Consider the following 511,169-nt stretch of genomic DNA (forward strand, 5'->3'; position numbering starts at 1 on the left):
TGAAGAAGAAGTCACTTATTAAGCTCATATAACACACTGTGTGTGTGTGTGTGTGTGTGTGTGTGTGTGTGTGTGTGTGTGTGTGAGAGAGAGAGAGAGAGAGAGAGAGAGAGAGAGAGAGTATGTACGTTATGTGTATCAGCCTTCATTTGGTAACTGTTGTGAAGAAGAGTCATGTCAGATTCAAAACATTGCTGTTTCTTTCTCCACAGAGTTTCTCCAGCAATTTTTGTTTGTGTCTAACCTAGTAACAGTTTCTCTCATAGAAATATAGATGTAGGATTAGGCTATTCAGCTGTTTGAGCCTGCTCCACCATCTAATATGATCATTGCTGATCATCCAGCTCAGTGCGCTGTTCTGAATACCCACGCCCCCATACCCTTTGATCCTAATGCACTATAACCTAACTCCTCCTTGAGGGCTTTCCTTAGAACCCCTACAGTGTGAAACAGGCTGTTTGGCCGAACAAGTTCACAACTACCCTCCAAAGGGCATCCCACCCAGATTCACACCCCTATCCTATCCCCGTAACCCACTTAACCTACACATCCCTGGACACTGTAGCATGGCCAATCCATCCGGCCTGCATATCTTTGGACTGTGGGAGGAAACTAGAGCACCCAGAGGAATCCCATGCAGACACGGGGAGAATGTGCAAACTCCACACAGACTGTCATCCAGGGGTGGAATTGAACCCAGGTCCCTAGCACTGGGAGGCAGCACTGCTAGCCACTGAGCCACCATGGCAACCAACAAAACACTCAGTGTTTTGTCCTCAGTAGTTTCCTGTGCCAGAGAATTCCGGATGCTCCTCACACTCTGAGTAAAGACATTTCTCCACATTTCATTCCAAAATGGCCTACTCCATATCCTTAGACTGTGATCCCTGCTCCTGGATCCCCAGTCATCGGGAACATCCTTCCTGCATTTAAGCTGTCTAGCCCTTCAAGTATTTATAAGTTTTTATGAGATTTCCCCCCTTTCCAGTCAACCCTCATCCTCTTCAGAACCAGATATTCAATTTTTACTGAGGGAAATCTGTTAAAGGAGAAATATCTAGCAAGAATCCTATTTTTCCAAGGCAACACAAATGCAGGCAGTAAAATATCAGATGTTCTCATTATTTGTGTTTAATCAGTTTTAAAGTATGAATGAATTCCATTTAAATGGTACTGCACTTTCCTCGAGTGATTAAATTATGATAAGGATAATAAGCTTTTGATATCAGAAGTTTATCAAGTCTTTTTACACTGCTTAACTGTTTGGCAACGGTAAAAATGTTCCAACTTAAGAAATTTCTGGTGCTCAACGATATGTAGAACAGAGAGACATGGGGCTCAGGTGCATAATTCTTTGAAGTTTGCATCACATATGGATAGGATGGATAAAAAGGTATTTAGTTGGTTTGCCTTCAGGCATTTAAGTGTAGGAATTAGGACATTATTTTGCAATCACACAGGATGTTGGCGAGCCCTCTTTGGGAGCGCTGCGTACTATTCTGCTTTAAGAAGGATGTTATTAAATTGGAGGGGGTTTAGAAGCGATTTACCACGACGTCGCCAGGACTGGAGGGTTTGAGTTGTAAGCAGAGGCTGGATAGTCTGGAATATTTCTCACTGGAGCAGAGGAGGTCAAGGGGTGACATTATAGAGGTATATAAAATCATGAAGAGTATAAGCACGGTGAATGGTAGATGCCTTATCCCTAGAGAGGGCGATTTCAAGGCTAGGGGCATATATTTAGGGTGTGAGGAGAAAGATTTAAAAAACACATGAGAGGCAATGTTTTTCACACAGAGAGTGGTTGGTGTGTGGAGTGAACTGCCAGAGGAAGTGATGGATATGGGTTCAGTTACAACATTTAAAAGACATTTGGATAAATGCACGATTAGGAAATGTTAGCAAGGATATGGGCCAAGGCAGGTGGCACTGGTTACATTTGGAATTATGGTCAGCATGGACTAACTGGGCCGAAGGGCCTGTCTCCATGCTGCCTGGCTCTCAATGACTCTATTATCACAGCTGATTAAGGTGGTGGCAATCTGGCGTCTGTGCAGTGAAGTGGCATGCTCAGTCTTTTCAGGACTAGCCAAGGGACATTGCTGTGGGGTCAGGGTGAAGGCAGTGAGTGAGTCAGAGGGACCGACAACAGAACTTTGGTCATGATGACTGTATCGGCGCCGCCTCTTGCTCCCCAGAGGAGTTCAAACAGTTCATCTACTTCACCAACACCTTCCAACCCAACCTTCAGTTCACCTGGGCCATCTCCAGCACATCCCTCACCTTCCTGGACCCCTCAACCTCCATCTCAGGCAACCAGCTTGTAACTGATGTCCATTTCAAACCCACCGACTCCCACAGCTACCTAGAATACACCTCCTCCCACCCACCCTCCTGCAAAATTTCATCCCCTATTCCCAATTCCTCCGCCACCACCGCATCTGCTCCCAGGATGAGGCATTCCACTCCCGCACATCCCAGATGTCCACGTTCTTCAAGGGCCGCAGCTTTCCCCCCACAGTGGTCGATAACGTCCTTGACCGCGTCTCCCGCATTTCCCGCAACACATCCCTCACACCCCGCCCCCACCACAACCGCCCAAAGAGGATCCCCCTCGTTCTCACACACCACCCCACCAACCTCCGGATACAACGCACCATCCTCCGACACTTCCACCATCTACAATCCGACCCCACCACCCAAGACATTTTTCCATCCTCACCCCTGTCTGCTTTCCAGAGAGACCACTCTCTCCGTGACTCCCTTGTTCGCTCCACACTGCCCTCCAACCCCACCACACCCGGCACCTTTCCCTGCAACCGCAGGAAATGCTACACTTGCCCCACACCTCCTCCCTCACCCCCATCCCAGGCCCCAAGATGACTTTCCATATTAAGCAGATGTTCACCTGCACATCTGCCAATGTGGTATACTGCATCCATTGTAACTGGTGTGGCTTCCTCTACATTGGGGAAACCAAACGGAGCTTGGGGACCGCTTTGCAGAACACCTCCGCTCGGTTCGCAATAAACAACTACACCTCCCAGTCGCAAACCATTTCCACTCCCCCTCCCATTCCTCAGATGACATGTCCATCATGGGCCTCCTGCAGTGCCACAATGATGCCACCCGAAGGTTGCTGGAACAGCAACTCATATTCCGCTTGGGAACCCTGCAGCCCAACGGTATCCATGCGGACTTCACCAGCTTCAAAATCTCCCCTTCCCCCACCGCATCCCAAAACCAACCCAGTTCGTCCCCTCCCCCCACTGCATCACACAACCAGCCCAGCTCTTCCCCTCCACCCACTGCATCCCAAAACCAGTCCAGCCTGCCTCTGCCTCCCTAACCTGTTCTTCCTCTCATCCATCCCTTCCTCCCACCCCAAGCCGCACCTCCATCTCCTACCTACTAACCACATCCCACCTCCTTGACCTGTCCATCTTCCCTGGACTGACCTATCCCCTCCCTACCTCCCCACCTATACTCTCCTCTCCACCTATCTTCTTTTCTCTCCATCTTCAGTCCGCCTCCCCCTCTCTCCCTATTTATTCCAGAGCCCTCACCACATCCCCCTCTCTGATGAAGGGTCTAGGCCTGAAACGTCAGCTTTTGTGCTCCTGAGATGCTGCTGGGCCTGCTGTGTTCATCCAGCCTCACATTTTATTATCTAGAATTCCCAGTATCCTTAATAAGCACCTTTGGTGGGTAATAAAAGCAGGAGTGGGTCATTCAGCCCTTCAAAGATGTGAGGTTAGATGAATAGGCCATGCTAAATTGCCCAGACTGTCCCAGGATGTAGGCTAGGTGGATTCGCCATGGGAAATGCAGGGTTAGAGAGTTGGGAAGTGGGTCTGCGTGGAATGCTCCTCGCAGGGTCAGTGTGAACTCGATGGGCCGAATGCCCGGTTTCCAGACAGTGGGGATTCCATCATTCAAGTCAGTTCTGCCATTCAACATGATCACAGCTGAGCTTCCAAACTAATTGTCTGTTCCCATTTTCTTCCTTTGATCCCTTTGGCCCCTGAGGGGAGGCAATGGCCTGGTGGTATCGTCGCTGGACTGTTAATCCAGAGCCCCTGATAATGTTCTGGGGGCCTGGGTTCAAATCCTGCCATTAACAGATGGTAGAATTTGAATTCAATAAATATCTGGTATTAAGAATCTAATGATGACCGTGAATCCATTGTCAATTGTTGTAAAAGCCCATCTGGTTCATTAATGTCCTTTCGGGAAAGAAACTGCCATCCTTACCTGTTCTGGCCTACATGTGACTCCAGACCCACAACAATGTGGTTCACTCTTAACTGCTGTCTGGGCAATTAGGGATGGGCAATAAATGCGGCCTGGCCAGCAAATCCCCTCATCCCGTGAATGAATGAAGGAAAAAAATCTTGAAGAAATATTCAGTGTTTCGGCTTCAATCACTTTCTGTGGCTATGTTTTCCAGAGGCTCACGCTCTCTGGGTGAAGGAATCTTTCCTCATCTCAGTCCTAAAAGGCCCAGCCCACACCCTGAGCCCTGGTTCTGGATTACCCAGACATTGGGAATATGTTTTTCCCTCTCCTTCAGGGAGTTGACAAGTGCCCTGTTTCCCCTAACACAGCCAGTCAAGCAAATCTCCCCTAATGAATAATAATTACACTGCACAGTTTGCAGACACATTACCCAGATATCCGCTGCTGATTAAAATGCAGCTAATTTGCATATTAAATCTAAATTTATGAAGCACAATTACAGAGTAGGAGTGGGCGCATTGAGCCTTCTGCAGTAAGCAGTCATTTCTCATGGGCTTCAATTATTTTCCAGGCAAACGCAGCTTTCTAATTTAAATGATATTATTTTGAACTTCACAGATGACTGCTATCATGTGTTAACCGTTCAGTGAGGTGGGGATGGGTCGGTAATTGGAAAGTATTCACACTTGTTACTTCCCATCTGACCAATCTTGCTGGAAGCTGTAGCGTTAGAGAGTCGTAGAACTGTGCGACATGGAAACAGAACCATACATCCAACTCATCTATGCCAACCAGATATTCTGCATTAATCTAGTCTGATTTACCAGCATTCGGCCCATATCCCTCTAAACCCTTACTATTCATACACCCATCCTGATGTCTTTTAAATGTTGTAACTATACCAGCCTCCACCACTTCCTCTGGCAGCTCCCTCCATACACGCATCAGTTTCTGCCTGAAAAAGATGCCCCTTAGGTTCCCTTTAAATCTTTCCCCTCTCACCTTGAACCTATGCCCCCCCCCCCTAATTTTGGATTCCACTACCCTGGGGAAAAGACCTTGACTATTCACCCTGTCTGTGCCCCTCATGATTTTATAAACCTCTATAAGGTCACCCCTCAGCCTCCGATGCTCCAGGAAAAATAGCCCCATCCTATTCAGCCTCCTCACATTGCTCAAACCCTCCAACCCTGGCAACATCCTTGTAAATCTTTTCTGAATCATTTCAAGTTTCAAGAATGAGGTAAGGAATTAAGTAAAGAATTTATGTGCATGATTTACCCGTCCTACTGAGTTGGTGAGAGGGTGTATCAATAGGGAGAGTTAGTCCCGGACTCATCCATTCTCCCTAGCCACCTTCTGAATGAAGTTTCACGGAATCCCCTACAGTGTGGAAACAGGCCATTTGGCCCAAACTATCTATACTGACTCTCTGAAGAGCATCTCATCCAGACTCACCCACCTACGCTAACCGTGCATTTCCCCTGGCTAATCCTTCTAACCTAAATATCCCTGGGCACTACTGGCAATTTAGCATGGTCAATCCACCTAACCTGTGCTTCTTTGGACTGTGGGAGGAAACCCACGCAGACCTGGGGAGAATGTGCAAACTCCACACAGACAGTCGCCCGAGACTGGAACTGAGCCCTGGTCCCTGGTGCCGTGAGGCTGCAGTGCTAACCACTTAGCCACTGTGCCACCGCAGCTCTGGATGATCTGCTCCAAGGACAACTTTCCTCAACCCATCACCAATTAAAATGCCCTAAGAGGCCAATTAATGACCTGACCCTAATCTAACCTCCTACCTCCTTGACCAACTTGTCCTCCCAGTGGAGTTGGAAAGGTACCTCATCAGGAATATGCTCCATTTGCCCCAGTCTGGGAGTAATGGGAGGCATGGATGGATGGGCTCTAAGAGTCATCATCTGCAAACCAGAGGGTTTTTCCCAACGATCAGCAAAGGATTCACGGTCATCATTAGATTCTTAATTCCAGATATTTATTGAACGTAAATTCCACCATCTGCTGTAGCGGGATTCAAACCCAGGTCCCCAGGGCATAACCCAGGTCTCTGGTTTGAATAAGTCTAGCAGTAATACCACCAGGCCATTACCTCCCATTGGTACACACTGTTAGTATCCCAGGATGCCAGTGTTAGGGCACACGCCCCTCAGTGGCCTTTAGGAGCTACTGGAGACAGACACAGTGAGTTTCTAGGCAAATTGGGAGAAAGCAGGAGTTTCCATGGTATTCACCAACTGCTGCACCTGACCATTCACTTTGTAGAAAAATGGGAATATTCTGTAAAATGTCTCGATAGCTACTTAGGACGATCGGCAGCCAATTTGCGCACAGCAAGATCCCTCAAAGAGTGACGCGATGGTGACTGTGAGTTATCGATGGTTGAGGAATATTGGGCCAGGAACACTTGTGGGATCTCTCCTCCGACCCCGCTGGCCCAACTCCAGACAGTGTCGAAGATAACCAAGTGTGAAGCTGGATGAACACAGCAGGCCAACCAGCATCTCAGGAGCGCAAAAGCTGACGTTTCGGGCCTAGACCCTTCATCAGAAAAGGGGGATGGGGGGAGGGTTCTGAAATAAATAGGGAGAGAGGGGGAGGCGGACCACAGATGGAGAGAAAAGAAGATAGGTGGGGAGGAGAGTTTAGGTGGGGAGGTAGGGAGGGGAAAGGTCAGTCCAGGGAGGATGGACAGGTCAAGGAGGCGTGGTGATGTTAGTAGGTAGGAAATGGAGGTGCGGCTTGAGGTGGGAGGAAGGGATGGGTGAGAGGAAGAACAGGTTAGGGAGACGGCGACAAGCTGGGCTGGTTTTGGGATGCAGTGGGGGGAGGGGACAAGCTGGGCTGGTTTTGGGATGCAGTGGGGAGAGAGGAGATTTTGAAGCTGGTGAAGTCCACATTGATACCATTGGGCTGCAGGGTTCCCAAGCGGAATATGAGTTACTGTTCCTGCAACCTTCGGGTGGCGTCATTGTGGCACTGCAGGAGGCCCATGATGGACATGTCATCTGAGGAATGGGAGGGGGAGTGGAAATGGTTTGCGACTGGGAGGTGCAGTTGTTTACTGCGAACCGAGCGGAGGTGTTCTGCAAAGCGGTCCCCAAGCCTCCGCTTGGTTTCCCCAGTGTAGAGGAAGCCACACCGGGTACAATGGATGCAGTATACCACATTGGCAGATGTGCAGGTGAACATCTGCTCAGTATGGAAAGTCATCTTGGGCCTGGGATGGGGTGAGGGAGGAGGTGTGGGGGCAGGTGTAGCATTTCCTGCGGTTGCAGGGGAAGGTGCCGGGTGTGGTGGGGTTGGAGGGCAGTGTGGAGCGAACAAGGGAGTCACGGAGAGAGTGGTCTCTCCGGAAAGCAGACAGGGGTGGGGATGGAAAAATGTCTTGGGTGGTGGGGTCGGATTGTAGATGGTGGAAGTGTCGGAGGATGATGCGTTGTATGCGGAGGTTGGTGGAGTGGTATGTGAGGATGAGGGGGGTCCTCTTGGGGCGGTTGTGGCGGGGGCGGGGTGTGAGGGATGTGTCGCGGGAAATGTGGGAGACGCAGTCAAGGGCATTCTCGTCAACTGCGGGGGGAGAATTGCGGGTCTTGAAGAACGTGGACATCTGGGATGTGCAGGAGTGGAATGCCTCATCCTGGGAGCAGATACGGCAGAGGCAGAGGAATTGGGAATAGGGGATGGAATTTTTGCTGGAGGGTGGGTGGGAGGAGGTGTATTCTAGGTAGCTGTGGGAGTTGGTGGGCTTGAATTGGACATCAGTTACAAGCTGGTTGCCTGAGATGGAGATTGAGGGGTCCAGGAAGGTGAGGGATGTGCTGGAGATGGCCCAAGTGAACTGAAGGTTGGGGTGGAAGGTGTTGGTGAAGTGGATGAACTGTTCGAGCTCCTCTTGGGAGCAAGAGGCGGCGCCGATACAGTCATCAATGTAACGGAGGAAGAGGTGGGGTTTGGGGCCTGTGTAGGTGCAGAAGAGGGACTGTTCCATGTAACCTACAAAGAGGCAGGCATAGCTGGGGCCCATGCGGGTGCCCATGGCCACCCCTTTAGTCTGTAGGAAGTGGGAGGAATCGAAAGAGAAGTTGTTGAGGGTGAGGACGAGTTCGGCTAGGTGGATGAGGGTGTCGGTGGAGGGGGACTGATCGGGCCTGAGGGACAGGAAGAAGCGGAGGGCCTTGAGGCCATCTGCATGCGGAATACAGGTGTATAGGGACTGGATGTCCATGGTGAAAATAAGGTGTTGGGGCCAGGGAATTGTAAGTTCTGGAGGAGTTGGAGGGCGTGGGTGGCGTCACTGACATAGATGGGGAGTTCCTGGACCAAAGGGGAGATAATGGAGTCCAAACTCTCTCCCTATTTATTTCAGAACCCTCACCCTATCCCCCTCTCTGATGAAGGATCTAGGCCTGAAACGTCAGCTTTTGTGCTCCTGCGATGCAGCTTGGCCTGCTGTGTTCATCCAGCTTCACACTTTGTTATCTCGGATTCTCCAGCATCTGCAGTTCTCATTATCTCTGATCCAAACAGTGTCGTATGTCTGGCCCAGGTAGTGACTCTGTTTCACAGCTCAGCAAACAGGTGGCACCCTGTGATGATGCTGCTCTCCTGCCCCGGGCCTGTGTTTGTCTCCAGAGTGGGGCATAGACCCAACTAAGCTCCGCTCAACAAGCCTCCAACTGGGACAAGGGCTGAAGTGAGCTCCAATATCTGACGGAAGAAATCCCCCTTTCTGTGCCCGGAAGGGCCTGCGGTGGTGAGCTGGTGGGGGTGGGCGAGGGGAGGGCTGGCTAATAGAGACTTTGGGAAGAGAGAAGGAAATGACTGGGATGTCGGGGACCATTGGAAAGGGCAAGGAAGATTTAGGGGGAAGGTACTGATACCACTCAGTTTGAGCTACAGGGAGAAGCTGGATAGGCTAGGGAAATTTTCTCGGGAACGTCAGAGACTGTGGGGAGACCTGATAGAAGTTTATAAAATCAGGAGGGGCGTGGATAGGTTGAATCCTCAAGGTCGTTTCCCCAGGTGAGAGAGTCCAAAACTAGACGTCAGGGGTTGAAGGTGAGAGGGGAAAGATTTAAATGGGATTTGAGGGTTGGTGGGGCAGTGACGGTGAGAGTGGGGACAACGAGGCAGTGACGGTGACAGTGGGGACGGTGAGGCAGTGATGGTGAGAGCGGGGATGGTGAGGCAGTGATGTCCTCTCCATGGTGGAGGTGGGACTGGGAACTCTGAAATCTGGACATTTATTTATTTTCTTGCTTCCTTTCTGGTTCTGCTAAAACCTTTTAATTCTGGTTTTTGTGACCAAGTGGGTGCCAGTTAGTGATGACTTTGTGCACTTTTTGCTGCCATCGTGTATTCCTGCTCTTAGCAGACGTGACAAATAAATAAATAAATTGGGAAATGGGGCTGTAGTTCAGCTTATAGATTCCCGAGCATGAGCGATTTGGGGCAAAGTCCACTGTGTGACTGTGTCGTGGGAGGGGAGGATCCTGCAGTTCATTGCTGCCCAGAAGAGGGCAGCACGAGGACAGCTGTGACCCCTGAGCATTTTCTCCGACAAACGGAGACGTTGCTGTCTGACCTCAGGCATGGCCTTTTAGCTGGGTCAGGCCAGGCCGATGCACAAACGCTGTATCCATGGGCATTCAGAGCCCCGCACGCAGGCCTCACTGAGCTCTAAGGAGCCAAACACCGGGAGAGCACAAGGGAGTTGGGTGGTGGTGGGCTGCCCGGTTCATTTTAATGGAGAGCAAACAAGCTCCGAATGCGAGTGGGCATTACCTGCCAAGACTCTGGGGATGGCAGAGGCGCTGAGCCATGTGGAGACAGGCAGACCCTGGAGGTTAATGGGGCACATTCTCTCCCTCCCTCTTCCTCTGGGCATCGCTCCAAATATACCCCTCCATGGCCACTGTGACAGCCTTTTTATACTCATCTCTCACTGCCGGCCAATGGCCTGTTGCAGTGGTGACGGAGTCCTGCCTGTCACTCAGACCTGGTCTAGGACCCAGTGTCCAATGCCCAGGCAGGTCTAAAGGGTTACTAGTTGTCAACCAGGTCTGGCGTACTGGAGACTGTGGGGCTTCATCTGATCGACACATTTAAATTCGGAAAGGACAGAGATGTTGGTGGGACAGCCCAGAGCGAAGAGTGAGGGAGGCAAAAAACTTCAAATTAGGGCAAGGACATTCAGTTTCAAAGCTCTTAATGCATGGGTACGCAAGGGCCTCGTGGTATTATAGCTGAATGATTAATCCTGAGACCCAGTTAATGATAATAGAATCTTAGAATTCCTACAGTGTGGAAACAGGCCCTTCGGCCCAACATGTCCACACTGACCCACAGAGCATTCCACCCAGACCCATCCCCCATAACCCACCTAATCTACACACCCCTGAACACTACGGGCAATTTAGCATGGCCAACCCACCTAGCCTGCACATCTTTGGACTGTGGGAGGAAACCGGAGCACCTGGAGGAAACCCACGCAGACACGGGGAGAATGTGCAACCTCCACACAGTGTCCCGAAGGTGGAATTGAACCCAGGTACCTAGCGCTGTGAGGCAGCAGTGCTAGCCACTGAGCCACCCAAAAAAATGTGGAATTGAGCTCCTAATAAACACCATGAGCCTGACACGATTTGAGCACCCAACCTTTCGGTCTGGAGTCAGACACACTACCATGGCACCACAAGCCCAGGGGAGCAGGGTTTGAATCCTGCCAATAGGAGATAGTGGAATTTGGGTTCAATAATAGTCTGGAATGAAGATGACTGTGAATCCATTGCCAATTGTCAGGAAAAACCCACCTGGTTCCTAATGTCCTCTCGGGAAGGAAATTTGTCTTCCTTACCTGACATGTGACTCCAGACCCACAGCAATGTGGCTGATTCTCAACTGCCCCCTGGGGGGACAATTAGAGATGGGCAGTAAATGCTGGTCTGGTCAATGATGCCAATGTCCCATGAATGAAGTTTTTTTTAAAAACACAACAGCTGGAGGCAATCTGGGACTCGGAGGTAATGGGGCTGGGATCTATAAAACATCTTCAAACTGAAACAAAAGTTGCTGGAAAAGCTCAGCAGGTTTGGCAGCATCTGTGGAGGAAAAACAGAGTTAACATTTCAGGTCCAGTGACCCTTACTCTTCCTTCACAGATGCGGACAGATCTGCTGAGCTTTTCCAGCAACTTCTGCTTTTGTTCCTGATTTACAGGATCCGCAGTCCTTTCGGTTTTTATTTCCAAACTGAGATTGATAAATAATTAAGAAGTGTGGAAGGTGGGCTGTTCGATGGGTGGGGAAGTAAGTAGGCATGTGGTTGTTGGTTGAGAAACATATCAGTCATGATTGAATGGTGGAGCAGGCTCAATGGGCTGAATGACCTAATTTTGATCGTATGGAGAAATGTTCTTTCAAATCTCCAGTCAAACTGTGTCCCTGACGCGAGAGTCTAACACACCCAAGTACACAAATAGCACAAGCTGACTGACTGAGCTCAGAGTGAGATCTCCAGAGTCAAAAACAATCTTGCTGCAATCTGTTCTAAGGTTTAAAAAAAACAAATTTATTAAATAAGCAATTAACAAATGAAGATTTGTCAGTTACATATTTACATTAGCACATATTTTATCTCAACGAGGTATAACATCAGGAAATGCAACTCTAGTAGCTAATCACATCTTTATTAATTTATCTTGTAAATACACAGTGACTCTGACAACTTGGAAAAGTTGATTTTCTGTTCTTCAATCAAACTCGGGCTGTGCTTCTCTCAACCAACGTTATCACATCCGAATCCCTCACTTCCCCAGCTAGTTCCCAATCTTCCAAACAGGCTCCCCACCTCACAACGGAGTGCAGAATTTCTCCCCAGTCCCTCCTTCGGTACCGTCTTCCCCCAGCCCCTGTATCCCCACTCACCTCTCTGTACCCGCACCCCCTATGCACCCCTCCCTCCCTGTACCAATCCTCCTCCCCCTGTACCAACCCCCTCCTTGTACCAATCCCTCCGCTCTGTGTACCAACACCCTCCCCATATCAATCCTTCCGCCCCCGCCATACCATCATCTCTGTACCAACCCCTCCTCCCTCCCTGTACCAACCCCCTCCCTCACCCCTGAAACCTAATCCACCCCACGTACCAAACTCCCCTCTCCCTCGCCACCCAGTTCCACAGCTCCCCGCCCCCATGCCGCCCTCCTCTCCCTTCCCACAGCACACCATGTATCCCCTCTGCCCACGATTGTATTTTTTTCTGGGGTGACCGTGTCTTTTCCTCAACAAACACTGAAAGTTCCCATCCACTTGTCCTCTGACACCACCCCCATCACACCCCCCGCCCCCCAAATCACTCAACAAGACTTGCAACCTGCCAGACGCTGCCATATTCTCCCCAGAGTCACAGAGATGTCAAGATGGAGCCAGACTTGGGGGGAGAAGAAGTGGTGAGGCTTGGAAGCAGTAGGCTGCATTGTTTAATGGGAATTACATGAGGGAGCGAGAGGATTACGCTGAAATGAAGAGGAGAGGGCCAGGTACAAGCACCATTGTATGTAGCTGCAAATACAGAACTTTCAGCTAATCAACAAACACTTACAGCTTGAAGATAATAAAATGTGAGGCTGGATGAACACAGCAGGCCAAGCAGCATCTCAGGAGCACAAAAGCTGACGTTTCGGGCCTAGACCCTTCATCAGAGAGATGTTCCTGAGATGCTGCTTGGCCTGCTGTGTTCATCCAGCCTCACATTTTATTATCTTGGATTCTCCAGCATCTGCAGTTCCCATTATCTCTCACTTACAGCTTGAAGCCAGGTTTATCCAGCATGCAGCCTGGGGTTTGAATATTCACCCACTGACAGTGTCGACGGTGGACACAGTCTGTAACCAAATGTTATACTGTGTTAGTCTCTCATTAGGAAAAGCCCAGTGTGTGTGAGAGATTAGCCGGAAGGTTTTTAGAGTTTTATTCCTGGCTTTAGCTGGTTAATCCTGTTCAGGTGCTACTCAAATGCAGGAATGTGAGAAAAATTGAGGGCTACACTTCCACTGATTTATCAAATGGAGCTGACATCAGGTAGATATTCTTCACACAGAGGCTCTGTCAATATTCCCTCTCTCTGTCAATACTCTCTCTCTCTCAGTCAATACTCTCTCTCTCAGTAAATACTCTCTCTCTCAGTCAATACTCTCAGTCAATTCTCTCTCTCTGTCAATTCTCTATCTCTCTGTCAATTCTCTCTCTCCCTGTCTCTGTCAATACTCTCTCTCTCACTGTCTCTGTCAGTACTGTCTCTCTCTGTCAATACTGTCTCTCTCTCAGTCAAAACTCTCTCTCCCTCTCTCAGTCAATACTCTCTCTCTCAGTCAATTCTCTCTCTCAGTGAATACTCTCTCTCTCTGTCAATACTCTCTCTCTCTGTCAATACTCTCTCTCCCTCTGTCAGTACTCTCTCTCTCAGTCAATACTCTATCCCTCTCTCAGTCAATACTCTCTCTCTCAGTCAATACTCTCTCTCACTGTCAATACTCTCTCTCACTGTCTCTGTCAATACTCTCTCTCAGTCAATACTCTCTCTCTCTCAGTCAATTCTCTCAGTCAATTCTCTCTCTCTGTCAATACTCCCTCTCTCACTGTCTCTGTCATACTCTATCTCTCCGTCAGTACTCTCTCTCTCTGTCAATACTATCTCTCTCTCTCAGTCAATACTCTCTCTCCCTCTCTCAGTCAATACTCTCTCTCCGTCAATACTCTCTCTCTTTCAATACTCTCAGTCAATTCTCTCTCTCAGTCAATTCTCTATCTCTCTGTCAATACTCTCTCTCTCTCAGTCAATACTGTCTCTCAGTCAATACTCTCTCTCTCTGTCAATACTCTCAGTCAATTCTCTCTCTCAGTCAATTCTCTATCTCTCTGTCAGTACTCTCTCTCTCTGTCAATACTCTCTCTCTCTCAGTCAATACTCTAACTCTCTCTCTCAGTCAATACTCTCTCTGTCAATACTCTCTCAGTCAATACTCTCTCTCTCTGTCAATACTCTCTCTCTCTCTGACAATACTCTCACAGTCAATTCTTTCTCTCTCAGTCAACTCTCTCTCTCAGTCAATTCTCTCTCTGTCAATACTCTCTCTCTCAGTCAATACTCTCTCTCTCTCTGTCAGTACTCTCGCTCTGTCAATACTATCTCTCTCTCTCTCAGTCAATACTCTCTCTCCCTCTCTCAGACAATACTCTCTCTCAGTCAATACTCTCTCAGTCAATTCTCTCTCTCTCAGTCAATTCTCTATCTTTCTGTCAATACTTTCTCTCACTGTCTCTGTCAATACTCTCTCTCTCTGTCAATACTCTCTCTCCCTCTGTCAATACTCTCTCTCCCTCTGTCAATACTCTCTCTCCCTGTCAATACTTCCTCTCTCTCTCTCAGTCAACACTCTCTCTCTCAGTCAATTCCCTTTCTCAGTCAATTCTCTTTCTCAGTCAATTCTCTATCTCTCTGTCAATACTCTCTCTCTCACTGTCTCTGTCATACTCTATCTCTCTGTCAGTACTCTCTCTTTGTCAATACTATCTCTCTCTCTCTCAGTCAATACTCTCTCTCCCTCTCTCAGACAATACTCTCTCTCCGTCAATACTCTCTCTCAGTCAATACTCTCTCTCTCAGTTAATACTCTCTCTCTCAGTCAATTCTCTCTCTCAGTCAATTCTCTATCTCTCTGTCAATACTCTCTCTCTCACTGTCTGTCAATACTCTATCTCTCTGTCAGCACTCTCTCTCTCAGTCAAAACTCTCTCTTCCTCTCACAGTCAAAACTCTCCCTCTCTCAGTCAATACTCTCTCTCCCTCTCTCAGTCAATGCTCTCTCTCAGACAATACTCTCTCTCAGTCAATACTCTCTCTCAGTCAATACTCTCAGTCAATTCTCTCTCTCAGTCAATTCTCTATCTCTCTGTCAATACTCTCTCTCTCACTGTCTCTGTCAATACTCTATCTCTCTATCAATACTCTCTCTCTGTCAATGCTCTCTCTCTGTCAATGCTCTCTCTCTCTGTCAATGCTCTCTCTCTCTCAGTCAATACTCTCTCTCTCACTCTCTCTGTCAATACTCTCTCTCTCTGTCAATACTCTCTCTCTCAGTCAATACTCTCTCTCTCTCTCTGTCAATACTCTCTCTCTCAGTCAATTTTCTGTCTCTCTGTCAATACTCTCTCTGTCTCTCTGTCAATACTCTCTCTCAGTCAATACTCTCTCTCCCTCTATCAGTCAATATTCTCTCTCTGTCAATACTCTCAGTCAATTCTCTCTCTCAGTCAATTCTCTATCTCTGTCAATTCTCTCTCACTGTCTCTGTCAATACTCTATCTCTCTGTCAATGCTCTCTCTCTCTCAGTCAATACTCTCTGTCTCTCAGTCAATACTCTCTCTCTCCCAGTCAATTCTGTCTCCGTCAATTCTCTATCTCTCTGTCAATACTCTCTGTCTCACGGTCTCTGTCAATACTCTCTCTCAGTCAATAATCCCTCTCTCAGTCAATACTCTCTTTCTCAGTCAATACTCTCTCTCTCAGTCAATACTCTCTCTCTCAGTCAATACTCTCAGTCAATTCTCTCTCTCAGTCAATACTCTCTGTCTCTCAGTCAATACTCTCTCTCTCTCAGTCAATTCTGTCTCCGTCAATTCTCTATCTCTCTGTCAATACTCTCTCTCACTGTCTCTGTCAATACTCTCTCTCTCACTGTCTCTGTCAGTACTGTCTCTCTCTGTCAATACTATCCCTCTCTCTCAGTCAAAACTCTCTCTCCCTCTCTCTGTCAATACTCTCTCTCCCTCTCTCTGTCAATACTCTCTCTCCCTGTCAATAATGTCTCTCCCTCTCTCAGTCAATACTCTCTCTCTCAGTCAATACTCTCTCTTAGTCAATACTCTCTCTCTCTCTGTCAATGCTCTCTCTCAGTCAATACTATCTCTCTCTCTCTCTCAGTCAATACTCTCTCTGTCAATACTCTCTCTCTCAGTCAAATCTCTGTCTCTCTGTCAATACTCTCTCTCAGTCCATACTCTCTCTCTCTCTGTCTCCCCCACAGACAATGCTCTCTCTCAGTCAATTCTCTCTCTCAATACTCTCTATCTCTGTCATTATTCTCTGTCTCTCTCTCTCTCTCCCTGTCATTATTCTCTCTCTATCTCTCCCTGTCATTACTCTCTCTCTATCTCTCCCTGTCATTATTCTCTATCTCTCTCTCTCTCTCTCTCCCTGGTCATTATTCTCTATCTCTCTCTCTCTCTCCCTGGTCATTATTCCCTCTCTATCTCTCTCTCTCTCTCCCTGTCATTACTCTCTCTCTATCTCTCTCTCTCTCTCCCTGTCATTATTCTCTCTCTATCTCTCTCTCTCTCCCTGTCATTATTCTCTCTCTATCTCTCTCTCTCTCCCTGTCATTACTCTCTCTCTATCTCTCTCTCTCTCTCCCTGTCATTATTCTCTCTCTATCTCTCCCTGGTCATTATTCTCTCTCTCTCTCTCTCTCCCTGTCATTATTCTCTCTCTATCTCTCTCTCTCTCTCCCTGTCATTATTCTCTCTCTATCTCTCTCTCTCTCTCCCTGTCATTACTCTCTCTCTATCTCTCTCTCTCTCTCCCTGTCATTATTCTCTCTCTCTCTCTCTCTCTCCCTGTCATTACTCTCTCTCTATCTCTCTCTCTCTCTCCCTGTCATTATTCTCTCTCTATCTCTCTCTCTCTCTGTCCACGGAGGGCTCCTTCCGCACTGTGGGTGCACCCTACATCACCAAGACTGTAGCACCTCAAGAAGGAAGCACACCATTACCACTGCCAGGGCAGCCAGGGGTGGGCAATATGGACAAGACCCAGCCAGCCAAAGCCAGGTCCCTGCAACTGAAAACAACGTCAATGGAAAATTTCAACCTTTACACCGGTGGAATAAGGTAAGGGTGTAATGGGGAATAGATGAGAGTTAAGACACAGATTAGCCATAATCTGTTAGGAGGGAAGAACCGGCTCAAGGGGCTGAATGGTCTCCTCGTCTTCCCCTTTCATGTAGATACTAACTGTCCGCTTGCAGCCAGCAAGTGTCTCTGATGTCTCCAACTGCAAACCAGGCACAGTGTAGTGCAATCCAAGGCTGAATCCAGTAACTGGGGTAGGGATGCACAAGACAAACACTGGGGCTTAGTTCTCCTCAGATCAGCACTCAGGAGTTCATATATTTCCAAAAGTGGATGGGGGGCTGTGCGTGTGTGTGGGTGTCTCTGTGTGTGTGTGTGTGTGTGTGTGTGTGTGTGTGTGTGTGTGTGTGTGTGTGTGTGTGTGTGTGTGTGTGTGTGTGTGTGTGTCTGTGTGAGCATGTGTGTGCTTGTGTGAGTGTGTGTGTGCACGCATGTGTGTGTTTATGCACATGTGCACCTGTGTGAGTGTGTGTCTGTGTGAGTGTGTGTCTGTGTGAGTGCATGTGTGTGTTTGTGTATGTGTGCGCGCACTTGTGTCTGGGTGAGCATGTGTGTGTGCTTGTGTGAGTGTGTGTATGCACGCATGTGTGTGTTTGTGTTTGTGTTTGTGTGTGTGTTTGTGTTTGTACATGTGTATGCGTGTGTGTGCGTGTGTGTGTACGTGTGGGGTGGGTGGTCCTATCAGTCTAGATCACATCCGATTCTGCTCCTTGCTAAGGCAAGACATCATTACATTGTTTGCACATTAGCCCTGGGATTCAGGGCACTGACCCCCTTAATCCATGAAGGTTTCTAAATCCAACCAGCTGTCAGTGAGTCACGGGGTTAACTTCCAGACACAGCGAGGGGAAGCTACTTCAGTAAATGTTACAGTCCAACCGAGCACAGCCTGCAGAGAAATACACACAGCCTCCACCTCATCACTGTGACCATTCAATGTGCAAACTCAACTAGGGGACCGCATTCTGGTCAGCCCCACTAATGCCACTGTAAACAGGTGAGGTCTACAGGAACCTCCCAAAGATCACAGCTCCTGGTGCAGAAGCCTCAGCTCCAGGCAATTCCAGGAAACCCAGGCTGACATGAAGTTCCAACTGCTCCTTGTCACTCGCCTTCAGTTCACAGAATACACCCTGGGAACCTAAAGAAAATGGGGACAGAGATAGGGAAGGAGAGACAGAGACAGGGAGAGGGAGGAAGGGAGGGGGTGAGAGACAGAGAGAGGGAGGGAGGTGGGGGGACAGAGAGAGATGGGGTGCAGGGGAGACAGAGACAGACAGGCAGAGAAAGGGAGATGGTGGGCAGAGAAAGAGAGAGAGAGACAGACAGGCAGAAAGAGAGAAAAGAGAGAGATGGGGCAGGGGGGAGAGAGAGAGAGGCAGAGACAGACAGAGAGAGAGAAAGAGAGATAGGGTGGAGGGGAGAGAGAGAGAGAGAGAGAAAGAGAGAGAGAAAGAGAGAGAGTGAGAGACGGACGGAATGGGAGACCAACAGAGAGAAAAAGAGAGATGGGGTGGAAGGGGGAAGAGAGAGAGAGAAAGAGAGAGTGTTTGGTGGGGGGAGATGATGGAGACACAAAATAGATAAGACAGAACAAGAGAGTGAGAATTAGCAGAAGAGACAGAACAAAAATTTGAGAGATCAGAAGTCAATGAAGGGAAAGAGAGAAAGGGCCAGAAAGAGACAGTGAGAGAGAAAGAACGGTTAGTCACACACAGAAAATGAACTTTGTACCACCAACATTAATGCTTCAAGATCCTGGGGCTGCCTCCTGAGTAGCACTGCGAGTGTCCCTATACCCAAAAAGGTAATTCACATCACCTTTAGCAGCAATAATTAGACATAGGTAACAAAGGAGTGGCAGAGTAGCTAGCACTCCTGCCTCACAGCGCCAGGGTCCTGGGTTCAATTCCAGCCTCAGGTGACTGTGTGGAGTTTCCACATTTCCCCACCCCCTCCATGTTTGCATGAGTTTCCTCCAGGTGCTCTGGTTTCCTCCCAAGGTGAGCAGGCTGAGTGGATTGGCTGTGCAAAATTGACAGTAGTGTTCAGGGATGTGTAGATTGGCTGGGTTACAAAAGATGCTCTGAGGGCCAGCATGGACTTGTTGGGCCGAAGGGCCTGATACCCACTGTACGGATTAAAGTAAATTCTGACCTAACCAGCTATGCTGCCATCCTAAGAACAGTATTTTTTAAATACATTTGCACTTTTCCTGAGAGAGTGTGGTACTGTTAGATAAAACCTTTCTTTCTGTGCATTATAATTTAGAATTTAACAGCACAGGAGGCCATTTGGCCCACCAGGCTTGTGCTAACACCCTGAAAGGGCTGAGCAATTAGTCCCACTGCACCATCGCTCTTTCCCTCACTCTATAATCACCTTATCTCCTGCAGCTTTTCTTCACTGGATGAAAATCAAACTTCTGCTTAAATCCTTGTCACCCATTAGAGGTGTCGCAGTGAGTTTATTGCACCTGTACAGCACCTTACACTGTTAAAGCTTTCAAGACATTGTCCACACTTAATAACCTTCTGGAACATCACAGTCAGTGCTTCTGTTTCACCTGGGGACACCAGAGGAGTGCTGCACTGTCAACAGTGCGATCTTTTAATAAAACAGCACACTCTCAGGCAATTGGCACTTTGCTCATGGGGCCTACAGGTTTCATTCATATTGAAAGATTTTGACTCTCAGTCAGGAGATTAAACAGATGCGCAGTTATCAACAAACCAAGTCCATAAACAGAGCAGGAGTGGAGTGTAGAATTCGAACCCAGTACGGACGGCAAAGAGACAACCGGAAGTGTTTCCACAGCAACAGAATTTGGAACGTTCAGGGAGCAGGACGGGAACGAGACGGGGGGGGGAACAGCGCTGGGAATGGTACCGGGACCAGGACCAGAATGATGGAGGAACAGCATTTAGGGAGCAGGGTGAGGACTATCCATGGGGTACGATAAGAGTGTATCTGAAAGGAATCCAAGATGGATACAGGATGGAAATGTTACGTGGCGTAGGGTGCAGGGGACCCAGGTGAAGGATCAAAGCAATGCAGGGTGAAGGGTCAGCGGGATATGAGAAGTTGGATGGGATGCAGGAGGAAGAACTGTATGGTTGTAGGGAAACCATGGGCCAGGTTTGTGTGATTGGATCAGTTGGGTAGAGCGGAGTGGTTAGCCCCAACAGTCATTCTCAAATAGCTGCCGTACTTACTGACACTTATTGAGATCACCCACCATTAGCTTTCAGCGCAGACATGAGACAGATCACCAAATTCCGGGCTTCACTAGAATCCAGCATGTGAGGAGGAGCATTCAACTGGAGAAGTGATGGGAAGTGATAGAGTAAGGAATCTGGGAAACTGGGATTTTTGTTGTGGAAGAACATGATCATCTCCTGAAAACAAAAGAAGAAAGTGACATTTGGGAGCAGTTGTCTCTCAACATGTAAGCTGTAGTATTCATAGGAGTGAAGTACCTTCGAAGCTCCACAATCAGCACCTTTCTGTCTGGGTCACACTGTTGGTAGCTCAAATCCCTACCCTGAGGCCTGGGTGCATATCAGCCGGGCTGACAATCCACTGCAAGCTTGAGGGAAAACTGTACCATCAACCATCAACTTTGCAGCCTTTCTAAACTGTAATACCCACAATCAGCAACGTGACAATGACTAGGCAATTAGTTTAATTGATATTAAAAGACTGTAGATACTGGAAATCTGAAATGAGAAGGGGTTGGAGAAACTCAGCAGGACTGAAGAAGTCAGTTCTGAGGAAGGGTCACCAGATCCGAAATGTTAACTCTGATCTTCTTCCTTCATAGATGCAAGCGGCAGTGGGGATAAATGAGCAACTTTCTGGTCGACGATGAGCAAATGCTTGTGTGCCTTAGGCATCAGTGTTGGGGACGCAATTGTTTACAATTTACACAGATGATTTGGAGTTGGGGGCCATGTGTTGTGTGTCAAAGTTTGCGGAAGACACTAAGGTGAGTGGTAGAGCAAAGTGTGCAGAGGACACAGGAAGTCTGCTGAGGGATATAGATAGTTTGAGTGGGCAAAGGTCTGGCAGATGGAGTACAATGTTCATAAATATGAGGCCATCCATTTTGGTCCGAATAAAGTAAAAAGGACTATGATTTCAATGGTGAAATATTGCAGCATGCTGCTGTGCAGAGGGATCTGGGTGTCCTTGTGCATGAATCCCAGAAGGTTGGTTTGCAGGTGCAGCAGGTAATGAAGAAGGTAAATGGAATTTTGTACTTCATTGCCAGAGGGCTGGAGTTTAAAATCAGGAAAGTTACGTTACAGTGATAATGGGAACTGCAGATGCTGGAGAGTCCAAGATAACAAAGTGTGAAGCTGGATGATCACAGCAGGCCAAGCAGCATCTCAGGAGCACAAAAGCTGACATTTCGGGCCTAGACCCTTCATCAGAGAGGGGGATGGGGAGAGGGAACTGGAATAAATAGGGAGAGAGGGGGAGGCGGACCGAAGATGGAGAGAAAAGAAGATAGGTAGAGAGGAGAGTATAGGTGAGGAGGTAGGGAGGGGATAGGTCAGTCCAGGGAAGACGGACAGGTCAAGGAGGCAGGATGAGGTAGTAGGTAGGAAATGGAGGTGCGGCTTACTACAGACAAAGGGGGTGGCCATGGGTACCCGCATGGGCCCCAGCTATGCCTGCCTCTTTGTAGGTTACGTGGAACAGTCCCTCTTCCGCACCTACACAGGTCCCAAACCCCACCTCTTCCTCCGTTACATTGATGACTGTATCGGTGTCGCCTCTTGGTCCCCAGAGGAGCTCAAACAGTTCATCCATTACACCAACACCTTTCACCCCAACCTCAAGTTCACCTGGGCCATCTCTAACACATCCCTCACCTTCCTGGACCTCTCAGTCTCCATCTCAGGTAACCAGCTAGTTACTGATGTCCATTTCAAGCCCACCGACTCCCACAGCTACCTAGAATACACCTCCTCCCACCCACTCTCCTGCAAAAATTCCATCCCCTATTCCCAATTCCTCCGCCTCCGCCGCATCTGCTCCCAGGATGAGGCATTCCACTCCCACACATCCCAGATGTCCCAGTTCTTCAAGGACTGCAACTTTCCCCCCGCAGTGGTCGAGAACGCCCTTGACCGCGTCTCCTGCATTTCCCACAACACATCCCTCACACCCCGCCCCCACCACAACCGCCCCAAGAGGATCCACCTCGCCCTCACATACCACCCCACCAACCTCCGGATACAACCCATCATCCTCCGACACTTCCACCATCTACAATCCGACCCCACCACACAAGACATTTTTCCATCCCCACCCTTGTCTGCCTTCCGGAGAGATCACTCTCTCCGCGAATCCCTTGTCCGCTCCACACTGCCCTCCAACCCCACCACACCTGGCACCTTCTCCTGCAACCGCAGGAAGTGCTACACTTGCCCCCACACCTCCTCCCTCACCCCTATCCCAGGCCCCAAGATGACCTTCCAAATCAAGCAGATGTTCACCTGCACATCTGCCAATGTGGTATATTGTATCCATTGCACCCGGTGTGGCTTCTTCTACATTGGGGAAACCAAGCAGAGGCTTGGGGACCACTTTGCAGAACACTTCCGCTCGGTTCGCAACAAACAACTGCACCTCCCAGTCACAAACCATTTTAACTCCCCCTCCCGTTCCTCAGATGACCTGTCCATCATGGGTCTCCTGCAGTGCCACAATGATGCCACCTGAAGGTTGCAGGAACAGCAACTCATATTCCGCTTGGGAACCCTGCAGACCAATGGTATCAGTGTGGACTTCACCAGCATCAAAATCTCCCCTTCCCCCACTGCATGCCAAAATGCGCCCAGCCCTTCCCCTCCCCCCACTGCATCCTAAAACCAGCCCAGCCTGTCTCCGCTTCCCTAACCTGTTCTTCCTCTCACCCATCCCTTCCTCCCACCTCAAGCTGCACCTCCAATTCCTACCTACCACCTCATCCCTCCTCCTTAACCTGTCCATTCTCCCTGGACTGACCTATCCCCTCCCTACCTCCCCACCTATACTCTCCTCTCCACCTATCTTCTTTTCTCTCCATCTTCAGTCCACCTCCCCCTCTCTCTCTATTTATTTCAGTTCCCCATCCCCCTCTCCGATGAAGGGTCTAGGCCCGAAACGTCAGCTTTTGTGCTCCTGAGATGCTGCTTGGCCTGGTGTATTCATCCAGCTTCACACTTTGTTTTCAAGGTTATGTTACAGCTCTCTCGGGTGCTGATGAGAACACACCTTGAGTACCACATGCAATCTTGGTCTCCTTAGGTGAGAGCGAATATCCTGGCATGGGAAGGGGCGCAGAGGAGATTCACCTAGTTGATTCCAGAAATGAGAGGGTTGGCTTATGAGGAGAGACTAAGTAGGCTGGGGTTATACTCATTGGATTTTAGAAGAATGAGGGGGATCTTATAGAAACATATAAGATTATGAAGGGAATTGATGAAATAGAAGCAGGTAGGTTGTTTTCACTGGCTGGTGAAACTATAACAAGGGGGCATTGCCTCAAAACAGTGGGGAGCAGATTTAAGAGTGAGTTGGGGAGCAACTTCTTTTGAGGAATTCTCTGCCCAGTAAACTAGTCACTGAATGTTTTTAAAGCAAAGATAGATAATTTTTTGAACAGTAGAGGAAGTAAGGGTTACGGTGAGTGGGCGGGTGAGTGGAGCTGAATCCATGAAAAGATCAGTCATGATCTTATTTATGGCTGAGCAGGCTCAAGCGGACAGATGGCCTACCCCTGCTCCTGGTTCCTATGTTCTCTCTACAGACCTGCTGAGTTTCTCCAGCTTGTCCTGCATTCTTCATGTCAGTTGAGGGACATCTATAGGAGGCGATGGCCTAGTGGTATTATCACTGGACTGTTAATCCAGAGACCCAGATAATGTTCTGGGTACCTGCGTTCAAATCCTGCCATGGCAGATGGTGGAATTTGAATTCAATAAATATCTGGAATTAAGCATCTAGTGATGACCATTTGTCAAATGTCAGGAAAATCTCATCTGGTTCATTGATGCCCTTTAGGGAAGGAAACTGCCATCCGTACCTGGTCTGGTATCCATGTGACTCCAGACCCACAGCGATGTTGTTGACTGCCCAGAGGGGAGTTCAGAAATGCTGCCCAGCCGCTGACACTTCATAGAGATAGGAGGAACTGCTGATGCTGGAGCCTGAGATAACACAATGTGGAGCTGGAGGAACACAGCAGGCCAGGCAGCATCAGAGGAGCAGGAAGGCTGATCTTTCAGGTCGGGACCCTTCATTTCCAAAACATCAGCTTTCCTGCTTTTTGTTATCACAGATTCTCCAGCATCTGCAGTTCCTACTATCTCTGTAACAGATAAATATGTTATTTTTTTGGCCCACGTCTGTTATGCTGTGGCCTTAACTATTTCCAATTTATATTAATGGTTTAGATAAAGGGATTGAACATAAGGTGGTTGTAAATTGCCTATGACACTAAGATAGATACTCAAATCCTCTCACAATAAAGCTCATCGTGCTATTAACCTAAGTGCTGGCTCTCAGAGACTAGTTCATAAGAAAACCCAAGTTCCAGTGTACATCAACCTTTCCCAATCTACCACCATTTAAATATAAAACTGCTATTCTATTTCCTACCAATGTGGATCACTTCATATTTATCCATGTTATACTAAATGCGCCATGTCTTTGCCCACCTCATCCAACTTGTTTCAACCAGCTCTTAAAGACCTCCTCACCAGCCACATTGCCATTCCGTTTTATCCCATCAGCAAACTTGGAAATATTATGCTTCATTCCCTCATCCAAATCGTTGCTATACATTGTGCATAGCAGGGGTCCCACTAATGACTGCCTGCCAGTCACAAAAAGACCCATCTACTCCTCCTGTTTCCTTTTTGTTAACTGATTGTCAATTCATGCTAGCTTATTACCTCCAGTCCTACATGCTGCACTTTATTCATAGAAACATAGCAGGAGGAGAACATTCAGCCCTTTGAGCTTCATCCGTCATTCATCACAGGTATGGCTCATCATCCAACCCAATAGCCTCATCCTGCTTTCTCCCCATAACCTTTCATCGCATTCGCCCCAAGTGCTATATCTAGTCACCTCTTGAATGCATTCAATGTTTTGGCATCAACTACTTCCTGTGGTAATGGATCCCACAGGCTCACTCCTCTCTGGGTGAAGAAATGTCTCCTCATCTCTGTCCTAAATGGTCTACCCCGAATCTTCATATTGTGACCCATGGTTCTGGGCACACCCACTGTCGGGAACATCCTCCCGGCATCCTTTATTCATTCATGGGATGAGGGCATCGCTGGCCAGGCAGCATTTATGGCCCATCCCTAATTGCCCAGAGAACAGTTGAGAGTCAATCACATTGCTGTGGGTCCGGAGTCACATGCAGGCCTAGACCAGGTAAGGATGGCAGTTTCCTTCCCTAAAGGTCATTAGTGAACCCAATGGTTTTATTTTCTCCCCCCAACCCCAACAATCAACAATCAATTCACGGTGATCATTAGATTCTTAATTCCAGATACTTTATTGAATTCAAATTCCACCATCTGCCATGGCAGGATTTGAACCAAGGTCCCCAGGACATTATCTGGGTCGCTGGAGTAACAGTGCAGTGATAATACCACTAGGCCATTGTATCTACCCTGTCCAGTTCTGTTATAATTTTGCAAGTCTCCATGAGATTCCCTACCCCCTGACTCATTTGTCTGAACTCCAGCGAAAACAATCCCAACCTAGTCAATCTCTCTTCCAACGTCAGTCCCGCCATCCCCGGAATCAGCCCGGTAAACCTTTGTTGCCCTCCCTCGAGAGCAAGAGCATCCTTCCTCAGAAAAAGGAGGGCACACTGATCTCTGGTGCGGGACATAGCAAGAGGTCTCGCGCAGGATTTCATCTCCTGCGGGTTGTTGATTTGTAGAATTCCTTTCTCCAGTGAGAATTGGAGGCTGGGCCATTAAACATTTTTAAGGCTGAGCTCGATAGATCTTTCACTGAAAGAGAGGTTAAGGGTCGAGAGGAGGGGAGATGGGAAAGTGAGTTTGAGGCCAAGCAGGCCTGAGGGCCAAAGGGCCTACCCCAACTCCTAAGATTCCACCACCAAACATTTTCCACTTTGCTCCGTCTCTCAGAAACCTTCGAGCGCTCACCTGTGTTGGAGTGAGGTTATGGAGGGCCGTAGGTTTGGAGTATTTCTCCTGCATGGCAGGAAACCAAGCTGCCTCACACCCCTTCAGGAACGAGCGGACCTCCAGGGCTCCCGACACACAGCCACAGACCCCGTCCTCGTCCTCCAGCACAAAGCAATAGTCGGGAGACAAAGCCAGGAAATGGCCCAGGAACCTAAAGGTGAGCGACCAGATCCAAACAAATTAAAGCCTTTCAAAAACTGTCAATATGGTCTTCCAGGATCAGGAATGTTTCAAATAAAAAAAAGAGATGCGTCAAAACTTTATATTTTGCACTCATTGGCACATTTCAAAGGGAACAACAATTTATACTGCAAAAGTAACAGTGCACTGACCAGTTGGCAAGGCTGGTTGAAATTGTGTCCTGGAGACTACAGCAGGGTGCTCTTGTCCCTGACTCCTCTGTTAAACTCAAGAAGCCTGCACGTGGTGGCCCAGTGGTTAGCACCTGCTGCCCCACAGCACCGGGGATCTAGGTTCAATTCCTCCGGGTGTTCCCGTTTCCTCTCACAGTCCAAAGACAATGAGGCTAGGTAGATCAGCCATGGGAAAGCATCCATGAGTGTACAGGCTGGGTGGGTTAGCCACACAGGGTCACAGGGATAGGGTGGGGGGATAGCCTAGGTGGGGTGCTTCTCAGAGGGTCGGTGCAGATTTGTTGGACCAAACGGTCCGTGTTTCCACACTGTAATGGTGGACACACACTGCACTTTATCGGTGCAGGGAACACAGGAGATGAGAGTTACGTGGAGAGATTGGAAAGGCAGGAGTTTCAACATTACTTGTAACAGCATAGAGTGAATGGCATTTACCGGAGAGGAATCGTCTCGCTGTAGTATGAATGATTTTGGAGCCGAGTTTGAGAATTGGGAGCAATCTTGTCCGATACAGGGACTGACCAGCTGGTAGTGGTGGGTTGCTACTTATCAATTTAGAGCCCTTTGGCACAGATTGGTGATTCTGAGTAGGACCTGCTGCCTGTGAGCAGTACCCGCTCTAATGAGGCTGAAAGTGGACTAGTGTCTGGAGGAAGACTCCCAGTAGCTGACTCGGGGTCCAGGGAGGCCTCCTATATATCTTACACCCACCCTCAGAGAACTGTTTTCTTTATTTATTCACAGGATGAGGGCATCGCCGGCCAGGCAGCATTTACTGCCCATCCCCAATTGCCCGGACGGCAGTTTAGAATCAACCACATTTCTGTGGGTCTGGAGTCACTTGTAGGGCAGACCAGGTAAGGATGGCAGTTTTCTTCCCTAAAGGACATTAGTGAACAAGATGGGATTTTCCCAACAATCAACTGATAGCCATCATTAGACTCTTAATTCCAGATTTTTTTTTTCCTTGAATTCAAATTCCACCATCTGCTATGGCAGGATTCGAACCCAGGTCCCCGGAACATTACCTGGATCTCTGGATTAACAGTCAAGCAATAATACCATGAGGGTCTTGCCTCCTCCATCTGAGATCCCTCTGTCAGAGGACCACAGCTGGGGGCCAACACCATCCTTTCCATTCCCGGCCACAGAACTTTAAAAATGACACGGCATCGTCGGGGGAGAGGTTCCTTCTCGTGGTGCCCCTATGGCCTTCCACCTAGAGCAGCAGCACCACCTCTACCGCCCCCATCCCCACCTTCTCCCTTCTCCCATTAGGTTATGGCTTTCCATAACATCAGGGGTGTTGTGGGGGTGGGCGGGCAGTGGAACACACGCCTTTCTGCCAGCTGATCCTGCCCATTATCCTGACTGGCTGGAGCTCCCAGAGGCAGCCTGCTAATTGACCACTTAACATAGAACATAGAACATTACAGCACAGTACAGGCCCTTCGGCCCTCAATGTGCCAACCAGTCATACCGATCTCAAGCCCATCTAACCTACACTATTCCATGTACGTCCATATGCTTATCCAATGATGACTTAAATATACCTAAAGTTGGTGAATCTACTACCATTGCAGGCAAAGCGTTCCATTCCCTTATTACTCTCTGAGTAAAGAAACTACCTTTGACATCTGTCCTATATCTTTCACCCCTCAATTTAAAGCTATGCCCCCTCGTGCTCGCCGTCACCATCCGAGGAAAAAGGCTCTCCCTATCCACCCTATCTAACCCTGTGATTATTTTATATGTTTCAATTAAGTCACCTCTCAACCTTCTTCTCTCTAAAGAAAACAGCCACAAGTCCCTCAGCCTTTCCTTGTAAGACCTTCCCTCCATACCAGGCAACATCCTAGGAAATCTCCTCTGCACCCTTTCCCAAGCTTCCACATCCTTCTTATAATGCGGTGACCAGAACTGTAAGCAATACTCCAAGTGCGTCCGCACCAGAGTTTTGTACAGCTTCACCATAACCTCTTGGTTCCGGAACTCGATCCCTCTATTAATAAAAGCTAAAACACTGTATGCCTTCTTAACAGCCCTGTCAACCTGGGTGGCAACTTTCAAGGATCTGTGTACATGGACACCGAGATCTCTCTGCTCATCTACACTGCTAAGAATCTTACCATTAGCCCTGTACTTTGCCTTCCGGTTACTCCTACCAAAGTGCATCACCTCACACTTGTCTGCATTAAACTCCATTTGCCACCTCTCAGCCCAGCTCTGCAGCTTATCTATGTCTCTCTGCAACCTACAGCATCCTTCGTCACTATCCACAACTCCACCAACCTTAGCGTCGTCTGCAAATTTACTAACCCATCCTTCTACACCCTCATCCAGGTCATTTATAAAAATGACAAACAGCAGTGGACCCAACACCGACCCTTGCGGTACACCACTAGTAACTGGTCTCCAGGATGAACATTTCCCACCTATTACCACCCTCTGTCTTCTTTCAGCAAGCCAATTTCCGATCCAAACTGCAATATCTCCCACAATTCCATTCCTCCGCATTTTGTACAATAGCCTATTGTGGGGAACCTTATCGAACGCCTTGCTGAAATCCATATACACCACATCAACCGGTTTACTCTCATCTACCTGTTTGGTAAATATACCTAAAGTTGGTGAATCTACTACCATTGCAGGCAAAGCGTTCCATTCCCTTATTACTCTCTGAGTAAAGAAACTACCTTTGACATCTGTCCTATATCTTTCACCCCTCAATTTAAAGCTATGCCCCCTCGTGCTCGCCGTCACCATCCGAGGAAAAAGGCTCTCCCTATCCACCCTATCTAACCCTCTAAGAACTCAATAAGGTTTGTGAGGCACGACCTCCCCTTCACAAAACTTACTATGAAGAGGACACAGAAGGTGGACATCGTTGGGATTGATGACCCCTATACCCAAGATTCTTCAAACGGGACACAATTCCACTTCAAATCCCACATTATTTGGAATTTTGTCCTGACGACCAATGTTCATCACAGACTGCATTTGGATAATAAACTCCTGAGGATTAGAAACTTTTTATTTTAAGAAGGCAGTAGATTTTATGTAAATCAGGAATGACTGCAGGAAAGCCATAGCCTCACCTGTCTCCAATAAGATCAGGGTAAACATTAGCTTGATCCTTCTCCTGGAACTTGGCACTGTGGAGCTCTCTGCACATGGCGTACAAAGCTTTCTGTAATGGGAAGACAGAATCAAACTTTTACACTACCCATCCTCACTGACAACACACATTTCAACCGTGCTGCTGACAGAGTGAAACATCACAAACGCTCTTCACAGCAACCTCTTGGCCAGAGTTCACACTGGGCCACATGAAGACAGAGCACAGTTTAGAGCATCTTGACAGCGGAGAGAGAGAGAGAGAGAGAGAGCAATCATGAGGCACACAGATATAAAAAGGGAATTCAAGACCTTTGGATCCAGGTAGCAGAAAGCACACAGCCACGAGGGAACTCAAGACTGGTCAAGAGGGCAGGTTTAGGGAGCATGTCCCATCAAACACTCCCAGCGCAGGGACAGCACGGGGTTAGATACAGAGTAAAGCTCCCTCTACACTGTCCCTATGAAACACTCCCAGGACAGGGATAGCACAGGGTCAGATACAGAGTAAAGCTCCCTTTACACTGTCCCATGAAACACTTCCAGGACAGAGAGAGCACAGAGTCAGATACAGAGTAAAGCTCCCTCCACCCTGTGCCCATCAAACACTCCCGGGACAGGGATAGCACAGGGGTAAACACAGAGTAAAGCTCTCTCTACACTGTCCCCACCAAACACTCCCAGGACAGGGACAGCACAGGGTTAGATACAGAGTAAAGCTCTCTCTACACTGAACCCCCAACAAAAACTCCCAGGACAGCATGGAATTCGATACAGAGTAAAGCTCCCTCCACACTGTCCCCATCAAACAGTCAGCGAAGCACAAAATTTTCAGCTGATCCTTACTGAAGTTCTCTCTCAGGGAGTGAGGGCACAACTTCTTGACATTCAGTCCCACAATCCCAGATTCTGAGCTGATGTACCTACCTTATTCTCCTGGAGGAAAGGCTGTATGGTGTAAGTCTTCAGAGTGGGGAAGAGTGGAGGAGGCTGGTTAAAGAGGTCATTGCTGCTGGTCACTGGCAACATCATCTGCAAACGAGAGCAAAATGCACTCAGAACACAGGGGGAGAAGGGAGGCCATTCAGCCCTTCCAGCCATTCAATATGATTCTGGCTGACATAGCACCTTCACGACAAGCTTTACACCCAAAAGATTCAGCAATGGGGCTTGAACCCACAGCCCTCTGATTGCTAACTGCAAAAACTACCCTGCTGAGCCATTGGCAGCCCCAGCTGGAAATCAAGACCTGCACAACTCTTGAGTAAGAAATGGGAAACAGACAAGCACTTCCCACCTTCTTGCCATCTACTGACAGATGTGGACTTTTGGGTGAATTTTGTTTATGTTCATGGGGTATGAGCACCGCAAGCTAGACCAGCATTCATTGCCCCTCCTTAACTGACCACCAGAATGCATGAAATGCTTACTACCTTCCTGAGTGGATCACAGAATTATTATGGTGCAGAATTAGGCCATCCAGCCCATGATCCCTCACTGGGTACATTACCTGGTTTGGCTCTATCACCTAGTGACAATCCACAGTTCTTTCCCCAATATCCCAGCTCACCATTTCCATCCAAAACAAACCATCTAGTGCTTCCACGACATTTCCAAGCAGTGCATTCCTGACCCTAACTACTTGCCTCTTTTCCTCACACAACCCTCGCACTGATGCAGGATTTCAGGGAGTTTGCTGCTTCCTGGTCAAGGTGACATTACAGACCACGCAACAACTTGGAACAGTAGGGACGGCTAGGCACGGCCAGTATTCCATTCACGATCGCAGGGAATTACCTTAAAGTGTCCACGCAGCTGGAGATGAAGGTTCTAGGCCCGAAACGTCAGCTTTTGTGCTCCTGAGATGCTGCTTGGTCTGCTGTGTTCATCCAGCTCCACACTTTGTTATCTCGGATTCTCCAGCATCTGCAGTTCCCATTATCTCTGATGCACAGCAGGCCTGGCAGCATCAGAGGAACAGGAAAAGTTTTGGGTCGAGACCTGTCTTCAGAAATGGGAAGGGGAAAGGGAGCTCAGAAATACATGGAGAGATGAGGGGTGGGGCTGGGGAAGGCAAGTGGGATGGTGATAGGTGAGTGCGGGTAGGGAGTGGTGGCGATTGGTCACTGAGGTGGGAGGAGCGGATAGGTGGGAGAGAAGATGGACAGGTTGTGCTAGGTCAAGGAGCCGGGGATGAGGTGGGGGGGCGTCGTCATGGGATGAGGCTGGGGGTGGGGAGATTTTAAACTGGTTTCAAATCCACTCCAAGCTCTTACTACCTCTACCTTAAAGGTAACAAAGTGTGGAGCTGGATGAACAGCAGGCCAAGCAGCATCTTAGGAGCACAAAAACTGACATTTCGGGTCTAGACCCTTTTTCTAATGAAGGGTCTAGGCCCGAAACGTCAGCTTTTGTGCTCCTAAGTTGCTGCTTGGCCTGCTGTGTTCATCCAGCTCCACACTTTGTTATCTTGGATTCTCCAGCATCTGCAGTTCCCATTATCTCCACATTAAAGGGTCTGTTCAATGCAACAAACAAGTCACTTCCAGCAGAGATGGGCAGAAGGAACATTGCCCCCACAGTATCATATGGCTTGCTGTGTTTTTTTTATATAAAAATACACAGGATGTGGATTTCACTGGCTGGGCCGTTTATCTCTACGCCTTTATAATGTAGAGCAGTCACTGGGTTAAAATGAGCTGTTTAATTCCACATGGCACAGTTCCGCATCCTGAGCTCGAGCTCACTGGAGAACCAGGGCCCCCAGAGAGAAAGCTTTTTGCTGCAGCAACGGTTCAGCCTATGCTGCCAGAGTGTGTGCAGGATGATTTCAGAAGAGGTATTCGAGAATTCTCCAAAGAGAAAACATGCACAGCATTGTGGGCAAAAGCCTGGGGATTGGGTCTAATGTGAAATTAGAGCAGTGTTCCAACACTGAGCCCTGACTGACACAAGGCACAGTTTGGAGTTAAGGCGCGGTACAGCCTGGAGGCGAGGTGCAAACATGGTCTTGGTCAGAAGACCATTGCTCTGAACCTTTTCTTCTCCATTTTATAATTTATTTCTGAATCTGCAATGCCAGACTTTTTTACTTCTCTATTTTTCTGAGAATTGTAACAGAAGAAGCGGTACCCGGGGAGGTGGTGATATCACTAGACTGTTAATGCAGAGACCCAGATAATGTCCTGGGGACTCCCACCACGGCAAGTGGTGGAATTTGAATTCAATAAATGTCTGCGATTAAAAATCTAATGATGACCATTAATCCACCATCAACTGTCAGAGGGAGGTGGGGGTAAAAATTCATCTGGTTCACTCATGCTTTTTAGGGAATGTTTGGCCGACATGGGATTCCAGACTCACAGCAACGTGGTTAACTCTTAACTGCCCTCTGTGCAATAAACGCTGCTCTAGCCAGCAACACCATCATCCCATGAATGAATCAAGAAAAAAAAAATTCAGAGTATCATCTGTATCCAACATTCCAAATGAAAGGCCTACCCCAATCCTGATGTGATTTGTTTATATTTTGTTGGTTTTGCTCTCAGCAGAACTGACCCTTTTGTTCCCCTAGTCACTCTTATCATTTACACCCTTTTCACATCCCTGTCGCTCCTTTACCACCATTAGCACCCCCTTTCATTGTTTGCTCTGAGCATTCCCAGGGTCCAGCCCAAGCTTCCCACCTCCATCTCTATCCACAGCATGAAAAAACACACCATTTTCAGCCTAAGATAACAAAGTGTGGAGCTGGATGAACACAGCAGGCCAAGCAGCATCTCAGGAGCACAAAAGCTGATATTTCGGGCCTTGACCTCTCATCAGAATAAGGGGATGGGGAGAGGGTTCTGAAATAAATAGGGAGAGACGGGGAGGCGGATCGAAGGTGGATAGAGGAGAAGATAAGTGGAGAGGGCACAGACAAATTAAAGAGGCGAGGATGGAGCTAGTAGGTGTGTGTATAGGTGGGGAGGTAGGGAGGGGATAGGTCAGTCCAGGGAGTACAGACAGGTCAAGGGGGTGAGATGAGGTTAGCAAGTAGGAAATGGAGGTGCGGCTTGAGGTGGGAGGAGGGGATAGGTGAGAGGAAGAACAGGTTAGGGAGGCAGGGACAAGCTGGGCTGGCTTTGGGATGCAGTGGGGGAGGGGAGATTTTGAAACTGGTGAAGTCCACATTGATACCATTGGGCTGCAGAGTTCCCAAGCGGAATATGAGTTGCTGTTCCTGCAACCTTCGGGTGGCATCATTGTGGCACTGCAGGAGGCCCATGATGGACATGTCGTCTGAGGAATGGGAGGGGGAGTGGAAATGGTTTGCGACTGGGAGGTGCAGTTGTTTGTTGCGAACTGAGCGTAGGTGTTCTGCAAAGCGGTCCCCAAGCCTCCGCTTGGTTTCCCCAATGTAGAGGAAGCCGCACCAGGTACAGTGAATGCAGTATACCACATTGGCAGATGTGCAGGTGAACCTCTGCTTAATATGGAAAGTCACCTTGGGGCCTGGGATGGGGGTGCAGGAGGAGGTGTGGGGGCAAGTGTCGCACTTCCTGCGGTTGCAGGGGAAGGTGCCGGGTATGGTGGGGTTGGAGGGGAGTGTGGAAACAGAAAGGTCCAGGAAGGGGAGACATGTGTTGGAGATGGTCCAGGTGAACTTGAGGTTGGGGTGGAAAGTGTTGGTGAAGTGGATGAACTGTTTGAGCTCCACCTGGGAGCATGAGGCGGCGCCGATACAGTCATCAATGTAACGGAGGAAGACGTGGGGTTTGGGGCCTGTGTAGGTGCGGAAGAGGGACTGTTCCACGTAACCTACAAAGAGGCAGGCATAGCTTGGGCCCATGCGGGTGTCCATGGCCATCCCCTTTGTAGGAAGTGGGAGGAATCGAAAGAGAAGTTGTTGAGGGTAAGGATGAGTTTGGCTAGGCAGATGAGTGTGTCGGTGGAGGGGGACTGGTCGGGTTTGCCGGACAGGAAGAAGCTGAGGGTCTTTAGGCCATCTGCATGGGCAATGCAAGTGTATAGGGACTGGACGTCCATGGTGAAAATGAGGTGTTGGGGGCCAGGGAATTGGAAGTTCTGGAGGAGGGGGAGGCCGTGGCCTGAAGTTCACCTGGACCATCTCCAGCATATCCCTCACCTGCCTGGCCCTCTCTGTCTCCATCTCAGGCAACCACCCAGAAACCAATCAGAGATACTGAGAACTGCAGATGCTGGAGAATCCAAGATAACAAAGTGTGGGGCTGGGTGATGAAGGTCTAGGCCCAAAACCTCAGCTTTTATGCTCCTAAGATGCTGCTTGGCCTGCTGTGTTCACCCAGCCCCACACTTTGTCACCTACAAACCGATGTCCATTTCAAGCCCACCGACTCCCACAGCTACCTGGGATACATTTCCTCCCACCCACCTTCCTGCAAAAATTCTATCCCCTATTCCCAATTCCTTCACCTCCGCCACATCTGCTCCCAGGATGAGGCATTCCAATCCCGCTCATCCCAGATGTCCTCGTTCTTCAAGGGCCACAACGTCCCTTCACGGTGGTCGAGAACACCCTCGACCATGTCTCCCACATTTCCTGCAACTCATCCCTCACACCCCGTCTCTGCAATAACCGCCAAAAGAGAATCTCCCACGTCCTCATATACCACCCCACCAACCTCCGGATACAACACATCATCCTCTGACACTTCCGCTATCTACAATCCGACCCCACCACCAAAGACATTTTTCCATCCCCACCCTTGTCTGTCTTCTGGAAAGACCACTCTCTCCATTACTACCTTGTCCACTCCACACTCCCCTTCTACCCCACCACACCCGGCACTTTTCCCTGCAACTGCAGGAAGTGTTACACCTGCCCCCACACCTCCTCCCTCACCCCCATCCCAGGACTTTCCACATCAAGCAGATGTTCACCTGCACATCTGCCAGTGTGGTATACTGCATCCACTGTACCCATTGTGGCTTCATCTACATTGGGGAAACCAAGCGGAGGCTTGGGGACCGCTTTGCAGAACACCTATGCTCGGTTCACAATAAACAGTTGCACCACCCAGTCGCAAACCATTTCAACTCCCCCTCCCATTCCTTAGATGATATGTCCATCCTGGGCCTCCTGCAGTGCCACAATGATGCCACCCGTAGATTGCAGGAACAGCAACTCATATTCCGCTTGGGAACGCTGCAGCCCAATGTTATCAATGTGAATTTCAAAAGCTTCAAAATCTCCCCTCCCCCTCCTGCATCCCAAAACCAGTCCGGCTTGTCCCCGCCTCCCTAACCTGTTCTTCCTCTCACCTATCCCCTCCTCCCACCTCAGCCGCACCTCCATTTCCTCCCTACCAACCTCATCCCGCACCCTTGACCTGTCCGTCCTCCCCAGACTGACCTATCACCTCCCTACCTCCCCACCTATACATGCCTCTACAGACTCCATCCCCGCCTCTTTAATTTGTCTGTCTCCTCTCCACCTATCTTCTCCTCTATCCATCTTCGATCCGCCTCCCCCACTCTCCCTATTTATTTCAGAACCCTCTCCCCATCCGCCTTTTTCTGATGAAGGGTCTAGGTCCAAAACGTCAGCTTTTGTGCTCCTGAGCTGCTGCTTGGCCTGCTGTGTACATCCAGCTCCACACTTTGTTATCTCGGATTCTCCAGCATCTGCAGTTCCCATTATCTCTGATACCATTTTCGGTCTGTCTTTTTTCTGAGGATGAATCACATCAGACTCAAAACATTAACTCTGTTTCTCTCTCTGCTGATGCTGGCAGACTGGTTGAGTTTCTCCGTTGCTCTATTGTTTTTTTAATTTAAAATGGGAGAGCCTTGGTTTTAAACTTATTTTGAGACTGAGTGCCAGCATGTAATGGCCTTCAGCTCCAAACAGGCCATTCCTTTCGGGACAGAGGAGATGTGCAAAGCTCAAGCCTCTGAGTCGGAACATCGGGAGGTTCAAGTCCCATTCCAGAAACTTGAGATCTAATCTTGGCTGAAACTCTGAATGGGATGCTTTTCAGATAAAACAGTAAAATTAGGTCCCGTCCGCTCCCTCAGACAAACAGCCAATGGCAATTCATTTGGGGAAAAAAAAACACACCGTCACCTTCAGTGCCTGGGACAATGTTTAACTTCGCAAAGACAATCCAAGAATATACCCTCTTCCAGGGAAGCTAAAGGAACTCTGCAGGCTTCTCCTGTCAAATGCTACACCCCGCGACCCCGCTATCAGTACTATTCAAGCAGCTCAATCAACAACAACTCGAATTGATGTGACACCAGCCATACAACATCCCTGGCCCCTAAGCAGGGTGGCCATTAAGTCGAGGATAATCATCAGTTCAAAGGCAATGAGCAGTAGGAAATGAATACCAACTCTTGCTAGTGATGCCCAAAACATGCTAAAGAATAAAATTTTTAAAAAGAATCGTGAAGTTTAGACAGACAATTCCACATTTTGGACTTAGAACATGGCAACTAATCCTGTAAATATGAGAATGGAGTGTGTATAAAAGATCAGCGAGGGAGGGTTGTAGAGACTTTAGAGGGCTGAGGGCTGACACAAGTTGTGTACAATTCTGGTTGCCTCCCTACCAGAAGGACGTGGTGGCTTTGGAGAGGGTACAGAAACTGTTTGCCGGGATGTTGCCTGGTATGGAGGGCATTAGCTATGAGAAGAGGTTAGAGAAACTGGGTCGTTCTCACTGGAAAGACAGAGTTTGAGGGAGGACCTGAGTGAGGTCTACAAGATTATAAAGGACATGGACAGACTGGAAAGTCAGAGGCTTTTTCCCAGGGTGGAAGGATCAGTTACCATGGACCATGGGTTTAAGACGCGAGGGGTGAGGTTTAAAGGTGACATACAAAGAAAATTACAGCACAGGAGCAGGCCCTTCGACCCTCCAAGCCAGCGCCGATCAAGACCCTCTGTCTAACCTGTCATCCATTTTCTAAAGGTCTGTGTCCATTTGCTCCCTGTCCATCCATGTACCTGTCCAAATATATCTTAAAAGACGCTAACGTGTCTGCGTCTACCACCTCCGCTGGCAACGTGTTCCAGGCACCCACCACCCTCTGTGTGAAGAACTTTCCACGCATATCTCCCTTAAACTTTCCTCCTCTCACTTTGAACTCATGACCCCTAGTAATTGAGTCCCCCACTCTGGGAAAAAGCTTCTTGCTATCCACCCTGTCTATACCCCTCATGATTTTGTAGACCTCAATCAGGTCCCCCCTCAATCTCCTTCTTTCTAATGAAAATAATCCTAATCTACTCAACCTCTCTTCATAGCTAGCACCCTCCATACCAGGCAACATCCTGGTGAACCTCCTCTGCACCCTCTCCAAAGCATCCACATCCTTTTGGTAATGTGGCAACCAGAACTGTACACAGTACTCCAAATGTGGGCGAAGCAAAGTCCTACACAACTGCAACATGACCTGCCAACTCTTGTACTCAAAAGCCCGCCCAATGAAGGAAAGCATGCCGTATGCTTGTATTGTTCTTTGTTCTTTGTATAGTTCACCTTTGAATTTGATCTTCCAAAATGCATCACCTCACATTTGCCCGGATTGAACTCCATCTGCCATTTATCTGCCCGACTCTCCAGTCTATCCATATTCTGCTGTAATCTCTGACAGTCCCCCTCACTATCTGCTACTCCACCAATCTTGTACGAGGCAAGTTTTTTACACAGAGGGTGGTACGTGCCTGGAACTCGCTGCCGGGGGGGGAGGTCGTGGAAGCAGATTGTGCGGTGACTTTTAACGGGCATCTTGACAAGTAAATGAATAAGACTGGAATAGAGGGATATGGTCCCCAGAAGGGGATGGGGTTTTAGTTGCGACAAGCAGCATGTTAGTGCAGACTTGGAGGGCCGAAGGGCCTGTTCCTGTGCTGTAATTTTCTTTGTTCTAAGTACAGACGTAGGCAGGGGTAAGACGATGGCAGTATGCGAATTCAAGAATTTTAGAGCTACATTTCCAGAGTAACCAACCCTGGTGAAACAGGAGGTTGGGGAACAAAAAGACGGGGAGAAAAAGACAAGGACCAGAGTTAGAGGAGGCAGTGGCCTAGTGGTATTATCGATAAACTTATTAATCCAGAGATCCATTTAACATTCCGGGGACCTGGTTTCAAATCCTATCATGGCAAGTGGCAGAATTTTGACGCAATAAAGTTTAAGGGTCTAATGATGAAACTGTTGTCAATTGTTGAGTAAGAACGTACCCTGGGTTACATGTGACTCCAGACCCACAGCAATGTGGTTGATTCTCAACTTGCCCTCAAGGCAATTAGGGATGGGCAATAAATTCCAAGCCTGGCCAGTGATGCCCGCATTTTATGGATGAATTCTTGTTAAAAAAATTACCTGGAACTCTCCCGCAATGCCTCCTCTGTAGATCCAAGTCTCACCTTCTGCACCCAGGACAACAGGAGCGCTGCCAGTGCGGCACCCTGGGAAGGCGAAAATAGGGAGTTTCGTTAATCATCACAGCAAAACATTCGAAAAAATTTACAACTTGACAAACTATATTGGAAGACTAAAATACTACCGGTGCAGAAAACATAAGACAGCAAACTCTCAGTAGGTCCGGCCACATCTGCGGAGGGAGAAATGTTGGAAGGTCACCTCAAGCAGTAAATTGAGGGACGTGACAAGGTTTGAGCAAATACACGGGGAGAGAAAGGTGGAGGGGCAGAGATTAATCAGGAGGTAAGAAATAGGAACTGGAGCAGGCCATTCAGCCCCATCTTCCTATAAAATCACAGCTCATCTGTCCTTCTGTGGTGCGATCTCCTCACAGCCTTCAACTCCCCAAAATTTCAGAAATCTATCCACCTCCTCTTTCAATGCTTTCAAGGATCTAGCCTCCATGATTCTTTAGGGTAGAGAATTCAGGCATCCACAAACCTCCAAAGAGAAAGAAAACCCTCTGGATCTCAGCTTTAAATGAGTGTCCCCTTATTTTGTACCAACGTTGCCTAATTCACAATTCCCTCACTAGTCAAAGAGTCATACAGTGCAGAAAAGGTCCTTCGGCCCATCAACTCGGCACTGACATATCTACTGCTAATGGTGCGCTCATCCCAATTTCTTGCACTTGTTCTATATCCTTGCATGTTGTGATATTTGAAGTGCTCATCCAAATATTTTTTAAAGGTTGTAAGATTTTTGGCTTCTTCGCTACCTTTGGGGCACAACATTCCAGATTTCCTGCACCCACCGAGTGAAACTGCTTTTTCTCAATTCCTCTCAATCTCCTCCCCTTCCCCTAAAACTATGCCCCCTTGTGATTAACCCCTCAATCAAGGGGAACAGCTGCTCTGTATTCACCCCGTCGATACCCCTCATAATCATATGCACCTTAATCATGTTCCCTCCTCAGTCTTCTCTGCTCCAAGGAAAACAATCCAAACCTATCTAATGTCTTATAGCTCAATTTCTCCATCCCAGGCAACATCCCGGTGAATCTCCTCTGACCCTCTCCCAGTTCTATCACATCCTTCCTCTAAGTGGGTGACCAGGGCTGCGCACAGTCTCCAGTAGTGGCCTGAGTAATGCTCTGCACAGCTCCAATGTTACCATCTTGCTCTTATATTCAATGCCACAACTGATGAAAAGCAAGTATCCCATCGACCTTCATAAGTATCCTATTCACAGGCTCTGCTTACTTCAGGGATCTGTGACTAATTACCCCAAGATCCCTTGATTCCTTTAAGTTACCTATAGTGTCTGCCATTTGTTAAGTTTTCTCTCATCTTGTTTCTTCTTCCAAAAGTGCATCACCTCACAATTATCAGCGTTAAATACCATCTACCACTGGTCTAGCCATCTGAGTAACCCATCTATATCCTTCTGTAACCTACAAATACTTTCTTCCCTATTAAACCACTCTACCAATCTGGGTGCCACCTGTAAATTTGCCTAACATTCCCCCTACATTTTCATCTATATCATTTATCTATACAACAAACAAAAAAAGGGTCCCAGTACTAATCCATGTGGTACACCACTGAACACAGGTGTCCAGTCACGCAAACAGCCTACTACCACCAGCCTTTGTGCCAACTAGTGGGAATATCTTCTCAATGCCTACCCTGTCAGAATCTTGCAGGTTTTAATAAGATCAATCCTCATTTTTCTAAACTTTAACAAATAAAGGAATAACCAGTTGAGCCATAAGTCAACGCCTTCCTCCCAGGAACCAGCCTAATGGGTCTCTTTTGAACAGCCTCCAATGCCAGTGTATCCTTTCATAAGAAGGGGGCTAAAACTGTACACAGTCCTTGAGCTGCAGCCTCACCAACACCCTGTACAGTTGTAACAAGACTTCCCTGTTTTAAACTCTAACCCCGCTCCCCCCAGCAATAAAGGACCAAAATTCCATTTGCCTTCCTGAATACTTGCTGCATGTGCATGCTAACATTTTGTGTTTCATGTCGAAGAACACCTAGGTCCCTCTGTGCTGCCCTTTATTAGAGTATCTCTCCGTTATAATAATCGTCTGCCTTTTGATTCTTCTTACCAAAAGTGAATGAGCTCACAGTTTCCCGTGTTAAACCCCACTCATTCAGCCCATCTATAACCCTTACAGACTCCTTATGTCCTCATCACAATGTGTTCTCCCACCTATTTTTGATATCTTTTGGTGGGAGGTCTTAGAGACCAGACTAACCTCTCACAAAATATATCATGGAGATGCCCCAGACCTTAACTTTTATTTTAGTCATGTGTAAAACTCTGTGTTCCAGATATAATTTGACTGGTCGACCACTAAGCTTTAAAAGACACTTTACTCTTACAACACAGTTCAAATGCAATTAAACTTTATTGTATCGAAAAAATATCATTTAACCACTAATCATCAACTGCTTCAATACAGGCAGCATTTCATAAACACATCCTTTGGCAATTCAGCAACACAATTCTTGTTCTCCTGTACTGTCTCTCTCCAGTTCTATAGAAAGAAACAATCTGCCCCTTCTGATTTCTAAGAGGAAATCTCTCTTAGTCTTCAATCTAGTAGCAGATAGAACTCTAGCCATCAGTTCTAGCAGCTAAATAACAAAAATAACTGCAGGAAAACAAAAGTCCTCAGGTTCTGATCCTGTCCCCCCATCATTTTCTTATCTTATTCTGAATAAACATCTCGGGAGAAACCCAAAGCTATTTACAAACTGCCTGGTGGGAGCAGACACATCAGCACCACTGTGACAAAATGCCCCTCCTCTGCAAGACAAATGGGGCAGAACACATCTCTTAAAGGCACAGCATGTCACAGAGGCACAAGATGTGTCATTAACAAATGTGGTCTGATAATCAATTGTATGTCAGGCATTGATTAACTCCATGGGTCAGCTTAGTTAATACAATAACGTCATAAAGCAGACATTACAGAAAACCAAATGATTGCACTGCATGTGCACTTTACAGACCCACAGCAGAATAAATGCCACGCAGAGTCACAGTAATGTATACACAGAGTGCACGGCATCCTGAAAGGTGAACTCGCTCTTAGGGGCAAGGCACACAGACAAAACAGGGCACAAGGGGCTTAGCAGTAATGACTAAAAACCAGCAATCTACAGGAGATGTAAGTGACAAAAACAGAAGTATTTTAGTGGAATCTTGCTCTACTGAATCTCATTGGCAGTCAGGATTCCATTATAATCAGGCCACCAGAAAATGCGCAATAAACTACAGTGGCTGCAATAATCAGCTAACATATTACCCCATCTTTTGTCACCAAACATTGATCCACAGATATAACCAACATGGTTTTGTTTTAATAATTCACCAGATGATGATGTCATTGCTAAACTAGCCAATTCCTAATTGCCCAGAGGCCAGTTTAGAATCAACCACATTGCTGTGGGTCTGGAGTCACATGTAGGCCAGACCAGGTAAGGATGGCAGAATTCCTTTCCTACAGGACATTAGTGAACCAGATGGGTTTTCCTGACAATTGGCAATGATTCATAGTCAACATTAGACTCTTAATTCCAGATTTTTTTAATTGGATTCAAATTCCATCATCTACTGTGGCAGGATTCAAATCTAAGTCCCCGGAACATTACTATAAGACCATAAGACATAAAAGCAAAAATTAGACCATTCAGCCCATCAAGTCTGCTTCGCCATTCAATCATGGCTGATAAGTTTTTCAACCTCATTCTCTGTGTAACCCTTGATCCCCTTGACAATCAAAATTCTATCTATCTCCGTTTCAAATGTACTCAATGACCTGACCTCCACAGCCTTCCGTGGCAGTGAATTCCATAGATTCACCACTCTCTGGCTGAAGAAGTTTCTCCTTATCTCCATTCTAAAAGGTCTTCCCTTTACTCTAAGGCTGTGTCCTCAGCTCCTAGTCTCTCCTACCAAAGCATCTTCCCAACATCCACTCTGTCCAGGCCATTCAGTATTCTCTAAGTTTCAATTAGATCCTCCCCACAAAATCCTTCAAAACTACAATGAGTCCTTAAACCTTCCTCATATGTTAGGCTTTTCATTCCTGGGACCATTCTTATGAACCTCCTCTGAACCCGCTCCAGGGCCAGGACATCTTTCCTGAGAAATGGGGTCCAAAACTGCGCATAATACTCCGAAGTAATGCCTGGCTGTCCGGATTAACAGTCCAGAGATAATACCACTAGCTCATCACCTCCCCAGTATGCAGTAGTCTTAATATTGTGATTACTGCTCTTGCTAAGTGATATTAATCTTTTAATAAGAGATATGCATCTCAAGTCATTTTACAGCCAAATAAACTATGCTTGGGGAACACGCTCTGCTGCCAAAAGGGGGAAGCACAGATATAGTGTGTGCATAGCAAGCTCCCACAGAATGTAACCAGTTAATTAGGGATGGGCAACAAATGCTGGTGTAGCTAGTGATGCTCAAATCCCATGATCAAGCAAAGAATTAAACAAAAACTCTCCTGTAGCATATCCTGAGATGTCTTACCGTGTTACTGTTTCATAAAGAGCAAATTATTGCTATTGATTCCACATCACAGCAAGAGTTATGATGCTATTAAAACTCCACTCACATTGGAAGCAGTTCATCCAAGAGTTGAATGAATAGGTGTCCCTCTCGATTCTGCCATCTACGGAAAAATAATTCATTATTAACAAGAGGGTGTTACAAGCATGCAGTGTTATCATCATATTAGTTCCCGTAACTGCCATTACCCTACCCTCCATTGTTAGGAAGTTGTTCCTTTTTTTAAGCTTTCACATTTAAAGGATTGTGGACAGTCGTTCATTTGAAAAGATTTATGAGCTGCCCAGTTTTGTTTTAGATGGGTTCACTGAAAAAGCATTGGGGTATTTAAAACAAAATCTTATTGGAAATCAAACAAAGTAGTAGTCAAGCAAAGAAAACAGCCAGGCTTGACAGCTGCTGGGTTTACTGGGAGTCACATGTCTGGGTTTATGGCTGTTGTGATATGGTTGGGAACTCATTTGGGGTAATAGCCTGCTGTGAAAGTCACTATCAAACTTATCCACTGCCTTTCTGCAAGATCCCTTTATGAGAGTCCACTGTGATCCAGCTGGTCTCCCGTAAAAGCCTGCGAAACAGATTTTCCTCACAATTCCTGAACAAGCTGCATCCGCAAACATCCCTGCAACAACTGCCTGTGTTTAGGGACACTCATTTACATGTGCCAGGATGCCAAGTGAACGCCATCTTGAACATTTCTTATATTCTCACTTTATCCTTCAAAAATTAAGGATTATTGGCCAAAGATTTCACCCAGAGTTAATCCCTGCAGAGAAAATATTTTCTTTTCCTGTTACTCTCTGTGTCTGAGCGTGCGTGCACGTGTGTGTGCATGCGTGTGTGTGTGTACGTGTGAGAGTGTGTGTGTGTGTGTGAGCGTGTGTGTTTATGTGTGTGTGTGTGCACGCGCATGTGTGTGTGTGTATACGTGAGTGTGTGCGTGCGTGTGAGTGTGTGCATGTGTGTGAGTGTGTGCATGTGTGTGTGAGCATGTGTGTTTATGTGTGTGTGTGTGCGTGCATGTACAGTTTATTTAGAATGGTAATTACTTATAGGCAAGAGTGAAATAAACTTTAAATAAATTTTTGATTGACTCCAATAGAGACCAGAACTGAGGCCACAAACGGAACAGCCACAATCTTATTGAATGACACCTGCTAAAGCGCAATGTTTGAATTGTTAATTATTCCTTTGGACAGTATACATTTAGAAAGGTGAACTGGTTGCCCAGTCTGCTACTGTCTCTGACAGATATGGAAAGTGACTCCCTAGGGCTCACAAGCAAAGCTGAGGTCAATGTGACTCCCACAGTCCCTCTGGCGCACAGCCCTGCTTCCTGATCTTTAACACAAACAGTGTAAGTGGAGTCTCTCACTCACCCAGCCACATCACAAAGGCCTTGGTAACCACGAGTGTGTTCCTGATGTCCCAGAGGTAAGGGTAAAGGTCGTAGACTATTGCCCTGTTGGAGCTGCTCATGAACTGTTGAAAGAGCTGGTCGATCCTGTCACACGCGAGCTGGAAAGCAGACGCCCGAACTCTCCACTCCTCCCCCTGTAGAAGATAGGGTGGAGAACTGTTCACAGCTTGCTCCAAACTCTGTCAACCAACACCATCTCAAACTCTCACACCCCAAATCTTCCCTCAATCCACCCCCTTCCTCTGCCAGTGCCTCCTTACTCAAAGGTCATTCAACTTCACTCCAGCCACACCCCGTCCCTTAATCAAAAGCCCAGCGATGTCACTCCCTTCCCTCTGCCTGATTCACATCCATCAATCTCACCCAAGTTTCCCCTTAATCAACAAGCTTTGATCTCATTCCCCCATGTGTTAGAGTTCGGCTGATAATGTGCATTTTTACAGCCATGTTGTAATTTGGAGCTGTGCAGAGTGCTGGCAGACGCTCCAGTAATCTTCTTCGTTTTATAATTAACTGGAAATCTTCCCACTCTTGCTGCCGCTGAGTTGATGCCCATTCTAATGTGGCCACATCACAGTTGTACCATCCCTGCCCATCACGTCCTGCAGCGGGATTCAAACCCAGAGCTCCTGGCCTGAGGGGCAGGCCTGATGCCTACTGTCTCACCAGACCGCCACGTGCCCCTGACGCCCTTTTAATGAACAAGCCACTGACTCCAATCCTCCAACCCTTTCCTTAGTCATCCATCAATCCAGTTAATCTTTTGAATCAGTCCCTGTCTCACTTAGAGCTAAGTGACATTGTAATGGCTCCTTTCCCATGGGGGTGGTGTGAGGGTTGCCATGAATTCTGTGTCTAAGATATGGAAGCTTTCCCAAGTAAAGCTCTCAGGACAACAGGTACAATGGGGAGGGTTGGTGAGGTAATGCAACTGATGTGGTGTAGATGGGCTTCCAGAGGGCGGCACGGTGGCTCAGTGGTTAACACTGCTGCCTCACGGCGCCAGGGACCCGGGCTCGATTCCAGCCTCGGGCGACTGTCTGTGTGGAGTTTGCACATTCTCCCTGTGTCTGCGTGGGTTTCCTCCGGGTGTTCCTGTTTCCTCCCACAATACAAAGATGTGCAGGCTAGATGGACTGGCCATGCTAAATTGCCCGTAGTGCCCAGGAATGTTTAGGTTAGGTGGGTTAGACATGGGAAATGTAGGGGAATGGGTCTGGGTTGGATGCTCTTCAGAGGGGTGGCGTGGGCTTGTTGGGCCGAATGGCCTGTTTGCATACTGTAGGGATTCTATGAAGGCATTTGAAAATGAGCTGCATTACAGATTTGTGAGCATAGTTAGAGCTCATGGAATAAAAGGGACAGTAGCAACTGATGTGACAACAGAGTCACAGTTAATGGAAGAGATAGTAGGAACTGCCGATGCTAGAGAATCTGAGATAACAAGCTGTAGAGCTGGATGAACACAGCAGGCCAAGCAGTATCGGAGGAGCAGGAAGGCTGACGTTTCAGGCCTAGACCATTTTTCAGAAATGTACTTTTTGTTATCTCAGTTAATGGAAGCCTTTCAAGCTGGATGATGGTTTGTGGAGGAGTTCTTTGGGATCAGTGTATCCATGATCTAGACCTTGAGGTACATATCAAACTTGCAAAATTTACCAACACTTCCAAAACCTGGAAGCACTATAAATTGTGAGGAAGACAGTGCCAAACTTCAAAAGAATATAGGGAAGTTGATGGAGTGAGTTGACAGGTAGCACGTGGGGATTAAGGTGGAGATCTGGTAAGAAAAAGGGAACAAAGGTGTAGACCATTTATTAAACAGGGAAAGGCTTTGGAAATCTGAAGCACAATGGCACTTGGGAGTCCTTGCTCAGGATTCTCTTAAGGTTAACATGCAGGTTTATTTGGCAGCTCTGAAGGCAAATGCAATGTTCACATTCATTTTAAGGCAGCTGGAATACAAGAGCAGAAATGTACTGCTGAGGTTGTGTAAGGGCCTGGTCAGACCGCATTTGGAGTATTATGAGCAGTTTCGGGCTTTGTATGTAAAGAAGGATGTGCTGGCATCGGAGAGGTTTACAAGAATGATATTGGGGATGAAGGATTTGTCTTATGAGGAGCAGTTGACACCTCTAGGTCTGTAATCCATGCAGTTCAGAAGGATGTGAGGGGATCTGACTGAAACATACAGAACACAGAGCGAACAAAAACAGAAGTTGCAGGAAAAGCTCAGCAGGTCTGGCAGCACCTGTGAAGGAAAAAAATCAGAGTTAATGTTTCAGGTCCAGTGAGGATACAGAGAGGCCTGGATAGAGAAGATGTTTCCACTGGTAGGAGAGACCAGGAGGGCATAACCACACTTTATAAACAGGAGGAGGAGGGATTTCTTCAGTCAGAGGGTGGTGAATCTGTACATTTAAGAGAAGGATACATACATTCTTGATTAGTAAAGGGATCAAGGGTTACAGGAGAAGACAGAAGAATGGGGTTGAGAAATATAGCAGCAATGATTGAATAATGGAGCAGACTCAATTGGTTTAATTCTGCTTCTATATCTTATGGTCTATATTGTAGCTGAGACATGATACACTGAGAGACAAAACAAAATAAAGGGCACGTCATGAAGGGAAACTTTTTTCACACAGTGAGGGGTTCATGGGGAATGAACTGCCTGAGGAAGAAGTGGATGCAGGTATAGTTACAATATTTAGAAGACATTTGGACAGGTACATGAATAGAAAAGGTTAGGAGGGATAGGGGCCAAACACAGGCAAAGGACTAGAGATAATGGGAACTGCAGATGCTGGAGAATTCCAAGATAATAAAATGTGAGGCTGGATGAACACAGCAGGCCAAGCAGCATCTCAGGAGCACAAAAGCTGACGTTTCGGGCCTAGACCCTTCATCAGAGAGGCCCTCTCTGATGAAGGGTCTAGGCCCGAAACGTCAGCTTTTGTGCTCCTGAGATGCTGCTTGGCCTGCTGTGTTCATCCAGCCTCACATTTTATTATACAGGCAAAGGACTAGTTTGGCTTGGGAACATGGTAGGCGTAGGCTAGTTGGAATGAAGGGACGAGAGCTGTAATACCTCTATGACTCTATAATATCTCTAAAGGGGGATGGTGCAGGAGTGCATAAGTCATTCTAGGTGGTACATATACAAGAGCAAGGAAGTTATGTTAAGCCAACCCAGGACACTAGCTCAGTCTCAGCTGGAGAATTGTGTCCCATTCTGGGCACCAGGTTTTATGAAGAGTGGGAAGGCACAGGAGAGAGTGCAGAAGCAGTTTATGAGAATGGCCCCAGGGATAGGGAACTTCAGTCATAGAAATACGCTGGGCACATTGGGATTGTTTTCCTTGGAGAGGCTGAGTGGACATGTGAAGTTTTCAAAATCATGAGGGGCCTGGACACAGTAACCAGGGGGGAAATGATCCCACCCATGAAAGGATTGAGAATGAGAGGGCACAGATTTAAAATTATGCAGAAAAAGATCTAAAGTGATATGAGGAAATCTTTTTCATGCTTTGGATGCCTAGGATTAGAAATGTGCTGCTTCAGTTGAGACACTCAGAAAGGAATTGGACTGGAATCTGAAAAAGAACAGTGTGCAGTGTTCAAAGGGAGAAAGCAAGAGAATAGGACTAAATATACTGCTCATTTGGAGTGCTGGTGTGGATATGATGGGCTGAATGGCCAAGTTCCCAGTAACTATGCTGTGTGTCAGTATCACTTGCAGGCTCAGGAGGTGTGTTTGAGTTAAACTCAGAGTGAAACTCACTCTGCACACACTGACCCATCAACTCATTCAGATCCTTGTGCTTCCCCAAACCTTTCCCGACACTCTCTCCAACAACATCATTGTTTTAAAAATAAACACAAGGATATTCAGTCTGAGGCCTAGCTGGGTCAAAGTTTAAATGGCACAGACGGGCAGCAAAATGAGAATGACGAACCCAAACGCACCCACCTATCACCCTCCGCCATGTAACCTGCAAATCACCGCCTCTTCTCCTTACCACCAACCCCATAAGACTGGCACCCCCAAAGGTTTCAGTCCCAAATGCTCCTTCCACCCATACCTCATTAAATCAGGAATGCTCATGGGATTGGTTTCCTTAAAGCAAAGGAAATTGAGAGGGGGACTTGATGGTGATGTATAAAATAAAGGTGGGGTGATGTATAGACAGGGTGGGCAGAAGAAACTTTCCCCTCACAATGATGAAGAAGCATTTAGATGTTCACTTGCAATGCCAAGCCATATGAGGCTATGGGCCAAGTGCTGGAGAATGGGGTTAGACTGGTTAGTGGCTGTTTTTGACCAGCAGGGGTGCGATGGACTGAAGAGCCTTTATCCCTGCTACAGACCTCTGTGACTCGATGACTACTTTGGGGTAGATGCTAACAGTTTCTTTCCCCTTGTGAGACAGAGTGGTTATGATGGGTGAAAGGGCCATTTTTCCTGTGCTATGACCTTCAGCCTCTTGCTTGTCTCTATGTTCTGATAACCCTGACCTCCGAGTCCTGACCCCAAATATTTCCTCCGTCCCCGGCCTATCATCTCCCCACCCTTATCTGCAACCATTTCTCTCTCTGACCCCTGAATTACACCTAATTTCTGCATTGCCCTGTCCCACCCCGATCCTGCTCTCTGGGAATATACCTGCTCCCAAAGGACCCCTACCCATGTTGTTCTGTTCTCTGAACTCCCTCCCCCCACAACCTCACATACCAATTTCTCCATCTCCCTGCACACCGCCCCCACCCCCCCCCCCCCCCAACCCCACTGCCCTGCTAACACACGACCTCTCCATCTCTGCGCTTCACTCTAAATCATGCCTAGGGTTTTCTGGATTTACTGCTGTTCACCCTTCCAATGAGGCACCCCAAAGACCACTAATCACAGGGCAAAGGTTATCAATGGAGCCTAAAGGCCAGTTCGCTGCAGAAATAAAAAAAAATCCTTCCCAGCTTTCCAAACAGTCCCTATCTTCACCCATCCCTTAAACAAGGAGGGCCTCATTGCATTTCATCAGTGAGCTATTCATCCATAAACTTGGGTAATTTTCTGAGTTTGGATCCTATCGTGGCAGATGGTGGAATTTGAATTTAATAAAACATCTAGAATTACTATTCTAATGATGATCGTAAAACCGTTATCAGGAAAAAACCCATCTGGTTCATTAATGTCCTTGGAGGAAGGAAACTGTCATCCTTACCTGGTCTGGCCTACATGTGACTCCAGACCCACAGCAATGTGGTCTGATTCTTCACTGCACCCAAAGGCTGATGGGATTAATTGACCCTAATTAGGGATAGACAATAAATGATGGCCTAGCCAGTGATACCCACATCATGTAAGTGAATTTTTGTTTTAAAATTCTGGGCACCATGATTTGGGATGGACAGCAAAGCCTTGGAGAAGGTGCAGAGAAGAATTAAGTTGTAAAGCGTGAGGGATTTTAGCTCTGTGGGGGGACATCAGAAGCTGGGCAAGGCACAGAGATGGCAGCTTAATTAAGGGTGGTCAAAATCACAAAGGGCTGTGATACGGGAAAGACAGCAGAACTGCTTCCTGCAGCAGAAGGGTCAGAGGAAGTGGGGTTAACTGAAGCGTTCAAAGGGCCAGTACAGATATCCGGGCTGAATGTCCACCTTCTGTGCTCTAAGATTCGCTCTATACACCCTAATGGTGGCTCACCACTCCAGCCCTGGTCTTCACGTTCACTCACTTACCTTCTTCAGCTCCATCTTGGCATTTGCACTCACAAAGTCACTGTTGGTCTTGAGCCAATGGAACTCACGGAGGAGGCCAGCTGTCTCCTCACCATGTTCATAGGGCAGATAAAAGAGGTCCACCATCAGCCGCAGATTGGCCAGGGTCAAATTGTCCGTCTGGAGTGGTGGCTTTTCCAGGGGAAAGCGGCAACCCTCACTCTTGGCCCTGTCCTGTTCGGTCACCTCATGACCCTCGCCGTGAGATTTCTGGCGGTCAATGTCACCAGTTCCCGTCGACTCATCATTTAGTTTCTCAGAACTTGGCGAAGTGCTATCATTCCCAGAATCCCTTGGTCCAAGAGGGCTGGTCTTCTCGTTTTTCACTGCTAGTTGGCCAACGTCCATCTTCGGAGCCTTGAGAGTCTCCTCACTCAACGAATCTTTTGCCCCATCCAGCTCTGGCTCATTCAATGGGCTGCCCTGGGGCAGTAAGTTACTCGTGCTTGTACTTGGTTTCTCAGTCCTCGGTCCGACATCCCCATTCTGACTAACCACGTCTGAAGGTCTGCTCCTGCGCTGTCCTTCCTTTTCATCCTTAAGCAGCTGCCTACCTGTGGGGAAGACCGATACAAGGAAGTTAGTCCCACCTTCCTTCCCATTGGAATCTCGGTTTCTGATCCAAAATTGAACATCAACCACTTGGTATCTTTTCATACTAACTGCCAGGCTTTCATCTTACTTTCTCTTTGCCTCATCTTCCACACCCCCCCTGGATTTCTGATGGGCAGCTTGATTTTCCCTTACATTATAAATCTTTCACCTGTACATGTTTTCTGCTTCATCGTACTCTCTAGCTCATCATCTAGGGACATCTAGTGTTGCTTACGCTACCCGAGGCTGGGGTAAACCATCTCCCTCTTTAAAAGACCAACTATCGATTGATTACAGTAATTCTTGATGATTTTTAGCACTAATAGACCTGGGTCCAATCTGTCCTCACCCACTGAAGTTGGCCCTTTTCCAATTCATTCTTTTTGCTCTTTGTCCTTTTGACTAAGTTGAACCTTTTTGGACCTTCATATGAACCTGTGAGCGTGCATGCAAGAGCTACCAAACTTCACTCATGAAAAACGCTGTCCTCATGTTTGAACCATATTCCTAGTTTAACACAGATACAGTTCCTACCTACTGACCCGCCCGATCTGTTTTCCCACAAGACCTTGAAAGCTCGGAGCAAATCATCCTGAAGCTTCAATACACATACATACACACACACACAAACACACACACACACGCACGCACACACACACGCACGCACACACGCACGCACGCACGCACACACACATACACACACACACATGCACACTCTCATCTTCTCTCTCCCTCACTCTCTGACACACAATGACACGCGTGTGCACATGCACACATACACACACACACACACACACGCACGCACGCACACACGCACACACACACGCACGCACACACATGCACACTCTCATCTTCTCTCTCCCTCACTCTCTGACACACACAATGACACGCGTGTGCACATGCACACATACACACACACACACACACACACTCTCACCTTCTCTCTCCCTCACTCTCACACACACACACACACACACCCACACACCCACCCACACACACACTCACTTGGGCGCAGAGGTCTGTTCACTTCCTTTACCCAGTCAGCCAGTGCCAAGTTCAGGGCTTCATTGGGGCAGTAAGATTGGTGTGACTCAGTGCCCTTCTCACCACCTGGAACGGGATTCATTGCAGTCAATCAATCTGTTGGAATATCCCACCTTTCCCAGCTGGGAACCTCCTCGATCCCCCGAACCTCCCCGTCCCCCAACCTGCCCATCCCTCAGGGAATGGTGTTGTTGGAAATCCAGAATTGATCCCAATAACGTAATGCCTCGTGGGAGTCTGTCATAGTTGATGATTGGAGAATTCCTTAATTTGTCACTTGTGCAGTGGGTGATTGGACCAACAAGCCGCAGAATGTAAGATTGAATCTCAATTAAATAATTTTGTTTCGGTTCAAGGCAACAGGGAAATGAACACTAGGTGTTACTGGAAGTGACAGTGAAGGCATTGGCTTGTTGTAAATCCCCACTTGGTTCACCTGACCCTTTGTAGAAGGGGATCTGCTATCATTACCTGGTCCAGATCTCTGTGTGGTCCCACTCCCTCACCAGTAGGAGCATGCGTGCCCTCCACTGTGGTTTAACAAGTTACTCAGCTGTTACCAAACTAGTCAATTGTGAAGAGGGGGTAATAGTTACTGAAATGCCACTGGAGATTGGAGCAAGACCAATTCAGGTTGGTGATAGGGTGTTAGGAACTGTGAGAACGGTGTGAAATGGGAGTTGGAGAGAGGAGGCAGGAGTGAAGATATTTTGGACAGAGCTTGAGACCAGCTGGAGGTGACAGTGACAGTGAGAGAATTCCTCTCTTTCTGTTTTTAGCTGACATGTCCCAAACCTTCCCCATCTCTCCCAACCAGTCCTAACACACTCTCAAACCCATCCCCTGAACATCCCATTCCACCCAGGCTCCCACAACTCACCCCTGCACTCTCCCCAAAAACCCTATTCCTATCCCATCCGCCTTCAATCCAAATCAGACGGCTACCCCATTGCCTCATACCCAGCTCACCCCGAGGCCCCCATCCCCAGAGACCCCCATTGCCCCCACAAAACCCAGACATCCCCATTGCCCCCCCAAACCAAGGCACCTCCATCGCCCGCAAACCCAGCTCACCCCCACGCCCCCGAACCCAATCACCTCCATTCCCTCCCAAACCCAGACATCTCCATTCCCCCAAATCCAGACACACCCATCCTCTCCCCAAAACCAGGCACCTCCATCCTCCCCCAAACTCAGACACACCCATTCCCACTAAACCCAGACACCCCCAACTCCCCCCAAACCCAGACATACCCATTCCCCCTAAACCCAGACACCCCCAACTCCCCCCAAATCCAGACACCCCCATCCTCTCCCCAAACCCAGACACACCCATTCCCCCTAAACCCAGACACCCCCAACTCCCTCCAAACCCACACACCTGCATCACCCTCCAAACCCAGCACACACCTCCTACCCTAAGTGCAGTCCACACTAATTCCCAAAACCCAGACACTCCTATACCCCAAAACACGTCACCATTCCAAACCCAGGCACCCCCAAACCCATTCCTATCCTTCAAACACACTCCTACAAAGCCACACCACTCCCAAAAATTCAACTAGCTCAAATCATCAAACGCACTAAAACCCTGCCCCCTCCCAAAACTATCCCAACTCCCCTGTCCCTGATCCCACCACATTTTCTGACCTGTGGAGTGAACCCGCCTCTTCACATACCCTCTAAGTCCCATCTCCTCCTTCAGCCCCCCCACAAGTCGAACACATTGCAACATACCATCGGACTGTGTGGTTCGGAGGCCACACCTGTACCAGGTGGCCAGGGTGTGGATGGGGAGGTAATTAGCCTCCAGCTCACAGTTGGGATTGAGCAGCAAACCATGCAGCTTGGAGACCAGGCTGGAGGCACGGCCTTTGTAGGGGCCGAGAAAGACCCGTCTCTGGGCGTAGTCGTTGGCGTGGAGATTGTCCCATATCAGCGGTCTTCGCTTGATGACCACTTGAACCTCCTCCACCGACTCTGGAGTGATCTCCTTGGAGATAACAGTGGACCCTAAAACGTGCAGATAGATAAAAACAATGCCCAGTTAGTTTGTTTCGGGCTAATTCTGTTCTTTCCCCCTTGGCAAAGTCCATCCCTTGGGCTTCAAAAGAGCTTCCACCACCCAAAAGGATTGGGCTCCACAATCAACAAGCAGCCCTTCCTGAGGATGGGATATTCAAGTCCAAAACCTTGGAGAATACTGAGGCCAGACAAGATGTGTGATCCAGGCCGGGACAGGCGCTAAATATCCAAGGGTACACGTCCTATTGAAAGGGCAGGCAGATGGGCACAGGGGCCACCTCATTAGGAAGAAATGAAACTAAATCGAGAGCAAGAAGTGATACAGAGTTGGAAGGCACAGAATATGGGTGGGTAGAGTCGAGAGACAACAAAGGGAAAAAAGGCCCTGAACTACCTGTTGCCTGCCACTTTAACACATTCCCTGACCAACATGTCTGTCTCAGGTTTGCTGCAGTGTTCCAGCAAAGCTCAGCACAACCTGAGGAACAACACCTCATTTTCCGCTTGGGGACCCTACAGTTCTCCGGACTCAATATTGAGTTCAATAATTTTGGGGCCTAAACTACCCCATGTCCCAGCCCCTCACCCCACACACCAGGCCTTGTTACCACATGGCCTGCCACTGCACACCCCCTGTTGTTAGTCACTAACAGTCCCCATTAACAACTATTCACCGTCCCAACCTGATCATTAGCAACTCCTTTGGAGATAGCCGAGGAGATTGTAGAGGCATTGATGGAGATCTTTCAGCCAGGAGGAGCCAGGGAGGGTCCCAGAGGACTGGAGACTGCAGAGGTGGCACCCCTGTTTAAGAAGGGAGGGAGGCAGTAGCTGGGGAATTATAGGTCACTTAGCCTGACCTCGGTTGTTGGTAAGATTTGAGAATTCCCTATTAATGGTGGGCTTGAGAAGGAATTGGAAGTGAATGGTAAAACAGGATTGAGTCAGTGCAGCTTTATCAAGGGAGTTCATGCCTGATAAATCTATTAGAATTCTTTCAGGAAGTAACAAACAAACGAGACAAAGTATAGGCGGTTTTTCATCAGATTTTCTGACGAAGGTTCTAGCTTTTGTGCTCCTCAGATGCTGCTTGGCCTGCTGTGTTCATCCAGCTCTACACTTTGTTATCTCGGATTCTCCAGCATCTGCATTTCCCATTATCTCTGACTAAAATCCTGGTTGCTTTAGTTCAGGGAGGAATGCCAATACTTATGGCTTAGTCACATGAAGTCATTACAACAGTCACTTGAGCAAAACTTGTGAAGTGCAAAGTTGGACACTGATCACCCTTTCTGTCTTGCATTCACACTCTTGACAATCCCCCAGCTAACCAATGTTAACATGCCTAACATGCAGCACCCTGTTCTCTGCAGTGTAAACTGGCGTGATTGTTTGAAATCTGGCATTCTTGCATCCTGTCCTGACGAGTGCAAGATGAAGAAGGGGGAGGTATGGTAGCTCAGTAGCCAGCACTGCAGCCACACTGCACCAGGGATTCAGGTTCAATTCCAGCCTCGGGCGACTGTCTGTGTGGAGTTTGCACATTCTCCCTATGTCTGCGTGGGTTTCCCTCGGGTGCTCCGGTTTCTTCCCACAGTCCAAAGATGTGCAGGCTTGGTAGACTGGCCACACTAAATTGCCCGTAGTGTTCAGGGATGTGTGGATTAGGTGAGTTATAGGGGGCTGGGTCTGGGTGGGATGCTCAGACGGTTGGTGTGGACTTGTTGGGCCGAAGGGTCTGTTTCCACACTGAAGGGGTTTTATGGTTCTGGGGCAGAAAAAAATTCTTCAACCCATCTCATGTTTCAGTCAGATTCAAGAGCTCTCCCACCAAGCAGCTTCTGAAGCAGTTTGTTCACTTGTAATGAATTTGGAAATCCTGAGGTTGTGCACCAGGGAGGGAACTTTCCGTCCTTACCTAGTCCGCTCAGCACACAGTTAAACCCTGAGATCAACCAATAGCAGTTAATAAATGTGGTCTTGCTAATGCTGCTTGTGTTCCAATGGAATTAGGATAAAACCCATGACAAGGCAATGAGCTACCGGAATGTCTCAGCGCAAAGTTGGAGCAGTGTCTGCCTCATACCTGTCCAGATGATGCCGATGCCAGGCTGGAGCTCATTCCCTATCACTTTCAGGTAGTAGGACTTACTCAGGCTGGGGTAGCACAAGGAACTGCAGTATTCTGAAACATAATGAGAGACACAGGGCATGCAGGAGAGAATCACTTATTCTTTCTGGCAAGTGTATTTTAGGAACAATGACCAAACGAACAATTTATTACCAGACGAACAATTTATTACCAAACGAATATCAGATGCTGCAGGAAGAGCTGTTTCCAACAGAACCTAAGTAATCATCATAGAAACATAATATCTAAAAGTTCTGCGATAATAAAATGTGAGGCTGGATGAACACAGCAGGCCAAGCAGCATCTCAGGTGCACAAAAGCTGACGTTTCGGGCCTAGACCCTTCATCAGAGAGGGGGATGGGGAGAGGGAACTGGAATAAATAGGGAGAGAGGGGGAGGCGGACCGAAGATGGAGAGTAAAGAAGATAGGTGGAGAGAGTATAGGTGGGGAGGTAGGGAGGGGATAGGTCAGTCCAGGGAAGACGGACAGGTCAAGGAGGTGGGATGAGGTTAGTAGGTAGCTGCGGGTGCGGCTTGGGGTGGGAGGAAGGGATGGGTGAGAGGAAGAACCGGTTAGGGAGGCAGAGACAGGTTGGACTGGTTTTGGGATGCAGTGGGTGGAGGGGAAGAGCTGGGCTGGTTGTGTGGTGCAGTGGGGGGAGGGGACGAACTGGGCTGGTTTAGGGATGCAGTAGGGGAAGGGGAGATTTTGAAACTGGTGAAGTCCACATTGATACCATTGGGCTGCAGGGTTCCCAGGCGGAATATGAGTTGCTGTTCCTGCAAACTTCGGGTGGCATCATTGTGGCTCTGCAGGAGGCCCATGATGGACATGTCATCAAGAGAATGGGAGGGGGAGTGGAAATGGTTTGCGACTGGGAGGTGCAGTTGTTTGTTGCGAACTGAGCGGAGGTGTTCTGCAAAGCGGTCCCCAAGCCTCCGCTTGGTTTCCCCAATGTAGAGGAAGCCGCACCGGGTACAGTGGATGCAGTATACCACATTGGCAGATGTGCAGGTGAACCTCTGCTTAATGTGGAAAGTCATCTTGGGGCCTGGGATAGGGGTGAGGGAGGAGGTGTGGGGACAAGTGTAGTATTTCCTGCGGTTGCAGGGGAAGGTGCCGGGTGTGGTGGGGTTGGAGGGCAGTGTGGAGCGAACAAGGGAGTCACGGAGAGAGTGGTCTCTCCGGAAAGCAGACATGGGTGGGGATGGAAAAATGTCTTGAGTGGTGGGGTCGGATTGTAAATGGCGGAAGTGTCGGAGGATGATGCGTTGTATCCGGAGGTTGGTAGGGTGGTGTGTGAGAACGAGAGGGATCCTCTTAGGGCGGTTGTGGCGGGGGCGGGGTGTGAGGGATGTGTTGCGGGAAATATGGGAGACACGGTCAAGGGCATTCTCGATCACTGTGGGGGGAAAGTTGCGGTCCTTAAAGAACTTGGACATCTGGGATGTGCGGGAGTGGAATCTCTTATCGTGGGAGCAGATGCGGCAGAGGCGGAGGAATTGGGAATAGGGGATGGAATTTTTGCAGGAGGGTGGGTGGGAGGAGGTGTATTCTAGGTAGCTGTGGGAGTCGGTGGGCTTGAAATGGACATCAGTTACAAGCTGGTTGCCTGAGATGGAGACTGAGAGGTCCAGGAAGGTGAGGGATGTGCTGGAGATGGCCCAGGTGAACTGAAGGTTGGGGTGGAAGGTGTTGGTGAAGTGGATGAACTGTTCGAGCTCCTCTGGGGAGCAAGAGGCGGCGCCGATACAGTCATCAATGTACCGGAGGAAGAGGTGGGGTTTGGGGCCTGTGTAGGTGCGGAAGAGGGACTGTTCCACGTAACTTACAAAGAGGCAGGCATAGCTGAGGCCCATGCGGGTGCCCATGGCCACCCCCTTAGTCTGTAGGAAGTGGGAGGAGTCAAAAGAGAAGTTGTTGAGTGTGAGGACAAGTTCAGCTAGGCGGATGAGAGTGTCAGTGGAGGGGGACTGGTCGGGCCTGCGGGACAGGAAGAAGCGGAGGGCCTTGAGGCCATCTGCATGCGGAATGCAGGTGTACAGGGACTGGACGTCCATGGTGAATATGAGGTGTTGGGGGCCAGGGAATTGGAAGTCCTGGAGGAGGTGGAGAGCGTGGGTTGTGTCACGGACGTAGGTGGGGTGTTCCTGGACCAAAGGGGAGAAAATGGAGTCCAGATAGTTGGAGATGAGTTCGGTGGGGCAAGAGCAGGCTGAGACGATGGGTCGACCAGGGCAGGCAGGTTTGTGGATTTTGGGAAGGAGATAGAAACGGGCCGTGTGGGGTTGGGGAACAATGAGGTTGGAGGCTGTGGGTGGGAGGTCCCCTGAAGTGATGAGATCGTGAATGGTGTTGGAGATGATGGTTTGGTGCTCGGGTGTGGGGTCATGATCGAGGAGGCGGTAGGAGGTGGTGTCGGAGAGTTGGCGTCTGGCCTTGGCGATGTAGAGGTCAGTGCGCCATACTACCACTGCGCCACCCTTGTCAGCGGGTTTGATGGTGAGGTTGGGGTTGGAGCGGAGGGAGCGGAGGGCTGCCCGTTCTGCGGGGGAGAGTTTGGAGTGGGTGAGAGGGGTGGAGAGGTTGAGGCGGTTAATGTCTCGACGGCAGTTGGAGATGAAGAGGTCGAGGGAGGGTAGGAGGCCTGGGGGTGGTGTCCAGGAGGAGGACTTGTGTTGGAAGCGGGTGAAGGGGTAAGTGGAAGGAGGGTTAGGTTCCCGGTTGAAGAAGTAGGTATGGAGGCGAAGACGGCGGAAAAACTGCTCTATGTCCAACCGTGACTGGTATTCGTTGATGTGTGGTTGTAGGGGGACAAAGGTGAGCCCCTTGCTAAGGACTGACCATTCGTCCTCAGTCAGTGGGAGGTCTGGGGGGATGGTGAAGATGCGGCAGGGCTCAGTGTGGCTGTCTCCTCTGGGGTTGCTGGCTGTGGAGGTTGTGGGCGGAACAAACTACTGCACCTCCCAGTCGCAAACCATTTCCACTCCCCCTCCCATTCTCTAGATGACATGTCCATCATGGGCCTCCTGCAATGCCACAATGATGCCACCTGAAGGTTGCAGGAACAGCAACTCATATTCCGCCTGGGAACCCTGCAGCCATACGGTATCAATGTGGATTTCACCAGTTTCAAAATCTCCCCTTCCCCTACTGCATCCCTAAACCAGCCCAGTTCGTCCCCTCCCCCCACTGCACCACACAACCAGCCCAGCTCTTCCCCCCCACCCACTGCATCCCAAAACCAGTCCAACCTGTCTCTGCCTCCCTAACCGGTTCTTCCTCTCACCCATCCCTTCCTCCCACCCCAAGCCGCACCCCCAGCTACCTACTAACCTCATCCCACCTCCTTGACCTGTCCGTCTTCCCTGGACTGACCTATCCCCTCCCTACCTCACCACCTATACTCTCTCCACCTATCTTCTTTACTCTCCATCTTCGGTCCGCCTCCCCCTCTCTCCCTATTTTTTCCAGTTCCCTCTCCCCATCCCCCTCTCTGATGAAGGGTCTAGGCCCGAAACGTCAGCTTTTGTGCTCCTGAGATGCTGCTTGGCCTGCTGTGTTCATCCAGCCTCACATTTTATTATCTTGGAATTCTCCAGCATCTGCAGTTCCCATTATATCTAAAAGTTCTGCCTCTGGGTGTGGGGATGGCACAGGTTTGGGTGGGGTCTGGTGAAACTCTTGACTAAAATCTGAAAGCAGGAAATGGGTTTCACCAATTTGTACATTGTTTTGCTTAGATTAGCTACTCAGAGAGAGGGGTTTAATTGTGAGTGTGCCTGTGTGCATGAGTGACTCTGTGTGTGTGTGTGTGTGTGTGTGTGTGTGTGTGTGTGTGTGTGTGTGTGTGTGTGTATGTGTGTGTGTGTGTGTGTGTGTGTATGTGTGTGTATGAGTATGTGTGAGAGTAAGTGAGTGTGTGTGTATGTGAGTGAGTGACTGTACATGTGTGTGTGTGTGTGTGTGTGTGTGTGAGTGTGTGTGTGAGTGTGTGTGTGAGAGTGAGAGAGAGTGCTGCAAGTGAGCATTGTGTGTCTATTGCATGTGTATTCTTTATATTTGAGTATTGCTGAAAACAGACACATTTTGTTGAAACTTCCTGTCTTGCACTCATCAGGACACTCCACAAGAATACCATTTCAAGGGGGTTGGGGGAAGAGAGAAAATATTTCTACTTCATGCAAGGACAGTGTCGATGGGTTGATAAATGGACTCTGATTGTGGAAGCTTTGCCATGGCATTTGCAATAATAAACAATGAATGATTGTTAACTGCCACCCTAGTTTAAATTTTAAACCAAGCATAAGAACATAAGAACTAGGAGCAGGAGTCGGCTATTCAGCCCTTCGAGCCTGCTCCACCATTCAATAAGATCATGGCTGATCTTTTCGTGGACTCAGATCCACTTATCGGCGTTTTCACAGTATCCCTTAATTATTTTATCATTAAAAAAAATCTCAGCTTTAAAAACGTTTACTGAAGTAGCGTCAACTACGTCACTGGGCAAGGAATTCCATAGATTAACAACCCTCTGAGTGAAGAAGCTCCTTCTCAATTCAGTCCTAAATCTGCTCCCTCTAATCTTGAGGCTATGTCCTCTTGTCCTAGCTTCACCTGCCAGTGGGAACATCCTCTCTACTTCTATCTTATCTATTTCCTTTTGATTTTATATGTTTCCATAAGATCCTCCATCACTCTTCTGAATAATGCCAATCTACTCAGTCTCTCCTCATAAGCCCACTGCCTCAACTCCGAAATCAACCTAGTGACCTCCTCTGCACCCCCTCCAGTGCCAGTGCATCCTTTCTCAAGTAAAAGTACTGTAGCATGTTGACTCTGATCAGCCCTGGGGAATGTACCAACAAACTGCTGTCACTTATTTTGTTGAGTTGAAACCAGTACAATATGTATGTATTTTAGTTCTGTTTGCCAAAAAAAGGCCTTATGTACTATATATATATATAGCTGCCAGGTACTCAGGTGCAACACACAGTGAGCCAAATCTTAATATACCCACCAGTTTCCCTGAATCCCCAGCATATGCAGTAAAGAGTGAACTACGGTATTTTTAAGAGTCTGGAAACACTGTCCGTTAGCAGCATTGCAGTGAAACAGTTTCAGTCTGGGAGCGGTGTCCTGCGGTCAGTATCACAATGAAGCATTCTGGGAGCAGTGTCCTGGGGTCAGTATCACAGTGAAGCATTCTGGGAGCAGTGTCCTGGGGTCAGTATCACAGTGAAGCATTCTGGGAGCAGTGTCCTGGGGTCAGTATCACAGTGAAGCATTCTAGGAGCAGTGTCCTGGGGTCAGTATCACAGTGAAGCATTCTGGGAGCAGTGTCCTGGGGTCAGTATCACAGTGAAGCAGTGTGGGAGCGGTGTCCTGCGGTCAGTATCACAATGAAGCATTCTGGGAGCAGTGTCCTGGGGTCAGTATCACAGTGAAGCAGTGTGGGAGCAGTGTCCTGGGGTCAGTATCACAGTGAAACAGTGTGGGAGCGGTGTCCTGCGGTCAGTATCACAGTGAAGCATTCTGGGAGCAGTGTCCTGGGGTCAGTATCACAGTGAAGCATTCTGGGAGCAGTGTCCTGGGGTCAGTATCACAGTGAAGCATTCTGGGAGCAGTGTCCTGGGGTCAGTATCACAGTGAAGCATTCTGGGAGCAGTGTCCTGGGGTCAGTATCACAGTGAAACAGTGTGGGAGCGGTGTCCTGCGGTCAGTATCACAGTGAAGCAGTGTGGGAGCAGTGTCCTGGGGTCAGTATCACAGTGAAGCAGTGTGGGAGCAGTGTCCTGGGGTCAGTATCACAGTGAAGCAGTGTGGGAGCAGTGTCCTGGGGTCAGTATCACAGTGAAGCATTCTGGGAGCGGTGTCCTGCGGTCAGTATCACAGTGAAGCAGTGTGGGAGCGGTGTCCTGCGGTCAGTATCACAGTGAAGCAGTCTGGGAGCAGTGTCCTGCGGTCACTAATCACAGTGAAGCATTCTGGGAGCAGTGTACAAATGATGGGGTGGAAGATGTTGGTGAAGTGGATTCCACCCCAACCTCAAGTTCACCTGGACCATCTCCAACACATCACTCACCTTCCTGGACCTCTCTGTCTCCATCTTCAGCAACCACCTACAAACTGATGTCTATTTCAAGCCCACCAACTCCCACAGCTACCTAGGATACACCTACTCCCATCCACCTTCCTGTAAAAATTACATCCCCTGTTCCCAATTCCTTCGCCTCCGCCGCATCTGCTCCCAGGATGAGGCATTCCACTCCTGTACATCCCAGATGTCTTCATGCTTCAAGGACTGCAACTTGCCCCACCGAAGTGGTCGAGAACTCCCTTGACCGTGTCTCCCGCATTTTCCGCACCTCATCCCTCACACCCCGCCCCCGCGATAACTGCCAAAAGAGGATCCCCCTCATCCTCACATATCACCCCCCCAACCTCCAAATCCAACGCATCATCCTCGACACTTCCGCCATCTACAATCCGACCCCACCACCCAAGACATTTTTCCATCCCCACCCTTGTCTGCCTTCTGGAGAGACCACTCTCTCCGGAACTCCCCTGCCCACTCCACACTCCCCTCCAACCCCACCACACCCGGCACCTTCCCCTGCAACCGCAGGAAGTGCTACACTTGCCCCCACACCTCCTCCCTCACCCCCATCCCAGGCCCCAAGATGACTTTCCACATCTAGCAGATGTCCACCTGCACATTTGCCAATGTGGTGTATTGTATCCATTGTACCCGGTGTGGCTTCCTCTACATTGGGGAAGCCAAGCGGAGGCTTGGGGACCACTTTGCAGAACATCTATGCTCGGTTCGCAATAAACAACTGCACCTGCCAGTCGTGAACCATTTCCACTCCCCCTCCCATTCCTCAGATGACATGTCCATCATGGGCCTCCTGCAGTGCCACGATGATGTCACCCGAAGGTTGCAGGAACAGCAACTGATATTCCGCTCGGGAACCCTGCAGCCCAATGGTATCAATGTGGATTTCACAAGCTTCAAAATCTCCCCTCCTCCCACTGCATCCCAAAACCGGCCCAGGTCGTCCCTGCCTCCCTAACCTGTTATTCCTGTCACCTATCCCCTCCTCCCACCTCAAGCTGCACCTCCATTTCTTACCTCCTAACCTCATCCCGCCCCCTTGATCTGTCCATCCTCCCCGCACTGACCTATCCCTTCCCTACCTCCCCACCCATACTCTCCTCTTTACCTATCATCTCCTCTGTCCATCTTCAATCCTCCTGCCCCTCTCTCCCTATTTATTTCAGAACCCTCTCCCCAGCCCCCTTTTCTGATGAACGGTCTAGGCCCGAAACGTCAGCTTTTATGCTCCTCTGATGCTGCTGGGCCTGCTGTGTTCATCCAGCCTCACTCTTTGTTATCTCGGATTCTCCAGCATCTGCAGCTCCCATTATCTCTGAAAGTAAGCATGCAGCTACACCAGGCAGTGAAGAAAGCAAATGGTATGTTGGCTTTCATAGCAAAAGGATTTGAGTACAGGAGCAGGGATGACTTGCTGCAGTTGTACAGGGCCTTGACGAGATCATTTTCAGAGCAGTGCGTGCAGTTTTGGTCTCCTTATCCAAGGAAGGATGTTCTGGCTTCAGAGGGAGTGCAACGAAGGTTTACCAGGTTCATTTCAATGCTGGCAGGGCTGATACATGAAGAGGTACTGGATCAGTCAGGGTTTCATTCACTAGAGTTTCAAAGATTAAAGAGGGATCTCACAAAAACTCATAAAATTCGAAGAGGTCTGGACAAAGTAAATATAGGAAGGATGTTCTTGATGACTGGGGTGTCTAGAACCAAGGGTCACAGTTTAATGATATGGTGTAGGCCATTAGGAGAAATGTCTTCACCCAGACAGTGGTGAACTTGTGGAATTGTCACCACAGAAAGCCGTTGAGGTCAAAATATTGTGATCAGAGATAATGGGAACTGCAGATGCTGGAGAATACAAGATAACAAAGTGTGGAGCTGGATGAACACAGCAGGCCAAGCAGCATCTCAGGAGCGCAAAAGCGAACGTTTCGGGCCTAGACCCTTCAACAGGAGAAAGACTTTGTCTATTCACCCTATCGAAGCCCCTTCATGATTTTATAAGCTTCTGTAAGGTCACACCTCAGCCTCCGACTGTCCAGAAGAAATAGCTCCAGCCTAGTCAGCATCTCCCTATAACTCATACCCTCCACACCCAGCAACATCCGACTCTATAACCTAAGTGCATGTGTTTTGGAAGCAGCCATGCTTCCTGCAAGTTGCATCTACAACATCAACCAGATGGGAGTCTGGGAGACCTTTGACATAATGACACCCCCTCCCCCACCACTGCCTGGATCAGAGGAATGGGTAGCCTGATAACATACCAGTTGGACAGAACAAGAAGATAGGAGGCTCCCCCAAGTACCGGTAGATCTCATTGGCCACTGACGTCTGAGCATGAGCGAACGAGCTGAAGGTTTCTTTGTCCGAGGGGCACATGGTGTGGTCGATGTCATCAAACAAGATGGCGAAGGCCATGCACCCAAACCCTTTGACCTGCAGAAGGGCAAAGGGCACCAGAAAGGTCAGCAGGGCAAGCGCTGAGAAACTCACAATAATAGCAACAGTGGAAAACAGCAAACGTGCCTATATTGAACCATTAACACTAAGGACTGACCCGTGGCTCTGAATAAATTAAGCGACACTTCCTCCCCCGTTGTATTCCTGACTGAGAGGGTAAGTTTCAGCTCGTAAAAGTCTGCTTGGGTGTTCTAACATGCAGTAAGCTCCATCACCACCAACTGGCTCTCGTTTCCTACAATAAAAGCTCTCTTGTGTTTAAATCTCTTTATGGCCTGACCCCATGCCTCTCACCCCTCGTCTCAGTAAGCTTATCCTCCTCTCCACTACCTTTCTTACTTCCAGAATAATCTTCAAAATTACATCTTTAACTAAGCTTTAGGTCATCCCTCCTGATGCATCCAAATTTGGTTCAGCATCATTCGTGACATTTCTGCATTAAAAGGTGCTGCAAAAATGCAAGTTGTTGTTGTATAACTACACGGTTGCTACAACCACTGCAGTTGGACTATGGTTCAATAAAAAAAACTTACCTTTTGCATCATGAACAACCTTGCAAAGTGCTTCACAGCACTTTCCACGGTCACTGCTGGAAACAGAAATCAATTTTTCCCCAAGCAAGCTCCCGCACACACATTGATCTTCTGATCAGGTTGGTGTTGACTGAGAGATAAACCTTGGCCAGGAGTACACCCCTGCTCGTCTCTGAATAGCTCTGTGCGCTCTCTCGTGCCCACCTGAGAGGGTCCCAGTTGGTTTACTGTCCCATCTGAAAGATGGTGAATTCAGCACAGCAGCACTGGATCATCAACCCAGGTCATGAGCTCTAGAAAGGGATCTGAACCCATGATCTTCAGGCACAAAGACCAGCAAGACATGGCCAGCAGCATTGTGTTTTATTCTAAAGGGGGGCAACCTGCATCTCATGAGCTGGGGTGGAATGAGGGACTGGTTCCTAGAAGAGACCAGGACCAGGACCTAGACTCTGCCCTAATCATTAACCCAACTCTCACTGATCTCTCTGAACACATCAAGATTCACACTACCTGCCTCAGTTTCTGCTTCAGTAAGGTCAGGTCACATGAACTCGAGAAGGTGATGTCCTGTCCTGGGGAGATTGCATACACAAACTCAACTCCACACTCCTGGGCACCCGATACCAAAGCCTTGAGCTGCACTGTTGATAGAAAATAAGTAAAAGAAGACAGAAAGTGAGACAGAGGTAAAAGACCCCCTGATAGAACTCACATCAATGTGGGCAAACCTGTGGCAAACAGTTACTAGCAGGACAGGAGCAACCATGAATGCTCTGCCCCAGAAGGCAGTGGAGGCCAACTCTCTGGATACTTTCAAGAAAGAGATGGATAGAGCTCTTAAAGATAGTGGAATCAAGGGTTATGGGGATAAGGCAGGAACAGGATACTGATTGTGGATGATCAGTCATAATCATAATGAATGGTGGTGCTGGCTCGAAGGGCCAAATGGCCTACTCCAGCACCTATTGTCTATTGTCTATTGACCAACTCTTAAAACGTATCTGTAAATGTCAACTTGGTTGGGGAAGCACACAGAAATCTGTCATCAGGCGAAAGCAACCTCCACTCTCCTCATTCTATCGCAGGTTCTAACCTCTGGATTCCTTTCATAAACCTTTCTCCACCTCACTCCGACTCAGACCAAATACCCCTTGTGATGTAGTGACACGACATTAAAGGGGAGGTTTCAGAATATATGCATTGCAGCTACCGAGACAAATTCTTAACACCTGCGGTTAATTAAAGAAGTGGCACACTACGGTGGCTCGGTGGTTAGCACTGCAGCCTCACAGCACCAGGGACCTGGGTTCAATTCCACCCTCGGGCAACTGTCGGTGTTGAGTTTGCACATTCTGTCCTGTGTCTGCACCGGTTTCCTCCCACAGTCCAAAGATGTGCAGGCTTGGGTGGATTGACCGAGGGAAATTGTTTCTTTAATCATTCACAGGATGAGGGCATGGCTGGCTTGGGCAGCATCTATTGCCCTGAGGGAAGTTAAGAGTCAACCACATTGCTGCGGGTCTGGAGTCACATGTCGGCCAGATGAGGTAAGGATGACAGTTTCCTTCCCCAAACAACGTTACTGAACCAGATGGATTTTCCAACAATTGGCAATGGGATTCATGGACATCATTAGACTCTCAATTCCAGATATTTATTGAGTTCAAATTCTACCATCTGCTGTGGCAGGATTTGAACCCAGGTCCCAAAAATCATTATCTGGGTCCCTTGATTAACAGCCCAGCGATAATACCACTAGGCCATTGCGTCCCCTGTAGGGTTAGGGTAGTGGGTGAGTCTGGGTGGGAAGGTTCATGTGGACTCAATGGGCTGAATGGCCTGCTTTCATTCTGTAGAGGGTCTATGGAAGTTAAATGAGAAGGTTCAGAAAAAATTTGCAAGGATTTTGCCAGGATCGGAGATTTGAGCAACGGGGAGAGGCTGAAACAAAGAAACAAAGAAACCTACAGCACAGGAACAGGCCCTTCGGCCCTCCAAGCCTGCGCCGATCAAGATCCTCTGTATAACCTGTCATCTATTTTCCAACGATCTGTATCCCTTTGCTCCCCGCCCATCCATGTACCTGTCCAAATATATCTTAAAAGATGCTAACGTGCCTGTGTCTACCACCTCCGCTGGCAACGCTTTCCAAGAGCCCACCACCCTCTGTGTAAAGAACTTTCCACGCATATCTCCCTTAAACTTTCCTCCTCTCACTTTGAACTCATGACCCCTAGTAATTGAGTCCCCCACTCTGGGAAAAAGCTTATTGCTATCCACCCTGTCTACACCCCTCATGATTTTGTAGACCTGAAAAGGCTGAAAATTTTGAAAAGGCTGGGGCTTTTTACCCTGCAGTGTCGGAGGCTGAGGGGTGACCTTATAGAGGTTTATAAAATCATAAGGGTATTGGATAGGGTAAATAGACAAGGTCTTTTCCCCAGGGTAGGGGAGTCCAGAGCTAGAGGGCATACGTTTAAGGTGAGGGGGAAAGATTTAAAAGGGACCTAAAGGGGAACTTTTTCATGCAGAGGGTGGTGCGTGGATGGAATGAGCTGCCAGAGGAAGTGGTGGAGGCTGGTACAATTACAACATTTAAAAGGCATCTCTTCATACATGAATATGAAAGGTTTAGGGGGAGATGAGCCAAATGTTGGCAATTGGGTCTAGATTTGTTTAGGATATCTGACTGGTATGGACGAGTTGGACTGAAGGGTCTGTTTCCATGCTATAGAACTCTCTATGACTCTAAATTAGGGAAAAGGTAAAACTTAAGGATATTTGTGTCACATGTGCACGGGGTGGTTAAGAACAGGTTTAGCGTGCTTGTCTTCATTGCTCACACTTACAAGTACAGGATTTGGGGGACGACACATTGAGGTTGTACAGTGCATTGGTGAGGTCTCTTCTGGAGTACTGTGTGTAGTTCTGGTCACCCTGCTATAGGAAGGATATTGTTAAACTGGAGAGAGTTCAGAAAAGATTTACCAGGATGTTGTTGGCAATGGAGAGTTTGAGTTATGAAAATAGGCTGGGACTTTTTGTCCCACTGGAGCATGGGAGGTTGAGGAGTGACATGATAAAAGTTTATAAAATCATGAGGAGTACAGATGAGGTAAATGACAAGGGTTTTTTCCATAGACTGGGGCAGTTCAAAAGCAGGGGCAATATTTTTAAGGGAAGAGGAGAAGGATTTGTAAAGGATGTGTGTGGAATGAACTACCGGAGGAAATGGTCGATGCAGTTGCAGCTACAACATTTGAATTGGTTCAGGAATATCTGCAAGTTTTGGAAGGATATGGGCCAAGCACAGGCAGGTGGGACTAGTTTAGTTTGGGAATATGGTCAACACGGACCGAAGGATCTGTTTCTGTGCTGTACAACTCCATGAGTGTGCAAAGATGAGTGACCAATCAGAATATAAAGAATGTTGCAGAATAACTGAAAGGTTATTCAGGAGAATGAAACTGGAGAATGAGAGGAAGCTAGCTGGAACTGTGAAAGCAGATAACAAAAAATGTCTACAGATATCGAAAAAGGAAGACGGCCACTAAAATGAGTGTCGAGCTGAATGAACACAGCAGGCCAAACGGCATCAGAGGAGCAGGAAAGCTGATGTTTCGGGTCTGAAGAAGGGTCTAGACCCAAAGCATCAGCCTTCTTGCTCCTCTGATGCTGTTTGGCCTACTGTGTTCATCCATCTCTACACCTTGTTGTCTCAGATTCTCCAGCATCTGCAGTCCCTACTATGTCTGTAACAGTAAAATGAGTGTTGTCCCTTGAATGAGTGAGAATGGGGGAGTTAAAACTGGATAATAAGGAAATGACCTAAGATATTTTGCCCCTTTTCTTAACAATGGAAGTACAAAACAAAATTAGGGATGGGGGGTTAGATAGACTTAGGTATAGAGTAAAGGTTTGGCACAACATCGTAGTTCGAAGGGCCTGTACTATGCTGTACTGTTCTATGTTCTATGTTCTAAAATCCAATAAAATCTGTAAATCAGCAGGCGGGAGGGCGAGTGAAACTTGGCAAAATTACAATCACAAGAGAAACAAGCTGATGGAGCTGTGAGCTACCAAATCTCTCGTTCCAGGTAGACTTCATGCTCCAGTCTTGGTTGGTGAGGGAGTCGATGCTGCGGTGTTAATTTTCCATGATGTGAAGGTGCCGGTGTTGGGCAAGGGTGGGCAAAGTTGGAAATCACACGACACCAGGTGTGAGTCCGACAGGTTTATTTTAAATCACAAGCTTTCAGAGCGCTGCTCCTTCATCAGGTGAAGTCACTGTACCCTCAGCTTCACCTGATGAAGGTGCTGCGCTCCGAAAGCTTGCGATTTCAAATAAACCTGTTGGACTTTCACCTGATGTCGTATGACTTCCGAATTTTTTAATTTTCCAGACTTCCTTGAATTCAGGAAGGGTTCCATCGGACTGAAAACAGAAAATATTTATGTATTCAAGAAGAGAAGGGCACAGTAAATAAGAACAACAGGTCAGTTAGCTAAATAAAAACCAAAAGAACTGTGGTTGCTGTAAATCAGGAACAAAAAACAGAAGTTGCTGGGAACGCTCAGCAGGTCTGCCCGCATCTGTGAAGAAAATGTCAAGAGTTAATGTTTTGTTTTAGGTCCCGGTTCTGAGGAAGGGTCATCAGACACGACACATTAAGTCTGATTTTAACTTTTCTTCACAGATGCTGCCAGAGCTGCTGAGCTTTCCCAGCAACTTCTGTTGTTGTTGAGGCCAGTGGGTTTGATGGTTGTCATGGGGAAGGTGTTAGGATCAATCATTGAAGAGATTATAGCTGTGCATTTAGAATAGGTCAAGATAGTTGCAAAGACTCAGCATAGATTAGTAAACCATTTTTTTGGAGTTCTTTGAAGGAGTAACTTGTGCTACAGATAATGAGGAATCAGTCAATATGTTGTACTTAGATTTCCACAAGGCATTTGATAAGGTGCCACATCAAAGGTTATTGTAGAAAATAACAATTCATGGAGCACAGGTAACATATTGGCATGGACAGAAGATTGGCTGGCTGATAGGAAGAAATGAGTTGACAAAACAAAATCAAAGCTTTTTTTTCTGGTTGACTTGATGTAATAGGTAACATGCTGCAGGGTTGAGTGCAGCTATTTCACCGTCAATATAAATTGCTTGGCTGCAGGGATTTCAATTTATGGCTGTTAAATTGGGTAGGGCAAGAAAGTAAGTTGTAAGCCCAGTTTAAGAAGATGAGAAAATCACAGAATCACTACAGCACAGATGTAGCCATTTGGACCATCAAGTGCACACTGGCCCTCCGAAGAGCATCCCACTCAGACCCCACCTGCAGTTCCCATGGCTAACCTACTTAGCCTACACAGCCCTGAGCAATATGGGTGATTTAGCACGGCCAATCCACCTAGCCTGCACATCTTTGGACGTGGGAGGAAACCAGAGCACCCAGAGGAAACCCACACAGACATGGGGAGAATGTGCAAACCCCACACAGCTGTGTGGGACAAAACGTCATGAAAGAACAAAGATCTGGAAAATGGGAGTATGATATGGGAAAATGTGAAAATGTTTTGAGTTCCAGAGCCTCCCCTCTCCCTAACTAGTCAATTCTGTGTGCCTGCACCTCCCTTATTTCAGGTGGGTTGGACCTCTGATATCCCCTCACTAAACCCCTCCACCTCTTTCTCTCTTGAAGCTGCTGCTGAAGGCCTGCACCAAGTGGTTTGTCACCTTCACTCTTTCATTAGTCCAGAGTCAAATTCTCTCTGATGACTCACTTATGAAGTGCCACACTTTGTTTAACTATTTTAAAGGGGTTATAAATGAGAACATACCTTTGCATCTTTTTGTTTTTAATATCATTTACGCTGGCACGGTTTAAACTAATCCCTGATAGAATCTTCGAACGATTAAAAACTGAACACAGAAAAGAAATAGCACTCTCAGATTTGAAAACAGAGGGGTCTCGTCCATGAATCTCAAAAACTAGCAGAAGGCCTGAAACGTCAACCTTCCTGCTCCTACGATGCTGCTTGGCCTGCTGTGTTCATCCAGCTCTACACCTTGTTATATCTCATCCGGTGTAAGTAGGTAATTGAGGAGGGAAATGTCCTGTTGACCTTTATTTCAAATGCAATGGAATATAAAAGTGTGCAGATTCCTGATTCACAAGTGTCCAACTTACAAACATTTGTAGGCAATAACATGAAAGAGAGTAATAATATTATTAAGGATCTGATATATCAGCCTTTCATAAGTGCAAAGAAATGATATTTTATATTCACAAACAAAAACAAAGTTGCTGGAAAAGCCCAGCAGGTCTGGCAGCATCTGTGAAGAAAAAAATTGAGTTAACATTTCGGGTCCGGTGACCCTCCCTCAGAACATTTCTGAGGAAGGATCACTGGGCCCAAAACATTAACTCTGTTTTTTACCTCACAGATTCTGCCAGTCCTGCTGAGTTTTTCCAGCAACTTCTGTTTTTGTTCCTGATTTACAGCATCCGCAGTTCTTTCAGTTTTTATTTGATATTTCATATTGTCCGGCATTGTGTTCCAACTTTCCTGCAAATCAATTTGCAGGCAGGATCAAGGACAGAAACTTTTTCAAGAAAGAGATGGATAGAGCTCTTAAAGATAGAGGAATCAAGGGTCATGGGGAATAGGCAGGAACAGGATACTGATTGTGGATGATCAGCCATGATCATAATGAATGGTGGTGCTGGCTCGAAGGGCCGAATGGCCTACTCCTGCACCTATTGTCTATTGTCTAACCCGTTCACAACCCAGGCACTGCCTGGGGAGCTTTTGCTAAAAGTGTACAAGGCGCCAGTCAGACCACAGCTGGAATACTGTGAACTGTCTTGGACCCTTCACCTAATGAAAGAAACACTGGTGTTGGAGGCAGTCCAGAGAAAGTTCATTGGCTGCGGGTCTGTCTTATGGGAAGGCACTGATTAGGGCCTGTACTCATTGGAATACAGAAGAACGAAAGGTGACATTACTGAAAAATGCACAATACCTAGCGGACTTGACAGGGCAGATATGGAAAGATTGTTTCCCCTTGTGGGAGAGCCCAGACCAAAGCGCATCATCTCACAATAAGGTGTAGCCCAATTTCTGACTGAGATTAGGAGGCACATCCTCTCCCACATGGTTGTGAATCCATGGACTTCTTCAGCGCAGAAGACTCCTGAAGCTTGTTGTTAATTATATTCAAGGCTAAGACAGACTGATTTGTAAACAGTGAGGGAATCAAGGATTCTGGGGAAAAGGCAGAAAAAGTGGAGTTGATGATCATCAGATCATTGAATAGTACAGCTTAATCAGTGGGCTGAATCGCCTACTTTTGCTGAAATAAAGCTGAAAGAACTGCAAATGCTGTAAATTAGGAACAAAAACAGGAATTGCTGGAAAAGCTCAGCAGATCTTGCAGCATCTGTGAAGAAAATTCAAAGTTAACGCGATGAATCCTGTGGTGAGGAAGGGTCACTGGAACCAAAACATTAACTCTGACTTTTTGTTTATGGATCCTGGCAGAGCTTTTCCAAAAATTTCTGTTTCTTGGGCCTACTTTTGCTCCGGTATCTTATGGATTTTACCTTACACTAGATAACAAGGAAACAACAGCCCAATTCTCAGGCACAAACAGAAAACACAGACTGGCAACAACAGACCTTCACCAAGAACTGGGCTCACAGCCCAATAGCCTGGTCACCAATCTCCTCACCTCCACCCTCACCTACCTGATTCTTCTGCGGAGTACATCTCTCTCCATAACAGTCTATGCTTCAGGTCATCCTTCGGGCCGTACATATAGACATTTAGCCCCCATCTCTGCATCCTGGGACAAGGCAAAGACAAAAGTTTATAAGTGACACATCTGCTATAACTGCAAGGGAGGGTCAAGATTGGTGGTCAGGGCCCTGGGTGTTTCAGTCAAATTCTTGGAGTCCCATCCCAGAGATTTGAGATCAAATCTCGGCCAGTCACAAGTGTGGTGTGTTTCTGCCTATGGAAATAAGCGAAGAGAGAGAAACTTTCTTTATTCATTCTGGGGGTGTGGATATCACTAGCTAGGCTAACAGACATTGCCCATTCCCAGATGCCCTTTAACTGAGTGGCTTGCCAAGTCAATTCAGAGAGCACTTAGGAGTCAACCACATTGCTGTGGATCTGGAGTGACATGTAGGCCACAGCTGATATGGATGGCAGATTTCCTTCCCTAAAGGACATAAGTGAACTCATTAGATATCTAAGATTTTTTAGCCATCAATTAATTTAATTTGCACAAATTGCTCTGATGAAATTTGAACCCATGACCCTGAAAACGTGGGTAGGCCATGGCTTAGTGGTATTATCACTGGACTGTTATCCAGAGACGCAGATAACGTTTCGGGGACCCAGGTTCAAATCCCATGACGGCAGGTGGTAGAATTTGAATTCAGTTAAAATATCTGGAATTAAGAATCTAGTGATGACCATGAACCCATTACTGATTGCCAGGGGGGAAAGTCCCACCTGGTTCACTCGTGCCCTTTAGGGAAGGAAATTGCCATCCTTACCTGGTCTGGCCTGCATGTGACTCCAGACCCACAGCAATGTGGTTGACTCTGAACTGCCCTCTGGGGAATAAATCTGCACAGCCAGCAGTGCCCTCATCCCTTAATGAATATAGAATAAAATAAAAGAAAGCATTAGCCTGGGTCTCTCGATTACCAGGCCAGTGACGTTACTATCACCTGGCAACAACTGAAGGAGAAATTGAAGGTAAAAATAGAAAAGGATAAAGAAAACTCAGCTTGGACATGGGCTAAGGGAGGACTGAAGAGAGGCAGAGATAATGGGCGGCACGGTGGCTCAGTGGTTAGCACTGCAGCTGCACAGCGCCAGGGACCTGGGTTTGATTCCAGCCTCAGGCAACTGTCTGTGGGAATTTGCACATTCTCCCCGTGTCTGCGTGCGTCTCCTCCCGCAGGCTGGGTGGATTGACCATGCTAAATTTCCCGTGGTGTTCAGGGGTGTGTGGGTTATAGGGGGATGGGATGGGATGCTCCAAGAGGCTGTGTGGACTTGTTGGGCCGAAGAGCCTGTTTCCACACTGCAGGGAATCAAATCCAATCCAATAATACCAATGGCACTTTCCGTGGCAGTGCTGAGAGTGCACGGCACTGTCAGAGGTGCTGTCCTTCTGAAGAAGTGCAAAGCTGAGGTCCCATCTGTTCTGCCTGGTAGCGGGTGAGTCTGGGTGGGTTGCTCCTTGGAGGGGTGGCATGGACTCAATGGGCCAAATGGCCTCTTTCTACACTGCAGGGATTCAATTGCACTATTCCAAAGAAATCCTGACAAATTGCAGAATCTTGTGAGTAAATTTCCTGTTCTGTTTCCAACATTACAAATGTGACTATAATTTATCAAAACAAGTTTATGCTAAATATTTCAATCTACCTTGGGTTGTATACTACCCTCTAGTGTAGCTCCTTATGGAATACTTTTAGGCAATCAAAGTATTCAACATCTACTGGCTCCCCATTATCTACTTACTGTTTGCATCCTCAAAAAACCCTAATAAATTTGTCAAATTCCTTTAGCTTGTTGTAATCATATGGTGCCTTTCTAACCGCACTTTTAAGAATTCACGTTCCAGCACTTTTTGATGATTGGTATCAGGATAACTGGGACTGTCTCCCTCTCCATCCTTTCTCTTAGAGCACATGTTGCATTTTCTATCTTCCAATCTGCTGGGATCATTCCAGAATTTTGGAAAATCAGAGCCAGTGCTCCACTATTGCACGCTTATTAATGCATACTTAAGACAACTATACTCTCCCCTCAAGAATAAGTCAATTAACAACCCATTTCCTACATACTCCCAGTGCACAGGACTCCAATTCACTATCTGAAATGATCTATCACCAACATAAAAAAACCAATATTTGCTCTCTGACTCTGAAGGACCCAAATTTATCTCATTCACATTTGATCGTTTAAAATAACTTATGTCATATAGAATTCCAGTGAACCTAATCGTTCATGTTCACTCCCATTAATAAAGAGCTTCCAGAATGTTCTGGAATTATTCGCCTTCAAATTTCAGTTAACGGGCAGGATCAGATTTCGCTTCGAAGCAGCAGTGCATTGGCCTATCAGAAAAGGTCTCTGTGCTAGAAAAGGTTTACCTATCACCCTTCGCGGCTTAAATCAATGAACAATCAATTCTCCAAACATCTCAATACGACTGCAAGAGTCTGGTTTAAGAAGGCAACTCACCACTGCTCTCTCAAGTGAAGCTAGGAACGGGCAATAAATGCAGGCCTAGCTAGCGATAGCCATGTGCCATGGCTGAATTTAAAATAAAACAGTGGCTGCAAGCGCTTTGAGCAGAGTAGTCGCCTATAAATACAAGTCTCTCTTTCACATTCTGCCTCGTGGATCTTGCTGTGTATGTGACAGGACCCACAGTTATCAACGCAACGATGGGTCCCACATTTCACCGCAATTCACTGCATAGCAACAAGGTGCAACTGAACACGTCCCCTCAGCGCGGTTTCCTTTAACTCACTCGAGGTATCAAATGAGGGGATGTGTTCCAGTTCAGAGCCTGCAGCAAAAGTCCACTGGTAATCATGCAGTGGGGCCCACTCCACTTCCCAGCAGCAACTGACTGCCCCATCACTCACATCATTTAAAGGCTCCTGCACACCCCCCCTTGGGTCTTTCGGGGCTACACTAACACAGTCTTGTAATCGGAGAATAACTTTGATCCAACGCTAGGGTAAAAGCGAGGTTATGGTTAGGGATTAACAAATCCTAAGGAGTGCAATGTCAGCAGGCATACAGTATCACAGCAGTCTATATTCCATCGACATTACCACTTGAACAGCACCATTCTCTGCTCCATGGACCACGGCCTGCCATAGAAACCTACAGAGAGACAGAGACAGAGACAAGAAGCCATCAGGAACCATCCGAGGGTCACACCTCCCAGTGATAACAAAGATTTAGAGGCACAGTTAGTCTAATACTTAAGGTAGTGGGCAGGCCCAAATAGTGAGCTGAAATCCCAAACCAGAAACTTGTGAAAATGTGTTCATTTAACCTGCATTTAACGGAAAGCAAGATAAATACAGCATAATATGCCAATTGGAATATTTGGAGCAGCAGGAAGGAAAATGAGCTGATCCAGTGAAAGAGGCTGGTGTTGTATGTTTGAGATAACAAGGTGTAGAGCTGGATGAACACAGCAGGCCAAGCAGCATCAGAGGAGCGGGAAGGCTAACGTTTCGGGCCTAGACCCTTCTTCAGAAATTAGTTTTCATGGAAGGCTATCGGATAAATAGCAGACAAACAGGCTGTGTGGTCTCACTCCTCTGGTTGAGCCTCCTCCCATTCTTTTCCTCAACTAAATTGATCATCATAACTGATTTTATTGCCTTCTCCCACTAATGCCTGTCTAATTCCCTTCAAATACATGAATACTATCAAAATCCTGGGTTTTATCATCAACCAGAAACTGAACTGGACTGACAGGGAGGCAATGGCCTAGTGGTATTGTCGCTGGACTGTTAATCCAGAGACCCAGAAAATGTTCTGGGGACTCGGGTTCGAGTCAATCTTGTAGATTGTCAATTGTTGGGGAAAAGCTCACCTGGTTCACTAATGTCCTTGAGGGAAGGAAACTGCCATCCTTACTTGGTTTGGCCTACATGAAACTCCAGACCCACAGCAACGTGGTTGACTCTCAATTGCCCTCAGGGTAATTAGAGATAGGTAATAAATGTTGCCTAGCCAGCAAAGCTTTCATCCCATGAATGAATAAAGTAAAAAAAATGTAAATACAATGGTTACAAGAGCAGGTCAGAAGCTAGGAATACTGCAGTGAGTAACTCCCCTCCTGACTCCTCAAAGCCTGATCACCATCCACAAGGCACAAGCATGATGGACTTGCCTGGATGAAGGCAGCTCCATCAACATTCAAGAAGCTTGATACCATGTTTGACTTACAGGCTGTCTACCATTTTCAATATTTGCTCCCTCCACCTGCAAAGTGGCAGCAGTATGTACCATTTGTAAGATTCATTCGAGTAACTCACTATTTCTTTAGACAGCACCCTCCAAAAACACAACCACTTCCATCTAGAAGGACAAGGGCAATTTCCTCATCAACCAATATATTGATGCTCCTTTAGTATCACTGGGTTCTGAAACTCTCTCCCTAATGACATTGCGTCTACTTACTGGACTGCAGAGGTTCAAGGTTCAAGCTCATTGCCACATTCTCAAGAGATGGGCAACAATTGCTGGGCCCTGCCAATGATTCCAGTGGAAAAATGACGAGACAACTCTCTTGAGGTCACAAGCTGTGGAGCTGGATGAACACAGCAGGCCAGGTAGCATCAGAGGAGCAGGAAAGCTGACGTTTCGGGTCTGGATCCTTTGTCAGAAATGGGGGGGGGGGCGGGCTCTGAAACAAATAGAGAGAGAGGGGGAGGCGATGATAGAGGATGGATAGAGGAGCAGATAATTGGAGAGAAGATGGACAGGTCAAGATGAAGCTAATAAAGGTGAGTGTAGGTTGGGGGTTGGTCAGTGAGGAGGGAGGGATGGGTAGGTGGGAGGGAAGATGGACAGGTCAAGGAGGCAGGGATGAGGCTCATAGGTAGGAAGTGGGGGTGGGGGTGGGTCAGTGAGGTGGGATGAGCGGATAGGTGGGAGAGACGGACAGGTCAAGGAGGCGGGGACATGGGGGGGAATGGTTTTGGGATGAGGTCAGGGGTGGGGAGACTTTGAAGTTTGTAAAGTCCACATTGAGACCAGGGTTCCGAGGTGGAATATGAGTTGCTGTTCCTCCAGCCTTTGGGTGGCATCGTTGTGGCACTGGAGGAGGCCCAGGATGGGCATGTCGTGCAGGGAGTGAGAGGGGAGTTGAAATGGTTCGCGACTCGGAGGTCTTGTCGTTTGTCATGAACCGAGCGTAGGTGTTCCACAAAGCAGTCTCCGAGCCTCTGCTTGGTTTCCCCGATGTAGAGGAGGCCACATCGGGAACAGCGGATACAATATACACATTAGCGGATGTGCAGGTGAAGTTCTATTTGATGTCGGCGGTTTTCTTGGGACCTGGGATAGAGGTGACGGGGAGCTGTAGGGGCAGGTGTAGCACCTTCTGCGGTTGCAGGGAAAAGTGTCTTTTTGCCACCAATCTGCTTCTCTATCCACCTTCTATCATCGCCTCCCTCTCTCTCTATTTATTTCAGAGCCCCCTTCTCCTCCTCCATTTCTGAAGAAAGGTCCAGACCTGAAACATCAGCTTTCCTGTTCAACTGATGCTGCTTGGCCTGCTGTGTTCATCCAACTCTACACCTTGTTATCTCAGATTCTCCAGCATCTGCAGTTCCTACTCTCTCTTCTTGAGGTCACCTGTTCTGACAGGTTAGGGATGTACCTGAGCCTCAGAAGACTCAGGGAGTCCCAGAATCCATTGCAATTCCACACACATTTAGTTGGAGTGAAGTTTAGAATCTTAGAATAAAGTCCATTCAGTCCCCAGCGAGCCTGTACTCGCTTTTCAACACGACTATCCAATTCTGGAGAGAAGGAGGAAGAGAGGTGACCTAATCGAGGTGTACAAGGTAATGAGAGGCATGGATAGAGTCGATGGCCAGAGACTTTTCCCCAGGGCAGGATTGACTGCCACGAGGGGTCATGGTTTTAAGGTGATAGGAGGAAGGTACAGGGGAGATGTCAGAGGGAGGTTCTTCACCCAGAGGGTTGTGAGCGCATGGAATACTTTGCCAGTGGTAGTCGTGGAAGCGGAGTCATTAGTGACATTTAAGCGACTGCTGGACATGCACATGGACAGCAGTGAATTGAGGGGAATGTAGGTTAGGGTATTTTATTTTTGGATTAGGATTATTCCACGGCACAACATCGTGGGCCGAAGGGCCTGTACTGTGCTGTACTTTTCTATGTTCTATGTTCTAATTCGTCCACTCCACGCCAGCTCTTCACCAATTAACCTGCAAAATTTCACATTTCCAAGGATTTGTACAAATCCCTTTTGAATATGCTTCCACCACGTTTTTGGGCAACAATGTCCAGATCACAAACACACCTAAACACACTGTCTGCACCTTAACCCTCGTTCTTATGTCAATAGCTTTAGATACATCTCGCCAGGTTACCAACATTCCGAACAATGAAATTACACACCTCCACAGTAGTTGGGGCTCGAACACAGGCTTCCTAGTGCAGAGGTAAGCATACTACCATTGTACCATAAAAGGTTAACCTAGGCTAAGTATTTTTAAATCAGAGATAATGGGAACTGCAGATGCTGGAGAATCCAAGATAATAAAATGTGAGGCTGGATGAACACAGCAGGTCAAGCGGCATCTCAGGAGCACAAAAGCTGACGTTTCGGGCCTAGACCCTTCATCAGAGAGGGGGATGGGGTGAGGGTTCTGGAATAAATAGGGAGAGAGGGGGAGGCGGACCGAAGATGGAGAGAAAAGAAGATAGGTCGAGAGGAGAGTATAGGTGGGGAGGTAGGGAGGGGATAGGTCAGACCAGGGAAGATGGACAGGTCAAGGAGGTGGGATGAGGTTAGTAGGTAGGAGATGGAGGTGCGGCTTGGGGTGGGAGGAAGGGATGGGTGAGAGGAAGAACAGGTTAGGGAGGCAGAGACAGGTTGGACAGGTTTTGGGATGCAGTGGGTGGAGGGGAAGAGCTGGGCTGGTTTTGGGATGCAGTGGGGGGAGGGGAGATTTTGAAGCTGGTGAAGTCCACATTGATACCATTGGGCTGCAGGGTTCCCAAGCGGAATATGAGTTGCTGTTCCTGCAACCTTCGGGTGGCATCATTGTAGCACTGCAGGAGGCCCATGATGGACATGTCATCTAAGGAATGGGAGGGGGAGTGGAAATGGTTCGCGACTGGGAGGTGCAGTTGTTTATTGCGAACCGAGCGGAGGTGTTCTGCAAAGCGGTCCCCAAGCCTCCGCTTGGGTTCCCCAATGTAGAGGAAGCCACACCGGGTGCAATGGATAAAGTACACCACATTGGCAGATGCGCAAGTGAACCTCTACTTAATATGGAAAGTCATCTTGGGGCCTGGGATAGGGGTGAGGGAGAAGGTGTGGGGGCAAGTGTAGCACTTCCTGCGGTTGCAGGGGAAGGTGCCGGGTGTGGTGGGGTTGGAGAGCAGTGTGGAGCGAACAAGGGAGTCATGGAGAGAGTGATCTCTCCGGAAAGCAGACAAGGGTGGGGATGGAAAATTGTCTTGGGTGGTGGGGTCGGATTGTAGATGGCGGAAGTGTCGGAGGATGATGCATTGTATCCGGAGGTTGATGGGGTGGTGTGTGAGAACGAGGGGGATCCTCTTTGGGCGGTTGTGGCGGGGGCGGTGTGTGAGGGATGTGTTGCGGGAAATGCGGGAGATGCGGTCAAGGGCGTTCTCGACCACTGTGGGGGGAAAGTTGCGGTCCTTGAAGAATTTGGACATCTGGGATGTGCGGGAGTGGAATGCCTCATCGTGGGAGCAGATGCGGCGGAGGCGGAGGAATTGGGAATAGGGGATGGAATTTTTGCAGAAGGGTGGGTGGGAGGAGGTGTATTCCAGGTAGCTGTGGGAGTCGGTGGGCTTGAAATGGACATCAGTTACAAGCTGGTTGCCTGAGATGGAGACTGAGAGGTCCAGGAAGGTGAGGGATGTGCTGGAGATGGCCCAGGTGAACTGAAGGTTGGGGTGGAAGGTGTTGGTGAAGTGGATGAACTGTTTGAGCTCCTCTGGGGAGCAAGAGGTGGCGCCGATACAGTCATCAATGTAACGGAGGAAGAGGTGGGGTTTGGGGCCTGTGTAGGTGCGGAAGAGGGACTGTGACAAAGTGTGAAGCTGGATGAACACAGCAGGCCAAGCAGCATCTTAGGAGCACAAAAGCTGACGTTTCGGGCCTAGGCCCTTCATCAAAGATTAAGTATTTTTAATTAACCTGTTCAGTGACGTTATGACCTGTGGCACAATTGGAACTTGAACTTGTGTCTCCTCACTTAGAGGTATGGACACAAAGACCTGCAGAATTTCACCACGGCTCCTTGGGCAGCATCTCCCATGCCCCTGAACACTTCCATCCAGAAGGACAAGGGCAGCAGATACATGGGAACACCACCATCTCCAAGTTCCCCCTCCAAGCCACTCACCATCCTGAGTTGGAAATATATCGCCGTTCCTTCATTGTCACTGGGTCAAAATCCTGGAATTCCCTAATGGCATTGTGAGCCAACCCACAGCAGGTGGATTGCAGTGGTTCAAGAAGGCAACTCACCCCCACCTTCTCAAAGGCAACTAGGTATGGGCAATAAATGCTGAGCTAGTTTGTGATCCCCAAGTTCTGTGAATAAAACCAAACAAAAATCTTTGGAAGGCCATTACTGGCAGGCAATAATGACTAGCCTTCCCAGAGACCCTCAGGCGAATGGATAGCATTTTATTTATTTTGAAACAGACGCCCGCCTCAATGTGACTATCTGGTTGCATTACCAAGCACTCTATCTCTGCCTTGGCTTCTCACCAAAGCCCATCTGCTAAATCTTAAGCTAAAAATGGCTGGGTGGGAGGGGAGGTGCTGGGTGGGAGGGGGTAAGGGCTTTGCCTCCCTCTGTCCACAAGCATGACGGCAGATTTTTACATCCCTGGAGGGACAGGCACTCAGCCCATCCTGTCCTGCGACAGCTCCTTGGAAGAGTCGGGCAGAATCATCTCAGTCCCACCCTGCTCATCGACACGACTGGGAAATTGATCAGCTGAATTCTTTCAAAGGGTTGCTGTCCCCATGTGTAAATCAAGGGCCTGTCAGACCGGCTCAGTCATTTATCCAATTTGCCCTCCCACCAACTGCATGCCAAGTAAAGCAGCAACACCAAGGGGCGCCCATCATCCTGCAGCACATTATGGTGTCTGACTCTCCCTCTCATTAAACTGAGGTTGCCAACTTTCACTGGATGCATTCCTGAAGGTTTTATCACATGATCACCGTCAAATTGCTGTATCAGGTCAAACACCCTTCTTCTGCCTTCAGCATGCTTGCAAATATTAAGCCATGAAAACACTAGAACAATTTTCTTAACCTTGTTAAAGCATTCCCCTCCAGGCCCCTTTTGCCAGCAGTTGCCAGTTTAAATTTTCATTCTGACAAATTCCTGGACAGTACTGAGAGCTGACTGAGAGAAAAGGCCTCTCTCTCTCTGTCCCAAACTTCAAAACAGCAGACACAGCAGCATAAAGGTAAGGCAGAGATAGTGCCAGGGCTGGCCTATTCACATGATCTGTCCAGTAAGCGCTGAATGCAGCTGTCAGGTGTATACAGCACGGGGTGCACGGGAGAGGGGCACTCCCTGTACAGGGAACTGTCACTGACCTTCCACAATTCCGCAGATGAAAGGCAATGTCTTCTCCATACGGTTCCAGCCACTCTCAGCTTCCCAACTGGCTCCCACAGGAAAGGGAAATGGAATGAGAGAGAGAGGGAGAGAGGTAGGGGGCAAGGAAGGAGAGAAAGGGAATGAGATAGGGAAAGAAGAAGAGACAGGAAGAGAGAGGTGGGGGAAAAGAGAAAGGGGAGGAGAGGGAAACAGATGGATGGGACAGAGAGGGGAGGAGCTGATGGCACTTTATCTGCTCAAGATTCGCATGAGGCTTTGATTCCCTCTCTCAACGATCAGACTCTCTCCCTCCCTCCCTCTCTCTCACTCACTGTATTTCACTGTCATTGTCTCTCTCTCTCTCTCTCTCCTTATGTCTATTCCCGTCTCCCACCCTCTCTCTATCTATCTCTCCCTCCGCCTGTCTATTTCTATCTCATTCCCACTGATCTCCTACATCTAGATTCCCTGTATCTCTCTCTATATTTCTATTTCTGTATGCTTCACTCCCTCTGTCTACTTCTCCCTCTTTATTTCTGTCTCTCGTCCTCTATATCTATCTTTCTCTCTCTCCTTCCCTCTTCCTGTCGTTCTGTGTGTCTGTCCCTCTCTCTATGACCGTCTATGTCTATCTTCTGTCTCCCTTCCTCCCTGTCTGTGTATCTCTGTCTCTGTCTCCCTCCCTCCCTGACTGTGTATCTATCTATCTCTCTCTCTCCCTCCCTGCCTGTTATCTATGTCTCTCTCCCTCCCTCCCTGCCTGTGTATCTATCTATCTATCTATCTCTCCCTCCCTCCCTGCCTGCCTGTCTGCCTATCTCTCTGTGTCTATTTCTCTCTCTGTCTCCCTGCCTGTGTCGATCTCTCCCTGTTTGTCTATATCTATCTCTTTCTGTGGGATCAGAGGCGGGTGGAGCTGGAGCTGAAGCGAGTCTGTTGAGAGGCGGAAACCAGCAGGATAACTCTTTACTTTCCTGATCGCAGAGAGTGGCCCCAGGCTCTGGCAGTTTACAATGTGCCTTTGAACACCACACCAGCCTGACCTCACTTTATTGTCTCACAGCAAGACTGCCTGCAAAAAACAAAACAAAAGCACAACTCACGAATTTACAAACAGATCTTGACCTCTGTTTTACCGCAGTGTTCTGCAATATCAAACTCATTTGGAAACGCCTCTCACCCCCAGGAGTGGACATAAGGGGCTGGAAATCCACTTGATTCAGGGACTCCTTTTAAAATGCTCCAAAACCAATTTGAGGTCTTCGTACTCGGGTGTCAGACTGAAGAAGTGCCACAGTATCTCTCTCTCTCTCTCTCTCTGCCCCTCAGTGGGGTGTAGAAGGCTCCAACTGATATTTATTGTGAGAAGGGCAGGGCACAGTTCTTCCCAGCCGGGGCTAAAAATGAAACCTCAACATACAGGGCCAACCCAAACAAAATGGTCGGCTTGAACCGAAATAATCCTGCAGATACCAATCACCTGAAAAGTGCAAAAAAAAACAGATTGCCAGAAAGCTGCAGGGGAAGTGGAGGGAGAAACAAAAGAGTTCATCTTCAGGTCATTGAATTATGTGTCAGAGCTTGCCTTCAGCAAAATGACTGCCATACATCATTCTTGACTGCACCCCAAAACTCCTTCCCCGGTTACTTGGGTACTTATTTTTCATCAGAGGGTTGTGAGTCTTTGGACTTCCTTTTCCCAAGGGTGGAGGTAGCTGTTACGAGGGGGCATAGTTTTAAAGTGAGTGGAGGTAGATATAGGGGAGACATCAGAAGTAGGTTCTTTACTCAGAGACTGGTAGGGGCGTGGAATGCATTGCCGGAGAGGGTAGCGGAGTCAGCCTCATTAGGGGCATTTAAGCGGCTATTAGATAGGCATATGGATGATAGTGTAAGGTAGGGGTGGAAGTTAGATAGACATTAGGTTTAGAGTAAGAGTTCAGCACAATATCGTGGGCCGAAAGGCCTGTACTGTGCTGTACTGTTCTATGTTCTAAAAGACAACGGATGCAGAATCTTTACTTTTGAGCCAGATGCCATAGAGTCACATGGTCCAGAAACAGGCCCTTCAGTCCAACCAATCCATGCTGAATACAATCCCACATTAAACTCGTCCCACCTGCCTGCAATTGGCCCATATCCCCCGAAATCTGCCCCACTCATGAACCCCACATCCACCACTTACTCTGTAAGAGAGGTAGATACATTCCAGGTGACCAATGGGATGCAAGATTATGAGGGATATTCAGGAATGTGGATTTGAGGTTAACATCAGACATGCCATGATTTTATTAAATGGCCTATTCTTTACCCTTGATTGTATGTAGATGGGTAAGAGGGGTTCAGGTGGGGTGAAGGTGACTCAGGCTCAGCTAGCACTGATGTGAGGGCTGAACAAGGCTTGTTTTAGCTCCATGAGATTCCATGATAGAGCACCTGTGACTGAGGGAGACCGGACACTGAATCAAGCAAGATGATGATAGGTTGGGGGTGGATTTACACAGGAGATTGAATTGGAGAGATTTCAAGGTTTGGGGCAGGGCCTTGCGACTTTGACTGCTATTTGAGACAGGGACAATGACGCAGTGAGACACAAGAGAGTTCACCGAGCTACACAACCTCCATGGAAGCCCAAGATTTCAACATGTTCCTTTGAAACAGAGATAGCAGGAACTGCAGATGCTGGGGGATCTGAGATAACAAGGTGTGGAGCTGGACGAACATGGCAGGCCAAGCAGCATCAGAAGAGAAAGAAGGCTAACATTTTTTGGTGGGGGAGGGGGGGGGGGTCTAGGCCTGAAACATCAGCCTTCCCGTTCCTCTGATGCTGCTTAGCCTGCTGTGTTCACACAGTTCCACACCTTGTTCCTTCGAACACCTAATTTTTTGGTCAGGATCGAGTGCACTGGAGCATAGAAGAATAAATTATTCAAGCACCGCATACAGATTAATTCGCAGATCAAAGTCACACAACTTTGTGGATTGCAAAGCCCCTTTGTAGAGTCACAGTCACTTACAATGTTATAGGATGCTATTTGTGTTGTGAGGTTTGTGAATATTTGGAACTCCTTACCACAGACAGTTGTGGAGGCAGAGTTCTTCTTTATACCTAAACTTGGGATAGATAGATTCTTAATAAAAACTGAATGCAGATGCTGTAAATCAGGAACAAAATCAAAGTTGCTGGAAAAGCTCAGCAGGTCTGGCAGCATCTGTGAAGGAGAAAACAGAGAGTTAACGTTTCGGGTTCAGTGACCCTTTCTCAGAACTTAGATAGGTTGTTGATCATTAGGGGAATCAAGGTTTACAAGGAAAGGGCAGAAAAGTGGACATGAGGAATATCAGATCAACCACAATTCTATTGAATGGTGGAGCAAGGTCGAGGGGCTGAAAGAGTTGCTTTAGTTCCTTTTCCTTTGGTCTATAGTCATTTAGCCACTTGTAGTTGAACTGATTCTTTGAAAGAGCGGTTGTGCTCAGGTCCACATCTCCACCAGCCCCAATAGCAGTAAGATGGTGTTGGAATAGGGCATCACAGCCCAAGGCATGTCCACTTTTCATTTATTTTCTTTTTTCTCTCTCTTTTTCTCTTTCAATTTTTTCTCTTCTATTTTATTTATATCTTGGTGAAGAGCTCAGTTGCAGTAACAGCATCGGTGACAGTGAGTGGGCCCAGCAGCACGGACTCGAGCATGTCCTGCACTGCGGCCTCACGTAAGCCCTGCAGCGTGGACTGGAGTAGGCCCAGCAGCACAGACTGGAGCAAGTCCTGTAGCATTAACTCAAGCATGCCCTGCAGCACGGACTCAAGCACGCCCTACAGCGTGGACTGGAGCAGGCCCTGCAGCACGGACTCAAGCACGCCCTACAGCGTGGACTGGAGCAGGCCCTGCAGCACAGGCTGGAGTAGGCCCAGCAGCACGGACTCCAGCAGACCCTGCAGCACAGGCTGGAGTAGGCCCAGCAGCAGGACTCAAGCAGGCCCTGCAGCACAGGCTGGAGTAGGCCCAACTGCACGGACTTGAGCAGGCCCAGCAGCAGGACTTGAGCAGGCCCTGCAGCACAGGCTGGAGTAGGCCCAGCAACACGGGCTTATGATTGCGGCGTTGGAGGCAAGTTTGGGTTCCCTGCAGCATCCACATTCAGCACAGATTAATGGAGGTGATGGTAGAGGCGTGTTTGAGCCCAGTATGAGACCTAGAAGTGGCTAAGTGCCCGAAAGGTGGGCCCAAAGCAGACTCATGGCAGCAGAGGTGAGTCTGGGCCGGTGAGGATCTGAGCAGCATCAGTGTTGTCTGCATTTGAAAGATCCAGCGAGGACATACAGCAGTGATGACATCCGTGGAGGTGTGAAGGTGCCAAAGAGAGCAACTTTTATTCCTGCTGCAGTGGTGTTGCGAAGGTGGCTTGTGCCTGGCCACCAGACCCATGGCCCCTGACAGAGCACTTAACAAGAAGTCCTGTAAAGTTGGACACTTTCTTCATTTTGTAATTTTTCTGTCTTTATATTCCATGTTTCTCTTTATTGTTCTGTTGATTTAAGGTGGTGTTGGAGAGTGGCAACGCTTTTCACTGTATTTTGTTACAAGATACATGTGACAATAAATAAATCAAATCAAATCATTGCCTGGCTTTCTGTCCATAACCATATCAGCCCCTCAAGTGTACGTCCAACTTTTCAATTGCATCTTTTAGATGTGTCAAAGTATTTTACAGCCAATAATTACTTTTTCTTAAATGTAATCACTGCTGTGTAGGTGTATACAGCAGCAAACTGACACGCAACAAGTACCCACAAAAAGAGATAAATGTCATCTGGTAACATTGATTAAGGGATGCACTGCTTCTGATGTTTCTCAGACAACACCCATATGACAGACTGCAAGTTAACTCATTGAGATTAGAATCATAGAATATGACCAGGACGCCCGGGTTAAAGTTCCACCTGCTTCAGAGATGGCTAATTCGAAAAATGGATTAATTAAAACAACTTTTTTCAAGCTGGAATAATGGAGTTCTGGCTTTTGTGGTACAGTGATAGTGACAGCTCAGAAGGGTAGGTTCAAGTCTCACCCATTCCAGACGTGTATAATAGCATTTTTCTGAACACGTTGATTAGAATTATCAAGCAGAGTCGAGTGTCAGTGGTGGGGGTTGGCAAGCCCCAACCTATCCGGTTAACTCTGCTGTTTCCAAACACGTGCTTTTATTTTCTTATTTGTTCACGGGTGTTGCTGGCTAGGCCAGCATTAATTGCGCATCCCCAATTGCCCAGAGGGCAGTTGAGAGTCAAACACATTGCTGTGGTTCTGAAGGTGCATGTCGGACAGGGCAGGCGAGGATGGGGTATCTCCTTCCCTAAGAGACCAGATGGAGTTTGACGTCAATTGACAGCGGTAACACAGTAAGCATTAGGTAATCTGCATTGGTGGGATTCAAATCCATGTCCTCAGAGTATTACTCCATGGTTTCTGGTTTAACATCTCATTGGAAAGGTGGCATCGCTGACAGTGCTGCACTCCCCCAGGACCGCACTGTAGCATCAAGTTTCAAATCAAGGGATTTAACATAAACCTTGGGATGGGATATTCCATTAAAGAATGGCAACTCATGGCAAGGCAATTCAATTCTTATGCTATTTGTTGTCCATTTTAAACCATAATGTTCCTCAGCAGTCAATCAAGGGTGGGTATAAAGCCACGGCGCATGCGCCATCATGCCAGGCCGTCAGTCGTGCACATGCGCGGGGTCGGCAGCCGCCGCGACATCCGACTTCCCGGCGTGCCGAGCGCGCTGCCAGATGGCGCCGGCTCATTTCTTGTGGTTGTTGCTGCGGCGACTAAATATTTTACAATAAAACTAAGTCCGAGCCCTCATTCGGAAAGGACAACGTCAGCTTTCAGTAGTTTTACTTACGTTTCTCTACGCTGGCAAATATCGCTTTGATGACGGCGTGGGGGTGGGGAGCGGGCGGGAGGCGGGGCTGGGGCGGTTGTCATGGTGACGGCTGTTGGTCAGCCTGAGGCCTACAGCAGGTAACGGGAATAATTCGCAATTACTTACTGGCCTGGAATTGAAACTCATCGGTTACAGTCTGTTAGCGTTCCTCACGGGCGTCTAGGCGGGGTGGGGGAGGTGGTTGAAGACAAAATATGGGTTAAAACACAACCTGAGAATATTTGGAGCAAGGCCTGGTGGTGATTCCCTTTCCCTGTGCTGCCTTGTCCTTGTTTTTGACACCACGTTTGGTTTTGTATTGTACTGACGAATTCCAGAGGATTTGGTGCCTGTAGTCGGTGGTGGCGCCGTTGCTGGTGGTCACTGTCACTGCAGTGTTACATGTTTACATAGGAATTTCCCCACTTCGGATAGGCAAGAGCACATATCAGGAAACCGGTGGATTTAGTCCTTGTTATTGCAGGTTGTGGGCTGGCTCTCAGCCAGTGCCAGAGTTCCTGAGAAATGCTGTAGCTGTAGATGATCGCATGATATATGAGATCATGCGAAAAGGGAGCACAAATAGCTTGTTTGGCCCAGCATTCATTAAAATCATGGCTGATCTAATTTTGGGGGAGGGGAGCAGGCGTGAGAATCACCCATAACGATTGACTCCTTTGTCAATCAAAAATCTTATCTCCCTGAACCTTGAATTTTTTTTATTCAATCACGGGATGAGGGTGTCACGAACTAGGTTTATTCGCCATTCTAGGGGCAGTTAAGAGTCAACCACATTGCTGTGGATCTGGAGTCACGTGTAGGCCACACCAGGTAAGGACAGCAATTTCCTTCCCTGAAGGATGTTAGTGAACCAGATTGTTTTTTTTTTCCCGTCAATCGCAATTGGATTCATGGTCAACATTAGACTCTTAATTCCAGATTTTCTGTGGTTGATTCTAATTGAATTCAGATTCCACCATCTGCCAGGCAGAATTTGAACCAGAACATTAGCTGGGTCTCTGGATTAACAGTCCAGCAATAATACAGCTGGTATTGTGGGTATCAGCAATGGACTTGCTGCAGAGAAACATAGTGTCACTTTACAGAATGGATTCCAGAGATTTCGGTGCCTGTGATCTGCGGTGGCCTCCCTGAGGCGATTCAATGACCCAACCTCCATTCCTTTCTGAGCAGATTTCCAGAAACTTTGGAGAGAAAAAAATTCTAACTCCCTTAAATGAAGATCCTTTCTCTTTAAACAGTGTCCTCTAGTTGCAGATGATTGTAGCCTTATCCTGTCCACATTCTTGTCCAGCTCTGATAAACCCCTCCCCACGTAGCAAGAATCTCCCTTGCTCTGCCTTAAAAATATAAAAGGAGTGCTTCTTTATATGAAAGAGTCTCAAAGACTTCTGACCTTATGAGAGTCAAAATTCACCTCATCTCTTTTTTTAAATGGGCAACCCCTGTTTTTCAAACTGTGACCCCCATTACCACCACACTTCACCCCCCCCCCCCCAACACAGTTAGGTATAAATTCTCCCATTGGAGAAAAAGTCCTCATCTACCGTCACAAGACTTCTCAGGATCTCATACGTTTCAGTCAAATCACCTCTTAATCTTCTAAACTTCAGCGGCTGGAAGCCTAGACTGTTGAACATTTTCTTATAATATACCCATCTCATTCCCAGCATTAGTCTGATCACATTTCTCTAAACTGACTAAAATGCATCAGCTCTGTTTAAAATCTCATACGTTTGAATAAAATCACAATTTATTCTTCAAAACTGAGGGACATAGGCTCATCCTTCCTTATACAACACCCTTTTCATTCCAGGAATTAGCCTAACAAACCTCTGCACTTGTATGCTTTCTTATGAAAGATGATCGCTGCACTTTAGATGTGGTCCACAAATGACCTGTACAGTTGTAATAAACCTTCCCTTCTTAATACATCATCATTACTTTTGCAATAAAGACAAACATTCCTTACGACTTCCTAATTACTTCCTGTACCTGCAAACTATCTTTTGTGCTTCATTTCCAAGGATACATGCACAGAATCAGACAGAATGGAAACAGTCCCTTTGGCCCAGCTGTTCTTTTTGTATTGCACAAAAATACAACACAAGAGTCAGGTAGTTTGGCCTAATATGCCTTTGTCTAGTTCTGAGCTAATTGGAAACTAAGCCATTCTCAAACAGCCCTGTCCCTGGAAACCATTATCAGAACATGGGAAATACCATGTCTTTGTGAAATTCCCTTGTTTCCCCAATGATGAAGGGCACTAAGGCAGGGCTGTAATTTCCTTTCTTTTCCATCTTACCATCTTCACATAAACAGAAAGGGAACAGACCAGCTGGGAATTTGTAAAGGAATACAGTGTTAGGGTGTAGGTGGGGGGACAGATCGGGACGACACACAGTGAAGGTCCAGATCACGGGGGTGGAGGACGGAGTGAGGAAATTGGGTGAGAAAGTGTTTTGCATTTCATAAGTGGTGTCATTGAAGTAATTTATCATTAGCATTCCAATACAGGTAAGAGGAGAAGGGAACAACTGCAATCATGTCAAAGAAGAAGAAAGGACGTGGAGAAGGCAAGAGCAAGGCAGTAGGAATGGAGTTGGAAGTTCTGACAGCAGCTGCTGAACGGATTGTCACACTGCAAAATGAGTGAGGATGGCGGTATTTAATAACCAGTGTTATTGAGGAGGTGGGGAGGGGGACGTTACATGTCAGCTGTCCAAGATGTGCAGCACTAGTTACTAGAAGGATTTTGTCATCTCTTAGTTTACCGATTTGTACATGCAATCAATTATACTGAAGGTCCCATTTGCATAGATCAAGATCCCATGGCCATTAATGTGATAGAGAAGCATTAACTGTGTTATGGAGATGTTGGCCAGGCCATTGGGTGAATGCCCCTGCTCCTCTAATATTAGTGGCTGTGGGAACTTGTACGTCTCCTAAAGAGAGAGCTCAGATGAGCCAGGAGGAGACATGAGAAGTTGTTGGCGGATAGGTTCAGGGTAAACCCTAAGGCTTTCTATAGGTATTTAAGGAATAAAGGAATGACAAAAGTAAGATTAGGCCCAATCAAGGATAGTAGTGGGAAGTTGTGTGTGGAGTCAGATGAGATAGGGAGGCGCTAAATGAATATTTTTCAACAGTATTCACTCTAGAAAATAACAATGTTGTCGAGGAGAATACTGAGATACAGGCTACGAGACTAGGCGGGATTGAGGTTCACAAGGAAGAGGTATCAGAAATCCTTCAGAGGGTGAAGATAGATAAGTCCCCTGGGCTGGATGGGATTTATCCTCGGATCCTCTAGGAAGCCAGGGAGGAGATTGCCGAGCCTTTGGCATTGATCTTTAACTCGTCATTGTCTACAGGAATAGTGCCAGATGACTGGAGGATAGCAAATATGGTTCCCCTGTTCAAGAAGGGGAGTAGAGACAACCCTGGTAATTAGAGACCAGTGATCCTTACCTCAGTTGTTGGTAAAGTGTTGGAAAAGGTTATAAGGGATAGGATTTATAATCATCTAGAAAAGAATAAATTGATTAGGGATAGTCAGCCCAGTTTTGTGAAGGGAAGGTCGTGCCTCACAAACCTTATTGAGTTCTTTGAGAAGGTGACCAAACAGGTAGACGAGAGTAAACCAGTTGATGTGGTGTATATGGATTTCAGCAAGGCGTTCAATAAGGTTCCCCACAATAGGCTATTGTACAAAATGTGGAGGAATGGAATTGTGGGAGATATAGCAGTTTGGATCGGAAATTGGCTTGCTGAAAGAAGACAGAGGGTGGTAGTTGATGGGAAATGTTCATCCTGGAGACCAGTTACTAGTGGTGTACCGCAAGGGTCGGTGTTGGGTCCACTGCTGTTTGTCATTTTTATAAATGACTTGGATGAGGGCGTAGAAGGATGGGTTAGTAAATTTCCAGACGACACTAAGTTTGGTGGAGTTGTGGATAGTGACGATGGATGCTGTAGGTTGCAGAGAGACATAGATAAGCTGCAGAGCTGGGCTGAGAGGTGGCAAGTGGAGTTTAATGCAGACAAGTGTGAGGTGATGCACTTTGGTAGGAGTAACCAGAAGGCAAAGTACAGGGCTAATGGTAAGATTCTTACAAGTGTAGATGAGCAGAGAGATCTCGGTGTCCATGTACGCAGATCCTTGAAAGTTGCCACCCAGGTTGACGGCTGTTAAGAAGGCATACAGTGTTTTAGCTTTTATTAATAGAGGAATCGAGTTCCGGAACCAAGAGGTTATGGTGAAGCTGTACAAAACTCTGGTGTGGCCGCACTTGGAGTATTGTGTACAGTTCTGGTCACCGCATTATAAGAAGGATGTGGAAGCTTTGGAAAGGGTGCAGAGGAGATTTACTAGGATGTTGCCTGGTATGGAGGGAGGGTCTTACGAGGAAAGGCTGAGGAACTTGAGGCTGTTTTCATTAGAGAGAAGAAGGTTGAGAGGTGACTTAATTGAGACATATAAAATAATCAGAGGGTTAGATAGGGTGGATAGGGAGAGCCCTTTTCCTAGGATGGTGACGGTGAGCACGAGGGGGCATAGCTTTAAATTGAGGGGTGAAAGATATAGGACAGATGTCAGAGGTAGTTTCTTTACTCAGAGAGTAATAAGGGAATGGAACGCTTTGCCCGCAATGGTAGTAGATTCGCCAACTTTAGGTACATTTAAGTCGTCATTGGATAAGCATATGGACGTACATGGAATAGTGTAGGTTAGATGGGCTTGAGATCGGCATGACAGGTCGGCACAACATCGAGGGCCGAAGGGCCTGTACTGTGCTGTAATGCTCTATGTTCTATGTCTCCTCAGTCAGATGACTCATTGGTATATTCTTCCCATCTACCAGCCCCACCTGGACAATGGGGTGTCCCTCAGCACTGCTCCTGGTAGAGTAAGAGGAATGAACTGAGGGCTAGTCCACTTGTACCAGATGCTTATAATAAGCATAAGTCAAAATCGTCTGCTACAAAAAAAAACTACCTGAGAGGAAAGAATTTGCAGGATTATAGGACAGCACGGGGTTAGATACAGAGTAGAGCTCTCTCTACACTCTCCCCATCAGACCCTCACAGGACAGGTACAATGCAGGGTTAGGTACTGCATAAAACTTTCTCTACACCTTCCTCAGTTAATGATGACAGCAGCTTCAGGACAGGGTTAGATACAGACTAAAGCTGCTTCCACTCTTCAAACTAAGAGTAAACGGAAAGTCAAGCGACATATCTTCCCAGAAACCTTGGACAGTCAAGCTCTGTCTACACTGTCCCCAGAGGTATAACAGGATTAGATACAGAGTAAATCTCCCTTTACTCTTTTAAACTGAAAGTAAAGCATTCTCCGCAGAGTCTCCATCCCAGGATAGGGAAAGCATGAGTTTAGATACAGAATAAAGCTTCCTGTATTCTGTAAAACTGCAAGTAAAGTTTTACTATTTTCATACTAAAAGTAATTGTAAGTAAAGCTCCCCAGACACTGTTCTGATCAAACATTCCCAGGACAGGTACAGCACAGGCTTAGAACTGAGTAAAGCTGCTTCTAGAAATAATAGGAACTGCAGATGTTGGAGAATCCGAGATAACAAGGTCTGGAGCTGGGTGAACACAGCAGGCCAAGCAGCATCAGAGGATCAGGAAAGCTGACGTTTCGGGCCTAGACCCTTCATCAGAAATGATGCTGTTTGACCTGCTATGTTCATCCAGCTTGACACCTTGTTATCTTAAAGTTGCTCCTACTAGCGAGTTTTGCTCCTACTGTTTCCAAAACTACACTGTGCCCATCACAATACTCCCAAGGCAGGGACAGCATGGGGTTAGATACAGAGTAAAACTTCTCTGTACTGTCCCTTTACTTGCGTGAGATTGGTGCTGCTGAATCGATCAGAGAACCAGTAGAACATGTTGAATGGCTTCAGTCCATGCTGTGCTGAACTCTGCAGTATATTTCAGCCTGTTCATACCAAAAGTTTGAGTCAGACTGGGTAATAATTGTTTCAGAGATCATCTTCAGAAAATCTGAAGAAGGGTCTAGGCCCGAAATGTCAGCTTTCCTGCTCCTCTGATGCTGCTTGGCCTGCTGTGTTAGTCCAGACTGGGTAATAGAATACTTTCCAGAATAGACGGATGATATATAGGGCAGTGTAGAGGGGCTTCATTCAGTATCTAACCCCCTGCTGTACCTGTCCTGGGAGTGTTTGATGGGAGCTTTACTCTGTATCTCACCCTGTGCTATACCTGTCCTGGGAATGTTAGATTGGGACTTTCAGTTTAAAAGAGTAGACTATATAGATTATAGAGTATATTTCTGTGTGTATAATTCTGTGCTGTACCTATCTTGGGAGTGTTTATTGGCAGCAGTGTACAGGAAGCTTCACTTTCTGTCTGACACATGCTGCACCTGCCCTGGAAATGTTTAGTTGTTAAGGACCAGTTAAAGTGCCAGGATGTTGTAAATTTTTGATGATTATTCTGAAATCTTTAATTTTATTTTGAAAGGTACGATGAAATGGTTAAAGAGTTGAAACAACTGAAATTGAAGATTTATGACCTGTATCCTTTGCTGTGATTTAGTAAATATGCACAGCATGTGGTAACATGATCAATATTGGGAATATGGTATTGTTGCAATCACTGAGACATGGTTGAAGGACAGACAGGACTGGCAGCTGTACATTCCAGGGTGTAGCAGTTTAATATATTATGGAGGGGGAGAGTAAGAGAGGTAGGGACATTGCATTATTGATGAAGGAAACCAACACTGCAGTAATGATGGAGGACATCCAAGAAGAGTCTTCAAATAAATAATAGGCAATTATCTGGCTGGGATTATACTACAAGCCTCCCCACAGTCAGAGGGTAATAGAGGAGCGAATATGTAGACAAAACACAGAAAGGAGTGAGAGAAGCAGGGTTATAGTTTAAGTGGACTTCAACTTTGCTAACATTCCTAGGATCACTTTAATGTGAAAGGATTAGTTGAGGTGAAATTTTTAAAGTGAATTCAGAAGAGCTTTTTGTGCGAGTAAATGGAATCTCCCTAGAGATGGGGCAATGCTCCACATAATCCCAGGGAATGAAGCGGTTAAGTGTTTGAAGTTTCAGTGGGCAAGCATTTTGGGGACAATGATCATAACACTAAGTTTCTAAGGCATTATGGAAAGGGATAATGGTTTGGAAGTTAAATGTCTTAATTGGGGTAATGTACTGTCAATTTCAATATCATTAGACAGGTTCTGGCAAAAGTAGCCTTAGAAAAGGAGACAAAGGGTGATGGTGGAATGATTTTTCATGATTGGAAGCCTGTAACCACACAGTTCAGTGCTGGAATACTTGCTGTTTGTTATGTACATTAATGACCAGGACAGGAATGCAGAAGGTATAATTAGTAAGTTTGCAGATGACATGAAAATTGATGGTGTTACTGATCATGTGGTGGATGGGTTCAGGCTACTTTGTTTTTATTCATTCACAGCATGAGGTCATCGCTGGCTAGGCCAGCATTTATTGCCTATCCCTAGTTGCCCAGAGGGAAGTTACAAATCGACCACGTTGCTGATATTAATCAGCTTGCAAATTAGGCAGAGCAATGGCAAATGGTATTTAATCCTGGTATGTGTGAAAGTATGCATTTTGGGAAGTCTAAAAAGGGAATGATATGCACAATGGCTGGCAAATCCCTAGGGAGTGCTGAGGAACAAAGGGACCTTAGTATAAAAGTCCATCGATCCCTGAAAGTGGCAGCACAGGTAGACAGGGTGGTGTTGAAGGCATATGGGATGTTTGTCTTCATCAGCCGGGACATAAAATGTAGAAGCAAGAAAGTCTTGTTGTAACTTTATTTTAAAATAACATTGTTTAGGCCACCAATGGAATTCCTTGTGCAGTTCTGGTCACCACACTGTCAGAAGTAATAAGTTTAAGGTGAGGACCAAGTCATTTAGAAGAGATCTGAGGGAAATTTTTTTCACCTCATGGGTGGTAGAAATGTGGAATGCGCTGCTTGAGAGGGTGGTGGAGACAGGTACTCTCGCAACATTTAAGAAGCATCTGGATGTGTTCTTAAAATGCCAGGGCATAGCAGGCTATGGACCCAGGTGCAGATAAATGGGATTAGTGTAGTTTGGTGTTTGTTAATTGGTATATACATGGTCAGCTGTTTGTTTGCTGAATGAATATGACTCTATGCAGTTTAGTCACAGTGTTTCTCCAGGATATGGTCTCCTAAGTATTTACTACCCCTGAGATATTTGAGTGTTATAGGCCTCTCTAGCCAATGGATAAACCCAGAGCTGGAATTCATTGCTATTCCCCTTGCCCTTGCTCTTCTGGAGTGGAGGCAGGACTCTTCAGTACAAAAACAAAGTTGCTGGAAAAGCTCAGCAGGTCTGACAGCATCTGTGGAGGAGAAAACAGAGTTAACATTTCGGGTCCGTTGACCCTTCCTCAGAACTGGACTCTTCAATACCTACTGTAACAAAGGAATGTTTCTGGGAGGGGTCACTCCAAGGTGAACTCGCTGGGCTGAATGGGCTCTGTCACCGTTGCTGAGATCTGTGACTTTCGCATGCACTGAAACTCCAGTTTGAGTACTTTCTTTAACCACCAACTCATAGGCGAAAGGAGAATGAGTTCCTCGAAAAGGAGGCACAGCAGACACGCCTGGAGACTGTAAGTATCCAACTTGCATTCAGTGGCAGAGCTATAGAGGAATCTGTACCATGGCCAAACAGTTGGGACGTGGGACAGGGATGTTAGACATGAGGAATATGTTCGAGACCTGAAGAAGTAATGTGTGGGATATGAGGACTTGTGCCTAGGAAGAGGGACTCAGCGTCTGACAAAGGGGGTCAGGGCCTGAGGAATCAAAGAAAATGGGAATAGGCCATTTGATCCTCTGAGCCTGCTCCATTATTCAAAATTTTTGTTGCTGATCACCCTGTTCTCCCATCTCTTTAGCCCTAAGAACAAGATCTAACTCCTTCTTGAAAATATTCAATATTTTAGCCACAACTATAGAAATTCCACAGGCTTACCACCCTCTGGCTGAAGAAATATTTCCTCATCTCAGTCCTACATGGTCTACCCCGTATCCTAACAATCATGTACTGTGACTGCTTCTTACATCCCACCCATTGAACTGAACTGGAGACAAAAACAACATTCTAATATCAGCAGGAAAAACGCCCCGTTGTGGCTGGTTATTGATCTCTGGTCATTGGATATACCTTGCCTGTGTTTACCACGTCTGGTCCAATTAGAGTTTTAGAAGTTTCCGTGAGATCTCCCCTCATTCTTCTAAACTCTACTGAATATAGTCCTCATTTATCTAGTCTGTCTTCATCTGACTCTGGTCTCTTACTCATTGCCTCTTCTCCCCTCTTCACCACTCGGGCCTTTGTCTGAAGCTGTCTAGGAGCAAAGCTGTGAAATACTCTCCCTAATACCTTTGCATCCCTCTCCTTTTTTAAGACCACCTTTAAAACACACCTGTTTGACATTGATTGTCCTTGCATCTCTTTCTTAAGCTTGCTACACTGTTTGTTTTATTATTCTCCTGTGAAGCCACAACGGGGCGTTTTTCCTGCTGATATTAGAATGTTGTTTTTTGTGTATCCGGTTCAGTTCAATGGGTGGGATGTAAGAAGCAGTCACAGTACATGATTGTAACCATTAGAGGGAGGCAGAGTGCTTTTAACATTTAAGAAAGATGTTCAAAATCACTAGGGATTTGGTTAGAGCAGTTAGGAAGCAGCAGATTGGACAAGCAAAAGATACGGATTTAATTAAGAAAAATACAGGTGAGGATTGGAGAATTCTTTTTAACCTAGTGCACTGTTATGGTTTTTATTCTGTATTCTTTTTTGAGATGTAGCCGTTGATAGCAAAGGTCATGACTGTCTTTATACTTCAGAATTATTTAATTTAAACTTCATCTGGCACATACTGCCTGATAGGGTGGTGGAAATAAATTGAGTTGGAATTTTCAAAAGAGAATTGGATTGAAATTTGGACTGATCTTTCAAAGAGCCATCAAAGGCAAAGGAGGCCGAATGACCTCTTTCCCTGCTGGATGGTTCACTGTTTCTGTGATCAGCTGACTGAAGCTCTTGTGAAAATTCAGATCAGTCGCCTGGGCTGAAACTGGATCCTGTCACCGTTGCCCTGACAGTCTCAACATTGACTGTGGACCCCATGAAATCTCGTGGCTTCAGGTTAAATATGGACAAGGAAGCTTTCTGTTGAAAACTGTGTACTGTCCTCCATCAGCTGATGAATTGTTACTCCTCCAGTTTGAATAACACTTGGAGGAAGCACTGAGGGTGTCAAGGGTATAAACTGTAATATAGATGGGGAGTTTCAATGTCCACTATCAAGCATGGCTTGGCAACGGTACTACTGATTGGGTTGGTCAGGTCCCAAAGGCCATAGCTGCTGAACTAGGTCTGTGGCAGCTGGTGAAAGAACCAAGAAGAGGGCCAAGCATATTTGACCTTGTCCTTACCAACCTGGCTGCTGCAGATGCATCAGTCCGTGACAGTATTGGAAAGAGTGACCACCACACAGTCCTTGTGGAGATGAAGTCCCACCTTAGAATCTAATGATGACCATGATTGTCAGGAAAAAAAATGTAGCTGGTTCACTCATGTCCTTTAGGGAAAGAAACTGCCATTCTTACCCAGAGATAACGGGAACTGCAGATGCTGGAGAATCCACGATAACAAAGTGTGGGGCTGGATGAACACAGCAGGCCAAGGAGCATCTCAGGAGCACAAAAGCTGACATTTCGGGCCTAGACCTTTCAATAATGAAGGCCAGTGTGCCAAAAGCCTTCTTCACTGCCCTGTCTACCTGTGATTCCACTTTCAGGGAACTTTGCAGCTGAACTCTAAGGTCCCTTTGTTCTGCTATACTCCTTAAGGCCCTATCATTCACCATGAAACTCCTACCTTGATTTGACTTCACAGAATGCAACACCTCACACATGTTTCCCAACTCCATTTGCCATTTCTCAGCCCATTTCCCCAGCTGATCAAGATCCTGCTGGTCAAAGCCTCAACATCTCTTGTCACCCAGGGTGCCTTGCTCCTGCCAACCTTACCCTTCACCCTCACAGGACCATATAAACCTTGAACTCTAGCTATCACACTTAAAAAGTATCCCACTTGCTGGAGGTCCCTTTGCCTGCAAACTAACTATCCGATCAACCCCTGCAAACTCCTGTCAAATTCCATCAAAATCCCCCTTGCCTCAATTTTGATCTTGAACCTGTGGGCTTGTTTTGTCTCTCTCCATAACTATTTTAAAATTAATAAAACGACAGTCACTGGTCCCAAAGTGCTCCCCCTCTGTCCTCTCAGTCACCTGCCCTGCCCTATTTCCCAAGAGTAGTTTGAGTGTTGCCCCTTCCCGAGTAGGACCGTCAATATATTACTTGAAGAAACTTTCTTGAACTCACTTAACAAATTCCACACCATCTAAGCCCTTAACACTATGGCAGTCCCAGTCTATGTTAGGAAAACTAAAATTCCCTACTATGACAACCCTATTACTCCTGCGAGTCTCCTCAGTCTGCCTGCTTAATTCCCATTGACTATTAGGGGTCCTATTGTACAACCCTAGTAACGTCATCATCCACTTCTTATTTCTTAGCTCTACACACAAAGCCTCACTGGATGATCCCTCAGTTATTTCATCTATGACCACTGCTGTGATACTCCTCTTAATCAAAAATACAACTCCCCCTCCCTTCTTTCCTCCCCCTCTATCCCATCTAAAGAACCTGTACCCTGGCACATTAAGCTGTCAGTCTTGTCTCTCCCTTAGCCATGTTCCTGTAAGGGCTATAAATCCTAGTCCCACGTACCTATCCACAACCTGAGTTCATCGGATCTAGAGATTATCAATAGATGTAATTTAATCCACCAGGCATTCCTCGCTCCCTGTCCTGTTCCAGCCTGACCTGACTCTTCAACTTGGTATTTTTGATTACTGTGTCTCCTTCCAGCCTCACACTTGCCTTCCTGCTGTTGAGGATCCACCAGCTCCGTAAATGAATTAAAAAATGGAGGGATTGTCTTATGAGCAAGGCTAAACAGGTTGGGACTCTACTTCCTGAAGTTTATAAGAATGAGAGGTGATCTCATTGAAATATATAGAATTTTTAAAGAACTTGACCGGGTAAATGAGAGGATGGTTTCCATCATGGGAGAATCTAGGACCAAAGGTCTGAGTCTCAGAATAAAGAGGCATCAATTTAAGACTGAAGTGAGGAGGAATTCCTTCTCTCCAAGAGTTGAGAGTCTTTGGAACTCCTTGCCACAGAGAGCTGTAGGGGGAAGAGTCCTTTTGCATATTTAAGGCTGAGAAAGATTCTTGGATCAGTCGGGAAATCAAAGGTTTATGGGGAAAGGGCAGGAAAGTGGATATGAAGAATATTGGAGCAGTCATGATCCTTTTGAATGGCGAAATAGGCTTGAGGGGCTGAACGGCCTACTCTTCTTTCTATTTCTTATACACTGAAGAAGGGTCACTGGACTCTAAATGTTAGCATTATTTTCTGTCCACAAGTGCTGCCAAACTTGCTGAATTTCTCCAGAAGTTTCTGTTTTTGTTTCAGCACTTGAGAAATCACAGTTCTTTGTTTTACATTACTGCCGTTTGTTCCTGTCGTTCCTGTGCATTATCCCATTACCTCAGCATATTATTGTGCTGTAACACGTGATAAACTATGCATTAGCGCATATTTAAATCATTTAACTCCTTCAATAATCTTTAGATAATCAGCAGTTTTGGCTGTGCAGCTAAACATGGCTCTATAAATCTTTAACATACTTTAATTTTAACCTGGTTTAGCATGAATACATCGTCCAGATGTCAAAAAGGACTGAGAAAAGGCAAAATCAGATCATTACACTGAATGATCAGAATCACCAGAACTTGGAAGAAATCAGAAATGCAAAGGAGAGAATACTGGCTGAATTTGAGGTACAAAAACAAGGTTTGTTCAAATGCAAATCATGCCCTTTGATATGAGAGACAAATGCACTTGCCTCATTCACCGTTCTGTATTGCAACAGCCACTAACCATAATTTCACACAAATAATATTCATTTTGGAAACTATTCATTATAATGTCACTGTCTAATTCCTGCGAGGAGGTGGTTCCCTTACAAAGGAGGGCTAAACAGGTTGGGGAAGTGATGGCCCAGTGGTATTGTTTGACTGTTATTCCAGAGACCCAGATAACATTCTGGGGACGCAGGTTCGAATCCTGCCATGGCACATAATGGAATTTGAATTCAATAAATATCCAGAATTAGGAGTCTAATGATGACTGCAATCCAAAAATCTGATCACTCATGTCCTTTAGGGAAGGAAACTGTCATCTTCACCTGGTCTGGCCTATATGTGACTCCAGACCCACAGCAATGTGGTAGACTCTTAACTGCCCTCTGGGCAATTAGGGATGGACAATAAATACTGCTTTAGCCAGTGATGTCCTCATCCTGTGAATGAATGAAAAAGTTGAGCCCCTATTACTTGGAGTTTAGAAGAATGAGAGGCTTATTGATTCTGAGCAGGGTTGACAAGGTGGCAGCTGGGAGGAGTTTTGTCCTCATAGGGGTGTGGGGGAGATGGAGTTAAGAACGATGGGACTCAGTTTCAAAATAAGAGTGTCCTATTTAATATGTAGGTGATGAATTCCTTGTCTCGGAGGTTGTTAGTACTTGGGATCTCCTACACAGAGCCAATAAAGCAAGGCCAACAGCAGAAACTGAGATGAAATCAAATATTAAGAGGCTGAAGGTGCTGAATTGCCTATTCCTGCTCCTAGTTCTTATCCAGACTGAGTTAAACAAAGTTTCAATCTATCAGGCATGAGTGTTCCAGGAGCAGGCAGGAAAGTGGGGTCAAGGCCATAAACAGATCCTGTTGAGTGGCAGAGCAGGCTTGAGGGGTAAAATGCCTTCTCCTGCTCCTATTTCTTCTGCCTTTATTTCATCCATCATAATTGTCTCGATAAATGTTCTATGCAATTGGCAACTTTCCTTACATGTTGTCAATAGCCCTGCATACCTGTTATTTATAAGTATTTCTTTAATTCACGCTTTTTAAAGTTTTGATTGAGTCTGCTTTCGTCTTTTCAGGCAGTGTGTTTCACATTGCAGCTCACTGTGTAGGGACAAATGTTCATCTCCCCCTGATTACTTGCCAATTATATCCTGTGATTACTGATCCTTCTGGAAGTGGAAGCAGTGCCTCTCTACTTGCTTGATCAAAACCTCTCGTCATTTTCAATCATGCTATTAAATCACTCTTTAATTCTCCAAGGAGAAATTTTCCGGTTTCTCTAATCTCTATCCATTAAGTGCTGTCCAACTGCCAATTATTCCTGTCAATCTCTTCTAAGCATCTTCGAGAAGGTCTTGACATTCTTTCTAAAGCGTGGTACTTGTAATGAGTACGGTAAAGTTTGTACTAAGGAGTTGATAGGTTACTGAGAAAGAGAATACTTCCAATAGACAATAGGTGCTGGAGTAGGCTATTCGGCTCTTCGAGCCAGCACCACCATTCATTATGATCATGGCTGATCATCCACAATCAGTATCCTGTTCCTGCCTTATCCCCATAACCCTTGATTCCACTATCTTTAAGAGCTCTATCCATCTCTTTCTTGAAAGTATCCAGAGAGTTGGCCTCCACTGCCTTTTGGGGCAGAGCATCCCATATATCCACCACTCTCTGGGTGAAGAAGTTTCTCCTCAACTCTGTTCTAAATGGCCTACCCCTTATTTTTAAACTGTGTCCTCAGGTACTGGACTCACCCATCAGCGGAAACATGCTTCCTGCCTCCAGAGTGTCCAATCCCTTAATACTCTTATACGTCTCAATCAGATCCCCTCCCATCCTGCTAGGGGAATCCAGGACAAGGGAGATAAGCTCAAATTTTAAAAGTTATTTGAGAATCAATGGCAAGGCCAAAGCTGCTGAGGTTGGCAGTCCTTTGCAAGTTTTGATTTTTAAATTTCTGAAGTACTTGCAAGCTTGAAAAGAATGAAGACTGCATTTATTTAGTACTTTTAACTAGCACCAGGTATTTCAAAGCATTTTTCAAAGCTAATGAAGTACCTTTAAGGTCTGGTCATTGTTGTAATGTAAGAAACTCAGAAGCCGATTTGCATGAAGCAAGCTAATACGACCAACTATATAATAATGACCAGATAATCTGTTTTGGTGTATAATCAATAAATATTGACAAGAACAGAGATGAATTCCACACTTCCTACAGACTAAGGGGGTGGCCATGGGCACCCACATGGGCCCCAGCTATGCCTGCCTCTTTGTAGGTTACGTGGAACAGTCCCTCTTCCGCACCTACACAGGCCCCAAACCCCACCTCTTCCTCCGGTACATTGATGACTGTATCGGCGCTGCCTCTTGCTCCCCAGAGGAGCTCGAACAGTTCATCCACTTCACCAACACCTTCCACCCCAACCTTCAGTTCACCTGGGCCATCTCCAGCACATCCCTCACCTTCCTGGACCTCTCAGTCTCCATCTCAGGCAACCAGCTTGTAACTGATGTCCATTTCAAGCCCACCGACTCCCACAGCTACCTGGAATACACCTCCTCCCACCCACCCTCCTGCAAAAATTCCATCCCCTATTCCCAATTCCTCCGCCTCCGCCGCATCTGCTCCCACGATAAGACATTCCACTCCCGCACATCCCAGATGTCCAAGTTCTTTAAGGACCGCAACTTTCCCCCCACAGTGATCGAGAACGCCCTTGACCGCGTCTCCCGCATTTCCCGCGACACATCCCTCACACCCCGCCCCCGCCACAACCGCCCCAAGAGGATCCCCCTCGTTCTCACACACCACCCTACCAACCTCCGGATACAACGCATTATCCTCCGACACTTCCGCCATTTACAATCCGACCCCACCACCCAAGACATTTTTCCATCCCCTCCCCTGTCAGCTTTCCGGAGAGACCACTCTCTCCGTGACTCCCTTGTTCGCTCCACACTGCCCTCCAACCCCACCACACCCGGCACCTTCCCCTGCAACCGCAGGAAATGCTACACTTGTCCCCACACCTCCTCCCTCACCCCCATCCCAGGCCCCAAGATGACATTCCACATTAAGCAGAGGTTCACCTGCACATCTGCCAATGTGGTATACTGCATCCACTGTACCCGGTGCGGCTTCCTCTACATTGGGGAAACCAAGCGGAGGCTTGGGGACCGCTTTGCAGAACACCTCCGCTCAGTTCGCAACAAACAACTGCACCTCCCAGTCGCAAACCATTTCCACTCCCCCTCCCATTCTCTAGATGACATGTCCATCATGGGCCTCCTGCAGTGCCACAGTGATGCCACCCGAAGGTTGCAGGAACAGCAACTCATATTCCGCCTGGGAACCCTGCAGCCATATGGTATCAATGTGGACTTCACCAGTTTCAAAATCTCCCCTTCCCCTACTGCATCCCTAAACCAGCCCAGTTCGTCCCCTCCCCCCACTGCATCACACAACCAGCCCAGCTCTTCCCCCCCACCCACTGCATCCCAAAACCAGTCCAACCTGTCTCTGCCTCCCTAACCGGTTCTTCCTGTCACCCATCCCTTCCTCCCACACCAAGCCGCACCCCCAGCTACCTACTAACCTCATCCCACCTCCTTGACCTGTCCGTCTTCCCTGGACTGACCTATCCCCTCCCTACCTCCCCACCTACACTCTCTCCACCTATCTCCTTTACTCTCCATCTTCGGTCCGCCTCCCCCTCTCTCCCTATTTATTCCAGTTCCCTCTCCCCATTCCCCTCTCTGATGAAGGGTCTAGGCCCGAAACGTCAGCTTTTGTGCTCCTGAGATGCTGCTTGGCCTGCTGTGTTCATCCAGCCTCACATTGTATTATCTTTGAATTCCGCAATCTTCTTTGAATCTTGTACATACACCTGAGAGCGTACACAGTGCCTCAATTTAACATTGCAACCAAAATATGGCACCTTCAACAACGCAGCCCTGGGGGGACAGACTTGACTTCTTTTGACTTTTGAAATCTTTTGACTTAGAGGCAACACTGTTACTGAGCTATGCTGACATTTTCAAAACAAAACTGTTCATGGGATGAGGGCGTCACTGACTGGGCCCAGCATTTATTGTGTCCCTAGTTGGCCTTGAGAAGGTGGTGGTGAGCTGCCTTCTTGAACTGCTGCAGTCCATGTGTTGTGGATTGATCCACAATGCCCTTAGGGAGGGAATTCCAGGATTTTGACCCAGCAACCGTGAGGGAATGGCGATAGATTTCTAAGTCAGGATGGTGAGTGGCTCGATGGGGAACTTGCAGGGGGTGGTGTTCCCATGTACCTGCTGCCCTTGCCCTTGTAGATGGAAGTGATTGTGGGTTTGGAAGGCGCTAAGGACCTCGGGCTAAATGTCTGAATTGGAGTGGTGGGAAACAGTTGTTGTAACTGCTTCTGGGTGCTGAACCCATGGAAAAGATAGTCACTGGTCTGGGACTTGTGCAAAATTGCTCCCATAATTGACACAGAGACAAGATTCCTGTCTAATTAATGGGAAAGCCTGAGATCCAATCTGAGACACTCCGGCTTCAGAGGTACACAGTGGTTGCAATAACAGGCAAGAGGATGCTTTAACAAGCATGTATCTCACAAATTTTGTTAAATGTTAAATAAAAACAGAGTCAGCCCATCACTGGAGGTGTTGAACGATAGACAGCTTACGTGGAAGTGGGATGACATTTTAGAGGTGGATGTGTACAGAGCACCTTTTGAGTGAGGTGCCCACTATTTATTGAAGGCTCTGATGAAGGGTCTAGGCCCGAAACGTCAGCATTTGTGCTCCTGAGATGCTGCTTGGCCTGCTGTGTTCATCCAGCCTCACATTTTGTTGTCTTGGATTCTCCAGCATCTGCAGTTCCCATTATCTCTGACACTATTTATTCCTACCATTTTTCATCTAGACCACAAAATACACTGCCCATTACAACTTGCCTGACCCCACAAGCATATTATGGTAGAAACAACACACTATCCTGCTCAATGGACATGCTATCCAACTTAACAGACTTTTAATTAATTATTAATGTCTAGCAATATCATGAGCTGTTGTTTCTATCTAACAATGACCATACTACAAATTGTCCTTAGCGACTCTGTATGTGAAAGACACTCTATAAATGTAAGACTTCCTTTGGCATGACTTACAGGAAATAGTTTAGCTGAACTGTAATTTATGAACATTTATAGAATTGTTGGAACTGAATGCAGATAGTCGCAAAGCTGGAAAATGCCGAGTACATCTATTTTTTGTTTCTCTCTACTTTCTTCAGAACTGGAAATGGAACAAGTAGAGAAAGAAAATGAGCTGCTTCAGCTGAAGAAGGAGATTGAGGATCTGGGAGAATATAAAGTAAGTGAACCTCTCGCCTAAGTCAAGCATTTCAGCTGGGCAGGATTTTATTTTGGAAACCTAACCAAAGCTTTGTCTGATACCCTGGATGTTCACTAAGGTAACCATTAGAGATGAGAGTTCAGAACTCCTCACTGCTGAAGCTGGTTGTGAGAAAAGTGACCTGTCTGCGACTTTGTATTTTAAAGTTAAGGTATGCCAAGAGTGGCAAGGTGATCACATGCTTGTCAGATCAGTAACCTGTGTAAGTTATTCAGCGAGTCACTTGTAGTAAGCAAGCTGAAAATTCTTGCCACTGGTGGGACTTCCTGGTGCTGAAAGTTCTGATGCAGTATTTAAAAGTCAGCTGGACACCCCTGTTTCAGTTTCTGCGAGCTAGGAACTTCCCAGGAACCTGGGATGGTTATCAACTAAAGCCCAGAACTGACTATACAGAAAACTAAGATGGCTGTCAGGCATAGTGATGCTGTTGGATGGAGTCACCGAGGGAAGGTCTCATCTAGTTCCCAGGGGATGACACCAGGAGACTGTCCCACCAGACCTTCCAGCCTAGCAGCAAATTGAAGCATGGGTCAGTGCCACGGGCCCATGTGAAAGTGATGGCATGCTGTGCTGCAAGAAAATTAATGATCGCCCTACAAGAGTGAATGGTACCCTACACTCTGCTACCCTACACTCACAGAGGCATCACTTAGCTTAACTCTTCCATTGCACAGTCAGTCATCGGCAGCAAGGTTCTTCATCATGTGTATGATGACCACTGCAAGGGTCACGTTTTCCTCTCAAAATGTATTCCACGTGAGATCATCTTATCCTCAGGGAACTACGTCTAAAAGTTGGGGATTGCAGTGAAGGTGCTGCAGATTAACTAAGCCTTGGATGTCTAACTGGTCGATCCTATATATTCTCTTTATGAGAGTGGCAATACAATATGTCATATCTACAGGGTTCAGGAGAGAAAGGTCTGACTGTCTAGGGTTCTCAAAACCAATCTACAACATGGATATCTAACAGTCCCCGTTAACAACTATTCACCTTCCTACCCAGACTGTTATCAATTCTTTTGTCTATCCAATTATTCTTCTCTCTTTTCGGGCTCTATCCTATTGTTTGTTCCCTACCCATCCCCCTCCCTATTTTCTGCATATAAACTGACGTTTTCCCAGCTACCATCGGTTCTGAGGAAGAGTCACTGGAACCAAAATGTTAACTCTGATTTTTTTTGCTTCACAGATGCTGCCAGACCTGCTGAGCTTTTCCAGCAACTTCTGTTTTTGTTGTTGGGTATGGATATCTGTGAAGTGGGCAATGGCCAAATGACCTGGCAATTTTACCACAATGTGAAGCAGAATGGAAGGAACAGATCTACACTTCATAGCCTCTGGTTCTGGGAGTGTTGTCAGTGAAGGTGCTCAGGTATTGCAAGGGTACTGGGGAGGCTCATTCCATTCTGCAGTACAGCATTGAGGATTTAAAGTGTAGGTAGTTTTCACCAGGGCTGGAAACCCTCTGATGAGACTCAGTTTTGGATGTAAGGACCATTTTATTGCAGATATCCAGATGGTGGTGCTCACTGTCTTAGTACTAATGTTGGTCAAGGACAAGATTTGCACATGCACTTCACCTTTCACAGAGATGAGAACATAACCACAAGGAAAAATCATTATTTTATTAGATTATTAGTCAAATAGAAATACAACTTCATCCTTGAGGAATGTGGCAGGCAGCAAATCAGGGGCTGACAATCAACTGTGCATATGAGATAGTAATAAGAACAGAAGTCTCATCCCAAATCAGTCATCCTGGATGTGGCTGACTAAGATTATCTCTGGACTCTTGGGATCAGTGGACTAATGCCCTGCCTTCCTTTCTTTGACAGTTGTCCTGGCATATCTCCAGAATCTCACCCTTGTCCTCATCCTCACAAGTTTCCAGGGAAGTACATCCCAGCCTTTCCTTATAACCCAAACCTTCCAGTCTCAGTAACATCCTTGTGAACCTTTCTTGCAACTTTTCCAGTTTAATAACATCCGCCCTATAGCAGAATGACCTCAAGTTGTGTTCAGTACTCCAAATGTGGCGTTACCAATGGCTTGTACACCTGGAACATGGCATTCCAACTCCTGGACTCAGTGATTTGGCTGATAAAGGCAAGTATGTTTAACTGTGATGCCACTATCCAGGAACTACATAGCTGAACCACGAGTCCCTTTGTTCAAATACACTCACCAGGGCCCGACTATTAACTGTGTGAGTCCTACCTTGGTTTGTCTTACCAAAATGCCACATTTGGATAAATTAAGCTATGAGGAGAGGGTGGAGAAACTTGGATTGTTCTCACTGGAATGACGGAGTTTGAGAGGGGACCTGATAGAGGTCTACAAGATTATAAAGGCCATGGACAGACTGGACAGTCAGAGGCTTTCTCCCAGATGGAAGAGTCAGTTACCAGGGGCCATGGGTGCGAGGGGCGAGGTTTAAGGGTGATGTACGAAGCAAGTTTTTTACACAGAGTGGTGGGTGCCTGGAACTCGCTGCCAGGGAAGGTAGTGGAAGCAGATCCTCTCATTTGCGAACCATTTCAACTCCCCCTCCCATTCCTTAGATGACATGTCCATACTGGGCCTGCTGCTGTGCCATAATGATGCCACCCATAGCTTTCAGGAACACCAACTCAATTCTGCTTGGGAACCCTGCAGCCCAATGGTATCAATGTGGATTTCACAAGCTTCAAAATCTCCCCTCCCCCCACTGCATCCCAAAACCAGCCCAGCTCGTCCCCGCCTGCCTAACCTGTTCTTTCTCTCGCCTATCCCCTCCTCCCACCTCAAGCCTCACCTCCATTTCCTACCTACTAACCTCATCCCACCCCCTTGACCTGTCCGTCCTCCCTGGACTGACCTATCCGCTCCCTACCACCCCAGCCATACTCTCCTCTCCACCTATCTTCTCCTCTATCCATCTTCAGTCTGCCTCCCCCGCTCTCCCTATTTATTTCAGAATCCTGTCCCCTTGCCCCCTTTTCTGATGAAGGGTCCAGGCCCAAAACGTCAGGTTTTGTGCTCCTAAGATGCCGCTTGGCCTGTTGTGTTCATCCAGCCCCACACTTTTTTATCTTGGATTCTCCAGCATCTGCAGTTCTCATTATCTATGTTTCCAGAAGGATGGCTGTCCCTGGATCCCACATGCTGTCATCTTACTAACCAATCTACCATGCGGCACCTTGTTGAAGGCCTTTATAAAGTTCATGTAGACAACATCATCTGCTCTGCCTTCATCTATGTTCTTGATCAGATCTTCAAAAACTCAAATCAGGCTTGTCAGACGTGATTTCCTATGCACAAAACCATGATGACAGTTGCTAGTTAGTCCTTGCCTTTCCAAATGTATGTAGATCCTGTCTCAGAATCTGCTCCACAACTTACTGAACACAGACAACAGGTTCACTGGTCTATAGTTCCCAGGCTTCTCGTTGTATCTTATGTAAATCATGGCACAACATTAGCCGCCCTTCAGTCTTCTATGGCTGTTGATGACACAAATATCTCTGATAGTGTCGCTGCAATTTCTTCCCTTGCTTCCTACAATGTCCAGTAATACACTTGATCAGGTCCTGGGACTTATCTGCCCTTATGTATTTTAAGACCTCCAGCACCTCCTCTTCCTTAATGTGGGTTCTTTTCAAGGCATCACTACTTATTTCCACAAGTTCTTTCGCTTCAGTGCCTTTCTTCACAGTAAATACTGACATGAAATATTCATTTAGGATCTCACCCATGCCCTGTGGTTCTGCACATAGATGGCCTCAGTGATCTTTTAAGGGGCCCTATTCTCTCCCGACTCTTCTGCCCTTAGTATACTTAAAGATCTCTGGATTCTCCTTAACCCTATCTGCCAAAGTCCCCTTTCTGCTCTCCTGATTTCTCTTTCAAATGTACTCCTACACCCCCTATATTCCTTAAGGTATTCACTTGATCCCAGTTATCTATATGCCTCCTTTTTCTTGACGAGAGCCTCAATTTCTAGTCATCTAGTGTTCCCTACTCCTGCTAGCGTAACCCTTCACACTAGCAGAAGCATGCTGTCCCTGAACTCCCATTGTCTCGCTTTTAAAGGCCTGACACTTGCCCAGATGTCCCTTTACCTGCAAACAGCCTCCTCCAATCAACTTCTGAAAGTCCCCGTCTTCTACGATCAAAATTGGCCTTGCCCCGGTTTATAACTTTAACTTATGGACCGGACCTATCCTTTTCCATAACTATTTTAAAACTAATGCAATTACAGTCACTGGTCACAGAGTGCTCCCCCAGTCACACCTCATTCACTTGCTCTGCTTATTTCCCAAGAGGAGGTCGAGTTTTGCTCCTTCTCTAGTAGGGCCATCTACATGTTTTGAGAAGGTTTTCTTGAACACACTTAACAACTTCCTCCCTATCCAAGCCCTATGACAGTCCAAGTCTAAATATGGAAAGTTAAAATCCCTGATTGTTACAGTCCTATCATTCTCACAGCTATCTGCAATCTCCCTACATATTTGTTCCTCAATGTCCCACTGACTATCGAGTGGGACTTAAGATACAATCCCAAAAGTGATCTCAGTTCTACCCATTTCGACAAACTTCCAGGAATATCTTAAGTATGTGCTGTGATGTTTACCCTAATCAGAAAAGAAGGAAGGTTACTTAATGTTGAGGAAGAAAGGATCAGACAGGGCTCTAGAGGGTTACAAGGGAGCCAGGAAGTAACTGAAGAATGGACTTAGGAGAGCAAGAAGGGCGCATGAAAAAGTCTTGGTGGGTAGGATTAAGGAAAACCCCAAGGCGTTCTATACTTACGTGAAGAACAAGTGGATGGCCAGAGTGAGGGTAGGGCCAATCAGGGATAGTGGAAGGAACTTGTGCGTGGAGTCAGAGGGCAAAATAGAAAAGTACTCGTGGTAGGGGACTCGATAGTTAGGGGAATCGACAGGAGATTTTGTGATCAGGATCGGGATTCCCGGAAGGTATGTTGCCTCCCTGGTGCCAGGGTCCGGGACGTCTCCGATTGGGTGTATAAGGTTCTAAAAGGGGAGGGCGAACAGCCAGAAATCGTGTTACATATTGGCACTAATGATATAGCCAGAAAAAGGATTGAGGATATAAAAAGTGATTTCAGGGAGTTAGGATGGAAGCTGCAAAGCAGGACGAACAGAGTAGCGTTCTCTAGTTTACTACCGGTGCCACGAGATAGCGAGGCAAGGAACAGGGAGCGGGCGCAGCTTAACATGTGGCTACGCAGCTGGTGTAGGAGGGAGGTCTTCTGATATGTTGATAATTGGGATGCCTTCTGGGGAAGGTGGGACCTGTACAAGAAGGACGGGTTGCATCTGAACTGGAAGGGGACCAATGTCCTGGGTGGAAGGTTAGCTCGAGTAGTTCGAGAGGGTTTAAACTAGTATGGCAGGGGGGTGGGAACCTGAGCTGTACACCGGAGGTGAGAGGTGATGCAGGTGAGGCAGTAGCAAGAGGTAGACCAGCTAGTGGGAAGGATTTTCCTGGGAAGGAACCAAGGGATCGGTTAAAGTGTGTTTGCTTTAACGCAAGGAGTATCAGGAATAAAAGTGATGAACTTAGAGCATGGATCAGTACCTGGTGCTATGATGTTGTGGCCATAACAGAGACATGGGTTTCTCAGGGGCAGGAATGGTTGCTGGATCTTCCAGGGCTTAGAGCATTTCAAAAGAATAGGGAGGGGGGAAAAAGAGGAGGGGGTGTAGCACTACTAATCAGAGAGGGTATCACAGCTACAGAAGCTTCCTTTGTCGAGGAAGATCTGCCTACCGAGTCAGTATGGGTGGAAATTAGGAACAGCAAGGGAGTAGTCACCTCGTTAGGGGTTTACTACAGGCCCCCCAATAGCAGCAGGGAGATTGAAGAAAGCATAGGTCGGCAGATTTTGGAAAAGTGTGGACGTAGTAGGATTGTTGTAATGGGTGACTTTAACTTTCCTAATATTGATTGGAACCTCCTTCGAGCAGAAGATTTGAATGGAGCTGTTTTTGTAAGGTGTGTTCAGGAGGGTTTCCTAACGCAGTACGTTGACAGGCCGACGAGGGGAGAGGCCATTCTAGACTTGGTGCTCGGAAACGAGCCGGGGCAGGTATCAGATCTTGTGGTGGGAGAGCATTTTGGCGATAGCGACCATAACATTTTATTATCTTGGATACTCCAGCATCTGCAGTTCCCATTATCACTGCTCTACCTTCACCACTGTGTTTTGTCACATTCTCAAATAATTCAATAAGGCTTGAGAGGCATGACCTACCCCTCACAAAGTTATACTGACTATTTCTAATAAAACTTTGCTTTTCTAAATAACCAGAAATATTATCTCTCAGAATCCTCTCCAGTAATTTGCCGTTCATAGAAGTAAAGCTGACTGATCTGTAATTTCCAGGATTATCCTATTCCCTTTCTTGAACAAGGGAATGACATTTGCCGTACTCCAATCTTCTGGCACTACTCCAGTGGACAGTGAGGGCACAAAGATCATCACCAAGGATGCAGCAGTCTCTTCCCTCGCTTCCTGTCGTAACATTGGGTATATCCCCTGTCTGGCTTGGGGGACATATCTATACTCATGTTTTCCAAAATTTCTAGCACAACCTCCCCCCAACAACAACCTGTTCGAGCATATCTGCCTGTTTCATGCTGTCCTCACAAACATCCCCTCTCGCTGGTGAATACTGAAGCAAAGTATTCATTAAGGAACCCCCACCTCCTCTGATTCCACACACAAGTTCCCTCCACAGTCCCTGATTGGCCCTATCCTCACTCTGGCCAGGGAAGTGGAGTTGAAATGCCCATCAGCCATGATTAAATGGCGGAGTCGACTCGATGGGCCAAATGGCCTTACTTCCACTACTATGTTTTATCTTCTCGTTCCCCACATAAGTATAGAAAGATTTGGGGTTTTCCTTGAGCTACCCACCTAGGGTTTCTCATACCCCCTTCTAGCTCTCCTAAGTCCATTCTTCAGTTCCTTCCTGGCCACCTTGTCGACCTCTAGAGCCCTGTCCAATTCTTTCTTCCTCAACCTTAAGCAAGCTTCCTTCTTCCTCTTGACTAGGGGGTGTTCAATATGTCTTGTCATCCAAGATTCCTTCACCTTACCATCCCTTCCTTGCCCTAATGGGACAGTGGGACTATCCAGTACTTGGAGCAACTGCTCCCTAAACAACCTCCACATTTCTATCATGCATTTCCCTGAGAATATCTGATCCCAATTGGTGCTCCATAGTTCTTGCCTAATCGCATTGTAGTTCCCCCTCCCCCAATTAAATACTTTCCCATACCGCCTGCTCCTGTCCCTCTCCATAACTATAGTAAAAGCCAGGGAGTTGTAATCACTATGGTATATGAGTAAGAAGAGTTTAGAGGGATATGGACAAAATGCTGGCAAATGGGACTAGATTAATTTAGCATATCTGGGGTTGGCATGGACGAGTTGGACACAAAGGGTCTGTTCCTGTGCTGTCCAACTCTCTTACTCTGTTACTGTATAACAATGACAATTGGTCCCCATCCTTCCTAACCTGTCTGTAGCAATTGGTGTGGTTGACCAAACTGACCTTCCCCAACTTTGCCTTTCCATTTAGTGGCACTGCACATGCCTTGTCTGTTTTTAACTATCTTTCCAGAACTGCAGAATCACGTGCACTGGCTTCCCTTCCTGCTCCTGCACATCTATCTCTGCCTTTCCACGGACCTATCTTTAGTGATGCCCTATTTTTAACTTACTTGCTGTTCCTTGGAAAAAATATTCAAAAACAATATCAAGTTCCACACGTGCGCTGATAGCACCCAGCTCCACCTAACTACCACCTCTCTAGGTGTCTCCACTGTCTCTGGCTTGTTAGTCATTCAGTACTACATGACCAGACAATTCCTTCAATCAAATATTGGGAAAACTGAAGCATTTGTTCCAGTTTACATCATAGACCTTGTTCCCTAGCCACTGATTTCATCCGTCTCCCAGATTGTTTGCTGCCATAGTGTTCTATTTGACATCAAAATGAGTTTGTAGTTGCTTTTCTGTGCTGTCATTAAGATTTCACATTTCCAACTCCATATTAGTCCCAGACCCTATCCTAGGATCAGCTCATCTGCCGCTGAAACCTGCATTCATGTCTTTGTTACTTCTATGGTTGCATATTCCAATAACACCAGACCAGCTTCATCCATTAATATAAGCCTATCCAAAATTCTCCTGCCTGTATCCAAACTCACGCCGTTTCATTCACCCGTCAACTCATTAGCCATGGCTAATTGATGTTTGATTTTAAAATTTTTATCCCTGCTTCCAAATTCATCCATGGTCTTGCCATCCCTATTTTGTAACCTTTCCCACAATCTTCTGAGATGTGACACAAAGGGTAGAAGTGCGTGGAACGCATTGCCAGAGGAAGTGGTGGAAGCAGACACATTAGCAGCATTCAAGATGCACCTGGATGAATACACGAATAGGAAGGGAATAGAGGGATATGGATCCTGTAAGTGAAGACAGTTTTAGTATGGAAGAGCATAATGTGTTGGCGCAGGCTTGAAGGGTCGAAGGGCCTGTTTCTATGCTGTATTATTCTTTGCTCTTTTTAATAACTGCCTCACATTCTACATAGCTATGGAGAAGGAGAAGATTAGGCAAAATGGGAGGATATTTAATCGGGGAAGAGGAAACTATGACGCGATTAGACATGAGTTAGGAAGCATGGACTGGGAGCAATTGTTCCATGGTAAGGGAACATGAAGGGTCTAGGCCCGAAACGTCAGCTTTTGTGCTCCTGAGATGCTGCTTGGCCTGCTGTGTTCATCCAGCCTCACATTTCATCTATAGACATGTGGAGACTGTTTAAGGAACAGTTGTTGCAAGTGATGAGTAAATATGTCCCTCTGAGACAGGCAAGAAGGGGTAAGATAAAGGAACCTTGGATGACGAGAGCGGTGGAGCTTCTTGTGAAAAGGAAGAAGGTAGCTTACATAAGGTGGAGGAAGCTAGGGTCAAGTTCAGCTAGAGAGGATTACATGCAGGCAAGGAAGGAGCTCAAAAATGGTCTGAGGAGAGCCAGGAGGGGGCACGAGAAAGGCTTGGCAGAAGGAATCCGGGAAAACACAAAGGCATTTTACACTTATGTGAGGAATAAGAGAATGGTCAAAGAAAGAGTAGGGCCGATCAGGGATAGCATAGGGAACTTGTGTGTGGAGTCTGAGGAGGTAGGGGAAGCCCTAAATGAGTTTTTTGCTTCTGTCTTTACGAAAGAAACCAACTTTGTAGTGAATGAAACCTTTGAAGAGCAGGTGTGCATGCTGGAATGGATAGAGATAGACGAAGCCGATGTGCTGAAAATTTTGTCAAACATTAAGATTGACAAGTCGCCAGGCCCGGACCAGATTTGTCCTCGGCTGTTTTGGGAAGCGAGAAATGCAATTGCTTCGCCACTTGCGAGGATCTTTGCATCCTCGCTCTCCACTGGAGTCGTACCTGAGGACTGGAGAGAGGCAAATGTAATTCCTCTCTTCAAGAAAGGAAATAGGGAAATCCCCGGCAATTACAGACTAGTAAGTCTCACGTCTGTTGTCTGCAAGGTGTTAGAAAGGATTCTGGGGGATAGGATTTATGACCATCTGGAAGAGCATGGCTTGATCAAATGCAGTCAACACGGCTTTGTGAGGGGCAGGTCATGCCTCACAAACCTTATCGAGTTCTTTGAGGATGTGACTAGAAAGGTTGATGAGGGTCGAGCTGTGGATGTGGTGTATATGGACTTCAGTAAGGCATTTGATAAGGTTCCCCATGGTAGGCTCATTCAGAAGGTCAGGAGGAATGGGATACAGGGGAACTTAGCTGTCTGGATACAGAATTGGCTGGCCAACAGAAGACAGCGAGTGGTAGTAGAAGGAAAATATTCTGCCTGGAAGTCAGTGGTGAGTGGGGTTCCACAGGGCTCTGTCCTTGGGCCTCTACTGTTTGTAATTTTTATTAATGACTTGGATGAGGGGATTGAAGGATGGGTCAGCAAGTTTGCAGACGACACAAAGGTCGGAGGTGTCGTTGACAGTGTAGAGGGCTGTTGTAGGCTGCAGCGGGACATTGACAGGATGCAGAGATGGGCTGAGAGGTGGCAGATGGAGTTCAACCTGGATAAATGCGAGGTGATGCATTTTGGAAGGTCGAATTTGAAAGCTGAGTACAGGATTAAGGATAGGATTCTTGGCAGTGTGGAGGAACAGAGGGATCTTGGTGTGCAGATACATAGATCCCTTAAAATGGCCACCCAAGTGGACAGGGTTGTTAAGAAAGCATATGGTGTTTTGGCTTTCATTAACAAGGGGATTGAGTTTAAGAGTCGTGAGATCTTGTTGCAGCTCTATTAAACTTTGGTTAGCCTGCACTTGGAATACTGCGTCCAGTTCTGGTCGCCCTATTATAGGAAAGATGTGGATGCTTTGGAGAGGGTTCAGAGGAGGTTTACCAGGATGCTGCCTGGACTGGAGGGCTTATCTTATGAAGAGAGGTTGACTGAGCTCAGACTTTTTTCATTGGAGAAAAGGAGGAGGAGAGGGGACTTAATTGAGGTATACAAGATAATGAGAGGCATAGATAGAGTTGATAGCCAGAGAATATTTCCCAGGGCAGAAATGGCTAACATGAGGGGTCATAGTTTTAAGCTGGTTGGAGGAAAGTATAGAGGGGATGTCAGAGGTGGGTTCTTTACACAGAGAGTTGTGAGAGCATGGAATGCGTTGCCAGCAGCAGTTGTGGAAGCAAGGTCATTGGGGTCATTTAAGAGACTGCTGGACATGTATATGGTCACAGAAATTTGAGGGTGCATACATGAGGATCAATGGTCGGCACAACATCGTGGGCTGAAGGGCCTGTTCTGTGCTGTACTGTTCTATGTTCTATGTAGGGGAGGTCTTTAATGAATATTTTGCTTTGGTATTCACCAGTGAGAAGGGCTTTGTAGTTTATGAGGACAGCGCACAACAAGCTGATAAGCTGAGATAATAAAATGTGAGGCTGGATGAACACAGCAGGCCAAGCAGCATCTCAGTGTGCTCCTGAGATGCTGCTTGGCCTGCTGTGTTCATCCAGCCTCACTTTTTATTATCTTGGATTCTCCAGCATCTGCAGTTCCCATTATCTCTCATAAGCTGATAAGCTGATCAGGTTGGTGTTAGGAAGGAGGATGTGCTAGAAATTTTGAAAAACATGAGGATAGATAAATCCTCTGGGTCAGATGGGATATACCCTAAGTTTCTATGGGAAGCGAAGGAAGAGATTGCACCCCCTTTGGCGAAGAACTTTGCATCCTCACTATCCACTGGAGTAGATGATTTGAGGGTGGCAAATGTCATTCCCTTGTTTAAGAAAGGAAATAGGGATAATCCTGGGAATTACAGACCAATTAGTCTTACTATTGTGGTGGGAAAATTATTGGAGAGGATTCTGAGATATAGTATTTATGATTATTTGGAAAAGCACAGTTTGATTAGAAATAGTCAGTATGGCTCAGAAGCCTTATTGAATTCTTCGAAGACATGACAACACATCGATAAAGGTAGAGCAGTGGATGCAGTGTATATGGGTTTTAGCAAGGCGGTTGATAAGGTTCCCCATGGTAGGCTCATTCAAAAAGTAAGGAGGCATGAGATTCAGGGATTTTTGGCTGTCTGGATATAGCATTGGCTGTCCAATAGAAGACGGAGGGTGGTAGTAGATGCAAAGTATTCAGCCTGGAGCTCCGTGACCAGTGGTGTTCCGCAGGGATCTGTTCTAGGATCTCTGTTTGTGATTTTTATAAATGTCTAGGATAATGATGTCAGCTTATACGAGGGGACATAGCTGCAAATTGAGGGGTGATATTTTTAAGACAGATGTCAGAGGCAGGTTGTTTACTCAGAGAGTGGTAAGGGTGTGGAACGCCCTTCCTGCCAATGTAGTTAACTCAGCCACATTAGGGGCATTTAAACAGTCCTTGGATAAGCATATGGATGATGATGGGATAGTGCAGGGGGAGGGGCTTAGATTAGTTCACAGGTCGGCGCAACATCAAGGACCAAAGGGCCTGTTCTGTGCTGTATTGTTTTATGTTTATGTTCTATGAGGGAGTGGAAGGGTGGGTTAGTTAATTTCCAATGACACGAAGGTTGGTGGAGTTGTGGACAGTGTGGAGGGCTGTTGTAGGCTGCAGTGGGACATTGACATGATGCAGAGCAGGGCAAAGAAGTGGCAGATGGAATTCAATCTAGAAAAGTGTGAAGTGATTCATTTTAGAAGGTCGAATTTGAATGCAGAATACAGGGTTAACAGCAGGATTCTTGCCAGCATCCATAGATCCCTCAAAGTTGTCACCCAAGTTGATAGGGTTGTAAAGAAGGCATATGGTATGTTGGCTTTCATTGGCAGGGAAATTGAGTTTAAGAGCTGTAAGGTTGTGCTGCAGCTTTATAAGAGTCTGGTTAGACCACACTTGGAATATTGTGTTCAGTTCTGGTCACCTCATTACAGGAAGGATGTGGACGCTTTAGAGAGGTTGCAGAGGAGATTTACCAGGATGCTGCCTGGACTGGAGGGCATGTCTTATGAGGAAAGGTTGCGGGAGCTAGGGCGTTTCATATTGAAACAAAGAATGATGAGAGGTGACTTGATAGAGGTGTACAAGATGGTGAGAGGCATAGATACAGTGGATAGTCAGAGACTTTTTCCCGGGGCGGAAATGACGAGGTGCATAATTTTAAGTTGATTGGAGGAAGGTATAGGGGAGATGTCAGAGGTAGGTTCTTCACACAGAGAGTGGTGGGTGTGCGGAATGTGCCGCCGGCAGTGGTAGTGGAGTCAGATACATTTGGCACATTTAAGCGACTCTTGGATAGGCACATGGAGGATAGTAAAATGTAGGGTATGCAGGGTAGATCTTATTAGGTTAATAGGTTGGCACAACATTGTGGGCCAAAGGGCTGTACTGTGCTGTACAGTACAGTTCTATGTTCTTAAAAGTGCCACTCCACCTTCTCTCTTGCCTCCCCTTCTATCCTTCCTATACCTGTTCCTATACCCCGAAATGTTGAGCTGCCAGTCTTGTCCCTCCCTCAGCCATGTTTCTATAATAGCTTTAATATCTCAATTCCTTGTTCCCGTCCATGCCCTCAGTTCATCTGCCTTACCTGACAGGCCACTAGGCTAATTAATGCACTTTTATTGCTACAAATTCCCTTTAATAGCCATGAGAAAATGCAGGGGTTTGAATTGCTTTCCTAGTGTTTGTTTCATCATCAACTGAGCAGGCATTTGCTTCAGTAAAGCCACAGGAGTGAGGATTATAGTAGGCAGGATTTGAAACTACGTGAGGCGGGGTTAATTCCAATAGTTTTCTGATCCATTGACTTAACCACTCAGCCATGGCTACACCAACTGTTTGTTGAAATGCCCTGCTTTCTTTATTCATTTACAGGATGAGGTTGTCGCTTTTAGGCAGCATTTATTGCCCATCCCTAATTGCCCAGAGGGCAGTTGAGAGCCACTTTGCTGTGGGTCTGGAGTCGCATGTAGAACAGACCAGATACAGATGGCACTTTCCTTCCCTGAAGGGCATTAGTGAACCAGATGGGTTTTTCCAACAATCAATAATGGATTCATGATTGACACTAGATTCTTAATTCCAGATATTTAATTGAATTCAAATTCCACCATCTGCTGTGGCAAGATTCAAACCCAGAATGTCATCTTGGTCTCTGGATTAACAGTCTAGTGATAGTAAGACTAGATTGTTGCCTTCACTGCACTGTAGGAAGGTAATTGACATTCCACTCCCCACCATTTTCTCTCTGATACCTCCATCTCTATCACCCAAATCCTAACAAAGCTCAAGACTCAAAATGTTAACTTTGTTTCCACAAATGCTGTCAGACCTATTCAGTTTCTTCAGCAGTTTCTGAATTGGTTTCATATTTTCAGCATCTGCAGTGTTTTGCTTTTATCCATTTACTGTCTTGACATATTAGAGCCACTGGGAGCTGCCTGTGGAACTGGACTGCATTGGGAACAAGATTGGCTAGGGGAAAGAGGAAAACAAAGACCTCTGAGTGAAATAAAAAGAAGTAATTGTGAAACAAATAGTTTTTTCCTCCGTCACTAGGAACTGCGGGAGCAACAGCTGGCAAGAATCAGTGAACTTGACAATCTGGTGATGGATGCTCGGGCTAAACATTCTCAGTGTGTGCATGATCTCAAACTCAACTTCAACAAGGAGAAGGCTGAGTATAAACAGAATGCCAGGAGGATGGTGAAACAGCTGGAGAAGGATGCAAACAAGGTGAGCAACAAGAGTCTCAGTCTTTCAAACTCCAGAACCACCCTGAGATGAAGCAGGCAGCCAGGTGATTTTGGGTAGGTAAGTTTATCGGTATCGTTACTTAAAAAAGTGTGTTCCTGTCGTTCTCTTGTCACTTTTTTTTCCTCTCAGATATGAGTCAACAGAGGCAGTCCCTTTTCCCTAATTCTTCCCCCATCTTTCAGCTGTGGGTCCATTGAGTTTTGTCAGACTGTCAGAGGGCATCACAATCGAGTGACCTCTCAGTGGGTACAACCCTCTAGCAGTATCTGATTGTTCAATCTGTTGCCTGTACCTCACCCACTCAGAGTTGCAGTGGGAGGTTCTCATTCTTGACTGCAATGAGCTGATTAAACTGCAGTCCAGGGATGGAGCTTGGACTCTGTGTGTCCTGTCAGTAACACACCAAATAAGTGACCAGTTAACTCTGTCTCAGTTATACTAATTCTGGTGAGTCTCTGCTTCAGAGTTAATTTCTCCAGTATTTCTGGCACATTCGCTGTATTGTTAATACTCGATGTATAAGCTCTGGGTTTCCTGGGTCTTATTGACCACTTACTCAACGTGCCCTGCCACCTTCAATGAAGCATTGTGAGTATTTGCCAATTTTCATACAGTAAGGGAAGTAGGATTCCATCGCTTAAGAGCTAGTACCAGTTTGGGTTCAATGTGCCAGTTTGACTTCTGCTCAACTGAAAATTTGATGAATCCAAGGGAAATGCAAAACGTGTGCGAAATCCACTGTGGGTCAGACAGGAGTGGTCTTGGCAGAACTTTACAGCAGTCGTCAGGATTCCGATGTTGGCGTTGAAATAAAGTCCTGAGCTTGTGGGAGAGGCAGTGGTAATGTTAATGCACTGAATTATTAATCCTGAACCCCAAGTTAACATTCTGGAATACAGTTTTGAATCCCAACATTGCAGATGTTGATACTCAAATTAGTAAAAAAGTTTGGAATAAAAAGTTAGCCAATAATGACCACTGCTGAGTGTTGTAAAAACCCATTGGGTCCCTAATATCCTTCAGGAAAGGTAATTTGCTGTTCTGACGTGGTCCTACATGTGACTTCAGATGTACAGCAACATGATTGGACTTGATGGGCCAAATGGCCTTACTTCCACTCCTATGTCTTATGATTGACTCGTAACTGCCCTCTGGGCAATTAAAAGATAGGCAATAAATTTATTGCACAAATGAAACAAAAACAAGACTTGCCAGCACTAGAATCTGCTCAGCAGGTTTTAAACTTCAGATCAGCTCCTGATTGGTTATATATTGGACTCATGTTCAATTAAGTGAGGCAAGAGGGTGAGAAGCTATAGTAGTGCCAGTTGGAAAGGGATACTGCTGAGAATGTTCTCAGAGGTGAAGCCCCTCCATGATCATCCCTGTACACGGCCCCTGCAATTTTGCAATATCAACCCCAGGATGCCGTGGCAGACCACCGGAGTTTCTCTGGTGGCATCCCTTTGTGGCAGAGGTTGTCTAGCCTTTGGCCAAATACCAGTAGCACTGCAAATACCCCCTGATTGGACTTCAGTTATCCTAATTGGCTGTCCACTCCAAGGATTCAACGAGACTGCTCCTGGGAGTCAGTAAAATCCTCGCTGTTCACACTACTTCTACATACCACAGTGAAGTTTGACAAACTCTCAGATGTACCGTCAAAGTCCACAGTACAGGACATGGGTAAGCTTAACAAGAATGGGGCTATGCATGCTCTAAATGACAAGATCCAAGTAGGTGGCACAAAGGATAACAATTAAGAGGAGAATGGAGCAACTTGATTTATATCTCAAAGTTAATATGAATTTCAAATTATGCCGTGTCTTTCACAGGAGGCCGTCTGCTGTCTGATTGAGCATATGGAATCTATCAAGGTGGAGAACCAACAGCTGAGGGAAGTGCTGGTGTGTTTGATCAGACGCTCCCGAGTTCTCCATGAGCAGCAGGAGGAACTGGAGGCCCAGCACAAACAGCTGCTCCAGGAGAGAGACTACTGCACCAAGCTGAGGACACTGCGGTATAGGAAGCAACTCAGTGAGTATGTGGAGCCAAAGGTCAAGGAGGAGTCAGAGACCAAAGAGCAGCCAAAGGTAGAGGTGGAACCAGAAACCAAGGAGCAGCCAAAGGTCAAGGGGGAACCAGAAACTAAGGAGCTGCCATTGGTCAAGATGGTGTCTGAAACTGAGGAGTCATCAGAGACCAAGGATTCATCAGAAACTAAGGAAGAGCTGACACTTGAGGATCAAGATGATGAGGATTTAGACAGTGATGAGCTAGAAGATGGGTAGTTAGACAAGCTGGAAGAGGCTGAGTTGGAGAACATAGGAAGTGCCAGAACAAAGAAGCTTGAAATAGGAAAATTGTACTCCTTTAACCAGCTGCCTTTCCAGTGTAAATATGAGAAACCCTCCTTGATCCAAGGAAGTTGTTAGTCCTAATTAGACATTTTCCAATATTTTTTCCTTTTCAAAATTCTGCAACTTAATTTTTGTCTCCATCAATGAATATTAAACTGATGTATAGTACTGCATTGAGGAGGAGTATTTTCTTGAAATTTTTGAGGGCTAGCTGCGTTGCTATGGGTTTGAAGTTATAATAAAGCAAACTGCATCTTGAGTAAGAAGCTTGCTAGGCTACGTAATTGGTATGAAGAACTGGTCCAGGTCATAAATCACAAAATCATTCTGCGCAGTTACCCATGTTCTCCTGCTGGGGTATATACCACTGGTACATTACTCATCCAGTGTTGCCATCACCACCATTGCACTATTGCACTCAAAAATAAACTGTATACTGTTATAGTGACTTCAAGGGATGAAGTTAGACAAATCCAAGATCATCATCATCTGTAAAGATCTTAATTCATCTACCTAGAGAGATTGTAACATTCTTGCATTGTAATGTCTATTATAATCCAAATTATTTCAGGGTTCTCCATTACTGCATGCAGGAGACCATCATTTTCTCAAATAATGGATGTCTCACAGAAATGTTATTGTGCAGGAAAAGGCCATTCAGCCTGCGTCTGCATTAGTTCTCCAAACGGCCTAAGGTGTATGTAATTGACTCAACCAGGCTCTCGGTGGGTGGGCCACATCTCTCTTGCTGTCAATGTGGCATAGCTGGAGGAAGATAAATGGACTTGAAACCAGCAACTTCCTCTGAGCATATTTGCCAGGCAGCCTTCTAGCCACTCTGAAAGCAGTGGTAAAATTCAGCTCTGTGATCAATCAAGTCTGGACATAATGGTAAAAATCCCAGATTAAGAAATAAAACCACTTTTTTATTAAAAAAGTTTCAGCTGTGTTAAAACATTTCACATTTCTAAAGAGCTAAATAGCATCCAACATGTTTGAAATACCACAAAATAGTCATTTATTTAAAAAAAACCATCATTTTGGAAGTCTGAGAATTTCTCTACACAACTGGTTAACACATTTTACTGCCTGTTATCTAGATCACCTGCGACTGCACTAAACTGAAATGGTGAACGGTCACCTTTTGTATCACAGCATGTAATAATGTAATAATTTCTGAAACAAATGTACAACAAAGATGCAATGAATAGACTGATTATGTATAAAAAGGCAGTCAAAAGCTCAAAATTCATTAATTGTCCCAAGCATCAAGCCCCACACCCCCAAAAACCACCCCCCCCCCAAAATTACTCCCCCCGAAGGCACCAACTTCCACTGAGCCACAGACTGAAAAGGCAAACCCTTCAGATCATTTGTTCATGTGCACAGTTGTCACACTGGAGACTATACAGTGAGTGTGTTGGTTATTCATTCTCCACTGAGTGCATTATTGTTCACAAATCTTGACTCCATGTGTACAGCCAAATATCTGACACATCAGGGTGTGGACAGAACTGCTTCATATTTTTTGTTATAGTCCATTCTCCCATCTTGACTGACATGGAATTGACACATAACTGACCCTGTATCCTTCTCGTGGTTCAGATCCAACCATGAAAACAAATCTATCCTCTTAGCCATCAGAAATCCCTACCATCCTTCCCCCAACCCTCCCATCAATCTTCAAACTCCCTCAATCCACATTAAATAAAATGATAAATCAAAGTTCATAACAATACTGCAAAGGTTTAGGCTTGTTACTGAATACTGACAGAGATAAGGGATGGACTCCAGTAATGTCACCAGAACTGCACTTAAAGCATATAGAATTGTGACCCTGCTGCAAATTTATACCAATCCCCACACATCTGGAGTGTCTGTGGAGCCATGCAGTCTTCGTAACAAGCCCAGTTTAACTGTGAAAAGAACACATAGAAGTCAAATTTTATATCATGTCATTTCAAATGGTTTCAAAAGGCAAAGGGTTAATTTTAACTTTGGGAGGCATTGTAAAACTGGAGACATGGATTTGTCAGGCAATATATATACAGCCTGATTTTTCTATCATTTAAAGCCAATGTAAGGGTATATCAGGTTAGATGTACAATGAACAGTTATTTCAATATCGCTTATTGTACACTGTTAATATTATCTCAAGTAATAGTTGTTATAACAGTTGGTAGAAGTGATGTGAGATGGTGAGTTAGGAACATCGCACATAAAAGTTATTTATTGGCTTAAAGTGCGAGTCCTTCACTCCCACACAGAGTCTACATACTGAATAAGTTTAAAGATAGCAGTGATATTCCCAAAGTTACTGTTCGCCCAGGTTAAACCTGATGCAATGGACAAAAATTAGACACAACGCCACACATTAACTCACATTTCACCTCCCCCAGTTTCAACGGCAACCAAAAGTACACTGGAAGAGCATCAGTCAATTTCTGTCAAGATCCTGACAAAATGGATTTGGAGCGAAGCAACAGTAAAACTGATAATGATAGTAAACCAATCACTAAAAACAAAATGATAGCAGAGTAAGCAGGGCTGCAACAAAGAATGACTAATGTTTACAACAGTTGGGTAGTCAGTCTACAAGGCCCACCCAATTATCACAGCAAGAACAACATTGAAACAGTGTGGAAAGCCAAGTGAGGACATTGGTGGTCGTGCTCAGTTTGTTCCCTTCTGCTCGGGAACATTTTAAATTGTGTGAATCCTTTGATTCCAATGGCAATGAAAGGAATGCAGATGCCAGGTTTTACAATGTTGTTGAGTGCATTCTTCCTCTCAGTAGTCACACAGCAGAAATACTGACTGCATGCTGGCATTATTGGTGCACTACACACAGCAATATTCTTATTCCAAGTTAATCAAGTTCACTTCAGATTGAACTGTCCCAGTGGTAAGCATGCATCTCCACAGCCAATGTTTCATACATTTGAAATAAATTCTTGACAATCCCATGAGATCAGTGGTCTTAGGTGTGAGTATTAGTGGTCATTTTTGTCTTCTATTAATTTTTCTTTCTCAAAGATGCTGAGTCCCTTTTCAGTGTGAATCCTTAAATGCAGGGTGACAATAATATCTCAGGCCAATGGCCACTGTTTCACATATACTCCTAAAAAGTCATAGAAGGACACATTACAGGAGAAAGCCATTCAACCTATTGTGTGCGGGCTGATTCTTCAAAAGAGCTATCCAATTAAATGCACTGTCCCAATCTTTCTTCACAGCTCTGCAAGTAATTTGACCATGAACAGGGCTATCAGAACTAGTCGTGACCTCTTGCCATATGTGCATATGTCCTCTACAGCCACAAAGTGGTCATGGAATGGTGATCAAGAGCAGAAATGCTGGGTGGCTGTTTACAATCCTCGCAATACTCAGTGCCCCATTGATTGAGATCAATGAGCTTGCTACAGAATAACTGTCCATCCCAGAGATCTGCGCGCTCAACTAAATTCCATCTTTGACACTCTCTTAAAAAAAATACATTCACAGGTTTAAACAATGCCAATTCTTTAAGTGGTTTGGTTTAAACTAAAACTGGAAACTGGGATAATCTTCAGAGGGTAAAATGGTCACATAAAAAAAGAAAATGCACCTTCTCCAACACACCCAAGGCAGAAGCCCTGTACCAGGCATGTATGATGAAGGTGCTGTGAAAACTGTGATGTTGAGTGGGCATCACACTCCCAAATGTTTTGCTTTCTGACTTAGAAGAAATACGAGTGGACAGAATTAAAAGCAACACATTGTTTTTGTAAAGCAGCTACTTGACTGCTTTTGTGGGCCATATTCTTAAAGAGTGGCAGTTAATCTGTCAGATGGTAATTAAATTGAGGTTTCATCCTGGCATGATATGATAGAAATGGTGTGGTTTCTCAAAGGGCCCACATTCATTCCATTCACTTCCTTATCCATGTTTACACAATCCTCGTCTTTTTCACTGGTTCCATTTAGATCGGATTCCCTTTTCTGGCTGATGGTCAAGGGTCGGATTTCATCGGTGGAGTCCAAACTGTGAACCGTAGTTCCTCCTGCCGTATCTGTACAACCCTCCTTATGGCTGCTCCCAGGTGCCTTTTTCTTGCTGCAATACCAACTGACAAACTTGCAAGCAAAGGCACCAATAACAGAGCCAAAGATCAAGAAGAAAAACATCAGCAAATAATTATAAGAATGAGTTTCCTTCCTTGGGTCAATTGAAGATCCAAACTCCAGACTGTAGAAAGCTTGAAGAGCCTGAACTTTGTCCTCAATGCATATGCACCTGTAATTACCTATGCTGCTCAGTGCAGCTTTCACAGCAATTCCCTTGGCTTTATCATTGTTACTCAAATTTCCATTGGGCGTTGTCCAGTGACAAGTTGACCAAGCAGAACTGGGTTCACACTGAAGGAAAACAGTGGTCCCATTCACCACTGGTACCACCTTCATTGGCAGTGAAATGTCTGGAAAACAAGAAAAAAGAGCCATAAGTTTGTAGATAGGTCTGCAGCCTGCAGCCCAATGGTATCAATGTGGACTTCACCAGCTTCAAAATCTCCCATTCCCCCACCGCATCCCAAAACCAGCCCAGTTCGTCCCCTCCCCCCACTGCACCACACAACCAGCCCAGCTCTTCCCCTCCACCCACTGCATCCCAAAACCAGTCCAACCTGTCTCTGCCTCCCTAACCTGTTCTTCCTCTCACCCATCCCTTCCTCCCACCCCAAGCCACACCTCCATCTCCTACCTACTAACCTCATCCCACCTCCTTGACCTGTCCATCTTCCCTGGACTGACCTATCCCCTCCCTACCTCCCCACCTATACTTTCCTCTCCACCTATCTCTTTTCTCTCCATCTTCGGTCCGCCTCTCCCTCTCTCCTTATTTATTCCAGAACCCTCAACCCCATCCCCCTCTCTGATGAAGGGTCTCGGCCCGAAATGTCAGCTTTTGTGCTCCTAAGATGCTGCTTGGCCTGCTGTGTTCATCCAGCCTCACATTTTATTATCTTGGATTCTCCAGCATCTGCAGTTCCCATTATCACTGTTACAGGAGAACTCCCTGTTTACACCTTGTGGCAGGACAAACAAAAATTAATCAGCTAGGACTCCATCACTTCTGTTCAGTTCTCAGTGACTTGTGTAAGGGACCACATTTTTTTCATTTTTTGGGGCTATAACCTAAAACAGAAGCTTGACTGCTCTAACTGGAATTCCAGGAACATTTTACAAGTTGAACATCAAATGTTGCATATGGATGAGATGTTGAAGTATTTTTCAGTGTTGAAATTTTTTAAAGCAGAACAGGAAGAATTTGAGACTGACCAGCACCGAGAATACTTTGAGTTAATGATATTCTACCTGTCAACAACCCTCTGATTAGTTGAACTGCTGAGTGTTAAGAAGCTATGAGTGCCAAGAGCATGAGGGGGAGAAAAAAAATAAACAGAGCCTGCTGTCAGAAAGAATCCATCTCTCCCCGCTTCTCTAAGTGGGAAAAAAGGAAAGAAAAACCAAAAAAGCATGTAGGAAAGAAATCATTTAAAGACCTAACTTTACCTGACCAGCCACTGAAATAAAGAACTCATAGACAATAGCATGTCATCACTGCAAAAATCAGAAGGGCTGTGAGAAAAATATATTTCCACTTTGTGGTCTGGACTTTTGATTTTGGGATTTCTATATTCCTTTATGACTATATTCCTTTTCCATCCATTGTACATGCACTGAACTGCTTCCAAGGTCCCAAGTCTCCTGGTGAGTGAGCAGCAGGTCCCAGGCTCGCAGGCCGAGCTGAGGCTCCAGGACCACAGCTAGACCCGAGTGCCTGATGGCAGATGCGGGGGGGGGGGGGGGGCGGTTGTGTGGTGGTGGTGGGCTAGTCTGGTTCAAGCACAGAACCAGTGCCAGTTGCATTGGAGAAGTCAGCCCAGCGTGAACACGTAGAAGAGGTGGCGTTGGTGCCTGCGAGATGGTGCCAGCCAGTGACACCTCTTTGTCCTTGCGGTAGGAGCATGCCAAAGCACGATTACAGCAGTGTTGGCAGTTTGGACTCAAGGATTGGGGTGGAGGTGCTGAGCTAGAAGCAGAAGCTATTCCAAACATTACCTAACTTTACTGAGATAAGACTACAAGATTAATTTTATTGTATTATTTTTCTAGCCTGATATTCGGTGCTTCGGTTTATTTTCTGTGTTTTAAGATGGTACCAGAAAGTGGTCACACTAAACAACATTTTTCTCTGTATTTGTAATAAATATACATGGCAATAAATAAACAAATCTATTAATATTTGTCTCTCGTCAGACCTGAATGTATTGACTATGTGTGTAGATTTGGAAGTTTGAAAGGGTACAGTTTAAGTTGCATAAACTAGAAACCCTTTTGCTTCACCAAACTTGTTAAAGTTATGCATGTTTCAAAAAATAGAATTTTGTTTTGCCACCATGGAAGCAGCCCAGTATGAATTGCTTCTGTCCTGAGCAAGCAAATTAGACATCTTGGGATTTCATATATTTACACATTGTGAGAGAGCTTGTGGTACAGGGGAGCCAAGACTACTGATGTCACCTTCCTAGTTAACTTGTGACACTCATGCTGTGAGCTGTACATCAGTGTTGTGATCTAAAGGAAGTCGAGAAGCTGAAGCTTTTCATTTAAAAAAACACTTGGACAGGCACATGGATAGGAAAGGTTGAGAGGGATATGGGCCAAACGCAGGCAAATGGGACTAGTTTAGTTTAGTTTAGGAAATCTAGCTGGCATGTATGAGTTAGGCCGAAGGGTCTGTTTCCATGCTGTACACTCTATCTTGCACTCATCAGAATGAGGATGCAATGAATAGATTTGAAGAAAGCGACACCATTTTGTTTAAATCTGTTTATTGCGTTGTATTTCTGGTAAGTATTAGACAAGTTCTTATTTCCTTTCAGCAAATTTTAACTTCTGTACAACCAAACAATTATTGAAAAACAGAGTGGCAAAATATTTTCTAAACAGTGGTAGATTAAGAAATGTTGATGTACGAAGGGGACCTGGGTGTCCTCATACACCAGTCACCGAAAGCAAGCATGCAGGTGCAAAGAAAGAAAGAAAGAAAGACAGATTTCAAGAGGTGACTCATGTCAATGAAAATGGGAAGACAGCAGGAGTATGGTGTAGTGGTACAGGATCAGCCCTTATGTGTGAATGGCACAGTATACTCGATGGGCTGAATGGCTTACATCCGCTCCTATTTTCTCTCCTTTTATGTCAAGAGTCATGTTAATAGCATCAGGAGAGGGTGGGTAATGGAGAGGTGTTGAACATCAGACAGGCACAACAAACATACCTTTCCCAGTTTTACATAAAGTGTTAGTCTGTAGATGGTCGTATTCTACATCTTGTAGAAACCTAAATGGAGAAAACAAAAATTATTCTGGTTTCAGAAAGGTTAAGAAAATCCTTGAAGCAACAATTGTCGTCTGTTTGTAAAAATAATTACAATTACTGCCAAGGCAGCACCATAGTCATAATGTCATTGGGCGAGCAATCCACATCCCCAGGTTAAAGTTCTGGGGACAGGGGTTTGAATCTCACCGTGGCAGATGGTGAAATTTAAATTCAAAAATAAAATTCTGGAATTAAAAGTTCATCCAAAATGGCAGCCAATTTCAACTGTGGTTCACTAACGGCCTTTAGAGAATGAAATCCTCCACTCCTCCCCAGTCTAGCCTACATGTCGTTGATCCTTAACCGTTCACTGGATAATTAGAGATGGGTAACAAATGCTGGTCTGTCCAGGAACACCCACACCTTATAAAATGTTTGTTTTAAAATATTTTCTTGGTAAAGTAGTCCAGTTTTTTTTGTTTTGCTTGAAAGGAGATGCAGAAGAAGCTATTAATAAAGTTTAGCAAGGTGCAATTACACTTGTGGACAGAGGTACTTATGACCAAAAGTAGACATGTACTGTGTAATCTGTAATACATTTTTGATGGATAATTTGATTAAACAGCAGTAACTCTGATATAACATCTGAACCCAGCAGGAGCTCACAGTTACTGTTGCATAAGTATTCCACATTGAAACAGAAGTAGACCATTCAGCATCAATAGAAACTCTGAAAAGTCACAGAACAGAAAAAGACCATTCAGCCCATCGTACTTACACCAGCTTAATAGATTAATACAGTTTCTATGGTAACTAAAATGACCCAGAACATCACCAGAATAAGAATGCTTGCCTCTGTTCCAGTGGGAAAGCCTTCTGACCCCTTGATATGGTGTACCCTAGATATCTAACCTCTTGCTCTACTTTACCTGAAGTTGGGTTAACCCAAACAGCTACCCTTATGGTTCCTAGCAATTGTATCATCTCTAGTGTGTAATGGCATATACTAACAGATACAAAGAGGAGGTCATCCATGTACAATAACACTCCAAGTCATTACAAACCCTCTCCTGCTTCAGCCATATACCAATGAAAAATATAGGGCTATGGTGGACCCCTTCAGGGACCCTCATCCACCATGTACACTAATTCTCCCATACTGTAAAAGCCAATTTAGATTGGGATGCCCCATATGAAAACGCCGGAACAGGAGTTAGGCATTCAGTCATTCGAGTCTGTTCTGCCCATCAATGATATCATGGCTGATCTATGGCCTAACTCTAAATATTTGCTACCTTTGGCTCATATCCTTTAATACCTCTACTTAACAAATATTTTTCTATCTCAGATTTAAAATGAACAACTGATCCAGCATCCACTTGTCGAAGAGAGTTCCAAAGGTTTTGTCACCTTCTGTGTATGGATGTGCTTCCTAACATTTCTCTTGAACAGCGCGGAATATATAGAAAATACTGTGTGAATCTTCAGCTATAACAAGGGTTAAATTTATAAATGATATGCCGAAAGCTGACTTGCAGGTACGGTTGAAACTAAGGAATCATTCTGAAAGCAGATATGGTAACACGTGACAAAACAGACTGTCACCTAGATCTTGTGGTTAGGGTATGGGAAACAGCTGGTGAGTATGGCATGGCGAGGATCAAGTAGAAATGTATAAAAAGCATGATTAAAGCTACTGCTGCTGCAGAGGTCTCAACTTGCAACCAAGTCATCAACATGCAAAAAGAAATAAAGCCGGATTTTTGAAAAGATTGCCGGTTTGCTCCTTATTTCTTAGGAACCTAACAAACAGTCTGGCCCTAATTCTCTAAACCCCTAATTTTAGAATCCCCAACCAGGGTCAACTTTATCGACGCTGTCTTGCCCTGTTAATATCTTGAAGATTTTGATCAGATTGTCTCTTAACATTCTAGACTCTCAAAAAGTATGCCTGATTTGTATAAACTCTTCTCATAACCTAACCCTGGAAATCGAGGTAAGATTCTCGTAAACTTATGTTGTACTCCCTCCCAGGCCAATATATCCTTCTAACGGTGTGGTGGCCAGTTCCGCTCATAGGATTCCAAGTGGGTTGTATAACTGCAGCAAATTTCTGCATCCCTATACTCCAGTCCTCAAGATATACAGGCTAACATTTCAACAGCTTTCTTGATTAAAATATAATGAACAGGTGCAGAAAGTAAAGAATACATACATGAGTCACTAAGTCTCTTTGCGCATTCACTTATACTCATACCATCTTGAAAGTATCCTGATCTTTCCATTTTTGGTTCAAATCATATAACCTCACATTTGACTACATCCACTCTATCCAGGGTTTTCAGAATTCTGTAAGTTTCAATGAGATTCCCCTCTTCCTTCTAAACTCCATCAAGTTCAGACTCAGAGTCCTCAACTGCTCCTCTAACAACAAGCCTTTCATCCCTGGGATCATTATTGTAAACCTCCTCTGGACCCCCTCCAAAGCCAGCACATCCTTCCTTCGACACCAAGCTCAAAAAACTGCTCACAATATTCCAAAAGCAGTGTGGCCACAGCCTTATACATCCTCTGCAGTACATCTCTGTTCTAGTATTCCAGCCCTTTTGAAACGAATGCTAACATTGCATGTGCCTTTCTAACTCCACCTTAAGAGAATACTGAACTAGCACTCCCAAGTCCCAAGTCCCTTTGTGCTTCAGATTTCCTAAGCCTTTGTCCATCTAGAAAATAGTCTATGCCTCTATTCTTCCTGCCAAAGTGCATAACCTTTCACTTTCCCGCATTGTATTCCATCTGCCACTTCTTTTCCCGCTCTCCCAGCCTGTCCAAAGCCATCTGCAGCCTCTCTGCTTCCCCAACACTACCTGCTCCTCCACCTATCTTTGGGTCATGTGCAAACCTAGCAACAATGCCCTCAGTTCCATCATATCAATAATTAATGTATAATATCAATAGTTGTTGTCCCACCATTGACCCGAGGGGCTCCACGAGTCACTGGATGCCATCTTGCAAAAGGCCCTCTTACCTCTACTTTCTGCCAGTCAGCCAATCTCTATACATGCCAGAATCTCGCCCCTAACACCATGGGCTTTTCCTTTATTCATTCACGAGGTGAGTGTATCACTGGCCACACAGCATTTATTGCCCATCCCTAATTGCCCAGAAGGTAGTTAAGATTCAACCACATTACTGAGAGTCCGGAGCCACATGTAGGCCAGACCAGGTAAGGATAGCAGTTTCCTTCCCTAAAGGGCATTAGTGAACCAGATGGGTTTTTCCGACAATCGACAATAATTCATGGTCATCATTAGGTTCTTAATTCCAGATATTTATTGAATTCAAATTCCACCACCTGCCATGGCGGGATTCAAACGCAGATACCAGCTTGTTATCTGGGTCTCTGGATTAACAGTCCAGTGATAATACCACTAGGCTATTGTCTCCTCTTATCTTCTTTAGCAGCCTCCCATATTGCACTTTGTCAAAGGCCTTCTGGAAATCGAAATAGATCACATTCACTTGCTTGTTACCTCCTCGAAGAATTACACAGATTTGTCAGGCATAATCTCCTCTTGATAAAGCCACGCTGACTCAGTCCTATTTTACCATACACTTCCAAGTACTACATAATCTCATCCTTCATAATGAAATTTATAATCTCACCAATGACTAAGGTCAGGCTGACCAGTCTACAGTTTCCTGTCTTCTGCCATCCTCCCTTCTTAAACAGGGGTGTTACATTGGTGATAATGGCCATTTTCCAGTCCTCTGAGACCCTCTCTGACTCCAGTGATTCCTGACAGATCCCCACTGATGCCCGTACAATCATCTCAGCTTTCTCCTACATAAATCTGTGGTGTGCTCCAAAGGATCTCCATACGTCACATGTACCTCCACCCCAATACCATGGGCACTGGCATCTGACACGTGCCAGCATCTCATCGCTTACAGGGCACTTCAGTATTTCAATGCTGTGCGTCAGGCTGCAACTGTCATGGTAATGCTGCGGCAAGGAAACTGTGTGTTCAGGGATGGACGCCCAGCTCAAGGGTTGGACTAGTCTACCCCTCCAGACCATGCGCTGATCGTGTTTGCTCAAGCAGCCTACCTGGATGCTCAACATTCCTGCCATGCACTGCCTTTTCATACATTGCCCCTCAGGCTGTGTAATGATGCCATTTAGCACAGCCACAAAGCCAGGAAATTTGGCATGGCTGTCAGCAGTCCTCAGGTCAAGACATGAGAGAAATCTTTCAGTCGGGATGTTCGAGCACAGTAAGTCAAGGGCAGCCTCCAACACCAGTCCAGGACAAGTCAGTAAGCTGCTCAGGATGGTCATAGCCTAGATGCTCTCCACATAAGAGGTGAGAAACCAAAAGGTCAGGCAGCTCCCCATTCATCATGGCTCCTTCTATCATAAGGGGTACTGTTTAGCTCCTGGAGAGCGGTACTTATTAAGGGAGATGAAGTGGCTAGAACAGTTGTATTTTATGGCTCAGACTGGGGACAATAGTGAGATCGGTTAGTGGGAAGTTAGTACAGTAGCAGAGATAGAATGAGTGTGAAGCACTGGAGACAGGATGGTGGCATTGCAGGTATCATGGCAGATGGTGAAATGTGAATTCAATAAATATCTGGAATTAAGAGCCTAACAATGATCATAAACCCACTGTCGATTTTTGGAAAACCCATCTGGTTCACTAATGTCCTTTAGGGAAGGAAATTGCCATCCTTACCTGATCTGGCCTACATGTGACTCCAGACCCACAGTGATGCGGTTGACTCTTGACTGCCCTCTGGGCAATTAGGGATGGGCAATAAATGCTGCCTGGCCAGTGATGCCCTCATCCCATGAACGGGTAAAGAACAAACAAAATTCTACTGGCGAAGTGGGGGCGATCATTAACCTTCTTCCTACATTACTGTGCATTCATCCAGATGGCTGAGACTGTACTGACCCAGGTGTTAACCCCCAAACTGGTTGGTTTCAGCAGTTCCACCTACCCAATCTTTCCCTTAGCTGCTCACTCTTCAAAACAGCAGCTCTCATTGACATTTTCGTAGCTCTCCTTGCCCTGGTGTAACTCAATCACGCTTTGAGGGACGATCCAACTTCTCCATTAATAACTCACCGCTGAGCCGTTTTGCCCCTGAATGGAACACATTCCAATTTCTGCACGTCCCAGCTACAAGATGGATCCCTGGCCAGAAGGCAGCCCTCACAGTCGGTGTACCTGCTGCAGTTTACAGCTGGAAGCTGAACCACCAAGTTACTTGATCCAACGTAGACAAATTCCTGAAAGAAATTATGTCCATTAGCAACAAGTTCACTCACAGATCCTTTTTCAATAACCTATTTCCTCATGAAACTCTTCTACCAAGCTGTAAGAAATTTCAGAAGGTGAGTGAAAAAGGAAAAAAAAATGGCAAAAAGACAGTTATTTTGTCATACGCTCATGGGGTGTGGGTGTCAGTGGCTGGGTCAGCATTTATTGCCCATCCCTAGTTGCCCCTTGAGAAGGTGGTGTTGAGCTGCCTTCTTGAACCGCTGCAGTCCTCCTGCTGTAGGCTGACCCCCATTGCTGTTCAGGAGGAACGTATGAGCAGGGAAAATCAGAGAGAACTAGAATTAACATAAAGAGAATTCAAGAACTGTCAGTTTAAAGAAAAATCATAGAATTGCTACAGTGTGGAAACAAGCCATTCGGCCCAACAAATCCACATTGTCCCTTCCTAAGAGTACCTCACCCACAACCATTACCCCTCCGATTTCCCCATGTCTAACCCACCTAACCTAAACATCCCTGGGCACTACAGCATGGCCAATCCACCTAATCTGCACATATTTGGTCTGTGGGAGGAAACTGGAGTACCCAGAGGAAACCCATGCAGACACGGGGAGAACATGCAAACTCCACACTGACAGTCATCTGAGGGTGGAATCAAACCTGGGTCCCTGGCACTGTGAGGCAGCAGTGCTAACCACTGAGCCACTGTGCCACATGTGAGATGTGAATGTTACTATCAAAACCAACATTTACTGTTTATCACTAAGTACTCTCGAGATAGTGGTATTGAGCTGCCTTCTTGAAATGCTTTGGAACATGTGATGTGGCTACATCCACAGTATAATTAGGAAGGAAGTTACAAGATTTGACCCAGCAACAGGGCACCCCAGCAAACCGAGGTATATAAATAACAAGCAAGACAGAACAGTGACATTTCACCAGAGGTGCACTGACAATGTTTTTTTATTCTTTAATGGGATGAGGGCATCATTGGCCAGACAGCATTTAGTGCCCATCCCTAGTTGCCCAGCGGGCAGTTAAGAGTCAACCACATTGCCGCGGGTCTGGAGTCACATGTACGCCTGACCAGGTAAAGATGGCAGTTTTCTTCCCTCTGGGCAATAAATGCTGCCTGAAAACAATGTCCTCATCCCATAAAAGAATACAGGAGACTCCATAAAACAAAAAGGAAGAAGCTGGGATTATTCTCCTTTCAAAGAGGAGATTTATTGGAAGAGTTCAAATTTTGAAGTATCTACCCAAAACACATACAGAAAAAGTACTGCCATTTTTGGAAGGATCGAGAACCACAGAAAAGGTTCTTTCAAAGGAAACTGAAAAATAATCAGACAGAAAATTGAAGGGCTATGGGGATAAGTCAGTGGGGTGAGCTAAATTGTTCCAGAAGCACAGACTGAACAGACCAAATTGTCTACCTAAAGGAAGGATTTTTCTTGAGGCTGGCTAGACCAGCATTTATTGCTCACCCCAAAGGGCGGTTAAGTCACCATTTTGCTGTAGGTCAGGAATCACATGCAGTTTCCTTCCCTGAAGGATGTTAGTGAAACAGATGGGATTTTCTGACAATCAACAAAGGATTCTTGTGCATCATTAGATTTTTTTGAAATCAAATTCCACCATTTTACTCCAAGCTCAGACGTATGGACACTACCACTATGCAACTTAACATTCTATTTCTTTGAATACTCACACGGTTATATTTTTAAAGCCTGTTTGGACATGCTTTAACACACCTCTACAGCAGGTGGCATCTGAACTTGACCTCGTAGCTCAGACATATGGGCACAGCCACCAGACCACAAAAAGCCCAAGCTGTAACCACTCTATGCCTATAACTGTATTACCAGTTAAACAATGAAAGACGCTGAAGTGCAAGAGATGTCATGACTCTTCATTAAAGTCTTTAAATTCAAGGTTCAAAACAAAATTAATTAATATGACATTGTCAAATGGGTTGCAGCGTTTTGAGAAGTCAGCACACAAACAGCTCACCATGGGTAGTTAGAGTTGGGGTAATAATACTGGCCTAGACAGCCACTCCCAATCTCATGTATGAATGAATTATATTAAAAAAAACTTGATCCAGAAGTTAATGTTCAAATAAATGCAAGCTTTATGTGAAACTATGCCTCAAGAACAATGGCTTTGTGATTTAGTGTTTCTTACCTGATTTAGAGCAATGTTCAGAACTTTCTTAGCTGACTCAAACACTGCATAGTCCTCCACCACATGGGTTTTAGAGCCACGCCTGACTGCTTTGTGTAAATGTCCAGATTCTACAGCAAAATAACAAACGAGGATATGTCATTCTCAAGCAAATCACAACTTCAGATACAGCATATGACCATTTAATAAATGACATATGGTGAGCGTGACATTCTTGCAAGGACCAAGTGACTATTGCATCCCAAAGCATTGAGGTCTTTTCCCTCTCAAGAGGCACTGATACAACATCAACTAACATACTGTGGCCAATTTTGGGCACTTTAGGAATAACATGAAGGCAGAAAGAGTTTATAAGAATGATACCAGGGATGAGGGATATCAGTTACTTGTTTTATTTATTCATGGAACGTGGGCATTACTGGCTAGGCCAGCAATTATTGTTCATCCTTTATCGCCCTTTGTTAGGTGCAGTTCAGAGACAATCACGTTGCTGTCAGTCTGGAGTCACATATAGGCCAAAGAAGATGAGGGCAGCAGCTTTTTTTCCCCTAAAGGACATTCGTAAACCAGATGGGTGTTTTCAAAGGCAATGGTCACCATTTGGCAAGCATTTTTAATACCAGATTTGCACAAATTCAGATTTCACCATCAGCCATTGCCGGATTCACACTCATGTCGCCAAAGCATTAGCGTGACTCTCTGGATTACTAGTCCAGTGACAATATGATCACAGCAATGCATCCCCTGTATGAAACAAGTCGAGCAGTTAGGATTGTTCTAGTCAGAAAAAAAGGAGAGGAGATTTGATAGAAGTGTTTAAAATGATAAGATATACTAAACAGAGTATATGCGAGAGAAAATGTTCTTTTGGGGAGAAGAAAGGTCAAGAGCCACAGGGCACCCTGAAAGGTTAACTCTCTTTTCTCTCCACTCTATCAGACCTGCTGTGTACTTCTAGCCTTCCCTGTTTTTGTACACAGCATAGATTTAAACCTTCCACAGAATCCCTACAGTGTGGAAACAGGCCATTCAACACAACAAGTCCACACTGTCTCACTGAATAGCATCCCACCCAGACTCCACCCCATACCCTATCCGTGCACACTAGGGCCAACTTTGCATGGCCAACCCACCTAAACTGCGCACCTTTGGACTGTGGGAGGAAATTGGAGCACCCAGAGGGAACCCACACAGACCCAGGGAGAGTGTGCAAACTCCACACAGACAGCCACCTGAGGCTGGAGCTGAACGCATGTCCCTGCTGCTGTGTGGCAGCAGTGCTAAACACTAAGCCATTGGGCCATGCTATTTATCGGGCTCTTCCTGTTTCATGCATAGTTGATTTCAGTTAGGAGATGGTTATCTGTAAAGTACTCCTCGCATCATTTGTCTTTGGAACAGGTGATTCTAAGCTGGCGACACTGTAATATTTGACAGCATTGAAAATATGTTTCTAGATTCTGCTTATTGATAAGCCCTTTATCATTAAGTACAATTTTTTTTGAGAGATATAACCAATAAGTTGGATAATGACTAATCAGCGGGTATAGTACATTTTGACGTTGGAAGCACTTGATAAAGTGTCATACAGCAGGCTACTATAGAAATAAGGGCTCATGGTGTAACTTGTTAGCACAGGTTCAGGATTGGTCAACAGACAAAAAACCAGAACAGAAAGACACACATTAAAGTATTCCCGGTTCAGGTTTACCTTGTGTGCTGTTTATTGATTGTTTCTAGTGAACCACGAGCTATATGCGAACACCGTATTTTTTTGGTCAGGACAGGTAATTTCCAGATTTCTTCAGAGGAGCAGGAAAGTTGGCATTTCGGGTCGGGATCCTTCTTTAGTTTTCTGAAGAAGGGTCCCGACCTGAAAACGTCAACTTTCCTGCTGCCTAGCCTGCTTTATTCCTCCAGCCCCACAATGTGTTATCTGTTACTCCAGCATCTGCAGTTATTGCTATCTCAAATTTCCAGATTTGCAGCTGTAACTAACAGTGTATTGCAAGGTGCTTGGGTATCAACTGTTCCAATCTATGTTAAACAATTTAGATGAAGGAAGTGGATGTGATTATTTAAAGCAAATGACAAAGAACCAGAAGCGAATGGTGTTATGTATGCAGATGTGTATGTTGCCCCTTTAAGAGAGTGAGTCAGGTGACCCAGAGGCAGGGGTACAAGAAAGCCTAAGATTTAATGTGGAGCTGAGAAGACACACATTAAAGTATTCCTGGTTCAGGTTTACCTCGTGTTCTGTTTACTGATTGTTTCTAGTGAACCACGAACTAGCAAGTGAGGACAAGGATGTGACCTGGGCCACAAACTACACGCGAACACCGTATTTTTTTGGTCAGGACAAGAAACATCACCGAGACTTTGAACACAGTGCAGGATTGTGGAGATAACGTTGAGGGAAACGCTCGCAAGGGGACTTACGCTGCAGTTAGTCAGTGCCAGGAAGAGTGTGCACCAAGGAGTGGGCTGAGAGCAGCAGTCAGAAGGAGACTCGAACCGATGGCAGAAGAGGAGCATACTGAACCGGGAGCTTATCAGAGTCATCTCAGAATCATCGCCAGAGAAACTGGGTTGCGGGTGATGCCAGGGAAGAATGGTATCTTAATGCAGTTGGTGACAGAGTGGCCGACGTGGAAATCATTCACCAAGGGGCTGCAAATGGCTATTAGACTCAAGTCGTGGAAAAAATACTTGCCAGCCAGAAAAATCAAATTACCGGGCCAATTTGGACCACTGAGAATGTTCAATTCAACGAAGATGGTGAAACTTGGACACTGTACACCAACATTCTGTTGAGTATTTAAAGGCAAGCAAAAGTGACTGAAGATCGAATGGAAGCAGTTTCTTGAGTACTGTTGGCAGAAAAGCCAAAGAGAACACATACCAAGAACCATATCAAGTGTTGGGGAAATATGTTGTCTTTCGTGCAATGATGATCATGGAATGTTTCCGTTTTTATGCATGTGTAGAGCACAAAGGAGAGTCGATTGCCCAATTTGTGGCTGTCCGAGAGGTAAGTGGATCACTGTGAATTCAGAGGGTTCCTCCAAGATGGGACAGGCTGGTCCATGACTGCTAACACAAAGCCATCTAACAGAAGCTACTAACAAGGAGAGACCTCTATTTCAAGGCAGCTTTTGAAAGTGCTTTGTCAATAGAGCTGGCTGACAGTGAAGCAACACAGTCGAGCCACAACACCCCGGTGCATAAAACAGCAGGAACTCAGCGCAGTGCAGTACCAACTGCAGAATGCGAGGTGGCAAGATTGGTCTCAGGGAGTCAACGCATTGGATTTGAGATGTTCAGTGCTGCAGGTGTCAGTGATTGGGTACGCTACCAAAAACAACACAAGCAAGAGAATGGGTGTTTAAAGGATAGAACTCGGAGGTACACGCTGCCAACAGGGGAGTAGGCTGTGAGTTAGCTGGGTCTGCAGGAGAAGCAGAAAGCTCAGGGTCAGCAGGATTCCAGTTAAACAACCTGTAGGTACAGGGTGGGGCTGATCCCTTCTGCGTCCTTCTCAAATTAGAGAGGAATATTGTGAAGATGGAAGTGGGCCCGGGCCCAGTTGTGTCTCTCATTCCTGAATCAATAAATAAGGCAAAGTTTGCGGCAGTGCCTTTGAAGCCTGCCAAGATTATACCGTAGGCATATATCAGAACAAGTGGAGCCACTCAAAGGATATGTGCCAGTAGAACTACAGTCAGGGGACCAGTGGGCAGAACTGTCTCTGAAAGTAGTGACAGGAGACTCCCCTGCATTATTCAGATGCTCCCAGTTACAAAAATTAAAGTTAAACTGAGGTGTGGTTAACAGGCCGGTGGATTGAAAAACAAGTATGAAGAGATTTTGGACAGGGATACAGGTGCCTTCAAGGGAATGCTGGGGAAATGAAAGGGAGTAGAAATTAAGCTTTGATTGAAGTGGGAGACTCGTCCAATGAATCTGAAGGCACAGCCATACCATGTGCCATCAGGCCCAAAGTGGAGGTGGACCTGGAACAGGCTGGTAAGCCTGGGAGCATTGGAACTACCAGGAACCACCAGTGAATGGGCCACGCCAATTGTCCTTGTCTTAAAAACACACAGCACAGTGAGAATTTATGGTGACTTTTAAGGTCACAGTCAACCCCCAGCCCTTTGTGTGGATCAATATGCACTTCAATTGGGGATCTGTTCAGTGGACTGGCTGGGAAAAAGAAATTCTCCAAAATGGATCTGGTACAGGCCTACTTGCAGAGGCTAGTTATGAACGAGACCCAGCGAACACTGACAATAGTAACGCAAACTGGGCTACTTCACTATAAGCGGCTACCTTTTGGCAGCCCATCAACACCGGCTCCATTCCAGAGAGCCATGAACCAAATTTTGAGTGGATTGCCAGGTGCCCAGTGTTACCTGGATGATGTTTTAGTTACTGGATGCTCCAAACAGGAGCATTTGAAAAACCTAGAAGGATCTCAAAAACGGTTGCAGAAACTGGGGGCTCAGTGGTTAGCACTGCTACCTCACAGCGCCAGGGATCTAGGTGCGATTCCACCCTCGGGCGACTGTCTGTGTGAAGTTTGCATGTTCTTGCTGTGTCTGTGTGGGTTTCCTCTGGTTGCTCCGGTTTCCTCCCACAGTCCAAAGATGTGCAGGTTAGATGGGTTGGCTGTGCTAAATTGCCCATAGTGTTCAGGAGAGTAGGTTGGGTGTATTAGCCATGGAAAATGTGGGATTACAGGGGAAGGGTAGGGATTGAGGATGGATCTGGGTGGGATGCTCTTCAGAGGGTCAGCGTGGACATGTTGGGCTGAGTGGGCTGTTTCTACACTGTAGGGATTCTATGAGCACAGCCTTCAAGTTAAAAGGGAGGAAATATGAGTTCTTTTAAAAACTCCATAGAGTACCTGGGTCATCACTGGTCAGGAACTATGCAAGGTGCCAAGATGATGGAGGCTCCAGATAATTTGTCTCAACCAAGATCATTCTTGGGACTTGGCAAGTTTGTGCCTGGCAACAGTGCTAAAACCCCTGCATTGAAACGGATCCAGGAATGTGAGAGGCCTTACCAGGAGATGAAGCAAGTCTTAAACAGGTCAGAATTGTTGGCTCATTTCAACCACAAGTTGGGGTTGGTGCTGGCCAAAAGAGAAATAAGGCCCAATGCGTTCCCATGGAGGTTATTAACAAAGATGGAGAGGGATACCCCAGTGGAAAAGGAAGGATTGGGCGTTGTGTTTAGGGTTAGGGAGCTCATCCACTTCCTTTGCAGCATGCATTTAGTGTTACTAACAGACCACTGACGTTCATTTTTGGCTTTATCATCTATGGCAGCATTACAGAGACAGGCATTGGATCTCTCGGCCTACTCATATGAAATTAGATGCTGACAGTCAGAGAAGCACCGCAATGCAGATGATTTGTCAAGGTTACCACTACTGGGAAAAAATGATGTTCCTGACTGGAACTTGAAAATTATGCACTTTTCCCAGGAAGATAAGGTACCAATGTCAGTGAATCAGGTGTGAATACTACCTGGAATGACCCAACCTTAAGCCTAGTGGTGGACTTCGTCCTGAGAGGAGGAACTTGACTTTGAAATCATCCAGAATTATGCCCATACGTGTCCAAGAGGTGGGAGTCATCTGTGACAGACGAGTGTTTAATGTGGGGAATGTAAGTTCTTATTCACCCTCCCAACCCCATTCAGAGGGAAGGTGCTGGAACAAGGACACCCCAGCATGGTGCAAATGAAAGGGATAGCCAGGAGCTACTTCTGGTGGCTGAATATGGATTCCCTCTCTCCCTGTTGTAATCATATATTTCCTAAAACATGACAGCTAGAATTGTACACAATCCTCCAAATGTGATCTCTACATGTCAAAGTACCTACCACCTTGAGTAATTTTACCATTTTTGCATGCAATTTCACTGCTTATGTATGTCCTTAAGGTAGCACCCTTTGTTTTATATGGTATTTCCATCTTTTGCTGTAAAAGTGTACCATTCCTCACTTCTCTGCATTGAGCTTCATCTGCCACCTATCAGCCCGCTATGCTAACTTGTCAATGTTTGTTTGTAGCTCGACAGTTTTGTCCTCACAGTTTACAATGTTTCCAAATTTTCTATTATCTGTAAACTTGGAAATTGTTTCCTGCATGTCAGGGTCTAGATCATGAAAAGCAAAAGTCTAAACACTAACTCCTCAGGAACTCCACTATGAACCTTCCTCCAACCCAAAAAATATCCATTGTCCATTACTCTGTTTCTTTGAGCCTGCTCTGCAATTCTTCACAATCACGGCTGATCGTCCAACTCGATTGCCTAATCCTGCTTTCTCCCCATAACCTTTGATCCCATTCACCCCAAGTGCTATATCTAGTCGTCTCTCGAATATATTCGATGTCTTGGCATCAACTACTTCCTGTGGTAATGAATTCCACAGGCTCACCACTCTCTGGGTGAAGAAATGTCTCCTGATCTCTGTTCTAAATGGTAGACCCCCAAATCCTCAGACTGTGACCCCTGGTTCTGGACACACCCACCATCGGGAACATCCTCCCGCATCTACCCTGTCCACTCCTGTTAGAATTTTGTAAGTCTGTATGAGATCCCCCCTCATTCATCTAAATTCAAGCAAAAACAATCCTAACCTAATCAATCTCTCTTCATACATCAGCCCTACCATACCCGGAATCAGCCTGGTAAACCTTCGCTGCGGTCTCGAGAGCAAGAGCATCCTTCCTCAGAAAAAGGAGACCAAAACTGCCACACAATATTACAGGTGTTCAATGTTTCTGTGTATCCCATGTGCCTTCTTATCGATCTTATCTACCTGTCCTGTTACCGTCAAAGATTTAAGATGCCTCTGAGCCTAGGGTAATACTGCTCAATATTTACTACCTTGCCTTGTTAGTTGTCCCAAGATGCATTACCTCACTCTTTTCAGGATTAAATTCTAATATGCCACTGTTCAGCCCTCTGACCAGCCCAGCTACTACATCCTGTTGTCTAAGGCTTTCCTCATTGCTATTTATCACCCCACCAATTTTCATGGTCATCTGTCAAGTTACTGATCACACCTCTAACATTCATGTCTACATCATTGATGTACACAATAAACAGTGTAGGACCCAGCATTGAACCCTGCGATACACCACTGGACATAAGCTTCCAGTCACAAAAAACACCTTTCAGCCCTCACATTTTGCTTCCTGCCACTAAGCCAACTTTGAATCCAATTGGCCGATCATTCCTAGACTCCATGGGCTCGTAGCTTCTTAACCAGTCTCTTGTGACATCTTGTCAGAAGTGTTACTGAAGCCAATTCTCCACACTTCTGGCACTACATCTGAAGATTAAAAGATTATCGCTGGTGTCTCTGCAATTTACATTCTCACTTCTTTCAGTATCCTTGGGATGTATTTCATTGTTACGATCCTGTGACATTGCCACAATACCACCAAAACAGAGGCAATGGGAATATTCCAATTTGGTCAACAACAATTGCAGGTGTTTTATATACAGTCAATGTACTCAAATATCAATAATTCCTGTACACCACTGTCAGCCCTGATTCCTTGTCCCTGGATCATAACATGTCATGTATCAATCCGAGCAAATACATATCATTTGTTCTAAACTTCTCTGCCATTCCAAAGGAAACAGCTAAAATTGATTAAAAACAGGAAACATTGCCTAACAAAGAGAAGTGGCTAGCCTGGTATTACAGGTTGAGACTGGTTGTCAGAACTGGAATGCATGCTTCTACTTTCTGATCCCCAATTTCTCGCTGATTTATAGAGAAGGGTATCAACTGGGAATTTTAATTACGCTCAGAAGGAGCCTACAGATAGTCTATTCCAATTAGAATTAGAATCCCTACAGTGTGGAAACAGGCCCTTAGGCCCAACAAGTCCACATCGAACCTCAGTGCATCCCACCCAGACCCATTCACCCTATAGCCCACTGAAGCTACACATCCTGAACACTATGGGCAATTTAGCATAGCCAATCCACCTAACCTGCATGTCTTTGGACTGTGGGAAGAAACTTGAGCACCCGGAGGAAACCCACGCTTTTAAACTAATGCTTTTAAGAAACTCAATAAAGGCAAGTTCCTCCTTTTTACAAAGTTTTGTTCTAAACAGCGGACTGATGCATTAAAAGACTCGAACAGACATTGCTCTCCCAGTGCACCTCAACCTTTCTCCCAGGAAGCACTGAAGTCACAAACGTACAAGGAGGAGGAAAACATTTCCTCACCTGTCCCCAAGTACAAAACCTCGGTCCCAGCATTCATTTTCTTGACAAGGATCTTGGAGTATAGCGTGTCCCTCATGACGAGGAGGGGCCTCCTGCCTATTGGGTGGATGCAATCAGCCATCAGAAGGTGATCTCGGACAAACATCAGCACACTATCTGGCAGGTCCAAGGATGTGTTGTAGCCCTTCTCCTTCAACTGCCTAGTGATGCACTGAACAAAATTAAATGAAAAGGAAAAGTTAATTTCAGTAGCACCGAGATTCTGACCCTCAGCAACACCAGCACCTTTACAATTCTTTCCATGCGTTCCAGCTATATCAGGAAGGTGAGTGTTTCCTGCTCATCTGAAGGTGGTGGTGGGCTGTTCTCTTGAACCACTGCAGTTCGTGCAGTGAAAATACACCTATAATACCTTTTGTTCTGTAACAGTTTGACACAGCTGATCATGTCTGACTATTTCAAAGGACAGTTAACCATTTTGATATTGGTCTGTAATCACACAAAACAGTACAGCACAGTACAGGCCCTTCGGCCCACGATGCTGTGCCGGCCTATTATCCTACTAAGACCAAACTACCCTACATGTGCCTATCCAAGAGTCGCTTAAAGTATCTGAAACACAGACATATCAGACTGAGTTACATCAGCAGATTTTTGCCCCAAAGCAAGTTACTGAGTACGACAGGTTTTTATGACAGTGCAATAACCTTATTATTATTAATAATGAGATTTAAACTTTTGTTTCACTGGCACCTCAAGTCCCAGATCATTCATTCAGACAAAAACCAGAAAAATTGCAGACTCTGTAAAGCAGAAATTGCTGGAGAAGGACAGCAGGTCTAGCAGCATGTACAGTGACTCTTCCTCCAAACCCATCAGAACTTCCTCAGTTTTGAGGAACGGTCACTTGACCAGAAACGTTATCTGTGCTTTCTTTCCACAGATGCTGCCAGACCTGCTGAACTGTTCCAGAAATTTCTGTTTTTGCTTCATTCATTCCGATGTCTGGATTATTAGTCCAGTATCATAACCACTAAACCAATAACCCATCAGGCTAGTTACTGTCATGCTAGATCTCTACTGACGCTTGACCCATTCCCCTACCCCATCCCCGTAATCCTGCATTTCCCATGATCAACCCACCTAGCCTGCACACTAGGGACCATTTAGCATGGCCAACCCACCAAACCTGTACATCTTTGGACTGTGGGAGGAAACCGGAGCACCTGGAGGAAACCCACACAGACACAAGGAGAATGTGCAAACTCCGCACAGACAGTCGCCCGAGAATGGTATGGAACCCAGGTCCCTGACGCTGTGAGGCATCAGTGCTAACCACGGAGCCACCACGCTGCCGTCAGGCATATGGATATAAGTCCTGTGCAGCAGAACTGGTTTTGAATGATTAGCATCTCAAAAGCTGGACAGTTAGCCTGACATAGGACATTACTATTGGGCTGCCTTGCATGGATAGCACATAAAACAGTACAGGCCCCTCGGCCCATGATGTTGTGCCGAACTTTTACCCTAATCCTCAGGTCTATCTAACCTCCACCCCTACCTTATACTATCATGTATATGCCTATCTAAGAGCAGCTTAAATGCCCCTAATGAGGCTGACTCCACTATCCTCTCCAGCAATGCAGTCCACGCCCTGACTACTCTGAGTAAAGAACCTACCTCTGACGTCTTCCCTAAATCTATCTCCATTTATTTTAAAACTATGCCCCCTTGTAATAGCTACCTCCATCCTAGGAAAAAATCCCTGGCTGTCTACTCTATCTATACCTCTGATCATTTTGTACACTTCCATCAAGTCACCTCTCATCCTCCAATGTTCTAAAGAGAGAAGTCCTAGCTCTCTCAAGCTTCCTTCGGAAGACCTTCCCTCCATTCCAGGCAACATCCTGGTAAATCTCCTCTGGACCTTTTCCAATGCTTCCACATTTTTCCTGTAATTAAGGATGAGGACAACCTTGTGAAGGTATGATTACACTTATCCTGTCCTTTGAGGTACCTGCTGGAGATTGCTCCTTTCACCAAAACATTTAGGACAGCAGCATTACTGCTGCCAGGAAAAGCATGATTTCAGTTTTGCGTTTGAGATCCTGGCCCTTAAATACTCTTTTCCCTTGGTAACTGAAGGCTAAGCTAGTATATTGGAAGTGATTATGCATTGTGCGGTCTCCACGTGCTTAGTGTAGGCTCCAAGGTGTGGAGTCTCCAGGATCTTGCCACTGATCATAGATTATTCCATCCACCCTTGTCAGAGCGCTTCAGGACGCAGATAACACTTGTGTACATGCTCATTTAGAAACTGAGCTTCAGATCATTATCAACTCCTTCTCCAAACTATATATCAAAAAAAGGGCCCCTCGCTAAAAACTCAAAACTAAGGCACTCTTCCCGTTGACCCAATCTGCATCCAGAGGTGCACAGGGAGCTAGATGTTCTAGTGTATTTTTTTAAAAAATTGTTCAAGGGATGTGGTCATCATTGGTTAGGCCAACATTTATTACCTAGCCCTAATTATCAAGATGTAGATAAGAGTCAACTTTCTATGCTGTACGATTCTAGGACTCCACACTGCTGTGGGTCTGGAATCTCATACAGGCTAGGCTAGGTAAGGATGACAAACTTGCTTCCACAAAGGTCACTTATCAGATGGTCTTTATGACAATTAACAGAACTTTGGAGTTCTGAATTACTAACCCAGTGACATTATCACAGTTTCACTGCCTCTCCATGAGTCACAAAATGTTATTTTGCAGGTACAGCCTGTAAACAGGAAGACGAATGGGATAGCCTTTATCATGAGAGAAACTGAACATATGAGTTCTGCTTCAATTACTTAGGTAAAACCACATGTCTAATATTACATGCAGTCTTTTTCTCCTTACTGAAGGAAACATGAAAGTGATTCAGAGGAGGTTTACCGGATTGATACATGGAACGAGTGGGTTGTCCTAGGAGGAAAAGTTGGATAGAAGATTTGACAGAAGTTATGGTCCAGCTATACAAAAGCCTGGTTCGGCCACATCTGGAGTATTGTGTCCAGTTCTGGTCACCTCATTACAGGAAAGACGTGGAAACATTGGAAAAGTTGCAGAGGACATATACCAGGATGTTGCCCGGAATGGAGGGAAGATCTTACGAGGAAAGATTGAGAGAGCTAGGGCTTTTCTCTTTAGAATGACGAAGGATGAGAGGTGACTTGAAAGAGGTGTGCAAAATGCTCAGAGGTTATAGATAGAGTGGACAGCCAGAGACGTTTTCCGAGGGTTGCTATTACAAGGGGGCATAGTTTTAAAGTGAGTGGAGGTGGATAGATACTGGGGAGACGTCGGAGATAGGTTCTCTACTCAGAGGGTGGTCGGGGCGTGAAATGCATTGCCGGAGAGGGTAGTGCAGTCGGCCTCATTAGGGGCATTTAAGCAACTCTTAGATAGGCATATGGATGATAGTATAAGGTAGGGGTGGAGGTTAGATAGACCATAGGTTTGGGGTAAAAGTTCGGCACAATATTGTGGGCTGAAGGGCCTGTACTGTGCTGTACTGTTCTAAGTTCTAAGTTCATCAGGTTCTGAATGGTCTTAATAAGGTGGATACGGAAAAGATTATTACTCTTGTGCCTTAAGCCCAGGATTAGGGGCACTATTTTAACATTAGAGGTTCCCTTTTAGGATAGTTTTTTTTCTCTCAGTGAGTTTTGCAACCTCAGAAGGTGATGGAGATGGGTCAGTTGGCAATTTTACGTCAGTGGCAAGTAGATTCTTTTCAGGCAAGGAAATCAAAGGCTACTGGGGAGAGGTGCAAGTCTGAAATGCAAAACACAAACACATTAGCTGTGACCACATTGAAGATTAAATGGAACTGGCCTATGTTTGTATATTCGTATGATTGTATCTCTACTGATGAAAACCCAGCACTCGTTGCCTTCCCCACCACCTTAGGACTAATGGTACTGATTATACTTTTAATGATGTTAAGCCAATTTTCCCCACAAGATTTGCTTTCTGAGCTTTTATAAATCGATGTCTTAAATTAGTGACCCTATTCAATCCACCTCCAACCAACAATCTTGACTGCAAATCTTTGTAACAGTTTGTTTTTGTAAGGCTTTGTTCTTTAATATTCCATGACTCTGATGTAACTTCCAATACCATCCCCTGAGAAAAAGAACAGGAAATGACATCACCAACACAGGAAATGACATCACCAACCCAAGGAAACCTAACCAGATAAACAGAAAGCGGGACATAACACCAGTGCTTTGTTGGAGGCTCACTGATGATGTTACCTAGAATGGTGGCAAAACATCTGGGAACAAACTGGCAAGCTCAGTGAACCAGCTTACATCTGGAACAGAATAAAGACCCGCTCTCTTGTGGACTGAGAGGAGGAGAGTGCTGTCTTGGAGGTGAAAGGAAGACGTCGGGTTGGCTGTGCACCCTTGCGACCAGTGGATCTTAATGCTGGCTTCGGCCTAACGCTGGTTCAGGGGAGCAGCCAACCTGCAACGATGGCTGCGGCAAGTGCTCGTGCCCCAGGTCAGGGGGTCCGGAACACCATCCGTGTTTCTGTAAAGAAGGTGGATGAAGGTGCACCTGTGGACTGCACCTTCTTCGTGAAGAGGGTCCTGTTGGACTGTTGTGGGTTCGCTGCTGCGGACATTTACTGCCTGCAGGATTTCCCCGGAGGAGGTTTTTACGATGTGACCTTCCGGAGTGCCAAGCTTTGCGAGCGCTTCCTGGAGGTTTTCAAGGAGAAAGGAGATGAGGGCCCCCTCTCTGTATTGACCGCTGTCCTGCTGTTTGTGATGCCAGCACAGAGGAGCCGTATGGTGACTGTACATATGTACAACCCGCATGTGCCAGCAGTTGATGTCCTGACCTTCCTCGGAAGGTATGTGAAGGTGGAAGGGGACCTAACTGACATCGTGGACCCCTTTGGCATCTGTACGAGTAAGAGGCAGGTCAAGGTGACGCTGAGGATGGGCGCGGACGGGAATGTCGTACATCCACCGTCCAGCTTCGCGATCGGCGGGAGCAGGGGCTACCTGACCTGTGCAGGGCAACCTAAAGTCTGCCATGACTGTGGTAGGTCAGGTCACGTGGCGGCCGACTGCAAAGCCACCATCTGCAGGAACTGCAGGGAGGAGGGACACCTTGCAAAGGATTGCCCACAAGAGAAAAGCTGCAACCTTTGCGGGGAAGCGGGCCACCTCTATAGGGCGTGCCCGCGGCGGGGGACCACCTACGCCCAGGTCGCCGGCAGGGGCAATGCGGGGCCAGCCCCCCCGGAGGAGAGGAAGGCACCAGGGCCCAGCAAAGACCCCACTAATGTGCAGGAGGGCCAGGTCGTGCAGGAGGGCCCAGCCCCGCAGGATGGGCCCGAGGCCAGCAAAGCACCCCTGCAGGCTCCGATCCCCCCCCGCCGACAACCCAGAGTCGATGGAGGCGGTGACAGGCAGCCCAGGGGAGTGGACAACAGTCCGGAAAGCAAGGAGGAAGGTGCGTCGACGGGCCCAGGAACCGCAACCATCAGGCGGGAAGAGGCAGCTACAGGGGGGCTATAAGAGCTCCTCTGATGAGGGGGATTCGGAGAGGGCCCACCCGAAGCAGAAGTTAAAGATCTCGAGGGGGAAGGAAAGCAGCACCCCGCTTCCAGGTGACGGGAGGCGTCCTGAGGCTCCTCCGACACCCAGTCAAGTGCTGCTGGAGCACTGGAGGGCCCCCCGGAACTTCCAGGCGGGAAGGAGGAAATAGCGCATCCCCAGCCTGACCCGGAGCCGGATCCTCCTGCCTCCGCACCCCTGACGGGGGGATGCCACCCGGAAGGCAGCACAGACGGTTTTCTGAGCCCGGAGAGCGTCCAGCAGTTAGCCCGGGCAATGGGCATGAAGGGACAGATGGAGGGGCTGGACCTTGGACTTGGGGAGGGTACTGCGGTCACTGCCCGCAATGTGAGTACGAATTGCGAGCATTAATGTGCGCAGCGTCAAGTCAACCGCGAGATGTGTGTCCACGTTGGCCTACCTGACCACCATCAAGGCGGACCTCCTGTTTCTGCAGGAGTGCGGGATACCGCACCTCGGCAGGTACGGGAAATGGTCCGGCGCCTGGACCTGTGGGCCTTCGATCTGGTCGGGGGTAACGACTGTCGTTCCTCGGGCCTGTTTATTCTGCTGCGGGGGCACAACTTCACCATCTCTCAAGTTCAGGAGGTGGTGGGGGGGCGCCTCCTAGTGGCTGACATCACCTACAGGAATGCTCCCCTGAGGCTGATCAACGTGTACGCCCCAGCGGTACGGAGTGAGCGGTTGGCCGTCCTGCAGCGGCTTCCACCCCTGCTGGCTACGTCCAGGCCGGTCCTCCTAGGCGGAGACTTCAACTGCATCATTGATGCAGATGGAAGATCCGGCGTGGGGACAGCGGGTGGGGGGAGTCAACTGGACGTCACGTCCAGATTCCTGATGGGCACGGTGAAGGACGCCAAGCTGCTCGACGTCTTCAGCACCCCTGCAGACGGAGCGCAGCAGAGGTACACCTGGGCGCGGCCAGACGGGGGTCTATCCGTTCAAGGATAGACTTCCTGTTTGTGTCACGGGCGTTCTCGGTCAGGTCCACCGGCGTCGAGCCGGTGTTCTTCTCTGACCACTGCCTCCTGCTGGCCGACTGTCACTTACAGGACGACCAGCCGGCCGGCAAGGGGACATGGAAGCTCAACACGACTCTGTTGACCCCAGAGAACGTCGAGGAGCTTAAGAGGGAGTACGCCCGTTGGAGAACCGTGCAACCCCTCTTTGAGTCTCCAGGCAACTGGTGGGAGACAGTGAAGGAGAACATCAAGAGGTTCTTTGTCCTCAAGGGTGTTCGGAAGGCAAGAGAGAGGCGGGGAAAGCTGTCGTGACTCCAGAAAAGGGTGCAGAACCTGCTCCTTCTGCAGTTGATGGGGGTCGATGTCACGGAGGACCTCCGCGAGGCGAGGGGCCAGCAAGCCTCGCTCTTCACTGCGGAGGCCTCCCGGATGATCTTCCGGTCCAGGGTCCGCTCCGTGGAGCAGGACGAGACGTGCTCGCGTTTCGTCTTTCAGAAGGTGCACAAAGAGAGCTCTGTGCTTAGCCGGCTGAAGGAGGATGACGGCTCGGTGACGTCGTCTCGGCCCGACATTTTGAGGGTCAGCAGATCCTTCTATGCCGGACTGTACGACACGAAGCCCACGGACAGCACAGCCTCCGAGTCGTTCCTGTCGTCTATCACGGAGGTCTTAGCCGACGGCACGAGGGAGTGGCTGGACCGGCCAATATCCCTGGACGAGGTGACCAGAGCCCTCAAGTCCTTGGAGAGGAATAAGACTCGCGGGAGCGACGGCTTACCGGTCGAGCTGTATTCCGCTCTGTGGGACCTGGTCAGCCAGGACCTGCTGGTGATGTACGATAGTGCGCTTCGGGCAGGGGAAAGGTGCAAGTCCATGAGGAAGGGCATCATCACCCTCATTTACAAGAGGAAGGGGGAGAGAGAAGAAATTAAGAATTGGCGTCCCATTTCACTATTGAACGTGGACTACAAAATCCTGGCCAAGGTCATAGCCAACCGGGTCAGGTCTGTCCTGGAGTCAGTGATTCACCCTGATCAAACCTGTGCTGTGCCGGGCAGGAAGATCGCTGAGAGCCTCGCGCTCATCAGGGATATGATCGCCTACGTACAGGACAGGCGGGTGGACACCTGCCTCGTCAGCCTGGACCAGGAGAAGGCCTTCGACAGGGTCTCTCATGCTTACATGAGAGACGTCCTCTCCAAATTGGGGTTCGGGGAGGGCATCCGCAATTGGATCCGGCTGCTCTACACCAACATCTTTAGCGCAGTCTTGATCAACGGGTGGGAATCGGACAGTTTTCCCGTCAGATCTGGAGTCAGGCAGGGCTGCCCGCTTGCTCCTGCCTTGTTCGTGTGCTGTGTGGAGCCCTTCGCCGCATCCATCAGGAAGGACGTGAGCCCGAAGGGCGTGACTATCCCAGGCAGCGGAGGCCTTCAGGTCAAGACCTCCCTGTACATGGACGGCGTCGCCGTCTTCTGCACCGATCGTCGGTCGGTGAATAGGCTGTTGGACATCTGCGGCCAGTTTGAACTGGCCTCGGGTGCCAAAGTCGATAGGGGTAAGAGCGAGGTCATGTTCTTCGGGAACTGGGACGACCGCTCCTTCATCCCCTTCACCGTCAGGACAGACTACCTGAAGGTGCTGGGTGTTTGGTTCGGTGGAGCTGGGGCATGCACTAAGACTTGGGAAGAGCGTATCACCAAATTGAAGCAGAAGCTGGGCAGGTGGACACTCTGGTCCCTCTCCATCGCGGGTAAGAACCTCGTTGTCAGGTGCGAGGGGCTTTCGGTACTGTTGTATGTGGCGCAGGCCTGGCCTATTCCCTGGACCTGCGCTGCTGCGGTCACCCAGGCCATCTTGCACTTCATTTGGGGGTCGAGGATGGACTGGATCCGCAGGGACACCATGTACAAAGACCTGGGAAATGGGGGCAAGGGCGTACCAAACGCCACCCTCGCCCTGACGGTTACCTTTGTGTGCGGCTGCATCAAGCTGTGCGTAGATCCTCAGTACGCAAACACCAAGTGTCACTACTTTCTGAGGTTCTACCTGTCCCTGGTGTTGCGAAGGATGGGCCTGGCCTCGTTGCCGCGGAACGCTCCAAGTAGTTGGACCGTCCCGGAGCGCCTGTCCTTCGTGGAGAAATTTTTGAAAGGAAACACCTTTGACCACAAGGCCGTCAGGCAGTGGTCAGCATGTAGTATCCTCGAGAGCCTTCAGGAAAAGGAGAGGGTGGATCCCGTCATGTGGTTCCCCATGTAGACTGCCAAAGTCGTTTGGCAGAATGCCTCATCGCCAGAACTTTCAAACAAGCACAAGGACACTGCTTGGCTGGCGGTGAGAGGGGATCTGCCAGTGAGATCCTTTATGCATGCCCGGCATCACTGCGCCACTGCACGCTGCCCTCGAGGCGGCTGCGGGGGGGGGAACGAGACTGTCGATTACCTCCTTCTGGAATGTGCCTATGCGCAGGAGGTCTGGAGGGGGATGCAGTGGTATTTGTCGAGGTTCGTCCCGAACAGCTCCGTGATGCGGGATTCCGTGCTCTATGAGCTGTTTCCCGGGACGCACACCGAGACCAACATCGACTGCGCCTGGAGGACCATCAATGCGGTGAAAGACGCTCTTTGGTCTGCCCGCAACTTGCTGGTCTTCCAGCTGAAAGAACTGACCCCGACCGAGTGTTGCAGACTGGCACACTCCAAGGTCCAGGACTACGTGCTGAGGGACGCGCTAAAGCTTGGGCAGCCACCGCCAAGGCGCGGTGGGGAAAGACCACCGTATGAAACCCCTCATCCAGAATAGAAAAAAGGGCCCTATCTGGTAACTGGGCCCAGCTGGCGCCTTCCCCAACTGGTCAGGGAGCCAATGGGGACTGTGCGGGGTGACGACTGCCGGGGTATTTTCTTTGCTTTGTGTTTTTCTTCTTTGTTTTTTTTCTCCTTTAGTTGGTGTACGTACCCCCTGGGTAACCCAGAGCAGCTTGCATGACTGGGTAGGTGTATAAATATGTTTTATTTTTTGTACATCTTATGAATAAAGTATATATTTTCAAATAAAAAAAAGTGACGAAACGTCTGAAAACTAACCTTCCAGCTCAGCGAGCAAACTCACATCCAGTCATTTGATGCTTTTTACTGTGAACAGGAACGTTTGCATCTTGTCAAACCACATCCCAAGGAAAAGCTTTTTTTTCAGCCTACTCTCTCCTACGAATAGAGAACTTTACAGCTCTGAAAAAGGCCCTTTGCAAATTGTACTGGCACAAATCAACAGGCACCCATCTACTCTAGTCCCATCTGATAGTACTTGGTCCATTGTCTTGTAAACTATGGCACTTCAAGTGTTCATCTAAATATTTCTTAGATATTTGCACCTCTAACACCCTTTTAGGGGAGTGAGATCCAGATAACTACCACAATTAAGGTGAAGAATTCTTTTCTTAAATGTCCTCTAAACCTCCAGCCCCTTTCCTTAAACCAAAGCCCCTCATTAGTGACCCCTGTATTCAAGGAAATAGTTCTCTCTATCTACGCCCATCAGAACTTTGTACTCCTCAAACAGAACCTCCCTCAGCCTTCCCTGTTCGAAAGCAAACAAACAATCTCAGCCCTGTTTAGTTTCTCTCCACAGCTGAATTGCTACAGCCCTAGCAACATCCCAGTGAATCTCTTCTGCACCCTTTCTAATGTAGTTATATCCTTTCAATTGTGCGTAACTAGAAGTCCACACAGGACTGCAGCTGGGGCCTAACTGACAAAATACATAGCATCAATATATCTCCCTTGCTCTTGTATTCATTGCTTCTGTTAATGAAAGCAAGTATTCTATATGGCTCCTTAACCGCTCTCAGTACCAGTCAGAGAGTCACAGTGTTAAACGACAAGGAAACAGACCTGCTGGTCCAACCAGTCCATGCCAACCATGTTCCCACACTAAACTAGTCCCACCTGCCTGCTCCTGGCCCATATCCCTCCAAACTTTTCCTATTTATATATCTGTCCAAATGTCTTCGATATGTTGTTATTGTACTCCGATCCACCACTTCGTCAGGAAGTTCATTCCACATGTGAACCTGCTTACAAAATTTGCCCAGAGATAATGGGAACTGCAGATGCTGGAGAATTCAAGATAACAAAGTGTGAAGCTGGATGAACACAGCAGGCCCAGCAGCACCTCAGGAGCACAAAAGCTGACGTTTTGGGCCTAGACCCTTCATCAGAGAGGGGGATTGGGAGAGGGAACTAGAATAAATGGGGAGTGAGGGGGAGGCGGACCGAAGATGGAGAGAAAAGAAGATAGGTGGAGAGGCGAGTATAGGTGGGGAGGTAGGGAGGGGAGAGGTCAGTCCAGGGAGGACAGACAGGTCAAGGAGTCGGGATGAGGTTAGTAGGTAGGAAATGGAGGTGCAGCTTGAGGTGGGAGGAGGGGATAGGTGAGAGGAAGAAGGAGGCGGGGACAAGCTGGGTTGGTTTTGGGATGCAGTGGGGGAAGGGGAGATTTTAAGCTTGTGAAGTCCACATTGATACCATTGGGCTGCAGGGTTCCTAAGTGGAATATGAGGTGCTGTTCCTGCAACCTTTGGGTGGCATCATTGTGGCACTGCAGGAGGGCCATGATGGACATGTCGTCTAAGGAATGGGAGGGAGAGTTAAAATGATTCGCGGCTGGGAGGTGCCACAAATCCTGCAGTGCGACAATGATGCCACCTGAAGGTTGCAGGAACAGCAACTTATATTCCACTTGGGAACCCTGCAGCCCAATGGTATCAATGTGGACTTCACAAGCTTCAAAATCTCCCCTTCCCCCACTGCATCCCAAAACCAGCCCAGCTCGTCCTCTCCCCCCACTGCCTCCCAAACCAGCCCAGCTTGTCCCCGCCTCCCTAACCTGTTCTTCCTCTCACCTATTCCCTCCTCCCACCTCTAGGTGCACCTCCATTTTCTACCTACTAACCTCATCCCGCCTCCTTGACCTGTCCGTCTTCCCTGGACTGACCTATCCCCTCCCTACCTCCACACCTATACTCACCTCTACATCTTCGGTCCACCTCCCCCTCTCTCCCCATCTCCATCTCTGATGAAGGATCTGGACCCGAAACGTCAGCTTTTGTGCTCCTGAGATGATGCTTGGCCTGCTGTGTTCATCCAGCTCCACACTTTGTTACAAAATTTGCTTGTCTCTTTTAAATTTTTCTCCTCTCACCTTAAAATATGCCTCCAAGTCTTAAAATCCCCCATCATAGGGAAAAGACATCTACCATCAACTCTATCTCATACACCTCATTGTTTTATAAACCTCTATAAGGTTACCTCTCAAGCTCGTACACTCCAGTGAAAGAAGTCGCAGCCCATCCAGCCTTTCTTTATAACTCAAACCTTCTATACCTAGCAACATCCTGGTAAATCTCTTCTGAACCCTCTTTAGCTTAATAATAGCCATCCTACAATAGGGCAAGCAGACTCAGACACAGTATTCCAGAAGAGGCCTCGCCAATGTCCTGTATAACCTTAACATGCTATCCCAACTCCGATACTCAAAAGACTGAGTAATGAAGACAAGTGTGCCAAATGCCTTTTGATCCACCCTGTCTATATGTGACAAACTTCAAAGAATTCTGTACCTGAACTCTTAAGTCCTTCTGTTTGCAGTACCTCACATTTACTCAGATTGAACTCCACCTGCCATTTTTCAGCCCACTGACCCATTTGACCAAGATCCCTTTGTAACCTTAGAAAACCTTCTTCACTGTCTACTATGCTATCAATGTTAGTGTTGTCTGCAAACTTACTAACCATGCCTTCAATATTCTCATCCAAACCATTCATATAAGTGACAAACAAAAGAGGACCCAGCACCAATCCCTGTGGAGCACCACTTGTAACAGGCCTCCAGTCTGAAATGCAACCCTCTACCACAGCTCTATCCTCTGCTGTTGATTATGCATCCAATTGGCAAGCTCACCCTGAATCTCATGTGACCTAACTTTACTAATTAGTCTACCATGCAGAACCTTGTCAAAGACCTTACTAACAATGTTTACTGCGTTGCCATCACAAATGTTTTTGGTAACTTCCTCAAAAAATTCAATCAAGTTTGAGAGACACAATTTTCCTCGCACAAGACCATACTGACTATCCCTAATCAAATTTTTGCCTCTCTAAATGTCCATAAATCCTATCTTTCTGAATCATTTTCAACAATTTACCCACAACCAAAGTCACTTTCACAGTCTATAGTTCCTCAGTTTCGCCTTATAGCCGATCTTAAACAAAGGCACTACAAGAACTGGCAGCCGAGATAATGGGAACTGCAGATGCTGGAGAATCCAAGATAACAAAGTGTAGAGCTGGATGAACACAGCAGGCCAAGCAGCATCTTAGGAGCACAAAAGCTGACATTTCGGGCCTAAACCCTTCGTCATGAACACTCTAGGCCCGAAACGTCAGCTTTTGTGCTCCTAAGATGCTGCTTGGCCTGCTGTGTTCATCCAGCTCTACACTTTGTTATCAAGGACTGGCAGCCGAATGTCCTAGGATTTAAATGTTTCAGGGGTAATAGGAGGGGATGTAAAAGAGGTGGGGGAATTGCCTTACTGGTAAAGGAGTATCTCACAGCTGTACTGATAGAAGATACCTCAGAGGACTCACGTAGCAAGGCAGTATGAGTACAACGCTGGGTATATACTATAGGCCTCCCAACAGCCAGCAGGAGATAGAGGAGAAAATATGTAGACAAATTTTGGAAAGATGTAAAACAAGCAGGGTTGTTGTTGTGGGTCATTTTAACTTCACGTATTGAAGGAAACTCACTACGTGCGAGGGGCTTGGACAGGGCAAAATTTGTAAGGACCATTCAGGGAGGGTTTCTTGACACAGTATGCAAACAGTCCATCCAGGGATCTGGTTTTGGGAAATGAGCCCGGCCAGGAGAGTAACCTTTCACTGGGGGAGCATTTTGGGAGTAGCGATCGTAATACCACAAGTTTTAAGGTACTCTTGGATAGGGACAACATCATTCCTCAGGTGAAGGTGTTAAACATTAGGCAGGAACTGGAGAATTTTGTTTGGAGGTGGTTTGAGGGTAAATCTACATTGGACATGTGGGAGTATTTCAAATGACAGCCGATAAGAATTCAGGAGCGGCACATTCCTGCAAGAATGGCAAGTTTGTGAACTTGGATGACCGGGGATATTGTGACCTTGGTCAGAAAGAGAAAGGAAGCATATGTAGGGTCTAGGAGGATGGGAATTGATTAAGCCCTTAAAATATATAAGGAAAGTAGGAAAGAACTTAAACAAGGAATTAGAAGGGCTAAAAGGGGCCATGAAAAATTATCAGCAAACAGGATTAAGGAGAATCCCAAGGCTTTTTATACATATATAAAAAGCGAGCAGGTAGCCAGGGAAAGGGTGGTCCACTCAAGGACAAAGTGGGGAATCTATGTGTGAAGCCAGAAGAAGTAGGTGAGGTCCTAAATGAATACTTGGTGTTGGTATTCACCAAAGAGAAGGAATTAGTAGAACATGATCTCAGGGAAGGGAATGTCAAGTTTCTAAGCCAAGTTGCTATTAAAAAGGAAGAGGTGTTGTGCATTTTAAAAAGTATTATGGGGAGAAGTTCTCGGGTCCTGATGGGATCTATTCCAAAATACTGAGGGAGGCAAAAGAATAATTTTCTGGAGCATTAACAGACATCCTTGTATCCTCACTGGCCACAGGTGAGGTCCCAGAGGGACTGGAGAATAGCCAATGTTGTCTCATTGCTGTCGGGTGACCTGACCGAAGTTTATAAGATTGCAAATTGCTTGGATAGAATGGAAAGTATGAGGCTTTTTTTTTCCAGGGTGAAGAGGTCAATTACTGGGGAGAACAGGTTCAAGGTGTGGGAGGTGGTGAAGGGAGGAGTTTAAGGGAGATGTGCAAGCCAAATTTTTCACACAAAGGATGGTGAGTGCCTGCAACACGTTTCCAGAGGAGGTGGAGGAAACAGGCACAATAGCTGCATTCAGGAAGGACCTGGATGACTACATGAATAGGAAGGGAATAGATGGATATGGATCCTGTAATTGAAAACAGTTTTGGTACAGGCTTGGAGGGCTGAAGGGTCTGTCCCTGTGCCATATTGTTCTTTTTATTAGCTACCAAGCAGTCATCACCCCTTACCCATTGTTGTGGATGATCCAACTATTTTCTGCAAGGGACCTTACAATTTCCTCCCTTACTTCCCACAGCGTTCTTGCTTTCAGGATGTAGGGACATGCACAACAAATTCCCTTCGATCCTCTGGATTATACACAAAGGTGGAAAGTCTGTTGACCTGTTCGTCTTCCCAAAAATGCATCACCTCACACTTCTCAGAGTTAAATATCATTTGCTATGATCTGACCATCCTGTAGTCTAAGGCTTTCCATTTCTCTATTCCAAATCTATAACTAGTGGAATGTCGCAGGAATTAGTGCAGGGGCCACAATTAATCGCAATATATACTAATGATTTGGACAAACAAAGTAATGCACCACTTCTAAGTTTGTGGGTGACACAGAAACAGGTGAAAAGGCAAGTAGTGAGGACGACTCAAAGGGTCTGAAAAGGAATACAAGTTGAGTGAGTGGCAAAAGCCTTGATAGATAGCATATAAATGGGAAGAGTGCAGAATGCTGCACAACAGAAGGGTTTGGAAGTCTAGTGCATGAATTACAAAACGCTAGCATCCATGTTCAACAGGTGATAGAGACAGTAGATGGACTGTTAGCTTTTATTTCAAAGAAAATGGGGTATAAACATAGGGAGGACTTGCCGTAACGATACAACTTAGACCACACCCAAAATATTGTTTTGGTCGCCTTATTTAAGGAGAGCTATACTGGCACTGGAAGCATTCCAAAGAAGGTTCACCATACTGATTTTGAGCATGGAGGGATTTTCTTATGCAGTCAGGTTGAGTGGATTGTGTTTGTACTCATTGGAGTTTTAAAGAATGACAGGAGACCTTACTGAAACATGTCAGATTCTTAGGGGGTTTAACAAGGTAACTGAGGGGAGATTGTTTCCCCTTGTAGGAGAGTCTAGAACCAGAGGGTAAAATAAGGGCTTTCCCATTTGTGACAGAAATGAGAACAAATTTCTATTTTCAGAAGGTACTGAATTTCTGGAATTGGAATCAGAATTATACAATACAAACCAATGCCATTCGGCCAGTGCGTCATTACATGTATTCAAGACTAAGACAGACAAATTTATAATTAGTAAGGGAATCATGAGTTATGGGGATAAGCAAGGAAAGTTAAATTGAGGATTTTCAAAATCAGCCATGATTACACTGAATGGTAGAATAGACTCGATGTGCCAAATCATCTGCTTTCGTTTCAAGGTCTTATGGCCTTAACTGAGGAACTTTCTAAGATATAACCTCTCCTTATTTCAGTACTTTCTGAACTGTCAGCCCTCCTTATTTCAGTTATCACTCTTTGATCAATATTACATCAGCTCCTACATACAGTCTTCCTATCTCACCCAAAGATTCTATATCCTGGAATATTGAGCTGTCAATCTTGCCCCTCCCTCAACTAAGTCTCCATGATAGCAATGATCTCACACCCATTGCATTAATCAGCACCCTCAACTCATCTGCTTTACTTGCAAAGCATTAAGATGAATCCTTTCCAGCCTTGCCACAGTTACTTTTGCCTAAATTTGATGATATAATGCTCTAGCTTCCAGAGTGACTTGTGGCTGCCTATCATTCGCTCTGTCCCTCTGCCAAATTAGTCTAAACTCCCACCAACAGCACTAGCAAACACCCAGGAAGGACGTTTGTCCTACTGTACTGAAGGTTTCTGTTGCTGGGATGGAGTTCCATGTGTGTTCTTTGGGATCTTGCAAGTCTGCACCCTTCACGGCTCTACACAAGAATCAGCAGGCTATTCAACTCAGAGGGAAATCCAATCATTTGCCCTTCCAGCAGCAGTCATAACACATTATCAATCCTTGGGTCCCTGTCCTGAGTGCCTTAGGAGCACAGAAAACAGGAGCTGGAGTAAGCCATGATCCTGCTCTGCAACCCAAATTATTATCCTGTCCCCACTTCAGCAGTCCCCCATACTTCTCCTATATCCTTTGATCCCTTTAGTGCTACATCTGACTGCTTCTTGAAAACATTCAATGTTTTAGCCTCAAAAACAGAGATTGCTAGAAAAGCTTGGCAGATCTGAGGAACAGTCACTGGACCTGAAACATTAACTCTGACTTTTCTTCACAGATGCTGCCAGACCTGTTGAGCTTTTCTTGCAACTTCTGTTTTTGTTCTTGATTTACAGCATCTGCGTTCTTTCGGTCAATGTTTTCACCTCGACTGCTTTCTGTGGTGAGATATCCACAGCCTCACAACTCTAAGTAAAGAAATTTCTCCTCATCTCAGTCCTAAAAGATCTGTCCTGTATCATTAATAATGTGATGTCTGACTCTAAACTCCACGGTCATTGGGAACATCCTTCCTGCTCCTTTCGTCTAGATGTTGCCTGGCTTGCTGTGTTCTTCCAGCCTCCTGTCGGTCAAGCTTGGATTAAACCATCAGCAGTTTTTCAGCCTCTAACCTATATAATTGCAGCAAGACATCCCAGCTCTTGTACTCCAATCCTCTCACTACACTTCCTGCTGCACCTGGGCATGTCCTTCAGTGACAGGTAAATGAGGACATCCAGGTCTCGCTGTACAATCACCTCTCTCAAATTTATAGCCATTCAAATCAGCATTTGCGTTCATGCCAGTGTATTGGATCACCTCAGAGTAATTCACACCATACTGCATCTGCCAGGCATTTACCCATTCACTCAGTTTGTTCAAATCACACCGAAGTAACTCTGCATCCTGTTCACCTCCCATCTAGCTTTGCATCAACTGCAAATCTGGAGATATTAAATTTAGTTCTCTCATCCAAACCAATAATAAATATTGTGAAGAACTAGGGCCCTAGAGCAGATCCTATGGTGCCCCTCTGGTCACTGCCTAATCTTTGTTTACTGTCTACCAAACAGTTTTCTATCCATCTCAACACACTACCCTTAATTCCAGGTGCTTTAGTTCCCACTTCAGACCTAACATTTGAGACACTGCATCTAGCTGTTTATTTTATGGTAAATCCTTTCATTGTAATGGGCAGAAATCACTTGCTACAATTGATACCCCACTTACTGTGCCAGGACGGGGATCTGGGACTTCACCACGGTAAATGCCCCATTTGTCGGACTCTCTTTTGTACTCCATATATTGCCCATCGAAAGCTTTCTGCACGTCTGTGATGTCATAAGCACACACTGCAGAAACATCTTGGTTGTCCCTAGAGACGGGGACAGACAGAAGAAACATCAATAAGTTTTGAAGTTGTTCTGCAACTTTTATTCTGTAAATAACTTGATTACAATGTGGGGAAAAAACCTCCTCTTGCAGGTTGCACTATTTGCCCAAATAAAAACAGAACCACCATCCATCCCAGGTCAAGGAGATCCATCAATAACCATGTCAAAGGGACGTAAAATTTTCCTTTCTTTCATTGTTTGGTGGGTGTTGCTGGCTGGGCCATCCTGAGCTGCCCTTGAGAAGCTGCCTTCCTGAGGGCTGCAATCCACCGGCAACATTCCACAATGCTATTAGGGAGGAAATTCCAGGATCTTATCCCAGCCACACTTAAAGAATAGCAATACATTTCCAAGTCAGGATGGTGAGCGGCTTGGAGGGAAGCATGCAGGGGTGGTGTTTCTGTGTATCTGCTGCCCTCGTCCTTAGAGATGAAAGTGGTCATGGGTTTGGAAGGTGCTGTCTGAGGATCTTTGGCGAATTTCTGCAGGGCATCTTGTAGATAGTACACACTGCTGCTACCGGGTGTCGGTGGCGGGACTGAACACTGAAGGTGGGCTTCTCCCCGTAGTTACTAACTTTCATAGAACATTACAGCACAGTACAGGCCCTTCGGCCCTCGATGTTGTGCCGACCTGTCATGCCGATCTCAAGCCCATCTAACCTACACTATTCCATGTACATCCATATGCTTATCCAATGACGACTTAAATGTAATTAAAGTTGGTGAATCTACTACTGTTGCAGGCAAAGTGTTCCATTCCCTTACTACTCTCTGAGTAAAGAAACTACCTCTGACATCTGTCCTATATCTTTCACCCCTCAATTTAAACCTATGCTCCCTTGTGCTCGCCATCACCATCCTAGGGAAAAGGCTCTCCCTATCCACCCGATCTAACCCTCTGATTATTTTATATGTTTCAATTAAGTCACCTCTCAACCACCTCTCTAATGAAAACAGCCTCAAGTCCCTCAGCCTTTCCTCATAAGACCTTCCCTCCATACAAGGCAACATCTTAGTAAATCTCCTCTGCACCCTTTTCAAACCTTCCACATCCTTCTTATAATGCGGTGACCAGAACTGTACGCAATACTCCAAGTACGGCCGCACCAGAGTTTTGTACAGCTGCAGCATTACCTCTTGGTTCCGGAACTCGATCCCTCAATTAATAAAAGCTAAAACACTGTATGCCTTCTTAACAGCCTGTCAACTTGGGTGGCAACTTTCAATGATCTGTGTACATGGACACCGAGATCTCTCTGCTCATCTACACTACTAAGAATCTTACCATTAGGCCTGTACTTTGCCTTCTGGTTACTCCTACCAAATTGCATCACCTCACACTTAGACATAGACATAGACATAGACATAGAACAGTACAGCACAGAACAGGCCCTTCAGCCCACAATGTTGTGCCGACCATTGATCCTCATGTATGCACCCTCAAATTTCTGTGACCATATACATGTCCAGCAGTCTCTTAAATGTCCCCAATGACCTTGCTTCCACAACTGCTGCTGGCAACGCATTCCATGCTCTCACAACTCTCTGCGTAAAGAACCTGCCTCTGACATCCCCTCGATACTTTCCACCAACCAGCTTAAAACTATGACCCCTCGAGTTAGCCATTTCTGCCCTGGGAAATAGTCTCTGGCTATCAACTCTATCTATGCCTCTCATTATCTTGTATACCTCAATTAGGTCCCCTCTCCTCCTCCTTTTCTCCAATGAAAAGAGACCGAGCTCAGTCAACCTCTCTTCATAAGATAAGCCCTCCAGTCCAGGCAGCATCCTGGTAAACCTCCTCTGAACCCTCTCCAAAGCATCCACATCTTTCCTATAATAGGGCGACCAGAACTGGACGCAGTATTCCAAGTGCGGTCTAACCAAAGTTTTATAGAGCTGCAACAAGATCTCACGACTCTTAAACTCAATCCCCCTGTTAATGAAAGCCAAAACACCATATGCTTTCTTAACAACCCTGTCCACTTGGGTGGCCATTTTAAGGGATCTATGTATCTGCACACCAAGATCCCTCTGTTCCTCCACGCTGCCAAGAATCCTATTCTTAATCCTGTACTCAGCTTTCAAATTCGACCTTCCAAAATGCATCACCTCGCATTTATCCAGGGTGAACTCCATCTGCCACCTCTCAGCCCATCTCTGCATCCTGTCAATGTCCCGCTGCAGCCTACAACAGCCCTCTATACTGTCAACGACACCTCCAACCTTCGTGTCGTCTGCAAACTTGCTGACCCATCCTTCAATCCTCTCATCCAAGTCATTAATAAAAATTACAAACAGTGTAGAGGCCCAAGGACAGAGCCCTGTGGAACCCCACTCACAAACTGACTTCCAGGCAGAATATTTTCCTTCTACTACCACTCGCTGTCTTCTGTTGGCCAGCCAATTCTGTATCCAGACAGCTAAGTTCCCCTGTATCCCATTCCTCCTGACCTTCTGAATGAGCCTACCATGGGGAACCTTATCAAATGCCTTACTGAAGTCCATATACACCACATCCACTGCTCGACCCTCATCAACTTTTCTAGTCACATCCTCAAAGAACTCGATAAGATTTGTGAGGCACGACCTGCCCCTCACAAAGCCGTGTTGACTGCATTTAATCAAGCCATGCTCTTCCAGATGGTCATAAATCCTATCCCTCAGAATCCTTTCTAACACCTTGCAGACGACAGACGTGAGACTTACTGGTCTGTAATTGCCGGGGATTTCCCTATTTCCTTTCTTGAAGAGAGGAATTACATTTGCCTCTCTCCAGTCCTCAGTTACGACTCCAGTGGAGAGCGAGGGTGCAAAGATCTTCGCAAGTGGCGAAGCAATTGCATTTCTCATTTCCCAAAGCAGCCGAGGACAGATCTGGTCCGGGCCTGGCGACTTGTCAATCTGAATGTTTGACAATATTTTCAGCACATCAGATTCCTCTATCTCTATCCATTCCAGCATGCATACCTGCTCTTCAAAGGTTTCACTCACTACAAAGTTCGTTTCTTTCGTAAAGACAGAAGCAAAAAACTCATTGAGGGCTTCCCCTACCTCCTCAGACTCCACACACAAGTTCCCTATGCTATCCCTGATCGGCCCTACTCTTTCTTTGACCATTCTCTTATTCCTCACTTAAGTGTAAAATGCCTCTGTGTTCTCCCTAATCCGTTCTGCCAAGCCTTTCTCGTGCCCCCTCCTGGCTCTCCTCAGACCATTTTTGAGCTCCTTCCTCGCCTGCCTGTAATCCTCTAGAGCTGAGCTTGACCCTAGCTTCCTCCACCTTATGTAAGCTACCTTCTTCCTTTTGACGAGAAGTTCCACCGCTCTCGTCATCCAAGGTTCCTTTATCTTACCCGTTCTTGCCTGTCTCAGAGGGACATATTTACTCATCACTCGCAACAACTGTTCCTTAAACAGTCTCCACATGTCTATAGCGCCTTTACCATGGAACAATTGCTCCCAGTCCATCCTTCCTAACTCATGTCTAATTTAATAAATATCTGGAATTAAGAATCTAATGACGACTGTGAATCCATTGTTGATCGTGGGAAAAATCCATCTGGATCACTAATGTCCTTTTGGGAAGGAAACTGCTATCCTTACCTTTTGTCACTTCTGATCCACCATTATGTGGTTGTCTCTTAACTGCCCTCTGGAAATTAGGGATGTGCAAGAAATGCTGCCTAGCTAGTGATGCCTTCATCCCGTGAATAAATAAAGGAAAAAAAAATAAAAATGGGGACACCGCCACTTACTTTCAAGTTCCCTTCAAAGTCAACCACCACTCAAACTTGGAAATGTATTGCTGTTCCTTCACTGTCACTGGATCAATATTATTAAACTCTCCTCTTGCAGCACTGTGGGGGTACCTACATCCACTGTCGCAGTTCAAAGGCTTACTTCCTCATCATCTCAAAGATAATAAGGGATGGGTAATAAATGCTGGTGTTGCCAAAGATGTCCACATGCCTTCAATGAGGATTTGAACTTTTGAACTTCCTGACTCAATGCTGGACAAGACAGCCTGAATAACGGTCAGTGGGTAAGAGTTCCTCAAACATGGTAACTCCTTTCACAATGGGTTCGTTAATGGGTTTCATAACTTGCAACTATATTTTGAAATACTGGATAAAATATAAAATACTGTTTATATACAATAGTCACCTCAGTTTTGCTAGACCTGGCTCTTAACTTCATAAAGGCAGGACAATACTGGAATAACATCCAAGACAGCTATTTTCATGAAGTCAATGATGTCAATGTTACTTTCTTCTATAAGGTCAGAAATCACACAACATTAGGTTATAGTCCAACAGGTTTATGTGAAATCATGAGCTTTCAGAGAAATACCCCTTCACCTGATAAAGGGGCTACACTCTGAGAGCTTCTGATTTTAAATAAACCTGTTGGACTATAACCTGGTGTCATGTGACTTCTGACTTTGCCCACCCCAGTCCAACATCAGCACCTCTGCCTCATTCATGACTTTTTTGTGATGTATGGATTTCTTACTTGATTTGTCTGCATTAAACTCCATTTGCCACCTCTCAGCCCAGCTCTGCAGCTTATCTATGTCTCTCTGCAACCTACAGCATCCTTCGTCACTATCCACAACTCCACTGACCTTAGTGTCGTCTGCAAATTTACTAACCCATCCTTCTACGCCCTCATCCAGGTCATATATAAAAATGACAAACAGCAGTGGACCCAACACCGACCCTTGCGGTACACCACTAGTAACTGGTCTCCAGGATGAACATTTCCCATCAACTACCACCCTCTGTCTTCTTTCAGCAAGCCAATTTCCGATCCAAACTGCTATATCTCCCACAATTCCATTCCTCCACATTTTGTACAATAGCCTATTGTGGGGAACCTTATCGAACGCCTTGCTGAAATCTATATACACCACATCAACCGGTTTACTGTCATCTACCTGTTTGGTCACCTTCTCAAAGAGCTCAATAAAGGTTTGTGAGGCACGACCCACCCTTCACAAAACCGTGCTGACTATCCCTAATCAATTTATTCTTTTCTAGATGATTATAAATCCTATCCCTTATAACCTTTTCCAACACTTTACCAACAACTGAGGTAAGGCTCACTGGTCTATAATTACCAGGCTTGTCTCTACTCCCCTTCTTGAACAGGGGAACCACACTTGCTGTCCTCTGGGCTTTCCCATTAATTAGAGAGGAATCTTGTCTCTACATCAATTAAGGAAGCAGCACATAGAAGCAGTTACAACCACTGTTTCCCATCACTCCAACTCAAACATTTACCCCCCAGCCTTTAGACAACACCGTTCATACCCACAACTATTTCTACCTGAAAGGATGAGGGCAGCAAAAACAGGGGAGGGCCACTACCTGCAAGGTCCCCCTCCAAGCCACTCACCAATGCCACCTGGAAATATATCGCCATCGTTCTACTGTCGCTGGGTCAAAATCCTGGAACTCCTCTACAGCACTGTGGCTTTACCTACACCGAATGGACTGCAGCGATGGTGGAACATGCTGCCAGAGGAGGTGGTGGAAACAAACACCTTAGCAGCAGTCAGGAGGAATACTTGGATTTTTGAATAGGAAGGGAATAGAGGGAAGAACCAAAAGAACTGTGGGACGCTGTAAATCTGGAACAAAAACAAAGTTTCTGGAAAAGCTCTGTTTTTCCAAAATGCTTCTGGCAGCATCTGTTTAGGAGAAAACAGAGTTTCGGATGCGGTGACCCTTCCTCAGGACTGATGGCGGCTGGGAAAACGTCAGTTTATATGTAGAAAATAGGGAGGTGGGTGGGATAGGGAATAAACGATAGGATAGAGCCCAAAGAGAGAGAAAGACAGTTGGACAGACAAAGGAGTTGCTAACAATCAGGCTGGGAGGGTGAATAGTTGTTAATGGGGACCGTTAGTGACTAACAACAGGGAGTGTGCAGTGGCAGGCCATGTGGTAACAAGGCCTGGTGTGTGGGGTGGGGAGCTGGGACATGGGACAGTTTAGGCCCTAAAATTATTGGACTCAGTATTGAGTACAGAGGGCTGTAGGGTCACCAAGCAGAAAATGAAGTGCTGTTCCTCCAGCTTGCGCTGGGCTTCACTGGAACACTGTAGCGTGCCAGAGGCAGAGATATTGGGCAGGGAGCAGGGTGGTGCATTGAAGAGGCAGGTGACGTGTTGCTTCACCTGGAAGGTATGTTTGGGCCCTGAGATACTGGGGAAGGAGGAGGTAAATGGACAGGTTTTGCACCTTCACCAGTTACAGGGGAAGGTGCCGTAGGGCTGTGGGGAGGTACTGGGGGTGTAGGACGTATGGACCAGGGTATCCCGGAGGAAAAACGGTCCCTGCGAAAGGCGGACAAGGGAAGGAAGGGGAACTGTCTGGTGGTGACATCTTGCTGGAGGCGGCGGAAATGGCGTCTGATGAGCTTCTGGATGTGGATGCTGGTGGGATGGTAGGTGAGGATAAGGGGAACCCTATCGCTGTTGTGGGAGGGAAGAGAAGGGGTGAGGGCAGAAGTGCGGGAGATGGGTCAGACCCGATTGAGGGCCCTGTCGACAACAAAGCTGTGGAATCCTCAGTTGAGGAAGAACGTGGACATTTCGAAGGCTCCCTTGTCGAAGTTGGCCTCATCTGAACATATGCGACGGAGACGGAGGAACTGAGAGAATGGAATGGAGTCTTTACAGGAAGTGGGATGTGAGGATGTATAGTCCGGGTAGCTGTGGGAGTCAGTGGGTTTGTAATGATATTAGTGGCCAGTCTATCAAATAGGGAATAGAGGGATATGGATCCTGTAAGTGAAGACAGTTTTAGTATGGTAGGGCTAAATGTGCCAGCGCAGGCTTGGAGGGCTGAAGGGCCTATTTAAGTACTGTACTGATCTTTGTTCTTTGCAGTGGGTCAGGAAGGCAGTTCAACACTACCTTCTCAAGGGTAAGTAGGAATGGCCAATAAATATTGGTCCAGTCAGCAATTTACCACATCCCATGAGTGCTTACTAATAAAGGCTAGGGCGGAGGATTTAGTTGTGAGTAGATTGGGTAGTTGTGAAGTAAACTGGGCCTGTACCCATTGGAATATAGAAGAACGAACCTTATTGAAACATACAAGACTCTTACGGGACTTGACAGATGCAGAGTTATTGTTTCCCCTTGAGGAAAAATATCGGACCAGTAACGTAAGCTCAAGAATGAGAGATCAAGAGTCAAAATCACATTTAAACATAGATGAGGAGGAATTTATTCTCTGAGAGTTGTAAATCTGTGGAGTTCTTTACTGCAGAGGGCTGTTTTGGTTTGGATCATTAAGTATATTCAAGGCTGAGATAGATTCTTAATGGTTATGGGAAAAGGTAGAGAAAGTGGAGTTAAGGATTATCAGATCAGTCATGATCTCATGGAATATTGGTGCAGACTTAGTGGGCTGAATGGCTGACTTCTGCTTCTACATTTTATGGTCTTACAGACAAGCAGGACAGCAGACCACTGTGCTAAAGGCTCATTGCCAATGAGCTGAGGCAGGAAACCATCCAGGAAAACAAGAGCGAGCCAGATCTCAATATATAATCACACAGACTGGTTTGCTGGGGATTTTCAATGTGAACTGGGCACACACAAAAAAAAAATTGCCAAGGGCTCAGCATTTTAAATGGCCATTTGGTAATTAAATCTAATGTAAATCTGATTTTAAGCTATTGCTTTCAAATGACTGCTGTAAGTCACAAGTTAGACACGAGTGAGGAAGATCACTGGAGCCAAGATAGCTCCTCCAAATGAAAAAAAAACCTCAAATTCTCCCCTCAATATATCCAGTCTCTTATATCATTGCAAGATCTTAGCAGCGATATAAAACAAAAATGATAGAAATTCTCAGCAAGACTGGCAGCATGCCAGATAAACACAATGTTTCAAGTCTCCAACTTTTAGGGAGGCAATGGCAAAGATAGGAAATAAGATGACACATTCACATGTCTTATGACACCATTGCATACTGTGCCTACTCATAACGCACAGGTACTTCACAAGATCACTGAATCTTTCTCAGAATTCAGTCACAGCATGTTACAGTGTGGAAGGAGGCCATTTAGCCCCTCATTTCTGCACCAGCTCTCCAAATTAGCATCATGGCTAATTTTTATTCTCCCACTCTTTCCCCAAAACAATTTAAATGGAAATAATGTGCAAGTTATCCAATGCCCTCTTGAATGCCTTGAAACTGTCTGCAAAATGCATGCCCAACTCAAACCATTGACTGTGTGAAAATGTATTTTCTTAGCTCCATTTTTGCAGCAGCAGCAGCAGCAGCGGAAGCAGTCAGAGCGAGGACCAGGGGGCTGCCGGGAGGTAAGTTCTTCATTTCGGCAGTGGAGCTGAGTAGGAGCAGTCGAATTGCATGCTCGGAATGTGAATGAACTGATATATTTGGGCAGTGGCTTCATTTCATTTATCTATTATTTGATATTATAGTAGGACTAAGTTAAGCTTAAGAGTAAAAATGGCAGGAGATCCCAGACCAGTGTCATGCTCCTCTTGCTCAATGTGGGAACTCAGGGACATGGCTGATGTGCCTGACTCCTACACGTGCAGGAAGAGTGTCCAGCTGCAGCTCTTGTTAGACCGCATGATGGCTCTGGAGCTGGGGATGGACTCACTTTGGAGCATCCGTGATGCTGAGCAAGTCATGGATAGCACATTTAGCAAATTGGTCACACCACAGATTAGGATTGCTGAGGGAGAAAGGGAATGGGTGACCAAAAGGCAGAAAAGAAGCAAGAAGGCAGTGCAAGGTGTCCTGTGTGGTCATCTCCCTCCAAAACTGGTATACCATTTTGGATGCTGTTGCGGGAAGATGGCTCACCAGGGGAAGGCAACAGTAGCCAGGTTCATGGCACTGTGGCTGGCTTTGTTGGACAGAAGGGCAGGAAGAAAAAAAGTGGAAGGGTTATAGTCATAGGGGATTCGATGGTAAGGGGATAGATGGTTCTGTGGTTGAAAATGAGACTCCCAAATGGTATGCTGCCTCCCAGGTGCACGGGTCAGGGATGTCCCAGATCAACTGCAGGACATTCTGAAGGGGGGCAGGGTGAACAGCCAGCTGTTGTGGTGCATATAAGCACCAATGATATAGGTAATAAATGGGATGAGGTCCGACAAGCGGAATTTAGGGAGTTAGGAGCCAAGTTAAAAAGTAGGACCTCAGAGATAGTAATCTCATGATTGCGACCAGTGCCATGTGCTAGTCAGAGTAGAAATGACAGAATAGGCAGGATAAATGACTGGCTTGAGAGACAGTGCAGGAAGGAGGGGTCAGATTTTTGGGACATTGGGACCGGTTCTGGGGGAGGTGGGATTATTATAAATCGGATAGCCGACACCTGATCAGGACTGGAACCAATGTCCTAGGGGCTACTTTTGCTAACGCTGTTGGGGAGGGTTTAAACTAATCTGGCAGGGGGTTGGGAACCGAATGAGGAGGTTAGTGGACAGTAAGGAGGAAATAACTAAAGTCTGTAAGGAACTAGATAATGAAGTCAGTGTGACTAAGGGGAAGAGGAAGCAGAGAGCAAATATCGAACGCAAATGGATACATGGTCTCACATTTGTTTTAATGTGAGAAGTGCAGTAGGAAAGGCAGATGAACGTACGGCTTGGATTAGGACCTGGGAGTATGATGTTATTGCTATTACTGAGACTTGGTTGAGGGAAGGGCAAGATTGGCAACTAAATATCCCAGGATATAGATGCTTCAGGTGGGACAGAGAGGGAGGTAAAAGGGGTGGAGGAGTTGCATTACTGGTCAAACAGGATATCACAGCTGTGCTGAAGGAGGGCACTATAGAGAACTTGAGCAGTGAGGCAATGTGGGCAGAGGTCAGAAATAGGACGGATGTGGGAACAATGTTGGGGCTGTACTACAGGCCTCCCAACAGCGAGCATAAGATTGTCTGCACATTTGTGCAGACAGCTTATGGAAAGATGTAGGAGCAACAGGATGGTGGTGGTGATTGGATATTTTAATTTTCCCAACATTGGCTGGGATTCATTTAGCGTAAGCGGTTTAGATGGAGCAGAATTTATAAGGAGCATCCCAGGGGATTTTCTAGAGCAGTATGTAAATAGTCCAACTCAGAAATGGGCCATACTGGTCCTGGTGTTGGGGAATGAGCCCGGCCAGGTGGTTGAAGTTTCAGTAGGAGATTACTTTAGGAATAGTGATCACAATTCTGTAAGTTTTAGAATACTGATGGGCAAAGACAAGAGTGGTTCTAAAGGAAGACTGCTGAATTAGGGGAAGGCCAATTGTAGCAAATTTTGGCAGGAACTGGGGAATGTGGATTGGGAGCAGCTGTTTGATGGTAAATCCACAATTGATATGTAGGAGGCTCTTAAAGAGAGGTTGATTAGAGTGCAGGACAGATAGGTCCCTGTGAAAATGAGGGATAGAAAGGGCGAGATTAGGGGATCATGGATGACAGGTGAAATTGTGAGACCAGCAACCATTAAAGCAGAAGTACAAAGGGACCTGGGAGTGTTCGTCCAGGATTCTTTAAAGGTTAACTTGCAGGTAGAGTCTGTGATTAAGAAAGCAAATGTAATGTTGTCGTTTATCTCAAGAGGGTCGGAATATAAGAGCAGTGATGTGCTTCCGAGACTTTATAAAGCTCTAGTTAGGCCCCATTTAGAATACGGTTTCCAATTTTGGGCCCCACACCTCAGGAAGGACATACTGGCCCTGGAGATTGTCCAGCAGAGATTCACACGGATGATCCCTGGAATGGTAGGTTTAACGTATGATGAACGGCTGAGAATCCTGGGATTGTATTCATTAGAGTTTAGAAGGTTGAGGGGAGATTTGAGGAGAGATCTAATAGAAACTTACAAGATAATGTATGGCTTAGAAAGGGTGGACGCTAGGAAGTTGTTTCCGTTAGGTGGGGAGACTAGGGACCGTGGGCACAGCCTTAGAATTAGAGGGGGTAAATTTAAAACGGAAATGAGGAGACATTTCTTCAGCCAGAGAGTGGTGGGCTTGGGGAATTCATTGCCACAGAGTGCAGTGGAAGCCAGGACATTTAAATGTCTTCAAGGCAGAGATGATTAATTCTTGATCTCACAAGGAATCAAGGGCTACGGGGAGAGTGCAGGGAAGTGGAGTTGAAATGCCCATCAGCCATGATTAAATGGTGGAGTGGACTCGATGGAGCAAATGGCCTTACTTCCACTCCTACGCCTTATGGTCTTATGGAAATAGGAAGCGTACATAAGGTCTAGGTGACTGAAAACAGACGAAGCTTTGGAAGAATATCAGGAAAGTAGGATCAATCTCATTGATGTAAATTTTAAACAATTGAGGTCCCAACACTGATCCCTGAGGCACACCACTAGCCACTGATTGCCAATCAGAAAAACACCCATTTACCCCTAATCTTTGCTTTCCACTGGTCAACCAATCCTCTATCCATTCCAATACATTACCTGTAATACTGTGCAACTTTATCTAATGTAGCAGCGTTTGGTGTGGCACCTTGTCAAATGCCTCTGGAAATCCAGATACACCACATCCACAGGCTCCCCATTGTCCACCATGCAAGTGATGTCCTCAAAAAATTCCACCAAATTAGTTAAACATGACCTACCCTTCATGAACCCATGCTGTGTGTTCCCAATGGGATAATTTATATCCAGATGTCTTGCTATTTCTTCCTTAATGATAGATTCAAACATTTTCCCCACGACCGAAGTTAAGCAACTGGCCTATAGTTACCTGCTTTTTGTCTACTTCCTTTTTTAAACATCGACATCACATTGGCTGTTTTCCAATCTGCAGGAAGTACCCCAGGGTCCAGTGAATTTTCGTAAATAATTACTAGTGCATTTGCTATTTCCCCCATCACCTCTTTTCATACCCTGGGATGCATTTCATCAGGGCCAGGAGACTTGTCTACCTTCAGCCCCATTAGCTTGCCCAGCACTGCCTCCTTAGTGATAATGATAATTTCTAGGTCCTCACCTGCTATAACCTTCTTACCATTAGTTTTCGGCAATGTTATCTATGTCGTCCACTTGAAGACCGACATGAAATAACTGTTTAATGTCTCAGCTATTTCCTCATTCCCAGTTATTAAATTGGCCTTCTCATCCTCTATAGGACCAATGTTTACCTTTATCACTCTTTTACGATTTACATATTTATACAAACTTTTGCTGCCTGTTTTTATATTCTGAGCTCGTTTACTCTCATAATCTATCTTACTTTTCTTGATAACTTTTTTTTGTGGCTTTCTGTTGGCCTTTAAAGATTCCCCAGTCTACTAGTTTCCCACTACTCGTTGCTTTTTTGTATGTTCTTTTTTCAATCTGATACTTTCCTTTATTTCATTAGACATCCATGGCTGAGTATTTCTTTTCCTGCAGTGATTCCGTATCACTGGAGTATACTTATGCCGAGCACAGTGAAAAATTGTGCTGAAAGTCCTCCACTGTTCTTCAATTGACCCACCATAAAGTTTTGCTCCCATTCTACCTTAGCTAATTCCTTCCTCATTCCATCATAGTCTCCTTTGTTTAAGCACAGGACATAGGTACTGGATTTAACCCTTTCATGCTCCATCTGTATTTTAAATTCGACCACATTGTGACCGCTCCTTCCGAGACGATCCCTAACTGTGTGATCATTAATTATTCCTGTCTCATTACACAGGACTAGATCTAGGATAGCTTGCTCCCTCGTAGGTTCCATTACATATTGTTCAAGGAAAATATCGCAGGTGTATTTTATGAACCCCTCCCCAAAAGGTGCCATGACCGATCTGGTTTGGCCAACCGATATGTAGGTTAAAATCCCCCTTGGTAACTGCTGTACCATTTTTACTTGCCTTAGCTACTTCTATGTTTATTGCCCGCCCCACCACAATGTCACTATTTGGTGGCCAACAGACCACACCTATCAGACTTCTTCTCCCTGCTATTCCTAATTTCCACCCAAATGAATTCAACGTTTTGTTCAGTAGAACCTATATCATCTGTCACTACCGCCCTGATATCACCCTTAAAAATCAGAGCGACACCACCTCCTTTACCTTCCTGTCTGTCCTTCTGAACAGTGATAATGGGAACTGCAGATGCTGGAGAATCCAAGATAATAAAATGTGAGGCTGGATGAACACAGCAGGCCCAGCAGCATGTGCTCCTGAGATGCTGCTGGGCCTGCTGTGTTCATCCAGACTCACATTTTACTATGTCCTTCTGAACATAGTGCGTGATGTCTCTGATCGTGTTTTAGGGATCCTTAAGGGGGAGGGGGAGCAGCCCCAAGTGGTGGTCCACATTGGCACCAACGACATAGGTAGGAAGAGAGACGGGGATTTAAGGCAGAAATTCAGGGAGCTAGGATGGAAGCTGAGAGCTAGGACGAACAGAGTTGTTGTCTCTGGTTTGTTGCCCGTGCCACGTGCTAGTGAGGGGAGGAATAGGGAGAGAGAGGAGTTGAACACGTGGCTACAGGGATGGTGCAGGAGGGAGGGTTTTGGATTCTTGGATAATTGGGGCTCTTTCTGGGGTAGATGGGACCTCTACAAGCAAGGTGGTCTTCACCTGAACCAGAGGGGTACCGATATCCTGGGGGGGAAATTTGCTAAGGCTGTTCGGGTGGGTTTAAACTAATTCAGCAGGGGGATGGGAACCAAAATTGTAGTTCGACTATAGAAAATGTTGGGAGTAGGGTGGTCTGAAATAAAGTTTCAGGGAAGCAAGATGGCACCGGCAAGCAAGAAGTTGGATTGAAGTGTGTCTACTTCAATGCCAGCAGGGTCTGGAATAAGGTGCGTGAACTTGCAGCATGGGTTAGTACCTGGGACTTCGATGTTGTGGCCATTTCGGAGACATGGATAGAGCAGGAACAGGAATGGTTGTTGCAGGTTCCGGGATTTAGATGTTTCAGTAAGAACAAAGAAGATGGTAAAAGGCGCGGAGCTGTGGCATTGTTGGTCAAGGACAGTATTACAGTTGCAGAAAGGATGTTTGGGGACTCGTCAACTGAGGTAGTACGGGCTGAGGTTAGAAACAGGAAAGGAGAGGTCACCCTGTTGGGAGTTTTCTATAGGCCTCCGAATAGTTCCAGAGATGTAGAGGAAAGGATAGCAAAGATGATTCTCGATAGGAGTGAGAGAGACAGGGTAGTTGTCATGTGGGACTTCAACTTTCCAAATATTGACTGGGAACACTATAGTTCGAGTACTATAGATGGGTCAGTTTTTGTCCAGTGTGTGCAGGAGGGCTTCCTGACACAGTATGTAGATAGGCCAACAAGGGGCAAAGCCACATTAGATTTGGTACTGGGTAATGAGCCCGGCCAGGTGTTAGATTTGGAAGTAGTTGAGCACTTTGGTGATAGCGATCACAATTCTGTTATGTTTACTTTAGTGATGGAAGGGGATAGGTGTATACCACTGGGCAAGAGTTATAGCTGGGGGAAAGGCAATTACAATGAGATTAGGCAAGATTTAGGGAGCATAGAATGGGGAAGGAAACTGCAGGGGATGGGCACATTAGAAATGTGGAGCTTATTCAAGGAAAAGCTCCTGTGTGTCCTAGATAAGTATGTACCTGTCAGGCAGGGAGGAAACTGTAGAGTGCGGGAGCCGTGGTTTATGAAGGAGGTGGAATCTCTGGTCAAGAGGAAGAAGGCGGCTTATGTTAGGATGAGATGTGAAGGCTCAGTTAGGGCACTTGAGGGCTACGAGGTAGCCAGGAAAGACCTAAAGAGAGAGCTCAGGAGAGCCAAGAGGAGACATGAGAAGTTGTTGGCAGATAGGATCAGGGTAAACCCTAAGGCTTTCTATAGGTATTTAAGGAATAAAGGAATGACGAAAGTAAGATTAGGCCCAATCAAGGATAGTAGTGGTTAAGTTGCGTGTGGAGTCAGCTGAGATAGGGGAAGCACTAAATGAATATTTTTCAACAGCATTCACTCTAGAAAACAACAATGTTGTTGAGGAGAATACTGAGATACAGGCTACGAGACTAGGTGGGATTGAGGTTCACACAGAAGAGGTATTAGGAATCCTTCAGAAGGTGAAGATAGATAAGTCCCCTGGGCCGGATTGGATTTATTCGGATCCTCTAGGAAGCCAGGGAGGAGATTGCCGAGCCTTTGGCATTGATCTTTAACTCGTCATTGTCTACAGGAATAGTGCCAGATGACTGGAGGATAGCAAATGTGGTTCCCCTGTTCAAGAAGGGGAGTAGAGACAACCCTGATAATTATAGACCAGTGAGCCTTACCTTAGTTGTTGGTAAAGTGTTGGAAAAGGTTATAAGGGATAGGATTTATAATCATCTAGAAAAGAATAAATTGATTAGGGATAGTCAGCACGGTTTTGTGAAGGGAAGGTCGTGCCTCACAAACCTTATTGAGTTTTTTGAGAAGGTGACCAAACAGGTAGATGAGAGTAAACCGGTTGATGTGGTGTATATGGATTTCAGCAAGGCGTTCGATAAGGTTCCCCACAGTAGGCTATTGTACAAAATGCGGAGGAATGGAATTGTGGGAGATATAGCAGTTTGGATCGGAAATTGGCTTGCTGAAAGAAGACAGAGGGTGGTAGTTGATGGGAAATGTTCATCCTGGAGACCAGTTACTAGTGGTGTACCGCAAGGGTCGGTGTTGGGTCCACTGCTGTTTGTCATTTTTATAAATGACCTGGATGAGGGCGTAGAAGGATGGGTTAGTAAATTTGCAGATGACACTAAGGTCGGTGGAGTTGTGGATAGTGACAAAGGATGCTGTAGGTTGCAGAGAGACATAGATAAGCTGCAGAGCTGGGCTGAGAGGTGGCAAATGGAGTTTAATGCAGACAAGTGTGAGGTGATGCACTTTGGTAGGAGTAACCGGAAGGCAAAGTGCTGGGCTAATGGTAAAATTCTTAGCAGTGTAGATGAGCAGAGAGATCTCTGTGTCCATGTACACAGATCCTTGAAAGTTGCCACCCAGGTTGACAGGGCTATTAAGAAGGCATACAGTGTTTTAGCTTTTATTAATAGAGGGATCGAGTTCCAGAACCAAGACGTTATGGTGAAGCTGTACAAAACTCTGGTGCGGCCGCACTTGGAGTATTGTGTACAGTTCTGGTCACCGCATTATAAGAAAGATGTGGAAGCTTTGGAAAGGGTGCAGAGGAGATTTACTCGGATGTTGCCTGGTATGGAGGAAAGGCTGAGGAACTTGAGGCTGTTTTCATTAGAGAGAAGAAGGTTGGGAAGTGACTTAATTGAGACATATAAAATAATGAGAAGGTTAGATCGGGTGGATAGGGAGAGCCTTTTCCCTAGGATGGTGATGGCGAGCACGAGGGGGCATAGCTTTAAATTGAGGGGTGAAAGATATAGGACAGATGTCAGAGGTAGTTTCTTTACTCAGAGAGTAGTAAGGGAATGGAACGCTTTGCCTGCAATGGTAGTAGATTCGGCAACTTTCATGACATTTAAGTCGTCATTGGATAAGCATATGGATGTACATGGAATAGTGTAGGTTAGATGGGCTTGAGATCGATATGACAGTTCGGCACATCGAGGGCCGAAGGGCCTGTACTGTGCTGTAATGTCCTATGTTAACAGTTTGATACCCATGGATATTTAATTCCCAGTCATGACTGTCCTGGAATCATGTCTCTGTAATGGCCACTAAATCATGCCCATTTGCCATGTTTTGCACCATCAACTCATCCACCTGGTTTCAAATACTCGGAGCATTCATATAAAGTGCCCTTATGCCAGTTTTTGCACCTTCTTTTTGGGTCCAATTACTTCCATGACTAGCAGCTCTTGAGTTCTCCTTCCCTTTAACTTTTTCTCCAAATATTCAATGGAGGTTGAAGCTTCTTTGTCACCTGCTAACCTGCTGCTTTGCCTAACATTAATTGTTATTCTCCCTGTACGCTCACTTCATGGGTCATGAAATATCTTTCGCAAACAGGGTTAAAGGAAATCCCAAAGCTTTTTATTCAGACATAAGGAGCAAGAGGGTAACTAGAGAAAGGATTGTCCCACTCAAGGACAAAAGGAGGGAAGTTAGGTGATGAGTCAGAGAAAATGAGTGAGATTCTTAATGAGTACTTTGCGTCAGTATTCACTGAGGAAAGGGACACGACAGATGTTGAGGTTAAGGACAGATGTTTGATTACTGTAGGTCAAGTCAGCATAGGGGAGGGGGCATGTGTTGGCTATTCTAAAAGGCATTAGGGTGTACAAGTCCCTAGGTCCGGATGGGATCTATCCTCGGTTCTGAGAAAAGCGAGAGAGGAAATAGCTGGGGCTTTAACAGATATCTCTGCAGCATCCTTGAGCATGGGTGAGATCCCAGAGTGCTGGAGAATTGCTAATGCTGTCCCCTTGTTTAAGAAAGGTAGCTAAGATAATCCAAGTAATTATAGACTGGTGAGCCTAACGTCAGTGGTGGGGAAGCTGCTGGAGAAGATACTAAGGGATTGGATCTGTTTACATTTGTAAGAAAATGGGCTTATTAGTGATAGGCAGCATGGTTTTGTGCAGGGAAGATCATGTCTTACCAACTTGATAGAATTCTTTGAAGAAGCGACAAAGTTGATAGATGAGGGAAGGCCTGTAGATGTCATATACATGAACATCAGTAAGGCATTTGATAAGGTTCCCCATAGTAGGCTGATGGAGAAAGAGAAGTAGAATGGGGTTCAGGGTGCACTAGCTAGATGGATAGAGAACTGGCTGAACAACAGGACACAGAGAGTGGTAGTAGAAGGGAGTTTCTCAAAATGGAGAACTGTGACCAGTGGTGTTCCACAGGGATCTGTGTTGGGACCACTGTTGTTTGTGATATATGTAAATGATCTGGAGGAAGGTACAGATGGTCTGATTAGCAAGGTTGCAGATGACATGAAGATTGGACGAGTATCAGATAGTGAAGGGGACTGTCGGAGAAGGTAGCAGAATATAGATAGACTGGAGAGTTGGGCAGAGAAATGGCAGATGAAGTTCAATCCAGGCAAATGCGAGGTGTGACATTTTGGAAGATCCAATTCACGAGTGAACTATACAGTAAATGGAAAAGCCCTGGCGAAAATTGATGCACAGAGAGATCTGGGTGCTCAGGTCCATTGTACCCTGAAGGTGGCAACGCAGATGGATAGAGTGGTCAAGAAGGCATATGGCATGCTTTCATTCATTGGACGGGGTACTGAGTACAAGAGTTGGCAGGTCATGTTGCAGTTGTATAGGACTTTGGTTCAACCACATTTGAAATACTGTGTATAGTTCTGGTCACCACATTACCAAAAGGATGTGGATACTTTGGACAGGATGCAGAAGAGGCTCACCAGGATGTTGCTTGGTTTGGAGGGCGCTAGCTATGAAGAGTGGTTGAGTAGATTAGGATTATTTACATTAGAAAGACGGAGGTTGAGGGGGGACCTGATTGAGGTCTACAAAATCATGGGAGGTACAGACAGGCTGGATAGCAAGAAGCTTTTTCCCCACAGAGTGGGGCAGTCAATTTCTAGGGGTCATGATTTCAAAGGTGAGAGGGGAAAAATTTAAGGGAGATGTGTGTGGAAAGTTCTTTATGCAGAGGGTGGTGGGTGGCTGGAATACGTTGCCAGTGGAGGTGGTAGAGGCGGGCAGGATAGCGTTATTTGAGATGTAACTAGACAGATACATGAATGAGCAGGGAGCAGAGGGATATAGATCCTTGGAATACAGGCAACAGGTTTAGATAGAGGATCTGGATCGGCACAGGCTTGGAGGGCCAAAGGGCCTGTTCCCATGGTGTAATTTTCTTTGTTCTATTGCATTTCTGCCCTTTGCAAACTGCTTTAAATCAGTAAACAGTGTGCAGGTATATAGCAGGTTCTTAAGCCAGGACTGTACAAAGAGGTTAAAATTGTATCAGTGACAATGGGAACTGCAGATGCTGGAGAATCCAAGATAATAAAATGTGAGGCTGGATGAACACAGCAGGCCCAGCAGCATCTCAGGAGCACTGTACAAAGAGGTCCAGGTTCATATTTCAGATTGTTGACCTCAAATGATTGCGACCTAAAACACTGACTATTTCTTTCTCCCGAATGCTGACTAATCTGCTCAGTATTTCCAGCAATTTCTGTCATTATTTCAGATTTCAATATCTGCTGTATGTTACTTTTGTATGAAAAGGAAGGAAGGAAAGAAAACCCAGGAAGGCATCTGATAAGGCAAGAGGTAAGAATGATTAAATGATGAGTAAAGATGATAGTGAAGGCAAAAGGGACCATAAAGGGTCAAGAAAAGGAACAAAGATTGTGTCGAAAGGAGTTGAAACTGGAAAATCAGAAACAACATATCAGAATTGGCCTGCTGCATTAATTCTTTGCTCCAATTACACTCTGTCCATTTTCTCCCCCTTGAGCTCCTATATAATCCTAAGGAGAAGATCTCAACCTTCAAATACACACTTAACTACTTTTCCAACTCAATATCAAGTTTAAGTAACTTTGGTGGAAGCTGCGAAGGATTCTGTTTTCACATTTGCAACTTGCCTAAAAGCATCTTTTGTTTTTTTTAAAAAACTTGGCCCTTTACCACATGGCTGGTTTAAAAACATCTGAGGACTCACATTTCTGAGAAAAAAATCACCAATAAAACTGAAACATTAGCTCTGTCTTTCTCTCTCCACAGATGCAATCAAACATGCAGCTTTCTCATTACTTATTTTTGATATTTTTGGTCAGGTCTTAGCATTACTTTGAAGCAAATAATTAGCATGCAGTTTGTGGTTGGATTGACAGTTTGCATTTTAAGTTGCCAGTCTGGACTCCATCAATAGGATCTTACAGCAAAAGAAGAAGCAATTCAGCTAGCAAATCTGTGCCAGGTCTCTGAAAGTGGGGAGGTGTGGGCCCATGATATTATCACTAGACTATTAATCCAGACACCCAGGCAATGAGTTGGGAACCCAGGTTTGAATCCTACTGAAATAACAGCAGAGGCCAGTGTCCTGTCACCAAGTCACCCTTTATTTATTACTGTACAGTGTACAGCTAGCTCGGAGTCAATCCTCAACTGAGGAGATTCTAAATCACCTGGTTATAGTTGTCAGCCAGGGCTTTCCCGATTGGGCTTGTTAACCTGGGCCAATCAAGAACCTCGCAGTTAATCAGATCAATCTGGCTCCAAAGACTACATCCCCGAACCACCTCCCCCTCAAACAATCACCCTGGCCCAATCTCCCCCCAAGTCCAGGGGGATGTAAGCCCAGTCTCTTGCTCATGGCTTATTGCTGCGAGGCTATCGCTCCAGGTCTGGTTCCTCTCTCTCACAGACCAGGGCAACGTTCAGCCTGTGGCCTGTCTCTTCGGTCCAGAGGGTCTCAGAAAAGTCTCCTCCTCATCTTCTGGTGGTAATGGTATCGAGGGTGTATCCATGTCTTACTCAGAGTCTTCCTTGACACCAGACAGAGGGGCAGTAGTTGCGGTTCCTGCCTGGCCTTCTGGCTGTTCTGAGGGGCTGGGTGTGTTTTGCTCCTGCACCATCTGCAAGCTCGCGGTTTTCAGGCAATCCATGTATTTGTTCTGAACTGTACTACCGATTCGAACTTTGTTAAGTCACAGGACCTGACCTCGTGTCCACCTCACCTGGTACCCATACAGGGCCATTTCCATGGTTCCAACACCGAACCCCATCCCCTGAATTAAAGTGTCTCTCTACTTAGAGGAGACATTTGGCCAGCATCGGCGTACCTGCTGTTGTTTCACTCTCCTGTGTTTCCCAACCCTGTCCCCAAGAACTGGGAATATCAGGTTTAACCGAATGCAGAGTCTTCCTGCCCCTACCAGCAACTCTGCTGGAGCTATCCTGTTGTTGTATGTGGGGTGGCCCTTTAAATTGAACAGGGGCCTGAACAGTTAAGTCTCAATTAATGCTGTAGGTTGCTTCTTTAAGTCCGCCTTCAACGTTTGGACTGCTCTTTCCGCTCGGCTGTTGGATGATGTATGGTATTAAGCTGTCGTTATATGCCAAATGCCACTGGACTTTCGGAAATGTTCAAATTCCCTGCTGTAAATGATGTCCCAAATGAATGGGCATCCACAATGTGCAGGAACATTGAGCCCATGAAAGGACTGGCACAGATGACATGCAACCAAGTCCATGATTTACCTAGCCATTCCCACAAATATGGGAGTGTTGCTGGTGGCAATTTCTGTCCTTGTTGGCGCTCTGGGCATTGCCCCACCAACAAAAGTCCATCTGCATCCAACCCTGGCTACCACACATAGCTTCTTGCCAACATATTCGTCTTGGAAACCTCTGCATAACCCTGGTGGAGTCTGGCCACAATCTGGCAGCGCACTTTACTCAGGACAACCACCCTTGCTCCCCACAGTAACATGCCATCCCCAACTGTGATCTGGTCTTGCCAGGTGCAAAAGGTTTCAATCCGGGTTGCGATAACCCTTCTGTTTCTCCCATTGACACCAGTTGTTTCAGTTTCTTTTTGTGTCCTAAAGAACTTTGTAGCCACTTGGCTAAGGCTCGGCTTTGTTGAGCCGTTCTGCTGTGGGTTGGCCTGGGGTCCCTGGGCTCAGGACATGCCTTGTGTAAGGCTCTGCAATTGCCTACACACATGTGGTGTTTCCCAAGCTCAGTTGGACAGGTGAGGGAGCCCACTTTCATTGGGATGCCCAAGCTCCAGGAGCTGCATTTTCCAATGATGAAGGCAGCTGCACAGTTTGAAGTCCAGTTGGGCTTCAGCTTGGTTCTTCTGCATAGTTACATCATTAAACCAACAGACCAAAGTCTCTTAGCATCTCATTCAAGGTTAATCCAAAATTACTTACATCTGCCAGTCATCGTAACTGCATTAAAAATCCTGATATGTATTCTCCTGGTTCTCTAACAGGTGAATAAAACCGACAGTGTCTTAGGATTAGAAGAGGTTTGGGGAACATAATATTCCTTAGCCAATAGTGTCAACTCCTAGATAATAAAATGTGAGGCTGGATGAACACAGCAGGCCAAGCAGCATCTCAGGAGCACAAAAGCTGACGTTTCGGGCCTAGACCCTTCATCAGATAGGGGGATGGGGAGAGGGAACTGGAATAAATAGGGAGAGAGGGGGAGGCGGACCGAAGATGGAGAGTAAAGAAGATAGGTGGAGACAAGAGAGTTGCAATGGGAGAGAGATTCCCTGAGGTTGGTCCGGAGGGAGGAGGGTAACTTCTTCAGGTTAGGCATCCCTGGAAGAGGCTTCGCAGTGAGGTTAAAATAGTATCAGAGATAATGGGAACTGCAGATGCGTTGTCAAACACTCGGGGAAGTGCCTTTTCCGAGTCTTTACATCGCTCGTCGATGTTTTTGTACTCTCTAGCACCACCACAGACCAAGGGCCCAGGTGATACTGATGTTATATGAGGCAGGTTGTTATTGTCATTAACGGAGACTGATGTTACGTGCCGCTTTGATGGTCTTATGTCTCGGTGGAGGATCTTATCTCACCGTTTGTGGTTTTTGCTCACTTGTCACTGAAGAGTTGCAAGAGTTCGAGTGTCAGTGACAAAGTGAGTCTCGAGGTCTTTTGGGCGAACGTGTCATATCTCTCAATGCCGAGGAATGTCATGAGGCGGTTATTCATTTCCGACCACTTGCCTTGTGCGCCCATCACGAAGCCAAAGTAGCTGGGCATCACGCCTCCTGTCAATTCCGTGATCTCGGCATTCAGGTGTTTATACTTTTCCACTTTCTCACGCCATGCTGTTTCCAGTGCTTTACTGTCACTTTCGTACCGCACTGTGACATCTACGACCGCGATCTTCTGGTCTTTCTTAAATATGAGATCGGGTTTCCATAGGGAGCCGTGTTTGTCGAATAGTCTGGGCTCCACGTACGATGTCCAGCCGTACTTACTGACGTGTCAACTCCTGGAAGGTTTTAGTATATGGTGCCTCTGGGAAAGTGAAGCCCCTTATAAACCGAAAATGCTGTGGGTCCACATGCAGTCAGGAAAACTACTTGTTACTTTTACCATCTGTTCCAACGTCATTTGCTCAGAAAAAAAAATCACATTCTTTCCACATACTGGGGCCAGTCTTTGGCAGCAGGGTCAAATGAGTCAAGCTTCCCAAATAAAGACATGACACCAGAAATGCTTACCCCAACTCCAAGATGACTGTTGTAAGCAAATGTTCTTCAAGCATATTCTGTTTTTTCCCGTCACCACTGAAATAACGGCACAGACACCAGTATCCCATCACCGAAGTCACCCTTTATTTACTTGTGCACAGTACACTGGCTGTGGTCAGCCAGCTCAGTGTCAGTCTTCAACTGAGGAGATACTCATCTCCTGGTTGTATTAGTCAACCAGGGCTTTCCTGATCGCTGTTGTTAATCTGGGCCAATCAAGAGTCTTATGGTTAACAAGGTCCACCTGGTCCCAATCATGACACCCACCATGGTAAAACTGGAAATTAAGAGTCTAATGATGACTATGAAAACATTGTTGGTTGCCAGGAAAAACCCATCTGGTTTACTACGTCCTTTAGGGAAGCAAACTGCCATTCTTACCTCGTCTGACCGACATGTAGCAAGTTAATAAAGCATTTGCTTCTATCCTTTCAGGCAGTGCATTTCACATTAACAACAATTCAACTACTGGGAGAGACAAAGTGGTTTATTTTGAGGGTCATTAAAAATGACCCAAATCCGGGATGAGTGAAGTGCACGGGTTGGCGTGAAGTGTACGGAGGTAGGTGAGACATGAATTGGCAGCAGGTAGATAGGCTGAGGCAGATGGGAGAAGTGAGGGCTGGAGAGTCTAATATTGAAACAAAAATGGGGACAAATGTGCTGAATGCAAATTACGGTTTCTGAAGCACGTCTTCCCAAGATAGGCGTGCCAAGTCAGGAAATATCCCACTTCTCTCCTTTAACATGAAAATCCAAGCCAATTTCTCTTTATTTGATCTCATACTTTTGAAGGAGAGAGAAGAGCTCACTTTGGGTTGGACTGAGCTGAAGAAATGCATGTGGTGAGGTGTTGTGAACTTAGTGTCAATGATTCGATGTCTACAGAGTCAGTTTGGGTTGAGCTCCGGAACAAGAAAGGAGCAGTCACTTTGTTGGGGCGTTTTTACAGACCCCCTAATAGTTGCAAAGTAGACGAGTGGATTGGGAGGCAGATACTGGAAAGGTGCAGAAGTCACAGGGTTTGTAATCATGGGTGACTTCAACTTTCCAAATATTGATTAGAACCTTTTTAGTTATAATAGATGAGATGGAGTGGATTTTGTCCTGTGCATTCAGGAAGGATTCCTGACACAGTATGTAGACAGACCAACACAAGGAGAGGCCGCTTTGGATTTGGTGTTTGGCAATGAACCAGGCCAAGTGTTAGACCTGTTGGTAGGAGAGCATTTTGGCAGCAGCGATCATAATTTTGTTACTTTCACAACAGTCATGGGAAAAGGATAGGTACATACAGCAGAGTAAGGTTTATAATTGGGGAAAGGGTAATTATAATTCTGTTAGGCAAGAACTGGGTAACATGAATTGGGAACAGATGCTGTCAGGGAAGAGCACTATAGAAATGCGGAGATTGTTTAAGGAATATATACTGCATGTGCTTGATGTGTCTGTCCCTAGAAGGCAGGGAAGATGTGGTCGAGTCAGGGAGCCTTGTTTCTGGAACGAGTGGTTAAGAGGAAGAAGGAGGTTTATGTAAGGTTCAGGAAACAAGGAACAGAAAAGGCTCTAGAGGGATACAAGTTATCCAGGAAGGAGCTGAAGAAAGGGCTTGAGAGAGCTATAAGGGGTCATGGGAAAACCTTGGCAGGTAGGATCAAGGAAAGCTCCAAGGCTTTTTACATGTACCTGACGAATAAGAGAATGACCAGAGAAAGAGCAGGGCCGATCAAGGATTGTAAAGGGAATTTGTGCATTGAGCCTAAAGAGGGAGGAGAGGTCCTTGATGAATGCTTTTCTTCGGTATTCACAACTGAGAGGGACCTAGTTGTAGGGGCGAACAGTGTGAAACAGGCTGGTAGGCTAGAGGAGGTTGATGTTAGTAAGGAAGATGTACTAGTAATTTTGAGGAAATTGAAGATAGATAAGACCCCGGGCCTGATGGGATTTATCCAAGGATTCTATGGGAAGCGAGGGAAGAGACTGCAGGGCCTGTGGCGATGATCTTTTTGTCCTCACTGTCCATGGGCATAGTGCCGGAAGATTGGGGAGAGGCAAACGTCATTCCCTTGTTCAAAAAGGGGAATAGGGATAACCCCAGAAATTACAGGCCAGTTAGTCTTACGTCAGTGGTGGGCAAATTATTGGAAAGGGCTCCGAGAGATAGGATTTACGATCACTTGGAAAGGCACAGTTTGATTTGTGATAGTCAGCATGGATTTGTGAGGGATAGATCATGCCTCACAAACCTTATTTAATTCTTTGAAGAGGTGACCAAACGCGTGAAGGTAGAGCAGTGGATGTGGTACACATGGATTTAAGTAAGGCATTTGATAATGTTCCCCATGGTAGGGTCATGCAGAAGGTAAGGAGGCATGGGATAGGGGGAAAATGTGGCAGATTGGCTGACCCTTAGAAGACAAAGGGTGGTAGTGGATGGAAAATATTCAACATGGTGCTCAGTTACGAGTGGTGTACCACCAGGATCTGTTCTGGGTTCTCTTCTGTTTGTGATTTTTGTAAATGATTTGGATGAAGGAGTGGAAGGGTGGATTAGCCAGTTTGCTGACGATACAAAGGTGGGTCGAGTTGTGGACAGTGCGGAGGGCTGTTCGCGGTTACAAAGGGAGATTGATAGGATGCAGAGCTGGGCTGAGAAGTGGCAGATGGGCTTTAACTCTGAAAAGTGTGAGATGATTCATTTTGGAAGGACAAACTTGAAAGCAGAATACAGGGTTAATGGAAAGATTCTTGGCAGTGTGGAGGAGCAGAGAAATCTTGGGGTTCATGTCCACAGTTCCCCGAAAGCTGCCAACCAAGTGGATAGAGTTGTCAAGAGGCGTATGGTGTGTTAGCTTTCATTATTAGAGGGATTGAGTTCAAGAGCCGTGAAGTTATGCTTCAGCTATACAAAAGCCTGGTTCGCCACATCTGGAGTATTGTGTCCAGTTTTGGTGGCCTCATTACAAGAAAGATGTGGAAGTGTTGGAAAAGGTGCAGAGGAGATTTAACAGGATACTGCCTGGAATGGAGGTAAAGTCTTACGAGGAAAGGTTGAGAGAGCTAGGGCTTTACTCTTTAGAACAATGAAGGATGACAGGTGACTTGATAGAGGTGTACAAAAAGATCAGAGGTATAGATAGAGTAGACAGCCAGGGACTTTTTCGTCGGGTGGAGGTAGCTATTATGAGAGGGCGTAGTTTTAAAGTGAGTGGAGGTAGATATAGGGGAGACGTCAGAGGTAGGTTCTTTACTCAGAGAGTGGTCGGGGCATGGAATACATTGCCGGAGAGGGTAGTGGAGTCGGCCTCATTAGGGGCATTTAAGCGACTATTAGAGAGGCATCTGGATGATATCATAAGGTAGGGGTGGAGGTTAGATAGATCTTAGGTTAGGGTAAAAGGGCCCACACTGTGCTGTACTGCTCTATGTTCTATGTTCATCCAAGGATGGGCTGTCCACTGAATTGACTATTTAGATTCACGGTGAACTACCCATCTATTCATATGGCAGCAAAGGCCAGTACCTTTGTGACAGCAGAAAATTGGTACAGCTAAAGGAGTAAACGATCTGTAAATTAAGTATGGAAAACAGAAGTGTACAGTTCTGTCCAAAATAGCTCACTTACCACCTTGTGGAAAAGACTCCATAGAAGACAGTGGATTTTGTGTCACTGTTGTCAGACTGAAGAGTAAAAACATCATGAATCTTATCAAAAAACATCTCATTGTTTTCATCAGAACACACCAAACGGGCTTTGAGGAAGGAGGTCCATCTTTTCTGGAGTGTTTTTTGACCACCGATGTCTCCCTGAGTAGAGGAATACCGATTAAGATGCTTTGCAATACAAGGATAGCACACCAGGCATGTAATTACATATTGAAGGAGAAACACAGAAACTAGAAACAGGAGTAGGCCATTCAGCCCTTCAAGCTTGATCCACTATTCATCACAGATATTCTAACTTAATACTATATTCCTGCTTTCTCTCCATATCACCAATGTATCCAATATTACCAGGGCTACTTCCTTTAGCACTCTGGGTTTTCAGGCTCTGTTGACTTGACAGCCTTTAACTTTGTTAAATTTCCTACTGTGATATTACTGCTCAACTGTTAATTCAGAGACCCAGATAACATTCTGGGGACCCGGGCTCAAATCTCGCCATGGCAGATGGTGGAATTTGAATTCAATAAAATATATGGAATTGAGAATCTAACGATGACCATGAATCTGTTGCCAATTGTTGGAAAACCCCATCTGGTTCATGAATGTCCTTTGGGGAAGGAAACAGCTATCCTTACCTGGTCTGGCCTAGATGTGACTCCAGACCCACGGCAAAGTGGTTGACTGTTAACTGGACAATTAGGGATGAATAATAAATGCTGCCTAGCCAGCGATGCCCTTGTCCCATGAATGAATAAAGGATGTTCACAATGACTCGCACCAATTTTTTTGGTGGGGAATAGAAAGCATCATACCAGCTTGGTACGGCAACTGCTCTGTCCAAGACTGCAAGAGAGTTATGAACTCCGCCCAGCCTATCCCATAAGAAAGCCTTTCATTCACAGACTCTATCTATACTTCCTGCTGTCTTGGGAAGGCAGCCAACGTAATGAAAGACCCATCCCACCTCCTTGACCTGTCCGTCTTCCCTGGACTGACCTATCCCCTCCCTACCTCACCACCTATACTCTCTCCACCTATCTTCTTTACTCTCCATCTTCGGTCCGCCTCCCCCTCTCTCCCTATTTATTCCAGTTCCCCCTCCCCATCCCCCTCTCTGATGAAGGGTCTAGGCCCGAAACGTCAGCTTTCGTGCTCCTGAGATGCTGCTTGGCCTGCTGTGTTCATCCAGTCTCACATTTTATTATCTTGTCATGAAAGGCCCCTCCCGCCCCATTATATGCTCCTCCACCCTCTTCCATTGAGCAGAGGTATGGAAGCTTGAAAACATGTACCAACAGATTTAAGAAGTCTCCTGAAGAAGTTTAGCTAAGGTGTAATAGCTGCTTCACTGTTTTGACACCAGAAAGATTTACATGCAGACAGTACAAATGCAAGTTACTGGCTACTTTCTCCAAGACAGTTTTTCTTTGTGGCCCACAGTTAGTTACTATTGTCAGCGGATGCCTTACAGAGCAGCACTCAATCTTTAGTTGACTACTATTTCAAAGCAGTACTTTTAAAAAGGCAATTGGATTCAGTACTGTGAGAATTATGTGACTAAACCGCCTGTAGGATTAGAAGTAGTTACCATCAACACAATGGTTTGCATTCAGATAGCCCAGCTCAGTTTTCGCCTGACTCTGAGCTGAAGGCCCTCAAGCCACAGACAATGAGAAATAAAAACTCACTAGGCAAGAAGAGGGGTGAGAGAAAACTCACCATGCACTGTTGTCACCTGTAACAAATGTGACAGAGACTGATGCACCAGAGTGGGGCTCCTGAGCCGCACCAGGCAACACCTAATAGTTAACTACGTAAGTGAAATTCATTGTTGCAGAAAAAGACTGTCAAATACATGCTATTAGAAACCTTTGCATTTGCTCCTTAAAACTGAATATAGGAGTAGGTGAATAGAAATGAAAATCACTTGTGAAAATCACTTGTGAAAATCACATTTTTGCAATGCCTCAGAAATGTAAAGTTACATGGAGAAGATTCTTTCTTTTGTCAGTGACTAAAATTACTGGTACATATTCTGGTGCTAAAATCCCCAAACAAATATTCGTGGCTTTCCCTTATCCTTTCTTTCACTTCAGGTTCCACTTTCACTGTCAGTCCAACCACATATTTCATGTTATTTCCAGTTCCATTTATCTTAGTTGTAGGGTACGTTCAGCGTGGTTTTGCTCCAAGCCTACAGCCTTGCATGAGTTATGCAACAGGTTCACTCAGAAGTCAGTATTACTAATTTCCAGATGAAAACCATGTACCTGTTGTAAGATTCTGCACCTCGCTTTACAAAAAACTATCCTCCTGTATGGGGCAACAGTGGTCTTTGTTTCATTTTTTTGGAGGGGGCAATTTGGGGCTGGTTGGCTGGCGATGGCATAGTGGTATTGTCATTGGACTAGTAAGCAGATGGTAGCTGATGGGTCGGGAGCGAATTGGGGCCAGCCAGAAACGGGTGAATTTATTATGGGGAACAAGGAAATGGCAGAAGAGTTGAATAGGTACTTTGGATCTGTCTTCACTAGGGAAGGCACAAGCAATCTCCCAGATGTTATAGTGGCTGAAGGACCAAGGGTAATGGATGAACTGAAGGGTATTTATATTAGGCAGGAAATGGTGTTGGACAGACTGTTAGGTCTGAAGGCAGATAAGTCCCCGGGACCTGATGGTCTGCATCCCAGGGTACTTAAGGAGGTGGCTCTAGAAATCGTGGGCGTGCTGGTAATCATTTTCCAATGTTCTATAGATTCTGGATCAGTTCCTGTGGATTGGAGGGTGGCTAATGTTATCCCACTTTTCAAGAAAGGAGGGAGAGAGAAAACAGGGAATTATAGACTGATTAGCCTGAGGTCAGTGGTGGGAAAGATGCTGGGGTCAATTATAAAAGATGAGATTACGACTCATTTGGATAGCAGTAACAGAATAGGTCAGAGTCAGCATGGATTTACGAAGGGGAAAGCGTGCTTGACTAATCTTGTGGAATTTTTTGAGGATGTAACTATGAAGATGGATAAGGGAGAGCCAGTGGATGTAGTGTATCTGGACTTTCAGAAAGCCTTTGATAAAGTCCCACATAAGAGATTGATAAGCAAAATTAGGGCACATGGTATTGGGGGCAAAATACTGGCTTGATTTGAAAATTGGCTGGCTGACAGGAAGCAAAGAGTAGTGATAAACGGGTCCCTTTCGGAATGGCAGGCAGTGACCAGTGGCGTTCCACAAGGTTTGGTGCTGGGACCACAGCTATTTACAATATATATTAATGATATAGACGAAGGCATTAAAAGTAATATTAGTAAATTTGCTGATGACACAAAACTGGGTGGCAGGGTGAAAGGTGAGGAGGATGTTATGAGAATACAGGGTGACTTGGACAGGCTCGGTGAGTGGACGGATGCAAGGCAGATGCAGTTTAATGTGGATAAATGTTTGGTTATCCACTTGGGTGGCAAGAACAGGAAGGCAGATTACTATCTCAATGGAGTCAAGTTAGGTAAAGGGGAAGCACAATGAGATCCAGGTGTTCTTGTATATCAGTCAATGAAAGCAAGCATGCAGGTACAGCAGGCAGTGAAGAAAGCTAATAGCATGCTGGCCTTCATAACAAGAGGAATTGAGTAAAGGAGCAAAGAGGTCCTTCTGCAGCTGTACAGGGCCCTGGTGAGACCACATCTGGAGTATTGTGTGCAGTTTTGGTCTCCAAATTTGAGGAAGGACATTCTTGCTATTGAGGGAGTGTAGCGTAGGTTCACGAGGTCAATTCCCAGAATGGCAGGACTATCATATGTTGAAAGATTGGAGCGACTGGGCTTGTATACACTTGAGTTTAGAAGGATGAGAGGGGATCTGATTGAGATGTATAAGATTATTAAGGGATTGGACACCTTGGAGGCAGGAAGAATGTTTCCGCTGATGGGCGAGTCCAGAACCAGAGGACACAGATTAAAAATAAGAGGTAGGCCATTTAGAACAGAGTTGAGAAAAAACATCTTCACCCAGAGAGTGGTGGATATATGGAATGCTCTGCCCCAGAAGGCAATGGAGGCCAACTCTCTGGATACTTTCAAGGAAGAGATAGATAGAGCTCCTAAAGATAGTAGAATCAAGGGTTATGGGGATAAGGCAGGAACAGGATCATATTGAATGGTGGTGCTGGCTCGAAGGGCCAAATGGCCTACTCTAGCACCTATTGTCTATTGTCCTACGCTCTCGTGAAAGAAGTCCAAGCCTATCTTTAAAACACAAATCCTCTATTTCTGGCAACATTCTGGTACCTCCTATCTGCACCCTCTCCATTTTAATAAGATCCTTCGTATAGCAGGGCAACCAGAACTATTCTAGTTGCCCTACACACAGTACTCCAGAAGAGGCTGCAACAACATCCGGTACAATCTCAACATGACGTCTCAACTACTATATTCAAAAGGTCTGAGCAATGAAGGCAAGCGTGCGAAATGCCTTCTTAATCATTCTGACTATATGTGAGGTGATTTTCAAAGAATTATGTACCTGAACCCCTAGGTCTCTCTGTTCTACAACAGCACCCCAGGACCCTAACCTTAATAGTATGTCTTGCCATTGTTTGTTTGGCCAAAATGCAATACCCTTGAATTTATCCAAATTAAATGCCACCCGCCACTCCTCAGTCCATTGACCCAAATGATCAAGATCCCTTTGTAATCTTAGGATAACCTTCTTCACTGTTGATGGTACCGCTAATTTTGGTGTCACTTACTAATCACGCCTCCATTAGATTCCGTAGCACAATTTCTCCAGTGATATTGGAGGAACGGTAAGACCTGATATTAGTCTAGAAGCGTTATCGATCTTGTCCTTTTCTCACATATCCCTTTTGGACGAGGAGGGGCACGGAGTGCATACCTTGCAAACACGGGCCACTCTAGGAACGCGTACCACCTTGTAGTATTCAAATTCCCGGGCAGTCTCACTGAAGAAGAAGTAGAGTTTGTCATCATCACCGGTCCCAATATCCGCTCTGATGAATGTTGATGCCACAAACTCTGGGTCTGAGGACAGAGATGGAGTTTGATCATGAACTGACAGTGTAAGGAACCATATACCTCTTCAACATTTACTAAGTGTACATAGATAGTGAAGCAGAATGTCTCATGAATTTCCACAAGTCCAGAAGGTGATGCTTCACAACGGAAAGCGGTATTTTAATAACAATGAAACCAGCTTCCACCCTTGCCTGAAGCAAGTTTGTCACTCCTCTCCTGAAGTTACTACATCCCTTTCCTCACTTCCAAAATGTGCAGACTACTGGATTTCTTTGTCTTAAACAATCAGACCATTTCTTCAGCTGCCTCTGCCACATCACTTAAATAGCATGCAGCAAATCAACGCCAAAATTCTCATCACAAAAATTAATGGTTTTAAACGTGTGCAAAATTTCCAAATTAACCCATCTTCTTCGTGCCAAGTTGATATGTACTTTTAACAAGAATTACTATTTATAGGGGGAGGCAATGGCCTGGTAGTATCACGATACTACTAACACAGAAACCCAGGGAATGAACTGGGGACCAGGTTCAAATCCCACTGTGGCAGATGGTGGAATCTGAATGCAATAAAATTCTGGAATTAAGAGTCTGTGACTATGACAATGAAACTGTTTACTATGATCAGTAAAACTCAGCTCGTTCATTAATGTCCTTTCAGGAAGGGAACTACCTGGTCTGGCAATATGGTTGTCTCTTAACTGCCCTCTGGGCAATTAGGGATGGAGCAATAAATGCAGCCTAACAGATACACCCACATTCCATTAATGAAAAAAAAATTATCTGTTGTTACAGTCTAAATAAATAAATAAAGGAACTACTAAAATAAACTCCTTCTCATACACATTCAGGGAAGAAAAAATGCTGTTATCTACGGAGGGAAATTTGGGAAAGCGGTTCTGTAGTCTCTGTTCATAGGATCTGCTGAGATGGTTCTTGTGCTGACCAATGCTTCTTGGACTTCATGTTCTGGATGCTTCCACTGGTTTGCAAGCGGCACATGTTAGTTTATAAAAAAGTCTCCAATTTAATAAAAGTCACAGCTTACAATAACTGCTGGAGGAAAGACATACAGCAATCACATAGTCATACAGCATGGAAACTGACCCTTTGGTCCAACCATGTTGAATATAATCCCAAACTAAACTAGTCCCACCTGCCTGCTCCTGGCCCATATCCCTCGAAACCTTTCCTATTCATGTACTTATCCAAATGACTTTTAAAAGTTGTAACTGTAGCTGCATCCATGACTTGCTCAGGAAGCTCATTCTACATGCGAACCAGCTCCTGCGTAAAAAGAATTTGCCTCTTACGTCTTCTTTAAATCTGTCTCATCTCGCCTTAAAAATGTGCCCCCACCAGTCTTGAAATCCCCCACCCTTGCGAACAGACAATTACCATTAACTCTATCTATATCTGTCCTCATTTTAGTAACCTCCTCTTGACCTCCAGTGAAAATAGTCCCAGTCTATCCAGCTTTTCTTTATAACTCAACCTTCCATACCGAGCAACATCTGGTAAAACTCTTCTGAACCCTCTCCAGCTTGATAATATCTTGCCTGTAACTGGGCAACCAGAACTCGACACTGTATAGCAGAGGAGGCCTCATCAGTGTCCTGTACAGCTTCAACATGCTTTTAAACAGAGACAACACATTGTGGAGCTGGAGGAACTCAGTAGGCCAGGCAACATCAGAGGAGCGGGAAAGCTGAAGTTTCTGGTCGGGACCCCTTCTTCAGAAATTCAAGACGTCAGCCTTCCTGCTCCTCTGATGCTGCCTGGCCTGCTGTGTTCCTCCAGCTCCACACGGTGTTATCTCAGACTCCAGCACTGGCAGTCCTTACTATCTCTGAATGGTTTTAAAACAGTTTTTTCCGCATTTCAGTCCTCAATTAAAAATATAGTTAAATGAAAAGACACAGTTTTTACAATTCTTTTGTTCCAAGCTCACCAAGCTAAAACACCAAATTCCAACCATCACAATATAAACCATATCCAATCGGGCTTGAGCATACTGGTTGCTGAAAATTTATATGATATTTTATTTCATCCAAAAATTCTACTACTGCATTCAGACACACACTATTCACTCATCACCTCATGCTTAATGCTCTTGACCTAGTAATGCTTCAATTTTAAAGCACTAACTCCTGCCAATGCACATAGGAAGGAAGTTGTTGCTACAGCCATCATCTCTGTGCATCTGCTGCCTCCAGTTCACTGTCCCGCTCGCTGCCTCCCACTGGCACTCCTAGACTCTGCTGCCTGCCACTCACCGTCCCATTCTCCACCCCACTCACTGCTTCCCTTGCTGTCCAGCTTGTGGTCTGACTCAGGAAGGGGTACAGCAAGTGAGGAGATAGGTGAGGCAGTGACAGCTCGAACCCTGGGAGGAAGACAGTGAGAAAGTTGACAAGAGGGACAGTGAGTGGAAGGTGACAAGGACGGTGATCGAGGAGAGAAGGTGATGAAGGTTACTGTCCTTGGCATGAAGGCTGCACTTGCCTAGGTGTGACACCAAGAAGCAAGAACAAAACTGGAACTCAGTGAGTATCAGAGGAAAAATTCCTTCCTGATTTCAGTCATACCTGGCCCATAGGAAGATGTTTGCGGTTGTTGGAGATCAGTCACGTCAGTTTCAGGACACTTCTGAAGGAGTTTCTCAAGGTACTATTTCACATGCTTCATCAATGGCCTGGTATTCGCCACCATTTGCAACTCCTCAGATACTGAAACAGTATACGTGCAAATGCTTGGGCTAACATTCGTGTCACAAACATGTGCCAGGAAATGGCCATCTCCAACAGAGTCAGAAGTTACACAACACCAGGTTGTAGTTCAACAGGTTTATTTGAAATCACAAGCTTTTGGAGCATAGCCCCTTTGTGAGGTGATATCAGACATAGACACAGACATAGAACAGTACAGCACAGAACAGGCCCTTCAGCCCACAATGTTGTGCCGACCATTGATCCTCATGTATGCACCCTCAAATTTCTGTGACCATATACATGTCCAGCAGTCTCTTAAATGTCCCCAATGACCTTGCTTCCACAACTGCTGCTGGCAACGCATTCCATGCTCTCACAACTCTCTGCGTAAAGAACCTGCCTCTGACATCCCCTCTATACTTTCCACCAACCAGCTTAAAACTATGACCCCTCGTGCTAGCCATTTCTGCCCTGGGAAATAGTCTCTGGCTATCAACTCTATCTATGCCTCTCATTATCTTGTATACCTCAATTAGGTCCCCTCTCCTCCTCCTTTTCTCCAATGAAAAGAGACCGAGCTCAGTCAACCTCTCTTCATAATATAAGCCCTCCAGTCCAGGCAGCATCCTGGTAAACCTCCTCTGAACCCTCTCCAAAGCATCCACATCTTTCCTATAATAGGGCGACCAGAACTGGACGCAGTATTCCAAGTGCGGTCTAACCAAAGTTTTATAGAGCTGCAACAAGATCTCACGACTCTTAAACTCAATCCCCCTGTTAATGAAAGCCAAAACACCATATGCTTTCTTAACAACCCTGTCCACTTGGGTGGCCATTTTAAGGGATCTATGTATCTGCACACCAAGGTCCCTCTGTTCCTCCACGCTGCCAAGAATCCTATTCTTAATCCTGTACTCAGCTTTCAAATTCGACCTTCCAAAATGCATCACCTCGCATTTATCCAGGGTGAACTCCATCTGCCACCTCTCAGCCCATCTCTGCATCCTGTCAATGTCCCGCTGCAGCCTACAACAGCCCTCTATACTGTCAACGACACCTCCAACCTTCGTGTCGTCTGCAAACTTGCTGACCCATCCTTCAATCCTCTCATCCAAGTCATTAATAAAAATTACAAACAGTGTAGAGGCCCAAGGACAGAGCCCTGTGGAACCCCACTCACAAACTGACTTCCAGGCAGAATATTTTCCTTCTACTACCACTCGCTGTCTTCTGTTGGCCAGCCAATTCTGTATCCAGACAGCTAAGTTCCCCTGTATCCCATTCCTCCTGACCTTCTGAATGAGCCTACCATGGGGAACCTTATCAAATGCCTTACTGAAGTCCATATACACCACATCCACTGCTCGACCCTCATCAACTTTTCTAGTCACATCCTCAAAGAACTCGATAAGATTTGTGAGGCACGACCTGCCCCTCACAAAGCCGTGTTGACTGCATTTAATCAAGCCATGCTCTTCCAGATGGTCATAAATCCTATCCCTCAGAATCCTTTCTAACACCTTGCAGACGACAGACGTGAGACTTACTGGTCTGTAATTGCCGGGGATTTCCCTATTTCCTTTCTTGAAGAGAGGAATTACATTTGCCTCTCTCCAGTCCTCAGTTACGACTCCAGTGGAGAGCGAGGGTGCAAAGATCTTCGCAAGTGGCGAAGCAATTGCATTTCTCATTTCCCAAAGCAGCCGAGGACAGATCTGGTCCGGGCCTGGCGACTTGTCAATCTGAATGTTTGACAATATTTTCAGCACATCAGATTCCTCTATCTCTATCCATTCCAGCATGCATACCTGCTCTTCAAAGGTTTCACTCACTACAAAGTTCGTTTCTTTCGTAAAGACAGAAGCAAAAAACTCATTGAGGGCTTCCCCTACCTCCTCAGACTCCACACACAAGTTCCCTATGCTATCCCTGATCGGCCCTACTCTTTCTTTGACCATTCTCTTATTCCTCACTTAAGTGTAAAATGCCTCTGTGTTCTCCCTAATCCGTTCTGCCAAGCCTTTCTCGTGCCCCCTCCTGGCTCTCCTCAGACCATTTTTGAGCTCCTTCCTCGCCTGCCTGTAATCCTCTAGAGCTGAGCTTGACCCTAGCTTCCTCCACCTTATGTAAGCTACCTTCTTCCTTTTGACGAGAAGTTCCACCGCTCTCGTCATCCAAGGTTCCTTTATCTTACCCGTTCTTGCCTGTCTCAGAGGGACATATTTACTCATCACTCGCAACAACTGTTCCTTAAACAGTCTCCACATGTCTATAGCGCCTTTACCATGGAACAATCGCTCCCAGTCCATGCTTCCTAACTCATGTCTAATTTAATAAATATCTGGAATTAAGAATCTAATGACGACTGTGAATCCATTGTTGATCGTGGGAAAAATCCATCTGGATCACTAATGTCCTTTTGGGAAGGAAACTGCTATCCTTACCTTTTGTCACTTCTGATCCACCATTATGTGGTTGTCTCTTAACTGCCCTCTGGAAATTAGGGATGTGCAAGAAATGCTGCCTAGCCAGTGATGCCTTCATCCCGTGAATAAATAAAGGGAAAAAAAATAAAAATGGGGACACCGCCACTTACTTTCAAGTTCCCTTCAACGTCAACCACCACTCAAACTTGGAAATGTATTGCTGTTCCTTCACTGTCACTGGATCAATATTATTAAACTCTCCTCTTGCAGCACTGTGGGGGTACCTACATCCACTGTCGCAGTTCAAAGGCTTACTTCCTCATCATCTCAAAGATAATAAGGGATGGGTAATAAATGCTGGTGTTGCCAAAGATGTCCACATGCCTTCAATGAGGATTTGAACTTTTGAACTTCCTGACTCAATGCTGGACAAGACAGCCTGAATAACGGTCAGTGGGTAAGAGTTCCTCAAACATGGTAACTCCTTTCACAATGGGTTCGTTAATGGGTTTCATAACTTGCAACTATATTTTGAAATACTGGATAAAATATAAAATACTGTTTATATACAATAGTCACCTCAGTTTTGCTAGACCTGGCTCTTAACTTCATAAAGGCAGGACAATACTGGAATAACATCCAAGACAGCTATTTTCATGAAGTCAATGATGTCAATGTTACTTTCTTCCATAAGGTCAGAAATCACACAACATTAGGTTATAGTCCAACAGGTTTATGTGAAATCATGAGCTTTCGGAGAAATACCCCTTCACCTGATAAAGGGGCTACACTCTGAGAGCTTCTGATTTTAAATAAACCTGTTGGACTATAACCTGGTGTCATGTGACTTCTGACTTTGCCCACCCCAGTCCAACATCAGCACCTCTGCCTCATTCATGACTTTTTTGTGATGTATGGATTTCTTACTTGATGCCTTTTCTCCAATCCTGAATGCACTGACTCATGACAGCAGACAAGTACGAAGCTGACAGAATTTTCTGGGAGTCATACTCAAGCATTCATTCCTAGATGAACCAAGGAAATTCAAATCTCAGGTATTTGACTGTAGGAGACATCACCACATATCCAAACCAAAATCCAGGTGTACATATTCCGCAGTAGAGTCATGAATTCTGTTGAATTCTGCCAGTCCTAATCAATAGGAAGCTCCACTGCTATCCATTAGAGATTGGCTATTGCACAACTGACCTGGTATCAGTCCTGGATCTTGTTCCATTTTTGATTTGATTTGATTTGAATTGATTTATTTATTTATTGCCTCTTGTATTTTGTTACAAAACACAGCGAAATGTTGTAAAGTGATGGCGCCTCGAAACATAGATAAATAAGCCAAATCATAGAATATAAAGGCAGAGAAATAAAATAAAAGTTAATTTGACCGTCCTTCTGGTCCCTGGTGGCCAGGCACAAGTCCTCTTGACCATTCCGCCCCGAAAGTCACACACTTTGGCACTATCTCGCCTCTACCAAAACCCTTGCCACAGAGTCCTCACTGGACCCCACCACTGCAAGCGCCACCGATGTTTCTGGGTACCACACTGGGCCCAAACTCGTTTCCACCATCGCCATGAGTCCACTTCAGGGCCATCTTGCTGATCCAGCCACTGCTACCAGGTCTCATACTGGGCCCAAACTCACCTCCACCATTGCCTCCAACTGCACGAATCTGCACCAGATGCGGACGCTGGCAGTAAACCAAACTCATCTCTGCCATGAGTCCACCCTGGGTCAGCCTGCCAATGGCCACAAGTGCACCCTGGGTCAGCCTGCCAATGGCCACAAGTGCACCCTGGGTCAGCCTGCCAATGGCCACAAGTCCACTTTGGGTCAGCCTGCCAATGGCCACAAGTGCACCCTGGGTCAGCCTGCCAATGGCCACAAGTCCACTTTGGGTCAGCCTGCCAATGGCCACAAGTGCACCCTGGGTCAGCCTGCCAATGGCCACAAGTGCACCCTGGGTCAGCCTGCCAATGGCCACAAGTCCACCCTGGGTCAACTTGCCCAATGGCCACCACTGCCGGAAATATGTGGAGACTCTCTGTGACATGCCCCAGAGGCTTGATGTAGTGCATGATGTAGACAAAGTATGAGGTTTTCCACATGAGCACATTTTTAAAGGCACAGAAAAACCTTCCTGCACCTTTAAACCTGGGTCAACCTGCCAACCACCATAAGTCCACCCTGGGTCAACCGCCAATGGCCACAAGTCCACTCTGGGTCAACCGCCAATGGCCACAAGTCCACCCTGGGTCAACTTTCTGCTGCCGATGGTGTCACTATGACCGAGCTCATCTCTCGGTTTCCATAACATTCGCATTGGTAACCTAAATAGGTAATCGCAGTACTTGCAGCTGTTGCTGTGATGTAGGCAGTCCAGCTGCCAAATTGTGCAAAAAACAAAATTAACAACAAAATAACGTATAGATAATCTACTTTTAGTGATGCTGGTTAGAGAATAAACGATGAGCAATTTGTATGGCTCAATATGTGAATCTAAGTGTGCTTGCTCTCTTTCAATGCATGACTAATTTGGTATGTGTTTTCAAGCCATGAAGTTTATTGGGCAGGGTTTTGACTGCATCCTAGGGATTGCAAAGCAAAAGGTATGATGGTTATTGTAAGTGACCATGTTTTACGTGTGACCCGATAGAGGCTATTTTGCTACAGGGCCATCATAGTAAATCCAATCTTGATCAGCCATAATGCCCCTGACAGCATACTGCATGATGAAGAAACCAAATATTTTGATATGGTTAGGCCGTCTCCTCCCCGTATCAGGGAAACTGAGCTAACTGTCTCTGAGCTTTCCCGAGAAATGAACCTTTCTGTCCTCCAACCTCCCACTCTTGTTTGATCCATAGGCTGCTCTCAAACTGTTCGATAGGCTCTTCCACTTCTGCCGGAAGTATGCGGAGCCTCTCTGTGACATGCCCCAGAGGCTTGATGTAGTGCGTGATGTGGACTCCGTAGTGAGGTTTTCTATATGAGCACATTTTTAAAGGCACAGAAAAAACTTTCTGCACCTTTAAACCTTAAATGGTTCCCCTCATGTCTGTGCTGACAGTGGATACCAGGCACATTTGCATATCTTAACAATATGCCCACCCATAAATGAAAGAATGTATTGTGGCTGATGGTGGGAAATCCTGAGTGTGACATTCTATCACACTATGTCCTCAGTCCCTCTATGCCAGAACACTTTTGTCAGTCCAGAATAACCAGGGATTAAATTGTTTTGAATTTCTGGGTCGACTGCGTAAGTTAGAACAAGACAGCACTAACAACAAGCTTTCCTACAAAAGCCTGAGGCTTTGCACAAATGCTGTTGAGCATGTCGCAGTGCAAGATGACATAGCTTGTTCAAGTCAATAACAGTCATGTGTGAATCATTCTACTGATATAAGTACTGTCATTGTTTAGTAACGTTCAAATCAGAACTGAGCAAAATAAACAACTGGTTAAATGGTCACCTGGTTCTAACAGAGATTGATATCGACGCAGATCTATCCGTGATTGCAGAACCAGGGTTTAACAAAATTTGCTTTGGACTCTATCTCTTAAGTTTGCATAAGGCCTCGGCTAGGCTAAGAGCCTATACTGGGAAAAAGTTACAGTTTAAGGATATGACTTCGGTTCCAGTGTCACATGAGAAACAGCTGGTTCAGTTATCATTGACCGTAATACAAGGCTCTGGCCCAAGCCTGGTGGGACAAAATTGGTCGAGAAACATTTGTCTTGATTAGCTTAATATTTTTTGATGAGAAAATGTGACACCCTAATTAAAACACTTGGAGGTTTTTCAGAAAGGTCCAGGGACTGTCAAAGGAGACCAGGCCACCTTGCGTGTTGGCCATGAAGCAATTTCGCGATTCTGCAAGGCCCAACCAGTGTCACGCCTTATGTGCAAAAGTACAGGCAGAAATCCGGAGGTTGGAAAGCGAAGGAATGATCGAACCCTTCCTATTCGTGTACCCATCCAGATGCCTTTTAAATGTAACTGTATCGCCAACAACTTCCTCCGGCAGCTCATTCCATTCTCTGTGTGAAAAAGTGGCCCCTGAGATCATTTCTGCATCTATCCCTTTGCACCTTAGTTTTGGGCTCTCCCATCCTAGGAAAAACACCTTGGCTATTCACCCTGTCCACGCTCGTTGTGATTTTATAAAACTCTGTTTTACACTGTTCAGACTGACATTCCAGGGTAAAAAAATCCCCAGCCGATTTAACAATATCCTTCGTATCGGAAGGCAATCCACTGGTGCTTTGACCCAAAAATTCTACTTCTTTCCATAGACTCTAATGTGAACATTCGCAGAACTGACTTAACATTTCTCATATTGTGAACTGACCTTAGTTCTGAGAAACTGTCTCACTTCTGTATGTGCGATTTTCTCAGAATTAAATATATGAACAGGATTAGCATCAGATAAACCACCATTTTAATCCTTTGCGCAGCTTCCTCAATGTCTACTTCTTTCCTAAAACTTACAGACTTCTAATCTCCAGCCAGTAATTACTTAGCCACCACTTTGTGAAGTACACAATGCCCTGAATTACTTCCGTCGTGCTACACTCCATCTGCAATCCCACCACACCCTTTGCATTGATCACATGTCAGAAGGTAGGTGAGGAATATCAAAATCAACAGAATGACTGCATCCTCCCTTTCCTGCCTTGATCAGAGTCACACGAACATTAATAGAAAGAAAGACTTGTCTTCTGGAATTGCTTTTTGTGACCATAAACTCAAAAAGAACTCAGTGAACTGTAATTGTTGTAACAAACAATGTTCCCACACGCAACAATGTAATATGACCAAATAACATTTTTAAAGAACAGCGGATGCAAGAAATCTAAAACAGATACAGAAATTGCTGCAGAAATTTAGCTGATTCTGGCAGTATTTGTGGAGAGAATGCAGGGTTAACGTTTTGGGTCTGATCACCCTTTTTCAGAACCGTTAATAACAAAGGACAAAGAACAAAGAAACCTTCAGCACAGGAACAGGCCCTTCGGCCCTCCAAGCCTGCGCCGATCAAGATCCTCTGTCTAACCTGTCATCCATTTTCTAACGGTCTGTGTCCATTTGCTCCCTGCCCATCCATGTACCTGTCCAAATATATCTTAAAAGACGCTAACGTGTCTGCGTCTACCACCTCCGCTGGCAACGCGTTCCAGGCACCCACCACCCTCTGTGTAAAGAACTTTCCACTCATATCTCCCTTAAACTTTCCTCCTCTCACTTTGAACTCATGACCCCTAGTAATTGAGTCCCCCACTCTGGGAAAAAGCTTCTTGCTATCCACCCTGTCTCTACCCCTCATGATTTTGTAGACCTCAATCAGGTTCCCCCCTCAATCTCCATCTTTCTAATGAAAATAATCCTCATCTATTCAACCTCTCTTCACAGCAGGCACCCTCCAGACCAGGCAACATCCTGGCGAACCTCCTCTGCACCCTCTCCAAAGCATCCACATCCTTTTGGTAATGTGGTGACCTGAACTGTACACAGTACTCCAAATGTGGCCGAACCAAAGTCCTATACGACTGCAACATGACCTGCCAACTCTTGTACTCAATACCCCGCCCAATGAAGGAAAGCATACTATATGCCTTCTTGACCACCCTATTGACCTGCGTTGTCACCTTCAGGGAACAATGGACCTGAACACCCAGATCTCTCTCTTCATCAATTTTCCCTAGGACTTTTCCATTTACTGTATAGTTCGCCCTTGAATTTGATCTTCCAAAATGCATCACCTCGCATTTGCCCGGATTGAACTCCATCTGCCATTTATCTGCCCAACTCTCCAGTCTATCTATATTCTGCTGTAATCTCTGACAGTCCCCTTCACTATCTGCTACTCCACCAATCTTAGTGTCATCAGCAAACTTGCTGATCAGACCATCTATACCTTCCTCCAGATCATTTACATATATCACAAACAACAGTGGTCCCAGCACAGATCCCTGTGGAACACCACTGGTCACAGGTCTCCAATTTGAGAAACTCCCTTCTGCTACTACCCTCTGTCTCCTGTTGCCTAGCCAGTTTTTTATCCATCTAGCTGGCACACCCTGGACCCCATGTGACTTCACTTTCTCCATCAGCCTGCATTGCGGAACCTTATCAACGCCTTACTGAAGTCCATGTATATGACATCTACAGCCTTTCCCTCATCAACTTTGTCACGTCCTCAAAGAATTCTGTTAAGTTGGTAAGACATGACCTTCCCTGCACAAAACCATGTTGCCTATCACTGATAAGCCCATTTTCTTCCAAATGGGAATAGATCCTATCCCTCAGTATCTTCTCCAGTAGCTTCCCTACCACTGACGTCAGGCTCACCGGTCGATAATTACCTGGATTATCCTTGCTGCCCTTCTTAAACAAGGGGACAACATTAGCAAGTCTCCAGTCCTCTGGGACCTCACCCATGTCTAAGGACGCTGCAAAGATATCTGTTAAGGCCCTGGTTATTTCGTCTATCGCTTCGCTCAGAAACCTGGGATAGATCCCATCCGGAGCTGGGGACTTGTCCACTTTAATGTCTTTTAGGATACCCAACACTTCCTCCTTCCTTATGTCAACTTGACCTAGACTAAGCAAACATCTATCCCTAACCTCAACATCTGTCATGTCCCTCTCCTTGGTGAATACTGATGCAAAGTACTCGTTAAGAATGTCACCCATTTTCTCTGAGTCAGCGCATAACTTTCCTTCTTTGTCCTTAAGTGGGCCAATCCTTTCTCTAGTTACCCTCTTGCTCTTTATATGTGAATAAAAGGCTTTGGGATTTTCCTTAACCATGTTTGCCAGCAATATCTCATGTCCCCTCTTAGCCCTCTTAATCCCTTGCTTCAGATTCGCACTACATTCCCGATATTCTTGCAAAGCTTCAGTCGCCTAGACCTCATGTATGCTTCCTTTTTTCTCTTGGCTAGTCTCACAATTTCACCTGTCATCCATGGTTCCCTAATCTTGCCTTTTCTATTCCTCATTTTCACAGGAACCTGTCTCTTCTGCACACTAATCAACCTCTCCTTAAAGCCTCCCACATATCAAATGTGGATTGACCTTCAAACAGTTTCTCCCAATCTACATTCCTGAGATTCTGCCAAATCTTGGTATAGTCGGCCTTCCCCCAGTTTAGTACTCTTCCTTTAGGACCACTCCTATCCTTGTCCATGAGTATTGTAAAACTTACGGAATTGTGGTCGTTATTTCCAAAGTAGTTCCCTACTGTAATATCAACCACCTGGCCAGGTTCATTCCCCAGCACCAGGTCCAGTATGGCCCCTTCCCAAGTTGGACTACATACATATTGCTCTAGAAAACCCTCCTGGACACACCTTACAAATTCTGCTCTGTCTTGACCCCTAACACTGAGTGAATCCCAGTCAATGTTGGGAAAATTAAAATCTCCCATCACCACCACCCTGTTTCTCCTACACTTTTCCATTATCTGTTTACATATTTGTACCTCTATCTCACGCTCGCTGTTGGGAGGCCTGTAGTACAGCCCCAACATTGTTACCACACCCTTCCTATTTCTGAGTTCTACCCATATTACCTCATTGCTTGAGTCCTCCATGGGGCCCTCCTTCAGTATGGCTGTGATATCGTCTTTGACCGTTACTGCAACTCCTCCAGCCCTTTTACCTCCCTCTCTATCCTGCCTGAAGCATCGATATCCTGCGACAACTAGTTGCCAATCATACCCTTCCCTCAACCAAGTCTCAGTAATAGCAATAACATCATACCTCCAGGTACCGATCCAAGCCCTAAGCCCATCTGCCTTATCAAGTACACTTCTCGCATTAAAACAAATGCACCTCAGACCACCTGTCCCTTTGTGTTCATCATCTGCTCCCCGACTACTATTCCCTTTAGTCACACTGACTCCATTATCTAGTTCCCTACCTCTTTTCTGTCCAATATTTGGTTGCCATACCCCTGCCATATTAGCTTAAACCCTCCCCCACAGCATTAGCAAAAGCACCCCCAAGGACATTGGTTCCAGTCCGGTTCAGGTGTAGACCATCCAATTTGTAATGGTCCCACCTTCCCCAGAACCAGTTCCAATGTCCCAAAAATCTGAACCCCTCCCTCCTATACCATCTCTCAAGCCACACATTCATCCTAGCTATCCTTTCATTTCTGCACTGACTAGCACGTGGCACTGGTAGCAATCCTGAGATTACTACCTTTGAGGTCCTACTTTTTAACTTGGCTCCTAACTCCCTAAATTCTGCTTGTAGGACCTCATTCCGTTTTCTGCCTATATCGTTGGTGCCTATATGCGCCACGAGAACTGGCTGTTCACCCTCTCCCTTCAGAATGTTCTGCAGCCGATCGGAGACATCCCTGACCCGTGCACCTGGGAGGCAACATACCATTCAGGAGTCCCGTTTTCGACCGCAGAACCACCTATCTACTCCCCTTACAATTGAATCCCCAATGACTATCGCCCTTCCACTCTTTTTCCCGCCCTTCTGGACAGCATGACACCAGGTTACAGTCCAACAGGTTATTTGGAAGCACACAAGCTTTCGGAGCGCAGCCCCTTCGTCAGATGCAGTGACAGAGCAGGTCACACAGATCAAGGGCAGAGAGAACAGGTGCCAACCTATTATCCCACTAAGATCAAACTACCCTGCATACCCTACATGTTACTGTGTAAGGGAATGGAACGCTTTGCCTGCAAAGGTAGTAGATTCGCCAACTTTAGGTACATTTAAGTCGTCATTGGACAAGCATATGGACGTACATGGAATAGTGTAGGTTAGATGGGCTTCAGATCGGTATGACAGGTCGGCACAACATCGAGGGCTGAAGGGCCTGTACTGTGCTGTAATGTTCTATGTTCTATGTTCCATGTGCCCATCCAAGAGTCGCTTACATGTCCCTAAAGTATCTGACTCCATTACCACTGCCGGCAGCGCATTCCACACACCCGCCACTCTCTGTGTGAAGAACCTACCTCTGACATCTCCCCTACAGCTTCCTCCAATCACCTAAAGTTATGACCCCTTATCACTTCCGGCCTGGGAAAAAGTCTCTGACTATCCACTCTATCTATGTCTGTCGTCATCCTGTCAACCTCTATCAAGTCACTTCCCATCCTTCTTCGCTCCAAAGGCTCTGTTTAAATTAAGGCTCTGTTTAAATTTAAAATTCTTGGTAAGGATTAAAAATGCTGCTTTTTTTTGCGATGAGTTCATTAATTAATCCTATTTCATTACATAACACTAGATCGAAAATTGCTTTTTCCCAAGTTGCTTTCATGTTCCAGGACTCAGTTACAAAAGTATTCTACAACATGGACTCTCAGAAAATGTGGGGCAAATTAATTTTCTGTACAGAGATCAAAACTCCTCCACAAATACTGCATTGCTGTTTGTGAACTACAATTGTTTCCTTTGTCCAATGGTGCAATTGTAAACTACAAACTACTCCCAAAAATGTTTTCTGTCCTTTGTTACACTTAGTCTCCACCCAATCTGATTATACTTCTGTTAGAGCACTCTCTGATTTTTCATTACATTATTTTATCAGTTTTGGTTTTGAGCCGTGAACTGGCAACTGTGAGATAAAGATAACTTTTAAACTGAAAGTTAAACACAGGTTGGTTCTTGATCCAAAGGTTTGGCAGGCACTTCGTCAGCATGGAACAGCAGTATGTTTAAGCAGATAGCAGGAATTTCTCCTCATCTTTAAACTATGATTCCTGTTTCTGGGTTCTCCCACCATCAGAAACATCCTTCCAGCATGAAACCTAATCCTTTTAATAGATAAATAAAAAACCGAAGAACTGCAGATGCTGGAAATCAGGAACAAGAACAGAAATTAATGGGAAAACTCAACAGGTCAGTCACAATCTGTGGAGGGAAAGCAAAATTAAATGTTTCTGGTTCAGTGATATTTTTAGGATAACAGTACACTTCTTTTCTGCTTGCTACACCTGGCATGTTTACTTTCAGTGACTGGTGCACAAAGATATCCAGGTCTCGATGAATATTCCCCTTCCTTAATTTATAGCTGCTCAGTAATAACCTGCCTTCCTATTTTTGCTACCAAATGGATAAACTTACAGTATGCCCCAATGCCGCTCCAGCTCTGAAACTCATGCTTCCACAAGCTATAGCTGGACAAACCTCCTGCACACATGATTTTCCCAGGTATCGGAACGTAAGAATTTGCAATTAGGAGTGGGAATGGACAACCCAGCCCTTCAAGCCCACTCTGCCAGAAATGTGCCCAGTTTTCCACATAGAGCAAGAGGAGTACACCACAGCTTTGAGCTCTCCTGCCACGAGCTCTCCTGCCATATACCCATTTAAATTAAACCTTTTGGAAGATGCTGTGTCAAAGAACATCAATTTCTCTACTGCCCTTGTTTCTTGATCCTTCTTACCACAGAATGCAGCCCGTAGAAACTATAAGCTACCAAAAGGCCTTACAAACTGTAAGCAATCTTCAACACCAGTAACTTGTAAGGCTGCGTACTCAGGCCCCTACCATGCTCCTTATACACTCAAGACTGCATGGCAAATTCTGCCCAAATCTATTTACAAAACACTCCACAATAATGATCTGCTTTTATGTGGATATTTAACATAACAAATAAAAAAACTTTCAAAGAGCTTCACAGAAATATTTCAGGCAGCAACTGACAAAATCCAAGCCAAGCAAAAGAGGTACGAGGGCTGATATGCAGAAGCTTGATCATTTTGATTCATTTTGCCTAACTGGAGTATTCTTTTTGAGTTTGTCATGATCATGTATAGTAGATGTAAAAGACAAGGAGAAAATCTCACCACTCAGCCATTTGACAGAGTCCTCTGTGCGGATCTTTTCTTGCCGACCTATATTCTTAACTACAGCTGGGTCCTTGCCCTGAAAATCAATTGCTGTTGCTGCATACAGCACTCCATCTGAAAGCAAACACATAAATGGGAGAGACCAATCAATCTACAGCATTACCCAGCCACCAAAATCCACATTCATGCTAGCTGTATTCATTAAAACTATTAAAGGGATCACCACAAGGACAAAGTGCAAAATGCTATGAAAATCCAGATTGTGCAACAGCTAGACAGGTTGAACAGAATAGGCAATGCCTGTGGCAACAGTTAAGAGATCTTTTATTAAATTGCAAGACAAAACAGTGTGGTGATCAGAGGCACAAGAGGCAATACCAGACCAACCACACGGATTCCCATCATTTTTGGCAAGGCTTACATGTAATTACGGCTATAAGCAAAAACATAAAGCTAAAACAGAATCATACATCCCTACCAACAATATTCAATGCATTCTACGCTCACGTAGAGCAGGTCAACGAATCGATATCACCTACCCCAACTGCCTCCGATGCACCTGCACCCACGGTCAGTGCCACAGACATCAGATTGGCCTTCTTGAGAGCGAACGCACAGAAAGTGAGTGGCCTGGATGGAGTCCTTGACCATACACTCAGATCCTGTGCAGACCAGCTGGTGACACTATTGCAGACATGGTTAACCCCTCCATACTATGATCTGAAGCCCACATCAAGAAAACCACCACCATCCCAGTGCCAGAGATAAAAACATCTTGCAGAGTGTCTCAATACTGCCCAGTGGCTCCGACCTCCAACCTTATGAAGTGCCCAGAGAGGTTAGTCATGGTTGACATCAACGCTAGCCTACTGAATTGCCTTGATCCTTTGCAATTTGCCTACCAGTACAACATGTTGACAGCAGATGCCATCTCACTGGTCCTATGCTCACCCCTGGAAAATCTGGATAACAAGGATACCTTCATCAGGCTCCTACTTATTGACTACAGTTCTGCCTTCAACACTGCAAATCCAAGCAAACTCATCTCCAAACTCCAAGAAGAATCGACGAGAATACCTCTTGCAACATAATCCTCAACACCACCAGTGACCAGCCAGGCTGTGTACTCAGTCCCCTCAGTACTCCTTGTACACTCACCACCGCGGCAAATTCCATCCCAACTCCATTTACAAAATGACACCACCGTCATAGGTCAATGTGTAGGTTAGGCATATTAACCATGGGAAATGCAGTGTTATTGGGGTGGGGGGGGGGTGAATCCGGGTGGGACGCTCTTTGGAGAGTCTGCATGGACTTGTTGGGCTGAATGGCCTATTTCCAGACTGTAGAGATTCTGTGATGTGCCTGATGGAGGGGGGAGTGCAGAACCACAGGCGATAATGTAAGGATAAGGAGTAAACCATTTCGCACTGTGATGAGGAGAAATTTCTTCACCCAGAGAGTGGTGACCCCCAAAAGCATTCAAGGCTAAAACAACAAAGTGTGAGGCTGGATGAACACAGCAGGCCCAGCAGCATCTCAGGAGCACAAAAGCTGACGTTTCGGGCCTAGACCCTTCATCAGAGAGGGGGATGGGGAGAGGGTTCTGGAATAAATAGGGAGAGAGGGGGAGGCGGACCAAAGATGGAGAGAAAAGAAGATAGGTGGAGAGAGTATAGGTGGGGAGGTAGGGAGGGGATAGGTCAGTCCAGGGAAGACAGACAGGTCAAAGAGGTAGGATGAGGTTAGTAGGTAGGAAATAGAGGTGCGGCTTGAGGTGGGAGGAAGGGATGGATGAGAGGAAGAACAGGTTAGGGAGGCAGAGACAGGGACAGGCTGATTTTGGGATGCAGTGGGGGGAGGGGATGAGCTGGGTTGGTTGTGTGACGCAGTGGGGGGAGGGGACGAACTGGGCTGGTTTTGGGATGCAGTGGGGGAAGGGGAGATTTTGAAGCTGGTGAAGTCCACATTGATACCATCGGGCTGCAGGGTTCCCAGGCGGAATATGAGTTGCTGTTCTTGCAACCTTCGGGTGGCATCATTGTGGCACTGCAGGAGGCCCGTGATGGACATGTCGTCTAAAGAATGGGATGGGGAGTTGAAATTGTTCGCGACTGGAAGGTGCAGTTGTTTATTGCAAACCGAGCGGAGGTGTTCTGCAAAGCGGTCTCCAAGCCTCCGCTTGGTTTCCCCAATGTAGAGGATGCCACACCGGGTACAGCGGATGCAGTATACCACACTGGCAGACGTGCAGGTGAACCTCTGCTTAATATGGAAAGTCATCTTGGCGCCCGGGATGGGGGTGAGTGAGGAGGCATGGGGGCAAGTGTAGCACTTCCTGCGGTTGCAGAGGAACGTGCCGGGTGTGGTGGGGCTGGAGGGGAGTGTGGAGCAAACAAGGGAGTCACGGAGAGAGTGGTCTCTCCAGAAGGCAGACAGGGGAGGGGATGGAAAAATGTCTTGGATGGTGGGGTCGGATTGTAGATGGCGGAAGTGTCGGAGGATGATGCGTTGTATCCGGAGGTTGGTGGGGTGGTGTGTGAGAACGAGGGGGATCCTCTTGGGGCAGTTGTGGCGGGGGCAGGGTGTGAGGGATGTGTTGCGGGAAATGTGGGAGACGTGGTCAAGGGCATTCTCGACCACTGCGGGTGAAAGTTGCGGTCCTTAAAGAACTTGGACATCTGGGATGTGCGGGAGTGGAATGCATCATCCTGGGAGCATATGCGGTAGAGGCAGAGGAATTGGGAATAGGGGATGCAATTTTTGCAGGAGGGTGGGTGGGAGGAGGTGTATTCTGGGTAGCTGTGGGAGTCGGTGGGCTTGAAATGGACATCAGTTTCTAGCTGGTTACCTGAGATGGAGACTGAGAGGTCCAGAAAGGTGAGGGATGTGTTGGAGATGGCCCAGGTGAACTTGAGGTTGGGGTGGAAGGTGTTGGTGAAGTCGATGAACTGTTCGAGCTCCTCTGGGGGGCAAGGGGCGGCGCCAATTCAGTCATCAATTTAACGGAGGAAGAGGTGGGGTTTGGGGCCTGTGTAGGTGCGGAAGAGGGATTGTTCCACGTAACCTACAAAGAGGCAGGCATTGCGAGTTTTGAGAAGATTTGTAGCTCAGGTTGAGGTTCTGGATGTGAGTTTGCTCGCTGAGCTGGAAGGTTAGTTTTCAGATGTTTCGTCACCATCCTAGGTAACATTATCAGTGAGCCTCCGACGAAGCGCTGGTGTTATGTCCCGCTTTCTATTTATATGTTTAGGTTTCCTTGGCATCACCAACCCAAGGAAACCTAAACACATAAATAGAATGCGGGACATAACACCGGTGCTTCGTCGGAGGCTCACTGATGATGACGAAATGGCTGAAAACTAACCTTCCAGCTCAGCGAGCAAACTCACATCCAGAGGCAGGCATAGCTTGGGCCTATGCGGGTACCTATGGCCACCCCCTTTGTCTGTAGGAAGTGCAATGAATATGGCCATATTACAAGGTGAGCTGTGACATGACTCGGAACCCAAATGCAACATCACTGGGGTGAGTCTGGGAGCACATGACTTAGGCCTACTCAATCACTGCCATTTCTCTTTCATCACTAAATGTCATACACTAATGAATAAACATTGAATATTATTGGTCAACAACTAAATTACTGTTGCGTCATTTGACTGGAATTCAATCTGAAGAAATGTGAGGTAATGAACTTGGGCAGGACAAACTAAGTAAGGGCATGCATGATGAATGGTAGCACCCCGGAAGCACCAAGAATCACAGAAACCTTAGTGTGCACGTCCACCGATCCCTTAAGATACAAGGGCAGGTGGCTGAGGTGGTTAAGTAGGCAAATAGGATACATGCCTTTATTGGCTGAGGCAGGAAGGTTGTGTTGGAGATTTATAAATGTTGAATAGGCCACAACTAGAGTATGTATGCATGGGGAAGTGATAGCCAAGTGATAGTCTCACTGGACTATTAATCTAGAGATCCTGGTAATGTCCTGGGGACCAGGTTTCAAATCCCATAGATGGTGGAATTTGAATTCAATAAAAATGTGGGATGAAGAATCTAATCATGACCATTGTTGATTATTGGAAAAACCCATCTGGTTCACCAATGGCTTTTAGCGAAGGAAATCTGTCACCTTACTTGGTCTGGCCTACGTGTGACTCCAGACCCACAGCAATGTAGTTGACTCTCAACTGCCTCTGGGTAACGAGTGATGGGCAATAAATGCGGGCTGGCCAGTGATGTCCACATCCCATCAATAAATATGAAACAAGCAGTCCTGGCATACGCATTACAGGAGGTATGTGATAGCACTGAACAGGATGCAGAGGAGATTTACCAGGATGTTGCCTAGGCTGCAGAGCTTCAGTTTGGAAGAGAGGCTGGTCATACTGCCGTTGTTTTCCTCAGAGCAGAGGAGATTGAGAGGGGATGCAAGACCCATATGGCTCAAGGATCAGTCATTCGATCATGGCTGATATGTTTCTCCAACTTATTCTCTTCCTTCTCCCCATAACCCTCGATCCCCTTACTAATCAAGAATCTATCTCTGTCTTAAAGACTCTCAAGAACTTGGCCTCCACAGTTCTCTGTGACAATGTGTTCCATCATTCACCACCCTCCTACTGAAGAATTCTAAAAGGTCGTCCCATCAATCAGACGCTTTGCCCTAAGCTCCTAGATTTCCTATTAATGCAAACATCTTCTACATATCCACTTTATCCCTGCCTCCCAGTATTCTGTACGTTTCAATGAAATATCATTGAGATGTACAAAATTGACAGTGCAGGCAAGAATTTAAAAAAACTTTGCCCCTTGATGGAGGGGTCAATGACAGATGGCACAGATTTAAGGAGAGGGACACGAGGTTTAGAAAAGATGTGAGGAAAAAAACTTTGTTACCCAGAGCGTGGTGGGAATCTGAATTTTGCTGTCTGTAAGGGTGGTAGAGGCAAAAAGCCTCAAAATATTAAGAAGTATTGAGATGTCCTCTTGCAAAACCAAGGCATATAAGGGTATGGGCTAAGTGCTAAAAAATATGGGTTAGAGTAGTGAGGTGTTTGCTTTCGACTGGTGTAGATGCATTGAGCCAAGGGGATTTTCCTTTGCTGTTGACCTCTATGATTCTACAGCTACAGAGGCTGCAGCAGATGTACTATTTCCTATACTTCTATTCGTCCTTGGGCTGAAACCCCAGCAAGAGTCAGCTGTTTAAGGAGAGATAAACAGGCCCAGACTAACATCTTCCCATTTAGAATCACTTACCTGCCAAGGTAGCGGCAAATGGTTGCTTTGGTCCAAATGGGCATTTCCCTCGTCCCTTTTCCACTCCTTGCACTCTATCCTCTGATATTTTGACAGAATCTAAGATGTTCTGAAATACAGTATTGCAGATCTTTGAAAATTACGTACAATGCTGAAAGCTGCATATATCAATACACAGGCCCCTGTGCTTTGCAGACAGAAAGTGTGGACATATTGAGTCTGTTTTAACTCAAAACAGAAGAAACAAGTTCACTGATTCATTTCGCAGAAGCACTGGCCTGACCAAAGTTGATCACCTTGCATGATTTGAAGTATATTTTTTTTTCCAATCATCCTGTTCAGAAATCTTATTTCCCACCCCTGGACGTGGGCAGGACAAACTAAGTAAGGGCATGCATGATGAATGGTAGCACCCCGGAAGCACCAAGAATCACAGAAACCTTAGTGTGCACGTCCACCGATCCCTTAAGATACAAGGGCAGGTGGCTAAAGTGGTTAAGTAGGCAAATGGGATACATGCCTTTATTGGCTAAGGCAGGGAGGCTGTGTTGGAGTTTTATAAATTTTGAATAGGCCACAACTAGAGTACTGTATTCATGGGGAGGTGAAACTTGAAGCCATGTCTCCCAGCTCAGAGGTTGAGTCACTACCACATGCAACACAACAATTCTACTGGTTTGAAATGTAAACAAAGCTTGCTAGATAATAAAAACAAAGTTGCTGAAAAAGCTCAGCAGGTCTGGCAGCATCTGTGAAGGGAAAATTAGAGTTATGCTTTGGGTGCGGTCACCCTTCCTCAGAACTGGCCAGATAATATTCAGTCAGCATTAACACTGCTTTTTCCATGGCAATGCTTCTACCGATCAAAATACACTTGCTAACCAATTGTTAGTTTTCCCCTTTATTGGTGTTCTTGCAAATTGTCCTGGTGAGTGCAAGATTAAAAGGTTTGACAAAATATTTCAGCAATCGACAAATATGGTTTTACTAGTTTATATGCAGATGGAAATCATCCATGATTATTGCTGGTCCTTTATCACAACCATCTGATATTTCTTACAGTGTGCTTCTGCCCGCATCATGATTATTATCGGAGGTCCGTAGATCACTCCCAGTAATGATTTATTTCTCCCACTATTCCTAATCTACACTCAAATCAATTCTACTTCTTATTCTCATGAACAAGGGTCATCTCTAACTATTGCACCAATACCATCCTTGATTAGGAATAATATTCCTCCAACTTTAACTTGCTTCCTATATTCTCGAAAGTCATAAACCCTCAATATCCAGAGCCCAATTCTTATCATCCTGCAGCCATGTCTCCATAATGGTTACCAGATCATATTCATCTACTTCCTTCTGCACAATCAATTTGTTTACTTTGTTATGAAAGCTAAGCATATTCAGATATAGAGCTTTTTGACATCTTTGGCATCTAATCATTTTAGAATTTTTTTTCACTCTGTTCCTAACTGTCATTCTTTGACTTTCCGTTTTTGTAGAAGTTCTTTTGGCTCAACTCCAATCCTTCATTGACGGCCTAGTGGTATTATCCCAGGACCGTTAATCCAGAGACCCAAGCAATGTTCTGGGGACCTGGGTTCAAATCCCGCCACAGCAGATAGTGGAATTTCAATTCAATAAATATCTGGAATTAACAATCTAATGATGACTGTGAATCCATTGTCAATTGTTGGAAAAACCCATCTGGTTCACTAATGTCTTTTAGGGAAGGAAACTACCATCCTTACCTGGTCGGGCCTACATGTGACTCCAGAGCCACGGCAATGTGGTTGACTCTTAAATGCTCTCTGGGCAACTAGGAATGGGTGTGATGCACTCATCCCTTGAATGAGTAAAGGGAAAAAAAAGGATACATTTACCCAAACTTGATCCGTCACAATCTTGTTTCGCTTAAAGCCCTCCCTGCTTCCCTAACTACATGAGTCATGAGAACAGCTGTCGAGCACAGTTCGTGCATACACCGACCAAACAGTACAGACCCCACAAACTCCAGTAGCTGCCAACTAGAATCCACTTCTCACATTCACTTCTCTAATCGTATTCATTTGATGTCAATCTGCACATTGCTCAGGTGGCAATCCTTTAAGGTTCTGCTTTCCAACTTAACCTCACACACCCTCAGCAGTACCTCTTTACTAGTTCTATCTACAGTGTTCATCCTGATGTGAGTCATAATCGCTGATTTTTTTTAAAAATTATCCACAGGATGTGAGTATCACTGGCTAGACTAGTATTTATTGCACACCATAGCTCTGCTTAAAAACGTGGTAGCGAGCTGCATTCCTGAACCACTGCTGTCGGTATACCCACAACGCTGTTAACAAAGGGATTCCAGGATTTTGACCAAGCAGTACTGACGGAATATAGTGATATTTCCAAGTCAGGAATATAGGAGGCTTGCAGGGGAACTTGCTGATTAAAGGTATTCCCATATATCTGTTTCCCTCATCCTTTGAGATGGAAGTGGTCATTGGTTTGGAAGGTGTTGTCTAAGGATCTTCAGTGAATTTCTGCGTAGACCATTAAAAATATAAAAATATAGAAACAGAAGTTCACTGTTCATTCCCTCGAACCTGTTCTGTCATTCAGCAGGATCTGACATTCCTCAAGTCCACTTTGCTGCCTTTTTCCATTACCCTGAATTCGCCAACTGATCAAAATTCTATCTCAGCCTTAAATGTACACAAGGGCTGTACTTCAGCAGCTGTCTCTGGCATGAGTTCCAAAGACTCTCAAACCTTCTGAAAGAAGAAAGTCCTCCGCATCTCACTCTTAAATTGGGGCCCCTTTATTCTGAGGTTATGCCCTTTGGTCCTAGACTCTCCCATGAAGGGTAACATCCTCTCAGCATTTACCCTGTCCAGCCCTTGAGAATCCCATCAGCCCCTTCACTCCAGTGAGTGGAGGCACAACCTGTTTGAGCCTCCGTACCTGAGATCATCCTAGAGAACCCTCTCTGAACTGCCTCCAAGAAACAACGTCTTTCCTTAAATAAGGGGGAAACAGAACTGCTCGCAGTACTCCAGATGTGGTCTCACCAGAACCTTGTACAGTTGCAGTAAGACTTCCCTACTCTTATACTCCAACCCCCTCGAAATAAAGGCCAGCATTCCCTTCCTGATTATGTGCTGCCCCTGTGTGCTAGCTTTCTGTGTTTCATGCACAAGTGACCCCAAGTCTCTTTGTGTTGCAACTTACTCAGTTTAAATAATTCTTTGATGCTTTGCAGTACCGTCGGTGGTAGGGGAAGTGGATGCTTGTGGATGTGGTACCAATCAAGCGGCTGCTCTGTCCTGGATGGTGTCAAGCTTCTAGAGTGTTGTTGGAGCTGTACCCATCCAGGCAAGTGGGGAGTATTCCATCACACTCCTGACTTGTGGCTTTTAGATGTTGGGCAGGCTTTGGGGAGTCAGGAGGTGAGCTATTCACTGCAGGATCACTGAAATTTGGCCTGCTCTTACAGTGACTGCATTTATACATTTTTATTCTACCTATCGCTGGCTGGGCCAGCACTTATTGCCCAGCATTCTTTGCCCTTGAAAAGGTGGTGGTGGGCCAAGTTTTTGAATGACTATGGACAGGCTGTATGTGATGTAGACAGACTGACAATGCATTAGAGAGGGTGTTCAACAAGTCTGACCTAGCGAGTGAAGAAAGGCGATATATTTTCAAGTCAAGGATGGTGAATGGCTTGGAGGGGAACTTGCAGGTAGTGTTGTTCCATTTAGCTGCTATTCTTGTCCTTCTAGATGGAAGTGGTTGTGGGTTTGGAAGGTGCTACCTGAGGATCTTTGGCAAATTTCCAGATTTATTTTGCAAATAGTACATAATGCTGCAACTAAGTATTAGTGATGGACTGACTGTACGCTCACAGATGTGGTACCAATCATCTGGAGTGCTTTGTCCTGGATGGTGTCCGGTTCCTTGAGTGTTGTTGGAGTTGTACTCATCCAGGCCAGTGGGGACTGTTCAGTTACACTCCTGGCCTGTGCCTTGTAGATGGTGGACAGGCTTTGGGGAGTCAGGAGGCGAGTTACTCAACGTAATATTCCTAACCCCTGACCTGCTCTTGCATATATATGGTGAGCCCAGTTGAATTTCTTGTCAGAGGTAACCCCTAGATGTTAATTATGGGGGATTTTGTGATGGTAACACCACTGATTATCAATGGACAGGGTTTAACTTCTTTCTCATTGGAGACGGTCATTGCCTGGCACGTGTATGGCACAAATGTTACTTGCCACTTTTCAGCCCAAGGACAGATATTGTCCAGGTTTTGCTACATTTGAATGTGGCCTGCTTCAGTATCTGTGGAGTCAAAACTGTTTTCTGAGGAGGGGCCACATTGAACTTGAAACGGTAATTCTTTCTTTGCAGGGTGAACAGTAATGTGTTTGTTGTTGACATTTCCAGGTATTATGTCCATACCAGGTCGTTTGCCTGGCTTAATTCCTTTTTTGAGACATCATTCTCGTTCTGGCCTTTATCCAGTGAAATGGGTCTTAAGGTGGAGGATTTCAATAACTGTTCATTTCCCACCTGTTGGAAGTGTTGCTCCTGACATCACTAGGGAGGACGCAGTCGCTTAATCAACTTGGTTAACTCCAGCGATAATGGGAACTGCAGATGCTGGAGAATTCCAAGACAACAAAATGTGAGGCTGGATGAACACAGCAGGCCAAGCAGCATCTCAGGAGCACAAAAGCTGACGTTTCGGGCCTAGACTCTTCATCAGAGAGGGGGATGGGGAGAGGGAACTGGAATAAATAGGGAGAGAGGGGGAGGCGGACCGAAGATGGAGAGTAAAGAAGATAGGTGGAGAGAGTGTAGGTGGGGAGGTAGGGAGGGGATAGGTCGGTCCAGGGAAGACGGATAGGTCAAGGAGGTGGGATGAGGTTAGTAGGTAGCTGGGGGTGCGGCTTGGGGTGGGAGGAAGGGATGGGTGAGAGGAAGAACCGGTTAGGGAGGCAGAGACAGGTTGGACTGGTTTTGGGATGCAGTGGGTGGGGAGGGAAGAGCTGGGCTGGTTGTGTGGTGCAGTGGGGGTAGGGGACGAACTGGGCTGGTTTAGGGATGCAGTAGGGGAAGGGGAGATTTTGAAACTGGTGAAGTCCACATTGATACCATATGGCTGCAGGGTTCCCAGGCGGAATATGAGTTGCTGTTCCTGCAACCTTCGGGTGGCATCATTGTGGCACTGCAGGAGGCCCATGATGGACATGTCATCTAGGGCACTGCAGGAGGCCCATGATCGACATGTCATCATCCACCACACCCGGCACCTTCCCCTGCAACCGCAGGAAATGCTACACCTGTCCCCACACCTCCTCCCTCACCCCTATCCCAGGCCCCAAGATGACTTTCCATATTAAGCAGAGGTTCACCTGCACATCTGCCAATGTGGTATACTGCATCCACTGTACCCGGTGCGGCTTTCTCTACATTGGGGAAACCAAGCGGAGGCTTGGGGACCGCTTTGCAGAACACCTCCGCTCAGTTCGCAACAAACAACTGCACCTCCCAGTCGCAAACCATTTCCACTCCCCCTCCCATTCTCTAGATGACATGTCCATCATGGGCCTCCTGCACTGCCACAATGATGCCACCCGAAGGTTGCAGGAACAGCAACTCATATTCCGCCTGGGAACCCTGCAGCCATATGGTATCAATGTGGACTTCACCAGTTTCAAAATCTCCCCTTCCCCTACTGCATCCCTAAACCAGCCCAGTTCGTCCCCTACCCCCACTGCACCACACAACCAGCCCAGCTCTTCCCCCCCACCCACTGCATCCCAAAACCAGTCCAACCTGTCTCTGCCTCCCTAACCGGTTCTTCCTCTCACCCATCCCTTCCTCCCACCCCAAGCCGCACCCCCAGCTACCTACTAACCTCATCCCACCTCCTTGACCTATCCGTCTTCCCTGGACCGACCTATCCCCTCCCTACCTCCCCACCTACACTCTCTCCACCTATCTTCTTTACTCTCCATCTTCGGTCCGCCTCCCCCTCTCTCCCTATTTATTCCAGTTCCCTCTCCCCATCCCCCTCTCTGATGAAGGGTCTAGGCCCGAAACATCAGCTTTTGTGCTCCTGAGATGCTGCTTGGCCTGCTGTGTTCATCCAGCCTCACATTTTGTTGTCTTGGTTAACTCCAGCTCCTAGTTTCAGCCTCCCTTTCTCATTGCATGGTATTGCATTTCCTACTGCCCACTTCCACACTACCAATGCAAATAGGAAATAGTGGTGGACAGAATGGGGAACTTACTTTAAAAAAAACTGTGGACGCTGGAAATCAGAAATTAAAACAGAAATTTCAGGGAAAACTCAGCAGGTCTGGCAGCATCTGAGAGAGAAAGCACAGTCAACACTCCAGGTCCAGTGACCCTTCTTTAGAACTGTTTTTGTTGGAGAACTTACTAACCTACTGCTAGCCTGAAGGCATTTAAACTCAGGAATCCTTTATAAATTTATTTGTACTGCCATTAAGGACGGGTGTTTATTAAGGTGGGTGAGATTTGTTTGCCCTCAAGTTTCAGCAGCAATATTGATTAAGAAAAGAATACTTACGATATATGCACAACGAGGATCAAAAGCATATGTTCCGCAGGCAAAGAGGTGTGTCTCATTCCAGGCTTTCAAAATTCGAATATAGTTATGGCATTTAGTCTATATTAACAAGAGAAAAAAAAGACAGGGCATTAGTCAATTAACTGGAAATCAAACCACAGAAAAGGAAATCATTTCACAAATTATTTGCTCTGTTGAACTGTCTGTCATACCCCAGGTTTGAAAAACACAGCGGTGAATACAAATTTAATTGGGCACTATTGGACTTCCTTTTCTTTTAAAATGGACAGATTACCAAGTTGAGCCTGTGACATCAAGAACTTTAGAATCAGCAGTGGCGCAGCGGAAGCACGCTGGGCCCATAACTGAGAAAGTCAATGGGTCGAAACCGTCCCCTGTTATTTCTACTGGGTTCTTTACTCAGAGAGCAGTCGGGACATGGAGAGGATAGTGGAGTCGGCCTCATTAGGGGCATTTAAGTGGCTATTAGATAGCCATATGGATGATAGTATAAGGTGGGGGTGGAGGTTAGATAGGCCTTAAGTTTAGAACATAGAACACAGAACATAGAACAATACAGCGCAGAACAGGCCCTTCAGCCCTTGATGTTGCACCAACCTATGGGCTAATCTAAGCCCCTCCCCCTACACTATCCCATCACTATCCATATGCTTATCCAAGGACTGTTTAAATGCCCCTAATGTGGCTGACTTAACCACATTGGCAGGCAGGGCATTCCACGCCCTTACCACTGAGTAAAGAACCTGCTTCTGACATCTGTCTTAAATCTATCATGCCTCAATTTGTAGCTACGCCCCCTTATACAAGCTGAAGTCATCATCTTCGGAAAAAGACTCTCACTGTCCACCCTATCTAATCCTCTGATCATCTTGTATGTCTCTATTAAATCCCCTCTTAGTCTCCTTCTCTCCAATGACAACAGACCCAAGTCCCTCAGCCTTTCTTCATAAGGCCTTCACTCCAGACCAGGCAACATCCTGGTAAATCTCCTCGGCACCTTTTCCAATGCTTCCACATCCTTCCTGTAATGGAGCGACCAGAACTGCACGCGATACTCCAATGAGGCCGCACTAGCGTTTTGTACAGTTGCAGCATGACATCACAGTAAAAGTTCATCACAACATCATGGGCCGAAGAGCCTGTACTGTTCTATGTTCTATGTTCTAATAGCAGTGGTGTACTGATACTCAATTCACGTTTATAAATCACAACAATACTGGTGAGTGTGGAAAATCTGGTGGATAGTCTTTTTCTCAGGGTGGAAATGTCAAATACTAGAAGACACAGGTTTAAGGAGAGGTGGGATGTTTAAAGGAGGTATACGAGTAAAGTTTGTTTTAATACAGAGTGTAGTAGGTGCCTGGAACGTGCTCCATGGAGGTCGTAGGAGCAGATACGATAGCAATGTTTAAGAGGCATTTAGACAGGCACATGAATAGGGAATAGAGGGATATGGGCCATGTACTGGCAGATGGGATTAGTTTTAGTTTCTTTGTTCATTCACAGGATGAGGGCACTGCTGACTAGGCAGCATCCCTAATTGCCCAGAGGGCAGTTCAGAGTCAGCACATTGCTGTGGGTCTGCAGTCACATGTAGGCCAAACCAGGTAAGGATGGCAGTTTCCCTCCCTAAAGGACATGAGTGAACCAGTTTAACAAAGTGTGGAGCTGGATGAACACAGCAGGCCAAGCAGCATCTTAGGAGCACAATATTGCCGATTGACCCAAAACATCAGCTTTTGTGCTCCTAAGATGCTGCTTGGCCAGCTGTGTTCATCCAGCTCCACACTTTATTATCTCAGATTCTCCAGCAACTGCAGTTCCCATTATCTCCAACATTAGTGAACCAGATGGGATTTTCCCCAACAATCAACAATGGATTCATGGTCATCAGTAGACCCTTAATTCCAGAAATTTATTGAATTCAAATTCCACCATCAGCCGTGACAGGATTCGAACCCAGGTCCCCAGGACATTAACTGGGCCTCTGTATTAATAGAACCGCGATAATACCACTAGGCCATCACCTCTCCGTGTTATTAATAGTAATATGGTTGGCACAGACATGGTGGGTTGAACGGCCTGTTCCTGTGTTGTACTGTTTTGTGTCCTGATAATCTCAGTTTGGTACTAATGGCTCCAAAATATCAATTTATGTTAGCCAAAGTACAAAATAAATGCCTAAAAAAAAACAGTAAAAGAACCAGATTCTGGTTGCTTGAATATGTGTAGCTAAATTCAACATCACTAAGGCTTTCAAACAAAAAGTCACCAAAGGCAAGACCCAGACAGGGGGTCAAGCATCCCTGTCAAACAGTTCCAGATGCGAAAGGAAGTCAAGTCATTGGGTTCCACCTTAAACTTTCATGCTCATCTATGACCACCAGCAAAAGCATCATTTGCAATCATTCAGCAAACCACGATGACTTGCAGTCTTTTAAAAAGGTCAGGCAAACCAGATTTGAATGCAACACACAGTTAAATCAACCAGATTATTGTCAGAAATGTAACGGACTGATACAGCCAGCCCACAGAGTTCAAAACAACAACAACAACTGGAGGGAAACAGCAGAGAACTGATAGACAGTTAGTTCGAATCTCAGTGTGGAATAGCGCTTATGCAGCAAGTTACCTGAGAAACAAGAGTATGTGGGGTTAGGTGAGGGTCGGAGGGAGGTGTAATGGTGGTGCAATTGTCATGGGCTGAACCTTATTTACATCTGCAAGCTTGAGTTGTGCTGAGCGTTGTTTTTTTGAGAATTTGTTGCCGTAAGACCTAGAAAGCTTTCTCGCCCTATCTTAGCACGTTCGTCTCCTTAATTACTTACCTCGAGCCTACAGTGTCACCTGTATCTATTTTTCTGACCCATTCTACCACTTGTCCTTTCTGGAACAATTCGCCAGTCAGCAGGTATCTCCCAAACACCAACATCTGTAGTGGTCATGCCATCTTTAAGACATCACAGTGCAAGGAAGTGAGCGCTGCCATTCTGAAAGCTGCCTTACTTATTGACAATCTGCATTGGAACATGATGGAGAAGGGGAAGATGACACTTTGACAGGTACGTTGAGGGTGAAGTGATTCAAAAAAGGAGTCCTAGTTCTGGAGCAACACCAGAGGAAGTTGGGTCTACCAAACCCTTCCAGCCTGGTGCCAGATCACCAATCCTGCAGGGATATCAAAACATCCATGTCCTGCCAAGATAGTAAGTTTAGAGGAAGGGTCAACCGACCTGAAACATTAACTCTGTTTTCTCCTTCAAAGATGCTGCCAGACCTGCTGGGTTTTTCCAGCAACTTCTGTTTTTGTTCCTGATTTACAGCATCTGCATCATTTTTTTTCTATTTAGTAAGTGCTGCAATGCTTGTCACTGCCACTACCATTCCCAGTCATTGCAAACATTGGTCATGACACCTTCTCCCTCATCTCTCGTCTCTCTTGCGGGTTCTGCAAGCCTCTCAGTGGCATCCACAGGGAAACATCTGGGTGCAGAGGGATACAAATCCCTCCATGGGAACCATGGGCGTAGCAAATGGAGGCTCACAATCTGGTGAGCACCTCACTGCAAGAACTCCACAGTGGGCTAAGTGGCCCAGGCTGCTGACACTACAATGACTGCCACAGACCAGACATTGGCAGAGTCCCAAGCAGGAGGTGACCCTATGATGTTGGAACTTTATCTAAATGCACGAGAGCAGCAGCAGCAGACAGGCAAATGGGATTCAACGGCTCTCAGTACACAGAAGCTTCAGTAATATAGTAAATCATCCAGGTGCTCCCCTTATTTTTAAACCATGATCCCAGATTCTAGCTGCTCCTCCAAGAGGAAGCATCCCTTCCACATCTACCTGGTCAAGTTCTCTCAGGATCTTTTACTTGTTTCATTAAGTCACCTCTGAATCTGCTAAACACCAGAAGATAGAACCCTCGCCTTTCTCGTCTTTCCACGTAAGGTAATCCCACTCATTAAGGTGTTAGTCAAGTAAACATTTCATGATCTGTTTCTAAAACAATAAAATCCTTCTATAAGTACAGTAATCATAAGATGTAGAAGCAAATTAGACCATTCAACCAGTACTGCAGACAGATCGGGATGAGGTCTCATCAATGCCCTATACAACTGAAGCAAAGCTTCCCTTCTCTTGCCTTCAATTCCCTCAGAATAAAACATAACATTCTATTAGCTTTCCTGATTGCTGCGGTGCCTGCTTACTAACCTTGCATAATACATGCACTAAAACACCCAAATCAACACATTGACTTTCAAAAGGATCATCTCAGCTAGCCCTGCAGACAAGTGTCCAAAAGATGTGCAGGCTAGGTGGAGTGGCCATGCTAAATGACCCATAGTGTTCAGGAATGTGCTGGTTAGGCGGATTAGCCTGGGAAATGCAGGGTTACAGGGACAGGGTAGGTGAGGGATAGGTCTGGATGGGATGCTCTTTGGAGGGTCGGTGCGGACTCGATGGCCCAAATGGCCTGCTTCCACACTATAGGGATTCTATCATTCTTGGCTCTATGTTCAGTCTACGAACAACATTCCAGTCTTTCAGTCTGCCCCAACACCCATTTGTTTTGTATGCATGTGCTTGGTGAGAATTTAAGGTATTTAGATATCTAACTGGTGGAATTATATGTCAACAGTGCATAATGGTTTACAAGTAAGTGGAGTCAATTTATTTCTTATAAATAACCATTCTTATTAAGTACAGAAACATTGTCAACGCCTTCCATCGACCTGGATCAAAAACAGAGGTAAATTGGGGAGTTCTACAAAGTTTTTGAATTCTAACGTTTATAACAACTCCCATATAATGGAGTTTGATTTTGAGCATACTAACCCAGTGAAATGTAACATTTTAAAGGAAGATCTCCTAGAATTCCATATTCTGATCAAAGAAATTTATCTCATTTATATGATACTCAAAAATCACCAAATGAATAACCCACCTTATGTTGCATATTGTTTATCAATATGATAAATTGTTGATCCAATATTTGTTCATTCTTCCTAGAATTGATAACACTGTCCACCTGAAATGCTTATGTGGCACAGCTAGTTCACATATTCCCCACTTCTAAAGAAGGGTCCTGACCTGAAATGTCAGCTTTCCTGCTCATCTGACGCTGTCTGGCCTGCTATGTTCATCCAGCTCCACACTGTTTTATCATAAAAAACTGTTCTTATTTCACGTTCCAATTTAATGACTCCATAGGCCATAAGAAATAGGAATAGAAAGAAGCTATTCAGCCCCTCAATCCTGCCCCAACATTCAACAGATCATGGCTGATCTTACATTCCTCGCATCAATTACTGATCAAGAATCTATCTCAGCCTTAAATATATGCAAGGACTCTGTCCCTCACTGCCCACTGGTGTTGTAATAGTTCTGAGTGGTTCTTAATAGTTGTCAATTCACCAGTTCTGAGGAAGAGTCAGACCCGAAATGTAAACTCTATTCTTTCCTTCACAGACGCTGCCAGGCCTGCTGAACTTTTCCAGCAACATTTTTTTTGTTGTTGATGCTGTAATAGTTCCTGATTATTATACTCCAATTCCCTTGAGAAAGAAAGGGCCGTCAAGTATATAGTTTCTTAAATATGGTCAGAAGTCCCATGACAAGAGGTTTTAGTCCAACAGTTTTATTTGAAATCACAAGCTTTCGAAGCGCTGCTCCTTTGTCAGGTGAAGTTTTCTTAAATATGGAGCGCAAAAGTGCATATAGTACTCTAGATATGGTCCCACCAAAATGCTGTACAGTTGTAACAAGATTTCTTTGTTCTTGCACTCTAATCCCTTTACAATAAAGGCCAGAAAGCCTTGCACCATCCTAATTGCTCGTGGCAACTACGTGCTAATTTTCTAAATAACTTGCATGAGTAGAACCAATTCCCTTTGAACATTAGCACTGGAAAGTTATACTCCGAAACGTGAATATTTATCTTGCTTTAATCTGTTAAAGGGATAACTCAGGAAGAAAGTAAAGCTCCACTTTAACTTTCCCTTTTTACTCTCGAACAGAAAACATTTCAAATATGCGATTTTTTTTCCTCTCACTTTGTAGTGCTTCCCTTATGTGGCAAACATGTGGCCTCTTCAGAGAATAATCAGACTATTAAAATGGACAGCGGAAAAAAATATCCCCACTGTTCTCCTCTTTCCTAACATCTACAAAGGAGTACTTGTTAAGGAGTGGCAGTATACCCCCTCACTGATTTTATCAAAAGAATTACCAGCAGAGCATTATGGGGTAAATAGAACACTTAACACTGTATCGAGACTGACTGTGAAATCAAACTGATACACTGAGACTTCTGTCACCAGATTGTCCAATAATCATTCCATCAGCACTTAGTTCCAATTAACGACTCTGTGCACCACCATATTCCAGTGTTGTCATGAGTTTTATTTCCTAAAACAGTAACTATGCAAATGTACAAAACTGGAAGAGTCAATCAAGTCTATTACGAGGCCTCAGAAGTCCAAAAATACACTATTAATCTATTATTATTTATTTCCTTACGAAAAAATGGAACACATATTCCCTCTTGAATTTGTTAGCCCTAGTGGGAATGATCTACAAGCCCCTGACAGGAGTCACAATGTAGGATGAAATATACAAGAAGAAAAAGGGCGTAAACTAGGGCTTAGCGATATACATATATGGGCCAGCAATCCAAAACACCAGGTCAATGTTCTGGGGATATAGGTTTGAAACCGACCACAGTAGATGGTAAAGAATTTGAACTTAGTATAGCCTGGAATAAAAAGCCGGCCTAAGTTATGTTGTTATTCACTTGTTGGATCTGGCTGTCGTTGCATAGATAAGCATTTACTGTTCATCCCTAACTGTCCTTAAGAAGGTGTTGAAAAGCTGCCTTCTTGAACTGCAGTGGTCCATGTGCTGTAGGTAGACCACAATGCCATTACAGAGGGAATCCTATGGTGTTATCATCACTGAATTCCCCCATTATCAACATCCTGGGGGTTACCAGTGACCAGAAACTCAACTGTACTAGTCACGTAAATACAGTGGCTACAATAGTAGGTCAGAGGCGAGGAATACTGCAATGAGTAACTGACCTCCTGACGCCCCAAAGACTGTCCACTATCTACAAGGCACCAGTCAGAATATTCCCCACTGGTCTGAATAAAGTTAGCTCAAAAATTAATCAAAGAAGGTTGATACCACTAAGGCCAAAGCAGGCCACTCCATTGTCACCACATCCACAGACATTTATTCCCTCCACAACTACTGCTCAGTAGCAGCATCTACACAATGCATTGCAGAAATTGCTGCAAATGGCTCCTTAAACAGCAGCTTCCAAATCCACGTCCATTATCATCTAGTAGGACAAAGGCAGCAGATGCAATAGCACACCACCACCAACACCTGCACGTTTCCCTCCAAGCCACTCACTGCCCTGAGTTGGAAGTGTATCACCATTGTTTTCGTGTCACCAGATCAAATTCCTGCAACTCATTCCCTAACAGCACTGTGGATCTACCTACAGCACGAGGAAGGCAACAGTTCAAGAAATTGTAGCTGGCTGGCCACCTCTTTCTTAAGGAAAACTAGGGCTGAGCAAAAATGCTGGTCCAGTCAGTGATACTTACACTCTGTGAACAACTAAAAAAGTCAGTCTGAATGACATGAAGTGTGTTGTCCCACAGAGATATGTACTGGGGTCCCAGCATTGTACAATTTACATGAGGGGAGCCAAGGCACAGTAGCTGAATTTACAGGTGACACAAAGATAGGAAATTCTGTTATGATGAAAGTATAAGGAGTTTCCAGATTGACACAGGTAGATGGAGTGAGTGGACATAACTCTAACTGATTGAGTATAATCTGAGAAAAGGTGAAGTTATTTAGTTTGATGGGATAAATGAAAAGCACAGTACCACTTCACCAGGGAATAGCTGAAGACACTGAAGTTCACAGAGATTTAGGTATCCTTGCACATGAGTCACACAAAGTTAATGAGCAGCTAATACATATAATCAAGGTGGCTAATGGGATGGTATCAGAGATAATGGGAACTGCAGATGCTGGAAATTCCAAGATAATAAAATGTGAGGCTGGATGAACACAACAGGCCAAGCAGCATCTCAGGAGCACAAAAGCTGACGTTTCAGGCCTAGACCCTTCATCAGAGAGGGGGATGGGGGGAGGGAACTGGAATAAATAGGGAGAGAGGGGGAGGCGGACCGAAGATGGAGAGTAAAGAAGATAGGTGGAGAGGGTGTAGGTGGGGAGGTAGGGAGGGGATAGGTCAGTCCAGGGAAGATGGACAGGTCAAGGAGGTGGGATGAGGTTAGTAGGTAGCTGGGGGTGCGGCTTGGGGTGGGAGGAAGGGATGGGTGAGAGGAAGAACCGGTTAGGGAGGCAGAGACAGGTTGGACTGGTTTTGGGATGCAGTGGGTGGGGGGGAAGAGCTGGGCTGGTTGTGTGGTGCAGTGGGGGGAGGGGATGAACTGGGCTGGTTTAGGGATGCAGTAGGGGAAGGGGAGATTTTGAAACTGGTGAAGTCCACATTGATTGCAGGGTTCCCAGGCGGAATATGAGTTGCTGTTCCTGCAACCTTCGGGTGGCATCATTGTGGCAGTGCAGGAGGCCCATGATGGACATGTCATCAAGAGAATGGGAGGGGGAGTGGAAATGGTTTGCGACTGGGAGGTGCAGTTGTTTGTTGCGAACTGAGCGGAGGTGTTCTGCAAAGCGGTCCCCAAGCCTCCGCTTGGTTTCCCCAATGTAGAGGAAGCCGCACCGGTGTTCAGTGGATGCAGTATACCACATTGGCAGATGTCAATGTGGTATACTGCATCCACTGTACCCGGTGCGGCTTCCTCTACATTGGGGAAACCAAGCGGAGGCTTGGGGACCGCTTTGCAGAACACCTCCGCTCAGTTCGCAACAAACAACTGCACCTCCCAGTCGCAAACCATTTCCACTCCCCCTCCCATTCTCTTGATGACATGTCCATCATGGGCCTCCTGCACTGCCACAATGATGCCACCCGAAGGTTGCAGGAACAGCAACTCATATTCCGCCTGGGAACCCTGCAGCCATATGGTATCAATGTGGACTTCACCAGTTTCAAAATCTCCCCTTCCCCTACTGCATCCCTAAACCAGCCCAGTTCATCCCCTCCCCCCACTGCACCACACAACCAGCCCAGCTCTTCCCCCCCACCCACTGCATCCCAAAACCAGTCCAACCTGTCTCTGCCTCCCTAACCGGTTCTTCCTCTCACCCATCCCTTCCTCCCACCCCAAGCCGCACCCCCAGCTACCTACTAACCTCATCCCACCTCCTTGACCTGTCCGTCTTCCCTGGACCGACCTATCCCCTCCCTACCTCCCCACCTACACCCTCTCCACCTATCTTCTTTACTCTCCATCTTCGGTCCGCCTCCCCCTCTCTCCCTATTTATTCCAGTTCCCTCCCCCCATCCCCCTCTCTGATGAAGGGTCTAGGCCCGAAACGTCAGCTTTTGTGCTCCTGAGATGCTGCTTGGCCTGCTGTGTTCATCCAGCCTCACATTTTATTATAATGGGATGGTATCATTTGTTGGTTACTAGATTGATAACTGAAATGAATGAGTTCCTTTATTAAATAGTTAGAGCAGGTAGCATGTTTTCGTTGGAGTTTAGAAGAGTGAGGGGTGACAAGATTGAAGTCGATAGATGTGGTAGACATTTGTGTGGGCAGACATTTGGGTGGGCAGATGTTTGGAACTCTTCCACCAACAGCAATGCATCTTCAAATTTTAAATCTGAGTTAGTTATTTTTATGTTAAGCATAGATTTGGAGGGATAAAAGCCAAAGGCAGGCATATGGAGGTAACAAAGTGTGGAGCTGGATGAACACAGCAGGCCAAGCAGCATCTCAGGAGCACAAAAGCTGACGTTTCGGGCCTAGACCCTTCACCAGAAAAGGGGGATGGGGAGAGGATTCTGAAATAAATAGGGAGAGAGGGGGAGGCGGACTGAAGATGGATAGAGGAGAAGATAGGTGCAGAGGGGAGTTTGAGTGGGGAGGTAGGGAGGGGATAGGTCAGTCCAGGGGGGACGGACAGGTCAAAGGGGCGGGATGAGGTTAGTAGGCAGGAAATGGAGGTGCAGCATGAGGTAGGCGGAGGGGATAGGTGAGAGGAAGAACAGATTAGCGAGGCGGGGAAAGCTGGGCTGGTTTTGGGAATGCAGTGGGGGGAGGGGAGATTTTGAAGCTGGTGAAATCCGCAAGCCACAGATTAGCCATGATCTCAATGAACAGCTGAATGGCCTACTCCTGTTCCTTTCTTCTTCATATGTTCCTGAATAATCTTGAGAATGTGGATGTGAAAAGGACGTTCCCAAACTAGGGGGTACTGCTTTAAAATTAGTGGCGACCCTTTTAATATGTAAATAAGTATTTTTTCCCCCTGAGGAAGTTGTACAACTTTGACACTCTGACTCAGTAGGCAGTAGAGCAGGGTCACTGAATATTCTAAAGGTAGATTTTTGATAGATAAGGAAATAGAGGATTCTCGAAGGTAGATGTGAATATAAAATTCAAAACACAGACAGATCTGGTAGAGCAGGCTAGAGGGACTGAATGGTCTACTGCTGTTCCCATGTAGCTTCACACACTAACCATCCAACTACTGAACTAAGATAACAAGGTGTGCAGCTGGATGAACACAGCAGGCCAAGCAGCATCCTAAAATGCACACCAGCTCCACACCTTGTTATCTTGGATTCTCCAGCATCTGCAGTTCCCATTATGTCATCTGCTGAACTAAATTGGCCTTACTTATAGAGATAGTAGGAACTGCCAATGCTGGAGAATCTGAGATAACACGGCATGAAGCTGAATGAACACAGCAGGCGAAGGAGCATCAGAGGAGCAGGAAAGTTTTGGCCTTATTTATAGCCAAGTTCAACTGGGCAGAATCTAGATAAAAACCAAAAGAATTGCGGATGCTGTAAATCAGAAGCAAAAACAGAAATTGTTGGAAAAGCTCAGCGGGTTTGGCAGCATCTGTGGAGAGAAAATCAGAGTTGACATTTCGGGTCCAATGACCCTTCCTCAGAACCAGTTCTGAGGAAGGGTTTACTGGGCCTGAAACATCAATCACTGGGCCTGAAACATCAACTCTGATTTCTCTGCACAGATGCTGCCATACCTGCTGAGCTTTTCCAACAATTTCTGTTTTTGTTGTTGTGTGCATGTGTGGGAAGAATCTAGGGTACTTCTTGATATTTGTTGACATTCTGGGTGGACATAAAATTTCATGTATCCAATGATAGAAGTTTCTAAAATATTAGTGCAGTGTGGATTTATAGCACAATAGGAGCAGAGGAAAATATGACCGAACAAAGTATCCCAGGAGTACATCCATTCATTTTACTGGATGGAAAATCACAAGCTGTGTTATCGTATGAACTCATGGTTTTCCACTGGAAACATCAGACCAGCATCACTGTTTTTTCTTGGTATCAGAGATAACAGGAACTGCAGATGCTGGAGAATCCAAGACAATAAAATGTGAGGCTGGATGAACACAGCAGGCCAAGCAGCATCTCAGGAGCACAAATGAAGGGTCTAGGCCCGAAGCGTCAGCTTTTGTGCTCCTGAGATGCTGCTTGGCCTGCTGTGTTCATCCAGCCTCACATTTTATTGTCACTGTTTTTTCTTGTTGTTTCTTTACAAGGGGGGGAAACAAAATGCAGCCCAATCCTGACGCCTTCCAATATTCACACACACAAACGCTTGCAGCAGAGTCACTAAGAAATGATCAACAGCAGGAAAGTACGAGTGAATTCCTTTCTCCCCCCACACAACACAGACCAAACTGTCATGCCTCCATTTCCGATCTGGTCCATGTCAGCTAATTTAGCACATATTGGTTCTGACCACAGGTCCATCTGATCCAAATGGTTATTCTTTGCTTCCTCACAAGCTAAACACTAACAGCATTCAGACCAGGTGAGGACAGCAGTTTCTTTCCCTAAAGGATATTAGTCCTTTAGAGATCCAGATGGGCTTTACCTGACAAATCAACAATGGGCTCATGGTCATCATTAGACTTCTTATTCCAGATTTTCAGTGAAGCCAAATTCCATCATCTGCCGTGGTGGGATTTGTACCCGAGTCCCCAGAACATTACCTGGGTAATGTGGATTAGAAGTCCAGTGATAAAACCACTGCACCATCATACACCCCCCACAAATCACATTCAAACTAATGCCAATCATGACCCACTACACAACCCAAATGACCCTTCTTACCTTTTGTGCTGCCACAAGCACGCCCATGCTTATTCAAGTAACCACAATAAAAAAGAAACACACACTCTATATAATTTCTCTGCATCAGGAGAGCAGTTAGCTCAGTTCACTGGGCAGCTGGTTTGCAATGCAGAGTAATACCAACAGCAAGGGTTCAAGTCTGCTATGGCTGGTGGACTCTCCTTTTCAAACAGTCCCTTCACATAAGGCATGGTGACCCTCAGCTTAATCCAACGCCAGTTGGTTCTGTCTACTGAGAGCGCCGTGGCGCACGATGGCTCAGTGGTTAGCACTGCTGCCCCACAACGCCAGAGACCCGGGTTTGATTTCACCCTCAGGCAACTGTCTGTGCAGAGTTTGCATGTTTTCCCTGTGTCTGTGTGGGTTTCCTCTGGGTGCTCTGGTTTCCTCCCACAGTCCAAAGATGTGCGGGTTAGGGTAGATTGGCGTTGGAATGCAAGGATTGTTTTGGGACCGATTGGGATTCTATGACAATCGTAACGTTTCAAAATATGGAGGAAGCAATGGGCTGGAGTCTTGACTCCTCGATCAGGAAAAATGCTCCTTCAGCAACAGATGAAGAGTTCCAAACAGTCCAATTGATTCCTGGTGGGGACTTGTATGCACATCTGCTCCCTACAACACCCTGCAACTGATGACAGTAGCAGGACATAATAAATGCTAATGCAGGTTAGTTAAAAGACCTGCCTCAGATATCTTAGGCCCTCTTGCCCTCAAACAGTATATACTGGCCGCTCTTTTCTTGGTGTCACTGGCCAGGCCAACATTTATTGCCCATCCCTAATTGGCCAGAGAGCAAGTAAAAGTCAAACACATTGCTGTGGGTCTGGGCACACATGTAAACCAGATCAGGTAAGGACAGCAATTTCTTTCCCTAAAGGATATTAGTCCTTTAGTGATCCAGATGGGTTTTACCTGACAATCAACAATGGGCTCCTGGTCATCATGAGACTTTTAATTTCAGATTTTCAGTGAAGTCAAATTCCATCATCTGCTGTGGTGGGATTTGTACCCGGTACCCTGGAACATTACCTGGGTAATGTGGATTAACAGTCCAGCAATAATACCACTGCACCATCAAACGTGCCCCCCAACAAACCACATTCAAACTTATGCCAATCATGACCCACTACACATCCCTTGCCTTTATGCTGCCACATACATGCCCATACCTATTCAAGTTGAAAAGACACTACAGGAAACCAGTGAACCTCACAGTATTAATAACATACACGGAGAAGTTGGATCAAACCTCTTTTCCCCAAATAAATGACTTTTATAGAATTGTTGCAGCAGCAATCAAGAAGGCCATCAAAGTATCAAAAACAGAAAATATAAACAGTGATGTCACTTTATCTTGTACAGAAGATTTCTAAGAAAAATAGCTTGAACTGTCAATCAAGCAACGTTTCCTTTCTCTGCACTAATTTCAACAAACTAATAGAAATCTGGGCTCTCAGCTAAGCCTGGCTTCCCACACGGCATGGCCTGACCTGAAGCTACCCAAATACCAACTGCTGCAAGATGAGATCCATAAATGCCATCCATAGAACCATAAGAAATAGGAACGGGGGTAGGCTGTCAGCCCTTTGTAACTGCCTGACATTCAATCGGATCATGTCTGATCTGACATTCCTCACGTCCACTTTTTTGCTTTTTCCTCCCATGACCCCCAATTCCCCTACTGATCAAGAATATATCTACCTCAGTCTTAAATACACACAAGGATTCTGCTTCTACAGCTCTCCGTGGCATAACTTCCAAAGATTCACAACCCTCAGAGAAGAAATTCCTCCTTGTTCAGTCTTAAATTGGCCCTTTTATTCCGAGACTATGCAATGAAAGCAAGCATGCTAAATGCCTTGTTATCCACCTTATCTATATGTGATGCAAACTTCAAAAAATTATGTACCTTAACTTCTAGGTCTATCTGTTCGAAAACACTTCCCTGGGCCCTACCATTAATTATATAAGTTCTGTCCTTGTTTGTACTACCAAGCTACAATACCTCACATTTATGCAGATTAAAATCCATCAGCCACTCTTCAATCCATTGGCCTAATTGATCAAGATTTCTTTGTAATCTTAGATAACCTTCTTCACTTTCCACTGTACCATCAATTTTAGTGTCATCTGCAAACTTACGAATAACGCCTTCTATAACCTCATCTAAATCATTTATATAAATGACAAACAAAAGTGGACCCAAAAACAAACCCTATGGAGCCCCAATGGTCATGGGTTGCCAACCTGAAAGAGAATATCCTATCCACTCTCACTGTTACCCGCTGAAATAACTGCACAGAGGCTGGTATCCTATCACCAAGTCACCCCTTATTTACATCAGCACAGTACACTGGCTGTGACCAGTCAGCTCAGGGTCAGTAACAAAAACAAAGTTGCTGGAAAAGCTCAGCAGGTCTGGCAGCATCTGAGAAGAAATAAATTGTTTCGGGTCCAGTGACCCTTCCTGTGAACTCAGCTTGGGGTCAGTCCCTGAAGTGAGGAGATTCTGAATCTACTGCTCTGCCTTCATTAATGTTTTTGGTAACTCTCTTAAAAAAGAGAGTTTATATCTATCACCCAGGGCTTGGTCCAGGCTAACAACTCCAATCAAGGATCTCATTGTCAATGAGTTCTAACACTACAACTGCCCATAAACCAATTCTCTACTCATTCTAATATAATACCTTCAAAACCATGGCCTCTTATGACTTAACCTTTTATGACCTTGTTGAAAGCTTTCTGAAGTCAAAATACAACACATCTATTGGCTCCCCTCTGGCCACTTTAGTGGAGGCTTCCTCGAAAAACTCAAATAAATCAGGCAGACATATCCCATCCCAAACTCAAGATTCCCACATCTGCCACCATCCCAGCTAGGTAAATGCTCTCTCTGCGTCTAAGCTTGTCTTGGGAAGGGCATTAGGCTCACCCGTTATCCATGTACATGTTTATCAGCTAGATCAGCTTACATCCCGAATCAATGAACTAGATGGGCTTTTATAACAGCCTGCCAGATCTCGTGGTCGTTCATTTTATTTCAAACATTTTTTACATTATTCTGCTCAATATCATAACTTTCCACAATGTGATTTGAAACGAACGCCTCTGACAGCTCACCACTGCACTAGACTTCGCAAACCAATTTCAAGTTATAACAGTTACATGGCATTTATTGGATACATGAGCATATACCAAGGAGTGACTGACATCATAGATTTTACTTAGGTTAAGAACAGAATAATAGAAAGCTCTAAAGACAGACCTTCATCTTGCCTTTATGGACACAAGCTTGATGTTCAGTCTCTGTAACGTTCCACTTAATCTGCAAAACAAATGCATTTGCAACGTTCAGTTACCATAAATAGTCAACCTAGCACACAAGGCAATGCCATTTTCCCAACTCTAAAGAACATGTTGCTGCATGTACAATTTTTAAAAGTTGACACATTTTCACACATACTTGGAATATAAGTCAATCCTTCTCTTCGCTCTTGACATATTATACTTTTATTAGGATTCCAATTTAATTCTAGCCTTTCTTTTTCATTCCAAATGCATGATTTATTAACCATCAACTTATAACTGGGTACAAGGGAACAAGCTCATGCTGCCAAAGATATGCAGCAGTTAAAGACATGCCTTTTTTCTTGCATTACATGCTGATCACATTTCAAAATGGTGGCCATTCACACCCTCTCTGACATTTTATTTTTATACTCAACGTCTATGTTGGCCCCAGATTTTCCAGGGGCTTTCAAGGCTTCAATGATGAACATATTCTCTGACATCGACACTATTACAAATACCCATTTATACAAAACGTGCAAGAACTAGAACCTTTATTTGCCTCCTTCCACGCTGTGTTATCCTCTCCCGATGGTCTAAATTTTTAGTACAGTTCAATTCCACTGGCACTAGAGCATAAGTCCTGGCACCTCCCCACACATTAAAAGTTAAAGTTTGGGTAAAGTAGATGACTGAACTACAAAAAGCATATTTAGGGCGGCACGGTGGCTCAGTGGTTAGCACTGCTGCCTTACAGCGCCAGGGGCCTGGGTTCGATTCCGGCCTCGGGCGACTGTCTGTGTGGAGTTTGCATATTCTCCCCGTGTCTGTGCAGGTTTCCGCCGGGCGCTCTGGTCTCCTCCCACAGTCCAAAGATGTGCAGGCTAGGTGGATTGGCCATGCTAAATTGCCCATAGGGATGTGTAGATTAGGTGGGTTATAGGGGGATGGGTCTGGGTGGGATGCTGTGTGAGTCAGAGTGGGCTTGTTGGGCCGAAGGGCCTGTTTCCACACTGTACGGAGTCAAGGAGTCAAAGTTAAATTGGCTGAGTTCATTCAAGTTACTTGTTACTGCAGGGTAGGAAGCACAAGCTTCATTTTTGCACTTTCCTTTGCTAAGCGGCAAAAATTGCTTAGGAATAGTCAGCGTGGTTTTGTGCAAAATCTGTCTCACATACTTGATTGAGCTTTTTTAAGAGAGTTACCAAAAACATTAATGAAGGCAGAGCAGTAGACACTTACAGAATCTGAAAGAGGTAAACAAATGGTATGTGTAATCGGTGAAGACGTGGTTTTGATCACAGAAGTTAAAGAAAACGTTTTGAGAGTGTAAGAGAAATCACACTTACGGAAGAATTTAGAAATGCTATTCCAATAAACCTTAAAATGTATTTCGATTAACGTCAAGCTGACAACAGTACTTTTGGCAGACTCTCACAGTTACATCTACAGAAATGGTCAGATGGAAATTGGAGGAATAGAAAATATGGGGATGGGAGAGTTATTAGGTTTAGGGAACAAACAGAGTGCCAAAATAATAAATAAGAAAGACTAGAATTGGGGTAACATGATGCCTCAGTGGTTAGCACTGCAGCCTCACAGCACCAGGGACCCAGGTTCAACTCCCTCCTGGGGTGACTATCTGTGTGGAGTTTGCACATTCTCCCCGTGTCTGCATGGGTTTCCTCCGGGAGCTCCAGTTTCCTCCCACAGTCCCAAGATGTGCAGGCTAGGTGGACTGGCCAGGCTAAATTGCGCATTGAGTCCAGGGATGTGTAGGTTAGGTGCATTAGGTATGGGAATTGCAGGGTTATAGGATGCGATGGGGTTGCATGGTGGTGAGTTGGGGTGGGGTGCTCTTCAGAGAGTTGGTGTGGATTTGTTGGGCTGAATGGCCTGTTTCCACACTGTAGGGATTCTATGGTATGGTATACAGAAAGTAACATGCTTCCATTGTAATAAATCTAGACATGCAGGAAAATTACTTGGGTGGAACTGAGATGTAAGAAAGGGATGGTCACCTTATTGGGATTATACAACAGAACACCCCCCGATAGTCAACGGAAAATTGAGAAGCAAATTTGTAATGAAATTGCAGTTAATTGTAAGAATAATAGGGTGGTTAGAGTAGATGATTTTAACTTCCCAAACATAAACTGGTTTTGCCATAGTATTAAGGGATCATACAGACAGGAATTTGGTAAAAAGAATTCTTGTTCAGTATGTGGATGTACCAAGTAGAGAAGGTGCAAAACTTGACTTACTCTTGAGAAATAAGGCAGGGCAAGTGACTGAGCTGTCAGTGGGGAATTCTATCAGTTTTAAAGTAAACCACTCTATCCACCTGCGTTGCCACCTTCAGGGTAAAATGGAGCTGAACACCCAGATCTCTCTGTGCATCAATTTTCCCCAGGGCTTTTCCATTTATCACATAGTTCCCTCCTGAATTGGATCTTCCAAATTGCATCACCTCGTATTTGCCTGGATTGAACTTCATCTGCCATTTCTCTGCCCAACTCTCCAGTCTATCTATATTCTGCTGTAATCTCTGACAGGCCCGTTCACTATCTGCTCCTCCACCAATCTTAGTGTCATCTGCAAAGTTGATAATCAGACCACCTACACCTTCCTCCAGATCATTTATATATATCACAAACAACAGTGGTCCCAGCACAGATCCCTGTGGAACACCACTGGTCACAGTTCTCCATTTTGAGAAACACTTCCACTACAACTCTCTGTCTCCCGTTGCCCAGCCAGTTCTCTACCCACTTAGATAGTACACACTGGACCCAATGCGACTTCATTTTCTCCATCAGCCTACCATGGGGAACCTTATCAAACACCTTAGTGAAGCCCGTGCATATGACATCCACGGCTCTTCTCTCATCTACTAACTTTGTCACTTCCTCAAAGAATTCTATCAAGTTGGTAAGACATGACCTTTCTTGCACAAATCCATGCTGCCTATCACTAATAAGCCTATTTTCTTACAAATGTAAATAGATCCTATCCCTCAGTATCTTCTCCAGCAGCTTCCCCACCATGTCAGGCTCACTGGTCTACAATCACCTGGATTATCCTTGCTACCCTTCTTAAACAAGGGAACAACATTAGCAAGTCTCCAGTCCTCCGGGACCTCACCTGTGCTCAAGGATGCTGTAAAGATATCTGTTAAGGCCGCAGCTATTTCCTCTCTCACTTCCCTCAGTAACCTGGGATAGATCCCATCTGGACCTGGGGACTTGTCCACCCTCATGCCTTTTAGAACACCCAACACTTCCCCCCCCTCCTTATGCTGACTTGACCTACAGTAATCAAACATCTATCCCTAACCTCAACATCCATCATGTCCCTCTCCTCAGTGAATACCAACGCAAAGTACTCATTCAGAATCTCACTCATTTTCTCTGACTCCTCACATAACTTCCCTCCTTTGTTCTTGAGTAGGCCAACCCTTTCTTTAGTTACCCTTTTGTTCCTTATGTCTGAATAAAAGGCTTTGGGATTTTCCTTAACCCTGTTTACTAAAGATATTTCGTGATCCATTTTAGCCCTCTTAATTCCTCGTTTCAGATTGGTCCTCCTTTCCCGATATTTCTTCCAAAGCTTCATCTGTTTTCAGTCACCTAGACCTTATGCATGTGTCCTTTTTCCTCTTTGATTGTCTCACAATTTCACCTGTCATCCATGGTTCCCTAATCTTGCCCTTTCTATCTCTCATTTTCACAGGGACATATCTGTCCTGCACTTTAATCAACCTCTCTCTAAAAGCCTCCTACATATCAAGTGTGAACTTGCCCTCAAATAGTTGCTCCCAATCCACATTCCCCAGCTCCTGTGAATTTTGCTCTAGTTAGCCTTCCCCCAATTCAGCACTCTTCCTTTAGGACCACTCTCGTCTTTGTCCATCAGTATTCTAAAATTTACGGAATTGTGATCACTATTCCCAAAGTAATCCCCTACTGAAACTTCAACCACCTGGCCGGGATCATTCCCCAGTACCAGGTCCAGTATGGCCCCTTCCCGAGTTGGACGATTTACGTACTGCTCTATAAAACCCTCCTGGATGCTCCTTACAAATTCGGCTCCATCTAAACCGCTTACACTAAGTGAATCCCAGCCAATGTTGGGAAAATTAAAATCTCCCATCACCACCACCCTGTTGCTCCTACATCTTTCCATAACCTGTCTATATATTTGTGCCTCTATCTCACACTCGCTGTTGGGAGGCCTGTAGTACAGCCTCAACATTGTTACCGGACCCTTCCTGTTTCTGAGCTCTGCCCACATTGCCTCACTGCTCGAGTCCTCCATAGTGCCCTCCTTCAGCACAGTTGTGATATCCTCTTTGACCAGTAATACAACTCCTCCACCCCTTTTACCTCCCTCTCTGTCCCACCTGAAGCATCTATTTCCTGGGATATTTAGTTGCCAATCTTGCCCTTCCCTCAACCAAATCTCAGTAATAGCAATAACATCATACCCCCAGGTCCTAATCCAAGCCCTAAGTTCATCTGCCTTTCCTACTGCACTTCTCACATTAAAACAAATGCACCTCAGACCACCTATCCCTTTGTGTTCATCATCTGCTCTCTGCTTCCTCTTCCCCTTAGTCACACTGACTTCATTATCTAGTTCCTTACAGGCTTTAGTTATTTCCTCCTTACTGTCCACTAACCTCCTCATTCGGTTCCCATCCCCCTGCCACATTAGTTTACACCCTCCCCAAAAGAGTTAGCAAAAGCTGTCCCTTTGGTTCCAGTCCTGCCCAGGTATAGACCGTCCAATTTGTAATAGTCCCACCTCCCCCAGAACCGGTCCCAATGTCCCAAAAATCTGAACCCCTCCCTCCTGCACCATCTCTCAAGCCACTTATTTATCCTGCCTATTCTTTCGTTCCTACTCTGACTAGCATGTGGGACTGGTGGTGGTGGACTGCTTTTGGACCGCAGGCCTGTGCCCAGCAGTGTGCTGCTGGAATCAGTGTTGGGTCCATTGCTTTTGGACTGCAGGCCTGTGACCAGCAGTGTGCTGCTGGAATCAGTGTTGGGTCCATTGCTTTTGGACTGCAGGCCTGTGACCAGCAGTGTGCTGCTGGAATCAGTGTTGGGTCCATTGCTTTTGGACTGCAGGCCTGTGACCAGCAGTGTGTTGCTGTAATCAGGGCTGGGCCCACTTCTTTTCGTCATTTATATAAATGATTTGGATGTGAGTACTGGAGGCATACTTACTAAATTTGCAGATGACACCAAAATTGGTGGTGTAGTGGACAGAGAAGAAGGTTACCTCAGAATGACCTCTCTTCCTTGATCAGATGAGCCAAGGAGTAGCAGATGGAATTTAATCTAGATAAATGTCAGGTGCTACATTTTGGTCGGGCAGATCAGGGCAGAACTTATTCACGTAATGATAAAGTCCTGGGGAGTGTTGCCAAACAGAGACTTTGGAGTGCAGGTTCACATTTCCTTGAAAGTGGAGTCGCAAGTAAACAGGGTAGTGATGAAGGCATTTGGCATACTTGCCTTTATTGGTCAGTACATTGAGTAAAGCAGGTGGGAGGTCATGTCCTGTACAGCCGCAACATTGGTTAGGCCACTTGTGGAATACTGCTTTCAATTGTGGTCTCCCTGCTATTGGAAAGATGTTGTTAAACTTGAAAGGGTTCAGAAAAGAGTTACAGGGATGTTGCGGGGGTTGGAGGGTTTGAGCTATAGGGAGAGACTGAACTGGCTGGAGTTATTTTCCCTGGAACATCGGAGGCTGAGGGGTGACTTTATAGCGGTTTATAAAATCATGAGGGGCTTGGATAGGGTGAAGAGTCAAGGTTTTTTCCACATGGTGTGGGAGTCCAAAACTAGAGGTCATAGGTTTAAGGTGAGAGGGAAAAGATTTAAAAGGGACCTAAGGGGCAACCTTTTCATGCAGAGGGTAGTGTGTGTATGGAATGAACTGCCAGAGGAGTTGGTAAAGATTGGTACAGTTACAGCATTAAGAGGACATCTGGATGGGTACATGAATAGGAAAGGTTTAGAGGGACATGGGCCAAATGCTGGCAAGTGGGACGAGATTTATTTAGGATATATGGTCAGCATGGACAAATTGGACCAAAGGGTCTGTTTCTGTACTGTGAATCTCTATGACAAAACAAAGATTGCTAGAATTTCAAAGCGAGACCAATTGAAAGTTGGAGAAAGGCTTAAGCAATTGAATTTGGGGAGGCTATGGCCTAGTGGCATTATTGTTGCACTGTTAATCCAGAGATACAGGTAATGTTCTGGGGAAGGGTCACCGGGCCCGAAACTTTAACTCTGTTTTTTTCCTTCACAGATGCTGCCAGACCTGCTGAGCTATTCCAGCAACTTTGTTTTTTGTTTTTCAGGAAGAAAATGAACAGAGAACATGGAACAGCACAGCACAATACAGGCCCTTTGGCCCACGATGTAGTGTGGAACTTTTACCCTAAACCTAATGTCTTTCTAACCTCCAACCCTACCTTATACGAACATCCATATGTCGATCTAGTAGCCGCTTAAATGCCCCTAATGAGGCCGACTCTCAGGCAATGCATTCCACGCCCCGGCCGCTCTCTGAGTAAAGAACCTACCTCTGACATCTCCCCTATATCTACCTCCGCTCACTTTAAAATTATGCCCCCTCGTAATAGCTACCTCCACCATAGGCTGTCTACTCTATCTATACCTTGATCATTTTGTACACCTTACCTAGTCAGTACATGTCAACCTTGTCGCAAAAAAGACTTGTTTCTTTGGCATTTATTAAGAAGACAGAGGTGATTCAGGACAGTCATTCAACCATCACTACCGCATATTGATAATCACATCCTCCAAGATACATTTCCTTCCACTGTGTCTCTGATGCAGAAGTCGATTACTCGGAATAATGAGTCACCAAACTGAAATCTACAAGTTGCTAGTAGAACAGACATTTCCTCCCCCACGGTATTTGCTCCACAGGGTAGGAAAATGACCCACAGGATGAGTGAGCTCTCCACAGGATGAGTGAGCACCCCACAGGATGAGTGAGCACCCCACAGGATGAGTGAGCACCCCACAGGATGAGTGAACAAGCAAGCAAACTGAAACATAATGGAACATATCTTCCACTTTCCTCACCAACAGGAACAAGTGACAAACAAGTCATTACTCTCCACGTTTTTTCCCCAAGCCACTCACAATAAATTAAATTGTAAGAGAATTTACTTCTTCATTGAAGTCATGTAAAATAAATGCCACAGCATACTTCCTATGTCGATTCAAAAGGAATTATTGAATGACTGGGTAATTTCACAGCCAATTCCTTTTCAACAGGCTGCTCGCCTTTGCTTCCACTTAGCTAGAAGGCCCAGTACACAGATTACTTCACAGTTTATGACAATCGGACTCATTAATAATGTTGGATTCTAGGCAGGGACAGCTGGACTATGAGAAGGATGATGAAAAGTTTTTTTTCAAAACCTTGCCTTTCCTTCTGTGTACCTACACTCATCGATTCTCACTCAGTCTGAATTAAAAGTTGGCATGTTGTACTCAATGTAGCTAAAACATAACTGAAAGCAATCCCTTTGATCATAAACTTTAGCGCCCCTGTTCTGAGAAATCTCACAGGCAAAAGCAGATCTGTGATGCACAGTGTTTTATATATAACTCTAATATAATTCATTATGGATTTTCAATTTTCATGTGAGTTTACCAGCCTGGAAATATCCCTTTTATCCCAACTCTGTCTTCTGATAGTGAGCTAATCCACATTAAAGTCAAAAAAAGAAGAAACAAAACATGATCTAACAAGCTAGATTTCAGACTGGAATCTGATTTGTCGAGTAATAGCATGAGTAAGTTTCATAACAGATCTAAAAACACATTCAACAAACGTCATGAACAAATCTTGTCTGGTTGCAGTCAACAACTCATAGCCATGACAATTCAGGCATTTTTGAATTACAGATTAATGATTTATGAAGAAATTACCACAAATGGATCCTGCGCCACTGAAGTCAAATTAAGAACAAAGATGGCGTTCGTTGCTCCCACATAGAGATGGTTTTGTAACTCGTTTACCAAAAAGGTGTTGAAGGTAGTACTAGGGCTCGAGAAGCTTTTCGTTGATGTCAGCTGCTGAAGTTCTGAAATTTGAAAAAAAGAGAATACATCAAGAAACTGGAAGAAAATGTATAACGAAAATCAATTTAAGTTTAGATAGAAGACAACAATTAAAGGCTTGAAAAATGAAATTCAGTCTGAATACCTGTAATGTTATCAACATAGGAGGAGGTCGTAACTGTGATCAGACCAGGTCTCACCTGACATCCATGCACTTTAATTTTCTAATAAGGATTGCTGAACAGTGATCATCAATAGAACACAACACTTCCCGTAATTACAGCAGTCGTGTTCAGATGAACAGCACTCTTGCTGTCTTTGCTAGTATCAGATAATTCATCACTGGCTAGTCATCTAACCTGGGATCTTGACGAACAGCTATTATGCCATGAAAGTTGGAAAAGTTTTATTGTTTTGCTGGCATGCACTGCACCACGTTAGTTATATCAACATAAGCAAATTTAAAATAATTTATAACGAGACTTATACTTCCCGCAGGTTAAATCAACACAAAATTATGGCTCCTTAATTCTTGGATACTTTGAAGAGGATGGTGATTTTTGGGGCAGGGGGGTGTAGGAGGATGAGTGTCAGTTAGCTCAGTTGGCCAAATGGCTTATGATGCAGAGTGATGCCAATAGTGCAGATTCAATTCCCACACTGACTGAAGATACAATGAAGGCTATCTTCTCAAACTTGCCACTTGCTTGAGGGGCGGTAAGCCTTGGGTTAAGGTCATCCCCACTTATCGCTCTCTAATGGGAGACAGCAGCCCTCTGGGATTTTATTTACTGTTGAGGTTTAGTGCAGCAAGCTAATTCCTGAGAATCTGCTTTATTTTAAAATCACTTTGCCAACTATTAAATTTGTATTGCTTCAAAGACTGGAAATACTCTGATATTCCTCCCATTTTATTGCCTATGCTACAAGAGACTGACTGAGGGACTCAGTCACATCGCATTGACCCAATGGAAAAGGAGGTACTTGGCTCAGATCAAGTCAGAACTGAAAAGAGGCCCTATTGAGGTTGATGACTTGCTTGCTGAGCTGGCTTGTTCTTGTTCAGGCATTTCGTCACCATGCCAGGTGACACCATCAGTGAGGCCTCTGATGAAGCGATGTCATTCTACTCCGCTTGGAATTTATACTGACCAGCCATTATGGTGAGTAGTGTCATTTCTGGATTTGATCTGTATGTGTTTGTATATGGAGTCTAATTCTCTCTTTTTGTTGATTGCATCATGGCTTGAGAACCATGCCTCTAGGAATTCCCGCATGTGTCTATGTTTGGCTTGGGCTACTATGGTTACCTTGTCCCAGTTGAACTGATGGCCTTCACTGTCCGAGTGTACTGATGTTAAGGAAAGCTCGTCGCATCATTTTGCTGCCAGCTGATGTTCAAGTATTCTGACGGCTACTTTCCTTCCTGTCTGTCCGATGTAATGTTTGTGGTGGTCGTTGCATGATGTTTTGTGAACCACATTGGTTCTGCATGTTGTGGAAATGGGGTCTTTAACCCTTGAGAGTGTTTGTGGTAGAATAGTTGGCTAGACTACCAGGAATCATGCCAGCACACAAGCCCATAGCCACTCAACTACAAACACTCTCAAGGATTAAAGACCCCATTCCCACAACTTACAGAATCAATGTGGTTTACAAAATACCACACAACGACTGCCACAAACATTACATCGGACAGACAGGAAGGAAACAAGCCATCAGAGTACATGAACGTCAGCTGGCAACAAAATGGCAAGATGAACTTTCATAGAACATAGAACAGTACAGTACAGCACAGGCCCTTCAGCCCACAAATTTGTGCCGAACTTTTACCCTCATCCTAAGGTCTATCTAACCTCCACCCCTACCTTATACTATCATCCATATGCCTACCTAATAGCCGCTCAAATGCCCCTAATGAGGCCAACTCCACTATCCTCTCCAGCAATGCATTCCACAGCCCTACCACTCTCTGAGTAAAGAACATACCTCTGATGTCTCCCCAATATCTACCTCCACTCACTTTAAACCTATGTCCCCTTGTAATAGCTACCTCCACCCTAGGAAAAAAATCTCTGGTTGTCCACTCAATCTCTCCCTCTGATCATTTTGTACACTTCTATCAAGTCACCTCTCATCCTTCATCATTCTAAAGAGAAAAGCCATAGCTCTCTCATCCTTTCCTCATAAGACCTTCCCTCCATTCCAGGCAACATCCTGGTAAATCTCCTCTGCACCTTTTCCAACACTTCCACATCTTTCCTGTAATGAGGCGACCAGAACTGGACACAGTACTCCAGATGTGGCTGAACCAGTTTTGTACAGCTGAAGCATAATTTCACGGCTCTTGAACTCAATCCCTCTATTAATGAAAGCTAACACACCATATGCCTTCTTGACAATTCTATCCACCTGGGTGGCTGCTTTCAGGGAACTGTAGACATGAACCCCAAGATTCCTCTGCCCTTCCACACTGCCAAGAATCTTTCTGTTAACCCTGTATTCTGCTTTCAAGTTTGTCCTTCCAAAATGAATCACCTCACACTTTTCAGGGTTAAACTTCATCTGCCACTTCTCAGCCCAGCTCTGCATCCTATCAATAGTCATGACCATACTAAATGCCTAGGAGGTTTGGAGGGGACAAACGACCTATTTCTCCCCCCATTTCATATGCTAGTATAGCTCCCCCTTGTTTTCTCCTAAACGGTTGACTTGCTAACCAGTCACCACCCATTTTACTTCTGTAGTATAAATGTTGTGTACAATTTGTAACCTCGAACAGCCCTCCGCACTGTCTACAACTCGACCCACCTTCATATCGTCAGCGAACTGGCTAATCCACCCTTCCACTCCTTTATCCAAATCATTTACAAAAGTCACAAATAGAAGAGGACCCAGAACAGATCCTTGAGGTGCACCACTCATAACTGAGCACTATGTTGAATATTTTCTGTCCACTACCACCCTTTGTCTTCTAAGGGTCAGCCAATTCTGAATTCAATCTGCCACATTTCCCCCTATCCCATGCCTCCTTACCTTCTGCAAGAGCCTACCATGGGGAACCTTATCAAATGCCTTACTTAAATCCATGTATACCACATCCACTGTTCTACCTTCATCCACATGTTTGGGTACCTCTTCAAAGAATTAAATAAGGTTTGTGAGGCATTATCTACCCCTCACAAATCGATGCTGACTATCATGAATCAAACTATGCCTTTCCAAGTGATCATAAATCCTATCTCTCAGAGCCCTTTCCAATAATTTGCCCATCACTGACCTAAGACTAACTCGCCTGTAATTTCTGGGGCTTTTCCTATTCCCTTTTTTGAACCAGGGAATGACGTTTGCCTCTCTCCAATCTTCCGGCACTACACGCGTGGACAGTGAGGACGAAAAGATCATCACTAACGTTTTGATAACATCAGTACACTCAGACAATGAGGCCATCAGTTTAACCGGGTCAAGGTAACCATAGTAGCCCAAGTCAAACATAGACACACACGAGAATTCCTACAGGCATGGTTCTCCACTCATAATGCAATCAACAAACACATAGAATTGGAGCCCATAATACAAACTCATTAAGATCAAATCCGGAAATGACAGTACTTACCATAACGGACCAAAGAGAATAAGTTCCAAGCAGAGTGGAAGAACATCGCTTCACTGGAGGCCGCACTGATGATGTTACCATGCATGGTGACAAAGGATCTGAACTATAACAAGTCAGCGCAGTGAACAAGTGAACAACCTCACCCATAACCTGAGCTACAGATCTTCGCTAAAACCTTCAGGAAGGGCTATTGCCAAAGCTTTAGGTCTTGCACTCATCAAAACTAATGTAAAAATGCCAAATTTTAAATTATCACAACATTTATACTACAGAAGTGAAATGGGTGGTGACTGGTTAGCAAGTCAATCGTTTAGGAGAAAACAAGGGGGAGCTAAACTAGCATATGAAATAGGTCGTTTGTCCCCTCCAAACCTCCTAGGCATTTAATATGGTCATTACTAATAAGGTAATCACACACTGACTGTAACCTGAACTTTACATTCCCATCCATGCCCTCTCACCTCCTTGCATACCAAGAATCTATCCATTCGTGCTTTAAAAATACTCAAAGACTCTGCTTCTACCACCTTGTCTGCAGAGGTCCAAACATTTATGACCATATGGCAGAAAAATAAAACTTCACCCTATCTCTGTCTTAAATGTGTATCCCCTTACTTTTAAGCAATGACCCCTGATTCTAGATTCTCCTGCAAGGAGGAAGATCCTCTTCACATCCACCCCGTCAAGCCCACTCAGATCTTATGTATATAAATCAAGTTTTCTCTTACTCTTCCAAACTCTAGCAGATACAAACCTGGCATACATAGACTTTTGTCATTAGACTATCCATCTTTTCCAGGTATTAGCATTTTGAATTTTGTCTGAATTGATTGCCTTTTATGCATTTACACCTTTCTTAAATGAGGTGAACAATGCTGTATAAGCAAGAGGTTGGTTAGCTCAGTTGGCTGCCTGGTTTGTGTAGAGTGATACCAATAGTGTGGGTTCAATTCTCACACTGGCGGAGGTTACCATGAAGTATTTTCCTCCTCAACTTCTCCTCTCGGAGGTTGGTGATCCTCGGGTTAAAAACTACTAGTAGTGTCTCTGTCTGTCACAGAGAAGTTCTATTGTCTGAAAAATCTATGGCAATTTTACCTTTACAGTACTGTGCACAGTGCAGTAGCCTAGATGCAGTTTCACCGGTGAAACATGACCTGCCTACTTTTGTGTTCAATTGGCCTTGCAATAAACAATAACACTCTGTTAGCTTTCCTAATTACTTACTGCACCTGTACGTGGTGCTATTATTTTGCAGTTCATGCTCTACTTTCCTACAGTATATACCATTTGCCAAATCCCTTACCAGTCACTTAATCTATCCTTTGTAGTCTCCTTATGTCCTCTCCAAGCTCTGAGATAATTCAAGTTACAAACCTTGAACATTTGTTCACAGAAATTGTTTCCCTTGAATATGAATATGTCGTGCCTAGCAAATGTTAATGAGACACATTAAGAGCTTTCTATGGATTATCTCAAATTGGTTGAAATCAGCACTAAAATTCATGTGCAATGTTGCTCAGTTGGGTAGTAAGCAGAATGACCTTTCAGACTAATGGCAGCATCCTGTTTGTGAACAATGCCACTCACTGGGTATGAATGTCACTGCCAACGAGATACCAGCTAACCAAGCCATGCAGCTCAGTGCTGGGCTGATGAAATCCTTTGATTGTTTATAACAGGCAGAGGGTATTATTGCTGAACCCAAAACAAACATTTTGTTACAAATGGCTCCATGTTTGAGCAACATTTGCTGAACAATCCTGAGGGTGTTAACAATTACCATAACAACCAATTTTAAATAACCAGCTGAGCTTACAAGATGCCTCATGATGCTTGCTAGAAGTGAGATTGTTGTGTAGTTGAGTGGAATAGTTGTGAGATGGGAGGCAAGAAGCTAAACTTCGTGGTTCCTATAAGAGATTTGTGCTTTGTACTTAGAAATTTTTTTTAAAAATGCATGTCTGTGAGCAGCAGCCAAAGTTGCCAATACAGAGAGCCTCAAAAAGTGAAACAGGTGTATCAATAAAAAAATTTTACAGGCGGCAGGCAGAACAGCAGTCTTGTTTCAATGTTGTGACGAGTTTAAATGTCGCCAATTAATTTAAACAAAGCACCTAGAAACAGAAAGTCAATTGAATTTAAATCTGATGGTGTTGATGACGTGAAACCAATCATATTATAAGCATTTTATTGTCATTATGGGTATTGGAATTTGGAAAATTGAGGAAAACAAACTTCCATCTGAAACATGCCAGCGTAAGCACTATTCAGCTCTCAGAGAAAGCCCATCTAATTAATCAAAGGTATCATGGTATTTTAGCTCAAAGTCCTCGTTGAAGAAATTATAGAGATATAACACTCCTGACAGCAGAATTAACGGAAGGAAGGTGTTTACAAAGAAAACGGAGACAACAAGAATAATCCAGAAGACAGTCTGTGCGAACTTTGAGAGCTTTAAGTTATAATTTATTGCTTTTTACTAATTGGGTTTATATATATTGTCTTTATTCAAACAACATTCAAGTAGAATTTAGACCAGTTAGGAAGTAGTTAGCAGTCTAAGAGGGAATTATGGGTTTGTTAGTAATTTTGTTAATTTTTTAATTTGTTGGGTTAAATAAATTAATTGTTTCTTGTTACTTGCATAGTGGAGATCAGAGATTTTCTTTCTTTTAACGACTTATCATAGATTACGAGGGGAAAGACTAGCTTCCCTGGGAGTTTTGGGGGGTAATTATTACAGGGGAATCCCTACTCCTGTCTTAACACATTAGGGTTTGTGTTTTCATTTAATTATCAGCAGAGTTTGGCCATTCCCTGCAGTAACAACATATTCATACAATGGAACTTTTTTCCCAACAAACAAATGGAATATGTGCAAATCTTACACTTGTTTTGAATGACCTGGAGGAGCCTATAGATCCCCCACTGCTTTCTCCATAGGAATGCCTTGGGCAATCAAAATTGACTAACCAACCTTTTCTCCTATAGTATAACTTGTGATCATTTGAAATTTTGTATTCTTGCATTTGTCCTACAGAGTGTAAGACAACAAATACTCATGTCATGGAGAGGGAAAGGAGCAGTTACCAGGGTAAGATATTTAACTGGGGTAAAGGAAACTATGACGCTATCAGACAGGATGTGGGAAGTACAGATTGGGAGCAATTGTTCCACAGAAAGGGCACAGCAGACATGTGGAGGCCGTTTAAGGAGCAGTTGTTGCGAGTGATGCATAAATTTGTTCCTCTGAGACAGGTAAGAAGGGGTAAGATTAAGGAGCCTTGGATGACGGGTACAGAGGTGCTTCTTGTCAAAAAGAAAAAGGCAGCATACGTAAGGTGGAGGAATCAAGGGTCTAGCACAGCTTTAGAGGATTACAGGCTTGCTCGGAAGGAGCTCAAAAGTGGACTGAGGAGGGCCAGGAGGGAGCACGAAAAAGGCTTGGCAGGAAGGATTAGGGAGAACCCGAAGGCATTTTACTCATACGTGAGGAATAAGAGAATGATCATGACAGCCATTTCTCCTTGAATGTAAGAAAGAAAAAATGAGCCAGGTTTGCAATGAGTTGTTCATTCAAGTATTACTTTACATGGTTTTAGATCCTGGAACAGTGTACTGAAGGGTGTATGTACTCACGTATACTGTGGTGCAGACAGTAACTAAATAAACCAAGTAAAGACATTAGAAATACAGCCAAATCCACAGCAAACAAAACCAAACTATCCAACTTCTAATTTATCCGCTAATCTTTTACAGCTGCCAAACTGATTGCTCTCTTTCAGAGCTCCCTCCCTTTGTTACTTCACTTTCTGCACATATTCCACACCATCTGTTAACTTTTTAACTTCTTTTATGACAATTCTCTCAGATTACTGATCTGACTACATTACCACAACTAATGTTAGAGAAACTGTTAGAAATCTTCATGAATCATACCAGAGCATTCTAATTCGAGACAAGTAGTAAATTACTGTGGATGGTCAAGAATGCTTAGCTGGTCAGGCAGCACCTGTGGACACAGAAATAAAGGAACAGTTCTGATGGTGGACATTGGTGTTCCTTGGAAACTGATTTTCAATTCCTTAAACAAGACCAAGTGAAAGATAATTACTATGAAGGCTACCAGTGCACTGAAGCAACGTTGTTCATTAAAACAGAAAGAAAAATGAAAATTGACTTTACAATGGAGGTGGGCATGGTTGGTGGGGGGAGGAGGTAGTGGGATGGGTTATCCAGTAATTGTCCAGCTTTCATTGGCTAGAAAAATTTCAACAAACAATTGATGGCCAACCCTATAAATAGGGGATATTACCAATGCTCAGAATCGGTGGGGGGTCGGGGTTGGGGTGAACTTGTCAGATGGAAGATGGGCCAGAATAGACTGAGTGAAGACCCGAGGAATAAACTGTTGCCTAAATAATATATCACATTTAAGTTGCCACTGTTTAACAAACTTAATAAATGACCTGAAAATTCCTTGAGAATGGTCAAGTGCCTCCATTGGGAACTGGTCCGAAACCTCCCAAATCACGCTATGAGGGGTCATCGACATGAAACAATTTCTCTCTCTCCACAGATGATTTATGACCTGTTGAGAATTTCCAGCATTTTCTGTTTTTATTTAGATTCCAGGTCTTACCAACATCATTTTAGTCTTCTGACCTTTAAGCTCCATTCACAATCAGCACCCAACCCCAAACCACAAGTTGAGCTTGGTTTCTGACTAAATAGCCCATCTTCACTGGGTTTCTGATCTAGTGTCTCAATTTTGAGGCTCTGTGCAAAGACTCTGGTACATAATTCCTTCTACAAGTTCAAGGTCATAGGAACAAAACTGAAAAAGGTTTGCTAAAAGGAGACAGAGAGGTCCAGGAAGATGAGGGATGTGTTGGAGATGACATCTCCAACAGGTGAACCTAAGGTTGGGGTGGAAGGTGTTGGTGAAGTGGATGAACTGTTCAAGCTCCTCTTAGGAGCACGAGGCGGCGCCGATACAGTCATCAATGTAACGGAGGAAGAGGTGGGGTTTAGAGCCAATGTAGGTGCAGAAGAGGGACTGTTCCACGTAACCTACAAAGAGGCAGGCATACCATGCGAGTGCCTATGGCCACCCCCTTTGTCTGTAGGGGGTGGGAGGAATCGAAAGAGAAGTTGTTGAGGGTGAGGACGAGTTCGGCTAGGTGGATGAGGGTGTCGGTGGAGGGGGATGGGTCTTTTGTTCAGTTTGTTTTGATTTTTCTTCAGTTTGAATTTTTTCTGCACCTACTGTGGGAGAATCTGCCAGGTGCAAATAGGTCTGACAAGCACTAGTGCGCCTGCAAACAACAAGTACAATATTCCTAGAGAACTTGTTACTGAAGAAATGCATAGACAGAGATGTTTTTCTACCTTCTCCTTTACTGCAGATTTCATTATATATTTTTTAAGGCCTGGGTTGCTTTAGCAGTTTGATATATTAATTACCCAAGGGTAAAAATGTAATCCGTATGGCCACTGCCGTGAGCAGAGCAACACAAAATATGCTGGCAGGAGGTTACCACCTCAAGCCACACCTCCATTTCCTATCTACTAACCTCATCCCGCCCCCTTGGCCTGTCTGACCTCCCCGGACGGACCTATCCCCGCCCTATTTCCCCACCTATACTCTCCTCTCCACCTATCTTCTCCTCTATCCATCTTCGGTCAGCCTCTCCCTCTCTCCCTATTTATTTCAGAACCCTCTCCCCATCCCCCTTTTCTGATGAAGGGGCTTGGCCCAAAACATCTGCTTTGGTGCTCCCAAGATGCTGCTTGGCCTGCTGTGTTCATCCAGCTCCACACTTTGTTATCTAAGGTTTTCTAAAGGTTTCATGAACTGGATCATCATTTTGGGGAGAGACATAGAAATGCCAATGGATGGGCTATTGAGCATTCCGGTGCAAAACATGGAGGAGAAAGCAAGAAAGCAAAAGGAAATGCTGCTAGGAATGCAGGTAACTTCAAGACATAGGCAGCATTTGTGAAATATACTCTGGAATAATGTGTGTGACTGGCTTATGCTTAGATTATCCCTGTGCCTGACATAGGTGAATAAAAGCCACATACACCTCATGCACATTGTCTTACTCATAGGGTGGATGTTTCATTTTCATTTGCAATGCTGGGGATTAAAGAGTGAGTGGCAAATGATACAACATCCAAGAATTCATTACTCACATCCAGGAGTTAAAAAAATCAACAATGAATTTTCTCTGAGCTTTAACTGATGATCTTCATTGTGGTAAATTTAACAGAAAGAATGGAGTGTGTTTGGGAGGATACAGAGATTTCCCACCAAAGGGTGATTGGAATTTACTGCAGTCCTCCTCAGTAGTGATTACCCACTCAAACTGAAGTCGATGTTGACTCTTATAATATTTCTTGAGTCCAGGACATTCTTTTGTTCAGTTTGTTTTGATTTTTCTTCAGTTTGAATTTTTTCTGCACCTACTGTGGGAGAATCTGCCAATTGCAAATAGGTCTGGCAAGCACTAGTGCGCCTGCAAACAATAATAACAATATTCCTAGTGAACTTGTAACTGAAGAAATGCCTAAACAGAGATGTTTTTCTACCTTCTCCTTTACTGCAGATTTCATTATATATTTTTAAAGACCTGAGTTGCTTTAGCAGTTTGATATATTAATTACCCAAGGTAAAGATACAATCCATATGACCACTGCCGTGGGCAGTGCAACACAAAATATGCTGGCAGGAGGTTACATACAAAGGTATCTGTTATTGCAATTTCTTGTTTCAGAGGGTACTGAATATTGAGAATTCTCTATCACACACAGTTACACAAGTTAAATCACTGGATGTATTCAAAGAGGAAGCAGATTAATGTTTTAAATATGAGGGGATGGTACAAAAAAGGATTCGAGGCTGGGGGAGATCAGCCATGATCTTGTTGAGTTGTGGGGTAGGCTTGCGGGACTAATGTCCTACTGCTGCATCTACATATTATGTCAGATTCCTTTAGGCTAAATTATCGCTGCTTCATGATAATGCTAAATAAATTGACGATGAGACATGCTCAGAATTTTATACTTGGAGCGAACAGTGCAATTTGCTGTCCCAAGTACTGCCGTATTCTAAAAAGACTTGAGTGCCAAAAAGTCATTTCATGAATTGCCATGGGCATAGTTTAAAAATAAGCGATTGCCCATTTAGGACAAAGATTGAAAAACATTTTGATGTATTATTTGAGGTGCATTTATTCAGGCAAGCAAAGAATAATCTGTCACACACTGTTTCATTTTAAGTTTATATCAAATTCTCATTCTGAAGGCAACTGTTGATTCTGTTTCTACCAAAGTAGTCTGTTTCAAATCAGAACTTGCTGTGTAAAACTGTTCCTCAATCTGTGCTTTCTAGTAACAGAATCATCAACCATTGAGAAGTTTTTTCCTTTATTTACTTTGTCAAAAACCCTCATCTTAAACAGTCTTTTAAAGATGATGGGCCGCATGGACTCCTTCATGCTATACGATTTTAAGAAGTTACTATGTTGTACAGGGGGGTCAGTGGTTTATAAAATTCTGACTTACGAATGCTCATACAAACAAATGCAATCTTACACAGAAGTGTAATTTTAAAAGACCCAACACTTTCCCTGTACTTACAAACAGCTTCACTGTATTGTCCTGCATTGCATTCCAACTTGCATACAAATTAACTTGCAAATGGTCTGCAGAACGGAACCTGCTCACAACCCAGGGACAGCCTGTACAAGTAGTGTTTTCTCAGCACTCTTCTTACTTGTTTATGCTTGTGGCATAAAGCTTTGAAATAACTGTTTCTAAAGCCATCAAGCTACAGAAATGCTAAGGACAGCATTTCTCTCAGTAATGGTACTCTTAGTACTGTGAGTTTGACAGCTTCTTTTAAAGGAATCTTACCAGTTCATAAATTGCAATGATTGAAATAACAATTACTGGAACAAGCTGGCTTTTATTTAAGAGATAATGGGAACTGCAGATGCTGGAGAATCCAAGATAACAAAGTGTGGAGCTGGATGAACACAGCAGGCCAAGCAGCATCTCAGGATGAACACAGCAGGCCAAGCAGCATCTCAGGATGAACACCTGAGATGCTGCTTGGCCTGCTGTGTTCATCCAGCTCCACACTTTGTTATCTTAGTTTTTATTTAAATTTACTTTACCAGGATCATTGCCTTAAAATGAACATAACTGTATTTTTGTCACAAATAATGCTAATCTCTATGACTTTCACACCCCATATTCCAAGTAAAATTGGAAATGAGAAACTAACAGATCAACAATTAATAGTTAAAAAACAAATGGATATTGAGGGTCTGCATTTGTGCGTGAAGACATGAAAAAACAACTCTACAAGACACATCTGTCAGATTTTCAGTGACTCACTAAGGGTAACAAGGGAAAGAGGAGGCTCATGAATGAGGGAGGGAAGTTATTCGTAGAGCCACAGGAAGTGGGAGAGATCCTTAATGAGTACTTTGTATTGGTTTTCACCAGGGAGAAAGACATGACTAATGTTGAGGTCAGGGGTGAGTGTGTGAATACTCTTAGAGAATGTCAACAGATTGAAAAAGGAAGTTTTGGGAATCCTAAATTGCATTCAGGTAGACAAGTCCCCAGGACCGGATGGGATCTACCCCAGGTTCTGCGAGATGCAAGGGCGAAAATAGACGGCGCATTAGCAGACATCTTCACATCCTCGTGGACCTCAGGCAAGGTTCCAGAGGACTGAAGATTAGCAAACGCGCCCTTGTTTAAGGAAGAATGCAGAGATAACGCAGGAAACTATAGGCCGGTGAACTTGACATCTGTGGTGGGGAAGCTCTTGGAGAAAATACTGAGGGACAAGATATATGCACATTTGGAGGAAAATGGACTAGATACTGTCAGGCAGCATGGTTTTGTCCGGGGAAAGTCATGCCTCAACAAACCGATTGATTTTTTTGAAGAAGTAACGAGAATAATTTATAAGGGAGGGGCTGTGGATGTTGTTCTGAATTTTAGTAAGACAAAGTCCCACAGGGCAGGTTGGTACAAAAACTAAAATCACAAGAGATTCAGGCTGGCCTGGCTAGATGGATAGAAAACTGGTTTGGTCACAGAAGACAGAGGGTACTGGTGGAAGATTGTTTTTCAGAACAGAGATGGGTAACTAGTGGTGTTCCACAGCGATCAGTCTTAGGTCCTCTGTTGTTTGTAGTACACTTAAATGATCCGGAGGAAATTGTGGGTGGTCTGATCAGTAAGTTTGCAGATGACATGAAGACTGATGGAGTTGGTGACGGTGCTGACGATTGTGAAAGAACACAACAGATGTAAATAGATTGGTGACTTGGAGACAGACACAGCAGATGGAGTTTAATGCAGAGAAATGTGAGGTGATGCATTTCGGAGTATCAAATTTAGATGTGAATTATACTGTTAATGACAGAATCCTTAGGAACATTAACTTACAGGCAGATCTGGGCGAGTAGGTCCACCGTTCCCTAAAAGTGGCGACAAAGGTGATTAAGAAGGCATATTGGCATATGGCATGCTTACCTTCATCGCCCAGGTCATGGAGTACAAGAGTTGGCAAAACAGTTGTAGCTATATAAAACCCTTGGTAGACCACATTTGGAGTACTGTGTACAGTTTTGGTCACCATACTACCAGAAGGATGTGGAAGCTTTAGAGAGAGTGCAGAGAAGATTCACCAGGATGTTGCCTGGTCTGCAGGGCATTGGCTATGAGGGAAGGCTAAAAAGACTAGGATTGTTTTCACTGAAAAGGCAGCAGCTCAGAGGAGGCCTGATAGAGGTGTACAAAATTATGGAAGGCGTAGATAGGGTGGATAATCAAAGGCTTTTTCCCAGGATTGAAGTTTCAATTATAATGGAGCACAGGTTTAAGATGAGAGGGGGAAAGTTTAAGGGAGATGTGCGAGGCAAGTTTTTCACGCAAAGAATGGTAGGAGCCTGGAAGAGGTGATGGAAGTGGGCATGTTAAAGGCATGTAAGAGGCAGCTAGATGGCCAATGATTAGGGAGTAATAGAGGGATAGGGATCAAAAAAATAGCAGGTCTGTTTTTAAATTAATTAGGGCATGACGGTTGACACAGGATTGAAGGGCCGAAGGGCCTGTTCCTGTGCTTTACTTTTTCACTTGCTCATTGTGGCAAACGGGAGAACTGTTCTACAAACTTTACACTCAATACAGTTGGCTTTTAAAGCAAATAAATTCATGTACCTCCAATTTTTACCCTGTGAATAAGCCGGATTCGACACCAGTGATCAGATTACTTCACAAGTGGGAGACAAAGATATCCTGCAGCTGTTTATCAGACGTCTAACTATTTTCTCAACGTTAACAGAATGCACACACAAATGCTCCCTCCCACCACGGCTACACACTCGAGGTGAAGTCAAGGAAAAATTAAATACAGGACTCGACTCAAAACAGGTTCCTGTTAGAAATGTGGACTAAAAGCAACAACACAATAATTAATAGCCTAGTGTTCACTACTCATACTTATGGGAAACTGATGGTATAAGTGACAATGATTAAAAAACAAATGGATATTAAGTGTCTACATTTATGTGTGAAGACATGTATATGCAACTCTGCAGGTGGTTTCTCAGACACATTAGTGAGATTTTCAGTGACTCATTAAGGAACACACACTTCAAGTTATCAAGTTAGTTCTCCCTCGTCTTAGTTTACATGAAGTTTAGAACAGTTCATATGGCCCAGTATCCCTGCACAGGGATGATAAAATTATTCAGGACTGACTGTTCGAAAGTTTATTCACTGATCAGATGGAGTAACTTACTATAAACACATAGTCCAGGCACACAAACCACACCACAGAAAAACAAGTGTACACACCATCACCTACAGCTTCCCAAAGTCACACAACATCCGGACTTAGAAATATGTTGCCATTATTTCAGTATGGTCATGTTAAAATCTTGTACCGTCATTGCTCTGTATCTGCGATGGTTCCATTTCCGAGAACCCCCAGTAATCATAGATCATAGAATCCCGAGAGTGCAGAAACAGGCCCTTCGGCCCAACAATTCACACCGATCCTCAGAGCATCCCACCCAGACTTATTCCCCAATAACCACCTCATCTACTCATCCTTGAACACTTTGGGCAACGAAGCATGGTCAATCCACCTTGCCTGCACATCAATGGACTGTAGGAGAAGGGTGAAATTTGCAAAAGCAGAGTTCATTAAAAATAGGTTAAAAAATGGTTGAAAACATCCAAAAAGCAATTTTTGCCAGCTGATGTTGATATTGGTTGTTCCTTATTTTTTAGCGTGGTTAGGCGAATTTGCAATTCCTGATTTCATGGCAACAGATTTACTGTAACTCTCCCCTGGACATCACAGTTGGTACCTATACAACATGACAGCAGCATTTCAAAATTCAGTTTACGTCATCTTTTTGAAACCAGTCACGCTCATACCTCACAAGTGAATCAAGTTTTGTTGTTAAATGCCATACTCTGGCATTTAATCAGTTCCTTCAGAAAAAATACAGTATACCTGGTGCATCAAACAACTTGTAATAAACCTAGACCCTAACTGACAGAACTCTAAACTCCTTTAGGGGAACAATGTCAGCAACTTTAAAGCTGCGTGTCACAACACCACAAAATTTTATGGCGTTTAAGAGGGCAGGGCAGGGGGTGGATTTTCAACTTTTAGTAGTATAATTTTTAGAAGGATGAACAAAAGGTTTATAGTTGTAACAGGATGTGATGCTACACAGCTACAAATCATTGATCTGACCACATTGGCAATACTGTGATCAGAGATAATGGGAACTGCAGATGCTGGAGAATCCAAGATAACAAAGTGTGAAGCTGGACGAACACAGCAGGCCAAGCAGCATCTCAGGAGCACTAAAGCTGACGTTTCAGGCCTAGATACTGTGTTCTGTTCTGGGCACCTATTTACGGAAGGATGTTAAAGCCCTTGAGAGAGAGCAGGTGCATGTCATCGGTCAATTTGTTCCTCTGGTTTAAAATATTCTGCTATCTATCATGTATTCATTTACCTGGTTTCACCTTCCAAAATACGCTGCCTTGTATTTTGAGTTGGAGTCATACAGCATGGGGGCGGCGACAGCCTAGTGATATTATTACTGGATGTTATCCAGAGACCCAGATAACGTTCTTGGTACCTAGGTTCAAATCCCGCCACGGCAGATGGTGGAATTTGAATTCAATAAATACCTGGAATTAAGAGTCTGATAATGACCATGAATCCAGGAAGGAAACGGCCATCCTTACCTGGTCTGCCCTGCATGTGACCCACAGCAATGTGGTTGACTCTGAACTGCCTCTGGACAATTGGAGATGGGCAATAAATGCTGCCTAGCCAGTGATGCCCTCATCCAGACAATGAATAAAGTCGGGGGGGGGGGGGCAGCATGGGAACAGGCCTCTCGGTCCAACTTCAGTCTAAAACTCTCATCTTAGAACAGTAGAGTGGCACTTTTAAGAACATAGAACAGTACAGGTCCTTTGGCCCACAATGTTGTGCCAGCCTATTAACCTACTCCAAGATCAAACTACCCTGCATACCCCACATTTCACTATCATCCATGTGCCCATCCAAGAGTCTTTTAAATGTCCCTACTGTATCTGGCTCTACTACCATTGCCGGCAGTGCATTCCACACACCCACCACTCTCTCTGTGAAGAACCTACCTCTGACATCTCCCCGAGATCTTCCTCCAATCAACTTAAAATTATGCCCCCTCGCAATAGTCATTTCTGCCCCGGGAAAAAGTCTCTGACTATCCACTCTATCTATGCCTCTCATCATCTTGTACAGCTCTATCAAGTCACCGCTCATACTTCTTTGCTCCAATGAGAACAGCCCTAACTCCCTCAACCTGTCCTCATAAGACCTGCGCTCCAGTAAGGCAGCATCCTGGTAAATCTCCTCTGCACTCCCTATAAAGCTTCCAAATCCTTCCTAGAGTTCTGACTAGAACTGAACATAATATTCCAAGTGTGGTCTAGCCAGGGTTTTATAGATCTGCAGCATAACCTCACGGCTCTTAAACTCAATTCCCCTGCCAATGAAAGCCAACACACCATACACCTTCTTTATAACCCTTCCAACTTGGGCAGCAACTTTGAGGGACCTATGGATGTGGACCCCATTATCCCTCTGTTCCTCCACACTGCCAAGAATCCTGCCGTTAACCCTGTTATTCTGTATTCAAATTTGACCTTCCAAAACGAATCACTTTACACTGTTCTGGGCTGAATTTCTTCAGCCACTTCTTTGCGCAGCTCTGCATCCTGTCAATGTCCCGTTGCAATCTACAACAGCCCTCTACACTATCCACAACGCCACCAACCTTCGTGTTACCGGCAAACATACTGACACACTCTTCCACTTCCTTTTAGTCATTTATAAAGGTCACAAAGTGCAGACATCCCAGAACAGATCCCTGCGGAATACCAAGCTCCAGGCTGGAATACATTCCATCTACGACCACCCTCTGTCTTCTATTGGACAGCCAATTCTGTATCCAGACAGCCACATTTCCCTGAATCCCATCCTCCTTACTTTCTGAATGAGCCTACCATGGGGAACCTGATCAAATGCCTTGCTAAAATCCATACACACCACATCCACTGTCCACCTTCAACAATGTGTTTTGTCACGTCCTCAAAGAATTCAATAAGGCTTGTGAGGCATGACCTGCCCCTCACAAAGCCATGCTGATTATTTAGAACATTGAACAGAGAACAATACAGCGCAGAACAGGCCCTTCGGCTTCCAATCAAACTGTGCATTTCCAAATAATCATAAATACTATCTCTCAGAATCCTCTCCAATAATTTGCCCATCGCAAAGTAAGACTGGCCACTTTGCAATTCCCAGGATTATCCCTAAGCCGTTTCTTGAACAAGGGAATAACATTTGCCACCCTCCAGTCGTCTGGTACAACTCCAGTGAACAGTGAGGACGCAAAAATCATTGCCAAAGGAGCAGCAATCTCTTCCCTCACTTCCCATAATAACCTTGGGATTATCCCATCTGGCCCAGGGGACTTATCAATCCTCATATTTTTCAAAATTTCTAGCATACCCTCCTTCCTAAAAACAACCTGACCGAGCATATCTGCCTGTTTCATGCTGTCCTCACAAATGTCAAGGTCCCTCTCACTGGTGAATACGGACGCAAGTATTCATTAAGGACCTCCCCTGACTCCACACACAAGAGCCCTCAACTATTCCTGATTGGCCCTACCCTCACTCTGGCCATCCTCTTGTTCCTCATATTAGCACAGAAAGCCTTGCGGTTTTCCTTGTTCCTACCTGGCTTTCACATACCCCCTTCTAGTTGTCCTAAGTCCATCCCTGTCCGATCCTTGCTTCCTAAGCCTTAAGTAAGCTTCTTTCTTCCTCGTGACTAGCTGTCCCACGTGTCTTGTCATCCAAGATTCCTTCACCTTACCATTCCTTCCTTGCCTCAATAAGACAAATATATCCAGAACTCATAGCAACTGTTCCCTAAACAACCTCTGCATTTCTATCGTGCATTTCCCTGATCACATCTGTTCCCACAGTTCTTGCCTACAGCATCAGCTTTGTAAATCCCCCTCCTCTAATTAAATACTTTCCCAAACCACCTGCTCCTGTCCTTTTCCATGACTATAATAAAGGTCAGTGAGTTGTGATCTCTGGTACCTTAAACTTATGTTCTCTAGTTTTGGACTCCCCCATGCTATGGAAAAGACCTTGGCTATTCAACCTATCCAGGAGTGTCATGATTTTATAAGCCTCCTTAAGGTCATCCCTCAACCTCCAATGCTACTGTGAAAATAGCCCCAGCCTTTTCAGCCTCTCCCTATAGTTGAACCACCAGTCCCAGCAACATCCTTGTAAATCTTTTTGCACCCTCTCAAGTTTAACAATATCCTTCCTGTTAAAGGGTGGCCAGAACAGCCTGTAGTATTCTAAAAGTGGCCTCACCAATGTCCTGTTTCTCCAGACGAAATTCATTTGGCAATTTTCTATCCACCTGATCAGTCAATTGATACCTTCCTGAAGTTTACAGCATTTTATCTTACTATCAACCACACAACCTTTTCTTCATTATTTGGAAACATCTTCAATATTGTCCTAAATCATTGATGGGATTTGCTACAAAAAGTAATCAACCTGGTGATGGGTCGTGCAGAATCACACCAGAAGCAGCCTTAGATCTCAAAAATACTACCTCCCTGCCATTTGACTTCGGTTCACGTTAGTTTTAAATTTACTAATCAGACTGCTGCCTAAGACCTGGTCAAAAGTCATGCCAGAACCCAACAGATTACATCAAATTCACTACCATTATCCACTCTCTTGCTATGGCCATCAAAAACTGTGAATCATATTAGTTAGACAAGGCCTTCCTATTGCAAATTCATACACACGGTCTTTAGTAAAGTGCTTTTCTAAATTACATGTCCCTAAGAATATTTCCAGTAATTTTCCCACCACCAAGATAAAATTGCCTTGGTATGTAACAACTTGATCTTCTCACCGTCCTCACCAATAAGCAGTTCAATGTTAATAATCCTCTGGTACCATGTCTAAAACCAGTTAGATTTGGAAATTGATGAAACGAGCTGTTGTTTTCTGGGCCTCCTCCAATGTCTTAATGATGCCACACACAAACTGGAGGAGCAACACTTCACATACCACCTCAGGAGCCTATAGTCCGATGGTTAAACATGGATTTCACTAGTTTTAAAATCTACCCACCCCCAGCCTCATCCGATTTCCAACCCGCCCTCTCATCCCCGCCTCCTTGACCTAACACAACCTGCCCATCTTCTCTCCCACCTATCCACCCCACCGATCCCACTCACCACCAGCACTCACCTAACACCATCCCACCTACCTTCCCCAGCCCCGCCCCTCTTCTCTATTTCTTTCTGAGCTCTCTTTCCCCTCACCAATTTCTGAAGAAGGGTCTAGACCTGAAATGTCAACATTCCTGCTCCTCTGATGTTGCCTGGGCTGCTGTGCTCCTCCAGCGCCACATTGTGTTATCTCTGACTCCGGTATCTGCAGTTCTTCCTATCTCTATGTTACTTTCTCCCTTTCTTCTCAGTAGCCTGGGTTTTCAACCAGGCCAGGCAAGCCAACGCAAAATTTTTGCCCATATCAACAAACATTCTTTAACTTTGAACTCAAGCAGTCAATTCAACTGCAAAAGGTATCAAAGATGTGCCTGACAATGTATCAGGCATCTAATTTAGAGCTGATAATAGATGGGAAGTCTAAATACCAATCTCTGTACGTTCTCATATCTGCCTACACTGATAGATTTCCTTTATGTTGATTGCTTGCTAGGTAATCCTAACATATTAAACTGGCAGCAAGTGCTCCTGGGTATCAACATCCCAAATAATCCCACCAAATAACATGTGACCCAGACAATCTTTCAAACAAGACACAACACAGTGTGGAGCTGGAGGAACACAGCAGGCCAGGCAACATCAGATGAGCAGGAAAGTTGACATTTCAGGTCGGGACCCTTCTTCAGAAATAGGTAGGAGTAAGGGAGCTCGGGAATAAATAGAGAGGAATGGAGGGCTGGGGTTGGGGAAAGATAGGTGGGATGGTGATAGGTGAAACTCTCTTACCACGTACTTATCTGCCCTGAAATTCTTTGACCATATATTTACACTCACTTATCACCATCCCATCTTCCTTCCCCAGCCCCACCTGGCCTGCTGTGTTCTTCCAAATCCACACTGTATTGTCTCTGACTCCAGCATCTGCAGTTTTTACTATCGCTGAATCTTCCAAACAAGACATCTGAAAGATTTCCAGGACACAATGGTTTGGAGTTTCAATGAAGAAAAATATTTAGATGTGAACTCTTTATGCATACAACAAAGGTAGTCTCAGAAATCACAAATGTTAACAACGTAAATCGGCTTTTCAGTGAGCGGTTGGAACAAAACAGATGGTGTGCGATAGGGTAACAGGATAAAGTAAAAGACAAGATCTGTCATTGTACAAAACCAAGGAGAGTGGTGATAGGACGTGTAAAGAAAACAAAAGATATGTTAAGATGTGTGAACACCAGATAGCAACTGTCCAAACTCAAAAGCAAAAGGGATAAAGAAAGAAACAGGGGGTAAAAAAAAATGAACTAGCAAAAGATACAAAGCAAAACGGGGGACAGGTTATAATCTAAAATTGTTAAATTCAATGTCAAGTTCAAAAGGGTCAAAAGGTTGAGCTTCTGTTTTTTGAGCACCGTTGAATTTCATTTCAAATGTTTTTCATGGAGTCCAACAAAAATGCAGCAGATCTATCAGTTACTAATTAAGTGGACTGAAGGGTCTGTTTCCATGCTGTATGACTCCATAAGGCTATCTTTATTACAGCAGAAATTAATCGGGATATCTTTTTCTTGGCATCCGAATCTGATTGCTTTTCATTCTCATCCTATGTTGTCATCTTTCCCGCCAGTAATTTCACCACAACACATTGGGAAAAATTCTGCCCGTGGTGTTGCCCACTAGGTCCAGCTCTCATAAATTTCTTTTCCATGTCCCACAGGAGTCTGCCTTTGATTACCTCACCTCCTACCTAAACAAAATTCTGGAGATTGCTATTGACAAGAAACTGAACTGGATGAGCGATACCGATGCTGTAGCGACAATAGCAAGTCAGAGGCTGGGAATCCTGCAGCAAGTAACATCTCCTGACTCCCCAAAGCCAATCAACCATCTACAGAAGCAGAAGTCATAAGTACAATGGAATACTCCCCACTTTTTTTTTCATTAATGGGGTGAGAGCTATTTATTGCCTATCCCTAATTGCCCAAGGTCAGTTAAGAGTCAACTGCATTGCTGTGGATCTGGAGTCACATTCGGCCAGACAATGTAAGGACGGCAGTTTCCTTCCCTAAAGGACATTAGTGAACCAGATGGGTTTTTTCTGACAATTGGCAATGGATTTATGGTCATCACTAGATTCTTAATTCCAGATATTTATTGGGTTCAATTTTCACCATCTGCTGCAGTGGGATTTGAACCAGGTCCCCAGAACATTATCTGGATCTCTGCATTAACAGCCCAGTGATAATACCACAAGGCCATTGCCTCCGCTTGCCTGGATGTGCAACAAGAAGCTTGACACCATTCAGAACCAAACAGCGTGTTTGGCACTACATCCACAATAATTCAATCCCTCCACCACTGATGCCTAATAGCAGTAGCATGTACCATCTACAAGACACACTGAAGAAATACAACAAGACTTCTTCAACAGCACCTTCTAAACCTTATCATCTGCAAGTCAAAGGCAGCAGATGTGTGGGGTAACCACCACTGGCAAATTCCCTGCCATCCTGACCTGTAAATATTTTGATCTTCCCTGACCTCTTTCCACAAAGGCACTGCGTGTCTACAAATATAAAGCAATTCCACAAGCAATCGATTAGATTTGAATCAGAGATAATGGGAACTGCAGATGCTGGAGAATCCAAGACAATAAAATGTGAGGCTGGATGAACACAGCAGGTCAAGCAGCATCTCAGGAGCACAAAGGCTGACGTTTCGGGCCTAGACCCTTCATCAGAGAGGGGGATGGGGAGAGGGTTCTGAAATAAATAGGGAGAGAGGGGCAGGCGGACCGAAGATGGAGAGAAAAGAAAATAGGTGGAGAGGAGAGTATAAGTGGGGAGGTAGGGAGGAGATAGGTCAGTCCAGGGAGGACGGACAGGTCAAGGACGGGGGATGAGGTTAGTAGGTAGGAAATGGAGGTGCGGCTTGAGGTGGGAGGAGGGGATGGGTGAGAGGAAGAACAGGTTAGGGAGGCGGGGACAAGCTGGTTTAGGGATGCAGTGGGGGGAGGGGACGAGCTGGGTTGGTTTTGGGATGCAGCGGGGGAGGGGGAGATTTTGAAGCTTGAGAAGTCCACATTGATACCATTGGGCTGCAGGGTTCCCAAGCGGAATATGAGATGCTGATCCTGCAACCTTCAGGTGGCATCATTGTGGCACTGCAGGAGGCCCATGACGGACATGTCGTCTAAGGAAATGGGAGGGGGAGTTAAAATGGTTCGCAACTGAGAGGTGCAGTTGTTTATTGCGAACTGAGCGGAGGTGTTCTGCAAAGCGGTCCCCAAGCCTCCGCTTGGTTTCCCCAATGTAGAGGCAGCCACACCGTGTACAGTGGATGCAGTATACCACATTGGCAGATGTGCAGGTGAACATCTGCTTGATGTGGAAAGTCATCTTGGGGCCTGGGATTTGGGTGAGGGAGGAGGTGTGGGGGCAAGTGTAGCACTTCCTGCGGTTGCAGGGGGAGGTGCCGGGTGTGACAATAGACAACAGGTGCAGGAGTAGGCCATTCGGCCCTTCGAGCCAGCACCACCATTCATTATGATCATGGCTGATCATCCACAATCAGTATCCTGTTCCTGCCTTATCCCCATAACCCTTGATTCCACTATCTTTAAGAGCTCTATCTATCTCTTTCTTGAAATAATCCAGAGAGTTGGCCTCCACTGCCTTCTGGGGCAGAGCATCCCATATATCCACCACTCTCTGGGTGAAGAAGTTTCTCCTCAACTCTGTTCTAAATGGCCTACCTCTTATTTTTAATCTGTGTCCTCTGGTTCTGGACTCACCCATCAGCGGAAACATGCTTCCTGCCACCAGATTGTCCAATCCCTTAATAATCTTATACGTCTCAATCAGATCCCCTCTCATCCTTCTAAACTCAAGTGTATACAAGCCCAGTCACTCCAATCTTTCAATATATGATAGTCCTGCCATTCCGGAAATTGACCTCGTGAACCTACGCTGCATTCCCTCAATCGCCAGAATGTCCTTCCTCAAATTTGGAGACCAAAACTGCACACAATACTCCAGGTACGGTCTCACCAGGGCCCTGTACAGCTGCAGAAGGACCTCTTTGCTCCTATACTCAATTCCTCTTGTTATGAAGGCCAGCATGCTATTAGCTTTCTTCACTGCCTGCTGTACCTGCATGCTTGCTTTCATTGACTGATGTACAAGAACACCCAGATCTCGTTGAACTTCCCCTTTACCTAACTTGACTCCATTTAGATAGTAATCTGCCTTCCTGTTCTTGCCACCAAAGTGGATAACCACACATTTATCCACATTAAACTGCATCTGTCATGCATCCGTCCACTCACCTAGCCTGTCCAAGTCACCCTGTATTCTCATAACATCTTCCTCATATTTCACCCTGCCACCCAGCTTTGTGTCATCAGCAAATTTGCTGATATTACTTTTAATGCCTTCATCTATATCATTAATATATATTGTAAATAGCTGCGGTCCCAGCACCGAACCTTGTGGAACGCCACTGGTCACTGCCTACCATTCCGAAAGGGACCCATTTATCACTACTCTTTGCTTCCTGTCAGCCAGCCCATTTTCAAATCAAGCCAGTATTTTGCCCCCAATACTATGTGCCCTAATTTTGCTCAGCAATCTCTTATGTGGGACTTTATCAAAGGCTTTCTGAAAGTCCAGGTGCACTACATCCACTGGCTCTCCCTTGTCCATCTTCATAGTTACATCCTCAAAAAATTCCAGAAGATTAGTCAAGCACGATTTCCCCTTCGTAAATCCATGCTGACTCTGACCTAGGATGAACACAGCAGGCCAAGCAGCATCTCAGGAGCACAAAACCTGACGTTTCGGGCCTAGACCCTTCATCAGAGAGGGGGATGGGGGGAGGGAACTGGAATAAATAGGGAGAGAGGGGGAGGCGGACCGAAGATGGAGAGTAAAGAAGATAGGTGGAGAGAGTATAGGTGGGGAGGTAGGGAGGGGATAGGTCAGTCCAGGGAAGACGGACAGGTCAAGGAGGCATCCCTAAACCAGCCCAGTTCGTCCCCTCCCCCCACTGCACCACACAACCAGCCTTGCTCTTCCCCCCCACCCACTGCATCCCAAAACCAGTCCAACCTGTCTCTGCCTCCCTAACCTGTTCTTCCTCTCACCCATCCCTTCCTCCCACCCCAAGCCGCACCCCCATCTACCTACTAACCTCATCCCACCTCCTTGACCTGTCCGTCTTCCCTGGACTGACCTATCCCTTCCCTACCTCCCCACCTATACTCTCTCCACCCATCTTCTTTACTCTCCATCTTCGGTCCACCTCCCCCTCTCTCCCTATTTATTCCAGAACCCTCTCCCCATCCCCCTCTCTGATGAAGGGTCTAGGCCCGAAACGTCAGCTTTTGTGCTCCTGAGATGCTGCTTGGCCTGCTGTGTTCATCCAGCCTCACATTTTATTATCTTGGAATTCTCCAGCATCTGCAGTTCCCATTATCTCTGACTCTGACCTATCCTGTTACTGCTATCCAAATGATTCATAATTTCATCTTTTATAATTGACTCCAGCATCTTTCCCACCACTGACGTCAGGCTAACCGGTCTATAATTTCCTGTGTGGTGGGGTTGGAGGGGAGTGTGGAGCAGACAAGGGAGTCAACCAGCCGAGCTTGTCCCCGCCTCCCTAACTTGTTCTTCCTCTCACCTATCCCCTCCTCCCACCTCAAGCCGCACCTCCATTTCCTACCTACTAACCTCATCCCCACTCCTTGACCGACGTATCCTCTCCCTACTTCCCCACCTATACTCTCTCCACCTATCTTCTTTACTCTCCATCTTCGGTCCGCCTCCCCCTCTCTCCCTATTTATTCCAGTTCCCTCTCCCCATCCCCCTCTCTGATGAAGGGCCTAGGCCCGAAACGTCAGCTTTTGTGCTCCTGAGATGCTGCTTGGCCTGCTGTGTTCATCCAGCTCCACACTTTGTTATTTTAGATTAGATTTAAACTTTGTTTCTGCTTAATAGTATCCCCTGAGATGTTGATAATAGGGAGTTCAGCAATGATATTGCCAGTATACACTGCCCGAGTAAGAACTGTGCCTTTTTACTTTGGTGTGTTGAATAACTATGGGCTGAAAAGAGAAAGAACTGTTTGTTTTTGAAAAAGAGATTTAGCAGAATGGCTGCATAAGTTAACAGTAAGGAATGTGTTACTAATTATAAAATCCCTGCTTTTCTGTGGATTTGGGTTCCTTCACTGTGCAGATGAAGAGCTGAGGAGTTGTTTACAAATGAAGCTGACTGGGTCTCAGCAAACTGTGTCAGTTAGAACCAGAAAGAGTCAGACAGAGAAAGACATATAACTGTGTGCTGTTGTTCTCCCCAGTAACAGCTGCTTGTTCTTTTTGTGCTCCTAAGATGCTGCTTGGCCTGCTGTGTTCATCCAGCTCCACAATTTGTTATCTCGTATTCTCCAGCATCTGCAGTTCCCATTATCTCTTAAAGAATATCAGTTACTTTTCCTGCAGCAGTTGCTGTGAGCTGTGACTTTTGAATTGATAAATCAGACATTTTCTGAGTAAATCAGTCACACTTCTTTCAAACCAGTGGAAGCTTCTGAGTGAGACAACTGGACAAGCCTGACGAGCTGAACTAGGAACATCTTGACATCAAAACTGAGAAGCAAATGCCACTAGGGTGACTTTCCAGTTTTTCTGAATCTCCCCCAATAAATTTTTCTGATTTGTCTGTCTGTGTGGGGTGTTTGAGGAGGAAATTTGGAAGAGGCTTGGACTTTTAGTCAGTTGTGTTAATAGTCAGTAGTCAGTTAATAGTCAGTTAATTTGCCAGTAGAAGTCAATAGGGGAGAAGTTTAAGGGAGATATGCGTGGAAAGTTCTTTATGCAGAGGGTGATGGGTGCCTGGAACATGTTGCCAGCGGAGGTGGTAGAGGCAGGCACGATAGCGTCATTTAAGATGTATCTAGACAGATACGTGAATGGGCAGGGAGCAGAGGGATATAGATCGTTAGAAAATAGGCAACAGGTTTAGATAGAAGATCTGGATCGGCGCAGGCTTGGAGGGCCGAAGGACTAGTTCCTGTGCTGTAATTTTCCTTGTTCTTTGTTATGTACCAATGACTTAAATCTGTTTACCTGTAGCTGTAGACTAATTACTTACAGTATATAAAATGTTTTGTTTTAGTAGAAAAACCTGGTCTGTGCTTTCTATCAGAGATAATGGGAACTGCAGATGCTGGAGAATCCAAGACAACAAAATGTGAGGCTGGATGAACACAGCAGGCCCAGCAGCATCTCAGGAGCACAAAAGCTCCTGAGATGCTGCTTGGCCTGCTGTGTTCATCCAGCCTCACACTTTGTTGCCTGTGCTTTCTATTGTGGTTGGAAAGTTAGGTTAATTGGGGTACTGTGCATACCATTAAAAAAAACGAATATTTGGTACATCTCCAGGAATAGCTGATCTCTATTTACAGCACACCATCCCAGTGGGTCAAACCAGTCTCTGTTTACAGTGCACTACCACAGTGGATCATAGCACCTAGCACTTGTGTGCTAAAAAAGTTCCATGCCACTTCTCAGATGTGTCATGGTCTTACTGCATGTGAACTTGGTTAGTTTCAGTATCTGGGGAGTCAAAAAGGCCACTGAACAGTGCGCAGTCATCAGCAAACATCTCCAGTTCTAACCTTTAATGGACGGAAGATGATTGATGGAACACGCGAAAGTGAATGACCAATGACTACACGGAGGGTCTCCCGCACTGAGGTGCTGAGGCTAGGATGACTGATCTCCAACAACCACAACCACGTTCCTCTATGCTGGTTGAAGACTTACTAAAATTCCTCAGTGCTGTGCTCTATTGAATGTGATCTTGATATCAAGGGCGGTTGCTCTTACCTCACCTCTGGTGTTCAGCTCTTTTCTCCATGTTTGGAGAAGCTGTAACAAACTCAGGAGCTGAGAGGCCCTGGCAGAAGTCAAACTGAGAAACAGTGAGCAGGTTGCTCCTGTGCAAGTACTGAGGTGCTAGGTGTTCCTGTCACTTGATAGTTGTGTCGTCAACTGCTTCAATCATTTGGTTTACAACGAAGAGTAGACTGGTAATATTGGTAAACGGCTGGGTTGGATTTGTCCTGCATTTTGTGCAAAGAACAACCAAAACAATTTTCTGTATTAAATCGGAGAGTGTTGCAACCATATTGTAATAGGTTGGCAATGGGCAGGACTGGTTCTGGAGAACAAGTCTTCCGCAGTATTTCTGGAAGATTGCCATGTTCCATAATCTGCGCAGCATTCAGCATCTTCAGCTGTTTCTTAATATCATGTGGAGTGAACTGAACTGGATGAATTCTCTCATCTCTGTCCTGGAGATCTCTGGAGGAGTCAGAGGCAGATAATCCATTATGTTTTCTGGCTGATGACAGCTGCAAACAGTTCAGTCTAGTCTTCTGCACTTATGTTTTCAGCTCCCTCATCATCGAGAATGGGGAGATTTATGCGGTTGCCACCTCCTATTATTTGTTTAATTGTACACCACCATTCACAACTGGACTTGGCAAGACTGAAGAACTTAAGACATGGTCCACTGGTTGTCAGATCACTTCGCCCTGTCTATTGAATCTCCTCCTGGTGTTTGGCGTGCACCTAGTCTTGTGTTGTAGCTTCAGCACAAACTTGTCCCTTATTTATAGGTGTACCTTACGCTCTACCGGTCACGCCCTCCTGCACTCTTCGTTGAATCAGGGTCGATCTCCCAGTGTGATGGCAATGGTAGAATTGGGAATAAGCCAAGCCTTCAGGTTACTGTTTGTGGCTAAATAATTCTGCCACTAATGATAGCTTGCACACTTCATGGATGCCCAGTTTTGAGTTTTTAAGATCTGTTCAAAGTCTGCCTGATTTAGCATGGTGCAAGTCCCGTATAACACAATGGAGGGTATACTGAATGTGAAGACGGGGCTTTGTCTCCACAAGGACTGTGCAGTGTTACTCCTACTGCTACTGTCATAACAGTAAATGAAGGAAGTAGATTAGCAAGGACAAGCTCAGGTAGGTTTTCCTTCTTGTTGGTTCCTTCACTACCTCTGCTGACCCAGTCCAGCAGATATGTTCTTTAGGACTCAGGCAGGTCAGTCGTGGTGCCAGTGATCCACTCCTGACAAGGAATACCCAGAGAAAATTCTCTACCCTTTCCACCCTCAGTATTTCCTCCAAGTGGTGTTAAACATGGAGGGATATTGATTTATCAGTCAAGGGTACGGATGTAGTAGATTTGCAATCAACAGGAGGTTTCTTTTTCCATGTTTGACCTGGTTCTAAAGAGGATTCATGGAGCTTGGAATTGAGGATTCCTAGAACAACTACATTCACCTGTTCACGACTTTACTGCCACCTCTGGTGGGTGCGTCATGCTGGTGAGGGCTGTTGGTGATACCCAGGACAATGTCTCTAACGCATGACTCTGGGAGTATGATTACATCATTCTGTTGCTTGGCTAGTCTGTGGGCCACACAAGTCCCAGAGAAAGAGTTTGTTGTGTCTGTAGGTCTGGATTTTTAGCTGACTCCCAGGATGGCAGATCTGATGTATGAGGACAGATTGACTTGGTTGGGACTGTTTTCACTGCAGTTCAGACGAATGAGGGAGGCACTCATAGAAACTTATAAAATTCTAACGGAACTAGACTGGTAGATCCAGGGAGGATGTCCCCAATGGTGGGTGTGTCCAGAACCAGGGATCACAATATGAGGATTCGGGTTGAACCATTTATGACAGAGATGAGAAGACATTTCTTCACCAAAAGGGTGGTGAGCCTGTGGAATTCAATACCCCAGGAAGTAGCTGATGCCAAAATATTCAATTCACTTGTACAGCTAAGAAACAGACCTTTCGGTCCAACCAGTCCATGCTGACCAGAATCACAAGCTAAACCAGCCCCACCTGCCTGTTCCTAGACCATATCCCTCCAAATCCTCCCTATTCATGTAGCTATGCCTTTTAAGCATTGTAATTGTGCCTACATCCACCACTTCCTCTTGTAAGTTCACAATCTGTAATAAATTTGTCAGCCATTTAAACATTGCTAAATGGAGAAAAGAAATTGAAGCTTTTTGCTTTCCACTCATCAGATTTAGAATGTGAGAAGCAGATTCAATTGGTGTCCCTTTTCGACCCCAGGTTTTGTATCCTAGTTCTGATGAGTACAAGACAAAATGCTTCAACTTCTTGTCTCCTTCGAGCAATATTTAAGATCTGTACCACCAAACAATTTTTAAAAATTTTCTGTGACTGATAGACATATAATGATTCTACGTTAAACCATCCGTGTATCAGTGTTATGGCATATTGAATGTATTCAAGAGGTGACTAGATATACACTTAGGGTGACTGGGGTCAAAGGTTATGGGGAGCAAGCAGGATTAGGCTATTGAGTTGGACAGATCGGCCATAATCATGAAGAATGGTGGCGGAGGCTCAAAGGGCCGAATGGCCTCCTCCTGCTCCTAACCTCTGTATTCCATGTTTCTACGTTTGCCATAGTTGTTTCTAATGTCTTGGTCAATGCTGGGTTGTCTATCTGATTAGTTTCCTTTTTCAGTCATGGACAGTAGTTGACTGTAACTGAGTGGTTTGCTAGACTATTTCAGAGGGCAGCTAAGAGTTAGTGACATTGCTGTGGGGATGCAGTCACATTTAGGTAAGGATGGCAGACAAGTAAGGATTCCCTTTCAACATTGTTGCTGTTAGACCAGCTTGTAATTTCAGATTGTTTTACTGACTTCAAATTTCATCAACTGCCAATGTGGGATTTGAACCAATAGCACCACAGCAGTAGTATGGGACTCTGGATTACTATCCAGTGACATTACCACAATATCACCGCTTTCCCAAGCTTTTCTCAATGAAGTGCTGATTAATTTTAATACATGCTGTTTAAGATTTAATCAAAGCTTGGGTGTTAACAGTCAAACATTAACTGGTCGTGGTGCTGCTACACAGAATGCACCAGAGTCCACTAGCCAACCCATCAGTGTTCTCCTCTCATCCAATGTAAATGATATTTTTCCCTTTGAATTGGTATTACCAAAGAAAGTCATAGTGTTCGCATCTGAAGTAATCAGCCTGCCTCTCTAATATTTATTACTTCTCAGGTCAGGCTATTTCTGAGTAAAGCTGTGTTTCAATAGCTTTGCTACTAATTCTTCGAACAAGCAAGAACAATACTCCACTTACTTATTTTTACTCCTTACATATTTTAAGAACTGTTATCAACACACTGGCTCAATCGAAAAACCACAATGAAATTCTGAGAATTACACACAACTTGGCCTTTTACAAATTCAACACCACTTCCTTACTTTGGCAAATCAAAAGTTGCTACAATTAAAGTAAGCTGCAACCACTTCTCACAAAAATATTTTCACACATTCTTATATTTATTTGAAGTTAACAATTTGCATTTATTTTTTAAGTATCACCTCAGGCCACATCCTGTTCAAACTGATTGTTACAGAATGTAGAAGTTGGATGAACTTGGAGACTACAGGTCCTAGACTGAGTTTTCAATTGGGAGCGACATGTTCCAAAACCTTCTACGTCTATGGACAGGACAATAGAGACTGACAGAAGCAAAAGCAACTGGAACAAAAAGCTCCCCCAATGCCAAATGAAAGCAACTTATTAGACAGAACCACAGCATATGGATGTGCCTGTTCCCTCCAATATGAACAGTCCTTCTAATCAACAATATGATATGTTGTTAGAACAAGTGCAGAGACACCCTGAGGTTGAGATGACTGACCTCCTATCCAGGTTGAACTTGACCCACTTCTGCTTCTGTGTACATGATATACTTGTGCAATTTTCCACATTTTTGGGTAGATGCCAGCGTTGTAACTAGAACAACGTGGCTCAGGGCCCAGCACGCTCGGGAGCACAACTCTTCAGTGCTATTGCCAGAACGTTGTCAGGGCCCATAACTTTTGCAATATCCCCAGAGCCTCCAATTGTCTTTTTTGCAATCATGTGGAATGAATTGAACTGGTTGAAGCCTGACATCTATGATGCTGTGGGTATCTGTAGGAGACCAAGATGGATCATCCACTCAGTCTTCTGGCTGAAGGTTGATGATGATTGCTTCAACTTTATCTTTTGTAGTGAAGTGAGGCTCTCCTTTATGTTACGAATGGAGATGCCACCTTCTCTAGCAAGTTAATTAATACTCCATCATCATTCATAACGAGATATGGCAGGACTCCAGAACTGATTCGTTGCTTATGCTGTTTGGCACACCCACTTGTTTGATGCCTTTTTATGCCTGGTTCTGCTCCACCTGAACTCTTCCTTGAACAAGGGCTGATCCCATGGCTTGATGATAACTGTGGAATACGGGACATGCCAAGCTCTGAGGCTGCAGATACAATTTGGGTTCTGCTGACAGACTTCCAGTCTCCAACTGCTATGTCTGTTCAGTAGTGTCACAACGGAGAACAAGGACTACGCACGGGGCAGTCACTCTTACTGATACTACCATGGACAAATGCCTTTGCAGCAGGCAGACTGGTGAGGATGAGATCAAATACACTTTTTTCCCCACTGCTGTATCCCTTACCAACTGTCCAGTCTAACAGTGATATCCTTGGATGTGGAAGCTTTGGAAAGGGTGCAGAGGAGATTTACTAGGATGTTGCCTGGTATGGAGGGAAGGTCTTACGAGGAAAGGCTGAGGGACTTGAGGCTGTTTTCGTTAAAGAGAAGGTTGAGAGGTGACTTAATTGAGACATATAAAATAATTAGAGGGTTAGATAGGGTGGATAGGGAGAGCCTTTTTTCCTAGGATGGTGACGGCAAGCATGAGGGGGCATAGCTTTAAATTGAGGGGTGAAAGATATCAGACAGATGTCAGAGGTGGTTTCTTTACTCAGAGAGTAGTAAGGGAATGGAACGCTTTGCCTGCAACGGTAGTAGATTCGCCAACTTTAGTTACATTTAAGTCGTCATTGGATAAGCATATGGACGTACATGGAATAGTGTAGGTTAGATGGGCTTGAGATTGGTATGACAGGTCAGCACAACATCGAGGGCCGAAGGGCCTGTACTGTGCTGTTATGTTCTATGTTCTATGTTCTATCCTTGTGGACCTGACCAGTTTGATGTGCTGCTGCGTCAGTTTTGGTGACGGACATTGACATCCCCCATTCAGGTATATTCTGTGCGCTCGCCACTCACAGTGCTTCCCAACGTGGGGGACGCTGAAACATCAGCTGAGGGGTGGCAAAACGTGGCAATCAGCAGCAGGTTGCCGATGTTTTGACTTGATGCCATGAGACTTGCGGCATCATAACCTACAAGTTAAAATCTGAGACACTCACACCTCGTTTTTGCCCCGTCCCTCAAGGTCATAGCATCTGTGACTGCTTCTGTCCGTTTATTAATACCACTCTGGTGCACCGGCTTTTTCTTTTCCTGGTAGAAATTTAAGGTTACATAAGCATTATGCAGGTAGAAACTCCATTTGTATTGAACCTGATGTGCTTCCATCCACTGACCGTCAAACTGGAGGATGCGCTTCATTGTGCATCAGACATGTTAGGTGGTATGGAGCACTTAGCCCATGTTTGACAACATTTTGCGCAGAAATTGCCAGAAAAAAAATCTTATCCACACCAGTTCTAGGCTTTCAGCAGCTAAGATGCTTTTACCTATCTTTTTTTTTAAATTCTCGGGTTCATTAATTGCATTCAGTATTGGAAAGTATATTTTATCTGAATTAAACACTTGAAAAGTTTTATTCGCTCTCAGGGTTCCTCAACAGTAGTACACCGTAATAGCATCAGATCTACAGCCATAAAGTCATACAGCACGGAAATGGACCCTTCGGACCAACCAGCCTAGTCTGAAGGTATAAATCAGTTTAATTGCACAATCTGACTTCTTAATTGGTCTGTTTCTTTCCCTGGATATAAAAACATGTTTCATTGAGGATGTAGTCCAATTATCAGGATGTGACTGATGCGTTCTAACATCATTCCAGATTTATTTTGCTCAGTATCTTCACCTATGTATTTAATATAAGAAATAAGCGCAAGGGGAGACATGCAGTTCTTCGTGCCTACATTGCCACTCAACAAGATCATAGCTGATTTGACCCAGATCTCTATTCCTCTTTCATGCCTGCTTGGCATAACTGCCAGTCCTTAATCTTTCAAAGACAATCCACCTCCCTCCTCAAATACTTCCAGCAATCCAGCCTCTACAACTGCCTGAAGCAGAGCATTCCACATATTCACAACTATGGGAGAAGAAATTCCCTTGCACTACAGCCTCAAATGAATATCCTCCCACTCAATAACCATGTCTCCTAGATTGAAATTCCACAACTAGTGGAAACATCCTCCCAATGTTCACCTTGCCAAACTACCGCAGAACACTACATTTTTCAAGAAGATCACCTATCAGTCTTCCAAACTCCAATGAATAACAGCCAACTCTGGTTAGTCATTCTAATAAGTCATCCCATACTGCATCCACAAGAAATCATTGATGTGCACCTTAAAAATCCCTGCAATTTCTCTTTCTACCGGAAAAACATTGTTGGGTTTGTTTTGAGCTGAATGTTGCAGGGATGGCTCCTTGTGGCTTTCTTTCTTTCTCAGCCTGGTTGACAGTGACAAGCTTGTCAGTCACATTTCCGGCCATTCTGCTCTCAACCATTTCGTTTCCTGCCAGAACAACTTTAGATCATAATCTATGTCCCCATGTTATTTCCTTTGCTTATTTTCGTTTTCCTCCCATTTTCGCTTCACACGGTGTGGGGACAACCTACCACCACCCAGGTTTGGCAATAATATTGACTTAATTATTTTTAACACTCAACCAAAGAGGGCTAGAGAGGGCATTTTTGACAACTCCACACAGGTAGTCTTACAAGAAGACCATAAGAAATAGAAACTGGAGTGGGCCTTTCAGTATGGTCATGGCTGATCTCATAAACTTCATGTCTTTTCCTTCCCATTCCCCAAAGCATTCACTTCTTGTACTTTTTTAAAACTCATTTGTGGGATATGAGTATTGCTGGCTGGGCCAGCAGCTATTACCTGTCCCTAATTGCCCCTCGAGAAGGTGGCAGTGTGCTGCCTTCTGGAACTGCTGCAGTCCATGTGCTGTGGGTTGACCCACAATGCTATTAGGGAGGGAATTAAGAGATTTTGACAACAGCAACAGTGAAGGAACAGGAATGTACTTCCAAGTCAGGATGATGAGTGGCTTTGAGGGGAACTTGAAGGCAGTGGTGTTGTCATGCATCTGCTGCCCTTATCCTACGAGACAAAAGAAGCCATGGGTTTCGAAGGTGCTGTATGAGATCTTTGCTCTGGTCCCAGCAGCGACCCCTGTGGAACCCCACTGGTTACAGGTTGTTAACTTGAAAAAGCACCCCAAAGAAGACCCTTTATTACCATTCGCTGTTTCCTATCCACTAAACAAATCTTATGATGTAACTTTTGGTGAGGTACCTCGCTGAACACCTTCCGGAAGTCCAAATTCAAAAATCAACTGGCTCCCCTATATCCATTCTGGCTGATACTTCCTTGAACATTTTTAATAAATTAATTGGGCACAATTTCTCTTTCATAAATCCATGTTGGCTCTGCTTGATAAATTGTGTTTTCCAAACGTGCTGTAATTACTTCCTTAATTATTGATTCTAACATTTTTACAAAAATAGATGATAGGGTAATAATCCTACAGTTAACCTACTTTTCTCCATCCCTTTTTAAATTGGAGTGTCACATTAGCAGTTTTTTAATCCTCTGATTTCTCCAGAATGCTCCCAAAATTATCTCAAGCACAATGTGCTGAGGAACCAACTAGGGTACAGGCCTTTTTAAAAACTATTATTCATGATTAATACATTGTTTGAGATTGGAAATCAGTACTTAACTTAGCCCGTAAATGTACTTCTTCTACCTAAAGTGTACAATGATGCAGTTCAAGAAGGCAGCTCACCACCACCTTCTCAAAGGCATCGAGGGACGAACAAGAAATGCTGGCCAACCAGCGATGCCCACATCCCACAAAACGAATAGGAAAAAATACCGCTTTTCCGGGATAATTATAAAATGACACATGGAATTGTTCATGGGCCCTCAGCTTGGTTGCTCCAATGGATGGATTTTAAAATTCATACATGCAATTCATACATTAAAAAGGAATAAGGAGGAAGCAGGATAACAAGGTGCAGAGCTAGATGAATACAGCAGGCCAGGCAGCATCAGAGGAATGTTTCAGTTCAGGTCTGGACCCTTCTTTAGAAAGGACACCCTTCTTCCTCTGACGCTGCCTGGTCTGCTGTGTTCATCCAGCTCTACACCTTGTTATCTCAGTCTCCAGCACTGGCAGTTCCTACTACTGCAGGAGGAAGCAGGAAATAGGATGATCAGCCATGGTTATATTGAATGGGTAAATAGGCTCGAAGGGCCGAATGGTCTACTCCTGTCTTACACATTTCTGTGTCTCAAGAGTTTGTAAGATTCAAGTTCATCACTTGTTAATTGCAACAGAGTGTCTTCCTTTAGCTGAAAATTTACACTGAGCTTCAAGCTTTGAATATTTCTGTGAGAAATGTTTCCATAATCGTAAGATCTCGCTGTCTCATCAATTTCTCAACAGCAACAGCAATCACTATACATGACCGGTAGAAACTTCCACAATATTTTTTCCAGTTGTAATTTCCACTTCCTCTCTAATCACTTTCCGGTGGACTGATAACGCTTCCCGTCCTTGAGACAGTTGTATTTGCTCTTCTTCAGTTTCCTTACTGTTCATCACGACATGCCAGTAGCTCACTTGTGTCAGACTGATAGACTTGGAAGGCTTAATTTCCTGTGTTAACACGTAGCTGCAGCAGATGTGTGATTTCGACAATAAACTGTTTCTTTTCACTCTCTAAGGTATCTAAGCCTTCTTGCTGTGTGCACTCAAAATACAGTTGAAAATGCTATTTGCTCAAACTAGGGTTCCTCATTCTTTGATTGGGAAATCATCCTTTGTGTAACAGCTATCTCCAGTAGTCGGAAGAACTCAGTTCCAGTATTCATTCTGGTAAAGGAGTTGCTGTATCAGATTGTTGCTGCTGCTATTTGTGGTTGGTGTTTTCAATGGAACCAGGAGACATATGGAATTCTGCAACAATATTCTCCACAAAATTGTATCAGAGATAATGGGAACTGCAGATGCTAGAGAATCCAACATAACAAAGTGTGGAGCTGGATGAACACAGCAGGCCAAGCAGCACCTCAGGAGCACAAAAGCTGACGTTTCGGGCCTAGACCCTTCGTCAGAGAGGGGAATGGAGAGAGGGTTCTGGAATAAATAGGGAGAGAGGGGGAGGCAGACCGAAGATGGAGAGAAAAGAAGATAGGTGGAGAGGAGAGTATAGGTGGGGAGGTAGGGAGGGGATAGGTCAGTCCAGGGAAGACGGACAGATCAAGGAGGTGGGATGAGGGTAGTAGGTAGGAAATGGAGGTGTGGCTTGAGGTGGGAGGAAGGGATGGGTGACAGGAAGAACAGGTTAGGGCAAGAGAGTTGCAGTGGGAGAGAGATTCCGAGAGGTTGGTCCGGAGGGAGGTGGGTAACTTCTTCAGGTTAGGCATCCCTGGAAGAGGCTTCGCAGTGAGACTAAAATTGTATCAGAGATAATGTGAACTGCAGATGCTGGAGAATCCAAGATAACAAAGTGTGGAGCTGGATGAACACAGCAGGCCAAGCAGCATCTGAGGAGCACGAAAGCTGACGTTTCGGGCCTAGACCCTTCATCAGAGAGCTTTTGTGCTTCTGAGATGCTGCTTGGCCTGCTGTGTTCATCCAGCTTCACACTTTGTTATCTTGGATTCTCCAGCATCTGCAGTTCCCATTATTGCAGATAAGAGTAAAGTCACCGTGGTCCGCCACTCTCATTAGTGAGATTACCAGTGATGGGGAGGGGAGAGGTTCCTTCATGGGAATCTCAACTGGTTTGGGCACTGAGCCCACACTGCTAACATCACTTTGTGACACAAATTAGCTTTCCAGCCAAGTGAGCTAACTGATGCCATCACCCTGTAACAGTTACATATCTGTTAAACAGCTGCTTCTCGTGAACAATTCAAAGATCGGTGTATCTGTTTTATAACTTTTATCTTCTTGGACTTTAATCTGTGTGTGTATGTGTCTTGCTTTACTAATTCTTCTCGTACTCCGTAACTAATAAACTCAATCTTTTTGTAGAACCGGTTCCTTATACAAATAAAAGTTCATCTGGATCTGGGGGAAAGATATCCACAATGGTAGAGATCCTTTTTAAAGTTAGTCTTGTCACACCCAACCGAATTGGTAAGTGAATAATTGAAAAAAGGGAGCCATTTCATCTCTCCTCACCCAGGAACCTAATATTTTGGGGTATCCCAGCTGCAACTGTGATGTGAATCAGGGAGCCTTTCCTGGGGCATGGTCATAACATCTTTTTCAATATTTCTGTGAAATACCTTGAGATGTTTTATTACATTAAAGATACTACATAAATACAAGATGTTATCTCGTTGGCTCATTATTTTTATCCTTTTAAATATTAGATATCAGTCTATGCATTGCAAACAGAAGGCCAAAACCACACATGATGTAAACATGTCCTACCTCTGCCACCTCCCAACACTGTTATCCAAGGAATCTCCACACTAGTGACCAATGTGCATATTTGGACCAATGGGAGATTTGCAACTCATCTATGACAACCAAATACCCTAAATTCATCTAGTCCCACTTACCAACGTTTGGCCCATATTCCTCTAAACCTTTCATATTCATGTACCTATCTAGATGCCTTTTAAATGTTGTCACTGTACCAGCCTCCACCACTTCCTCTGGCAGCTCATTCCACACACACACACCACACTCTGCAAAAGTTGCCCCTTAGGTCTCTTTTAAATCTTTCCTCTCTCACCTTAAACCTAAGCCATCTAGTTTTGGATTCCCCCCACCCAGAGAAAAGACCTTGACTATTCACCCTATCCATGCCCTCATGATTTTATAAACCTCTATAGAGTCTCCCCTCAGCCTCCGATGCTCCAAGGAAAATTGTCCAGCCTATTCAGCCTCTTTCTATAGCTCAAACCCTCCAACCCTGACAAAATCCAATTAAATTTAAAAAAGACAAACCTAAGAAGCACGCACTCCCACAAATTGTTTAATTAAGCTTGAATGATTATTAAATTTCCTTAACTAGTTCAACTGCTTTTTTAAAAACTGAAAGAACTGCGCATGCTGTAAATGGAGTTCAACCTGGATAAATGCGAGGTGATGCATTTTGGAAGGTCGAATTTGAAAGCTGAGTACAGGATTAAGGATGGGATTCTTGGCAGTGTGGAGGAACAGAGGGATCTTGGTGTGCAGATACATAGATCCCTTGAAATGGCCACCCAAGTGGACAGGGTTGTTAAGAAAGCGTATGGTGTTTTGGCTTTCATTAACAGGGGTTTGAGTTTAAGAGTCGTGAGATCTTGTTGCAGCTCTGTAAAACTTTGGTTAGACCACACTTGGAATACTGCGTCCAGTTCTGGTCGCCCTATTATAGGAAAGATGTGGATGCTTTGGAGAGGGTTCAGAGGAGGTTTACCAGGATGCTGCCTGGACTGGAGGGCTTATCTTATGAAGAGAGGTTGACTGAGCTCGGACTTTTTTCATAGGAGAAAAGGAGGAGGAGAGGAGACCTAATTGAGGTATATAAGGTAATGAGAGGCATAGATAGAGTTGATAGCCAGAGACTATTTCCCAGGGCAGAAAAGGCTAACACGAGGGGTCATAGTTTTAAGCTGGTTGGTGGAAAGTATAGAGGGGATGTCAGAGGCGGGTTCTTTACACAGAGAGTTGTGAGAGCATGGAATGCATTGCCAGCACCAGTTGTGGAAGCAAGGTCATTGGGGACATTTAAGAGACTGCTGGACATGCATATGGTCACAGAAATTTGAGGGTGCATACATGAGGATCAATGGTCGGCACAACATCGTGGGCTGAAGGGCCTGTTCTGTGCTGTACTGTTCTATGTTCTATGTTCTATCAGGAACAAAAACAAAGTTGTTGGGATAGCTCAGCAGGTCTGACAGCATCTGTGGAGCAGAAAACAGAGTTAACGTTTCGGGTCCGGCATTAACTCTGCTTTTCCATTCACAGATGCTGCCAAAGCTGCTGAGCTTTTCCAGCAGCTTTGTTTCTGCGCCTGTCAACTGCTTTTTTCATTGTTCACAACATGCAGGTCAACTGTAATGGAAACCTTTAGCTACTATTACGCAGACAATGCTTGTGAAATTAATTATCTTCTTTGAATCTGCCATGACTTAAAAGTTTCTTAAATCCATGCTTTGCATTATGCAACAGCGACATGGCACTTTACATTATCTGATCGCTTACATTTTTCAACCTTGGGATTGGCCTGTGGTATGGAACTTGGTCCTTAATCTCAATTTCCTGAATTTCAGCTTTATTACTGCTATTACTTTTTCTCAGCTCTTTAAGCCTGTACAGTTCTATAATTTTAAAACCAAACAAACATAACATTCTAAACTTTCCTAGCTGTACCTGCAATTTAACGTACAAGCACAAACTAATCCATTTCCAAGCAATTTAAACTTCAGTACATTGTTCTTCATTAGACCCAACGACTGGGAGAGTAGTTTTAGTACAATGAAACATAAAAACAACAAGTAAACTGATTAAGTATCCTCACTCCTGGGAATCTTCCTGCCACTTTTTGATGTTCTGTCATGGTTTGTTTGTAGGCAGTACAATGAAGATTTCCTAAATTAGGACAACCTCCCTCATCGGAAGGATTATGAAGAGAAGCTGTTTCAATTGGAAACTTAGAAGAATGAAATATGATTTCACTGGGGGACAATCAAGGAAGTGGAGTTGAGACAACAACAGATCTTACTGAATAACAGAACAGGGTTGAAGTGGTAATATAGCCTACAGCTGCTCCTACATCCTATATTTCCACGAGACACGTAAGATCCTGAAGGGGATTGACAGGGTAGACACTAAGAGACAGGGTCCCCAAACGGTGGAAGCAAATAACTGGGGCCAGTCTTTGGATAAGAAGTTGATCATTTGGAACTGAGCTGGGGGTAAACTGCTTCAAAGAACTGTGAATCTATGGAAATCTCTACCCCAGAGGATTCTGAATGCTCAGGTATTGAATACATTTCAGGCAGAGTTGGGCAATTTTTTGGTCAGTCAAAGAATAAAGGAAGATGGAGTTGAAGGCCAAATCAGCCGTTAACATATTGAGCCAACTCAACAGGCCATAAAGTCTGGAACAAAAACAAAAGTTGCTGGAAAAGCAGAGCAGGTCTGGCAGCATCTGTGAAGAAAAAATCAGAGTCAACGTTTCAGGTCTGGCAGCCTCAATATACTGAAAAAGGCCTGGTTCTCCATCAACAAACACACAGAACTTGACCCTATATATACACCACTGCGAAGAAAAACCGGAAATGAGGTGATCAAATCCAACTGACACCAAAGTTTAAATTCCAGGTGGGAAAACACAACAGCGCTTCATTGGATAATAAAATGTCAGGCTGGTTTTCGGGCCTGGACCCTGCATCCACTCGGTTTTGGGATGCAGCGGGTGGAGGGGAAGAGCTGGGCTGGTTGTGTGGTGCAGTGGGGGGAGGGAACGAACTGGGCTGGTTTTGGGATGCGATGGGGGAAGGGGAGATTTTGAAGCTGGTGAAGTCCACATTGATACCATTGGGCTGCAGGGTTCCCAAGCGGAATATGAGTTGCTGTTCCTGCAACCTTCGGGTGGCATCATTGTGGCACTGCAGGAGGCCCATGATGGACATGTCATCTAAAGAATGGGAGGGGGAGTGGAAATGGTTTGCGACTGGGAGGTGCAGTTGTTTATTGCGAACCGAGCAGAGGTGTTCTGCAAAGCGGTCCCCAAGCCTCCGCTTGGTTTCCCCAATGTAGAGGTAGCCACACCGGGTACAATGGATGCAGTATACCATATTGGCAGATGGTGCACGCAAACCATTTCCACTCCCCCTCCCATTCTTTAGATGACATGTCCATCATGGGCCTCCTGCAGTGCCACAATGATGCCACCCGAAGGTTGCAGGAACAGCAACTCATATTCCGCTTGGGAACCCTGCAGCCCAATGGTATCAATGTGGACTTTACCAGCTTCAAAATCTCCCCTTACCCCACCGCATCCCAAAACCAGCCCAGTTCGTCCCCTCCCCCGACTGCACCACACAACCAGCCCAGCTCTTCCCCTCCACCCACAGCATCCCTAAACCAGTCCAACCTGTCTCTGCCTCCCTAACCTGTTCTTCCTCTCACCCATCCCTTCCTCCCACCCCAAGCCGCACGTCCATCTCCTACCTACTAACCTCATCCCACCTCCTTGACCTGTTCGTCTTCCCTGGACTGACCTATCCCCTCCCTACCTCCCCACCTATACTCTGCTCTCCACCTATCTTCTTTTCTCTCCATCTTCGGTCCGCCTCCCCCTCTCTCTATTTATTCCAGAACCCTCACCCCATCCCCCTCTCTGATGAAGGGTCTAGGCCCGAAACGTCAGCTTTTGTGCTCCTGAGATGCTGCTGGGCCTGCTGTGTTCATCCAGCCTCACATTTTATTATCTTGGATTCTCCAGCATCTGCAGTTCCCATTATCACGCGCTTCATTGGAGACTGCACTGACGATGCTACCCAGCAGATTAATGAAACATCTGTGAACTAACGAACCAGCTCGGAGAGACAACCAACCGCAGCATTGTACTTCAAGTTGAGTCAAAAGGAACTAAATGCAATTCAGAGTGGCTCGCTTGAATAGCAGCTGGTAAGTGCACACACTCAAACATATTTAGTGATAAAACAGGCAAGATTGTCGGTATAGATTGCCTTATACGTTCGCAGTAACGAAAAGCAAACGCAATAGGATATGACAGACTGTCAGCCAAGCAGCTGTAGAAGATGTGAGCACAGAATGGCTAATGATTTAACTGTTGGAGAGCTGCTCTATATTTGCATAAAAACAGACAAGTTATTTCTACAACTCATCTTTCTATAAATAACACTTTCAATATCTGAACTCCTAAAAAGGTGGGCATCACACAACACTGACGAAGGAGCAGCGCCCCAAAAGCTTGTGATTTCAAATAAACCTGCTGGACTATAACCTGGTGTCAAATGATTTCTGACTTTGTCCACCCTGGTCCAACAACAGCATCTCCACATCACGAATTCCTAACAAGACGAGAGGATTGTGGAAGCCTAGGATTTTCAAACAAACAATCTGTGCATGCCAGGCCAAATTAAACTTTACAAGCTCAAGGCCAATAAGTTTTTTTTTGTAATTCACTCATGGGGTGTGAGCATCATCAACTGGCCAGCCCAATCTGTCCTTCAGAAAATGGTAGTGAGCTGTCTTCTTGTACAGCTGCAGTCCATGTGCTGTGGGCTGACCCCCAATGCTATTAGAGAGAGAATTCCAGGATTTTGCCCCAGTGACAGTGAAGGAATGGCAATACATTTCCAAGTCAGGATGGTGAGTGGCTGGAAGGGGCATTTTCCCATGTATCTGTTACCCCTGTCCAGCTAGGGGTTAGCTGTCATGGGATTGGACGGTGCTGTCGAAGGATCTTTGGCAAATTTCTGCAGCTTGTGCATGTTACATATTGCTGGTACTGAGCGTCGGTGGAGGACAGGGAGTATGTTTGCGGATATGGCATTAATCATGGCAAGTGAGGTGTCAGGGGTGAATTATTTCTTGTGGTATGCCTAGTATCTGACCTGCTCTTGTAATCGCTGTGTTTATGTGGCTAGTCCAATTCAGTTTCTGATCAATGGTAACCCTCTGGATGCGGACAGAGGGGGATTCGGTGATGGCAATGCCACTGAATGTCAAGGGGCAATAGTTGGATTGTCTTGTTAGAAATGATCATTGCCTGGCATCTGTGGCACAAATATTAGACCATAGAATCCCTATAGTGTGGAAACAGGCCCTTCAGCCCAACAAGTTCACACCGACCCTTGATGCATCCCAACCAGAACCATCCCCCATTACCCACCTAATCTACACATCCCCGAACACTATGGGCAATTTAGCATGGTCAATCTACCTAGCCTGCGTATCTTTGGACTGTGGGAGGTAACAAGAGCATCCAGAGGAAACCCATGCAGACACGGGGAGAATGTGCAAACTCCACACAGACAGTCACCCAAGGATGGAATCGAACTCAGGTATCTGAAGCTGTGAGGCAGCAGTGCTAACCAGTGAGTCACCGTGCCTCCCGTATTTGCTACTTGTCAGCCCAAGCATAGATCTTGTCCCGCTCTCACTACATTTGGACATTCAATTTGCCTTTATCTTTCATCCAGATTTATTAAAAAAGACCAAATGATTAATACATCATTGCAGCTTGCATCACCTCTGTGACCAAATTGACTGAGATTTTGTCTTCTTTGTCCACTGTGCAAAATACTCGTGTAACAAATCTATAACTTTGTCACCTTCCATTTTACTCTTTCCTGCATCTTCTTTAATGCTTCACATTCCCTTATACCAATATCTTTCTCTCTTTATGCATTTTAAAGATGTTTTTTGTTACAGCAGTTGTGAGCAAGGACATGCACAGTGTTTTCACCCGTGTGACCAGGATGGTAAGAATCGTTTTAATAAAATCTATTTCACATGGCAATTAACAGATTACCACCTGGTCAGGGGTTTTAAGAAACAAAGGCGGATGAAGACCAAAAGCTGCAAGATGCTTTCTGTTTCACGTCTTAAAACTACATCATATAAAGCTATTTACATTATGGGGTGAGATTGATGAAGTTAAGATTAGCAGCATGGCACACACACACCTGTGGCACAACAATCAGCACCAAGAGTTAAAGTCATGCAAGTGTGAAATCTGCCCATTAATAGCACAGTGTGACACTTGGGAGGGAAATCCCGGATTCTGACACAGCAACACTGAAAGAACTGATCTCTGATCAATTAAAAATTCACAAGCCTAACTCTCAATTATGATCGCCAACATTAATGGGATAGAAAGGGCTCTTGAGGTGCAGGCCCAGGTCCAAATCCTACCGGTTCCAGAGAAATATCGAAACAGGTTGATTAAAAATATCTAAACAGGGCAGAGTGACTGTACTACATCGAAAATTCAATTATCTGAACAAGGGTCCCGACCCAAAACATAAGCTTTCCTACTCCTCTGATGCTGCCTGGCCTGCTGTGTTCATCCAGCTCCACACAGTGTTATCCTTGATGCCTGTGAAATGTTTTCCAATTTTCATAATCAATAGAGATTATTATTTCACTTCCTGATCACCACTGTACAGCTTTCCCAATTATTGGAAAGTCAGTTACATTGTGATCACATGAGAACGTAAATACTGTGAAGAAAGTTTAGCAGCTTAGGCTTCATACTTAGCTAGAATATACATGTTTATTTTGTAAATTATGGATTACTTCCAAGAGTGCTCAGCCTCTAGCCTTATCTTTATGAAACATGGCACTCAAAGCACTTTCTGAAACATCACAATAAATGTTTTCTGATTATTGGAGACTGTTGTTCCACGTCCTGATCACCAACACCCACCCTTGTCAATTACTAGGGAATGCAATGCATCCGATTGATAACAGGTAATATCCTTGCTGGCACTGCAACAAGGGAGACCTCTTTGTCACTGCTCTGGCAGTTAGATCTTCAAGATGGAAGCTGAGCAAATTTTCTTAGGTACAAGAATTGTTCTCCACACAATGCCCCACCCCCATGTTTAACTACCATCAAATGTCTGCATCAATATTCACCTTGCTCACTCAGTTTCCATTTAACTCGATCTGTTTATCACGACATGCTCAAGTCTTCTGGCCAAATATTTAGTTGTATGGAAAGGAACCAAGCAGGTAAACAATTCAGGATGCTACACGTCTCTGTCTCTACTTCTAGTTATTACTGCTTCACTTTTGAAGAATGACTGGTTTAGCACGCCTTCTGGGTTTCTGATTCATTTTCCACTTTGGGTGGAGAGATAAAGGGAGAGAATATGCCAATGTGTTAATTCAGCTGTTTCATATTATTTATACCTTTATCACCACTAGATTTAGCAACTCCAACACATTCCTGGCTAGCTTCCTACTTTCCAATCTATGCAAATTTAAAGTGATCCAAAACTGTTACCCATGTACAATTCACAAGTTCTGTCTACCTATTACCCATGTGCTCACTGATGTGTATTTTCTCTCAGTTAAGCAGCTCCTCATTTTATGAAATTCTTATCATCACTTTCAAATCCCCACCAGGCCTTGTGCCTCCCTTCACCATAATCTCTTCCAACCCTACAATCCTCCAATATCCGCACTCATTCAGATCACGCCAATTGCACAGCCCAATTTTAACTGTTCCATCACCAGCACCCATACGATTGACTGCCTAGGCCCTAATCTCTGGAATTTCTCTGTGAACTTCTCCACTTCTCTCCTAACTCTCCTCCTTTAATATACTGTTCAAATCCTACTTCTCAATGAACTGCCTTAATATCTCCTTAAATGGCTCAGTATATTGCTTAAGAACATTCCTAAGAAGCAGTTGGAATGTTTTTATATTTAGAATATTTTTAACATTAAAGTTATTAGAATTGACTGAGGGCACAACTGCCTTAATATCTCCTTAAATGGCTCAGTATATTGCTTAAGAACATTCCTAAGAAGCAGTTTGAATGTTTTTGTATTTAGAATATTTTTAACATTAAAGTTATTAGAATTTACTGAGGGCACAATGTTGGCCAGAAAACCAGAAAAAAAACTCCCTCATTCTTGTTCACGGTTTTTTCTTTAAGATGCAAACATACAGAGGAGAATCTCTTACAGTCATAGAGATGTGCAACATGGAAGAAGACTCTTCGATCCAACTCATCCATGCCAACCAGATGTTCCAAATTAATCTTGTCCCATTTGCCAGAATTTGGACCATATTCCTCTGAACCATTCCTATTCATGTGCCCATCCAGTTGCCTTTTAAATGTTGTAATTGTGCCAGTCTCCACCACTTCCTCTGGCAGCTCATTCCACACATGCACCACCCTCGACAGATGTCAATAAAACACATACATAAAACCCTCACCCTATCACTTTTGTAAATTGGCTAGACAATGATAGATAAAGATTTATGCTTTATACGACCTATAAAAAAAACACTTAGCAAATGGTGCAGTACACCCTCAGTACTGCACCAGACTGTCAGCCTAGATTAGGCTCTCAAATATTCGTAGCGGACCTTGAACGCGCAACCTTCTTATGCAAAGGCAACAGTGCTGCAATTTGACATAAATTCCTGATCAAAGTTGTTCCTGCATGTCTCCTTCAGTTGTTTTTCAGCTAGTTGTGAGATTTTGCCTGAAGATACCAAAACCAGTCTGACTGGAAGTTTGCCTACTTATTGGGAGTCAACATTTACTGATTACTGGACAAGTAAAAAAGGATAATCTAAATTGCCTCTGACAATATTGTAGACTGTAGGAATGCAAATACATGGCCAAACAAGATTTTACATTTAACCATAACAACAAACAAACAGAAAGTACGGCATGTTGCATAATTTGCAAAATCTTAATTTCACAGTGATAACAAGAGCATGTTTACTTAGGCATATGACGGAAAATGACACAAATGCATTAGTATGTTGCCTTTGACTTTCATTATTAAATATGTATGACCAGTGGTTCCACACCAAGAATATAAATTTGTATAATTTCTTATCACCTTATATGTTTCCATCAAGTCACCTTTCATTCTTCTAAATTCCACTGGTAAAGCCCAGCCTACCCTGAAACTTCAAAGAAGAGTTATGTTGGAGTTGAAACATTAACTCTTGTTTCTCATTCCACACAAGACAGACACACTGAGTTTAGCAAGCATCTTTTGTTTTCAGTTTAAATTTCCAGTATCCACAATTATAATTTGCATTTATTATTACCCACAAAGTTGCTCACTTGATTAGCACCGCATCCACAAACATCCACTCCCTCCACCACCGACAAGGACAGCACCTTCCAAATCCACAACCTCTTCTATTTGTAAGGACAAGTGCATCAGGTACATAAGAAAACCATCACCAACAAGTTCCTGTCCAAACCACTCACCATCCTAACACTGAAACATACCATAGTTCCTCCACTGTCGCCGGGTCAAAATCCTGGAATTCCCTCCCTAACAACCTTGTGAATCTACCTATTACATATGGACTGCAGCAGTTCAAGAAGTCTGCAATAAATGCTGGCAAGACAGCAATGCCCACATCCAACTAGTAAATTAAAGAAAAACAAGAGGTAGAAGTCAATGGCTAGGCTATAAAAACTGTTGGCAAATTGTCAAGCTCAGATCCACCAATCAGCAAGAAGTTTAACACCAATTTTAAACTGGTGGCTGGGTAGCTGCCCACATGTCTGTACTTCTGGTATTGGCCAAACCTGAGATGGTGCCCTCTGAAATTGATCTGCGCACATGCACTTAATCTCCTTACGATGCTTGCAGCAAGATCCAAACTTTGACTCACTACTTGTCAGTTTTTCTCGTTTCTGTATCACATCTGAAATGCAGGCTTGCTGCATTTTGAATTTCTATCACCTTGTTGGATTTCTCCTCAATGTCTTATTTATGTTGTTTGTTTCTCGAATATCTTTAACTTCCTCAATTCCTTTTTATTGCCTTAACGAAGAGCATTCAGGTCCAAGGTCCAATGCATTCCGTTTCCTTCTTGTGCTAAACCTCCACAGCCAGCAACCCCAGAGAAGACAGCCACACTGAACCCTGCCGCATCTTCACCATCCCCGCAGACCTCCCACTGACTGAGGACGAACAGTCAGTCCTAAGCAAGGGGCTCACATTTGTCCCCCTACAACCACACATCAATGAATACCAGTCACGATTGGACATAGAGCAGTTTTTCCGCCATCTTCGCCTCCATGCCTACTTCTTCAACCGGGAGACTAACCCTCCCTCCACTGACCCCTTCACCTGCTTCCAACACAAGTCCTCCTCCTGGACACCACCCCCAGGCCTCCTACCCTCCCTCGACCTCTTCATCTCCAACTGCCGTCGAGACATTAACCGCCTCAACCTCTCCACCCCTCTCACCCACTCCAACCTCTCCCCCGCAGAACAGGCAGCCCTCCGCTCCATCCGCTCCAACCCCAACCTCACCATCAAACCCGCAGACAAGGGTGGCGCAGTGGTAGTATGGCGCACTGATCTCTACATCGCTGAGGGCAGACGCCAACTCTCCGACACCACCTCCTACTGCCCCCTCGATCATGACCCCACACCCGAGCACCAAACCATCATCTCCAACACCATTCATGACCTCATCACCTCAGGGGACCTCCCACCCACAGCCTCCAACCTCACTGTGCCCCAACCCTGCACGGCCCGTTTCTATCTCCTTCCCAAAATCCACAAACCTGCCTGCCCTGGTCGACCCATCGTCTCAGCCTGCTCCTGCCCCACCGACCTCATCTCCACCTATCTGGACTCCATTTTCTCCCCTTTGGTCCAGGAACTCCCCACCTACGTCCGTGACACCACCCAAGCCCTCCACCTCCTCCAGGACTTCCAATTCCCTGGCCCCCAACACCTCATCTTCACCATGGACGTCCAGTCCCTATAAACCTGCATTCCGCATGCAGATGGCCTCAAGGCCCTCCGCTTCTTCCTGTCCCGCAGGCCCGACCAGTCCCCCACCACCGACACCCTCATCCGCCTAGCTGAACTCGTCCTCACACTCAACAACTTCTCTTTTGACTCCTCCCACTTCCTACAGACTAAGGGGGTGGCCATGGGCACCCGCATGGGCCCCAGCTATGCCTGCCTCTTTGTAGGTTACCTGGAACAGTCCCTCTTCCGCACCTACACAGGTCCCAAACCCCACCTCTTCCTCCGGTACATTGATGACTGTATCGGCGCCGCCTCTTGCTCCCCAGAGGAGCTCGAACAGTTCATCCATTGTACCAACACCTTCCACCCCAACCTTCAGTTCACCTGGGCCATCTCCAGCACATCCCTCACCTTCCTGGACCTCTCAGTCTCCATCTCAGGCAAACAGCTTGTAACTGATGTCCATTTCAAACCCACCGACTCCCACAGCTACCTAGAATACACCTCCTCCCACCCAACCTCCTGCAAAAATTCCATCCCCTATTCCCAATTCCTCCGCCTCCGCCGCATCTGCTCCCACGATAAGACATTCCACTCCCGCACATCCCAGATGTCCAAGTTCTTCAAGGGCCGCAACTTTCCCCCCCACAGTTATCGAGAACGCCCTTGACCTTGACCGCACCTCCCGCATTTCCCGCAACACATCCCTCACACCCCGCCCCTGCCACAACCGCCCAAACAGGATTCCCCTCGTTCTCACACAACACCCCACCAACCTCCGGATACAACGCATCATCCTCCGACACTTCCGCCATCTACAATCCGACCCCACCACTCAAGACATTTTTCCATCCCCACCCCTGTCTGCTTTCCGGAGAGACCACTCTCTCCGTGACTCCCTTGTTAGCTCCACACTGCCCTCCAACCCCACCACACCCGGCACCTTCCCCTGCAACCGCAGGAAATGCTACAACTGCCCCCACACCTCCTCCCTCACCCCTATCCCAGGCCCCAAGATGACATTCCACATTAAGCAGAGGTTCACCTGCACATCTGCCAATGTGGTATACTGCATCCACTGTACCCGGTGTGGCTTCCTCTACATTGGGGAAACCAAGCGGAGGCTTGGAGACCGCTTTGCAGAACACCTCCGCTCAGTTCGCAACAAACAACTGCACCTCCCAGTCGCAAACCATTTCAACTCCCCCTCCCATTCTTTAGATGACATGTCCATCATGGGCCTCCTGCAGTGCCACAATGATGCCACCCAAAGGTTGCAGGAACAGCAACTCATATTCCGCCTGGGAACCCTGCAGCCTAATGGTATCAATGTGGACTTCACCAGTTTCAAAATCTCCCCTTCCCCAACTGCATCCCTAAACTAGCCCAGCTCGTCTTCTCCCCCCACTGCACCACACAACCAGCCCAGCTCTTCCCCTCCACCCACTGCATCCCTAAACCAGTCCAACCTGTCTCTGCCTCCCTAACTTGTTCTTCCTCTCACCCATCCCTTCCTCCCACCCCAAGCCGCACCCCCATCTACCTACTAACCTCATCCCACCTCCTTGACCTGTCCGTCTTCCCTGGACTGACCTATCCCCTCCCTACCTATACTCTCTCCACCTATCTTCTTTTCTCTCCATCTTCGGTCCGCCTCCCCCTCTCTCCCTATTTATTCCAGAACCCTCACCCCATCCCCCTCTCTGATGAAGGGTCTAGGCCCGAAACATCAGCTTTTGTGCTCCTGAGATGCTGCTTGGCCTGCTGTGTTCATCCAGCCTCACATTTTATTGTCTTGGATTCTCCAGCATCTGCAGTTCCTATTATCTCTGTGCTATAAGTGTGTTGGGTTTTATTTATGTTCATCAAAAGGGACTAAGCCACTACATCACTATCTGTCCTCTTTGTGAATGCTAAATAACCTTGACATGTGTTCTTTTCATTTGTACAGTTTTTCCTTTTTTTAAAAATGTATCTGTTTTGGGTAGCAGATCTGCATCTGTCACGCCCAACATGTCATTCTTGTTATCTCTCTTATCTCTGTGGTCTTAGGGTTTCTCATTGCAGGTTTGTGCTTTGCAGTCCAAATGATATTTTCATAGTTTGCATCAGTGAAGTGCACTAATACAGTCCATTAACAATGCGACTGGTTTAAAATCTTAAATTGGTCAGGTTCTCACATCTCGATGATACAACAGTCCTTGTAGAGGTACACATCTTTAGGCACCAAATAAAAATGGGCAAGATTTGCTCATTTTATCAAGCAACAGGCAAATGGCTACTTTAAGTGAGATATCGCAATCATGGGTAAACAAAGTTTACTTTTAAAGTACAAAACAAACTTTGAGTCATTGTCCCATCAAAGCCCCCTGCCTTGCATATGGCTTCTTTCTAATGGAAGGAAAGACAAGGGTAAATATTATAATTTATCAAAATCCAAACCATTTTATGGAAAACAATTTTGCAACATATTACTGGATGTGTTTTCAACATTTCGTGATACCATATCCAAAATACCTTGGGTTTCCTCATGTACTTTAGCAAGATTTCTTCCTGCCACCCCCACCTCTTTCTTAATTCCAAACTGTTGTACACAAATTTGAATGTTTTCTCTACAACTCATTCACTCTTGCTACTTTTTATCAGTTATCCATTGCCATTAAATCATCCTGCTTCCAATTAATGAAATTATGTGCAATTGCAAGGTCAATGAAAACCACCTGAGACGGAAGGGAGAAGGAGGCCAAATCAAAACATAGTTGGGAGGGGGAGACAAGGCACTCCATCTCCTGCTGGAGCTAGAGGAACACAGCACGCCAGGCAGCATGAAAGGAGCAGAAAAGTCAGCTTTCCTGCTCTTCTGATGCTGTCTCACCTGCTGTGTTCCTTCAGCTTCACAATGTGTTATCTCAGACTCCAGCATTGGTAGTTCTTACTGTCTCTGAGTGAGTTACAGCTGCATCTCCTGTGAGATCCATCTTTCTTTGAAAGTACAAACACAGACGCAGAAGAGGAGCAAACAATCAGCAACTGTGGCCACTTCCCACTTTAAAATTATTTTATATCCGTCAGTGCCGTTACACAGAACTTAATTCTTTGAGGAGGTGACAAAGTTGATTGATGAGGGAAAGGCTGTAGATGTCATATACATGGACTTCAGGAAGGTGTTTGATAAGGTTCCCCATGGCAGGCTGATGGAGAAAGTGAAGTCGCATGGGGTCCAGGGTGTGCTCGCTAGATGGATAAAAAAACTGGCTTGGCAACAGGAGACAGAAAGTAGTAGTGGAAGGGGGTTTCTCAAATTGGAGATCTGTGACCAGTGGTGTTCCACAGGGATCTGTGCTAGAACCACTGTTGTTTGTGATATACATAAATGATTTGGAGGAAGATACAGGTGGTCTGATCAGCAAGTTTGCTGATGACACTAAGATTGGTGGAGTAGCAGAGAGTGAAGGGGACTATCAGAGATTACGGCAGAATACAGAAAGATTGGAGAGTTGGGCAAATAAATGGCAGATAGAGGTCAATCTGGGCAAATGCGAGGTGATGCATTTTGGAAGATCAAATTCACAAGCAAACTGTACAGTAAATGGAAAAGTCCTAGGGAAAATTGATGTTCAGAGAGATCTGGGTGTTCAGGTCCATTGTTCCCTGAAAGTGGCAACACAGTTCAATAGAGTGGTCAAGAAGGCATATGGCATGCTTTCCTTCATCGGACGGGGTATAGAGTACAAGAGTTGGCAGGTCATGTTACAGTTGTATAAGACTTTGGTTCGGCCACATTTAGAGTACTGCGTACAGTTCTGGTCGCCACATTACCAAAAGGATGTGGATGCTTTGGAGAGGGTGCAGAGGAGGTTCACCAGGATGTTGTCTGGTATGGAGGGTGCTAGCTATGAAGAGAGGTTGAGTAGATTAGGATTAATTTCATTAGAAAGATGGAGATTGAGGGGTGCCTGATTGAAGTCTACAAAATCATGAGGGGTATAGATAGGGTGGATGGCAAAAAGCTTTTCCCCAGAGTGGGGGACTCAATTACTAGGGGTCATGAGTTCAAAGTGAGAGGAGGAAAGTTTAGGGAAGATATGCGTGGAAAGTTCTTTACACAGAGGGTGGTGGGTGCCAGCAGAGGTGGTAGAGGCGGGCACGACAGTGTCTTTTAAGATGTATCTGGACAGGTACATGGATGGGCAGGGAGCAAATGGACACAGACCGTTAGAAAACAGATGACAGGTTTAGACAGAGGATCTCGATCAGCGCAGGCTTGGCGGGCCGAAGGGCCTGTTTCTGAGCTGTAGTTTTCTTTGTTCTTTGTTCAAAATTTTTTTGAATTTTCCCACCACCCATTATTCACCACCATTAAGATCAAAACTCACTGGCAAACTGGCACATCTCTCATACTAACAATTCAATCAACAAGTGCCAAACTGCTGTAACATACATAAAAATAATAAAAGATTACTTCACATTTCTCCCAAATCCCAAAGAAATTTTCAAAATCCTGGGTGGGCTGGACAGAATAGATAGGGTGAAGCTGTTTTCACTTGCAAAAGAAACAAGGAGGTACAGATTTAAAATGATGTCCAAAGGAAATAAGGAGGGCGAAAGAACAATGATTTTCACACAATGAAATGTTAAGGATGTCAAATGCACGAGTATGGAATGAGGGGAGAGGCTGGCTTAATTGAGTATACTAGTTTTTTTTGGATATTAATGGTGTGCAAGGAAATGTGAGAAAAGGCACGAGATTGGTACTAGATAGTAGAGCTGGACTAGACAATCCAGCTGTCGCAAGCATGATGGGCTGAATGGCCTACTACAGCACTGGAATAATTCTGTGTTGATTGAGAAAGACATATTGTCAAGATAATAGAAAATTAAAATTTACCAATGGAATCATGTACAACATGGTAGGCATTACAAAAGAGAAAGTGCTAGAAAAGCCAAGAGGTCTAAAAATTGATAAACCTAGTGGCCCCGATGGGCTACATCCTAGAGTTCTGAGGGAGGTGGCTGAGGAAATAGCGGACGCTTTGGTCATGATCTTTCAAAAGTCACTGGAGTCTGGGAAAGTCCCAGATGATTAGAAAATTGTTGTTTTAACCCCCTTGTGTAAGGAAGGATCAAGGCAAAAGATGGAAAATTATAGGCTGATTAGCCTAACCTCGACTGTTGGGAAAATTCTAGAATCCATTGTCAAGGATGAGATTTCTAAATTCTTGCAAGTGCAGGGTCAGATTAGAACAAGTCAGCATGCATTTAGTACGGGGAGGCCGTACCTGACAAACCTGTTAGAATTCTTTGAAAAGGTAACAAGTAGGTTAGACCAGGGAAACCCAGTAGATGTTATCCAAAAGGCCTTTGATAAGGTGCCTCGCGGGAGGCTGCTGATTAAGGTGAGGGCCCATGGTGTTCAAGGTGAGCTAATGGCTTGGATTGAGGATTGGCTGTGTGACAGAAGGCAGAGAGTTGGGAATAAAAGGCTCTTTTTCGGAATGGCAACCGGTGACGAGTGGTGTCCCGCAGGGTTCAGTGTTGGGGCCGCAGCTATTCACTTTATATATTAATGATCTGGATGCAGGGACTGGGGGAATTCTGGCGAAGTTTGCTGGTGATACGAAGATAGGTGGACAGGCAGGTAGTACTGAGGAGGTGGGGAAGCTGCAGAAAGATTTAGACAGTTTAGGAGAGTGGTCCAGGAAATGGCTGATGAAATTCAACATGAGCAAATGTGACATTTTGCACTTTGGAAAAAAGAATACAGGCATGGACTATTTTCTAAATGGTGAGAAAAGTCGCAAAGCACAAGTACAAAGGGATCTGGGAGTGTTGGTCCAGGATTCTCTAAAGGTTAACTTGCAGGTAGAGTCCGTGATTAAGAAAGTGAATATAATGTTGTCTTTTATCTCAAGAGGGTTGGAATATAAAAGCAGCGATGTGCTTCTGAGACTTTATAAAGCTCTAGTTAGCCCCATTTAGAATACTGTGTCCAACTTTGGGCCCCACACCTCAGGAAGGACATACTAGCCCTGGAGCGTGTCCAGTGGAAATTCACAGGAATGATCCCTGGAATGGTAGGTTTAACGTATGATGAACGGCTAAGTATCCTGGAATAGTGCTCATTAGAGTTTAGAAGGTTGAGGGGAGATCTAATAGAAACTTACAATATAGTATATGGCTTAGAAAGGGTGGACGCTGGGAAATTGTTTCCGTTAGGCGGGGAGACTAGGACCCGTGGGCAAAGCCTTAGAATTAGAGGGGGTAAATTTAAATCGGAAATGAGACGACGTTTCTTTAGCCGGAGAGTGGTGGGCTTGTGGAATTCATTGCCACGGAGTACAGTGGAGGCTGGGACGTTAGATGCCTTCAAGGCAGAGATCAACAAATTCTTGATCTCACAAGGAATCAAGGGCTACGGAGAGAGTGCAGGGAAGTGGAGTTGAAATGCCCATCAGCCATGATTTAAATGGCGGAGTGGACTAGATGGGCTGAATGGCCTTACTTCCACTCCTATGTCTTATGGTCTTATAGTCTAACATAGCAACTAGGAAGATAACCATAGTCTAACGCTGCAAGTGAAGTTATGAATCACTGCTTTACAATTAGCCTTAAATGTTCCACACTCGGAGGAATATGGCTGCACTGGAGATGGTGCAGAATCATATTTACTAGTATGTTGCCTAAGTTGGCGCATTTTACTTATGAAGAGAAGTTAATTTAGGGCAGCACGGTGGCTGAGTGGTTAGCACTGCTGCCTCACAGTGCCATGGACTTGGTTTTAATTCCAGCCTCGGGCAACTGTCTGTTTGGAGTTTGCACATTCTCCTCGTGTCCGCCTGGGGTTCCTCCGGGTGCTCCAGTTTCCTCCCACAGTCCAAAGATGTGTGGGTTAGGTGGATTGGCCATGCTAAATTGCCTGTAGAATTCAGGAGTGTGTAAATTAGGTGGCTTATAGAGAATAGGTCTGGATGGGATGCTCAGAGGATCAGTGTGGACTTGTTGAGCCAAAGGGCCTGTTCCCACACTGTAGGAATTCTTTGAGCAAGGTTGGATATAATTACTACACTTTTTTTTAGCTGCTAACAGTTCTGGTAAAGAATCACTGGACATGAAATATTAACTCTGTTTTCTTCTTATAAATGCAGACAGAACTGCTGGGTTTCTCAAGCAATTTCATGTTTTTCTTTCAGAATCTCCCGCATCTGTCGTTCATTGTTTTATTTTTGATAATATTGGAGTTGTTCCTTGAAGCAGGGGAAACTGAGGGGAGACACAATTGAGATGTATAGAATTATGAAGGGTATACATTGGGTAGATAGGAGGAAATACTTCCCCTTTGGTGGAGGGATCAATGACCAGAGGCCATAGATTTAAAGTACAAGGCTTTACAGAAGATGTGTGGAAAACATTTATTCACTCAGAGGTGGTGAGATTCTGGAATTCACTGCCTGTATGGTGGGAAAGGCTCAAAACCTCATAATATTTAAGAAGCATTTAGAAATACACCTGCAATGCCAAGGCATACAAGGTTATGGGCCAAGTGCCGGGAAATGGGATTAGAATACCTTTCGCCATTCAGACTCAACACAGACTCAATGGGCTGAAGTTCCTTTTTCTGCACTGTAGACCTCCATGATTATACCTAAGAAAATTATAATATAAAAAATAAAAATGATTGCCAGAAGTTGACAAACAAATAAAATATTTAAAGGCACATGACAAAAGGAGCTAATTTCAGAAGTGAGGTCAGGTTGACTGCCCTTGACATCAAAACAGTGCATGACTGAGTTTGGCTAAATAGCCTGAGCAAAACTGGAAACAATGGGAATCAGGGGAAAAAATCTCTCCACCGGTTGGAGTCATACTTGGCAAAAGGAAGGTGGCGGGTGAAGATTAGGCGTCTCAGCTCCAGACATCTCTGCTGGAGTTCTTTAGATGAGTATTGGAGGCGCAACTATTTTCACCTGTTTTAGTGATCTTCCCTCCAGCATAAAGGTCAGAGGTGGGGATGATCACTGATGTTTACATAATGTTCAGCATCAGAGGCAGTTGGGAAGGTAAGTGACCGTTATTTAAGCACTTACCTCTTTTCTTCAGCAGAGAGCGGGGGGGAGCTGGGCGGAAGTGAAGTCGGAGCAGAGAGGCAGTTGGGAAGGTAAGTGATTGTTATTTCAGCACTGACCTCGAAGCCCCAGGTCCTACACAGTAGGGCCTCCCTCCTTCCCTCCTCCTCTAACCTAATTAAAAGTCCACAGACTCGCAGCAGAAAGAGTGGCAGCGTCGATCAGAGGACTACAGGTGGGTGAGTCTCTGCTTTAAAGATTAGCAAATACCTACCTTGACCGGTGGAGCCCTCCATTCCTGTTCCAGCAGCAGAAAGAGCGGGAGCTCTGTTGTTAAGGTAAGGCTTTTCAATTTATATCCTTGTGTATCGTGTGATTGATTAAAAGATTAATTGCTTAATTGAAAAAGACCGCAGCAGAGAAGTACTAGAAATAATTTGATACATAAATTGTAAAAGTTAACTAAATAAATAGTAATGGCTGGACAGGTGATGTGCTGTAGCTGTATGATGTGGGAGCTGGCAGATCCCATTGTGAACGGCAGTGACCACATCTGCAGCAAGTGCTGGTTGCTGGAAAAATTCCGGATCAGAATTAATGATCTAGAATCTGAGCTTCAAACTCTGCAGCACATCTGGGAGAGGGAGAGTTAACTAGACACTTTGTTTCAGGAGGCAGTCACATCCGGTAGATTAAATAACTCAAATTCAATAAGTGTTCAGGGACAAGGTGTGACTGTAAGTGAGGCAGGTAGGGGGATTTTGAGTTCAGGAGTGCAGGAGCCTCAGCCCTTGACCTTGACCAACAGGTATGAGATTCTTGCTCCCTGTACGAATGAGGGAAAGGACTGTGGACAGGATGAACCAGCTGACCACGGCACCGTGGTGCAGAAGGCCATTCAAGAGTGGGGAGCAAAAAGACAGGTAGTTGTTATAGGGGATTCTATAATTAGGGGGACAGATAGTATCCTATGCAAGCCGGATTGGGAGTCCCGCATGGTGTGTTGCCTGCCCGGTGCCAGGGTGCGGGACATCTCCAACTGGCTTGAAAGGATATTGGAGCAGGAGGGTGAGGATCCAGTTGTTGTGGTCCACGTTGGGACTAACAACATAGGCAAAGCTCGGGTAGAGGACCTGTTCAGGGATTATCAAGCATTAGGAAAGAAATTGAAGTACAGGTCCTCAAGGGTCATAATCTCCAGATTACTGCCTGAGTCACATGCCAATTGGCATAGGGAAAAGAACGTTAGAGAAGTAAACACGTGGCTAAGGGATTAGTGTGGGAAAGAGGGATTCCATTTCATGGGGCATTGGCATCAGTTTTGGAACCGGGGGGATCTGTACCGTTGGGACGGTCTCCACCTGAACCGATCTGGAAACAGTGTTCTAGCGAAAAGGATAAATAGGGTGGTCAGTAGGACTTTAAACTTCTGAGGTAGAGGGGAAGGGAAAGCGAAAGTGACAGGGAGTATAGCGTTAAATGGAAAGATAAGCAACAGGATAGCATGTGTACAGATGGATTTAAGCTCGAGGCAGACTAGGAATACAGCAAACAGGAAGGATAGCTGAAGACATCTCAGGATTTCCAATATCTCAAATAATGATAAGAAAGTTAGCATTAAGGCACTTTACCTAAATGCTCATAGTATTCACAACAAAGTAGATTAATTAACAGCACAAATCCTCTTGAATGATTAAGATGTGGTAGGTAACACAGAGACATGGTTGCAGGGAGTTCAGGACTAGCAGGTAAACATCCAAGGACTCAAACCTTATCGAAAAGACAGGGAGGTGGGCAGAGGGGGTGGGGTTGCCTTGTTAGTTAAGAATGAAATTAAATCTACGGCACTGAATGACACAGGGTCAAAGGATGTGGAGTCTGTGTGGGTGGAGTTGAGGAACCACAAAGGCAAAAAAACCATAATGGGAGTTATGTACAGACCTCTTAACAGCGATCAGGACTAGGGGTGCAAGATGCACCGGGAAACAGATAGGGCATATCAGAAAGGCAAGGTCACGGTGATCGTGGGGGACTTCAACATGCAGGTGGATTGGGTGAATAATGTTGCCCGTGGATCCAAAGAAAGGGAATTCATGGAATGTTTACAGGATGGCTTTTTGGAGCAGCTTGTGATGGAGCCCACAAGGGAGCAGTCTAATCTGGACTTAGTGCTATGTAATGAGCCAGACTTTATAAAAGACCTTAAAGTAAGGGAACACTTAGGAGGCAGCGATCATAACATGATAGAGTTCAGTCTGCAGTTTGAAAGAGAGAAGGCAAAATCGGGTGTAATGGTGTTACAGTTGAATAAAGGTAATTACAGGGGCATGAGAGAGGAATTGACGAAAATCAACTGGAAGCAGAGCCTCACGGAGAAGACAATAGAGCAACAATGGAAGGAGTTTCTGGGTGTAACTGAGGAAACAGTGCAGAGGTTCATCCCAAAGAAAAGAAAGATTAGCCGGGGTGGGATTAGACAGCCATGGCTGACAAAGGAAGTCAGGAAATATATCCAAGAAAAAGAGACAGTCTGTAGAGTGGTCAAGAGCACTGGGAAATCAGAAGATTGGGAAGGCTACTGAAACAAAGAGAGCAATAAGGAAGGAGAGGACCAAATATGAAGGTAGGCTAGCCAGTAATATTAGAAATGATAGTAAAAGCTTCTTTCAATACATAAGAAACAAACGAGAGGCAAAAGTAGACATTGGGCTGCTCCAAATTGGTGCTGGAAGGCTAGAGATGGGAGATAAGGAAATAGCTGAAGAACTTAATAAGTACTTTGCGTCAGTCTTCACAGTGGAAGACATGAGTAGTATGCCAACAATTAGGGAGAGCCGGGGGCAGAGTTGAGTATGGTAGGCATTACAAAAGAGAAAGTGCTAGAAAAACTAAAAGGTCGAAAAATTGATAAATCTCCTGGCCCCGATGGGCTACATCCTAGAGTTCTGAGGGAGGTGGCTGAGGAAATAGCGGACGCTTTGGTAGTGAACTTTCAAAAGTCACTGGAGTCTGGGAAAGTCCCAGATGATTGGAAAATTGCTGTCTTAACCCCCTTGTTCAAGAAAGGATCAAGGCAAAAGATGGAAAATTATAGGCTGATTAGCCTAACTCGGTTGTTGGTAAAATTCTAGAATCCATTGTTAAGGATGAGATTTCTAAATTCTTGGATGTGCCGGTTCAGATTAGAACAAGTCAGCATGGATTTAGTAAGGGGAAGTCGTGCCTGAAAAACCTGTTAGAATTCTTTGAAAAGGTAACAAGTATGTTACACCAGGGAAACCCAGTAGATGTTATCTATCTAGACTTCCAAAAGGCCTTTGATATGGTGCCTCACAGGAGGCTGCTGATTAAGGTGAGGGCCCATGGTGTTCAAGGTGAACTAATGGCTAGGATTGAGGATTGGCTGTCTGACAGAAGGCAGAGAGTTGGGAATAAAAGGCTCTTTTTCGGAATAGCAACCGGTGACGAGTGGTGTCCCGCAGGGTTCAGTGTTGGGGCCGCAGCTATTCACTTTATATATTAATGATCTGGATGCAGGGACTGGGGGAATTCTGGCGAAGTTTGCTGATGATACGAAGATAGGTGGACAGGCAGGTCGTACTGAGGAGGTGGGGAAGCTGCAGAAAGATTTAGACAGTTTAGGAGAGTGGTCCAGGAAATGACTGATGAAATACAACGTGCGCAAATGCGACGTTTTGCACTTTGGGAAAAAGAATACAAGCATGGACTATTTTCTAAATGGTGAGAAAAGTCGCAAAGCACAAGTACAAAGGGATCTGGGAGTGTTGGTCCAGGATTCCCTAAAGGTTAACTTGCAGGTAGAGTCCGTAATTACGAAAGCAAATGTAATGTTGGTCGTTTATCTCAAGAGGGTTGGAATATAAAAGCAGCGATGTGCTCCTGAGGCTTTATAAAGCTCTAGTTAGGCCCCATTTAGAATACTGTGTCCAATTTTGGGCCCCACACCTCAGGAAGGACATACTAGCCCTAGAGCGTGTGCAGCAGAGATTCACACGGATGATCCCTGGAATGGTAGGTTTAACGTATGATGAACGGCTAAGGATCCTGCGATCCTGAGTTTAGAAGGTTGAGGGGAGATCTAATAGAAACTTACAAGATAATGTATGGTTTAGAAGGGCTGGACGCTAGGAAGTTGTTTCCATTGGTGGAGAGACTAGGACCCGTGGGCACAGCCTTAAAATTAAAGGCGGTAAATTTAAAACTGAAATGAGACAACATTTCTTCAGCCAGAGAGTGGTGGGCTTGTGGAATTTATTGGCACGGAGTGCAGTGAAGGCCGGGACGTTGGATGCCTTCAAGGCAGAGATCGACAAATTCTTGATCTCACAAGGAATCAAGGGCTACGGGGAGAGTGCAGGGGAGTGGAGTTGAAATGCCCATCAGCCATGATTTAAATGGCGGAGTGGACTTGATGGGCCGAATGGCCTTACTTCCACTCCTATGTCTCATGGTCTTATCATTTGCAACTCCTCAGATCTGAAACAGTACACGTCCATATACACGAAACCTTTTCAGACTTAGGATGAGCACGAAAGTTGATGTTTTGGGTCGGGGCCCTCCTTAAGAAAAACAACCTGAAACATCAACTTTCCTGTTCCTCTGATACTGCCTGGCCTGATGTGTTCCTCCAGCTCCACACTGTGTTATCTTTGACTCCTGTGCCTGCAGTTCACCTTTTCAGACTTTGGCTGATGAGTGACAAATCAGAAATATTATGGGTTTAAGAGGGGTATTTTATCCTTGTTTTTTATATTATGACGGCAGTCTATGCCAAGTCAACAAGTAAACGGCTTGTGAGACCCTGGCACAAATTTTTTGATGGTGAAACAGTAGAACAATGGGTAGAGTCAGGCTCTCACAGAACCAGGGCTTTTGTTTTGCTTTCAGTAGTTTTAGGCTGCCATACATTGGGTCATCGAGATATACAGCACGGAAACAGAGCCTTCAGTCCAATCAGGCCATGCCGACCAGATATCCTAAACAAATATAGTTCCATTTGCCAGCATTTGTCCCATATCCCTCTAAACCCTTCCTATTCATTTACACATCCAGATGCCTTTTAAATGTTGTAAGTGGGCCAGCTTCCACCACATCCTCTGGCAGCTCATTTCATACACACACCACCCTCTGTGTGAATAAGTTTCCCCTTAGGTCGTTTCAAAATCTTTCCTCTCTCACCTTAAACCTAAGGCCTTTAGTTTTGGACTCCCCCACCTGGGGACAAAACCTTGCCTATTCACTCTGTCCATGCCCCTCATGATTTTATGAGCCTCTATACGGTCACCCCTCAACCTCTGACTCTTCAGGGAAAATAGCCCCAGTCTATTCAGCCTCTCCCTATAGCTCAAATCCTCCAACCCTGGCATCTCACCATGTTACAGCAAAATGGTTGAATTCTCTTTCTCTCTCTCCCCGCCAGAATTTTCTCTTGATGTTCTTTCCTCCTGAGGGTGCTTGATCCAACCAGTGGGTGCTGAGACATGGCTCATTTACATTCTGGGAGCAGGCTTCACAGTCTGAAGGGCACCATGGAAGAAACTGGTGTTTAAAGAAACAGCCCCAAACATTATAGATAACAAAGTGTGGGGCTGGATGAACACAGCAGGCCAAGCAGCATCTTAGGAGCACAAAAGCTGACGTTTCAGGCCTAGACCCTTCTGATGAAGGCCTACACTTTGTTATCTTGGATTCTCCAGCATCTGCAGTTCCCATTATCTCTGAGCCCCAAGCATTACATTACTGTAGTGTCTCCATCCCTCCTCCCTCCAACCAAGAAATAACGAGAGGCGAGGTTCAGAGGAGACGAGACAGATCGTCATGAGGTAGATTGGCAGCAAGAGTTGCAGCAAGTACAGGAGCAGCTTAAACAGCTCTGAAAATTGTCATTGCTGAGTGGCAGGTAAGTTTTGAGAAATTGTTATCGAAGCAGTGATCACTTGCAGTTTCAGTTAGTATTAAATAATCCTTACAATGTCAAATACTTTTAACTTAAAGAGGTGGGACATGGCAGGAGCGTTCCAAATTGTAGTCTGCTTTCCTTGCTCGATGTGGGAAGCTGGATATGTTTCCAGTGCCTGGGACCTGCAAGTCTCCAGTTGCAGCTCCTGGAAGTCCTGACATCTGAGGATGTCAGAGGTGGAGTGACACCTGGGGACACAATGGAGCATTCACGAGGCGGACAGTATCGTGGATAACATGTATGTAGAGGTGGTCACACCACAGACTCAGACTCCACAAGCAGGAAGGGAATGGGTGACCACCAGGCAGAGAACAAGGGCTAAGCAGGTAGTGCAGGAATCTCCTGTGGCTATTCCCTTGCAAAACCATTTTAAATAATTTTGAGTAGAATGACCTCTCAGGAGATAACAGCTGCAGCCAAATTCATGGCACCGTGATTGGAGAGGGATGGTGAAATGGGCATAGAAATGCTGTAAATTATAGGTGACTCAATCTTTAAGGGAATAGATAGGTGTTTCAATAGCAGGAAATGAGAGCTGATGATGGTGTTGCCTTCCTGGTGCTGGGGTCCAGAATGTCTCACAAAGCAGTTGCAGGACATTTTGAAGGGAGAGGCCAAACAGCCAGTGGCCATGGTACTCGCTGGTGCTAACAACACGCGTTAAAGTATGGAAGTAGGTCCTAAAAGCAGAATAGAGAGAACTAAGAAGAAAGTTGAAACACACAACCTCCAGGGTAGTTATCTCAGGATTATTACCAGCACCACAAGCATAGGATGAACACTTGGTGTGAGGGGGAAGGTTTCAGATTCATGGGGCGGGAATATTAAAACTTGTGTGACAGGGGGATGGGAACCACAGGAGTGGGGCAGTACGTGCAGATATTGAGGGAGGGGTAGAAGCTAAGGCAAACATTACTAAGGACAAGAACAGACAGGGAAGCACCCCTGAAAAGAGCAGGGGTGGTAGTTTGAAATGCATGGGTTTCAATGCAAGCAGTATAATAGGCAAGGTAGATGAACTTAGAGGAGATGGCAAAAACTGCAGATGCTGGAAGTCAGAGTCAACAAGTTTGAATTGTTGGAATCTGTACGGGATGGAACACAATGTTGAGGAGCTAGGAATCAGGCATTACTGGATTTAATTCTGTATAATGAGAAAGGATTAATTTTAAAAATGTACCCTTGGTATGAAGGGATCTTTAGGAAATATTGACCATAATAAAACATAAAATCATAGAAGCCCCAGAGTGCAGAAACAGGCCATTCGGCCCAACAAGTCCAGAATGACCCTCCACAGAGCATCCCACCCAGACTTCCTCCCTACTCCACTCCTATAACCCTGCACTTCCCATAACTAATCCACCTAACGTACTCATGGCTGGGCAGTGCAGCCAATTTCCCATGGCCGATCCACCTAACCTGCACATCTTTGGACTGTGGGAGGAAACCAGAGCACCTGGAAAAAACCCATGCAGACACGGACAGAGAATGAGCAAACTCCACACAGATAGTCCTGGTTCAGGTTCCTGGCACTGTGAGGCAGCAGGGCTAACCACTCAGCCACCAGGTCGCCCAATAAACCAAGCTGCTTGATTCGTGCCCAATCCACATCCTTCGTTGTTCACATCCTACACTCAGGTAGCAGTGTGTACAGTGTATACAATCTACAAGAAGTACTGCAGTAATTCACCGTGGCTCTTCTGACATCACCAATCCAATCCCTTGACCTCGACCATCTAGAAGACCAAGGGCAGTAGATGAATGGGAACCAGCACCAGCAGGTTCCGCAATGGTGAATGATATGAGCTTTTGTTGAATTAATGTTGAATTACCAACAATGTGTTTTTTTTAAAATCAATCATTTGTTTGGTCTGCATTTGGCCCCCACCTCTTAATGTCACGATGACAGTCAAGAGCAAACCACGTGGCTGTTGGTCTGCAGTCACATCACAGAATCAAAGAATCCCTACAGTGAGGAAACAGGCCATTCGGTCCCAACAAGTCCACACTGGCTCCTCTGAAGAGCATCCCAGACCTATTCCCCCACCCCAGCATTTCTCTCGTCTAGCCCACCTAACCAAAGCACTACGGGTAATTTAGCATGGCCAATCCACCTGGCCTGCACATCTTTGGATTGTGGGAGGAAACCGGAGCACCCGGGGAAACTCGCAGACATGGGGAGAATGTGGAAACTACACGCAAACATTCACCCGAGGCTGGAATCAAAGCCAGGTCCATAGCGCCGAGAGGCAGCAGTGCTAACCACTGAGCCAACATGCTGTCCCATGTAGTCTATACCAGGTTAAAGGCCTTAGTGAGCCAGGTAAGTCTTTTCCCCAACAACTGGTATCAGTTTCATGGTCAAAGAACTGTTAATTCCAGATTTGTATTGAATGCAAATTCCATCTGTGATGACTGGATTTGAACTCAGCTCCCCAGAACATTACTTGGGTCACTAGATAGAACATAGAACATAGAACATTACAGCACAGTACAGGCCCTTCGGCCCTCGATGTTGTGCCGACCTGTCATACCGATCTCAAGGCCATCTAACCTACATTATTCCATGTACGCCCATATGCTTGTCCAATGACGACTTAAATGTACCTAGATTAACAGTATTAATGATAATACCACTAGGGCATCACCTTCCCATGTGGTTTTTTGAACGACAGAATTCTAGGTCTTCAGAAGAAAAAAATGGAAATGGAAGAGACTGATTAAATTCCACCATTTTCTTTGCAACTTAGTTTTAGAATAGTTTTGTTTTTGCTAGAATCTTTTCAGAGGGGCTTGGAAATAGTTAATGGTACATGTCTTTTCCCTAGATTGGGGGATTTCAAGGCACATTTTTAAAGTGAGGGAGCGAGATTGAGGGGCAAATCTTTAAGAAAAAATTTGGATAAGTACATGAATAGGAAAACTTTGGAGGGATATAAGCCAGGTGCAGGCAAGTGGGACTAGTTCAGTTTGAGATGTTGGTTGCCATGGGCTGGTTGGGCAAAACGGCCTATTTTCGTGCTGTATTACTCTGACTGTATGATATTGATGGATTGTAAATGGGATGCCAAATTGTACAGAGGCGTTCCCTCTCATCTGTACATTAGACTTGGCCGTTTCAACTTGCAACCAGATACCTTTTAGAAAGTTCCCTGTTTGCATCATCACAGCAGTAAAAAAAATCAACTCGATTGTCAATAAATCACACCAAATGTTTTTTCTTTCAATGCTTGTGCAGGATCAAATTTAAACCCTTTCAACAAGTGCCCATTTTGCATTTCTACTATGAATAAACTTTCCATTTAGAATTATGTTGCAGCAGACTTGTCATGTATTTGTCTATCTGTTAATCAATTACTGTGGAAGGTATAGACTGTTTTCTCTTGACTGCCTGCTTTTCTAATGGTTGTAAATATAGTCTAGACTTTATGTCACTTTTGTGCTAAAATACTTGAATTAACAAATTATAAAATAACTTGGAGCTATATCGCAATTCTGTCACTGTTTATCTCCTTCCCTAATGTCTACCTACACCAAATGGACTGCAGCAATTCAAGAAATGGCTCTCCACCGACTACTGAAGGGCAACCAAGGACGGGTCATAAATGTTGGTCTAACCTGTCATGCCCACTTTTCATGGGTAGGTAAATTAAATTCAGAATTGTTTATGACTAGGAGGGGAATGGTACAATGGTGATTCCCAGGAATCCCAGGTTTTGGTATACATCATTTAAGATGTATCTAGACAGATACATGAATGGGCAGGGAGCAGAGTGATACAGATCCTTGGAAAATAGGCGACAGGTTCAGATAGAGGATATGGATCGATGCAGGCTTGAAGGGCCGAAGGGCCTGTTCCTGTGTTGTCATTTTCTTTGTTCTTTGTATTAATGATTTGGACTTGAGAACACAGGACACATTTTGGAAGTTTGCATTTGACTGGTCTAACTGGTGGTACAACTAACCCGACAGTATCAGTAGGTGACAGGGAATAAATTAGTTAGCCTGTACTTTGTACTTAATACCTGTCTTGGAAAGTGTTTGATTCCTCACTGTAAATAGCCTCCAACTTTGACACATACAAAATCACTGTAGTATCAAAAGAAAAATTCAATACACAAGTTTGCTCACTATCAATGAGCTGTGTCACCCACTCGCTTACTTTAGCTTAAGTATATGTTTGGCAAATTAACAATGTGTTGTAAACTGTCTAACAAAGCTTTGTTTTGTACCCTGACTTATCAAAAACTTATGATTTAGTTATGCTAGCAAGCTATTGTGTTACGTTTGAGGGAGTAACAGAGCTTGCACTTTCTCAAAGTTGAGCACTAGCTCTATTTTCCATCCCATATAAATTTATTTTGTTTTCTTCTCTTCAGAGGATGTGGCCTTACTGGCTTGACCAGCATTTATTGTCAAGAACAATTAGGGATAGGTAAAGGGGTCACGATTTTCTTGAACTGCTGCAGTCTACGGGAGATGGGTAGATGCATAGTGCCATTAGGAAGAGACTTCCAGGATTTTGATCCAATGACAGTGAAAGAACAGCAATATAATTCCAAGTCAGGATGATGCAAGTGTTGTAGGGGAACTTGAGGGTAACACTCTCATGCATTGAAACCATTGCCCTTTTAAGTGGAAAAGGTCATGGGTAAAAAGAAGCTATGGAAGAAGTCTTGGTGAGTTATTGCAGAGCATCTTCCAGATGTGTGCACAATGCTGCTAGTCCTGTCCTTTTTCAGCCAAATCTCCTTAAATGCAAAAACATCATAGTTCCAAGTACTCGATACAGTGTAGAGCTGGAAGAACATAGCAGGTGCAGGAAAGTCGACATTTTGGGGTCAAGACTGCTACTCACTCAATCTCTTTCTTTTTATCTATCCCCCAAATATTGAATATCCTTGGATATTCAGTTTCCAATCACACACTAAAGTTAAATCTCTAACATAATTAAAGTACATCCATTTAGTCAACTTGTGCTTTATGGAAGGTGTGTAATAATATTTTTGGATTTGGATTTAAATATAGGCAGATGGATGGGGATCAGTTATGTGGAGGTATTGTGCTGGAAGAAGTTAAGAAAGTATTTAGCTACCTTGCCTTCATTGTTCAGATCATTGAGTAGAGGAGTTGGGACATCATGTTGAGGTTGCACACAACACAGGTGGGGCCACTTTTGGAATACTGCGGACAGTTACAGTCACTTTGCTATAGGAAGGATATTATTAAATTGGTGAGGGTTCAGAAAAGATTTACCAGGAGGAGGTTGCCATATTTCAAGGGTTTAAGTAATAAAAAAGAGGCTGGATAGGCTGGGACTTTTTGCCCCAGAAGGGGTGACTCTATTGAAGTTTATAAAATCATAAGGAGCAGTAGACAAGGAGAATAGCAAAGGTCTTTTCCCTAGGGTTGGGAGCTCAAAACTTGGGGGCATATTTTTAAGGTGAAATGAGAAATTTTTAAAAGGGAACCGAGGAGCACAGAGGGTGGCTCCTATGTGGAATGACATGCCAGAGGATGTTGGAGATGTAGGCACAGTTACAACATTTAAAAGACATGTGGAAAGGTATTTGAATAGGAAAGGTTTAGAAGGACATGTGCAGGCAAGTGGGATACATAGATGGGGTTAACAGAATTTTCTTTCCTCCAGAGTTGAAATGTCTAAAACTAGGGGGCATGCATTTAAGGTGATGGGGGAAAGTTCAAAGGAGACGAGAGGGGCAAGTTTCTCCCCACGCCAAGAGTATGGTGAGAGTATGGAACACACTGTCAGAAGTGGTCGTGCAGACAGATACAATAGGGGCATTTAAGAGACTTCTGGATAAGCACATGAATAAGAAAGGAATGGAGGATATGGACCAAAGCAGGCAGAAGGAATTAGTTTAATTTGGAGTCATGTTTGGCACATCATTATGGGCTGAAGGGCCTGTTCCTGTGTTGTACTGTTCTACATTCTATGTTCTACTGCCCTAACCTGAACCCTCTTTATGATGGAGGGAAGCTCATTTGCAAGATCTGAAGTGGAGATGTCACTTCTGATTGCACAATGTTTACCAATATTTTTGACTCTTTAGATTCTGACGCAGTTCATGTCCACCTGTTGCAAAAATATGGGCAATATTCAAACTTGGGCTGATAAGTGCCAAGTAACATTGTTTGGCACTCTGTGTGGTGCAAATGGCCTTTTCCAACCAAAATCAATATAACCATCACCACTTGACACTCAATAGCACTAACACTGCTGACTCCCCCACTATCAACATGCTGGGAGTTACTATCTACCCGGAATTGAACTGGACAAGCCATATTAATACCATTGGAATTCTCTTCAGTTGCGTGTTAAGTTTTAGATTGTTCATAGGATGTAGACATTGCTGGGTGAGCAATAAATGTTTCCCAGACAGCAAAATGTCAACCACACTGCTGTGCATCTGGAGTCATACATAGCCCAGGCCAGGTAAGGAAGGTCGCTCTTGAAAACAATTAGCAATCGTTACATGGTCACCACTGAGCTAGTTTATTTTTTTAAAAAGTGCAGATTTTATTGAATTCAAGGGTCATTATCCAGCAAGGTGGGATTCAAACCCACATGGTAGGGAAGCTCTTGGAGAAAATTACTGAGGAGCAGGATATATGCGCATTTGAAAGAAAATGGATTAGTTAGTGACAGGCAGCATGGTTTTGTACAGAGAAGGTCATGTCTCACCAATGTGATCAAATTTTTTGAAGAGGTGACAAAAATAATTGATGAGGAAGGCTGTGGTTGTCATTTATATTGACTTTAGTAAGGCATTTGATAAAGCCTCACGCAGCAGATTAGTATAACAACTGAAATTACACGGGATTCAGGGTGGGCTGGCTAGATAGATATAAAACTGGCATGGTCATAGAAAACAGAGGGTAATGGTGGAAGAGTGTTTTTCAGAATAGAGACCAGTAAGTAGTGGTGTTCCACAGAGGTCAGTCTTAGGTCCTCTGTTGTTTACAAATGAATCTGGAGGAAAATGTGGGTGGTCTAATTAGTGAGTTTGCAGATGACATGAAGACTGATGGAGTTGCTGACAGTGTCGATGATTATGAAAGGACACAAGAGATGTAGATAGATTGGTGACTTGGGCACAGACACAGCAGATGGAGTTTAATGCAGAAAAATGTGTGGTGATGCATTTTGGAGGATCAAATTTAGGTGTTGAATTATACTGATAACGACAGAATCCTTAGGAACATTAAACATACAGACGGATCTGGGTGTGCAGGTTCACAGTTCCCTAGAAGTGGCAACACAGGTGGCCAAGGTGATTAAGAATGTTTATGGCATGTAAATACACCAAGCTCCAGCCAGTGAAGGCAAGAGTTGGCAAAACCTGTTGCAGCTATACAAAACCCTTGTTAGGCCATATTTGAAAAATTGTGCGCAGTTTTGGTCGCCACACTACCAGAAGGACATGGAAGCTTTGGAGAGAGCGCAGAGAAGGTTCACCAGGATACTGCCCAGTTTCAAGGGCATTAGCTACGAGGAAAGATTAAAAAGGCAAGCACTGTTTTCACTGGAAAGACAGCAGTTGACAGGTGACCTGATAGAAGTCTACAAAATTATGAGGGGGATAGGCAGAGTTGATAGGCAGATGCTTTTCCCCAGGGTTGAAGTTCCAATTATACAGGGGCACAGGTTCAAGGTGAGAGGGCAAGAATGTTCAAGGAGGTGTGCGAGGGAAGTTTTTCCACAAAGAGAGTGGGAGGACCCTGGAGAGCACTGCCAGAGGTCGTGGAGGAAGCAGACATTTTGGCAATATTTAAGGGCCATCTGAAAGGTTACACGAATAAGGAGGGAATACAGGGATACACACCAAATAAGGTTTGATCTTTAGATTAGTCAGGGTGTGATAATTGGCAGAGGCTTGGGAGGGCCAAAGAGCCTGTTCCTGTGTCGCACTTCCGAGCCTTTGCTCTTATCCTCAGAATATTAAAGTGGGATTCTGGGTTACTCGACCAGTGACATTGCCACTACACCACCCTCTCCCCATCCCCAACTTCACTAACTCAAGAACCTTGACACAACCCGAGTCAAAGCATCTCTGTTTACATGTTTTTCCTGTGTCTGCGTGGGTTTCTTCAGGATGTTCTGGTTTCCTCCCCCCGTCTGAAGATGTGCAGCCGAGGTGGATTGGCCATGCTAAATTGCTCAATTGTGTTCAGGGATGTTTTGATTAGGTGGGTGAAAGGGAGATGGTTCTGGGTGGGATGCTCTGAGAGTCGGTGTGGACTTGTTGGGCCAAAGGGCCTGTTTCCATTCTGTTGAAATTCTATAATCTAATCTAATCCCTTTTAAGTGGCCCGCATCATCACATTAAAAAGTTAATTCCTCCACCATTATAGCCAGTGGTAGCAATGTGCACTATGTGTAAAATGCACTACTGCAATTCACCAAAGCTTTCAACAACACTTTCCAAACCCGTGACTCTATCATCCGAAAGGACAAGGCAGCAGATACATGTGAACACCACCACCAGCAACATCCTCTCCAAACAGTCACCATCCTGCCTTAGAGCTATACCATCACTATCGCTGGGTCAAACGTCTGGACATCTCTTCCTAACAGCCTCATGTATCTACTTATATCAGACAGACTTTGGTAGTTCAAGGAAGTGGTTCAACTTCATTTTCAAGGGTAATTATGAAATTGAATCAAATCATTTATTGTCACATGTATTCAATGTAAAAATACAATGAAAAGTGTATACCTTCACCGTCCATACATGGTACCATTCATATTAACTTAGAATAAGACAAGAGAAAGAAAAACTTTCCTTTCTACTGCCACAGTCACACTTTAAGCTTTCCAACCATGCCATGCCTCTGCCAGTGTATTAAATGCTGTGCTGGCCAGCAACACCCAAAAAAATTGGAAGAATAATATTTTAAAAACATGTGAAGTGGCTATAATGGATACCATTTACAAAACGCACAATTGCAACTCACCAAAAGTGCATTTAACAGCACTTTCCAAATACATAACCATCACCAAATAGTGATATTGGGAACTGCAGATGCTGGAGAATCCAAGATAATAAAGTGTGAAGCTGGATGAACACAGCAGGCCCAGCAGCATCTCAGGAGCACAAAAGCTGACGTTTCGGGCCTAGACCCTTCATCAGAGAGGGGGATGGGGTGAGGGTTCGGGAAAAAATAGGGAGGGGGGGAGGCGGACCGAAGATGGAGAGAAAAGAAGATAGGTGGAGAGGAGAGTATAGGTGGGGAGGTAGGGAGGGGCTAGGTCAGTCCAGGGAAGACGGACAGGTCAAGCAGGTGGGATGAGGTTAGTAGGTAGGAAATGGAGGTGCAGCTTGAGGTGGGAGGAAGGGATGGGTGAGAGGAAGAACAGGTTAGAGAGGCAGAGACAGGCTGGGCTGGTTTTGGGATGCAGTGGGGGGGGGAGGGGAAGAGCTGGGCTGGTTGTGTGGTGTAGTGGGGAGAGGGGACGAACTGGGCTGGTTTTGGGATGCGGAGGGGGAAGGGGAGATTTTGAAGCTGGTGAAGTCCACATTGATACCATTGGGCTGCAGGGTTCCCAAGCGGAATAGGAGTTGCTGTTCCTGCAACCTTTGGGTGGCATCATTGTGGCACTGCAGGAGGCCCATGATGGACATGTCATCTAAAGAATGGGAGGGGGAGTTGAAATGGTTCGCGACTGGGAGGTGCAGTTGTTTATTGCGAACCGAACGGAGGTGTTCTGCAAAGCGGTCCCCAAGCCTCCGCTTGGTTTCCCCAATGTAGAGGAAGCCACACCGGGTACAATGGGTATAGTATACCACATTGGCGGACGTGCAGGTGAACCTCTGCTTTATATGGAAAGTTATCTTGGGGCCTGGGATAGGGGTGAGGGAGGTGGTGTGGGGTAAGTGTAGCATTTCCTGCGGTTGCAGGGGAAGGTGCCGGGTGTGGTGGGGTTGGAGGGCAGTGTGGAGCGAACAAGGGAGTCATGGAGAGAGTGGTCTCTCCGGAAAGCAGACAAGGGTGGGGATGGAAAATAGTACCAAACAGTATTGAATCGGGGGAAAAGTAAAATAAATAATACTGCCGGCCAGATGCTGAAATGCTTTAATGGCTCAAAAAGTTGCTATTAAATCAGGTTACATTTATGCACAATGTCTCTCTTGTCTTTCAGGAGAAATACAAAGAAATGTATTCAAACTAATTCTAATCAGATTAATGCCCGATTGTTAAGAGATGCAAAAAAACAGACTGTTTGTATTCACAGAAAGGTAGCAAGCTTGGACAACAATTTACATTTCCACATCAGCATGATGTCGTTAAAAAGTCCCAAATTACATCACTGAAGAAGCATTACCACATAAAATTTGACACTGAGCTACAAATGGTCAGGCAACAAAAAACTGCGTCCAGTGTTAGCTTCTTAGGAGTATTCTAAATATGGAAAGAGAGCTTGTTATGATCACCATAAGACTATATCATTGACGGTAGAATGAAACATGGGTTTGACAGATCATTATTAATATTTAATCAGTAAAACATACTGTAAAATGTTTCACAGAAGACAGCAATTTTTCCTTAACAACAAAACGGGCGGCATGGTGGCTCAGTGGTTAGCACTGCAGCCTCACAGTGCCAGGGACCCAGGTTCAATTCCAGCCTCGGGTGACTGTCCCTGTGGAGTTTGCACATTCTCCCCATGTCTGTGAGAGTTTCCTCCGGGTGCTCCAGTTTCCTCCTACAGTCCAAAGATGTGCAGGCTAGGTGGATCAGCCGTGCTAAATTGCCCATAGTGTTCAGGGATGTGTGGGTTATAGGGGGATGGGTCTGGGTGGGATGCTTCAAGGGGCAGTGTTCACTTGTTGGGCCGAAGGGCCTGTTTCCACACTGTAGGGAATCTGAAACTGCAGTTTACAACACAGAAGAAAAAGAATCTAGCTAAGTACAGTTAGAATGATCTTAAATCATATAACCAAACAATGTTTCAAACTGTTTCCCAAACAATATCCATTGCAAAGACTGAAGTCCAGAGATATTAGATCCCTATCTATTACTCCTGGATCCCAGCCAAGACTTTTTGATTTGCTCTGGTTCAAGGCAGGTTATCACAAATCATTAAAATGCCTGTGTGAGGAGGGATGAACTTGTTCCCATTCTTCATTCATCCACACCCTTGGTTGGCCACAACAAGGCTAATTTATAAATGGATATCTTTATGACAGAGCCAATGAACCTACATTGTAAAAGAGACAATTTAACCAGGCAGAGAGTCAATTTGTTAAATGTGAGAAAATGAGTAACACAACATACATACAACCAGATTAAAGATAAGGCGAATCCAAAAATATAAAGAGTTAGAGGAAATAGGTAAGTGGCTCAGTCTCTGAACTGGTTGAGAAGAGCAGAGCCCTCTCTCCATCCCCGCCTCTGATGAAGGGTCTAGGCCCAAAGCGTCAGCTTTTGTGCTCCTGAGATGCTGCTTGGCCGGCTGTGATCATCCAGCTTCACACTTTGTTATCTTAGTTAAGTATTGCAGCCAGGTACAATAGTTGATTTCAAGATTTTTAGTTTTCCCAGTTTGGTCGAGATTCCTTTTGACCAATGCTGAATTCCAGAATTCATGGTGATAACAGTCCTGTTGTTTTCCTGTTTCCTACTGTCTTCTCACTATCTGCTTAGCTGCTCGTACTCAGAGTAATAGTCCCTTCACCTGCAATACTGGGCTAATGAGGGGATTGTTCTTCCATTGGGACCTTCACAACACACTAATGCATGATCCCAGGACAGTACACAGGAGGCACCTTCACTCAGTGGAAGACACAAGAACATAGAACATAGAACACAGAACATTACAGCACAGTACAGGGCCTTTGGCCCTCGATGTTGTGCCGACCTGTCATACCGATCGCAAGCCCATCTAACCTACACTATTCCATGTACGTCCATATGCTTATCCAATGACGACTTAAATGTACCTAAAGTTGGCAAATCTACTACCGTTGCAGGCAAAGCGTTCCATTCCCTTACTACTCACTGAGTAAAGAAACTACCTCTGACATCTGTCCTATATCTTTCACCCCTCAATTTAAAGCTATGCCCCCTCGTGCTCGCCGTCACCATCCTAGGAAAAAGGCTCTCCCTATCCACCCTATCTAACCCTCTGATTATTTTACATGTTTCACTTAAGTCACCTCTCAACCTTCTTTTCTCTAATGAAAACATCCTCAAGTCCCTCAGCCTTTCCTCATAAGACCTTCCCTCCATACCAGGCAACATCCTAGTAAATCTCCTCTGCACCCTTTCCAAAGCTTCCACATCCTTCTTATAATGCGGTGACCAGAACTGTACACAATACTCCAAGTGCGGCCACACCAGAGTTTTGTACAGCTTCACCATAACCTCTTGGTTCCGGAACTCAATTCCTCTATTAATAAAAGCTAAAACACTGTATGCCTTCTTAACAGCCCTGTCAACCTGGGTGGCAACTTTCAAGGATCAAGGATCCACCTAGCCTGCACATCTTTGGACTGTAGGAGGAAACTGGAGCACACGGAGGAAACTCTCACAGACACGGGGAGAACATGCAAACTCCACAGAGACAGTCACCCGAGGCTGGAATTGAACCCGGGTCCCTGGCGCTGTGAGGCTGCAGTGCTAACCACTGAGCCACCGTGCCGCCCGTTTTGTTTGTTAAGATAAAATCGCTGTCTTCTGTGAAACATGTTACAGTATGTTTTACTGATTAAATATTAATAATGATCTGTCAAACCCATGTTTCATTCTACAGTCAATGATATGGACACCGAGATCTCTCTGCTCATCTACACTACTAAGAATCTTACCATTAGCCCAGTACTTTGCATTCCAGTTACTCCTACCAAAGTGCATCACCTCACACTTGTCTGCATTAAACTCCATTTGCCACCTCTCAGCCCAGCTCTGCAGCTTATCTATGTCTCTCTGCAACCTACAGCATCCTTCGTCACTATCCACAACTCCACCGACCTTTGTGTCGTCTGCAAATTTACTAACCCATCCTTCTACGCCCTCATCTAGGTCATTTACAAAAAATGACAAACAGCAGTGGACCCAACACCGACCATTGCGGTACACCACTAGTAACTGGTCTTCAGGATGAACATTTCCCACCTACTACCACCCTCTGTCTTCTTTCAGCAAGCCAATTTCCGATCCAAACTGCTATATCTCTCACAATTCCATTCCTCCGCATTTTGAACAATAGCCTACTGTGGGGAACCTTTTCGAACGCCTTGCTGAAATCCATATACACCACATCAACCGGTTTACTCTCATCTACCTGTTTGGTCACCGTGAAGTGTCCCAGTAGAACACTCTAGTAGAATTCAAACTGGCTTTTTAAAAATACAGGGCATCCTCATTTTGAGCTTACTGTTGCACATAGTCTCATCAGCCCTTTTTATCTCTGAAGTCACAAGATATCAAAATCGTGTTATTTTCTTCTTCCTTTGAAGGTTTGTGGTTTGCAGTTCTCTTCAAATCTTGCGGTGATGTTCCGTGCGTCTTTCTCTTCAAACAGCCACTTAATTGACATCTATCATGGACAAGAATGCTCCCCATCTCTGGCAAAAGTACAATTTAGAGATAGTGTAGATGTTGACCTTTGTAAATTTTTAAAGCCAGTATAAAGTGTTGGGTTTCAGATATTATTCGATTAATCCACCACTAAACTTTAATCAAAGCACACTTCATTCTTATAGCAGTTAAAATCCAACAAAAGGAAGGATTAACAAATCTTTATCTTGTTAAATGTTTCCATTGAGTAATGTATAATTTAACCACTAATGATCAACTGTTCCAATACAGGCAGTGTTCCATAAACAGACCATGTGACAAACAGGCAATTCAGCAAAACGGTTACAGTTATTATTCTCATGTGCTGACTCAATTGATCAATCTGCCCCTATTGATTTGTAAGAGGAAGACTTGCAGTCTAAGATCCAGCTGCACAAAACTCAAGCTTTTACTTTCAGTAGCCAGCAGAAAACTTCCAAACTGACTGAAAGCTCCTGGTCAGCCATGACCCCTCCTACTCATGATTCTTTTGTTTTTCATTTTAAAATAAAAACGCCCGGGGAATGCAAAAGCTGTTTATTTTTTTCTTTATTGATTCACAGGATGAGGGTATCGCTGACTGGACAACATTTACAGCCCGTCCTTAATTGTAATGAGTCAGTCAATCACATTGCTGGGGGTCTGGAGTCACATGCAGGCCAGACTAGGTAAGGATGGTAGCTTTGTTCCCTAACAGACATTAGTGAACCAGATGGGATTTTCCTGACAATCGATAATGGATTCATACTCATCATTAGATTCTTAATTCCAGGTATTTATTGAACTCAAATTCCACCATCTGCTACGGCAGGATTCGAATCCAGGTCCCCAGAACCTGAGATAATGGGAACTGCAGATGCTGGAGAATCCAAGATAATAAAATGTGAGGCTGGATGAACACAGCAGGCCCAGCAGCATCTCAGGAGCACAAAAGCTGACGTTTCGGGCCTAGACCCTTCATCAGAGAGGGGGATGGGGTGAGGGTTCTGGAATAAATAGGGAGAGAGGGGGAGGCAGACCGAAGATGGAGAAAAAAGAAGATAGGTGGAGAGAGTGTAGGTGGGGAGGTAGGGAGGGGATAGGTCAGTCCAGGGAAGACGGACAGGTCAAGGAGGTGGGATGAGGTTAGTAGGTAGGAGACGGAGGTGCGGCTTGGGGTGGGAGGAAAGAATGGGTGAGAGGAAGAACAGGTTAGGGAGGCAGAGACAGGTTGGACTGGTTTTGGGATGCAGTGGGTGGAGGGGACGAACTGGGCTGGTTGTGTGGTGCAGTGGCCACACAACCAGCCCAGTTCGTCCCCTCCCCCCACTGCACCACACAACCAGCCCAGCTCTTCCCCCCCACCCACTGCATCCCAAAACCAGTCCACCCTGTCTCTGCCTCCCTAACCTGTTCTCCCTCTCACCCATCCCTTCCTCCCACCCCAAGCCGCACCCCCATCTACCTACTAACCTCATCCCTTTCCTTGACCTGTCCGTCTTCCCTGGACTGACCTATCTCCTCCCTACCTCCCCACCTATACTCTCCTCTCCACCTATCTTCTTTTCTCTCCATCTTCGGTCTGCCTCCCCCTCTCTCCCTATTTATTCCAGAACCCTCACCCCATCCCCCTCTCTGAAGAAGGGTCTAGGCCTGAAACGTCAGCTTTTGTGCTCCTGAGATGATGCTGGGCCTGCTGTGTTCATCCAGCCTCACATTTTATTACCCCAGAACCTGATCTGGGTCTCTGGATTAATAGTCCAGTGATATTACCACTTGGCCCTGGCTGCCTATCAACTACCTGGCAGGAGATATTTCAGCACCACTGACAATAACCAAGAGATACAGTACAGAACTCCTCTCTTAAAGCCACAGTATCGTCACAATCCGCAACCATTTTGGTTGAGTAAGCCCTGTTAACAAATTCGTTTCACAAGTGCAAGTTTAAAAAGTGTGAAGGAAGGCTTTCGGCCAAAACGTGGACTTCCCTGCTCCTCGGATGCTTTCTGACCTGCTGTTCTTTCCTGGCTTCACATCTATTGACCCTGAGTAGGGTGAGGGTTGGCCAAGTGCATGGAGTTAGTTTGTTGGGCACAGGGAAAAGCAGTTCTGCCTTTGTTGATCTGCGAATGTATAAAACAGGCATTTAACTCATGGATCAGGCCATTCTCAATTTCCAGATTTCTAAGGGATCTGCATGTAGCAGATTTTAGTCTTCTGTTGATGCCTGGCTTTAGACTGGGAAATCTAAAATATGAAGCTGTGTTAGCAAATTTGGACGTCCAATTCCTCTTGGCTCTCCATTATTTGCATGTCACAGGTGAGAAAGAGCTTGGGTCATACCCCTGTACACACCTCTTACAAGGTCTAGGCCAAAATGGTGAGCATCACAGAAAATTTGAATTTTGATCCCCTTTTCCTGTTATTTTTGTGTGCTTACTTTGGAGTTTTTGAAGCCTAAAAAGAAAGTGTCATTGGAGAGTTTTCTACCAATGTGGCAAGGCTACATAGAGCTCACATTTTAACAAACTACTAAAAATTTTGACAACTTCAAATGTAATTGTTAAATGCTGTATTCTGTTTAGCTGCAGTAATCACAATGAAAAGCACGTTAACCAATGTTGTTTTAAGTTATAGTTCAGTGTTGAAATGCATTTGGGTATCAGTCCTATTAAGAAAACTATTTTTACGCTTTGAAAATGGAATTAAACCATGCTTGGAATTCCCAGTGGAATAATCAGAACAGATTAAAATACATGGAGTCCTTTAAAATTACAACAAAACTTTCAGCAGCATTTGCTGGCAAGTTTAAAAAAAACATTGGAGGTGATGGTATTCCCATATTTCTGATGGCCGTGTCCCTCGAGATGGAAGTGGTCGTGGATTTGGAAGGTACTGTCCGAGGATCTTTGGTGAATTTCTGCAGTGCATCTTGTAGATAGTACACACTGCTGCAACTGAGCTTCAGTGGTTGAGGGAGTCGATGCTTGTGGATGTAGTGTTAATCCAGTGGGCTACTTTGTCCTGGATGGTATCAAGCTTCTAGAGCATTGGTGGGGCTGCACCCATGCAGGCAAGTGGGGAGTATTCCATCACACTCCTGCCTTGTGCCTTGTAGATGGCAGACAGGCTTTAAGAAGTCGGGAAGGGAGTTACTTGGGGCAGTATTCTGAGCTTCTGGCCTGCTCTTGTAGCCACTGTGTTTATGTGGGGAGTCCAGTTGAGTTTCTGGTTAATGGTAAACCCCACAACATTGATAGTGGGGGATTCAGTGATGGTAACATCATTGAATGTCAAGGGGTGGAGGTTAGATTGTCTCTTATTGGTGATGGTCATTGCCGTGACATGAATGTCACTTGCCACTTGTCAGCCCAAGCCTGGAAAGTGTCCAGATCTTGTTGCACTTGAACACAGATTGCTTCAGTATCTGAGGGGTCATAAGGGGTGCTGAACATTGCGCAATCATTGGTGAACATCCCCACTTTTACCTTATCGTGAAGGGAAGGTTATTAATGAAGCAGCTGAAGACGGTTGGGGCTAGGACACTACCCTGATGAACTTCTGCAGAGATGTCCTGGAATTGAGATGATTGACCTCCAACAATCATGACTATCTTCCTCTGTGTCAGATCCGACTCCATGACTCCAATCACCGGAGAGTTTGGCCCCTGATACCCATTGATTCCAGTTTTGCTAGGGCTCCTTAGTGTCACACTCAGTTGTATGCAGCCTTGCTTCCACACTGCATATGTCTGTGATATTATAAGCTAAACGGTCAATGAGCTGAACAGATACTTCAATGTGAAAAACTAGATTATTTGCTGATTGTTGGACCCAAATTACAATCACTCTCACCCTGTTAGTGAACTAACATTCCGGCCTAAACAGAATCACTGGAATTCACTCAATACAAAAGTGACCCTGTTAGGGGCTCTTGTGATGCAGTAGTCGTTCCTCTACCTCTGACCCAGGTTCAAGTCCCACCTGCTTCAAAAGGTGTGAACGGCCTGATTAAAAAATAACCTAAAAAAGGTGCTCCCCATTTAAAAAAAAACTCTAGGTCAAACCTGGATTTCCTACAGAATTACCTCTGGCATCCTTCCCAGTATCTCAGCCAGTAGGGAATTTCAGATAGGAACCAAATAAATCCCTTTCTTCCCATCTCTGATGAACTACAACGAGCACCCCATCCGCCTCCCACAGCTTACTGCCAGTGTTGAAATGGTGTTAAACTTGGAATCAAGTTTATGCAGGCATGAAAAAGATAAATACATCTACCTCTCCACAATCTTTGCACGAATTGCCTAGAACAGCAAAGTAAATACAATATCCATAACTAAACACAGAATAGCAGAGAAAGTTATTTTGTTCTCCCAATACTCAGGCTACATTATAAAAACAGGCGCACGGTACAGATTACAGAAGTAATTTACTGAACTAGCAAGTGTTCACCCACAATCTACATCCATACATCTAAAAAAAGTTATGAAATGGAATTCCAGAAATCTTTTAGGAGGTGAAATACAACTGCAATATGTGAGCATGAGAAATCTTAGATTGTCACTAGATTCTAACTGGTTTCCCTGTGTTCGTCAGACGAACGACTAAGGACATGTGATGAGCTCATCACTGCTGAACACAAGCCTGCGCATTACTTTGTATGGTTACCTCGCTGCAAGATGTAGCCAGACTGCTGGATGTTAATAACACACGTTGTGCAGCAAGGCAGGCAACTGGCAACCCCAGTGATGCTGACAACAGCAAACTGGTAAAGCAAATGGAACATTGTATTAGCTTGAAAGTATATTGTTCCTCTTTGCCTCCAAACATTCTTTCATAACTAACTATTTGCATGGTCAAATGACTTTTAAAAAAGCCCATTCAGTAGAAGTGCAACCCGCAGTTTAAGATCACTGCCCAGAAGGCATATGTTAAATATAATCACTCTTTAATTCACGTATTCCTATAACAAATCACCATAGGTGATCTATGGTCCAGAATTTGACACCAATAATGAAAACATGGAAATCAAGATTGCATATTTTTGTTATCTATTATCAGGATTTTCTTTCTAAAACAGAGGTATGTTTGAATGAACATTCAAACAAACATGTTGTACCTCTAGAAACTGACTGATCCAAAAACAACCCATAAGATGCAAGACCAGAAGTAGGCCATTCAGCCCATTGAGTCTGCTCTGCTATTCATTGAGTTCATGGCTGACCTGATAATCCTCAAGTCCATTTTCCCCCTTTTTCCTGATTTCTCTCTTGATTCCCTACTGGCTAAAAAATCTGTCTACCTGTCTGTCTGTCTCTGGTTTCAGTACACTTAAGGCCCCAGCCTCGACAATCCAGCATGGAGTGGCATGGTAGCTCAATAGTTAGTATTGTTGCCTCACAGTGCCAGTAACTCGGGTTCGACTCCACCCTTGGGTGACTGTGTGGAGTTTGTACGTCATTCCCACGTCTGTGCAGGATTCTTCCGGGTGTCCTGGTTTCCTCACATGAGATGTTCAGGTTACGTGGTTTGACCGTGCGAAATGCAGGGTGATAGGATAGGAAGTGGACCTAGGTGGGATAATCTTTGGAGAGTCTGTGTGGTTTTGACAGATCCAATGGCCAGTATCTATAAACCCACTGCGGTAAAGAATTTGACAGATTCAATACCATCAGTGAGAAATATCCTTCTCATTCATCTTAAGTGGGTGATACCTTTTCTGCTATTATTCCCTTTGGTTTTAGAACTCCCACAAAGGAAAACAACCTTCCACATCCACCCTGTCAAGTCCCCTACAAACAATATGTTTCAATAAGATTGCCTCTCATTAATCTGAACTCCAAGAATAAAAGCCTAATTTACTTAACTTCTCCTACCTGAATCAACCTAGTGAATCTTTTCTGGACTGCTTCCAATGCCAGTATATTTCCTCAGACAACTGGATCAAAACTGTTCATAGGAATCTACCTGTGATTTATGTAGTGCCTTACATAGTTTTAGCAAGACTTCTGTTTTTATACGCCATTTACTTTGTAATAATGGCCAAGATTCCCTTTGCCTTCCCTATCACCTGAACTTGAACACTAGCTTTTTGTGACAGTCCATGGACTTGCCTCATTAAATTTCTAAGTTAATAGTTTTCCTTCAAACAACATCACTAAAACAGAAGAGGATTTTATAGAATCATCTGGCCATAGAACTCATCCAGTTCACTAATGTCCTTTAGGGATGGAAATTGTCATTCTTACCTAATCTGGACTACATGACACTCCAGACGCTCAGCAATGCAATTGATTCTTAACTCCCCTCTAGACAATTAGGGGTGGGCAATAAATGCTGACTGGCCAGCAACACACTCATCCCATGAACGGATAAAGAAAAAAAAGCTCAGAAATGGAGCCTTTGGTCTAACTCATCTATCCCAAACAGGTTTCCCAAACTATATCCCTCAAAGCCCTTACTGTACCTGTCCAAATGTCTTTTAAATGTTGCGACTGAACCTGCATCTACCACTTCTTTTGGCAGTTTGTTCCATCTACGAACCACCCTCGGTGAGAAAACGTTGTCAAATGTGGAGCTAGAAAAGCACAGGTCAGGCAGCATCAGACGAGCAGGAAAGTCAACGTTTCTGGCCAAAACTCTTTGTTAGGTTTCAGCCCAAAATGTTGACTTTCCTGCTCCTCAGATGCTCTGACCTGCTGTGCTTTTCCAGCTCCACATTTATTGACTCTAGCTTTCAGCATCTGCAGTCCTTACTGTCTCCAACTCGGTGTGAAAAAGTCGTCCCTCAGGCCCATTGTAAATCTTTCTGTAAATTAAAATTTAGAGAATTTTAATTTTCTAAAAATTAAAAAAATAATAAGTTTTCACCTTAAAATCTTGCCCTCTACTTTTGAACACCCATTGCTGCAGGAAAGAAAAGCTTTGCTCTTCACCTTACCCATGCCCCTCATGATTTTAAAAACAAATTCAAGGCTTGTTTTACCAATCGCTCATCATTCCCATTTTTCAGACATTCTTTCTAGCTCCTTAAAAACAAGCATTAAGTCTGGTGCACGTTAAAATGAGCCTTAACACCTCTCTGGTCCCTTTTCTGAAACTGCAGAAATGAGCACCATTAGGATTTCTCAATGCTCCCTGCATAATAGACAATTATTGTTGTAATGAAAGATTTATACATAGTTGCTGTGGAACCAGGAAGGAATACTCCCCTAGCTCCAGTAAACTCAGAACGCACATCCTATTATCATCTTTTTCCCGGAACAACCGGCGGGCTTCAGAGGCAAATGATCCAACAATCAACTTCAGAAAGAGCGTAAACGACGTGGAAAACCACCACAAGGTGCAATCGTCAGGTCATGTAACCAGGCCTTGGCGCGTTTTAATGCTGACAATGGGAGCTTGAAATATAGAGACTGATTCGAGGCTTTTGCAAGCTCTCAAGATCGTAAAAGGCGCTTTAGAAATGCAGGTCTTTTCATTTCCTTGATTAACAAATGCCTGATCATGCTTTGCGTATGAAACATGGCGAAGCAACCTTTAAAATCTCTCAAAAGGCATAGCAGCAGCATAACAAATAATTCCTACTTAGCAACAAATTTGAATTAGTCTGGAGACTGGATCAACACTGCTAAGAAAGAAAATACGTAACTGCAAAAACCGACACCTACCATCGTGACAGATGGTTTTCCTGGGAACTGAATCTTTAGCCAAGCCCAAAACGTAGGCTCTACTGGAACACAAAATTGCAACGTAAACTGCCAGAACCGGAGATCCTCGTTTCATCGTGTTGTTTTCTTTTTAAATACAATCCCGAAACTAAATGGGAAAATCCCAAAAATGCGATATCCACTGTTATTTTTTTCCCGATCCTCTTTCCCGGTTGTAATTTGCATCAGAGTCGTCAATATGATCACACAAAGAAGAAACAAAGTGCACACAAGGAGACCAGGTGTTTGAAATAAAAGCCAGAAGCTCTTTTCCTTCTTACAAAATGCATTTAAAACAAACTTTTCGTCACCAATTCCTGCTTTACACTTAGATTGCTGCTCACACCCAAATCCTCCAGAGTTTATTAAACTTTTTACTCCTGGAAAAAATACTTGATGTCGGCAGTCGGAAGCGTTACGCAGTCACTTTTTATTAATGTATCTTTTCTGGCTTTGCAACACCAGGTAGCGCAGGATGCGTGAATCAGTGGGCGGACTGGATTTGAGTCACAGCCTATCTGTACCTAAGAAAACTCCACCCTCTCTCATCCGTTCCCAACAGATACCAATAAACTTATCTCCTTTCGGAACCCGTAAGAATGTTTTCTCTCGCTTAAATTGCACTGTATGACTCATCGTGTTAGGTCCAGTCGATTGTTCTTTCGTTTTATTTTTAAAGTTTGGTACCGTCACCACTTTTCCCCGGGACAATTAGTGTGGCCAACACATGCCGATCGATACCCGTTTCCCGTGAATGATTTCTTCTTAAAAAGTCGTACATCTTATATATCGCCAGTGGGGCGTTTCTTAAAGCAAAGAACGATTCCACACACCCCCTCCCCATCAACAAACACACACACCCAAAGCAAACTTCCTCATTTACATATCTTCAATAAGGCTTTTGATAAGGTCTCACATGGCAGACTGGTTTGAGACGTTAAATGTCAATTGAATCCTGAGCAATTTGGCAAATTGGATCCAAAATTAGCTGGTGGCTGGTTCGAAGTCACACGACACTAGGTTACAGTCCAGAGATAATGGGAACTGCAGATGCTGGAGATTCCAAGATAATAAAATGTGAGGCTGGATGAACACAGCAGGCCAAGCAGCATCTCAGGAGCACAAAAGCTGACGTTTCGGGCCTAGACCCTTCATCAGAGACTCTGACATTTTATTGTTTCATCAGAGGGTGAGGGTTCTGGAATAAATAGGGAGAGAGGGGGAGGCGGACCAAAGATGGACAGAAAAGAAGATAAGTGGAGAGGAGAGTATAGGTGGGGAGGTAGGGAGGGGATAGGTCAGTCCAGGGAAGACGGACAGGTCAAGGAGGTGGGATGAGGTTAGTAGGTAGGAGATGGAGGTGCGGCTTGCGGTGGGAGGAAGGGATGAGTGAGAGGAAGAACAGGTTAGGGAGGCAGAGACAGGTTGGACTGGTTTTGGGATGCAGTGGGTGGAGGGGATGAGCTGGGCTGGTTGTGTGGTGCAGTGGGGGGAGGGGACGAACTGGGCTGGTTGTGTGGTGCAGTGGGGGGAGGGGACGAACTGGGCTGGTTTTGGGATGCAGTGGGAGAAGGGGAGAAGTCCACATTGATACCATTGGGCTGCAGGGTTCCCAAGCGGAATATGAGTTGCTGTTCCTGCAACCTTCGGGTGGCATCGTTGTGGCACTGCAGGAGGCCCATGATGGACATGTCATCTAAAGAATGGGAGGGGGAGTGGAAATGTTCTGGAGAGTCAGGTTCAAATCCCACCACAGCAGATGGTGCAATTTAAATTCAATAACTTTAAAAATGTCTGGAATTAAGAATTGACTGATTGCTATGAAACCATTGCTGATTGTCAGTAAACACATCTCGTTCACCAATGTCCTTCAGGCAAGGAAATCTGCCACCCTCACCTCGTCTGGCCTACTTGTGACTCCAGACCCACAGTAACGTGGTTGACTTTCAACTGCCCTCTGGAATGGCCTGGCAAGCCACTCAGTTGTACCAATCGCTACAAAATCTCAAAGAAATGAAACTGGACGGATCACCTAGCATTGATCTAGGCACTGGAAAAGACAATGGCAGAAGCAGCCCTGTTGACCCTGCAAAGACTTCCTCACTAACATCTGGGGGTTAAGTGCCAAAGTTGGGGGTGCTCTCTCACAGCCTGGTTTAGCAACAGTCTGATATAGTCATACTCACAGAATCATACTTTACAGACAATGTCCCAGACACCACCATCCCCATTCCTGAATATGTTCTGTCTCACCAGCAGGGCAGACTCAGTAGAGGTGGTAGCACAGTGGTCATTACAGTCCATGACTGAAATGTCAACGTTTGTGCTCCTAAATGCTGCTTGGCCTGCTGTGTTTATCCAGCTCCACACTTTGTTATCTTGGATTCTCCAACATCTGCAGTTCTCATTATCTCTGTTGCACCACACAAATGCCAGGTTATCACCATTACCAATAAAAGATGATCTAACCACCATCCCTTGACTTTCAACGCAGTAACCATCACTGAATCCCCCACTATCAACATCCTGGGTGTTATTGATCAGAAACTCAACTGGACTCACCACATTAACACAGTACCAACAAGAGCAGGCCAGAAGCTGGGAATACTGCAGCGAATAACTCACCTCCTGACTCTTCAAAGCCAGAAGGCCATCTACAAGGCACAAGTCAGGAGTGTGATGGAATACTCCCCCACTTGCCTAGATGAGCGTAGCTCCAACAACACTCAAGAAGCTTGACACCATCCAGGACAAAGTAGTCCACTTGTTTGGCATTACACCCACAAGCGTTCACTCCCTCCACCACTATGGTCAGTAGCTGCATTGCGTACTATCTACAAGACGCACCACAGAAATTCACTGAAGATCCTCAGACACTACCTTCCAAACCCACAACCACTTCAATCTAGAAGGACAAGGGCATCAGACATATGGGAACACCACCACCTCGAAGTGACTCACCATCCTGATTTGGAAATACATCATCATTTCTTCACTGTCACTGGGCCAACGTCCTGGAATCCCTCCCTAATGGCATTGTGGGTCAACCCACAGAAAGAGGACTGCAGCAGCTGAAGAAGTAGCACACCACCACCTTCTCAAGGGCAACTAGAGATGGGCAAGAAATTCTGGCCCAGGCAGCCAAGCCCACATCCCACAAATGATTAGAAAAAGAAATAGATTTTGTAAGCAGCGATGTTATGCTGGGACTGTATAAAATAGTTTGGTGACAGCTAGAGTATTGTGTGCAGTTCTGGAATCTAAATCTACATATGAGGATAGCACCGGAGAGGTTGCAAAGGAGATTTAGCAGGATGTTGCCTGAGTGGCAGTGTTTCAGTTATGGAGATTACACATGGAACACTTCCTTTAGTATGTGCAGGTGCCTGTGTTGGACCGGGGTTGACAAAGTCAGAAGTCACATGACACCAGTTTATAATCCGACAGGTTTACTTAAAATCACAAGCTTTTAGAGTGCTGATCCTTTATCAGGTATCATTCAAGGCACTGAGTACAAGGGCTGTGGGGATTATGATGGAGTTGCACATAAAATTAATTATGCCAGATCTAGATTAGATTCCCTACAGTTTGGAAACAGGCCCTTTGGCCCAATAAATCCACACTGTCCCTTGGAGCATCCCATCCCCTTATAACCCACACACCCCTGAACACTACGGGCAATTTAGCATGGCTGATCCACCTAGCCTGCACATCTTTGGACTGTGGGAGGTAACCGGAGCACCCAGAGGAAACCCACACAGACATGGGGAGAATGCGCAGACTCTGCACAGACAGTTACCCGAGGCTGGAATCAAACCCAGGTCCATGGAGTTGTGAGGCTGTAGTGCTGACCACTGAGCCACAGTGCCGCCCAAATTAGAGGGGGTCAATAACTAGGGGGGTACAGTTTTAAATTAAGGAACAGGAGGTTAGAGATCATTTGACAAAATTTTTTTACCCAGAGAGTTGAGAGTAACTGGAGCTCACTGCCTAAAAGAGTAGCAGAGACACAAGCTCTCAAGATATTTCAGAACTATTTATAAGAACTCTTGCAGTGCCATAGTAAAGAAGGCATCAAGCCAAATGAGTAGATGGATGTTGGTTTGATGGCTAGCTCAAACATGAAGGGCTGAAGGGCCTAAATTGTCTGCGATTAAAATCTCTAATAAATGACAGCAAATGCATAAGATCTGCAAGGAAGAGGTGGGTGCAAAACAAGCTAATATATATTGCGGATACTGGAGACCAGACATTAAAAAAAAGTGCTCAAAAATCTCAGTAGGTCTGGTAGTATTGACGGAGAAAGGAACAGGTCACTTTCAAATCTAATATGACTTCTTCTAGAAAACTATGGCTTTTAGATAAACTTGAATCAAGCCAGGCAGAGATGTCATGACACACATCTGAAGCAAGTGGGATTTCAACCTGGCTCCTGCTCAGAGATAAGGACACTACCAATATATCAAAGATAACTTGTAATGCAGTTCTCATTTTTCCTACCATGGTGAGATTTGAATCTGTGCCCCAGAATACGAGACTGAAGATCTGGATTATAAGTGCATTGATACTACCATTGTGCCACTGCCTCTCCCCAGTGATGGCTTTCATATTGTTGATAAATAGGGAATGGAAGCAAATGGAACAGGTAATGATGATGGGCAGAACAAAGAGGTAGGACAGGAGATTAAGAAGTGTTAATGCCATTGGAAACTGAAGTCATTGGATACTGTAAAGGCTATGTTCCCAATAACATTCCAACAATAGTACTGAACAAAGTGTGGAGCTGGATGAACACAGCAGGCCGAGCAGCATCTCAGGAGCACAAAAGCTGATGTTTCGGGCCTAGACCCTTATCAGAGAGGGGGATGGGGAGAGGGTTCTGGAATAAATAGGGAGAGAGGGGGAGGCGGACCAAAGATGGAGAGAAAAGAAGATAGGTAGAGAGGAGAGTATAGATGGGGAGGTAGGGAGGAGATAGGTCTCTCCAGGGAAGACAGACAGGTCAAGGAGGTGGGGTGAGGTCAGTAGGTAGGAAATGCAGGTGCGGCTTGAGGTGGGAGGAAGGGATAGGTGAGAGGAAGAACAGGTTAGCGAGGCGGGGACAAGCTGGGCTGGTTTTGGGATGCAGTGGGGGAGGGGATGAACTGGGCTGGTTTTGGGATGCAGTGGGGGAATGGGAGATTTTGAAGCTTGTGAAGTCCACATTGATACCATTGAGCTGCAGGGTTCCCAAGCGGAATATGAGTTGCTGTTCCTGCAACCTTCAGGTGGCATCATTGTGGCACTGCAGGAGGCCCAGGATGGACATGTCGTCTAAAGAATGGGAGGGGGTGTTAAAATGGTTCGCAACTGGGAGGTGCAGTTGTCTATTGAGAGCGGAGGTGTCCTACAAAGCTGACCCCAAGCCTCCACTTGGTTTCCCCAATGTAGAGGAAGCCACACCGGATACAGTGGATACAGTATACCAAATTGGCAGATGTGCAGGTGAACATCTGCTTAAAATGGAAAGTCATCTTGGGGCCAGGGATGGGGGGTGAGCGAGGAGGTGTGGGGACAGGTGTAGCACTTCCTGTGGTTGCAGGGGAAGGTGCTGGGTGTGGTGGGTTGGAGGGGAGTGTGGAGCAGACAAGGGAGTCATGGAGAGAGTGGTCTCTCCGAAAGGCAGACAAGCATGGGGATGGAAAAATGTCTTGGGTGGTGGGGTCGGATTGTAGATGGCAGAAGTGTCGGAGGATGATGCGTTGTATCCGGAGTTTGGTGGGGTGGTATGTGAGAATGAGGGGGATCCTCTTGGGGTGGTTGTGGTGGGGGCGGGGTGTGAGGGATGTGTTGCGGGAAATGCGGGAGACGCAGTCAAGGGCGTTCTTGACCACTGCGGGGGAAAATTGCGGTCCTTGAGGAACGTGGACATCTGGGATGTTCGGGAGTGGAATGCCTCATCCTGGGAGCAGATGCGGCAGAGGTGGAGGAATTTGGAATAGGGGATGGAATTTTCCAGAACTTTCCCAACCCCGCACGGCCCATTTCTATCTCCTTCCCAAAATCCACAAACCTACCTGCCCTGGTCGAGCTTTTGTCTCAGCCTGTTCCTGCCCCACCGAACTCATCTCCACCTATCTGGACTCCATTTTCTCCCCTTTGGTCCAGGAACTCCCCACCTACGTCTGTGACACCACCCACGCCGTCCACCTCCTCCAGAACTTACCCAACCCTGCACGGCCTGTTTCTATCACCTTCCCAAAATCCACAAACCCGCCTGCCCTGGTCGACCTATTGTCTCAGCCTGTTCCTGCCCCACTGAACTCATCTCCATCTATCTGGACTCCACTTTCTCCCCTTTGGTCCAGGAACTCCCCACCTACGTCCGTGACACCACCCATGCTGTCCACCTCCTCCAGAACTTCCCTAACCCCACACGACCCGTTTGGATCTCCTTCCCAAAATCCACAAACCTGCCAGCCCTGGTCGACCTATTGTCTCAGCCTGTTCCTGCCCCACCGAACTCATCTCCACCTATCTGGACTCCATTGTCTCCTCTTTGGTCCAGAAACTCCCCACCTACGTCCATGACACCACCCACGCCCTCCACCACCTCCAGAACCTCCAATTCCCTTGCCCCCAACACCTCATTTTCACCATGGACATCCAGTCCCTATACACCTGTATTCCTTATGCAGATGGCCTCAAGGCCCTACGCTTCTTCCTGTCCCGCAGGCCCGACTAATCCCCCTCCACCGACACCCTCATCCGCCTAGCTGAACCCGTCCTCACCCTCAACAACTTCTCTTTTGATTCCTCCCACTTCCTGCAGACAAAGCGGGTGGCCATGGGTACCCGCATGGGCCCAAGCTATGCCTGCCTCTTTGTAGGTTACATGGAACAGTCCCTCTTCCGCACCTACAAAGGCCCCAAACCCCACCTTTTCCTCCATTATATTAATGACTGTTCATCTACTTCACCAACACCTTCCACCCCAACCTCAGGTTCACCTGAGCCATCTCCAACACATCCCTCACCTTCCTGGACCTCTCAGTCTCCATCTCAGTTAACCAGCTAGAAACTGATGTCCATTTCAAGCCTACTGACTCCCACAGCTACCTAGTATACACCTCCTCCCACCCACCCTCCTGCAAAAATTCCATCTCTTATTCCCAATTCTTCCGCCTCTGCCGCATCTGCTCCCAGGATGAGGCATTCCACTCCTGTACATCCCAGATGTCCACGCTCTTCAAGGACCGCAACATTCCCTCCGCAGTGGTCAAGAACGCCCTTGACCAAATCTCCCACATTACCCGCAACACATCCCTCACACCCTGCCCCCGCCACAACCGCCCCAAGAGGATCCCCCTCGTTCTCACATACCACCCCATCAACCTCCGGATACAACACATCATCCTCCGACACTTCCGCCATCTACAATCCGACCCCACTACCCAAGACATTTTCCCATCCCCACCCTTGTCTGCCTTTTGGAGAGACCACTGTCTCCATGACTCCCTTGTCCGCTCCACACTCCCCTCCAACCTCACCATACCCGGCTCCTTCCCATGCAACCATAGGAAGTGCTATACTTGCTCTCACACCTCCTCTCTCACCCCCATCCCTGGCCCCAAGAAGACTTTCCATATTAAGCAGATGTTCACCTGCACATCTGCCAATTTAGTATACTGTGTCCACTGTACCCAGTGTGGCTTCCTCTACATTGGGGAAACCAAGTGGAGGCTTGGGGACCGCTTTGCAGAACACCTCCGCTCGGTTCGCAATAAACAACTGCACCTCCCAGTTGCAAACCATTTTAACTCCCCCTCCCATTCCCTAGACGACATGTCCATCCTGGGCCTCCTGCAGTGCCACGATGATGCCACCTGAAGGTTGCAGGAACAGCAACTCATATTCCGCTTGGGAACCCTGCAGCCCAATGGTATCAATATGGACTTCACAAGCTTCAAAATCTCCCATTCCCCCACTGCATCCCAAAACCAGCCCAGCTCGTCCCCTCCCTCCACTGTTTCCCAAAACCAGCCCAGCTTGTCCCCACCTCCCTAACCTGTTCTTCCTCTCACCTATCCCTTCCTCCCACCTCAAACCGCACCTGCACTTCCTACCTACTAACCTCATCCCGCCTCCTTGACCTGTCCGTCTTCCCTGGAGAGACCTATCCCCTCCCTACCTCCTCACCTATACTCTCCTCTCTCCCTATCTTCTTTTCTCTCCATCTTTGGTCCGCCTCCCCCTCTCTCCCTATTTATTCCAGAACCCTCTCCCCATCCCCCTCTCCCTGAAACGTCAGCTTTTGTGCTCCTGAGATGCTGCTTGGCCTGCTGTGTTCATCCAGCTCCACACTTTGTTATCTTGGATTCTCCAGCATCTCCAGTTCCCATTATCTCTGAATAGTACTGAACATTTGTGCCACAGAATTGGCTTCACTTCTGGCCAAGCTGAACCAGAACTGGTTCAACACTGGCATCAACCCAGCAATACGAAAAATTCCTCTCATATGGCCACAATATATCAGAAAAATTCAACCCAGTACAAGATCCAACCGTCAGGATCTTGTATATTTCATCAATTCTGACTCTTCTAAACTTCAGAGGATATGGGCGTAGCCTGTCTAGCCTTTCCTCATAAGGCAATCCATTCATTCCCATCAAAATATCAAGGTATTGATACTTTTCCAAATATCAAGGTGGCATTTCTCTAAGTGTGGCATCAAGCCATCTTAGATAGACTGGAGTCAATAGGAATTTAGGGAAATCTCACCACTAGTTGGAGTCATACCAAGCACAATTATAGATAGTTTTCATGTTGGAGGTGTATCATCTGAGCTGCTGGACATATGTCAGGCTACTATCAAAGCTGAACCATCTTCAGTTGCTGATTAAATACCTTCCTTCTAATATAAAATTTAGGGGTCTAGAATTTGCTGATGATTGCACAATTTTCAGCACTATCTTTAACTTCTCAGATATTGAAATAGTACATCAACAACATTCAGGCTTGGGCTGACATGTCACAAATAGCATTCAGGTCACACAAGTGCTAGATAATGATAATTTCTAATGACAGAAAATCCTACCATCAGCTCTTGATGTTTGATGGCACTATGATTGCTGAGCCCACATTATCCTTGGTTACCATTAACTAAAACTGAACTGGACCAGCCATCTTCGAGCTACAAGATCATGTCAAAGTTCGGAATTTTCAGTGATAATTCACATCCTGAATTCTAATACCTGCCTATCATCTGTGAGACACGAGTGGGGAGTCAGTGGTGGAATACTCTTGACTTGCCTAGATGACACGAGGTCCAGCAATACTCAAGAGGTTCAACATCATCCAGGACAAAGCAGTCCTCTTAACTAGTACCTTCGACATTCACTGCCTCAACTACTAATGGACAGTGGCATCATTGTGCACCATGTACAAGATGCATTGCATTGCAAACATTCACCAAGTCTTCCTAGGCAGCATCTTGCAAACCCACAAATGCCGCCACCTAGAAGGATAAAAGCAGCATAAAGATGGGAACAACACCACATGCAAGTTTCCCCCTTAGCCACACAGCAGCCTGACATGGCATCAGCAGCATGTGTGGAGAGAGAAAGTTAAGAACTTGGGCATATCAGACTTAGAGTCATAGAGATGTACAACATGGAAACAAATCCTTCAGTCCAATTTGTCCCTGCCGACCAGATAACCTAAGTAAATCCAGTCCCATTTGTCAGCATTCGTCCCATATCCCTCTAAATACTTCCTGTTCATATACTCATCCAGATGCCTTTTAAATGTTGCAATTGTATCAGCCTCCACCGCTTCCTCCGGCAACTCATTCCATACTTGTATCATCCTCTACATGAAAAAGTTGTCCCTTAAGTACCTTTAAAGTCTTTCCCCTCTCATCTTATACCTATGCCCTCTAATTTTGGACTCCCTCACCCTGGTTAAAAGAATTTACCCCATGCATGCCACTCATGATGTTATAAACCTCCACAAGGTTATCCCTCATCCTACTAAGCCTCTCACTATAGCTCGAACGCTCTAACCCTGGCAACATCGTTTTTGCAGCGGAGAGCGGCGCAAGCCGGGCGGACGTGAGGTCAGGGCAGAGAGGCAGTTGGGAAGGTAAGTGAGTGCTATTTAAGTACTTACCTCGAAGTCAGCGGTCCTTTTTGCAGCGGAGTGCTATTTAAGTAGGTGTGTTCTCAGCCCCAGGTCCTACACGGTAGGGTCTCCCTCCCACCCACCTCCTCTAACCTAATTAAGAGTCCACAGACTCACAGCAAACAACAAGGGTTGAGGGAAGTGTCTGGTGAGTAAAGTGCGAGTTTTTGGCGAAAAGGCTCAGTGAAGAGATTATGCCACTGTTGAAGAGGGTGAAGACATCAGTGTGCTGCATGCATGATGTGGGAGGTCATGGACACCAATGATGTTTCTGGCTCCTATAGCTGTAGTAAGTGTGCACACATTCAGCTTCTGAAGGAGGTTGTTGCAGCCCTGAAGAAAGAACTAGATGGCCTCAGGCTCATCCAAGAGAATGACTATAGAAAATGTTGAGAGTAGGGTGGTCCGAAATAAAGTTTCAGGGAAGCAAGATGGCACCAGCAAGCAAGAAGTTGGATTGAAGTGTGTCTACTTCAATGCCAGGAGCGTCCGGAATAAGATGGGTGAGCTTGCAGCATGGGTTAGTACCTGGGACTTCGATGTTGTGGCCATTTCGGAGACATGGATAGAGCAGGAACAGGAATGGTTGTTGCAAGTTCCGGGATTTAGATGTTTCAGTAAGAACAGAGAAGATGGTAAAAGGAGCAGAGGTGTGGCATTGTTGGCCGAGGACAGTATTACAGTTGCAGAAAGGATGTTTGGGGACTTGTCAACTGAGGTAGCATGGACTGAGGTTAGAAACAGAAAAGGAGAGGTCACCCTGTTGGGAGTTTTCTATAGGCCTCCGAATAGTTCCAGAGATGTAGAGGAAAGGATAGCAAAGATGATTCTCGATAGGAGTGAGAGAGACAGGGTAGTTGTCATGTGGGACTTCAACTTTCCAAATATTGACTGGGAACACTATAGTTCGAGTACTATAGATGGGTCAGTTTTTGTCCAATGTGTGCAGGAGGGCTTCCTGACACAGTATGTAGATAGGCCAACAAGGGGCGAAGCCACATTAGATTTGGTACTGGGTAATGAGCCCGGCCAGGTGTTAGATTTGGAAGTAGGTGAGCACTTTGGTGATAGCGATCACAAATCTGTTATGTTTACTTTAGTGATGAAAAGAGATAGGTGTATATCACTGGGCAAGAGTTATAGCTGGGGGAAAGGCAATTACGATGAGATTAGGCAAGATTTAGGGAGGATAGAATGGGGAACGAAACTGCAGGGAATGGGGACATTAGAAATGTGGAGCTTATTCAAGGAAAAGCTCCTGTGTGTCCTAGATAAATATGTACCTGTCAGACAGGGAGGAAGCTGTAGAGTGCGGGAGCCGTGGTTTATGAAGGAGGTGGAATCTCTGGTCAAGAGGAAGAAGAAGGCTTATGTTAAGATGAGATGTGAAGGCTCAGTTAGGGCACTTGAGGGCTAAGAGGTAGCCAGGAAAGACCTAAACAGAGAGCTCAGAAGAGCCAGGAGGAGACATGAGAAGTTGTTGGCAGATAGGATCAGGGTAAACCCTAAGGCTTTCTATAGGTATTTAAGGAATAAAAGAATGACGATAGTAAGATTAGGCCCAATCAAGGATAGTAGTGGTAAGTTGTGTGTGGAGTCAGATGAGATAGGGGAAGTGCTAAATGAATATTTTTCAACAGTATTCACTCTAGAAAACGACAATGTTGTCGAGGAGAATACTGAGATACAGGCTACGAGACTAGGTGGGATTGAGGTTCACAAGGAAGAGGTATCAGAAATCCGAAGGTGAAGATAGATAAGTCCCCTGGGCCGGATGGGATTTATCCTCAGATCCTCTGGGAAGCCAGGAAGGAGATTGCCGAGCCTTTGGCATTGATCTTTAACTCGTCATTGTCTACAGAAATAGTGCCAGATGACTGGAGGATAGCAAATATGGTTCCCCTGTTCAAGAAGGGGAGTAGAGACAACCCTGGTAATTATAGACCAGTGAGCCTTACCTCAGTTGTTGGTAAAGTGTTGGAAAAGGTTATAAGGGATAGGATTTATAATCATCTAGAAAAGAATAAATTGATTAGGGATAGTCAGCACGGTTTTGTGAAGGGAAGGTCGTGCCTCACAAACCTTATTGAGTTTTTTGAGAAGGTGACCAAACAGGTAGATGAGAATAAACTGGTTGATGTGGTGTACATGGGTTTCAGCAAGGCGTTCGATAAGGTTCCCCACAATAGGCTATTGTACAAAATACGGAGGAATGGAATTGTGAGAGATATAGCAGTTTGGATCGGAAATTGGCTTGCTGAAAGAAGACAGAGGGTGGTAGTTGATGGGAAATGTTCATCCTGGAGACCAGTTACTAGTGGTGTACCGCAAAGGTCGGTGTTGGGTCCACTGCTGTTTGTCATTATTATAAATGACCTGGATGCGGGCATAGAAGGATGGGTTAGTAAATTTGCAGACGACATGAAGGTTGGTGGAGTTGTGGATAGTGACGAAGGATGCTGTAGGTTGCAGAGAGACATAGATAAGCTGCAGAGCTGGGCTGAGAGGTGGCAAATGGAGTTTAATGCAGACAAGTGTGAGGTGATGCACTTTGGTAGGAGTAACCGGAAGGCAAAGTACATGGCTATTAATAAGATTCTTAGTAGTGTAGATGAGCAGAGAGATCTCGGTGTCCATGTGCACAGATCCTTGAAAGTTGCCACCCAGGTTGACAGGGCTGTTAAGAAGGCATACAGTGTTTTAGCTTTTATTAATAGAGGGATCGAGTTCCGGAACCAAGAGGTTATGGTGAAGCTGTACAAAACTCTGGTGCGGCCGCACTTGGAGTATTGTGTACAGTTCTGGTCACCGCATTATAAGAAGGATGTGGAAGCTTTGGAAAGGGTGCAGAGGAGATTTCCTAGGATGTTGCCTGGTATGGAGGGAAGGTCTTACGAGGAAAGGCTGAGGGACTTGAGGCTGTTTTCATTAGAGAGAAGAAGGTTGAGAGGTAACTTAATTGAAACATTTAAAATAATCAGAGGGTTAGATAGGGCGGATAGGGAGAGCCTTTTTCCTAGGATGGTGACGGCGAGCACGAGGGGGCATAGCTTTAAATTGAGGGGTGAAAGATATAGGACAGATGTCAGAGGTAGTTTCTTTACTCAGAGAATAGTAAGGGAATGGAATGCTTTGCCTGTAACGGTAGTAGATTCGCCAACTTTAGGTACATTTAAGTCGTCATTGGATAAGCATATGGATGCACAAGGAATAGTGTAGGTTAGACGGGCTTGAGATCGGTATGACAGGTCGGCACAACATCGAGGGCCGAAGGGCCTGTACTGTGCTGTAATGTTCTATGTTCTAATGAAAATTTTCTGGACAGGACCTTCAGCGAGGTCATTACACCGAGGATACCTGAAGAGAGAAGGGGGATGTCGATGACGAAGGAAGACATGAATGAAGTACAAGAGACCCCAGGGGAAGCACCTATTGTAAACAGGCTGACTGTCTTGGGAACTGTCGAGGTGACAACACTGCCAGTCCGAGAGGTGGACAGGTCTGTGAGTCAGAAAAAGGTGTAGAGGCAGAGCCGAGAAGTCAGACATCACGGAGAGCTGTGGTCATAGGGGACTCCAATGTGAGAGGGACTGACAGGGGTTTCTGCGGCAACAGGCAGGATTTGAGGATTGTGTGTTGCCTTCCTGGTGTCAGGATCCAGGACGTCACTGATAGAGTGCAGAGAATCCTCGAGGGTACAGGTGAAGACAGGTGGTGATGCATGTCGGCACTAATGACGTCAGGAAGAAATGGAGGGGCATTCTACAGCGGGACTTCAGAGAACTCGGAAGAAGGCTGAAAAGCAGGACTTCCAGGGTGGTTGTCTCTGGTTTGCTTCCAGTTCCTCGGGATGGAGAGGGCAGGAACCGAGAGATAATGGGCTTGAACGCGTGACTGAGGGACTGGTGCCAGAAGCAAGGATTTAAATTCTTGGATCACTGGGGTCTGTTTTGGGGTAAGAATAAATTGTACAAGAGGGATGGTTTGCATCTTAATAGGTGGGGGACCAGCATTCTGGCAGGCAGGTTTGCCACTGCAACACAGGTGTGTTTAAACGAAGTAATGGTCGGGAGGGGCCAAACTGGAAATTTAAGAATCAAGTTAAAGGGAAAGTGAGAATAAGGGAAGTTAAGAAGGGCCTGTACTGTGCTGTAATGTTCTATGTTCTAATGAAAATTTTCTGGACAGGACCTTCAGCGAGGTCATTACACCGAGGATACCTGAAGAGAGAAGGGGGATGTCGATGACGAAGGAAGACATGAATGAAGTACAAGAGACCCCAGGGGAAGCACCTATTGTAAACAGGCTGACTGTCTTGGAGAGGGTGAAGACATCAGTGTGCTGCATGCATGATGTGGGAGGTCATGGACACCAATGATGTTTCTGGCTCCTATAGCTGTAGTAAGTGTGCACACATTCAGCTTCTGAAGGAGGTTGTTGCAGCCCTGAAGAAAGAACTAGATGGCCTCAGGCTCATCCAAGAGAATGACTATAGAAAATGTTGAGAGTAGGGTGAGTAAGAAGGACAACAGAATCAACAGAGCAGAAAACTCAAGAAGGGATCGTACAGTGTGGCCAAGTGAAATAGGGATTGATAGGAAGGGTGAGGGGAGAAACAAATTAAAAATATTTTATACGAATACACGAAGTATAAGAAATAAGGTGAATGAGCTTGAGGCTCAGTTGGAAGTTGGCAAGTATGACGTTGTGGGATAACTGAGACGTGGCTCCAAGTGGACAGGGCCTGGGAAATGAATATTAAAGGCTATACGTGCTATCGAAAGGACAGACTGGTGGGCAGAGGGGGTGGGGTGGCCCTGTTGGTGAGGAATGATATTCAGTCCCTTGCGAGGGGGGACATAGAGTCAGGAGATGTAGAGTCAGTATGGATAGAGCTGAGAAATTCTAAGGGTAGAAAGACCCTAATGGGAGTCATCTACAGGCCCCCAAACAGTACATAGAACATAGAACATAGAACATTACTGCACAGTACAGGCCCTTTGGCCCTCAATGTTGTGCCGACCTGTCATACCGATCTCAAGCCCATCTAACCTACACTATTCCATGTACGTCCATATGCTTATCCAATGACGACTTAAATGTACCTAAAGTTGGCGAATCTACTACCGTTGCAGGCAAAGCGTTCCATTCCCTTACTACTCTCTGAGTAAAGAAGCTACCTCTGACATCTGCCCTATAATCTTTCACCCCTCAATTTAAAGCTATGTCCCCACGTGCTCGCCGTCACCATCCTAGGAAAAAGGCTCTCCCTATCCACCCTACCTAGCCCTCTGATTATTTTATATGTTTCAATTAAGTCACCTCTCAACCTTCTTCTCTCTAATGAAAACAGCCTCAAGTTCCTCAGCCTTTTCTCGTAAGACCTTCCCTCCATACCAGGCAACATCCTAGTAAATCTCCTCTGCACCCTTTCCAAAGCTTCCACATCCTTCTTATAATGCAGTGACCAGAACTGTACACAATACTCCAAATGCGGCCTCACCAGAGTTTTGTACAGCGTCACCATAACCTCTTGGTTCCGGAACTCGATTCCTCTATTAATGAAAGCTAAAACACTGTATGCCTTCTTAACAGCCCTGTCAACCTGGATGGCAACTTTCAAGGATCTGTGTACATGGACACCAATATCTCTCTGCTCATCTACACTACTAAGAATCTTATCATTAGCCCTGTTCTTTGCCTTCTGGTTACTCCTACCAAAGTGCATCACCTCACATTTGTCTGCATTAAACTCCATTTGCCACCTCTCAGCCCAGTTCTGCAGCTTATCTATGTCTCTCTGCAACCTACAGCATCCTTCGTCACTATCCACAACTCCACTGACTTTAGTGTCGTCTGCAAATTTATCAACCCATCCTTCTACGCCCTCATTCAGGTCATTTATAAAAATGACAAACAGCAGTGGACCCAACACTGACCCTTGCGGTACACCACTAGTAACTGTAGTCAGGATGTAGGGTGTAGGTTGAATCAGGAGTTGAAATTGGCGTGTCACAAAGGTATCACTACAGTTGTTATGGGAGATTTCAACATGCGGGTAGACTGGGAGAATCAGGATGGTACTGGACCCCAAGAAAGGGAGTTTGTGGAGTGCCTCCAAGATGGATTCTTAGAACAGCTTGTACTGGAGCCTACCAGGGAGGAGGCAATTCTGGATCTGGTGTTGTGCAACAAACCGGATTTGATCAGGGACCGCAAAGTAAAGGAGCCATTAGGAGGTAATGACCATAATATGATAAGTTTTAATCTGCAGTTTGAGAGGGAGAAGGGAGAATCGGAAGTGTCAGTATTGCAGTTGAATAAAGGGAACTATGGAGCTATGAGGGAGGAGCTGGCCAAAGTTCAATGGCACAATACCCTCGCAGGGATGGCAGTGGAACAACAACGGCAGGTATTTCTGGATATAATGCAGAAGGTGCAGGGTCAGTTCATTCCAAAGAGGAAGAACGATCCTAAGGGGACCGAGGGGCGGCCGTGGCTGACGAGGGAAGTTAAGGACTGTATAAAGATAAAAGAGAAGAAGTATAACATAGCAAAGATGAGTGGGAAGCCAGAGGACTGGGAAGCTTTTAAAGAGCAACAGCAGATAACTAAAAAGGCAATACACGGAGAAAAAATGAGCTATGAAGGAAAACTGGCCAAAAATATAAAGGAGGATAGTAAAAGCTTTTTTAGGTGTGTGAAAAGGAAAAAAATGGTTAAGACCAAAATTGGGCCCTTGAAGTCAGAAACAGGTGAATTTATCATAAGGAACAAGGAAATGGCAGAGGAGTTGAATAGGTACTTTGGATCTGTCTTCACTAGGGAAGACACAAGCAATCTCCCAGATGCAATAGTGGCTGAAGGACTTAGGGTAATGGATGAACTGAAGGGTATTTATATTAGGCAGGAAATGGTGTTGAACAGACTGTTAGGTCTGAAGGCCGATAAGTCCCTAGGACCTGATGGTCTGCATCCCAGGGTACTTAGGGAGGTGGCTCTCGAAATTGAGGACGCGCTGATAATTATTTTCCAAGGTTCTTTCGATTCAGGATCAGTTCCTGCGGATTGGAGGGTGGCAAATGTTGTCCCCTTTTCAAGAAAGGAGGAAGAAAGAAAACAGGAAATTATAGACTGATTAGCCTGACGTCAGTGGTGGGAAAGATGCTGGAGTCAATTATATAAGATGAAATTACGACTCATTTGGATAGCAGTAACAGAATAGGTCAGATTCAGCATGGATTTACGAAGGGGAAAGCGTGCTTGACTAATCTTCTGGAATTTTTTGAGGATGTATCTATGAAGATGGATAAGGGAAAACCAGTGGATGTTGTGTACCTCGACTTTCAGAAAGCCTTTGATAAAGTCCCAATTAAGAGATTAGTGAACAAAATTAGGGCACGTGGTATTGGGGGCAAAATACTGAGTTGGATTGAAAATTGGCTGGCTGACAGGAAGCAAAGAGTAGTGATAAACGGGTCCCTTTCGGAATGGCAGGCAGTGACCAGTGGGGTACGACAAGGTTCGGTGCTGGGACCGCAGCTGTTTATGATATATATTAATGATATAGACAAAGGCATTAAAAGTAATATTGACAAATTTGCTGATGACACAAAGTTTGGTGGCAGTGTGAAATGTGAGGAGGATGTTATGAGAATACAGGGTGACTTGGACAGGGTAGGCGAGTGGACGGATGCATGGCAGATGCAATTTAATGTGGATAAATGTGCGGTTATACACTTTAGTGGCAAGAACAGGAAGGCAGATTACTATCTCAATGGAGTCAAGTTAGGTAAAGGGGAAGTACAACGAGATCTGGGTGTTCTTGTACATCAGTCAATGAAAGCAAGCATGCAGGTACAGCAGGCAGTGAAGAAAGCTAATAGCATGCTGGCCTTCATAACAAGAGGAATTGAGTATAGGAGCAAAGAGGTCCTTCTGCAGCTGTACAGGGCCCTGGTGAGACCGTACCTGGAGTATTGCGTGCAGTTTTGGTCTCCAAATTTGAGGAAGGACATTCTTGCTATTGAGGGAGTGCAGCGTAGGTTCACGAGGTCAATTCCCAGAATGGCGGGACTATCATATGTTGAAAGATTGGAGTGACTGGGCTTGTATACACTTGAGTTTAGAAGGATGAGAGGGGATCTGATTGAGACGTATAAGATTATTAAAGGATTGGACACTCTGGAGGCAGGAAGCATGTTTCCGCTGATGGGTGAGTCCAGAACCAGAGGACACAGTTTAAAAATAAGGGGTAGGCCATTTAGAACAGAGTTGAGGAAAAACCTCTTCACCCAGAGAGTGGTAGGTATATGGAATGTTCTGCCCCAGAAGGCAGTGGAGGCCAACTCTCAGGATACTTTCAAGAAGGAGATAGATATAGTTCTTAAAGACAGTGGAATCAAGGGTTATGGGGATAAGGCAGGAACAGGATACTGATTGTGGATGATCAGCCATGATCATAATGAATGGTGGTGCTGGCTCGAAGGGCCGAATGGTCTACTCCAGCACCTATTGTCTATTGTCTACTGTCTCAATCTTTTCTGAACCTTTTCAAGTTTCACAACATCCTTCCTCTAGCAGGGAGAACAGAACTGCATGCAATATTCCAAAAGTGACCCAACCAATGTCCTGTACAGCCACAACTTGACCTCCCAGCTCATAAACTCCATGCACTGACCATTAAAGGCAAGTGTAACAAACACCTCCTTCACTGCTAAGGTTGGTTGGCTCGCCGAGCTGGTTTCTTGTTTCACATACATTTTGTTACGATGCTGGGTAATATCCTCAGTGCAGCCGCCGATGAAGCATTGGTGTGTTTTCCTGCCTGGTTTTTAAACTCTGGGGTCCATTGAGATGGATGACCTTACTTCCGGTTTTCCTTCGTATTGGAACATATATGGGTTTGAGTTCAATGTGTTTATAAATAGCATGCTTCGTGCAGTGCCAGGCTTCTAGGAATTCTCATGCCTATCTCTGCCCAGCTTGTCCCAGGATTTTGGTGTTGTCCCGGTCAAAATGGTGGTTCTCCTTGTTCATGTGGATTGAGATGAGTGAGTATTGGTTGTGTAATTTTGTCGCCAATTGGTGTTCATGTACTCTTGTTGTTAGTTTCCTTCCTGTTTGACCGATGTAGTGTTTCTCACAATCTCTGCAGGGGATCTTGTCGATGACATTGGTCCTGTTCACGGCAGGGAGTGGGTCTTCAGTTCGGGTGAGCTGTTGTCGTAGGGTTGACGTGGGTTTGTGTGCCACTCTGACGCCCAGTGATTGTAGGAGTCTTGTGGTGAGTTCTGATGTGTTTCTGATGTAGGGTAGTGTGATGAGTGTATCGGGGTGTGTAGTATCTTCCTGATGTTGTTCTTGTAGGCACCTTCTGGCTCACAACCCCAGCTACAAATCTACCCCAAAACCTTAATCTTCTTCACTACCCTGTCTACCTGTGATTCCACTTTTGAGAAACTGTGAACTTGCACTCCAAGGTTCAGCTTTGTTCAGCGATGCTCCCCAGGACCTTACTATTAAGTGTATAAGTCCTGCCCTGATTGCCTTTCCAAAATGCAACACCTCACATTTATCTCAATTAAACCTCACCTGCCAGTCCTCAGCCCATTAGCCCATCTGATCAAGGTCACATTGTATTCTGAGATCGCCTTCTTGGCTGTCCACTACACCTCCAATTTTGGTCTCATCTGTAAACTTACTTCCTATGTTCACAACTAAATCATTTATATAAATGACAAAAAGCAGTGGAACCTTTATTCTTTCTTTATTCACACGGTGAGGGCATTGCTGACTAGGCAGGATTTATTGCTCATCCCTAATTGCCCAGAGGACAGTTAAGAGTCAACTACATTGCTGTGGATCTGGAGTCACATGTAAGCCAGACTAGGTAAGAATAGTAGTTTCCTTCCCCAAACAACATGAGTGACCCAGACAGGTTTCCCCCAACAATTGACAAGGGATTCACGGTCATCATTAGACTCTTAATTCCAGATATTTATTGAATTCAAATTCTATCACCTGCCATGTGGGATTCAAACCCAGGTCCCCAGATCATTATATGGGTCTCTGGATTAACAGCCCATCAATATTACCACAAGGCCATTGCCTCCTCCACGTGGCACACTGCAAGTCATTTGAACTCATTACTTGAAACGTTAATTCCGTTTCTCTCTTCACAAATGTTGTCAGACCTGCTGAGTTTCTCCTGCTTTTCTGTTTTTGTTTGAGATTTCCACCATCCACAGTATTTTTGCTTTTATCTGATTGAAATTATATCATTATTCCCTCATGGAAATCCTGAAACCGCCTCCTAAAACCACTGTTGGTATACTTACAACACAATCGTTTAAGAAGACAGTTATATCACCTTTTCAAGGGCAATTGGGGCTGGGCAATGCTTGCCTGCCTAGCCAGCAACACCCGCATCATGTATATAAATTTTAAAAAAGGAAATTAATGAGAAAATGTTTACCAAGAGAGTGATTAAAATATGAACCTCAATACCACAAAGTGTACTTACATAGAACATAGAACATAGAACAGTACAGCACAGAACAGGCCCTTCAGCCCACAATGTTGTGCCGACCATTGATCCTCATGTATGCACCCTCAAATTTCTGTGACCATATGCATGTCCAGCAGTCTCTTAAATGACCCCAATGACCTTGCTTCCACAACTGCTCCTGGCAACGCATTCCATGCTCTCACAACTCTCTGCGTAAACAACCTGCCTCTGACATCCCCTCTATACTTTCCACCAACCAGCTTAAAACTATGACCCCTCGTGCTAGCCATTTCTGCCCTGGGAAATAGTCTCTGGCTATCAACTCTATCCATGCCTCTCATTATCTTGTATACCTCAATTAGGTCACCTCTCCTCCTCCTTTTCTCCAATGAAAAGAGACCGAGCTCAGTCAACCTCTCTTCATAAGATAAGCCCTCCAGTCCAGGCAGCATCCTGGTAAACCTCCTCTGAACCCTCTCCAAAGCATCCACATCTTTCCTATAATAGGGTGCCCAGAACTGGACGCAGTATTCCAAGTGCGGTCTAACCAAAGTCTTATAGAGCTGCAACAAGATCTCACGACTCTTAAACTCAATCCCCCTGTTAATGAAAGCCAAAACACCATATGCTTTCTTAACAACCCTGTCCACTTGGGTGGCCATTTTAAGGGATCTATGTATCTGCACACCAAGATCCCTCTGTTCCTCCACGCTGCCAAGAATCCTATCCTTAATCCTGTACTCAGCTTTCAAATTCGACCTTCCAAAATGCATCACCTCGCATTTATCCAGGTTGAACTCCATCTGCCACCTCTCAGCCCATCTCTGCATCCTGTCAATGTCCCGCTGCAGCCTACAACAGCCCTCTACACTGTCAACGACACCTCCGACCTTTGTGTCGTCTGCAAACTTGCTGACCCATCCTTCAATTCCCTCGTCCAAGTCATTAATAAAAATTACAAACAGTAGAGGCCCAAGGACAGAGCCCTGTGGAACCCCACTCACCACTGACTTCCAGGCAGAATATTTTCCTTCTACTACCACTCGCTGTCTTCTGTTGGCCAGCCAATTCTGTATCCAAGCAGCTAAGTTCCCCTGTATCCCATTCCTCCTGACCTTCTGAATGAGCCTTCCATGGGGAACCTTATCAAATGCCTTACTTGAGGTGAATAGTACAAATGCATGTATGTGGAAGATCAATAAGTAGAAATAAGCAGAAGTTTCTAATCCATTGTGCTCTGCACGTGTGGGTGGGCGGCACGGTGGCTCAGTGGCCAGCACTGTTGCCTCACAGCGCCAGGGACCTGGGTTTGATTCCACCCTTGGTCTGTGTGGAGTTTGCACATTCTCCCCGTGTCTGCGTGGGTTTCCTCTGGGTGCTCTGGTTTCCTCCCACAGTCCAAAGATGTGCAGGGTAGGTGGAGTGGCCATGCTAAATTGCCCATGGAGTCCAAGGATGTTTAGGTTAAGCAGTGGAAAATGCAGGGGTAGGGGGATGAGTCCAGTTGGGATGCTCTTTGGAGGGACAGTGTGGACTAGTTGGGCCAAATGGCCTGCTTCCACACTGTATGGACTCTAGGAATATAAATAGACAAATTATAATGGACTTGAAAGTTCTGGTTTCACAAAGACATTCAGCAAAAGTCTCTCATGAAGCATGAAGCCATCAAGAACTATGTGGATCGTATGATCCATTTTTGTTCATTCATTCTAGCCCATCATTGCCATAGATTTTCTCTTCATTGGAAAAAAAGTACTGTATAACTATTAACAGAGATGATGAAAAAATGTACAAAACCATCACATGGTAACATATGATTCCACAATTCAATGCATCAAGGCCCACAAAAACACAGATGAATGTTAAAGAAAATTCTAAAATATAATTTACGAACAACGGATAACATATTGTATTGTACATGGTTAAACAGATTCACAATCCTGTCCCTCATGCGCTTTCTTTTCTATTCTCTCTCATTATTCCCAACACAATTAAAACTGTACTACTGGAGATAATGGTCAATGTGGACTTCACAAGCTTCAAAATCTCCCCTTCCCCCAACGCATCCCAAAACCAGCCCAGCTCATCCCCTCCCCCTACTGCATCCCAAAACCAGCCCAGCCTGTCTCTGCCTCCCTAACCTGTTCTTCCTCTCACCCATCCCTTCCTCCCATCTCAAGCCGCACCTCCATTTCCTACCTACTAACCTCATCCCACCTCCTTGACCTGTCCGTCTTCCCTGGACTGACCTATCCCCTCCCTACCTCCCCACCTATACTCTCCTCTCTACCTATCTTCTTTTCTTTCCATCTTCAGTCCGCCTCCCCCTCTCTCCCTATTTATTCCAGAACCCTCTCCCCATCCCCCTCTCTGATGAAGGGTCTAGGCCTGAAATGTCAGCTTTTGTGCTCCTGGGATGCTGCTTGGCCCGGTGTGTTCATCCAGCTCCACACTTTATTATCTAAAACTGTACTACTTACTGCTCATCACATTCACTATTTGCCTCCTCCTATTACAGTTTTTTAAAAAACTCAAACTTACCCAACCACTAGTTTATTTATCTTGTACTGCTTGCTGTCATTATTTACTTTGGCTATTGACTTACCTTGGCTTTAACCCAGATTTTTGAGTAAAAACCAAAAGAACTGCAGATGCTGTAAATCAGGAACAAAAACAAAGTTGCTCAAAAAACTCAGCAGATCTGTCAGCATCTGTTGAGGAGAAAACAGAGTTAATGTTTTCGGGTCTGGTGACCCTTCCTCAGAACTTTTTTCTGAGTTCTGAGGAAGGGTCACTGGACCTGAAACGTTAACTCTGTTTTCTCATCCACAGATGATGCCAGACCTGCTGAGGTTTTCCAGCAACTTTGTTTTTGTTCCAAATTTTTGAGTTAAAGAATGCATAGATCAAATATTGACAATTTGCAAAAAATCAGATAACAAAAGCTAAAACAGGATCACGTTACATAGACTAGACTATTATTCCAGCAGGTCTGGCAGCATCTGTAAAGAAAAAAATCAGAGTTATCAGGAACAGTGCCTGTTATGAGGAAGGGTCACTGGACCCGAAATGTTAACTCTGATCTTTTCTTCACAGATGCTGCCAGACCTGCTGAGCTTTTCCTGTAACTTCTGTTTTTGTTCCTGATTTACAGCATTCGCAGTTCTTTTGTTTTTTTTAAATAGACTATTATTCCCTTCAATATAAAAGAATGAAATTATTAACTGGAGGGTTTAAAACAATTAAAGATGTTGATGAGATAACAAGGTGTAGAGCTGGATGAACACAGCAGGCCAATCAGCATCATAGGAGCAGGAGAGCTGACATTTGTGGCCTAGGCCCTTCTTCAGAAATGGGTCTAAACCCGAAACGTCAGCTCTCCTGCTCCTATGATGCTGCTTGGCCTGCTGTGTTTATCCAGCTCTACACCTTGTTATCTCAGATTCTCCAGTATCTGCAGTTCCTACTATCTCCAAAAAGTGTTGATGATGTAGATTGAGAGGAATAATTTATCTAGAGGATGAGTTCAGGGCAAAACTGCATATTCTCAGAATTAGAGAGCTAGGTGGTTTAGGGCTGATGTTAGAAAACTCAAAGGATTGTGATAATCTGGGACAACTAGAGACTGGGAGGAGTGTGCAGTGAGTCAGCATTGCTGTGAAGCAGAATGACAGGAGTGTGTAGCAGTCAGCATCACTGAAGCAGACAGGGAGGACTGTGAAGTGAGCCAGATTTACAATGAAATAAGATAATAAAGTGTGAAGCTAGATGAAAGCACCAGGCCAAGCAGCATCTCAGGAGCACAAAAGCTGACATTTCGGGCCTAGACCCTTCATCAGAGATGCTGCTTGGCCTGCTGTGTTCAACCAGCTTCACACTTTATTATCTTGGATTCTCCAGCGTCTGCAGTTCCCATTATCTCTGTTACAATGAAATAAATTGGATGGAATTCAGCATTAAGCAGTCTGTGAGCAGTACGGTGAAATTGGTACAAAACGGTGCAAAAGGAAAGTGATGAACACTTTCCGCTACAGGTGAAAGAATCTCACTGCAATACAGGGTCAATGTGTCTCAAGCTTTCTAAAAGATTAGCACAGTTGGTTCATCTTCTGGTTAGTACAGGGAGTGCAGATCGTGAGCAGTTTAGGAGGCCTATTTGTTAAAGAGTAATAACTGTAATCTTTAGAGAGCTAATTACAATTTAGTTTGTAATCTAACAGTCAATAGAAGATTAGTCGTGTCAGTTGATGGGATTTGTGTTCAGCTTGAGAGATATGGTCAACAATGGATGCCGAGAGCATTCCTGAAGATTATATCTGCAGGAAATGTATCCAGTTTCAGCTACTCACTGAACGAATGGATCAGATTGAGCACAACTGGAGATACTAAGGAACACACAAATAGCATACAGCATCATAGATAGAAGTTTTAGAAACGCAGTCACACCCAAGGTAAGGTAAGAATGATGGGTGACTCCTAGACCGGGCAGGCCGTCAGCTGTTCCCCTGTCAAACAAGTATTCTGTTTTGGATAGATTATAAAGGGAATGCCCATCAGGTGACAGGAACAGCAGCAGCCAGTGCAGTAGCACCACATCTGGCCTTGCTGTACAAAGGGGAGGGCCAAAGCATAGCAGAACAACAGTAATTAAAGATTCAATAGTCAGGGGCACAGATAGGTGCTTCTGTGGCCATGAGAGAGATTCCAGGATGGTCTGTTGCCTCGCTAGTGCCACGGTCATGGATGTTTCTGTGTGGGCACTAGGCTTCCTGAAACAGAAGGGCAAATAAATAGAAGTCATTGTCCATATTGGCACATAATGACATAGGTCGGAAAAGTGACAGGTCCTGCAACAACAATTCAAGGAGATAGGTAATAAACTGAAAAGCAGGACCTCAAGAGTAGTAATCTCAGAATTACTCCCTGTGCCACATTCTTCTGAGGCTAGGAACAGAGACAGAGTACAATTGACTACGTGGCAAAAGAGCAAATATAAGGGGGATGGCTTCAGGTATGTGGATCTTTGGGATGTCTTCCAGGGAAGATGGGACCTGTATAGGAAGGATGTGTTGCATCTAAACTGGACAGGCACCAATATCCTGGCAGGGAGGTTGTAAGGTGCCACAAGGGAGAGTTTAAATTAGTGTGGCATAGGGGGTGGAGGTGGGAACCAGAACAGCAAGTCAGCAAAACTGGGGAAGACCTTGAGTCTAAGGCAAATACAGCTAAGAGGAAGAGCAGTCAGGGAGAGGTTGCTGTGCTCAGTGAAACTGGAGGCTTGGACTATATTTGCTTCAATGCAAGAAGAAGGGTCTAGGCCCAAAACGTCAGCTTTTGTGCTCCTAAGATGCTGCTTGGCCTGCTGTGTTCATCCAGCTCCACACTTCGTTATATCGGATTCTCCAGCATTTGCAGTTCCCATTATCTCAGACGGATGAACTTATAGCCCTCCAAGTTTCGGCCAACATATTTTGCCCTTCCATACGAAAATTCTCTTCACTTACGGGATCGTATCCCTCTATTCCTTTCCTATTCATGTGTTTGTCCAGGTGCATCTTGAATGCTGCTATTGTGTCTGCTTCCAGCACCTCCTCTGGCAAGGCGTTCCAGACACTCACCACACTTTGTGTGAGAAACATGCTTTGCACATCTCTTTTAAACATCCCCCCTCGCATCTTGAACTTGTGTTCCCTATTATTGACCCCTCCACCCTGGGAAAAGGCCTGATACCTTCCACTCTATCCATGCCATTCGAAATATTGTAAACTGCTATCAGGTCACCCCTCAACCTCCTGCATTCCAGTGTAAACAAACCCAGTCTATCCAACCTTTCTTCACAGCTAACAAGGCGTAGAGCGGGGTGAACACAACAGGGCAAGAAGTAGCAGGAAAGCTGACGTTTCGGGTCTGGACCCTTCTTCAGAAATGGGGGAGGGGAAGGGGATTCTGAAATAAATAGAAAGAGAGAGGGGGAGGCGGATGGAAGATGGATAAAGGAGCAGATAGGTGGAGAGGAGACGGACAGATCGAGGAGTCAGGGATGGAGGCAGTAAAGGTGAGTGCAGATGGGGAGTTAGGATGGGGGTTGGTCAGTCAAGGGAAGATGGACAGGTCAAGGAGGCATGGGTGATGCTGTAGGTAGGAGGTAGGGGTGGGGGTTGTGGTGGGAGAATGGATAGGTGGGAGAAAGGATGGACAGGTCAGGGCGGAGGGGACGAGCTGGGCTGGTTTTGGGTTGCGGTCAGGTCCACAAGACACCCACGACCACTGGCATACAAATCCAATCAACCCTATGACAACTGCTTACCTGAACCAAAGACCCACTTCCCACTATGGACAGGACCGATGTCATTTGTAAGATTCCCTGCAGAGACTGTGACAAACACTACATTGGACAAACAGGAAGGAAATGAAGAACAAGAATACAGAAACACCAACTGGCTACAAAAAGATACGACCAATTCTCACTCATCTCTGTCCACATGGATAAGGAGAACCACAAATTCGCCTGGGTCGACACCAAAATCCTGGGATAAGCTAAGCAGAGACAGGCACAGGAATTCCTAGAACCCTGGTGCTCCACGAAGAAAGCCATCAACAAACACACAGAACTTGACCCCATATACACTTCAGTATGAAGGAAAACCGGAAGTGAGGTAATCCAGCTCAACGGATTCGAGTTTAGAAACCAGGCAGGAAAACACAACAGTGCTTCCTCAGAGGCTGCACTGATGATGTTACCTAGCAGGGTAATGAAATGTCTGTGGAACAACGAACCAGCTCGGTGAGCCAACCAATCACAACACCCACAACCCGAACTACAAATCTATTCCGAAACCTTTCTTCATAGCTAAAATACCCCATACCAGGCAACATCCTGGTGAAGGGTCTAGGCCCGAAACATCAGCTTTTGTGCTCCTGAGATGCTGCTTGGCCTGCTGTGTTCATCCAGCTTCACACTTTATTATCTAACATCCTGGTAGACTTTTTCTGTACCATCTCCAAAGCATCCACATCCTTCACATCCTTCTGCAAGTGTGGTGACCAGAACTGTACACAATATTCCAAGTGCGGCCCAACTAAAGTTCTATAAAGCTGTAGCATAACTTTTCTATCCTCAGTGCCCCTTCCAATGAAGGCAAGCATGCCATAAGTTTTCTTTACTACCTTACCTATCTGCGCTGCCACCTTCAGTGATCTGTGGACCTGCACACCCAGATCTCTCTGCAAATCAGTACTCCTAAGGGTTCTGCCACTCACTGCATAATTTCCTGCCATATTGGACCTTACAAATGCATCACCTCACATTTGTCAAGATTAAACTCCATCTGCCATTTTTCTGCCCATGCCTCCAACTGAAAATTGACTAAATAGATCGGCTACATTTTCCTCCAAATCATTTCTGTGGATCACGAACAGCAGAGGTCCCCGCACTGATCCGTATGGAACACCAATGGTCACAACCCTCCATTCTGAAAAGCATCCTTCCACTGCTACCCTCTGCCTCCTCCTGACTAAGCCAGTTCTGTAACCAGAGACAGTAGGAACTGCAGATGCTGGAGAATCTGAGATAACAAGGTGTAGAGCCGGATGAACACAGCAGGCCAAGCAGCATCAGAGGAGCAGGAAAGCTGATGGTTCAGGCCTAGACCCTTCTCCATAAAAGCACATTTCTGAATGTTGCCAGTTTACCCCGATACCGTGTGACTTCACCTGTTATACAACTCTGCCTTAAGGGACTTTGTCAAAGGCTTTACTGAAGTCCATGTAGACAGCATCAATGGATTTTCTCTCATCAATCTCTTTGTCACCTCTTCAAAAAACTCTATCAAGTTAATGAGACACAACCTCCCTAATACAAGACATGCTGTCTGTCACTAATAAATCCTTTTGTTCTAAATGCATATAGATCTTGTCCCTGAGAATCGTTTCCAATAATTTCCCTACTACTGACGTGAGACTCACAGCTCTGTATTTTCCAGGATTATCCCTGTTATCCTTCTTAAACAATGTGACAACATTGGCTATTCTGCAGTCCTCTGGGACCTCACCTGTGGCCAGACAGGAAACAAAGATGCCTATGATTGCTCCACCAATTTGTTCTCTTGCCTCCCTCAATATTCGAGGATAGATCCCATCAGGACCCAGGGGCTTATCTACCTTAATACTTTTTAACACACATAACACCTCTTCCATTTTAATAGCAACTTGGCTTAGAAACTTGACATTCCCTTCCCTGAGATCATCCTCTATCAGTTCATTCTCTTTGGTGAATAGAGTGAATAAAGACAGAGAATAGCAGTGGAAGGCTGCTTTTGGGAATGGAGATCAGTAACTGGAGATGTTCCACAGGAATCAGCGTTGGGTCCTTTGTTGTTTGTAATATATATAAATGATCTGGGGGGAAATGTAGTATGGCTGATTAGTAAGTTTGCAGATAGTGAGGAGGGTTGTCAAAGGGTACAGTGAAAAGGATTGCAGATTTGAGCAGAGAAATGGCAAGTGGAATTTAATCTGGATAAATTCTAGGTGATACATTTTGGAAGCTAAAATTCTGTCGCAAATTATACAATGGATGGCAGAACCATAGATCCCCAAAAGTGGCAACACAGGTGAATAAGGCAGTCAAGAAAGCATACAGCACGCTTGCTTTCATCAGCAGGGACATCGAATGTAAAAACTTGTGAATTATGTTACAGCTGTAGAAAACTTTAGATGTGCCACATTTGGAATATTGCATGCAGTTCTGGTTGCCTAATCAGCAGAAGGACATAGATGCTTTGGACAGTATGCAGAGAAGGTTTACTAGGATGAGAGGCATAGATAGAGTGGACAGTCAGAGACTTTTTCCAAGGGTGGCAATGCCTATTGCGAGGGGGCATAATTTTAAGGTATTTAGAGGATGGTATGGGGGAGTTGCCACCCAAGTGGGTAAGGTTGTTAAGAAAGCATATGGTGTTTTGGCTTTCATTAACGGGGGATTGAGTTTAAGAGCTGTGAGGTTATGCTGCAGCTCTACAAAACCCTGGTGAGACCACACTTGGAATATTGTGTCCAGTTCTGGTCGCCCTATTATAGCAAAGATGTGGAGGCTTTGGAGAGGGTGCAAAGGAGGTTTACCAGGATGCTCCCTGGACTGGAGGGCTTGTCTTACGAGGAGAGGTTGACTGAGCTCGGACTTTTCTCTCTGGAGAGAAGGAGGAAGAGAGGTGACCTGATCGAGGTGTACAAGATAATGAGAGGCATGGATAGAGTCGATAGCCAGAGACTTTTCCCCAGGGCAGGATTGACTGCCACGAGGGGTCATAGTTTTAAGGTGTTAGGAGGAAGGTATAGGGGAGATGTCAGAGGGAGGTTCTTCACCCAGAGAGTTGTGAGCGCATGGAATACTTTGTCAGTGGTAGTCGTGGTAGCAGAGTCATTAGTGACATTTAAGCGACTGCTGGACATGCACATGGACAGCAGTGAATTGAGGGGAATGTAGGTTAGGTTATTTTAATTTTGGATTAGGATTATTCCACAGCACAACATTGTCGGCCGAAGGGCCTGTACTGCGCTGTATTTTTCTGTGTCCTATGTCAGAGGTAGGTTCTTTACACAGAGAGTGGTGGGCGTGTGGAATGCGCTCTAGTAGTGGTAGTGGAGTCAGATACTTTAGAGACTTTTAAGCATCTCTTGGATAGACACATGGAGGATAGTAAAATGTGGGGTATTCAGGGTAGATTGAGCTTAGTAGGATAATAGGTCAGCACAATATCATGGGCCGAAGGGCCTGAACTGTTCTATATTCTATGTTGCCTGTTATGGAGGGTTTTAGTTATAAGGAGAGGTTGGATAAACTCTGATTATTTTCATTTGGAAGTTGGAGGCTGAGGAGCAACTTGATAGAAGTCTATAAAATTGTGATAGAATTAGTTATAAGATGCTTTTTCCGAGGGCGGAAAAGTCAACTACAAGACGGCATAGGTTTAAGGTCAAAGGGGGAAAATTAGGGAGAAGTACGAGGAAAACTTTTCTCTTGAGCAGGGTTGGTGCCTGAAATGCACTGTCAGTGGAGGTGGTGGAAGCAGGTACGTTAGCAACGTTTTAAGGCATATCTTGATACACCCGTGAATGGGAAGCAAACAGAGGGACAGAAACCACAGAAGGCAAATAAGTGAATTGAACTGAATTAGCTTTATTGTCACATGTACTTAAATGAGTACAGTGAAAAATTTATAAGTGGCCACTCACAGCGCCATCTTAGGTAAAGGTACCTACGGTTAGCTTCTTCAGTTACAAGATTAGTTACAGTGTAACGATATCACCAACACATTACTCCATTGGGTACAGAGTACCTTGGTACAATCCTTAGTTACAGAATAGAGAAATGAAGAAAAAAGTTATATTACAGCTATACACAGGATAACCATAACTGAGTTAAACAAGAAGCAAAGTTAAAAAGACAAACAACACAATCTCTCCCCGAGGGCTTTCTGCGGCAGACCAGTGGAGGGAGCCTCCACATGGTCTGACCTCTGGCCACTGTCACACTTGCACAGGGCCGCTGCCCGATCTCCTGCTCTAGGTTGCTTCCCCACTTTGGGCCACTGGTCATTGTCTTCCCTGCTTCGGCCGCTGATTGCTGGCTTCCCCAATTCACGCCACTGGTTGCTGGTTTCCCTACTTTGGGCCACTGGTTGCTGGCTTCCCCACTTTGGGCCACTGGTCAGTGGCTTTCCTGCTTCAGGCCGCTGGTTGCTGATTTCCCCACTTTGGGCCACTGGTAGCTCGTTTCCCCACTCTGGGCCACAGGTTGTTGCCTTCCCCACTTTGGGCCACTGGTCACTGGCTTCTCCACTTTGGGACACTAATTGCTGGTTTCCCCACTTTGGGCCGCTGGTCACTGGCTTCCCAGCTTTGGGCTGCTGAAGAAAAACCGCAGAAGGAAGGAAAAGAGGGAGGACAAAATAAGAATGGGCATAGCAGACAAGCTCCTTCTGGAATGTCCTCGTCCACCACAATCTTAACAGAACTTGCACAGGTTATTGTGTCTACAAGGATCAGGAATTGATGTAAGTTTGGTAGGCTGAAGGGCCTGTTCCTGAGATGTATTGAATTGTATTGCCTCATATATTCTCTCTTAAAGCTACTTAACAGTCAGTTGTATATGTCAGAACTATTTCGAGATTTTTGTTTGATATTCAGGGTACAGAATTAAGCTGGATACACATCATTAAAGTACAGATCAGATATGATAGAACACAGAACACTACAGCGCAGTACCGTCCCTTCGGTCCTCGATGTTGCGCCAACCTGTGAAACCAATCTGAAGCCTATCTAACGTACACTATTCCATTATCTTCCATATGTTTATCCAATGACTACTTAAATGACCTTAAAGTTGGCAAGTCTACTACTGTTGTAGGCAGGGCATTCCATGCCCTTACTATTCTCTGAGTAAAGAACCTACCTATGACATCTGTCCTATATCTATCACCCCTCAATTTAAAGCTATGTCCCCTCATGCTAGCTATCACCATCCGAGTAAAAAGGCACTCAATTTAGTGATCTATCCCAATGCCAAATAGGTTTAAGAGGCTGAATGACCTCCTTTTCTCCCTCAGTTTTGACATTCTTAAGTCCTTTCTTGCTATCAGTTTAATATAATTAACAGATTCCAAGCTATAATTAAAGTGGTAACATAGTGTGGAGCTGGAGAAACACAGCAGGCCAAGCAACAGCAGAGGAGCAGGAAAGCTGACATCTGGGGTGAAGAGAGATAACAAAGTGTGGAGCTGGATGAACAGACCAGGTCAGCAGCATCTTGTGAGCACAAAATTGGGATGAAGACCCTTCTTCAGAAATAGGAGGGGGAAGGGAGCTCTGAAATAAATAGAGGAGGGGGTGGGGCTGGGGAAGGTAGGTATGATGGTGACAGGTGAGTGCAGGTAGCCAGTGGTAGGAATTGGTCAGTGAGCTGGGAGGAGCGGTTTGGTGGGACAGAAGACAGACAGGTCAAGGAGGCGGGGATGAGAGGGGCTAGGGAAGGTAGGTAAGATGGTGATAGGTGAGGGCAGATAGGCCGTGGTGAGGATTGCGCAGTGAGGTGGGAATAGAGGATAGGTGGGAAAGAAGGCATTTTGAGTGCGAGCAGCAGCGGAGGCAAGACGGACCCGGAAGACTGCAGCTAAGGTAAAGCAGTTTATTTTTAAAATTACTTACCGGTAGCGGGCAGCGGTGTTTTTTTTTCCTCTTTCAGAGAAGGAGCGGGAGCACCAGAGGAAGTGACGAGGACCAGAGGACCAGCCGGGAAGGTTAGCAGTGACCATATATATCAGCAAGGCGGCTAAACCCGAGACTCTACAACTGTAGTGTCTCCCACCCGCCATCCTCCTCTAACCTCCTTAATAAGGTAAGGTTCATTCTAAACTTTCTCTATTGAATATAAGTTTGTTATTAATTTGTTATTATTTGACGTAAGCTTTCTACTTTAGTATTGAGTGGGTGTTCAGATAAGTGGGGTATGGATGCTAGGGCAGTTGCTTGCTCCTCCTGCAGAATGTGGCAGTTGGGAGATGTGGCACACGTCTCCGCTGGCTACACCTGCGGGAAGTGCACCCAGCTACAGCTCCTTGAAAACCGTGTTAGGGAAATGGAGCTGGAGCTGGATGAACTACGGATCATTCGGGAGGCAGAGGGGGTAATTGAGAGGAGTTATCGGGAGTTGGTCACTCCTAAGGCTCAGGACGAGGATAGATGGGTTACAGTTAGGGGGAGGAAAGGGGACAGACAGACAGTGCAGAGATCCCCTGTGGGCATTCCCCTCAGCAATAAGTATACCGTTTTGGATACTGCTGGGGGGGATGACCTACCAGAGGAAAGCCATAGTAGTCAGTTCTCTGGCACTGAGCCTGACACTGTGGCAAAGAAGGGAAGGGGGCAGAATAGAAAAGTACTCGTGGTAGGGGACTCGATAGTTAGGGGAATCGACAGGAGATTTTGTGGGCAAGATCGGGATTCCCGGAAGGTATGTTGCCTCCCTGGTGCCAGGGTCCGGGACGTCTCCGATCGGGTGTATAAAGTTCTAAAAGGGGAGGGCGAACAGCCAGAAATCGTGTTACATATTGGCACAAATGATATAGCCAGAAATAGGTTTGAGGATATAAAAAGTGATTTCAGGGAGTTAGGATGGAAGCTGCAGAGCAGGACGAACAGAGTAGTGTTCTCTGGTTTACCACCGGTGCCACGAGATAGCGAGGTGAGGAACAGGGAGCGGGCGCAGCTGAACACGTGGCTACGCAGCTGGTGTAGGAGGGAGGGCTTCAGATATGTTGATAATTGGGATGCCTTCTGGGGAAGGTGGGACCTGTACAAGAAGGACGGGTTGCATCTGAACTGGAAGGGGACCAATGTCCTGGGTGGAAGGTTTGCTCGAGTAGTTCGAGAGGGTTTAAACTAGTATGGCAGGGGGGTGGGAACCTGAGCTGTATACCAGAGGTGAGCGTTGATGCAGGTGAGGCAGTAGCAAGAGGTAGACCAGCTAGTGGGAAGGATTTTCCTGGGAAGGAACCAAGGGATCGGTTAAAGTGTGTTTGCTTTAATGCAAGGAGTATCAGGAATAAAAGTGATGAACTTAGAGCATGGATCAGTACCTGGTGCTATGATGTTGTGGCCATAACAGAGACATGGGTTTCTCATGGGCAGGAATGGTTGCTGGATGTTCCAGGGTTTAGAACATTTAAAAAGAATAGGGAGGGGGGAAAAAGAGGAGGGGGTGTAGCACTACTAATCAGAGAGGGTATCACAGCTACAGAAGCTTCCTTTGTCGAGGAAGATCTGCCTACTGAGTCAGTATGGGTGGAAATTAGGAACAGCAAGGGAGTAGTCACCTCATTAGGGGTTTACTACAGGCCCCCCAATAGCAGCAGGGAGATTGAAGAAAGCATAGGTCGACAGATTTTGGAAAAGTGTGCACGCAGTAGGGTTGTTGTAATGGGTGACTTTAACTTTCCTAATATTGATTGGAACCTCCTTCGAGCAGAAGATTTGAATGGAGCTGTTTTTGTAAGGTGTGTTCAGGAGGGTTTCCTAACGCAGTACGTTGACAGGCCGACGAGGGGAGAGGCCATTCTAGACTTGGTGCTCGGAAACGAGCCAGGGCAGGTATCAGATCTTGTGGTGGGAGAGCATTTTGGTGATAGTGACCATAACTGCCTCACATTCTACATAGCGATGGAGAAGGAGAGGATTAGGCAGAATGGGAGGATATTTAATTGGGGAAGAGGAAACTATGATGCGATTACACATGAGTTAGGAAGCATGGACTGGGAGCAGTTGTTCCATGGTAAGGGAACTATCGACATGTGGAGACGGTTTAAGGAACAGTTGTTGGGAGTGATGAGTAAATATGTCCCTCTGAGACAGGCAAGAAGGGGTAAGATTAGGGAACCTTGGATGACGAGAGCGGTGGAACTTCTAGTGAAAAGGAAGAAGGTAGCTTACATAAGGTGGAGGAAGCTAGGGTCAAGTTCAGCTAGAGAGGATTACATGCAGGCAAGGAAGGAGCTCAAAAATGGTCTGAGGAGAGCCAGGAGGGGGCACGAGAAAGGCTTGGCAGAAGGAATCCGGGAAAACACAAAGGCATTTTACACTTACGTGAGGAATAAGAGAATGGTCAAAGAAAGAGTAGGGCCGATCAGGGATAGCATAGGGAACTTGTGTGTGGAGCCTGAGGAGGTAGGGGAAGCCCTAAATGAGTTTTTTCCTTCTGTCTTTACGAAAGAAACGAACTTTGTAGTGAGTGAAACCTTTGAAGAGCAGGTGTGCATGCTGGAATGGATAGAGATAGACGAAGCTGATGTGCTGAAAATTTTGTCAAACATTAAGATTGACAAGTCGCCAGGCCCGGATCAGATTTGTCCTCGGCTGCTTTGGGAAGCGAGAAATGCAATTGCTTCGCCACTTGCGAAGATCTTTGCATCCTCGCTCTCCACTGGAGTCGTACCTGAGGACTGGAGAGAGGCAAATGTAATTCCTCTCTTCAAGAAAGGAAATAGGGAAATCCCCGGCAATTATAGACCGGTAAGTCTCACGTCTGTCGTCTGCAAGGTGTTAGAAAGGATTCTGAGGGATAAGATTTATGACCATCTGGAAGAGCATGGCTTGATCAAATACAGTCAACACGGCTTTGTGAGGGGTAGGTCATGCCTTACGAACCTTATCGAGTTTTTTGAGGAAGTGACTATAAAAGTTGATGAGGGTAGAGCTGTGGACATGGTGTATATGGACTTCAGTAAGGCATTTGATAAGGTTCCCCATGGTAGGCTCATTCAGAAGGTCAGGAGGAATGGGATACAGGGGAACTTAGCTGCTTGGATACAGAATTGGCTGGCCAACAGAAGACAACGAGTGGTTGTAGAAGGAAAATATTCTGCCTGGAAGTCAGTGGTGAGTGGAGTTCCACAGGGCTCTGTCCTTGGGCCTCTACTGTTTGTAATTTTTATTAATGACTTGGACGAGGGGATTGAAGGATGGGTCAGCAAGTTTGCAGACGACACAAAGGTCGGAGGTGTCGTTGACAGTGTAGAGGGCTGTTGTAGGCTGCAGCGGGACATTGACAGGATGCAGAGATGGGCTGAGAGGTGGCAGATGGAGTTCAACCTGGATAAATGCGAGGTGATGCATTTTGGAAGGTCGAATTTGAAAGCCGAGTACAGGATTAAGGATAGGATGCTTGGCAGCGTGGAGGAACAGAGGGATCTTGGTGTGCAGATACATAGATCCCTTAAAATGGCCACCCAAGTGGACAGGGTTGTTAAGAAAGCATATGGTGTTTTGGCTTTCATTATCAGGGGGATTGAGTTTAAGAGTCGTGAGATCTTGTTGCAGCTCTATAAAACTTTGGTTAGACCGCACTTGGAATACTGCGTCCAGTTCTGGGCGCCCTATTATAGGAAAGATGTGGATGCTTTGGAGAGGGTTCAGAGGTGGTTTACCAGGATGCTGCCTGGACTGGAGGGCTTATCTTATGAAGAGAGGTTGACTGAGCTCGGTCTCTTTTCATTGGAGAAAAGGAGGAGGAGAGGTGACCTAATTGAGGTATACAAGATAATGAGAGGCATAGATAGAGTTGATAGTCAGAGACTATTTCCCAGGGCAGAAATGGCTAGCACGAGGGGTCATAGTTTTAAGCTGGTTGGTGGAAAGTATAGAGGGGATGTCAGAGGCAGGTTCTTTACGCAGAGAGTTGTGAGAGCATGGAATGCGTTGCCAGCAGCAGTTGTGGAAGCAAGGTCATTGGGGTCATTTAAGAGACTGCTGGACATGTATATGGTCACAGAAATTTGAGGGTGCATACATGAGGATCAATGGTCGGCACAACATTGTGGGCTGAAGGGCCTGTTCTGTGCTGTACTGTTCTATGTTCTATGTTCTATGTTCTAAGACAGACAGGTCAAGCAACATAACAAAGTGTGGAGCTGGATGAACACAGCAGGCCAAGCAGCATCTCAGGAGCACAAAAGCTGACGTTTCAGGCCTAGACCCTTCATCAGAGAGGGGGATGGGGGAGGGTTCTGAAATAAATAGGGAGAGAAGGGGAGGCGGACCGAAGATGGATAGAGGAGAAGATAGGTGGAGAGGACAGTATAGGTGGGTCAAGCAGATGGGGATGAGAGGGAGGTTTGGTCATGGGATGATTTATAATTTAAGTGGGTAGTGCCACTCAGTGGTTCAGTTGTACAGCTGCAATATGTATCAGAATTTCTCATTTCTCTTTGATTTTTTAAATGTCCCTCATTTTTCTTTTATGAGGAGAATTAGGAACATGAATATTTTGCAACAAAATGTAAATTATTTATATACAGGAGAAATGCATTGAGTTCCTTTCAAGTGCATTTGTCATTCCTTTGCCTACATATTCAATCTGTTCAGATTCCATTGGATGCTTTCACCCTTTTCTGAAATTTAATTTAATCTACTATGTTGCTCAGAATATCCTCTCTCATACCACTTACTAATAGTGGAATGGGTATGAGTCCATGTATAAACCCCTGTGGAACATTTGTTCAGTATTTTGAGTTCTTTCTTTAGCTTCCTACCATCCTTTGTCAAGACAACTACCAAACCAAACAGCTAATTCATCACTAGTTCCATGCGCTCTTACCTTCTTTAAAATTCTCAAACAAGAGCCAAATACTTGGGTTTGTATCATATCTTTTACCCAAAAAACACCCAAGGCATAATCAAATAAAATGGCTGCCTACATCCCACAAAAAAAATAAAATGTATATATTAGCTTCATTACAAAAAGCTAAAACAGGTCAATTTAAGGGGGCATTTAATGAAAAACACAGAGGTGAAAAAACTGAAAATTCCAGATTGTTGGGCCAACGTGGGTGAAGACAACTGTCATCACTAAGGAAAAGAAAGCATTATATAAGGGTAAATATAATAATATATTAATGTGCATCAACTGTAAGAATTGATTTTTGAAGCACTGCATTAAATTTACCAAATTATTTCAGCAAATATGATTAATATCTTTTGGATGGTTCTTATCTACTAACTTAGTCATCTCCTGAAAGAATTCATGAGAACTGTGAAGTATGAAGTAACACATAAGAAAACTATTTTATATTCCATAAGTTCTAATATCACATAACAGGCAAGAATGATAGCCGCTCAAAAATTTTCAATAACTTTAATCTTATTTTCAAAAATCTATACCCTAAAAATAATAAATAACTTTCTATAAAATAATTATCCAGATCACAACCTATACCTGTAAAATCAAAATTATAGTTAGCTGATTTCTTCTGTATCTTGTGACTAACTGATTCCATAAATGGAACATGAGCAGCAGGTTGAGCAGCAGGTAGAGTTGTAACCATTCAACATGATGCTGGAATATTACACCACAACATCTTACACCTTGTTTAAAAGATGGAGAGCATACAACTGACTGCAGATCTAATCAAAAAGCTAAATTGCACTGCAGAAAAGTAAAGCCTATTCAGGCAAAATTAACGTTATGTTGCATCATTATTTTGAGACAAATTGTACCGTTGTGTTTCATTTTCAAATTAAATACAAATAGTTTTAATTTATCAACTGTGGCTCAGTGAACAACATTCCCAACTCTGAATCAAAATTTTGCGGGTTCAAGTCCTACTCCAGAAAATTGAACATATGGTCAATACTGACACTTCATTGCAGGTCTTAGGGAGTGCAGCATGATTAGAAACATCACAACAAGAGTAGGCTGTTCAGCTCAATCAGCATACCTTACCGTGGATGATCTTCTACCTCTACTCCTTTTATCTGCACTATCCCATTGTATCTGGAAATCTATCAATCAGTGATTTAGAGATATTTTATTAATGAGCCTTCAAAGGCCTCAAGAGTAGAGATTTCCGAAGAGATAGCTTAGTTTGGATGAGTTATTAAACCGAAGGCCTGCCTGAGCTTTCAGATGCACATAAAAGATCCAAACACCCAGTGGTCATCTTATTTCTCCTAGACTTCACACACCAACAGACTTCCTTTGGATCCCAAACACCTAAAACTAGCCTTGTGGAATCGTACAGTACAGAAGAGGCCTTTTGACCAGCACCACCAGAAATATGCTACTACCTACTCATCCGCTTTCCTGCACAACACCCATAGCTACAGATTGGAAAGTAGCTAATGTAATCCCATTATTTAAAAAAGTAGAGAGAAAACAGAAAATTGTAGGCCAGTGAATCTGACATCAATAAGATGTCAGGTGTAGGTAAGATGTTAAGAGTCCATTATCAAGGATTTTATAGTAGAGCACTTAGAAAACAGCAGTAGAATCAGACACAGTCAGGATGGATTTGCAGAAGGTAAATCATGCTGATATATCTACTGGAAATCTTCAAGACTGTAACCAGTGGAGTTAATGAATGGATGTGATTTACTTGCACTTTCAGAAGGCTTTCTACATTGTCCCAAAGAAGAAAATAAAATGGAAAATAAAGATCATGGAATTGGGGTAGTGTATTGAAAGAAACTTGGTTAGCAGGCACGATACAGAGTAGGAATAAGTGGGTCTGTGGACGAATGGCAGGCAGTGACTAGTGGGATCGGTACTAGGACCTCAGCTATTCACAATCTGAGTAAATATTAATGATTTACATGAGGGACAAACATAATATCTCAAAATTTGCATACGACACAAAGCTGAGCGGAAGGAAAACTGTGAGGAAGATGCAGAGGTGTTACAGAGTGACTGGACAGGCTAAGTGAGTGTGCAAATGTAGTATAATGTGGAGAAATGTGAGATTATCCACTTTTCGTAACAAAAGTAGGAAGGCAGATTATTATTTCAATGGCTGCAAATTGAGACAGGGAAATGTTCAATGAGACCTGGATATCCTTTTCTGAAAGTAAGCATGCAGGTGCAGTAGGCAGTAAAGAAGACAAACTGTATGCTGGCCTCCATAGCGAGAGGATTCAAGTACAGGAACGAGGATATCTCGCTGCAATTATACAGGGCATTGGTGAGGGCACACTTGGAATGTTGTGTGCAGTTTCAGTCTCCAAATCTGAGGAAGGATGTTCTTATTACAGAGGAAGTGCAGTGAAGTTTTACCAAATTAATTGCTGGGATGGCAGGACTAATGGAGGTGGAGATATTGAGTCAGTTGGGATTATATTCACTGGAATTTTGAAGAATGAGGGAGATCTCATAGAAAGCTATACAATTCTAACAGGACTAACAGGTAGGATGCCAGAAGGATGATCCCAATGGTGGGTAATTCTGGAACAGGGGTCATAGTTTAAAGGGAAGGAGTAAACCCTTTAGGACTGAGAAGAGGTGAAATTTCCTCACCAGAGTGATGAGCCTCTGAAATTCATTACCACAGCAAGTGGGTGAGGCCAAAATTTTGTTTCAGGAAAGAAGTTGATATAGCTCTTATGCCTAAATGATTAAGGGATATGGGAGAAGATGGGATTAGAGTATTGAGCTCAATGATCAGTGATGATCATATTGAAAGGCAGAGCAGTTACAAAGTCCCAGCTAACCTCTCTACTCTTAAACTCTATGCCTTGGCTAATTAATGCAACTATCCCACTTGCCTTCTTAACCACCATATCTACCTGCTCTGCCATGTTAAGGGATGGTGGACATGCATACCAAGATCTCTGTGATTCTCAGTGCTGACCAGGGTGCTACAATTCATTATATATTGTCTTGTTTACCACCTCGCATTTATCTCGGTTGAACTGCATTTGCCATCGATCAGTCCATCTGACCATTGTCAGTCCATCCCTGTTAGTCAAGAAATGGTATTGGGGATATTGATGGGACTAAAATCTGATATATACCCAGAGTCTGATACTCTGCATCCCACAGTACTTAAGAAAGTGTCCCTAGAAATAGCAAATGCATTGGAGATCATTTTCTAACATTCTGTTAACTCTGGAAGAGTTCCAACGGACTGGAGTCTAGCTGATGTAACTCGACATTTCAAAAAAGAGGGAGAGAGAAAATTGGGAATTATACGTTGGTTAGACTGATATCAGTGGTGGGGAGAATGCTGGAGTTAATTACTAAGGATGTAATACCTGAGCTTTTGGAAAGCGGTGATGGAAACAGTCCTAGCCAGCATGGATTCATTAAAGAGAAATCATGGTTGTCAAATCTTCTGGAAATTTTGAGGATGTGACCTGTAGAATGGACAAGGGTGAATCAGTAGATGTTTGCACCTGGACTTTCAAAAAGCTTTTCAGGAGGTTCCACGCAAGAGATTAGAAAGGAAAATTGAAGCTCATGGCATCAGAGGTAATGTATTGACATGGACAGAGAACTGGTTGGCAGACAGGCAGCAGAGCGTTCAACATGGATAGAACATAGAACAATACAGCCCTCTGGCCCTTGACGTTGCACCGATCTGTGAACTAATCTAAGCCCATCCCCTTACACTATCCCATCATCAACCAATGCTTATCAAAGGACTGTTTAAATGCCTCTGATGTGGCTGAGTTAACTACATTGGCAGGAAGGGCGTTCCACGCCCTTACCACTCTCTGAGTAAACAACCTGCCTCTGACATCTGTCTTAAATCTAACACCCCTCAATTTGCAGCTATGCCCCCTCGTACAAGCCGAAGTTATCATCCTCGGAAAAAGACTCTTACTGTCCACCCTATCTAATCCTCTGGTCATCTTGTATGTCTCTATTAAATCCTTTTAGCCTTCTTCTCTCCAATGAGAACAGACCCAAGTCCCTCAGCCTTTCCTCATATTCCTCTAACCTAACTAAGAGTCCACAGACTTGCAGCAGGAAGAGCGGGAGCAATGATCAGAGGCCTACAGGTGGGTGAGACCCTGCTTTAAAGATTAGAAAATATGTACCTTGACCAGCGAAGCCCTCCATTCCTGTTCCAGCAGCAGAAAGAGTGGGAGCTCGAACCGAGAAGGACTCTCATGTGTTGTTAAGGTAAGGCTTTTCAATTCATATTTCTTGTGTATCGTGTGATTGATTAAAAGATTAATTGCTTAATTGAAAAAGACCGCAGCAGAGAAGTACTAGAAATAATTTGATACATAAATTGTAAAAGTTAACTAAATAAATAGTAATGGCTGGACAGGTGATGTGCTGTAGCTGTATGATGTGGGAGCTGGCAGATCCCATTGTGAACGGCAGTGACCACATCTGCAGCAAGTGCTGGTTGCTGGAAAAATTCCGGATCAGAATTAATGATCTAGAATCTGAGCTTCAAACTCTGCAGCACATCTGGGAGAGGGAGAGTTAACTAGACACTTTGTTTCAGGAGGCAGTCACATCCGGTAGATTAAATAACTCAAATTCAATAAGTGTTCAGGGACAAGGTGTGACTGTAAGTGAGGCAGGTAGGGGGATTTTGAGTTCAGGAGTGCAGGAGCCTCAGCCCTTGACCTTGACCAACAGGTATGAGATTCTTGCTCCCTGTACGAATGAGGGAAAGGACTGTGGACAGGATGAACCAGCTGACCACTGCACCGTGGTGCAGAAGGCCATTCAAGAGTGGGGAGCAAAAAGACAGGTAGTTGTTATAGGGGATTCTATAATTAGGGGGACAGATAGTATCCTATGCAAGCCGGATTGGGAGTCCCGCATGGTGTGTTGCCTGCCCGGTGCCAGGGTGCGGGACATCTCCAACTGGCTTGAAAGGATATTGGAGCAGGAGGGTGAGGATCCAGTTGTTGTGGTCCACGTTGGGACTAACAACATAGGCAAAGCTCGGGTAGAGGACCTGTTCAGGGATTATCAAGCATTAGGAAAGAAATTGAAGTACAGGTCCTCAAGGGTCATAATCTCCAGATTACTGCCTGAGTCACATGCCAATTGGCATAGGGAAAAGAACGTTAGAGAAGTAAACACGTGGCTAAGGGATTAGTGTGGGAAAGAGGGATTCCATTTCATGGGGCATTGGCATCAGTTTTGGAACCGGGGGGATCTGTACCGTTGGGACGGTCTCCACCTGAACCGATCTGGAAACAGTGTTCTAGCGAAAAGGATAAATAGGGTGGTCAGTAGGACTTTAAACTTCTGAGGTAGAGGGGAAGGGAAAGCGAAAGTGACAGGGAGTATAGCGTTAAATGGAAAGATAAGCAACAGGATAGCATGTGTACAGATGGATTTAAGCTCGAGGCAGACTAGGAATACAGCAAACAGGAAGGATAGCTGAAGACATCTCAGGATTTCCAATATCTCAAATAATGATAAGAAAGTTAGCATTAAGGCACTTTACCTAAATGCTCATAGTATTCACAACAAAGTAGATTAATTAACAGCACAAATCCTCTTGAATGATTAAGATGTGGTAGGTAACACAGAGACATGGTTGCAGGGAGTTCAGGACTAGCAGGTAAACATCCAAGGACTCAAACCTTATCGAAAAGACAGGGAGGTGGGCAGAGGGGGTGGGGTTGCCTTGTTAGTTAAGAATGAAATTAAATCTACGGCACTGAATGACACAGGGTCAAAGGATGTGGAGTCTGTGTGGGTGGAGTTGAGGAACCACAAAGGCAAAAAAACCATAATGGGAGTTATGTACAGACCTCTTAACAGCGATCAGGACTAGAGGTGCAAGATGCACCGGGAAACAGATAGGGCATATCAGAAAGGCAAGGTCACGGTGATCGTGGGGGACTTCAACATGCAGGTGGATTGGGTGAATAATGTTGCCCGTGGATCCAAAGAAAGGGAATTCATGGAATGTTTACAGGATGGCTTTTTGGAGCAGCTTGTGATGGAGCCCACAAGGGAGCAGTCTAATCTGGATTTAGTGCTATGTAATGAGCCAGACTTTATAAAAGACCTTAAAGTAAGGGAACACTTAGGAGGCAGCGATCATAATATGGTAGAGTTCAGTCTGCAGTTTGAAAGAGAGAAGGCAAAATCAGATGTAATGGTGTTACAGTTAAATAAAGGTAACAACAGGGGTATGAGAGAGGAACTGACTAAAATCGACTGGAAGCAGAGCCTAGCAGGGAAGACAGTAGAGCAACAATGGAAGGAGTTTCTGGGTGTAATTGAAGAAATAGTACTGAGGTTCATCTCAAACAAAAGAAAGATTATCCGGGGTGGGATTAGACAGCCATGGCTGACAAAGGAAATCAGGAAATGTATCAAAGAAAGAGAGACAGCCTATAAAGTGGCCAAGTGCGCTGGGAAATCAGAAGATTGGGAAGGCTACAAAAACAAACAGAGGGTAAAAAAAAGAGAAATAGGGAAGGAGAGGATCAAATATGAAGGTAGGCTAGCTAGTAATATTAGAAATGTTAGTAAAAGTCTCTTTCAAGACATAAGAAACAAACGTGAGGCAAAATAGACATTGGGCTGCTCCAAATTGATGCTGCAAGGCTAGTGATGGGAGATAAGGAAATAGCTGAAGAACTTAATAAGTACTTTGCGTCAGGCTTCACACATGAGTAGTATGCCAACAATTAAGGAGAGTCAGGGGGCAGAGTTGAGTATGGTAGGCATTACAAAAAAGTGCTAGAAAAGCTAAAAGGTCGAAAAATTGATAAATCTCCTGGCCCCGATATGTTACATCCTAGAGTTCTGAGGGATGTGGCTGAGGAAATAGCGGACGCTTTGGTAGTGAACTTTCAAAAGTCACTGGAGTCTGGGAAAGTCCTAGATGATTGGAAAATTGCTGTTGTAACCCCCTTGTGTAAGAAAGGATCAAGGCAAAAGATGGAAAATTATAGGCTGATTAGCCTAACCTCGGTTGTTGGTAAAATTCTAGAATCCATTGTTAAGGCTGAGATTTCTAAATTCTTGGAAGTGCCGGTTTAGATTAGAACAAGTCAGCATGGATTTAGTAAGGGGAGGTCGTGCCTGACAAATCTGTTAGAATTCTTTGAAGAGGTAACAAGTAGGTTAGACCAGGGAAACCCAGTGGATATTATCCATCTAGACTTCCAAAAGGCCTTTGGTCAGGTGCGTCATAGGAGGCTGCTGAGTAAGGTGAGGGCCCATGGTGTTCAAGGTGAGCTACTGGCTTGGATTGAGGATTGACTGTCTGACAGAAGGCAGAGAGTTGGGATAAAAGGCTCATTTTCAGAATGGCAACCAGTGACAAGTGGTGTCCTGCAGGGTTCAGTGTTAGGGCTGCAGCTGTTCACTTTATTTATTAATGATCTGGATGAAGGGACTGGGGGCATTCTGGCGAAGTTTGCCGATGATACGAAGCTAGGTGGACAGGCAGGCAGTACTGAGGAGGTAGGGAGGCTGCAGAAAGATTTAGACAGTTTAGGAGAGTGGTCCAGGAAATGGCTGATGAAATTCAACATGAGCAAATGCGAGGTTTTGCACGTTGGAAAAAAGAATACAGGCATGGACTATTTTCCAGATGGTGAGAAAATTTGTAAAGCAGAAGTACAAATGGATCTGGGAGTGATGGTCCACGATTCTCTAAAGGTTAACTTGCAGGTATAGTCCGTGATTAAGAAAGCGAATGTAATGTTGTTGTTTATCTCAAGAGGGTTGGAATATAAAAGCAGTGATGTGCTTCTGAGATTTTATAAAGCTGTAGTTAGGCCCCATTTAGAATACTGTATCCAATTTTGGACCCCACACCTCAGGAAGGACATACTGGCGCGGGAAGGTGTCCAGCAGAGATTCACACGGATGATCCCTGGAATGGTAGGTCTAACTAAGGATCTGGGATGGTATTCATTGGAGTTTAGAAGGTTGAGGGGAGATCTAATAGAAACTTACAAGATAATGTATGGCTTAGAAAGGGTAGGCGATGGGAAGTTGTTTCCGTTAGGCGGGGAGACTAGGACCCGTGGGCACAGCCTTAGAATTAGAGGGGGTAAATTTAAAACGGAAATGAGGAGACATTTCTTCAGCCAGAGCGTGGTGGGCCTGTGGAATTTATTGCCACGGAGTCCAGTATAGGCCGGGACGTTAAATGCCTTCAAGGCAGAAATTGATAAATTCTTGATCTCACAACGAATCAAAGACTATGGGGAGTGCAGGAAAGTGGAGTTGAAATGCCCATCAGCCATGATTTAAATGGCGGAGTGGATTATTTGGGCCGAATGGCCTTACTTCCACTCCTATGTCTTATGGTCTTCTGGTCTAAGACTGCTGCAGACCAGGCAACATCCTGGTAAATCTCCTCTGCACCTTTCCCAATGCTTCCACGTCCTTCCTGTAATGGGGCGACCAGAACTATATGCAGTATTCCAAGTGAGGCCGCAGTAGCATTTTGTACAGTTGCAGCATGACATCACTGCTCCGGAACTCAATCCCTCCACCAAGAAAACCTAACACACCGTATGCCTTCTTAACAGCACTATCAACCTTGGTGGCAACTTTCAGGCAGCATTCCCAAATTCTCCAGGTACAGAGTTGTATTCATGGCCTTTCATTTCTACAGTGACTCCAACAAAATCATGCAACATAGCTACCCCACACAGCCCATCCATGGTGCAATGCCACGAAACTTTATCATAAACTTTGTTCCTTTCTTTCTTTCCCTCACGTCAGAAATAACCCCTTCCTTAATGACAGAAGAGCCCAGCACACCACTACAAAAGATAAGGCTGAAGCTTTTGCAGCAATCTTCAGCGAGAAGTGCCAAATGGATGACCCATCTCAGCCTCCTCCAGTTGTCCCCAGAATTACAGATACCGGTCTTCAGCCAATTCAATTCACTCCACGTGACATCAAGAAATGGTTGGAGTCACTGCATACTGCAAAGGTTACAGTCCCTGACAACATTTCAACAACAATACATAGATAAGCTGCAGAGCTGGGCTGGGAGGTGGCAAATGGAGTTTAATGCAGACAAGTGTGAGGCGATGCACTTTGGTAGGAGTAACCAGAAGGCAAAGTACTGGGCTAATGGTAAGATTCTTAGTAGTGTAGATGAGCAGAGAGATCTCGGTGTCCATGTACACAGATCATTGAAAGTTGCCATCCAGGTTGACAGGGCTGTTAAGAAGGCATACAGTGTTTTAGCTTTTATTAATTGAGGGATCGAGTTCTGGAACCAAGAGGTTATGCTGCAGCTGTACAAAACTCTGGTGCGGCCGTACTTGGAGTATTGCGTACAGTTCTGGTCACCGCATTATAAGAAGGATGTGGAAGCTTTGGAAAGGGTGCAGAGGAGATTTACTAGGATGTTGCCTGGTATGGAGGGAAGGTCTTACGAGAAAAGGCTGAGGGACTTGAGGCTGTTTTCGTTACAGAGAAGGTTGAGGGGTGACTTAATTGAGACATATAAAATAATCAGAGGGTTAGATAGGGTGGATAGGGAGAGCCTTTTTCCTAGGATGGTGACGGCGAGCACAAGGGAGCATAGCTTTAAATTGAGGGGTGAAAGATATAGGACAGATGTCAGATGCAGTTTCTTTACTCAGAGAGTAGTAAGGGAATGGAACGCTTTGCCTGCAATGGTAGTAGATTCGCCAACTTTAGGTACATTTAAGTCATCATTGGACAAACATATGGACGTACATGGAATAGTGTAGGTTAGTTGGGCTTGAGATCGGTATGACAGGTTGGCACAACATCGAGGGCCGAAGGGCCTGTACTGTGCTGTAATGTTCTATGTTCTATAATATTGTCCAGTATTATCCAGCAATAATACTGAAGATTTGTGTTCCAGAACTTGCTGCTGCCCTAGCCAAGCTGTTATAATACAGTTACAACACTGGTATCTACCAACAATGTGGAAAATTTCCCCAAGTATGTCCTGCAATAAGAAGCAGGACAAATCCAACCTGGCCAATTACGGCTCTATTAGTCTACTCTTGATCATCAGTAAAGTGATGCAAGTTGTCATCAACAGGACTATCAAGCAGCATTTGCTCAGCAATAACCTGCTCAGTGACGCCTAGTTTGGGTTCTGCCAGGGCCACTCAGCTCCTTACCTCATTATAGCCTTGGTTCAAGCACAGACAAAATAGCTGAATTACAGAGGTGAGCTGAGAGTGACTGTCCTTGACACCAAGTCTGCATTCGACCCATGTGTGGCATCAAGGAGCCCTAGCAAAACTGGAATCAATGGGTATCAGGGTAAATTTGTTGGTGGTTGGAGTATACCTGACTTGTAGGAAGATGGTCATAATTGTTGGAGGTCAATCATCTCAGCTCCAGGACATATCTGCAGAGTTCATCATCAGTGATGTCCGCCCAACCATCAGTGATGTCCGCCCAACCATCTGCAGCTGCTTCATCAGGGACCTTTCCTCGATCATAAGGTCACAAGTGGAGATGTTCATCGATGATTGCACAAAGTTCAGCACTATTCACGACTCCTCAGATACTGAAGCAGTCCATGTTCAAATGCAACATACTCTGGACAATGTCCAGGCTGGGGCAGACAAGTGGAAAATAACATTTGGCCCATACAAATGTCAGGCCATGATCATCATGAATAAGATACAATCTAGCTACCACCCCTTGGTATTCATGGTGTTACCATCACTGAATCTCCCACTATCAATATTCTGGGGGTTACCGTTGAGCAGAAGCTCAACTGGGCTCACCACATAAACACAGTGGTTACAAGAGCAAGTCAGAAGCTAGGAATACTGTGGTGAGAAACTCACCTCCTGACTCCTCAAAGCCTATCCACCATCCAGTGTGATGATACACTCCCCACTTGCTTGTATGAGTGTAGTCCCAACAACACTCTAAAAAGCTCAACACCATCCAGGACAAAGCAGCCCACTAATAATAAAGTGTGAAGCTGGATGAACACAGCAGGCCAAGCAGCATCTCAGGAGCACAAAAGCTGACGTTTCGGGCCTAGACCCTTCATCAGAGAGGGGGATGGGGTGAGGGTTCTGGAATAAATAGGGCGAGAGGGGGAGGCGGACCAAAGATGGAGAGAAAAGAAGATAGTTGGAGAGGAGAGTATAGGTGGGGAGGTAGGGAGGGGATAGGTCAGTCCAGGGAAGACGGACAGGTCAAGGAGGTGGGATGAGGTTAGTAGGTAGGAAATGGAGGTGCGACTTGGGGTGGGAGGAAGGGATGGGTGAGAGGAAGAACAGGTTAGGGAAACAGAGACAGGCTGGGCTGGTTTTGGGACGCAGTGGGGGAGGGGATGAACTAGGCTGGTTGTGTGATGCAGTGGGGGGAGGGGACGAACTGCGCTGGTTTTGGGATGCGGTGGGGGAAGGAGAGATTTTGAAGCTTGTGAAGTCCACATTGATACCATTGGGCTGCAGGGTTCCCAAGCGGAATATGAGTTGCTGTTCCTGCAACCTTCGGGTGGCATCATTGTGGCACTGCAGGAGGCCCATGATGGACATGTCATCTAAAGAATGGGAGGGGGAGTTGAAATGGTTTGTGACTGGGAGGTGCAGTTGTTTGTTGCGAACTGAGCGGAGGCGTTCTGCAAAGCGGTCCCCAAGCCTCCGCTTGGTTTCCCCAATGTAGAGGAAGCCACACCGGGTACAATGGATATCGTATACCACATTGGTAGATGTGCAGGTGAACATCTGCTTAATATGGAAAGTCATCTTGGGGCCTGGGATAGGGGTGAGGGAGGAGGTGTGGGGGCAAGTGTAGCACCTCCTGCGGCTGCAGGGGAAGGTGCCGGGTGTGGTGGGGTTGGAGGGCAGTGTGGAGTGAATAAGGGAGTCACGGAGAGAGTGGTCTCTCCGGAGAGCAGACAAGGGTGGGGATGGAAAAATGTCTTGGATGGTGGGGTCGGATTGTAGATGGCCGAAGTGTCGGAGGATGATGCGTTGTATCTGGAGTTTGGTAGGGTGGTGTGTGACGAGGGTGATCCTCTTTGGGCTGTTGTAGCAGGGGCGGGGTGTGAGGGTTGTGTTGCGGGAAATGCGGGAGACGTGGTCAAGGGCATTCTCAACCACTGTGGGGGGAAAGTTGCGGTCCCGGAAAAACTGGGACATCTGGGATGTGCGAGAGTGGAATGCCTCATCCTGGGAGCAGATGCGGCGGAGGCGGAGGAATTGGGAATAGGGGATGGAATTTTTGGAGGACGGTGGGTGGGAGGAGGTGTAGGCATAGCTGGGGCCCACGGCCACCCCCTTTGTCTGTAGGAAGTGGGAGGAATCAAAAGAGAAGTTGTTGAGGGTGAGGACGAGTTCGGCGGATGAGGGTGTCGGTGGAGTGGGATTGGTTGGGCCTGCGTGACAGGAAGAAGCGGAGGGCCTTGAGGCCATCTGCATGCGGAATACAGGTGTATGGGGACTGGACATCCATGGTGAAAATGAGGTGTTGGGTGCCAGGGAATTGGAAGTTCTTGAGGAGGTGGAGGGCGTGGGTGGTGTCATGGACGTAGGTAGGGAGTTCCTGGACCAAAGGGGAGAAAATGGAGTCCAGATAGGTGGCGATGAGTTCGGTGGGGCAGGAACAGGCTGAGACAATGGGTCGACAAGGGCAGGCAGGTTTGTGGATTTTGGGAAGGAGATAAAACCAGGCCGTGCAGGGTTGGGGAATAATAAGGTTGGAGACTGTGGGTGGGAGGTCCCCTGAGGTGATGAGGTCATGAATGGTGTTGGAGATGATGGTTTGGTGCTCGGGGGTTGGGTCATGATCAAGGGGGCGGTAGGAGGAGGTGTCGGAGTTGGCGTTTGGCCTCAGCGATGTAGAGATCAGTGTGCCATACCACCACTGCGCCGCCCTTGTCTGCCGGTTTGACGGTGAGGTTGGGGTTGGAGCGGAAGGCTGCCCGTTCTGCAGGGGAGAGGTTGGAGTGGGTGAGAGGGGTGGAGAGGTTGAGGTAGTTAATGTCTCAACGGTAGTTGGAGATGGCAGCCCACTTTATTGGCACCACATCAACAAGTATTCACTCCCTCCACCAGCAACTCTCATTAGCAGTGGTGCATGCCATCTACAAGATGCATTGCAGAAATTCACCAAAGATCCTCAGGCGGCACCTTCCATCTAGAAGGACAAGGTCAGTAGACATATGGAAACAGCACCCACTTCAAGTTCCCCTCCAAGCCACTCACCATTTAGACTTGGAAATATATTACCGTTCCGTCACTGTCGCTTAAGTATACTCCTGGAATTCCCTAATGGCATTGTGGGTCAGCCCACAGCAGGTGGATTGCAGTGGTTCAAGAAAATAGTTCACCACCACCTTCTCAAGGGCAATTAGGGATGGGCATTAAATGCCAGCGATGGAAATGTCCCACAAGTGAATAAAAAAAATCTCCAGTCTAGTACATCCTGCTCAGTTTAAGAGACCATTGAGATTGCTGTGGGAAAAAGCAATGCAGAAAAGGCGATGCAATTTTCTCACCAGTTATCCGTCGTAACATTGTACATGATTGGAATAGAATGGGTGAGGAAAGCACAGGGGTGGGATGAAAAGAGCAGAATTAATGGTCTCAGAAAATAGGGACGAGGGGAGGCAATGACCTAGTGGTAAGAAAAATGGCATCCTTACCTGGTCTGGCCTACATGTGACTTTAGACCCACAGCAATGTGGTTGACACTTAACCGCCCAATGGGCAATTAGAGATGGGCAATAAATGCTTCCGTCATCCCATGAATGAATAAAGGAGAAAGCACAAGGTCAGGGCAGATGGCGAAAGGGTATTGGATGGCCGGTGGAACGTTAGAGTAAAATTGGAATAGATTGCAGATGGCTTTGTGAAAGAGAAAAAAAATCATCAGTGAGCCTCCGACGAAGCCTTCATTGGCTTCGTCGGAGGTTCACTGATGATGTGACCTAGAATGGTGACGAAACGTCTGAAAACTAACCTTCCAGCTCAGCGAGCAAACTCACATCCAGAACCTCAACCTGAGCTACAAATCTTCTCAAAACTCGAGAGAAAAAATATATATAGATTTTCTCGGGGGGCGGGTCGGGGGGAGGGATAGACACAAAGTTGTTCGAGAGAAAGATGGCAGAAGGATGAATAATATCGGTGGGGGGGGGGGAGGCAAGGATCGTGGAGAGGGGTGGGGTTGGGGAGAGGGGTGGGATTGGGGAGAAGGCGGTTTGGGCGGAGAGGGGTCAAATAGGAAGGGCTGGGGTAGAGAGAAAGTGGTGGGCGAGGTACGGAAGTGGCAGAGAGAGGGTGAGGAGGGGAGGGGTGTTTGGAATGCCTGAATAACGGTCAAGTGCGGCGCGGGCCGCCTTCCAACGGCTGCGACCGCGTGGCACGGGCTGCGCGCGCATTCCCCCAAATCCAAAGAAAGAGGCGGGAAATTGGTTTGGTGTCTGTTGTCCGGTGCGGAGGCGATTAGTTGTTTTAATCACAGCTTGGAGGTTAGGTTTCTGAAATCAGTATTTGTTCTGACTTTAAAAACCGATTGTATTAATGTTAGAAACATTCCGTACTTGTCAGGTTTTGTTTCAAACTGTTGGAGTGCTGACCCTGTAGAAATGTTGCGCTTGTGTATATTCATGCATCTGTGGTAGATGGTGGAGTCTATTGGGGTTGTTTTGCCTCCAGAAATGACCATTTTCAGGAGCAAATGGCGATTAAGTCAGAAATAATACAATAAGGCACCAAATTGCAATTCCAACTCGGCAGAAATCTGTTCATATTATTACATATTATGTCATTTTTGTTTGGCATGAGAATTTGCCCTTTGGTGTGATATAGTAAAGATCTTGTTCTTTATAATTTTCTATTCCTCGAGGTACTCCTGCAAAATGGGTTATATCTGATTTGCTATTTTTTGGTGTAGATATTCCCCTGTGCAAAAAAAATGCCTCAGCTTGATGCTAAGTTGTACTGACCCCTACAAGTCATTAGTTGATAGTGAATTTGATGGCATTTGCCACGGCTAATAGTTTAGGAAAGGAGAAAATCCAGATGTTTCACCTTCAAATCGTTGTTTACTGGTCACCAGTCTGTAAGCAGTGTAACAATAGCATTTTGCTGAATGTCCCCTACATTGTAACCCAGTTTGCTGGTACAATAAATTCCTACTGTTTGTGTGTCTGTCCTTTTGTAAATTTGCTTCCTTGTGTAATACTGCAGACCTTTTTTTGCTGATTATAAATCTAATGTTTGATAATACAAAATTTTAACCAAAAATAAAGGGAGATTACTTCCTGAACTAAAAATGTGGCTACATATGCATCACACAGCCCATGACCAGTCTGCCATGTTTGCTACTCGTGAAAATCACTGCATATGTTCCAGGAACACATCTCACCAACAGTGGATGTTCATATTCTTAAATGGGTGATCCCCATGGGAGTATTGGCTTTATGAACAGAAGAATAAAGTACACCAAAAATGTAAGGCGACGTTACTGGTTTGGCCTCAGTGGATTATTGTAGCCACTTCTGGGCATTGTGCTTTACAAGACAGATCTGAGGAAAAAAAATTACCCACGGGAAGGTCAAAATATAAAATGCACTGCCCAAGAGAGTAGTCAAGGCACGCACTCTCACAATATTTCAGAAGCAGCTGCATAAAGCACTTAAAGACCAGGGTATAGTTTGTTAACTCTGAGATAGCTCCCCCAGTTTTGAAACGAGTCCCCAGATATTAGCAAGGAGAAGTTTGCAGGAGCTACAGGGCTGAATTTGCCATTAATTTTTCCATTCCGTTAGTCAATGTCAGGTAACCTGCCCAGTTTAATTCTTTTATTGATGCCTTTTAGTGGCTGTTACAACTTAATAACTTGTGAGGCACAGTATGACATATGGAATCGTACTCATAGAATAGTACAAATGTTCCAGATAACTGTCATTCCCGAGTTATATTCAATCCCAATGGCAAAACGCCACCAGTATGGTGGTGTCAGGTGGGAGGGAGTTGTCCAAGGAGTTCACAATATTGATTCCAGTGCCATGGCATTAGCTGAAGTGTGAGAAAGGATACTTGCTGTTCACCGTGCACCATCCTCATTGGTTGATGAATCATTAAATCTCCACGTGGAATGCTGTTGAACAAAGCACTGAAGCTGGCAAGGATGCAGATGTGGGGAACTTCTACTTATTTAACTGGTTGGGTCCTAAAGAGCACAGTAGTTAAACTGGGTCTGCAACAAGTGGTAAAAAAAACTTCACAAATCCACCAGCCATAGATGAATCTGTTGGTGATTAGTGGCTAAGAGTAACCACTGCAAAGCTCTTTTGGAGACAAAGTCCTGCTTTCACATTGAGAAATTTTCCATTGAGTTGTGTGGCACTATCACGATGCTAAATAGGATAGACTTCAAACAAATTTGGCAACTCAGGAATGAGGATACATAAGGTGCTTGGGATTATCAGCAGCTGAATTGTACTCCCAACACAATCTTCAAACTCATGGTGGACATATCACTCATTCTGCCATCATGATCAACCCTCATTCAAGAGAGAATTCAGGTGGGATTACCAAAAGCAGTCCCTGAAATACCTAAAAACTAGGTGTTTAACTGGTAAAGCTACAAAACAGAATAAAAATGGGCACCTGTGATGCTCTGGGTCGATGAGCATTAGCAGCAAGTGATTGACAGGGCTATTTCACAACCATAAATTGGATGTAAGATCTTCAATCCTACCACATCTACTCATAAATGGTTCTGGACAATTAGCTCACTGAATGAGGATCAACAAATATTCCCATCCTCAATGATAGGGGAGCCCAGAAAGCTGAAGCATTCACAACCGTCTTCAGTCTGAAGTACCAAGTGGATGGTCTATCTTGGCTTTTTCCAGAGGTGCCCAGCATCGCCAATGCCAACCTTCTGCTAACTCAATTCACTCCACGTCAAGAAATTGTTGGACACACTGGATACTGCAAAGGTTATGGACCCTGACAATGTTCCAGCAATGAATTGGAAGACTTATGCTCCAGACTTTGGGCTCCTGCCAAGCTGTTCCAGATTAGCTACAGTACGTCTTCCTGACTGTAGAAATTTATCTAGGTATGTTCTGTGCACAAAAACAAATCCAACATAGTCAGTTACAACCCCATCTGTCTACTCTCAATTAGCAGACACAACCAGGCACCATAATCTCAGAATAAGTTGTTGTGTATTGAAGGCAGAAATAAGGAAGAATTTCTTCCCTCAAAAGGTAGTGACCCTGTGGAGTTCTTTACCACAGAGGGTTGTTGAGGCTGAGCTATTAATTGGAAATCAAAGGCTATAGGGAAAGGGCAGAAAAGTGGAGTTGAGTGTATGGAGGAACTGTTTTATGAGGTGGGTAGGTTATCAGGAGAGGTTGAGTAGTTTGACCCTGTACCCAGAGCATAGAAGAATGAGTGGCAACTTTATTGAAATATATACAATTCTTGGATTACTTGATATGATAGATGAGGAAAGGTTATTTACCAAAGTGGGAGAGAGACGAGGGCGTATGTTGAAGACATGAGAAATTTCTTCTCGAGAGGGTTGTGAATACGGAATTCTTTACCATAGTGGGCTGTTGAGGCTAAGTAATTAAATATATATTCAAGGATGAGTTGGATATTTTTAACGAGTAGGGGAATCGAGCATATTGGAGAAAAAGCAGGGAAATGGAGTTGAGGATTATCAGATCAAGCATGATCTAATTGAACGGTGAAGCAGACTCTATGGGCTGAGGCGGCCTACTTCTGCTTCTGTGTATTGCAGTCTTATGGACAAGTTCAGTGGGTACATAATAATTCCATCACCTTAAAAGTTGCCCTCCAAATCATTCTGACTTGGAAATATATCACCATTCCTTCTGTGTCACTGGGTGAAAATCCTGAAACTCCTCCTCTACCAGCAAGGTCGGTTTTCCTGCATTAAATGAACTGCAGCTGCTCAGAAAGCAGGTCACCACTAACTTCTCAAGGGCAACTAAGGATGGGCAATAAATGCTGGCCCAGCTGACAACACTCACAATCCAAGAATTAATTTTTTTAAGATTTCATAGCTGGCATAACATATGAATTAGCACAAGATGACAGCTATAAGTAAATGGCAATATTATTTCTGAATATAACTGAGACACTCTTATAAGAATCCGTCAAGTAAATTGAAGCGTACGTTTCCTCTTACAAAATCTTTGTATTCTAATTAGTCGCAGAAGAGGTCGCAGAAGTCTGGAGAATAACCAGTGTAGTTCCTTTGTCAAAGAAGGACAACAGGGATAATCCAGGAAATTACAGGCTGGTGATCGTTGCACGAGTGCGAGAGAAATTAGTGCAGAAGATATTTTAGAGATAGATTTCCTCATTTCAGAAAATATGGCCTTATTAGTGATAAGCACCATGGATTGAGAATATAGCACAGTACAGGCCCTTTGGCCCACGATGTTGTGCCAAACCTATGCACAAATCCTAAAGTCTATCTAACCTCCACCCCTACCCTATAATCTCATCCATATGCCTATCTAATAGCCCCTTAAATGCACCAAATGAGGCTGACTCCACTACTCTCTTCGGCAATGCATTCCATGCCCCGACCACTCCCTGAGTAAAGAAACTATCTTTGATGTCTCCCCTTTGATGATCTCCACTCACTTTAAAACTATGCTTCCTCGTAATAGCTACCTCCACCTTAGGAAAAGGTCTCTGTCTATCTACCGTATCTATTCCTCTAATCATTTTGTACACCTCAATCAAGTCACCTCTCATCCTTCGTCGTTCTAAAGAGAAAAGCCCTAGCTGTCTCAACTTTTCCTCGTAAGACCTTCCCTCCATTCCGGGCAACATCCTGGTAAATCTCCTCTGCATATTTTCCAATGCTTCCACATCTTTCCTGTAATGAGGCGACTAGAACTGGACACAATACTCCAGATGTGGCCGCACCAGGGTTTTGTATAGCTGGAGCATATGACTCTTGAACTCAATCCCTCTATTAATGAAAGCCAACACACCATACACCTTCTTAACAACTCTAACCACCTGGGTGGCAGCTTTCGGGGAACTGTGAACATGAACCCCAAGATCCCTCTGCTCCTCCACATTGCCAAGAATCTTTATGTTAACCCCGTATTCTGCTTCCAAGTTTGACCTTCCAAAATGAATCACCTCACAAGGGTTAGTGAGGGGAAGGTCATGTCTCAAATACACGATTGAGGTTTTCGAGGAAGTAATGAAAATGATCGATCAGGTTGCGATGGTAGGTGTCTTTGTGGACTTTAGGAAATCCTTTGACAAGGTCCTTCAGGGCAGGCTGATGCAAAAGATAAGGTCACATAGGATCTGTAGTGACCTGGTAAGGTGAATACAGAGATAATAAAATGTGAGGCTGGATGAACACAGCAGGCCAAGCAGCATCTCAGGAGCACAAAAGCTGACGTTTCGGGCCTAGACCCTTCATCAGAGAGGGGGATGGGGGGAGGGAACTGGAATAAATAGGGAGAGAGGGGGAGGCGGACCGAAGATGGAGAGTAAAGAAGATAGGTGGAGAGGGTGTAGGTGGGGAGGTAGGGAGGGGATAGGTCAGTCCAGGGAAGACGGACAGGTCAAGGAGGTGGGATGAGGTTAGTAGGTAGCTGGGGGTGCGGCTTGGGGTGGGAGGAAGGGATGGGTGAGAGGAAGAACCGGTTAGGGAGGCAGAGACAGGTTGGACTGGTTTTGGGATGCAGTGGGTGGGGGGGAAGAGCTGGGCTGGTTGTGTGGTGCAGTGGGGGGAGGGGATGAACTGGGCTGGTTTAGGGATGCAGTGGGGGAAGGGGAGATTTTGAAACTGGTGAAGTCCACATTGATACCATAACTGGCTTAGCCATAGAAGACATTGAGTGTTTTTCTGACTAAAGATCTGTGACCAGTGGTGTTCTGCTGGGACCTCTGTTGTCTGTAGTACGTACAAAATAATTTGGAGGAGAATATAGTTGGCTTAATCAATAGGATTGCAGACAACACAAAGATTGAGGGAGATCTGGATAGTGAGGATTGCGAGATATGACAACATTTAGGTTGGCTATTTGGGTGGAGAAATGGCAGATTGAGTATGTTTTTGGAGCAGGCAAATCTGAGGGGATACATTTTGGAAGACCTAATGGAGGAGGGAAGTATACAGTAAATGGCAGAAACATTGCGGTCAACATGGCAGCGGAGTAGACTCTCCAACTGGAGCTCCTCTGCTTCTTTTCTCTCTTACTCCTTTGGTTTCTTGGCATGGTCTCCCAGCAACTTGTGGTAGACCCTAGCCTGATCTGTTGGTGGATCCCAGCCAGGTCTCTCACTGGTTCGCAGTAGCTCTCAGTCTGGTCTCTTGGTGGCTTGGGACGTGTCCTGGCCTGGTCTTCCAGCAGTGCCTCAGCTCGGCATATGAGTGAATCTTGCCCTGGATGTTCCCGAGGCACAAGAGGAGATCAGAGAGGCAACAGTTTCGGCAGTGATGAAAGTATCTGCGGTAGCAGTGTCAAGACAAATACCTGAATGAGATAAGCGAAGGACCCATCAAAGCCTGTTGAATTTTTAACTTAGAATCATAGATTCCCTACGGTGTGGAAACAGGCCTTCAGCTCAACAAGTCCACGCTGACCCTCAGAGCATCCGACCCAGACCCATCCCCATAACCCACCTAATTTATACATCTCTGAACACTACAGACAACTTAGCATGGCCAATCAATCTAACCATTTGTATGATCTTTTAATTTCTCTGATTATAAATTCTGTGTGTGTCTTCTTACTTCACCTAACAAAGGGGCAGCAGTCCAAAAGTTTGTGATTTCAAATAAACCTGTTGGACTAAACCTGAGATAATAAGGTGTAGAGCTTGATGAACACAGCAGGTCAAGCAACATCAAAGGAGCAGGAAAGCTGACATTTTGGGCTAAACCCTACTACCTCTGGACTAAACCTGGTGTCATGTGACTTCTAACTAGGGGACACAGATTTAAGGTAAAAGTGTGTAAATTTAAAGGAGATGTGACAGGCAAGGTTTTTACACAGAGAATGGTAAGCGCCTGGAATGGGAAGTGGTTGAGAATCATCTTGAAATATAAGTGAATTGACAGGGAATAGAGGTGTCCAGACCATGTAGAGGCAACTTTTTTTTAGGCTATAAAGACATCATGTGTCAATGTAGTCTTAGTAGACTGAAAGGCCTGTTCCTCTGCGGTTTTGTTCTTTATTCTTTTGTTCTCAGCTTTAAACACACCTTTCAAATTGGTGTGATCGCAGCTAATGTGTTTCCATCATTTGTTCACATAGCTAGAATATTTTAATCAGGTGAGGACAATTTTTTTTACTGCAGCTCAGATCAAAGTCTCACAATTTAAAGTTAACTGTTAAAAGCGTTTGTATCCCTCTATTCCCTGCCTGTTCTTGTATCTTTCCAGTTTTAGTATATATGCTGCTGAAGTGAGCACCGCGACCCTATCTTGACGCTGTGCACAAGTCTCCCATGTGTTACCCTGATAAAGGCTTTTTGGAAATCCAAATATATTGTATCAGTTGCATTTCTCTGCTGTAACCATTTTCTTTAAACAATTCAGCAGGTTGGTGAAGAGTGACCTTCATTCTTGAAATCTGTGCTAACTATTCCTTATTGTATTTCCAGCTTCTAGATCTTTTTCTATAATATGTTTGAATAAAGAATCACACAATTGTTATGTCACAGAAAGAGGCCATTCAGACCATTCCTCCTGCCCTGTTGTTCCCTAGTGGATCGTATCTGTCTAAATACCTCTTAAATTTTGCTATCATATCTACTCCTACCACTTCCTGACAAGGGGACTGTTCCCATTTTTTTTTATTTTTCCCCTTCCTAACTTTGTAATGTCATAATATAATGCAGTAATTTACATTAGATGAGTAATCACCACATAGAACATTTATGTCATTGACCATAGAAAATGAAAGTATGTTTTTATGCACACTTTATGCTTTTTTGTTTCCTGCTGGATAGTCCTCCAGTTAAAATCAAAGAAAAATCAAAACAGTTAAATTGTTCTGAGCTTGCTGAATTATAACAGAGCATTTAAACTCTTGACCTCTGACTTTGTTAAATCAATTTCTTATTGTGCTTTGATTATCATGATTTTGGATATCTTCACTTTGCAAGATAAGAATTCTTTTTGATGCATTTTTCTCTTTTTATTTGATATGTAGGTGAATTAATATTGCACATTTTGAAGGACTGATGTATCCAAGCTAAAAAAAGTTGAAACTGAAACCATTGTTTGCCAAGCTGTAGCTGGTCATTTTCACTTTTAAAATGAGTTTGACTGGTTTACTGTGAAATATTGTTAAATGAAATATATGAGACTTTTTCGATCTGTGGAGTACAGGGATGCAGTGCCAAAATCAGCTCCATCCCAATTTTCCTCAGTTTTCCTCTCCAAAGGCTTGAATCAGAACTGGTAATGGGGTGATACCCAGTATTTCATTGAAGTTACAAATATTTAATTGCTAGCACAGAACATCGGTGTTGTTGAAAAAGGATATATTTTATTTAAAACAAAAACAGAAATTGCTGGAAAACTTTAGCATGGTCTGGCAGCATCTGTGATGAGAAATCAGAGTTTACTATTTGGGTCAGGTGACTCTTCCTCAGGACAAAAGATCACCGGACCCAAAACGTTAATTCTGATTTCTTCACAGATGCTGCAAGGCCTGCTGAGCTTTTCCAGCAATCTCTGTTTTTGTTTCTTGTTTACAGCATCTGTAATTATTGTGGTTTATATCTTGTTAAAGTGTCTCATCTTGCAATCATTGGGGTGTTAAATTTAAGAGATAAAATTTGCACTCGGTGAGAGGAAAGTGCTGGTTGGTTGACAAGTGGATGACTTTGCCGTGGTGAAAGCACCCATTAATGTTGATTGGGAGCTAAGAGTCAAGTTTAGACACTTACAAGATGATCAGAGGATTAGATAGGGTGGACAGTGGGAGCCTTTTCCCTTGGAAGGTGATGGCTAGCACAAGGGGGCATAGCTTTAAATTGAGGTGTGATAAATATAGGACAGATGTCAGAGGTACGTTCTTTACTTTGAGAGTAGTGAGGGCATGGAATGCCCTGCCTGCAACAGTAGTAGACTTTAAGGGCATTTAAATGGTCATTGGATAACCATATGGATGATAATGGAATAGTGTAGGTTAGATGGGTTTCAGATTGGTTTCACAGGTCAGCGCAACATCGAGGGCTTAAGGGCCTGTACTGCACTGTAATGTTCAATGTTCCATGTCCCATGTTCTACGTTCTATGTCTCTGATTAATCAGGACATTGCCCTGAGAAATGAACCAGCAAATAGCTGTCACGTATTTTGCTGAGTTGATAGATATAGTGCATGTACATTTTCTTTTTGTCAGTAAAGAGAGCCTGGTATATTGATATGTGTATCTTCAAATGCATGTAAATCAGCCTCATTACAAGTCAGAATGTCAATCTTAAACTGGTTATCAAAATAATTCCTGGTACATTCAGGATTATGCAGCAAACTTTGTTCAGAACTAGGAATCAGACCAGATTGTCTCGGATGATGTTACTCTTGTTGACTTAGTTTAGGGAGAGGGTTTTAAATTTTTTCATTCATTCATGGGATATAATGTTGCCCTTGAAAATGTGGTGGTGAACTGTTTTTTTGAACCACTGCTGCCCATGTAGTTATACCTACGATGCCTTTAGGGAGGGGTGACCGGGACTTTGACCTAGTGACAGTGGAGGAACAGTGACATATTTCTTAGTCAGGATGGTGAGTGGCTTGGAGGCGAATTCGCAAATGATGGTGTTTCCACGTACCTGCAGCCCTTGTCTTTCTAAATGGAAGCAGTCATGGATTTGGAAGATGCTGCCTCAAGATCTTTGATATATTTCTGAAGTGTGTCTTATGGATGGTACACACTGGATGTAGTGCCTGTCAGTGACCTCCATTGTCCTGTGAGGTGTTGAGCTTGTTTAGTATTATTGGAGCTGCACTCATCCAGCTAAATGGGGAAATGAAGATGGTTAAGCCTTAGGTAAATCCCTGAGCAACTCCTGCACAGATGCCCTGGAGTTGACATGACTGACCTCGAGCAACCATAACAGTTTTCATTTATGCCAGTTATGTCTCCAACCAGCAGTAAGCTGTTCCCTTGATTATTTAGCATTTTTGTCTATGGCATGGGGAGTAATCCCAAGATTACAACCCTAGACATCCTGCTTTTTAATTTTCTTCCTAACTCCTTTCGCAGGACCTCATCTCCCTTCTTGCCAATGTTGTTAGTTCCAGTACAGACGACGACATCTAACAATTCACTCTCCCCTTTCAGTATGCCTTGTGTCCATTCACACATATCCTTGACCCTGTCATGAATGAGGTAGCACACCATCCTGGAGTCTTACTTGCAGCCACAAAAATGCCTATCCATGCCCTTGACTATAGATTTCCTGACTACCACTGCTTGCCTGCACTTTGACCCTCCCCACTGTACAACAGAGTGGTTTACTAATGTCCTTTAGTGAAGGAAACTGCCATCCTTACCTGGTCTGGCCTACATGTGTCTCCAGACCCATAGTAATGCGGTTGACTCCGAACTACCCTCTGGTCAATTAGGAATGGGCAATAAATGTATTGATTCTTTAAAGTGAAATTTACCTTTTTATTTGAAGTATCATCTGGCTGTTAATTTGTAATAGTTATTTCCAGTTTGCATTAGTTATGATTAATTTAAAGTGTACAATATATACATTATATAATACAATACAGTGCAGGAACAGGCCCTTCTGTCCATAGAGCCTGCGCCAATTCCTCATCTTTATTTAGACCTGCTACTTATTGCCCACGCACAGTTTCTATCCTTGTGTTCACATCATGATAATGTATCTATCAAGATGTGCCTTAAACGTTGCAAATGTGCCTGCTTGCACCACCTCCACTGGCAGTGCCCACCACTCTCTGTGTGAAATATTTTACCCACACTTCTCTAATCTTTCCCCTTCTCACCTTGAACCTGTGCCCTCTTGTAGTTGACCTTTTCACCCTTGGAAAAGCTTCTGACAATCCACCCTTTCTATGCCTCTCATCATATTTAGAACTCTGTCACGTTGGCTCTCAGCCTCCGTCTTTCCAATAAAAGCAATCTGAGTTTATCCAACCTCTCCTTGTACCTAAAACCCTCCATACCAGGCAACATCCTGGTAAATCTTCCCTGCACCCTTTCCTAAATCCTCATCCACATCCTTCTGGTAGTGTGGCAACCTAAAGTGCGCGCAATATTCGAAACGTGGCCTAACTAAGGTTTGGTACTGCTGTAACATAACTTGCCAGCTTTATATTTGATGTGCCAGCCAATGAAGGCAAGCGTGCTGTATGCTTTCTTGGCCACCTCATCCACCTACTGTGCTTCTCCAGCTCCACACTGTTATCTCTGACTCCAGCATTGGCAGTTCTTACTATTTCTGAGAAGGGTCCCGATCCAAAACATCAACTTCCCCATTCCTCTGATGTTGCCTGGCCTACTGTGCTCCTAGAGATTCACATTGACTTATCCACCTGTGTTCAAATTTCAGGGATCTGTAGACCTTCAACCTAGATCTCCCTGTAAATCAATGTTCCTGAATATCAATTTAGCAGGATGTTGCTGGGAATGGAAGATTTGAGTTATGGGGAGAGGCCGGATAGGCTGGGACTTTTTTCACTGGAGGATAGGAGGCTGAGGGGTGACCATAAAGAGGTTTCTAAAATCATGGGGGATCTGGATAAGTGATGGCAGGTGACTTTGCCCTGGTAGTTCAAAAGTAGGGGGCGTATGTTTAACATGAGAGGAGAAAGATTTGAAAAAGATATGAGGGGCAATTTTTTTCCATGGAGAGTGGTTCGTGCCTGGAATGAACTTCCAGAAGAAGTGGTGGATGCAAGTATATTTACAATGTTTAAAAGACATTTGGATAAGTACATGAATTAGAAATGTTTGGAGGGATGTGAGCCAAGCACAGGCAGGTGGGACTAGTTTAGTTTGGAATTATGATCAGTGTGGACTGGTTAGACTAAAGGGTCTGTTTCCATGCAATATGACTCTATGTCTCTTAAGGGTTCTGCCATTTATTGTATATTTCACACCTGAATTTGATCTTCTAAAATGCATCATCTTGCATTTGTTTGGATTAAATTCCATCCGCCATTTCTCAAAGCTGCAATCTTCCATATCCCACTGTAACATTTGACAATCCTCCTCACTCTCTGCAGTTTCACCAATTTTGGTTTCATTCGCAAATTTATCAATCAGAGCACCTACTTTTTGCACCAGAGATAATAGGAACTGCAGATGCTGGAGAATCCGAGATAACAAGGTGTGGAGCTGGATGAACACAACAGGCCAAGCAGCATCTTAGGAGCAGGAAAACTGATGTTTCAGGCCTAGACCCTTCATCAGAATCCCGAAATGTCAGCTTTCCTGCTCCTAAGAAGCTGCTTGGCCTGCTGTGTTCATCCACCGCTACTTTTTCCACCAGATCATTTATACACATTACAAGCAACAAATGTCCTGGCACTGATCCCTGCTGAACATCACTAGTTACTGATCTCCATTCTGAAAAACACCCTTCCACTGCAACAAAGTGTGGAGCTGGATGAACACAGCAGCCAAGCAGCACCTTAGGAGCAGGAAAGCTGACACAGAATCCTGAAATGTCAGCTTTCCTGCTCCTAAGAAGCTGCTTGGCCTGCTGTGTTCATCCACCACTACTTTTTCCACCAGATCATTTATACACATTACAAGCAACAAATGTCCTGGCACTGATCCCTGCTGAACATCACTAGTTACTGATCTCCATTCTGAAAAACACCCTTCCACTGCAACAAAGTGTGGAGCTGGATGAACACAGCAGCCAAGCAGCACCTTAGGAGCAGGAAAGCTGACACAGAATCCTGAAATGTCAGCTTTCCTGCTCCTAAGATGCTTGGCCTGCTGTGTTCATCCAGCTCCACACTTTGTTATCTTGGATTCTCCAGCATCTGCAGTTCCCATCCTCTCTTCCAATCAGCATTCTGTCTTCCATGACCAAGCCAGCTTTGTATCCATCTAGCCAGCTTATCCCAGATCCCATGAGACTCCACCTTCTGTAGCAGCTTACCATGAGACATCTTATTAAATGCCTTAAAAAAACCATGTAGATAACATCCATTGCCTTTCCCTCATCGATCATTCTTGTCATGTCCTCAGAAAACTCAATCAAGTTGGTATAAGTTACAGAAAGTAGAACCTTGTTTGTAGTTTTTAAATTTTGATGTCATTCGGTAAATTTGGTAATTTTGGTTCAAAAATGTTCCACATAGATCAAGCATAATGTTCACTACTTTCATCAATGACCAGCCCTGTCAATCCTAAATGAAACGACTTACTGACAACTTATATCTGTGACGCACTAAAGAGAGGCTGCAATACATGCATGGTAACTGACTATTAATCTTTGCTGATATTAAATAAAACCTGAAAGCTCAACTTACAAAGAACAGGTGAAGTTTAAAAGCAGATGATATGATGAAACCAAGGCGGCACAGTCATTCAGTGATTAGCAGAGCTGCCTCACAGCTCCAGGGACCTGGGTTTGATTCTACTCTTGGGCAACTATCTGTGTGGAGTTTGCACATTGTCCCCATGTCTGCATGGGCTTCCTTCGGGTGATCTCTGTCCAAAGATGCGCAGGCTCGGCAGATTGGCCATGGTAAGTTGCCCATAGTGTTCAGGGATGAGTAGATTAGGGGGATGGATTCTGGGTGGGATGCTCTGAGGGTTGGTGTGGACTTGTTGGGCTGAGCGCCTGTTTCCACACTATAGGCATTCTATGATCATTGCAAAAAACATTGTAATGAACCCACTGTGTTGTGTATAGGGCAAGCATATCCTTTCCTAAATTTGGAGACCAAAACCCCAGAAAATATTCTGGTTGTGGTCTCATCAGAGCTTGCAAAATTCTGATTTTGAAAGTATGAGGTTAAGTTAAGGTTATCTGCAGTCGAAGAAGCAGTAACCTAGGCCTGCTGTGTTCATCCAGCCTCACATTTTATTATCTTGGAACCTCACTGCGAAACCTATGAGAGATGCTTCCCAATTGCAAATTCTTTCATCCTTGGGAAGTCTGAAGAGTCTGCTATTCTCTCATGTGAGAATGACTTCACCAGGTCCAACAGTAAAAAAGCAAAAGAACAAGCATTATGACTGTGCAAGTGGAGACACATTAACAAAAGTGATATGTTAATTCGAATGGTGTAGCATCTGTGCCAGCTATGTGTCCTTAGTTCATTTTGTTCTTCCTCTCCATTCTACTATGTCTAGATGCAGATCCGACTTCTGTAGGCGAGGTGAAAGGAACCTGCTCTGTGGTTTTCCCTGTTAACCTGGAAGACAGGGGCATTCATTCCTTAAGGCCTTTGGGACTAGCGAGCCCAAGTAAGCTTCGCATGGTCAGAAAGGAGGCATCTCATCCAGAGTCAGACACAGTCCAAGTGAGTATATAGTTAAGGGATTTAGAGGTAACATGGAATTCAGTGCAGAAGGGAAGTGGTGCTTTTTGCTTGCCTTTTTTGGCTCATAGCTTATAAGTTTTTTTTGAAAAGGATAAATTGAAGCCCAAGATCAGGGGTCCAGCATAAAAGAATGAGATCACAAGTGAACTGTAAGTACATTGGTAGTTGTTGCCATTTTGTGAACTCGAGACAGCAAAAGACCCCCACAAGGCCTCAGTTGAGTAAGAGAACTCACAGGCTCATATCCAGGAGAGTACACACCCTGGAAAACCTACCTACACCTGGCTTTGAGTGAAATTGTTAAATTGTTTAGCCACATACAAATCCAAACCAATTAAAATAATTGTCTGATAAATAGTTATCAGAGATAGTGGGAACTGCAGATGCTGGAGAATCCAAGATAAAAAAGTGTGAAGCTGGATGAACACAGCAGGCCAAGCAACATCTCAGGAGCACAAAGGCTGACGATTCAGGCCTAGACCCTTCATCAGAGAGCTTGATTCTGAGAGGGTAGGAGGCCCGGGGGTGGTGTCCAGGAGGAGGACTTGTGTTGGAGGCGGGTGAAGGGGTCAAGGTCTAGGCCTGAAACGTCAGCCTTTGTGCTCCTGAGATGCTGCTTGGCCTGCTGTGTTCATCCAGCTTCACACTCTGTTATCTTACGTCTGATAAATAGTTGCCCAGTTCTATTGGAGGGATATAGTATTGTAACGAGGCCAACCGGGTAGACCTCATAGAAACCGAAAGAATTGCAGATGCTGTAAATCAGGAACAAAAACAAAATTGCTGGAGAGGCTCAGCAGGCCTGGCAGCATCTGCGAAGGATAAAAACAGTTAACATTTCAGGTCTGGTGACCCTTCCTCAGAATTATAGTTAACTCAGTTTGTTCCTTCACAAATGCTGCCAGACCTGCTGAGCCTCTCCAGCAATTTTGTTTTGGACCTCAGAGAATATGAGTTCCCTGATTGCGGCTGTTAATCTGGTCCTGTTAGGGTGCACTGGGTGACAAATATAAACAGGAGTGTCAGAGGTCCTGCTCACTCTGAGAGCTGGCTCTGACGAAGCTGGAACAGCATCAAGTGTTATGCATGTGTAAATAAAGGGTTACTCGGTGAGGGGACACTATCCTCTGTGCAATTTTTTTCACACAGTAATTAAAATAACAATGCTGGGCCAGGTGATGTGTTGTAATTACATCATGGTTCATTCTGCCATTCTGGTTCATAGTGACCACATCTGTAGTAAAAGTGTTGGTTTCTTGAACTCCAGCTTAGAGTGAATGAGCTAGAGTCTGAGCTTTGAACACAGCACCATATCAGTGAGGGGGAGAATTACCTGGATATTTCAGGAAAAACCCAAAGAACTGCGAATGGTGTAAGTTATGAGGAAGGGTCACTGGACCCGAAACATTAATTCGGTTTTTTTCCTTTACAGATGCTGCCAGACCTGCTGAGCTTTTCTAGCAACTTTGTTTCTGTTACTGTAATTCAGGAGTCAAACACAAACCCCTTTAATTCAGTTAGTGGCCAGGGACAGGCGGTTGTGACTATGAGTGAGGCAGTTAGAGGGATCCAGAGGGTAATGCTGAAGGAGCTTCCACCATTGAACTTACCTAACACGTTTCAGATTCTTGCTCCCTGTTGGGGCTGTAGGGAGAATGAGCAAACAGATCATGGCACAGGGAGCCATCCAAGTGGGGAAAAAAGAAAAATGTAGTTATAATTTGGGATTATACAGTCAGAGGAGTAGACACAGTTCTCTGTGGCCAGGATCAACAGTCCTGATGGCTGTGTTGGCTGCCTATTGTCTAGATTCAGGATATCTCATCTGAGCTGGAAAGGAACTTGGGGTGGAACTAGAAAGACCATTTGTCATGGTCCATGTAGGTATCAAATAGATAGTTAGAAAGTGGAAAAAAAGTTCTGCTGAGGGAATAGGAGCAGCTAGGGGCTAAATTAGAAAGTAGAAATGAATGTTAACAATCCACTTGCTTTCTTAACTGCCACCTGAACATGCGTGTTAAACTTACGAGAATAGTAAAATAGGACTCCCAAGTTCTTGTGTGCTTCGGATTTCTGAAGCCTTTCCCAATTTAGAAAATAGTCTACACATCTACTTTTCCTACCAAAGTGCATAACCTCACACTTTCCCACATTGTCTTCCATCTGTCACTTCTTTGCCAACTCTCCTAGCCTGTCCAAGTCGTTCTGCAGTCTACATGCTCCCTCAACATTACCTATCCCTCCACCTATCTTTGTGTCATCTGCAAACTTAGCAACAATGCCCTTAATTCCTTCATCCACATTATTTTCCTGGTTTCCTCCTCACAGCTGGAAATAGAGCTGAGAATCTCTGGCACTGTGGTCATTCCTGTACAGGTCCATGGATGTCACTACTACCTGCATGAAAGAAGGAAGCAAAGTCATTGTCTGAGCTGAATTGAAGCTTGTGCAGAAGAAGAATGAGTTAGCACTGTTAGTAACAGGAGAGTAGTGCAATGAGGCTTACTGAGGTTGTTAACCATTAGTGTCTCTCTGTCACCACATGCCCAGCCCCCACCCTGCTATTATGTACTAGATCTGCTCCCCCCACCCCACCCTGGCCAATCTTGGCCTTTTCAGCCTAGTCATGGGACAGTTTACCTGAAGTGAGGCAAAGGGATGGATTGATTATAAAAAGTAGATTTAAAAGTAACTAGTGAAGCAGTTGAAAGAATATAGGAATAGATATTGTTTGTAACTCTAGTGGATAAGATGGTAAGATGCAATGGATTATAGCCCATTACTCTTGCTGAAACGCGTGTGCAGCAGCGGAGTTAGAGTAAGTAATGGCCATTGGACTATAAGGTAGCTGGGAGAAGATGGTGATACTTAACCTTATGGAGCACAGAAGATCAGAGAAGTTTCTGCACCACTAGGAGTCACACTTCACACAGGATACTGCACTGAGCTGTGCTGTAACTTAGGTCAAGGCTGACTGGGTCTGGTGGCAGTCTGCAGGGAAGAGGACTGACCTCCTCTCTGCCATCTTGTCCACAACACCCCTAGATCTTTACCTGTGAAGTAAGGAGCAAGCTTGCCTTTGTGCTGGAGCATCTTTTGTGGCCAGGGTCAAGACCATTGTTGTTTGTAGGTTGTTACTAGCCTGCAGGTAGGCTTTAAATCAGCACCAGAGGCATTGGAAGTCAAAAGCTCCTAGTAGTGGTGACAATTTCCATTTCACTTGTCATTGGATTCCCTAGGATATTTACCCAACATGCCAGTTACATAATTAAGTAAAAAGCAGAAGATTGCTTGCGAAAATAGGCCCCTGGCTATGGCAGAGTTGATGCCATGTGTACTGATTGGAATAATGGCCAGATGAATATCATTGACTATGAGATCCTTGTTTGGGGTTGTTAACTTCGGCCAATCAGGGAGCCCTGGCTGACAGATATAAACAGGAGATTCAGAGAGCCTCCTCATTTTAGGGACTGACTCTGAGCTGGCTGGTCAGAGCCCATGTACTGTGTATGTATAAATAAAAGGTGACTTGGTGATGAAATAACAGTTTTTGTACAGTTATTACACTGTGAAACTCATTCCCCACCATTCATGAACTGCAAATGGGAAGATTCCAGCCTTAAATAATGCTTGACCTGAATTTTTCCAACCATCTTAGTTCTTCATTTTGGTCCTAATGTCTCTGCATATGGCTCAAAGTTAAATTTTCTTTGATAATGATCCAATGGAAAAGCCTTGGTAGCACTATACAGTGAAAGTAGATGGTGTTGCAGTTTCTTTCCCTGATGTTTTTAAAATTGATTTTGTTTTGCTTTTGCTGTCATTAGGAAATTTTGGTGATGGAAGAGAATAAATACCCACAGATTCTGAGTTTTTAGGAAGGTCACGTGACCTGAAATGTTAACTGATTTTTTTCCACTAATGCTACCAAACCAGCAGAGCTTTTCCAGTAATTTCTGCTTTTGCCTCTGATTTACAACTTCCACATTTCTTTTGGTTTTTACCCGCAGATGATGTTGCATCAGTAGAAACAGTTTTAATGAACCAATATGTGTACACCACCAAAATTCAGAAAATAATGTAAAGTTTTTTTCACACTGTCATGTGATTTTTCAACAGTAGGAGTATTGGATATATGTATACCATTGCAATGAATTCAGAAAGGTCAGTATTGGAGAACAGAAACAGCTTTTCTAACAAAACCAACTCTGCCATCACTACAAGGCAACCACCTCGAATCCTTGTTGTGGATGTGACACCTCCTTTTTGGTCAGAAGTTCGTATTAATCTCTGCGAAGCCCTGGAAAATTTCTTTGCTTTAGCTTGCAGTTTGAGAGGGCCGCCTCGTCTTCCTCTCTTCAGTTTATATGTGGCTCACACCCAACAGGAATGTCTTCTTCCTTTTGTGGTATGTAAAAATATCAAATCCAGGCAATGCAGCTGGCTATCTTTTTACTTGTTACTGGTCATGTAATTATTCTGAAATTGTAACTATGTTAGAATTTAAAGTTCACAAGCCAACTCATTAACTATAATGATGCATTTTGTGTCAAGTTATTAGCCAGATGATAATATATTTCGTTGCATAAAACTATTATTTCCAGTTGTTCAGAGGCCAGAGCAATTCATGCAAACCACAAAATCTGGCAGTACTCTCCAAAAGGAAACACAAACAAACACTGAGGCTTCAAGGACTTTGAAGTGGAATTTATTGAATGTTTCTAAAGAATATCTTCCCTAACTTTCAGTTTGTCGCCTTTGAAGTATGATAAGTTTTTTTCCCTGTGAAGTTCATTGAGGAACATTATTAAGAGTGAATGCGCAACTGTGGCAGTATGGCAGGGCATGAAATATCAAAAAAAGGATTGTACTGCAGTAACAATTCGCAGTTTTTGAATTAGCAAATGTGGCATAGTATTCAATTAAGATTTTGAATATTTAACTTGCCAAGGATTCTAACATTGATTGATTTTTCCATTTCTTTTGCCAGAAGGATGGCAGTAAATTTTAAGTAGATTTAAGCTGCTATTTTTAAGCCCAGTTGACCATTTTAGGCGTGGCTTTGCTAGTAGCACTCATGTTCCCTGGCGAAGAAACATCTAAAAAGTAAGAGAAACTCTAAATGATGTACAAGAATAATAAGAATTTCATCCTGGATAGTCAGGTTATGTCATTTGCACTAACTGCGTATTTCTTTAAGAAGTACTTTTTTTTGTGCTGCAGCAAATGAAAGGAAACTTTTCCAGGCTCCACTCTTGTGTTGCTGAACTGAGGTCAATGCCAAATGAAGGTTGTATACGTGAAAAGTCAAGCTCTTTAAAGCATGCTGTGGAGGATGGCCTTTTACAGTTTAAACAGTACATGAGGCATATAACAGTGGGAGGATCACTTAACAGCGGTTCGGTAGAGGTAATGAACGTTTACATTTGCTTTAAATGATTTTTATTACCCCACTGCCGGTTGCTATCCCACTTCAGTTGCATAATTTGTTAAAAGACAATGCTGGCATTTTAAAATTTTCTAATTTACATTATCAGTAAACTTTCTCAAGAGATTAATCAGGGTGAGTCCCATTTTTGAAGAAGGGTCTAGGCCCGAAACATCAGCCTTCCTGCTCCTCTGATGCGGCTTGGCCTGCTGTGTTAATCCAGCTCTACACCTTGTTATCTTTGTGTCACATGATTTGTGTTTTATAACAATAAGAGTGCTCATGCCATTCAGGGAATAACATCAGAGTGACAGATCTACAGCAACTGAATATCAACACATCATAGTAGCTCAGTGGTTAACACTGCTTTCTCATAGCAAAAGGGACCCAGGTTCAATTCCACCTGCAGGTAACTGTCTGTGTAGAGGTTGTACATTCTCCCCATGTCTGTGTTTATTCCCATGGCTTAAAGATGTACAGGATAGTTGGATTAGCTGTACTAAATTGCCCTGTAGTGTGCAGGCTAGGTGATTAGCCATGGGAAATGCAGGGTTATAGGGTGGAATGCTCTGTGTGGACTAAATGGCCTGTTTCCACACTATATGGATTCTACAAAATTCTATTTTTAGTGAATGATATGCTGGGACATTTCCCAGTTGTTTGAGGAGTTGGATTGCCTACCTCTGTTAATTATTCCGTAATGTTGAGATGCCGGTGTTGGACTGGGGTGGACAAGGTCAGACATCACACAACACCAGGTTGTAGTCCAACAGGTTTATTTGAAATCACAAGCTTTTAGAGTGCTGCTCCTTCATCAAGTGAACTGAAGAAAAACACACGGCACAGAATTTATAGGCAGAGAGATCAAAAGATCATTCAAATGCTGTGAGTAGAGTGTCAAATGATGAGAATCTGCAGGTGATCAAAAGTGTCAGACAATGCGAGTAAAGTGCAATTGGCTGAATAGTAAATGAAGGGGATAACCTATAATACAATTAATTAAGACGGCGAGATAATTACAAAGAGGTGAAAGTAAGATGGAACTGGAGACAAACCAAACAACTGGAATAACATGATAGGTACAAGAGTTGCATGCTGAGGTGCTTACCAAATTAACAAATAATCCAAAACTGTACAAACTAATTAAGGTAGATAGATTATAACAAGTTATCAAGGTGATTGTGTTAAAACAGGAGCACAAGGAAGATTTTGCAAATACAGAATAGTATGGTGGGGTTACGTATAGTGCGACATGAACCCAAGATCATGGTTGAGATCGTCTTTGCGGGTATGGAACTTGGCTATCAGTTTCTGCTCGGCAATTCTGCATTGTTGTGTATCTTACCTACTTACCTGAAGATCAGAGGCTGAAGGTCCTTGACCACTGAAGTATTCCCCGACTGGAAGGGAACATTCCTGTCTGGTGATGGTCGCGCACTGTCTATTCATCTATTGCCATAGCATCTGCATGGTCTCATCAATGTACCATTTCTATGGCCATCTTTCCCTGCACCATATGAGGTCGATAAAAATAGCCAAATCACATGAGTATCTGCCATGTATGTGGTGGATGGTGTTACCAAGTGTGATGGTAGTACCCGTGTCGATGATCTGGCATGCCTTACAGACATTGCCATGGAAGGGTTGTGTGGTGTTGTGGTCGATGTTGTCCTGAAAGCTGGGTAGGTTGCTGCGAACTATGGTATGTTTAACATCTGGCAGTTGTTTGAAGGTGAGAAGTGGGTTGTAGAGATGATCACGATGATATGTTTGTCGTCATTGATGACATGTTTAATGTTGTGAAGAATATGGTGTAGTATCTCCACTCTGTGGAAGCGCTGGTTAATCAATGGTACTCAATCGATTGTGTCCTGTGTCTGCCTTCTGAAGAGGTCATTGCGGTTTTTCACTGTGGCATGTCGGAATGGACGATTGATAGTTGAACATTAGAACATAGAACATTACAGCACAGTACAGGCCCTTCGGCCCTCGATGTTGTGCCGACCTGTCGTACCGATCTGAAGCCCATCTAACCTACACTATTCCATGATAATAAAATGTGAGGCTGGATGAACACAGCAGGCCAAGCAGCATCTCAGGTGCTCCTGAGATGCTGCTTGGCCTGCTGTGTTCATCCAGCCTCACATTTTATTATCTTGGAATCTCCAGCATCTGCAGTCCCCATTATCTTTCCTACACTATTCCATGTATGTCCATATACTTGTTTCCTGTTCTTTAGCTTCTTTAGGTGTGTTCCACCTCATCTGAGCAGATCCTGTGTATATGCAGGGTTTGCTTGTAGTGGATGGCTTCTTTAACATGTTTAGGGTGGAAGCTAGATAAGTGCAACATCATGAGGTTATATGTGGCTTACAGTATACTGAGGTACTGCTGTGCCTATCCTTGATGGAGATGCGTGTTTTCAAGAATGAAATGATTCTGCAGAGTAGTCTATGGCAAGTTTGATGGTAGGGAAGAAATTTTTTTTTGTTCTTTCATGGGATGAATGTGTCGTTGGCCAGGCCAGCATTTATTGGGCGTCCCTAATCGCCCAGAGGACCGTTCAGAATCCACCACATTGCTGTGGGCCTGGAGTCACATGTAGGCCAGAACATATTGGCCTTAGAGCTGGAGGATCTGAGTACAGGAGCGGGATTGTGTTGCTGGGCCTTGTCTACAGGGACTTGGTGAGATCACACCTGGAATATTATGCACAATTTTGGTCTCCGTACCAAAGGAAAGATATTCGGGTTATTGAGGAAGTATAACAAAATTTTACCAGATGGCAGGACAGATGTATGAAGAGAGACTGGATCAGTTAATACTATATTCCCTGGATTTTAGATGAATGTGGTGGGATCTCTCACCTATAAAATTCTAACATAACTAGACAGTGTAAAGACAAGAATATTCCCAGTGAGTGGGGAGCCTAGAACCAGGAGTTACAGTTTAAGAATACAGGGAAAGCCATTTAGGCCTGAGATGAGGAGAAATTTCTTCATCCAGAGAGTTGTGCACCTGAGGAATTCTCTGCCACAGAAAGCTATTGAAGCCAAGTCAATGAAAGTTTTCAAGGAGTTAAACCTTGTTCTCAGGGCTAAAAGGATCAAAGGGTATGGAACTAAAATGGGAATAGGGTACTGAGTTGGATGAACAGTATGATTATGATGAATGGAAGATGATGGCCCAGTGATATTATCGCCAGACTATTAATCCAGAGTCCCAGGTGTGAATCCTGCCATGGCATATGGTGGAAGTTGGATTAAATTTTTTAAAACCTGGAATTAAGAATCTACTGATGATCATGAAACCATTGTTGATTGTCGGAAGACCCCATCTAGTTCACTAATGTCTTTCAGTGAAGGAAATCTGCCACCCTCACCTGGTCTGGCCGACATGTGATTCCAGACTCACAGTAATGTGATTGACTCTCAGTTATCCTCTGAATGGCCTAGCAAGCCATTTAGTTGTAACAATCATGACAAAGTCTCAAAGAACTGAACAAAAACCTCAGATCTCAGCAGGTCTGGCAGCATCTGTGAAGGAAAAACAGAGTTAACGTTTCAGATTCGCTGACTATGACTAATCCCTGATTATGTCCTGTCTCACTGGCAGGACAAATCCAACAGGGGTGGCGGCACAGAGGTATACAGTCACGAGGGATTGCAATGCGAGTCCTGAACATTGACGCTGGACCCCATGAAGTCTCATGGCTTTGGGTTAAACGTGGGCAAGGAAACCTCCTGCTGATTATCATGCACCGCCCTTCAGCAGCTGATGAATTGATACTCCTCCATCTTAACCAACACTTAGAAAGCACTTAGGAAGGTAAGGATACAAAATGTACTCTGGGTGGGGGAGTTCAGTGTCTACCACTGAGAGTAGCTTGGCTGCAGGACTACTGATCAAGTTAGAACATAGAACATAGAACATAGAACAGTACAGCACAGAACAGGCCCTTCAGCCCACAATGTTGTGCCGACCATTGATCCTCATGGATGCACCCTCAAATTTCTGTGACCATATGCATGTCCAGCAGTCTCTTAAATGACCCCAATGACCTTGCTTCCACAACTGCTGCTGGCAACGCATTCCATGCTCTCACAACTCTCTGCGTAAAGAACCTGCCTCTGACATCCCCTCTATACTTTCCACCAACCAGCTTAAAACTATGACCCCTCGTGCTAGCCATTTCTGCCCTGGGAAATAGTCTCTGGCTATCGACTCTATGTTGATTGGGTCCTAAAGGATACAGCTTCTAGACTGGGTCTGCAGCAGGTGATGAGGGAACCAAGAAGATAGAAAAACGTACTTGACCTCATGCTTACCAATCTGCCGTCTGCAGATGCATCTGTCCATGACAGTATTGGGATGAGCGACCACCACACAGTCCTTGTGGAGACAAAGTCCTGCCTTCACATTGAGAATGACCTCCATTGTGTTGTGTGGCACTATCAATGTGCTGAATTCATCAGACTTCAGACAGATCTAGCAACTCAAGGCTGGGCATCCATGAGGTGGTGTGGGCTATCAACAGAAGCAGAATTGCACTCCACCATAATCTGTGACCTCATGGCCTGGCATATCCCCCACTCAAACATTACCGTCAAGCCACGGGATCAACCCTAATTCAATGCAGAGTGCAGGAGGGCATGCTAGGAGAAGCACCAGGCATACTTGAAGGTGTTAACCTGGTGAAGCCACCAAACAGGACTACTTGCATGCCAAACAGCATAAACAGCAAGTGATAGACAGAGCTAAGTGATGCCGCAAACATCAGATCAGATCCAAGATCTGCAGTCCTGCCACATCCTGTTGTGAGTGGTCGTGGACAATTAAACAACTCACTGGAGGAGGCGGCTCCACAAATAGCCCTGTTTTCAATGATGGAAGAGCTTGGCACATCAATGCAAAAGATAGGGCTGAAACTTTCACAGTAATCTTCAGCTAGAAGTGCCAAGTGGATGATCCAACTCAGCCTGCTACAGTGGTTCTCAGAATTGCAGGTACCAGTCTCCAGCCAATTTGATTCATTCTATGTGATATGAAGAAACTGTTGGAGACACTGGATACTGCAAAGGCTACAGGGCGTGACAAGATTCCCGGCAATAGTACTGAAAACTTGTGCTCCAAAACTGGCCCCCCCGCCAAGCTGTTGGGGCACAGTTATGATGTAGACATGCCGGTGTTGGACTGGGGTGGACAAGATCAGATGGTTTATTTGAAGCTTTCAGAGTCTTACTCCTTTTTAAGGTATCTGATACAACCTCTCTCACTAAAACCTGAAGAAGGAGTAAGACTTCAAAAGCTATGTTTTCAAATAAACCTGTTGGACTATATAACCTGGTGTCATTTGATTTCCAACCCAGACAGTTACAACACTGACACCTACCTAACAATGTGGAAAATTGCCTAAGTCCTATACATAAAAAGCAGGGCAAATCAAACCTAGCCCATTACCGCCCCATCAGTTGACCGTTGATCATCAGTAAAGTGAAGGATCGTGTTGTCAACAGTGCTATCAAGCTGCATCTGCTCAGCAACAGCCTGCTCAGTGACGAGGACAAAAGAGCTGAATTCCAGAGATGAGATGCGAGTGATAGTCCTTGACATCAAGGTTGCATTCTACCCAACTTGGCATCATGGAGTCTGGCAAAACTGGAATCAATTGGTATCTGGGAGAAACTCTCCATTGGTTGCAGTCGTACCTGACATACCAGAAGACGATGGTGGTTGTTGCAGGTTAGTCATCACAGCTCAAGGACATCTCTGCAGGAGTTCTTCAGGGTAGTGTCCTAGGCCCAACTATCTTCAGCCACTTTGTCTTTGACCTTCCCTCTATCATAAGGTCAGAAGTGGGGACGTTCGCCAGTGATTGCGCAATGTCCAGCCCCATTCATGACTTCTCAGACATTGAAGCAGTCTGTGTTCAAATGCAGCAAGATCTGGATAAATCTAGGCTTGTGCTGACAAGTGGCAAATAACATTTGTACCACACATGCCAAGACATGGCCATCACCAATAAGAGACAATCTAACCACTGCCCCTTGATATTCAGTGGTGTTATCATCACTGATTTCCCCATTACCAACTTCCTCGGAGTTATTATTGATCAGAAACTGCAGAGAGTGACTCACCTCCTGAGTCCCAAAGCCTGTTCACCATCTACAAGGCACAAGCTATGAATGTGATGGAATACAAACCAAAAGAATTGCACGTGCTGTAAATCAGGAACAAAAACAGAAGTTGCTGGAAAAGCTCAGTAGGTTTGGTAGCATCTGTGAAGAAAAAGTCAGAGTTTATGTTTTCGGCAAAGTGCCCCGCTGTCAGAACTGTTGGTATCTGGGAAAACGTTGGTTTATATGCAGAAAATGGGGAGGGGGACACGGTAGTAAACGATAGGATAAAGGATAGAGCCCAAAGAGAGAGCAGCAGTTGCATAGACAAAGGAGTTGATAATGACCTGGCTAGGAGGGCGAGTAGCTGTTAATGGAGACTCTTAGTGACTAACAACAGGTGTAATGGCAGGCTATGTGATAACAAGGCCTGGTGTGTGCGATAGGAGTCTAGGACACAGGAGAGTTTAGGCCCTAAATTTGTTGAACTTGATATTGAGTCCAGAGGGCTGCAGGGTCCGCAAGCAGAAAATGAACTGTTGTTCTTCCAGCTTGCGTTGAGCTTTACTGGAACACTGTAGCCAGCCAGAGATAGAGATGTTGGCCAGGGAGCAGGATGATGTGTTAAAGTGGCAAGCAACTGGAAGCTCAGAGTCTTTTTTGCAAGCAGAATGTAGATGTTCTGTGAAGCAGTCACCCAACCTACTCTTCGTTTCCCCATTGTAGAGGAGACCACATTGTGAGCAGCAAATGCAGTAGATGTGGTTCTGGGAAATGCAAATGAAGTGTTGCTTCACCTAGAAGGTATGTTTGAGCCCTTGGATACAAGGGAAGGAGGAGATAAATGGGCAGGAGTTGCACTTTCACTGGTTGCAGGGCAAGTTGCCGTGGGGCTGTAGGGGAGTGTTGGGAGTGAAAGAAGAGCAGACTAGTGTGTCCCAGAGGGAATGGTCCCAGCGGGATGCAGACAAGGGAGGTTATGGTGGTGGCATCTCGCAGGAGGGGGTGGAAATGGCTTCTGATGACCTGGATGTGGATGCTGGTGGGATGGTAGGTGAGGAAAAGGGCAACCCTATTGCTGTTGCAGGAGGGAAGAGAGAGGGTGAAGGCAGAAGTGCAGGAAATGGGTTGGACATGGTTGTGGGCCCTGTTGACAACGCTGCTGGGGAATCCTTGTTTGAGGAAGAAGGTGAACATTTCGGAGGCTCCCTTGTCAACTTTGGCCTCGTAAACATATGGAATAGAGATGGAGGCACTGAGAGAATGGGATGGAGTCTTTACGGGAAGCAGAGTTTGATGATAAGTAGTCCAGATAGCTGTGGGAGTCTGGGTTTATAGTGGATATTAGTGGCTAGTCTATCTCCAGAAAGTGAAACAGAGATGTTGAGGAAGTGAAGTGAGGAGTCAGAGATCGACCAGTGAAAGTGAGGGCAGGGTGGAAATTTAAAATGAGATTGATGAACTTTTCCAATTCCGGATGAGAGGGGAAGCAGCACCAATGATATCATTGATATATTGGAGAAAGAGTTGTGGGTGGGGGCCGGAATAGGACTGAACAAGGAATGTTGCACGTATCCCATGAAGAGAAAGGTATAACTGGAGCCTGTGCGGGTACCCGTGGCTTTGTTACCACGTAGCCTGCCATGACACACTATACCCATTGTTAATAACTAACAGTCCGCATTAATAGCTATTCACCGTCTTAGCCAGATCATTATCACCTCCTTTGTCTATCCAACTGCTCTTCTATCTTCGGAACCTATCCTTTATCTTATCATTTACTCCCAGCCCATCCCCCTCCCTATATTCTGCATATGAACCAACATTTTCCCAGCTACCATCAGTTCTGAGGAAGAGTCATCGGATCTGAAATGTTAACTCTGATTTTTTTCTTCACAGATGTTACCAGTCCTGCTGAGCTTTTCCAGCAACTTCTATGTGTGATGGAATGCCCTCCACTTACCTGGATAAGTGCAGCCCCAACAACATTCAAGAAGTTTGACACCATCCAGAACAAAGCAGCCCACTTGATTGGCGCTACATCCACAAGCATCCACTCCCTTGACTACCAATGCGGAGCAGCAGCAGTGTGTACTATTTACAAGATGCAGAAATTCACCAAAGATCCTCAAACAGCACCTTCCAAACCCCTGATCACTTCCATCTAGAAGAACAAGGACAACAAACATATGGGAACACCACCACCTCCAAGTTCCCATCCAAGCCACTTACCACCTTGACTTGGATATATATCACCATTCCTTCACTGTCACTGTGTCAAAATCCTGGAATTCCCCCCCCCAATGGCATCGTGGGTCAACCCACAGCAGATTGCAGCACTTCAAGAAAACAGCTCACCACCACCTTCTCAAGAGCAACTTGGGACAGGCAATAAATACTGGCCAGCCAGCGATGCCCACATCCCACAAAATGAATAAATTTTTTAAAATGGCACAGCATGCCTGACTGTCCAAATGGCCTATTCCTGTTCTTATTTTCTATGTTTCTATTACTCCTAACTGTGCCAAAGCCGCTGTGTTGATATCAGAGATTTCAAGAGCAAAGAACAATACAGCGCATGAAGCTGGCTGAACACAGCAGGCCAAGCAGCATCTCAGGAGCACAAAAGCTGACATTTCGGGCCTAGACCCTTCATCAGAGAGGGGGATGGGAAGAGGGTTCTGGAATAAATAGGGAGAGAGGGGGAGGCGGACCGAAGATGGAGAGAAAAGAAGATAGGTGGAGAGGAGAGTATAGTTGGGGAGATAGGGAGGGGATGGGTCAGTCCTATCCCCTCCCCACCTCTACTGTCCTCTCCACCTATCTTCTTTTCTCTCCATCTTCGGTCCGCCTCCCCCTCTCCCCCTATTTATTCCAGAACCCTCTCTGATGAAGGGTCTAGGCACAAAACGTCAGCTTTTGTGCTCCTGAGATGCTACTTGGCCTGCTGTGTTCACCCAGCTTCACACTTTGTTATCTTGGATTCTCCAGCATCCGCAGTTCCCATTATCTCTGATACAGTGCATAAATATGCCTTTTGGCCCTCCAAGCCTGCGCTGACACATTTTGTCCTGCCATATTAAAATTTTCTTTCCATGTAGGATCCATATCCCTTTATTCCCTTCCTATTCATATATTCGTCCAAGTGCTTCTTGAATACTGCTTTTGTGCCTGCTTCCATCACCTCCTCTGGCAGTGCGTTCAGGCACTCACCGTCTCTTTTAAACTAGCCCCCTCTCTGCTTGGTGTTCATCCAGCTACACACTCTTTTATCTTGGATTCTCCCTCATCTGCAGTTCCCATTATCTCTCTCCCTCGCACTTGAACCTGTGTCGTCTAATAATTGACCCCTTCACCAGGCAAAAACGCCTCATACTTTCCACTCTATCCATGCCACTCACAATCTTGTAACACTCACAATCTTGTAAACTTCTGTCAGGTCGCCTCAACTTCCTGTGTTCCAGTGAATATAAACCCAGTCTTTCCATCCTTTCTTCATACCTAAAATCCCCCATACCAGACAACATCCTGACAAACCTTTTCTGTTCCCTCTCCAAAGCATCCACATCCTCTTGGCAGTGTGGTGACCAGAACTGTAGTCTGGCCTAACTAAACTTCTATAAAGTTGCAACATAAATTGTCTATTCTTACACTCAGTGCCCCTGCCAATGAAAGCAAGTATGCCATAGGCCTTTTCTATTACCTTATCTAGCTGCGCTGCCACCTTCAGTGATCTGTGGACCTGCACGCCCAGATCAACCTGCATATCAATTCTTCTAAGATTTCTGCCATTTTTCGGTACAATTTATTTTGTTGATTTATTGTGCTGGAACCCCCAGCATGGTCGGTTCCTTCCTCAACTTCAGGGTGGATTGCTCCCCTTCTCCTTTGAGGTATAGCTTGCAGCATTACAGTAGCAGACACACGGAGCAGGTGTGAGATTGACATTGCAATTAAGCACACAGCTACATATGGGTGTTAGCTCAGTTGGCTGCAAGGCTGGTTTGTGATGCAGAGTGGCGCCAACAGCATGGGTTCATTCCTGCACTAGCTGAAGTTGTTATGAAGGTCATGCTTTCTCAGTCTCAACCCCATCTTGAGCTGTTGTGTTGAGGTAAAGCTCACACCAGTGTCTCTCCAATGAGAGAGCACAACTATGATCCTCTGGTTCTATGGCGATTTTACTTGTACTACAATGTATTCATCTCATTGAACAATGACAGCTGACCAGCATGATAAGCTGCCTGGCTCTGTGTGTGTATTAAAAGACAAAGAATTGTAGCTGTTCAATGAGCCTTTCAGTTCTGGCTAAGTGGACAAAGCACTGAAAGTTAGGCATGGTGTGAACATCCAAGTAGGGACTAGAAGAGCAAATCCACCCACACATCAATGAATACCAGTCATGTTTGGACTTCGAGTAGTTTTTCCTCCGCCTCCACGCTTACTTCTCTAACCGTGAACCTAACCCTCCCTCCACTGACCCCTTCACCCACCTCCAACACAAGTCCTCCTCCTGGACACCACCCCCAGGCCTCCTATCCTCCCTCAACCTCTTTATCTCCAACTGCTGTCAAGATATCAATCGCTTCAACCTCTCACCCACTCCATCCTCTCCCTGTAGAACATGCAGCCCTCCGTTCCAATCCCAACCTCATCATCAAACCCTCAGACAAGGGAGGCGCAGTTGTAGTAAGGCGCACTGATATCTACATTGCTGAGGACAGACACCAACTCTCCGACACCTGCTCCAATCGCCCCCTGGATCATGACCCCACCCCCAAGCACCAAAGCATCATCTCCCAAACCATTCACAACCTCATCACTTCAGGTGACCTCTCACCCACAGCCTCCAACTTCATTGTTCCCCAAGCCTGCACCGCCCGCTTCTATCTCCTTCCCAAAATCCACAAACCCGCCTGCCCTGGTCGACCCATTGTCTCTACCTGCTCCTGCCCCACCAAACTCATCTCCACCTATCTGGACTCCATTTTCTCCCCCTTGGTCCAGGAACTCCGTCCTACATCCATGACACCACCCATGCCCTCCACCTCCTCCAGAACTTCCAATTCCCCAGCCCCCAACATCTCAATTTCACCACGGACGTCCAGTCCCTATACTCCTGCATTTCCCATGCAGATGGCCTAAAGACCCTCTGCTTCTTCCTGTCCCGCTGGCCCAACCAGTCCCCCTCCACCGTCACCCTCATCCGCCTAGCCAACCTCGTCTTCACCCTCAACAACTTCTATTTCGATTCCTCCCACTTCCCACAGGCAAAAGTGGTGGTCATGGGTACCCGCATGGGCCCAAGCTATGCCTGCCTCTTTGTAGGTTACGTGGAACAGTCCCTCTTCCGCACCTACATTGGCCCTAAACCCCGCCTCTTCCTCTGTTACATTGATGACAGTATCGGCGCCACCTCATGCTCCCAAGAGGAGCTCAAACAGTTCATCCACTTCACCAACACCTTCCACCCCAACCTGAAGTTCACCTGGACCATCTCCAACACATCCCCTACCTTCCTGGACCTCTCTGTCTCCATCTCAGGCAACCACCTAAAAACCGATGTCCATTTTAAGCCCACTGACTCCCACAGCTACCTGGAATACACTTCCTTCCACCTACTTTCCTGAAAAAATTCCATCCCATATTCCCAATTCCTTCGCCTCCGCTGCATCTGCTCCGAGGCTGAGCCATTCCACTGCCGTACATCCCAGATGTCCTCGTTCTTCGAGCACTGCAACCTCCCCCCTGCAGTGTTCGAGAATGCCCTCGACTATGTCTCCCGCATTTCCCACAACTCATCCCTCAGAGCCCGCCCCCGCAATAACCGCCAAAAGAGAATCCCCCTCGTCCTCACATACAACCCCACCAACCTCCGGATACAACACATCATCCTCCGACACTTCTGCCGTCTGCAATCTAACCCCACCACCAAAAACATTTTTCCATCTCCACCCTTGTCTGCCTTCCGGAGAGACCACTCTCTCTGGGACTGTCTTGTCTGCTCCACACTCCCCTTCAACCCCACCACACCCGGCACCTTCCCCTGAAACCGCAGGAAGTCCTATACTTGCCCCCACACCTCCTCCCTCACCCCATCCCAGGCCCCAAGAAGACTTTCCACATCAAACAGATGTTCACCTGCACATCTGCGAATGTGGTATGCTGCATCTGCTGTACCCATTGTGGCTCCCTCTACATTGGGGAAACCAAACGGAGGCTTGGGGAGCGCTTTGCAGAATACTTACGCTCGGTTCACAATAAACAACTGCACCTCCCAGTCATGAACCATTTTAACTCCCCCTCCCATTCCTTAGACAACATACCCATCCTGGGCCTCCAGCAGTGCCACAATGATGCCACCCAAAGGTTGCAGGAACAGCAACCCATTCCACTTGGGAACCCTGCAGTCCAATGGTATCAATGTGGATTTCACAAGCTTCAAAACCTCCCCTCCCCCCACTGCATCCCCAAACCAGCCTAGCTCGTCCCTGCCTCGCTAACCTCTTTCGTATCCCCTCCTTGCACCTCCATTTCCTACCTACTAACCTCATCCCACCCCCTTGACCTGGTCATCCTCTCCGGACTGTCCTATCCCCTTCCTACGTCCCCACCAATACTCTCCTCTCCACCCATTTTCTCCTCTATCCATCTTCGGTCTGTCTCCCCTCACTCCCTATTTATTTCAGAACCCTCTCCCCATCCCCCTTTTCTGATGAAGGGTCTAGGCCTGAAACGTCAACTTTTGAGCTCCTAAGATGATGCTTGGCCTGCTGTGTTCATCTTGCTCCACACTTTGTTAACGCTGAAACGAAGCCCTGTCCAATCCATGAGTGGGATGCTGGCCACATCCTTGCACAATGTCCTCGCAGCAGAGTTGCAAAGAAAGGTGCCTACGAACCACAACATACAGCATTACAGTACAAAACCACATCAGAGATGTGCCATGATGATGTGGTGAGGCTGACACTTGTGAGACATTGGGTGCAGGGTGACAATCCAGAGGAGCAAGCAGATAGCTGGAATTCTCAGATTTCCACCCTGACCTTCACATTAGGAATTTCTGCTGTCTACTTTATATCGGTAATATTGGAACTTGCATTTAATGAAGTGGGATTCAGTGTAAATAAGAATGAAAATGATCAATCGTGCCTGTTAATAGGGATCTTGCAGCTCGCTAATGATATTCTCATCTTGATATCCAGAATCCTGTGGGAAAATCTGCCATGTTGCCCCTAACGTCAAAAATGGTGTTGCTTGACATCTCCCATAATTCTGTGAGATTTCTCATCAGGCCCCAGGATTTTCAGGGCCCAATAATATACCACACAGAATTAATTTCCACCGTGGGCTTTCAGCTTTCCATCTCACTCCCCACAACATTAAAGGCTGTAAAACCAGCATTCCACAAAATTCTGTTGGTTCCACTCAATGGGTGAAAATTAGCCTGCTGAATCTGGTAGTCGTCGGAGTCTAATACATTAAAATCACATCCTAGGGCATACAAATTTGACAGTAGGAACAAAAACAGAAAAACACTGCATCTGTAGAGAAAACTAGATCTTTGCTCTGTGCTGGAGGTTGCCCATAACAGTTGGGCACTGCAAAAGTGCATACTGGCCTTAATCAAGCTACACTGAGAAAATTAGCTAGATGCTGCAATGTTTGCGTGAATGAATAATACGACTGGCTCATCCATGATCCTGGAATAATTTATTGAAGTTTTTCAGCCTCATGCTTGAAGAATAATCATGAGTTATTGAGCATGCCCAGCAACCTTGGACTTGCATCTCAGCATTATTAATGCCTGGGGGATGTGGTGAGAAAATTTGAAGAGGGAAATAATTAAAAGTAGTGAATCTGTTTAAGTCCAGAAAACTATATGAAGCAACAAAGGTTGTTAGCATTCACTCAGCTGAAAAATTTAATTCTAAATGTAAATGAATTAAACATTGGCCTTTAATAACCCCCATTTATTTCTACCTTTTCAGATTACAGTACTCACCAGCCAGCCTGGGAAGCACATGGTGAAGCAGCTAGAGTCAGGTCTCAGTGAAACAGATTTAGTCAGCCTTAGACGATTACAAGTTCTGCATATTTCCAAATGTAACCCAGTGGAATTGATGGACATGGCGTGGAACATAGAGTCAGCCATATCCAGCGAAGAAAATAACCTTGATGGTTGGTATTTGCAAGTAATTGGACCCTGTTTTATTAAGTAATTGGATTTTTGTTTGCAATTGTGATTGAACCTTACCAAATTGTTAAAATAGGTAACTCAGCAAACTGATTAAATTTGGGATCTTGTTGGTCTGTTTAGCTGAGCAATATATTATATGTATTTGTATATTCAGCCAGCAGGGAAGCTTGATATCCTGATTCCATTACTTCTACCACCTACTCATGACACAATGGGCTAGATTTTTACTTGATGAAATAATGCAAAAAGAGTGAGAGCAAATTATTAGCACACCTTGCATCTCTCTCCATTTTTATTTTCACCTCTGCAATTCATAAACAAAAGTACCCTCAGATGGTTCAGGCAGATCCATAACTGTGGTAACAAAGTGGGGAGCTGGATGAACACAGCAGGCCAAAGCAGCATCTTAGGAGCACAAAAGTTGATGTTTCAGGCCTAGACCGTATCCATAACTGTGGTCATGTTTTAACCTCCTGTAAACAATTTGTATTACTTTATAGGCATACTTTTGTTTGCTCCTTTGGGTTTCTGAGATAAAAAGATAAATGCTTCTTCATTTACACTTTGAAGACTTTTTTGAACCTATTTTGCTTTCATTAGTTTCCCTCTTCTGAAAATGCTAGCCTAAAACTTTGGTGGATAGTTTCTAAAAGCCTGCTGAAACCTCACTGAAATGATTCAAGTATGTGATCTCTGCCTATTCAAGGAGTTGAGGTCAGATACGGTATGTCTCTCTTAAAAACAGCCAGCATCTCCTGAAGAGATGGTCCATTCTTAAGTTAAATATGCCTCAGTAAGACTCAGACATGGGTTTCAGGTTCTTAAGTGATATATTAGGGATATTCAGGGAGGTGGGACACATGAGGAGTAAGGTCCTGTTTCTTCTCAAGGTCAAAAAGTCCTCCAGGCAATACAATTACTGTTAGTGGGAAGAAATCAGAGAAGAAAAGGTAAGAAATCCAACCTTCAGGATATGTTTGCCATGATACTAAACTTTCTGTGATTTTGTCATAGATACTGTCTTCTCATAGCTCCACACAGCCTCAATACAACAGCTTACCTGCTTTACTTCTCTATGTTCATCAAGGGTAATTAAACCACACTTAACTTCACATCCGACCCACTGCATGTTCAACTCTCACTACTGATGAATATCTCATTCTCTTCATCAAACATCTTGCACACTGCAAGCCAACCATTTAACCAGGACTGGCACAGCATTAAGCATCTCATGAGACTGCCAATAGAACACTGTCTTCCTTGCACTACATAATTCCAGATGTAATCCACTGGAATTTAAGGACATGGCATGAAAGACATTGTTTGTGGCTCACCTGTAACCTTCACCAGGATAAAAGTTGTTTTTCATCAGCCAATCTGTAACCTGATTGATTGGTTCCAACAAAAGCAGCTGCATAATGGAAACAAGGACACCTATTAAACAGCTAAAATTTTCCTTCAGAGCTTGGTTTCTGTAATTTATCCATCTAAATGTTAGTGTCTCCCATTGTTACTAGCCATTTGTTTTTGAATGTTCCACAGCTTTCACCTCGACTCTTCGATTTGAAACTGTTTTTTTTGATCAGTGCTTTACACCATTGAGATGTTTCTGACATTGGGTTTGATTTTATTGCCCCTCTACTGCCCACTGCTAACATGTTAAATGGCTTGTAAGAGGCAGCATGTGACTTTCCCACTGCATTCCCTTCTGCCCTCAATCTGACTCCCGTTTTACCATGGTTGGTGGAGACACGAGGCAAACTAATCTCTCTTAAGCCCATTATATTTCTGAAGTGACCAGTTAAGTGTCTCATTCCACTTCTGCTGACATTTTGTCCACAGCAGACTTCCTGAGCTGGTATCATGCAAGGCCGGGGGATCATTCTCTGGAAGTCATATAGAGATATTCCTCAAGCACCATACTGAGATCATTCCCTTCACCCCAGCCTCTGAAACACAGCCTCTCAATCCCGTTGCTAGGGTCTGCCATATTCTGGATTTGAATTCCAACCACACAGCTTTTCCTTCTTCAGGGACTGCCTGTGGTCCCAGCAACAGCCACAGCTTGAACCTGGCATTGCTGGGATTACAGAGCCGACAAACAACTAGATTTTCAAGTAGCTATAAGGCAGTACCTCCTTCCACAATGGGTGCAAAAATTCTCCATTAATGCTGGCAACTAATACCAGTGTAAAGTGGTTGCTGGCAATCTAGCTTTTTTCTTAACAGTTCCCTAACAATTTTTTAATAAGGGTTAGTTGGGGACAGGGAATACAGTCCATCATAAAATCAGATCATTGTTTTTGCAGTCAAAGATTAGCATTCATACAAGATGCTATGAATAACTGTATCTCCTTTTCCTTGATAAGGTTACAACAGCATGCCATGCTACTTTCATAGTCTCAGTGATTGCAGTGTTTTTTGACAATTCACCATTCGTGTAAGTCCATGAACTGCTTGACCAATTTCGTGACTTGATGGTGCATTCTCAAAGCCACCTGATGAAAGGTGAAATTCATTTTACATATTACGATTAGATTTGACCCAGATTTAGTTGGCTGGGCCATCCAATTTTACCACAAAAGTATTCATTTGCCAGTTGTTCGTAAATAGTTTTATGCTGGTAAATATTGTTGCAGATACTTAAAAGTGATTACCGCTGCTGTAGCTACAGTTAATCATTTAATGGATGTTGTTTTTACTGCATAGAATGCTCCATCCTGGGGACAGACATTGACCTGCAGACAGTTGAGAATGATACAATCAGCCTGGATAGTTTCTTCAAGAGTTGGTTACACAATCATGGAACGGATAAGGAGCATCTTCACTTGCTGCTTCCAGCAGTACGTCTTTCCAGCTCTTCAGGAAGAAGTAATCAGTGCCATGAGTGATGATTTAGAATAAAGATCGATTAAAGCTGTGCCTAAGCATTGGCTTGGTATTGTGGAGGATTTCAGAATTCAAGGGCTTTGTTAGGTACCCTGGTAACATAATTAATAAGAATAGTGTGTGACTGGATCGTACAGATTGTAGAACCATGGTTCAATCACTAGACTTCACTTGAATTAGCTAATATTCAAGTTAGAAGATAAATCAGGTTTAGAGTAGCTCTGCAATCAAGCATAAACATACCTATCTCAGGAAAAACTAACCTCAGTGAGTCCAACAGGAATCTAACATAGGCAGATTGGAATCAAAAATGGATAGGCCAAGTGTGTGTGTCGTTCATAAAGCATAGAATATTACAGCACAGTACAGGTTCTTCGGCCCTCGATGTTGCGCCAACCTGTGAAACTAATCTGAAGCCCATCTAACCTACAGTATTCCATTATCATCCATATATTTATCCAATGATCATTTAAATGCCCTTAAAATTGGCGAGTCTACTACTGTTGCAGGCAAGGCATTCTACTCTGAGTAAAGAACCTACCTCTGACTTCTGTCCTGTGTCTATCACCCCTCCATTTAAAGCTATGGCCCCTTGTGCTAGCCGTCACCATTCGAGGAAAAAGGCTCTCACTGTCCACCCTATCTAATCCTCTGATCATCTTGTATGTCTCTATTAAGTCACCTCTTAACCTTCTTCTCTCTAACAAAAACAGCCCCAAGTCCCTCAGCCTTTCCTCGCAAGACCTTCCCTCCATACCAGGCAACATCCTTGTAAACCTCCTCTGCATCCTTTCCACATCCTTCCTATAATGTGGCGACCAGAACTGTACGCAATACTCCAAGTGTGGCCGCACCAGAATTTTGTACAGCTGCAACATGACCTCATGGTCCCTCTACCAATAAAACCTAACACACCGTACGCCTTCTTAACAACCCTATCAACCTGAGTGGCAACTTTCAGGGGTCTATGCACATGGACACCGAGATATCTCTGCTCATCCACACCACCAAAAATCTTACCATTAGCTCAGTACTCTGTATTCCTGAAGTGAATCACCTCACACTTTTCAGCACTAAACTCCATTTGCCACCTCTCAGCCCAGCTCTGCAGCTTATCTATGTCCCTCAGTAACCTGCAACATCCTTCCGCACTATCCACAACTCCACTGACTTTAGTGTCATCTGCAAATTTACTAACCCATCCTTCTACGCCCTCATCCAGGTCTTTTATAAAAATGACAAACAGCAGCGGCCCCAAAACAGATCCTTGCAGTACAGCACGAGTAACTGAACTCCACCATGAGCATTTCCCATCAACCACCACCCTCTGTCTTCTTACAGCTAGCCAATTCTGATCCAAACCGCTAAATCACCCTCAATCCCATGCCTTTGTATTTTCTGCAATAGCCTACCCTGGGGAATCTTATCAAACGCTTTACTGAAATCCATATACACCACATCAACTGCTTTACTCTCATCCACCTGTTTGGCCACCTTTTCAAAGAACTCAATCAGATTTGTGAGGCACGACCTACCCTTCACAAACCATGTTGACTATCCCTAATCAAATTCTCCTTTCTAGATGATTATAAATCCTACCTCTTATAACCCTCTCCAACGCTTTACCCACAACCAAAGTAAGGCTCACTGGTCTATAATTACCAGGGTTGTCTCTACTCCCCTTCTTGAACAAGGGGACAACATTTGCTATCCTCCAGCCTTCTGGCACTATTCCTGTAGACAATGACGACATAAAGATCCAAACCAAAGGCTCTGCAATCTCGTCCCTAGCTTCCCAGAGAATCCTAGGATAAATCCCATCCGGCCCAGGGGACGTAGCTATTTTCACACTTTCCAGAATTGCTAACACCTCCTCCTTATGAACCTCAATCCCCTCTAGTCTAATAGCCTGTATCTCAGTATTCTCCTCGACAACACTGTCTTTTTCCTGTGTGAATACTAACCAGAAAATATTCATTTAGTGCCTCTCCTATCTCTTCGGACTCCACACACAACTTCCCACTGCTGCCCTTGACTGGCCCTAATCTTACTCTAGTCATTCTTTTGTTCCTGACATACCCATAGAAAGCTTTAGGGTTTTCCTTGATCCTACCTGCCAAAGACTTCTCATGTCCCCTCCTGGCTCTTCTTAGCTCTCGCTTTAGGTCCTTCCTGGCTACCTTGTAGTTCTCAAGCACCCTAACTGAGCCTTCAAGCTTCATCTTTACATAAGCCTCCTTCTTCCACTTGACAAGAGATTCAACTTCTTTAGTAAGCCGTGGTTCCCTTGCTTGACCACTTCCTCCCTGCCTGATAGGTACATACTTATCAAGGACACGCAGTAGCTGTTCCTTGAACAAGCTCCACATTTCAATTGTGCCCAGCCCCTGCAGTTTCCTTCCCCATTCTATGCATCCTAACTCTTGCCTGATTGCCTCATAATTGCCTTTCCCCCAGCTATAACTCTTGCCCTGCGTTATATACCAATCCCTTTCCATTGCTAAAGTAAACGTACCGAATTGTGGTCACTATCACCAAAGTGCTCACCTATCTCCAAGTCTAACACCTGGCCTGGTTCATTACACAGTACCAAGTCCAATGTGGCCTCACCTCTTGTCGGCCTATCTACATACTGTGTAAGGAAACCCTCCTGCACACATTGGACAAAAACTGACCCATCTAAAATACTCGAACTATAGGTTTTCCAGTCAATATTTAGAAAGTTAAAGCCCCCATAACAACTACCCTGTTTCTTTTGCTCCTAGTCAGAATCATCTTTGCAATCCTTTCCTCTACATCTCTGGAACTTGTTGGAGGCCTATAGAAATCGCCCAACAGGGTGACCTCCTTTCCTGTTTCTAACCTCAGCCCATACTACCTCAGTAGACGAGTCCTCATCAAATGTCCTTTCTGCCACTGTAATACTGTCCTTAACTAACAGTGCCACACCTCCCCCTCTTTTACCACCTTCCCTGATCTTACTGAAACATCTAAACCCCGAAACCTGCAACAACCATTCCTGTCCCTGCTCTATCCATGTCTCCAAAATTGCCACAACATTGAAGTCCCAGGTACCAACCCATGCTGCAAATTCACCCACCTTATTCCAGATGCTCCTAGCGTTGAAGTAGACACACTTCAAACCACCTTCCTGCCTGCTGTTACACTCCTGCACCCTTAAAACCTTAATTATGACCTCACTACCCTCAACCTCCTGTTCATTGGAGCCACAATTCAGGTTCCCATCCTCCTGCTGAATTAGTTTAAACGCTCCCGAAGAGCATTAGCAAGTTTCCCCCTGAGGATATTGGTACCCCTCTGGTTCAGGTGTAGACCATCCTGTTTGTAGAGGTCCCATCTACCCCAGAATGAGCCCCAGTCGTCCAGGTATCTGAATCCCTCCCTCCTCCACCATCCCTGTAGCCATGTGTTCAACTCCTCTCTGTCCCCATTCCTCGCCTTGCTAGCACGTGGCACGGGTAAAAAACCAGCGGTAACAACTCTGTTCTAGCTCTAAGCTTCCACCCTAGCTCGTTGAATTTCTGTCTTACATCCCCATCCCTTTTCCCAACTATGTCGTTGGTGCCTATGTGAACCACAACTTGGGGCTGCTCCCCCTCCCCATTAAGGATCCCGAAAACACAATCCGAGACAGTAGAGAACCATGGAGGAGATGCAGTAAAGGAACAGGAGAAATATTAGGAATGAGATAATGGGAAGGTGAGATAATGAGAGCAACCTTAAAAGGCATATGGGATCCTTTGCTTAATTAGTATAGAAAAATACAACTGAAGCAAAGAGGTTATGCTAAATCTTTATTACTGATTAGGACTCAGTTGGTATTAATTTTACAAATTTTGAAGATTTTCTGAAGTAAAGACCCAAAGCAGATTTAAAACCCACTTGTAGTGCCTTGCTAGACAACCTGAATAACGATATTCTGTCAGCAGCCCCACTGGGAGAGAAGAGCATTTCTGATGCTGGTAGGAGAATGACTTCTAGGTGGAAGATAAGTGAAATTCATAAAATTTTTGGTTGCCACTCCTACCGAACCATTATTGTGAAAGCAGAACTCTGTGACCCTGTGGCAACATCAGCTCCAGGACACAGGGTAGGAAAAGCATCAATGAAAGTCACCCCTAGGAATCTGCCAGGCTTCACCTGCAGATTGAAATTTGCCAGGTGCTGATGTTCTCTTGGCACCCTCAATCTTGACCCTAGTAGCCTGTTGCTAGCCATTAATTCACCTAGAGGGTGAGCCTGATTCATTTTTCTGAAAAACACCCCGCACTCAAAGTTACCTCTGCTTCTAGTACTACACTTTAGAAAGGAATGTCAAGGCTGAGGAGAAGCTACAGAACAGATTCATTAAAATGGGGATGGGGGATCCTAAGATAACAAAGTGTGAAGCTGGATGAACACAGCAGGCCAAGCAGCATCTCAGGAGCACAAAAGCTGATGTTTCGGGCCTAGACCCTTCACCTGGGGGATCCTAAGTTGTGTGGAGAGGCTGGAAAAAGAGAGTTGCTTTCCTTAGAGAACAGGAATATATAAGATGATGTAGAGGTTTGGAAAAGCATGAAATTTTCATTTAAGCAAATAAAGGAAGATGTTTCCAGTGACAAGAGGGTCTGCGGCCAGAAGAAAGTAAAAGTGACATACAAAGACAAACATGATAAATACAAATTCAAAAGAGAATTTGATAAATACCTCAAGTGAAATAATTTACAGGACTATAGGAAAGAGCTGGGGAAATGAAATTAATTGAGTAGCTCCATTAAAGAATGGCTTCTTCCTTATTGTATTATTAGTGATTCTAAAGGTGGTAGTGGAATTGACCTCAATAGCTCCTGGCAAGAGAGTAGAAAAGAAAAATAACCAGAAAAACCATTTCTAAACAGTAGCCAGAAAAATTGCAGTTGTGTGGTTGCCAGTTAAAGACAATTTTTATTGCAGGCTTGTGATTCATGCTCAAGATCATGCTTAACTTTCTGGCTCTGACACGAATAATATTCACTCTAGACCATTAAACCATGTATCCTAACAAAAGTCCACTTCTACAAAAAGGGGAGATGAAAAAGAACGAAAATGAGAGTTGCGTCTCATAAATATTACTTTTGAAATAATGATTATAATATTTAAGTTTGTAGTGACCTTATTTATCCTAAATTGATTATGTTTTCTTCGATTGACAGACAGATTTAGACTATCTCCCTGTTCTTTATTAAACTGGTAGGAGAAGTTCTACTTCTGGCATGAAACCCCCTACTGCTAAACATAAATCAAAGAACCAGGGCCAATTATAACTATTCACCATTCACTGTATTCAGGGACTCTGAACTTGCAGTGGAACTCTACAGAATGTTGTCCCTGGGGAAGTGTTTAACCTTGAAAACATGAAACTTTTATGCTTAGAGGCAGATAATTAGATTGTCAATGAGTGTCACCAGATTCATTGCAAATGTAAACAAATATTATGTGTGTAAGACATTCAATTACATAATTTCATGGCAAACTCCGTGCTGTTGTACAACTATCGTACTGAGTAAAAATCAATGACTATATTGTCACACAAAAAAGATTTGCAATCATTTCTAAAAAGTCAAAGTTACAGCATATTGACTGTACAATTAATATAAATAGAAATTTTAACTTGCGCTGACTACTTGAGATCTTTAATATTCCTTTTGAAACTATTATATTTAATAATATAACTGCCACCATTTGACAAAAGACATGATAGTAATCCTGTTATTTGCTTTCATAGCAAAAGATGGGATCCTTGTCAATAATTGTGAAAGTTGATAGTAAAGTTTGTTGATTTTAATTAGGTTTTATCTTGTTCTTTCCACTTGGCTCTATTCAGACCTATTAAATCATAAGAAATAAAAGCGTTTTCAGATCATTCAGCCCCTTGAGCCTATTTGATACAATCATGGCTGATCTTCTACTTTATTTTCTGCCTGCCCTCAATATCGATTTATTCTCTTGAATATACATATCAATAGAGTATCCATAGCCCTCTGGAATTGGGAGTTCTAAGAACTCAGAGCCTTATGAATGAATATATTTCTTCTCATCTCAGGCTCTTCTACCATGAGAATACACCATCCACATTCAGAACTCTGCATTCAACGGATTAACCTTGTCAATGTCTATCCTGTTGAGCTTCTTTATAATGAACAACAATAAGAGAATCAGCAAAAAATACCCAGCCCTGGCTCAATACCAGATAATATACAAAGTTATGTGAGGCATAGATAGGATGGATTGTGAGAATCCTTTCCTCATGGCAGGCGTGTCTAAGACCAGAGGGCATACTTTTAAGCTGAGGAGTAAGTAGTTTAGAGGGGATCTCCAGAAAGAAAATTTCACCCAGAGGTAGATATATGTAACATGCTCCCTGAGAGCATAATGGTTGCAGAGTCCCCACTCTCCTAACATTTAAGAAGTATCTGGAGGAGCACTTACAATGTTAGGGCAAATTTACCTTTGACCAAATGTAGTTAAATCAGATTAGTATAGTTTTGTGTTTGCTGGTTGACATAGATATATGGGTCGAAGGACATGTTCCTGTACTGAATGAACAAAAACAGAAATTGCTGGAAAAGCTCAGCAGGCCTAGCAGCATCTGCAAAGAAAAAATCAGAGTTAACTTTTTGGGTCCAGTGACCCTTCCTCAAAGCCCTTCTGTTTTTTTTCTGGTTTACAGCATCTGCAGTTCTTTGGGTTTCTATACTGTATGATTTTCATTCAGAGATAAATAATGGCTCTTTTGCCAGCTGAGTAGGTGGAGCAAGTTACAGATTTTCTCTTTAGTGGCAGAATATGATTCTTTGCTTTGAGGCCCTGCTTAGAGCAATGGTATTAATCATGCTTCTACTGATGGTATGATGCCACCCGTCTAAAATCAAATTGCAGTTCAATGTCTTCTCATTCTTTTTGCAAGATGAACATCAAAATTATTGCCTGAAGTAATTGTCTCCACATGTGTCAGATAATTAAACTTTTGCTGGCACAATCTTAAAAGTTTCCCCTATGTTTATGACTTCTACATCACTTCTCATAAATGATACTAGAGGAAAATGCTTTACAGCTGCAATATTTGGACAGCTAACTAAACAAATGCAAAGATATGGTCTGAGATGTTCAAGGGTAACATTTTTGAGAACAGGTCCCATCATGGTGCCTGAAGTTCACTGCCCCAATATTGGTCTAGTGCTTTGGATTAGCAACATTCATCTGGGTAGAGTTACGAGCTTCTTATAGAGGCATGACATTGACCTCCTTGTGAAGTTTGTGTAGCGCACTGTGTTAGGAAGTAGCATGCTGATTCATTGTGATTGACCTAAGCTCAGGAGTAGCATTACTGATATACTGTTCTATTTCTGACATTCCCCATATTCACGTGGATGTGAATATAGGAGGCATAAGTTAGTAAGTGCGCAGATTACACCAAAATTGGTGGCGTAGTGGACAGTGAAAAACATTATCTCAGCATACAAAACTTTAATCAGATGGTCCAGTGGGCTGTGGAGTGGCAGATGAAGTTTAATTTAGGCAAATGTGAGGTGTTGCATTTTGGTAAGGCAAATCAGGGCAGAACTTATTCAGTTCAGAAAAGATTTATAAGTATGTTGCCAGGATTGGAGGGTTGAAGCTATAAGGAGAGTATGGAGAGACTGAGGCTATTTTTTGTGGAGCATCGGAGCCTGAGGGGTGACCTTTCGAAGGTTTATAAAATCATGAGGGTCATGGACAGCGTAAATAGACAAGGTCTTTTTCTCAGAATAGGGGAGTCCAAAAATAGAGGGTATAGGTTCAAGATGAGAGGGAAAAGATTTAAAAGGGACTTGAGGGTCAACATTTTCCCACAGGCAATGGTGCATGTATGGCATGAACTGCCAGAGGAGGTGGTAGACGTGGATAAAATAACAACATTTAAAAGGTATCTACGTGGGTAAGTGGATAGGAAGGATTTAGAAGGATAAGGGACAAATGCTGGCAAATAGAACTAGATCAGTTTAGGATATCTGGTCGGCATAGATGAGTTGGAACAAAGGGTCTGTTTCTGCACTAAATAACTTTATGATTGTTAACTGTATGAGATGGAACCTTACCCAATGATGAGAGCTGAGCAGTTCAAACAGTGGGATTTTCTACCATCACTGGCTTGCCCCACTACAGGCCTCTATAGGAGTATGCCCTATCATCAACTCTGAAGAGTTTGTCAACTGAATTTCAGCAGGGTTCATTTTTTATGTGACCATTAATGTTAAATTTTGGAGGTCTGTACCAAATATCCTGGAAGTTACCGTGGCTCTTAGATATTACAAATCTCACAGTCTGAATGAGTCTTCCAGGGTCCTCAGGATACACAAGTTTGCATGCTACAGGACAGGGCTACCCACCTCTAAACATTGGTTGAAAGAAGAGGCTCATCCAAGGAGTCTAAAGATGTGCCCAGTACTGTAAGCCAATGGCCTGAACTGGAGGCGGAACTTGAAAGGCTGGTGAACCTAGGACTGTTAAAATGTAACCATCAGTGAATGGGACACTCCAATAATCCCAGACTTTTAAAAAAATGGCATATTGAGGATTTGTGGTCGCTTTAAGGCTACAGTCAACCTCCAGCCCTTAGTGTGGATCAATATCCACTTCCATTGAAGACCTGTTCAGTGGACTGGCTGGGGCAAAGAAATTCTCAAAATGGACCTGGCACAGGCCTACTTACAAATGAGGGTTGCAAAGGAGTCGCAGCCACTGCCGGTGATAATGACACACAGGGGACTGTTCTGCTACGAGCACCTTACCTTTTTTCATCAGATCAGTGCAGGCTCCATTCCAGAAGGCCATGGACCATACTTGAATGGATTGCCAGATGTTATCTGGATAATATTTGATTACTGGATCCTCCGAAGAGGAGTTTGTGAGAAACCCTAAAAAGGTTGCAGGAACACGGCCTGCAAGTAAAAAGGGAAAAGTATGAGTATTTTTAAAGACTCCATAGAGTACCTAGGCTATGTAATCATACAAGGCACGAAGAAAATGAAGGCTGTCATGAAACAAAAGAAACGAAGAAACCTCCAGCAAAGGAACAGGCCCTTCGGCCCTCCAAGCCTGCGCCGATCAAGATCCTCTGTCTAACCTGTCATCTATTTTCTAAGGGTCTGTGTTCATTTGCTCCCTGCCCATCCATGTACCTGTCGAAATATATCTTAAAAGACGCTAACGTGTCTGTGTCTACCACCTCCGCTGGCAACGCGTTCCAGGCACCCACCACCCTCTGTGTAAAGAACTTTCAATGCATATCTCCCTTAAACATTCCTCCTCTCACTTTGAACTCATGACCCCTAGTAATTGAGTCCCCCACTCTGGGAGAAAGCTTCTTGCTATCCACCCTGTCTATACCCCTCATGATTTTGTAGACCTCAATCAGGTCCCCCCTCAATCTCCATCTTTCTAATGAAAATAATCCTAATCTATTCAACCTCTCTTCATAGCTAGCACCCTCCATACCAGGCAACATCCTGGTGAACCTCCTCTGCACCCTCTCCAAAGCATCCACATCCTTTTGGTAATGTGGTGACCAGAACTGTATACAGTACTCCAAATGTGGCTGAACCAAAGTCCTATACAACTGCAACATGACCTGCCAACTCTTGTACTCAATACCCCACCCAATGAAGGAAAGCATGCCATATGCCTTCTTGACCACCCTATTGACCTGCGTTGTCACCTTCAGGGAACAATGGACCTGAACACCCAGATCTCTCTGTTCATCAATTTTCCCTAGGACTTCTCTATTTACTGTATTGTTCGCCCTTGGTCCTTGGGCCAAAGAATTTGTCTCAACTGAAATCATTCTAGGTACTTGTAAATTTTTATGGCAATTTTGTGTCTGATCTGGCTAAAGCCCCTGGATTCGTTGCTGAAAAAGAGGCAACCATCAAAATGGACCCAGGAATGCGAGGAGGCTTACTAGGAGGTGAAGCAAACCCTAAACAGGTGAGAAGTGTTGACTCATTTCAACCCCAATTTGCCACTGCAGTTGGTGTGTGATGCCTTGATTTATGGGGTTGGCACTGTACTATCACACATCTTGCTGAATGGAGAAGAAACTCCCATTGCATTTGCATTCAGCTCACTAAAGAAGATGGAGAAGTATGCCCAAGTGGAAAAGGAATGATTGGGCATCGTGTTTGCTAAGAGGTTCACCCCTTTCCTTTATGGCAGGTAATTTATGCTGCTGACACACCACAGGCTGCTCACCTCACATTTTTTGGCCCATATAGAGACGTACCAAAATGGCAGCAGTACACCTGCAGAGATGGACATTGGCTCTCTCAACCTACTCGTATGAAATTAGATGCTGACAGTCAGAGAAGCACAGCAATGCAGATGATTTGTCAAGGTTACCACTACGAGGAAATAATGATGTTCCTGACTGGAACTTGAAAATTGTGTACTTTTCCCAGGAAGATAAGGTACCAATGTCAGTGAATCAGGGAATGACCCAACCTTAAGCCTTGTGGTGGACTTAGTCCTGAGAGGAGAGATTAACATAGGAAGTGCTCAGAATTACACTCTTACCTGCTCAGGAAATGGGAGTTGTTATCCCTCCCCTGTTCTGAGGAAAGGTGCTGGAACAAGAGCATCCTAGCAGAGTGTGAATGAAAAAGTAGCCAGGAGCTACTTTTGGAAGCCACTGTCCACTCCCAGATTGAGGAGAAAGCAGGATCATATTAATCCTGCACAGTAATAAGGAAGGATCCACCGTTGTCACCACTTCACCCATGGGAGTGGCCTAATTCACCATAGCAGCAGATTCATGTTGAATTTGCAGGATCACCAGGACAGATATTATTAGTGGTCATGGATGCACAGCCAAGTGGCCTGAGGAGGCAGTCATGAAGTCAGTATCAGCAGAAACAATGCTAGATCAACTGGATGAAATATTTGCCAGGTTCAGGAACCATGAATAAGTCGTGAATGACAGTGGTTCAGTTTGTGGTGCAAGCGTTCAAGGAATCAGATATGTGAGATTGGATCGGTATTACCCTGCAACAAACGGTCAGGCAGAAACACTTGTTCAAACCTTGAAGCATGCCTTACAGGTGGAGAGTTCGCTGGATGGATGACTCAACAAGTTCCTCAGCATATACTGGAACATGTAACATGCAATGACCCAGTGTTTGCCAGCATTTTAATGTTCAACCATGTTTGACTTAAGGTGGTTGGAAGAGACCAGAGAGGTGGTAGAGTGAAAACAAGAATGACAGAAGGGCAGGAACCTCACAGTTGTGACTAACCCAAGAGAGAGACTGTGTTGGGTCAGAATTATACATCTCCAGAAAAAGGGTTGCCAGTGATGGTGGCGGCTTAAATAGGACCAATATCATATATGGTGCAGACTAGGGGTGAACTGCCTTGGAGGAGACACACAGACCAGCTGGTTGCTGCACCTTACCAACTTGGGGAAGTCTGTCAGAATGCTAAGCCAGTCCAGATGGGTCTACTGGTGTTGATTGTGTCATCTGTCTCTGAGTCAGGATTTGCTGTTCCCAGGAAGAAGACAACAGCAATGTCACAGGGCAACAACAGCCATTCTGAGAGGGAAGTATCTGCAAAACAACAGCTTCTAGAAGCCTGGGAGGAGACTATGCTAGAAAAGGTTCCTGAGACAAGGAAACAGTCTTCAAGGAATTGCCATCCTGATGAGAGACTGATCATATCAATGTAAACTATGGAAGGGTCATTTTATTTTTCCTCTTTTTTGGAAATATTCCTGATGATGTATACATGTTATGTATAATTGTTGGGTATGTATGTATATATAAAATGTATGTGTATATAAAAAGGAAGTGTGGAGATAACGGGGGATGCGTATTATATAGCTGTGTGTTGTCGCACTATTGAGACAGTGGGTCAGGTGACCTGGCACAGAAACTAGGGGAGACAGTCTAAGGCTGACTGTGGAGCTAAGAGGTCATACGTGTAGTGTCTCCCACCCATCCTCCTCCTCTAATAATAAAAAAAGACTGCATGGAGGGTCAGTAAGGTGAGATTTTTCTTTTCTTTCTCTTCATCCCTTTTGACATTTCAGAGCAGTGGGGATGGAAGCTAGAGTAGTTGCATGCTCCTCTTATGGGATGTGGGAGGTAAGGGTCACTACTAGTGTCCCTACTGACTTCACCTGCAAGAAGTGCACCCAACTCCACCTCCTCCCATACCACATTAGGGAACTGGAGTTTGAGCTGGATGAACCCGGATCATCAGGAGGCTGAGGGGGGTGATAGAGATGGATTATAGGGAGGTAGTCACACCTAAGTTACATGATAAAGAGGTAGCTGGGTGACCATCAGTAGACGGAAAGGGAATGGGAAGACAGTGCAGGGATCTCCTGTGGCTGTTCCCCTCAATAGTAAGTATACTACTTTGGATACTGTTGGGGGGATAGCCGACCAGGGGAAAGCCAAAGTTGCCATGTCTGTGGCACTGTGCCTGGTCAGTGGCTCAGAAGGAAATGGGGGAGAATAGGAGAGCAATAGTGATAGAAGATTCAATGGTTAGGGGAACAGAGGAGATTCTGTGGTCACGAATGAGACTCCTGGAAGATATGTTGCCTCCTGGGTGCTAGGGTCAGGAATGTCTTGGATCGACTCTACAGGAATCTTAAGGGGGAGGGTGAGCAACCAGAAGTTGTGGTGCACATCGTTACCATTGATGTAAGTAGGAAGAGGGACAAGGACTGAAAAGTGAATATAGGGAGCTAGGTTGGAAGCTAAAAGACAGGACAAGTAATCTTAGGATTATACCAGTGCCATGGGCTAGTGTGGCTAGGAATAGAGAGTAAGTGCAGCTGAACAGGGGCTTCAAGCTGGTGTAGGAGGGAGGGCTTCAGATATGTGAATCATTGGGATATCTTCTGGGAAGGTGGGACCTGTACAAGCAGGAGGTTTGCTAGAACTCTTCAGGAGAGTTTAAACTAGTTTGGCAAAGGTTTGGGAACCGAAGCTACGGGTACCATAGGTCGCTGGTACACAGCATGCAGATACAGCATGCAGAGTGCCTGTGAGGAAGGATAAATAGTTGATAGGGCAAAGTTGCAGTTAGTGTGACAGGTTGAAGTGTGTCTATTTTAACGCAAAATGTGTCAGGAATAAGGGTAATACACTTAGATCATGGATCAAAACTTGGAGCTACAATGTTGTGGCCATTATGGACACTTGGATATCATAGGGGCAGAAATGGTTATTGGATATTCCGGAGTTCAGATGTTTCTAAGGAAATAAGGAGGGAGGATAGTAAAATGAAGGGTATGCAAGTTTGTTTGATTGTGGAGTAGGATAATAGTCGGCACAACATTATGGGCAGAAGGGCCTGTCCTGTGCTGTACTGTTCTCTGTTCTATAATATGAAGTATTCTCTGTTCTAATTTACCCTTTGTCTACCTCATGTTTTTTTTCTTTCCTCTATTTTTTCTTTTAGTGAACCACAAACACAATATTAGCCATTTAGACTTTTGAGCCTGCCCCTCCATTCAACATGATCATGGCTGATCATCCAACTCGGTACCCTGTTCCTATCTTCTGCTTATACCCTTTGCTCCCTTTAGCCTTCAGAACTATGTCAAACTCCTTGTTTAAAACATTCAATACTTTGCCGTCAACTGCTTTCTGTGGCAGAATATTTCTCAGGCTCACCACTCTGGCTAAAAAAAAATCTCCTCATCTCAGTCTTAAATGTCTTTAATCTGCAACCAGTGGTTTTAGATTCCCCAGTTGTCAGGAACATCCTTCCTGCATTTACGCTGAGTATTTTTTTGTTTGGAGCCAAATTAAACTTTGAATAGCAACTTGTTTTAAAATAGAAGAGAACAAAGACAGATGCTTTCTTTTGGCATCTGGCCTGGAAAATAATGCAACTTAATTACCGATTATGTAAATTATAGATGAATTGGCACTGATGTGTGTCCCTCCTCAGGGTTAGTGACTGGTTGGATGTTGGAGGGTGGCTAATGTTGTCCCACTTTTCAAGAAAGGAGAGAGAGAAAAAACAGAAATATAGACTGGTTAGCCTGACGTCAGTGGTGAGAAAGATGCTGGAGTCAATTATAAAAGATGAAATTACGAATCATTTGGATAGCAGTAACAGGATAGGTCAGAGTCAGCATGGATTTACGAAGGGGAAATCGTGCTTGACTAATCTTCTGGAGTTTTTTGAGGATGCAACTATGAAGATGGACAAGGGAGAGCCAGTGGATGTAGTGTACCTGGACTTTCAGAAAGCCCTTGATTAAGTCCCACTCAGGAGATTAGTGAGCAAAATTAGGGCACATGCTATTGGGGGCAAAATACTGGCTTGATTTGAAAATTGGCTGGCTGACAGGAAGCAAAGAGTAGTGATAAACGGGTCCCTTTCGGAATGGTAGGCAGTGACCAGTGGCGTTCCACAAGATTCGGTGCTGGGACCACAGCTATTTACAATATGCATTAATGATATAGATGAAGGCATTAAAAGTAATATCAGCAAATTTGCTGATGACACAAAGTTGGGTGGCAGGGTGAAATATGAGGAAGATGTTATGAGAATACAGGGTGACTTGGACAGGCTAGGTGAGTGGACGGATGCATGGCAGATGCAGTTTAATGTGGATAAATGTGTGGTTATCCACTTTGGTGGCAAGAACAGGAAGGCAGATTACTATCTAAATGGAGCCAAGTTAGGTAAAGGGGAAGTACAACGAGATCTGGGTGTTCTTGTACATCAGTCAATGAAAGCAAGCATGCAGGTACAGCAGGCAGTGAAGAAAGCTAATAGCATGCTGGCCTTCATAACAAGAGGAATTGAGTATAGGAGCAAAGAGGTCCTTCTGCAGCTGTACAGGGCCCTGTTGAGACCGTACCTGGAGTATTGTGTGCAGTTTTGGTCTCCAAATTTGAGGAAGGATGTTCTGGCTATTGAGGGAATGCAGCGTAGGTTCACGAGGTCAATTCCCAGAATGGCAGGACTATCATATGTTGAAAGACTGGAGCGAGTGGGCTTGTATACACTTGAGATTAGAAGGATGAGAGGGGATCTGATTGAGATGTATAAGATTATTAAGGGATTGGACAATCTGGAGGCAGGAAGTATGTTCCCGTTGATGGGGGAGTCCAGAACAAGAGGACATAGATTAAAAATAAGGGGTAGGCCATTTAGAACAGAGTTGAGGAAAAGCTTCTTCACCCAGAGAGTGGTGGATATATGGAATGGTCTGCCCCAGAAGGCAGTGGAGGCCAAGTCTCTGGATAGTTTTAAGAAAGAGATAGGTAGAGCTCTTAAAGATAGTGGAATCAAGGGTTATGGGGATAAGGCAGGAACAGGATACTGATTGTGGATGATCAGCCATGATCATAATGAATGGTGGTGCTGGCTTGAAGGGCTGAATGGCCTACTCCTGTACCTATTGTCTATTGAATGTGTCAATCAAGGGAGGACCAGTGCTAACAACAAAGAATGTTGGGTGTAAAGGGAAAAACAAAGAACCAGTTCTGACTGGGATAACGAAGTGTAGAGCTGGATGAACACAGCAGGCCAAGCACCATCTCAGGAGCACAAAAGCTGACGTTTCGGGCCTAGACCCTTCATCAGAGAGCCTTTGGCAGGAGTCAGTGTGATCTTTGAAATCTTCCAGAGACTGAGATGCTTTGTTTTACTGTCTCTCTCTAGTTTCTCTCCAGTTGTTGAATTGTTAAATGTTCTGAGAAAAGAATCCCAGTTTGTATAAAGTAAGTAACTATTTCTAGAAGTCTGCTAAAACTATTTGCATTACTGGTGACTTCAGAATTCAAGATATCCAATTCTATTTGCCTGTGGAGAACCAATTTACCTAGGATTTCTGAGGGTCTGGTATCCATCATGAAATTGTTATCTGTGTTTAGCTGACGTTACAGTATTAGTAATAAATTGTTAGTTTTTGTTTAAGTTATAAACTTGGAGTGCGAGATCTATTATTCCAAAGTCTGGTTCAGAACAATTGAGCAGTTTTGCAAGTCATGGAATGCCAGAACATTGTCCTTCAGATAAGGAGACCAAAGCTGCACACAATACTCCACATGACATCCCTACTACTGTACTCGAATCCTCTCCCTGTGAAGGCCAACATACAGTTTGTCATACCATTATGTATCCTTACATCTGCAAGACAAAACTGAGATAAATAGGGCATTGCTTTCCTCTGTGACCAAAGCTAGTGTCTTATTAACCTGAGAAACTGTGTGGAACAGTGATGCCTGATTCTTAACAGAATCCCGAACTGAGGGCCTGGTTTCAAAATAAGTGTGTCCCACTTAAGATGAAGATGAGAAAGACTTTTCAAATCATTCACTGGATGTGAGTGTCATTATCTAAGCCAGCATTTATTGCCCATACTTAATTGCTCTTGAGAAGCTGCCTACTTGAACTGCTGCAGTCCATGTGCAGTAAGTACATTTGCAGTACTGCCCGGAAAGGAGTTCCAGGATTTTGACCCAATAACACTGAAGGAACAATGATATAGTACTACATCAGGATGGTGTGTAACTTGGAGATTATGGTGATCTCATGCAACCCTTGTCCTTTTAGGCAGTAGAGTCAGGGGAAGGACTATTTGTGAGTTGGTGCAGAGCAAATTGTAGAACATGCACGCTGTTGCCATTGTGAATCAGTGATGGAATGAATGTTGGAAGTAGTGGATGAAGTGCCAAACAGACTACTTTCTCCAGGTTGCTATGAAGTGTCTAGAAAGGCGTTGAACCATTCCATTATACTTCTGACCTGTACCAAGTAGTTGAAACACAAGTTTTGAGGGTTTATGAGGTGAGTTTTGAGAAGATTTGTAGCTCAGGTTGAGGTTCTGGATGTGAGATTGCTTGCTGAGCTGGAAGGTTCATTTTCAGACGTTTCGTCACCATTCTAGCTAACATCATCAGTGAGCCTCCGACAAAGCGTTGGTGTTATGTCCCACTTTCTATTTATCTGGCTAGGTTTCCTTGGGTTGGTGATGTCATTTCCTGCATTGGTGATGTCATTTCCTGTTCTTTTTCTCACAGGATGGTAGATTGGCTCCAAATCAATGTGTTTGTTGATGGAGTTCCGGTTAGAATGCCATGCTTCTAGGAATTCTCGTGCATGTCTCTGTTTGGCTTGTCCTAGGATGGATGTGTTGTTCCAATCAAAGTGGTGTCCTTCCTCATCTGTATGTAAGGATACGAGTGATAAACAACACATATGGACCAAATACTGAACTACAGGAGCAACCATCCCAACACCCACAAACGAAGCTGCATTAGAACATTATTCCAATGAGCCACCACACACTGCAGCACAGAGGAACTATGCGGAGCAGAGGAAAATCACCTATACAGTGTATTCAAAAAGAATGGGTACCCTATGAACACAGTCCGCCGATTCCTCAGCAATAAACCCAAACAAACAGACAAAACGGGCTCAGAAACCAGAACCACTCTCCCCTACATCAAAGACATTTCCGAAATGACTGCCAGACTACTCGGACCTCTTGGCATCAGGGTAGCCCACAAACCCACCAACACACTCAAACAGCAGCTAATGAACTTAAAAGACCCTACACAGACAACAAATAAAACAAATGTCATCGACAAAATACCTTGCAAGAACTGTGACAAACACTACATTGGACTAACTGGCAGAAAGCTAGCCACCAGGACACATGAACATCAACTAGCCACAAAACGACATGACCCACTATCACTCGTATCCTTACAAACAGATGAGGAAGGATATAAAGTATATTTTTTCAAATAAAAAAAAGGTGACGAAACGTCTGAAAATGAACCTTCCAGCTCAGCGAGCCATCTCACACCCAGGTTTATGAGGTGAATCATTCACAGCAACATTACCTACCTGACATAATGGGAACTGCAGATGCTGGAGAATCCAAGACAACAAAATGTGAGGCTGGATGAACACAGCAGGCCAAGCAGCATCTCAGGAGCAACCCGCAGACAAGGGTGGCTCAATGGTAGTATGGCGCACTGACCTCTACATCGCTGAGGCCAGACGCCAACTCTCCGACACCACCTCCTACCGCCCCCTCGATCATGACCCCACACCCGAGCACCAAACCATCATCTCCAACACCATTCATGACCTCATCACCTCAGGGGACCTCCCACCCACAGCCTCCAACCTCATTGTTCCCCAACCCCGCACGGCCCGTTTCTATCTCCTTCCCAAAATCCACAAACCTGCCTGCCCTGGTCGACCAATCGTCTCAGCCTGCTCCTGCCCCACCGAACTCATCTCCACCTATCTGGACTCCATCTTCTCCCCTTTGGTCCAGGAACTCCCTACCTACGTCCGTGACACCACCCACGCCCTCCACCTCTTCCAGGACTTCCAATTCCCTGGCCTCCAACACCTCATCTTCACCATGGACGTCCAGTCCCTATACACCTGCATTCCGCATGCAGATGGCCTCAAGGCCCTCCGCTTCTTCCTGTCCCGCAGGCCCGACCAGTCCCCCTCCACCGACACCCTCATCCGCCTAGCCGAACTCGTCCTCACCCTCAACAACTTCTCTTTTGACTCCTCCCACTTCCTACAGACTAAGGGAATGGCCATGGGCACCCGCATGGGCCCCAGCTATGCCTGCTTCTTTGTAGGTTACCTGGAACAGTCCCTCTTCCGCACCTACACAGGCCCCAAACCCTACCTCTTCCTCCGGTACATTGATGACTGTATCGGCGCCGCCTCTTGCTCCCCAGAGGAGCTCGAACAGTTCATCCACTTCACCAACACCTTCCACCCCAACCTTCAGTTCACTTGGGACATCTCCAGCACATCCCTCACCTTCCTGGACCTCTCAGTCTCCATCTCAGGCAACCAGCTTGTAACTGATGTCCATTTCAAGCCCACCGACTCCCACAGCTACCTAGAGTACACCTCCTCCCACCCACCCTCCTGCAAAAATTCCATCCCCTATTCCCAATTCCTCCACCTCTGCCGCATCTGCTCCCACAATAAGACATTCCACTCCCGCACATCCCAGATGTCCAAGTTCTTCCAGGACCGCAACTTTCCCCCCACAGTGATCGAGAACGCCCTCGACCACGTCTCCCGTATTTCCCGCAACATGTCCCTCACACCCCGCCCCTGCCACAACCGCCCTAAGAGGATCCCCCTCGTTCTCACACACCACCCTACCAACCTCCGGATACAACGCATCATCCTCCGACACTTTCGCCATTTACAATCCGACCCCACCGCCCAAGACATTTTTCCATCCCCACCCCTGTCTGCTTTCCGGAGAGACCACTCTCTCCGTGACTCCCTTGTTCGCTCCACACTGCCCTCCAACCCCACCACACCCGGCACCTTCCCCTGCAACCGCAGGAAATGCTACACTTGCCCCCACACCTCCTCCCTCACCCCTATCCCAGGCCCCAAGATGACATTCCACATTAAGCAGAGGTTCACCTGCACATCTGCCAATGTGGTATACTGCATCCACTGTACCCGGTGCGGCCTCCTCTACATTGGGGAAACCAAGCGGAGGCTTGGGGACCGCTTTGCAGAACACCTCCGCTCAGTTTGCAACAAACAACTGCACCTCCCAGTCGCAAACCATTTCCACTCCCCCTCCCATTCTTTAGATGACATGTCCATCATGGGCCTTCTGCACTGCCACAATGATGCCACCCAAAGGTTGCAGGAACAGCAACTCATATTCTGCTGGGAACCCTGCAGCCTAATGGTATCAATGTGGACTTCACCAGCTTCAAAATCTCCCCTTCCCCTACTGCATCCCTAAATCAGCCCAGTTCGTCCCCTCCCCCCACTGCACCACACAACCAGCCCAGCTCTTCCCCCCCCCCACCCACTGCATCCCAAAACCAGTCCAACCTGTCTCTGCCTCCCTAACCGGTTCTTCCTCTCACCCATGCCTTCCTCCCACCCCAGGCCGCACCCCCATCTACCTATTAACCTCATCCCACCTCCTTGACCTGTCCGTCTTCCCTGGACTGACCTATCCCCTCCTACCTCCTCACCTATACTCTCTCCACCTATCTTCTTTTGTCTCCATCTTCGGTCCGCCTCCCCCTCTCTCCCTATTTATTCCAGAACCCTCTCCCCATCCCCCTTTTCTGATGAAGGGTCTAGGCCCGAAACGTCAGCTTTTGTGCTCCTGAGATGCTGCTTGGCCTGCTGTGTTCATCCAGCCTCACATTTTGTTACCAACCTGACATGCTCTCTTCGTACATATGGTTGGCTCAGTTCAATTTCTGTTCACTGGTAACCCCATAATGTTGAAAGTGGTAGATTCAGCGATGCATTCTCTCTTGTTGAAAATGGTCATTGCCTGGCACCTGTGTGGCATGAATGTTCTTTCAGAGGGTCATTAGTATTTAGAATTCTCTCTCCAGCAAGCAGCAGAGGCTGAATTGGTTAATGTATCTAAGGCCAGACGGATTTTTGATTGATTTGGGAGGCAAGGGCTGAAGGGGAATCCAGGAAAGTAGAATACTGGCCATAATCTGACCAGCCACAATCTTGCTAACTGGAAGAATAGGTATTGATGAATCAATGGACTACATCTGCTCCTGTTTCTTATGTTCTTATTCTTTTATTTCTATGATGTCACATCACTAGTTACCAATACAGGGAAGGGAGAGTGAACAATGTGTAAAAATAGGTAGACAAACTAGGGGCTGGAAGAACACAGCAGGCCAGGCAGAATCTGGAGGAATGCACCTGGAAAAGGGTAATACCTGAAACGTTGATTGCTCCTTTCATCCAGATGCTCCTGGTCTGCTGTGTTCTTCCAGCTTTGCTCTTCCAGCCTTCTGTTTGTCTGCCTTGGATTCCAATACCTGCAATTTTTTTGTGTCTCTATGTGTAGAAATAATTTGGTTTATGTAGTCTATTTTTTCTCATAGCCTGTCTGAAGTGTGATGTTCAGGAGAGACTCATTAGTCCTGCCCTCCTTCCTGGACCAACTAACTTAACTGAGAAAACCGAGAGTCTCAGAGACTTCCAAAACACAAACAAAGCAACAAACCAAGGACCCTTGCAGCATAAACTTCAAGTTATAAAGTAAGTAGCCTTCTTTTCCTTGGACTGTAAAGTTCTGTTGTAGTACATGTAGTGGTTATGGTACTAGTGGAAGGAAGTTGCATATCTAAAGAGAGGTTGTAAAGGAGATTTATGCGGATATTGCCAGGAATTGTAGTTGAAGGAAAGTGGATAAACTCGGGTTGTTTTCTTTGGAACTGAGGAGAGGCTTAATTGAGCTATCAAAGTACAAGTGTCCTCGATACTGGACAGGAGGAACCTGTTTCCATTTGGGCGAAATCAATAGCCAGCAGGCATAAATTTACAGTATTGGGCTAAAGGAGTCTTGAGGAATGATGGCATCTGAAACTGACATTTAAAAATGCCTTAAGGTATAGAAGCTTCATTGTATTAAAAGAACAATTTGGATATGTACTTGTGCTACTGTAACATCAGTTCTATGAACCAAAAGCTGAAGATTGGGATAATTACAAGTTGTAACATGTGTTCATCCAGCTCTACACCTTGTAATCTCAGATTCTCCAGCACATGCAGTTCCTACTATCTCTTAAAAAGACGAAGATTGTTTTCGCTGGAAAAATGGTGGCTGAGAGGAGACCCGATAAAGATCTACAAAATTATGAGAGGCATAGATAAGGTTTAAGGGAGATGTGCAAGGGATGTTTTTTACACAGAGAGTGGTAGGAGCCTGGAATACGCTGCCAGCAGAGGTGGTGGAAGTGGGCACGTTGATAACATTTAAGAGAGATCAGGATGGTGACATGAATAGGGAGGGAATAGAGGGATACAGTTCGAATAAGAGCAGAAAGTTTATTTCTTCAGATTAGTTAGGGCGTGATGATCGGCGCAGTCTTGGAGGGCCGAAGAGCCTGTTTCTGTGCTGCACTTCATTTTTGTTCTCATGCTGAGCTGACAAGGGCGAAATGAATGATGTCTTTCTGTTTTTATGTATATTTTTCGTTTTATCGGTATATGACAGTTTGATATTGAAATTTCCTCTTTAGACCATGAAGACACCCCTCAATATTTCTGTCATATCTGCAGGCATTCTAAGATCTCTGCACTTTTCCAATTCTTGCCCTTTGTACCATTGGTGCACTGTTGCTCTCTTTCTTAAACATTTTTTTTTGTCTTTATTCATTCACGGGATGCAGGCATCACTGGTAGGCAGCATTTTTATTGCCCATCCCTAATCGTCCAGACAGCAGTTAAGAGTCAACTACATTGCTGTGATAACAAAGTGTGAAGCTGGATGAACACAGCAGGCCAAGCAGTATCTCAGGAGCACAAAAGCTGACGTTTCGGGCCTAGACCCTTCATCAGAGAGGGGGATGGGGAGAGGGTTCTGAAATAAATATGGAGAGAGGGGGAGGCGGACCGAAGATGGATAGAAGATAGGTGGAGAGAAGAGTATAGGCGGGGAGGTGGGGAGGGGATAGGTCAGTCCGTGAAGGACGGACAGGTCAAGGAGGCAGGATGAGGTTGGTAGGTGGGAAATGGAGGTGCAGCTTGAGGTGGGAGGAGGGGATAGGTGAGAGGAAGAACAGGTTAGGGAGGCGGGGACGAGCTGGGCTGGTTTTGTAATGCGGTGGGGGGAGGGGACGAGCTGGGCTGGTTTTGGGATGCAGTGGGGAAGGGGGAGATTTTGAAGCTTTTGAAGTCCACATTGATACCATTGGGCTGCAGGGTTCCCAAGCGGAATATGAGTTGCTGTTCCTGCAACCTTTGGGTGGCATCATTGTGGCACTGCAGGAGGCCCATGATGGATATGTTGTCTGAGGAATGGGAGGGGGAGTTAAAATGGTTTGCGACTGGGAGGTGCAGTTGTTTATTGCGAACCGAGCGGAGGTGTTCTGCAAAGCGGTCCCCAACCTCTGCTTGGTTTCCCCAATGTAGAGGAAGCCACAACGGGTACAGTGGATACAGTATACTACATTGGCAGATGTGCAGGTGAACGTCTGCTTAATATGGAAAGTCATCTTGGGGCCTGGGATGGGGATGAGGGAGGAGGTGTGGGGGAAAGTGTAGCACTTCCTGCGGTTGCAGGGGAAGGTGCCGGGTGTGGTGGGTTGGAGGGGCGTGTGGAGCGGACAAGGGAGTCACGAAGAGAGTGAGTCTGGAGTAGTGCGTAGAGTGTACTATCTACAAGATGCATTGCAGAAATTTACCAAACATCCTCAGACAGCTCCTTCTAAGCCCACAACCACTTCCATCCAGATGGACAAGGACATCAGACATATGGGAACACTACCGCCTCCAAGTTCCCCTCTCACTCACCATTCTGACTTGGAAATATATTGCCATTCCTTCACTGTCGCTGGGTCAAAATCCTGGAATTCTCTCCCTAATAGCACTGTGGGTCAACCCACAGTAGGAGGACTGCAGTGGTTCAAGAATTAGCAGCCCAGCGATAATATCACTAGGCCATCACCTCCCCATTACAAAAAATTCCTTACAACATAGCTTTTTTAAATGGAGCTTTTAGGCATCTGTCCTAGTATCTTTTCCATGACTTGATGTCAAATTTTGGGGTCTAATAACCTTTGTTGAGCACACATTTTTTAACTCCAAATCAAACAGTCAAACTTCCAGGCCGTGATGCTTATCAATATGCTTACTTTATAGGGCTCTAAAATCTGATGGTGTTTGTGAATCTGTACTCTATGGGCTCCCACTTATAATTAGACCCACAAACTGCTGGAAACTGGACTGGGATGAACTGGAGACAAACCACCAAAACTTTCATGCACTCTGTCACACTTTGAAGGTAGGAAAGTGAAGCATAAATCCATCACCAAGTGTAAGTTATACAAGTAGAATAAAGGTATAAAAATAATGTTTCACTGGTGCGATTTAAAAAGGTCTGAAACAAATTTCTTTGTTGTATTTTTGGCTTACCTATTAACCATGTCTAATAGAAAGCATCACGATAGAGTCATAGAGCTGTACACAGACACTTTGGTCCAACTCCTCCATAGAACATAGAACAGTATAGCATGGGAACGGGCCCTTCAGCCCACAGTGTTGTGCCGAATATGACACCAAATGAAACTAATCCCTTCTGCCTGCCCTTGGTCCATATCCCTCCATTCCTTACATATTATGTGCTTATACAAAAGTCCCTTAAATGCCCTTATCATATCTGCCCCCACCACTACCTACCCTGGCAGTGCGCTCTAGACCCCCACCACTCTCTGTATAAAAACTTGCCTCCTTTGAACGTTCCCCCTCTCACCTTAAATGCATGCCTCCTCGTCTTATACATTTCAACTCTGGGAAAAGGATTCTGACTGTTAACCCAACCTATGTATCTCGTAATTTTAGAGACTTCTATCAAGGCTCCCCTCAGCCTCTGCCACTCAAGAGAAAACAATCGGAGGTTTTCTAACCTCTCCTAATCGCTCATACCCTCCAATCAGGTAGCATCCTGGTAAACTTCTCTGCACCCTGTCCACAGCCTCCACATCCTTCCTGTAATGTGGCGACCAGCACTGAACACAATACTCTAAGTGTGGCCTAACCAAAGTCCTATAAAGCTGCAATGTGACATCCTGACTCTTGTATTCAATGCCATGATCAATAAAGGCAGCATGCCATATGCTTTCTTTACCACCCTATCAACTTGCATGGCCACTTTCAGGGAGCTACAGACCTGAACCCCAAGATCGTTCTGTACATCAATGCTATTCAGTGTTCTGCCATCAACTGTACACTTTTCCTTAACATTTGCTCTCCCAAAACACAGTACCTCTCACACTTACCTGGATTAAACCCCATCTGCCATTTCTCCACCCGTATCTGCAACTGATCTATATCTGGCTGTCTCTTTTGATAATCTTCTAAACCATCCACCCCTCCACTGATCTTTGTATTGTCTGTAAACTTACTAATCCACCCATTTACATTTTCATCTAAGTCATTTATATGTATCCCAAATAGCAGAGGTCCCAGTATGGATCCCTGTGGACACCATAAGTTATGGACCTGCAGCCTGAAAAACACCCTCCTACCACTGCTTTCTGTCATCCATGGGCAAACCAATTCTGAATGCACGCAGCAAGTCAGAGTGGATTTCATGTGTCTTAATTTTCTGAATTAGTCTATCATGATAGGACCTTGACTAAAGCCTTACTAAAGTCCATGTAACAACATCCACTGCCCCACACTCATCAATCACCTTTGTCACCTCCTTGAAAAATTCAGTCAAGTAGAAAGACATGATCTGTCCCGCACAAAGCCATGCTGACTGTCCCTAATTAGGCCATGCTTTTCCAAGTGTGCGTAAATCCTATCCCTGAAAATTCTCTCTAATAGCCTCCCAATCACCAATGTGAGACTCACCAGCCTCTAATTTCCTGGATTATCCCTATTTTCCTTCTTGAACAGAGGAACAACGTTAGCTATTGGCCAGTCCTCTGGGACCTCTCCAGTTGCGAGTGAGGATACAAAGACCTTGGTCAGGGCCCCAGCAATCTCCTCTCTCTTGCCTCTGTCAGTAACCTGGGGTAGATACCATTGGGCCCTGCAGACATATCCACCTTGTGACTCTTCAAGAGATCCACTACTTTCTTGATCCCAATATGCCCTAGCATATTAGCATGCTGCACACAAATCTCAATATCCCCTGTATCCTTCTCCAGGATGAATACCAATGCAAAGTACTCATTTAGGATCTCACCCACATCCTCTGCCTCTAAGCACAAGTTTCTTCCCTTATCCTTGAGTGGTTCAACTTCTTCCCCAGTTAATGCCTTGTTTTTAATGTATCTATAGAATGCTTTGGGACTTCTTCAACCCTATTTGCCGAGGCCATTTCATGGCCCCTTCTTTCACTCTGAATTCCCTGCTTGAGTACTTTCCTTCTTTCCTTGTATTCCTCATGAGCCCAGTTCGATTTTATCTTCCTAAATCTTACATATGCTTCCTTTTAACAAAGTGTGAGGCTGGATGAACACAGCAGGCCAAGCAGCATCTCAGGAGCACAAAGCTGATGTTTCGGGCCTAGACCCTTCATCAGAGAGCATGTTTCCTTTTTTTCCCTTTTGTCTAATTTCACAAGCTCCTTGTTATCCAAAGGTTCTTTGTCATGCCATCCTTGTCCTCCCTGTTTACTGGAACATGCCGGTCTTGAACTCTCATCAGGAGATCTTTAAACAACTCCCACATGTCAAATGTGGAATTGCCTGATAACATCTCCTCACAAATAACACTCCCTAGCTCCTGACAAGTACTGGTGTAATGAGCCTTCCTCCAATTTAGTACCTTCCCGCAAGGCCCTGACTTATACTTCATAGATATCATAAAACTTAAGGGGTTGTGATTACTGTTTCCAAAATGCTGTGCCACTGAAGGGTCTTCAGAGGGTCCCGATCCAAAACATCAGCTTTCCTGGTCCTCTGATGCTGCCTAGCCTGCTGTGTTCCTCCAGCTCCATACTGTGTTATCTCAGACTCCAGCATCAGCAGTTCTTACTATCTCTGCACCATCTAAGTCTAAGGGACTCCCAATCAATATTGATGAAGTTAAAGTCACCCACTCTGTTTTTATTCCATCTTTCCATAATCTGCCGACATATTTGTTCCTCAACCTCTCAGCGGCTGTTAAGATGCCTATATCTGCACTCAGAGAGGACATACTGGAGGGCTCATCCACTGAGGCAAGGTGGGTAGAGCTCAAAAATAAGATGGGTGCAATAACTTATAGAGTCATTGAGATGTACAGCACAGGAGCAGACCCTTCGATCCAACTTGTCCATGCTGACCAGGAGTCCTATATAAATCTAGCCCCATTGCCAGCATGTGACCCATATCTCTCTAAACCCTTCCAATTCATATACCCATCCAGATGCCTTTTAAATGTTATAATCGTACCAGCCTCCACTGCCAATGTGAATAGGAAGAGTTTAGAGGGATATGGGGCCAAATGCTGGCAAATGAGACTAGATTTATATGGGTTATCCGGTTGGCTTGGTTGAGTTGGACCTGGATGAGTCTGCTTCCGTGCTGAATATTTCTATGACTCTATCAGACTGATAGCACCCATCTTACTTTTGAGCTCTACCCATTTTGCCTCATTGGATGAGCCCTCCAGTTTGTCTTCTCTGAATGCAGATGTAACATTCTTTCTGATTAGTAATGCAACTCCTTCAATTCTTTTGCCTTCCTCTCTATCTCACCTGAAACAACAAAACCCTAGAATTTTGAGCAGCCAGTCCTGTCCCTCTCTCAACCACGTCTCTGTAATGGTCACAGCACCGTAGTCCTATGTGATGATCCAGGCTCAATGCCTTGTGTTAAAATGAAGACACTTCAGCCCATTAGTACCATCATGTTCATTTACCTGTTTCTGCCGATCTTTTCTTTCTGATTACAGATCCTAACATCTACCTTTGCCTCAATCTCTCTACTTGCTGACGTGCTGCTCTGGTTCCTAGCCCCCTGTCACTCTAGCTTAAACCCTTCTGAGTAGCAGTATGAAACCTCCCAGCGAGGATGTTGATTCCAGTCCAGTTTAGGTCCAACCCATCCCTCTTGTACAGGTCGTCCCTGTCCCAGAAGAGGTCCCAATGATCAAATTGATATATCCAATTTTTATAGAGATAACAAAATGTAGAGCTGGATGAACGCAGCTGGCCAAGCAGCATCTTAGGACCAGGAAAGCTGACGTTTCAGACCTAGACCCTGATGAATTCACATTTTAAGTCCAATACTGCTTGTCTTTGGAACTGAAGGAGGCTGGAAAATTGTTGTATTTACGCTGTTCACAAAGTGCGAAGAGGAGCAAATTGGGCAGATAATCACTGTGCCCAGAGCAAAATATAAAGGAAGTGTTAATTAACCTGGCTAGATATAGATGCAGAAAAGGAGTTATTGATAAGTGTGATTGTTGGAAAATAGGTCAGCTCTGCTGAGAGTGAATATATGCAAACAAGACATTGAGAGAGGGAAGGAGGTGCAATAAAAATGAAAGACAGTGTCCATACTTTGAAGTGTTAAACTCAATGTTTAACACTAAAAAAGCTCTAATGTGCCTAAGTTGAAAATGAGCTGCAGTTTCTCCAGTTTGCACCAGGCTTCTAAGATAATAGCAGGAGAGTAAGATGGTAATTTGAAGTGAGAAATCTGAAAGTTCCTTGGTTAAGTAGCATGGCTATAACTGGTTTATTATCAATTTCTTTAGTTAATATCCTCCCAGAGACTGTTAAACATGCCACTGCAGCTCAATTATTATTTAATGAGTATTTGGGTGAGGGAACAAAATATAACATGGAAGAAAAATAAATTTGCTGGAAAAGCTCAGCAGGTCTGGCAGCATCTGTGGAGGAGGAAAGCAGAGTTAACGTTTCGGGTCCGGTGACGCTTCCTCAGATAATATATCATCTCCAAGTTTGCAGATGATACCAAGTTGGGTGGGAGGTTGAACTGTGGTGGGGATGCAGAGATCCTTCAGCATGATCTGGACAGATTGGGTGAGTGGGCAAATCAATGGCAGATGCAGTATAATTGGGATACATGTGAGATTATTCACTTTGGAAGCAAAACAAGAAGGCAGATTACTACTTGTAAACTTACTGTTACTGTAAGTTGGGGGAGGGGAGTGTGCAGTGGACCTGGGCATCCTTGTGTACCAGTCGTTGAAGGTAAACATGCAGGTGGTAAAGAATGCAAATGGTATGTTGGCCTTCAGTGTGAGAGGTTTCGAGTACAGGAGCAGGGATGTTGGTGAGACCATACTAGAATATTGTGTGCAGTTTTGGTCTCCTTTTGTGAGGAGGGATGCTCTTGCTCTCAAGGGAGTGCAGCAAAGGTTTACCAGACCTGATTCCAAGGATAGCGGATCTGACGTATGGAGAGATATTAATTAGGTTAGGATTGTTTTCACTGGAGTTCAGATGAATCGGGGGGATCTCATAAATTCTAAGAGGACTGAGCAGGCTAGATGAAGGAGGCTATTCCTGACAGTGGGGTGTGTCCAGAGCCAGGGATCACAGTGTGAGGTTTCGGGGTAGACGGTTTAGGACAGAGATGAGGAGATATTTCTTCACGCGAACAGTGGCGAGCCTGTGGAATTCAATACCCCAGGAAATAGTTGATGCCAAAACATTGAATGTATTCAAGAGGCAACTAGATAGAGCACTTGAGGCGAGTGGGATCAAAGGTTAGGCTATTGAGTTGGATGAACATCCATGATTGTGAAGAATGGTGGAGCAGGCTGAAAAGGCCTCCTGCTCCTGTCTTCTAAGTTTCTATGTTTCCTTAAAATCATCTCTTCGACATCGTTATTTTTCTGGACCGTTTCTCTAGCCACTCAGGACAGACAGCTTTGGAGACTGATAAACTAACATCACTTCTGCTGCTACAGACCTTTCTCTCTGTCACTGAAACCTGCACATTGCCTGACTGCATCTGAATGGTTCTGTCTTCTTATAATACTGATCTCTGGTGCTAGGTAACAGCAGTTTATATTTCTTTGCTTCCTGATGCACTAAACTGTTAACTTCAGGGGTTTAACTGACACATCAAAATTCATGGAGACTCCAGATGCTCTGGCACAAATCACAGACAAAGCTATAATTAAACTAAAACCATGGGCAGAATTTTCACAGCCCCTGAACATCTCTGACATTATGAGATTCTCAATGTCAAGAGAGAACAAAAGAAAGTCCGATTTTTCACCTAGGCTTTTAAGGTTTGATGAGGATCGTATGGATTTACATTGGGGTGCCTATTTACATGTATTAACATCTCAGTGTTACCCAAACTTGCTTCATTTATTTGCAGGTTGCTATTTTCAGGTATTTGCAGGTACCAGATGACACCAATTCCCAGCATGAACCTAGCATTGCTTTGTCTTCTCTGGGCCTTCACTTTGGCCATCACAGTCTAATCGTGCAGTACACAATCCACAGGCAGCAATGGCCTATATATTCCATTCACAGAGGTTGGCATCAGCGAAGTGGTAACCTTACCACATCATCATGGCTTGTCTCGTACTAACTTATAATTCAGCGTGTCAATACTGTACTTTGGAACTCTCTGACATCTTAAATTGCAACACTGCTGCCAGGACTGAATGCATGGACAGACAACCATCTTGTGGATCAGAATATGATGTGTCTCTGAGCTATCTTCTTAGTGCTCATTCACTTCGTGTTCACTTGGATGTTCACAGCATTATTAGCTTGCTTTGCTTTTTAGTGCAGACAGAAAGCCATGCAGCTTATCATGTTTGCCAGCAATGAACAATCGATGGGGTGGAAATGTTGCTGTATCTGTTGCTGTGTTGCATCGACATCATACCTATAGCATGTACCAGCAGCTTACATGGCAATTAAGCTGCATGTGCTTTGACCATGTTTCCATGTGACCATGGCTCAAAGCCTGGAGAGGAGTAGCCCTTAGTCAGTCAGGGTTCAGCATGGTCAATTGGGGATTGCAGCACAGTCATTCAACAACATAGTCCAGTCACAATCCAGAGGGTTGGCTGTGGTTAGACGGTTGCTTTTTCAATCAGGGTGTGGAGATCAGTGACATTACAGTATTTATGCCACTTGTCTGATTCACACATTTTATTTAGTAGCCTGTATGGCATAGAGATTAACTTATCACGTAACTATGATATATAGCTATGTTTCATCTATGATACTTCCAACTATTTGGTTGAAGGGAAACAAACTATTGCAGTGTGTGGAAATCCGGAATGTAAGCTGAAACCTCTGAAAACATTCAGCCATCATCTGTGGAGAGAAAGAGTGAATATCCTGGATTTTCACTGAGTCAGGATGATTTAGAAGCCTTTAACGTGGCTGGCAAGCCTTGATTCCAGTATTCCTGACCCTGTTCCTGAAGTTTCTGATTTTTAAGAGTACTTCTCTGGGTGTGGCAAATTTTGACCATGAGCTGATAGGCTTGTCCAGCTCCATTGTGATGGTAGGCCCATACCTCTCTTCGGTCAGTTTCTTAAAGGGTTCTGGTTCACAGCATAGAGGAGCTCATTTCTATGCTGTTTATACTATATAATTACCGCATTCACATAAATTATGAAACAAATTGAAATGCAACAATAATCTTTTCTGTTCAGGAAAGTTTATCCTGTATTAAAGCTTACTGAGGACCTCATGTGGCAGGATCCTTTCATTACAGCACTATGGTAAAGGTAGGGATTAGATGAGATTCCCCACAGAGTGGAAACAGGCCCTTCGGCCCAACAAGTCTACACGGCCCCTTGAAGGATCCCACCCAGACCCATCCCCCTATAACCCACACACCCCTGAACACTATAGGCAATTTAGCATGGCCAATCCACCTAACCTGCACATCTTTGGATTGTGGGAGGAAACCGGAGCACCCGGAGGAAACCCAGGGAGACACGGAAAATGTGCAAACTCTGCACAGACAGTTGCCCGAGGCTGGAATTGAACCCGGGTCCCTGGTGCTGTAAGGCTGCAGTGCTAACCAGTGATCCACCGTGCCGCCCCGCCTGTAGGCAGTCAGTCAATATGGCATTTTATAAATTCTTACTTTAGAAACAAAACCAGTCTGACTCCAAACTAAAACACTGATGTTAAACAAGGCCGCACACCTAACATGCAAAGTATGACTTCTTCCCTGTACTGATTAAACCTTTACCTCTCCCAGGACAATGACTTCAAAGGAATTCTGGGATTTACATATACATATTAATCAATTAAAACCTTCTAACTGATTAAAGATTTAACAGCATCTTAGATTTGTTTAGCACATTCTCATCAGTGGTGTGTCTCTTTGATCTTTTACTTATAAATTTTGTGTCTAATACTACCTCTCTCACTAACACCTGAAGGAGTAAGACTCCAAAAGTTTGAGTTTTCAGTTAGACCTATTGGAATCTAATCTGGTGTTGTGTGATTTCTGACCTTGTCCTCCCCAGTCCCCGGCACCTCGTCACCAACGTAAAAGATAGATTAGCAGGAACATCAGTTAGCAAACAGTGGCAGGCATTTAAGTGTCTAATTCACTTCTCTTAGCAAAAATACTTGCTAGTAAGGAGGAAAGATTCTAAGAGATGGATAACCCAATCATGGCAAACCAAGGAAGGAGAATATTATGTTGAAAAATAAAGCATATAAAGAGGCTGAAGTCAATGATAGCTCTGAAGACTGGGAGAAATTCAGAATCCAGCAAAGGACAACTAAAAAGATATTAAAGACAGAGAAAATAAACTATGAGAGCAAATAATATCAGAGATAATGGGAACAGCAGATGCTGGAGAATCCAAGACAACAAAATGTGAGGCTGGATGAACACAGCAGGCCAAGCAGCATCTCAGGAGCACAAAAGCTGACGTTTCGAGCCTAGACCCTTCATCAGAGAGGGGGATGGGGTGAGGGTTCTGGAATAAATAGGGGGAGAGGGGGAGGCGGACCGAAGATGGAGAGAAAAGAAGATAGGTGGAGAGAGTATAGGTGGGGAGGTAGGGAGGGGATAGGTCAGTCCAGGGAAGACGGACAGGTCAAGGAGGTGGGATGAGGTTAGTAGGTAGATGGGGGTGCGGCTTGGGGTGGGAGGAAGGGATGGGTGAGAGGAAGAACAGGTTAGGGAGGCGGAGACAGGTTGGACTGGTTTTGGGATGCAGTGGGTGGAGTGGAGGAGCTGGGCTGGTTGTGTGGTGCAGTGGGGGGAGGGGACGAATTGGGCTGGATTAGGGATGCAGTTGGGGAAGGGGAGATTTTGAAACTGGTGAAGTCCACATTGATACCATTAGGCTGCAGGGTTCCCAGGCGGAATATGAGTTGCTGTTCCTGCAACCTTCGGGTGGCATCATTGTGGCAGTGCAGGAGGCCCATGATGGACATGTCATCTAAAGAATGGGAGGGGGAGTGGAAATGGTTTGCGACTGGGAGGTGCAGTAGTTTGTTGCGAACTGAGCGGAGGTGTTCTGCAAAGCGGTCTCCAAGCCTCCGCTTGGTTTCCCCAATGTAGAGGAAGCCACACCGGGTACAATGGATGCAGTATACCACATTGGCAGATGTGCAGGTGAACCTCTGCTTAATGTGGAATGTCATCTTGGGGCCTGGGATAGGGGTGAGGGGGGAGGTGTGGGAGCAAGTGTAGCATTTCCTGCGGTTGCAGGGGAAGGTGCCGGGTGTGGTGGGGTTGGAGGGCAGTGTGGAGCGAACAAGGGAGTCACGGAGAGAGTGGTCTCTCCGGAAAGCAGACAGGGGTGGGGATGGAAAAATGTCTTGGGTGGTGGGGTCGGATTGTAGATGGCGGAAGTGTCGGAGGATGATGCGTTGTATCCGGATTCCTCCCACCCACAGCCTCCAACCTCATTGTTCCCCAACCCCGCACGGCCCGTTTCTATCTCCTTCCCAAAATCCACAAACCTGCCTGCCCCGGTTGACCAATCGTCTCAGCCTGCTCCTGCCCCACCGAACTCATCTCCACCCATCTGGACTCCATTTTCTCCCCCTTGCTCCAGGAACTCCCCACCTACATCCGTGACACCACCCACGCCCTCCACCTCCTCCAGGACGTCCAATTCCCTGGCCCCCAACACCTCATCTTCACCATGGACGTCCAGTCCCTATACACCTGCATTCCGCATGCAGATGGCCTCAAGGCCCTCCGCTTCTTCCTGTCCCACAGGCCCGACCAGTCCCCCTCCACCGACACCCTCATCCGCCTAGCCGAACTCGTCCTCACCCTCAACAACTTCTCTTTTGACTCCTCCCACTTCCTACAGACTAAGGGGGTGGCCATGGGCACCCGCATGGGCCCCAGCTATGCCTGCCTCTTTGTAGGTTACGTGGAACAGTCCCTCTTCCGCACCTACACAGGCCCCAAACCCCACCTCTTCCTCCGGTACATTGATGACTGTATCGGCGCCGCCTCTTGCTCCCCAGAGGAGCTCGAACAGTTCATCCACTTCACCAACACCTTCCACCCCAACCTTCAGTTCACCTGGGTCATCTCCAACACATCCCTCACCTTCCTGGACCTCTCAGTCTCCATCTCAGGCAACCAGCTTGTAACTGATGTCCATTTCAAGCCCACCGACTCCCACAGCTACCTAGAATACACCTCCTCCCACCCACCCTCCTGCAAAAATTCCATCCCCTATTCCCAATTCCTCCGCCTCCGCCGCATCTGCTCCCACGACAAGACATTCCACTCCCGCACGTCCCAGATGTCCAAATTCTTCCAGGACCGCAACTTTCCCCCCACAGTGATCGAGAACGCCCTCGACCGCGTCTCCCGTATTTCCCGCAACACGTCTCTCACACCCTGCCCCCGCCACAACCGCCCAAAGAGGATACCCCTCGTTCTCACACACCACCCCACCACCTCCGGATACAACGCATCATCCTCCGACACTTCCGCCATCTACAATCCGACGCCACCACCCAAGACATTTCTCCATCCCCACCCCTGTCTGCTTTCCGGAGAGACCACTCTCTCCGTGACTCCCTTGTTCGCTCCACACTGCCCTCCAACCCCACCACACCCGGCACCTTCCCCTGCAACCGCAGGAAATGCTACACTTGCCGCCACACCTCCCCCCTCACCCCTATCCCAGGCCCCAAGATGACATTCCACATTAAGCAGAGATTCACCTGCACATCTGCCAATGTGGTATACTGCATCCACTGTACCTGGCGTGGCTTCCTCTACATTGGGGAAACCAAGCGGAGGCTTGGAGACCGCTTTGCAGAACACCTCCGCTCAGTTCGCAACAAACTACTGCACCTCCCAGTCGCAAACCATTTCCACTCCCCCTCCCATTCTTTAGATGACATGTCCATCATGGGCCTCCTGCAGTGCCACAATGATGCCACCCGAAGGTTGCAGGAACAGCAACTCATATTCCGCCTGGGAACCCTGCAGCCTAATGGTATCAATGTGGACTTCACCAGTTTCAAAATCTCCCCTTCCCCAACTGCATCCCTAATCCAGCCCAGTTCGTCCCCTCCCCCCACAGCACCACACAACCAGCCCAGCTCCTCCACTCCACCCACTGCATCCCAAAACCAGTCCAACCTGTCTCCGCCTCCCTAACCTGTTCTTCCTCTCACCCATCCCTTCCTCCCACCCCAAGCCGCACCCCCATCTACCTACTAACCTCATCCCACCTCCTTGACCTGTCCGTCTTCCCTGGACTGACCTATCCCCTCCCTACCTCCCCACCTATACTCTCTCCACCTATCTTCTTTTCTCTCCATCTTCGGTCCGCCTCCCCCTCTCCCCCTATTTATTCCAGAACCCTCACCCCATCCCCCTCTCTGATGAAGGGTCTAGGCCCGAAACGTCAGCTTTTGTGCTCCTGAGATGCTGCTTGGCCTGCTGTGTTCATCCAGCCTCACATTTTGTTGTCTATGAGAGAAAATAAGCAAGGAATATAAAAGCTAACAATAAGAGCTTCATTAAATACATAAAACAGAAGAGAGAGGTCAAAGTTGACATAGACCTCTCAAAAAATGAACCTGGGGGATATTGTGGGCCAAAGGGTTTGTACTGTGATGTACAGTTCTATGTTCTATGGGAAATGGTTTTGGGGAACTGGTGAAGCATCTTTGGGGGGGTCGAATAGCCTATTCCTGTTCCTATTTCCATAGTCTTACTTTCTTAAACAATTTGTATAAATCAAAAGACTGCATAACATTTCAAATCATTCCACTAACTATGAAATCATAGAAACCCCTATGGTGTTGAAACAGACCCTTCAGCTTAACAATTCTGCACCCAATCTCAAAGCATCCCAACTCATGCTGCTATAACCCACCTAATCGACACATTCCTGAACACAATGGGCAATTTAGCATGGCCAATCCACCTAGCATGCGCAAAGGAAACTGGAGCACCCAGACGAAACCCACACAGACACGGGGAGATTGTGCAAACTCCTCACAGACAGTCGCCCGAGGTGGGAATCGAACCTGAGTCCCTGGCACTGTGAGGCAGCAGTGCTAACCACTGAGCCACCGTGCCACCCCAGTTGTCAAGACACAATTGTTACAACAGTTATACGAACACAAATATCAATGTACAAATTATTAGCAAGAGTAAGCCATTTGACCCCTTGTGACTGCTTCACAATTTAATAAAGTGATGGTTGATCCGATTGTGATCTCAACTTCACATTCCCACCTACATCGGATCTTTGGCCCCATTGTTAGTCAAGAATCTATCCACTTCTGGCTTAAAAAATATTCCATGACTTTGCCTCCATTTGTCTTTTTTTAATTCGTTCACAGACATGGAGCATTTATTGCCCATCCCTAATTGCCTCATTTAAAAGTCAATGACATTGCTGTGGGCCTGGAACCACACGTAGGCCAGACCAGATAAGGGTGGCAGTTTCCTTCCCTCAAGGACATCAGTGAACTAGATCCTAAAGGACATCTGACAATCGACAATGGTTTCATGATCATCATTAGTGATGATATGAGCAGGGATCACTGGATGACAAGAGATATTGAGGTTTTGACTAGAAAAGCTTGCAGATGACACTAAGATTGGTTGAGTAGCAGATAGTGAAGGAGACTATCAGAGCAGAATATAGATAGATTGGAGAGTTGGGCGGAGAAATGGCAGATGGAGTTCAATCTAGGCAAATGCGAGGTGATCCAATTCAAGAGCAAACCATGTGGTAAATTGAAAAATTGATGCACAGAGAGATCTGGGTGTTCAGGTCCATTATTCCCTGAAGGTGACAACGCAGGTGGATATAGTGGTCAAGAAGGCATATGGCATGCATCGGATGGGGTATTGAGTACAAGAGTTGGCAGGTCATGTTACAGTTATATAGGACTTTGGTTCAACCACATTTGGAATACTGCGTACAGTTCTGGTTGCCGCATTACCAAAAGGATGTGGACGCTTTGGAGAGGGTGCAGAGGTGGTTCACCAAGATGTTGCCTGGTATGGAGGCTGCTACTTATGAGGAGTGGTTGAGGAGATTAGGATTATTTTCATTAGAAAGACAGAGGTTGAGGGGGGACCTGATTGAGGTCTACAGAATCATGAGAGGTATAGACAGGGTGGAGAGCAAGAAGCTTTTTCCCAGAGTGAGGGACTCAGTTACTAGGAGTCACGATTTCCAGGTGAGAGGGGAAAACAGTAAGGGAGATATGCGTGGAATGCTTTTTACTCAGAGGGTGGTGGATGCCTAGAACCCATTGCCAGTGGAGATGGTAGAGGCAGGCATGATAGTGTCATTTAAGATGTATCTAAGCAGATACATGAATGGGCAGGGAGCAGAGGGATTACGAACCTTGGAAAATAGGTGACAAGTTTAGATCGAGGATCTGGATTGGTGCAGGCTTGGAGGGCCAAAAGGCCTGTTCCTGTGCTGTAATTTTCTTTATTCTTTGTTCTGGAGTCATACAGTGTGGAAACAGATGCTTGAATCCAACTCGGTCCAAATTTACCAAACTAAACTAGTCTCACTTCCCTGCATTTGGCCTATATCATTCTAAACCTTTCCTATTCATGTACCTATCCAAATGTCTTTTCAATGTTGTCACTGTACCTGCATTTATCTCTTCCTCTGGAACTTATATCTATATGCGAATTACTGTTTACATGATAAAGTTGTCCTTCAGGCCCCTTTTAAATCTTTTGCCCCTCACCTTAAAATGATGGCCTCAAGTTTTGAACTCCCCGATCCTAGGGAATAGGCCGAATTGTCACAGGGGAGAATGAGCAGCCGGTGGTCATTATACACGTTGATACAAATGGCATAGGTAGGGAAAGGATGACATTTTGCAGAGAAAATGTAGGACATAGGAGGTTAAAAAGCAGCACCTTTAAGGTAGGAATCTCTGGATTACTTCTGGTGCCATCTGTTAGTGAGAGTAGGAATAGGAAGATGGGGCAGATAAATGAGTGGCTCAAGATGTGGTGTACGGGCAAGGAATCAGACTTTTGGATCATTGGGATCTCTCTGGGGCAGAAGACACCTGTTCAAAACAGACAAGTTTCATCTGAACTGAAGGTGGACTAATATCCTAGAGGGGAGATTTGTTGGTGCTAATTGGGGGCCTTTAAATTAGTATGGAGAATGTGTTGTGGGGGGGGTGGTTCCTAAGCAGTAGAGAGAATAGACAGAGTGCTGAGAATGGTTCTGAAGTTAAAGGAAGAAAGAGACAAGACAGGCAAACTATGTCAGGGAACAAGGTGACTCGAAGAATGAAACTGCCTTTATTTCAATGCAAGAGATCTGACAGGTAAGGCGTATGAACTGAGGGCATATTAGGGATCGTGGGACTGAGATATCATAGCTGTCACAGAAACATGGTTGTGGGAGGGACAGGACTGGTAGCTCAATGTTCCAGGGTTTAGATGCTATTGGAGTGACAGAAAGGGAGGCAAGAGAGGTGGGGACAGTGACGTATTTGATTAGAGAAAACATTACTACTAAACTTATTGAGGATATTCCTGGGAGAATGATCCAGTGAAAGTCTGAGTGGAATTTAGAAATAAAAAGGGGATGATCACCTTGATGGGATTGTACCATAAGCCTCCTAATAGCAGGAAACTGAGGAGCAAATATGTAGAGCTATCTTAGACATTACTAAGAATAATAGGGTTGTAATAGTAGGGGAGTTCAACTCCCCAAACGTACACTCGGACTGCCAGAGTGTAAAGGATTTAGAGAAGAATTTGTTAAACGTGTTCTAAAAGTTCTAAATTGGAGTAAGGCCAATCTTGAAGATATGAGACAGAAACTTACATAAGTTGATCGGGGTAGACTTTTGGCAGGTAAAGGGACAGCTCCAGGTGGGAGGCTTTCAGAAGTGAAATAACGAGAGTTCAAAAGCAGTATGTTTCAGTTAGACTGAAAGGTAAGCCTGGTAAGGCGTAGGGAATGATGGATGAATAGAGATATTAAAGCTCTGATCAGGAATAATTAGGAGGCATATGTCTGGTATAGACAACTGAGATCAAGTGAATCTCTTCAAGAGTATAAGGGGGTTGGGGCCTTCTTAAGAGGGAAATCAGGATAGGCAAAAACAGGATATGAGATAGCCTGGCAGATAAGATTAAAGATAATCCAAAGAGATTCTACAAGCATATTGAGGACAAAAGAGTGACTTGGGAAAGCATAGGGTCCCTTAAAGATCAACAACGTCATCTATGAGCGAAACCACAGGAGATGGGAGATACTAAATGAATATTTCGCTTCCGTATTTGCTGCAAAGAAAGATTTGAGGGCTAGGGAATTCAGGAAAGCAAATATTGATGTCTTGAAAGCAGACCACTGTACAGAAAAGGAGATGCTGGAAGTCTTAAAAAGCATAAAGCTAGAAAAATCTCCAGGACTTCATCAAGTGTATCCTAGGACTTCGTAGGAAGCCAGGATGATATTATGGGCCCCTGGCAGAGGTATTTGTATCATATATAACCACAGGTGAGGTGACGGAAGACTGGAGGGTGATATAGTAGACAATGAAGAAGGTTATCTAAGATTACAAAGGGATCTTGATCGATTCAAGGAAAGGTAAATGGAGTTTAGTTCAGATAAATACAATGCGTGGCATTTTGGTAAGCTGGACAAACTTACATAGTAAATGGTAGGGCCCGAGGGAGTAAACACACTCATGCAAACACACAGACTGTCTTAGAGAAAATGTGGTGATTATAACAAGATCAGCCAGTTGACTACATAGAATATGATTTCCCTGATTGGGGCTGTTCATCTGGTCCAAACGGGGAGCCCTCGCTCACAGGAGGTTCTGTTCATTCTGAGAGCTGGCTCTTAGGGAGCTGCATCAGTGTCAAGGACTCTCCAGGTGTAAATATAGGATAGCTTGGTAACTGGATACCACCAGACTCTGTGGAGTTATTTCAGTGGCAACAAGAGAAAAGCATGCTCCTGAAGAAATTAGCTCGCAATGGATCCTCCAGTGTCACAACAATGCCACCTGGAAACTGGAGGAACAGCACTTCATATTCCGCCTTGGAACCCTACAACCCAATGTTCTCAATATGGACTTTACTAGCTTCAAAATCTTCCCATCCCCGACCTCATCCCAAGACCAGCACCCCCTCTCATCCCCGCCTCATTGACCTGTCTGCCTTCTCTCCAACCTCACTGACCAATCCCCACCACTGCCTACCTACACTCACCTTTACTAGCTTCATCCTCGCCTCCTTGACCTCTCCACCTTCTCTCCCACCTATCTGCTCGACTATCTACCTGCTATTACCGCATCCCCCTCTCTATTTTTTCAAAGCCCCCTTCCCCTCCCCCATTTCTGAAGAAGGGTCCCAAGTGACCTACTTGTGTTAGGGAGTCAACAAGACTGGGTTACACCCATTGAAAGATAAAGTGAGGGTGATCAAATGTGCCTCGGCTCCCACGTTAGTACTGGAGCTTAGGCCTTTCCTTGGGATGGTAAACTATTTCAGAAAGTTCATACATTCCTGGCCTCCATCCTGCCACCTTTGCGTGACACTTAAAAAAAGGTCAGCCTTGCAAATGGTCACGTAGCCAAGCCATAGCCCTCAGGGAAGTGACGAAGCAGTTATTATCCTCTAAGGTGTTGACATACTGAGCCCAAGAAAGATCTGGTATTGACATGCAATGCCTCTCCACAGAGCAGTGGGGTAATATTAGCTTTTAAGTGGCCCAATGGAGTGGAATGCCCAATAGCATATGCATCCAGGACTTTGTCTAATGCAAAATGTAAATATGCCCAGATAGAGAAGGAAGGTTTGATGGTGAAGTCAGGAAGTTCGACAAACACCTTTACAGAAATAAATTTACAATAATAGCCCCAGCTAGGTATACTTGAAGAGGACAAGGCAGTGCTGCCCATAGCTTCAGGCTGAATTTAGTAGTGGGTTCTAATACTAAGTGCATACAGTTACAAGTTGGAACACTCTCTGGGAGGCCAATTAGCAAATGCAGATGTGTTGAGCAGCTTTTTGCTGACAGAAACATCACTGGTGGTACTGCCAATGCAAAAGTCTGTAATAGTTTTAAATTTTCTGGACTCACTTCCAGTCATAGCTGACAATATCAGAATTTGGATGCAGAAAGATCCAGTCCTGTCAAAGCTGAAACAGGTGGTGATGATGGGGGGAAACTAAAGGGCCATCACAACCAGGATTGAAACCTCTTTGGACCTGACGGGACCATGTCATAATAGAGGACATCATATTATTATGGGGAACTAGAGTAATTGACCTGAGCAAAGTTCGTCACCAGATACTAGCTGAACTCCACAAGGGTCATCCAGGGTTTTCAAAATGAAGATGCTGGCAAGAAGTTATGTCTGGTGTTTAGGATTGGATGCAAACATTGCTGCATTGGTGGGGCTGTGCCTAGAGTGCCAACAAGGACAAAAATTACTGCCAGCAGCTCCTCCACACTCATGGGAATGGACAGGTAAATCCTGGACTAAGTTATATGACGACTATGCAGGTCCTTTCATTGGCTCATTGTTCTTAGTCATTATGGATGCCAACTCAAAATGGCTGGACGGGCACAGAGTTCATTTGAAGGCAGGCTTAAAGAAACAGCATACAGCTTCACTTGATAGCAAACTTTCCTGGTTTTTATTTGATTATTCGACGACCCCTCATGCAAATACAGGGATAGCTCCAGCAGATTAGCCAATGGGGACAAGAAGTTGCACCGGGTTAAACCTGATCTTCCCGGACTAGGAGGAGAGGGTTAAACTGTATCAGGAACACCAACGCCAGACATAAGACTCTACAAAGCGGGGAAAGACAGTTAACTTCAGGGGACAAAGTTTGATGCAGGAACCACGAGAATGTCCCTGCATGGGTAAGAGGCATTGTCGACACAAGGTCAAGCCCAGTGACACATAAAGTTCAGGTAAGTGCGACAATCCTGACCGAGCACGTGGACCATATGAAAGCGACAAACTCATAAACAGTGTGGGAACAAAATGTGCCCAGCGCCTTGACTGCCTTTCCGACTGCTCTGGAACCATGGGTTCTCCCTTTCCATCAGGCATTGAAGATACCTTGGAATCTGAGATGGACATAGTGGATGGTGCTGCCTCAATGCCTTTGCTGCCTGAAGAGGAGAATGAATTCCTTCTGAGACACTGGCAAGAGGCAAGCTACTGTTCGTTACACGGCGCTCATATTAGAGGCAGTGTTGGAGGAACTTGAGCCGGAGCTAAAACAGCCAGGAGAAGCTGCAAAAAAATGAACTGGTCTATGTCCTCGGACTCAAACAGGGTAGAGGGGGAGATGTAGTGATTGCCAGCCAGCTGGACTTCATGGAATATGAGTTACCTGATTGGGGCTGTTAATCTGGTCCAATTAGGGGTCCCTGGCTGACAATATAGACAGGAGTGAGAGAGGTTATGTTTACTCTGAGAGCTAGCTCTGAGGGAGCTGGATCAATGTTGAGGAGTCCCCACATGTAATTAAAGGATGATCTGGTGACATGATACTGGCCTCTGTGGGGTTATTTCAAAAAGGTTTGAGAAACTGCAGTGGGAGAGTGACAACCAGGATGGCCCAGAAGCTAAGAATCCTTCTTACCCTCTATCTCACTCCCACACTCCCTGAGATCCTGGGTCCTCCTTGTTACCCCAATCTCCCTATCTCCGTGCCTGTCTCTCTTTCCAGGTCCTCCCAATCTCTCCCCACCCTCCAATCCTGATCACCCTCCTCCAACTAACCCTGATCTTTCCCCCATCTCCTTATCCCACAGTGCCCTATCCCTCCTCCACATCTTCCCGCCACTATCCCTGATCTTTCCCCCATCTCCTTATCCCACAATCCCCGATCTCTCCTCCACATCTTCCCGCCGCCACCAGCTTTGATTTCTCAACAACTCCAGCTGCATCCCCTCAAAATCTTCATTCTCATGGTTCAAAACAATGCATGATATACATGCATCCGTGCCAGCAAACACAGCCCAGCAATGTGGTTGAATCTTAACCGCCCTCTGGGCAATGAGGAATGGGCAAGAAATGCTGGATTAGCCAGTGACACCCAAATCATGTGAATGAATTTTTTTTAAAAAATCAGTTGGTTCTTTTCTCTAACTTAACTGGATAAATCAAGCACCTGTCAAAGTCAACCTTTATTCAAAACAGCCCTAGCAGGATCTACAGCAAAGTAAGGTCATCAGTAGTCTCCTGATTTCTCAGAAGTTTTGTAAAAAAACTTCAATGTCCACAGTGAACTTATAATGACCTTTTTTAATCAAACCACTCCAGGTATGTCCACAGAACTTGAACCAAATAAATTTTCCATAACCTTTGAAAGCTTAAGTCCTCTAAACAATATTAAACATAAAGCATCTGACTAACATTGACAAATATATGTCAGAATTGCAAGTCATGGTAAAAGAGAATAACTGCAGTTTCACATTGAATCATAGTGTACATCTGTTAGATATGCATGTATAAAACAATGCCACAGCCACAGATATTCAATTTAATAGGTAGCATCTTAGGTTTATGTATGTGTGTATATTATATCTAAGATACTACCTGTTAAAATGAACATCTGTGGCTGAGACAGCATTCGGCTAGCTTCACCTAGCTAGTCAACAAATTCTATGATACTGCATTGAACTGGTAGGAAATAATATTGTTGATAACTTGAAATCTTCAATTTTTCAGCTGTGCCTCAGCTGTCTGAAGTCAGGAATTTGGTTGTAGGTTCAGGTCCTCTAGGGATTTGAACAAATAATCTGGACTGGCAGTGTTGAACCCTGGAAATGCTATTTTTTAAAATAAGGTGATAAACCAGCATCATGCTTTGCAGTGTTTATAAGTGTTATGGACCAAACCAGACTCCCTCAAATATATTATGAAGGTAACCTACACCCTAACTTTTTCTTATTTAAAGGTAATGTCAGGTGTTGTGTTCCAAATGCAATTTGATTGATCAAACTACAGGACATTAAGCAAAACACAATTGATTCAAACTATAGAGATAATGGGAACTGCAGATGCTGGAGAATCCAAGATAATAAAATGTGAGGCTGGATGAACACAGCAGGCCAAGCAGCATCTCAGGAGCACAAAAGCTGACGTTTCGGGCCTAGACCCTTCATCAGAGAGGGGGATGGGGTGAGGGTTCTGGAATAAATAGGGAGAGAGGGGGAGGCAGACCGAAGATGGAGAGAAAAGAAGATAGGTGGAGAGAGTATAGGTGGGGAGGTAGGGAGGGGATAGGTCAGTCCAGGGAAGACGGACAGGTCAAGGAGGTGGGATGAGGTTAGTAGGTAGATGGGGGTGCGGCTTGGGGTGGGAGGAAGGGATGGGTGAGAGGAAGAACAGGTTAGGGAGGCAGAGACAGGTTGGACTGGTTTTGGGATGCAGTGGGTGGAGGGGAAGAGCTGGGCTGGTTGTGTGGTGCTGTGGGGGGAGGGGACGAACTGGACTGGTTTAGGGATGCGGTGGGGGAAGGGGAGACTTTGAAACTGGTGAAGTCCACATTGATACCATTAGGCTACAGGGTTCCCAGGCGGAATATGAGTTGCTGTTCTTGCAACCTACGGGTGGCATCATTGTGGCACTGCAGGAAGCCCATGATGGACATGTCATCTAAAGAATGGGAGGGGGAGTTGAAATGGTTTGCGACTGGGAGGTGCAGTTGTTTGTTGCGAACTGAGTGGAGGTGTTCTGCAAAGCGGTCCCCAAGCCTCCGCTTGGTTTCCCCAATGTAGAGGAAGCCACACCGGGTACAGTGGATGCAGTATACCACATTGGCAGATGTGCAGGTGAACCTCTGCTTAATGTGGAATGTCATCTTGGGGCCTGGGATAGGGGTGAGGGGGGAGGTGTGGGGGCAAGTGTAGCATTTCCTGCGGTTGCAGGGGAAGGTGCCGGGTGTGGTGGGGTTGGAGGGCAGTGTGGAGCGAACAAGGGAGTCACGGAGAGAGTGGTCTCTCCGGAAAGCAGACAGGGGTGGGGATGGAAAAATGTCTTGGGTGGTGGGTTCGGATTGTAGATGGCGGAAGTGTCAGAGGATGATGCGTTGTATCCGGAGGTTGGTGGGGTGGTGTGTGAGAACGAGGGGGATCCTCTTAGGGCGGTTGTGGCGGGGGCGGGGTGTGAGGGATGTGTTGCGGGAAATACGGGAGACACGGTTGAGGGGGTTCTCGATCACTGTGGGGGGAAAGTTGCGGTCCTTAAAGAACTTGGACATCTGGGATGTGCGGGAGTGGAATGTCTTATCGTGGGAGCAGATGCGGCGGAGGCGGAGGAATTGGGAATAGGGGATGGAATTTTTGCAGGAGGGTGGGTGGGAGGAGGTGTATTCCAGGTAGCTGTGGGAGTTGGTGGGCTTGAAATGGACATCAGTTACAAGCTGGTTGCCTGAGATGGAGACTGAGAGGTCCAGGAAGGTGAGGGATGTGCTGGAGATTCAAACTATAGTTAAAATACGGCAAAGGAAAGAAGAACTTGGAATAAAAACTCTATTGGCAAACTTAACAGAATAATAGATACAGTAACTACTACTAACTAACTGTTCCAAAATAGTAACATCCAATAAAAACACCCTTGGAAAAAGGCAAATTTAGAAAACAGATTTTGTCTCACATTCAATCCAGCAGCCTAGGAAATGAACCTCTAGGTTTTGTCTGAAGTTGAGAGAAGGAGAATACTTCAAAATTCAACAAGAGCTGAAAGCTAACTAAAAGTCCTTGATAACAAGGTGTAGATCGAGATGAACAGAGCAGGCCAAGCAGCAACTTAGGAGCAGGAAAGCTGATGTTTCAGGCCCAGACACTTCATCAGAAATAAATAGAGAGAGAGGGGAAAGCAGATCGAAGGTGGATAGAGGAGAAGATAGGTGGAAAGGAGATAGACAAGTCAAAGAGGCAGGGATGGAGCTCGTAAAGGTGAGTGTAGGTGGGGAGGTAGGGAGGAGGTAGATCAGTCCAGGGAGGACAGACAAGTCAACGGGGCAGGATGAGGTTAGTAGGGTAGGAAATGGGGATGCAGCTTGAGGTGGGAGGAGGGGATAAGTGAGAGGAAGAACAGGTTAGGGAGGCGGGGATGAGCTGGGCTGGTTTTGGGATGTGGTAGGGGGAGGGGAGATTTTGAAGCTTGTGAAATCCACATTGATGCCATTATGCTGCAGGGTTCCCAAGCAGAATATGAGTTGCTGTTTGTGCAACCTTCGGGTGGCAGCGTTGTGGCACTACAGGAGGTCCAGGATGGACATGTCGTCAGAGGAATGGGAGGGGGAGTTGAAATGGCTCGCGAGTGGGAGGTGCAGTTGTTTATTGTGAACCAAACGTAAGTGTTTTGCAAAGGGGTCCCCAAGCTTCCGCTTGGTTTCCCCGATGTAGAGGAGGCCACAATTGGTACAGCGGATGCAGTATACCACATTGGCAGATGTGCAGGTGAACATCTGCTTGATGTGAAAAGTCCTGGGATGGAGGCGAGGGAGGAGGTGTGGGAGCAGGTGTAGCACTTCCTGCGGGTGCTGGGGAAAGTGCCAGGTGTTGTGGGGCTAGAGGGGTGTGTGGAGCAGACGAGGGAGTCTCAGAGAGAGTGGTCCCTCTGGAAAGCAGACAAGGGTGGGGATGGAAAAATGTCTTTGGTGGTGGGGTCAGATTGTAGAAATGTCGGAGGATGAAGCATTGGATCCGGAGGTTGGTGGGGTGGTATGTGAGGATGAGAGGGATTCTTTTTTGGTTGTTATTGTGGGGACGGGTTGTGAGGGATGAGTTGAGGGAAATGCAGGAGACACTGTCGAGGGCGTTCTCAACCACTGCTGGGGGGAGGTTGCTGTCCTTGAAAAATGAGGTCATCTGAGACGTACGGGAGTGGAATGCCTCATCCTGGAAGCAGATGCGGCGGAGGCGAAGGAATTGGGAACAGCGGATTGCATTTTTGCAGGAAGGTGGGTGGGAGGACGTGTATTCTAGGTAGCTGTGGGAGTCGGTGGGTTTGAAATGGATATCGGTTTCTAGGTTGGTTGCCCGAGATGGAGACAGAGAGGTCCAGGAAGGTGAGAAAAGTGTTAGAGATGGTCCAGGTGAACTTACGGTTGGGGTGGAATGTGTTGATGAAGTGGATGAACTGTTCGAACTCCTCGTGGGAGCATGAGGCAGTGCCTTGAGAGATCAACCACATCCACTCAGGCTGCTTCTGTTGCTCCAACATTTTAAAAAATCTCCAAAGCCTCACAAATTGTTTCCCTTCTCATGCACTGCTTGGCATCTATCCCTCAATCTGTGTCTAAAAGAAACCAGGACAAAGCACACCTGTTAAAGTCACACCGTCATCACAATAAGCAATGTTTTAAAGTAGAGCAGGAGAGGTAGCCCTGAACAGACCCAACTGAAACAAATTGTCTTGTCGTCAATGCACTTCTGTAATTGTATACACTTCAAGAAGTATTTAATTGATTACCAAATCATTTGGAGAAGTGCATGAACTGATCCTTTTGTTTTCCTTTTAATTTTGTAGAAAAAAGACTTGATGCTTCTCACTCGTTCGGAACCTGAGGTTGTGGGACCCAGTTGGTCTGTTCGTGTTGACTCCTATTACATCATATTGCCTTCCACCACACTGACACTCCTGGTGAAGCCTGTAGCAGTGCAAGAACTCCTTCTACCTTGTGACCTTCCTTACAGATCTGACGAACCACCAGAAACAGCTCTAAGTAATATAGAGGTGAGTGATTTGAAAGGAGAGAACAGAGTGAACTGACAGTTTCATACAAATAGAATTTACTTGGATATTAAAAGACTGGCTATCACACAAAAACTGGTTAATAAGGCATATGAATTTCGGCGCTAGTATGATGCTTAGCTATGTAAGTAATATGTTAATGTACAGGTTCCAGTTCTACGTAGACAGAAATACATACGTAGTGCTTGTTTCAACTTAACAAAACAGCTGACAGCCATCCTCTGGTTCATTTCTTAGGGCAAGTCCTTGACCAGAGGCAGCCTGCCTTATTAAAAATTTGAATAAAATTAGGAAGTTAACTGCCAGTTATTATTATTTGGTGCATTTGCCAAGACAGCACCTATACCAACCAGTGTCCACTTGTCAACCAGTAAGCATTTCCATTTCACACAGTATGATTGTTTTTTTCCATTACATTGGTATTTCTTATGCAACATTCTGATAAGTGCAAGATCAAAATGTGTGTTTTTCAGCAGCACTGGCAGGGATACATTCCCAATGACTTTCCGGTGACTGGGCAGGATAATACACCATCATAAAAATCCTAGCCCAAATGCTTTGGGACCCATAACTCAGACATCTCCAATTCTAATTTATCTTACAATTCAATTAACCTGGTTGTGATCTATTCTGAGGTTGTCAGAGACAGCTCTTCCACTTTCAGGGATGCTGTAACAGTTTCTAATATCACCTATGGTATTTTTGTGGTGCAAACTTGGAGTTTATCCTTTAACCTTATCACCTAGTCTAACTTCACGTCCAATTTTATATTGCCTTTGGTCCAAATCCCTAGCTGAAGAGCCCCCACACTTTGTTATGAAAAACTGGGGTTGTGAATTGGAAATCAAGTCCTCTGATTCCAGAGACATTGCAGAGGTGAAAAGATATAATCAAACTATCCAAATTCCCCAATTTACCTGACTGACGAACTTGGTGTAAAGGAAAACACCTGTCAGGCCTGTACTTAACAAGCAAACTGATTTTTTAAAATAACTAGCAGGAAAGAAACACAAATTACTAACATAATAAAATGTGAGGCTGGATGAACACAGCAGGCCAAGCAGCATCTCAGGAGCACAAAAGCTGACGTTTCGGGCCTAGACCCTTCATCAGAGAGGGGGATGGGGGGAGGGAACTGGAATAAATAGGGAGAGAGGGGGAGGCGGACCGAAGATGGAGAGTAAAGAAGATAGGTGGAGAGGGTGTAGGTGGGGAGGTAGGGAGGGGATAGGTCAGTCCAGGGAAGACGGACAGGTCAAGGAGGTGGGATGAGGTTAGTAGGTAGCTGGGGGTGCGGCTTGGGGTGGGAGGAAGGGATGGGTGAGAGGAAGAACCGGTTAGGGAGGCAGAGACAGGTTGGACTGGTTTTGGGATGCAGTGGGTGGGGGGGAAGAGCTGGGCTGGTTGTGTGGTGCAGTGGGGGGAGGGGATGAACTGGGCTGGTTTAGGGATGCAGTGGGGGAAGGGGAGATTTTGAAACTGGTGAAGTCCACATTGATACCATATGGCTGCAGGGTTCCCAGGCGGAATATGAGTTGCTGTTCCTGCAACCTTCGGGTGGCATCATTGTGGCAGTGCAGGAGGCCCATGATGGACATGTCATCAAGAGAATGGGAGGGGGAGTGGAAATGGTTTGCGACTGGGAGGTGCAGTTGTTTGTTGCGAACTGAGCGGAGGTGTTCTGCAAAGCGGTCCCCAAGCCTCCGCTTGGTTTCCCCAATGTAGAGAAAGCCGCACCGGGTACAGTGGATGCAGTATACCACATTGGCAGATGTGCAGGTGAACCTCTGCTTAATGTGGAATGTCATCTTGGGGCCTGGGATGGGGGTGAGGGAGGAGGTGTGGGGACAAGTGTAGCATTTCCTGCGGTTGCAGGGGAAGGTGCCGGGTGTGGTGGGGTTGGAGGGCAGTGTGGAGCGAACAAGGGAGTCACGGAGAGAGTGGTCTCTCCGGAAAGCAGACAGGGGTGGGGATGGAAAAATGTCTTGGGTGGTGGGGTCGGATTGTAAATGGCGGAAGTGTCGGAGGATAATGCGTTGTATCCGGAGGTTGGTAGGGTGGTGTGTGAGAACGAGGGGGATCCTCTTGGGGCGGTTGTGGCGGGGGCGGGGTGTGAGGGATGTGTCGCGGGAAATGCGGGAGACGCGGTCAAGGGCGTTCTCAATCACCGTGGGGGGGAAGTTGCGGTCCTTAAAGAACTTGGACATCTGGGATGTGCGGGAGTGGAATGTCTTATCGTGGGAGCAGATGCGGCGGAGGCGGAGGAATTGGGAATAGGGGATGGAATTTTTGCAGGAGGGTGGGTGGGAGGAGGTGTATTCTAGGTAGCTGTGGGAGTCGGTGGGCTTGAAATGGACATCAGTTACAAGCTGGTTGCCTGAGATGGAGACTGAGAGGTCCAGGAAGGTGAGGGATGTGCTGGAGATGGCCCAGGTGAACTGAAGGTTGGGGTGGAAGGTGTTGGTGAAGTGGATGAACTGTTCGAGCTCCTCTGGGGAGCAAGAGGCGGCGCCGATACAGTCATCAATGTACCGGAGGAAGAGGTGGGGTTTGGGGCCTGTGTAGGTGCGGAAGATGGACTGTTCCACGTAACCTACAAAGAGGCAGGCATAGCTGGGGCCCATGCGGGTGCCCATCCCCTATTCCCAATTCCTCCGCCTCCGCCGCATCTGCTCCCACGATAAGACATTCCACTCCCGCACATCCCAGATGTCCAAGTTCTTTAAGGACCGCAACTTCCCCCCCACGGTGATTGAGAACGCCCTTGACCGCGTCTCCCGCATTTCCCGCGACACATCCCTCACACCCCGCCCCCGCCACAACCGCCCCAAGAGGATCCCCCTCGTTCTCACACACCACCCTACCAACCTCCGGATACAACGCATTATCCTCCGACACTTCCGCCATTTACAATCCGACCCCACCACCCAAGACATTTTTCCATCCCCACCCCTGTCTGCTTTCCGGAGAGACCACTCTCTCCGTGACTCCCTTGTTCGCTCCACACTGCCCTCCAACCCCACCACACCCGGCACCTTCCCCTGCAACCGCAGGAAATGCTACACTTGTCCCCACACCTCCTCCCTCACCCCCATCCCAGGCCCCAAGATGACATTCCACATTAAGCAGAGGTTCACCTGCACATCTGCCAATGTGGTATACTGCATCCACTGTACCCGGTGCGGCTTTCTCTACATTGGGGAAACCAAGCGGAGGCTTGGGGACCGCTTTGCAGAACACCTCCGCTCAGTTCGCAACAAACAACTGCACCTCCCAGTCGCAAACCATTTCCACTCCCCCTCCCATTCTCTTGATGACATGTCCATCATGGGCCTCCTGCACTGCCACAATGATGCCACCCGAAGGTTGCAGGAACAGCAACTCATATTCCGCCTGGGAACCCTGCAGCCATATGGTATCAATGTGGACTTCACCAGTTTCAAAATCTCCCCTTCCCCCACTGCATCCCTAAACCAGCCCAGTTCATCCCCTCCCCCCACTGCACCACACAACCAGCCCAGCTCTTCCCCCCCACCCACTGCATCCCAAAACCAGTCCAACCTGTCTCTGCCTCCCTAACCGGTTCTTCCTCTCACCCATCCCTTCCTCCCACCCCAAGCCGCACCCCCAGCTACCTACTAACCTCATCCCACCTCCTTGACCTGTCCGTCTTCCCTGGACTGACCTATCCCCTCCCTACCTCCCCACCTACACCCTCTCCACCTATCTTCTTTACTCTCCATCTTCGGTCCGCCTCCCCCTCTCTCCCTATTTATTCCAGTTCCCTCCCCCCATCCCCCTCTCTGATGAAGGGTCTAGGCCCGAAACGTCAGCTTTTGTGCTCCTGAGATGCTGCTTGGCCTGCTGTGTTCATCCAGCCTCACATTTTATTATCTTGGAATCTCCAGCATCTGCAGTTCCCATTATCTCTGATACAAATTACTAACACATCATTCTCTGTATCCTACCCTACCACTTCTGAAAAAATCCTACATGTAGCCATAAAGAGACAAGACACAAAAATTACAGGTAGGGAAGAAACAAAAAAAAACGAATTGCAGTTCTGGCACCAATCCAGATCACAGATATTGAGGGGATGTTCTTCTCTTCAATTCTGATTTCCTTCGAATCCTTGAACATGACTCCTGTGTTGGATAGACACTGATTCTAAACCTTTCATTTACTCATTGAGGATTCACTATTTTAGTGTCTCTGAAAGATTTTTGTTTATCTTTTTCCTTTCAAGAAAGAGGAAAAGAGACAGTAGCTAACTTTTTGGAACATTCACAGTACTGCAGGAATATGTTCCCCTTTGACTCCTCAGGTGTTCTAGGACCCATATCTTCACAAAACAAATAAAAGTTACTTGGTATTTTTATAGGGGATATTGGATGGGCTCGATGTGGAATCAACATTTAATCCACTAAGCCTGAAAAGTAATCTGTATAGACATCTCAGAGGAACTTTGGTTAGAACTCCTTACCGTCAGCAACCAAAGCAAGTACAACGTAAGGAACAAACTCATCCTGAACAGCCATACAGACAGGTATTTATATTCAGTTTACTCACACTTCTCACATTTTGTTACTGACTTGTCCGTGTGTGCATCCTTGCACATGTCTAGAAGGTAACAAGCAGATTTTGTTCCATAATAATTTTGTACTGGTGTCTGTCAGCTTGAGGCAATAAATATTTAAAATGTTTGTTCACTGTTCTATTGCTTAGAGCAGCCTCATGCACAGAAAAATAAATAAACTTACAACAAACCATAATGTAGATACAAATAATGTAGACCTAATCTATGGCAGACAATCAGGACTGCGGCATGTGAGAGTTTGTGGACTGCAAACTATCCAGGCGAACACATTTGCAAAGTAGACAAACAGGTGGCTGGGAGAACACAGCAAGCCAGGCTGCATCTGGTGGTAAGGAGCAGCCAGCATTTCAAGCATTACCCTTCTTCAGGGCTAGAAGTGAGGGTAGGGGGAGCTGCAAATAAAGTGGGGGAGGGGTGGAGATGGAATGGTGCTGATACATGGACACTGGCAGTAGGTATGACCTGGTTGATCGATTGGAGGGTTGAATCCAGTCAGTAGCTGGAAGGGAGGGTCAGAAGGTGGAATGGAAAGAAGAAGGTGGGGCTGGAAGGGGAGCTGGGGGATGGATGGGAAGGTTATTTGAAACTGGAGAACTCGATATTGAATCATCTGGTCTGTAGTGTGCCCAGGCTGAAGAGAAGGCATTGTTCCTCAAATTTGCATTGAGTTGCTGTGACACTGGAGGGGGTTGAGGATGGACATGTCAGAGGTGAAGTGGAGCAGGGAGTTGAAATGGGCGGTGACTGGGAGGTTAGGTTCACCATAACAAGCCAGGTCAAGATGCTTGACAAAATGGTTGCCTAGTCCACGTTTGGCCTCAGCAATGTAGGGAAGACCACATTGGGAGTAGTGGATGCAATAGACTGGGTTGGAGGAGATTCAGTTGAAGCTCTGTCTCACTTGGAAGAACTGTTTAGGGTCCTAAGTAGAGGTGGGGGAGGTGGTGTGTGGACAGGTGTTGCATCTTTTATGGTTAAAGGGGAAGGTACAGGGAGGGTTGGAGTGGTTGGTGGGGAGTGTGGTGTGTGGTATGAACTGTGGAATGTCGAAAGGTATGATCCTTGTGATAGGCAGAGACGGATGGAGAGTGGAAAATGTTCCAGATAGTGGGGTCTAATTGGGGTTGGCAGAAGTGTTTGAGGATGAGACATTGGATGCTGAGGCTGGTGGGGTGAAAAATGAGGACAAGGGGTCCCTATCTTTCTTATGTTCCGGGCAGAGGGTGTGGTTTGGTGGTGGTGGTTAAGTGCTATGGAGCAGGGAATGGTGGAGGAATGGTGGAGAACTGTCTGGATGATAGAGGGGGGAAAAGAGCATCGTTTGAAAATGGCAGACATCCGGGACGCTTAGGAGTAGAATGTCTCCTCGTCAGAACAGATACGACGAAGACAGAAGAATTGGGAAAATGGGATGGAGTTTTTGCAGGTTACAGGGTGGGAGGAGGTGTCATCTAGGTAGCTATGGGAGTCTGTGGGTTTAATGTAAATGTCAAACAGGAGGCTGGAAGAAAATAGCAAGCCAGGCAGCATCTAGAGGAAAGGAGCAGTCAATGTTTCCCCTGAAGTCCGAGAACATAGAACAATACAGCACAGAACAGGCTCTTTGACCCTCGTTGTTGCGCTGGCCTGTGAACTAATCTAAGCCCATCCCATCATCATCCATATGCTTATCCAAGGACTGTTTAAATGCCCCTAATGTGGCTGAGTTCACTACATTGACAGGCAGGGCATTCCACGCCCTTACCACTCTCTGAGTGAAGAACCTGCCTCTGACATGTGTCTTCAATCTATCACCCCTTAATTTGTAGCTATGCCCCCTCATACAAGCTGATGTCATCATCCTCGGAAAAAGACTCTCGCTGTCCACCCTATCTAATCCTCTGATCATCTTGAATGTCTCTATTAAATCCCCTCTTAGCCTTCTTCTCTCCAAGGAGAACAGACCCAAGACCCTCAGCCTTTCTTCATAGGCCTTTGCTCCAGACCAGGCAACATCCTGGTAAATCTCCTCTGCACCCTTTCCAATTCTTCCACATCCTTCCTGTAATGGGGCGACTGGAACTGCACGCAATATTCCAAGTGAGGCCGCACTAGCGTTTTGTACAGTTGCAGCATGACATCACGGCTCCGAAACTCAATCCCTCTACCAATAAAACCTAACACACCGTAAGCCTTCTTAACAGCACTATCAACCTGGGTGGCAACTTTCAGGGATCTATGTACATGGACACCAAGATCCCTCTGCACATCCACACTACCAAGAATCTTTCCATTGACCCAGTATTCTGCTTTCCTATTATTCTTCCCAAAGTGAATCACCTCACATTTATCTGCATTGAACGCCATTTGCCACCTTTCAGCCCAATTCTGCAGTTTATCCAAGTCTCCCTGCAACCTGCAACATTCTTCCACACTGTCCACCACTCCACCGACTTTAGTGTCATCTGCAAATTTACTAACCCATCCACCTATGCCTGCGTCCAAGTCATTTATAAAAATGACAAACAACAGTGGTCCCAAAACAGATCCTTGAGGCACACCACTCTAACCAGACTCCAGGCTGAATATTTTCCATCAACCACCACTCGTTGCTTTCTTACAGAAAGCCAGTTTCTAATCCAAACTGCTAAATCTCCCTCAATCCCATGCATCCGTATTTTCTCCAATAACCTACCATGTGGAACCTTATCAACAGCTTTACTGAAGTCCATGTACACCACATCAACTGCCGTACCCTCATCCACGTGCTTGGTCACCTTCTCAAAAAACTCAGTGAGGTTTGTGAGACACGACCTGGCCTTGACGAATCCATGTTGACTATCTCCAATCAAATTGTTGCTTGCTAAATGATTATAAATCCTATCTCTTATAATCCTTTCCAAAACCTTTCCTACAACAGACGTAAGAAGGACGTCCTGAAGCAGGATTATGCCTAAAACATCGACAAATCCTTTCATTCAGATCTGCCTATACTGCTGTGGTATTCCAGCCTCCTGTCTGTCTACCTTGGATTCCAGCATCTGTGTTTTTTGTTGTCACTTATCGTAAATGTCGGTCTGCTATCAGTCGCCAGAAATGGAAATGGAGAGGTCGAGAGAGGGAGTGATGCATCTGAGATAGACCAAATGAATTTGTGGATGGGATGTAAGTTATTCGCGAAGTTGATGAACTGCTCCAGTTTAGCCTGGGTGCAGGATGCAGCACTGATGCAGTCATCAATATAACAGTCTAAGAGTTGGGGAACAGTACCAGTGTATGTACTGAAGAGGTACTGTTCAACATAACTTACAAAAAGGCAAGCATAGCTGGGGCCCATGCGAATACCCATGGAAACCCCCTGGACTTTGAGAAATTGGGAAGAATTGAAGGAAAAGTTCTGACATGTTTACTTCAAATCTCTCCAGTGTAAGTTGAAAACATTTTGATGCATAAGAAAGGGGGAGCAATGCCACGGTCTTTAGTGTTTACCTTGGTCATATGTCCTAGAGATATTTAGACTCAAGTGGATTCCCAACCATTTGAACTGATGGTTGGGAATCCACACACGTTAAAGGTCAGGCACCCATCAAAATTGATTCTATACAACCGCTATAATGTACTCACTACTGGTGAGGATTAGATTAGAGACTGTTGAACAAAGAGCTAGAATGTGGACCATATCACCTTGGTGATGGAGTGTCCAAAGAGAGGAGGAGCAGGTACATTGGGTGGTTGTAGAAGATTTGGGGTGGCAGAGTGGTTCATTGGTTAGCACTGCTGCCTCACAGCACCAGGCACCCGGGTTCAGTTCCAGCCTCAAGCAACTGTCTGTGTGGAGTTTGCACTTTCTCCCTGAGTCTGTGTGGGTTTCGTCCGGGTGCTCCTGTTTCCTTTGCGCATGCTAGGTGGATTGGCCATGCTAAATTGCCCATTGTGTTCAGGAATGTGTCGATTAGGTGGGTTATAGCAGCATGAGTTGGGATGCTTTGAGATTCGGTGCAGAATTGTTAAGCTGAAGGGTCTGTTTCCACACTATAGGGGTTTCTATGATCAGATGTTCTATGATTTCATAGTTAGTGGAATGATTTGAAATGTTATGCAGTCTTTTGATTTATACAAATTGTTTAAGAAAGTAAGACTATGGAAATAGGAACAGGAATAGGCTATTCGACCCCCCAAAGATGCTTCACCAGTTCCCCAAAACCATTTCCCATAGAACATAGAACTGTACATCACAGTACAAGCCCTTTGGCCCACAATATCCCCCAGGTTCATTTTTTGAGAGGTCTATGTCAACTTTGACCTCTCTCTTCTGTTTTATGTATTTAAAGAAGATCTTATTGTTAGCTTTTATATTCCTTGCTTATTTGCTCTCATAGTTTATTTTCTCTGTCTTTAATATCTTTTTAGTTGTCCTTTGCTGGATTCTGAATTTCTCCCAGTCTTCAGAGCTATCATTGACTTCAGCCTCTTTATATGCTTTATTTTTCAACATAATACTCTCCTTAACTTAGTATCAGAGATAATGGGAACTGCAGATGCTGGAGAATTCCAAGATAATAAAATGTGAGGCTGGATGAACACAGCAGGCCAAGCAGCATCTCAGGAGCACAAAAGCTGACGTTTCGGGCCTAGACCCTTGCTCTCTGATGAAGGGTCTAGGCCCGAAACGTCAGCTTTTGTGCTCCTGAGATGCTGCTTAGCCTGCTGTGTTCATCCAGCCTCACATTTTATTATATACTCTCCTTAACTTCCTTGGTTTGCCATGATTGGGTTATCCATCTCTTAGAATCTTTCCTCCTTACTAGCAAGTATTTTTGCTAAGAGAAGTGAATTAGACACTTAAATGCCTGCCACTGTTTGCTAACTGATGTTCCTGCTAATCTATCTTTTACGTTGGTGACGAGGTGCCGGAGACTGGGGAGGACAAGGTCAGAAATCACACAACACCAGATTAGATTCCAATAGGTCTAACTGAAAACTCAAACTTTTGGAGTCTTACTCCTTCAGGTGTTAGTGAGAGAGGTAGTATTAGACACAAAATTTATAAGTAAAAGATCAAAGAGACACACCACTGATGAGAATGTGCTAAACAAATCTAAGATGCTGTTAAATCTTTAATCAGTTAGAAGGTTTTAATTGATTAACATGTATATGTAAATCCCAGAATTCCTTTGAAGTCATTGTCCTGGGAGAGGTAAAGGTTTAATCAGTACAGGGAAGAAGTCATACTTTGCATGTTAGGTGTGCGGCCTTGTTTAACATCAGTATTTTAGTTTGGAGTCAGACTGGTTTTGCTTCTAAAGTAAGAATTTATAAAATGCCATATTGACTGACTGCCTACAGGCGGGGCGGCACGGTGGATCACTGGTTAGCACTACAGCCTCACAGCACCAGGGACCCGGGTTCAATTCCAGCCTCGGGCAACTGTCTGTGCGGAGTTTGCACATTTTCCGTGTCTCCGTGGGTTTCCTCCGGGTACTCCGGTTTCCTCCCACAGTCCAAAGATGTGCAAGCTAGGTGGATAGGTCATGCTAAATTGCCTATAGTGTTCAGGGGTGTGTAGGTTACAGGGGGATGGGTCTGGGTGGGATGCTTCAAGGGGCCGTGTGGACTCATTGGGCTGAAGGGCCTGTTTCTACACTGTAGGGAATCTAATCTAATCTAAATTGTGTGCTTTTTGAAAAAAAATAGAATGTATCTGCAAATATAAATTTACCCCATAGATTCATACGGGTGTGTGTGTGTGTGTGTGTGTGTGTGTGTGTGTGTGTGTGTGTATGAGAGAGAGGTATGCTGAAGTCATCAGAGACTGCGTGAACACTAGATTAATCAGCCACACTTGCAAGGTAACGCAAAACGTCACCCAGGCGCAACGCAATGCCATCTGTGCTCTCGAAACAAATTACAACGTTGTCATCACACCAGCTGACAAAGGAGAAACCATTATCATACAGAATAGTAAAATGTGAGGCTGGATGAACACAGCAGGCCCAGCAGCATCTCAGGAGCACAAAAGCTGACGTTTCGGGCCTAGACCCTTCATCAGAGAGGGGGATGGGGTGAGGGTTCTGGAATAAATAGGGAGAGAGGGGGAGGCAGACCGAAGATGGAGAAAAAAGAAGATAGGTGGAGAGGAGAGTATAGGTGGGGAGGTAGGGATGGGATAGGTCAGTCCAGGGAAGACGGACAGGTCAAGGAGGTGGGATGAGGTTAGTAGGTAGGAGATGGAGGTGCGGCTTGGGGTGGGAGGAAGGGATGGGTGAGAGGAAGAACAGGTTAGGGAGGCAGAGACAGGTTGGACTGGTTTTGGGATGCAGTGGGTGGTGGCGAAGAGCTGGGCTGGTTGTGTGGTGCAGTGGGGGGAGGGGACGAACTGGGCTGGTTTTGGGATGCGGTGGGGGAAGGGGAGATTTTGAAGCTTGTGAAGTCCACATTGATACCATTGGGCTGCAGGGTTCCCAAGCGGAATATGAGTTGCTGTTCCTGCAACCTTTGGGTGGCATCATTGTAGCACTGCAGGAGGCCCATGATGGACATATCATCTAAAGAATGGGAGGAGGAGTGGAAATGGTTTGCGACTGGGAGGTGCAGTTGTTTATTGCGAACCGAGCGGAGGTGTTCTGCAAAGCGGTCCCCAAGCCTCCGCTTGGTTTCCCCATTGTAGAGGAAGCCACACCGGGTACAGTGGATGCAGTATACCACATTGGCAGATGTGCAGGTGAACCTCTGCTTAATATGGAAAGTCATCTTGGGGCCTGGGATAGGGGTGAGGGAGGAGGTGTGGGGGCAAGTGTAGCATTTCCTGCGGTAGCAGGGGAAGGTGCCGGGTGGAGGGCAGTGTGGAGCGAACAAGGGAGTCACGGAGAGAGTGGTCTCTCCAGAAAGCAGACAAGGGTGGGGATGGAAAAATGTCTTGGGTGGTGGGGTCGGATTGTAGGTGGCGGAAGTGTCGGAGGATGATGCGTTGTATGTGTTGGTGGGGTGGTGTGTGAGAACGAGGGGGATCCTCTTTGGGCGGTTGTGGCGGGGGCGGGGTGTGAGGGATGTGTTGCGGGAAATGTGGGAGACGCGGTCAAGGGTGTTCTCGACCACTGTGGGGGGAAAGTTGCGGTCCTTGAAGAACTTGGACATCTGGGATGTGCGGGAGTGGAATGCCTCATCGTGGGAGCAGATGGGGCGGAGGCGGAGGAATTGGGAATAGGGGATGGAATTCCATTATCACATCATACAGAATAGAATGGACTACTGCAAGGAAGTATACCAACAACTGAACAACCAGGAACACTACAGACAACTAAACGCTGATCCAACCAAAGAACACACTCATCAACTGAACAGACTGGTCAAGACTGCAGTCCTTCAGAGAACCATATGCACTGTCATCTCTTGTAGGGGACTTCTACTGCCTTCCAAAGATACACAAAGCCAACACACCTGGACGTCACAACGTATCAGGCATTGGGACCCTTGTGTGAGAACATCTCTGGCTATGTCGGGGCATCTTGAAATCCATTGTACAGGGAACCTCTAGCTTCCATCATGACACTACAACATCCACGGACCAGTTGAACCAAGAACATTCCTCGTCACAATGGATGTCTTGGCAATCTTCACCAGAATCCCCCACGATGACAGCATTGCCGCAGCAGCCTCAGTACTCAATACCACCAACCACCAATTTCCAAAAGCCATTCTACAACTCATCAGCTTCATCCTCGACTGTAATCTTTGACAACCAGTTCTTTATCTAGACACACAGAACAGCCATGGGGACCAGATTTGCTGCCCGATACGCCAACACTTTTGAGCAGAAGTTTGAACGAACCTTTGCTACACAGAATCCCCAACCAACGTTATACACCAGACATATTAATGACATTTTCTTCCTTTGGACTCATGGCAAGGTATCATTGAAACAATTATACAGTGATATCAACAAGTTTCATCCACCATCAGACTTACCAGGGACTACTCTTTAGAATCAGTCTTATTTTTGGACACACACATCTTCATCAAGGATAGACACCTTTGTACGTCACTCTACCACAAGTCCAAGAATGACCTCACAAAGCTGCATTTCTCTGGCTTCCATCCTAAACATATTAAATGGACCCCTATGGACAAGCACTATGCATGCACAGGATCTATTTAGATGAGAAGGAACGAAACAGACACTTGAAGGTGTTGAAGAATACCTTCATAGGAACACAATACGATGCTCAACTCAACGATTGCCAGTTCCGACGTGTCAAAGTGAAAAACTGTAATGACCTCCTCAGAAGACAGACGCGGGATATGTCCAATAGGGTACTTTTCACTGACCAGTACTTCCAGGGAGTGGAGAAACTACGCCATGTTCTTCACAGCCTTCAACACATTATTGATGATGATGAACACCTTGCCACCACCTACGCCACCACTTCTCACCTTCAACCAATCGCCAAACCTTAAACAGACCATTGTTCGCAGCAAACTACCCAGCCTTCAGGACAACATTGACCATAACACTAGACAACCCTGTCATGGCAACTTCTGCAAGACATGTCAGATCTTTGACATGAACACTACCATCTTCAATGGGAACATCACCCACCATGTGCATGGCAGATACTCATGTGACTCAGCCATCATCCATCTCAACCATGTCACATGCTGAACTCTTCAACCAGGAGCCCCTGGCTCCGCTGCTACCTCAATAACCAGATGTCCTTACTCCAGGCCTTCCGTCGCCCCAACTAAGGGTTCCTGGTTCCATTGCTGGCTTGATGATGCCAGAAGTTCCAGCTCTGGAGCTACTGCCAGCAGGACTCCCTGGATTTGCTGCCAAGCCAGGCAGCTGCAGCGCCAAGCACACTGTTTTGGCTGCAGGTGTCACCTTGCCAGCTGCCGCCATCTTGAAGAGTTCACTGCCAGTCCTAAATACCAGGAGGATGTCCTTGTTGTCAGTGCCAGTACGTCCAGTCACCAGGAGAAGCAGCATTCACTGCCACCTCTGACTGCCAAGAGGCTGCCATCACTCCATGCATGGCCCGCTTTTGCTGCTGTGCTGATGTCACCAACAAACCTACCATATAAAAGAAAAACAAACAATTGTGAAACAAACTGTAGAATGCAATTCCAAAGTCTTAACTATGATCCTGTACAGTACTCACACCAAAGAGGATTCTTTTCTCCATCTCACATAGGGTTGGACTCAGCTGTGGCTTCAATTTCAGCTCATGAGAATCTAATAGTCTCTTCCTTGATTTGTCATATAAACACATAAACTTCCTCAGCTTTTAATAACCTCCTCAATGTTTAACCAAGCACTTCTACTCTGTTACTATACTCCTTACACCAAGGTAACCTATTTCTAAGAACTCTAAACCATCATCTCCCTTTCCTGGGAGCAATTGTTTCACATATCTAGTTTCTATTAAGAACCTTACAGAAGATAATTAATCCCTAACCTTCCAAACTGAAGCCTAATGCACAACTGTTCACCTTCTTCATTCATAAAAATTTGACAACACAAATAAAATTTCATTACTTTCCAGGAAATCATTTTCTCACAGTGCTTCAAAATAAATCATCATAGCTACTGCTGTGTTACAATAGTCAGAAAATAATCATTAAACCTTTTCAGACTCCAATTAGAACCCACATGCCATGAGTTCAAATTTTGAAAAATCCAAAGTGAAAAATAAATTATATTACTGTATACATAAATCACACACTTTACATACTGGAGCTGTGAAGGGCATGGGACATAGTCTGCATGGGTTTGGGGCATGAGGAGGACTTTTTGACCTTCTGAAGAAGGGTCACTGGACCCAAAACATTAACTCTGCCTTCATTCCACAGATACTCTGACCTGCTGACTTCATCCAGCAATTTATGATTTTGTTTCTGATTTCCAGCATCTTCAGATTTTTGTTTTTTTTTAATGTTTTGATCTTACCTTTCAAAAGGTTCACTCACACAAACAATGTTTCATAAAATCTCTGAGTTGCCAGGAACCATGAGTCCTTTACAAACTGGTTTGACTCTTTGAAAATGGCAGGGCATTAGGAGATGCTTATACCTGCAAAGGACCTGGCCTGCAAAGGTTAGGAATGCCACAATCCACTTGCACCCTTAAAATACACTCCTAAAAATTCTAAAGCCCCAAAATGAGATGCCTGCAATTTTTTAATGGCTCCTGAATTGCCCCAATAAGTTGAACATTCAAGACTACAAAATCAGAATCAGGTTAAGGACCAAGTTCACCTCAGATAGTAGGCTAATAGAAGGGCTTAAGATATTTGATGCAGTCAACAAGATGTAAGGAAACTCACTCCTCTGGATGAACAGTCAAGAACAAGAGGATATAACCTTGAAAGTTAATCCTCTGTCATCTATGTGTGAAATAAGACAATAACTTTTCTCAGACAATCTGGAAATCTTGGCCCAAAAAGACATTGAAATTGGAAGAGGGGAAATTGGTTAAAAATATTATAATTGATAGTTGTTAAGTTTTTATTCAGTAACTGTTTAAACTTGAGTAGATAGATTTAAGGAACAGATCAGCAATGGGCTTGAGTGGCTGAATGTCCTACACTTGTTCCAATATTCCAACAGTACACATTCCGTTATCCTGACATCTTCAGAGATTAGTTTAGACATGCCCTCAGATTTTTTTTTGTTCCTGCATCATCCAAACATGTTAATCAGGAGCGGGAATAGGCCAGCAGGAGTAAGTATCCTCTTTAAAATTATACCGTTTAGTTTACATTTCGTCTCCTTATCTGTCATTGCAAGTTCATATTTCTGTATGTAAAATGTGCTATCCATTTTGACACTCTGCCTAATCTGTTTATATTTCCAACATCCATATAATCTGCAGATGTTTAAATTATGCCCTGCATGTTCAAATTCTTGTTATAATTTTACATTAAAAAAAGACAGTGATCCAAATATTGACTCTTGGGGAAATCAAGTATATATCACCTTTCAGTCTTGATCCATCTTTGCTTAGGACTGAGATGCAGAGAAATTTCTTCTCCCCTGTGGAATTGTCCACCACAGAAAACAATTGAGGCTAAAACATGTAATGTTTTCAAGCAGCATTTAAGTATAATTCTTAGGGCCATAGGGGTAAAATGGTTTAGGATCAGGGTATTGGGCTGGATGATCATCCATGATCATATTGAATGGCAGAGCAAGCTCAAAGGACTGAATGGCCTACTACTGCTCCCAATTGTTTATACTTCTATGTTTGTATGTTAATGCTGTCAGATGATAATGATCGGTGAAAATGAATTGGCCCTGATTTTCGATTGGGAGTGCAGAGTCGGATATTTTCCAGCTTTGCCAACTAAACCTGGAAGTGATAATAGGAACTGCAGATGCTGGAGAATCCGAGATAACAAAGTGTAGAGCTGGATGAACACAGCAGGCCAAGCGGCATCTTAGGTGTGCTCCTAAGATGCTGCTTGGCCTGCTGTGTTCATCCAGCTGCACACTTTATTATAACTGGGGGTTTGGATTTTCATTTTTGAGTGAGATTCCCTAGAAAGCAAGCTGGTGGCCCCAGCATAGAGCAGAGATTTCTGGCTTCAGATATAGGCCAAGTGCTACAGTTTGATTTTAAGAAAAACAATGAAACCAAAAAATATCTCTCTCATCTAACAGACTCTCCATGCTCCATCTGTGCCAGGTGATGCTACCTCACCCTTCCTGTCTCACTACCCATCTCAATTGCCCTCTATAGTCCCTATGCCAACTTAAAGCCAACTCACACAAAATCATACCCCATTCACACCCTTCCTGTTGCTTGCCAATTCACTTAGTATCCACCATGTGCAAACCTCAGCAGGTATGCTAACATAAGATAAACTGATAATGACCCTCCCTCCACCCATGGTACCTGGCGCAGTCCCACTAATAATGCCTGATTCTCACTCCTCCTCCAAAGGCACAAGACACAAGGAACATTCTGTATATTCAAAACAAATTCACTGAAATATATTTGCTCTGACCTGCACACACTGATTTTCGGACAGTGGACACAGCAAAATCTGATTTAAATGGAGGTAGCAGAACATTTAAATGGTCAGCTTCCCCTGGGAACTGCACAGCACAAAGCCTGGAAGTTAGATACAACTGCGTTGTGAAAATTAGAAATAACAGAGGCTGTCACTCGTGGCAGAAATCTAAGCCTTTGGCTTAAAATTACACAGATAAATTTGCTCAACAAAGTAGCTAAAGGTTAAAAATATAGCAAAATGCTGCAGTTACACTTGATGCAGAGCATGTGAGGCTAATAAATATTAGTGAGAATTGTGAAAATTGTAAAACTGAATTTCTCAACACCTTATTGAAAGACTTAAGCAAAATATTTCCATTATTTACATGTTAAATGTCTGCCTGAGTGAAAAGAAATACAATTGTATGTTTCTGTTATTATATCTACCACTGGAGACTTCATGATGACCTAATATGCAAATCATATTTTTAACAAAATATTTAACTGGCCAAGCAAAAAGGCCCCTGTGGATAAGGTCGCCCTTGAAGCAGCTCCAGAACACAAAAATACTCCTTTTTCTCTTTATTCTTTCATGACAGCACACTTATATTAGGGAAGCAATGACCTGGTGGCATAAAACACAGAGTTGCTGGAAAAGCTGAGCAAGTCAGACAGCATCTGTGAAAAATAAAACAGAGTTAACATTTCGGGCCCGGTGACCCTTCCTCAGACCTGGTGGTATTATTGCTTAACCGTTAATCCAGAAACTCAGGAATATTCTTGGAACCCAGGCTTGAATCCCACCATGGCAAATGTGGAATTTGAATTCAATATGTATCCGGAATTAAAGGTCTAATGATGGCCATGAAACCACTGCTGACTTTCGGAAAAACCCAACTGGTTCACTCATGTCCTTCAGGCCAGGAAATCTGCCATGATTCAAGAACCCACAACAATGTCGTTGACTCTCCTCTAGCCACTGTAACAACTATTACAAAGTCTCAAAAAACAAATGAAATCAGACAGACCACCTGATATCAGCCCTGGCACTATAAATGGCAACAGCAGAAATAGTCTGTGGTGGGAGGGTAGGTGTTAGGGATCGGGGCAGTGGGTGGGTGGGGCCTCATGTGAAAATTGGAGGAACTGTCTCATAGACTAATCAAACAATATCTTGACAAAGTCACGCTCGTGGACACATACCTTACAGACAATGTCCCAAATACCAACATCAACACCCAAGGATAAGTCCTGTCCCACTGACAGGATAGGCCCAGAATATACAATCCTATACAGTTGGGAGGGAGCTGCCCTGACAGTCCTCAACAAAACTGAAAGAACTGCGGATGCTGTAAATCAGGGACAAAAACAATGTTGCTGGAAAAGCTCAGCAGGTCTGGCAACATTTGTGAAGAAAAAAATCAGAGTTAACATTTTGGGACCGGTGATTATGTGGGTTATGTTCAGTACAGTTCACCCATTACAGCCTGGTGGCTCAGTGGTTAGCACTGCTGCCTCACAGCACCAGGGGGCTGGGCTCAATCCAACCTTCAGATGACTGTCTATGTGGAATTTGCACATTCTCCCAGTATCTATGTGGGTTTCCTCCTGGTGCTCTGTTTTGCTTCCACAGTCCAAAAATGTGCAGGTTAGGTGATTGCCCTGGCTAAATTGCCCACAATGTCCAGGGATGTGCAGGCTAGGTAGATTAGCCATGGGACCTACCAAACCCACAACCTTTTTCATCTAGAAGGACAAGGGCAGCAGATACATGGGAACACCACCAGCTGCAATTCGCCTCAATCCATCTCAACCCTTCAGTGTCGCTGGGTCAAAGTCCTGGAACCGCTCCTAAATGGCATTATGGGCATATACCCAAGTTGTTACATTATTGCCTTCCAAACCAGGCAGCATTCTGACCTGGAAATATTTTGCCAATCCTTCACTATAACTGGATCGTAATCCTGGAATTCCCTCCATGACGGCATTGTGGCTGTACCTTAATCACATGGGCTGCAGCCATTTAAGGTGTTTGCTCACCACCATTTTCTCAAGGGTGACTAGGGGCAGGCAATAAATGTTGCCAGCCATGCCACACAAGTGAATTTAAAAATCTGCATGGCCATCATTTGTTGCTTTTGCTTAATTCGCCTTTGAACTGAGTAGCTTGCATTGCATTTCAGAGGGCAGTTTACACTCACCCAAGGTCGTATGGGTCTGGAATCAGACCAAATCAAGTAAGAATAGTAGATTTCATTCCATGGTGGACATTAATGAACCAGATGGGTTTTGTGACATTGGTCACCATGATTGGGACTAGCTTTTTATTCAAAATTTATTCAGTGAATTTAAATTTTAACCAACTGCCACGGTGGGAGTTGAACCCATGTTTCCTAAGGCCGCTGGATTGTTTGTCCAGTGACATTACCGGTATATCACATCTCATCTTTGTATAAAATCTAAATTACAAATTAAAATATATTGGACTTGAGGTATTCATTCTGTACCTCTCACCACCAATTTTGCCAGACCTGCTGAGTTTCTTCAGCACGTTCTGCTTTAATTTCAGATCTCAAACATCTGAACTATTTTGCTTTTGTTAAACTATTGTGGTATTTGATCCTTGTGATAGAAGATAAAATAATATTTGCAGAATATTCCCATTGCCATTGAATGTCTTTTGTTAAACTTGGTATTTAATGTTTTTGAATAGTTAAAAACAGGCTACATTTTTAGCCTATGTATCATGAGAACTAGGGAGCGAATTATAATGCCAACACTGGGAAGGATTGGAATATTCAAATTATCTTCAATAATCCAGGAAGTTCCAAGCACCTGTCCCATATTTGCCCAACGTCTGAGCTGCCAAAGTCTGAGCTACCAAATAGTCCATGAGATAGTAGGAACTGCCAATGCTAGAGAACCTGAGATAACAAGGTGTAGAGCTGGATGAACACAGCAGGCCAGGCAGCACTAGAGGAGCAGGAAAGCTGACTTTTCAGGTCTAGACCCTTCTTGAAGAAGGCCTAGACCCGAAACATCAGCAATCTAGTCCATGCTAAGTTTGCAAGAGAAGCAAAAACAGAGACAAAGGAAATTTGAATGGAAAAGAGGGCCATATAATTACAATGAGGAGGATTCCCACAATATTATAAAAGTTGAATTTATGATCAGGTGCACTCTTCTGTCAAAGCAGGGTGAGAGGGTACGGAATTGGATAAATATAATTTGTGTCATTGTTTTTATATTTTCTTCATAATTCCAATACTTGCATCTATAATGTGAATTGCCTGTGTAACCTTAGGGGGTGGAGGGATGTAGCGATTAGAACATGCTTAAAGTGGATCTCGTACTCAGTGATTGAGTATGACCCCTGATTGGGGTTGTTAACCTGGGCCAATTAAGGAGCCCTGGCTGACAGATACAAAGGGGAGTCTCCAAGATTCCCCTCACTCTAGGGAATGGCTCTGGTCTAGCTGGTCAGAATCCATGTACATAAGAACGTAAAGAACATAAGATCCACGAGCAGGAGTAGGCCATCTGGGCCCTTGAGCCTGCCCCGCCATTCAGTAAGATCATGGCAGATCTTTTTGAGACTCAGCTCTACTTACCTGCCCACTCACCATAACCCTTAATTCCTTTACTGTTCAAAAATTTATCTCGCCTCGCCTTAAACACTTTCAGTGAGGTAGTTTCAACCACTTCACTGGGCAGGGAATTCCACAGATTTACAACCTTTGGGTGAAGAAGTTCCTCCTCACTTCAGTCCTACATCTGTTTCCCTTTATTTTGAGTCTATACCCCCTAGCCCTGGTTTCACCTATGAGTGGAAACGACCTCCCTGCCTCCACCTCATCTATTCCCTTCATAATCTTAATCTTATGTTTCTATAAGATCTCCCTTCATTCTTCTGCATTCCAATGAGTATAACCCCAGCCTACTCAGTCTGTCCTCATAATCCAACCCTCTTAACTCTGGAATCAACCGAGTGAATCTCCTCTGCACCCGCTCCAGTGCTAGTATATCCCTTCGCAAGTAAGGAGACCAAAACTGCACACAGTACTCCAGGTGTGGCCTCACCAGGACCCTATACAGCTGCAGCATAGCCACCCTGTTTTTAAGCTCCATCCCTCTAGCAATGACAGACAAAGATCCATTTGCCTTTTTAATTACCTGCTGCACCTGCAACCCTACTTTTTAGCGATTCATGCACAAGGTCACCCAAGTCCCTCTGCACAGTGGTGTCCTGCAATTTTTTACCATTTAAAGCATAGCCCATTTTGCTGTTATATCTACCAAAATGGATGACCTCACACTTACCAACATGGTACTCCATCTGCCACACCTGTGCCCACTCACTTACACTATCTCTATCCCTCCGTAGACTTTCAGTGCCTTCTGCACACTTTGCTCCACCACTCACCTCAGTGTCATCTGCAAATTTTAACACACCACACTTAGTCCCCAGTTGCAAATCATCTATGTAAATTGTAAGCAATTGTGGTCCCAACACTGATCCCTGAGGCACACCACTAGCCACTGACTGCCAGCCAGAAAAAACATTTACCCTTACTCTTTGTTTTCTACTAGTCAACCAATTCTCTATCCATGCCAATACGTTATCTGTAATACCGTGCAACTTTATCTTACGTAGCAGCCTTTCTTGTGGCACCGAATCAAATGCCTTCTGGAAATCCACAGGCTCCCCATTGTCCACCATGAAAGTAATGCCCTCAAAGAATTCCACCAAGTTAGTTAAACATGACCTACCCTTCATGAACCCATGCTGTGTGTTCCCAATGGGATAATTTATATCCAGATGTCTTGCTATTTCTTCCTTAATGACAGATTCAAGCATTTTCCACACGACCGAAGTTAAGCAACTGGCCTATAGTTACCTGCTTTTTGTCTACTTCCTTTTTTAAACATCGACATCACGTTGGCTGTTTTCCAATCTGCAGGAAGCACCCCAGGGTCCAGTGAATTTTGGTACATAAGTACTAGTGCATTTGCTATTTCCCCCATCACCTCTTTTCATACCCTGGGATGCATTTCATCAGGGCCAGGAGACTTGTCTACCTTCAGCCCCATTAGCTTGCCCAGCACTGCCTCCTTAGTGATAATGATAGTTTCTAGTACTCACCTGCTATAAGCTTCTTGCCGTCAGTTTTCGGTGTGTTATGTGTGTCTTCCACTGTAAAGACCGACTGTTTAATGCCTCGGCTATATCCTCATTCCCAGTTTATAAAATTGGCCTTCTCATCCTCTAAAGGATCAATGTTTACCTTTACCATTCTTTTATGATTTACATATTTATAGAAACTTTTGCTGCCTGTTTTTATATTCTGAGCTAGTTTGCTCTCATAATCTATCTTACTTTTCTTTGTAACTTTTTTGTTGTGGCTTTCTCTTGGGCTTTAAAGATTCCCTAGTCTACTAGTTTTCCACTAATCCTTGCTTTTTTGTACGTTTTTTAAAAATCTGATACTTTATTTCGTTAGACATCTATGGCTTACTATTTCTTTTCCTACAGTTCTTCCTTATCACTGGAATATACTTCTGCTGAGCACAGTGAAAAATCATTTTGAAAGTCCTCCGCTGCTCCTCAATTGACCCACCATAAAGTTTTTGCTCCCAATTTACCTTAGCTAACTCCTTCCTCATCCCATCATAGTCTCCTTTGTTTAAGCACAGGACATAGGTACTGGATTTAACCCTTTCACACTCCATCTGTATTTTAAATTTGACCATACTATGATCGCTCCTTCCGAGACGATCCCTAACTGTGAGATCATTAATTATTCCTGTCTCATTGTACAGGATTAGATCTAGGATAGCTTGCTCCCTCACAGGTTCCATTACATATTGTTCAAGGAAATTATCGTGGATGCATTCTATGACCCCCTCCTCAAGGCTGCCATGACTGATCTGGTTTGACCAATTGATATGTAGATTAAAATCCCCCTTGGTAATTGTTGTACCATTTTTACTTGCCTTAGCTATTTATATGTTTATTGCCCACCCCACCACGATGTCACTATTTGGTGACCTATAGACCACACCTATCAGACTTCTTCTCCCTGCTATTCCTATTTCCACCCAAATGGATTCAATATTTTGTTCTGTAGAACCCATATCATCTCTCACTACTGCCCTGATATCATCCTTAAAAATCAGAGCGACACCACCTCCTTTACCTTCCTGTCTGTCCTTCCGAATAGTTTGAAACCCATGGATATTTAAATCCCAGTCATGACTGTCCTGGAACAATGTGTCTGTAATGGTCACTAAATCACACGCATTTGCCATGATTTGCGCCGTCAACTCATTCACCTTGTTTTGAATGCTCCGAGCATTCAGATAAAGTGCCCTTGTGCCAGTTTTTGCACCTTCCTTTTGGGTTCTGTCACCTCCATTACCGACAGCTCTTGAGTTCTCCTTTCCTTTAACTTTTTTCCTAATTGTCAATGGAGTTGAAGCTTCCTCATCACCTGCTAATCTGCTGCTTTGCCTAACATTAATTGTTATACTCCCTGTGATCTCACTCCTCCCTTCCCCCTACTTACTAGTTTAAAGTCCTATTGACCACCCTACTTACCCTTTTCACCAGAACACTGGTCCCTGCCCTGTTCAGGTGGAGTCTACCCTAGCGGTATAGATCCCTCCTGTCCCAGAACTGATGCCAGTGCTCCATGAAAAGGAAACCCTCTTTCCCACACCACTCTTTCAGCCACTAAAAGACTACTGTGCATTTGTCAATAAAGGATGACTTAGTGGCAGGATACTGGCCTCAGTGAAGTTATTTCAGGCTGAGAGAGCAGTCCTGATTATTTCTACAAGGCCCAGTGGAAAACTCCAGCACTTCTATCCTCAACAAAAACAATTTAACGCAACTTTACACTGTCTCTATCAGCACTTCAACCAGCTTTATCCCAAAATACCAATCGGAATCCAATATAATTCAAAGTTTCCCAAAACATGGGAATCAATGCCTGAAACAGCTAGGCACTTTAGTTACTCAGCTGTTGACCCTCTAAAGTGATGCTATCTGATCACTGGTAGTGAGGTATTTCCACCTCCTGAGTACCCATTCTAATCAGTTAAAATCATCCTTGAAGAGTTAAATCTAATGCTGATCATTAGCACAGCTAGGAAGCAACAAAGTATTGACAGATCTGTTTCAATGCTTCTGTAAACAGCAACAGCTTGCATTTTTATAGTGTCTTAAACATAGCAATTAAAGTTTTCAGTTAATAAAACGTCATCAGCACAGCATCTAAAATAAATACAAATACAGCAATACAAATTACGAGAAGAACTACTGGAGACCTTGTTAAAATATTATGTGGCATTCATTGTGCAAACATGTGGGAACAACCAGTCCTCAAGGTAGAATATAATTTCACATGATCTTAAAAATTGCATACAAAGAAGCTTAAGTACCATTATAATTTATAAATACTTGCATCACGTTTCAGAGTCCTGTGTTCTATTTCCACTACTTTACTAAACTTGTGAGGATTAAAGCTAATTAATATGTTTGAAATTTGAAATTGGCTTTTTAATTGGATTGTTATATCATGACTGCACTTAGATAACTCCTGAATCAAAATGAAAACAAAGGCGGAATTTTCTGATTTGCAATTTAAGTTTTTGGTCAACTGAGATTCATGGCGCTCAGTCCGCCATGGCTCACAATGGCTTTGCTCATGTATTCCTCTGCTCTTCACTTTGTTAATTATGTTCATGTTTTTAGACTTTTCTCATGGAATTATGCAGTAGGAGAGACAAAGATGCCATGATATTCTGGTGTTTACGCATCTGGTGCCATGCTTAAAACCAGTTACACATCATTTCAGACACTGCAAGTCAAGAACTATTTCTGATTCTAGTGTTGCATCATTGTTACCAAATACTTGATCCAGAAAGGATACCTCTCACCCTGTTGCATAGACAGAGACCTAAGGTGCAGGTGGGTGAGGTGGTGAAGAAGAGGGATTCATTCTCTCTAACTTCAAAGCTGCAAAGCTGATTGTAATTCTGCACAATCAGCATGATGATATATTGATTTCTGCTTCCAGAAGTCGCAATTATGTGTGGATTTCAGAGGTCCACATAGCTCAAAAAAAATTAAGAGAAATTATGGAGGAGGTTCACACTTTATCTATCTGAACTCCAGAGGAGGCCATAGTTCTCAAGAAAAGTGACCTCCTCCTATTATCTCCGATTAGAAATGTCAGGCTGAATCTTACTCTTTTTGGCAAAGTCCAAGTTGCATCAGGTTTATTGGAGGTCTAGTGGATGCTCTTGCTGTGTTTTTATCAAACTCACCCATGGTGTCTCTCACTTCCACATATCACCTCGTCTTACCATACACCATTCCTGGAACAATTTGCCACTCAGCAGATATTCCAGAATTCACTGGCATTCCTTGCATTCCATCATCTTTCAAAGCTCATTTTACAACAGAGCAACCACTGCCGGTCAAAAGCTCCATCACATGATTGCTGACTTTTTCATCACACTAGCAGACAGGATGGAATTGGCATCCTGCTTTGTGGTAGGGTACAGGTGGTCCTGCTGGAAGGGGTGGTGCACCATCAGCTCTTACTCTTCCCCCAGAACCAGCACAGAGTAACCCCTCACTTCTTCTGAAGACACGTCCTACCCTGACAGATGATATAGTTTGGTAATGATGACTGGAAACATCCTTAACCAAAAACTGAATGCCATTTAGAGAATTGAAGAAAATTACAGAGAAGACTGTTCTTCTGTGGTCTCACTATTCACCTCTGCCTCCTTGGTGGATATTCACGAGCTGTTTCTGTCTCTGGAGGCTGTGTGGCAGCCATTGTAGGTTGCTGTTCTTGCTGGTAAAATTGTAATCACTGCCTTCTTTGAAAGAGATCAGATGTTTTCCTTTTTGAGGATTGTAAACTGAAGTGAAAGTTGAATTGCCACAACTGAAATACCAGGAGAGCTTTGCAACTTGAAAATCAAATGCGAAATATTTTTTGAGCTGTGCAGCACAATGTTGTTTTTTCTGAGTGTTGAGAGGGAGAATTCGAGACTGAGCAGTATAGCTTGGAGGCTTCCTAAGCACATCAATATCATACGTCCATAAGGTGATCTAATTTGGGGGGTGGGGAAATAGCCTAGTGATATTATTGCTGGGCTTTTAATCTAGAGATCCAGGTAATGTTCTCACAACCTGGATTAGAATCCTACTATGGAAAATGGTAGAATTTGAATTCAATCAAAATTTGGAAGTGAGAGTCTAACATGACCATGAATCCATTCTTAATTGTCGGAAACACCCATCTGGTTCATGAATGCCCTTTTGGGGAGGGAACTGCCATCCTTATCTTGTCTAGATTACATGTGACACCAGATTCACATCAATGTGGTTGACTCTTAACTGCACTCAGGGCAACTAGGGATGGGCAATAAATGCTGACCTAGCCTGGATCCTATGAATGAATTTAATAAAATCCTTATCCAGATGTACAACCAAAGTTTTGTGCTACACTAGCGTGGTACAATTATGCCAGTAAACCAAAATGATACCCTATCCCAAAGAAAAGGCTTGCATGAACATCATAGACCATGTCTTTGCATGTTCATTAGGTAAACGTGGCAGCTTCAAAGCCTTGTCTTCCAGCACTAGTCATAGAGTTTTTTTTGTGTACTGGAGAACTCAGGTGATGCCTTTAAGGACCTGTGACTAAATGCATTTGCTTAACTAACATGACAAGGAAGCAGATAAGGTAATTGTCCTGACCTTGTTGCAGTCATTGTTCAAACATGAACAAAAGAGCTGAATTTCCAGAGGTGAAGTGAGAGTGACAGCCTTTGACATCAAGGTCAGATTTGACCAAGAGTGGCATGAAGGAGTCCTGGCAAAATTCAAATCAATGGGAATCGGAGGCAAACCTTCTGCTGGTTGGAGTCATACCCAGCACAAGAGAAGATAGTTATGGTTGTTGGACGTCAGTCATCTCAGCTCAACAGCATCTCTGCAGGAGTTCCTCAGGGTAGTGCCCGAGGCTCAACCACCTTCAACTGCTTCATTAATGACCCTTCGTCCAGCATATGGTCAAAAGTGGGGATATGCACCTTTAGTTGCTCAATGATCAGCACCTCTCCCAACTTCTCTGATGCTGAAGCAGTCCATGTTCAAATGCAACAAGATCAGGACAATATCAAGGCATCAGCTGACAAGTGGCAAGTAACATTCATGCCACAAAAATGTCAGACAATGACCACCTCCAATAAGAAGCAAGGTATGCACTACACATTGATGTTCAATGGTGTTACAATCACTGAATCCCCTACTATCAACATCCTGGGGGTCATCATTGACCAGAAACTCAACGGGACTGGTTATATAAATACAATGGCTACTAGAGTGGGTTAGAGGCTAGGATACTGCAGCAAGTAACTCACTTTGTGACTCCACAAAGTCTGCCCACCATCTGCAAGGTACCAGCCAGGATTGTGATGGAATACTCCTCACTTGCCTGGATGGGTGCAGCTCCAACAACACTCATGAAACTTGACACCATCCTGGATAAACTACCTGGCTTGAATGGCACAGCATCTACAAGCATCCACTCCTTCCACTGTTGATGCTCAGCAGCAGCAGTGTGTATTATCTACAAGATGCACTGCAGAAATTCACGAAAGTTCCTTAAAAAGTATTATCCAAACCATGGCCATTTCCACCTAGAAAAACAGTGCAGCAATTACTTAAGAACACTACTACCTGCAAGTTCCCCTCTAAGCTACTCACCATCCTGACTTAGAAATATGTCGCCATTCCTTCACTGTCACTGGGTCAAAATCGTGGAATTCCCTCCCTAAGGACATTGTGGATCAACCTGCAGCATGTGGACTGCAGTGGTTCAAGAAGACAGCTCACCACCTTCTCAACAGCAACTATGGATGAGAAATAAATTCTGGCCAGCCAGCGATGCCCACATTTCACAAGTGAATTTAAAAAAAAGATCCACATGGATTCTATGGGAAGCTGGGGAAGAAATAGCAGGGCCTTTGACGATGATCCTTTCGTCCTCGCTGTCCATGGGCATAGTGCCAGAAGATTGGAGACAGGCAAATGTCATTCCCTTGTTCAAAAAAAGGAATAGGGATAACCCTGGAAATTACAGGCCAGTTAGTCTTAAGTGGTTAAGCCTCAGTGGTGGGAAAATTGTTGGAAAGGGCTCTGAGTGGTAGGATTTATGATCACTTGGATAGGCGCAGTTTAATTCGTGATAGTCAGCATGGATTTGTGAGGGATAGATGAAGCCTCACAATCCTTATTTAATTCTTTGAAGAGGTGACCAAACATGTGGATGAAGGTAGAGCAGTGGATGTGGTATATATGGATTTAAGTAAGACGTTTGATAAGATTTCCCATGGTAGGCTCATGCAGAAGGTAAGGGGGCATGGGATAGGGGGAAATGTGGCAGTTTGGATTCAGAATTAGAACATAGAACATAGAACATAGAACAGTACAGCACAGAACAGGCCCTTCAGCCCACAATGTTGTGCCGACCATTGATCCTCATGTATGCACCCTCAAATTTCTGTGACCATATGCATGTCCAGCAGTCTCTTAAATGACCCCAATGACCTTGCTTCCACAACTGCTGCTGGCAACGCATTCCATGCTCTCACAACTCTCTGCGTAAAGAACCTGCCTCTGACATCCCCTCTATACTTTCCACCAACCAGCTTAAAACTATGACCCCTCGTGCTAGCCATTTCTGCCCTGGGAAATAGTCTCTGGCTATCAACTCTATCTATGCCTCTCATTATCTTGTATACCTCAATTAGGTCCCCTCTCCTCCTCCTTTTCTCCAATGAAAAGAGACCGAGCTCAGTCAACCTCTCTTCATAAGATAAGCCCTCCAGTCCAGGCAGCATCCTGGTAAACCTCCTCTGAACCCTCTCCAAAGCATCCACATCTTTCCTATAATAGGGCGCCCAGAACTGGACGCAGTATTCCAAGTGCGGTCTAACCAAAGTTTTATAGAGTTGCAACAAGATCTCACGACTCTTAAACTCAATCCCCCTGTTAATGAAAGCCAAAACACCATATGCTTTCTTAACAACCCTGTCCACTTGGGTGGCCATTTTAAGGGATCTATGTATCTGCACACCAAGATCCCTCTGTTCCTCCACGCTGCCAAGAATCCTATCCTTAATCCTGTACTCAGCTTTCAAATTCGACCTTCCAAAATGCATCACCTCGCATTTATCCAGGTTGAACTCCATCTGCCACCTCTCAGCCCATCTCTGCATCCTGTCAATGTCCCGCTGCAGCCTACAACAGCCCTCTACACTGTCGACGACACCTCCGACCTTTGTGTCGTCTGCAAACTTGCTGACCCATCCTTCAATTCCCTCGTCCAAGTCATTAATAAAAATTACAAACAGTAGAGGCCCAAGGACAGAGCCCTGTGGAACCCTGTGGCTGACTGTTAGAACTCAAAGGGTGGTAATATTGGTGGTAATATTCAACATGGTAATAATGTGTGGAGCTGGATGAACACAGCAGGCCAAGCAGCATCTCAGGAGCACAAAAGCTGACGTTTCGGGCCTAGACTCTTCATCAGAGAGGGGGATGGGGTGAGGGTTCTGGAATAAATAGGGAGAGGGGGGAGGCAGACCGAAGATGGAGAGAAAAGAAGATAGGTGGAGAGGAGAGTATAGGTGGGGAGGTAGGGAGGGGATAGGTCAGTCCAGGGAATACGGACAGGTCAAGGAGGTGGGATGAGGTTAGTAGGTAGGAAATGGAGGTGCGGCTTCGGTTGGGAGGAAGGGATGGGTGAGAGGAAGAATAGGTTAGGGAGGCAGAAACAGGCTGGGCTGGTTTTGGGATGCAGTGGGGGGAGGGGACGAGCTGGGCTGGTTGTGTGATGCAGCGGGGGGAGGGGATGAGCTGGGCTGGTTTTGGGATGCGGTGGGGGAAGGGGAGATTTTGAAGCTGGTGAAGTCCACATTGATACCATTGGGCTGCAGGGTTCCCAAGCGGAACATGAGTTTGCTGTTCCTGCAACCTTCGGGTGGCATCATTGTGGCACTGCAGGAGGCCCATGATGGACATGTCATCTAAAGAATGGGAGGGGGAGTTGAAATGGTTTGCGACTGGGAGGTGCAGTTGTTTATTGCGAACCGAGCGGAGGTGTTCTGCAAAGCGGTCTCCAAGCCTCTGCTTGGTTTCCCCAATGTAGAGGAAGCCACACCGGGTACAATGGATACAGTATACCACATTGGCAGATGTGCAGGTGAACCTCTGCTTAATATGGAAGGTCATCCTGTGGCCTGGGATAGGAGTGAGGGAGGAGGTGTGGGGCCAAGTGTAGCACTTCCTGCGGTTGCAGGGGAAGGTGCCGGGTGTGGTGGGGTTGGAGGGGAGCGTGGAGTGAACAAGGGAGTCACGGAGAGAGTGGTCTCTCCGTAAAGCAGACAAGGGTGGGGATGGAAAAATGTCTTGGGTGGTGGGGTCGGATTGTAGATGGCGGAAGTGTCGGAGGATGATGCGTTGTATCTGGACGTTGGTGGGGTGGTGTGTGAGAACGAGGGGGATCCTCTTTGGGCAGTTGTGGCGGGGGTGGGGTGTGAGGGATGTGTTGCGGGAAATGCGGGGGACGCGGTCAAGGGCGTTCTCGACTACTGTGGGGGGAAAGTTGCGGTCCTTGAAGAACTTGGACATCTGGGATGTGCGGGAGTGGAATGCATCGTCCTGGGAGCAGATGCGGCCGAGGCAGAGGAATTGGGAATAGGGGATGGAATTTTTGCAGGAGGGTGGGTGGGAGGAGGTGTATTCTAGGTAGCTGTGGGAGTCGGTGGCTTGAAATGGACATCAGTTACAAGCTGGTTGCCTGAGATGGAGACTGAGAGGTCCAGGAAGGTGAGGGATGTGTTGGAGATGGCCCAGGTGAACTTGAGGTTGGGGTGGAAGGTGTTGTTAAAGTGGATGAACTGTTTGAGCTCCTCTGGGGAGCAAGAGGCGGTGCCGATACAGTCATCAATGTAACAGAGGAAGAGGTGGGATTTGGGGCCTGTGTAGGTGCAGAAGAGGGCTGTTCTAGGTTGCCTGTAGGAAGTGGGAGGAATCGAAAGAGAAGTTGTTGAGGGTGAGGATGAGTTCGGCTAGGCGGATGAGGGTGTCGGTGGAGGGGGATTGGTCGGGCCTGCAGGACAGGAAGAAGCGGAGGGCTTTGAGGCCATCTGCATGCGGAATACAGGTGTATAGGGACTGGACGTCCATGGTGAAAATGAGGTGTTGGGGGCCAGGGAATTGGAAGTTCTGGAGGAGGTGGAGGGCGTGGGTGGTGTCACAGATGTAGGTAGGGAGTTCCTGGACCAAAGGGGAGAAAATGGAGTCCAGATAGATGGAGAAGAGTTCGTTGGGGCAGGAACAGGCTGAGACAATGGGTCGACCAGGGCTGGCAGGTTTGTGGATTTTGGGAAGGAGATAGAAATGGGCCGTGCGGGGTTGGGGAATAATAAGGTTGGAGGCTGTTGGTGGGAGGTCCCCTGAGGTGATGAGATCATGAATGGTGTTGAAGATGATGGTTTGGTGCTCGGGGGTGGGGTCATGATCAAGGGGGCGGTAGGAGGAGGTGTCGGAGAGTTGGCGTTTGGCCTCGGCGATTTAGAGGTCAGTGCAGCATACTACCACTGCGCCACCCTTGTCTGCGGGTTTGATGGTGAGGTTGGGGTTGGAGCGGAGGGCAGCCCGTTCTGCAGGGGAGAGGTTGGAGTGGGCCTCCTACAGTGCCACAATGATGCCACCCGAAGGTTGCAGGAACAGCAACTCATATTCTGCTTGAGAACCCTGCAGCCCAATGGTATCAATGTGGACTTCACCAGCTTCAAAATCTCCCCTTCCCCACCGCATCCCAAAACCAGCGCAGTTCATCCCCTCCCCCCGCTGCATCACACAACCAGCCCAGCTCGTCCCCTCCCCCCACTGCATCCCAAAACCAGCCCAGCCTGTCTCTGCCTCCCTAACCTGTTCTTCCTCTCACCCATCCCTTCCTCCCAACCCAAGCCGCACCTCCATTTCCTACCTACTAACCTCATCCCACCTCCTTGACCTGTCCGTCTTACCTGGACTGACCTATCCCCTCCCTACCTCCCCACCTATACTCTCTCCACCTATCTTCTTTTCTCTCCATCTTTGGTCCGCCTCCCCCTCTCTCCCTATTTATTCCAGAACCCTCACCCCATCCCCCTCTCTGATGAAGGGTCTAGGCCCGAAACGTCAGCTTTTGTGCTCCTGAGATGCTGCTTGGCCTGCTGTGTCCATCCAGCTTCACACTTTGTTATCTCGGATTCTCCAGCATCTGCAGTTCACATTATCTCATATTCAACTTGGTGCTCAGTTGCAAGTGGTATACCACAGGGATCTGTTCGGAGCCCTCTGCTGTTTGTGATTTTTGTAAATGATTTGGATGTAGGAGTGGAAGGGTGGATTAGTAAGTTTGCAGATGATATGAAGGTGGGTCACATTGTGGACAGTGCGGAGGGCTGTTCGCGGTTACAAAGGGACATTGATAGGATGCAGAGCTGGGCTGAGAAGTGGTAGGTGGAGTTTCACCCTGAAAATGTGTGGTGATTCATTTTGGAAGAACAAATTTGAAAGCAAAAGACCGGGTTAACAGGAAAATTCTTGGCAGTGCGGAGGAGCAGAGAGATCTTGGGGTTCATGTCCATAGTTCCCTAAAAGCTGACACCCAGGTGGATAGAGTTGTCAAGGAGGTGTACGGTGTGTTAGCTTTCATTAATAGAGGGATTGAGTTCAAGAGCTGTGAAGTTATGCTCCAGCTATACAAAAGCCTGGTTTGGCCACATCTGGAGTATTGTGTCCAGTTCTGGTTGCCTCATTACAGGAAAGATGTGGAAGCGTTGGAGAAGGTGCAAAGGAGATTTACCAGGATGTTGCCTGGAATAGAGGGAATGTCTTACAAGGAAAGGTTGAGACAGCTGGGGCTTTTCTCTTTAGAATGACGAAGGATGAGAGGTGACTTGATAGAGGTGTACAAAATGATCAGAGGTATAGATAGAGTGGACAGCCAGAGACTTTTTCCTTGGGTGGAGGTAACTATTACAAGGGGGTGTAGTTTTAAAGTGAGTGGAGGTAGATATAGGGGAGATGTCAAAGGTATATTCTTTACTCAGAGAGTGGTAGGGGCGTGGAATGCATTGTTGGAGAGGGTAGTGGAGTCAGCCTCATTAGGGGCATTTAGATAGGCATATGGATGATAGTATAAGGTAGGGGTGGAGGTTAGAAAGACCTTAGGTTTAAGGTAAATGTTCGGCACAACATCATGGGCCAAAGGGCCTGTACTGTACTGTTCTATGTTTTTTGTTCACATAGTGTCGGAGGTGATTTGGTGGCCAGGCAAAAGCATGTCAGTCTTAGATTTTGTGGAGCTCCAAAGTAAAGTGCCACTGAACTGGTGTAACAACCGGTCCAAGAATAGGAATCATGATGTGGTTAGGTAGATGGTTTGTCAATGCCTGATTTGCATGGACAAAGAGTCATGGAGGATAGTATGGAGTATGCAGGAACATTGTGCTGAAGATAATTAGATAATGATTAGATCAAGCAATTGGTGAGCTGTAGCCACTAGGTACCCACGCTGATTTTCATATCTGGAATCTGTGACATTTAGTTTTTCAGGAGGAAGAAGAGAGTATAAATAAGATGAGTTTGGCTATTAATGAGATGCAAATGGGTAGAAATAAGGTAGTCACTGCTCAATGGTGAGATTCTGATGTTCACATTTAAAGCTTAAGGGGAAAATCACAAAACCTTTTCTCAATGTCAAGATTCTCTTGTATTTATTTCAACAATATTTTCTTAAATTTCTTACCATAGTTCACACACCAGGGAGGGGAAAATTCAAACCAAAAATGTTTTTTGTCAGGTTTCATAAGTCTTTCACCTCTTTCTGGGAAGGCAGCGGTGTCGCAGTAAAGTCATTAGACTAGTAATCTAGAACTGTTCTGAAGAAGGGTCACTGGCCCTGAAACATTAATTCTGCTTTCTCTTCACAGATGCTGCCAGACTTACTGAGTTTTTTCAGTAATTTGTAATTTTGTAATTCTGATTTCCACATCTGCAATTCTTTCAGTTTTTTGCTTAATAATCCAGAAGCTAGACTAATATTCCGAACACTTGTGTTTAATTTCCACCATGCCAGATGATGACATTTGAATTCAGTAAAAGGTTTGAAATGAGAAAAAGGCTTGTCTAATGATGAAAATATAACCATCTAATCAATTGTCATAAAAATCCATCTGCTTCAGGAAAGGAAATCTGGCATTCATACCGAGTGTGGCCAACATGTGACTGCAGACCCACAGTAATGTGGTTAACTCTTAATTGTCCTCTGACTCTTCACTGAACTTGCTGACAGCTATATTGTTGCCAAAACCCTTCCCCCACAGCCACCCTGCCTCAAGTCTCCCATTACCCACGTGGCTTAGATCTTTGAAATTCTCAAATTGGTGCAGTAGCCACTATTGCCCAATGACACTGCTGAGCAGTGAAGAACTACCGGTGTCTGATAGTCAGCAGGTCTTGCAGCCTGAAACTTCCACCCCTTGAGTCCTTGATCTCACCATCACTATCCAGTTAAGTGCCTGATTAGCTCTTATTGTGACAGGTCTTCCAAAAAACCAACTGTTTAACCGTGGTGATAGAAAACTCGCTGTAAAATCATAGGATTAATAATCACATGGTAAGATGTGGAAAAGCCGGCATGGAAGTATATGGGAAAATCACATTGTACTAACTTGCTAGACTTTTTCAAGAGATGTCAGCCAGTTATTGAAGGCAACATGGTTCAGGTGGTGTATGGGGACTTCTATAAGAAGTTCAGTTCAGTGCCACACAATAGTCTTGTGAGAGAAGTTATAACTCATGAAATAAAAGAGCCTGTAGCAACATAGATAAAACATTGATTTAGGGATAGGAAAGTAGGCAGTAGTGGTTCATGGATATATTTTTCAGACGAGTTAATAGTGGGATCCTTGCTTTTCCTAATATTTATAGGTTAGATTTCCTACAGTGTGGAAACAGGTCCTTTGGCCCAACAGACCCATTCCCCCTACAACCATAACACCCCTGAACACTATGGGCAATTTAGCATGGCCAATCCACCTAGCCTGCACATCTTTGGACTGTGGGAGAAAACCCACGCAGACACAGGGAGAATGTGCAAACTCCACACAGACAGTTGCCTGAGGCTGGAATCAAACCCCGGTCCCTGGCGCTGTGAGGCTGAGTGCTAACCACTGAGCCACCGTGCTGCCCTTTATATGTAACCTGCATTCTGGTGTGCAGGGAACAATTTCTTGGTTTGCAGGTGATACAAAACATGGGGCCATTGTATACTGAGGAGGATGTTGATGAGTTTTGAAGTGGGCAAATAGATCTCAAATGAAGTTCAATGCAGAGATGCAACGTGATACATTTTGGTACAAAGAATATGGAGGGCCATTATAAAATAAATAGTGTTATTCTAAAGGATAAGTGGGAGTAAAGAGACTAAGGCACACATTGCATAACTCATTAAAGGTGCAGGACTGATAGAGAAATTTTAAAGAAACATATAGAACATAGAACATAGAACATAGAACAGTACAGCACAGAACAGGCCCTTCAGCCCACAATGTTGTGCCGACCATTGATCCTCATGGATGCACCCTCAAATTTCTGTGACCATATGCATGTCCAGCAGTCTCTTAAATGACCCCAATGACCTTGCTTCCACAACTGCTGCTGGCAACGCATTCCATGCTCTCACAACTCTCTGCGTAAAGAACCTGCCTCTGACATCCCCTCTATACTTTCCACCAACCAGCTTAAAACTATGACCCCTCGTGCTAGCCATTTCTGCCCTGGGAAATAGTCTCTGGCTATCGACTCTATCTATGCCTCTCATTATCTTGTATACCTCAATTAGGTCCCCTCTCCTCCTCCTTTTCTCCAATGAAAAGAGACCGAGCTCAGTCAACCTCTCTTCATAAGATAAGCCCTCCAGTCCAGGCAGCATCCTGGTAAACCTCCTCTGAACCCTCTCCAAAGCATCCACATCTTTCCTATAATAGGGCGCCCAGAACTGGACGCAGTATTCCAAGTGCGGTCTAACCAAAGTTTTATAGAGCTGCAACAAGATCTCACGACTCTTAAACTCAATCCCCCTGTTAATGAAAGCCAAAACACCATATGCTTTCTTAACAACCCTGTCCACTTGGGTGGCCATTTTAAGGGATCTATGTATCTGCACACCAAGATCCCTCTGTTCCTCCACGCTGCCAAGAATCCTATCCTTAATCCTGTACTCAGTTTTCAAATTCGACCTTCCAAAATGCATCACCTCGCATTTATCCAGGTTGAACTCCATCTGCCACCTCTCAGCCCATCTCTGCATCCTGTCAATGTCCCGCTGCAGCCTACAACAGCCCTCCACACTGTCAACGACACCTCCGACCTTTGTGTCGTCTGCAAACTTGCTGACCCATCCTTCAATTCCCTCGTCCAAGTCATTAATAAAAATTACAAACAGTAGAGGCCCAAGGACAGAGCCCTGTGGAACCCCACTCACCACTGACTTCCAGGCAGAATATTTTCCTTCTACTACCACTCGCTGTCTTCTGTTGGCCAGCCAATTCTGTATCCAAGCAGCTAAGTTCCCCTGTATCCCATTCCTCCTGACCTTCTGAATGAGCCTTCCATGGGGAACCTTGTCAAATGCCTTACTGAAGTCCATATACACCACATCCACAGCTTGACCCTCATCAACCTTACTAGTCACATCCTCAAAAAACTCGATAAGGTTTGTAAGGCATGACCTACCCCTCACAAAGCCGTGTTGACTGTATAGTATTCAAGACTCCATTAAAAGAGGCATAGAATACAGCAGGGAGATTGTGTTGAACTTATATCAGACCCTGGTTAGACCTCAACCGGATTTTTAGGTAGATTTCTGGCCACCACATTTTTGAAGATATGTCAATGGATTGGAGAAATGCAGATAAAGTGTATGAGAATAGTTTCCATGATGAAAAACTTCAATTACAATGATAGATTGCAGAAATAGGGAACTGTTTTCCTTGGAGAGAAGTTTAAGAGAAGAATCGCTTGAGGTTCTCAAAGTTTCCAAAATCATGAGAAGTCTGGATGGAGTGAATAGGGAGAAACTGTCCCCACATGAGAGAGAATGAAAAACCAGAAGGATGGGGTTCAGAGGAAGTTTATAGGAATGATTCCAGGGACAAAGAGTCATATGAGGAGCAGTTAAAGACTTTGGGTCTGTACTCAATGGAGCGTAGAAGGATGAGGAGGAATCTGATTGGAACTTGTGGAATCCAGAGAGGCCTGGATAGAGTGAACGTGGAGAAGATGTTGCCACTACTAGGAGAGACTAGGCCCCAACAGCACATCCTTAGAGTACAGTGATGACCCTTTAGAACTGAGATAAGGAGGAACTTCTTCAGCCAGAGAATGGTGAATGTGTGGAACTCATTGCCACAGAAAGCTATAGAGGCCGATTAATTAATAGACAGGTTCTTGATTAGTAAGGGGATTGAGGGTTATGGGGAGAAGGCAAGAGAATTGGGGAGATCGAAAAACATATCAGCTGTGATCAAATGGTGGAGCAGAATTCATGAGCTGAATGACCTAATTCTGCTCCTAAATCTAATGGTCTTGTGCATTTGTCCAAATGTCTTCTCTGAGGTTCATTGCCCAATTTTATTAATTCTGAAGTTTCTTGCAGCATTAAAAGCAATGTATAAATGTAACTTGGAGATAATGGGAACTGCAGATGCTGGAGAATCCAAGACAACAAAATGTGAGGCTGGATGAACACAGCAGGCCAAGCAGCATCTCAGGAGCACAAAAGCTGACGTTTCGGGCCTAGACCCTTCATCGACGTCAGCTTTTGTGCTCCTGAGATGCTGCTTGGCCTGCTGTGTTCATCCAGCCTCACATTTTGTTGTCTATAAATGTAACTTGGTTTGTCTAGATGGACTTATTAACCAGAGTCAAGCATCATTTGTAACCACATTCTAAAGTACAAATTTTCCAGGCAGTAGCGTTGCGGAAGTGCAACACAATGGTTGCTGAATATTTGCTGCTGATATTCCCTCCCTTCCCCCCTAATCTGGACACTAACTGTGCTCCAGTTTTTCCCCATCAGCTAATATATATAAAAAAAAATCTTGGGGTGTCTCAGCCAGTAGGAAAATCATTGCATTGATGCCAACATGAAATGTTATTATTTTGGTAAGGTGGCACACTATTAATCGTCTCTTCTTTCTGTTTTTCCTCCAGCAACAGAACAGGCCATACCAAAGTAAAATAAAAGCAACTGTGGCCCCCCTCCCATTAGTCTGTCAATCCACCAACCAGCCTAAGAGTTTCCGACCTGCATTGCCGATGAGTACTTGCTCTTATAGAACAGCCCCATTTCTAGATGATGATGATGAATTTTTGACAGGAATCTGATGCATTTTACTTTAATTTGCCACGTACTGATGTTAAACCATTAGAATGCCACTTTTCTGAGACCACTAGCTATTCTGAGAAAGGGGTTGAAAATTTCATTGGTTTCAGGTTGGAGAAACTTTTTCTGGCCTGAAAATGTAGAGTGGCATTTTTCTGATTGTTGATTACAAAGTTTCTGATGGACTTTTGGTGTTACATCCAGTCACTGCTGCCTGTCATGATACAGATTGCTCATAGAGTTACTTATCCATCACTTCTGAACTCCAAATTTAAATGTAGCCCGATGAACAAGATAAAAGAATCTCCTCTGTCTGCTAGCTACATTTGTCCTGGGTGAGCTGAAGTTTGGGAACATAGAAACAGGAGTAATCAATCAGTCCCTCAAGTGTGTTCCAATTTGTACGGTCTTGGACTAATGCCTGTCGGTGTACAATTCACTAATTAGACAGAGTTCACAATCCCACTGCCAATAATTGGAAAGCTGTGATGTTGAAAGTTTTGACTGGGGCACCTTGTCGGCACAAAGTGCAGTGTTTTACTATTTATGTAACCTGCCCTGAGTAGGAAGTGGTAAATGTAGACATTTGGTACCCAAAATGAAAATGCTGTGTGTATTCTGATCATTTTCCTTGATAAGCAAAAGAGACTTTTAAAAATCTTATTTCTCCAAAGCCCTTCAACCTTAGTTACAACTTCAGTGCAGCTTTGCCTTGCATATTAGTCACTTGTAAGTCTTACATTAAATTACCCTGTGGAATAATGAATACGATCAGTGATCTAATGCAAGTTGAGATTCATGGAGTTGGAGGTTGAATTCCTAATCTCAGGTTGCTATCATCAGGGAGATAAATATGTCTCCCAACTGACTGGCTCTATATTGCAGTTGGGAGAACCTTGGAGGGCAAAGAGTCATCGTTTTGCTGATGGAGAAATGTGAAGCCACAAAGATAAGGTGAATGAATGTGAGCAAAACACAAAGGAGTATGTGGCGATTTCAATTGGAAAGTGCCAATTAAAAGTTAGGAGAAGGGAATAAATGCCTTAGCCATTGCTTGTACTAGGTAAATCAGAAGATAATTCTAGCATTATGATAAGCCTGGCTTTTTCCACTGCATTCTTAACAGGCACTGTAAATAACCTGTTCAAGTTAAATGAGTAACTTTTAGATAGCTATTGTCAAGAGCATTCCCCCTCTGGTAACTTACTGGTAAAATTCCAGAAAAATGTTCTGTTGTACAATTTGTTATAAAGAAATAGTTTTAATTGTATTGAGAGATTTCTATTGTTGTAAAATGTTACTATATTTAATAGTCAATAAAATAGAGCAATAAATTTCTTCCAATGCTTCTGAAAAGATATTGAGCAGCTGTAATTTATGTAAACTTGCAGAAACAAGTCAGAAAATTTAGCTATTAATTAATTGATGATGCGCTGCTGCAACATGTAGGGTTTAACCACACAAGTGTCAGCTGGAAATGATGGATTCTGCAATTTAACTCCATCCACCTGCCTTGGATCCATTGCCCATAATTCTGTAGCCTAACGCAAAATTATCAATTTCAGTTCTGAAATTTTCACTTGACATATCTCATTTAGTATTTTGATGGATAGGGTTTCTCCACTGTTAGAAGATCTGTCTTCCAGATGAGATATTAAACCTTATGGAGCCGTAGAGTTATTCAGCATGGAAACAGACTCTTTGTTCCAACATATCCATGCTGACTCATGCTTAGTCAAGGCTGTCTTGATAAGGCAGAAGGTGGGGAGCAGTGAGCAGAACTAGTCATTGCGGCTTGAATACAAGAAAAAGAAGATTTAGTTTTATTTGCTCAATACGGTCAGTGGCTGCCCAGGAGACAGTCTGTGAACTCCTGAGGAAAACAAGCAATTCATATCTGGGAGGGTCTGAAAACATTCTAGCAATAATATTGAAGATTTGTGCTTCAGAACTAGCCATATCCCTAGCCAAACTGTTCCAGTAAGCTACAACAGCTGTATCTACCCTGCAATATGTAAAATTGCCCAGATATGTCCTGTACCCTAAAAGCAAGGCTGATCCAAACCAGCCAATTACCAATCTACACTTATCAGTCAATTCTTGATCATTAAAGCAATGGTAGGTGTTGTAAACAGTGTTATCAAGCACTGACTGAGCGATAACTTGCATACTTATATACTCAGTTTACATTCTATCAGGGTCATACGGCTCCTGACCTCACTATGGTCCTGGAACAATCATGGAGAATATATCTGAAGTACAGAGGCAAGGGGAGTGTGTTTGCCAATGCTTTCAAAGTATCATTTATCAGCATGTGCCATCAAATTTCCCTTGCAAAATTGGAGTCAATGCGATGAGAGAAAACTCTCTATGGTTAGAGTCACAGCTAACACAGAGATGCTTTTGTTGTGGTTAATCATCCCAGTGCCAGAACACTGCTACATGAGTTAAAGGAAGCTTCTTTGACCTAACATGCTTTGTTTGTATGTTGTGTCAAGATTGTGTCAAGGTAGAACAGTTCTCCTAACAGAAGAATCAAACCAAGATAACAAAGTGTGGAGCTGGAAGAACACAGCAGGCCAAGCAGCATCTCAGGAGCACAAAAGCTGACATTTCGGGCCTAGACCCTTCATCAGAGAGGGAGATGGGGAGAGGGAAG

General features: G+C 45.3%; 4 protein-coding genes across 9 annotated transcripts; 2 read left to right on the forward strand and 2 right to left on the reverse strand.

Annotated features, from left to right (window-relative positions):
- Positions 1 to 16,751: 16,751 nt before the first annotated feature.
- si:dkey-183c6.8 (protein O-GlcNAcase) lies at positions 16,752 to 84,761 on the reverse strand. 2 transcript variants are annotated; one of them, XM_048535189.2, is made up of 18 exons: positions 84,653 to 84,761; positions 83,469 to 84,544; positions 76,930 to 76,981; positions 73,804 to 73,901; positions 66,566 to 66,696; positions 65,324 to 65,495; positions 56,895 to 56,993; positions 54,521 to 54,796; positions 52,745 to 52,849; positions 51,107 to 51,699; positions 45,327 to 45,501; positions 43,994 to 44,050; positions 39,310 to 39,395; positions 30,878 to 30,982; positions 29,932 to 30,023; positions 26,418 to 26,610; positions 20,471 to 20,630; positions 16,752 to 18,373 (listed from the first exon to the last, which is right to left on the reverse strand). In XM_048535189.2, the coding sequence occupies exons 2-18, from the start codon at positions 83,506 to 83,508 to the stop codon at positions 18,237 to 18,239; spliced, it is 2,571 nt and encodes an 856-aa protein (XP_048391146.1). In that variant the 5' UTR covers positions 83,509 to 84,544; positions 84,653 to 84,761; the 3' UTR covers positions 16,752 to 18,236. The 2 variants fall into 2 exon arrangements, with proteins under 2 accessions (XP_048391146.1, XP_048391166.1); XM_048535209.2 differs by lacking the exons at positions 73,804 to 73,901; positions 76,930 to 76,981; positions 83,469 to 84,544; positions 84,653 to 84,761 and having other exon boundaries at positions 66,570 to 66,684.
- A 4,690-nt stretch (positions 84,762 to 89,451) lies between these two features.
- On the forward strand, positions 89,452 to 125,512 carry ccdc166 (coiled-coil domain containing 166). Of its 3 annotated transcripts, none has more exons than XM_048536149.2 (8): positions 89,452 to 89,507; positions 91,948 to 92,082; positions 95,941 to 95,994; positions 98,058 to 98,112; positions 102,298 to 102,442; positions 107,801 to 107,880; positions 122,054 to 122,230; positions 124,087 to 125,512. In XM_048536149.2, exons 2-8 carry the CDS (start codon positions 91,976 to 91,978, stop codon positions 124,540 to 124,542), a joined length of 1,074 nt encoding a protein of 357 aa, XP_048392106.1. In that variant the 5' UTR covers positions 89,452 to 89,507; positions 91,948 to 91,975; the 3' UTR covers positions 124,543 to 125,512. The 3 variants fall into 3 exon arrangements, with proteins under 3 accessions (XP_048392106.1, XP_048392117.1, XP_059506515.1); XM_048536160.2 differs by having other exon boundaries at positions 89,467 to 89,507; positions 91,935 to 92,082; XM_059650532.1 differs by lacking the exon at positions 89,452 to 89,507 and adding an exon at positions 90,222 to 90,240.
- Positions 125,513 to 125,927: 415 nt separating this feature from the next.
- sema4f (sema domain, immunoglobulin domain (Ig), transmembrane domain (TM) and short cytoplasmic domain, (semaphorin) 4F) lies at positions 125,928 to 334,378 on the reverse strand. 3 transcript variants are annotated; one of them, XM_048541544.2, is made up of 14 exons: positions 333,602 to 334,378; positions 249,002 to 249,156; positions 240,988 to 241,047; positions 225,400 to 225,498; positions 218,805 to 218,913; positions 213,540 to 213,656; positions 197,421 to 197,566; positions 192,490 to 192,671; positions 165,514 to 165,658; positions 147,722 to 147,932; positions 139,455 to 139,564; positions 137,112 to 137,275; positions 131,936 to 131,997; positions 125,928 to 129,068 (listed from the first exon to the last, which is right to left on the reverse strand). In XM_048541544.2, exons 1-14 carry the CDS (start codon positions 333,714 to 333,716, stop codon positions 128,449 to 128,451), a joined length of 2,295 nt encoding a protein of 764 aa, XP_048397501.1. In that variant the 5' UTR covers positions 333,717 to 334,378; the 3' UTR covers positions 125,928 to 128,448. The 3 variants fall into 3 exon arrangements, with proteins under 3 accessions (XP_048397501.1, XP_059506525.1, XP_059506526.1); XM_059650542.1 differs by lacking the exon at positions 333,602 to 334,378 and adding an exon at positions 332,398 to 332,594; XM_059650543.1 differs by lacking the exon at positions 333,602 to 334,378 and adding an exon at positions 305,892 to 305,946.
- Positions 334,379 to 375,687: 41,309 nt separating this feature from the next.
- Positions 375,688 to 479,419, forward strand: m1ap (meiosis 1 associated protein). Its single transcript, XM_059644850.1, has 16 exons — positions 375,688 to 375,759; positions 399,879 to 400,048; positions 404,189 to 404,477; positions 405,293 to 405,478; positions 419,605 to 419,794; positions 422,523 to 422,684; positions 423,416 to 423,421; positions 443,645 to 443,801; positions 446,406 to 446,547; positions 453,644 to 453,709; positions 460,431 to 460,503; positions 464,745 to 464,851; positions 468,979 to 469,008; positions 470,188 to 470,394; positions 474,794 to 474,958; positions 479,399 to 479,419. Exons 3-16 carry the CDS (start codon positions 404,205 to 404,207, stop codon positions 479,417 to 479,419), a joined length of 1,785 nt encoding a protein of 594 aa, XP_059500833.1. The 5' UTR covers positions 375,688 to 375,759; positions 399,879 to 400,048; positions 404,189 to 404,204.
- Positions 479,420 to 511,169: the final 31,750 nt, after the last annotated feature.

The sequence above is a fragment of the Stegostoma tigrinum genome, chromosome 1 (assembly GCF_030684315.1).
Source record: "Stegostoma tigrinum isolate sSteTig4 chromosome 1, sSteTig4.hap1, whole genome shotgun sequence".
Lineage (NCBI taxonomy): Eukaryota > Metazoa > Chordata > Chondrichthyes > Orectolobiformes > Stegostomatidae > Stegostoma > Stegostoma tigrinum.

Excerpts from the sequence above, each read along its gene's own strand:
- si:dkey-183c6.8 (XM_048535189.2), bottom strand. The coding sequence starts at position 83,508 with ATGGAGAAGACATTGCCTTTCATCTGCGGAATTGTGGAAG. Across the intron at positions 51,700-52,744 it reads GAACAGACCTCTGCGCCCAA|GTAGGCAGCTGCTTAAGGAT; the intron begins GTGAGTGTGTGT and ends TCTTCCCCACAG. Across the intron at positions 45,502-51,106 it reads CCAAGATGGAGCTGAAGAAG|GGGGAGGAGTGGAGAGTTCG; the intron begins GTAAGTGAGTGA and ends TATCTTCTACAG.
- ccdc166 (XM_048536149.2), top strand. The coding sequence starts at position 91,976 with ATGTCAAAGAAGAAGAAAGGACGTGGAGAAGGCAAGAGCAAGGCAGTA. Across the intron at positions 98,113-102,297 it reads AGCAGACACGCCTGGAGACT|CATGAATACATCGTCCAGAT; the intron begins GTAAGTATCCAA and ends AACCTGGTTTAG. Across the intron at positions 102,443-107,800 it reads ATTTGAGGTACAAAAACAAG|AACTGGAAATGGAACAAGTA; the intron begins GTTTGTTCAAAT and ends TACTTTCTTCAG.
- sema4f (XM_048541544.2), bottom strand. The coding sequence starts at position 333,716 with ATGAAACGAGGATCTCCGGTTCTGGCAGTTTACGTTGCAATTTTGTGT. Across the intron at positions 165,659-192,489 it reads GGAGTCTTTTCCACAAGGTG|GGACAACCAAGATGTTTCTG; the intron begins GTAAGTGAGCTA and ends CCCCGTCTCTAG. Across the intron at positions 131,998-137,111 it reads AGGGGCAAAACGGCTCAGCG|GTTTCTACAAGATGTAGAAT; the intron begins GTGAGTTATTAA and ends TTCTCCATTTAG.
- m1ap (XM_059644850.1), top strand. The coding sequence starts at position 404,205 with ATGTATACCATTGCAATGAATTCAGAAAGGTCAGTATTGGAGAACAGA. Across the intron at positions 446,548-453,643 it reads CACTCTGTCACACTTTGAAG|AGTACTTCTCTGGGTGTGGC; the intron begins GTAGGAAAGTGA and ends CTGATTTTTAAG. Across the intron at positions 453,710-460,430 it reads TGTCCAGCTCCATTGTGATG|GGAATAGGCCGAATTGTCAC; the intron begins GTAGGCCCATAC and ends CCCCGATCCTAG.